Source organism: Periplaneta americana, chromosome 8, assembly GCF_040183065.1.
Source record: "Periplaneta americana isolate PAMFEO1 chromosome 8, P.americana_PAMFEO1_priV1, whole genome shotgun sequence".
Taxonomy (NCBI): Eukaryota; Metazoa; Arthropoda; class Insecta; order Blattodea; family Blattidae; genus Periplaneta; species Periplaneta americana.
Window position 1 is genome coordinate 139,386,761 of NC_091124.1, and position 458,958 is coordinate 139,845,718.

At 35.1% G+C, this 458,958-nt stretch overlaps 3 protein-coding genes, 3 long non-coding RNA genes and 1 other non-coding gene across 14 annotated transcripts; 3 read left to right on the forward strand and 4 right to left on the reverse strand.

Annotated features, from left to right (window-relative positions):
* Nucleotides 1–23,496: 23,496 nt before the first annotated feature.
* On the reverse strand, nt 23,497–86,921 carry LOC138705098 (uncharacterized). Of its 4 annotated transcripts, XM_069833724.1 has the most exons (5): nt 86,780–86,921; nt 86,433–86,565; nt 74,970–75,170; nt 36,039–36,478; nt 23,497–32,419 (listed from the first exon to the last, which is right to left on the reverse strand). In XM_069833724.1, exons 3-5 carry the CDS (start codon nt 75,133–75,135, stop codon nt 31,052–31,054), a joined length of 1,974 nt encoding a protein of 657 aa, XP_069689825.1. In that variant the 5' UTR covers nt 75,136–75,170; nt 86,433–86,565; nt 86,780–86,921; the 3' UTR covers nt 23,497–31,051. The 4 variants fall into 4 exon arrangements, with proteins under 4 accessions (XP_069689825.1, XP_069689826.1, XP_069689824.1 ...); XM_069833725.1 differs by lacking the exons at nt 86,433–86,565; nt 86,780–86,921 and adding an exon at nt 84,126–85,842 and having other exon boundaries at nt 75,040–75,170; XM_069833723.1 differs by lacking the exons at nt 86,433–86,565; nt 86,780–86,921 and adding an exon at nt 84,126–85,842.
* Nucleotides 51,206–58,427, forward strand: LOC138705101 (uncharacterized). The gene is made up of 2 exons (XR_011333616.1): nt 51,206–57,295; nt 58,068–58,427. It is a non-coding gene; the product is annotated as an uncharacterized lncRNA (long non-coding RNA).
* Nucleotides 59,228–62,730, reverse strand: LOC138705099 (uncharacterized). 3 transcript variants are annotated; one of them, XR_011333614.1, is made up of 7 exons: nt 62,193–62,541; nt 61,571–61,761; nt 61,304–61,371; nt 61,089–61,158; nt 60,291–60,352; nt 60,067–60,188; nt 59,228–59,728 (listed from the first exon to the last, which is right to left on the reverse strand). It is a non-coding gene; the product is annotated as an uncharacterized lncRNA (long non-coding RNA). The 3 variants fall into 3 exon arrangements; XR_011333615.1 differs by lacking the exons at nt 61,304–61,371; nt 62,193–62,541 and adding an exon at nt 62,598–62,730; XR_011333613.1 differs by lacking the exon at nt 61,304–61,371 and having other exon boundaries at nt 62,193–62,528.
* Nucleotides 63,846–76,167, forward strand: LOC138705102 (uncharacterized). Its single transcript, XR_011333617.1, has 3 exons — nt 63,846–64,634; nt 64,914–65,081; nt 75,692–76,167. It is a non-coding gene; the product is annotated as an uncharacterized lncRNA (long non-coding RNA).
* Nucleotides 86,922–92,591: 5,670 nt separating the features above from the next.
* On the reverse strand, nt 92,592–396,573 carry PolZ1 (DNA polymerase zeta catalytic subunit). Of its 3 annotated transcripts, none has more exons than XM_069833727.1 (28): nt 396,412–396,573; nt 391,658–391,834; nt 370,618–370,804; nt 369,944–370,037; nt 353,952–354,096; nt 352,637–352,756; nt 337,732–337,919; nt 325,364–325,616; nt 311,665–311,875; nt 292,191–294,473; nt 267,102–269,942; nt 258,256–260,251; nt 255,396–255,566; nt 234,946–235,096; nt 232,192–232,346; nt 220,777–220,977; nt 218,877–218,995; nt 213,786–213,927; nt 213,379–213,509; nt 207,838–207,951; nt 196,506–196,677; nt 194,411–194,554; nt 181,720–181,968; nt 180,837–180,950; nt 150,339–150,529; nt 149,728–149,955; nt 117,363–117,591; nt 92,592–113,097 (listed from the first exon to the last, which is right to left on the reverse strand). In XM_069833727.1, exons 2-28 carry the CDS (start codon nt 391,794–391,796, stop codon nt 112,951–112,953), a joined length of 11,115 nt encoding a protein of 3,704 aa, XP_069689828.1. In that variant the 5' UTR covers nt 391,797–391,834; nt 396,412–396,573; the 3' UTR covers nt 92,592–112,950. The 3 variants fall into 3 exon arrangements, 2 of the variants coding, with proteins under 2 accessions (XP_069689828.1, XP_069689829.1); XM_069833728.1 differs by having other exon boundaries at nt 396,482–396,566; XR_011333618.1 differs by lacking the exon at nt 92,592–113,097 and adding an exon at nt 138,799–138,885 and having other exon boundaries at nt 117,540–117,591.
* Nucleotides 396,574–396,593: 20 nt separating this feature from the next.
* LOC138705104 (ashwin-like) lies at nt 396,594–411,992 on the forward strand. The gene is made up of 4 exons (XM_069833730.1): nt 396,594–396,771; nt 400,802–400,983; nt 402,216–402,636; nt 403,916–411,992. Exons 1-4 carry the CDS (start codon nt 396,682–396,684, stop codon nt 403,988–403,990), a joined length of 768 nt encoding a protein of 255 aa, XP_069689831.1. The 5' UTR covers nt 396,594–396,681; the 3' UTR covers nt 403,991–411,992.
* A 9,157-nt stretch (nt 411,993–421,149) lies between these two features.
* TRNAS-GGA (transfer RNA serine (anticodon GGA)) lies at nt 421,150–421,221 on the reverse strand. The gene has a single exon. It is a non-coding gene; the product is annotated as a tRNA-Ser (tRNA).
* Nucleotides 421,222–458,958: the final 37,737 nt, after the last annotated feature.

Sequence of the window (458,958 nt, forward strand, 5' to 3'; positions counted from 1 at the left end):
AAGTGGCTTGGAAAATTAAACAGGGATGGTATTATCTCCGCGCTCTCATGGTTAACATTCGGCAGGTCTTTGAGCGGCCTCATGCATAACATTCGGCAGGTCTTTGAAATTTAATTTTATTATTGTTTTAAATTTCTTGTGTCGCCGCTCCAATCACTCGCCTCAATTTCAATAATGCAACCAATAAGCTGCTTCCATTTGTAAATGACACTTACTTGTCTAATCCATGTGAATTAAAAACGAGGATGCAATGTCTTGTGCTGAGGACGAACATTAAGGTATGTGATTAAAAATTATTATTAAAGAGTTATTATTAAGAGTTAAGAAAGCCAACGTACTCGTATATGAAATAATAATAATAATAATAATAATAATAATAATAATAATAATAATAATAATAGCCATTTAACAATATAACAAACTAGTGCTTATTCTTATCGAGGAAGTAGACGTGACAAAGTGACGCTTAGAGTGAAACCTAGAGAGCAACAATCGGTCGGCAAAATTATGTTTTAAAAGCACACCGCACGTTATTGTATGATGCCGGCATGTTAAGCATGAGTCCGCGGCGATAATATATCATCTTTCAAAATTCTATTGCCATTACTTTCACACTGTTCACTAAAAACACCCGAGACAAAACAAAAGACAAGTATGACAATCGTGTTTACCGCTCTATTTTCTACCAGTAGCATGGCGGCGTAAACATGCGCAGACAGGTTTCAATTTTGGACAGCACACCAGCGCTCTGTGTGAGTCTAGTATACTATATAACGTCTTTGGTCACGGGCAGTTATATATAACATCACTCAGGTCTCATACGCCGTATAGTTAACATCACTGACTTAGGACTCGCTGGCCGTAGATATAAGATCACTCAAGACTCGCACGACGAGACGATAAAAGTCACCCTCGGCTCTCTTTTTGCGCATGCGCCATCGGTGTAATATTTCCGCTTCCGGTGTGATGCTGGGCCTCGTTGTAAGCATAAAAATTGTTTTATTCACCGCATTCTAGATTCACCCACAGTCTAATACATACAGTCACGAAACTTCAACACTTTTTCTGCCAACATTCGCGACACTAGCGCCCAAGCGTCAGGCAAGGCACTGGTCATAGTCTCGTTCAGCCAGCATATGCTTTAAAGGGATGAGAGATATTATAATAACGTTTTAATCATGCATCGGAATAAAGGCAATGTGTGCAATGACGAAAATTGCAGTAACAAGTTTAAATCTCCGAATTTGTCGTTCTTCAGATTCCCTGAAGACCAAGAGAAAATCATTACTCAGTCGTAACCAATAATCCACGTTGAAGGTAGCCTACGTATTGTATTCTATAAAACATTTATTACTTATCAGTTACCTATTTGTATGTCAGGAAGGACAGTTTAAATAAAACCAAAGTAAATACCTGTTACAGTATATTAATTTTTTGCAGAAATCATATGTGTAAATGTGTAACCATTCCGATTTTGGATAATGTATCTTAAGTTTTTAATGCAAGTAATTCCATAATTTTTGTATTCGTCTTTTTTTTTTCTTTATATTTTTCAAAAGTTGAACGTTATATTGCATTCAAGTAGGGATCATGATGTTAATTTTTCAAGAATTCATGGATTATTGTAATCCTTTTGCAAAATATTCACTTCTTGAATAAATCCAGACTGTGTCGATAAATTTCTGATGTGTTGGTGTAGATTCATGTGGCAGACGTATTAAGTTCTCAATAGCCTTTTTAAATTTAATATAAAAAGCAATCTTTTCTGTAACAATTTGCATGACTGTTATTGGTGTTGATTTTATATTCCCAGTGATTATTTGAGCCGTTCAGTGCAGAAGTGGTGTAAGTCAAAATTAGGTAATGAGGTTTAAAGTAAATATTCTGTAAAATACAGCGCAAAGTAGCAATTAATATATCCTTCGTGCTATTCACTGACTACTAATAGTTTAAATAAATTCAATATTAACTGCTACTTTGCGCTGTATTATAAAGAAAGTTTACTTTAACCCTCATTACTCATTTTGACTTACACCACTTCTGCTCTGAAAATAAAATTAGGCCTAGATTTTCTGAGTTAATTGAAGTCACAATTTTTTCAACAAAATCGTGTGTTCATTTATTTGTTCTCACCTACGTCATATTAACAATAAGGACATGTAAATTACGTATTATATAAGTAGGATAAGTTAAAATTAAGCTTATGTGTGAAAACTGGAAATGTAATGTAAAATGCGGTAAACTTGCCATAAACATTTAAACCATAATATCAGCACTATTTGCCACTCAAAATAATAAAGGAAATACCGGTTCTTAAGAAATGAAAAATAATGAACTTCATAAATCAATGTCTGTCATATTAAGGTTTAAATCTTCCCCTTTTTATTTTCAAGTTTACCTCAGCGGCCGAGTTTGCCCCAATTTGCGGTATGGAAAATAGTTACTTTCTCAGGAAATAGGGAGAGGAATTCACCACGCAATGTACCCTACGAGATATGCCCTTCAATTTTGAAGCTATTAATTTTGACTCTTCTCACAGGAAATATAGAGTTCCAATGATTCATAAATATATTTAGGAATGAATTTAATTAACCATCCATGTACGAACAATTATATTATTTCAAACCATGATACGTGAACAGGACCATGATTCAGTTGTAAGGAGCAGAAAGAATTACGTTTATTCCCAGCTTCTGAAACTTGTAGATTAACTGCGTGTGAAATTCTTCTAGGATTCTAAACTAAAATTAATAAGAATCATATACACTTATACTGTATAGCATAAAAATATAAAACAAATTACGCAAAACCCGTTTTCTGATATGTTATCATGTGTCGTGTGCTCACTTTTAACTTGCCTGCCGCTAGAGGGCTACTGTCGCGCCAGCTGTCAAATGTTGGCATATTTTATACGTATGAGTTGCGTGACTGTAAGTATTAGACTGTGATTCACCTTCGTCACGATCATATATTATTTACATTTCGGTGATACAAGTTACGTAATTATAATAATAGTGCATTGATAGAATTCACAATTATTACTCCAGATCCTGTTATCCAAGTCAAACGTTATTTTCGTATAATTGTATTCCAGAATATTTCCTCATAAGTCTTGATAGGCTATATGTATTAAGAGTTAATTTCTGGTGGTAGTATTGATATTAAACTTGGCTAACACAATATTCCATCTACAACTTCAGAGGGGCGGCAAGAACTAGCGCTGAGGTAGTTCTGTATATTTCAACTGTAAACCAACTTACGAATCTCGTGATATGCAAATAAATATCACCAAACGTAGGTGCCAACTTCAGAGGGGCTGCAAGACACTTTGTGTCCAAATTTATAAAACCAGGGGCGTCACATCCAGTAAAATTAAGAGTGATCTCAGCCTTGTTAACAATTCGAAGAGATATTCCTATGTAAATAAAGCGGCGAAACTAGCGCTGAAGTAGTTCTGGTGATTTCGGAAGTGAAAATTGTTGAATTTATAAGGGTTTCTTTTTATGTAGATACAGTTGATCGTATATGCATCATAGACAAATATATGCATGGCGTAACAAAACCCTAAACTAACCAAATCTAACCTGTCACAGATTCGTATATGCAACATGTATATAAGCGGGGAACTACTTCAGCACTAGTTTAGCCAAAAATTGAATTAATTTGTTTGAAAGATGAAGTAGGTTATAGGCCAAAGATTATTATTTGAACTCTATAGAGAGTAGTGGTTTGGTTCGACTGGAACATCTCGGAAAAAAGAAAATATATATATTTTTTTATTATTACCGGTATAGACCTATATTCATTATTATTTATTATTCCACAGTTGAGTAACAAAATGGACAAGGAACCATCCAAAAGAACAAATCGAGACACCCTTAGAACAATAGCATTTTAAATATCGTGGTAAATTAGAAAACATACCACTAACTTTATGAGTTCCTGTAGGCCCTAAATGTTTTTATCCATCTAAATCACTGATAGAGGAGGTCAGCTATCGAACATGTTAGTAAAGCAATTCACAGTGCCGCTATCTTTCCTGAATTTGAGATCGGTGAATCTTCACACATGCAACAGAGTGACTCCACTTCTCTATCCATGAACCACATTTTTGTAGTTCAGTTCAAATCTATGAACTATTGGGATCGAACAGTAATGGTCCTAAGTCTTACCAAGCGGAAATAACACAGAGCTAACAGTTAATTAACAGTGTATGGTAATTATGTAGTAATAATCGGCCAGGCCTCCATATTCCCGCAATAGAGGTCCAGGGCACCTTTGTTATCATATGTATTTTCTTTTATTAAATTTCGTTTGTATATGATTAACTTGTCATCCAGTATCCACTTTACACCCTGGATCTCTGTTGTAGTAAGATGATGGCCTGGCCGATATGACCTGTCGATGGTTTGTTTCTACACAATTATTAAAATATATGTATATACTTGGTAATGTATCTATCCTGGATCTCTATTACGGGAAGATGGCCTGGCTGGTGATTACTACTTAATTACACGAAATTTAAAACTAACCATTATCAACACTCGTTTTTAGGTTGCTTTTTTTTTTTGTTATGATCGTCGTCGTAGGTGTGTGCTCGTTAATTGATTAGCAACGGCTATATAACTACTGATAATGGATAAATGCTTAATAAAGAAAATTGTCCCCACTGAAAGTGCAGTGAACGGGAATACAATGATAAATTGGGTTATATTAATGATAGTGAAACTAATGGCTCATCGTCGGGTGGCGATCAAAACCTTGTAATTCCAAAACTGGAAATTTTACAAGAGAAAGATATAATATTACTGATACGATATCATGTTCACGTGCTCTATTTTATGTACATGTCTTAAATGTCTGTTTAAATTCGACTGTTTACTAAATATGGTACTGCAATGTTTGCATACCACAGGCATTATTACAGAAGTTTGAAAACTAATCCATCAATCTCGAATGAAAGTAAAAGAAATCCAGTTCACAATTACTGCGGTAAATAAAACATTTTTATGCTTACTACGGGGCTCAGCGTCACACCGGAAGCGGAATTTCTTCACCGATAGCGCATGCGCAATAAAGGGAGCCGAGGGTGACTTTTATCGTCTCGTCTCGCACGCCGGATAGATAACATCACGTGTACTCGACAAGTGGAGATCGAACTGTTTTCAATTCTCGTAACTTAAGTTTATCGTGATAGATAGTTCGAGAACAGTGCGTCACTATATTTCTTTGCATATTTACGCATTATATGGAAGTTTCTTTCAGATGTATATCTTGTGATTTAGCGTGCTTACAACTTGTGTCAGATTTGTATCAGTGAAGTAGGTAAATTTGCGTCGTGATATTTTTATCTTCGATTGTATGTGTTTGAGAGATTGTAGTGGATCGTACTTTGAAATATCGTTTGCTAGTGATACGTCTTGGGGGCAAGTAATTGTGATTGCGTCGAGTAATATATTATGTGATATATATATATATATATATATATATATATATATATATATATATATATATATATATTTGAGGTATATTGTATTGGGGATCACGTGATGAAGTATAAGTTGATATGTGAGGTTTGATGATTGCGGATTACGTGATGAGATATGATTAGTAAAATGTGAGGTTTTTGATGTTCCAAGACGGTTTGTGTGCTAGAGCAGCGATTACGATCTTTCGGTTACATTTTATTTGACGTTGTAATAAACTAGAATAGTATGGCCCTCATATTATTGTTCTAGTATTTTCCCTACTCCATTTTGATTTATTGGTTCCCATTGCCGCTATTTCAGGAATCGAGTACATTGAGTTTCCGTTGCTATTTGAACGATCATTGAGATTTGAAATTGTCGTCGGTTACTTATATAACGTGTATATATCTCTCTCTCTCTCTCTCTCTCTCTCTCTTGGGCATCGTTATTGTAAAGTACAGAGATTTTGTGTCAGTGCAATTTGCACAGTTCATGCGAGGTGTATATGGAATTGGCAATGTATAGTGATCAGCAGGGAACGGATTTATATGGACTAAAAATATATGAAATATGTAAATATATATGTAGTTATTTTTACCAAAATATGGAATTAAATATGGATTTTTACCAAAATATGGAATTAAATATGGACTTAAAATTATAAAAAAATGACTATGTACGTTAAATATTGGTACATTTTAATCAAACTAAACAAAAAATATAATGGACGTACCTTATCTTCCAATGTAGTTTCAACAAAACACAATTTTTATTGTCTGTTACCATAACAATAGGTTACAAACATTTCTTTCAAGTGCTGAAAAGTGAATCTTCTTCTATTGTCTCTGAGGATTGATTTATACTGACTAAAAGAGCGTTCGACGTCACAAGAAGTAACTGGTACATAATTCAATTTCACAATGTCTGCTGGGGATAAGTCCAAGTTAATCTTCACTGTTGATTCACCACTCATCACAGCAACAACCTTTTGTAGTTCTTCATATCCAGGGTTTTTTGAAAGTACAGTGTCCACCTTAGCTCTTACTGCATCTGCAACTTTACCTCTACCACGATTCAGTTGTTCCACAGTACTATTTATAATTTCAAAACTTTCAGATAGTGAAAGGTGCCTATTTTGGAGACTTTTGAGCGTTTTTATGATGCATGAAAATGTATGCTGAATGTGAGCTAAGTCATTCTTCACACTTATGTCACAGGTAACTGTTTTCGCAGTATCAATTGAGACTGCATCTTCAGAGTCCAATGCAAGGAGAACATTGTTAATAGAGTCTATATGTTCGGCATAATATTCAACTGCTTCTAGCCATGTACCCCATCTAGTTAAAATTGGCTTTGGTGGCAATGGAATTTCAGGGTACATTTCTTTCAACACGTTAACTCTACTGGGAGCTTTGAGAAATACTTTTTTCACTGATGAAATCAACAAATCTACTTTAGGGAAATTGTCTCTGACCACTTCTGCCACACGATGAAATGCATGCGCCACACAAGTAAAATGAGTCAATTTAGGATATACAACAGATAATGCTTGTCCAGCTTTGACCATATAAGGGGCAGCATCGCTAATAAAGAATAACACATTATCGTACATAATACCCTTTGGCCACAGGATACCCATAGCTTCGTTGAACAGTTTAACTATAGTTTTGTTATTGCACTTTTCTAGAACATCACAATGTAAAAGAATTCGTTCAGAATATTGTTCACTTAACAAACCGATAACTACATTACCAACAAGTCTACCTTCTTTGTCGGGAGTCTCATCAATGGAAACCCAAATTGAACTATCTTTAATTTCATCTCTTATCTTCTGTATTGTCTCATCGTAGATGGATGGAGCATACGTCTTCCTAAGTGTTGACTCATCCGGGATTGTATGTTGAGTATATTTTTCAAGGAATTCCCTGAAGACCTTATTCTTTAGTTTGTAGAGAGGAATATCAGCAGAGATGAGAGAACGGCACAGGTCGATGTTAAACTCAGATCTTACATTCGATGTTGTTGGTTGTGTTAAAAACAATTGTCTCTGCTTGGAATTTAGTTGTTTGTTGGCCTGATGTTTACTAGTTGTAATGTGTTGTTGCACCAGGAACTTTTGTGTAGATGATACTGCACACTGACACAAATTACAAAATAATATTTTATTGTCAGTTGATAAACCATCTTCTTTAAATTCTGAAATGTAACTTGTTAGTTTTGATTTTAAATTGACTGAATGACGTACTTTTGGCATATTTACCGTCTTTATAGTATGATTTACAAAACTGAACCTATGTGTACTCTGACTGGCATTTAACTGTTGAGCTGCACAACTGAAGTCTGTTAAAAATTTTAAATTAAATTAATACAGTTTTGTAACTTACTTTCCCATTGTTGATAGGACTGCTAATTTTCAAATAACTCTGATGTTAAAGGGATTACTGAACATGTGTTTAAATCTCTATTGTTGAAATGTATTTTTAAAAGTTAATGGAATTTTGTTTTGTTTTATTGTTAAACCTAATATAATATGGACTGTTTTATATGAAATATGGAAAATATATGGAAATTAACGAAAATATGTACTAAACTCTAAAATATGGAAAAATATGGAAAATAAAAGTAGGATTTTTCAACCCTACACATTGTGAAACATAAAGATAATGCAAAATATAAATTATATTAGCTTTATAAGTAAATATGTATTTACATATAAATCCTTTCCCTGGTGATCAGTTATGTAATCCCTTATACTGGGTAATGTTTTGTGTTATTGAGTTTATTTATAGATGATCAGTTTGGTTAGTCAGATTGTATGGTATCTGTGATTGAATGGGCCATGTATGGAGTTAGTGTACTGACTGGGCCTTGTCTTGAGATTCATATCTAGATGGTTAAAGTATATATTCAGAGAGTGTTTTCATGACTAGATGGTTAATAGGTCAGTCATTGATTATGGAGAGATGGCCATATTAGACTGTATTATGACCTATAAGTATGTTTGCCTAGTCTAGTAATACTTTCACGATTCAGATATCGTTGTGTATTAGTTCAGATTAACTTATGTTATTTTCATTCACCTTTTCATATTTCTTTGTTATTTCATTTACCATTCATGTATATTGTTATTCATTCATTGTTAATTATATTTGTTATACAAATTCACACTATTTATTTCCAAAAGTCTTCCACTGCGCACATCCAATCTTTCCAATATACCGTCCACCTGGCGACAACAGCCACTATAAGAAATATAGAGGAGTGGATGATCGTACACCTCGTCCTCTCTTCATAGCAATGAATTTAGTTGATCTTTCCTATTGATTTCTGTTAGATAATCGACATTGATGTCTTCGCAAATAATGCATTCACGTTTCAGTTTCTGTAAGTATTCTAGTGTCTTTTCCAATAAAGGAATAAAATTTTCGTAGTCTCCAAATGGTGCTCTATATAGACATATTATATTGAAATTATGTTTCATTTTCTAATTCAACAGCACAAATTTCTAAATCCCTGTCTTTGCAAAAATGTGAAAAATCAATATTTTTTAAATTAAGGTCAGATCTGAGAAATACACCACGCCTCCATCCTCAAGAGTTTGTCTGCAGTAACTAGCACCTAATTTATATCCTTCCGGTGAGAGACAATATTTCCTGTTGTTTCATATGGTGTTCGGTAATACATAGCACATTCGGATTTAAATGTTCGGAATCTAAGGATGAAAGGAGTTCATCAATCTTATTTCTTATACTTCTTATATTGATGGAATACACTGAATGCTAGATTAACCCATTAGCGCCCACAGATACCATTTGGTATCAGCTTGCACTATAAGTGTAACGTTGTCAGTTCTGACCCCTGGTATTTTAGGGGTTGAGTCTGAGGGTCATATTTTCTTCAGCGTGAAGTAGCAGATGCACTCCAGTAAAAATTTCACAGATGTGAGTTGTTAGTGAGCTGGGCCAGTCTCAAGAGTGTGGACGTGGTTGTGAGAAGTGAAAATCACGGACGTTCAATACGTGTAAGCACAATATCATCCTTTTAACCTTGATTATCTTTCTAACGAATATGTAATATGTATTAACAATGAGTCAAAGAAGAGGCATGCAAATTTTAAATGTCAAAAATATAATTAACTTTTATGCAACAATGTCTTAAAGACCACGATACCATATGGTATCACTGGGCGTTTATAACATCGAGGCATGTATACGTGTATCATATTTTCTAAATGTTATGTTGTGCCTAATTGCACAGCATAACCGTAAATTATATAGACTCTACAATCATAGACATAAAAGTATGGTATATTTATATATAATTTAATTATTTACTTACATATATTTATTTATTTATTCCAGTGATGGGTTGACACTATCCGAGTTTTTAGATATAATAGAAGCAAATGATGACGTAGCAAATAAAACTGAGGATATATTTATTGTGCCACCAGACGTCCATGTTGACACTCTTGAAGATTCAGCAAATGAAGATGACGGAGGAATGATATATAATCTAACAGGACGTCAGTTACTTGCTGCAGCTGAAATACGCTTGGAGGAGATTATGAACCATCTGAAATGTCTTGTAGTGGCGCCTCACTATCTGTACAACCTACACAACAACGACGACGACCTCAACAACAAACATGTAATTTGATTGAACAAAGTTTAGCCACTTCTAGTGTCATCTTACCATCTTTGCGGTCTACAGAACAACAGCAGCAGCTACAACAACAACAACAACTACGACGACGACCTGAACAACAAGCGCCTGATTGGATTCAACAAAAAGTAACTGCTTCTAGTGTATTTCCACCATCCATACAGCCTACATAGCAACAGCAGCAGCAGCAACAACAACAACAACAACAACAACGTAAGCAACAAGCACCTGATTGGATTCAACAAAGAAAAACTAACCCAACTACATATGACTGGATCGAAGGTGATTTGAAACATTGTAATTTTTCATTTCCTCCTGCTGACTATACACGCTTTTCAAATATGTTATGTGTTGACTTATTTGAAGAGTTCTTTGATGATGAGACACTAAAATATCTTGTCAAAGAGACTCAGCACTATACACATTTTCTAACTGAAACGGATCCTCAAATTACCATGTCAGATTTGCGGTGTTTCTTCGGTATTTTGATTCTAAGTGGGTATAATACTTTGTCTTCTAAAATGCTGTATTGGGAAACTCATGAAGATGTAAAAAATACCATGGTCAGCAATTCAATGAGAAGAAATCGGTTTCTCCAGATACAGAGATTTTTACACTTTGCTGATAACACAGCACCGAATAGTGAAGATAAAGTGTGGAAAATTCTCCCACTTATGGACAGACTAAAGAAAAAATGCCTGGCTAATTTTGTACCTACTGAATCATTATCTTACGTAGCAAACCCGTAAGGTTTGGGTATAAAGTGTGGTGTCTAAATACTAGTGATGGATATTTGGTTGATTTTGACTTGCATCAGGGCAAGAGCAAGCGTGGTGACAGTGATTATGACAGTTTATTTGGCAAAGCTGCGTCTCCATTAGTGCTCATGCTGGATGAACTACCAACCAAACGTGTACCCTTCACCATTTACATGGACAACTTGTTTACAGGAGTGAATTTATTCGCTTACCTGAAACATTTAGGATATGGTGCAGTTGGTACCGTAAGACAGAACAGAGTACCAAAGTCATGTCCATTAGCTGATAAGAAAGTTTTCTCCAAGGAAATCAGGGGCAAGTTTCAGCATATTATTGAACACAACAATTGTATAATTTTTGTGAGATGGATGGATAATTCTATTGTTACAATTGCATCAAACAGCACTGGACTTGCCCCAGTAGGAAATGTGAAGAGATACTCACTGAAAGCCAAGAAGAATATTATGGTACCTCGTCCAGACTGCATTGCAAAATACAATTCCAATATGGGAGGAACAGATATCATGGACAAAAGGATTGCGCAATACCGTATCGGTATTCGATCCAAAAAGTGGTATTGGTCCATTGTCACTTGGCTCTTAGATATGGCCGTAATGAATTCATGGTTTCTCTACAAGAAAATCCACAAGGGAAACATCGCAGCTTGACTTCCGAAGAGAAATTGTCCAAGTGTATCTCACGCGCTATAGTGTCCCACAGAAATCTCCTGGAAGAGTAAATCTTTCCCGACAAAATTTATCAGATTTGCGATTTGATGGACTCAATCATTTTGTTGCTCACTGCAATAGAAGATGTGCTGGAGAAGAATGCAAGTAATTTGGCCGGACAATGTGTCAGAAATGCAATGTAGGCTTGTGTCTGACCTGTTTCGCTAAATACCATACACAATGAACTGAATGTAGAATTTCAAGCCTCATTATTGTAGCATAGGCTATTTTTGTATTTTTTGTGTAATGATAGTAGTGTAAGCGCCCAGTGATACCATATGGTATCAGCTAATATCTAATAGATTATATTATCTTTTTTTCAGAAATGTGGCTTTTCCTTAATTCTTACATCCTAAATACGATAATTTCATAAATATAACAAAAAAATTGAATAACTTTTTTTCTGGGCGCTAACGGGTTAAGCAGTCTTCAGTCTTTGGGGCGTGGCTCTTTTGATAGTACCAGAAAGTAGGCCCTACTTTTGAATCCTCCGAGATGTTAAGTGTCTGCTTAAGCCCGGTTCAGACGGTGCGTGTTTCTGTGATGGATTCCAAGGTGGCTGCGCGGATGGGTCGCCTGCGTGGTCACTCACCGTTAATAATGCGCTCTGGTGGCTCCGTGGATGGCTAGCTTGCTGGATTTCGAGCAGCGAGTTAGATACTATAGAGAGGCCAAAGACCTCAGAAAGTTGAAGACAATTGAACATTGGTCCGCCATGTTTCGGTTAGTCAAAACAAAGAGGCGTGGCTCGGATGTTGTAGGAAATGACTGTGGTGAAGTTAGTATTATTATGAATTGAGTTACATATTAAGACTATGTTAATAAGTAAAAACTAAAATACACACAAAACTTTACGTTTTATAACAGCTGTAGGCCTATGTGTTATTAGTTTCACTAAATATAGCCCAGATATTAAATGACAAGCTATAATCGATGCAACCAAAGCAAAGCACCTAAAGACGGATGAATTTAATCGGCAGAAGAAAAATAGATAATTTTTTGACTTCGTCACAAATTTAATTACCTTACAGCTAATCTAACCTAATATGAAATTATGTAATTCAGTGCTCACCAGGTGATTTCAAGAGAGACGACGTATGTAACTAATAGGAGTAAAATACAGGAAAGGTAGTGGCGAAAATTAAAAAAAAAATCCAGTAATTAAGTTATTGAGAAAAATTCATTTGAAATTGATAATTAATACAGGGAACTATTGAAAACTGCGATTATTAAAACTACAAATAACCTCTTAGCATGCAACATAATAATTAAAGAATGACACTAATAGAAAGTTACTCATGATCATAACTCACCACATTTACTGAAACGATAAGATACTTACGATTAACATTGTTATCAAAAACAACAGGAGCCACAGCTAGGTACACTTCTTTTCGCGTGATGGAGACATCGTGTAGTCTAATATAGTTTGAAACAAATATTGTCGCGTGATGGAGACATCGTGTAGTCTAATATAATTTGAAACAAGCATTGATCTCACACGTGTCTCGCAACTAGGCAGAGGCTTTTGCAGAATGAAACTGTTCTTACATTATTTTGAACAATAATGACAAATTGTGTGTGATGCAAGTGCTAACTTTCCTCTTTGTTAACAAAAAGAGCCCTACACATTAATAAAACGAAAATTGGAGTAGGCCCTATAAACACAATAAATACTAAACTCTTGATGGTACAAACTTATTAATACAGATATTTCGCTTATGCTCAGTCCGTCTTATCTTATAATTCTCTGCGGCAATGGTACCTGTATTGGTAGGGTTTAATTATCCAGCAACGAATATTATGATTTACGGTACATTTCATTGAAATCCGAGGGACTGAGACATTTTTGGAAATTTTAAAGTCTTAATTATTACTTTTCCATTTATAAATCAGCTTTTTACAAAACCTATAGCGAAATGTTTAAATTAAATATTGATGTATCTGAAAAATATAATAATTTATTTTATTTTACCTGGCAGAGTTAAGGCCTGCTCTTCCACTGACCCAAGTCTACAATTAATACAAATACATAATAATAATAATAATAATAATAATAATAGTAATGATAATAATAATGATAATAGCTATGTTGTGAAATATTATTATTGAAACTGTATCATACAAGAATATGAAATAAAGTATTCATTGGAAACTACGGGACACCTTATTATTCAAAGTCTCCCGTTGTTTCCGTTTGCTACATTATAACCAAATTACTACTTGACATAATTTCATATTTGTAATAAGTTTAAGGTGTTTTGTTGCTTCTGTTTGTGCAATTGTATGCTGCACACACAGCCGGCATTATTCCAGCATTAAAAATTCTTTTAAACCAAGCTTACAATGTCAACACATGTACCAACTCGTTGCAGTGTACCTTTGATAAGCACTCCTTGCGGAGGCTGGCGGTACTATAGACCGCCATGTTTTTTAGGGAACGATCCATAGTACTGTTGGCCTCCGCAGGGAGCGCTTATCAGAGGTCTTTAGCCTCTCTATAGTATCTGACTCTTTGATTTCGAGGGTAGGTTCCTTGCTATTTTTCCTGCGTGCTTCTGTGCTGGTTCAGTGTTACCAAAATAATTGTTTTCCAACTAAATCTTTTTTTTTATGTATTTCTTAGTTTCTAAGGATAGAATAATCAAATATAGAACTTCAGTTGTTTTAAACTTCTTGTTTAATCGCTTTGTTGCAACATTTACTATTGTTAATGTAGAATTTTAGTTGTTTTCCACTTATGGTTAGTTTCTTATTTATCATGAGTGTTATCTAGACTGTTCTGGGACCTTGGGAGCGAGAAAACAACAGTGTGGATCAACCTCGGGAAGGTTGCAGAAGCTACTATTTTAAGGGAAGAGGATGGTATTTTTGATGAAAAATTACTAAATTAAAAAAATATATATATTCTTTAAAATACTCTGTGATATGTGTGGATTGCCATTCTTAAACTTCCTGCATTACGGCTTTTTAAATCACTCGCCCACTTTTATAGTTGTTTCCGGTAAATTAAATTTTCAAAAAATTATATTTTTTTTTAAAATACTCTTTGATATGTGTGGAATACATTGCATAACATTTTGTGGGTATTTGTGCCCTTATCGGATGTTGAGACGTCATTTTTAAACTTCCTGCGCTATGGATTTTTAAACCACACGCCCGCTTTTATTGGTTTCCAGTAACTTAATTTTTTTGCTACATTGCCAGACAAAATGAATATAATTATTTATGAACTATTAAAGATACATGCATGAAATTTGGAACACACATTCTTTAGATTATTAGGAAACTTTTCTCTGTAACAGAATTTTGTTAATTGATTTCATTTTAAAAATACGTGCGTTTGTTTGCAAGAAAGGAAATCAGAAAATTGTTATTAAGTTTTAATTGTTTATTTTACCAACATAAGGACTAATATCAAAATTCTGTTACAGACAGTTTGTAGAACATACTTTTGCAAATACATTGCAAAAACTGTTTGAATCTATCTTTAAAAACGGTTTAGATATATCGGTTTTAGTACAATCCTGCATTGTGTTATTTTTTTTTGGGCCCCCAAATAATTTTTTTTTTTATTTGGTTGAGTTGCCACAGCTATGAGCTCTCTAGATACAAAAAATTAATAATTTACACCAAATAGGAAAAAAGTTTTGAAAAATACCATCCTCTCCCCTTAAGAGAGCAAGTCGAAATTTTTGATTATGAATTCCTACGGTTGGACCAGAGATCAAGTCAGAACTTTAATTGAGGCGTACAGAGAAGAGACATGTTTATATGCTATACAAACAGCATTGTTAAGACATCTTGGCCCGTATTTCTACGCAGTAACCATTTTCGGCTCCACATTCTACTCTTTTTAATTTGATCCATCTCCTCAGCGTTCAAAGCTAGCAAAACAGCAAAGGCTGCTGAACGTGTTCTTCGTACAGCTTCCATATTTGATGTTTACAAATCGTACCGCGCCAGCATCTCCAACTTCCAAACTGGGATCCAGCCAAAGAGTTTGTAATACTTCAAACTCTTTGGATCCAGCATCAAGGCAGCTCGCTCCGTGTGAACGAAAACCATCAACGCAGCTACCACGGAACCCAGCACCGTAGCCACCACGGCACCCAGCCTGCTAGCCACCTTGGAATCCATCACGGAAACACGCACCGTCTGAACCAGGCTTTAGTTTTAGTGTTAGTGTCAACGAGCTAGATACTATAGAGAGGACAAAGATCTCAGAAAGTTGAAGACAATTGATCATTACGAGACGATAAAAGTCACCCTCGGCTCTCTTTTTGCGCATGCGCCATCGGTGTAGTATTTCCGCTTCCGGTGTGATGCTGGGCCTCGTTGTAAGCATAAAAATTGTTTTATTCACCGCATTCTAGATTCACCTTCGTTACGATCATATATTAATTTACATTTCGGTGATACAAGTTACGTAATTATAATAATAGTGCATTGCTAGATTTCACAATTATTACTCCAGCTCCTGTTATCCAAGTCAAACGTTATTTTCGTATAATTGTATTCCAGAATATTTCCTCATAAGTCTTGATATGCTATATGTATTAAGAGTTAATTTTTGGTGGTAGTATTGATATTAAACTTGGCTAACACAATATTCCATCTACAACTTCAGAGGGGCGGCAAGAACTAGCGCTGAGGTAGTTCTGGATATTTCAACTGTAAACCAACTTACGAATCTCGTGATATGCAAATAAATATCACCAAACGTAGGTGCCAACTTCAGAGGGGCTGCAAGACACTTTGTGTCCAAATTTATAAAACCAGGGGCAACACATCCAGTAAAATTAAGAGTGATCTCAACCTTGTTAACAATTGGAAGAGATATTCCTATGTAAATAAAGCGGCGAAACTAGCGCTGAAATAGTTCTGGTGATTTCGGAAGTGAAAATTGTTGAATTTATAAGGGTTTCTTTTTATGTAGATACAGTTGATCGTATATGCATCATAGACAAATATATGCATGGCGTAACAAAACCCTAAACTAACCAAATCTAACCTGTCACAGATTCGTATATGCAATATGTATATAAGCGGGGAACTACTTCAGCACTAGTTTAGCCAAAAATTGAATTAATTTGTTTGAAAGATGAAGTAGGTTATAGGCCAAAGATTATTATTTGAACTCTATAGAGAGTAGTGGTTTGGTTCGACTGGAACATCTCGGAAAAAAGAAGATATATATATATATATAATTATTATTATTATTATTATTACCGGTATAGACCTATATTCATTATTATTTATTATTCCACAGTTGAGTAACAATATGGACAAGGAATCATCCAAAAGAACAAATCGGGACACCCTTAGAACAATAGCATTTTAAATATCATGGTAAATTAGGAAACATACCACTAACTTTATGAGTTCCTGTAGGCCCTAAATGTTTTTATCCATCTAAACCACTGATAGAGGAGGTCAGCTGTCGAACATGTTAGTAAAGCAATTCACAATGCCGCTATCGTTCCTGAATTTGAGATCGGTGAATCTTCACACATGCAACAGAGTGACTCCACTTCTCTATCCATGATCCACATTTTTGTAGTTCAGTTCAAATCTATGAACTATTGGGATCGAACAGTAATGGTCCTAAGACTTACCAAGCGGAAATAACACAGAGCTAACAGTTAATTAACAGTGTATGGTAATTATGTAGTAATAATCGGCCAGGCCTCCATATTCCCGCAATAGAGGTCCAGGGCACCTTCGTTATCATATGTATTTTCTTTTATTAAATTTCGTTTGTATATGTATGATTAACTTGTCATCCAGTATCCACTTTACACCCTGGATCTCTGTTGTAGTAAGATGATGGCCTGGCCGATACGACCTGTCGATGGTTTGTTTCTACACAATTATTAAAATATATGTATATACTTGGTAATGTATCTATCCTGGATCTCTATTACGGGAAGATGGCCTGGCTGGTGATTACTACTTAATTACCCAAAATTTAAAACTAACCATTATCAACACTCGTTTTTAGGTTGATTTTTTTTGTTATGATCGTCGTCGTAGGTGTGTGTTCGTTAATTGATTAGCAACGGCTATATAACTACTGATAATGGATAAATGCTTAATAAAGAAAATTGTCCCCATTGAAAGTGCAGTGAACGGGAATACAATGATAAATTGGGTTATATTAATGACAGTGAAACTAATGGCTCATCGTCGGGTGGCGATCAAAACCTTGTAATTCCAAAACTGGAAATTTTACAAGAGAAAGATATAATATTACTGATACGATATCATGTTCACTGCTCTATTTTATGTACATGTCTTAAATGTCTGTTTAAATTCGACTGCTTACTAAATATGGTACTGCAATGTTTGCATACCACAGGCATTATTACAGAAGTTTGAAAACTAATCCATCAATCTCGAATGAAAGTAAAAGAAATCCAGTTCACAATTACTGCGGTAAATAAAACATTTTTATGCTTACAACGGGGCTCAGCGTCACACCGGAAGCGGAATTTCTTCACCGATAGCGCATGCGCAATAAAGGGAGCCGAGGGTGACTTCTATCGTCTCGTATAAAATTGGATTATACCCCCCTAATCAAATTCTCAACACACAGATCAATGTCAGAACACACACACACTATTTGACTCAACTCTTCATCATACGAACGCACCCACACAAGAGGAAGAGATGTCGAAATGACGCCAAGACCCAGAAGGCTCTGATGATGGTGTCAAGTAGTACCGAAACAGCTGTAAGTCGCATATGCTTACATAATTAACACGAATAAGTTCGCCAGTTAATCAATTATTTACAAATTTATTGTAAATGATGTTACAATATGTACACATGTAACTCACAACACAAAACTTATTATAGGCTAAACTCCAGAACATGGATTGCACCCTTCCCCTCTACCCCCACCGCACCTACCATGCAACTAGCTACTTTCCTTGCAGACTCCTCCCTCTCTCGCGTTCTCACGCTTCATCTCGCTCCGTCTGAGACACGCGCCACCTCGAAACATCATGGCGGCCACTGACGATCTCCGTAAACATCGCGCCGATGATCCGACGTGTAGCACATGATGAAAAAAGCGGGGTATAAGCCCCGATGATTATTATACTCTACTTATTGCTAGAAAATTTAGAAATGTGCGTCAGAAAACAAAATGTTATTGTACATAGACCTACTGATATAGCCCTGTACTGTTAACAGGAGGCCTAGGTCACAATACAGAACTCATACTTAATGAGAACATGTACGTTACAACACAAAACTTCTTATTATAACCTACATGCTGATATACAGTAAAATTTAGAAATGTATGTCACAACACAAGTTGTAATTACTGATACATAATATAAACATATAGGCCACAACAAAAAATTCATACACAGTGCAAACTTGCAGGTCCCAATACAAATCTTATTTTAGCCTACATACTGATACAAAATTTAGAAATATATGTCACAACACAAAAGTAATTGTAAATACATATTGTAAACTAGTAAGTCACAACAAAACTATACGCGATGCATACGTGCAGGTCACAACACAAAACTTATACATAATGCAAACTTGCAGATCACAACACAAAACTTATTGTAGCCTACATACTGATCAGTGGCGGCTCCTGCATATTTCTTAAGAGGAGGAAAGAAGTTAACAGCGCAAAATGACATCTTCTTGAGAGAAACATGCTACAAATTAGACTACACGCATAGATGTAACACCAGGTAGTGTTAGGGTTGGCCTTCTATTTCGTATAGCAATAATCTGTTCTTGTAAACTAAGTTTCCCAAATTGTCCAAATATATTTTCATTTCCATTCATTGGTGGATAATTGCACAAATTAACAATTACAAGGAAATTCACAACCTCGCAGCATTTTTCGCACACACTACAGCATCACACGTGTTGGTAGAGACTAGCTACTAACATATTCCGTTTTACGGAAGTGGGAATGAGAAATAATCTGTTAGAAAACCGAGAACACTGCACCAGTTCAGTATCACATGCTTTTGAAGAATGTCAGTACTTGTAAAGTCATACTTACCATTATTGCTCAAAGTTGCAGGTGGCCGATTATTTTTTATGTTAAAAATAATGTAGTTTGGAGTAGGGTAAACTCATCTAATTCCGTGATAATAAGATTTTATTACTATTATTTCCATATGAAGACACAAAATAATATTGTTTATTACTGTAAACATTTGTTCAAATGTCGTAATATGACAATCCGTGAAGTAATAACTGATAGCTCGGTTTACGTAGAGAGAAAAAAAATTAAAAGCATCACTCACATTTCATTTAATTCCGTGATATTTCACTTAATTCCGTGACACTGTAACCTTAATTCCGTGACACAATAGTGTACATAAAATAAAGACACAAAAATCTTACACTGTGACCTTGAACATTAACATGAACGTAATTATCCTAATTAAAGTTATTCATTATTCATATAATCAACTTGAATCATCACGATCAACATCAGAAGTGGCACAACTAACACACATAAAACATCAACATCAGATTCTGCAATTTGACACTTCTCATGATATGTTTTCCCACAGAATGAGCAAGCAATCAAATTTTCATTATTTCCGTTTTTATACGTCAGCATTATAGGATCCGTTACAAACTCCACAAACCCAATTTTCATCGTTAGAACTGGCTCGTGATGTGGATGGCTTTCCTTGAGAAGATTTTGTAGACTTCTGCGGTGAAGCATCAGCTGGAGGTTTGGTTGGTGGCGTAAGGCACTTGGCTCTGACATCTATTTTGCGGTTAACCGTTCTTTTTTTCTTTGATGGATCATATGTGGGTGATTTCAACAAATCTGTTACAGTCTGACGTCGTTTCTCTTGTGTTCAAACAGGCAACTGAACAGAATCATTTTGTTGTGATGAAACAGACAGCTGAGAGAACTCTTTCTTCTGGAAGGTCACCCTGCGTTTGTTGACTTACAAGAGTTGGCTTGTCTTTTAATTTGCTAGCTGTAAGGGCTTTATCTGTCAAAGAAGATGGGTTGAATGGATAAACTCCCGTTTTATAAAACTCTGAATGGATATTTGTTGATATCATTGCCTTCTCATATGCCAAACTGAACAACTTTTGCAAGTCAAATCGTGTTGGTGAAACGTTGGAGTTTATCATATGAAAGTTTCTAAAGCTTGCTTCAAGAGATGATAAACACTGACACCTAATGGTTGCAGAATATGGCTGTTAAGAGAGGGCATGGTGAAGAGGCCGATCTTGTTTTCTCTGGCCAAAGCCAACACATCAGGATCTACGTAACTTCCATGTGAGTCCATCAACAAAAGGAAAGGTCTGCTTGGAGGGATGTTCTTCACAAAGTGACGCATCCAATCAAGAAAGAGATCACAATTGATCCACCCATTTTCTGAGAGTCAGATACTCAGTTATCTTTAAGAATCTGGGTAGATAAAGCTTGAGACCAATTCCTGCCTAAAAATGTTTGAGAGTTCCGAGAATCGAACCCACGTGCGGATCAGAGAACAGAGTGCTGATCCCTATGCGAAGATGGTCATTATATATATATCATATGCAAAATTTTCTTCATTTTAACTGGCGGTAATATTCGATTACTTAATATAAATTATCTAATTATTATAAATAAATATTATATAATTAATTAATATAGATGACAACTAGTCGTACAGGCTATATGACGTTCATTTAACAGAGTTCTCATTTTCTGTTCACTTAATTCCGTGATACAGTAAGGCAGCCAAATGTTAAAAATCCTTAAGAAATTGTGCAGACAACTTAAGGTTTGTAGACTAAATTATATAAGTTAACTGACAACTGTGTACACATTCTAAATCTTCAAAGCAATCTCTATAGAAATATATATTCATACGCACGTATAATTATGCACATACCTGTTTTTTTAAACTTATTTTAGGATACGACACCAGGACAATTCAAACCAAGCTACTTAGCAATGGCGTACTAAGAATGACTTCCTGTTAGCAGTGCACTTGTTCCCAGTAGCCCAAACATCTTGAGATGGTAGCTGATTAGTGCTGCTATCCATTGAACAAACTACCAACAATTTGTCATGTATACATAATTCAGTAATATTCATTATATTCAGTATAACGGAATTACATGAGTCACGGAATTAGATGAGTTTACCCTACTTTCAATTTCAAATATATTTGTACAAAACTGACAACTTGGCTGTTGTCCTATCTAGTAGACAATGAATGGAAGTGAATTTCAGGGGCCAAAAAGATCTGCGATACTAACGTAGAACTACTTCCTCTTTGTTTTATATAAATCTAACTTCAACTTTCAGATGTCCTCGAAAGTTTCAAACCATGAGTAGTAGCTTATATAAAGTGCAATGAATAATATATTTTGTTGTATGATTTAAAAAAAAAGTTTATATGGTGTCTTTGATAGCTTTGCGTTAAAACTGTTTTTATTATGCCTCCTCCAACGAGTTAGATACTATAGAGAGGCTAAAGACCTCTGATAAGCGCTCCCTGCGGAGGCCAACAGTACTATGGATCGTTCCCTAAAAAACATGGCGTCTTTAGTACCGCCAGCCTCCGCAAGGAGTGCTTATCAAAGGTACACTGTAACGAGTTGGTACATGTATTATATTTTTCAGATACATCAATATTTAATTTAAACATTTCGCTATAGGTTTTGTAAAAAGCTGATTTATAAATGAAAAAGTAATAATTAAGACTTTAAAATTTCCAAAAATGTCTCATTCCCTCGGATTTAAATGAAATGTACCGTAAATCATAATATTCGTTGCTGGATAATTAAACCCTCTCAATACAGGTACCATGGCCGCAGAGAATTATAAGATAAGACGGACTGAGCATAAGCGAAATATCTGCATTAATAAGTTTGTACCATCAAGAGTTTAGTATTTATTGTGTTTATAGGGCCTACTCCAATTTTCTTTTTATTAATGCGTTAGGGCTCTTTTTGTTACCAAAGAGGAAAGTTAGCACTTGCATCACACACAATTTGTCATTATTGTTCAAAATAATGTAAGAACAGTTTTATTCTGCAAAAGCCTCTGCTTAGTTGCGAGACACGTGTGAGATCAATGCTTGTTTCAAATTATATTAGATTACACGATGTCGCCATCACGCGAAAAGAAGTGTACCTAGCTGTGGCTCCTGTTGTTTCTGATAACAATGTTAATCGTAAATATCTTATCGTTTCAATAAATGTGGTGAGTTATGATCATGAGTAACTTTCTATTAGTGTCATTCTTTAATTATTATGTTGCATGCTAAGAGATTATTGGTAGTTTTAATGATTTCAGTTTTCAAAAGTTCTCTGTGTTAATTCCAATTTCAAATGAATTTTTCTCAATAACTTAATTACTGGATTTTTTTTTAATTTTCGCCACTACCTTTCCTATATTTTACTCCTATTAGTTACATACGTCGTCTCTCTTGAAATCACCTGGTGAGCACTGAATTACATGATTTCATATTAGGTTAGACTAGCTGTAAGGTAATTAAATTTGTGACGAAGTCAAAAAATTATTTATTTTTCTTCTGCCGATTAAATTCATCCGTCTTTAGGTGCTTTGCTTTGGTTGCATCGAGTATAGCTTGTCATTTAGTATCTGGGCTATATTTAGTGAAACTAATAAAACATAGGCCTACAGCTGTTATAAAACGTAAAGTTTTGTGTGTATTTTACTTTTTACTTATTAACATAGTCTTAATATGTAACTCAATTCACAATAATACTAACTTCATCAAAGTCATTTCCTACAACATCCGAGCCACGCCCCTTTGTTTTGACTAACCGAAACATGGCGGACCAATGATCAATTGTCTTCAACTTTCTGAGATCTTTGTCCTCTCTATAGTATCTAGCTCGTTGGCCTCCTCCTAGATGTGTTATAGCCTGGTTGAACGCAGCATCGTTAGATGGCAGCGGTAGCGAGTTTGTTGCAAGACCAGTCGGTTTCTATTTCCCGCCCATGCGCTGATTCAGAGGAGGATCTCCTTCCTTACTGTTCATTCTCTTGCTTTAAAACTCTGCTTCTTTCTCTGGCCGCTAGTGCGCTGTTGTCTGTGTGTTACAGTGACTGTATGTGTGTGAACTGCAGTAAAGGAGGAATGGATTTGCTTTCCTCCACACAACAATCTCGCATCTTTCTCAGTTTTCTAGCGGTACATGAGCGCGCGTCGTTTAAAACTCGATTAACCGAGGTTTTCTTACAGCTGTGATCTTAAAAATTATCGAATCTTCCCCGAATTTCAAGGCTTATATTTAATTTGGTATTTACTTTCAAAAGAAGAAAAATGTGAGGACGTTCCTCCCTTCCCTCCCCCGAGAAACCGCCACTGATACTGATGCAAAATTGAGAAATGTGAGGTCACAGCAAAATTTAATGTAGCCTACATTCATATTACAAAATTTAGAAATGTATGAAACAACATAATTATAACTAATTGTAAATATAAATTCATGTTAACATGTAAGTCACAACACCAAACTTATATAGGTACACAAGGCAATCATACGTCACAACACAAAACTTATTGCATACAAATTCTAATTTAGAAATGTATGTCGTAACACACAACTTGTTTTAGCTTATATACAGATATATGATTTAGAAATAAATGTCACAACATAAAACATATCGTAAACAACATCCTAATTTAAAAATGTATGGCACAACACTGAAGTTAGCCTACATACTGATACATAATTTAGAAATTTATGTCACAACACAAAATTTGGAATACAAGAGAACCTACGAGATTTTATTGTAAACACGTCCTAATTTAGAAATGTATCACAACTCAAAACTTATTATAGCCTACCGGTAGCGTACATAGTGATAAATAATTTACAAATGTATGTCACAACACAAAACTTGTAGTCGACCTGGTTGGCGAGTTGGTATAGCACTGGCCTTCTATGCCCAAGGTTGCGGGTTCGATCCCGGGCCAGGTCGATGGCATTTAAGTGTGCTTAAATGCGACAGGCTCATGTCAGTAGATTTACTGGCATGTAAAAGAACTCCTGCGGGACAAAATTCCGGCACATCCGGCGACGCTGATATAACCTCTGCAGTTGCGAGCATCATTAAATAAAACATAACATTAACAAAACTTGTAAACACATCCTAACCTAGAAATATATGTTACAACACAAGACTTATTGTAAATGTTGCGGTATGTATGCTTTGAATTGTAGGTCACAGTGCAGTATTTCTTATAAAGATAAAATATTTTGAAAACTGTTGTTTAATTTTTATGGATTTTTACTTTCCTCTAGGCCCTCTTCCTGTAAGGAAAATAGTAAATCTGTAATCATCCTTCTTCCTTTCAAAACTATTCTCTTACTTTTGATCCCCTTCAGTGTTGCAGAGACAAGTTCTCCCAGAATATCTAAATCAGTTTTGGCTTCTTTTGACTTTCTTATGTTGTCAAGTATATCATTTGCAGTGTTCAAAATGTCTCTCTCTTGGCTGCAATTCGTGTCGCTGTTTTTATTTGCTTTGTTGACACTCCACTTGTAAATTCCGCACAACTGGTACATGAAACATTGATCGTACAGGTAGTTAGTGGCTGTAAAGGCTCATTCTCTTCGTCAGCAACCTGCCACTCTCCAAAAAGTGAGGTCTTTGGTATCAAGTGCAAAACAAGTTGACTGAGAGCGAGCCCCTACAGCCGAGGCTGCGCAGAAATTTAGGGTAGGGACAAATTGAAGGTTGCGTCCGCCGCCATGCTTTGGAAGAAGCACCGGCTAGTAGACGGCTGTACTATACAATGCTGAATGTTCAGTATATATGTTTGGTGTCTCTTGTAAATCAATCTGAATGAATAAATGAAAAAAAAAAATCTTATTAACATTTAAAGCGACCACGTTAAAGACATAATCATAATCAAGCTTAGTTACTGTTAGTTTGACAAGAAACGAAAGAAAACTGTAACAATTTGATACCGCAACTAAAGATGTTGTATAGTTGTTTGACAACATATAGAGCGAACAGAAATACAAATGCATACTGTAGTAATAGTTCAGATGAAAAGAAAATTATTAGTATTAAATATTATTAACAAAACACTGCCTGTGTAAGACGTTACATTAGGCCTACATTGTAAACACGTTTGCTTTGATGTGGACGAGAAATGAACAATATTTATTCGCTTCCATATCACATAATACAGGCCTACACCTGTAAAATAGAAACACGTAGGCCTACCTAATGTTTTAGTTAGAAATATAAGTAGGCCTACCGTGCAATAGCTTATTATCGCAGCTGTAGTATGAAATAAACGTCACATGCATGAATTAGTCAGTTAGTCATATACAGGCCTAGTGTATAGAATATCTTGCCTATTGATTTATTATTATCATCATTATTATTATTATTATTACTGACTCCGTTAAATATTGTCTTACAACATTTTTATGTAAAGTCGTGTTGTACTGGTAACCTTAAACTGTGTGCTAACATCTGCTCTTTATGTAGTACTTTCTTTTATTTGATTATTTAATGACACTGTATCAACTACTAGACTATTTAGCATCGATGGTATTGATGACAGCGAGATGATATTTGGCGAGACGAGGCCAAGGATCCGCCATAGATTATCTGACATTCACCTTACGGTTGGGGATATAAGAAAAACTCCAACCAGGAAATCAGCGGGAATCGGACCCGCGACCGAGCGCGACTCCGGACCGACAGTCCTTAGCCCAATGAGCTACGTCAGTAGATCTTTACGTACTTTTATGGTCACTTTAACAATTTTAAAATATGATTCTCGGGAGGAATCTGGGATCCATTTTCTAAAATGTGTTCCTATGAGTGTAGAAAGATTGTACAAGTATTCTAATTCTAGAGCACATTGTTTTCACACGATGTAAGAGTGGGTGGTAATATGCCATTGAACTATCAACATCTGTATAATCGCTCTTTCACTTAAACGGCATATTTCTATAATCTCAGATGATGGTATGACAAGACTCCCATTATTCTTTCGTTAAAAAAATAAAAGAGATTTTGTTTACTGCTGGTAGGCTACGTACCATAAATTGAGTCTTTAGATTTATTACACCATATTTTTCTTAATGATTTAACAACTAATTCAGCAATGAATACAATCACATTTTGACAATATTGTGTCATTGAGAATGATGTAAGAATGACGGAATTGCAATCAATGTCTGCAGTAGAAGAGTCCTATCGCCTCTGATTCTCAAAACACTGAGGATTATTATTACAGTGCGTTAGGTGCTTGGAAAATACCATTGGGTATATAGACATTTTCAGCGGACATCCCTCTCTTTGTAATATAATTAAATAAATTATTTACGTATTTTCTAACGTATGTAAAAAACATAAGTAAAAATATTCCATGTATTCGGTCATAGGAAGTAGAAATAAACTAATAAGTCTATTTATGAGCAATATAAGGCGTTTATATTTAAAACAATACTTAGTTACAATATTTAGATTTACTTCTGTTATTTATATTATATGTTATAAAATACGTAGATAAGTTTAGTTATATTACAGTGAAGGAGGAAATCCACTAAGAAAACGCCTTAACTCAATGGTATTTTCTAAAATCCGAATGCTTTATAGAAACAATCATTCGTGCTCCCAAAACATGGCGTTGCGGGAACCTGCGCGAGAGGTTTCAAATTTGTACACGACACCAGCGCCAATTGTGTGTCTAGATATATAAATACAACGTCTTTGACATAGAGTCATCCTAAAATGATGGAAGCTAAGAGCATAAGAAATAAGATTAAAGACACAGACTATCCTTTGCGAGCGTCCTTCTGTGCTGATCTTCTCACTGGAAGAGGATGGGTTCTCTAAAAAGTTAATTTTCAATGACAAAGCAGTTTTCCACCTTTCAGACAAAGTGAATCGGCACAATGTGAGGATTTGGGGAACTACTAATCCCAATGCACTTGTGGAATATCAACGTGATTCCCCCAAATTAAATGTCTTCTGTGCCATTTCCCATGAAAAGATTTATAGACCATATTTTTTCAATGAACACACTGTGATAGGATATGTTTTCCTTGATGTAATGTAACAATGGCTCCTCCCGCAGCTTGAAGAAGATAGTGCAGACTTCATTCTTCAACTGGATGGTGTCTCTCCGCATTACCATGGCAGCGTTCGGGACCATCTCAATGGGGCATTGCAACAACGATGGATAGGCCGTAAATGTGCGAGGGATGCGCATCTGCTTCATTGGCCACCTCGTTCTCCCGATTTGACCCCATGTGTTGCCTTCATATGAGGTTTTGTAAAGGATCATGTTTACGTACCACCACTTCCAACGACACTGGACGATCTGCGCGCCCGCATCACAGCAGCCATTGCTGAGATTGACCGTGACCTGATACACAGGGTTTGACAGGAGATTGACTATCGACCTGATATGTATCGTGTTACGCAGGGTGCTCGCATAGAACACTTATGATGCGTCTGAAGAAAACTTTGAAATTTTACCTTTCGTAGCACACGTCTCACAATAGGATATGTTCATTAGATTTCACACAGTTAATTACTGAAATCGGATACATCATTTTGACTTTTTCTTTTAACTGTGTTTTGCCTTGGTACCACGAATTTCGAAGGTATTTATTATCTGTTCTTATGTGGAACAATAACATTAAGAAATTTTCTTTTTACCTTTCCAAAATGCCCTTTTTTCAGATGTCTTCCACGAAAATCCTTTCCTCTAATGTAAATTTCAGTTGCGTAATTTGAGCGACCTAATCTAAACGAAAAAAAAAAAAAATGTGGGGATTGGATCGTTAAATGTAACTGAAGTGAAACTGAGGAAAAGATCGAGGAATAATAATTAGTTAAATGTTAAGGGGGAGACGAATAGAATAAACCAGTAAAAAGGAAAGTAGTAAAGAGAGATAAAGTAATTCATAAATGGTAAGTAAAGAATATTGAGTGTTTATATACCACAGGAAGGAAGAATCTGGGAAGTGCAGTAAAGAAAAAGTGAACGTGAGTGTAAGTAGAGAGAGTGAACCATAAAAGCTATACCAATGAAAGAGAAAAGTGGTGAGTGAATTGAAGAAGTGATAGCAAGGAAGTACTACAAACATCGAATATTGGAACACTGAATCAATATAAGAGTAAAATTCTGAGAAAAGGTTAGTGAAAACTAGGAAAATAATGTAATATTGTAATAGGCTATATATGAAAGAGTGGAATATAGATAATTAGTGAATATTAGTCAGAGATAAAAATAATTGAAGATAAACAGAAAATTTGGAACAACAGAAAAGAGAGGTAGCAATGATAGCAAAGGAGGATTAGCTAGATTGTAGCCGAGAGTGTTTCTAAACAAGAGTAATGTAGACAAGTATTGCATAGTTACCAGTAGACCGCGAGAGTGGGCCCTAATACGGCGATTGCAGTAGCCTATAGAGTAAGACGTACATTCAGAGTGTGTTTACCTGTCATACTAAAGAGTTGTATGTGTGAAATGATACATATTACAATGCCTAAAACAACTCGCTCACGAAGTGAAATACTAAATAATTTAGTGAAACAATTCGGACGCAATATTATAGAAGGAGAAAATGTTGTATGTGTCGTGTGCACTTTCAGATTATTACGAACTAAGAAGTACTATTTTGAAAGACACTGTAATAGTAAAGCACACAAGGAAAATGTTGAAAGCAATTAAAAAAAGAACCAATCGAGTTCAAATAGTCGGTCACAATATTCAATATAGACTTATGTAACATGTTGGTACACACAAACATTCCATTCAGAACTTTGGACAATCCCAGCTTTATATCATTTCTGAAAAATTATACAGGATAAATAACAATATGTAAAGAATATTTACTAATTTCGTACCAGAATACGATTGCCAAAATTTGAGAAAGCGTAAACGATCAGAAAATATATAGGTTTCAGTTGATGAGTCTACAGACGTAAGTGGTAGATATGTGGCAAATGTGATGGTCAGTATACTTTCCGAGAACTGTGTAGGGAAAAATATTGTGCTAACTTCAGAGAAATTGGAAATGGTAAACCATGCAACTATTGTCCAAGTTTTTTGTAAGGGGATTAAATATGATTATGTACTTCTTTTCGTCACTGATGCAGCTCCACATATTCTTAAGGCAGAAAAAGAACTTAAAGAGCGGTATACCAACATGGTGCATTTAACTTGCCTGGCACACGGACTGCATAGAATTGCTGAAGCTATTAGTGCTTTACATATATAGCGATGTGGACAGTTTTATAGCGTCTGTGAAAAAAATGTATATTTCTCAAAGCCTCTTCAAGAATATTAAAATTTCCAGAAATTGCACCAAATATTCCCCTTCCACCTCAACCTGCAGTTACAAGTTGGGGCACCTGGCTTGAAGTTGCCTTATATTTCGCAGAACATTACAATAAAGTCAAACTAGTTATTCAGGCATTAGATGGCGAAGATTCAGTTGCCAATACAACAGTAAAATCCCTGATTTCAGAAAATATGCACCAAAATCTACAATTCATAAAGACCAATTACGGAAACTTGCCACAAATTATAACTCAACTGGAAACGTCTGGTCTACAAATGTCCGAGTGAATTAAATTAATTGAGAGAGTATCGGAAACATTAACAAGGTACCCCAAGGACTGTGTCCTGATAAGGTAAAAGACAAATTAATTACACAGACCCTAGTGTAATAAAAAAATAATGCCTATGCAGTGTTGAACAATTTGGTGAAAAAACAGGACAAAAACTTAAATGACAATGTAAACCTTTCACGTACTCTTCATTTACCTCATGTGATGTCGAAAGAAGATTTTTGCAGTACAAATATATTGTAACTGATAAACGCAGAAGTTTCTCCTTTGACAATCTACGTATGTATATAGTGGTACATTGTAATTCCGTATTGTAAAGAAAAAGATTCCGTCGACATAGCATCAATTAAATAAGTACGAAAAGTGTGATTATTTTAAGTATGCAATTCATATACTCAAGACTGTACGTCTGAAGCACGCACAGTGAGTTGCTTACCTGAGAGTTCATTACGCTCTCCATGGAACGCTCCAGTCATACATAACTTGACGGTAAAGGGCACACAGTCCCGTGGTTTAGTTATAAGTAGACATCGGATTTTTAGGCACTAAAAATTGCGGTTTTAGGCACCTAAAATAAGCTCAAAATTTGTAAAATTAGGCTCTATTTTAATGAAAATAGGCATTTTAGGCACATCAAGGTACCATACTTATTTCTTTCACTGAAATTTTTAGTTATACACTAAAATACGCACAAAAAAGTATGTTTAAACATTAAAAAAGAATACTATATTATATTTATAAACAGAGCTGCACAAATTTAATATATTGAAACTAATGAAATAATGATTATTGATATCAAGATTACTCATTTTAAGTTATTGAAATTCAGTTCCATGCTCAGACTTTATTATAATTATCTGCACAGTACACCACCAGAATTTTTTCTAAATTCTCCACAGTTAACCTTTGCCTTTTGTCACTGAGAATCATTTTGAAAGCAGAAAAACTTCTTTCAACCGAAACTGATGTGAGAGGCGCAAATTTTAAATTAGGTACAATAGAAACATCAATACTTACTGGAACATTTACACTTTCCCCCGATATCACTCTTGATACTTTTTCCAACAATGAAAATCCTACATTCTTATTTAATACGTTGTCCCACTTATTTTTAACTTTTTTCCCAGTTTCGCCCAAAGCAGAATGTATGTTCACTTGAGCTTCCTTTACTATTGCTATTTGGCTACAAAGAGATTGTTTTTCACGTTCTAATTGTTCAATGCTTGCAGGTATGAAAGAAAAGTTTGATGTTATGTAGGCAATATCGTTTTTCACTCGTGAGTCATTCAGACAATCTTTCACTGCTTTCACACACGCTGCACTATCAGTTTCAGGTACTTTATCAATAACTGTGACCACTTCTTTAAAATACTTAGAATAATACACCACTGACTGAATCCAGGTTCCCCATCGTGTAACAACCGGCTGAGGTGGGAGTGGGATATCTGGAAAGTTCTCTCTGAATATTGAAATCCTGGATGGGGCTTTACAAAAACATTTTTTTGTGTTAGAAATAAACGAATTGACAAGAGGAAATTCATTCCGGATTGTTTCAGAAACCCTGTGAAGGCCATGTGCTAGACAGGTTACATGCGTGAGGTTGGGATAAAATGTTTTAAGAAGTGGAGCTGCAGCAACCATGTATGAGGCAGCATCAGTACAAAACAACAGAACTTTAGAATCGTCTATATTACCTGAGTATAAAGATTGTAGGCCTCTATTTACAAAATAAGCAATGGCTTGGCTATTCACTTTCGAAAGTTCCTTAACACATACGAGGTGTGGAATCGGTCCATCAGGACTAAGTTTTCCTACTACCATATTTGCTATATACCTATTCATAGGATCTGAGGTTTCATCCACAGAGACCCATATGTAAGAATCACCTATATCCTCCCGAATGGACGCTAAAGTTTCATTGTATATTCTGTCTAAGTAATTTTTTCTTAGGGTCGACTCAGATGGGATATTTTGTTTGCAGTATTTTTGTAAAAACTGTCTTAAAACCGGATTTTCAATTGCATTCCAGGGAATGTTAGCAGCAACAAACGCTCTGGTTAAATCAGCATAGAAATTGCTGCTGAGATTGGATGAAGTAGGCTGTGTTAGTAAAGTTTGTTGCAGTTGATTTTTCTGCTGAGCTTTAGCCTTATGAGCCGCTCCTTGCACATGCTTCTTTAGGTGGCACTTCTTTTCTTGCGAAATCTAAAAATGTAAAGTAAACTGAATTAAAATAAAATCCTAATTGTTGTATTGCCGTATTTCTATCACAAAGTTAGTGGGTTCGAACAATCAAAATTTTAATGACCTGCAAATACTTTAACTATCGGAATTTAAAAGGTTAAAGTGTAGTGGTCTTAAAAAGAATTATACCTCAGGATAGCTCAGTCAATGTATAAATATTATAGGCCTACTCATTAAAATTAATAGAATTTATATATTTCAACTATTGTTACATACCTGTTTGCTACAAATCTTGCAGAATATTATTTTTCCATCATAAGTGAATTCTGAATATTCTGTTAGCCATTGCCGGATCAATGTAGATTTTGCACTTATATTTTTCGGCATTATCACGTTAAACTTCACAGGAAAACGTCCTACCGCTCAAAACTTCTCAACACAAATAAGGTGAGGGAAAGAGCAACTGTTAACGAGCATTCAAATGAACCATTGTTATTGAGATTCAATTGGACAAAAATACAAAGTTCCACTTATTGTTGCATTTCCTGGTAGTTTTAACACTAGGAGGGCCATTCTTTCAAATATTTTGTAACGGTTTACCCTACTAATTCGCAGTTTTACGACTTCTCATAAATATTTCAAAAACACTCTTTCTCCAAAAATTGTGATTTTATGACACTCTGAAGGGCAGTACAGCTAATCGGTTTCAGACCGAAAACAGTCATTTTTATAGTATAGTATATCTCTGAATCGGTAGCAGCACATGTTGTGATTGTTGCCTGCTTCAAAACTAAGGTTGGTTCTTTGTCAGCATTTATGCCTCCAAACATGTTAAATTCGGTGAAATCTATTGCGAGTGTCGTGAGATTCAAAACATTTTGTTTCCTTTATCAATGGTTTCATGGCCGGTGTGAAGCAAACTTTCCACTTTTTAAATGCCTTAAATTTCGCAGTGAATGCATGTATAAATTATAAAAAGTAACAGTAAAATGCGAAACTTTACAGTGAGTTAGGCACTTTTAGGCGAATATTAACAAATTAGGCTCTAATAACCGTTTTAGGGCATTTTAGGGCACTATAAAACTCTTTGAATACCTTTCAATTTCCATGAAACACAAATATTAATAATTATTGTTACTTTTCTCCTAAAGAAACAAAATAGGCATTTGGCCTAGAATCCGATGTCTGGTTATAAGGAATAGGACAGAGGGAAGACAAAGGAGTATTATTACTACTACTACTACTACTACTACTACTACCACCACCACCACCACCACCACCATCACCACCACCACCACCACCACCACTACTACTACCACTACTACTACTACTACTACTACTACTACTACTACCACTGCTACTACTGCTGCTGTTGCTGCTGCCACTACTACCACTACTTATTACAAATTGTTGCAGCTTTCTATTGGTTTTTTTTACAACGAAATAACTTAGGAGCCACAAACAGATAGTTCATCCTTTTCAATTTTCCAAAATAAAAATAAAATAATTTTTATTAAAATAATACATTTTCCTGTACTCATCTTAAAGTTTAAGTGCGTTGTGATTTGCGAAAAAAATTACACAGCTACTCACCAATTGTGTATTTAATAATACATATTTTTTTTAATTTCCACGTTTGAGTAGTGACTCTCATCTCCATCTCCTTCCGGAACACAATTGATATTCTCACAGAATCAGTCATATCGGCCGTAATTACTAACTACATTCAAGAAAACAAAGCAAATGCTGGAGCTTAGACTGCAGTAAGTCTGTTGCCATTCACACATTAATTTCAGTGCACTCTAGTGGTAACAAGAGGAAAAGAGATTTCTTGGGATAGAAGTGTGAAAAAGATAAGAGCAAAAAAAGTACACTCCTTTCATGTTGCTTTCCCATAAAAATATGATTAATTCATAATATAAAGCTCCAAATATTTCTAAGCATGATGTACCTATCGGGAAACGAAAGAATTAAATGGAAAATGCAAACACACGTGCTTAATTGTCGCCACATTGAGTGGAACCAAGGGGCAGAGTGTGAGATTCAGACATATTTAAGCACATAAAGAAAAAGGCCGCCAAACAAAATGAAAGTTTGTAACAGAATTGTTTAGCTGTGAAGAAGTAATGAGCAGACGGCGGGCTTGGGATACCTTTATGGCGGCAATAGGTTGATGTACAATGGAGCTTAGACATGTGACATTACTCTCGTAGGTACATTTTGTTACGAACGCAAAATGACTTGTCACCTGTCCCGTTGCGCGCTGTAGAAAACCGAACCTAAGCCAGCAGAGTACTGTGCGCAGTCATAGTGAACAGTTGTCTGACGTTAGTTTCGAGGTTGTTTGTCACAGTGTTTACGTGTACAATGGAGCGTCTCGTTTAGGCACAGTGAAAACGTAAACAAAGTGCAGGTACGTGTGGGGGAGGTCGAGCAGTACAGTACGAGGGATGCACAAGGTTTTAATTACAATTAATTATAATTATTAACATTAATTGACATATTTTCCAAAAACACACAAAATAAAAGAACACAAATTGCATAACGTTATTATATACACATTTTAACAAACAAGGAATTGTAATGTTGAAATAATTCAATATAACAAATCAAATTTTACTACTTAGTCTATATGATGTTTTCAAGCAGCATTTTTACGGTCATGAATTTAATGCTCTCTATGACTAACATAATATCACCGTCTTCTGTACTGTATCTGAATAAACTGAACTTTGAGAAGGGATAATTATTATGTTTAGGGAATAGTGTTGTCACTTCAGACCAATATACTATAGTTTTGTTAATTCGGCCACAGAAGACGGTGATATTATGTTAGTCATACAAAGAATGAAATTTATGACCGTAAAAAATGCTGCTTGAAAGCAACATCATATAAGTAGCAAAATTTGATTTGGTATATTGAATTATTTCAACATTACAATTGCTTGTTTGTTAAAATGTGTGTATGATAAAGTTATGCAATTTGTGTTCTTTTGTTTTGTGTGTGTTTGGAAAATATAATTTCAATGCTCTGCCATAAATGTTGTAACTAAAACCTTGTGCATCCCTCGTATTTATAGTACGGCTCGTCCTCTCCCACACGTTACCTGCACTTTGTGTACATTTTCACTGTGCCTAAACGAGACATTCTACTGTATTTGGTAACGTGTACAAGTGCAATGTCGAAACATCAGTCGTATTATTTGCATTCACTATTGACATCCTGTGATGCTGAACGGTCGTTCTCAAAATATAAAAACTGTTTGAGTGATCGCCACAGGGCGTTTCAGTTCGCAAATCTTCGGATGTATTTTGTTCTTCATTGTAATGCCGGCAACGAAACAGAAGAAGACGGAACCTTGCCTGTATAAGGTGTATATTCATGTACTTTATTTTCAATCATAACCAGACTGTACTACCTTTGTTTATGTCTGCAGTGTGTGCCCAGTACCAAGTGTGTTAAAGCTATAGTCAATGCTTGCGTACATTGATTGCTAAAGTATCCCGGTTCTACCCGCTAGTAATGAGGAAAACACAGAAACATTCCGAGAGCGATCTATCTGAAAATGGCTCTTAAACATAAAATTTATAACTACTTGCGCCTAAAAAGTCTACGAAGCCCACGATATACATATCTTACACAGGGGCAGCAGCAACTCTTCATTCTTCTCTCATCTTCCTCTTCTTTTGCTGGAAGACGTTCCAATGATGGTGTCATGGAAGCTGGTGTAGGAGCTGGCATGGAATGGGAGTTGGCATGGAAGCTCGCAGAGGAACTGGAATGGTAGCTGGCACGTGAAGTGACAAGGGAGCTGGCAGAGCTGGTATTGGAGGAAAGGGAGCTGGTAGAGCTGGTATGGGAGGCATGGGAGCTCGAAAGAGAGCTGGCAGAGCTGGTATGGGAGACATGCGAGCTGGAAAGGGAGCTGGCAGAACTGGTATAGGAGTCATGGGAGCTGGCAGAGCTGGTATAGGAGTCATAGGAGCTGGCAGAGCTGGTATGGGAGCTGGCAGAAGAGTTGGAAAGGGATCTGGCATGGAGAACTGGCGTGGGATGTCGATCGATGAGATGCGCCATTTCTGCAACAAGCAAAATGAACAAGAACTTTAAGCATGTGTCATTATCAGTGAATGGCATATTAATAGGGTGAGAATTCGTATACAACTGCCTATTTTTACTGTCCATTTGCAGAGTCATACAAAATCATTTGTACATGTTTTGAACGAATGTAATGAATATTAATTGTACACTTAGCAGCAAAAAGAATGGGCCAACTCTCGGTCGATAGAAATGCTAAGTTCTATCGCGCAGTTCACTCGTGTAAACTGCAAGGCATTGCTGTGGTGTCTCTTCATTGAAAGTCGTCCGTCTATAATGTAGTAAACCTTACAAGCAGTGTGTGGCCCAGTGGTAAGAAGTCTGACATCCGTACCAGAGGTTGTGAGTTCGCCTCCCGGTACAGTAAAATTATTATTTTTTATTTTAATTTTTACTGAATTTATTAGTTTAAATGTGAATTGGCATTTGTTAACAAACTTCGTTATGCCTGCCTTGTAAAAATATTATTGCCCATCACCTGTGGGCTATTAATAGGCGAGGCCTGGCCTGTATAAACAAAAATACTTGTTTCACATCCTAAAAAACCGGACGCATATCAAACACAAATAAATAATTAAATTAACAAAAACAAACAATTTGTTAATATATTAACAAAACAAGGTCTGTGGTGGGTACTAGTATCTCGTCCACAAACCACCTGCGTCAACAACTGCATTCATTCTGCGCGGCATAGAGTTCACAAGATTTTGGAACAGGTCTAAATTCTTGGCCATCTCCTCCCATGCATCTAGAACTCTGTCCCACAATTCCTCAGGTGTCCGAATGGGTGGTTGTTCTGCCCAATTAGAGCGTAGGATCCTTTTGACTGCAGCCCACAAATTTTGAATCGGATTCATATCTAGTGAAACTGGAGGCCAGTCGAGGGTCTATCTCACGCCTCCTCATAAACCATCTTTGAATCCGGTTGGCGGTGTGTATCGAATGATTATCCTGCTGGAAGAAAAGTGTTCTTTCTGGATATCATTTTCGGGCGGAAGGGATCAGTACATTTGCCAAAATGTGTTTGGAGACTTGTGCCGTAAACCGCCCGTGGATGCGTTCCAGAAGTCCTGCCCCATCGTATGACATCCACCCCCAACACGCGACCCTCACGCAACCCGACTTGTTAATTCGTCTCACGAAGCGTTCATCGTATCGGTGGCCATTCATACAATAAACTAGGGCAGTACTATCGTTGCTATTGGAGACAATTACCTCGTCGGAGAAAATGACATTTCTCCAATCGAAGTCCTGTCGGAGAATAGCATACGCAGAATGCCACTGGAGACAATTACCTGGTTGGAGAAAATGACATTTCTCCAATCGAAGTCCTGTTGGAGAGTAGCATATGCAGAATAACCTATGCGAACCAGGGCAATGAGCTATTGTTTCTGTGCCATCTTCAAGCATAATGACGAGACAGAACGTTGTATTAACAGATAGCAGTATTGCTTGAAAGAGAGAGGGACGTTTATTATTTATTAGAGTTTGGGCATATTCTAAAAGATATTGCCCCTAATTATAGCTTTGCGAGACACATATGATGGAAAATTTCTAATTAAAAAATAAGATTGGAGGAGATTCGAACCTTGAGCTACTACTATCAACTTGTTCAATAGACCAATGCCGTAAAGACTTACGCTACTGTGACTGTTAATATCGGTTTGGCATAATACGTGGTTTTCCTGTTCATATTCGCTCCAATTTTGTATTTATCAATTTTATTATTATTTCACTCTTCAAGAGCCCGCCATTCGATTTAACTACATATTTTAGACTCTTAAACAAAATATAGCAAATTTAAATGGTTTAATTGTGTTACCTGGTGAACTATGGCTTTGACGAGACGAGCGTGCGCAATGTTATGTCTCTGGAACTTAGAAATTGTCAGCGGCTCATTCTTTTTGCCGCTAAGTGTACATAGTCTTGCATATTCAGGCGTTCCTGTATACAAAAGACTATTGAGCTTGCAATGTAGCATATTTTTAGTATTTTGTGGGAAAAAGCCCCAAATTATCATATTTTGTAAAAACAATAATATTCTGTATTGCAGTCTAGTTTATCAGGTAAAGCTCAATGTGAAGCAGATTGAATAATTTCAAGGGAAAAACTGTTCCGGTTCCAGGTATCGATCCCGGGATTTGAATATTTTACCTGAAAAACTAGATTTACATAATATATACGTTACTGCAGGTACGTTAACAGAAAACCACAATTCCAAGTTGCACAGAGTTTGTGTGCACTCGATGTGGGTCTCTGGCATCTCGTCACCCCACTATAGTTGTGTGGATATAAGGAGAAAAATTGAGATGGTGTTGGGTGGAGTTCCTGAGTAGTTCAATCGGTAGAGCACTGGTGCGTTCAGCCAGAGGTCCCTGGATGGATACCTGGCCCCGGAACAATTTTTTCCTTGAAATTATTCAAATTATTCAATATTCTAAATTGTTTGTCAGCACACAATATTTTTATATTAGCTATACTTGATGGCCGGAAATTCCTTGCATATGCAGTGTGGGTGTGGAGAAACCAAAACAAACACACTATCTTTTTGTTCCATTGTGCTACTACACAATAAGAAGCATACCCAAACACCTCTATCTACCTGACTTCATCATTATCATTATCCATACAAGTATTAGGCCATGTGCCCTATTACAATCTCATAATAAAGAGGAATTTCTCCCCATCTCTTTTTGGGACGTCCCAGAGATCTCTTTCCATGGAGTGGATAGTGAAAAATAGCTTTTGGGATTCTGTGGAATCTCATACATCGCAAATGGCTCATCCAGTTGTTCTGATATTTCTGTATGAAATTGAGCACTGATTCCAGACTCAGTTCTTCCATTACTTTGTCGTTGCGTTTATGGTCCCATCTGTTCTTCACATAAATCTCATTTCATTAACTGTTATTCTGCTTTCATCCATCTGCTTTAATGTCTATGCCTCACTACCATAACAGAGTACAAGATTTGTTAAAGACGTATTCTAGTGCTTCTCTGTAGCAGGGAAGGTTTCATTACCCTGCTTTTATTTCCAAAGTTTTAGAGTATTTTACAATTTTGCTCATTATATCCAAATCATTATCAAATATTAATTTGTAGACAAGCTAATTATGTAAAATCGTTAACTTTTCCTAAAATTTTGCCTTCTAAACATATTTTTTTAAGGGACGGTATTTCCCCAGAAGGCAGTAACTTATTTTTTCTGCATTTATTTCAATTTTATATATTTGTAATGATATTTAAATTACGTACTGAGTATTGTAGGTCATTTTCTGTAGATTCTATTAAAACTAGGTCAACTGCAAATATCAATGAACCTATTTTTAAATTTCTGTTTATCTGCAACTGACCACGTCGCTTTTGTCTCCATTCCTGAAGAATTTTATTCATGTGCATTATAAACAGAAGGGACAGACCGCATTCCTGTTTTACTCCTGTGTTAAGTTCCTGCCATTCTGAGGTCCTGTTATTAATTTTAACTGAAATTAAATTTGCACTACCTGACTTAAATATCCCATAACCTCTTTTTCTCTATTTCACTTATTCTCAGTTGGCATTTTTTGTGAAGTTTATCTATACACTTTAACATCTATTGTCGTATCACGTGTGTAGGATCTTTGGATATATTTTAGGTCGTGGACTTTTGTTCTGACTCTTTTTATTGTCTTATGGCTTATGTTTTAGATTTTGTTTTAATGTTTATAATATTAGTGATTAAGGGGGTCATGAATCATATGTACATTTCCAATCCTGCATGTGCCTTCGTGACTGAGGAAAACCATGAAAAACCCCAATCAGATTGGTTGATCACGGGGTTTGAACCCGGGACCTTCCGAATACGAGTCTCAGACACTACCGTCTGAGCTAAGTAACTCATGCTGGGTTGCAAGAAAACAGACCCATAAATAACGTATTCCTCCATTAGTTAGTGGACCTTTAAGGTTGTGGAATGTCGGGTTGCAGAAGAGGAATTTAACGGATTTATTGGATCGTTAACCAAGCATCTTTCGATTTCACAAGTGACGCAATAGTACGTGAATGAATAAAAAGTGAACATCGGCTGCTAGACTGATGTGAAGGATTGCTTTTATTCTTGTTAAAATTTGCAATAAATATAGACTAATACGAACCAGAAAGAAATAAGGAACAGAAGTTTTAATGAGGAAGATAAATATGCCTATTTGTTATTAAAAATAGTGCACGAATGCATTAATGTTACAGAAAATAGAAGACAGCCTACAGAGCACATAACTTCGTCGTCAGACGATGAACTAGAGTCTGTAACAAAGACATAAATAATAACTTTGCTATTCGAAGAATTAATGAATAAATAAATAAACAAATAAATAATAAATAAATAAGTAAATAAATTAATTAATTAAACAAATAAATAAGCAAATAAATAAAGAGTACAAATCGAATTACCGTATATGGATGGTTAAAAAGAGATATCTCTATATATAAAAATGTAAATTCAATTTAACTACATTATTATTATTTAGAGTAACTATATTATTATTGTTCACAAAATTGGACAGTATACTACTTATGTACACGTAGCATTTTGTTCTCGAATAGATCATCTTGCAAAGCACAAACATATATAAGAAGTTTGTCTATTTTAAGAAATTTATTTAATTTTTTATTTTTTTATTTACCTGCAAATGTACAGATACGAGGTATCACTTTTTAGCTATAGCGATATTTCGTCAGCATCTTTATGGTGTACATTCAATTTAATTATACTTGGTTCTATTTTTTCTTATGTCTTAATAATCACTTTTGTCTGAAACCTGTTTATATAATTTTTCATTTAAAATTTTATTGTGAGCTATTCTGTGTCGCAGGACAAACCCAAAATATTAGGTCAGACTAATAAATTAATTAAATTATGCAATATTATTTTAATGTCGTGTATATAGGACCTATTATACAAAATATCGCATGCCTGAATCTCATACAAGTAACATTATGATGAATCAAAATATATAAACTACTCGACGTAAGATGGCTGTCTAATGGAGGAATAAATATTATTATTGGAGGAAAATCAGATCTCTAAGTTAGTGAATCCTTTAACGAACCAATAACACTAAAGATGTTTCTTTCGAACTTATTGGTCCGTTAGCGGCTAACGAAAGAATAAATGCGTTCTTGCAACCCACCATCAGTTTTATTTATTGCTTATCCATTTCTTGTAATTTTATAATTTGTTAGTTACAATTATAATAATAAGCGTTACACTATAATAGACATTCTGTGCTGTGCAGTGTTATTCAGTTGTGCAATTGTAAGTTTTTCGGAGAAAGTTTTGTCACTAACTCTTTCATCCAGTATTCACACAAAGTAAATCATGCGAAAATTTCGGGGCACTGTATTGGAACGTGATGCTTTTTATATAGTAATTATGGTGAGGATATGACTTGTTTCAAAACATGACGAACTTTCTTTCTGGAAATGGTAAATCCTCATAAACTCCCATCTTCTCCTCAACTTTCAGGAGCGTGGCAGAAATGAAATAATATGGCAATGATTTCAAGAATTGGCAACTAAGCTAAGTATTTATCCCTCGCTCGTTCCTACACTTAAGAGGTGAAGAGTGTGAGGGAAGGCCGTCATGTTTTGGAGATGCAATGAAGGTGTTTTGGGGTCAAAGATGTAGCACTCCATGCCCAAGTTACCTCCCATATACTGGGTGTTCCGTTCAAAATGTGTCATGGCTCGCTGTATGCCGTCATGTGGCTAGCCGATGAGCCTAGAGAATTCAATCTTCCTACACTTCCGCAGAGGTGTATAACCTGTGAGGCAGAGAAGTTGCCTAGCAAGTACAGCGTTCATTCTGAAGAGTACGTACCGATACGTACGGTAACGCCGGCAGTGGCAGGAATGTGAACTGTTTGGAAATACGTACTGTCGGGATATGGGGAGAGGGTTAAGACGATTACTTACGTATTTGTTGACATTAACTTCGACGGTCAACATGGACACGAAGCATTTGATTTGTGTTGTGGAATGTTACCGTACACAACCGATGATAACAAATACCCTGCGTACGACTTGCCGGCGCAAAACACAGTTCGAAAGAGGTTATGGTAGCACACAGACCGTACAGACCACCATCTGTTGCTACGATGTTCAAGTTATACCGTACACGTTCTCAAGTTCTGATTGAAGAACGCCTTAAATAATAGGCAACTTGTCTGACATATAAGCTGAAACTCGCTTCAAATCGGTGACCCAACAACAGTGACGTCATGACACACTTTGAAATGAACACCCAGTATAGTGAGAAGAAACTAGCTAGGGGATTGTAAATAGACAGAAAATTAAATAACATTATTTCAACATATGAATGTTTCACTTGAGGCATAGGCCTATTTCTAAATAAAGTCAGCACTTCTCTCTTCCTGCGTTGTATAGGCTATGGCCTATATTGTACAAAATTCTCAATACAGTGCATCTTTGCCATCACGTCGCGACGACCGACTGGCAAGCGGCAGAAGCGCGGCCCCACCACCGGGCACTCGATCGGTCGTGAGCGTGATGGCGAAGATGCACTGTAATAAGAATGTATTATGAGTATTTGAAATTACAATGCTAAAACTTTCGCTTATTGACATGCTTGATTAGCAGCTTCGTAGTCAGCGTTGAAGTCTCTGGTCGTAAGGTTAACACATTGCAACTCCAGTAATCGTACGTGCAGATCCGTTGATATATCCAGTGGTGTCATTCTAATTTTTTAACAATCGGTTCTCTCCGCTAAGGACCGCAAATTTAAAAATATTAAATGACGTAATAATAAGCAGCTACAAATAAAGGAAAACTGCAATCCAACATGTTCTTCCATAACAAAATTATGTGCATAGTTTAAAATGGTGATTCGCGTCACGAAGAAGAGGAGTAGACTTCTGACAATCTGTGCGCTCAGCGGCGGAGGGTTGCCTCGCTACAGAAACATCATATCACATAGGGGAACCCCGAGCAAAGCAGATAAGCTAAGAATAAACAATGCCACAGGCTATATTTTGGTGCTCTCGAAATAAAAACGTTATGACTTTGGTTGTGACACATGTTGTCCACATATCTACAAAACAGCACTTCGTTTCTCGTACCTACAGACAGTGATATGATTTGAGAAAGAAAATATACTTAATTATTCGCTTTGCTCGTGTACCGGGGCAAAGCGAATACTGTTCTCCAACCACGAGATCAATCGTGAAAGGAATGTGCTTACTATTGCGTCATCTATTGGAACGAAGTAGATAAATAATATTACCATTATAACGGCAGTTTAAAAACCATGCGCTCTCTTGCATATGTTATTTCCTGTATGAAGAGATTAAAAGACCAGGAGATTAACTGTGATCTAATTTTGTAACTAGGGTAGTATCAATATGTCTGTATTTTTTTTTATTTTGGTAGGTTATTTTACGACGCTTTATCAACATCTTTAGTTATTTAGCGTCTGAATGAGATGAAGGTGATAATGCCAGTGAAATGAGTCCGGGGTCCAGCACCGAAAGTTACCTAGCATTTGCTCATATTGGGTTGAGGGAAAACCCCGGAAAAAACCTCAACCAGGTAACTTGCCCCGACCGGGAATCGAACCCGGGCCACCTGGTTATGTCTGTATCATTGTTATGTTTTGTGCTGTGAGAGCTAGCCATAGAGATAAGAGTACCCACGTGTGTGATCTTATGACATCTTATGACATCAACATTCATTCACAGCATTACCCTCCTTCGTCTCATCCGGCAGAGACTTTCTCGTGGTTGGAGCACAGTAATTAACCCGGGCAAAGTGAATATCCCTATAACATTTTCACGTTTCTATTTAATTTCTATTCACTGATAATAAAATTAAATGAACACATAAACACGATGTTAATGAGTCATATGAGACGATAAGAAATGTTATTACAGCCCTTTACAGCACGTTAGATTAGTACAAAATACAAATTTGATTAACTCGACGTTTCACTGGCAATGAAGACTTGGATTTATTCTGCTTTTCCTCCTGTCCATAAGTTACTTCTCTTTCAACGTTTTTAATCGATATAGATGTAAGAGCTTCAGAGCGCTGACATTTTCTTCGTTTAACTCATATCTTTCAAGCATCCACCTTTGGCAGTAGTCTAAATCAAAACAACTGACTTGGGTTCTCCTGCTGACGATGTTGAGGGTTTTGGTGTAACCGGAACTGAAAATCTGAGTGTAATTGATGTATTGAATATTTCTTCAATCTCTGAAGTTTCCGACATAACAGAGGTGGTTGATTCTGAGTGAGCATTAACTGTTTCTTCAGCCGCTGAAGAAGCTGGCATATCAGAATTTGTTAAATCTGAGCCAGCTGTCGTTTCGCTGATTTCTGTGTCAAGTGGGCGATCTGTAAGTTCATCTGGAGCAAAATCTTCATCAACAAACACATTATGGTTGTATAGCCAGATAGCAGAACCACTGATTGGAAGATTTTATTTCTTCAAGTGCTTTTATCATGGCTTCTTCAGACCATTTGGCTTGCTCCGTCTTCCTCTTGAAAAATTAAACCATCTGAAAACACATTACGACCTTTTTAAGTAAAAATTAAGATCAGTGTTGCTGATTTATAATTTAATTAGTGTGACTTAATGCCTCCACTATGTAAAATGAACTAACATGCTTTATTACAATAGACAAATGCATACAAAAATACAGCTGACACTTATATAGGCAAATAAAGGTGGCAGGACAAAGCGGATAAGTTATCCACTTTGCCCGCAGACGCCACTTCGCTTTTCATTTAAGGTTATACAAACATAAACGTCAATAATCGTCTTCGTGAGTACGGCACTTTAGAAGTAATTGTATCACCTATACACCACTATCACATAACAAAGATTTTCTGTAGTACTGTATGTTGTACATATGTTTCTCTTACCTTGAAATATTTTAAGAAAACAGTATATTTTCTTCAAACACACGCTGACTTCTTCTTTCACTAGCTAGAATGACAAGTCAGTTCCAACAGGAAAATCTGGTTGGGATTCTTCCCCAGCACAGAGCAGTGTATATTAGAGAGCATCGCATTCTCGGTGGCGGCGGCCATATTTAGGCTACTCCTTGCTCGGCACAGCTTAAGCAGTAATGCTAGAAGGAAGGTCATTAAAGGCGATATCATACATGTTGTGGTTTATTGAATACAGCAGACAAAGATTAATAAACATTATTGTCATAGTGAAATGACTCATTAGAGATAACACTTTATTATTTATGTTATGTCCATTTTAATTGGGATAACATCAGCAATTTTCCACTGCAATTCTCATGCCAACATTTCGACTGCCACATTTAGGGCTAGCAGATTGTTGTAGTGCACTTGCTATAACACACAATTTTCTTAACATTTTCAAAAATATTATAACAAGTTGGGGTCCACATCTGTGGAGCAACGGTCAGCGCGTCTGGCTGGGAAACCAGGTGGCCCGGGTTCGATTCCCAGTCGGGGCAAGTTACCTGGTTGAGGTTTTTTCCGGGGTTTTCCCTCAACCCAAGAAGAGCAAATGCTGGGTAACTTTCGGTGCTGGACCCCGGACTCATTTCACCAGCATTATCACCTTCACCTCATTCAGACGCTAAATAACCTAAGCTGTTGATAAAGCATCGTAAAATAACCTACTAAAATAAATAAAAAACAAGTTGGGAACGTATGAGTTGAAGTATTAATGAATAAAGACTTCAAATCCTTTAATTTCAACTCATTTTCTACCAATGTTTCACATCTTCCTGCATAGAGAATTATATCAAATACGAATTTACAAGGGTATACAAGTGACATTACCTTATACGACTTGAGGGTCACTAATGTGCTAATAAAATTTATAGATTCATCCCTGTTATCAGTTATTAGAGATGAAAAACAGTTTTCACAAATACTATAGGCCTATAACTTATTTTGTTTTATTTTGAACAAAACTGTCCCCAACAAATAATAAAGAGCTTGTTGTTCACTCAAGTCACTATTTATATTTTCAGTTAAATTACAATTTAGCCTATATCAATTTCCTTTTACTAACATTCATCTTCACTAGATCTTTCCGTTTCGGATTTACTTACATATGTACCTAGAAACTCAATTAATTGTTCAGAATCGCAAACTGCGTAATTTTAATGCTTCGTTTTTTTAGAAAAGCTGAGAAATCACAATGCAGTTTTGAATTATTTTGCAACCGGGATTGGATTTCTGGAACGGACAGTAGAAAATAAATTTTCTAACGAATCCTGCATGCATCTATCTGGCATAAGATATTTGAAGTTCGCTTTATTGACAATTTTCATGAAAATCAAGAACTGTTTTTGTTACCAATATTATACCAGTTTGGGATGGCTTCCAACGTCCCATTTTGCCCACCTTGATGTTTTTAATTATAAATATTTTGTCATTCTGTTGTATGCATGCGCGGAGTCTTTTTTTTCCTTCCTCCCAACGCTCTTATCTCCAACACAATAAAGGTGGATAACGTGTGAGAAGTCCACAGAAAAACACCAGCTAACTAGTTTTGAATATCTGTCCACATCGACATATTATTTGAATTATCTCAAAATGCACCCAGCCAGGAACAGGACAAAGTGGTGCTTCTTTGTTGTAGCCCTGTGCTCCACATAAGCAGCTAAAGGAAATGCTATACTATCTGCAGATGCATCTGCATACATACTGTTACATCAAGTTAATTTAACCAGCGCACATTCTGTAACGCGAGTCCTAGGCAGGATGCCTTAGACCACGACCCCACGGCGTGGGACTCTGTAGGTTTGTGTTAAAATTGAAGTTCTATAATACAGTAAGTTCACTGTAAAGTGCGTGTGAGTTTGTGCATCGTTTAATCAGTAGCAGCTCGCCGTAAAAAAAATAGGTGAAGTGCTGTCCACATACATAAATGCATGAACAGTTTTACCAATATAATGAGTGGTTTTACTATTCGTACACTACGTACAGTTTTAATAGTTACAGAACACATGCAAACAGGAAAATTAATTTATTTCAAGACTCACCCAATTTCTTTCATTCCAAGTCAATCCTCCTACATTTTAAAGCAGCAAACCTATCGATGATGTCTTCATAAAATGTCTCAGTTTAACTGAGGGTGGACAGTATATCAGTAGCGGCTCGCTGTGAAAATAATAGGTGAAGTGCTACTCACATATACAAATACAACCACAATTTTACTAACACCATAAGCAGTGAATACTATTCATAGACTATGTAAAGTTTTACTAGTTCTAGAACACATTCAAACAAGAAAATAAATTTATTTCAATACTCACCCTATTTCTTGTACACCAACTCAATTCTCCTGTCTTTTAAAGCTGCAAATCTGTCTATGATGTCTTCATAAAATGTCTGAGCTTCACTCAGGGTGGACAGTACATCTCTATGAAGAGCTATGGTAGCTAATGTTGAAAGTCTGTTCTGCGATGTTGCATTCCGAGTGAAAGTTTTCAGTCTTTTCAAACAAGAAAAGCTCCTTTCGACGGAAGAACTTGTGCAAGGAATGGTGAGAATCAAACAGAATAACTTATATGTCTCTTCAAAAATGTCTTTATCTTTCTCAAGCAGTTGCACTATTTTCTTAGATGTAAGATTTCTGTAAGACTCATCAGCATAGAAGAGCCGAAGTTCTTGCCTTAATCGTTGAGATTTACAAAAGATTTGTGGATAACACTCCTGTAAACTTTCTACTCCATCGCTAGGGAGGTCTCTAGCGTACTCTTCAAATTTTGTTGCATCAGCAAGGCTGAGAAATCTTAATCTATTGCAGTCTTGAAATCTCAGACGCATTTCCATTAAAATGGTGTCCAATATTTCATAATATATTATTAGATAGCTGCGAAAAGCTCCTCTTCTGTTGCTGTACATCCTCGACGCAAATTGATGTCATTTAAACTTTTGCTTTTTTCAAATAAAGCAGAAAAATGCTGTTCATTTCTTTGATTACTGATCAGGTCACACGTTAAGTTTTATCTTTGCAGCACAATAAACAATGTCCAAGGATTTCTTCTGAAGTACATCAAACAAAATGTCAGTATATCCAAAAATATCATTGAACACAACTGCCAACAATGTAAATTCAAACTTGTTCATTTCATTTAAGAAACCATTACAGAGTCTAACCGATTTAGTATCGGCGTCTTCGCTGTTCAGAATTAATTCAAATGCCCTTTTTAGTTTGTTCCAATCTCCAATTATGACATTAAGAAGTTTGGAATTAGACGACCAACAGGTATCAGTAAGACTTGGTACTCGTCTAGCACCAGTAAGTTCAATCATATGGGTTCGTTTTGCAGAGTGATGGAAGAAAGACGGAATGCCACTAAGACTTGCAAAAAATATTTGGCATTTCGAGATCTTATTACAACTTTGCTGCAGAACTGGATTAAGACGATGGGCCATACAATGTACAAAAACTGCTTGAGGCGCCTTGTCTTTAACTTTCTTTTGGAGTCCATTTAATTGTCCGGACATGACACTTGCCCCATCATAGCACTGAGAAATTAATTTCTTTTCATAGCATGATTCCTTTAAAATGTTGTCTAACAAGTCAAATAAATTTCCAGCAGACCTATCAGCACTTACATCATAAAACCCCAAAAACCGTTCAACTACTGTTCCTTCCTGTTCCTTCTGAACCTACAAATCCTACAATGACAGAACACTGTGACTTTTGACGTATATTTGTCGTATGGTCAACTTCAACAGAAAAGAAACTTGCATTGCTAATTTCATGTTTTATATGATCTTGTAAATATTCTGAAATACAACCTAAAATTTCATTTTGAATGGTTTTTGAATTGCCACTAAATATGTTTTTAATTTTATCATAATGACACTGATTTTCCACGGAAGTTTCTGAAATTAGTAGTGACAATAATTCCTTAAAATTCCCAAGATTTGTCGAAGAAACACACTTGTCATGTCCTCTGAACACAAGCTCTTGTTTACTCAAATATAACACCGCCTTAATCACTATTCTCAATAACTGTCTGTTTAATCGCACATTTTCTTTGAATTTAGTAATACACAGTCTCGCATTTTCTTTCAATGCATCAGCAATACTGTTCCTATTCCTTTCAAAAGTTCTTAACTTTAATTTACATTTTAAATGTTCTCCCGAATCTTCATGTTGTACAATGACCGCGTTATATTTTGGAAATCCCCAAATCCCTGTCTGTTCCATGCATTATGTTTTGTACTGAACAGCAAACAAGGCCAACAGAATAACTTCTGCAAATATTTGCTACTACACAACCACGTAAACTCTGAAAACCAGGAATTCTTGAATGTTATTTTGTATGACTTCCCTATTTTCTTAACACTTTTTAAGAAACAAAAATCAAGTGGAACTGTGGGTCGTCCAGAAGTTAAAAGATCTTTCTTATCCTCGTCTTTCCATCTAGAAAACGGCGTTTCTAATAAATTATAAACTACGTCATTTTCCGGATACATAATGGACTACACATTTCACACACGCTTATAAACATTTTCTGTATAACTTAAGTACCGTAGCTAACTATTTGTATAAAAAAGCACTGTAGGGTTATATACATACACTGACACTAATATATACACTAATCACCACTATAACCACACTAAATAGTAAGATATTAATACACACTCTTTAAGAACACATGTACAAACAACTACGCGCGTTAAACTTCCGAATACAAGAGCTGGAACAAAACTGGGATGAGACAAAAGAATACACGCCACTACATCCACTATGACCGCTGTCCCAGAACAACTTTCAAACTTTGCGAATGTAGGGGGTGTATTCTTGATAAAATAACATAGAGCGAGCTAATTTACCGTTGCAAGGGTGGCTGCTTGGACGAAAGAAATGAGAATACTTTTCTCAAGGCAGGTGGTACTGCAAAATTGTCCTTTAACAGCAGCTTAAGGCCTTGGAGATTAGCTTCAACCCTTGTCGTTTATAAGTATACCGTTAGACCTACAAACTGGTTACTCATACAACGACCCTCAACCACCTCTCTTTAAATGAAAGACTTAGAAATGCACTTCACGGGCAGACTGTTAGTTCAGTGTGTGACGTCACGTTACCATGGAAATCAAGTGTCGAATGAGAATGGGAACCCAAATAGTTTCACCTACGAGTATACTCTACAGCAGGGATGTCAAGGTCAGAGCACGCGAAAGACGCTACTTGCTCCCAAGTGCTCTTGGGTTCCAATGAATCTGTTCTACAAGCAGCAGCGGTGAACAAGAAGGGGTGAACAAAATGAACTCTATTGGCCTATCACTGCAAGACGAATTAAACTACTCTTAAGTAATAGATAATGTGTTACACTCATACAAGAAAACAAGAAATAAAAGCATGTTGTTGCAGCATGCACCTCTCTAATAAATGCAATTAATTATAATATAGTAGGATATAACAAATAATAAACATAGCTTCTCTTTAACTTAAGCAGGTTTATATGATGAGGCCTAAAATTAGCCTAATTATTGTTATTAACTGTTACATAATCATGTACTGCTTATATGAGCATCATCACACTTCTAGAAACAAATTTAAATTCCTGACTTCTCGAGTAATAGAAGTGTTTTTTTTTTTTTTTTTTTCCCCCTGATTTTTGCCGACACAAATCCAACTTGAGCTGGAGTAGGTCAATATCTTTAAATCGTCTATAGAACTCTTCCCAGAGATTTTTTAAAAACATTACAGTATTTTACACTGTTGAACAGGAGGTCAATGACTGAAGGCGTTGAAATTATAAAAATTGTGCTGTGAGATCTGCGACATCCACAATGAAATCTTCATCTGAAAGCTTTTAATAATATCTGTCGACACAAATTCATTGATTCTTTCCTTGTGAGCTCAAATTCAAAACGTTCAGATGCTCTAATATATCCTTGAGAAAGTTACGTTGCTCGATCCATGTAGAGTCAACTAGTTCTGGACTGTCTCTGTTTTTCTATTATGAATTCTTATAAATATTCACGTAATTCAAAATATCTAGACAGAACAATATCGTAATAGTAAGAAACATAGTTAAACTGAGAATTTATGTACGAAAATCTGGACAATTTATAGACACAACTCCTAACTGACATTTAACGAATTTACGCCATTAGCAGCACACACTTTTGTTTGTAATTTATTCTGTAAACATAAATACAATGCTGTGAGGAAGAAGCTCTACAATATATCTTTACATACATTTACTACTATTTAATATCAATAAAAACAAACTAATTTGAATATTATATCATTCTGTAGATGAACTTATAATTTCAGGCGTTCGGCACTGCTTGTTTATACAGTATAACTAAATAATTTCCACAAACCAACCTCATCTTTCACTTACACAAGAAGTTAAGAGTCTAGTCAGCCTGAAACTTACTGAATGACTTCTTCATCAATGTGTAATGTACAACCCTTGTGTTCACCAGTGACTTGACCTGCATGCCTTACGCGCTCTGATGAGCGCATACGGGCTATGAGCACGTTTGCGCTCTCGTTGATATCATTGCCCTACAGAATTGTAAGCTGCAATAAACACCGCACCACTCCGTGCTCATAACAGTTGCCATTTTTCTTACCAGCCACGGGTACAGCTACCGTTTATACAACTAAACGCTGTTCATATAAACTGAAAAAAAATATATATATTTTAGAAATACAGTAGCGGTAGTAATTAAAATTAATTATTAGTACCAGTTAAAATTAAACGTTACATACAAATAGGAGAAGTGGTACTTCACCTACTTCACCTGAATAGCCGCCCCTGCCGTATAACTCTATACAAAGCTATGAGGCTAATAATAATAATGAAAGTCTCTCCTGTGATGTAGCATTCCGAGTGAAATTTTCAATCTTTTCAAACAGAAAAGCTTCTTTCATCGGAAGAATTTTTTAAAGTTATTTTACACAACTTCTATATTTTCTTAGCACTTTTTAAAACAAATAACAAATGGAACTGTAGGTCGTCCACAATTTAAACATTTTTTTAATCCTCATATTTAAGTCTACAAAACGACATTTCTAATAAATTACAAACCGTGTCATTTTCGGGATACATATTTCGCACTCATTAATCAACATTTTCTATGTACTGGTACCTAAGTATTTGTATAATAGCACTATAATGATTAAACATATAATATACACTATGATGTAGGATTAATACACTATGTACACTTATCACTAATATATTCTAAATACATTAAATAATAATATATATGTACACAATATTAAACTACATGCGTACATTTACGCGCGTTAAACTTTCAAATACAAGAGTTGGAACAAAACAGGCAAGATCATGAGCTCATGAGGAAAAAATAATACACGCGGCGGAAAACAACTTTTAAACTTTGCAAATGTATGTGGGGTATATTCCTGATAAAATAACATACAGCCAGCTAATTTACCACTGCAGGGGTGGATGCTTGGAAACAAGAAATGAGGATACTATTCTCGAGTCAGGTAGTACATACTGTAAAATTTCACAGCCCTTAAACAATAGCCCCCAGCCTTGGAGATCGGCTTCAACCCTTCTATATTATTAGTACCGTTAGATCTGCAAACTGGTTACTCCACCTACAACAAGTCTGACAGTTCTCAGTAACTGAAAGACTCAGAAACCCACTTCACTCATACAATCTTTCTTTAGTGCGTGATGTCACGTTACCATGGAAACCAAGTGCTGTATGAGAATGGGAGCCCAAATAATTTCACCTTTACAGTATTGTAAGTTCCAATAGTTACCGCTTGGCGCTCATAACAGTTGACATTATTCTATTCAGCGGACGGTTACAGATACTATTTATACAACTAAACACTGTTTATAACGACTGAAAAGGAAACTTTTTTTATTTCAGAAATACGGTATCTGTAATAACTGGAATTAATTATTAATATTAGATAAAATTGTGTTTTACACGTAAATACGTGAAGTGACACTTCACCTACTTCACCTGAATAACCGCCCCTGCGTTTAATGTGGATAAGTACATTTACAAACGTGTATATAACATTACACTATTAAGTAAAATTGTAAAAGTATTATAGAGTGTGCAAAAGTATTTGAAAGAATGAATCCCAATTAAAGCTCTCGGACCTTTTCAGCCTAAAAATATTTACGTAAAGATTATAATTTTTGGTCCTACAGAATTTACCTGTTATGGTAACAATGGATATTAAAGGAAAAAAATTCGCTCCGGCACCAGAGATTGAACCCGGGTACTTGATTCTACGTACCAAGCGTTCGAACCACTGAGAGAGCGCTTAGTACGTAAAACCAAGGACCCGGGTTCGATCCCCGGCACCGGAGCGATTTCTTTTCCTTTAATAACCATTGCTACTAAAAATATTAATATCATTCAACAGGACTGAAATAAATGCAGAAAATTTTGTTCTGAGTGGTCTCAAAAGCAATGGTTAATGGCATGTGAGAAACGAAAATCGTTATATTGTTTTTATTGTCTGCTTGTTGGGAGGCGAAACTCCGTGAACTAATAAGGGGTGTACAGATTTGAGGCATTTTTGTCTGAGAGAGTAAAATCACATGAAAATTCTACAACAACATTAACAACGCTATAGCATATAAAACTTTAGGTGTTGTGTCAATTCAAAAGAAGCGTGTGACACCAAAAAGTGTCAAATAAGTGATAGATGGCAAACTTCCGAATTCTTTCTGCATTTCCGATAGTTTATCCCAAAATATTCTCTATTTATTGTGAAAATTTCCCTGAGTCATCGCTTCAAGTCATTGTTACGCAATACAATATGCTGAATAAGAAAATACTTAGAAATAAACTAAGTGCATTGTACTCTAATCCCACGTTCAGGAACATACCTACCTCTAGTAGTGAGTTAATGTTGTTACTCCATGAAAATGAGCTTACAGACACACTCCAGAAAGTAACAAAGTTGTTGGAATTAGTTATTGTGACCCTGTGGCTACTGCTGAAGCAGAGCATTGTTTCAGCACCCTTAAGCGTATAAAACCTATTTTTAAGGAACACTGACACAAGAAAGATTAAATTCACTGGCTGTTCTTTCTATTTACAAGGACTACAATCACAAAATACGAACTATAATTCGAAAGTGATTGATAAATTTGCGCATCAAAAGAATAGAAAAGCAGCATAGCTATACAAATAATCGGCCACTGTAAGTTTGTTGATTTGCTTAACTTGATTATTGTTTTATTAATTATGAATGCACTAACCACTGTGTACAAATATTTTAATTATTGCATGTTTTATTCTTAAGTATTTTTTCTAGTCCAACGATTGACAATATGAACTGATATGTTGATGTAACTATAACGGAATATCGAGAGGCGCCTATAAAAACATACAGTATAAGACATGAGTTTATTTTTAATCTGGCCTCACCTAGCCTAGAACTCACGAGCCGCCACTGAATCGTGTAGTGTGGATTTGTACGAAACTGACCTCGCACCTCGCATGCACCGGTTCTTAAAAAGCAAGCCTTTTGAAGACTTCATTCATTCATTCATTCATTTATTTTATTCCATAGATCTTACATGAGCAATGAAGCTTTAAGATGTGGAACATGTCAACATTTTACAATATTACAATTACAATTTTTACAAATTTTTATAGTTTAACAATTTAGTAATTTTCTACAATTTTTACAATGTTGTACAATTTTTTTTACATTTTGGCGAGATGTAGTGAGATGAAATGAGGTCCGAGGATTTGCCAAAATATTACCCGGCATTTGCCTTTTCGGTGGGGGAAACCTCGGAAAAACCCAACCAGGTAATCAAATCAAAGGGGGTAATCAAATCAAAGGTGTTGATGCCAAGGACTCGCCATAGACCATCCGGCTTCAGTCCCACGGCTGTGGAAAACCTCGGAAGAAACCAAAGTCCAAAGGGGGATCCAACCCAAGCCCGAACGCAGCTCCGGATCAGCAGCCCAGCGAGTCTGCCGACTGAGCTACATCGATGGCTCTACTAAAAGTATACAATACATAGCCAATCAGATTATTAAATTTACAAACGCAAACGATCATTCATAAGTTGAGCTATATTATAATACAAAACAATTTAATTAAATTTAAGGCATAAACAATTCAACCAGTTGTGATATACAGAAATTGATAATACATATCATGCAAACTACTTCAAATTACAAACACAAACAATTTATCAGTAGAGCTATATAGATTACTATTCAATTTAAAGCATATACAATTCATCGGCCAAAACTATACAAATATATACAATACAAAGTAGCATCCTTTCATTAAGCTATACAAATTTGTGCAATTAATATCAAGTAGATTAATTCAATTTATAATCATAAACAATTCATCAGTTGAGCTATACATATTACCATTCAATTTACAGTAGGTCTATATACAATTCATCAGTAGAGCTACACAGACTAGTAATCATTTTAAGAACATATACAATTCATCAGCCAAACTATACAAACATATACAATTAAATTAGTTCAATTTACAAACTTATTTTCGTTAAGCTATACAATTCATATGAAGTAGATTAATTCAATTTATAAGCTTAAACAATTCATCAGTTGACCTATACAGTATACTATTCAATTTACAGTACATACAATTCATCAGTTATGCTAAACAAAAAATACAATACATAGTAAACAGATTAAGTCAATATAAAAACATATTTTAGTTGAGCTATATAAAATTGTACATGTCATTTAAGTAGAATAATTCAATTCACAAGCATAAACAATTCATCAATTGTGTAGAAGGTATGAGTATGTAGAAATTTGGTTAATTCTTTTCTGAACCTTTTCTCGTTGTTCTTCAAATCTTTAAGATAATTAGGCAGTGCATTGAAGACTGTTATACATGAATAGCGAACTCCTTTTTTAAAACAGCTTAGACTAACAGAGGGTAGATGAAGATCTGATTTATGTCTTGTATTAAAATGATGAATATCTTGATTAGTACTGAATTTATCTTGGTTCTTAATATACAGCATCATTAGGGAAAGAATGTATTCACAAGGTAAAGTCAAGATTTCTAAGTTTCGGAAAATATTTTTACATGAGGTCCTTTTATGCACACCGGTCATTATTCTTATAGCTTTCTTTTGTAAAACAAAAACGTGTTTAGCTTCAGACGAGTTACCCCAGAATATTAATCCATATTTCATTACAGAGTGAAAATATGCAAAGTATGACATTTTAAGTAAGTTTATATCACCAATAGTAGATAAGGATCTTAATGCATAACAGGCAGAGCTCAATTTACGAGTAATACATTCTATATGTGTTTTCCAGTTCAAGTGATTATCCAATTCTAAACCAAGAAACTTTGTGCTTATAGATTCTTTGAGATGAGTTCCATTTAGAGTTTGTACTACGACTCTCGGATAAAGTTCTAGTTTAAACTTATCCGGCAGATGGCATATTTATCCGGAAGTTGGGTTGTAATTGCGTACTACGACTTTTGGTTATGTGCAATCTGGAGGCTAAACTTCCAGATTAGCAATCCGGAAGCCAGAGTGGCAGATAGGCGTTATCCGGAGGTTGGAACTCAGTGTTGAAATCAAGATGGCTGCACGTCGTACAACTGGTGATTTGAAGGATCAATTTAATTTTGATACTGATTCTGATGATAAGTTCTGGAGCAGATGCTTCGTTATATCAGAACAGCAAAACGAATTAGGCTGCGTCCAAATAATTTTGAAGAGTGGGATGACGAGAATTTTTTTAGACAGTTTCGAATATGAAACCTACTACATGAAATCAATGATCAACTGAAACAAGACACAGATCGTAAGTACACAGTTAATAATAAGCTACACTATTTCGGTAGGTGTTACATTAATATTTTGTATATAATAGCACTATAATAATTATTTTGAAGTACAGTAACCTGTAATAGGCGTACAGTAGAAGTGAGGTTAGAATGTTGCTTCATGCAGGTGTTCTGTTGCCCTTACAAGGTATTAAGGTGATTGATATGATAATATAGGGCAACCTACAATAAGTTTCAAAATACTTTTATATAAAAAATAATAATAACCGTATATAATATATCAAAATCCTTTATATGTTAAACTATCATTTCTTCACAATTGCGTTACCACTTTAAGATACAAATGTATTCACATATTTGGCTTCTAGTCAAGTCATATGTACCGTAAACGAAAGAAAAATTGAGTGCCGATACCAATTTCCCAAATAAAGGTGGAAAGTTGCTGTAAAAGTGGAGTCCGATGGAGAGGTACGGGTAGGCGGGATCGCTCTATCGAGATAGAAGGGGTAGGCGGCAGGAAAGGGCAGCACATTCATTTCATTAACTGTGTTTCCTTACTAATTAAAGGGAAAAGACAAGTTTTCGTAAGATCGAGTTAGTGACAGGTTAGGTTAGTATGATTTGCATATATTTACAATTGTCTAAAAAAAAAAAAAATGTCAAAACTACATCCAAACCTCTCTCTTCCAGGCTATCCTGTAGGGAGTCCTTGCCTTCTTTTGGTAACGCTATTGTAAAGATTTACCGGTAAAGGTGTAACCAAATCTCATTGTTTGTTCATTTTTCCAGAAATAATGCCTTACCTCCAATGGACCAATTACTACTGGTATTGAGATTCTATGCCACTGGGAGAACATTGACAACAGTAGGAGATTTTTGTGGGGTCCACGAAGTTACAGCAGGAATTGTTGTCAATCGAGCTAGTGCTGCACTTACTGCTTGGTTTAATTGAAGTGCTGACTTTTAATGCTTCATTGGGAGTAGTTTTATTTGCTCCAGTAATTAAGTGCAAGGCTTGTTTTTTTTTTTTTTTTCCCCGAGGGATTCTGTGTATCTTTTTGATGCTGTTACGAGTACTTCTGAATAGTATTTTAATACAGGTTTTGTGTACATATTATAGGTCTTGATTAAAGTTTTCCTAGAACTGTTTCATTTTGTGTCTGCTAGTTGTTTAAGCAACTCCCCGAAGATAGATTGGAATACCAATAAGGCATCACTCATGAGACAACTGTCAGGAGATAATGTGGTAGGGTGGCAAGTTCCCTTCTCCTTCCTTGCATATATCGCTCGCCAGTAGGAGTAGGCCTAACATATTTCACTAATCAGACTTAAGATATGCTTGCTATATATTATTATTTAACAAACTGTAACAGTTTATTGAATTTTAGACGTGACAGTTTTTCTTCATTTCCTGAAAGTTTTGGAATTGGAATTTATGTTTTGCAAGGGAGCTGTTTCATTCACGCTAGGCCTAGTGATTCATGTATGCAAACATATTCATATCGTTACTTTTTAAATATATTTTATTGCTTGGATCCCTCACAGTGATCTCTTAATAGGCTAATGCACTGTATCTGCAATTCAAATTTATTTTACATAAGCAAAATATGGTAAAACAACATTTTTCAAGAGGCACATTAATTGAAGCGTCGGCTGGAACAACGTTACAAGTTACATTTGGTAAAATTTACAGGAGCTGCAAAAATGTGTATGCATACAACTTTGTTCTTATGAGGGTAGCAAACTTTAGAGTGGACAAATTTCACGTACTGCATTGATGGACAGTTGCAAGCCAAGGAGTATAGCAAAGTAACATGACATACAACATTATTACACGGTAACACACCGAATGAAAATTTTGTAACTTACAAAGTTGTTCCAGCTGACGCTTCAATTGTATTCAGGTACTCTGTGAATGTGTACTTAAAACAAGAGAGATGGACTATAGCTGCAATTAAGTTTAAAATTTATTTATTTATTTTGTGTAAACAAAACACGACATTTTTCAGGAGATACAATAAGCATAATCATTTATTACATCCACTGTCTCATTATATATGCTATGGTACATGTCATATTTACAAATTAATAATATGCAGGCTAATACATAAGAGTACATAGTAACTGTAATTAAACACAACACAAATACATATGCAAATACACAAAACTTGGAAAACTGTGGCAGAGCCAACTTCAGCTATAAGCCCCATTTGTTAGAGATCTGCACGGGCCATAATTCTTAGGCCCGGTCCATCTCGGCCTGATCTGAACCAGACCCGAACCCAACCAGAAACCTTAGATTAGCTTATAATTATCACTTGACTCGAACCTAATCCTGAAGACTAGCAGATAAAGCAGAGACCATAGGGATCAAGAACAGCTGCAAGAGATTATCACTCCATTAGAAGGATGAGAAGAAGTAATCTCCCAGTCATCCAGGTCAAACAAATCTGGTCAACAAAATTAAACATATTTTTTGTTAAAACATAAAGAATGGGTGATTTTTGTAGCATTTACTTTCTGCCACTAATTGAAGATGTCCTTGTAGATGGACCACCCATTAAAGAGGAGGAAAAAGTAATGTAAAAACTCCAAATGTTACTTTTGATATTCCAAACCCCATCTCTTTCCAAACATGAGGACATGACTTACTTTTATTTCAAATCATTCTTTGTTATGTTAGCATCCAACTTTCAACTAATGTATTTTTTAAAGAAATCACTGTAATAGTATTGAAGTTCATGCATTTCCAACATTTAAAGTATAATTAAGTAAACATTAAACTTACAGTTCACAGATGGAGAAGGATTTTTCGATGTGGCTAGTGCATTCCTCAGAGGCTTGCTTTTTTTTTTTTTTTTTTTAAGCATCCTTGGGGTGTAACTCGATCAGCTATTATTCCATTATCAGCTTAAATATTTAAGAGAGAGATATATGCTTATATTCAGACCTTTCTGGGTTTAGCCTACACTACCTACACTGAATAAACCAGTAATTTCACTTAAAACTTACTTTCATTACACTGTGTAGACACCCGTACAGTGGAAGACCTTCATCTGCTGCACCAGCTAACTCTGTAATATTTTAAGAGTGGAATTAATTCTTAAGATATTTAATTCTGGAGAAAGATGATGTTTTATCATAAAGGTGTGGACACTTCAAAGTCAGCAGCTGTAACAGTATTGTATTTTCTAACGTGCTATTAATCCAAACTCATTTTTAACAATAAGAAAGTAAAGCTGCAATAAAAAAGAGAGAGAAAAAACCAAGCAAATAGTTCTATTGTAAATAGAGTGTAGTCAGTTTCTGTTTTATCTTATGAAGAGATATTTTTCCGTTTTTCTGTACACAAGAAATCATTCACAAGTTTCAAAGTGAGAATCCTCACAGTAGAATTGAAATACAACTTAACATAATGTGGCCTAATCTGATTACAAACCCATTACAGAGAAATCTCAAAATAAATTCTTCAGTTTAGTGTACTTTCTATTTTAGGCCTACATTTATAAATTTCAAATTCCCACTCAAATCCCACATAATATTATAATATAATGATGTTTACTTTTTATGACATCCATTTCTTGTGACCATTTCATCATTATGTACAATTTATATTTTAACATTTTTTTTTTTTAATTTTTGCATCTAATTTATCTACTGCTTGCTGCAGATTTCATATAGTATGTGTGTTAGATTTATTTTCAACATGTTGGCTGAAAATGTGTTTACATGTTACAGCTATTTCAGATTGGAAAAGTAAGCATCATACGTAGAATGTGAAAGAACGTTTTGTAGTATAAATCAAATTACCTGGAGATATTGTTGGGATGTCCAGTTTCACTTCAAAAACTAAAGAATTGCACTGTGAACCTGAATGGTACTGTAAATAAAAAAGAAATAATAGTTTTATAATGTAAAACCGACATTAAATTAAATTTGTATAACAATTTTCAAGAATCTAATATTTTTTTTATCTCTAAAGCTCTTCATCTCTTCTTCTGACTCTTAATTCCTTACACACTAACCTCATTCGTGTTATTAGCTGCACTGGTATCAGTGGAACTTGGTTTAGTTACTACTTCTGTAAGTAAGGCTGTAACAAAAGTAAGTAAATAAATAAATGAGTGAATGCATAAATAAATAAATAAAAAGAATTCAAACTTGTGTTATACAATTTCCTCTGCTTATTATTTAATAATTGTATAATTTAACATATAAGTGAACTTATGCATTGAATATGAATCAAAATCACTGACAAATCACTCAATTGATAGGAGAATTAAATCACTTACCTTGGCTAAGTTTGGATTTGGTTTTGCTTCAGTTGGAGGGGCTCCAATTGTTTGTAGCCTACATTGTCTCTCTGCAGCAGCAATTTTATTTGTGTTCTTTTCCAAGAATTCAAATTTGCTTCTCAGCTGTTTTCAGGTCCTTGTATTTGTGCTGATGTTACTATATTCTTCCCATGCTTCATTCTATATTACTGAAAAGGAAGTAAAACTAGGTTAATTCCATATGCAACCTACAACATTAGAAAATATACTGTATTTCTCATTTTCCCTTATCTAAGTTTCTATACCTAAATAAGCAAAAGCTTTTAATGGACGATTGTCAGTACAATATCAAACATATGACTATACTGTACATAGAAACTTTGGAAAAAACTTAATATCTGCTGTTTCTGTATTATTTTACGAGGTGTTGAATGTGCATTACAAACAGATAACTTAGGCCTATTGCATTTTAGTGGAAACGTCTCTCCACCTCATGCTGTTCTTTTAAAAAATAATGTTAGGCCCTATCTGTGATCGAATGGTATTATGGGCCTAATACAAAATATCCGCCCATTTATTAACAGTAAAATACGTAGGCCTAACATACTGAAATATTGGTAATTTGCTAGGAACAGTGTACCTTGCTGTACTAATGTTGGTTAGAAATCCCAGGCCAAAGACATCATTCATTATTATCAGTACCAGTGAACTTTTCTTTTTTAAACGAGTTATTGTGCCTTCGACCCATGATTTGAAGCCGTGAAGTACACTATTTCTAAAAAATTACAGAAATAGGCCCTATTCACTAATAATGTAGGCTATACAACAAACTGAAAGCACACTTAATATTAATTTCAATACAAAAATAATTGCCACCTACACTTCTTGTGCAGTTACACATGAATAAAACAACGATTATGGAGAAAAACGCACTTTTGCTGGAACCCGCACCCGTCCTGTTTGGGCCTACTAATTAAAACCAAAATACTATCATATGGTAGGAATTATTATTATTCGAAAAGAAACATAACCTTTAAAATCTTACCTTTTGCTTCCATGTAAAGTTTCTTCATACAGTATGTGTAATTTTCTGTTCTTCACTCTGTTATTTTTTGGCTGGAGCTTCAGTATTATAATAAATAATAACAATAATGCTTACAATAAAACCTCAAAATAAATATTATCATATAAACACGGAACATAAACATGAAATACGCGGGGAAAGGTATACCAACGCAATAAATTTCACTACATTTTCAGTAACTTCATTGCCAACGTAATAAAAATGTTACTATATCTTCCGTATAACAATCCTGCAGTTAAAATCTGCTGGTAGTACAGAACAAAATATTTAACTTCCAGATTGCTAAGCTGGAGTATACGAATCTGGAGCTTTAACAGGCGATCGTAGTACAGGCCCTTAATCGAATACTGTAGGAAACCTGAGCACTATTGTGTGTACTAAATTTGACTGCACTGGTTTTATCAACATTAAGTGCTAGTTTATTTGCATGGAACCATTCATTCATTAGATTCAGCACTGTATTAGAAGTGTTTATAAAATGATCGTATTGTTTGCTTGAAATAATTACACTTGTATCATCTGCAAATAAAATTACATGGGATGAATTGTTTATGGTCAAGGCTAAATCATTAATATAAACTAGAAACAACAATGGACCAAAATTGACCCCTGCGGAACACCATGTTTAATATTTCTAAATTCTGAATAAGTAACTTTATGACTATTTGGTACATTTATTTCTACTTTTTGTTTTCTATTTGATAAGTACGATGCAAACCAACCCAACATCTCATCTTTAATACCATAAAACTTCAATTTTTTTACTAATATACTATGGTCTACACAATCAAATGCTTTAGCCAAGTCACAAAAAATCCCACCTACATGTAGTTTCGAATTTAATGAATTTAGTATTTCATCCACCAAACTAAAAGCAGCATTCTCTGTCGATTTTTGTTTTCTAAATCCAAACTGTTCTAAAACTAATATATTGTTGGACTCCAGGTAGATATAATCTATTATACATAACTTTCTCAAACACTTTTGAAAATGTTGTTAATAATGATATGGGTCTGTAATTAGCAATAGTACATTTATCTCCCTTTTTGTATATTGGTTTTACTATTGAATATTTGAGTCTTTCTGGAAAAAATACCACATTGCATTGACAAATTGCATAGATAGCTTAACGGACGGGATAATATTTCAGAACAAGCTTTCAGAACGCTTTCATGTTTCATTCCTATACACAGATTTCTGTGTGGGATTTAGATTCAAACATAAGCACAGCTTAAATGATAGACTACTACCGACCCAGCCGTCATAAAACATTCTGAATTATCAGTACTTTTAATGAAAAGATCTATTCCATTAAAAATGGAATAACAAACTGTAGGAGTATTAAAAGAGGAAAACGAAGTATCTTATTAATGTGCTTAATAGTGTATTTTGTAGTTGAAAGTCTATTTACTTTTTTAAATGATGTTTTCGAATAATAAACTATGGTTCAGTGTTGTGTATGCGGTATTAGCACTCAAAATGAAAGGGGTATTGATAGGAGACTGCCAAAGTAATTGCAGATCAGACTGCAAACGTAATATCGACAGGCCAGCTCAAAAGGGAAACAACTCAAAATTTTTTAGAAAATTTAAGTTTAAAGCTTCATGTTGCTGTGAAACATCCAATTATCACATTTTAATTTGAAACTTACAACATATATTAAACATGATTTGAATTTCATTTAGTTAAACGATTCTTTGATTTTTCATAGCAACATAAAGCTTCAAAATGCAGGTTTCCCAAAACTTTAATTATGAGTTTTTTTCCTTTAAAGTTGGGCTGTCGATATTGTATATCTGTTCTGACTGGCTGCACATTTGGATAAGAAACAACGATTTAATAATATGATATGATTATATTTACTGTCGTATTAAAAAGTTAGAGAATTTCAAGTTAGAATATTAAATTAATGTTCTTCCTTTCTGTCAATTCATTCCCAAAACAGAAAACTGAAGTGGAACGACACTAATTGTGGACTCAAGCAGTACCCAGACGAAAGTAAGTAGACTTACACAGCTTGTAATAATAGTATTATTATATAATAATGTAAAATATAATGTACATATTATATTATATTTATAAACAACCATTAAGTTAACGACGGAAATTTATAATTTACAGTAAATTTCAATGCTGTTATATTTAAAAGTAAAAACATAGTACATAATTACTGAGTTATTTACATATATATTATCTATAATATTAGATACAATAAATAATAATAATGTATTTATTTTTTAAACGTATTCATATCGATATTTAATTCTTGATTTCAAGTGTTGATGGTTCACCTTGGGAACCAACACCCGCAAGAAGAATTTGCGGTAGGCTATTCATTTTATTGGGAATGAGATCAGGACATCCTCAAAACCAGCATACTGTTCTCAGTATTTTCCCAAAAGATTACAAGAAAAAGACTGCCTCATCTCAACTAGCTTTGGAAAGGTACGAAAGAGACGCAAAATGAAGAAGAAAAGGTGAAAATTTAAGTATTATGGAAGAAGGTGAATGTTCAACAAGTGTTATTTCGGAAAATGAAGTTAGCCATGCAGGCAGAAGTAAATGAAACCATTCTCAGTTTTTTCGTTCACATTTAAATCTTGTGAATTGTCTACTCAAGTGTCTATTCCATTACATGCCGAACTGAAGTCACATAAGAAATGTTATGACAAGAGTTCAGGAACAAATGGTATGTTTAATGAAATGCAAGTTTTCCAAGATTATTCTTCAATAAGAGATGAGACAGAACTACGAGACTTAGCAGGAGTGATATTTGTGGTTTTTATTGTTAAAATTGCTGCCAACTGAAACAAAATCATACAGTAATATTAGTAAAGAAAATCGTCTACTCATATTTCTAATTAAAATGAAAACTGGATTGTTGTATCCAGCTATGAGGTGATGTTCGAAGTTCATCGTACAACTATATTATGTATTTTTATCACCATGTTAGTGTTCTTGACATTCACAATGGATAATTTTGTGTTGTGGCCTAGCAGAGAAAGTATTCAGGAAACAATGCCTGTAATATTAGAAAAAAAGTACCAAAATGCAGAGTAACAATTTATTGTACTGAAGTTGAAGTGGTAGAGTCACCTAACGTGGTTCAAATGGTGGCCTTCAAATCTAAATGCTACTGTGGCAGATCGAGTGACACATTCATAACAACTGATTGCGGATTATTGACTCTATTAGAAGGTCGTCCGTGGTGATGAAGTCAGGTTTGCCCGAAATAAAAACAAATCTCTCCAATAAAGGGGTCATTGTTGTTACCTTATCTGCATGATGACATGATAAACTAACGGCTGAAAAAGTCGAAACTACATACAGCATTGCCAGTGTTCGAATTCATCGTGAAAGGTGCATTCAGCGAATGAAAATATACAGGGTTAGTTAAAAGTCCCGCACCACCTAAATAACTTTTGAAGCAAACGGTTCAGTGACATGAAACTTTATATGTGAGGATAACCATATACTAAGAACTCAATAATGGTATTACAGAGTTTTTTCTACTTTCGGTTTAACCGGAAGTAACTCCAACTCTCTTATTGTAAATGGAACACCCAATATATATTTTTTATTTTTGAATAGTGTTCATTAATAACTTTTAAAAAATTACCCACACTTGATACTTCTGTACAAATTCAGTGTTGCTAAGTCAAGAAAACAGAAAAGTGTATCGAATATTAAAATAATAAAATATTCCTTCCTTAACAAAAACAAAACAAAGCTAGCTCACCTTCTAAATTATGTGTTGAAATTGGTAGCCCTCAGCTGCTTTACAATGTGTCAGTCGATCATAGAAACCATTTAAGGAATGATTTAACCAGGCTTTAGGAATATCTTGCACCACTTCCAATATTCGATGCTCCAGATTTCTAAGTTGTTGGGTCTTTTTCGATATACTACTGACTTCAAATGGCACCACAAAAAGAAGTCTAAAGGCGACAAATCTGGGGATCTAACTGGCCACTCTATGTGACATCTCCTACCAATCCATCGTTGTGGAAAACCTGGTATAAATGCTCAAGAACATTCTGTCCATAGTGAGCTGGAGCTCCGTCTTGTTGGAAACAGATGTCATCTCTGGGTAGACGATGGTTGGTTGGATGTGGAAACAAGTTTGCGATGGCCGGTACTGCTTGATTTTGGAGCAAATCCAAGTATCTATTAAAATTTAGCGTTTCTCTAAAGAAGAAAGAACCAATAATATGGCCACCAATCCTACCAGCCCAAACATTAAGGGTGCTATGCATAGACATTTCGCTAGCCCGCGCTACGAGCGTGCTAAACTTGCCCCGCCTATCGAATGATTACTTGTACAGAATTCATATCATATCATATCGCTAACACTGGTTTATGAATACGAAAAACTTTAGTTCGCTGTATCATCCATCAAAAGCCCGCGCTAAGAATGTCTATGAATATGGCCCAAAGTTATTGCATATGGTTCTCCTCCATTCAGTGTGGATTTACGTATGACCAGTATCGGCAATTTTTTTTCTGTTGACAAATCCATTCAGGCAGAATGTGGCTTCATCTGAGAGTACAATTTTTCTAAGAAAAGCCAGATTGTTGTTAATGCGCTCCATCGTTAATAAAATTAATAAAACTGCATTCTTCTGTCCTCGTCCTCTGAAAGCTCCTGCAAAAATTGCATTTTATAAGGTTGTTGCTTGGCGCTTGTAAAGATTTTCATCTCGGAACTTTGGCTTATATTAAATTCTAACGCCAAATTTGTAGTAGATACTTATGGATTTACTTGCATAAAGGAGGAGAACGTCCAATGAAATATTATCATCAGTTGCACTTTTCAGGCGACCTGATCTTGGTAAGTCCTTTACACTTCCAGTTTCAGTGAATTTCCTTACGTTCGTTGTCACTGTTGTATGTGGAATTGGATTGCGATCCGGATGCATACCATTAAATAAATTCGCCGCCTCTCGATGAGATCATTGTCTGTCTCCATAGCCAAAAATCATTAAAATTTGAATTATTTCCCTTTCGCTCAACATCAGATAGAATTATTTAACACACTAGAATGTCAGATTCAATTCCTTAAAATAAGATGTCTGTATCAATAAACATGTGTCCATGGATATAAATAACAGTCCTATACTTATAATCAAACTTGTCGGAAACATTTTAAAGCAACTTTTGTTATGTAATATTATTCTAAAAAATCAATAATAAGCGAGGTATTTCGATTTATTTACTTCAGTTCTCCTTACAACCCCTATTTTAAAGAAAGTATTTCGAATGACATATAAGCCTAAAATCTAAGTGAGACCTAACTTATTTCACATGCCAATTTTCGTAGAAATTGATTCAATCATTATCGCATGAAAAGTTAAAAAACATACAGACAAACAAACAAAAATTTAAAAAATGTAATTTTCGGTCTCAGGACAGTTCATTAAACACAGTAACACCAAATACATTTTTCAAAAGCGAAAGTTACCACAAAAATTCTGGTTACAGATTTATTATTAGTATATAGATTATGCGAAGAATGTAATTAACTACTTTCTGTCAGTAATTGGTATAGCAAAAGTGTCATGTATTCTTTAAAACAAAATGTGATTTACCTATATGCACGTCTATTTCTGTGAATGATTAATGATAATTTGTAATAAAAATTACCTATCCTTATCAGTGGCTTCTCGTGGCCAAGAATTTGTTTGGGGCTATTTGAAATATAGTTTGTCATGCATGGTACTAAAACTGTAAAGTAATTTCATTATTGCTCATAAAATTACATTACCTTTACTTGTATAAAAATTCCGCTCACCTATTTTTCTGTTCAGCAAACTTCTGGATAACCTTGTTGTTGAACTCTTGTAGTCTTTTTCTATGCTAAGCACTGACACTGCATTTATTCTGTCCTGTTCTATGCTGTTCCTTAAACATGTTTTCAACCTTCTCAACATACTGACACACCTTTTGGACTCGATTGTTATAACTGGAATTCTTCACTATTGTAAGAACACATAGTTCGCTTCTCAGTTTCTGTTCTGCTAGGAAAGGATAATATTTACAACAACTATACAAATCTTCTGGGAATTGTGATTTGAAGTCACTGAATTTAGCAAGATCCACCAAGCTGAAGTACTCCAAATATTAAGTAGTACCAAATCTTTCTTCAGGCTCGTTGGTAATAATGTCACAACACTCGATAGCACAGGCTCTTTATTTATGTTCCTTTTCTTTTTCTTGCGACCATCTGAAATCTCAGTGTCCCCAACTTGCATTTAAGTGAGATGTTCCCTTATGTCAGCGATAGCACTGCGAAACTTTAAGAAGATGTTGTCTTGCAGAAACCACTGTGGTGATTTTTTTTTGCAGTATGTTGTAAAACACATTTATCAATGGCATTATTTGGTGAAACGCTTTCAAGAAAAAAAGGAATTCTTCAGCTTCAAGATAATTGATCAATCCACTCGCTTCTCTTAACAACATTGAATCCCATCCAGCATAATTTCGAACTGTTTCAAAGCATTCTAATAATGCTTGTTTGTTTTCATAAACAGAGCTTACTGTCCTGCTCTGAAAATTCCATCTAGTCTAGCTAGAACGTGGCAGTCGTCGACCACAGACTTCTTGTACTAAATCAGTTCTCTCACTTCATACAGAGAAAAAAGCAGAGAATGTTGAAGGATTTGCAAAGAAAATTCTTTTTGGTGTGATGCTAGAGCAAACTTGTTGCATTAATATGTTAAGTTAATGTGCATAGCAGTATAAGAAGTGAGCGAAGGAGTAAACTTCTCTTACTAAATTCTGAACTGCATTCTGTGTACCCCGCATAACATACACCATCGTAAGTTTGGACCACTAACTTATATTTCAGATTATACAGTTCTAATGCCTGTAGAACTCAGCATGAAATCCCTTCAGTAGATCTATCATGTAATTGAACAAAGCTATGAAAACGCTTACTACATTTGAGCCGTGCACAAAACAGAGAACAGTGAATGTGTCTTGTTTGAAATATTTGTCGTCTCATCAGCCTGCACAGATACAAATATGGCATTATTAATATCCGCCTGAAGAGTGTACATGCAATCAAGTAATTCGTTCTGAATTGTGGCTGATGTATATGTAGACACTTCTGAGTTTTCTAGACGTTTGTTCAAGCTGTTATCTATCTTCTCTATTTCACTTACCGTACTAAATCTAAGAAGACTCCTCTGTTTAGTGAATCTTCTGATTCCTTATGGCCCCGAAGAGCAATTTCATGGCAACCACAAAATTTCAGACAGTCGATTATCCTATTTAGATTTTGTCTGTTTTTGTGAACGAGTTCATTATGATGTGCAACTGCAATTTTGTGTGCCTCACTTATCTGCGATCTTATATCTGTTTTGCCAAACAAATTTAATTTAAGTGAGTTTCCATTGTGAGAAGAGTTCAGTTCATGGGATTTAATTCTTTCTGAAAGGTGTTTCAGGTTACTCACGCCATTAACAGTTCAAGAAATATCACCAAACAACAAACAATAAAAACAAAACAATTATTTCTTATTTTCACTAGCTGTAAGCCACCGCTTTCTGTTGTACTACTCGGGGTTGAAAGATTGTGACTGCGTTTTGTGTTTTTCTATTAGGCTGGGAATACACAGACACGCTGCGGCAGTAACATAGCATTACATGTAATGCGCGGAGGAAATTGTGCACTCTCGAACAAGCGGTGCGCATGATACGAACCATCTGAGCAGTGCGCAAGCCTCGAACACCTTTCTAGTTTCATTCTATCTAGTACAATGGACGACCATGAAAAACGAGGAAGCTTTGCTAACTGCTGTTTGCGCTTTGTTATTAATAGGATACCTTTTCTACAGAAAGAAACGTAGACCTACAGACTATACAAGAAGCGACTAGGGAGTAATTTGTTAAGTGTTATAAACTTTGAAGAAATAAGCAGCCAGAATAAAAACCTTAGGACTACTCGGCTGATTTCCACCAATTCTGGAGAATTATTGATAAAACTTGGGTCAAACTAAAAAATCAGCCACCAACGTGCAAGAACCAATCTGAAGTCATGATAGGACAGTAGGCCTATTTATTGTACTAAACTCAATTCATTCTTTGAAGAATGTTATTGTGTAATTAACAAAACACGTAAAACACTATTTTTGGTTGATTGTACATGTCAATATTCCAGGTTCGCACTGACTTTATGATTCTTGGTGACAGGGCATTCGTTTACAAGCCTTCAATACCTTCTGCGAATTTCAAAACAGATTATCGGAGAAATAATTCCAGAAGTTTGTCTGAGGAGCGTTTTTGCAAAAGTCGATAGATGCAGAATTTTTCGACAGTGAGTTACATATGGATATCGTATATTTACTACCTCCGGAATCGATCTATGAAATCAGATTTACCAAAACTTGATTCATACCGTATGTAGAGACTACCAAACCTTCAGGTTTTTTTAAAAACTCGATAGATCCTGTCACTTAGTGTAATTTCTGTAAAATCTTGATTTCTGCATCTATCGACTTTTGCAAAAACGCTCCTCAATTGTCAGCGCATTAAAGAAAAATATCAAGATGGGTTAAATCATAGTACCAGCATAAAGTGCTTCTTTAATGGGGATATTTTAATTGCAATACAAATAATGAAACATTGAGAGAATTACAGTTAAAAATTTCGAAATATCACACAAAGAAAAATCAGTAATATTTCGAAGTTGCATTGTAATAAAGAAACACATACAATAAAACTACAAACATTTTCTTTTTGAGTAATCAAAATTTGATTGCCAAATAAAAAAAAAGGATTATGGTTTATTTAACGACGCTCGCAACTGCAGAGGTTATATCAGCATCACTTGTCATCAACCTGGGACGGTATCGAACCTGCAACCTTGAGCATAGAAGGTCAGCGCTATACCAACTATGCTACCTAGGCTGACTTTGCCAAATGATGTTCTTAATTTAAGTGTACAGTCAAAACGAATATTTTAAATCAGCCAAAGAAAATGATTTTAAAATAAAACATAGCAATGCAAAATATATACAACAAATATTACAAAAATTGTTATTAATTCATTAAAAATAATAACAAGAAAAAATAGAAGACATTAAACGTGCTGGTTTTGACTATCGGAGTAGCCTATGTGATGAACATTCTGAGGACAGAGTTTTGGCTGGATGATGCTGGGGAGAGCCAAGAGAGTTTGATTCAAATCCGAAAGTGACAGGGTATGTAGTGTAGTAAGAATGGGATTGGAGATTTTGTCATTAAAAGTCGGCTTGAGAAGACTTGAGTCGGAGGACGTTGCGGTGGTTTGGGAGATGAAATATAGGAAGTTGAGGGAGTAATTGATTGAGTAGGTTGTCTGGGATAACCGATTTGGGAATAAGACATCAAATGGAGGTACAGATGAATGAAAACGTTCTTGTCCATAGTAAGTTGGTATTTCAAAGAAGTTTCGGTTTGCTTTCACCTGAATGTCATAAATAGCTTGCTGAATTCCTTTCCTAGTAATCGCACGATATGCTATTATTTTCGATAAAAGAAAGCACAAAATGATTTGACTTCACACTGTTCAACAGTGATCTTTAACCTCCCAGAAACCATCGGCGTGGTTCAGGCGGTAGCGTGTTTGCCTGCTGATCCGGAATTGCGCTCAAGCATAGGTTCGATTCTTGCTTGGGCTGATTACCTAATTGTGTTTTTTTTTGGTTTTCCTTAACTGTAAGACGAATGTCAGGTAATCTATGGCGAATCCTCGGCCTCATCTCGTCAATTGCCAATTCGCTATCACAAATTTCATCGACGCTAAATAGGGCCTAACCTAGTAGTTGATAGAACGTCGTAAATTAACCAATTAAAAAAATTAACGTCCCATCAGCGCCTTGCATAATTCCAACGGCGTTTGCCAGTAATTCTGTATTATCATCCTGCTTTTTCGCTCGTTTTGGAGCCCTGTCTCATCTTGCGTGTTAACTGGCAGGTTCCATTGTTTTTAATTATAATAGTCAATATCACCAGGATTTCACAAGACTGGACATAATGTATGAAGTCCAGTCTACTTCAGACCACTCCATGCTTGAGGGGTGCGCGCTTCACGAGACAAACGGCAATGAACCCTCCACACTGCGGCAACGAATACCTTTGTATTCGCGAGAAAAACCGACAGGGAATGGATCGCTGCGCGGCATTTGAGGTGTGCGCGTTCTTGCAGCATCGCGTGCTTGAAATCGCGTACAAACGAGCGAACAAAGCCTCGAATTCTGTTTGACCCTTGTTGCATTACTGCCGCGGAGCATCCGTGTATTCCCGGCCTTATATAGATGGATGATCTGGTCCTAACTGTTAACATTAAGTTTCTCTAGGTCACCTAACCTTTGGAATGGATTTTGTAATAAGAAGTCGACTTTATTCATAATTGTATTGAGTATCACATACTGCACTGTATTACACTATTTTACCACTATACGAATGTGACCACGACAGAGCTGAATGAGCCCCAACAGTCGTCCCTTTCCCGGTGCCTTCAGTCGCAACTCTGTGTTATAAGGATCTAACATCTCCATGCACTGAGCATTACGCCAAACCAGAAACTACGTCATACTCCCCTCGTAAGGTCTGTATTGGGGATCTAGCATCTCCGGGCTGGAATTTATCTGTTGCTTCCACAACAGAAGACTATAGCATTTCCTCTGCGCATATGAAGTACAAACCTTAACTTATAGAGAACGAGACTTCCTCTATATTTGAGAGTTGTTCGTAAATATCGTAAATATATTAAGCAAATTTTCATACGAGGCTGAACCCCGAAAGCCCCAAAGGACTAGACTCCCCTGATCCTTATATCTAAATAAAATTCCACAAGAATTATTTTAAAATCCTTACGCAGCTAAAAGCGTGAAGGGTTGGGACGGGAGGAAAGGCGAGGGGGTTAGGATGGGAGGAAAGGTGAGGGGGTTAGGACGGGAGGAAAGGCGAGGGGGTTAGGATGGGAGGATAGGCGAGGCTAGCGAGTTTGAAGGGGCAGATTCGAGTGAGTGGGATAGATCCGCTTCTTCAAAGCAGACTTCGGTTCTTGTCACGCTTGACAAACTTGAACCGAACATAGTGCTTGAAATGCATGACACTAGTAGATATTGTATTGCGGTGACTAAAGGAAACACTGCTGAGCGAGCAAAGGGGAAGGAGTAGTTTACTTGTATTCACCTCTCAATGGTGCTGTCAGCCACCAAGTCTACACTCAGCCAGGTAATTGTGCGTGTGTACTATGTCAACATTAAATGGACTTATCTTGTTTACATTTTATTCTTGTAACATTTCTCAATATTGATGGCATTGTCTTTTCGTACGTTTTCTCATTGAAAGAGTAGGAATTAATAAAAACGTTTCCTATGAAAGTTGTTTATTTTGAAGAGCTCTATCAAATGGTACCTTATATGACTCCGACTCTTGTTTGAAATTTTAAAGTAATATGCCACAGACCCTACTTCCTGTTAGGGCTGATAGACGAAATCAAGCTCAAATGAAAGTTCACATGTGTTTCAGTTACAAATATTTTTGTCTCGAAAATTTTAATGCATTAGTTTCCGAAATAAATTACTGTTACGGGTGGTCTGAATCACCCTGTATATAAAACATGATTTGAATTTGGATTAAGTTAAATGATCCTTTGAGTTTTCACAGAACAACGTAAAGCTTCAAAATACAGGTTCCTGAAAACTTTAGATTTTGAGTTGTTTTCCTTTCAAGCTGGGCCGTTGATATTGTATTCCTGTTCTGACTGCCTGCACACTTGGATAAGAAACGATTTAATAATATGATATGGTTATATTTCTGTCATATTAAAAAGCTTGAGAATTTCGTGTTAATGTTCTTTCTTTCTGTCTAGAACCTAATTTGTTTCAACTTCAAAGATTTATGAACAGGTTCTACGAACTGCGACAAATTCAACAAGTGAATCGGGCGACAGGTGTGAACTGGCAGAATGATACCACTGGATAGGCTATATGCCCTATTTGCTACCAATAAGAATTCAAGTCTCTGAACTTGTGCACAGAGTCCATGGATATCCAGAGTACCACAATCCTTTATGCCTGAAATGCCGACAAATCAGCCATTTTTATTCCAGTGCATACTATTTGCCGTATACAGTTGTATTGGGGTTGAATGTAGCCTAAATCAGAACCAAATATTTTTAATTTTAAGGGACACGGACACTGGCCTAAATTGAGTTTTACTATAATTGTTTCTATCCCAAGCGTGTTGAAGTGGAATAAGAATAGTGGCCAAATAGCTGATTGTGCTACTCTGGGTATCCACGGAAAGTGTCACTAGTTTAGAATGTAAACAGTTACTGTACCTCTGAAATTGTGGCTACTGTACAGGAAGTAAAAATATAGATAATGCTCCAGCACCAGCACCGTCCTCACCTCCTGGTTCCTGATGAGCTCTTGCCACTTGGCGAATTGTCTGTTGCATTCCTCGCAGTAGTCACTGCTCGAGATGTGGGTGGTGTGTGCCACCATCGGCTTTGGCAGCTTGCCAGTTGTATCATGTCAAGCTGAAAGATAGTGTAATTCTGAGTTGAAATCTTCGTAATACACTGATTGCTAACTATGAAGAGGATAAATAGGTACTGTCTAGCCGAATGGTTATGTCACATCCCGGTTTGCCCTACTCATTTCTCCTGTACTCTAGTGGCTGAGCTGTTAGGCTCTTCTCTGCAAATATTTGCTATGAAATTGGAAGTTTACGTAATAATACACAACTGTTGAAAATAATTTCAAGAGAAGGCCCCCTTAAGTAAGTAACTGTCATGTGATTTCCCCCGTTTTGATGACAGTGTGACATAACCACTCGGACGGACAGTAGCACGACAACACATACATCACCAAACTATTAACATTAAGTAAATCATAAAAGTGAAGTCTGAAAAGGAATCAAAAGATGAAGTACGTAGTAATGGTTACCTCTAATATAGGTATAACCTCAAAGAAAAATAAATTCAGGGAACTGAAATGAAGGAAGTTTAGACTTTTATTAAAAAATGAAATTAATTTATGCATATTCTTTTATTTACAGATGGCTCCTAAATGCTGTGTGGCTGTGTGTATCAGCAATTATCTGAGTGCTATAAGTGAGAGTGTTATGTTACAGTTATCAAATTTCCAACTGAAAAGGATAAGTTATGTATACTCGTATGCCATGAAATGTCTTCACGCCAACAAAGCATTCAGTTGTGTGTATTAAACACTTTGAAGTAAATGATTTGTATTTGTTATATGTTTCTAGAGACAAAGAAGGAAATGTGCAAGAATACCCACGAAATAGACGCCAGTGTCTCTTAAAACAAGGATATTTTCAGGTTTACCAGAACAGTTAGATAATCTTATTCCTCAACAAGAATGGACCCTGCTAATAGGTGGCAGAAGTACGTTCAGAGATTTGAGCAGCAACAAATTAAGTAGTTGCAAATGGACGAAATGAATTCGTTTGATGAACTGTGTAACATAGATATGTTATATTATCAGTATATTAAAGAAAAAAGATAGCAGGTAGATCATTAATGTCAATGCAATGTTTGTGTACTTTTTGTTGGTTAATTTTGAAGGTATTAAAATAGGTCTATATGAAAATTTATCTGTGCACTTGTGTGTAAGTAATGAAAATGATATTCACTGCATCACAGAGTCGATAAGTGCAAACATGAAAGTAGAAATGTGATCCCAGTTGCAGAGCATTCATCTGAAGTATGCAGTGGCGAAGCATCTTTAGAAGCGCTGAAAGTGCCGCTTCCCCTTAAATTTTAGGAGAAATAATATTTATTTTATATCTTTTAATTTATTTGGGAACATTCGCCATGTTGAAGAACACAGCCTCATGCTAGGCAGCGAACAGCAGCACAGGAACAAGTGACCAGTGCACATTGAAAACTGAGCATGTCGTGGTAAGCTGGACTCGACACAATCGTAGCTGCTTGGAAAAAATCGGGAATTGTCGGTAACGGGAAGCAACTCGAGAAATCAGCCCGCTGAAATATTTGTGGTGGCAAAGAATATTTTATTGTTTTTATATTGTGTGACATTATTAAAAAGAACTGTAAGTATGTTTTTAATTGTAGTGATTCTCGTATTATGTGTACACCAGAGTTTAGTAGATAAAAATAGGGTTTTCTTATTATTTTATTAAGTTGTTAATGATCGGTAAAAGTGTGCGAAATTCACATTAACTCCATTAGGTTGCAAGTTGATGGGGCGAGTGCCAGCTCCGTGAAATTTTGGACCCTTTGGACTGTATGGTTGCAGCGTTGCAGTGGAAGAAGGGCCTACATGTGACTGTGCGATAGAAAGAGTACTGAAAAGTAGGTTTAGTTCTCTCCCTTACGAGGAAAAACTAAATGTAATTAAAAGTGACAAACCAAAAAAAAACTTCTCGGTATATTGTACAGAGTAAAGGTGTTAAAGCGTTTATGCGTCATTATAATGAAAATATGTATGACACAGTTCCGTGGTTATGCGGATGTCTAGATTACGAAAATTGTCCTGCTGGCCATGCTTATTATTTTCGCAAGAGAAAAGCGCTTGAGTCACACTGGCTTTGACGACTTAATGTAAATAACTTGCATAAATCTCAGAAAAGACATCAAGTTACACAAAATCACATAATGTGTCTAAAACAATTTACACAGTTCGGGAAAACAAGGATCGAATCGTGTTTAAGTGAATAATTCCGGCTTTGGATAGAGAAACACAATGAGAACATAAGAAGAAACAGAAGACTATTTCCTGAGATGATAAAGGTAGTATGTTTTTTGGGAAAGTAAGAGCTTGCACTTCGAGGCCATGATGAGTCTGAAGGTTCTTTGAACAGAGGGAATTATGTCGAACTGTTGAAGGAATTTGGAGATTTTGGTGTAGAGTTATCTCATCATTTGTCAAATTCGACGGTTTTCTAGGAGTTGTCCAGTGAAATACAGAATGACATTATCTTCTATGTTTCGCACCTAATGACAGAAGAAATCGAGACGGAAATTTCTGAACTCCTTTTGTTGGCATTATTATGGACGAAGCGACGGATTATGCAACAAAATCACAATTATCTGTTATACCGCGATATGTGACAAAAGCTGGAAATATTGAAGAGTATTTCAGAGACGTCAGTGACGAAAGAACAGCAAATTCTTTAGCATATAATGTATTTAATGTCTTGCATGAATTTAACTGTGAAACAAAATTGGTGTCACAGACATATGACGGGGTGGCAGTAATGTCAGGTGAACACAGTGGTCTTCAGAGGAGGGTAAGAGAAAAATGCCCACAAACTATATTTGTGCACTGCTATGGACATAGAATGAATTTAGTTTTATCACAAGCAGTGAGTTTTATTAAGCAGTGTAAAATATTCTTTGTCACTCTCTCTGGTTTTGGAATTTTCTTTTCTAAATCAACAAAGCGAATGGCAGCACTAGACAATGAAACAAGAAAAAATTTCCTACTATACATTAGCTCCAACAAGATAGACTTACAGTAACAGGCTATTACAAACAGTGTACGAACACAAACAACAAATAGAAGACTTGCTAACTTCAACTTTTGAAAATTCAGACAGTTGGGATCCAGAAACAGTCTGTAGTGCTCGAGATCTTCTTTCAACAGTACATGCATGACTTTGATTTCAATTTTTTCCTTAACGTGTTCTATTCCATATTTCCTCAGGCTGACATTGTTTCAAGTTCTCCAGAAGAAAGCTTTTGATATCGAGTTCTGCAGTAAACAAGTTGAGAAATTTTCTAGCCATCTTACAAAACTCAGAGAAGATTTTGAATCTATTTGGGATAAAGTCTCATGCAACAGTGATAAGCCTGCTCCTGTAAAAGACTAAGAATTGATGCTATTTCAGGAGAAAGCAGATCTATGTCCTATAAAAGAATATTTTTGGAAGTTACTGACGTAATGAAAATAACCATTGACTATCGATGTGCTGACTTGAGTAAACTCAAATTCCTCAGTATTTTAGATTCAAGATACTTTAAAGAGTTTGGAAAACAATTTCCGGGCTTTTTGAGCTTAAACCAGAGCTATGGCAAATTCTTTGATTTTTCAAGTTTGAGAGGTGAACTGAGTGTATTATACAAAGATAGTGAAATGCATAAGGACACTGTTGTGAAATTTCATTAGTACTTGACAGAAGAAGGATTAGTGTCAGTTTTTCCAGAACTGCATAAACTTGTCTTGTTAATAATCACCATCCCCGTATCTAGTTCATCTGCGGAGAGGTCATTCTCAGCAATGAGGAGGATTAAGTCCTATCTTCGGAACACTCAATGTCAGGAGAGACTATCTTCACTAGCTCTTCTGAGCATCGAAAATTCCCTGCTTGCTACATTATGCCAGAGACCACCCTTCTACGATGATGTGATCGACATCTTTGCCAGAAAAAACAGGAGGATTGAACTGGTGTACAAAAAATAAGGTACGATAATGTTTAATTTATTTTTAATTATGTACATATTTTATTCATTATTTATGTGCACGAATTTAGGTCTAATTATTTACTTTCTGAGTTCAAGGACACCCGACACCCCCTGCACTATGCTCCACTATGCTCTCTTAAGAATTTTTACAGTGAAACAAATGTATAACCTGGAATAAAATTGTGATGTCCACTTTACATAGATGTAATTAATGACGTTAAATAGCCTATATATCATATGTTGTATAACCTGGAGCTTCTCCTATTTGAAATGTCATGCCTCGCCACTGGAAGTATGTAAATTATTCCATAATAATTATTATAGTGTAATGATGTTATTGCTAACATTGAAAGCATGTTGGTCACGTTTGTATGTTTACTTAAGTGTAATGCTTTATTGGAGGAAGTACTCAAAGACGCTTGTTATGTTTATTAGAACAAATATTAAACACAGTAAGTAAAATGCCAAAATACTTATGTGATGTATTATAAGTGCATTTTTGTTGTACGGACAGTCATCTTCCTCCTACAGTGTTATTAAAAATTGTCAATTTTATACATTAATAGGATATTGAAATATTTTAACAAATGCAGTAAATCAACAATAATGAAATAAATTTTCACTTTTGAACCCATGTGCTAGTAATCTTTTCTCATGGGTTAATTTACGAGCTTTATCAACTGCTAGGCCATTATTATCCAGCATCTGAATGAAATTAAGGTGATATGCCAGTTAAATAAGTCCAGGAACAAGTGCGAAAGAGAGACAACATTTGTTCTCAATGGGTTGAGGGAAAACCATGGAGAAAACCTCAACCAGGTAACTTGTCCCAACCAGATTTTGAACCCGGACCTTCTCATCTCACGATCAGACATGCCAACTGTTACTCCATAACGGTGGACTATGTGCTAATAGTAGTATATTTTTAATAAATCAGACTGTTATTAAATGAGAGTCTAAAAACAATTTTATTCTACACTTAGGCAGCTAGACTTAAATTTAGAGTATTTTAAGACAGATTTTTGTCTTGCATAATAGTTGAAATTGACTGCAGTTTGCAGTTCTGATTTGATTCGATGTGTCATGCTCCTGTTTCTAACATCTGTTCAATTATTGTTCATGAGATAAAACACTCTTTTTGTATGAGCATTACTAACTACTTGGTATGTATAGAATAAAACTCGCCACTTTTTCCAAATTTATAACATTAAAAAGGTTTGATTTTAAACGCGTGAACACTAAAATTCATTCCTAGCAAACATTAACTTCTACAAAGACTATATATTTTAGTGCAGCTCAAAATTCATCATATAAATCATCATTCACGGCAAAATCAAATGTTTCGAATGAAAATTTTTACATAATGCAAAAATAAGGGAGAAAAATGCCCGACGAGAAGAAAAATACAGGGACCGGAAGGGTGTTAAAAATTAAGACCAAATACGGGACATTCCAGGAAATATGGGAGAGTTGGTAACCCTACTTGAAGGCCTCAAATGTTTCAAAATTTTCTGTCAATTTATTATAAACTGTAGAAGCACTATACATATAGTATAATTATTATCGCCTTGAATAAAATCTAAATTGACATTTTTAGACCTCGCATTGTATGTACATAATATCTTAGCAGAGGTCCCTATTGTGTATGAAGAGTACCAGTAAACAGTCTATATAATATATACAGTTGGTCTCAAAAGTATTCGTCCCATCACTACTTGCAATGAAAAGGAAAGTGAAAAGTATGAAAATTAAAAAAACAGCGCATTTTGAAATTAAAATATGCATTGATTAGCACATTAATACATGACAACATAATAAATATCTCTTAAAAAGTGGCTTATGAAACAAATATGAAACATACATATAACATTTCCTTGGTAAAAGCAGTGTCACAAAAGTAATCATTCACTACAATAAATAATAAATTTATAAGCCTTTAACTGCATATTAGTACTCTGTGGACTGTCCTTTGGAAGCAATGCCTGCTTGAAGTCTTCTTGACATTGATTGCACAAGGTTTTGTGTCACTTTTGGTCCTATTGTGTTCCATTTTTCAGAGAAAGCATTGTCTCCAACTGTCTGTACTTTTAACCTGCTTTTTGTTAATTTTTTACTTAAGTTCCCCCCCATAAATGCTCTATCACATTTAAATCCAAAGACTGGAGAGGTGTATGTAGCACACGAGGTGTACTGTATACTCTATAGCAGCCATTCCTTAACAACCCAAGCAGTGCACAGTGGGCCAGACTGAGTAAAAAATGGGACAAAATTGAAAAAATGAACTTTTTTTTACAATACTTTTGACAATGTATACTCATAGTAGGGATCCTGGTGAGCACTAAACTCATGATGCATCATCGATAACATGTTTTAACAACTGTGGCTACAGCCTTGAAAGAGAGCTATTGTAACCAGGCGATAGCGCACCAGTCAGTCCTAGGCCGTGCGCTTGAGACAGTGGTGTGTGTTACGTGGTCATATTCGTGAATAAAGAAATAACAATGGCTGAGAATGTTAGAACAAAGGGTACGTTTTATTAGGAATACATGTAATTTTGAATTGGTTTATATAGAGTGTAAATATTTGTGATAACTCGGAGGAATGCAATTTAAGCTAATATATTTTAGTTTTCAATATTTAAAGAGGGTTATAAAGTGCGTGTCACTCGATGTTACGAAAACTTTTGTGTCGATGGTTTAAACAGACCCTATAGATTGCAGAAAAGTCGTATTCAGCTGCAGCTACTTGCACTTTTCTGCTTAATGTGCGAAAATTCAGATACCTACGTACAGTATTATTCATTACTATTCCAGATGACCGCTGTTTTTTACACTGTGAAATCATGGAAGCCTTGCTACAAAATAATAATGATAAGACAGCTGTTCATGAGTTCGTTATTTCATAGTTAGGATTACGTGAAAATTGTCAACAAGATTTTTCTTCAGAACTAAAGAAAAAAATAGTTCATTCTGCAGTAATTTGAATAAAAGATAGCAGAATTGCTACAGAATGAAAAATAAATAGGAAAAAAAATATGGCAGTTCATTGGATCGAGAATTTAAGCTGCCCCCATGTAGGCCTAATAAATTTCATGTTGAACATGTGGCTGAATGTTCATAGTTGTATAGTCATTCTGGTCATCCAAGAAAATTTTTCTCTGAATCATTTAAAAAGACCAAGAGGAGGAAACCTGAACATTTCAGAGAAGCTGCTGATCCTGCTGTGCTTGCTCTTGCTACTCAGATAAGTGTGAAGGCTTCTGGTAAAAAGGAACCAGCTAAACTAATGGAAAATGCTGTAAGTACACCAACCCGTGCGGCAAAAATTCCAACTGCATATAACGAGCATAGTAGTTCCTGCAAAAATGTTGCAAAATATAGTGGTGATGACGTTTTAGCCCTGATAATGGATACAAAATTATCTAAGTACCAGTACACTTTATTGAGACTACAAGCAAAATGTAGAAATGTAGATTTATATCCAGCGTACAATGAAGTTCGATAAGCAAGGCTGCATTGCTATCCATGTGATATTACTCTGACAGAAATAAGTGCAGAAATGAACTTACAGAGTCTGTTAGATCATACAGCCAAACGAATTTATGAAAAGGAGAAAGGAAGAAATTCAGAGTCGGTTTCCAAATGAGATGGGACTTCTTGTGGACAAACCTAAACCAGGAGAGAGTGGAACCTCAAACAACTGGAATACTCCTAGAAGATTCTTCTCAAATCCCGAATTAACATATCCATAACCGGGATAGACAAAGATTTAATTATACGCTTGCAGTTGTTCTTCGAGTAATTTCTAATGGAAGAGACATTAAAATTGATTCTCTGAATCAATATGCGCTAGAAAATGCAATATTGTTCATTCAGAAGTATTCCTAGTTTAACCTCCCAGCTAGCATACACAAAATTCTCATCCATGGGTCTCAGATTATTAACTCAGCTCTGCTTCCAATTGCACAGTTATCTGAGGAGGCTCAGGAGGCTCATAATAAAGATATTAAAATAATATATCGAGAGCCCCACACAAGGAAAAGTTCTCGTAAAAACACAATGACAGATTTAGTCAACAACCTTCTCATATCTTCCGATCCTCTCATTTCAAATATCAGAAAGTCACATAAAAAAACACATAACTCCCTTGTGGAAGGAAGGATTACAGCTATGGAAAGACTCTAGTGAGAAAGACGAAGAAAGTGCCATTCATGAAGAAAATGTCAGTAATGAAAATGTAATGATGAGGAATCAGATATTGAATAAAAAAACTATTATGTTGTGAAAGTGCTTTTAACTTAAAGAAAAAGTGAAAACTATTGAATAACTATTGATTTTATGCATCCAAGAAAACAATAGAGACATAAAATAATTTTGTCCCATTTTGAGTCGATTCTGGCCCACTGTGCAGTGTGGTGAAAAAAGAAGTCACCATCATTGCCTATTTTTTGCACACTTAGCATCACATGCTGTTTTAGGATGTTCAAATACTCCATCTTGTCCATAGTTGTAGCCATTTCATGGTATTCACCTATCCTAGTCTTCGGCATACACTCCCATATCATTATGTATCCTCTCCCATGTTTTATTGAAGGCTGTATATTCTTAGATATTTCCAGAAAAATTTAACAAAATCGAAATGTATCTTCTCACACAAAAATTTATTTTATGCTCTAATTTTTTTTATTTTCCATTCTTTAGTATGTCATGAATAAAATGTCCCATAGAATTTTGAATATCTTTTTAGTACAAGAGAAAAAAATTTTTAAAGGTAACAAAATGGAAAAATTAGAAAAAAACTGGTCAACATTTTACTTTTTATTTTTTTGTAAATGAAGTTCAGCCCTGACAATAAATTCCATAGGTCATTTTGAGAAACACATTTTAGAGAATATTGTGTAAAAATTTCAGAGCCCTAGCTCTCATATTGTGGGAGGAGATACACTTTGAATATGGCAAAGTTATCAAAATATTGCAACAGAGAAAAAACATGTTTAAAATTTTGCATGGTATATCTATAAGAAAAAACACATAGTCACTGTACCTGTACTTTCAGAAGTGCCCAGCTTTATATGATAGTCCATCCCTCTTCTTGACAGCATTTTCAGCCCTTATCTTCGCCATTTTCACTGCCTGTCATGCCCGCTTTGCTTTTTCATTTCTTCGCTGAATGGCCCAGCTGACTCGTTTCTTGTCATGTTGAAAACTTAATTGAATTGTTTCCATGTGAAATTCCCAATGATTTCTGCTCTAACAGCGTTCTTGTACATTCTGCATTGAATTCACATACAGCCTGACCAACAACTTGAATAACACGGCGATTTGTTACAAATATTTCCTTTGGCATTTATTCCAAATCATGGAATGCAGGCTCTCATTAGCATTTTGAGTTTTGCCCATCAGACATCTCCCTAGCAGACTGTCAGATGCAAGTCTCTGATAGATGTGCATGACTTGTGCTAGATATTCTTCTCGAAGAGGTGTCCCAACATTAGCTTCATGTGGTGGCGGTTTCTTATTTTGTGCTACCGCTCTGATAAAAACACCACGAAGTCACTCCCTGGAGGGCATTTTGTATGCTGAGGCTTCTTATCTGTTGACATGCAATGAAACAGAGTAGCCAGTACTGCTGTCTTCATGGCATGCAGGTCTCCAGTATTGCTTCTAATAGCCCTCACATAATAATTTTGCAGTTTATTAATTGTAGAGTTTTTCAGGGCTCCAAAGCCTTTACCACCGACTCGTATGCCTTGTGCCTGAAGTTTTGTTCTTGCACCTCTAAGAGCTGTGCCTAACCGCTTGCCAACATGGTTAACACACTCTTCTTTCTCAATGGGTATTTTGGGACCATAAGGTTTCTCTAGATTGAGCCTAGTCCAAGTCTTTGCATCACCATCTGACAGAACGGTGATGTAACGGAGACCAAACTGTTCTGACCTCTTCCAGAGTGTAATGGCTGCTTCCATTTCCATTGCCCCTGATGTGGATTTGTGATTTACATCACACACTAGTGCATGACCTTCATGCCAGAAATGAAATTCAGGCGTATCACTTCCTAAACTACTTTCTGCTATTTTGCACTTCTGACAGTACTTAGACTTCACATCAAAATCAATAACATACCCAGTTAGAAGATCTATTACGCAACCAACACCATGAGAAGATATATGGCCACGTGTTAGCCAGGTCCCATCATAAGACACAAATATATTTATTGGTGAAGATGCCACTGCCTCGGCTGACAATTCTGTGTAAGCTTTGAGTTTCATTTTCTGAATTTACACTAGGCACTGCACTCAAATTCTCTAGATTTTGTTGTCTAAGATTTGTCTTTATGGCAAACACAGTGTCACTAGAATTATCACAAATAATCTCCGCACTTTCTGAACATTCTTGTGGGCTACTAGGCCTACTCACTGTTTTAGGACCCATCTTCTTTCATTCAGAGCAGAACAAAGTACAGATCTAATACTTTTCTTCTTAGGCATAATTAACAACTTATCCAACTAAATATAACGACTATAAATAAACTGAACACTACAATTATACTTATTTCACTATATTTAGGTCTATGTAAATGAAACACTCAGCAAACGATTATAAACCCACAACACAAAACTAAACACTCAACTAACGATTATAAAAGCACAAAACAAACCAAATTCAATCTGTAAACAAAACACCACATGGATTCTCACGTGTATTGAATGCTTTCAATAACAAAGTAATACCCAACGTGTTTATGTAAAAACTATGGAAACAACGCCAAGGAAAATAAATTTCTAAACACAACCAAAAACTGACTATCGAAAATAAGTGACATCTATTGGAAAATATGACGAACTATTACAAATTGACTACGGTAACTTGACAGTAAAGATAACAACATTGTGTATTCGAAACGGAGGCGATAGGCATGTTTCAAAAGTTGACGACAGATTTAAATGCCTGGGCGTAGCTGGGCTGTCATGTTTACGTGACGCAGGCTTTTAAAAATGACGGCGAAAACAACTGTTCCAGGTGTCATAGACAAATGAAATTTTGTGGAGAGATTCTCCAAAGTGTAAGGTATTTTTTTTATGTAAAAATCACAAAATCGGAATTTCTGACCAAAATGCCAAAAATTTCACCTCTGTCCCCAAGTCCCCACACTGCCAGCTGCGCAGAAGATACGACTGGACCCAAATTGAAGCGATCGCTCGCCGCCATCTTGAGGCGGACGGAAAGCAATGCTGATAGAACGCAATCGTAAAACAAATTGAGATTTATTACTATACAACATAAAAACAACCAAACATGAGCCTAAGAGTAACAAGGATAAAGACAAATATAAATAGTAAAACGTAATTACCTGCATTCTTGTGGTATAACATCAAATAATCAAAGATATTAATGCTGCAACTGTCAGTCAATAATCTTCGTCGTCTTTGTGACTTGGGCGTATTTATATTTACATAATTCATCATATCCGTAGGATGGGCTTCCTGAAATATATTTCAATAACCGAGTGAGAACATTAACTTAATCTTGCACATTGTGTGTATCTTGCGGTCGTGAAAAATAGCGGACAAAAAGTAATGATGATAGAACGCAACCGCAAAAGACACCAAGATTTATTACTACACTATAAAAACAACCAAATATAAGCTAAAAGAGTAACAAGGATAAAAACAAATATAAACAGTGAAACGTAATCACCTGCATTCCTATAGTAGTCTACAACAGCAAATAACTGGAACTGTCAGTCAGTAATCGTCATCTTTGTGAACAACAAATATTAAGCTGTTATGCTAAAACTGTCAATTAAAAATTCTTGTCTTCGTGATTAGGCCTATTCATATTTACACAATTCATCAAATCTGTACCGATGGAGTTCCTGAAATATTTAATTAATCGAGTTAGAACATTAACTTAATCTTGCACACTGTGTGCATTTTGCTTAGGCCTAATAATAAATATTTCAATAAACAAGGAAATGCATCAACTGTTATTATTAAATCGAATATGTGCAAGAATGTCAAAATATTGTAACTAGGCCATATGAAAATACTTAACCAGATTTATTTTGCACTCACTTATTGATTCATAAATAAAATTGAGTTAGAGAGATGCTGTCTAACTACCTTCTTATGCAAAGCAATACTGGTGGTGAATTGATGGTATAAATTTACCGCGTTTAACAGCAGATAACCATTTACTGAGAAGCTCAGGCTTTTGCAATGGAAACCTAAAAAGAAAGTTTGCGCTTACTCCTATAAAACATTCTCTTCTATTAACACAATAAATATGTACTGATGTTCTCAGTCATTTTACAATATCCTAATACAAGATATGTAACTAACTTACTTGTGAAAAGAAATTTCCGAATCCTTCTTACGTCGATTTGTACAGTTGTATGCGGCACAACTATGCACCATGATTCCACTTACGGAATTTATATAGGAATACGATGAAAATAAATGATAAAAGAACACTATTTGTACAGTTGTATGCAGCACAAGAGCACACGATGGTTTCACTTATAATAAAGAAATATGATTAAAATACTACTATTTGTATAGGCCTCATGTAGCACAGTAGTAGGCCTAGACTGTGATTTCACGTATATCACAGGAGACCGATTCATTTAAACTATATAAACACTATATACACACACAGTATTGATTAAATTAATACGCACTTACTCCTAACACATTCAATAATACTCAATAACCTTCTATGTTATTTCAAATTAGGCGGAATCGTGATGTAATCATATTGTAGTCACATGGCACCGTTGCTTACGAGATTACATCTGATTCTGACGATTCTAAACGGCGTCGGGATTGTATCCGGCGTGGCTTAGTGGATAAAGCATCAGCACGTAGAGCTGAAAACCCGGGTTCAAATCCCGGCGCCGGAGAGAATTTTTCTCCGCTCCATCACTCTTTCATCATGTGATGACGCAGAATATCTGCATGGAAATATCATATGTACTTCGGTACATCAATATATATATGATATGCGTAATGAATCACTTTGTGATTTAAGACGGCGCCCATACCGTCGGATCCCGGCCAAACAGTCACTCATCTGAGTGCACCTCAACACATGTATGGACTTCGGTCCTGCGTTCATAGACATCTATGACGCAGTGCAGAGGGCGGCCACCAGAGGGAACCCAAGAGATGGAGCTTAATCTGAGACGATTCTAAACGGCGTCGGGATTGTATCCGGCGTGGCTTAGTGGATAAAGCATCAGCACGTAGAGCTGAAAACCCGGGTTCAAATCCCGGCGCCGGAGAGAATTTTTCTCCGCTCCATCACTCTTTCATCATGTGATGACGCAGAATATCTGCATGGAAATATCATATGTACTTCGGTACATCAATATATATATTAATTACAACTGTTTCTGTAAAATTTTATCTTTTGTGGGATAAGCCCTTTTACCTGAACACTATGTTTTTGTCAAATGTTTTGAATTATGTTTCTTCTTCGGCCTCTGTTTTAATATCTCTAATATCGGACCCACTAACATCTCAATTACTTGAGGAATCTTTGTTGAACTGTTTGTATTTTCTAAAACTGAACACATTCCGTCTTTATTGCTTGCCTTGTTTTTCATGAACTCATAAACACTGGACACAATTTCACGACTCAGATTGTGAATAATATTTCCTTTTAATTCTAAAATAACTAAATATATTGTCTCAACACATATCACTCAAGTAAAAAAAATTACAAATAAAATAAATTTCATTTTCATTAAAATTAAAACAAATTGCGAAATTAGTTAAGCTGCCATATGCGTTTATACACACACTATTCTAACAGAAACTGTACTATAGTTACGAGCGGACCAGAGTCAAGAATGCAATTAACAGTGGTCTGGTAGGTGGAGGTATGTGGCAATGAGGAAAGATATGGTGCTATTACGCAGACTCAGTACCAAGTTAAAATTAACCAGTGAAGGTATTTGAAAAATGCGTTAATATAATATTGTGCAATACTGTCTGCTTTTCCACTGTCATGTAATGGAGTATTAACTACATCACACTCACAATAAAAGCCAATTACTGAAGAGGAAAATTCGTTGTGCATGGATGATGCACACGTGTCGTGGGAGTCATACCTGTCTGTCCTTTATAGGTAACAGTAATAGCTCCCTACTCCTCATACGTTCCAAGCCATCTCGTAACTATATCTATGCAGCTCTTGAAACCTGCATGTGATTTCTAAACTCCAAGATGTAACTGGAGAGAACCACAGTTATAAACAGTATGGTCAAAGTAAAGTTATCAGTTTAAAGTGATAGCATAGGCTTTATGTGCCGTTACAGACTCCTGTAGGCAAAAGAAAAAAGTATGCTGTCCATTAACTTACCAAAAAAAAGTAAATCATTGCCACATATATTTGGGCTTACATTTAATAATTAAATTAATATTTTACATTAATACAAGGTGTTATCGGAAACTTTCCGGACTTACTCTAAAACATGTTAGGCTTACCTTATTTACAAGAGGTCTCCAGCTCCTCTGCCATGCTTCAAACATTTTATGCAAATCTTTGTGCTGTAGTATGTCAAGCACTTTCTGTGATTTGGTCTTGATCTCTTGTACTATCTGGAAACATCAGCCTTGAACTTCAGTTTCATTTTTCAGAACAAAAAGAATTCATAATGGGCTAAATATTGTGAGTACAGAAGGAGCAGGTTGCCAAAAATTGTTGCATTTTTGCCACAATTCTGGTCTTTTGCACTGAATGTCTTCTCTGAGCTGCCTCAAAACATATTCTAATGATGTTACAAAAGTTGTAGATAGTAAGGTGAAGAGCCTCACAAACAGTTTATGCAATTTTTTCAATCTTTTTGGAGATTGTGCTAGTACAAAGCTGTCCTGTGCACTTGTCTTCAATGTTTGGCTCTTTTTTGAAACTTGTAAGTTATTTGAAACACTGAACAATTTCAAGGGAAAAATTGTTCAAATCTGCTTTACAGAGAGCTTTACCTGAAAGACTAGATTTGCATATTTGAAACACTGTTCATGGCCTACAGTATCAGCACCAAAAGTCTGATGAGTTACTGCGATTCTCAGTGGCCAATTTTCTGAGCATATTCCTTGTTGTTGGCCTGGTTGGCTCAGTTGGTATAGCGCTGGCCTTCTATGCCTGAGGTTGCGGGTTCGATACCGGGCCAGGTCGATGCCATTTAAGTGTGCTTAAATGCGACAGCTCATGTCAGTAGATTTACTAGCATGTAAAAGAACTCCTGTGAGACAAAAATTCCGGCACACTGTCGACACTGATACGTCAGCAGTTGCGAGCACTGCTAAATAAAACATAACATCTATTCCTTGTTTATGATTATCTACCATTGCAGAACAGCACAAATATATTATCACAAAATACTGCAGCACATCACATTATACCCAATTTGACTCAAGAAGCATGCTGCTACTGATAGTGTAGGAACATTAATCTCTCAAAGTTGCCAAGCAGTCAGTATAGTCATGAAAATTTCCGACAGCACTTAGTATTTGTAGTATGTCTGTTGATAGCCAAAGTTGCTGCTTTCCAGACAGGATATAAAATATTCAACTTGTATATACCGTGCATCTATTTTATTTCCTTACCACTAAGCAGCACTTAATTCCACACTTGCCAAGAGTTCCTTTTATATGCCTCATGCTTTGTAAGTTGGCTAAATTCAAGGTCTGAAATAATAATAAGATAAATGAAGAGACAAATACAACAAAAGTGACTCAGTCCCTATGGAAGTGAGTTGCGTGACAGAAGCCAGTAGCACAGCTGCAGACAGTGAAAGTGCCTCTAGCAGTAAGGAAATAGAATGAACAGTGTGCTATACCAGGAAGGTCCCAAGATGGAAACCTGTGTCGTTATTGCGTCAGTGAGATTAAAATTCTTGGCCACATTTTGGGTGCCTGTCTTTTCAACGAGATGCTGCGGAACTCTAGATATCACAGAATCAGGTACATGATTGTCGAAGCCTTGACGAAAAAAAGGTCTCATTGTACACAAAGAAGTCCATGGCATCTCTCAAGAGGGATCCTATCGTCGGATGCTTGCCATTTCATCAGGCTCTACATCCGCCTACAGTATCAACCCTACAGGTTTTCGAGGCTCTGGAGCAACAGCCCGCTGAAGTTCATGCAGAAAAATGCAGAATTTATGAGCCCACAGTTCCATTCTATTAAATATCATCTCACCTCCATTGAAGTTGTTGGGCTAATGGTTGGAGCTAGGGGCATAATACCTCGCCTCTTTGTCAGTTTCTGCAAGAAGTTCCAGCTGAACAATGACTTCATTCGTGATGTTTTCCTCGCTATCAGAGGATCACTTGCCATTTTAAAATACCATCTGTACTTTGTTTCCTAAAAAGAAATAACTCTTGTTTGAACATCTAATCTGTTTGCTTACTATGTTTATTATATGCTATTACCTTTCCTGTTCTTAATTTTTCTTTTTTCTTCATTCCCTAGGTTTTTCTTTTGTGAGCTTTCCTTTCTAATTTCAATCCTGTTTTCACTCTGTGTTTATTATGCTTTGTCCAATGAGACAGTGTTGAAAGTTGAAATAGTGTCTTTCTAAATAAATATATACTATAAGGGTCATTTCATAAGTCATGGCAACTATATTATATCAGCCATTAAAGCTGCAGGAATAGAGACTCGCTATATGCGATTGAAGGTCACTGCAATGTGTTTTGCAATGCTAGTACCAAATTGGGTCTGGGTACAAGAGACAATGGGTAAGGGAAATTGGAAGATGTGTAAATAGAAATAATTCTTTTATTATGCACAAAAGGAAACAAAGTTCATTACTCACTGCTAATACCCTTCAAAATAATTCTCCAAGGCTTGCACATATCTTTGCCAACGATGATGCAGGCATTGAATACCATCGGCTGTGAGCAATTTGTCTATGTGTACCACCTCTCGTCAAAACGCTGTTAAGATGTCCTCCCTGTTTGCAAACCCTTCCCACACAGCGGCTTCTTCAATTGTGGAACGAGATCAAAGTTGCATGAACTGAAATCAGGCAAGTATATACAGTGTTCCAACGCACTATCACCCAATGCTTCTCGTAGCTCAGAATGACACTGACGAGCATTTCTGCCATGAAGAACTGCAATTCTGACATATGACCACTGTTGAACTTTACTTACATCCATCTTAGAACACAGCCTCTAGCATACTAACTTTTGCGCATGCTGTTAACTAGCCATCAATGCACACAGACACAATCTGGTGATGGCATCACATACAGTGTACAACAGTTTTTCAAATGTACACTATCGGTCAAAAGTTTTCGTTCACCTATCACAACTATGGATTTGTGGTTAAAACAGGGATTTCGTTTTGAAAATTCTATCATATCATAATGCTAGAGAGAGAAAATATTTATTTTGTTAGTCTATTTTGTTTTTCCAATGTGTTTGTACATTGACATAAAGTATATAGTTGTTTTCATAACTGATCGAAAACTTTTGACTGGTAGTGTATATACTGAACTAACCACATTTTAGATTATTCGAAAGATATAACATAGTTGCCATGACTTATGAAATGACCCTTGTATATATATTTTTTTCTATAAATAAAATTACTTTAACTATCAGTAAATGGACTTCTGATGAAAGTAATATTTGTATTAAAAATTACAGATATCTGTATTAATCTTAATTTCTTTTCTGCAACTCATATAAACATTCTGATCACCTGAATGAAACAACAGTAACTCTAACAAAAGTTAAAAATCCGAATTTCTACGCAGTATTTAAAATTGCAGAATTCTATCACTGAACAATTTATATATTTCATACACTATAACTATCTAAACTGATAACTCGATTCATTTCGTATTTATGACGATCATTGAAACTAGTGAAGAATGTGTTGTCTTTATTATATCCCCAGAAGATGTAACCTTTCCATCGTCGTCATCATCATCATCATCATCATCATCATGGTGTACAGAAGAGAGATAATGAACACTGCAATTTTTTATACATTCCCATTACATGAAATATAGAACAAGTAATACAGTTTGTGGGGGAAGGGGGGGAAGGAAACTGTATCAGTATTTTATCGAAATCATTTTGAGAAATCCTCATACTGGAAATTAAAGCAAAGATTGGGAGTATATCAGTTATGGTGAGTGGCAGCTTACATTCCTATTACCGGTATGTGTTTGGTGGTTAGAACAGGTAAAGAGCTCCAGAAGCAGTTCAGTTTGTAACTTAAAAAATAAATAAATAAACAAATAAATGCAATTAAAGGAAATTTGACAAACTTCCATTTTAATTATCACATAATATTTATTTATAATGAAGTATGCATCACTTAAAAACATGGCAGACCAAATCTTAGAATAACAGTAGGACTGCTCATGCACAATCATTCAGGAAGCATCTATAGTAGGCTGATCAGATGTCTGACTGGCAGGAAGTATCTATAGTAGGCTGACCAGATGTCCAACTGGATATGATCTGGATGCATAACAATCCGGATTTAACTTATTAATGTTCAAGCTCTGAAATATATTTTTTTCTGAATATATATGTTACAAAGTACTGTTCAGTAGTCTTTTATTTTCCTTTAAATTACGTCTTAATAATGTACACAAAATTAATTTTACTGACCAGTCTGTTTGATGATCCTACTTTGCTAGTCCAATTCAATAACTTGACTTGAGATATGAGACTTTCTCATTGTTGATACATCAAAAGTTATAGTTGCCAACCTTTGATATGTTGAAACAAAAGTACTGCAGCTCTGTTCCTCTTCACAGAAAATACTGCACTAAGAAGCAATACACATATCAACGATGATTGTTTGGCCAAACATCTGCATAGAATTGGAATATATCAGTCCCCTAACTGCCCATTGTGCAACTCAAACCAAGAAATGGATTCGGAACACCTCAAAATCTGTGCTTCAGTGGCTAGTCATGATAATATCTTTGAAAAATATTAGAGTGCAAGAGGTCAAATGACTTTATTGTCAAACGCCTGGCATTAGAAAACAACAACAACATATCAACGATGACCCTGATGGGCTAATCATTATAGAAAATTTTCGCTCAGTGATAATGAAAGAACATACAGAGGCCAGCGTAATCAGAATTTACTATGTCTATCTATCTTCGTAGTGTATCCAGCTATTTGCTGACAACACGTGTTCCACTATGTTTCACTATGAATTTCCTCTTCTTACAAATGATGGGTAAAAAGCACGATGCTGGTTGTATATTAGAATTTACTATGTGTGATTAAAAAAATATCCTGCCAACTGTAATGGAAAAACAGTCGTCCTTGAAAAAAACTTGTACATAGGCCTATTTAAAACTTTTCACAATAATGAAGAATGCAAGATCAATTTCAAACTCTCATATTGAAAGAATTCTCTCTAACATGAAATAAACATGGACTAATGTTAGGAACGAATTAGAAATTACTTTTAGAAGACAAAACTTTACTCGAAAGTGTTTGCAACAGGAATAAGTACATAATCATTGAGACAGGTGAAAATAACAATGGAGCGATTCTTAGACGTTTCTCTTCAGAGAGAATTTAAGGGCTTTGTGAAGGCATTTTCATTTTAATGAGCAAAGAGATTCATCCGAAAGATCATCACGAACACCTCTGAACAATAACTTCTAGAAAGAAGTTCAAGTAAAGAGTGAATGAAGTCATTAGAAATACCCCAGATTTTCGGAGAAGTGTAGCTGTTGCAGAATTCTGCTTTACAACAGATCATGACTGTCTATATCACATCGACATCAAACCAAGCCTTCTATGTGCACTGTGATTAACAGGAAGTTATGGATAAGAACTATCTAATGTGTTGTTCTGCATTAACAAAACACATTTTAAGCAGCTGATACTGGGAAGATATAAGTAAATTAGATTAATAACTATGTTATAGATTGCTATTTGAATAATAAAACTTTTCTATTAATCTAGTGTTTACTTTACAAAGTGTATTTAGTGCAATACATATTAATTTTTTAACATATGCATAAGGAAAACAATTTAACATTTATTTTCCTTCCTCAGAATTAGTGTCCTTTCTTTCATTCTTGGTATCTGGGTACCCTAATCTACACATTACTAGAGTACATGTAGATATGTTGGAAAAACAGCCTACCACGTTATATTTAACAACACTCAATTTTTTATTAACCTGCAACATTTAAGCATTGCATTCAGTGCAACTAGTACTTTTCATATTCTCTCATCTATAAGCCATGAGATTGCTTTAAGAAAATTTAAAAGCAATATACAAAACATTTAAAATTGGGTACGTTTGTATTTATTGTTCTAGTACTACTTGTCTATAGCTTGCCAGAACAAATATACATATATTCTAACATTTCTGTAAGTTTATACAGCCATAAATGCATAATATAAAAAATTCTGTCATGTATTTATGGCCTGTATAACAAACAAAATTTATTGTGATACAGACATTCAAAATATACCTGAGATTCAGGTCACTTAGTTTCTGTACAAATAATTCAATGAATCTTAATATAGACCAAGTTAAAATAAGACTTAATCACATTCACTACACTGGAATAAAGCTGGTTAAAAAGGGCTTACAATGCAATAGGAAAATCTCTGTAATATGTCTTTGATTTTTAATCTTATACTAAAATATATATATATATATATATATATGTATATATAAAGCATTTTAATAATATACGTACAAGTCAGAAATTGTATATTCAAAAGGACATACATATATTTCTTAAAACTATTTTGCTTAATAATAAAAAATTATTTAAAGTAATGCATCTAATAATAAACTTTTCTTATGGTAACAGGTGCACAGACTTCGCTAAATTTACTAAAATTATAAATATTTACATATCACAAACAGCTTTATAAAACAATATAATAATGCTTCATACTTATACCTTTCATATAAAAGTTCACCTGTAGTTATTAACAAGGCCTCATCACAAGATAATATGCTCGATAATATTAAATCAATGCTTCTTTTAACATGTAATGTTAAATGTAAATTACCATGACCAGAAACCAAAAGGAATGGTATTCTAAGATATGGTGTTGATAAATTAAATGTCAAATTTTGATTCAAACATGTTCCAAATTTATACCATTTAATTCTATGTATTATATAGTAATTTTATGTTTTATATTCTTGTTAAGGAAAGAAGTAAAATAAACACTAATGTTTAAATCCTTTTAAATGTTTTAATGCATTTTCTAGTGAAATAACTCGTCAGAGTTCTGCGGAAACATATCCAATAAAACGAGTATTTAATTTTCTTGTAAGTTTTTGGTAAAGACTGTAAATGTACTGATTAGTACATTAGTTTGAATGCTATTTTACTGTTTCAAAGTTATGGATGCTCAAATTAAAAAAGGACGTACTAAATCATACACATGTAAATATATGCACTAATTATCTTCCAAGAACATAAGCATACAACCCTTGCTGGGAATTTATATTGTAAAATAAATAATACTGTAACGAATCAATTTGCAACTAATTAATTTCTTCGAATATTGCACTGTACAGTACATTATTACAAAGAGTACTGAAGATTCATTTTACACTTAAATAACACTCTCTAGTATTACCACTGAGAGTGAATGGAGACTTCTTCCATAATTCACCATCTGAACTTAAGACCTTAAAGTGTAAAACATGTGTTAATTTTCAGTTAAAAATCAATATCAGAAATATGTCGTTGAAAAAAACTGAAGAACCTATTTGATACACAATGTTTTTCTTCTACTTGTTAAGCATTCGTACTAAATTTACTAATGTACACATATCTCAAACTTCAATATCCCTCCTTGTCACCTACAATGATGTCAAAGAATGTACTTAGTTGAAGGCAGGTTATTTCTTGCCTTAAGAAGCTCGTTGCATTGTGAACAGACATTCTGCAGGACACTTCATGTAATTGCAGAGAACTCTAGCAAACAAAGCAGGAAACCAAGTGGAAATATGATGGACAAAATAAGCCAGAAGGATGCAGTGCACTTGTGGCTGGATAACAGACAGATTCTTAAAATAATAATGATAATAAATAATTGAAAACAAAGGTATATGCGAAAAAGGGAAGTACTTCTGACATCAAGATCGTAATTCTAAGCAATAAGCACTAGCATTAGCATTCATAAATGAACTAAAAATAATATCTGTTAGTTATGACAATAACGTAACTAAAATATAATAGCTGTTTAGACAATTTTCTTAGGAACTTGTTTTTTAAAACTTCACGATTCTGCATAGTAATATACTAAATTTAAAAACTGCAGACTTGCATTAAAGAACCATATAGCATATAACAGCATTAAGTGGGGGAAGTGGAGAAAAGAACCTGGAAGTGAGTAATACTGCAGATTTGCATATAGCACCAATCAGTTAAATGAAAAGTTGTCATGGCTTGATTTAAAAAAAAAAAGATTGATACTACATAAAGTATATACTGAAAGCAAGTAACACCACTGAAGACTAATGTGTTTTGAAAAAGAATGGTTTATTTTACCTTATTGCATTTTTTTTAAAGGTTTGAATCCAGTAAAGAGTTCTGGTAAACTGTTGAAATCAAATTATTATAGTATAAGTTTCATATGAATAACGTTATTTTTACATAACCTTATTTCTTAGTGACTGACCCTAATTTGAATTTAAAGAAAAAAAAAAGATCTATATCTTAAAATAATAAACAAGACAACAATGTGTATATATAAATATATAATAATAACTGCCTCCCATTGGAGGTAGCCCAGAAGGACTCAGTATACTCTCCTACATGAATTTTGCAATATTAAATGTTTACATAAATTTTGTAGAAAGAAAATTAAAATAAACATATATGAATTATAAAGTGAAGAAAAAAAAATTAAACAGAGTGAATATGATGACTCAGAATTTGGCAAGAGCATTTCAAGACTAAAGTTATGATGTCAGCAGTAAGTGTCTGTGGTAGTTCAAAAGTCTTCCTGAAGCGTTCAAAGAACTTGGGAATCACACCACGAGCTCCAATAAGAAGACCAATCACCTCAATGTCTTCAAGCTGGTATTTTGCTTTGAAGTAGTCAACTGTTGGCAGATAAATGTTGATCTTTTCTTGATTGACATCCTCCGGCTGGCTACTCCCCGTTTCAATCCTTATGGTAGAATCAATTATATATCCTTTCTTGGTAGTCTGGGAATATGCTATGATGTCAGTACATCTAGAGGAGCCATTAGTAGCAAGGCAAAAAACTTCCTCTTCTACTGTCCAAGACTTTTTTCTTAAAGCAGTTGCAATTAAGAATCGAACATGATGGTGTCTGGCATTTCGGAGGAGTAAACCTCTGTTACACTGACCTTGGACGTGGGCAAGGGTTTCAGTCTCCGGGCAGCCATGTCTGCACCGGGATCCGTCCAAAGAGCGACCAGGTACTCCTCTAACTGCTGCTAAATTGGCATTCATTTTGAGGCAGGTTACCCATTCAGATGTAGATAGTCCAGACTTATTAAAAATCTGTGATATGTAAATTTAAGAAAATTCTTATATTGGAATGTTTATTTACTAGTATAAATATATCTTTCTTAGGTTAAATCAAAGTGACAAAATGAAGAGTTTATAACATTCTTTCTACATATATAAATAAAAAGTAGGCCTATATGAAATAAGGAAAAAAAAAATTAAGAAGTGTACTTCAAATCAATTTAAAATGAATCCATAAATGTACAGACAGAAATAAAATCAATAAACGATTTTACTATAATGGAAGGGAACTGTATATTTCCGAAACTGACACGTCATTTATCCATAAAATAAATTAAAATTATGTGATGAGAAGCTCCACATAATCCAAAAAACATTCAACTGTTCAAAATAGTCTCTAATATACATTTTTCCACGAATCATTCACTACCCTCACTCTCCTAGACATACTACAAATGATAGCAAGAGATTAATAACTATTCTGGTGTCTACTCAATAGAATTTATCCTTCTCTGTTAGAGAATTTCTCACAATAATAGGAGGGAGTGACAATTTTTAGTTGCAATTAACCTCCGAGCTATGATGATGATTTGATTTGGACATTAAGATGAGACAGACATTTTAAAGATTGTCTCCACTGATTATATTTACATTCTAACGGTTATATGGAGCTTCACATCATGTTATCTTTATATAGAATGTGATCCCGAAAGTAATGCCTCTTACTTTTTCTCTTGGAAATGAAAGGAAATTTAAATTTTCTTTCCTATCTTATCTGCAAATTTCACTTCTCTCTATTGGGGACTTATTCCATAAAATAGTAGCTATACAAATCCTGTACATTACTGGCAAATATTTTGTTTCTTATTACTTAATAATAGTTGCAGGTTTATTAACTTATTTACATTACAAACAATTGAAAATACTCATTTTGTGGTATTTTGTTACGATAAATAAGCAGTGTACTAGAGTAACTGTAATTATGTCTAGTAGTTTTACTTCTGTATGTAGAGTGTTCTAATCTGTATTCTATATCCATGTGAAGGTTTTGATATTGTGCCTCTTGTTAAAAAATGGAAATGTTTATTCTTTCACTAAATATGCAGCAAATCTCAGTACTTTGCTATCACTTCACTACTGCCACTGCGATACATATTTAAATCGGATGAAATATATATACTCTACAAATTACCAGTAGCAATTAAAAGTATCGCTGGTATTTTACTAGGATAGAAAATCTACATACAAGATTCAAGTACATTATTTAATACTAGGTAATAGTTTCATAGAACGTGAGAATATGTCGCTTGTAACTAACAAGTATGGGGTAATAAAATATGTAGAAGAGTATAAGGAAAATTTGAGACTTTTACAGTGTTCAACATGATGTGAGATTTAGGGTTTTTGCACTGTGTTGTAAGTAGATGCAGAGCTACATATCATGATCAGGGACTGGAAGATAGTTTCCTGATTTGTAGCTCAGAACTTTGGGCATCTCTACATCTGTGACACGAAAAACAAAGAACCTAAGATCTCGCACCAAGTGTGTAACACAATTTGTCTGATTGGTATTAGGCACAAGCAATTTTATTATAATTTTGTAGAACAGGCCCCAAGTGGCATAATAGTTATGAGTGAAAATGGAGGATGACACCACGTGAAATTTTATGTCGTTATTTTTATATGGCTTCTTTCTGTTTAATATTATCTATATTGTCTGTAAAACAAAAGTACTAACACTGATTTCTTTAAGTTAATTTGAAGCAGCAATACATGATTCTTAAGAGATCATTTTGTAAACAATCTGGATGTGTCTGAAGCCCTTCCTATTGGCTACAGGACAAAGAATCTCTTTATGGCACCTAGAACGAGATGTTAATTAGTTCCTGTCTCAAAGCACAAACTGTTATATATTTTTAAATCTTAATGGAAAACCTGTTGTTCTTCTAAACACGAGAAGGAAATACAATATATGAAGCAGTTGAAAAACTAATAAAAGCTGTCAAGAAAGAATGTGATTTGCCAGGCAGGGTCATTGGGAATGAGGCATGAACGGATTTCTAGTTCTGTACCTATTTTGATTGCTATATCCTAGAATATCTCTACGTTTCGCGTACACAGGATCCCCCTATTAAAATTGTATAGGACCTAAAATGCCTAAATGAACGATAAACTCCTATAACTGCCTAAAAGCTATGTTTGTGCCTGATAAGCATCTTTTTAGTTATTTTTACAAATGTGCGAAATGAAACTGACCAATCAACAATCAGTCTCTTTCACTGATAGAATGTGAGTCTTCAGTTCAGTAGCACTCATTGTCAGCAACAGTTATTTGTACAGTCACGGAAGAAAAAACTGGCCAATGAGCAGCAAAACTCGTAATGTTACTTATGCCGGTTTTGTTGTGATTAATCACAGTACAGAGTGTCTAAGAGGGATACTGCTTACTTCCCCTCGAAGTTGCTGGGTTAGGAGAGAAGGCTTTCGGACAGTTTTCTGTACAGAGTGTCTAATAGGGACACTATTGCCTTCCCATCGTAGCTGTTGCGCTACGAGAGACTGGCCTTCGGAACGGTTTTATTTACATCCTACAGTAGCCTATGCAGGGCCGGAGTTAAGTACAGTGCCGCCCCTAGGCAGTGCTAGAATTTGCCGACCCCATCTCCCACAAACAGTTTATGGGCAGCTATTATATAGGTGACGTTTATTTAAAGTTATTTTTAAGTGAAATGTTACAATTCAGAAAACAATAAATTACTGGAATCAAAATACATGCTTTTTACTTGTGAATTATAAAGATTTCCTCCGGACTTTCTTCACAGAGAAAGCAATGATGGTATTATCAAAGTCGATCTGAAGAAGCATATCAGACTCGATGCAAAGAAACATAATATGAATAGTTCGCGGGAAAAACGATGAATGTCACAGTTTTCTTAAGGTTGATGTCATTATATAATTCAATGGATCACTGCGAAATTTAATGTTGTTCTTATGAAAAATGGTAAAAAGGAGAATTATCACCACGAATACAGTAATCCTTTCCTTTATTTTCTACAGAAACAGCACTACATTTTGCAGTTATAGACTCAATTAGATCATTATCTAATCCTTAACAGAAATGTGACCTTCATCGTCTTTCCCGCGAACTCTTCATATTCAAACCTATTCATTGTTGAAACAAAATTGATTTTTGAAAGGCAGGCTGTGGTTTATTTTTAAGCATTGTTTTTGTTGGTGGTATAATTATTACGAATATTTCTTACTTCGATAGGAGTATAAAGTAAATTGTGGTTTATTTTTAAGCATTGTTTTTGTTGGTGGTATAATAATTATTACGAGTATTTCTTACTTCGATAGGAGTATAAAGTAAATTGAAAAATAAACTCCAACTCTTTGCGGAATAAACTTTTCAAATCGAATTATATAGTGCACATGCTGGGAAGTGATTAAATAGTATTGTTGACGATATAGCCTATTATAATGTGAATGTAACTGAGAGTTGTGGTTACTTTTCGTAACGATAAATAGCTAATAAACACACAAGCAATTTGATTTTCAACAATGCATTCTCGTTCATACAAGCAGTTAAATTTAAGCAGTTTCATAGTATAACAACGTGATATCGGCATTACAGTAGCTATTATACCTATATAACTATGCAGCTGCACACTTTCCTTTCACTCTTGCCACGACTGTGACCATGCGATAACAAAACAATATCTGAATTCCACAAGGTGTTCAAGAAGAAACTTCAGAAAAGATTTACCAACAAGTGTTTTAAAAATAAATTTCACTGTAAAATGAAAATGAAAAAGGAAGAGAAAGAGAGAGAGAGAGAGAAAATGCCCCCCCCCCCCTGGAAATTGCCACCCTAGGCAACTGCCTGAGCCTATGTGTGTATAATTGTAACGTTTTTTGTGTTTTAGTCGACATACAGAAAACTGTTTTGCCATTGCGGGTATGAGGAATGTTGTTAATGTTATTTTCATCCCCTCTGTTCGTCTCTCTTCACTCTACATGCATACAATTTTTATGGTTTGTGACTACTGTATATTTCGTGTTCTTTCTAGAGTCCTAGGCGTGTGTCCCTTTCCAGCCCTACTAATAGATTTTGTCTATAAATAGGCACAACCACTTCGAAAATCATCATTAGTATTTCAGTTCGATAGATATTGACGTCAAAGCCAAAGTATTTGCACTGATCGAGGAAGGCGGATTTAGCACGGCACAGCTGAAGAACGCTATGGAGTTGCAACTAGAACAGCGTCCAAGTGGTGGGCGCAGTATCAAAAGTGAGGATACATAACTCGTAAACCTGGTAGCGGAAGATCCAAGACATCAACACCATAAGATCTTATGTTAATAGAACTTTCGAGGCATTTTCATTTCATACTTCTAAAATGCTTGTGGCCGGCACAGCATTTCCTGCTTCCAACAGAATGGCTATGTAAAAGGCTCAATAGTGCCAATATTGTGCCGAGAAGAACAGCGGTTAAGGAAGTTCTGACTGAGGACCATCGAATTGATCGTGTCGCATTTTTCCAAATCCATTACAACTGTCCATGGAAAGAGGTCATCTTTTCGGACGACGTTTTTATAAACTACAGCACAGGTCCAGTGCAAGTATATCGACCGAAACAATCAAAGAGATTTGACCCTGAACATGTAGTCCAAAGACAACGCAGTGTTTGTCCATGTCGGTGTGGTATGAATTTCTGGTTATGGTGGCGGTGCGCTATGGAAGATTCATGGGCATTTGAATGAGCATCAGTAGGCTACATCAATATAGTCTATTGGAAAATGTGATGCTACCTAGTGTTCGTGTGTTTAAGCCCGAAAAAAATAAAATTCCAACATGACTTGTCTTCGGTACACACATGCGTCACCATGCAGCGGTGATTCAACATTCACAGGGACGATGTCGAGAGGTTCAATGGGTGCCAAGAAGTCCTGACTTAAATTCCACAGAAAATGTGTGTACGGAAGTGTAACGTGGTGTTAATGTGTAACTACAGAGTCGGTGTCATAGAAATGCAGACGAATTGTGGGATCTCGTTGCAAATGTTTGGGATGATGTTGCATTGTCAGATAAATACAGTAGGCCTATATCCAAAGCCTTGTTATTTCTGTAAGTAGAAAAATGGATGCAGTGATCAATGTCAATGGTTTATGGACAGGTTATTAAGTCCAGAAGAAAACTGTTGTATATCACTGAAGCTACGTAGGTAAAAGAACATTTTAATTTGTGATAAAAAGAACATTTAGTATTAATTATTTTACTTCAGGAATGTATATTTATCTTTTCTTTTTGTTTTAGAACAAAAATAAACACTGTAGGTTTAAAAATAGAATAACTAAATAAGTTCTAGTAAACCACTAAAAACCACTTATATAATCAAACGATTTCCTAAATTGCACAAAAATTATTTCTAACTAACAAATCTATATATGTTTCTCTTCCCTCATTATTATTAATTGTTTACCGAAATTAATTTATATGTATTTATTTATTTCAATTTATCTGAATGTTCACTTTTGTAATTAGTATTGGATTACCTTAATCTATTTATATTTATTCTACTTTATCTGACTGTTCACTTCTATATCATATTAGCACTAAGTTCCTATGTATTGTATCTATATCAATTTTGTTTACTCTTCGTCGTCTGTTTTGCCAGGAAGATATTAAAGTAAAAATAAACTATAGATAAATGAAGTATGTCTGTAGAGTAAAGAGAGGCGAACAGAGTAGTTGATAATGAAATCAGTAACATTCCTCATACCCGCAATGGTAAAAATAATAATATAACAAATTTATGTGTACCGACAAAAACACGAGAGTTTCAACCTTATAGAATATGAACAGAAAGAGTACGAAAGCCTTTCTCTCCTAGCCTAGTAACTTCGAGGGGAAGTAAACAGTATCCCTCTTAGACACTCTGTACTGTGATAATCACAACAAAACTGGCATAAGTAACCTTACGAGTTCTGCTATTCATCGGCCAGTTTTTTCTTCCATGACTGTACATAAATTCCATCTAAAATGGAATATTTAATAAAATTAAAATTATTAATTGTTAATTTTATATCATCTTCTTCTTCTTCGTCTTCTCTTCAATAAAAGTCCTATATCTCTCCTTTTTTACATATAGAAATCCGTTCCCTAGTGATAACATAACAAGGTGGTTGTATAATTCAATCAATCAATCAATCAATCAGTCAGTCAGTCAGTCAGTCAGTCAGTCAGTCAGTCAGTCAATCAATCTTCTTAATGTATCCAGCTCTGTTTGCTGTCCACTATAGTCCACTGCAGTCTATTCAGTTTTTGTTTTTCATGAGAAATGAGGTACTTTGATTGATGTTCATTATAGATGCCTGTTGCTAGTAGCCAGAGTTGGGGTGTGGTCAATATAATATACTGCAGGGCTGTGGCTTCTACAACTGGTACTCAACGAGCACAGAATGCATAGAGTAGACATGAACAACTTGGAGGTGAAGCCGCTTTTGTAGACCGTCGCCATTATGATGCTACCAAAACATTGGGCTCCCGGTTAGCACATGGGCAATTGATTGTGATGTTGTATCGTTGTTTTAATTAAGAAATGAACTAATTTCAATATGCCTACATGTGCTGCGTATGGCTGCACAAACAGGTTTTAAAAAAAATCTTGGAATAACTTTTCATGGGTAAATATGCATGTGTGAAATGTATTTATTACCGGTAGGTAATGAATGATTTAGCCTAGGTTAGTCGGTTAGATTCGTATTGTTCACATATTAGTTTGATTAAGAGAAAGGATTAGTGTATTGATATTATTGTAATTAATTTTTTTATAATCACTAAATCAGACTTACGCTTTGTAGACTTAGCATTTACGAGCGAAGCTAACCTAACAACCCAAGTTGGAAGTTTGTGTTGTGTGCTATAGAAAATGGGTGTACCGAGGTTTCTCTTTAACCGAATGCACGTATTTGTTTGATGAAAAAGAAATAGTGTATTAATACTATTGTTATTAATTTTTATAATCACGAAATCAGACTTATGCTTTGCAGACTTAGTAGCTTCATTAACTCGGTCATGAACTAACTTGACCCACTTGGTAATAAAACTTCACTTTTGTTTGCCGTTATAATCTAATTATATACTATAAACGAAGAGCCTATCAAATATTATATAGTTAAGAGCATTACACTTTTTCTCTAAACAAAATCGGGACACTTATACGAAATATTGGCAAAAGGAAGAGAATGATAATTTGCGTTAAGAAGCAAGCTGCATTATTAAATGGAAGCAAATGTATCAACCTATAAAAGTAATTATTATAGGCTAGCATTTTTATTGGACTAGTAGCAAAATAAGGTCAAACTGTTATTTTCCTTTTTTATCATTATTGTTTGTTTAACTTTCCAGTACCTATTAAATACCATACTGCAATTTGAAGAGCTGTCAATTTAAATAACCTGTATATATGTGACTTATCGATGACAGTTTTGCAATTTTTGCTAAAAATACATGCCTAGCGATTCTGTATTACGAAACAAACAAGAAAGTGTGAGTCCTTCAGGAAATTAGGGACATATGGAATTTCTATTACCATAAGATCTTCTATAACGTAATAGCTATTTTGCAATGTTTTGGTAGCAACAAGATGGCGTCAGGTCCATCAAACTGGCTTCACTCTGTCCAATGGTATTAAGATGCTAGTGTCTACTCTATGTATTTTGTGCTCGTTGCTGGTACTGATGATTTTAATTTACTTCTTTTGTGGTTTATGGATGGACAGTATAGAAGAATGTGTTCCAGATCTTCATCATGATTATTACACCACAGACAAGTAGGAGTATCAGAAAGGTGAAATCGGTGTAGGTACAATTGTGTGACAATGTGACCGGTTCTGGCTCTTGTTAAAAATGTTTGAACATGTCTGGGCAAGTTTTTGTACATTTCCAGGTCATTTGGTTTCTTTTGCACGGACTGTAAAATTTTCCTTTGTCAGAAGAGAGCCAATTGTTGATTCATAGATTTATAAAGTGAGGCTTTACTGAAGCAAAGACACTGGATAGAGATATCACTTGAAGAGGTCTTGGTTGCAAATATGTTGCCTGTTTTGTAATGTTATTTACTTTCTCGTTTCTAGGTATACAACAATGACTTAAGAAAGCAGTAATCTTTGTGAACAATGGAGAACCCGCTATATAAGATAGTCATCAAATAAAATATAATACATTTTTCTTTAGCAAGACAATGCAAGGCCCCATACATTGCAACTTCACAAGGATGTGTACCTAATGAAGAATTTTGATTAAGTGTTCCATCAGAGTCATCACATAGTCCTCATCTCGTTCAATGTACTTCTGTGAGTTTGGTACAATAAAAGATGGACTTTTGAGGCTAGTGTTCTGCTTCCCAATAGTGATGATGTCATCAAGATTCTTAAGAATTGGTTCACTCATATCGATATAACTTTTTATTACAGAATAGAGATTCAGAAACTTGTTAAGTGCCAGAGAAAATGCATAGTAAGTGAATAAAGGTTCAAATTATGACATTTGTAAATTTAATTTCTTTAATTTGAATATTATTCCAAGAAGAATATAAGAGGCATTAATGTCAGAGAAAATCTGGCAGGACTTTAATAACATTCCTGAAACTGAAATAAAATAATACTTTATGCTCACATTAGGATATGAAACCATAAGTTTGTGTGGTGAGTGGCAGATCAATTTCACTAATTATTCTGAATTCAAACCTTTGGAAGTAATTAAGTCAGTCTTCTGAGAGGTTTATAAGAGAACTTTATCAAAGAGAAATGAAATTTAGACTATCCATGCTAACGTAAATAAAAAAAAAAAACTTATCTTAAAGCCCAGTGTAGAAAGTAACTTTAAAGGCAAAACCACTCACAGCCAAATAAGAGAGGTAGTGTTCAGTGCTTAGGATACCTCTCATTAATTCTCATGGAACTTCAACCTTTAAAGGACCAACATTTCATAAACTGATATATAATTTCTGCTATATAATATGTATACTTAACACTCATACATGTCCTTAAAAAGGTTAAACAAATTTATTCATACGCTACCACTACCTCTCCTTTTCCTTCCTGTATCACAAGCTCATTGCGTTATCTTTGCTTCTCTTTTGCACTGCCAGAGCTACAAGGAAAGAAAATAAATATTTTTGTTGCTTTGCTAGTAACATACTTACAGGCATACAAATTACACTATTTTCTTCATACAATACTACATGAAAACGATTGACTGCCATGAAACTTAAAAAATATATATAAAATAACAAAATAAAACAAAATAAAAAAGTTAAAAACATGATCAATTGCATTTAAGAAGACTTTTCTGGCATTGTATATTTTATTAACAAATGTTACAGTGAGAACTTTAAGAATAATAGCTAACAGACTAAAATAGTTTACAGACCACTGCAACACTGCAATCTACAGCAACGTGTGAAAGGTGCTGCAAAGAGGATATATATGACCTCTTACACGATTTTAATATCTTTTGTATTCAGCTGCACAAATGTACGCAAAGGCAAATTGCAGAAGAATGTGAGGTTAGTGTAAAGGCTGTGAATTTCATCTTAAAGTTGTAAAGTTGTATTGTGAGACTGGTGCAGTTGAAACAAAACAAAAACGTAAACGTGGAAGGCAACCAACAGATATTACACTATAATTATTTAAAAAATCTAGAACTGACACTCGGGGGACAAGACCCACTTCTTGGTGCAGTTGAAAAAATCTTTATTTTGGAGTGAAGAAGGTGAACAGCCTCTCCCAAACACATTGCACAATCTGTCAATTACCCAGTGAAGAAAATACTTTGGGAATAATCCACAGTTTATGGTCCCACCCAAGCTTCAGTTCAATGATGAACTCGGAAAAGTACTTGAAATTTTACAGAGGAATAATTGTTCCCAAAGTCAACAAGATTCAAATAGTTGTGTTCCAACATGACTGGCCCATGTCATTCTTCGCAGGCAATCATACACTTTACTCAGAAGATTTTTCAGGTAATTCATCTAGTTTAAATTCCATAGAAAACCTGTAGGCCATCATTAAAGAAGAATGAAGAAAATGCTACAGTACAAAAAGAAAACATGCTATCAAATATTCTCGAAATATGGCTCAAGGATGCTAATATTAAGAAATGTGTAAGACATTCATAGAGTTAATGCCTAAGAGAGTTAAAGAATTGCGAAAAATGAAAGACGAACAGGTTATTAATGCAAGTGAAAAACCGAAACAAACATTATTAAAACTAACATATTATATCTTGTACCTTTCTTATTTGTTTTCATTAATTTACCCACTACTGTATTAGAAATGCAAGAAACATGTCTCAGAACAATTTTATTATATTTAATATACTTTTCCCCAGTGCTTCCAGATGAGGTCAATTAAGACTCCTGTGGAATTCTGCTTATGAGGTAATGATTTATTCCATTTCTGAAGTACAGTAAGTTAAAATTAGTCACCCTGACGACAGGATGATAGCTATGAATGTTGAGTAGTGAACCTCCCTTTCTTTTTTTTTTATTTAGACGAGAGTCCTCTCATTTAGGTAGAGGATTTCTTTCACGGAACCCTGATTTTCTAACCTTTTCTCAAAAAATCATGCTGAAGATCTTCATGGTCTTCAAAAATCCACTGCCTTCAACTGGGTTCAAACCAGTGAACATCTGGTCTAATGGCAAGCACAATATCCTTTTTACCACTGAGAACGACAATGAAGATACAAGATGTCTATCAAATGTTCTGACAAACTTTGGGAGTTGATTCTATACATAAAAGCATGAAAAAGTTCACATGAACATGTGTCCAAAATCATACTGTTTAAAGGTCAATTTTATATTTGCAATGTACACAATTTGACTGTCAATGCAACTGGTACCAGTACTTCAGAAAACCATATGATTCTCCAAATGCACGATTCTGCATCATAAAGCATACATCGAGAGTTTACCACTCTACAAAAAATGTGAACATTTTCACCAACTTTCAAAAACAGAGGTAGAATGCAATGGAGGAAAGGGCAATACACCATGTGGAAGAGGATGTTGGAACCAGTACACGAAGGATAGCATCAGTCCTGCGAGTTCCTAAGGGTGTTATGTGGAAGACTCTGTATGAACACATCCAAAGCTCAAAACCTTACTCCAAACAACTATCCTGGACAAGTACAGTCTATCGTTTCTTCAAACCACAAAGCAGGATTTATGAGGGACGGAATTATTAGCTTAAAAAAATAACTACACGTAAGAAGATGAATATCTATATATATGATGGACAAAGCAAGGCATAAATAAAATTTTCCCTTAATGTGTGGGTAGATATGATGGGGACTGGGTCACTGAATTTTACATTTTGCCAAAGCTTACAGGAGAGGCTTATCTTGATTTTCATCTTACATATTGTCAACTGGGGTGACTTTGTCTCATATCACAAAAAATAAAAGTGGCGCCATCTCTCATTTGTTTCAGTATGGAAATTTCAGTTGGTTGTATTACAGCTTTTATGTTATTTACATTTTTCAGTGAATTTCTTATGCAGCAAACTTTCTATTGCAACAGGTGCCTGAACTTACTTCAGTAAGCTGGTAATTATTTATTTTTATTCCTCAATATGTCTACTTCAAACACGAATGAAAGTTACAATTATTGAGCCAACATTTTAGGTTATTTTGTTGGGTTTTGGGAAATGTGACGTTTCTAACAGTGTTTGTGGTGACTTTGTTTCATCAAAGTTCACTCTTGTTTTGTTTTGAAAATGAATTTAGGTATTTTTCATTTGTATTTATATCCATGCATGAATACTAACAAATACTGGTGTTTGCTTTCGTTTTCATATAGGTAGGCCTAGGTACGTACTGATACATCATGCCACACACTTGTATGTGTCCCCAGCAGGTAGCCGGCCCTACAAAAACTACAATAAAGAAACTTTGAAGAAAGCTGTAGATGATGTCTTAACGAAGTGATTAAGGCAAAGAAAAGCGGCCATAAATTATGGAATTCCTGTTACAACTTTGAAGAATAAACTAAAAAACAGAGAGAGACAAAAACACCGGGGAGGACAAATGATTTTCAATGATAGAAAGGAGCAATCATTTGTTGACCATCTTATCAAGTTATCAGAGTTTGGGTTTCCTGTGGATGAAATTGATTTTAGAATGACTGTGTGATATTATCTGCAACACAAAGATGTAAGTGTATTTAAATTCAAGGACAATACCCCAGGCTCTCATTGGATCAAAAGCTTTCTCTGTGATCACTCTGAATTAACGTAAAAAATTAAGTGAGAGCTGGCATCTCAGCAATACAAATGGGAGAGCATTTTGAGGAAAACTGATCTTCCGAGACCTGTATCAGTGAAGAGGAACAACTATTTTTCAGTCCCAGAGTTGAGTGATTACTATTGCAAATAATTCCTTTATTATCATTTGTTTTCCAGTTTTTTTGTGTCTGCTTTTGTACTCCTCAAATTACTTTAAAAATATGAAAATAAATTGATACTTTCATGAAATTGTATTATTCACAAAGTTTATATCCTTCACTTATTGAAAATAGTGACTTTTTATACATAGAAATTATCCATGTTTATTGAGATTCATTTTCTATGATAATATAGGGGTGACACTGTCTCACAATTTTCTGTAAAGGCTTGCTCAATGGCTTTTTAGATTCGAGACAAAGTCATCCCAGGCCTAGGTGAGATTGTCCCATTTGAGGGGGGGGGGGGAATATGTGGACTTAGGAAATGTCAATTAACTCTGAAAAATGGCTTTAAATTATTCATTAGAAAATAAACAGTTTTAGAATAATATTCTGGAAATTAAGAAGAAAAAAAAAATACTTTTCACACAATAGAAATGTTTTAAAGGGAAAAAAACTGCTGAAAATGAGACAAAGTTGACAGTACTGCCAACAATGCCAGGAAATGTATCTTTAACTGAGGGTGGAAAATGTTATTTATCGGTATGTCTACCAAAAATGTGAAACAAAAATTAGTTATTTTTTAGTTATCAGTACCACAACTTAATAATTACTCAAGAGCACAATGAAGAAACATTAATCACATTTCAGTCATCTTACGATATCTCATCTTGTTTCTTAAGTTCTCTAATCTCAGCTCAGGCAGCAATGCCAAGATTAAATAAGTAAAACAGAACAATAGCGTAATTTCGTTATTCACGACCATTCGAATCTTAAATTCGTTACTTTTTAGTTACTTTCCTTACCAGTAGACACCCTGTATATGCATGATAGGGCAATGACTCATTTTCTACAAGATGTTTATCACCATATTGATCATTTCTTTCGTGCATAATGGACAGATTATGATAAGCCAATTGCATGATCTCTCTTTGAATCTTTAGAGTTCTTGTGCGAACATTTGAAGTTTATGCTATTTCAATTAAAGATGTCAAAGCTTTGCTACAGCTTAGTGCTGAAGCATATAACCCTTTTTTCGAATACCAGGATGTTGGATCGTGTACAACAGTCAATACAGCATCATATTCAGGCCTGTATGAGATGAACTGCATTTCAAACATCACCTTTAAAGCATTTCATGTAAGTATTGACTCTCAACACAAGGACTGTAGCTCAGTTTTGGACATATGTATACATGAACTTTTTTCACTGTTCATGTGTGTAGTATTACATCCCAAATTTTGTAAATATGTAATTAGACTTCAAATTACACAAACCAGGTAGGCCTAGCAACAATAACACAAAATGATCAATACAATGATTGTGATGGTGGTGATGAAAAAAGATAGACAATGATGACATAAATGTGCAACAGATATGGAAGAAAGCGATTATTTTCTATTTAAAAATGTTATTTCACAATGTGAATTGTTAAAGGATAACCAAAGCAACAATGATTCGGGGATAAACCATGAAATTTCTACACAAGCAGCCAGTATGTGTCGTGATTGTGGTGCAAGATAAATTATGTTTATTGTACTTATGTCATAAAAAACGTGAACAAAATTAAATTAGAAGAAGACAGTTAAAAAAAATGTTCTAATTACAGAAGGCATTCATTAAAACTTTATTTTAGTTCTGCTGTGCAGTCTTCTCATTTATGTTTTTCACGGTTTTACTATATAATAAATATAAAGTACTGCAACTTGTATGCAAGTAAGCGGAAGTGCAAGAAGAAACTAATCTTTCAAACTTCTCTGATAAATTAAGAAGATATATTAAAGGGTTTACATATTTCCGCCATAAGCTTTCCAAACAAAATGTTATAACTCTTGGAACATTAAATCAAATTTTACACTTGTAATATATAAGGACAAATTGCAGCAGCAATTGGTAAATCTGAACTGCTACCCCCTCGAGTTTCCAGCAACATGATGTCTCAGAAGGTTAGGTATTGATCCTGTAATCCCCGAATAAATGGAGCCTGATTCAAGTCCCGGGAAGACTGAATTCTTCGGAATAAAACAGGGCAGTCCAAAGAAATGCAATCAATAGCTTCAGAACGTCCACAACAGGATTGGCATATCTGGCAGAAACAACAAAATTCAGATACTTTAAAATGCACTAGCTCACAACAACAACGATAATAATAATAATAATAATAATAATAATAATAATAATAATAATTCAGTGCTTTTCAACTTTATGATAAATGTTACCTCAGTAAGACAAACATGTTAATATAACAAACTTTTTCTAACATATTGCTATGCTAAAGATGCTTTCATTATTATAAGTTCACACAACTAAATCTCGTGTCCGACTTACGAAAGAATTCATCTCTATCCAATAACAATTTTCACAAGACATTTAATATTCCCATCACTCAGACTTTTTTAATCAAATGGTAGGTTTCTGAATGATTATTCTCACCCAAAAATCTCCTTCTAGTGCACCAGGATTATTGGAGAAAAGTGGAATATGGCAGGAAAACACCATTTTTTTTCACCATTTCTGTACCTCCAAGAGGAATCTCGAGATTAACTGCAGATAAGGAGGGATTACAGTATTATACTGATTCCAATATTAAAAATACATCAGTAAATATCAAGTACAGGTCAGTTATTTTATGGTGACAGCTCTGGCCTGGCGATGCAGTGGTTTGGGCGAGTTCACTGTTTGTTCGAAGGGGTGTTCATTTTAGTCTTCCCCTGGTTGCGTTAGCGGTCACATCTCGGGAGCGTTAGTGTGGGCGTACAGTTGCGCTAAGGACGTTCTACACCACCACTGTCTTGTATATTGCAATTTAGTGTGTTTGTTACGTACATTTCATTTAGTTACTTAAATAGTTGTAGTGCTTCTGTTTTGTATTGTTTAGTGTGTAGTATTTAATGTCTAGATTCACTGCTATTTTCTGTTTGTGAAAATGCGGCCTGTTAGAAGTAAACTGAAAGGTCGGGTATTGCATTCGCAGTCGTGAGTAGTCATGAGCAACGTGTAGTGCTTTATGAAGATAGCGTTGGAAGAAAAAACGTAACAAATGTTGGAAAACTCGTAGCAGAGGTTACCGCTGTGTCTGAGAGCTGTGTTAGCCAAATAATAATGGAGACTAAAGACATTGATAATCGGCGCCAAAATCAACCGTGGACAACTTTAATGAAGCTGTCATAAAACAAACCATAGCACGAGTTCTATATTTCACAGAAACAGCGGCCCACACTTAAAAAAATATATATATTATTGAAATTGAAAGACTGTCGACTTTCAGGGAGGTATCTCGACTTTGAGGAAAGTTATTATGAAATTAGGATTTCATTAGGAAAAAAAAAACACAAAATAATCGCCAAATTCTGATGGAGCATCACAGCATTAGGGCCAAAAATATGCAGTATTTGAGGAAAATAAAGAAGTACAGAAGAAGGCCGCCCCATCATTTACATGGATGATGATGATGATGATGACGATGACGACGATGATGGGAAAAGTAACAGTGAAGCACTTATGAACATTACCGGTATTTACACATACAGAAAGTATATTTCATTGTTAATTAGTAATTAACTGTTAAATATAGTGATTCGATTGCTGCTCATTGTATTTCCACATTAGTGTTTATTAGTGACTATTGTTCCGAACTGGTGCTCATTGTATTTCCACATTAGTTTACTTCTTTAGTGTTTATTATTGTTCCGAACTGCTGCTCATTGTATTTCGACATTAGTTTACTTCTTTAGTGTTTATTATTGTTCTGCACTGCTGTTCATTGTATTTCCACATTAGTGTTTATTAGTGACTATTGTTCCGGAGTATGAAGAGAACACAGTGATAGGAGCTCAAAATTATGCAGACACTGCAACGTGCGAGAGAGCAACGTGAGACTTCATTTCTAAAATGACTATATTTCCCTCCCTCTATCTACAAAACGCTCGCTCCGTCTCGGATCGGTCTCCCTCCCACACTCGAACCTTCTCCTCTCTCGCGTTGACGAGCTGTCACCATAAAGTAACTGGGCTGTAAGTTCTATATTGTTAATACTTCATTAAAACCTTAAACTTTAAGCAGCTTGAGCACCAGGTAAGAAATGTCCAAATGCACCCAAATTTTTTCTCAGATTATAAAAACACAAAACTATATCAAATAATCCACACTGGGGATAATAAAAATAAATTTTATTTTTTACTTTTTTAAGTGCGACCCTAGTAATAGGTTTTCACGGGCTACTCCCATTTATCCTACCGGCATTCCATTAATCATCATCTGGTGATATGTAGATAGCGTCCTATGGTGCACTAAGGGGAATGCTACAACAGATCTATTTACAGCACATCACTCTTAAAGGGGGATACTTGGATGAATGATGCAAATATCCACTATTGGAGGAAGATTATTAACGTGGAATGTGTGTAAGTGTGCATCTATTTGGGAAAAATGTCCATTACCATTTCTGTAATACTCTATGTACATCTTGCTTCTTAGCGGGAGCAGGCAGATACAATCCACAATACAGCATGAAGGATACAAATATAACTCTTAACAATGAAACATGCATAATTATATATAATTTATTTCATACACATCATAACCTACAAACATCCAAATCCATACAATCACACAACTACCAGCCACTTAAACACTTCATGCAATTAAAGGGATCCTACATATCCTGCCATCTTTTTTTTTTTTTTCTGTTCTACAAAATAATATACAAGTAACGTCATAAATCATTAATTTTTTTTTATGTACTAGGCAAGTGTAAGAATTTTCGGACTTGTGGCAAAGAATGAACAGGTAGTGTATTTCATAATTGATGCCTAGTTGGTAGTGCTTTGTTTTTATAAATAGGATATTCAAACCTTTACCCATATTAAGCAAAGGATTTAATATTGTGTCCTCTGTTGAAAAGCAGAGTTGCTTATTATTTCTCTTAAAATATCGCAATCTCTTTCAATACTGTCACTGAGCCACATATTAAGTTAAGCAGATAGTCTTTATAAAATCAGTAACACCTAAACATGTCATTTTTCTTCCTCTAGTTAAGACAATCTACAAAAGATACAAGTGACTAATACTAATATTTTAGTGAAACAAAATAGTACAAATGTAACTTGTAACTTATAAGCTAACGCAATTAAAAATATATCCTCCTCAGAGCTAGTCATTTTATTTCCAGGCTTAATCCAGAACACTACAAAGAAGTAATTTTCTCTAGCAGTAAATAACATTAGATGACAAATTCGAAAATGCAGACATGTGAGCAATACTATAACAAAAATCCGAACATGTCGAATGAATCTGTTCCGTTAAGTGAGCGTCTATCTTAGTGTTATTAATAGTACCTAATAAAATATAAACAAAGGTGTTAGATCAAAGGACATGGAAAAGCATCGTTGGGGCGGTCAAGGCTGGAACCCAGCTGTAGAACCAAAGAAGAAGAAGAATAAAATATAACTGCAAGAAGTTTTTGTGGAACAAAATTTTTATAATTTGCTTTAGTTACAAACACATTTATTTTATACTTCTATGGAAGAGGCCCCTGGTTTGAAATATTATGAAAGAAACAGAAAGAAATATACACACATAAAAATTAGATGTCAGGAAAAGTAAATAGTTTGCAAAGTAAATTTAACTTCATTTGAACTCAACATAATTGTCTAGAACCAGTATCAAGCAGCTATTGATAAGTTTAATGTGGACTATAACGTCCGTTATGTTATTTATGAACTGATTCATTGAGCATCGCAAAATAACAAATGATTGGTGCCATAAAGTAAAGGCAGCAATCAAATATTTTATTATGTGAATATTGGGAATTTATTGTGAATAAATTGACCGAAGAGTGTTCCTAAGATTATTAATTTTCTCTTAATATCTGGAAACTCGACATCCTTTTACTTCCTTGATGGCAAGAACGTGAGTTACCTTTACTTTTGTGTAACATTTTATGAAAGTATTATAATGTAGCATAGGAAATATTATTCCAGCTTATACAATTTGCATTTTCCTAAAAAGTTGCTTGAAAAAGAAATAGACTAAAAAGTAAAATGAACTACTCATATATATTTCAAATGATGTTCATTCATCAGATCTAGGGAGAAAGGAACTGGCCACCCTACACCGTTATCTCTTGGCTTAGTTGCCTCATGAGTGATGCCTAATTGGCGTCACTTATGAGGTTCAAACCTATCTTTGGACAGTTGACTTACCACCACCACCACCACCACCACCACTGCCGCTGACGCTGCTGCCACCACCACCACTACCACCGCCGCTGACGCTGCCGCCACCACCACCACCACCACTTCTAATCAGACTCCACAAATTACATGCTGAATACTAAAGAACAAAACTGACCTTTGTAATATTGTTATATGCTCTCTCCCATAATCGTATCTTATTTGCTAAGAAAATAGCTGTTTTCTGAGGTTGTTGTTGGCAGACTGAGCAGAGACCAGCAGTTGTCAATTGGTCGCAGACTGCGCAGTTCATGGTAGCAAAGTATTGTGAAATAGTGCTCTTTTTGAGGCCAGAAGGCACAGCTGTTGGCAAATTTGTAATGCATTTCCGTGGCATATTGGCATACCTACAAATTAAAATGAATATTCAAGCATAATGAAATTATTACACACTCAAAGATACTATACATCAATATACATACATGAATAAATATACGAGCTTTAATATCAATGAAATAAACTAATAAGTAATGCCATAACACTGTCAGACTTTATAAAGCAAATCTAACACAATAAGAAATCAGTATGCTCCCTCACGAATATACATAATGTGTAATCACTGCAGTGAAGAAGAAATGGACGAACAACGTCTAGAAGTCTGTACAGCAGTTGAAGGTGAATGGTTCTTGGTTGCAAAATACTAAAGAGCAAGACTGCTGATAGCTTCAGTGTCAAATGCAATGATGACAATGACAGAAATCCAGCTCCAGCTCCAATAATATGATTTTACAAGTCGGCATCATTGTCTCATAAAACCCAAACATTTCTGGTTTCTCCATTTACTTTTGAGTCCTCCATGGTCTCATTGACCTTTAGGTCTTACCTATAGGAGTTAATTGCACTGGTATTTCTCCAATGTGTTTGAATTTTAATTTTTCTGGTATGAAAGTATTTTTTTATAATCTAAACGTTTGAATCCTAAAAGTAGTCTTAAGGAGTGCATTTAGCTGATTCCAGTTTTCTGCCCTTTCCTTAAAATCTGAATCACAATTGAATCGGGGATTGCAGAAACAGCACATGTCACTATGTGTAGCGTATTGACATGTGCTGTTTCAGCAATTCCTGATTCAATTACAACTTATAAGTCCTAAATTTGTGCTTGTCAAAATTTCTTTAAAATTTATTCTTATAACTCCATTTATTTTGTTATATATCTATGGTGTGCGGTAAAAAAGGGCGTACGTCAGGAATTGGTGGTTATGACCATCATGTAAATTATTTGAGCTCAAAATGTTGGCTAACTTTGCTTCTATAAGACCCACTGTTGACTTTCTGAACACACCTCAGTAGAAGAGGCCAGTTAACAATGGAATATTCCGTTGCGCAAACATAATAAATCTGCACCATTTTCTTATCGAAATAATTAAGGAGGTAAGTTTTTATTAATTTCTTTCCTATTTCAGTTATATGTGCAGTGGCGTAGCATGAAATTTTGAGCAGGGGAAGCTAACTCCAGTTCTCTTTCATGTACATATGAGAAAATGTATTACAAAAATATAGTCTTAAAATAAATAGTAGTCAATGTCAAGCCAGCAGTCCAAAGATTGGTTGGAACCTCGTAACACCAATAAGGCATGACCTCAAATGGTATGAAGTAAAATATGATTTCATGGTTTACACATATCTCTAACAAATAGACACGGTCATTTGTTTTTTAAATCGCACTTTTGTTCGTAAGTCAGTCTTGATAATAGAATTGTCCTAAAAATTCAAGTAAATTGGTGTCAGGAACTGTTATTTCACTCATTATTTATCATATCAGCCGCAATGCACACTAACACTTCAACTGAACAAACCCTCACGAAAAGGATAACTCGGAAACTTTCAATGTAAAAGCTAGCTTCTTCCGTGCCTTGCGACAAGGGTAGTTTAGTTACAAAGGGATGGAGAATCTGCGGGATGGGTTACACAGAAGAATGAGTGAAAGAAACCAGTCTGCTTGCAAGCTGGCATGTGCAGGCTTCTTGTTTACTGCTGCATCACAAATCATCCTGAGCTGCCGCATCACAATATTTAATGCATAAATATAAACTCTATTAAAATTAATAAATAATTTTGTTCATAAACGGCAGGTTTATTATGAAATTATTATTAACTGGGGAAGCTGAGCTTTTTAGCTTACATTGACGCTACACCACTGTATATGTGTATTTATAGCAGCATTGAAACTTGTTGCTTTAGGCATTGAGCACAATTTAAAGGTTAGGGGACTATATTATGGCGGGAAGAGGGGGTGTCTATTACTGGTACAAATATAAAGTGCTTGTCCCAATGCTTGACAGCCCATGTCAAACACTGTTACATGTTTCTAACATAAAATTGATATGTTTATCTTACTACTTCTTTTACATTGAGTTTAAGAAATTTATTCATGGTACCTATAAAAAATGCTCTCTGATCATCTGGTCCAGTAATTGACACTGTCAAACACTAGGGCACCATGTGTGTCAACGACTGGTACCTAAACCAAGCTGCTTATTTTCAGTGTGAATCATGCCACCTATAAAGGGCAAAATGCTGAATTACTCCACTGAACAAATGGAGAAGGCATTGAATGATGTTGGAAGGGGGATGCCAGTTGCCACAGCTGCCAAAATACATCAAGTTCCAAGAATCACTTTACTTTATAAATATAAAGAAAAATCTCCTAAGAGTCGTCGCATGGGACCAGAGTCGATTCTAAATGAAGAAGAACAAGGTCTTCTGGCTAAATGGATTTTGTCTGTTGCTAAAGCTGGCTTTCCTATAACCAAAGTTGAATTGTTAGACAGTGATCAACACTGAATTAAAGAATTGTATCGACCAAAACCTTTTGTAGATGGTCGTCCTGGAAGAAAATGGTATGAATCATTTCTAAAACGTAATCCTGAAGTGAGAGAAAGGGTTGCACAGAATCTTACTACCAGCAGGGCCAGCGTGACAAAGGAAGCTCTGAAGAGATGGTTTGAAGAAGTCCAGAATTATCTTGCTGAACACAACTTTCAAAATATTCTTGATGATCCAACATGCGTGTTTAACGCAGATGAAAGCGCCTTCTTTTTAAATCTTAAAGTCGGTAAAGTGTTGGTGGCAAAAGGAAGCAAGAATGTGTATCAGCAAGTAAACAGCGATGATAAGGAGCGTCTAACAGTTCTTGTTACAGGAAATGCAGATGGTAATCTAGCCCCAACCATGATAATTTACAGATATATGAAAGAATTCCTACAGATATTGCCAGAAGCATTCCTCCTGCTTGGGGTGTAGGAAAGTCAGCTTCTGGTTGGATGACAGGAGAATTGTTTTTTGAATATATCTCAAATGTTTTCTGTCCTTGGCTTCAAAACGAGAACATACTATGGCCAGTAATTCTTTTTATTGATGGCCATGCCTCCCATTTGACTCTTCATACTAGTAAATTTTGTGAGGAAAATGGAATAATATTGATTGCTCTCTTTCCAAATGCTACACATCTCATACAGCCTATGGATGTAGCTGTATTTCACACTTTGAAAGAAGGCTAGAGACAGAGAGTTCACAAATGGAGAATTGAGCATATGGACTCCCCAGCACTCACAAAAAGAGATTTTGCACCACTTCTAAGAAAGGCATTGGAAGAAAGTATAACACCTTTGATCTTGCAAAATGGATTTCGAAAATGTGGCTTAGTACCCTGGAATCCAGATTCTATTGATTTTTCAAAGATTCCATCAGTGGGGACTATGGTAACTCCTGAACTAAGTGCTGCAAATTCAGGGAAAGATAACCAGGGGTTGAAGTTTCTGGAAGCTGAAATTGGCCAAGAAAAACTTGAGACCTTTAAAAAGTCATTAAATAATTGGGGGTGACAACTGTGATGAGTCTTTGTTTAACTTATGGAAGAGAGTACATGACAGAGTTTCACATTTAAATCAAAGGAGTAGAACTAAAGTAATTGAAGCAGTACAAGAAACATCTAACTTGGAAGAAAATGAAAAAGCAAAGGGGCTAATTTGGTCGGAGGAGAGTTAACAAAAGAAGTAGCTACAGTATCATCCATAATCATAGAAGGAAGTGAATCATTAATATCAACAGTGAACCATCAACATCAGATGGAAAGATTATTCCTTCCCATTTAAGAGGGCTCTATTCTGGCCAGGCCCAAGGGCAGAGAAAGCTAAAAGAATGAAAAAAGAAAGAATACCTAGTGTAATTACATCACCATAGTGGGTACTATATCATGAGGAAAAAGAATTATTAACGAAACATGAAGAGCAGAGAAAGAAAGAATGAAAGAAAGAAAGAAAGAAAGAAAGAAAGAAAAAAAAAAGAAGCAAAGGAAAAGGGGAAACTTGATAAACAGGATAAAAACAAGAAACAAACAAGGAGGAAAATTTTGAGAGAAGAATCTTCAATACTGAAGAAGAGCGGGTAGAGTCTGGGGACAGTATTGATGACATAAGTGTTCTTGGTTCTTTTGAAGAAGACTTAAGACAATCAACAAAAGTGTCTAGAATTAAAAAGGGAAATTTTGTTATTGTGTCTTTTTCAGGCAAGAGATGAGTCTATAAGTATGCTTGCATTATTCAGGAAACAAATTACTTGGACATAGAAGTGATAGCTCTGAAATGTTGCAATGACAAAAAGGACATTTTCAAGGCAGATGATTCTGATATAAGTTCAGTTAAATGGTCTCAGATCTTAATAAGTGAGGTATTTTTCAAAGTTTTGTTCTTCAGTCATGTTTGAGTTCAAGTTCGTTTAGTTTTTTAAATATGTCAATTTCTGGTACAGATTTATGTCAAACACTGGTACATGTAAAAATTTTGCATGTCAATTACTGGTGCATATGCCGATGTGTATCAAAATATTAATTATCATTTAATTTAAAATATGACAGAAACTACAAACTGGGAGGTTAATTGTAAAGATACAAGGATGGTAAAGAAAAATTTATAATCTGTTTTGGCTCCAATAACTTAGTTGAAATTTTTTATTAAAAATGCTATAAACTTTTCTTACTGTGTCAACTACTGGTACAGCTACCTTATGTCTATCCTCTTCCCTAATAATGTAGAGCGTCAGAGTTCCAGCCCATTATAATTATACTGACCCTCATTTCCAGGGCGGGTGAATCATTAAGTGAGGGAACATACATAAGAACCCATAGTTCAGCTGACATAGTTCCAAATTTCCTCAACAGATGTCGTAGTGGGCGATATGGCTGGCAGTGACTGTGGACTTTACACAATAACGTGAGTGGAACCGCTGTCGTTTTTATGAGAATAGTGTGTTTTATGTGAATTGAATGGAATTAAGTGAGAGTAAATGCATGTGAATACACCAGTTGAGGGTAATGTTATGCTATAATAGTATATTTATGATTTTATACTTTATTTTGGACAAAAGGTTTAAGTATTAATGAACTCTCACAATGCCCAGCTGTTTTGTGCCTAGTTGTAAATCAGGGTATGTGGTGGGAGATGGTAGACACTTCTTTAAATCCCCTAAAAATAGTTTAGATCAGTGGAACAGGGTAATTCCGAGAAGTGACGCTCATTGGCAGAAAAAGATCGGGTTTGCGATGTTCACTTTAACAATGACATGATAGTGAAGGTAGACTCCTTTGTAATACAAGGGAAAACAGTTGAACTAGAACGTGATAAATGCAAATTAACAACAGATGCTGTGCCACACCAATTCCCTGGAATTCCGAAATATTTCAACAGAAAGGCTCCTAAAATACAAAATAATCAGGCTCGTCAACAGAAGAGAAAAAAGACTGAGGAACCCAAAACTATATCACAAGAATCGAATGCAGTTAGTGAAGCAGTGGATGAAGCTGATTGTAAGTATTCGTCGATTATAAACAATGATCTTTCAGATGAAGTGATTCAACTCCAAAAAGAAGTAAAGCTGCTGCGACTTCTTCTCTCTGAAAGTAGAAAAAAGAAGCGGGGTTATGTAAATGTAATAAATTAATTAAGAAGGTCGTTAAGCAGATATAAAATAAATTTGTTAAATGATAAACAAAAACTCGTGGTTCGTACTATGACTAAGAAGAGTGGGACATGTTCACGTGGAATGAGGTATGAATCAGAATTTATCTTAGAGAGTTTGATGTTATTAATAAATTCTAGAAAAGGTTATGAACATTGTTTGAACCATCAGTTATTGCCATTGCCTTCACTTCCTTTGTTAAGGAAGCTCACGTACAAAGCTGGTTTCCAGCTCTTGCCAGCGCGAGTAAAAGTCCACATTATTGTACTTGTGTCCGTTTATAGACAGAGCCTGTCTGGACATGCAAGCGCTTGTTGCAAGTGCCGACCGGCAAACAAGAATAAATGAAACATCTATTTCCAGCGCTGCTCAGCTGGCGGATAGCACTATGTACACTTGATCGGTGATTTATTGTCATTAAAAATGGTGGATGTTGATGAAGTAAAATATCATTGCAAAGAAGAGCCATTTGGGATAAACGACTGAAAGTACATGCTAACAGGATTTTCGTTGACAAATGTTGGAAGGAAATATCTTCTGAAATGAAAGCCGAAGATGAATTTTGATAGTTGTTTTTTATTGTAATTGAGCAATTTCTTATATCTAAACATATTATTTGATGACAGTTACATTATAACAAATTATTTTATGAACAGTTTTAGCTTATGAAGTATAGGGGGTTACTGACAAAGTATGTCTTAAACATATCTCTGCTACTACGTTTGTGGGTCTTCCCAAAGATTTCATTTTGTTTTTTGGTACAGGGATGACTGTGGTTTCGGTTAAATGGTACTGTATGCTTTCTTTGTATGCTTTGTTTCTTTGATGAAGATTGTTGCATGGTAGTAGAAAGAAGGAAACAGGCAAAATTGAAATTCTTACAGGATCCAGTTGAGGAGAAGAGAGATAATTATTTCAATGAAAGACGGGAAGCAAGTCGTACACTTAGGAATAAAAAGAGAGGTTACTTGAAGGAAAAACTGAAGGAGGTAGAAACAAATAGTAAGAATAAAAACATTAGAGATTTATATAAGGGTATAAAGGAATTTAAGAACGGATATCAGCCAAGGGTAAACGTGATCAAGGATGAGAATGGTGACTTGCTTCCAGACTCTCCATCAATCCTAAACAGATGGAAAAACTATTTTGCGCAACTACTAAATGTACATAGGCCAAATAGAAATGATCGGGACGAAATTGAAATGCAAACTGCTGAGCCATTTATACCCGAACCCACACTTTCAGAAGTCGAAATTGCGATAGAAAATTTGAAAAAGTACAAGTCTCCAGGTATCGATCAAATTCCAGCAGAATTAATACAAGAGGGTGGAAGTGCATTATATGGCGAAATTTATAAACTTGTACTTGCTATTTTGGAAAAGGAAATTGTACCAGAACAATGGAGGGAGTCCATAATTGTACCTATTTTTAAGAAGGGGGACAAACCAACTGTGGTAACTTTCGAGGAATATCACTTTTGTTGACGTCGTACAAAATTTTGTCCAATATTCTTTTGAGAAGATTAACTCCGTATGTAGATGAAATTATTGGGGATCGTCAGTGCGGTTTTAGGCGTAATAAATCGACTATTGATCAGATTTTTTGTATTCGACAGATAATGGAGAAAAAATGGGAGTATAAGGGTACAGTACATCAGCTATTCATAGATTTCAAAATGGCATATGACTCGGTTAAGAGAGAAGTATTATATGATATTCTTATTGAATTTGGTATTCCCAAGAAACTAGTTCGATTAATTAAAATGTCTCTCAGTGAAACATACAGCAGAGTCCGTATAGGTCAGTTTCTGATGCTTTTCCAATTCACTGCGGGCTAAAGCACGGAGATGCACTATCACCTTTACTTTTTAACTTCGCTTTAGAATATGCCATTAGGAAAGTTCAGGATAACAGGCAGGGTTTGGAATTGAACGGGTTACATCAGCTTCTTGTCTATGCAGATGACGTGAATATGTTAGGAGAAAATACACAAACGGTTAGGGAAAACACGGAAATTTTACTTGAAGCAAGTAAAGCGATCGGTTTGGAAGTAAATCCCGAAAAGACAAAGTATATGATTATGTCTCGTGACGGGAATATTGTACGAAATGGAAATATAAATATTGGAGATTTATCCTTCGAAGAGGTGGAAAAATTCAAATATCTTGGAGCAACAGTAACAAATATAAATGACACTCGGGAGGAAATTAAACGCAGAATAAATATGGGAAATGCGTGTTATTATTCGGTTGAGAAGCTCTTATCATCCAGTCTGCTGTCCAAAAATCTGAAAGTTAGAATTTATAAAACAGTTATATTACCGGTTCTTCTATATGGCTGTGAAACTTGGACTCTCACTCTGAGAGAGGAACATAGGTTAAGGGTGTTTGAGAATAAGGTGCTTAGGAAAATATTTGGGGCTAAGCAGGATGAAGTTACAGGAGAATGGAGAAAGTTACACAACGCAGAACTGCACGTATTGTATTCTTCACCTGACATAATTAGGAACTTGAAATCCAGACGTTTGAGATGGGCAGGGCATGTAGCACGTATGGGCGAATCCAGAAATGCATATAGAGTGTTAGTTGGGAGACCGGAGGGGAAAAAGACCTTTGGGGAGGCCGAGACATAGATGGGAGGATAATATTAAAATGGATTTGAGGGAGGTGGGATATGATGATAGAGACTGGATTAATCTTGCATAGGATAGGGACCGATGGCAGGCTTATGTGAGGGCGGCAATGAACCTTCGGGTTCTTTAAAAGCCATTTGTAAGTAAGTAAGTAAGTAAGTATGCTTTCTTTATTAATGATTATATTGTGCAACAGGCTTGTACACTTTATTATGTCCTCCACAATATTTACCTCGGTTTCTATGTTAGTTGATAATAGTCTCCATTTTTTAAAAAGAATCCCAAAAGCACATTCAATTCATTTTCTTATACGTGATAACCTTTTGTTGTACATTTCCTTAACTAAGCAAAGATTCTTTCCTGAATAAGGCTTGATAAAATTAGATAGAAGTGGATAAGCATCATCACTAAGAAACACATACAGAGCTTTTACATTGGTACCAGGTATAAATGACGGACTAGGAATATCAAGCTCTTTTCTTATCATTAATTTGAACATATCAGATGCTTCAAATGTATTCCGTCATTTTGCTTACCACAACCACCAACATCAATAATTACAAACCGGTAATTACCATCTGCAAGACCATAGAGAAAAACTGTTTGAATTCTCCAAAAATTGTTCCTTTTTGGGTACAGGCATATGTAGAGACTGAAGGTTGTTGATGGTACTCATCAAAGTTCCTTCTTTCACAGTTAATTTCATGTACACCCCACTCTTTTTCTATACAATTTCAACTCTACATTTTCAATCAAAAATAACTCTCCACTTGAAGAACTCATCTCACAACTGATCACGAGTAATAGCTCAACAGGAACTTGTTTCCAGTTTTGTACATGAACCTTTCGAAACATGCAAGCACTTGTAAACAAGCCACTGGCGACATGTCGCTTGCTGCCAGCTTTCTACGTGAACGCGCCTGAAGCTATCCCTGGGATGAAATGCAATTATGGTATCAATCCATATGTACTCTCAGCAGTAGCCAATGATATGGAAGGAGATGATGACAATCGCCGTAATTGTGTTTTAATATTCAATGAGGTGAAATTAAGAGAGGATATCAGATATAATTCGAGTAGCTGCACTTTTGATGGATTTGTTAATATGGGCCAATTCACAAAGGAAGAAGCCAAAAATGTTCTAGGAGACCATGCTTTGGTATTTTTCCTCGTTCCTTTAATGAAGAACTGGGTGCAGCCTATTGCTATTTAATTAAGAACGCAACTGACAGCACGACACTAGTAAAAATAATCGTACAAGTTATTATGGAACTGGAGAAGAACAATATAAGGGTGGTGGCTTTCACTTGTGATGGTAGTCAACCTAACAAAAAAAGCGTGGAAGGAACTTGGAATTTCCGGGAAAATTAACCAGGTTAATAATTATGTAACCAATCCTTGTGATTTCAATAGAAAAAATTTTTGCTCTTGGTGACATTTGCCATGAAATGAAGTGTGTGCGAAATAATTTCCACAAATCAAATAACGTTGTATACAATGGCAACATATTACAGGAAACTCTACAACTCTGACATATTGTCAGGCGATGAGAAGAGGCTAGCTCCGCACATAACAGCAAGTCATTTAGACCCTAGGGCATTTCAGAATATGAGTGTAAAACTAGCGACGCAGCTTTTTAGCAGGTCCGTGGCTTTGGGTATTAAATTTTGTAGAGAAATGGGTGTACATGGATTTGAGAACAGTGAGAACAATGAAATGTTTACAAATGATATGAACGACTTATTCGATGCAATGAACTCTAAATTACCGATTAAAGGACTACAAAATGATGTTAAGCAGCACAGAACCCTGAAAAAATTCAACGAAGTTCTCCAGCGCAACGATAATTCATTTGCATCGAATCAGACCTTGGAATCTCTTAGAGTTACTGTGAAGAGTACACTTGACTTGGCTGAAATTCTTTGGGCGCCAGGTTATAAATATGGTCTAACTGCCAAATTAAACCAAGACCCTGCTGAAAGACATTTTGGTCTTATCCGAGGTTTGAGCGTGATGACCATCCAACATCAATCGATTTCCTAAACTTACACCAGCTCCAGTCCATCTATGTGCCACCGAAAGGTGTATTGTCATCGAAATCAAATTGTGAAGATACAATTGATAATAAGCTGACGTCATTTACGCAAAAAATCCGATATATGGCACGCATTAATGTTGCAGTTACATTAAGGTGGATATCGAGAAACAAATCAGAGAAAAAATTTCATTGACAGACATTGAACCGGAGTTGATGCCTTGGGATCTGTCATTTGATAACAGCGCAACAAGGTCAGCCAACAATATTGTTTATTATTTGTGTGGGTACCTACTTCACACAGCAGAAAAAAGATTTTTGCAATGTAAGGAATGTTTGAAGACTTTGCAGAGAGAAGAGACTGAAATTAGTTTCGACTTACAGCATCTTAATACAATAAGGGACTTTGGAAAAACGACAAAATTTCTGAAATATCCTTCTCTGGCTTTTTAAGATATAATAAAAAGAATCGACACAACTCTTGAAAATAAGTTAAAGAATGACAATGCATTTTGGGGTGATGTATTTTCAGATTGTGTCGAAATGATGTATGAGCTTCCAGTTTTTCGTTCGTGTTGTTCAGAGGAGCACTTTTTTTTTTTTGTATATTTACCTCAACTGGTATTGCACTATATTAAGTGTCGGCTTATTTTCCGCGCTAAAGAAATATCAGGAGAGATGAAATCCAAGACAAGTGCAAAATCCACGTGGACACTCGCAAAACTTTCTTCTACTTAGAGGTAAGATTTCTTTCCACTCAATTAGTTTCGTAATTTGTTTAGTTTAGGTTCATAGACATAATTATTCTCTTTTTGGGAAACAAAACACATGCATGTTTCCATACACTGTCGATGTAGTGAGTGGAGAAAATATTCTCTCCTTTTAAACACAGTTGAGCCAGGGCGGTTAAATCACATAGCACGCGGAGCCAAGAGGACTTAAATATAATACATATAGTCCTCTTGCGCGGAGCGCCACACCAAACAGAGCTAGCACCATCAAGTGGCGGAAATGGTGAAATACAGCAGTTCTGACGCCCTGCTCATTTCAAACTTCGCTTTTGCTCTACTGAAAACTTTCAATTTATTACTTATGCCCTTTTACCGCGCACCACAGATATTTCACTTACACTGACTACATCGGCATAAAAATACAGTACACACAATTTAGAACCTTAGAGCCAAGTGACATTTTAACTGTCCATCCCCGCACTAGCTGCTGTCAGCAATGTGACTGCAAGGTAGCCACAAAGCAATCTCACTCACCATTACTACTAATTGTTATTACTCGCACATTAAAAATAAAACTAGTGGCTTGTAGCAGCAACTGCTGCTTGATAGAGATTGAAAATCACAATTGAATTCCTATACACAAAGTCCCACATTATTGATATTATTCATGATCTTCAAAAAACCTAACACAGCTGTATTAATAACTCAAATGAAGATGTACATTACGTGAACCACGGCCCTCTGCATAACACCACGAAATAAACTGCAAGATGTCCTACGGTATACGTTTTTGCTGCGATGGACGCACATTTTTTTTTTTATTTTTACATCGTAATATGTAATACTGTCTTCATGTATAATTTCACTTCTTGAAATGTTATTACAAAGATCATTTTCTACATAGTCGTTTACGAGTTCTTAATGCAGTTACATTTCTAAACGTTCTATCACATTTTCTTGGTCGACCAGCTACACTCATAATAATGAACTAATAAAGAAGAACTAAATTCACAACGTAACAACACTATTACTTTTTAAGTAATGCCAGATAAAAAACACACGTACTATATTGAAGCACAAAAAAAATACGTGACAGTTGAAAGATGAACAAACCATTATTACGGTATCAAGGTCTCGAAAAGCATGATATTGTAACATCAACATCTCGCATGTACAGAAGGATTCGATAGCTACATTTTAAGGAAACACCACGAACACGATGTTTGAAATTTCATTATTTGAAATGTAGCCTTTTCTATACACAAAGCCCCACATTACTGACACTATTCACGACCTTCAAGAAACCTCAAAAAGATGTATTAATAACTCAAATGAAGATAAAGTACATTACGTGAACCATAGCCCTCTGCACATCACTACGAAACAAACTGCAAGATGTCCTATGATATACGCTTTACTGCGACGGTCATAGGCCTACATATTTTTTAAATGTAAAGCTTTTTATGAACTTCGCTACAAACCATTTAGATTTTCCCGCAATATTAATATTATCAACTTTCGACAGAGACATCACACAACCTCACAGGATGTATGATTTTCTTAAATTTTTTCGCCACAGTTCAAATTAAATATATAGATAGAAGATAATTATACAGCTTCATATAAGCTCTCACAAGCCTCAAAGATAATGATCAAATAAACAATCTGTCTTTAATGCTCCCCAAACATAAAAATCATAAGGAATTTGTGGAAAATATGTGGATGTCAGGATCATCATCTCTGATACCGGTGAATGCTTTTAAATAATGCTACTTTTCATTTTTAATTTTTAATGTAATAACATTTAGTGTTAATGGCAAAGGACTGTCCAAAATATTCTTTTACCTTGCGAGAAGTTAGAAGCACTGTTTTGTGGTTAGGTTTCAAACTGAGAACACTGTACATAATATGTGAAAGTGATACTTGTTTCATTATTTACTTTCAATTCGACAAATTGTAACTCAAAGAACACTCAAAACCTCGATCGAACTTCATGTTTTTTATGACGATAAGGCAAACAAATATGGTTTATGACAAGGCCTCAACACAGTAGCATGTATTATCGCTTCTTTTGCTATATGAAATTTGTCTTATGTTTTTCCAACAATGTGCTTAGTTGATGATTATAACAGTTGTACAGCTGTCAAAAAAAAAAGTGGCCGCACTCGTGAACAGCGAATATTTTCAAAGTCCACTTCGGGTCGCGGCAATGTTACACGATGCATGTGCTTGTACAAGCAGTTCCCGAACTATGAAAGTGTTCCATGTCTGCGCCTCGTAGGCCAGCGGTAGAGTGCTTGTTTAGTGATTCAAAGGTTGTGGGTTTGGGCCTTCTTCAAGTTTTCATTTTATTTTTTAATCGTTCTTTAGCGATGTAAATGATATTCAAATTATCATTTATATTCAGTTATCGTTCTTTATGGATATCACGTTATTTATATTTTGTTATCGTTCTTTAGAGATATGAATAAAATTCAAGTCATCATTTGTATTCTGTTATCGTTTTATAACGATATGAATAACAATTTTTATTATTGTATCTCCAATGGTGGTTAACCCTATTTTACATATGTATGTTAGGGCTATAGTTTCATACACAAAAAAGATAAGCATAAAGAAAATTAGAAAAGAAAATTAAATTAGCTTACGCGATGTAAACAAAACATAAACAAACCGTAAATTAGGCACTGCGATTGCAAAATAAATATCAGGTATCAATTTGAAACATACAAAAACATTAACAACACACACACGTAACACTTCTATAACACAAATACGCAGCCTTCCGTACCATACATCATAAATTAATACACAATAGTCATACAAACACAATCAAACTATAATTACGACATTGCGACGACATCAAGCATCACATAACTGACTCACATACATAACAAATCAAGCATCCGTTACAACACATACACTTCAACATAGTAACCACACTTTTAAAAGTTACAAATCTGGCTCCAAGAAGAATAAATAGGACACTGTTACTAATTACTATTCTTCTACAATTTCTTAAATATATCTGTAATAAATCTGTGAAATTCCGATATGAATAATATTCACGTTTTTTATATTGTTATCGTTCTTTAGCGATATAGATAATATTCAAGTTATCATTTATATTCTGTTTTCCTTCATTAGCATAATAAAATAATATTCAAGTTATTTATATTGTTATTGTTCTTTCGCAATATAAATAATCTGTATTTTATGTAAGTAATTATTATAACACAAATAACCATCCTTCTTTGTAAAATAGGTTATTTTATTTAGATAATTAAATAAGTATTATATAATATCTTAAATTAATTAAACAAACCGATATTTATCATTTATATTCTGTTATCGTTCTTTAGTGATACTGTATAAATAATATTCTAGTTATTTATATTGTAATCGTTCTTTAGCGATATAAATAACATAAATTTAATATTAGGTTTCGAAAAATCCAGTTGCATAATACTGGTATTAGTTTTTCTTTTTGTATTATTACATTATACTATCTTGAACCACAATAAAATGAAAAGAAGTAACGAGGAATTGAACCTGAGACGTTGACATCTAAATTTCGACGTTTGTCCGCTGAGCTACGAGGGCAAAAGTGTGGAAACATTTTCGGAAAAATTGGCCCAATCACACTCTAAGATTGTCTGATGATTCGTAGAAGCTAGTCCAGGATGCGGGGGGCAAAGGCTAATTGAGATTTCCCGGTCTCTGATCGGGTCAAACATCCTGATAGAATTAATATTTAACCCTTGCCGTGACTTTCGGTGAAGTCCGGAGGGCCCAATTAGTCAAATCCACTCTCCTCATCTCCACGCTTGGGCCCCCTGGAATTTAATAAGATGCGAAAGAGATAGTGGTGTGCGGAAAGCAACGGGATGTTACCGCATTTAGGCCTATCCTTCCCAAGAAAAACTGCAAACATAAACAAAGGAAGCTTTTAATAGAAGAAGAAGGATATTCTGCGGACCTCTGGAAAAATAACTAAGGAAGAGACTAGTGAAGTGCTTTGTGTGGAGTGTGGCATTGTATGGGGAAGGAACATGGACATTACAACGAAATGAAGAGAAACGAATTGAAGCATTTGAAATGTGGATGTGGTGAAGAACGGTGCGTGTGAAGTGGACAGACAGAATAAGAAATAAAATTGTGTTTGAAAAAGTGAGTGAAGAAAGAATAATGCTGAAACTGATTAGAAAGAGAAAAAGGAATTGGTTGGGTCTCTGGTTGAAAAGAATAATAGAAGACATTAGGATATGTGGATCATATGCGGAGACTAAGAGGAAGGCAGAAAATAGGAAAGATTGGAGATTGCTGGGTTTGCAATGAAAGACCTGCCCATGGACAGAACACTTATGTATGTGGGTATGTTCAGAATGCCTGGAATATCGTGTCTAAGAACAGTCGCTATTTGCAAAGACTAGTCGATTCCATGCCCACTCGACTGCAAGATGATCGAGATAAGATAGACTAAATATTGAATTGTGGCTTTTTGTTTTGTTTTTTGAACGCTTAATTGTCTGAATGTTTTAAGGCCGACGCCAGTAAATTTGTTTTGTTTATGCCACGAAAGATATTTTTATTGAGAATAAAATCTTTTTTCTTTCCATTTGCAGCCACAATATCATAATGATAAAGTCATGGCATAATATATTAATGAACCTGATGTTAATTACTAAAATAATCGTAAAAGAGAAAGGAGCCATTATGTATAGTTTGTCTCTCTCAAAAACAGAACAAAAAAGAACATAAAAAGCACGAGGTTGTAGTCGAACGCAGGACCTCATGAATAAGAGGCCTGAACGCTACCATTACGCTATCGAATAACACACAAAATACTTCAATTATAACTGTAGATATCAGGCAACGTGGTCCAACAACCTGTAACATCGCCTGTCTCCGAATTGTAGCGAAGATACCCGAAGGGAACTTTGTTCCAGGAGAGTGGCCACTTTTTCTTTTGACAGCTGTACAACCCTTCTTTCTTTTAGCTGCGTTTTTTACCTTTGGGTCAACTAAATGGTCTATGTCAACTCAACCAAAGAGTGTTGCATCAACACCACGAAATTGGCCCATTTTTTCTGAAAGTTAGTTCACACTAAAGAACTTGTAAACCCAGAAGAAAAAGCATTCACTGCGATTAGTTCAGGAACCAGGGCTGTCCAAACTTCTAAAACCCATTATTTTTCGACTAATATGTAACATTTTTTAATTACAATTGAGTAATCAATTATTACAATTTTTATACATTTTAAATGTTGTAGTTCATTACTGAAAAAAAAAAAAACTTGTTCCTAACACTGCTTATTAGACATATAAATAGGCAAGATACTTTTCCACAATTTTGTGAAAATACTGAATTTTAGAAATTTATTTTCCATGTATGAACATGAAGTCTAGTTTTTATTTCCAGTGAAATGGAATCTACATATACAGAGTGTCCCAGTTATCTTGTGCACCTATTGTAACTTTTTTGTTTGGATAGGTATTAGAATTTTTGTTTTTGAGCATTATGTTAGAATGAGGGGCTAACATGAGTGTGGAGATTTGGTGCATGTAACTACATTATGGTACAAGATACACGTGACATCAATTTTTCAAATGGCACTACATACTTTAACCATGTTACATTGATTACACATATTAAGACGAGTTAAAAAATGTATCACGTCACCTTGCTAATCAATAACAACAACAAAACGAACCAAAAACGTACTGCCAATGTGACAATGTTATGCTTTGACAGTCACAGAAGATGTTCCAAATGGTGACCATTCACATTAATGCACATTCGAAGGCATTCCCCGAAAGACTGTATGACTGGCCAACATGTTGCTGGCTGAATGGACACACAAGCCTGTCGAATGCGTTGCTGTATGTCGTTTGGTGTTGTCAGAATGTTCTGGTACACACTGTCCTTTACAGTTCCCTACAGAAGTCGAGTGGCGACAGGTCCGGAGAACGTGCACGCCACTACGTGGATTGTGGTGTCGATAGTTGTGGTTTGTTTACACGTTAAGACAGCAAACACACAACACACGACGTGTACGGACGTCAGTCGTGTTTCATTTTGTGTAAGTTAATGCACAAGATAAATGAGGCACCATAACAAACGGCACATTCTAATGGCATTCATTTTGCATTTTGTTGTTGTTAGTGATTGGAAGGTGACATTGTGATACATTTTTGAACTCCACTTAATGTGTGTAATCAATGTAACATGATTAAAGTATGTAGTGCTATTTGAAAAATTGATGATGTCATGTGTATCTTGTACCATAATGTAGTTACATGTGCACCAAATCTCTACACTCATGTCAGCCCCTCGTTCTAACATAACTCTCAAAAACAAAAATTCCAATACCTATCCAAACAAAAAAAGTTATAATAGGTGCACAAGATAAATGGGACACCTGTATACATGTATTACAGGAAAAAAACTGTCCTAATACAGCTAACCAGACATGGCGATAAAGTGCCCAGAAGCTGGCAAAAATAAAAAAAATATCGTAAAAATAGCATTTTCACCTGTTAAAATTCAATGTCTGGTAGTTTCCACGAATATCATTTTATTTTTCGCATAATTCTCACACTTATGACAGTCTATGCACAAAGTTTTATCTTCAGTCTCAAGTGATATAGGTAGGCCTATTCGCTACAATTTTTTTTACTGACAGTGAACTTCAGAGCTTCAAATTCTAAATGTTTTGAAACTCTGGACATTATATTATTCATGATGAGAAAAACACATACAATATGTTACAATTATAATTGATAAAAATGTCCCAAGTTATGTTTCCTGGTGACATTTAATAGAGATGATGTTGGCTCACAAACAACTTTAGAATATCCTTCATCAAGTCTGTCAGGTAACACCATTTGGTTTTGGAACTATATAGGCCTAGAGGACATATTTGTTAAATCCAGTATGTATCTACACTGGTGAGCCAGAAGAAAGAAGCAGCTGAAACTTTTGGATGGAGAAATCTAATTCTACGAGTATAATCCTGAATGTTGTGCGACTTTTCAAGGACCATATTACCAAAACACCATTTGCTGTCATACACATATGCTACATTATATTTTCTTCTTTAAAAAAAACTGTATGCCTGTTATGTGTTCATATGAAAATTTAAACATTTTCAAATGGGCGTTGTAAACTGGCATTTAGCTGCAAGTTGTTTGACTGTTCCACCAATCCCATCATATGCATCCTTGCAATGTACTTAGTACAAAGAAATGCCATTTAGTCTCTAAACTAAGGAAGTCTCTTTTTATGGATCAGCATACTTGTGAAATTCTTACTATTTTTGTACTAGCAGCATCATCAGAAAAATAAAGCATCTTTTGTAGATTGGGATACTTTCCCCTAAGACACTCAGTTAGGTCTACAACTTGTTGCTATGTGCTACATTCCATATTACTAATGATACACATAGATATGGGATGATTATATTCAATGTACGCCACGAAAGGATGCAGTGTAGAGTGATCATTAACCCAATGAAAGTCTTAAACAGCATGTTGGACAAAGTCCTCAGAAAAATCGCCTAAAAAATTGGATTGTTGTTTGGCAATGTAATGGTGGTTAAGGAGGTGGCAGAGCTTGTTAGCCAATTTTTCAATAAATTCGTCACACATGTCCACACATGTCACAAACATGGATCTATCTGTATGATTCTGACCCACTATTTGTACACTATCTGATCTAACTCCTATATTTCTCCAAAATTTTCTAACATCACTTTCACAGCTTCAATTTCTAGACAACTGACATAGTCCCCCAGCATGCAGTCTTCAGAGTTGTCATCAGTCACCAAACATCATCATTTGAAATAATCGTAATTGTTTTGCACTATGCAAAGATTTGAATTGTGGTAAGATCAACTGCTAGTAATTTTTTATATCAGGAATGATAATACAATGTACTGTAGGCCTATACAAGTAATGTCAGGGTTGTAAGCTCCAAAACCGGTTGTGGAGCTACAGACTGCAGTCCGAGCGTGAGCTCTGTTGTTTACATTCTCCGCTTGGGTCTGTTCAACAGTGTATCCTGACCATCAGATGCAGCTGTATGCGCCATTCGCTTGATTTCTGTTTTTAGACCTTTTTCGTAATGAAGGTATGAACTTACATAAGGAAGAAAAAGCCAAGCTTTAAAAACTGAATCAAACAGAACTATATTATTGAGCAAATAAATTTTCAGATGCTCATATATCAATAACAATAATAGAACACAAAATACATATTTAACCAATATTAAAAATTTCAATACTAAACATTTGGTTAGGAACAAATAACATAAATTACCTTCTTAAATCCTATTAAAAAAAAAAAAATTGTTCTCTTGATTCTCACAGAAAACTATCAATGTTAATTCATTTTCCAATAATTGTGCGCTTACTGCTTGAAACTTGACATTTTTTATTGTCCACTAATGTTTTTATGTTGGCTGAGATCCTATTTGCCAAACAAATTCGAAGGCTGTTTTTCAGATTGATGTCAGAGAGCCTTTCTCTATTCTTGTTTTTCAAGTGTTTCAACACGGAAAACCCCTGCTCGCATACATAAGTACTACCAAACATAGAAATAAGTTTAGCGGCATTCTTACGTAAGTATTGAAATTCTGTTTCATCATGGACTTTGTAGAATTGCACCATATCAATAGAATTTGTCTTCAGTATTTCACAAAGACGACGATGTCATTTAAGTTCAATGAGTTCCAACTGTACAGCAGAGTCGCACACAGCTTTGATATCTACTGAGAGTGGAGTTTCGAATATAGCTAATTCAGTGTCAAGGCTGCCTAAGTTTGCTAAATTCGTGAAGAAGATCAGATAATACTGAAAAGAATTTAAATACACTGCATTCATCTTCATCACTTTCCAATTTCATATGCTTTACCAGATCAGCACTTTCCTCATTGTAATCATTTTGATGCTTTCTCTCATAATGATGCTTCACATTGAATATTTTCTTTGACAGGAACTGTTTACAAATTAGACACTGTAGATTATTCCTCACTTTTGTGTACAAAAACACGTTCTCCCATCTTGGGTCAAAGAAGAAACTTGAGCTCAATTCTTCCACTTCTCCTCCTGCAGATGCAGCCATGCTTACTACTGAAGGCAGCGAGTGAACTTGCTTACATCTGTGGAAACACCGGAGCACACAACGAGTCATAGTGGAGCACTCCGCTCCGTTTAGTCTCTGTCTGACAATACTGGCCTATATTATCATGAGAAGTATCCTCGAATACCACTCCGGCTGCTGTTACTAGGATTTTGAACTTTGGAAACATTGTTATATAGTACATACAAAAGTTATGCAGTTATTATGTTGTTATTTGGTATTAGAATTTTCTTTAAATTGAAAAAAAGAGTGCAATTCTTAAATACTTCATAAAAAAATGAACCAGTCAGAAATGGAAAACGAAATTTTACGACACAAACTACTAAAACTGTACTGAATATGAGGGAAAAATATGAAATCTGAAATCTAAACCAGACATCACCAAATACAATCGTGGGAGATGGGGAGGAGGGAGACCAAAATATTTCTTTTCTTTATTCATTATTTTGCAAACTGATATATATGTCATTGATAGAAGTATATGAGAGATAACTGTCCTGGAAAGAACAAAGTTTCTATCTTAAACCTATTCCATTGAAAAAAAAAAAATATATATATATATATATATATATATAAAGTACTGGTACCAAATTTCAGCATTTTTTCGTTATATTATGTAACACTCCTGTAGACAACCCTTTAAGTTTTGGGACATAATTATCTGCCTACTTTATACTGTAGAAAAAGCTCTTTCAAATTATATGAGTAAAATGTTTATCATTAGTAATTTGCTTTTAATAAGAGATATTCAACACATTTTTGTATTCCAGTGCTAATTTTCAAAACTTTGGACAGCCATGGCACGCAAACTATTTACAGTTCACGATTTTCCTTTCAGAATTATGCATGCCATATTAAGACTTCTCCATGGGGGGGGTGTTAATTTTGATGACAATCATGCAACACTTCTCTTTTTTCAAATTGGTTGAGTTCACGAGGAATGACCCCTTTGCCAATAAGGTAATTGTTCTTTTGAATCATAAAAACACCGTTACTTTGGTCACAAAGAGGGCTTATTTAAGGCCACATGTCAAGTATGAAACTTTCTTTCAGCCACCAACCTTTCTTAGATTGCAGAGTGTTTTTCGTTGTCATGGGTGATATTTTCAACAAGCCAAGGAAGACTTCTTATACAATTGGACCACATTCTGCAGAAAAGAACCAAACCATAAAAAAATTGGTAGTAGGCCTATCTCAGTAATTAAATAATTCCAAAGATTCATATTTTCCTGTAATATGATTTTGGTTAAAGCAATAAGCATGTATTTATATTTGTGAATTTATTATTTATATTCAACTTTTAATTGCATTTTTCTCAGTTCAGGTTTCTTTTTGCAAAATGCAATCCAATTAGCTAGTACTTCTAAGTCTACAAAATTTGGTAAGTTTCATACGTATTCATCAATTTATTTATTTTATGTATATTGTTTATAAAGTGTTAGTTGCGAGGCCATAGGGGGAAAAAAAAAACTTTGAGAAGGCCGAGACGTAGATGGATGGTTAATATTAAAATGTATTTGAGGGAGGTGGTAGGTACTGGATTAATCTTGCTTAGGATAGGGACCGATGGCAGACTTATGTGAGGGTGGCAATGAACCTCCGGATTCTCTAAAAGTCATATGTAAGTAAGTAAGTATATTGCTTATTACTAGCATTATTCTTACAGTGTAGGCTTTCACGGCCGGAGTCTATAGATCTAGATTCATTTTCCGGGCTGAGCGGCCGTGGTCTATTGGTTGGTTTTATACCAGACGTTTCGTCTGCAACTGCGGCAGACATCTTCAGTGGAGTGGTATCTGAGGTCGCAAGACTCTTCTCGGCGTACCTGAGGCAACTGATCCTGTGGCTGGTTGTGCGGGCGTATTTATAGTGCGACTAGCGGGCCGAGGCCTGTTGTCGCTGCGGTCCGCGCCGCTTTGTTCGCTGCTCCCGTTCTGGGTTCCGTCCTTTAGTTGTAGTGGCTTCTTATCTGTTCTGTTTAGGGCCGGGTACCAACACTTGTTTAGCTTTACGCCTTCTTCCTTGCGATTAAAGTTGTTATGTTTATATATTTCGATCGCTTCTCTATGTAAACAACTTTCATCGCAAGGAAGAAGGCGTAAAGCTAAACAAGTGTTGGTACCCGGCCCTAAACAGAACAGATAAGAAGCCACTACAACTAAAGGACGGAACCCAGAACAGGAGCAGCGAACAAAGCGGCGCGGACCGCAGCGACAACAGGCCTCGGCCCGCTAGTCGCACTATAAATACGCCTGCACAACCAGCCACAGGATCAGTTGCCTCAGGTACGCCGAGAAGAGACTTGCGACCTCGGATACCACTCCACTGAAGATGTCTGCCGCAGTTGCAGACAAAACGTCTGGTATAAAACCAACCAATAGACCACGGCCACTCAGCCCGGAAAATGAATCTAGATCTACTAGCATTATTGTTGATTTTATTACTAATACTAGCCATACCCGTGCGCTCCACTGCACCTGTTAGAAATAAATATAAAGTAATTACATAATTAAAATAGGACGTTTGATCCAGGGAACATTCGTGTTTCATAGAAGGATAAATCATTTAATATGTTACTTAATTTAAATTGTATTTAAATAATTAAAATGCGGTCATTTTGGTCCAGAGAGCAATCATTTGGTGCAATGACAATTCCTTTAACATGTTTCTTAATTGTTATTACATGCAATCATAGTTTAATGAAGATTGACATATAATTTAGTTTTAATGTGTATACTTTATATTACTTGCTATATGTTTCAGAAGTTACTGTAATAACATTGTACAATTATGTCCATCTAGAGAAACTACACTTTCCAATGGTGAAATAATAATTAAACAATTAATTAGCTTCCGATATTACTTCATACAAAAACAGAAACATTCTCTTAGGCTATGTTTAATAGCTTTCGATTTTTGTTGTCCAAGGCCCTTTATAGACGAAGTCATTTGTTTTTATTTCAGTACAGCGCCTTAGATGGCGTTGTTATTGTAATTTTAAAACTCATTTATCTCATTAAATATCAGTCCTATAAAACTTTTGTATAGAATAAAACTTATCGGAAATTATTTTTAAAGAAACTTTTGTTATGTAATATTTTTCATGAAAATCAATAATAAGCGAGATATTTCGATTTATTTAATTCAGGCCCCCTTATAAGCCCCCTTCTAAATAAAGTATTTTGAATGCCATATAGCCTAAAATCTAAGTTACAAAGAACTTCATTTATATTCCAATTTTCATATAAATCGGTTCAGCCATTATCACGTGAAAAGGTAACAAACATCCAGACAAACAGACAGAAAGACATACAAACAAAAATTTAAGTCTTATTTTATAACATTTAGCCGGTATTAACAGTTTGTTGACATGTGCCTTAGTATCATCACTATATGATGTACTGGACCCACAGTTACAAAAGTTGGCAGTTCTGCATGAAAAATAGTGTATTTAGCAAATGCATGCTGTTTATTTCATCTAATTCTGATAACACGTGTAGTCACAGCACCTTCTCGAAGTTGACTGTGCACCCAAAATTGTACTCCAACTATCCGTGCGCCCTACTCTCCCTGTGCGCTACACCTCTCCCACCTGGCACAACTAGTCACGTAGTGGAGATGTGCCTCACATGTTGATACCTGACTGAACAACCATCAGGAACTTTCTATCGTTCGAATGCTTTTAACTCCTACCAAATTTTGTTACGTCAACTTTTCTAGCTTACATCCATTCCAGCGGATGGAATTATAAAGACATTATCACTTTAGAGAGCTGGGAGTTCCTACAGATTTGCAATAAAGTATCATAACTTGAATAGTTTGTGAACATGTTTGTTGCATTACTAAATGTAATTCTTTGGCATAACAGCGCAAGAAATGAGTTGTAGGACACACACATACACATTTATATAAATAAATAAATCTTTTCTGTAACTCTCCATGTTTTCCACTAATAATGTTAGCCCCGCCATTAACACAGCACAATTAATTTACGTGGTTCAATAACTGGCTGAATTTCCGTTAGGCCTATATTCCATTAAGGTAGTGTGCACCAAACTTCCAGTGTCACGTTTTGGTGGCAATAAAGAGAAATTTCCATAACCTTTCTATTGGTACCGGTACTTCATCTTTTATAAAACTGAGGATGAAGGACTAAAACCATTTAATTTAATTGTGATTTTATGGCAAAGTCCATTGTTTCATCTGTCATTATTGCAACATAACAAGTTTCTTTAAATTCCTTCGATAATTTTTTATTGCTATCCAGCAATTCATTTTGAATTGTTTTTGTAGTTCCTTTGAATTGTGATTAGCCCTATAAATGATCTTTGAAAGTTTAATCTAATGTGAAGTAAAATCAGTCAAACCCCAAAATATCCAGTGGTTTGTTGAATCTTCTGATTCGGCAAATCCTTGCATCGCTAATTCAAATGCACCACAGAATTTCACACAGTTAAATATTTTTTGATAGAACATATCTATTCTTAGACACATTTTCGTCTTGTTTCTGAATGCTAGTCCAATATACAGAATCAGGCTGTGTTACAATATTTTAATATTTCTAGCAGTGATCAATCTGTTTGACTTGAAATGAGTTTTCGAATTTTCATGCTTTTCAATTTTTTTTTAAGTCAATTGAACTAAATCCTTCACTCCGGTCTTTGTCCAAGTACAAGTATTTTCTCCTCCTAACACAGGAGGGGGGAAAACATTTTGATGAGCACAGCAAAAAACCAATTGTTTTCATTACACATTTGACATTACAGTATTAAAATAACTAGTATATGATTTTCCTCGATTTATCATAGAAATTTCAATATTTATATTTGGTATAGGACGTTCTAATTTTTTAAGTTAACGTGCAATTTCTCTTTTAATTTCGAAAAGGGTTGGTTGATCAGGTTTTCATTTCATTCATTTTTAATATAAAATATTTTCTTAGAAACACTGACTAAACATATCACACCACCCACAGTACTGTAACACACTGAAACTGATATACAGTAAGTCCTATGTGTTCTCCTAATGCAGGTCATAAAGAGATGAGGATATTGGTGTTCTTTTTTGTATACACAGAGAGTTGCTTAAGTTGCAGCTCTAATGCAGTCTTACGGGATAGTGAAGGAAACAACTTTCCTGCTGCCGACTACCCTACGTTGAGTTACAGGAACTGCTGATCACAGATTCGAAAAGTACACTACTGATAAAATTCTCGAGCAGTTCAAGACTCCTACAGACAGTAAAATCTCGAATCGAAGGAGAATTAATTGGGAATATAAATGAATCAATGAACTAGATTACATAAAAGCAAGTTTTATATTTTTAATTTTACAGGTCCATATAAATGGAGGGTTCTGCAGCTCTGCAGTTCTTACTGTAGAGCCGCCCCTGCTCTGTACTTAAACTAACAGGGCCAACCTGTATTAATGAGAAAACTTGTCCAACACTGTATTAATGAGAAAACTTGTAAGATTTATATTTCCACTGTTGTTAATTCTAGAATATGACAGAATAGCAATAACAAGTTATACACCATATTTCCCACAAAAACTACAGTTCAAGAGAAATTAATTATTACACAGGCACGTAATTATGTCTCCAATCAAAGACTTATTACGAATTAAGTTTTGAAGATTAATGATATCTACATGAATTACTCTGTAAAATTATCCCAACCCACTGCTACAGAAATTGTGATAAAATGAAATTACGTTATTTTTCTATGGAATCTTCATTTTTAGTATAGGCCTACTGGCAAGTCACGGAAGTGTTTGCACCGCTTACACGTGTTGTGGCAGCATAATTAATTTTACATTATTGAAGTTTTCTGATTGAACCTAGTTGCTTAGATGTAGTGTTAAAAAGGTAAGGAAAGAGTGATTTTGTATTGTACATGTGAACAGTAAACTAAACAAAGTACTTAATAATTAGCATTAAACATATTTTGATGCTAAACCTAACCTAAAATTTTCTTCTTGAGGTTTATACTTTATTATAGAGTATATTAAAAGTATTTATTTCAGTCACTGACTTCACAACGTATGTTTAAGGTGTTAAACCTTTACATTACATGTTTAAAAGATGTATAAACGTTTTTGTTGGTCAGGGCCAACATCATCAGATACGAAGTACATTTCGGTAATATCAATAATCTCTACATAATCTCTACAAATACAATACATATTTAGTGACATGCAAAATGAAACTTATTAAAACCAACATGGTTATGATACATTTTGACATTCTTATATGACAGCCCTTATTGTCAGTTATTTAAAATACACGTGTAAGTTGCAAAGTATATATGTTAGCAAGACTTCACACATGGAATAATGAAGTAACTTGATGTAAAAGAATAAAAATAATGAAATATAAAACTAAGGTAGAAATGTTGTGAATGTGAAGAGTTGCAAATTACAGTATTTGAATACATTTATTGTGTTCATATTTTATGTTGATTGTTATTTCAAATTAATATGATTGTCTTATAAATGCTATTATTATAAATTGGGTTGTTTAATGTTGATAGTAATATACATTTAATTTAACGATGATGCTGTTCTTCCAATCTGGAAATAATTGAATTCAATAAGTTGATGATCCAACTTTAAGCAATTTTGAATTTAATTTGTGTACTGTATTAAATGGATGGAAACTTACATGGTGATGTGGGATCAGTATCCAATACTATAATCGTAATAAATTGTATAATAAGGCTCAAGTCAGGTCTCGGAATTAACTGGAAAAGATCAAAAGTTAATTAAATTACTATTAATAACGTTAATGAAACAAGTTATTTGACAGTATCATATGGATTTCAATGAAGATCAAAATTCGATGCTGTTATTTAGGTACCGGCAATGAAATAATTACGAGGATGAAATAGCTGTGTGCGATTATTATATACTGCTAGCATAATTTAAATTGTAATTTAGTTGAATGAATGCATAAATCAAATTTTTAGTTATGTTATTCTGTAAATTGGGTAAATAGCGTATAAAACTAACAATAAAATTAACAATAATATCAATAACCATTTGCACCATATTGATAAAATCAATAAGAAAGGAGTGTATATGCTAAATTGTAAAACTTGCAACGCCAAATACATCGGTCAGACAAAGCTGAACTTCAAAACAAGATATAAAGAACACATCTCTGATTTTAAACATAACAGAACAAAATCAAAATATGCATCCCATCTCATTCAGAACGAACACGAACTTGGTTCAATAAATGACACCTTAACAATAATTAAACATATAAAGATAACACTCATGTAAATACAGCGGAAGAATATTATATCTCAAAATACTACAAAAGAGATAAATCCTTAATTAATGAAAATTTACCCAATTTACAGAACACACTATACAACTTGTGACGTAATGTATTCATACGTGCACACTCCCCATCTCCCGTAGACCAAGCTAGACGCTGACATTACACAGTTCTCACACTGACATCACACAACCAACATCTAAAGGAGGCACGTCGGCCTTAAGTAAGTCCATATAGTTATTTCATACTATTTTGAATAAGATAACTAAAAATTTGATTTATGCATTCATTCAACTAAATTACAATTTAAATTTACTCAATTTAAGCAAAAGTAACTACCAAATATTTTCACTTGGTAAAAAAGAAAGAGAATTCAATATCCAATACAATGTCCAACACCTTCCTAGGACTTATGAATCCAAATATCTTGGAGTTATTTTCGATAGTAAGTTAACATGGAGCAACCATTTGAAATACATTTCTGAAAAAGCTCGTAAAAGATTCTCCCTTCTAAAAAGACTAGCAGGAAAGAAATGGGGATGCTCTAGGAATACTTTGAACACTACATACAAAATGTTTATACAGCCAGTGCTGACATACTGCGGAGAAATTTTAATTACTTCACCTTTCATAAACGACATAGAATATGTTCAAAACCAAGCTCTCAGACTCACTACTGGTGGAATCAAAATAACTCCAATAGATTCTATGAGATTCCTCACTAATATTAACAGCATCAATTTATTAAATCTACATACTTAGACTTCAACAAACAAAATTTGATAACACAATCCCAAGGGAAAAAATGGAACTCTCTGCATCAAAATCCACAGTTAATTCCCGATTTACCACGAAAATCGTCTGTAGCTGCATTTAGATTGGCAACAGGCCATGATTGTTTGGCCAAACACCTGCATAGAATTGGAATATATCAGTCCCCTAACTGTCCATTGTGCAACTCAAACCAAGAAATGGATTCGGAACATCTCAAAATCTGTGCTTCAGTGGCTGGTCATGATAATATCTTTGAAAAATATTGGAGTGCAAGAGGTCAAATGACTTTATTGTCAAACGCCTGGCATTAGAAAACAACAACAATTTAAATTATGCTAGCAGTATATAATAATCGCACACAACTATTTCATCCTCGTAATTATTTCATTGCCGGTACCTAAATAACAGCATCGAATTTTGATCTTCATTGAAATCCATATGATACTGTCAAATAACTTGTTTCATTAACGTTATTAATAGTAATTTAATTAACTTTTGATCTTTTCCAGTTAATTCCGAGACCTGACTTGAGCCTTATTATACAATTTATTACGATTATAGTATTGGATACTGATCCCACATCACCATGTAAGTTTCCATCCATTTAATACAGTACTCAAATTAAATTCAAAATTGCTTAAAGTTGGATCATCAACTTATTGAATTCAATTATTTCCAGATTGGAAGAACAGCATCATCGTTAAATTAAATGTATATTACTATCACCATTAAACAACCCAATTTATAATAATAGCATTTATAAGACAATCATATTAATTTGAAATAACAATCAACATAAAATATGAGACACACATCATGATACATACGTTTGAATGGTTAAAATATGTGCATTAATGGGAAACAGAAATATGAACACAATAAATGTATTCAAATACTGTAATTTGCAACTCTTCACATTCACAACATTTCTACCTTAGTTTTATATTTCATTATTTTTATTCTTTTACATCAAGTTACTTCATTATTCCATGTGTGAAGTCTTGCTAACATATATACTTTGCAACTTACACGTGTATTTTAAATAACTGACAATAAGGGCTGTCATATAAGAATGTCAAAATGTACCGTAACCATGTTGGTTTTAATAAGTTTCATTTTGCATGTCACTAAATATATATTGTATTTGTAGAGATTATGTAGAGATTATTGATATTACCGAAATGTACTTCGTATCTGATGATGTTGGCCCTGACCAACAAAAACGTTTATACATCTTTTAAACATGTAATGTACAGGTTTAACACCTTAAACATATGTTGTGAAGTCAGTGACTGAAATAAATACTTTTAATATACAATACAGACTTCTCTGAAAACTAAAAAATGAATTGCAAAAATTTATTATAGAGGCCCGTGCATCCTTGTTTTTGTATTCAGGCAGTCATAAGTTTCTTGTCACTTCTTCTGTCTCATGCAGCTCGACTAATTGCAGGATCGTTTCACGCTCTGTCCATTCTCTTGAGCGAGATCTTTCAACACTCCACTATCCATCACCATTTTTAATTTACACTCATACAAGTTGAGCACGATTCTAGTCAACTTGTGTCGGTTGTCAATGTCCGAGTGCACTCGTGTTACCTGTTGCTACAATACGAGTAACGTCCAAGTAAACTTGATCCAACTGTACTCGCATCGTGTCAACATGGCTTAAGGAAAATGGACATTAGTACGAAATCAACAATGCAATCAGAAAAGTAAGCATTTTCAACTGTTCTTGTATATACCATGTTTACGTGGATAAATTACACACATTTTCTCCTAATTTTTTGCAATAATTATCCAGGGTGCGTCTTTTAAACAAGGAAAAATTGTTAGTTTGGAGCTCCTGAAAGCGCTTGTTTTTGTTTTCATCACTTGTGCAAATTGCCTTCCTGACACTATAGACTCTCAACCAATACTCTATTTCTGCATTCAGCAAATCCAATCACTTTTAACTTACACTCACTTCATAACTCGAATATTCAGGACTACCTTTATTCATTGTGATAAATGGTAACACTGGTAGTTAGCACGCAGTTGACAGTACTACAGCACTCATAACAAAAGGTATGAAGATCCTGTGATATAATTATTCTTGAATCCACCTTTGTGGAGTAATCTTTAAAATGTCTGACCATAAAACAAGCGGGCCCAGGTTCAAATTCTGGTTCCAATAAGTTACCAGTTGAGATTTTTTTTCCAGGGTTTTCCCGCAACCCATTAAGAGTTAATGCTGGGTAACTTACGACACTGAACCCTGGACTCATTTTGCTGGCATTATCAATTGATCACCCTCATTTCACTCGGATGTTAACCACCACAGTTGATAAAGTGTTGTAAAATACACGAATTAAAAAAAATAGTTCCTGACTACCTATATTGTGCATGTTAGAAGAAACCAATCATAAACTGACTGAATGTTACAAAATCTGTATCCAACATCAAGATTTTAAATGAAGATATTTGTTAAAAATTTCACAGGAAAAAATTGAGATGCGTCCATCATGCAAGTAAATATGGTAATACAGATTTCTGTGTACTACATCAGATGCCTTACATAAATAAGAGTTAAAATACCGTACCTTTGTAATAAACAGATATTTTAATTAAACCAGATACTTTTTCCTCTCATTAAAGATCATAGAATATATTTTCAAGTATAAAATACACAGTACTTGTTCTCTATTAATACTATGAATCAATAACACTGCCTGATAGTGAGGTAATGTGTTTCCTGCAGTACCATATTTTACCAGAAAAGCAAAATGTCCATAGAATGACGAAAGTATAATTTAAAAAATACAGAGGGAAAAGTGTTTAATAACAATAACTTATTGAACTGTTTGTCATTAGAGAAGAGAAAGTTTTCTCTATAAATGAGGTATGAACCCTATATCCTTAAGACCAAAGGAACAGAATTTTTGTTTGCCATTTTGTGTTATTTCTTTTCATTTAGTGGAGAATTGACTTTGTTTCTTGAAAAATCTGCAACATTGCAGTAAATACAGTAGCATTTGGCAAGAATGGAAAAACACGTTCTCTGCAGAAGTGGAGGCATTTATGTAGTCAATGTCAATATCAGAACTTTCTCACGAGGTGGCTGCCCTTACAGTCCACTGTAGTTAGCCCTAAAGTTGAAGCATACAGCTGGTAATAGCACTGCCAAACATCCATTACTTAAAGTGATTTATTAATAACCAAAGTACTAAAACATTATGAAAAATTATTTTTTTGCACAATCGTGTTTCTTATTGTATTTACAGCTATTGTTGTTCGGCCTTGAAAGTTAGAATTCTCACACAGAAACTTGTTGCTAGAGAAATCATTCTTCATAACATAAAACTATACTAAAATAGATTCATTACAGTGCAGTTATTGTTACTTAATTACAATTACAGTGCAGTTTTTCAAAGGCTTTGGTATAATATTGCTCTTAAATTTTAAAAATATAATTGTGCAAAAAATGTTGTACAATACACGTTTGTGAAGTGCATTACAACATCTCGGAAAATGAAAAACTTGCTCTGCTCATTTTTCAAACTTATTCTTGATGTTGTAAAAAGAACTTCCCAATCATAATATACTATGTTGGAACCGAAAACTCTAGTGTAAAGACATTTATAAAATGTATACCAGTATTTATAGATATGTTTAAAAGATAATGGAATAAAAAATTATCATGTAAAATACTTTTCCAATTCATAATATGCTTAGGATTTGTCTCTTAAAAGGACTGTCACTGAATACTGTCCACCTTGTATTTAATCCCTTTATGACTAGAATAAGCTTTTGGTACAATTACATTAATTATTTATTATTATTGATGTTATAATTTCAAAATAGTATCTCACTAAGGCAATGAAACTTTCTGTGGCAATTTTCTGATCTAACATACTGTCCACTACTTTCATTACACAATAAAATTAACATGCTTACCACGAATCCACTTCAGCTCCAAGGAGAGAAAAACATCTCTCTAATGGTGGAATAATAACCCTTGTAATGTAGTAGGTTGCATTGGGTCTCAGAGTGGGATCAGTCAGTAGTTCTTGTGGAGACCTAACTAGGCGGATTAATGGTAATCCTGGAGGTCCATTTACTATTACATATGGTACTCTTTCTCCTTGTCTTGGTTCTGCACGTTTATCAGTTTGTAACCATCGCCTGAAATAACAGACAAAATAATTTCATTTTACATGTGCATTAATTATTAACGAACATTACAACTTCTAGCATGTTCTTCTCAGACTAAAACTATTATTCTCTACAAGATGTTTCACTTTTACATACCTTCTCTTGTTGCTTTCCAGTATAAATAGATATACCATGTAACCACAGTCTAGTACATACAGTCACGAAGCTCAATACATAGGGAATATGCATCCAATGACAGTTGAACTTTAGTTGCTAGCCACTAGGATCACTCTCAGTTGCTAACTGCTTGGAGCATTGTATCGCGAGAAATACAAAAAATCACTTCAAGCTTCATGACTGTATGTACTAGACTGTAAAGTAACTTTAAAAATCAATACACCACAATAGCTTACCTTGTCAATTCTACAGCAGGGACACATGCACTTGGTCTGTAGCCAGACATTCCTCGATATTCTCGAGCAAAAATCAAATCCTGAATATTGAGACGTCCTTGAAGCAGTTTCTCGAATTGACGACAAACATAGCGTTTCACTAAGCTCATATTCTGAGTCTCAAATACGAGCCTCAATGATTTCTCAAGTATCTGCCAAAAGACGAAAACAAAATCAATAATGAGTAGGCTGTGAATCACTATTTCATTTTGCCACATTTGATTATTCAGGCTTTGATGACATTTCTAGAGATTCTATTATACAGAACTCAGTTCAGTGGCCCTGTGAAAAATGAAGGATATATCAATTCTTACCCACTCCAAAGTTTCTTGAAACCACACCTCTATTTGCTAGCTCCAAAATGATGAATGTCCACAGTACAATCTATATAAAAACATAGGTTCACCATTATATTACAGAGGTTGTACAAGTCTGAGTTAGGTTCATCTTCTGTCACTGTGTTGAAAGATGAGGAGGAATCATTGCTGTCACTGTAATTTTTTCTATTGCTGTCTTCTTCGACATGTATGACGAAATTGCGTAATACGTAGTGAAAAAGACAGTCTGTTTCTCAGTCCTCATTTTTTTTTGGCAAGATGACAATATTTCTCATCCTTCTGAATGTTTTTTTTTTTGGCGGGGGGGGGGGGAGGGAAGACTAATGCCAGTTTCACCAAGCTTCTTTAAATCAGCACAATCGACTTGTCAACAAACTGGTCGTTCAATTTTAACGAGATCTGTTTCATCAAACCTAGTTTCTTTAAAATTAACATATGTTTAACGTGAGGATTTCGTACTTGTATCTTGCGTGTTATATTTCTCATAGACCATGGCTTCGAAATCGCAAATTTCATTGGTTACATATGATCACGGCTGACTTTGTTTTGTTTGCCGTGAGGAAACAATGATAGGCAAAAGGGTAAGAGGTAGTAATTTTAAGAACATCTACCAGTTCTTAGTTCTTGATATTCTTCTTAATACAGTATGTTGTCATACCGTAATTAAAAACAAAAATAAGGATGGAATACGTAATGTTAAAAAAGAAGAGATTTGGGTAACATAATATGAAAAAGAATTAAATAGTTCTCAAAATGTAAATATAAGGAAATGTAGAGCAGTTAAATTGTTTCTTAAAGAAATCTAAGAGGAATTTTGCGGACAATAAGGTGGACAGCTTTAGAATTGATGCCACAATTACGTGCAAAGCATTCTCAGCAGTTGTTCTTAAGCCTAACTTTAGGATGGAAAATCGCCTCTTTCATAAATTGCATAGTACTTTTCCACTGTATTTCATGCAGATTTATGTAATCTATAACAATTTTGCAGGATTCAGGAGAGATGTCATTAAATTGGATTTTAAAGGGTATCCATTGTCTCCTAAAAGTAAACCTCTTTGCACCCTTTTCATTTAGGTAAAACTGGTGCTGAGATAGTTCTGGTGATTTCGGAAGTGAAAATCGTTGAATTTATAATGGATTTTTGTGGAGATGCAGTTGATAGTATATTCAAGCATAACAAAAACCTAAATTAACCAAACCTAACCTGTCATAGATTCGTATGTGCAAGGTCTATAAGCAGAGTATGAAGGCAACTATCTCAGTGCTAGTTTAGCCACAATTTCTCTATGCGGAGCTTTACATATGAAATTGTTTAAAAATTGAATAAAAAAATAGATTCTTCTATTGCAGGATCTTTTTTCCACATTACTTCCAGGAGATTCGAATGGAACATGTACACAATCTAGTATTGTCAATGACATCAGGAAGTTTAGCTATAGGCTTATTATAAAAATAAATGACTACTGTGGACGTAATATTGATAATACGTCTGCTACTTTATTCATATATCTAGTCACCCCATTCATATTACCAATTACTGTTCCAAAACTTCCCGTACCATAAAATCTTAAAGTGAAAAGAATCTGTTGAAGAGGCGTTAAATGAGTGATTCCTATCTGTTGTATCCTAACCTCTATTGTTTCTACTAGAATCATTCTTACTACTTATTTCCTTAATGTATAGCTTTCGTGGATTTATTTGTCACTTAAATCTTCAAAATCAATATCCCAAGTGTTAGAACCACATATAAGTTTGCTATTATGTTCAAGTTCTAAAAAAAATTTTAGCATCGAATATGTCCGCCAGGTTGTTGACTTCTTAACGCATCGTTACTGTTCTAATGCGACTAATAGGTCCTAATAAATTAACGATAAGTTTAAAGATGTGTTAGCAATAACGCTGCTTGGTGAAACACAAAAACTGACTTAACATGTTATTAAATTATTTAATGAGACGTTATAATGACAATGAAGCTTGGTGAAACTGGTTATCATATTAATATAATGCACTGGTGCTACAATACAATGCGAAACGAATTTGTATCACAGTTAATACACGAATGATAATGCAATTCAAGCAGTCTGTGGCTCAGCACCAGCACACACTGGTTTGATGCCCAACCTGGTTGTGATGGAAGTGTGGTGGACAAAGCAGACATTGCACAGTGATCCGAAAGAGCAGAAAAACCGACAAGATTCCTACAGTTAATATTTTTATAAATTCATGCAAATAATATTATAAGTAACTATTGCAACGCTGTTAGACCTTATTAAGCAGAAAGTACTTTTTTTTTCTTTTTTTTTTGCCACATGTAGAGCTATCAGTAACTGCATTACTGCCATATTAATTACATATATATTTAGTGGAAATTCAATCTCTATCTCTATTAAAATAAATATTTTAATACATCAATAATGTTATTGTTGTTGTTTTCTAATGCCAGGCGTTTGACAATAAAGTCCTTTGACCTCTTGCACTCCAATATTTTTCAAAGATATTATCATGACTAGCCACTGAAGCACAGATTTTCAGGTGTTCCAAATCCATTTCTTAGTTTGAGTTGCACAATGGGCAGTTAGGGGACTGATATATTCCAATTCTATGCAGGTGTTTGGCCAAACAATCATGGCCTGTTGCCAATCTAAATGCAGCTACAGACGATTTTCGTGGTAAATCGGGAATTAACTGTGGATTTTGATGCAGAGAGTTCCATTTTTTCCCTTGGGATTGAGTTATCAAATTTTGTTTGTTGAAATCTAAGTATGTAGATTTAATAAATCTCTTCACAGAGTAATACGTAGATTTAGTAACAGGTCTGTAAGTAGCAGTGCTGCCCTTCTTTGCTAAAGCATCCGCATTCTCGTTTTCCAGGACTCCACAATGGGATGGTATCCATTGGAATACAATTCTTTTATTGAGTGATAATAATTGAGAGAGCATTTTAGTTATTTCTGCTGTTTGAGATGAAGGTGTGTGTTTAGAGACGATTGATAGAATAGCTGCTTTGGAGTCTGACAATATAACTGCATTCTTAAATTTATTGATGTGGCATAGAAGATTCCTGAGACTTTCACTTATTGCAATGATTTCACCATCAAAACTTGTTGTTCCATATCCAACAGATCTATAAAGTGAGAAGAGACAGCACATAACACCTGCACTGGTACCTTGTTCTCTGGATATCAAGGATCCATTGGTGTATAAATGAAGGCAGTTTTGTGGAGGGTACCTAATATTAATTGTCTCTAAAGACAATTGTTTCAGCATTTCAGTGTTTACTTCTGATTTCAGTATTTCTTCTGTTAAATTTAGATTATATTCTATATTTAATAGAGTTAAAGGGTTTGGTTTAATTTGTAAGTTTTCTTTTAAATTCGGGATATTGATTTTCTGTTTTAATTCTTGAACAATGGATATGAAACTTTTTTGAGTTTTCAATCTACAAAGAGGACTGTATGAATGCCAATTGTTTCCTGGTAATCTGATAAGTTTTTCATATTGAATCAGTGCTTTTTCTTCTATTGCCATTTTGATGCTGTTAATATTAGTGAGGAATCTCATAGAATCTATTGGAGTTGTTTTGATTCCACCAGTAATGAGTCTGAGAGCTTGGTTTTGAACATATTCTATGTCGTTTATGAAAGGTGAAGTAATTAAAATTTCTCCGCAGTATGTCAGCACTGGCTGTATAAACATTTTGTATGTAGTGTTCAAAGTATTCCTAGAGTATCCCCATTTCTTTCCTGCTAGTCTTTTTAGAAGGGAGAATCTTTTACGAGCTTTTTCAGAAATGTATTTCAAATGGTTGCTCCATGTTAACTTACTATCGAAAATAACTCCAAGATATTTGGATTCATAAGTCCTAGGAAGGTGTTGGCCATTGTATTGGATATTGAATTCTCTTTCTTTTTTACCAAGTGAAAATATTTGGTAGTTACTTTTGCTTAAATTGAGTGTCAGAAAATTTGATGTATTCCATTCATGTAGTTGATTTAGAGCTTTAAGAGCAGAATTTTGAATTTTGTCTCTGTGTCTATAAGATCCGGAAGTCCAATAAACTATATCATCTGCAAATAGTGCTGTTTTCATGTTTGATTCCTCTAAGTCATTTATATAAATATTGAATAAAGTTGTGCTGAGGACAGCACCCTGAGGTAGACCTCGATATGTTTGTCTGTAACTAGAAAGTGAGTTATTGAATTTAGTGGCAATGAATCTTTGACTAAGGAATTCTAATAGCCATCTGAACATATTGCTGGAGATACCTAATTTCTGGAGTTTGAGTAATAATTTATTTCTCCAAACAGAGTCATATGCTAACTGAAAGTCAATAAATATTGCCAAGGTATCTTCTTTCTTGTTAAAACTGTCTTTTATTTCTTGACCGAGGCATATGACTTGTTCATTGGTAGAGTGTAGGTGTCGAAAACCGGCTTGTCTTGGTGATAAAAGATTTTGTGATTCTAAATACCAAGTTAATCTGTTGGAGATCATGGACTCCATGGTTTTTGCTATCATGCTTAATAGTGCTATTGGTCGATAACTATTAACATCATGAGCAGGTTTCCCTTTTTTTGTGAATTGGTACAATGATTGCTTTTTTCCAAGCTGCAGGAATTGAGGTGTTCCATGATAAATTTAAAATGGATAAAAGTACAGACTTGGCTTTTTCCCCCAGATGTTTAAAAAATTCGGAATGAATGTTGTCGGGGCCAGGAGATTTCTTGGTTTTTAAATTTTGTATAGCTAGAGTTAATTCTTTGGAAGTAAAATTTTGATGAAATATTTCAGGTTTTGTAATAGTAATATTGTTTTTATTTTTATGTAATTCTCTTTTGATAAATTTGTCAGTTTTTTTGGTATTGGGATGTAATCTGTGAGAGTTTGATAAGTGTTTATTAAATGCGTTTGCTATATCTCTACTATCTGTTAGTGTTTTGTTATCATGAATAATAGGTTGGCTAGTATTTTCCTGTGTATTGGAAATATTCTTCAGAAATTTATATGTTTTAGCGCTATCGGTTCTGTAATTAATATTTTCAATAAATTTATTGAAACATTTCTTTTTTGCTGTTATGATTGCTTTTTTAAGAATGGCAGTCTTCTTCCTCCAATCTTGAGTATCTTCTGGTGTTTTGCTATGTTCTGCTTTGGTTCTTGCTTTATCTCTATCTTGTTTCAATAAATTCAGGTTTTCTGTCCAGAATGGGGTGGAATGTGTTTTTTTGCAATTTTAAGAAGAGATTCACAGAAATATTTGTTCAATCTATCTGAGTTTGTATTTTCCATTAGTGATGTGTTGAGCTTGAGGTGTTCGTCGAGTTCTGTTGTAAATAGTTTCCAATTCGCTTTCTTAAAATTCCATGTTGTTTTGCTATTGTAGGGTTCTTTTCTTCGGTTTTGGTGGAGATGAATAGAAGCAATGATGACTCTATGGCCAGATCCAGGGTCTTCAATTATTTTTTTCTTGGTTTCGTGATGGATATCTGATGTTACTAGTAACAAGTCTGGATTTGTACCAGAACCAGAATAATGAATGAAAGTAGGGGGATCTTCTTTTCTGTAGACAAGTTCTGCGGTTGTAGTATTTAGGAGGTCCATGATCATTTTTCCAGGTTGGTTTACATTATCGTAGCCCCAAAGTTGGGAGTGGGCGTTAGAGTCACCAATTATGATAGTTTTAGGTTGTATATCAAACAAAGTTAGATCAAAGGGATTATTAGGTGGATTATAGGCACTGTAGATTTTGAAATGTTGTTGATTTTTCCATACTTCAATTTTTATTAGTTCTAATTTGTCTTGATTATCCATTTCTTTTATGATTTGAAAATTTGTAATTAATTTCTTTGATGTACCTGCGAGAATTCCACTACTGATCTGTCTACCTTTAGGTAACAGTTTCATATTAAAACCTTTAAAATTAAAATATTTTTAATTGGTCAGCATTAAGATTTGCTTCTTGGATAAGGAAGATATCTATATTATTATCTGAGAGTATATAGGCTAGTTCAGTCTTCTTGGCTGATGTTATACCGCCAGCATTCCATTGTAAGATATTTAGTTGATTCTGTACCATTAAAGTAGTCCTTGCCTGGAGATCCGATTGGGGGACTATTTTACCTCCGGATAATTTTACCTTAATGGTACTCATTTCATATTGGAGTTAAATGGCAAGTTGTAGCCAATTTAAGTGAACACCATATTTTAACGTTTTGGTGGCTACTTCATTCACACACAACTCCCAGAATGTCTGGAGGACCACACCTGCTGTTGGTCGATGGGTCCATTGGACCTAGCTGGGAGATCTTGTTGATCACCAGCTTTCCCTTCTTAAGCCTCTGGAGGATGATTTTAGTGCCATAGCAGGTCAGCACTAGGAACAGAAAAGTAGAAAGGGGAGGAAGGAAAGGGAAATGAACCCCTAGGCCTCGAATGCTCTAATGCCCTTGGGGTCGATGAAAGTAAGAGTTCAGTCAGAGGACTGGATAGGAAAGGGTAAAGAGGGAATTTGGTATTGGATAGAGAAAAATTATACCAAATTCAGTCATTAACTCATCAAGCTGACCAGTGCTAATGGATGAGTAGCCCCACCCTTTAGTTCAGCTCGTAAAATTATGCTTACTAACAGCTGCACCACGGGAAGGTAGGGATGGGACATTGGGTATTTGTCCAGCTTGGTTCCTTAAAGCCTTCAATGGGAAGGATTAATGGCTCTCCCCCCTGTATCCAACAGATACCCTTTTGCAGCCACATCAATAATGTTATTACATACATTAGTATGCCTTAAAAAGTCATTCCATGTCGCTGTTTTTGCCTTCGTCATTCCCATTGGAAGAAAAATCTAGGTATGTCTCAAATGGCGGGCGGCTTTTTAAGAAGGTGAATTACATCAGATGGAAGAGATTTTTCAGATTTTCTTGGCAGTTTTTCAAGTGATGTGATGTGATGATTGGATCAGAAGTCAACATCCGTCTTAAAAATGTCTTCGTCTTCACCTTTGAGGTTTTTCGTGAATGGCGTTCATGGAAGAATTTAATATTCTTATTTCTGGCCTCTTGAACTTCTTCTGACATTTCACCAATTGAAGAAGTGTGGCAGAAATGACAGAGGTTCCATGCACAAGAATCTTATGAACAGAAGGGGCATATTTTTCTACAAAAAGTTTTGCAGTAGTTAAGACATACTCATTGAAGATTGATACATTTATGCTGTAGCCACAATAGTGACCAAAATGAGACCAAAGCGTTTTATCAAATCTTCATCAACACCAGAGTTGAAACAAATGAAGTGGATTCTGATGGGTCGTAGTATCAAGGTGATGAGGAACGGGGATTTTACCATATAATTACCTTCGGAGATGATTCATCTAGTTGGTAAAGTAACTGAACTGGCACTACATATGTTACAAAGACATGACTTTTGCTGAAGTTGGATCACTAAACCTTTGATTGCCCACCACTGCCATTGAATTCTCATTTTCACACTAACATAAAACCATCTGGATTCATTATATCTAATGATTCTATTACAGTATTCTGGAGTTTTATTAGACGTGTTGTTGTATGGTACAACAATTCAGCCAGCTTCACTACTACAGATGTTTCATTCGAAAGTCATTGACACTTTTGGTGGGTAACAATGTTCTTTAGCTGCTAGTACATTGTTATAATAAAAGAATGATTAGCCTGACTTCTAGGTTTTATTAAACTAAATAAAACTGTATTCTCATATTTACATTTAAGTTTATAACAATGAAACAAAAGAATCTCAATAATATAACACTGACAAAGAGATTGTAATTACAGAGAGGTCTATTATCACATTCTAGTATATACAGTCACGAAGCTCAATTTATTTATTTACTAGAGCTTCCTCAAATCAGAGGCTGCCATTAGACTAAGCATATAAAACAATACAAGAACAAATAGATAATGAAAGATAACAGAGTAAGAAAAAAGTAAACAAGTTCACAAACAAACAAACAATGGCAGTTTACAAAATAAAAAAAAGTTACAAGTAAAGAAGCAATGAAAGCTAATAAGAGAAAGAAAAATGATAATGGTGCGTCAGTTTTTTCTGTACACTGAATTAGAATCCATATAGGTGGTTCCGTTGACTGACTCTCTAATTATGAGGGCCAGTTCATTCAGAAAAGATTTGTGCAGTCCAAGGGTCTTACAGAATTGAGAAGAGAAGTTAGGTATTGTTCCTCTTGCTCCAAACATCAATCCCATAACACTGATATCGCGAAGTTGGTATTTATCTTTATAACACGGGATAGTTGGAATGTAGATTGCTCGTTTCTCCTCATGTACGTCTTCAGGCGTGGTCGTCAGGAGTGGTTCAACCGATTCAAAGATGGCCGCACATCAGCAGAGAGTGAGCAGCGTTGTGGCAGGCCCCAAACTGCTCGGAGTGCAGCTGTTGTTGAGAGGGTGCGAAATTTGGTGATGGCAGATCGTCATTTGACCGTGCGGGAGATTGCCAAAGAGGTTGGAGTGAGTAAAGATTCTGCACATGCAATTTTGCGTGATGATTTGAACATGAACCGAGTGGCTGCGAAATTCGTGCCCAAGTTGTTGTCCCCGGAACAAAAAGACCTCCGTCGTGACGTTGCACAGGACCTTCTGGACACTGCCAACACTGATCCTGGGTTTCTGAACACCGTGATAACTGGAGATGAGTCATGGGTGTACGGGTACGACCCAGAAACAAAAAGACAGTCGTCGCAATGGAAGCATCCCAAGTCTCCAAGGCCGAAGAAAGCGCGGCAGGTGCGAAGCAAAATCAAGGTGATGCTGTTTTCTTTCATGTCCGTGGAATTGTGCATCACGAATACGCACCGGAAGGAGAAACGGTGACAAAGGAGTACTATCACGATGTTCTCCAGCGACTCCGTGATGCAGTTCGGCGCAAAAGACCAGACATGTGGACGGCGAACAACTGGCACTTGCATCACGACAACGCCCCGCACGTTCATCCCAATTGATCCACACTTTCTTGGCCAAACATGGAATTACAACCGTTCGCCAACCTCCCTACTCTCCAGACCTGGCTCCTTGCGACTTCTGGTTGTTTCCAAAATTGAAGACACCACTGAAAGGATCCCGTTTTGAGAGTAGAGAAGAGATAATGCGGAATGCGACGACAGAGCTGAACACCATTCCAAAAGAAGACTTCCAGAGATGTTTCCGGCAGTGGAAGGATCGGTGAGCTAAGTGTGTGCAAGCACAAGGGGCCTACTTTGAAGGAGATTAGGGTCCCAACCCCGTCAGGTATTTGAAATATTTTTTCTGGCTAAAGGTCGGATACTTTTTAGACAGGCCTCGTATATGTTACTCTTTATGCATTTCAACTAATTTATATGATTGAAGCGCCGCCCTTTGTGATCGGATTGAGTCACATGGTCTGCTTTACGGCCTGTATTAGATCACTATGACGGTGGCACAGTCTATTGTTCCTAGTACTCACAGCACTCCAAGCAGCAAGCAACTATCACGAGAAATACAAAAAATCATCCCAAGCTTCTTGACTGTATATACTAGACTGTGCTATTACCACAGTCTAGTATATAGTCACGAAGCTCAATACTTAATAAATATGCATTCGTAGATAGTTGATAACCACCAGGATCACTACTATCACCTCATCACAGACACTTTCCCTAGCAGACGATAAAATGTATTGTACTTTCGATATTGTGTTCTTTTGAAAAAATTAACACCTTCCTTCCACTACTGAAATATGAAATACATAAAGTTTATATATTATTTTCATAAAATATATACCTATTATATTCTATAAACTCACCTTCCTGGATCTTTCGGAAGAAGGATAACTCTGACCTCTTTTGCTTACAATATATAGTGCTACAAACGTCTTCTTGTCCCATATTATTATTCAAATTATTTTAGCCATTTACAGTTATTACAACTGATAACGAGAATTTCACAGTTTACACAACTTTTCACAACAATGCAAAATACGGCACAGTCAATGCCTTTTCGATCTAGACCAGGCTGTAATATATGTTCAGGTTTTCTATTTCTATTATATTATATTATAACTTTATTGCGTATCATTGCTAAGTATTATTTAGTGTAACGTGTCCATAAATTCCGTTTACTTCTTGTTGCATAATATATTGCAGAAATAATTACAAAACTGTGTTATTTTAATGTGAAGAAAATTTTACATGTTAACATAATCTGTTTGCATCAACATTTTAAGTTTAGAATGGAAGCTATTTTGAGGTTTAATAAAAAAAGAATTTATATTGTGATTTAATTTAGTACATCTACCTTCCTTAATTGTAGACAGAAAATTTACCATACCATACCGTACTTCGTCTCTTAGGTAGTAGATAAATACAATAATTCAGTACTCAAATGTAGTATTAAAATACAGACAAATTGAATGTGTGGGGTAACATATATGAACCTGAAGATTCCTCTATAATTCTACCACTGAGAAACACTCAAACTCGTTCAACCAACTTGCATAATTTAATGAAAATGCTACAAAAATCATCTGTTGTGTCCTTATTTTCTTTTAATCTTCAGGTGAAGAGTGGTTCTTAAAAACTTTAACACGTAACTAATTAAATATGTTCGTTGTTCACTTCTACCTTCACCAGATTTTTTGAAGAATTTTGTACAGTTCTCTCCGCGATTTCTGACATTCCATTATGAACGCGCAGAAGTTTAAAATAAAGGAGATTGCACTAATAACAATACAAACACTCGAAACTGCAACATATTCGCATTATTTAAATAACCAATAGAAAGTAATAAAAATCTGCATAAATTTATGCTATGCAGCAGTGCCAGAGTGGAGGTGCTGAGTGAGGAAGTGTGGTGCCTTTCTGCCTGGCTGGCCCATGCACTAATGCAGGCTCTCACAAAAACATCAAAACTGCAGAAGTATTTCATTTTATCACATTCTACACACTTTAAGCTTTCTTTGGAACATAAACTCATTGCTGAATTCAGTTGCAAATTTTTTTGTAATTCAACGAGAATTTATTTCATCACATAAAAAAATATGTGGAATATGTAAAAATTAAACAAAGGCTATATTTATATTTTTACTATTTCTTTGTGTTCTAAAACAGTCATTCTTGACATTAACATGCATTAGGAATAAAACTACGTGTTTTAAAGGTTGGAAAGAAAAAAGTGTTCTTTCCATTAGTGTAGAAATTGAAGTTTTAAAATATTCAAATTCAAGCTGATCTTACTGCCATATTTATTAAATTAGAAATCTTTCAGTACTGAATTTAAATGATTCAATGTGTTGTTAATCAAGTGCCCTAAGCAAAAATCGTCGGTAAAAAAGTTGGAAAAAAAAAAAAAAAAAATTTGGTGGGGTTTTCAGAGTTTTGAATCACTGTGCATTGTTGAGAATTTTTCTCAGGGTACTCTCTCAATTTACTCTTTCATCCTATCAATATACCTCATTTCATCTATCATCTGCAATAGTTACAAATAGGATGGGATGAGACAATTCTTTTACAGACCTCACTACTAATTTCATTCTAGCAATTGATTTCAGATCCTAAATATGTAAAGCTACAGACTCTTTCAAAAGTGTAACCACTTATCTGAATCTTCTCACAGCTGTTCCAGTAGCATTCTTTAACACAGGCATGTATTTTGTTTTATTTTCATTAATTATCAGCTGCATATTCCTTGCAGATTTTAGATCCTAAATATGTAAATCTACAGACTCTTTCAAAAGTGTAACCACTTATCTGAATCTTCTCACAGCTGTTCCAGCAGCCATTCTTTAACACAGGCATGTATTTTGTTTTATTTTCATCAATTATCAGCTGCACATTCCTTGCTGCATTTCAGTTTTTATGAACGCTTCTTTCATAGCTTTTACAGAAAAAAAAAAAAAAATATATATATATACACATACACACACTTTTTTTTTACATTAGTGATAAGAATGATCGTGAACTATTCAGAAATGATGGAATAATGACACAGAGAATGTGCTCTAACATCACTATTCACCACAAATTCCACTTGAAGTTTCCAGGATTTGAACAATATGTCTCAAGAAATGAAGATATTTGAAACTCATTGGCTCCCAAAAAAAGGCGAAGGAGAACGTGAATTACAATGACAACTGATTAATGCTTTCTACTCACATAACTTTCAAATTTGCAGTAATTTTATGTAATGTATACAGGGGATTCAGACCACCCGTAACAGTAATTTATTATTGAAAAATGTTAAAAGACGAAAATGTAAACAAGATAATTAATGTTGACATTTTACTGAAAGTCTTGACAATTCCATTAATTTTTATAAATGTTCTAACTGTCTGCTGTTCTGAGCAGCACACACCCGCACTCTTCTTCTAACACTGTCAGTGACACGTAACACTTCAGCGTGGTCAAGTGACTGGCAGGTCTCCCGATTCGCTGTGTTATGCCATCTCTTATTGTGGGACAGTCTTGAAAAACAATGTTTTCTAACCATCCCCATAAATAGAGTTAATTGTCAGTTAAAATCTGTCGGTTTCATCGCTGTATTCTTTGCACAGATGAAGCGACATTCAAGAGAAATGGCGATGTCAATATCCATAATGGTCACTACTAGTCTCAAGTCAGTCCTCCCTGGCTGAGAGAAGTGGACAACCAGCATAGGTGGAGTGTCAATGTCTAGTGTGGCATCTTTCGACACCGAATGATTGGACCTTATTTCTTTGAAGGTGCTCTGAATAGTGTCATGTATGCTGACTTCCTGAAGAACATCCTCAACCAACTTATGGAGGACGTATCACTGGCAACACGAGTAGTAATGTGGCTTCAGCAGGATGGTTGCCCAACTTATTTCTCTTTGGTGGCACGTGATACAGCCAATCAGCTCTTTGCTGGGCGATGTGGTTCTGTGGCATGGCCAGCACTATCTCCTGACTTGAATCCTTTGGATTTCTTTTCTTGGGAACGGTTAAAACATCGTTTATCAAGACTGTCCCACAATAAAAGAAGACATTGAACAGCGAATCCGAGAGATCTGCCAGTCACTTGACCACGCCAAAGTGTTACGAGTCACTGACAGTGTTAGAAGAAGAGTACGGGTGTGTGCTGCTCAGAATGGCAGACAGTTTGAACATTTATAAAAATTAATGGAATTGTTCAGTCTTTCAGTAAAATGTCAACATTAATTGTCTTGTTTACATTTTCGTCTTGTAACATTTCTCAATATTGATGGCATTATCATTTTGTACGTTTTCTCATTGAAAGAGTAGGAATTGGTAAAAACGTTTCCTATGAAAGTTGTTTGTTTTGAAGAGCTCTATCAAATGATACCTTATTTGACTCGGACTCCCATTTGAAATTTTAAAGTGATACGCCACTGACCCTACTTCCTATTAGAGCAGATTAATGAAATCAAGCTCAAGTGAAAGTTCACATGTGGTTTAGTAATAAATATTTTTGTCTCGAAAATTTTAATGCACTAGATTCCGAAATAAATGACATGTGTGGTCCGAATTACCTATTGCCTTTTTGTACGTTTTCTCATTGAAAAAATAGGAATTAATAAAAACGTTTCCTATGAAAGTTGTTTTGAAGAACTCTATCAAATGGTACCCTATTTGACCCATACTCCCATTTGAAATTTTAAAGTGATACGCCACTGACCCTACTTCCTATTAGAGCTGATTGATGAAATTAAACTGAAGTGAAAGTTCACATGTGGTTTAGTAATAAATATTTTTTTCTCGAAAATTTTAATGTACTAATTTCCGAAATAAATTACTGTTACAGGTGGTCTGAATCACCCTGTATAATAATAATAATAATAATAATAATAATAATAATAATAATAATAATAATAATAATAATAACAACAATAACAACAACAACAACAAATCCATTTCACGACAGCCCATGGATAGCCAAGGCCTACCTGCTGGCCTCACGCACACATACCTCAAGAGAGATGAATGATTATCCAAACAATATAGAAGTAACGTAAGTTAGCATGATGATCCCCCATACATTAGAGCTGACTTGTGAAATCAGATTTTACTACTCATTGTAGCTACCCAAATTCATTACGATACTGGGTTGACAATGGTACTAGTACAATGGCCGAAATTTCTTCCTCCATGAAGATTCGAACCAGTGTTCATCTCGTAACACTAGTTCAAGACATGATGCCGTAAGATCAAACAGCTACAGTGCAGGAATAATGTATAATAGATAACCATATAGGGTATAGAAGGGGATATGGAGTGTGAGGAATTACCAAATAAGGGCAGAAACAAGGCATTCGAAGCAAAAGTACCATACAAATATTTAGAACATTTGAAATCGGCAGAGTTTTGGCCTGCAGGAACTATCTCACGATGATTTCTTTTACAACAGACGGAAGGCGTATCACTTTTGTAACATCACAGGAGCTGAAAGAGGATGCTCACAAGAACCAAAGGAGAAGGCTCTTCTGGGAACGTGGAGAGGAACACAAATGATGACAAATGTACTACCCATGGACTCAGGAAATGAATTACTGAAATACGATCTACTTATACTGACAGAAACAATGACCACTGAACCGACAGAACTACTGGAAAGATACTCAACACACTCACTAGCGCAGCAGGAAAACCAAGGAAGACCAAGTGGAGGACTATTGTGCTATTTCAGCCCAAATCTAGGACACAAGACATACCAAATTGCTGAAGACAACTTCATACTTCTGAAAGCAAACATGATAATAATTCTAGGCATGTATCTCAAACCACACACACATATAGATCTGGTAGTGGAAACTATAATGAGTGTCTTATCTCAAGCAGGCCCCCAAAGATCCCACAATAATTGCAGATTTCAACTGCAGGATAGATAAAGATGGACAGAAAGGAAAAATGCTAGTCAAAACCCTCGAAGAAGAAGGATCCAAATTACTAAACAAGACTGAACAGAAGACATATTTCTTGCCCAATAGTAGCAGTACAATTAATCTCATATTCTACAGAGGGAACAATCTGCAAGAGGGCACTCAGTGGTATATGCTTCTGCGCTAGTGCCGCTCAGGAAACATGTCCCAGTAACAGCCAACTTCAGTCTAGGCAATAAAGCTCCTATGGGCAGCGAGAATACGTTCAGAATATCGAGAAAACTCAACCTACAAATACTAATGGCAGCAAGCAAAGAAATAAGCTCAATCCAGGAAACAATAAAATCTGATACAATAGAAGCTTTCCAGAAAATCCAGCGATTACTCCAGTCCACTACCACCCCCGCAGGGCACAAAAGAGCAAAACCGTAGTTTGACACCAAGTATTATAGAGAGAGGAAGGTTACATTGCAGACCCTGCATCAAGCAAAACGGACAGGGCTCCCACAAGATCTGGAGAGATACGCAAGAGCAATACAAAGCCCTCTTGAATGGAAAAAGTAATGCCCACAGTGAAAACGAGGGACAAAAACAAGCGGAAGCAGCCAAAATAGACCCTTATGTAGCACTGAGGCAACAAAAAATACCAGTACCACCAAACATTCAGATGGAAACGTGGCAAACGCATTTCACAAACATCTTGAACCCAGATGGGAACAGCTATGCTTTTCCCAAATGGCCTTCACTGGAAGAAGGGACATACAGACGCATCTCCACAAAAGAAATCGCGGAAGCTATACTGAACCTTAAAAGGAAAAAAGCAGCTGGACCAGATGGGTAGACTCCTACAATGTACTAGCCGAATCCCTCAACCAGTGCCTGGAAACGGGAGACTTATCAGACTCTTGGAGCCTATCACACATCAACATGCTATATAAAGGCAAAGGAGCCACTGACAACCCCAACTCCTATAGAGGAATAGCTCTAGAGAACGACGCTTTCAAACTATTGACAACCATACTAACAAAGATAATCACGGAGATAGCGGACACACAAATACCTGAGTTTGGATTCAGGAAAGGTTGCTCATGTTTACAAGCGGTAGAATATCTGCTAATGGACATCGACGATGCACTTAGAATGCCAAAGCAGAAGTACTACACCATTTTCATCGGCTATACAAAAGCGTTCAACAGTGTAAGCAGACACATACTCTCGTAAAAATTGATGAAAATAGCAGAATTAAATAAGCATACAGCGACCCTGGTCCACAACATCCTAGCCCAAAACGTCATTAAGGTAAATGACACTGTCACAATATCAGACGGAATCACCCAAACCAGAGGAATACTACAGGGAGATTTGTTGAGTCCATTGCTTTTTAACATCGCTATGGCTGATGTAACACAAGTATGCCCACCCACAACTTCCTTGTTTATATACACCAATGATATGGCTCTAGGTTCGACAAAGAAAGAAGACGTGCAAGAAACCTTTAACCAGAATGTAAACTGGGCAGAAGAAAACCAGCTCCAGATCAACAAAGACAAAACAATACAAATGACATTCAGGAAGAGCGGTAGAAAGACAGACGACATAAAAAAACAAACCATTGAAAGTCACCAACGCGTTTAAATATTTGGGAGTAACACTACAAACAACAACAAAGTCCTTCCGGATCCATGTCAAAGAAAGGGCAACATCAGCAACCAAGGCCATATTTGATATTAAGAACATAAGGCAGCTCAGCTTGGATACTGCTATTAGGCTCTTCGAGGCAGAAATTGTCCTGATATTGACATCATATGAGCCAACCTAAGCCTGAAAGCTCTCAAAACTATGGAAAATGTCAAAGCATGATTCTTGAAAGCAGCCCTTGGGATCTTCAACATGCGCCATTGAGAATAGCCTATGAGTTGGCAAGGGAAAATTTCTTAATTGAAGACGTGTAATACAAACTGCCATTTACCGAGAATCCGACCAGACTACTAGAGGAGAGGAGACAGAAAAGAGACAAGATATGGCTTGATTTCTATATCATGAGAGCGATGATCAACAGAACTTGGGCAGGACTCAACCAAGAATTACGACATACAATAACAAGTCTGGCGACCCACAGCTACCACCACAAACTCTGCAAGACCCAAAATACCATGCTCCTGGCCCGGAATGTGTGTGCGAACTCTATGATTAGCTCTGTGAAAGATATATAATAAAATGCAAGAACAGAATCAAGTCAATTAGCGAATACAGCAAAGAATAACAACAATTAACTCTTGCACACTTGTGCACATTTCTTCTTCTTCTTCTTCTTTTTCTTATTATTATTATTATCATTATTATTATTATTAATATATTCTGGCGAAGTTAAGGTCATCAGGCTTTCTCTTCCACTTAGCGAGTAACAAAAGAAGCTGATTATTATAGATAACTATAATATAATAGTTATAACACGATAATTTTATTTCTCCTTACTAGTTTCGTTAAATGAGTCAGCAAATTCAAAATTAACACTATTTTAGTCCTCTTCTTCACTTATGGTATAGCAGCTACTTGCCTGTTCCACCTCTAAAGATCTTTCAGCCATCTCTTCCTTGGTCTGCCTATAGATCTGTTTCTTTTAGGTTTATATTTCCATATTTGTTTGGTCAATGTTGTATCTGGCGTTCTTTCTAAATGTTCTTTCCATTGTTTATAATCTTTTAATTTCTCATTCATGTTAAAAATTTGTAATTCCTCTCTTATGCCTTTGTTTTTATGTGATCTAGTTTTGTACATTTTTTTAACTCCACTCAAAAACTTCATTTCCGAAGCCTGTATTTTACTTTCGTGTTTATTTGGTTGTCATCCACAGTTCACTTCCGTAAGGGTGCGTTCACGTACAAAGCGCTTGCCAGCGCGAGTAAAAGTTCCACATTATTGTAACTGTGTCCGTTCACAGACAGAGCCTGTCTGAACATGCAAGCGCTTCTTGCAAGTGCCAACCGACAAACAAGAATGAATGAAACATTTGTTTTCCAGCGCTGGACGGCGGGTGGATAGCACTACGTACACTTGTTCGCTGTTTTATCATCATTGAAAATGGTGGATGTTAATGAATTAATATATCATATTATATTGCAAAGAAGAACCATTTGGGATAAAAGACTGAAAGTACATGCTAACAGGGTTTACGTTGACAAATGTTGGAAGGAAATATATTCTGAAATTAAATTTTGATAGTTGTTTTTTATTGTAATTAATTATTGTTTTTTATTGCAATTAAGCAATTTCTTATAACTAAACTTATTATTTGATGATAGTTACATTATAACAAATTATTTTATGAACAGATTTAGCCTATGAAGTAGAGGAGGTTATTGGCAAAGTATGTCTTAAACATATCTCTGACAAGAATAATTTCAAGGGAAAAATTGTTCCGGTGCTGGGTATCGATCCTGGGACTTCTGGTTGAATGTATCAGTGCTCTACCAACTGAGCTACCCAGGAACTTCACCCGACACCATCTCAGTTTCTCCCTTTATATCCATACAACTCGCGTGGGTTGATGAAACGACAGAGACCCACATTGATTGCACACAACGCTGTGTGACTTGGAATTGTGGTTTTCTGTTAACGTGCCTACAGTAACGTATATATTACGCAAATCTAGTTTTAAAAAAGAATCCCAAAAGCACATTCAATTCATTTTCTTATACGTGATAACCTTTTGTTGTACATTTCCTCATCCAAACAACGATTTTTTCCTGAATAAGGCTTGATGGGATTAGATAGAAATGAGTAAGCATCATCACCAAGAAACACATAAGGAGCTTTTACATTGGTACCAAGTAGAAATGACGGACTAGGAACATCAAGCTCTTTTTTATCATTAATTTGAACATATCAGATGCTTCAAATGTTTTCCGTCATTTTGCTTACCACAAACACCAACATCAATAATTACAAACCGGTAATTACCATCTGCTACCCCTTGCAAGACCATAGAGAAAAACTTTTTGTAGTTGTAGAACATTGAACCTGATTTTTGGACACTTTATCCTCACGTGCTTGCCATCTATACCACCACCACCACCACCACCACCATCATCATCATCACCATCATCATTGGCATTATGACCCTTGTAGTTTAGCCTTAGCCTCCCTCAGAACATCCGACCAATCATTCCTGTCTAATGCTCGTGTTCTCCATCGTCTAAATCCAACTTTTGTTAGGTCAGCATGAACTTCATCCAGCCATCTCAATTTAGATCGTCCGACTTGCCTTCTTCCTACTGGCAATGCATCTAGTAGAGCTTTGGGTGTGTGATTGTTTTCCATCCTGGTTACGTGTCCCAGCCACTCTAACCTTCTGAGTTTTATATCAACAACAATGTTAATATCTTTATATAATTCATATAACTCGGTATTTGTTCTGATTCGCCAAAATCCTTGCTCATAAGTAGGCCCAAAGATTTTTCGTAATACTTTCCTTTCCCAGGCATTTAAGATCTTTGTTGCCCTTTCAGGTAGAGTCCAGGTTTCACTTCCATATACTACTATTGGTTTAATAATAGTTTTACATATTCTTATTTTAGCTTTTCTTGAGATACACCTGGACTTCATAGTTTTATTCAACGCCCAAAGATCTCGGTTCCCAGCTGCAATCTTCTCTTTTATATCAGTCATAACATCATTATTGTGTTTCACCATGGACACCAGATACTTAAAACAGGAAACTCTATCAAAATTAGTATTATTTAAATTAATCTTATTAGTATTGTTATTATTCTTATTATACATGTATTCAGTTTTATCATTGTTAATTTCCAAATCGGCTTTGATTGCTTCAGCTTCTATTTGTTTGAGTATTTCATCCATTGTACTTACATTGTGTGATAAGATAACAATATCGTCTGCATATGCTATATATTGTGCCGTTCTATTGTGCCAAGCAATTGGGGAAGGGAGAAACAATCATTTGCAATCTCCAAAAATTGGTCCTTTTTGGGTACAGGCATATGTAGAGACTGAAGGTTGTTGATGGTACTCACCAAACTTCCTTCTTTCACAGTTAATTTCATGTACACCCACTCTTTTTCTATATAATTTCAACTCTATGTTTCAATAAAAAATAACTCATCTCACTACTGATCACGAGTAGTAGCTCAACAGGAGCTTTTTTCCAGTTTTGTACATGAACCTTACAGAACATGCAAATGATTGTAAACAAGCCACTGGCGACAAATCGCTTACTGCGAGCTTTGTATATGAACGCACCCTAAGATAGTATAGGTACAGCAATACACTCTTTTAGTAATTTCTTTTTTTTTTTTTTACTGAGCAAGGTGGCTCAATGGTAGGACAATGAACTCACATTTGGGAGGTTGCAGATTCAAACTCTGGAGTCACTCAATCTGATCAAGGTTTTTAATGATTTCCTCAAACATTAATAACTAGAAAACAAGTTGACAGATACATACTTTGGAAGGCTTTAGAACAAAGAAATATCAAAAGAACTCATAAGCAGAATCAAGGATTTATATGAAAAGGACAGAAGCCATATCTGAATAGATGATAAAAGGTCGAAGTAGTTTGCTTCAGACAGAGAAATGAGACATGGTAGTGTATTATACCTTAGCTGTTTAATGTGACAATGAACAAGATTGTTAAAACAGTAAGAGGAAATGGCAAAGAGCTTAAAGTACTAGTATATGCAGACGACAACGCAATTTGGAGATATGAGCAGGAAGTGGAACAGGATATTAATAAATGTTATGTTGAACTGGAAAAAGCCAGATTGGAAATTAATACAGAGAAGAGTGCAGTGATGAAAATTATATTAAGTTATGTATCTAATGCTCTTGATTTAACATTGAAGTCATTCTCCTTCATGCTTCCCAATATTTCGACGTGATGTCTTGAGCTATTTGAAGGGCTATGCAGCTTGCCAGGTGAAAATTAGTAAGACGGAATTAGCGATGAGTGAGATTAAATGTGATGGATACCTATTAAAAAAGTAAAAGAATTTGGGTACTTACAAAGTAAATTTAAGTCAGAAAGAAGAATGCAAAAAGAAATAACTTAAGAATACAGACTAGTGGATGGTTGTATAATCTAATTAAAGATATAATTTTAGAACAGACTTTGTTTCAGTATGTTATACTGCTGAAATTTGTGTAAGGGTCACGAGAGAAAAATACATTATAAGCAGAAGTGAGGATATTGCGAACCACTGAATATCACAAACATGGCACCTCAGAATAGAACCGTCACTATGAATGCCATTTGCACTAAGCTGTTTAACAATATCACGTATTTTTCCAGCTCTCACTTTCCGTTTTGGCATACTGGAGACACAGGAAAATGGCAGACGCTATACTGATCAAAGTGTATTCGGAACTGAAAAATTATAAAGATTTTAATTTGTTCCAGCTCTCCCACCTCCCTTTATTTTCTATACAATAGCCTTGGCCTAACGGTGGTTCAGTGAAGCAAAAGTAACTATACAATAGCCTTGGCCTAACAGTGGCTCAGTGAAGCAAAAGTAATGTGATGCAGCGATGCCAACTACCTACAATAATATTTTAATACTTGAATACTGAAATTACGAAATATAAACAGTTTATCTTTATTTTAAAAAATTATCTATAAAAGGTGCAAAAAGAAACTTGCATTGCAAAAAGGTGCTTGCATTGAAAAAAGTGCAAAAAGGTGCTACCAAAACACAGTTATGAGTGTTTATGTAATATTTTCTTTGCAAGACAAGCTAATTTGGACATTTACTTACAAATGGCTTTTAAGGAACCCGAAGGTTCATTGCCGCCCTCACATAAGCCCGCCATCGGTCCCTATCCTGTGCAAGATTAAGCCAGTCTCTATCATCATACCCCAACTTCCTCAAATCCATTTTAATATTATCCTCCCATCTACGTCTCGGCCTCCCTAAAGGTCTTTTTCCCTCCGGTCTCCCAACTAACACTCTATATGCATTTCTGGATTCGCCCATACGTGCTACATGCCCTGCCCATCTCAAACGTCTGGATTTCAAGTTCCTAATTATGTCAGGTGAAGAATACAATGCGTGCAGTTCTGTGTTGTGTAACTTTCTCCATTCTCCTGTAACTTCATCCCGCTTAGCCCCAAATATTTTCCTAAGCACCTTATTCTCAAACACCCTTAACCTATGTTCCTCTCTCAGAGTGAGAGTCCAAGTTTCACAGCCATATAGAAGAACCGGTAATATAACTGTTTTATAAATTCTAACTTTCAGATTTTTGGACAGCAGACTGGATGATAAGAGCTTCTCAACCGAATAATAACACGCATTTCCCATATTTATTCTGCGTTTAATTTCCTCCCGAGTGTCATTTATATTTGTTACTGTTGCTCCAAGATATTTGAATTTTTCCACCTCTTCGAAGGATAAATCTCCAATATTTATATTTCCATTTCGTACAATATTCCCGTCACGAGACATAATCATATACTTTGTCTTTTCGGGATTTACTTCCAAACCGATCGCTTTACTTGCTTCAAGTAAAATTTCCGTGTTTTCCCTAACCGTTTGTGTATTTTCTCCTAACATATTCACGTCATCTGCATAGACAAGAAGCTGATGTAACCCGTTCAATTCCAAACCCTGCCTGTTATCCTGAACTTTCCTAATGGCATATTCTAAAGCGAAGTTAAAAATTAAAGGTGATAGTGCATCTCCCTGCTTTAGCCCGCAGTGAATTGGAAAAGGATCAGATAGAAATTGACCTATACGGACTCTGCTGTATGTTTCACTGAGACACATTTTAATTAATCGAACTAGTTTCTTGGGAATACCAAATTCAATAAGAATATCATATAATACTTCCCTCTTAACCGAGTCATATGCCTTTTTGAAATCTATGAATAACTGATGTACTGTACCCTTATACTCCCATTTTTTCTCCATTATCTGCCGAATACAAAAAATCTGATCAATAGTCGATCTATTACGCCGAAAACCGCACTGATGATCCCCAATAATTTCATCTACGTACGGAGTTAATCTCCTCAAAAGAATATTGGACAAAATTTTGTACGACGTCAACAAAAGTGATATTCCTCGAAAGTTACCACAGTTGGTTTTGTCCCCCTTTTTAAAAATAGGTACAATTATGGACTCCTTCCATTGTTCTGGTACAATTTCCTTTTCCCAAATAGCAAGTACAAGTTTATAAATTTCGCTATATAATGCACTTCCACCCTCTTGTATTAATTCTACTGGAATTTGATCGATACCTGGAGACTTGTACTTTTTCAGATTTTCTATCGCAATTTCGACTTCTAAAAGCATGGGTTCGGATATAAATGGCTCAGCAGTTTGTATTTCAATATCGTCCCGATCATTTCTATTTGGCCTATGTACATTTAGTAGTTGCGCAAAATAGTTTTTCCATCTGTTTAGGATTGATGGAGAGTCTGCAAGCAAGTCACCATTCTCATCCTTGATCACGTTTACCCTTGGCTGATATCCGTTCTTAAATTCCTTTATACCCTTATATAAATCTCGAATGTTTTTATTCTTACTATTTGTTTCTACCTCATTCGCTTTTTCCTTCAAGTAACCTCTCTTTTTATTCCTAAGTGTACGACTTGCTTCCCGTCTATCATTGAAATAATTATCTCTCTTCTCCTCAACTGGATCCTGTAAGAATTTCAATTTTGCCTGTTTCCTTCTTTCTACTACCATGCAACAATCTTCATCAAACCACGGTTTCTTTTTCTTAGTTTCATAATAACCTATGCTCTGCTCAGCTGCAATTTTGATACTATCTCTGATATTTTCCCACACGCTATTAACATCTAATTCTTTCTCAACTTCGTCGGAACTTTCTAAAGTGGCAAACCTATTCGAAATTTCGACCTGATAATTTTGCTTAGCTTCCTCGTCCTTTAATTTCAAAATATTGAAATAATCTTTCTCTTAATTCTCCAATCACCAAATAATGGTCAGAATTACAGTCTGCACCCCTGAACGTTCGAATATCTACTATACTAGTATGTCTCCGTTTATCTATCAAGATGTGATCTATTTAATTTGGACATACAAAAAAAAAAAAAAATAAAAAAAAAAAAAATAAAAAAAAAAAATAAGGTGCAGTACCTAAAATTTCTAGCTCTAGAGTTTACCCAAAAAAGCACTGGAAATGAGAATAAAGAAATAGAAGAGACCATTAGGAAGATCAAGAACAGATGGTTGGATCGGGTGAAGGAGGACTTTAAACAAGAGGAATGGAGTGGGGATAAGTAAAGAGTGAAAGAAGTTGGGAGGACAGGAATGTCTGGAGGAGACTAAATAGGATGATCCAAAATAACAGAAACATCCAACAGAAGAAGAAGAAGAAGAAGAAGAAGAAGGAGTTGACATGATGGTGTCTCCTCTCTTTTCTCGTGCAGTAGCAGCTCACATGAATATTTCCCTGACTGATGGATTGACTGCTGCTTCACGAAATTAGTCCTCCAGGTCATCAGATCTAACCCCTATAGATTTCTGCATTTGGGATAGATGAGAGATTTTATGCATGGTACCAGACAAAAGCACAAACAAGAAAACAATTACTTGCCTGTATTGTGAATGCTGCTGTACTCATAATCCATGCTGACAAGCAAACATTCTGATGAGGACAGATAAAAAAAGTTGACTTTTTTCCTTCCACATGTTAATAATGTCAAAAGAAGTGCTTATACAAATTTTGGTCACTCGACCGCAATTACGAGGGCCGTAAAAAATAAGTTCACCAGAGGCAGTTAACAGAAAAAAAAACACAATTTCATTGGACAAATTTATTGGAACAGACACAGCAATTGAAGACCTGAGAATGATAAAGGGATAAATATCATTTTTATGAAATTGAGACTTTAATGCCAAATGCAACTATAGTCCTTACTCCATCTACTGGTGTGAAATGGAGTCAAATACTTGGTACAAAGAGAACTACATGGCTCTGAATGTTATCATTTTCTAGATTTCCACTTTTGCTGAAAAGAAGTGGACAAAGACCAGACTTATTCTGTTCTCACTCTCAATGTGACAACAGACTAATGTGGTATGTACATCAGGCATGTCTAAAGTATGGCAATTTCTCTGAATTTTCGTGATTTATTGGATGACATTGTTGATGATCCAAGATATGTTGTGACAGACTCAAGTGACAGTGATGATAATGTTGTTCAGGAATCTCTCGTGAAGTCCAAGAAGCGATTTAAACTGTGAAAAATGGAAGGTAAAAAGAAAATTTAGCATCAATAGTGGACAAGCATGCATGTCCACCAGTGGAAAATTACTTCTAAAACGTAACCCTGAGTGCAAATGCATGAGGCAATATACACAGAAGTTTCCTATAGATGTAAAGAAGAGTATTCTTGACAGTTTTAATGGCTTAAAAGACAAAAATGTACAAGATGCATACTTGTTAGGTATGATTTCAATGTTATCTAGTGCAAGGTGTGATATAATGTTATACACTTCTACTATTTGAGTCGGCCTGGGTGGCTCAGTCGGTAGTGCTGGCCTTCTGTGCCCGAGGTTGCGGGTTCGATCCTGGCCCAGATCAATGGGATTTAAGTGTGCTCAAATGTAACAGGCTCGTGTTAGTAGATTTACTGGCATGTAAAATAACTCCTGCGGGACAAAACTCCGGCACATCGGCAACAATGATATAACCTCAGCAGTTACGAGCATTGTTAAATGAAACATAATTTACAATTTTTTCTACTATTTGAGTTGTAGAATATGTAAAATGTTTGTATATTTAGGTGAAAATATTGCAGTGTCTAAGACGTAACATGCTCGTATCTGATACTTTTGTTGCTATGATGAAAAGAGTACATGTGGATCAAATTAATTTGGACTTAGCTGGAAATCTGTACGAATTGTCATTACCAAGAAATCAGAAAAAAATTGCGTGATATTTTGAAGCTTGAGAAGTTCATTCCTTCAGTGGTATAATCATATTCGTGAGTAGGTGTGGATATTAATAATAAGGACATCGAGATAGACTCAGAGTCAAAATACTAGCACATAAATATGATATGTTTCCTATTCTTTTAACTAACTACAGACATTATTATTTTGGAGAATAGTATTTACATTTACTTACAAATTTTGTCTTGAAATAAATTTGAATTCTTTCTCTGAGTGTGAGAACTGGATACATTTATTCTTATATTTGTTAAAAATAATATAAAGGGAATTAGTTAATTTTTACTATAATGGTATAAAATTATTATTATTTTTTTTAATGTTGAAACACATTTTAAGTAAAGTTATTCATGTAGCTAGTGCTTAAGTTCACATTTTTGTCATTTTGTATTGAAAGAAATTCAGAATTTTGACTGAGAGTGAAAACTGTATAACTCCATTGTCAATTTTTATTAATTGTTCATTGGAGTTGAGTGAAGCCATAGTATTTCTGTTCAGAAGAGACCAGACATAAAATGAGAGAAAGACAATTGTGTAATACATCATTTTAAAGCTTGAAATTTCTATTACTTAGATCCATGGATAATTTTGCAAAAATGTACAGAATTTTAAAAGGGAGCTTGAAAATGTTTCCAGTGGTGTAATTTTGTGTTACGTATGGGACAAAGTTTAAAAAGGCTTAAATTTTAAGTAATTTATTTGAAATATTTCTACCTTGCTTTCAAAGACATGTACTTAAAAGTCTTTCATACCACATATTTAAAAGATTTATTCAGTTTAAAAGTTAGTGGTATTCTGTTAAAAATGAAGACGGTGTCCCATACGTAACAAATTAATCGACATTTTTAAACTTTGTGCCTTGTTTTCAATGCAGAAAAATTTTTAGTATTTATTTTTTAAAGTATGGTGTTATATTGTAACTGAAAATACATTAACATAAAAAATGTGGGTATGAAATAGGCATTACATTTTATTTTAAAATCTGTTACTAATGGAACTGTTTCCTCAGATATTAAGGAAATTCCATTTTAGGGAGATACAGTTCTGTAAAATTTGAGAATTTATCAGGTAGTCAGGTTGCCAGAATTATGGGGGAAATGCCAACTACCTATTATGGCTTTGGTATACATGATAGCAACATATAATTAGTAGCCCATACATAAAAACTTGATAATGAATAAGTTTCATTACTTATACGATTTTAGTAGGGCTGCTTGAACTAATGTGATTTTGATCATTATAATAATTTAACTTGTGAAGGAAGTTCTTGTTTCACTTGTTTGATTAGTTATTTTTTTTATTCATAAATATTGGTTACCGGTACATAATTTTGAGGTTAAGAAGCAAAAATATTTAGGTACAAAATTTATTGTAAACATTATATAGGCATACAATATGATGTAATACTATTCATGGTGCGCCATTATTATTCACTTGTAAAGTATGACTTCTATGACAGTTGCAAAAGGAGTGAGAAAACATAGGTAAAAAAAATAATAAAATAATGAAAATCCAGAGCTTCGGGATAGTGAAAATAGGAAAGAAGGAGAGAGATTAAGAGTATATTAGAAATACTTAAGAGATGTAAAATGAATAAGAGAGAGATTGATCGAGAAAGAATTTGAAAAGAGAGAGGAAGAGAGTTCAAAGAGAGAGAAAAAAAGAGTTACAAGCTGCTCGACCTCAGATAACAGAAGCATCAACATCAAAGATTTCACCACAAGTAATAGACAAGGCATTCAAGTGGGTTGAACGCAATCTTCCAACATGTCGGCCTCGGTAGCATAGTTGGTATAGCACTGGTCTTCTATGCCCGAGATTGCGGGTTCGATCCCAGTCCAGGTCAATGGCATTTAAGTGTGTTTAAATGCGACAGGCTCATGTCAGTAGATTTACTGGCATGTAAATAACTCCTGCGGGACAAAATTCCGGCACAAAGGCAACACTAATATAACCTCTGCAGTTGCGAGCGTCATTAAATAAATTTAAATTTTCTTCCAACATCTCCAACAAAACAAGTTCATGTACTTTCCAACACCATTCAAAATCTGTCACCTTCAAAGGTAAAAAAATACTTTCTGAAAACCTTAAACTCTATTTGATAAGTGATCAAAAGGAAAGAAAGAAATGGAGTGACACACACAAAGTGAAGAATAAAAGTGTTAAGTAATACAGTTCTACAAAAGGAATAACATAAGCAGAATAAGACCACGAAAGAAGAAATATGTTTCTGTGAAAAATCTTGAATCTCAAAAGTGGAAACAAATACAAAAGCATAATTATTTTAATCGTGAAAATTCAAGAGGGATACGGTTTTTAAAAAAAGATCGTAATTTTAAAATAGGATTATCCATGTTTAAAACACTGAGACCATCAGAAGCATTTCCAACATCATGCAAAGTTCACAATGTATGCATGTGCTCATATGAAAACATAGAAATGCTTGTGGAAGGGCTGAATAAAATAAATGCCAATATTTGCACTTCCAGCTGATGAAATTAAGATGATTGAATCCAAAATTCAAAATTTGGTATGTAAAGCACACTCTGAAACAATCTTTTAGTTATTATTGTTAAGTTAAGTTGAATAAGATACCTTAATACTAGTGTGTCCTATACTTAACCAAACACTTGTCCCATACGTAACTTACACTTCTCAGAAATTGTATTTTTGTGACTGGAACATGTAAAGGAAAATCTCTGAACTGATAGCACATGTTAAGTATATATTGTAAAGTAATGCTGAGCAACAGAAAGCATTTTTAACTATAAGTAATTTCAGAAAAAATGAAGTGGAAATAAACCAGTTAATAAAGGCTGATTTTCTACTGTCCCATACGTTAACAGGTATTAATCTTTTTTTTTTTTTGTTTTGCACTGAAATGAGATTTTGGATTCCTGACTTTGGTATAATGTAAGGGAAAGCATTCTGTTGAATTATATGTGTCTGTATTTTTAAAAACTGTAAATTATATTCCAGTTCAAGAAAATGTATTGCAAAATGTCCCAAATGTAACACACAAATTCTGTGGCTTTACCCAGTGTCAATTAATATTTACTTTAATGGCATAAAATGTTAAAAGATGTCCGAAACTTTTCAGTGACTATTAAAACATTTATTGAATGTTGACAAAAAATTATGAAAACAGTTTTTCTCGATTATCTCAAAACTACTGTCCTGGTATTTATCTACTTATCATTCTCAGGTGTCCACACCTGTGGAGTAACGGTTAGCGCGTCTAGCTGCAAAACCAGGTGGCCCGGGTTCGATTCCCGGTCGGGGCAAGTTACCTGGTTGAGGTTTTTTCCGAGGTTTTCCCTCAACCCAATGTGAGCAAATGCTGGGTAACTTTCGGTGTTTGACCCCGGACTTATTTCACTGGCATTATTACATTCATCTCATTCAGATTCTAAATAGCCTAAGATATTGATAAAGCGTCGTAAAATAACCTACTAAAATAAATAAATATAAATTCTCAGGTCTTCAATTGTTGAACTATTTTTCAACATATTTTCCATCGGAACTGAGACATTTCTCATATCATGGGATCTACAGAGAGAGGTGCAGACGCAGTCAAACGCAGGTTCCGATCTGAGGCAACTGACTTCTACGACAAAAAAATTGATCCCATGGTATGATAAATGTCTCAATTCCAGTGGGGATATGCAGACAAATAGCGCAACAATTTCTGTATCTCTTTCAATAAATATTTCCATGCGATTGTGCTTTTTTTCTATAAACGGCCCCACGGAAAATCACTTTCTGGATGGCCTCGTAATTTCGGTCGAGTGGCCAAAATTTGTATAAGCACTTCTTTTAACATTATTAACATGGTGGAAGAAAAAATTTAACTTTCTTATCTGTCTCCATCAGAACGTTTGCTAGTGAGTTACAAAATGCTACACGTGCAATTAACATCTGTTCAGTTAAGTGCATTGAAGTAGAAGAACGAATATTTGAAAATCTGCTTCAAAACTGAGATATGCTTATTTTTTGTTTAATACAGTGTTTTTAATAATCTTCCTGTGCTTTTTAATCGAGTCCCTTCAATTTTGTTTACAACTGCTTCAATTACTTAGGATATGAATAGTTGTAGCTCCTTAAAATTGATTGGACATTTTTTGCTCAAAATGACATAGAATTGATTCCTAAAGTGCATGACTCATCCTGTAAACATGATTATGTTTAACTACACTACAACTCTGAGAACATCTCCATGAAAATCATACAGACTGCTTGCACTAAGTGATTTTAATTTTAACTTTCATCTACAAGACTGAAGACTGAAGATCTGAGAATTAATGTAGATGTATGAATATTTATTTACCTTGGCTACAGCTGGGCATCCATCACGACGAACTGTTTCAATTCCCTTTGCATCATAGATAGGCTTCTCTTGGTCTGGACTTTCATACATGTATCCAACGTAACGTTTTTTAGTCTAAGAAATAAGAGAACAAGTTCATATATTAATGCACTGTCACTAGAGTGGATAATTTTGAAATGCAAATTTTAATGGAGTTCTGACTTTACAGAAGTATGACAATGACAATGATGTGGGTTGAAACATTATAAATATAATGAATTAAATAGTATTATAGTCACAATCATGGTATGAAAGAAAAATTTCACAACCTCGAGCGGGAATCGAACCTGCGACTTCCTGGTCTCCGGTCAGGCGCTCTACCACTGAGCTATCGAGTTCGTCTCACGCCGAAGGCTCGGAATTATCCTTTCATACTGGCGACTCTGTTATAGAGTACTGTCCATAGCGTCTGATCTTAGTCAGCACTGCTTATGGCTGGAAAGAAACTTTACGAATGTAATCTTCATCTTACGATGTTTGGGTGACGTATATACGTCCGTTGATGTGACATATTAATGAATTAAATAGTATTATAGTCACAATCATGCCATGGTATGAAAGAAAAATTTCACAACCTCCAGCGGGAATCGAACCTGCGACTTCCTGGTCTCCGGTCAGGCACTCTACCACTGAGCTATCGAGTTCATCTCACGCCAAAGGCTCGGAATTATCCTTTCATACTGGCGACTCTGTTATAGAGTACTGTCCATAGCGTCTGATCTTAGTCAGCACTGCTTATGGCTGGAAAGACTTCGCTTTTGTGCAGAAATCACTTATTAGTGGATGTGGATCCATAAATGATTTACAAGGAGAATTTAATACAATATTATTCGAATATTCTCACCTGTAAAATACAAGGCTGATACACCTTCTCCAGTTTCAGTTTAACTGGTTTTGGATTTTGCGATGTGACAGCCTCTGCAATTTCTGCACCTATCTTGAATGCCTGTTCTCGACTTCTGCCTGGGACCAGCACAAAGAGTGAATCTGTGTCCCCATACACCACCTGGGCTCCCCATTTAGCCGTTCTTTCTACAAGGTGAATGGCTCGTTCCAGAGTCTCCCTTCCTTTACTTACAACACTGTCACCAACCTACACGCAAAAATAAAAAAATTTAATTTTCTTTTCACAATTTCTGCACAACTAAGCATTTCTTTTACTTTTTTATTATAACAAGTATAAACAGAAAATACTGTGGTGTTGTAAACAACTAATTTCGAGACTTCCGTAGAAATACACCTTTTTGAATAACCCTGATAATTTATGAAAAAGTGGTACAACAAAAGTGTACAACAATTTTTCATTAACTATTAGAACTATTATTGCAGTTTTGTTCATGTTCGGTACCTATGAGTCAATTTAACCAGGAAAGATATACATCAAACATAATTTTCAGTACAAATTTCATATCTTTATTTTAAATTAATACATAAATAAATAAACAAATAATAACACACAAAATATGGCAATGAAGTTGAAATCTATCTTAACGGATTCTTTTAATATATATATTATTATAATGTACCGAAGTACATATGATATTTCCATGCAGATATTCTGCGTCATCATACGATGAAAGAGTACATTATAATATGTACTTCGGTACATTATAATAATATATATGATATGCGTAAATCACTTCGTGATTTAAGACGGCACTTATTCTGTCGGATCCCGGCCAACCAGTCACTCATTACGAGTGCACCTCAGCACATGTGTGGACTTCGGTCCTAGGTTCATAGATATCTATGACGTAGTGCAGAGGGAGGCCACTAGAGGGAACCCAAGAGTTGGAACTTAAAACTGAGACGATTCTTCCGACGCCGGGGTGGAATCTGGTGTGGCTTAGTGGATAAAGCGTCAGCACGTACAGCTGAAAACCCGGGTTCGAATCCCAGCGCCGGAAAGAATTTTTCTCCGTTCCATTACTCTTTCATCGGATTCTTTTAATGTTTTTTTACATAAGATGAAATAATGAAATGATCAAAGCACCGTATTTCATCAAGTAATCGTCGCACCCTTATTTATAGACATACTGATCAGGACTTTAAAATTTCACTGCATAATCGTGGCATGGATATTTTGTTATCATGATCAAGAATTAATTAAAAATAACGTGCCGCCACTGCAACACAAAATACCATTATGAGCAAGGTCGAATGTGCGAAAAACAATAGTGGCCGCTGACGAAAGTGAATGGAGTAGAGGTGCGAGAAATTAGCACCAAGCCAATGGCCATAAATGCCTTCAGTTCAGTACAATATTGTTGCGTTTGTTGTTTACTTTTTTCTTAGGCCTAGACCAATCATTTTTCTGCAGACTAGTTCATTAGTCAGATAATAAAGATTCCATTATATCCAATGTACCAGTATATATGATTCAACAATACCGTGAATGTTTTAATCAATACAAGTGTCTTTAATTCAATAACACCATAGTAATTTTTATTTTATTAAGATATTATTCACGTTATGGTTAAAGCATCCCTTTCCTTCCTCTTCTATTACGAATCACGCAACTTGGCCCTACTTGCTCGCACCCTGTTACATGGAAGCTGATCACTGAAAGCTATTATTGGATTATTATTTGAAATTTTATTATGAAATTGGATTTAATTGTAATTTTTTTGGAGATTGTAATGGTGATTTTGGATCTAAAATATGTACACATCGCCCGTCGCTCTGCAACTTATTGTTACCATTTTAATTTATTCTTCACATAATGGTCACTCAAAAAAAAAAGGGGGGGGGCGATTATGCAATTAAATATGTTATTCCCATACCCCTAAAATTCTGAGAAATTAAGTATTACAGCAAAATCTCTCATATCCGGGAATACCAAAATAACAGCACTTTTGGCTAGGCCAAAAAAAAGTCATTCATGTGAAAGGGAAGAGTCGGATGAAGATTATGAGTGGTTTTCGTGGATCGCACATGCCACATATTGTGTTTACTCTTTACATTTTTCACGCGTGAAAACAGACAGAAAACCCTGTTATGTCTTCACATTGTTCACACGTGAAAACATAGACAGAAAACCCTGTTATGTTCCTAAGGTAGATCGGGTAGTGTCAGTAAGTTGCCACTTGGGCCTTGCAAACATTGCGCAGAGACGATATCTTTAAATTTATCACTTGAACTCGCCTGTTTCGAAGGAGTGTTCAAATAGGAAAGTGTGAAATTCTCCATTCTACAGTGCGTAAAAGTTTCATTCGTGCGATAGCATCATGGCTACTACCACCAAGAGCAAGAGAAACATCCTCACACTGAAGTAAAAGCTTGAATTATTCAAGAAAATGGAGAGGAGTTAGTAGATGCAAATTAATGGGCGAATATAAAGTTGGAAGTTCAACTTTATACAATATAAAGAAATAAGGCAGTCAACTCTGGTTAGTCATAAAGTAACAATGAATTTACGAAAGTTGCAGAAAATAGGAAAACTGTACATCAGTCCCACTGTGAAGAATTAGATCGTGTCCTATATGAATGGTTTGCAATTAAAATATCTTAGGGAATGTGTATTTCTGGGCTGATGCTACACGAAAAAGCCAAGGAATTGTATCAGAAAATGAAACTGCAAGGTGAGTGTGGATTTTCCGTTGGGTGGCTTAACAGATTCAAAGAGAGACATGGCCTCTGAAAACTAGATGTGTCCGGTAAACAAAGAAGTGTCCACAGATCAGTTTATCAATCAGTTCCAGAAAATTGTGTCTGAGAGTAATGTTAATGCGGAACAAATACATAACTCAGACAAGACTGATTTATTTTGAAGGTGTCTCCCTACAACAACCCTAGCATGTGCAACAGAAACCTCACCTAAGGGATTCAAACAAAACAAAGATCGTTCAGTGAATTTTCGAACCGAAAATTAGTGTATTTTTGTGTTCAGTGATGTGTTTTAATAAAGAAAATCCACACAGTTTTATATTATTTAGTTATGATCAAGTGACAGAAATAAGCTACATATGGCTGCAGTTTCAACAGGCTGGCATCATAAAATACGAACAGGTAACTTGTTAAAATACTTATCCGGCAAAATCTCATATCTGAAACTTGTCAGGTTCCATTGGTGCCGGTTAAGAGGGATTCTACTGTATATGAAAAATTATTTCTACTTTTCATTGCAAAATTTGTTAAGAATCTGTAAAAATCTCCACAATACACAAAATAAGCAAAATACAGTCATTAACCTCAGCAAATGAGTGTGACATTGCTACAAGATTAGATCTATTGTTACATTTATTACACTTTTGAAAACAAGTTTCATAAATAGAAAAATGATATCAGAAATTGATTACAATATAAGTACAGCTAATTTCATGTGAATTTGTAAACTATGCAATATATTAGTGAAGTCAAATGTTTTTTTTGGAATATACTGTTTATTTTTTTCACGTGTTTAAACTAAGTTATCTTTCAATTTGAGAAAAATTCGTTCCGGCACCGGGAATCGAACTCAGGATCTCTCAGCTGTGTGCACCGAGCATGAGACCTCATAATATGAAAAAAAAAAAAGTGTGTATAATATATATATATATATATATATATATATATATATATGTGTGTGTGTATGTATGTATAAAACTAGGTTACCTTGTTGACTAGTTTTAAAACGTGAAAGAAATAAACTGGTGTTACAAACTTTCAGGGATGATGGGGAAGGACACATGTATCAATTTGAGATAAGGAACCATGGTCCAGAAATGACTGAGTCGAAAGTTATAAGCAAAAATAGTTGTGTGGAAATGGAATTGTAATTTCGCACCACGTGCCCTCCTTCCCTTAACCTTTGGAACAGTCGTGGAAAGATGGTATGGGCCAGATGTCTCCTACATGGGTACTTGGCCTGATACAATCTGTGAGCTTGTCTACTGTTCCCATTGGCTCATCCATATTCGAAAATCAGGTCTGCATATTCCGCTCTCGTGTACTCCTCCATTTCACTAGGACTGATCGACTGGACACTGCAATTTGTACACATACATTGCTGTCTACAGATGTGCATATCAGGACCGACCGTGTCTGTTACACATTACGCTATCTGCATTGCTTTAGTGTAGTTTCCTGTCCCCACCCCTCAGACAGCGCACTGAATGGAATACTGTAAGTAGACAACGTAAACATCAGATGAATACAGTATGTGTAAGATGTACAGATAAATACACATAAATAAGGTGTATAGAGGAATAAAATTATTTCATTTCCACACAACTATTTTTGCTTGTAACTTTCGACTCAGTCATTTCCGGATCAGGGTTCCTTATCTCAAATTGATACATGTGCCCTTCCCCATTATCCCTGAAAGTTTGTAACACTAGCCCAGAAACATCCTGTATATTCCAAAGTGATATAGTGTTAAAAGTTGTGTAATCAAGATGTATAATCAAATAGCCTATCTTATCTTTGGGATTATAAATAATGCCTTTTCTTATGGAACCCAGAAAACGAAAATTTATCTTATTTGAGCATATAATAAATGGTTCAAGAATAGAAATAAACAGTAACATTATTTGCAAAATGACAAAGAAACTGAATTGTTCTGTATCACATAAAATGTAAAATAATAAAAAATGTTTCAATTTCTTAACACTTCTTTTTTACTCAACAATGAAAGACAAGCTTTCTGACATTTAATATTCGGAATTGTTGTTCTTGTTATCAAATGCTTGGCTCTGGCAATGAAGCCATTAGCTCTCCCGCTCTCCAGTATCTCTCCGTAATGGATCCAGCAAGTAGTGCTTCACAAGTTTGAAATGTTCTTCAGCCATTTCCTCTTCTTTGTTGCAAAGAGGATAATTTGGATTTGTATAGATACCTAATTTGTTTAGATGTTTTGCTAAATAATCATGTTCCGTAATTAGTCTAAATTTTGTTACTGCCATTTTATGGGATGTTTGTGGAATGATTTCTGGTTTATTGAGTAAAATATTCCATTTTTTATCCTTAGCTTGTGTACAAATTCTGTATATTTGTCTTCATATTTATTTTTAATTAGACTTTTTAAATTAAATTCTTAGTTTTATTTGGAATTAATTTGGAGTCTTTTTTTGCAAGAAGATCAGCAATTTCGTTGCCAGCAATTCTACAATGTGCAGGTATCCACTGCAAGTGGACTTTTTTCTGTAACTTGTGAAGTTGTTGGATAATATTCTGGCATTCCTGAATTTGGATTGAAATAATTTTATGTGAGTATGACAGTTTTTTTTTTTAAATTTGTCTATCCTACATAAAAGCTGTTGTAACACAATAGGAATGGCAGTTATTTCTGCATTAAAATTTGCCGTATGATATCCAACTGGTTGATAAAATTAGAATAATTTACATGTAGCTCCTGATTCTGAATTACTATTAGCTCTAGACCCATCTGTGTATATGTGTAACCATTCTTCTGGTAGGTACCTGTTATTCACAGCTTCCAATGCTAGAGCCTTCAATACAGGTTTCAATGTTTCAGATTTTGTAACTGATTCTTTTAATTCCAGTTGGGTGTTAATTGGTTGAAAGGTTAAAGGATTTTTTTCTGACCATAGTATTTTCTTTAGATTGAGAAAGATTGTTCTCTGTTTTTATGTTTGTAACTTTTGATAGGACATATCTTTGAAAAATATTGGAGTGCAAGAGGTCAAATGACTTTATTGTCAAACGCCTGGCATTAGAAAACAACAACTTTTGATAGGAAGCTTTCTTGCGTTTTTAAACTAGCTGGTTGTAATTGTCGTTTTCTCCACTTTGTTGTTGGTAATCTTAGCATTTTTTTATGTTAAATTAACGATTGTTCTTCTAGTGTCAGACGTACTGGGGGGTTTTGAGTTAAGATTTACATTGCTGTTATTGGAGATGATTTTGCTGCTACAGTTATCAGCTTTAGAGCCTGGGTTTGGTATACTTTTAATCTGTTTAAGTTTGAATGAGTTGCTGTAATTACTGCCTCCCCATTATAGAGAAGAATTGGCTTGATAAATATTTTGTAAGTTGAGTTTAAGGTCTGTTGATTACTACCCCACTTTGCACCAGCTAATCTTTTTAAGATTAAAAATCTTTTGGTGGCTTTATTTGTTATTGCGTCAATGTGATTTTTCCATGATAGTTTTGAATCAAGAATAATTCCAAGGTATTTTGTTTGATTTGTTTGTTTTAGGTTTGATTTACTGTATTGTAGATTTAGTTTTGGTATCTTTTTCTTTAAGTGAATATTTGGATTGTTGTCTTTTTGGGTATTAACAGTCATCAAATTGCTGTTATTCCAACTTTCTAATAAATTTAGAGCATTTTGCATTAAAACCCTGGATTTATTTAATTGTGACGAAGATGTCCACATAATCATGTCGTCTGTAAAAAGAGCTGCCTTCACATGTGTTTGATACAGCTATGGGAAGATTGTTATAAAAATATTAAACAGGGTTGTACTCAAAACTGCTCCTTGTGGGAGACCCATTTTTATCTGTCGGAATTTGGAAATATAATTATTGTATTTTGTAGCACAGAAGCATTGGGAGAGAATGTGAGTGATCCAGTTTAACATATTATTTTGAATGCCAAGCTTTATTAATTTTTCAAGTAATTTATATCTCCATATTGAATCATTGCTTTCTCAAAATCAATGAGGGTTGCTGAAGTATCTTGCTTTTTGTTGAAAGCTTTTTTGTAACATCTTGAGATAGATGAATTACATTTTCTTTTGTGGATAAGTGTTGTCTGAATCCTGTTTGTGCTGTTGTTAATAAATTATTATTTTCTAAAAACCAATTTAGCCTTGTCAAAATCATACTTTTGCTGTTTTTGCAATAATGCTTGTTAAAGAAGTTGGTCTGTAATTATTAATATCATCAGCTGTTTTGTCCTTTTTGAGAAGAGGGATAATAATTGCTTTTTTCCACTCTGCAGGTACACTGGTGGTCCATGATAGGTTAAATAGTTTTAGTAATGTTCCCCCCCCCCCTTTGCCCAAGGTGCTTAAAAAATTCAGCTCATATTTTATTTCGTCCAGGAGATTCGTTATCTTTCAACTCCTGAATAGCAAAATTTAGCTCCCCTATAGTGAAGTCTTGGCTAAATATATCATTTGTTTTGTTTTATCTTCTTTGTTTCTTAAAGGCTTTAAAATCCTTTTTTATTCTTCTTTGCTTCTTTTTAGCTTCAGGGGGGGAGTTTATGAAGAGAACTGTAGTGTTTGTTGAATGCTTCAGCAATGGATTTGCTGGAGATAAGTATTTTCCCATTACATTTGAGTGGTTCTTTTTTTGTTTCTCTCTGACATGTTATTTTATTTACATAATTGTACACTTTTCTGGCATCTTTTCTATAGTCAGCTTTCTCAACGAATTCACTAAAGGCTTTTTCCTTAGCTGCATGAATTTCTTTTTTAAACAGAGCTGCTTTTCTTCGCCTTCTTGTGTATCCTTCGGGCAGTTGGATGTTTCCGCTTTCTTTTTTGCTATATCCCTATCTTCTTTTAACATGGATAGTTCTTTTACCAAAAGGGTTTATAGTGCTTCATTTTCCCGCGAGGAATCCATTTTTTGCTGCTTCAAGAATTATATTCGTGATGATTTTGTAGAGTTTGTTCGTTGATATTTCTTCATGAATTAGGTCTAGCTTTTGTTCAGTTTCTTCTGTAAATTTTGTCCAATTAGCTTTTTTGAAATTCCAAGAGTACCTCGTTTTTGGTTCAATGTCAGTTTTAATGTCTTGATGTAGTATGGAAGCAATAACTGCTGTACGTCCTGAGCCTGGATCTTCAATGATTTCGCGTGAAGTTTTATGTTTTTAAATCTGATGATACAAGTAGGAGATCTAGATTTGTACACTGACCATTGTAATGTAAGTATGTGGGACAGTCATCATTCTTGTAAATAAGCTCCAGAGTGCTTGAATTTATTGAATCTTCTATTTTTTGCCACTTGCATTATAATCTCTGTATCCCCATTTTGGGGGGTGGCCATTAGAAACTCCAATCTGGATCGTTTTTGGATGGATATTTATTATGTCCAGGCAAGGATTGTTATTTAGTGGATTACATATTCCATAAATTTTGTAATGTAGATTTCCATTCCAGATTTCAATATTGATTATTTATATTTTATCATCTTGCTGCATTTCTTTGACAATTTCAAATTGTGCTAAAATATTTGTTTTGACTCATGTTAGAATAACACTAGCTATCTGTCTTGTCTTGGGGAGAATATGTATATTAAATCCTGACATTTGGAAATATTTTTACTCAGCTTTTTGTATAGTAAATATATTTATCTCTTTTTCTTCTATGATTTTGTGTAGCACGGCTTTTTCTACTCTGTGAAAGCCCTCCTGCATTCCATTGGAGAATTTTTAAGGTGTTGTTCTTAGATTCCTAGAATCATCGTCTTCCTGCAGATGTCCCCAACCAGAGATCCGAAAGGAGGACTTTTTTAACTCTGGAAAATTTATCTGACGGAACTGTCATAATCTTTTGAGCATATATATAACCGTTCTTTAAGTGGGCACCAGTTTCTATGGTGGTTACATCATCACTCATTCAAAACCCCCACTATGAGTGGAGGACTGCACCTGTCGTCGGTCAACAGATATTTAGAGTTTAATGTGTGTTCTTGTCTGTCAAGTTGGACGTTCTTTTGCAGTCAGTTCTGGTCTTGATCACATATAACAGATTGGTCAGTCTAATGGACTTTCAAGGCAATCAGTTTTATCAATTTCACTATGCTGCCATCTAGCGATTGCAAAACAAATCACGTTACAACCCTTATGGAACTGCATGGAGCAACTGTACTTCCATCTAGCGGTCGTTAGCAAAAAATGCCTTCACGACAGTGGAGGCTCTTGTGGTTGTTCTCATTTTATGTTGCCATTTCATAACATGGGAACAGATAACTGAGCCACAAGTTATCAGTTGAGAGTTGTCATAACTTGCAATATGGACTATTTGACCACTAAAATCTCATATAATTTAATTCCCAGGGATGTGATAATGTGTAGTAATTTCCTGTTATTGTTTGTAATGATAATGAAGACATTAGCAAATATCATTTAAAAATGAATCAATAAGGCAGTGTTACTCAAACATTTTCCACTGTGGAACCCATTTTAATCTACAGTGTAACTACAGTACCCTGCAGTAATTTTTTTTGTTCTGCTGTTATTACTATATGAGCATCATCATTATCATTATCATCACAAAGGTGACACATACCTTCTCATATATTACACTTTTTTTTCTTCAGACCCAATAAAAATGTTGTTGTTGTTCTCTAATGCCAGGCGTTTGACAATAAAGTCATTTGACCTCTTGCACTCCAATACTTTTCAAAGATATTATCATGGCAAGCCACTGAAGCACAGATTTTGAGGTGTTCCGAATCCATTTCTTGGTTTGAGTTGCACAATGGACAGTTAGGGGACTGATATATTCCAATTCTATGCAGGTGTTTGGCCAAACAATCATGGCCTGTTGCCAATCTAAATGCAGCTACAGACGATTTTCGTGGTAAATCGGGAATTAACTGTGGATTTTGATGCAGAGAGTTCCATTTTTTCCCTTGCGATTGTGTTATCAAATTTTGTTTGTTGAAGTCTAAGTATGTACATTTAATAAATCTTTTTACAGAGTACATAGATTTAGTAACAGGTCTGTAAGTAGCAGTGCTGCCCTTCTTTGCTAAAGCATCCGCATTCTCGTTTCCCAGGATTCCACAATGGGATGGTATCCATTGGAATACAATTCTTTTATTGAGTGATATTAATTGAGAGAGCATTTTAGTTATTTCTGCTGTTTGAGATGAAGGTGTGTATTTAGAGACTATTGATAGAATAGCTACTTTGGAGTCTGACAATATAACTGCATTTTTAAAATTACTGCTGTGACATAGAAGATTCCTGAGACATTCACTTATTGCAATGATTTCTCCATCAAAACTTGTTGTTCCATATCCAAGAGATCTATAAAGTGAGAAGAGACAGCACGTAACACCTGCACCGGCACCTTGTTCTCTGGAGATCAAGGATCCGTCGGTGTATAAATGAAGCCAGTTTTGTGGAGGGTATCTAATATTAATTGTCTCTAAAGACAATTGTTTTAGTATTTCAGTGTTTACTTCTGATTTCAGTATTTCTTCTGTTAAATTTAGATTATATGCCATATTTAATAGAGTTAAAGGGTTTGGTTTAATTTGTAGGTTTTCATTAAAAATTCGGGATATTGAAAATGGATAAAAGTACAGACTTGGCTTTTTTCCCCAAGATGTTTAAAAAATTCGGAATGAATGTTATCAGGGCCAGGAGATTTCTTAGTTTTTAAATTTTGTAAAGCTAGATTTAATTCTTTGGAAGTAAAATTTTGATGAAATATTTCAGGTTTTGTACTAGTAATATTGTTTTTATTATTTTTATGTAATTCTCTTTTGATAAATTTGTCAGTTTTCTTGGTATTGGGATGTAATCTGTGAGAGTTTGAGTAGTGTTTATTAAATGCGTTTGCTATATCTCTACTATCTGTTAGTGTTTTGTTATTATGAATAATAGGTTGGCTAGTATTTTCCTGTGTATTGGAAATATTCTTCAGAAAGTTATATGTTTTAGCGCTATCGGTTCTGTAATTAATATTTTCAATAAATTTATTGAAACATTTCTTTTTTGCTGTTATGATTGCTTTTTTAAGAATGGCAGTCTTCTTCCTCCAATCTTGAGTATCTTCTGGTGTTTTGCTATGTTCTGCTTTGGTTCTTGCTTTATCTCTATCTTGTTTCAATAAATTCAGGTTTTCTGTCCAGAATGGGGTGTATTTTTTTGGTTTGCCTCGTGGAATGTGCTTTTTTGCAATTTTAAGAAGAGATTCACAGAAATATTTGTTCAGTCTATCTGAGTTTGTATTTTCCATTAGTGGTGTGTTGACCTTGAGGTGTTCATCGAGTTCTGTTGTAAATAGTTTCCAATTCGCTTTCTTAAAATTCCATGTTGTTTTGTTATTGTAGGGTTCTTTTCTTCGGTTTTGGTGGAGATGAATAGAAGCAATGATGACTCTATGGCCAGATCCAGGGTCTTCAATTATTTTTTTCTTGGTTTCGTGATGGATATCTGATGTTACTAGTAATAAGTCTGGATTTGTACCAGAACCAGAATAATAAATGAAAGTAAGGGGATCTTCTTTTCTGTAGACAAGTTCTGCGGTTGTAGTATTTAGGAGGTCCATGATCATTTTTCCAGGTTGGTTTACATTATCGTAGCCCCAAAGTTGGGAGTGGGCGTTAAAGTCACCAATTATGATAGTTTTAGGTTGTATATCAAACAAAGTTAGATCAAGGGGATTATTAGGTGGGTTATAGGCAATGTAGATTTTGAAATGTTGTTGATTTTTCCATACTTCAATTTTTATTAGTTCTAATTTGTCTTGATTATCCATTTCTTTTATGATTTGAAAATTTGTAATTAATTTCTTTGATGTACCTGCGAGAATTCCACTACTGATCTGTCTACCTTTGGCTGCAAAAGGGTATCTGTCGGATACAGGGGGGAAGAGCCATTAATCCTTCTCATTGAAGGCTTTAAGGAACCAACCTGGACAAATACCCAGTGTCCCATCCCTACCTTCTCTGGGGTGCAGCTGTTAGTAAGCATAATTTCACAAGCTGAACTAAAGAGAGGGGCTACTCATCAATTAGCACTGGTCAGCTTGATGAGTTAATGACTGAATTTGGTACAATTTTCCTCTAACCAATACCAAATTCCCTCTTTACCCTTTCCTATCCAGTCCTCTGACTGAACTCTTACTTTCTTCCACTCTGACGGCATTAGAGCATTCGAGGCCTAGGGGTTCATTTCCCTTTCCTTCCTCCTCTTTCTACTTTTCTGTTCCTAGTGCTGACCTGCTATGGCACTAAAATCGTCCTCCAGTGGCTTAAGGAGGGAAAGCTGGTGATCAACAAGTTCTCCCAGTTAGGTCCAGTGGACCCGTCGACCAACAGCAGGTGTGGTCCTCCAAACATTCTGGGGGTTGTGTGTGAATGAAGTAGCCACCAAAACGTTAAAATATGGTGTTCACTTAAATCGGCTACAACTTGCCATTTTTCACTCCAATATGAAATGAGTGCCATTAAGGTAAAATTATCCGGAGGTAAAATAGTCCCCCAATCGGATCTCCAGGCAGGGACTACTTTAATGGTACAGAATCAACCAATAAAAATGTATAAATGAATATACATCTTGATTAGACAACTTTTAACACTGTATCACTTCGGAATATGTATAAGAACACAACACACAACTCAATTTCAAAACACATACACTGTTTGACTCTACACTACGAACGCACCCAGCCAGGAAACAAGATCAACAACGACCAGTTCTGAAGATGACCGAAAATAGGTCGAAACATGTTAACAAGGTACGTTAAAATTTAACACAAGAAAGTTCTTATCATACATGTTCCGAAGTATAAATGAAGTTTTACTGTATTTTGTTCTTTCTAAAATCTCAACTGTATTCTACTGTTGTAGAGTATACTGCATTTAATGATGATAATATTGATCAACTCCAGTAAAACTTACCTCTGCACATGGCATTCTGCCAGAGAAATTTGCTGATGTGTAGCCATATGTAACATTAGCTATAAGTTTCAGACCTAGCTGTCGAGAATGGAGTACACGTTGTAGTGTTTTGTTGGATTTATGTTCCTTCATAGATTTTTTCACCTAAAAAGTTATAGAAAAATTGCTATGAAGCAAGAGCAATTATTATACAAGTACAAAATATATGCTGTATCACGTAACATTTAACTGAAGAAAAATAGTTATTTTCTTTAAATATCATATAAAAGTAGTTAACTACACAAGGTTCCCCATAAAGACTGCTGGATTTATACACATTTATAGTTATACAATTAGTATGGGTACTGGAGGCATGCAGCTGTAGTGAACACCAATCACAATACAACTCATTTCTTAAAAGAAACCCTAATTGAAGACTACAGTGAACTCTATGTTATCACTTATCAGCATCTTGTTGGATACATTACGAAGACTGACTGATAGTTTCAGAATATAAAAAGTTATAGTTATGTGCATATCTAGGAGCAAAACAACTCAAACAATTTACATGGCAAAAGTTATGGACATATCTAACATTTCATTACTATTTTACTAGCCATCGAGGCTTCTGTGTAATAAAAAGCACAGAATGTATTATGGTACACAAATTTTTCATCTGCCATGCAGAAGTGACAAGTGGCACACACAAGAGGAAACAAACAAGGAGGCTCGACATGTCAAATGAAACCACAGAGTGCATTTGAGAAGCATTCAGTGGAATCCAAGAAAATCTATTATTAAAGCAGACATTGTTGAACTGTACATCCTGAAATCTATTGCCTGCTAAGCTTTTCGAAAAGGTATCTTTAAAACCGCACTAACTGTAGGTAGTTCAGAAACTGTTTAATATAAAATAAATAGTTTAGATTTGAGTATATAAGGCAAGTAAAATGGTTGAAGAACAACATGATTTTTGAGCCACATTATCTTTACAGAAGTGAGAAAATTTAATTTACCTCGACATGTAAATTTACATCTTTGTGTCATTATTTGAGCCACAGGACCTTTCAGAAAATTTTTACGGGGAAGGGAGAAGGAATGCTTTCCTTAAAAATGAATTACTTTAAAAAATATCAGCATTCTTCTCAGGAAAACCTATATTTCTTTGATATTAGCAATATGTAGAAGCATGAAAATATAGTAATCGTAATCACGATAAAATAAGAAGGGTGCTTTTTGTTCTTTTTTCAGTTTTCTTTACATTTCATCACAATTGCAACCCTTCGAAACCAGTTCCATTACTGCGAATTAATGCTGTAAATACACATTACTGCGATAAATTGAATTTTCAACTAAATATGAACAATTTCAAAGAATGAATAACCTTTATTAAAATTTTAATTTGAATAAATTTTTCAGATTTTATTTCATTTTTCAGGACAGATTTTATTTCATTTTTGTGGAGTTTGGCATACCGTGAACTATGCATGCGCAATATTGACTTCTGCTTTCATCTGCTACAAAGCATATAACAGACAGTATAAACTCTGATACTCTCTGAGATGGACATGGATATTGTTCCATGTAGAGGTAAAGGGAAGCATCAGCTATTTGAAATATTTCAATTGTTGATTTCTCGGTTGCTATTGAATTTGAACATATGTTTATTCAATGTTACACTGTTATAGCAAAATGGGTTGTCCTCAACATAAAACTGTATAATTTTTTTTGTGCAGTTTCATGGTTTTTGTTTCTTTGTTTTTGCCTTCTTTTGGCAACATAATTTAAACTATAGTTATCTGACTGAACATTGTAACATTGGACATACTTATCATTTATAGGCTATCTCTCTTACTGTTATTTACCCCTCTCTAATATGTAGGCCTAAAATAGCAAAACAGGTTTTGGCTAATAAATGCTATTTCTTCAAATAATTAATGCCATAATTTCACACCACTAGCAATATCCAATAAAATACAGATTTTTTTTTGTCACAAAGATTTATTGTTATATATGTACTTAATTGTGTTAATAGAAATACATTGTGATTTTCAAGCAAACAAGTATGAATTTTAAGACATCACTTTGAGATAAAATAAAAAATTAGGGTACTTACCATTAATCTGGTTTCCAGAATTTCTTCGAGCATACGTGGTAGAATACCTTTCCTTACTCCTTCTTTTACAAATGCCACTCCACATGGTGATATGTTGATATTTTTTTCTAATTTTTTCAATTGTTCTGAAGGAACTTTCAACTGTGTACAACCAAACACAAATGGAGCTTGTCTAGAGAAAAAAGTAATACGACATCAGGTACAACGAAAAATGATTTTCATCTAGTGAAGATGGAGAAAATTGGATCAAGAACTTGCTGAAAGCTATGGACAAATATTTTGAAGCTATTGTCGTATTGGAACAAATGTTTAAACAGACTTAGGGATTATGTTGAAAAATGAGTAAGAAATATTGTATTAACGCCATCTTGATACATAATGATAAGAAATACAAATAAACCTTTCACTTCACATTTCTACATAAACCGGTATCTTAATTTTGAAACATCAATTGTACAAGCAGCTTCATTAAAAGTAAAGCTAGGGAAAAGGATGAAACAGTGAAAGGAAAAATTATTACATTATTAGTGATTTTTGGTATTTGCTGCTTTAGCCAATTACCTTCTTAAGACTATGGATCTGTGAAATTTCTACATTTTTACATCAATTAATCTGAAACTTTTACAATGTGGACACGCAATACACAAATTTTCACTCTGATATTTTAATCAGCTTACTTATAATTAATTTTTGTTGCTTTCTTTTCTTTTTTTAAATACTGAATTATAATTGTTCCAATTTTCAAAGTTTACATGATTTTTCTTTATATTTATATTTAATTTATGCCTGATAGATGTATGTAAAATACGACACATGCTTTTCATATTTATCCAATTACTTTTTGAGAAAAAAATATTTACCCTTTTAGTTGCTAATTTTTTAAAACTTATCACATCCTTAACACATGGTGATATGAATACTTTCAATAACAGAAAAAAACACATGTGTCCATTTACTTCACATGTTTTTGTGGAATTCTGTGCAAAATTTCTCTGAGATTGGAGAAAAACTGCATTCATTAGAGCATTTTGAATGTTACAATATGTTGAAAATTGAAAAATCGAGAAAACGAGTATGAAAGTACAGCATGTATATATTATTATATACTATCAATATCCTTCCTTCCTACACAGATCTACTACACACATTTTTCTCCTACATAACAGTGCGAAATATGAACTGAATGAAATGTAAAATTAGTCAGAATGAAGAACAAAGCTGAGTGTCAGTTCAAAGGGCTGCAGCTCAATGCATGCACTGGTCCCTTTAAATTGTCATAGGGCCAAAATAAGTACAGATTTAGAAAACTGATTTTTTTTTCTCTTGCCAATCAATAGCACAGTGCTTCCTAGAGACACAAAAGCTGGCCAAAAATGTTGATTTCATTTTTAGTTTTATAGTGTTTATTGTAGTTCCTCTCATTCCTTATCATCTGGCACTCATAAAACTATCACTCTCTTAGTAGAACTTTCTTTAATCATTTGTTACTGAGCCTGTAAAGTGAGTGGATGAAGTGTCGTGGTTTCAGTGTTGTGGTTGCGTATTTTTCATAAGAAATTCAAATATTGTTTTTGTTCACTTGTTGTGAATTAAAAAGTAAGTATTATTATTGATGTGTAATACTAAGTTTTGGCATTTATATATTATAGCTATAATAGAAATGATATGGATGAAATGCAAATACAAACTGCTCAGCCATTTATACTCGAACCCACACTTTCTGAAGTCTGAAGAAAAGCTGAAAAATTACAAGTCTCCAGGTACAGACAAAATTCCAGCAGAATTAATACAAGAGGGTGGAAGAGCATTATCTAGAGAAATTTATAACCTTGTCCTTACTATTTGAGAAAAGAAAATTGTACCAGAACAATGGAAGGAGTCCATAATTGTACTCAAAAAGGGGGACAAGACTAACTGTAGTAACTTACGAGAAATATCACTTTTGTTGACGTTGTACAAAATTTTGTCCAATGTTCTTTTGAGAAGATTAACTCCATATGTAGATGAAATTATTGGGGATCATCAGTGTGGTTTCAGGTGTAATAGATCGACTATTGATCAAATTTTTTATATTCGACTGATATTGGAGAAAAAATGAGAGTACGTCAGTTAAGAGAGAAGTTTTATATGATATTCTTATTGAATTTGATATTCCCAAGAAACCAGTTCGATTAATTAAAATGTGTCTCAGTGAAACGTACAGCAGAGTCTGTATAGGCCAGTTTCTGTCAAATGCTTTTCCAATTCACTGCAGGCTAAAGCAATGAGATGCACTATCACTTTTACTTTTTAACTTTGCTCTAGAATATGTCATTAGGAAAGTCCAGGATAACAGAGAGGGTTTAGAAGTGAATAGGTTACATCAGCTCCTTGTTTATGCAGATGACGTGATTAAATTAGGAGAAAATCCACGAACTATTAGCGAAAACATGGGATTTTACTTGAAGCAAGTAAAGAGATAGGTTTGGCAGTAAATCCCGAAAAGACAAACTATATGATTATGTCTCGTGACCAGAATATTGTACAAAATGGAAATATAAAAATTGGAAGTTTATTCTTTGAAGAAGTGGAAAAATTCAAATATTTTGCAGCAACAGTAAAAAATATAAAGGATATTTGGAAGGAAATTATACACAGAATGAATATGGGAAATGCGTGCTATTATTCGGTTGAGAAGCTTTTATCATCCAGTGTGCTTTCAAAAAATCTGAAAGTTAGAATTTATAAAACAATTTACTGGTTCTTCTGTATGGTTGTGAAACTTGGAGAGAGGAACAGAGGTTAAGAGTGTTTGAGAATAAGGTGCTTAAGAAAATATTTGGAGCTAAGAGGGATGAAAATTCAGGAAAATGGAGAAAGTTACACAACGCAGAACTGCATACACTTTATTCTTCACCTGACATAATTAGGGACATTAAATCGAGACGTTTGAGATGGGCAGGGCATGTAGCACGCATGGGCGAATCCAGAAATGCATATAGAGTGTTAGTTGGAAGGTCGGAAGGAATAAGATCTTTGGGGAGGCCGAGACATAGATGGGATATGATGGTAGGGACTGGATTAATCTTGCTGAGGATAGGAACCGATGATGGGCTTATGTGAGGGCGACAATGAACCTAGAGGTTCCTTAAAAGGCGTAAGTAAGTATACATTATAGCTATTTTGAACTACTTTAGTATTCTATGTGTCTGAGGATATATTATTATAGAATGTATAATTGTAGTTTGAGATTTTGGAGTTTATTCTTTATATAGACCTGCAAAAATTGCCCAACGTTGGCTGGTATTAATTATTAACTGATGTGTTGCCTAACATGTTTACTTTATGGTCTTAAAGGGACAACTAGTCCATATTTTTCCAATTTGACAAAATTTAATAAAATTAATTTGATTGCGTAGTGAGAAAGTAACCTAATAAAATACGAATAATTTCAATATTAATTCATATTATATCTCTATTACATACTTACTTACTTATGGCTTTTAAGGAACCCAGAGGTTCATTGCTGCGCTCACATATGTCTGTCATCAGTCCCTATCATATGCAAGATTAATCCAGTCTCTATCATCAAATCTATTTTAATATTATATTCCCATCTACGTCTTGGCCTCTCCAAAGATCTTTTTCCCTTCGGCCTCCCAACTAACAATCTATATCCATTTCTGGATCCACCCATATGTGCTACATGCCCTGCTCATCTCAAATGTTTGGATTTAATGTTCCTAATTATGTCAGGTGAGGAATACAATGCGTGCAGTTCTGTGTTGTGTAACTTTCTCCATTCTCCTGTAACTTCATCCCTCTTAGCCACAAATATTTTTCTAAGAACTTTATTCTCAAACACCCTTAATCTCTGTTCCTCTCTCAAAGTTTGAGTCCAAGTTTCACAACCATAAAGAAGAACCAGTAATATAACTGTTTTATAAATTCTAACTTTCAGATTTTTTGACAGCAGACTAGATGACAAAAGCTTCTCAACCGAATAACAGGTATTTCCCACCACAAAGGAAAACATGTTTAAGTTGACTTAATTTGTTGAAATATATAGATATTTGTAAAACCTCACGGGTTACATAGTTTACTTTGGTTTCACAATGGAATGCCTTTGTTCGCAAAGGGAATTATACCTCAGGGCGCTGTCCGCAGCACAGCTTTATTCAATATTTATATAAATTCCTATTAGAGGAATCAAACATGAAAACAGCACTATTTGCAGAAGATATAGTTTTGTGGACTTCCGGATCTTACAGACATAGAGACAAAATTCAAAATTCTGCTCTTAAAGCTCTAAATCAACTACATGAATGGAATACATCAAATTTGATGACACTCAATTTAAGCAAAAGTAACTACCAAATATTTTCACTTGGTAAAAAAGAAAGAGAATTCAATATCCAATACAATGCCAACACCTTCCTAGGACTTATGAATCCAAATATCTTGGAGTTATTTTCGATAGTAAGTTAACATGGAGCAACCATTTGAAATACATTTCTGGAAAAGCTCGTAAAAGATTCTCCCTTCTAAAAAGACTAGCAGGAAAGAAATGGGGATGCTCTAGGAATACTTTAAACACTACATACAAAACGTTTATACAGCCAGTGCTGATATAGTGCGGAGAAATATTAATTACTTCACCTTTCATAAACGAAATAGAATATCTTCAAAACCAAGCTCTCAGACTCATTACTGGTGGAATCAAAACAACTCCAATAGATTCTATGAGATTCCTCACTAATATTAACAGCATCAAAATGGCAATAGAAGAAAAAGCACTGATTCAATATGAAAAACTTATCAGATTACCAGGAAACAATTGGCATTCATACAGTCCTCTCTGTAGAATGAAAACTCAAAAAAGTTTCATATCCATTGTTCAAGAATTAAAACAGAAAATCAATATACCGAATTTAAAAGAAAACTTACAAATTAAACCAAACTCTTTAACTCTATTAAATATAGGATATAATCTAAATTTAACAGAAGAAATACTGAAATCAGAAGTAAATACTGAAACAATTGTCTTTAGAGACAATTAATATTAGGTACCCTCCACAAAACTGGCTTCATTTATACACCAACAGATCCTTGATCTCCAGAGAACAAGGTGCCGGTGCAGGTGTTACGTGCTGTCTCTTCTCACTTTATAGATCTCTTGGATATGGAACAACAAGTTTTGATGGTGAAATCATTGCAATAAGTGAAAGTCTCAGGAATCTTCTATGCCACATCAATAAATTTAAGAATGCAGTTATATTGTCAGACTCCAAAGCAGCTATTCTATCAATAGTCTCTAAACACACACCTTCATCTCAAACAGCAGAAATAACTAAAATGCTCTCTCAATTAATATCACTCAATAAAAGAATTGTATTCCAATGGATACCATCCCATTGTGGAATCCTGGGAAATGAGAATGCGGATGCTTTAGCAAAGAAGGGCAACACTGCTACTTACAGACCTGTTACTAAATCTACGTATTACTCTGTGGAAAGATTTATTAAATCTACATACTTAGACTTCAACAAATAAAATTTGATAACACAATCGCAAGGGAAAAAATGGAACTCTCTGCATTAAAATCCACAGTTAATTCCCGATTTACCACGAAAATCGTCTGTAGCTGCATTTAGATTGGCAACAGGCCATGATTGTTTGGCCAAACACCTGCATAGAATTGGAATATATCAGTCCCCTAACTGCCCATTGTGCAACTCAAATCAAGAAATGGATTCGGAACACCTCAACATCTGTGCTTCAGTGGCTGGCCATGATAATATCTTTGAAAAATATTGGAGTGCAAGAGGTCAAATGACTTTATTGTCAAATGCCTGGCATTAGAAAACAACAACAACAACAAAGGGAATTATTTTAGATTTTGTAGAAAGAGAAGGACAGGCTTGAGTTGCAGAAAGATACTCTGTTTCGGTTTGTTATAGCAAAAGCTGATATAGAAAACTCCTCTCTGATCAGGTAAAATTAATACAAAGACATGTTTACCGGTTTCATGGTGAACTGTTTCGCAGGATCAATGAATCAAATAGAATGGTTGAAAGGTTCTTGAAAAACAATCAACAGTGGTTGAATAAAGACTGTGTGTGTGCAACTTCAAAGTTGTAAAACCTACTCAAGGGAAGAGAGAAAGATCACAGACAGAATTTGGAGAGAGCAGTACTAAGTTTAAACGCAGGAAAATTGAAGTGTTAAGGAAATCAGCACAAAATGTGGAAAGTTTAACTTTTGCAGCACAATTGAAACACTGTGGATCTGGTAATGAGGACAACGCAAAACTCTTAGAGGAGATGCTAAAAAGACCAACTGAAGATTCTGAAATAAGAAAATCTTGGAGGTTGACATCAAAGAACTGTTATGAAAAACTACAATGAGGAATAAGTGTTGGCACTTTTCCTGGATGCCGATTTTACAATGCACCAATATAATGTAATGAGACAGGAGTGAAAGGTCTAAATGCTGACATATACCCACCACATAAGGGAATCTTTGCTAAGAAAATGTGTTATCCTGAATCAGTTTGTCACAGAATCCTATGCAGATCTAGTGAACCATACCTTTTATCGCATTTTGAGATCACAAGAGCTAGTTATTAATATAAAAAAAGACAAACTTTTCATGTCTTACTATCAAAGTGGACAAATGACAGGAGAGAAACCCTCTCTGAGAATATTATTAACCTACTGAGTTCTGAAGAAAAGAGGGATTGACTTACAAGCATTCTCATTGCAACCTCTAGCGGAGAGGACAACTTCAGTGACAGTGAGTAACATATAAACATCAAACTACATTAAAAAGTAAGCAAACAGCACTGATTTATATTTGCTATGTTATTTTATTTCATATGATACAATCATCATCATCATCCAAACAAGTATAAGGCCCAAGGCCCATTACGGTCTCAGTGAGTCATTCTTGGTCAATCTTTTTTTTTTTTTTGGATAGCCTAAAGATCTCTTTCCTTGGGGATGGTACTGAAGCATGGCTTTTGGAAGTCTATTCCAATTCATTCATTGGACATGGTTTTTCCACTGCAACTGGTACTTGTTTATGAACTGTGAGTCTGGTTGAAAATGAAATTCTTGCATGATATACTCATTTCTTTTGTAGTCCAAGCGACTATATCCTAGTGTTGCTCTCATAAATTTCATTTCACAGGTCGTTATTCTGCTAATATCTGTACTTCTCATTGTCCATGCTTCACTTCCGTAACACAGTACAGGTCTAGCTAACGTTTTGTATAAAGATATTCTTGTGTGTTGTCATACTAGGGAAGGCTTCATAATTTTGTTAATTATTCCCATTGTTTTAATGTATTTGCAAATTTTAGAAGTTATATCTGTTTCACCAAAAAATGTTAAATTATAGCCAAGATACGTAAACTCATTTACTCTTTCTATTAATTTGTTGTTTAGGAAAATTTTGCTTGCAACTGGGTATTTCCCACGAAATCCCATGACTTTTGTTTTTTCAATATTGATTTCCAAGTCATATTTTCCGCTGATCATATTTAGATTATGCACTGAATACTGAAGCTCATCTTCATTGCATGCAACTAGGGCTAATTCATCAGCAAAGAGTAGACTATCAAACCGTAAATTTCGACTGATAGAGATTGAACCAATCTTTAATGATTTTGTTCATATATATGATCAAAAGTAATGGAGATAAGCTACAGCCCTGTCTTACTCCGCTATGAATTTGTTGCCTATCTGAAAGTCTGTTCTAACTGCTATCAAAGTTTTTTTGTAAATGTTATGAATGTTAATTAAAAGCTGTTGGGGGACATAATCACCTGCTAGCACCTGAAATAATTTATTTCGATTGACTCTATTGGAAGCTTGTTTAAAATCAATAAAAGCAATGTGTGTCTCTAAGTTGAATTGTTCTGTGTTTTTCAATTAGCAATTTCAATGAGAAATAACCATCAAAGCAAGACCTGTCTTTACGAAAATCGTTTTATTCTTCTCCAATGATACCTTCATAATGCTCATATAATTTGTTCTTGAGAATATTTGTATATATTTTGTATCCGGAGTTCAAAAAACTTATTCCTCTATAATTTTCCTTTAGTTTTGGATCCCTTTTTGCGATCACTGATTTAGTCCAGTTTTCTGGGATGTCTTGTCTATTCCAAAGCAGATTTAAGAATCTAAAAAATCTTATTAAAAAATTCAGACTAGAATACTTGAATAATTCTAAATTTATTCAATCTTCTCCTGGGGTTATGTGGTTCTTCAATTTATCTACAGTGTGTTTCAATTCATTAAAAGAAATATGTTCCTCTACTGTTTTAGAAAAAGAGAGCTCAAGAGGTTGTTTTGTGTGAGACCATAACTGTTGAAAGTATTGTAACCATTTTCTCGGGAGATGATATTTATTGCAAGGTTATCTTTGACTTCATTATTATAACGAATCAAAATGCCCCTCATATCTCATGAAAAACAAAAACTGAATAGACTACAGTGGACTTTTTATTGTCAGTGAACAACTGGATACATTAAGAAGATTGATTGGACTTCATTATTTAATTTTTTTTTTTTCATTTTAAAAGTTTGTGGCTGTGGAAGAGTAATATCATTTTCTAAAAATGCAACAAATTCATCCCAATTCTGTCGCTTCCTAACTTCTCTCTTTGCTATGGCTCGCTTTTTATGGTAATCAATTTTATTTTCTTCAGACTTAGTGGAAAGGTATTTATTATAAGCTTGTCTTTTATCCTTTTTATCTGGTTTATGTCATCCCATTTTCGCAACCCTTTTTTCTTATTCCATGCTCTTTTTTGTCCCAGACTTCCTTTAGTGGCTTGTTTTAAAATATCTTGCAGAGTGACCATTCATCTTCGTCTTTATCGTGGAGTGGTGCTGTAACTAAGAGGTCTTCCATAAATCTTTTGATAAAGTTGGATAGTGCTAAAATCTCTAAATACATTAACTTTGAAAGACCACTCTCTATTTACAGGTATTGATTTCTTTTTATACTACCTAGGTTTAGGACTTACTATAGTCGCGATAAAGACCTCTTATCTCTATCCAGTGCTTTTGCTTCAGTAAAGTCTCATTTTATAAACCTATGGATCAACAATTGGCTCTCTTCTGACAAAGGAAAAATTTTAGTCTGTACAAGAGAAACCAAATGACTGGTAATGTACAAAAACTTGCCCAGACATGTCAAACATTTTTAACAAGAGCCAGAACAGGTCACGTTGTCACACAATTGTACCTACACCAATTTCACATTTCTGATAATCCTACTTGTCTATAGTGTAATAATCATGATGAAGATCTGGAACACATTCTTCTATACTGTCCATCCATAAACCACAAAAGAAGTAAATTAAAATCATCAGTACCAGTTGCAGAAGACACAGCCCTGCAGTATATATTGACTACACCCCAACTCTGGCTACTAGCAATAAGCATCTATAATGAACACTGATCAAAATACCCCTCATTTCTCGTGAAAAACAATAACTGAATAGACTACAATGGACTATAGTGGACTTTATGTTGTCAGCAAACGGCTGGATACATTAAGAAGATTGATTGATTGAAATAATGCGAAATCGATCAGTCTCAGGCCATTACATGTTTCTTCTCCATGGGTCCCGACAAACTGGTCCATTTTTGTGTTCCCTACTCTTCCATTATAATTAGCATATTTGACTTATTGACAATATTTTGTAAATTGTTATAAAATGTTTCACTTTCTTCTTCCTTGCCTTCCACTGGAGCATAAATAACTGAGTAGCCCCATTGTAATTTTAGCTGTAACTGACTGATCCGTTCATTCCAGTAGTAGTAGCTATCAATAAGAAATTTAAAATGTTTTTGTATTATTATCATGAACCCAGCATTAGCTCTAGTTTTACTGTCCACTCCACTATAGAACTGTAACTAATTTTGAGTCTCTTTGAATCCCTTTAATTTATTTTTTGTTTCTGAAATAACTGCTACCGCAATTCCTTTTTTGCTAAAATATCAGCCAATTGGTCGTCTTTGTGGGAAATACTCTGTACATTCCATGTTGCAAATTTTAAAACATTTTCTTTTTCCCATATCTTGTCCATGTTTTTGCAAGTGTCATCATCAGTAGTATCACATGAGACTTGAAAGCAATATGAAATGGACGCCTAATGGGTTGCTAGCCCAGAAGGGTTTAGTTGGTGGAGCACTTCCTCTACATCAGATGTTACAGTTATTCCCCTGCTCTAGGAGCCAGAGCCTCGTTAGTTTAAAACAGGGTGTACACAAGAAGGTGAGGATGGCATTAAGGTAGGAGAGGCTATATGTATTCGCAATAACTACCCCTTACACCCAAAAGTAGATAAGTAAGTGGGTGAAAATTGCAATTACTAATTTTGGCTAGTTTCTCAGCCTCTAGGAAGCACTGTGCATAGCCTTAAACTGCAGACTTATTCAGCATAGATGAGATGATGCGACAAACAATAATGAAGTGTGATATAGACAGCTTTCGTATGTGGATATTATCTGCATCACAGCAATTACAAATTCAATAGTTCATAGCATAAATACACGTCAAAAAAATGACTTTCATACTCCATTGGCAAGTCTGTCATGCTATCAAACAGGAGTGCGTTATATGGCAGTAAAAATTTTTAATAGCCTCCCTATGGATATAAAAAATGAAACTCAAAACATAGGATTATTTAGGGCCAAATTAAAGAAGTACCTAATTTCTCACACCTTCTATTCTGTTGGTGAATTCATGACATTGAATAACGCTTCACGAAATTGATACTAAAACTATGTGTGTTGTACTAGTAGACTATATTGTAAATCTCGTCTGTATATATTGCATCTAGAGAAGAAACTACAGTTCAAAAGTATTGGAAAGCACGACTGCTAATGGCTTCATTGCCAAATGCAAGGCACTAGACAACAACAACAACATATTGCATCTAGACTGTGACTATATATTAAGACTTTATAATATAATAGTAGGCCTATTAAGTTTTTGACTTGTTCCATATTCTAGCTGTAAAGCAATGTATGAATACCATGGAATGTTAATAAATAAAATACAATACAGCTCTCACACACACAAAACATCTAATGAACAATAGAATGATTAATTTAAAAAAACCTAGAGATGGGCCAATTTCTGTGATGTTACATCTGGTTAGACTAACAAATTTTATTATGCATCTTCAGCAATATTTCTTTATATCAATGATACAAAGAAAATATCTCACGAAAATTAAAAAAAAATACTGTATTTAAACAATACTTTTGTTAATCTATACAAAAGCCGAATTATAAAATATATGACATTAAAATAATGAATATAGAATACTTACTGTCCTAAATTATCAACTCTTCCAAGGCAAGTTGAAAAACAGTAATTGTAGGCAATGATCATTGATGGATACAAACTCTGGAAGTCCAGAACGATTACTGGATCACTGTAAAACCTATTTAACAAATAAAAAGTCATTCAAAACTTGTAGCATACAGTATGTGGGAAATCATAATCTAACAACAGGGAAGTGTAAGTAAATAACCCAACTGATATATCTGGACTGTTTAGGAGTAAAGATATAATCATCAGTTAGCCTACTAGAGTTGGGATGTTATAGTAAAGAGGTGAAACAAGTTGCCTTGTGCTAAGCAAGACAGAGATAATTTCTGAGTTTGTCTAGCCAAAGACATATGTTGATTCCCCTGTACAACAGAATATAGAAAAGAATTTCACGCTTCTGTTTCTGTAAAACCTGATGCTTACATTTTTCTTCTTCCGTTTACATATTCCTATTCTAGACAACATGAATGCTATGTAAAGAATTAACATCACAAATCAGAGAAAACCATTTAACCACACAGAACAAAAACCAAACAGAGTTACACTCATTGGATGAGACAGTCTATATCTATCTCTGAGATTGCAGTCACATGGATGGACTTCTACCTTCGCAACCGCCAGCAATGTGTATATTATGATAACCGGTCTTCTTCTTGGCAGCGTATGAGGGCAGGTGTCCGTACTAGGGCCACTGCTTTTCACTTTATATATTAATGATATTTCTTCAGTTCTAGAGCACTGCCAATGTCATCTGTATGCGGATAACCTTCAAGTATACATACACTCTCGGCCTGATAATCTTAATGAATGTTTATCGAGCTTCAATGACAATCTTTTATCAATAAAAAATTGGGCAAGAAAATTTGGGCTAAATCTCAAACCAGATAAAATTCAAGGCATTCTCTTAGGACAGCAAAGACTTCTATTCTTTATTAATATGAACACTCTTCAGTCTGTCTCTCTCAACAACACAATCATTGCTTTCAGTGCGACTGTAAAATAACCTCGGCATCTATTTAGACTGTAATATGAAGTGGAATATGCAAATCAGATATAGGCCTATTTGTAGAAAAGTTTTCTCTCTCATGCATTCTTTGAAACGTCTGAAAAATTTTCTTCCTACTAAACTCAAAGAAATCTTAGTACAGACTCTTGTGATACCTCACTTTGACTACTATGACATTTTATATAGCAACTAAAGTGTTGAACTTTCTCAAAAACTTCAACATGTACATAATGTCTGCATCCAATTTACTTTCAATATCTGCAGACATGATCACATATCAGAATATTTTCTATGGCTCTTCTGGCTCGCTTGCAAGACAGACGTTTAGTGTATTTTCTTTGCTTGCTATACCGAATTATACATAATTCCACATCCAACTACTCGGTTTACTCTTCTAGCTTCACATCATAATCATAATACACGTTCACAGCACAATCTGTTGCTATCAATACCACATCAACACACATCTCTGTACGCAAGTTCTTTCTCAATAGCCACAGCTTGTTCCTGGAATTCGCTGCCGCTGGACATCAGGCATAGTCTCAGTCCTCAGTCATTAAAAATTAAGTTGTTTAGGAATATTTTTAATGCACAGAATTGGCCTTTTCAGCTATAATTATTTTAAAAGTACAGTTATTACTTTGTTGTTTCCATTAACACTAATTTCTAGGTAATTTTCATTGTTTCAATGTAATCCATAATGATTATACAATTTGTACTCTTCCTTTAGTTTTGCGATTAAATTCATCTTTTTTTTCCTTAAGTTAATACTTGTATATGTATTTTCCTATATGTGCTTTGATTCTGGTTCATTGGAAGAGGTCTGATGGCCTCAACTCCGCCAGGGAAAATAAAACTATTATTATGTAATTTCCTTTGCCACTGCACGTCCATCAAGTGGAAGAATGCACATTCTAGCTTCAAACACTCCAACTTTATACTTCTTTTCAAGCGACTTAGTTCATGGAGGTCGTGACTTTTTAGCTGTCCAGACAATATGAGTCATTCACGCTTAAGCAACATTGCCTAGTTGTAATATTAAGACTCAGTTGCTGTTAGTTATGGTATGTTAAATATTACATAATTATGGCTTTCAAGGAATCCGCACATAAGCTCGCCATTGGTCCCTATCCTGTGCAAGATTAATCCAGTCTCTATCATCATATCCCACCTCCCTTAAATCAATTTTAATATTATCCTCCTATCTACATCTCAGCCTCTAAAAAGGTATTTTTCCCTCCGGCCTCCCAACTAATACTCTATATGCATTTCTGGATTCGTCCATACATGCTACATGCTCTGCCCATCTTAAACGTCTGGATTTAATGTTCCTAATTATGTCAGGTGAAGAATACAATGCATGCAGTTCTCGTTGTGTAACTTTCTCCATTCTCCTGTAATTTCATCCCTCTTAGCACCAAATATTTCCCTAAGAACCTTATTCTTAAACACCCTTAATCTCTGTTCCTCTCTCAAAGTGAGAGTCCAAGTTTCACAACAAATATTACATGCTCTCAGATAAAATATTGTAACCACAAAGAAGATGAGATGTATGAACTAAGTCGTGGGAAAAGCATTTTAGTTGATATTCCCACCAATGGTAAACTTATATCAGGTAATTAGTATTAGATATATCAATCTTCTTTCTGTACTGGCCTTTATGGTAGAAAGCAATTATTTATTAAGTTTGTTATCTCATGGTCTGCATCCAGGAAAACGAACACGTAAGCTTTAGGCTGGTATTACACTATCAAAGTTCTTTGACAAAGATCTTTTATAAAATACATAATTATAATAAAATATATGACAGTGTAATGGGTTTTCTTTTATAAAAGTTTTATAAAATGTGTGTATTTTGTTATCTTTTATAAAAGATCTATACCTAGTTTGAAACCAATATGACAGAACGTAAATATTGTTGGATTGTTACTACGACCAAAATGCTGATAATAGGAGTATGAATCAAATGAAGTGTTATAAAACAAAACACGGACTACAAAAATAGAAATAAAATACAAGATGTGTACATACAAATAGCAGAAACTCTTAACTGTGTACAGGAGTAATGCACAAATCTGGACAAACTGAAAATTATCTTCATCCATTTTCAAATAATTTATATAACTTTTTAAGTCCTCACAATGTACCTTCTTTTTTTAGTGAGTTTTGATGAATACTTTTCTTGTCAAGTCTTGCAATCCATGGTTTAACCCACAGACGTTTCCTTTTCTGTTACTTTTTCAGCAATATGCATATTGTAATATTTTGAACTGAACATCTGAAAACCTGCAGCACACTCTCTGGAGAGAAAGACCTAATTAAAAAATACTGGAGTGCAAAAGTGTTAACTGCTTCATTGCCAGATGCGATACATTAAACAACAACAACATCATCATCATCATCATCATCATCATCATCATCATCATCATCATCATCACCATCATCATATTTTGAACTAATTATAGCTAAACATGCATAGTACTGTTCATCATTAATTTTTTCAAATCTGTGATCAAAAAAGGTTTTATTTTGTTTAACAATAAATGGAGGCTGATCATGATTCTTTTTCCTTAACTTTAGGTTATCCTTGATAAAATACAGTGGAACCTTGATGCATCGTTCCCGTTATCGTCATTTTCCTGCCTTTTTGTCCACCTTTTTTTGGTCCTGAAAATAGTCTCATATCAATAACATTTTTTCCAGTTCCATCGTTACTCTATTGTTTTATCGCATTGATCATTGAGAAATCACGCAATATTTTTCTGCATGGATAGTTTTCTTTTAAGTTGAAAGGGCGAACTTCTTGCTCTCCATGATCATCTTTGAAGCAAGAGGATGCAGAAGATTACGATCCAGAGACGTATCAAACTTCGTGGAGAAATGTTTTTTTTTTTTTTTTATCCAATGCCACCGGGTTGTCTTTCGACATTTCTGGTCTTCTCTCCTGGCCGTGGCGTAGTTGTAACCCACTTCTGAGGTTGGGGCACCTGGAAGGCAGAGTTACATTACCCCGATGATGTGATAGGATGATCGTGGAGAAATGTAAAATGTATTATCCCACCATGATACATGACGTCACTCATCATCTTGGCACAGTGTGCGAACTCTCCACGCGTGTTTGGTATAGTCTGTTAATGCGGAAATTAGTTACTACATGTGTGATCTGTGCTACGAAGACAGGTATTAGATTCTGAAAAGAAATTTAATTTTATAGTAACTTATTGATTAATCATATTTTTATACACAAGAACGATGTGGAGGTACAGTATATATTATGGAATATATTACACAGTCGTCTTACTTAACGAGATTTATCATCTTAATCCTGCGACTAGTTTAGAGTCAGCTGTGCTACAATACAGATGCCAATCTCCACAGTGGAAAGTGTTTCTATATATTATGTTCAATACATGTTTATGTGCTTAGACACATACAGGAGAAGCATTTTTGTAAGGTTACTACAAGTTTCGGCATTATTTTCATGTGATATGATATAGGACTAATTTGTGACGCAGGTTCAAGCTGCATGTAATGCAACAGTATGGACTAATTGAAACTCGCCCAATTCAAACAATAGTACTGATTTTATGGGAATGGATTTGTGGCAACATATATCTGCATTCTGAATGTATCACGGATCTAAGTTTATGATTTTCACATACTTCATTTCTGTCTAAATTATCAGTAATGACCAACATCTCGTAAGAAATAGCAAACTAATTTCTAGTGCGGACGTCATCCTCATCACACACATGACTTGGTAGGATAGTGTGGGAGGTGATAAAACTCCACCTTTCTGTTTAATTTAGTATTGTTCTTATCAGAAATTCACTATAGAATTCAGGCGTAAAATGTGCACAAAATGAAAGCTAACTGCAGATTTTTTCTGCAAGAAATAGTGTACATAATGTTCTAATAAAGGTGCATTCAGTGTAATCACTAACCATTCAGTTGTTCATTTTATACCCTACTTAAGCAAAGAATAGATTTTTTATCGCAAGTTTACAAACAAGAATAAAATATTATGAGACACGTTCTTTATGATTTTATATTATTTATGATTATTGTTAAAAATTAAATGCATCAATTATGTGGGTATTCTCCCTTAAATCATCTAGGGAACAGTGGAATACGTTCATAACTCTGTTGCGTCTATTATATGCCTAAATACGGAAATTTTTGTGGTTTCCTGGTATTAAAGTTTTCAAATATTTATTGTTTTCATTCCCTATTTCCCAAAAAACCGATGAATCGAGATTTCACTGTATTTTATATAGTGTAATATACTCAAAATCCTACCTTTTATCACAGATCTTTGATAAAATGTTTCATCATATTCTTTGTCAAAGAACTTCGATAATGTAATATCAGTCTTAGAATTTTTTATAACAAATACTATGGCGAAAATAATAATTACCAGATATTGGACATTAGATATATCCTATACATAAGAGCAAAAACCTATTAACAGCACTATGTCAGTGTAAACTAAAAAAAAAAAAACTGTGTTTTTTTAATATGTATAATTAATACCTGGAATTAGGTTCCAATATGAGAGGCAAAAACTCAGGAGCCCTCATTTTAGCTCTCTGCTGTATGCTGGGAGAAACTGGTACATAATTAAGAGGCTTGGCCAGACGAAGCATCATTGATTCCACACGAAACTAAAAAAAAAATAAATAAATAAAAAAAAAAAAAAAAAAAAAAATTTAAAAAGAAACCAAGAAAAGATTATTAATTTCTAATTACATAAGTGTTTAATCTTACTTAGAAAATGCAATTATGGAATACTGAACATAACAATGAGGTATACAATATATAGGGTGAAGCAAAGTCCATTCTTTTAGGATTGCGACACTGAAAGGTAAAAAATTAATCTTATACAATATGTTTAAATGTTCTAAAAAAAAAAAAGAGAGAAAAGAAAATTATATAAGTACCTGCGAACCTCGAGACAGGACCTCTAAAAACTGTATACCAAAAAGCCGAGCCAGTTCACTAGTACGGCCTATGAGGTCTAACTGTTCTAATATCTTGACAATGCCCTGTACTTTTAGCAAGTAGTATTCAATACATATCCACCTGAAATGTAACGTTCAGAAAATTAGATGCATATTCATTGATTAAGTATGTCTGATGTAAATAAGTACAGCAGTAGCAGTAGTAGTAGTAGTAGTAGTAGTAGTAGTAGTAGTAGTAGTAGTAGTAGTAGTAGTAGTAGCAGCAGTAGTAGTAGTAATAATAATATAAAACCAATGTAAATGTACAATGTAGGAAAATGTGAAATTACCTCTTGAGTCTTACATTAAAATGAGATTGTTGCAAGCTATGAATGACACAATATGTATGTATGTACGTATGTAATGCTTACCCACTTCATCACCTGCGTGATTCAGATTTCACATATTGCGAACAGAAAGTATGACTGTGACCCATTTTCAAGTTGCATACCACTTTGGCGGACCATGCTATGCATGAGTGTTTCTATGGAGAGTTATGTCATGTGTATGTGTGAGTCTATGTGTAAGAATAATGTAGGGAATGGGTGAGGATGATGGTGAATATGAGGAAGGGAGAAGGGGAAACTCGGTGCCAGCAGGTAGCCTACTCCTGTCAAATAGCACCAAGAGGGCCACCAGGCTTAAAAGCCCCATCCGAATCACTACCAACAGTGACATATGCCTTCTCTTCACAATGCACTGTCGAGAGATTTGGAATTTAACCCAGGCATATTGGTGCACAATCTAGTGATCAGATGTTTAGGTGAGGGGTTTGGACTTTTTCCATTGCTGGTTGTCACAATCAAAAAATTAAGACAACGTTTCGAAGGGTGGTTCTCCCTTCGTCTTCAGGTGGAAGGAAGGAGAGAAAGGAAAAAACCTACTGTTGGGATCGTTACGTACAGCTATTCTGTATGACTGATCGATTGATTCCTGGCTTCGGTGGAGATTCTAATTAAGAAAAACCCGAAGTCATTAGCAGTATGTTGGCACTAAACCAAACTGAATAAAAAAGATGGGCGTGAAGTGGCTAAAAAATTGATGAAAGACACAAAAGGAGGGGGCAGGGAACTAAAAAAATGTGAACAAGTGTTATGATACCTCGATAGAAAATAAAAGAAGGTAAAAAAGGAAAAAAACTACTAACAAGGACATGATAAAAAAAAAACTACTACTGCCACCTAGCGGTAGCAGACATTACTACTAATTACTAAGCTGCAACACTAGGTTGCGTTGTCTAGTGGTGGAGATGACCCCAGAAGGTCTACATGGAGGTGGTGACAGCATTCTTCCCCTTGTATTGAATATTTCTGATGTCTTGTTCAACTATGGGTAACCAAATATCCGGAAGAATTAGACTAGGTTGACTAATAGCATTGTCCGAAAAACTCATATGTGTGGCTTCTTTATATTTCCTCTGTGTCAGAGAACGCTCAGTTTGTAGGATTGAAGTATTTTCCCACTTTATTTTGTGTCTGGATTCAAAGCTGTGTTGTACTATTCTTGATTTATCTATTAATCCGGACACTTCACGCCCATCTTTTTTATTCCGTTTGGTTTAGTGCCAACATACTGCTAATGACTTCGGGTTTTTCTTAATTAGAATCTCCACCGAATTCAGGAATCAATCGATCAGTCATACAGAATAGCTGTACGTAACGATCCCAACAGTAGGTTTTTTCCTTTCTCTCCTTCCTTCCACCTGAAGACGAAGGGAGAGCCACCGTTCGAAACGTTGTGTTTTAATTTTTTGATTGTGACAACCAGCAATGGAAAAAGTCCAAACCCCTCACCTAAACATTAATGATCCACCATTGCTTTCCAACCCCTCATTTAGATCAACACTAGTGATTAGAATTTGTGCACTGCCACCTCTCTTAGTCCTGAGGTAGAAATTTTACAAAAAAATTTCTGACCTCGCCAGGAATCGAACCCAGACCAGCTAGTCTGCAAGCAGACATGCTACCACAGAGCTAACTTAGCAACTTTAAACTTTCATGGCTTTCTTAGCAGAAGATTTATTCTTATTTAATTAATGATGAACCAGTTTCTTATCACTTTCTGAAAAACATAAAATTCTGACTACACACTACACTCAGAATAATATCTCTAAAACTTGCAAATGCACTTTTTAAATAATTTATTCTTTAAAAAATAAGATAAGATTCAATGAGAAAAATGGCTGTTCAATAGAATATTGAACCATTTTATAGGTATGAAATATATACATTTCCAACTAGACGAGGAAGTGTATATTTGTTTCTCTTCACCGCCTAGGAAGGGGTTATGATCAAAGATGTAAGCTATACGAAAGGACTGGGAAACAGTTGCTCTCTGCTCGGGGTTGAAACCATGTTACAGACAGAAGAATTGTGAAGGTGCCATCTATGCTTCAAACCCTAGATCATATATATAACAGATAGCTCATCCCTATGTTAAAATCGATAGCACTTTGAAGAGAACAACCGGCAGGGTCGCCACCCATCTGCCACAAACTAACATGAGATGGCAGTACAGTCGCTAATGCAATTCAAATGGGAGTTATGACGTGACTCCTTATGTAACAACTAGATGGCAGCATAGTAAACCTGATAAAAGTTGTTACCATCAAAGCCTATAAGGCCGAGCAATCTGGGTATATATGTATGTATGTATGTATGTATTTATTCACACTGCAATGTGTATATACCCGGTGGCAGTGGTAACTAATTACACTCAAATAAAGACAATAATAAACACAATTAATAAAAAATACAATTAATAATAATACTGATAATTAATACTAACAATAATTAATAATAATAATAATAATAATAATAACAGGGAACAACCTAAATTAAATGAAGCACGATCAGTTAAAATAACATTTAAAGTAAATCTAATTTGTATCTTAAACCTATGTTCGAACTAAAACCCACGAGTATGACATGTTCATATCTGCACAAGTACCTTTCAACACTACACTCATTTCGCTGTCAACTCACTCACTGCACTGGAACTACGACACATTTCACTGATTCTATCCTGATTTCACTAACACTTCAAAAACATTTCACTGTTCAAATACTTTGCACTGCCACTGTAAACTATAAAGCTTCACTGACAGGAACACGTTTCACTTACTCAACACACTTCACTGACACAACATAATTCTTCACTGATAGAACACTTCAATAACAAAATATCAATTACACCCTTTAAATACTGTGTATAATTATCGTCTATTAGTAAAGTCCTTAAGCCTATTTTTAAATACATTTTTGGTTGTTGGTAAAGCCTTTAATAAGTCTGCAGGTAAAGCATTCCAGTCCCTGATAGTACGATTGAAAAAAGAAAACTTTCCAGTGTCCGTCCTCTGTCTTCTTTCCCTCAATTTATAAGAGTGGTCGTTCCTTGAAGAGTAATTTGGCGGCTGCAACCTATTTTTTATTTCTCTCCAGGCAGGCTCACCTCTGTATGTTTTGAACAGTGCGCATAATTGAATTCGCGTTCTCCTGTCCGTGAGTGTGTCCCATTTTAATGGTGAATTTTTCCGACAATACTTGAGAGCCCGTTTTTTAATCTTTTCCAGTGTCTTAATATGTTCTAGTCTGTAAGGATCCCAACATGCAGCACCATATTCCATTACTGGACGTACTAGTGATTTGTATGCAATCTCTTTGGATTTATCAGAACCTTTTCTTAGTACCCTCATCACAAAGTGTAACGCTCTCCATGCTCTTCCCGCTGTGCCTGTAACGTATTCCCTCCAGCCGAGATCGCTGCTAAATGTTATTCCGAGGTATTTACATTTGTTAACTTCCGGAATGGTTTCACCCCCTAACGTATACAATGCGATTATTTTATTTATTTTCCTTGTAAAGCTGATGGCTTTGCTCTTTAGAGAATTTATTTTCATTTTGTTGGCTATAGCCCAATCATTTATTCTATTGAGGTCATTCTGAAGAAGAGTAGTATCTTCATAACTTTTTATTTCCCTGTATACCATACAACCATCCGTGAATAAGCGAACCCTAGACAAGATATTAACTGGCAGATCATTTACATATATGATCTAGGCTCAAACTTAACTTTTCTACAATATACCTGACAAAATGGATCATTAACTTAATCTATCTAACTGCAGAACTCCTCTACCATCCAACATTTTCAACATTGCTTTTTTAAGAAAGAAGTAAAAGTGGAGACCTATGTTGTTTTATCCTTACTTACTTACTTACTTACATTATCACCCTCATATAAGCCCGCCATTGGTCTCTATGCTGAGCAAAATTAATCCAGTCCCTACCATCATATCTCATCTCCCTCAAATCCATTTTAATAGCTATTATTCTCCCATCTACATTTCAGCTTCCATAAAGGTTTTTTTTTCCCCCCTCCGGCCTCCCAACTAACACTCTATATGCATTTCTGGATTCGTATATACGTGCTACATGCCCTGCCCATCTCAAATGTCTGGATTTAATGTTCCTAATACAATGTGAAGAATACAATGTGTGCAGTTCTGCGTTGTGTACTTTCTCCATTCTCCTGTAACTTCATCCCTCTTAGCCACAAATATTTTCCTAAGCACCTTATTCTCAAAAACCCTTAACCTCTGTTCCTCTTTCAAAGTGAGAGTCCAAGTTTCACAACCATACAGAACAACTGATAATATAACTGTTTTATAAATTCTAACTTTCGTTTTTTTGAGAGCAGACTGGATAACAAAAGTTTCTCAACCAAACAGTAACAGGGATTTCCCATATTTATTCTGCATTTAATTTCCTCCCGAGTGTCATTTATATTTGTTACTGTTGCTCCAGGATATCTGAATTTTTCCACCATTTCAAACGATAAATTTCCAATTTTTATATTTCCATTTCATACTATGTTCTGCTCACGAGACATAATCTTATATTTTGTCTTTCCAGGACTTACTTCCAAACCTATCTCTTTACTTCCTTCAAGTAAAATTCCCGTGTTTTCACTAAAAGTTTGTCGATAAAACACTTTTATCTATAAAAATATGTATACACACTACTCACTGACCTGTAGTGATGTGTTCTGTGCTCCCACCAATTTGTCAAATTTTTAAAGGAATGAAGTGGAACGCGTTGATGTAGAATATGATACATCACATTTTGAAATGTGTAATTCATTAATGCTACCTGAAATTCAACAATAATCAAACATGTTAAACTCCTTTCTCTGTAAATGTTATATTAGTAAGAAATAATTGCAGAGAGCTGTTATCTGTTGATATAGTGCATGCCCACATAAAATTCTCTAGAATTTCTTTTAAAAGAAATGGTCTGCTATTATTTACAAGCACATCTAATTTTTAACCAGAAAGCAATGAAACACAGTTTGTAATCCTAACTTAAACAGTATTTTGTAACTTTATGATTGCGTTAATAACTAACTTAATTCATAAACACTATACTGAAATATAAAAAAAAAAGTGTTGAAAAGGACCTTAATGTTATTCTGAAGATCATTAAAGACAGTCTATCAACTTCACACACAAAACAAATGGGAAGACTGTGGACAGAATATTAGCAGAAGGTTCATTCCATACAAAATTTTAAGAATATGCCAGTGTTGTCATGGATTTTTTTGGGTTTTTAATATAATAATGTTATTATAAAAATAAATTAAACTGTTAACGATGACTGCCCTATCATTAATATTTTAGTCGTATAGAGGACAGAAAAATGGATGGCAGTTACATGTTATCCATAATTTAAAACATGCTAGACACCCTATATAAACTAAAGAGAAGCCACTGTAAACCTGAACAATCACATTTTAATACCTTGAAGATTAATTCGAATAATATTAAGGAATGCTCATAAAAACACCCTACTGAAATAAATAAATAGTTTTATATTCGAATGCATCAATTTAAATTCATGTGAAGTTCTGACAGGTGAAAATCGCGTGCTGTGTTTGGTGGTTGCAGTGCTTGCAAGATGTGATGATGATGAGTAATCTCAAACAAACCCATGTGCTCCGTCTCCCTGATCTTGATCGCGCAGCAGGAGCTGATAGTATACATCTGGAAGCCTTTGTTTTTGTATGATGGTATAGCCTACCTGCTGAGCTTCTTTGCTCTGGCAAGTTATTTTTATTAACAAACTGGCATGGTATTTAAGTCACCATTCTAAATTTTCACAGTGGAATCAATATGCCCTAAAGAATTAAATATATATTTTTTCGTCTGTAAAAATGATTGCATTTTGTGTTTGGTTTAATGAACTTGTAAACATTTATATGGTTAAGTACTCTTTGTCCCTTGTGGCAGCTCATGAATGGAGAGAAGGTTTCTAAATTATTAAAAATTATTAACAACTATTTTATGATGAGTAACTAATTAAAAAATTATATGTGTGTGTGTCTATATATATATATAATTTTTTTTTTGAGAGCATTTAAAATCTAGGCTCTTCTTTTTCGAATTGCATTGAAACCACTTTTCCATCTTCTTTTACATAGTATGAAAATTTCACTAAGTGAAGCCGTGTTCTTTACTAAACCAATATTTTAAATGCTGATTACTGCCAAACTATGAAGAATATAAATATAATATTGCGTGAAATTCATATTTAGAACATACAAAATAACCTACTACAATATTTTTTACTTTTGAGATATCATGGTTCAAAAACATACTTTTTCCTAAAACTTCACTGAATGAAGCCGTGTTCTTTGCTAAACGAATATTTTAAAAGCTGATTGCTGCCAAACTATAAAGAATATAAATATAATATTCCGTGAAATTCATATTTAGAACATACAAAATAACCTACTACAATATTTTTTACTTTTGAGACATCATGGTTCAAAAACATACTTTTTTGCATGGAATAAACCAAAAGTAAGGGAAAGTAAAACTTTTTCAGAGCTCGTTAATTGGAGTTACATAAAAATAATACAGTTGGAAATATACCTCATGCCTCATCAGTCTCCAGATATCTAATATGATGCGTCCAGTCACTTTAATTTCTTCAGTGAAATTATTAACTGGATTATCAGTTTCAGCACGTTTGCTGTCTGTTCTTGCAGTGGGCACCCTTGATACCATAGGATACAGATTGATTTGAAGACTAAAAGCCCGTTGGAACAGGTAACCCCATGACAGCATTTCCAACTGCAACAAAAATACCAAATGAGTTATTGTGTGGTATTTATTTAATCTGTTGACTTATACGAAATTTTTCAAGCAGTTACTTCAAAGTCAATTTATTTATAATAAAGTTCGTCAATCCGAAAATAATGATTCTTTAATTAAAAATTTGGTCCAAAACAATTTATTAAATTTCGAAAATGTACAGTAAGAATACTTAAGACAGTGCACTACTGGCCAAATGACCAGTACTTGCTTTCACATGAGAGGCAAGGGTTCAAAGTGGAATTTGGGGCAGATTTTTTCAGGACACTACCAATTTTCCTGCCATTATTTCACCACATCGTCATTACTATTACAGTGAAATTCCTTTGTAACGAATCACTAGCATATTAACCCTTTGCAGCACAAATTAATTTTTTATGTTTTTCATATCATGGATCATAACAAAGCTTCCATCAATTATTTTCAACATTTTAACTTTGCACACAATTTCAAAACACAGATAGCATCTCTATGTATACTTAAGAGGTAGTTCCTTGGTGGAATATTTGTGCCATAAAATTTAGAAAGAAAGGAAACCACTATGCTTAAATGAGAGCTTCCTTTAATATCAGGAAGTAAGATCTTACAGTATAAATTAAAACACATTTAAGTCATTTAACTACATTATATTTATATATTTTTAATAGGGTGGGTTGGGGTAATTTGGGTATACTTAAAAAACAGTCTGTTAAGGTTGGTTCACAATAAACTGGGAATGGAAACGACAACAAAAACGAGAAAGGAAAAATTGTTAAAAACACATATATTTAAATGTGAGCATTCACAATTAACGAGAAGCTTACTGGAGCCTGGAAACGGGAATGTGAAACCTAGCAAAATTTTTTAAGTTTGCCATTCTCGTTTCCAATCATAGCCTACAGATTCATTGTTGTCATCAAAAAGCTATTTGGTCGTCATATAATTTGTAGAAAGGAGACCGTGACATAATTTCTTCTTCATCCATTGCTTGTAACTAATCCAGAAATTCAGTAGAATCACTTTCAATATATGCTACATGTATATATGATCAGACTACCACGTGAATTAAATTCTTAAATATTCCATGCCATAAATTTTGAAGTTGGTTAAACTGTGTTTATGTTGGGTGGCTTGTACTCATGTACTCATTTATACACAAATAACATCAGAATGCGTAATATCGACTTTACATACAGTTATTGACATACATATCGATTTGGATAGCTGTTTCTTTCTCAGTTTTTTGTGAATAATAAAAAAAGTCCTCCACTTCCCGTTCTTGTTCTGGTTCTCATTCCCGGTTTATCGTGGACCAGTCTTTACTACGAAAAAATTTTCTATTCAGTTTTTTATATGTTAGCACTGTGACCTTTAAGAACGATTCTAGTGCATTTTCAAGTATGTTAGCCTCTTCTTATCATAATAATAACCCTAAGTTTAACTATACTCAATTTACTCGATGGATGGATGGATGGATGGATGGATGGATGGATGGATGGATGGATGGATGGATGGATAGATAGATAGATAGATAGATAGATAGATAGATAGATAGATAGATAGATAGATAGATAGATAGATAGATAGATAGATAGATAGATAGATAGATAGATTTATTCGTTCCATAATATTCTTACATTTGCTTTACAGCACAGAATAAAGAACATGTCCAAGTCTTACGTTTAACAATAAAATGCAATACATATAAAATCCAAATATGAAATATGTACAGAATTAATACCTTAATAACAATATTTTATACAATGTAATATGCTCACCATTTAATTGTATTATAATATTTACACAGTACTGTGAAATGTCAAGAATTCATCTACAGAATAGAAAGTGTGAGATATTAAGTAATTTTTTAGTTTTACCTTAAATAATGCAGGGTCCTTACAAAAACAAATTATCCCAACCATAGATCAGTGTATGTATCCTAGAACATAACTGTAGAGGTTAAGTAGGCATTTAAAAATTGTATTTAGACCTAACAAGATAAAAAAAATGTCAGCCAATGTCTATGTTTGTGAATTATAATTTACTAACAAACTATTAATGATATATTGCTAAATTTATTAAAACACGTTCTAAACATGTGTAATGTACACACACATGAATTTGGTTACTGTATCACAGCTGGTTTAGCAACAATATTACTTTAAATGTTATGTGTCATTTCATCTAGACTAGTAAATAAAAAGCAGTTTCTCCCCCCCCGCCTTTTGCCAGGAAGTATCAGTGCAAGAGGGTTATAATAGGAGAGAGCGTTCAATTCAATAATTTTCCTGTTAACTGCTTTTAACTCTAAGCAGTCTTCACTGACAGCACTAATATCGTTTCTTAGCAACATTCCGCTACTGCATTTAGACTCCTGAAAATGGAGAATTAACATGTGTGTTCTTGGTTTAAGTTGTTAGTTCTGGAAATACATTTTAAGCAAGACATTTTGAATTTTAGTTACAGAATTCTGGTTTATGTCTAGAAACAGGATTTCCATGCAAATGCATGTTTTTATATAAGCTTGCTACAGTTCTCAAATTTTGTAAATATCCATTTCATGGCTTAGTGATTCGAAATATGTATACTTTTTCCGTGCATATTTGTTAAATGAAATGTTAATGGTTTGCAGGGTTTCTACCTGAGGACTTTGAACCTTACCAGCTACTCCTCTCATTGTCTTGTCACACTGGAATTCCACACTCAAACTCCTGTTCTATACAAGTCTTACCCTAAGGCTAAAATTATTATTATAAGAATGCCTCTTCTCCTTCCTTCCATACTTCGTAGTTTGGCGATAATAGCACTAATATGCTTCCCTTAACATACCTTTAATTAAGCAAAAGTAACTACCAAATATTTTCACTTGGTAAAAAAGAAAGAGAATTCAATATCCAATACAATGGCCAACACCTTCCTAGGACTTATGAATCCAAATATCTTGGAGTTATTTTCGATAGTAAGTTAACATGGAGCAACCATTTGAAATACATTTCTGAAAAAGCTCGTAAAAGATTCTCCCTTCTAAAAAGACTAGCAGGCAAGAAATGGGGATGCTCTAGGAATACTTTGAACACTACATACAAAATGTTTATACAGCCAGTGCTGACATACTGCGGAGAAATTTTAATTACTTCACCTTTCATAAACGACATAGAATATGTTCAAAACCAAGCTCTCAGACTCATTACTGGTGGAATCAAAACAACTCCAATAGATTCTATGAGATTCCTCACTAATATTAACAGCATCAAAATGACAATAGAAGAAAAAGCACTGATTCAATATGAAAAATTTATCAGATTACCGGAAACAATTGGCATTCATACAGTCCTCTTTGTAGATTGAAAACTCAAAAAAGTTTCATATCCATTGTTCAAGAATTAAAACAGAAAATCAATATCCCGAATTTAAAAGAAAACCTACAAATTAAACCAAACCCTTTAACTCTATTAAATATAGAATATAATCTAAATTTAACAGAAGAAATACTAAAATCAGAAGTAAACACTGAAATACTGAAACAATTGTCTTTAGAGACAATTAATATTAGGTACCCTCCACAAAACTGGCTTCATTTATACACCAACAGATCCTTGATCTCCAGAGAACAAGGTGCCGGTGCAGGTGTTACGTGCTGTCTCTTCTCACTTTATAGATCTCTTGGATATGGAACAAGTTTTGATGGTGAAATCATTGCAATAAGTGAATGTCTCAGGAATCTTCTATGCCACATCAATAAATTTAAAAATGCAGTTATATTGTCAGACTCCAAAGCAGCTATTCTATCAATAGTCTCTAAACACACATCTTCATCTCAAACAGCAGAAATAACTAAAATGCTCTCTCAATTAATATCACTCAATAAAAGAATTGTATTCCAATGGATACCATCCCATTGTGGAATCCTGGGAAATGAGAATGCGGATGCTTTAGCAAAGAAGGGCAGCACTGCTACTTACAGACCTGTTACTAAATCTACGTATTACTCTGTGAAAAGATTTATTAAATCTACATATTTAGACTTCAATAAACAAAATTTGATAACACAATCTCAAGGGAAAAAATGGAACTCTCTGCATCAAAATCCACAGTTAATTCCCGATTTACCACGAAAATCGTCTGTAGCTGCATTCAGATTGGCAACAGGCCATGATTGTTTGGCCAAACACCTGCACAGAATTGGAATATATCAGTCCCCTAACTGCCCATTGTGCAACTCAAATCAAGAAATGGATTCGGAACACCTCAAAATCTGTGTTTCAGTGGCTGGCCATGATAATATCTTTGAAAAATATTGGAGTGCAAGAGGTCAAATGACTTTATTGTCAAACGCCTGGCATTAGAAAACAATAACAACAACAACATATCTTTAATTTGGAAAGGTAGATAAGTAGAAGGTCTGTAGTAGGCTACATGTACAGGTGTTTTGTGAATTAGCTACTGTAGTTGTGTTCTGTGGTGATCTGTGAAGTGTTGTAATGCCCCCAATTAAATGTTCGAGAAGAGATCTTGTGGCACAGTGGATCAAATGAAAAGAATATCTTAGAACAGATGAAGTAATTTATTGTGATTGTTGCAATAAAGATGTAAGTATTAATATTTTTACTACAAATTAAATATTTAGGATAATATAGGTCTATTTTAGAAAACATTATTTTCGTTCACCTTGAACATATTGCATGTGAATTTAGTGTACTTGGTCAGAGTGCCGGGCATGCAGACCAGTCAGTTCATCTCATAATCACTAGTTCTAGATCATCACAGCATTAAAAAGAAAAAAATAATAAGTGAAATGTAAGCCTACGTAAAACTTTCATTATCAAAATATTGATTCATATTGTATTTGCAGATTCAGTGTTCAAAAAAATTTCAAGTTGCCAACATGACGCTTCAGTTTCACATATTATGGCAAAGAAGAAACAGAGGCAACTAACCAAAACATGGTGCATACAATCATTTATCACTGCACCATCGAAAAAAGCACTAAATGCATTCTTTATGAATTTGTGTGATGCTTTTAAAGGAGCAAATATACCTTTCGAAAAGTTAGCAAATCCTGGATTAAAAGTATTTCTAGAGAAATACACAAAAAATAATGTCCCAGATCCCAGTTTCAATTTTGATAGTGCATATTTTCAGTGTTTTTTCCTTTATTGTCCATATTTGGCGATTTTATAGTGCATGGATGCATGCATATTTTACGATTTGATAGTGCATGAAAATCCTGTCTCTATTGATGTCTGTTACATTGAAATGGCTGCACATATTAAATGCGAATATTCCAACTATGGAAATAAGAGGAATAGTCACCCCACAAAATGTTTCTTCAAAATAGGTACTGGAAGATAGTGAAAGGTGTTTTTTCTTTTACAATATACAGGGTGTTTCAAAAATACGGGGCATAATTTCAGGTATGTATTTCCCACATGTAGACAATCAAAATAGTTCATTACAACATGTGTCCGGAAATGCTTTATTTCCGAGTTATGGCCTTCACAACATTGAAATTCACCGGAACGTTTTTCTTTCCGCAGGTCGTTGCCGTCAAAGGAGACAGTAAGAGGGCACTCTGACAGTTCATTCCGAGGTGAATGTTACATTCAGTGTTGCGTAGGTGTTAGACTGTGCGACATGTATTCAAATCAAGAGCTGGCAGAGATACACTTCATGTACGGTAAGGCGGACAGCAATGCTGCGCTGGCTTGTCGTTTGTACCAGGAGAGATACCCACAGCGACAATGTCCAGATCGGAAGACATTTGTATGTCTCCATTACCGTCTGTGCGAGTATGGAAAATTTAACTCTCCTGGCTTGGGAAGGGGACGACCAAGATCTTCAACTCCAGAAGTACAGGAGGAGATTCTGGAGGCTGTGAACTTGACTCCTTCTATCAGCACATGAAGGGTAGTGTTGCAAGTCAATGTTCCTCATACGACTGTCTGGAGACTGTTGAAAGAGTATCAATTGTATCCTTATCATTTGCAACGTACAGGCCCTGTCACCAGCAGATTACCCTGTACGAGTTAGGTTCTGTCAGTGGTTCTTGCAGCAGTGTGGTGTAAATCCGAACTTTCCTGCCTTAGTATTATTTACAGATGAAGCACAGTTCACACGAGATGGCATAACAAATTTCCACAATCAGCATGTATGGGCATATGAAAACCCACGTGCAACTGTTCCATCTCATCACCAAGTGCGGTTCTCCCTCAACATGTGGGCCGGTATCATTGGTGATCGATTAGTTGGACCCCATGTACTTGTAAACAGACTCACGGGGCAGGCATACACAAACTTCCTGGAAAACACCATACCTCATGTTCTAGAAGACACTCCACTGATCAATCGTCAACACGTTCACTTCTTGCATGATGGCGCTCCTGCACACTTCAGTCGTACGGTTCGCTGGTACTTGGATCGAAGGTTTCCTGTTCGATGGATAGGTAGAGGTGGCCCAATTGCTTGGCCTCCACGCTCACCTGATCTGAACCCTCTCGATTTCTACTTGTGGGGCCATTTAAAATCATTGGTTTATTCGTCTCCGGTGCCTGATTTGGAATCCCTTCGGAATCGAATTGTGGCATGTTCTGAGGACATATGCAATACTCCTGGAGTTTGGGATCGTGTTCGCAGGTCAATGAGACATCGATGTGAGGTCTGTATTCAAGCAGGAGGTGGACATTTTGAACATCTTCTGTAATGACAACGACCTGGGGAAAGAAAAACGTTCCGGTGAATTTCAATGTTGTGAAGGCCATAACTCGGAAATGAAGCATTTCCGGACACATGTTGTAATTAACTATTTTGATTGTCTACATGTGGGAAATACATACCTGAAATTATGCCCCGTATTTTTTAAACACCCTGTATAGTAATGTCATCACATAAAACTAATTTTATATAGTGATAGATTTTTCTAGCCACGTGTATCATTATAAATCATATGTTATTGGAAACAGCAAACAGTTAATTACAATAAAGATCTTTATATGTTTATGTAAAAAATAAAATATTGTTACTACATAAATCTGATGCATTCTAACACAAGAGATTTGGTTGGTCATGTTTAAATCATTTTACAGCCCATTTTCTACCTCTACTTTTTGGGGTACCATATTCTGAAAATGCTGATGGTATTGGCTCAAGTTTTTTTACAAAAAAAAAAAAAAAAAAAAAAAAAGGGAGGGAAGTCAAAATTGTAATAGAGATGGTTACATTTCAAACATTGATGTAAATGTGAATATAACAGGGAGGTGCAGAGGTCGATTGAAATTCCCACTACTTTTGTGCATGTGGCACTCCACTCATGGCTGTGAGAAGCTTCTTGACAGGTTACACTTAATCCGGCCCCTCTCTTCTATTATAGCCCTCTTGTATCAGTGTGATCAAAGCAATTGTGAAATAGATAATATATATTAAATTAGCATATGGCATATATTTGAAGATTATGTAAAGTTTTATTCAATAAGTTGTAACTTATACCCAAATTACCCAAGTTTGTAAATTATAATTTACTAACAAATTATTAATGATATATTGCTAAATTTATTAAAAACATCTGTAATGTACACATACATGAATTTGGTTACTGTATCTCAGCTGGTTTCCCAACAATATTACTTTGCAAGCGATGAGTCATTTCATAGAGCAGTAAACAAAGTTTTTTTTTTTTTTACCAAGCAGTGTTAGTGTGATCAACACTCCATGATAGGCAATTGTAAAATAGATAATATATATTAAATTAGTATGTGTTTGAAAATTAGGTTCAGTTCTATTCAATAAATTGTTACATACTCAAATTACCCTGACCCACCCTACCAATTAAAATTTCCAGTAAATAAACATTAACAATAAATTTTCGCACAACATGATATTTTCAAAAATTACGATAACATATTTTTGACCACTATAATTAAATTTACAATTTCCATATGCAAACACACAATAACATTTCCATAAGTTTACTTTCACTTGAGGTATTCATGCATACTATTGATCACAACATAGTTCTACTAGTACCACATTGATGCTACCATACCTTGTCCAGAAATCAATCACAAATGTTTAGAAAAGGTTTAGAGTTTCACTAAAATGGAATGTGCATTCACAAATCTATTTTAAATGTATATTTCCTAAAAACGGATTTTTCTTAAAGTGGGAGTCAATTACTCCGTTTTTATTGTAGTTGTGTTGGGACTTGAAATCATTCCTTAAAATTGGGACTGTTGAAACGAGATTTTACTTATTATGTTGTTGTTTTCTAATGCCAGGTGTTTGACAATATAGTCATTTGACCTCTTGCACTCCAATATTTTTCAGAGATATTATCATGGCCAGCCACTGAAGCACAGATTTTGAGGTCATTATTATAGTCATCATTATTAACAGAAACGGTTTTAAGGTTATTCAGTCCTGTTCTATATAGAAGTATTCCTGTTCTGCAAGTTATTTCAAAAGTTGAATGTTTGGGTTAAGATGATAAAGCACCCACATTAAAAATAAATTAAAAGAAATGTTAAATTCAAGTTATTTTTATATGATATTTACCTAAAATATGAGACAAGAACTATAGCTGTGTTGCAGTTATTTCCGGCATGACTCCTCCTCTTTGTTTGTGTGTTAGTCTTGCAAATTTTATACTGTATCTGCATGCCGCCAAACAGGGCAGTATAAGCTTTTCAGTCAGTGTAAAGTATTGTTTAGTACCAGATCTTCCAGGTCGCAGTGCTAGGGCTGTCATAGCCCTCCCCATTTAAATTCAATTCAACCTGTCAGTGCGAGTTATTGCTTCGTTTTTATATTACAGTTAATATAATATTTCAATGTTATACTTTTTATTATTTTACTTGCCATAAAAGAAACGTATTGGCTCAGAGGAAAGAAAGATAGGCAGATGAAATGTTCCAAGGGTCAGGGAATATTTTGAGAAAAAATGTGATCATACCCCTGGAAAGCACCCAGAAGAGGCGAAATCAGTCACGAACGTGAACATTTTTAATCTTCATGCTATTTGTCAATATATTTATCAGTACTAAGCCCAATGTAAAATACCAAGATGGACGAGACATGGGTGAATACTAACCACAGTGTCTCACAGATATGGACCAATGATACTGTTCATTCCACTCTGTGACTGCCTGTAGATAAGGGTGGTCACATAATCATGTGTCATGCTGGATCAGTCCATGAATTTGTAGAAGCAATGTTGGGAATATGAAGTTTCAGGACACAGTGCAATACCCAAAAGTCCATTTACGATATATTAATTTGGAATATAAAGTTTATATTGCTTTCACGTGTTAAATATTGGGTTATGGTACCTTGTTGATTAGTTTCAGCCTGTGGGCTATCCTCAGAACTGGGTGGTCTTCGCACCTTCTGATTGTATTTCCTGTACGTGGTGTTATGTGGTGTGTTTGTGTAAACACACCTGCATCAAATCCACAAGACACAACTCAATTTCAGAACACACACTTTTTGACTCCATATTACACTACACAAACACACCACCACAGGAAACACAATTAGGAGGCGTGAAGACAACCCAGTTCTGAAGATAGCCTGCAGGCTGAAACTAATCAACAAGGTATCATAACCTAGTACAGTAGAATCCCTCTTATCCGGCACCAAAGGGACAGGCTAGTTCCAGATACGAGATTTTGCCGGATAATTGAATAAATACCATTATATACAAAAAAGTTCGTATTTCATGGTGCCAAATGTTGAAACTGCAGCCATGTGAAGCTTATTTCTCTATCACTTGCTCAACTGAATAAACATAAAAACTGTGTGAATTTTTTTTATTAAAACACATCACACAACACAAATAATACACTAATTCTAGGTTCGAATATTCACTGAAAATGAAAGTTCGTGCAAACTTCCTAATGTGGCAACACTGATGGTCGAGACTGTGGCAATGTGGCAGATTTAAATTTTTTTTTTTTTGCCCTAGCCGAAAGTGCTGTTGTTTTGGTATTGCCAGTTACGAGGGATTTTACTGTATTTAACACGTGAAAGCAATATAAAATTTATATTCCAAAGTCTGATTAGTGTAATATGTAGCTAGTTGGCGATGTATGCAATGGAGGGAAAAGGAACTCGCCATCCTACCATTATCTCCTGGCTTAGTTACCTCATGATTGGTGCATTGTTGGTATCAATTGTGAGGTTCAGATCTGTCTTCAGACAGTTGACTAAACAACAATTATTAATTATGATATAGTAAACCATTGCACATTATTACAATAGTATTTGCGGGAGAAAAAACAAATGCAACAACAACGCTCAACATAAAACCTATTGAGCAACAATCAGCAAAGTTAAATTTCTGAAGACCACTGCATGAAAGTTATCTATGTGAAAAACAGGCAATAGCAAAGTCTGGAGTTATAAAAAATATAAGACAATACATTATGTCAGTTTCATATTTACTGTTTTATTTTAGTCTGTTACTTAATGATGCTATATCAACCAGTAAATGTGTTTACGGCTAGATCTATGCCAATGGCAAAAAAAAAAAAAAAAGTAAAGGTATTCCCATAACATGCCATGAAGGCACTTAGGGGCCATGGAGGTAGAACCCCATGCCTTCCATGACCTCGGCACTAGCTCATAATAAAATTATTACAGCTGCATTCCTGCTCCTTGCATCCGTAGACATATGTCACACATAAGAGCCAAGTGATATGTGATAAAACAGCTGAATATTTTACTAAATGTGGCAACAGTGGAAGTGCATAACATCATCAGCAGCCAATGATGAGATGCTCACGTTTAAATGTAGCCAAGCTGAAACATGATTGACTGCTGCAAATAACAGTGATCGGCTATAAAATATAATACTCAAAATATTAGCTTGCTATTTATTGTCGACTTATGTTAATAATCCTTTGATCTTAAATGTCAGTCAATCCGTATAGATAAGTCATACTGACTGAGATTTAACATTAAAGGATTATTAAGGTCAAAATATTAGACTGGTATTTGGACAATCTGATTCTGTGTAATCAATCACTTAAATGTAAGATATTTTATTGTTCTTTCCTTGCTTTCCAAAATTTTTACACTTTCTTTTTATGTAATATATAAACAAGATATGTTTAATGTTAAAATAACATACCTCATAACCACCTAAAATGCTTTCCAAAATTTTTACACTTTCTTTTTATGTAATATATAAAAAAAGGTATATTTAATGTTAAAATCACATACCTCATAACCACCTAAAATGTCGGGATCCCACACCTTTACACACTTCACTAATTCCTGAAGAAGTGATAATTCGTCTGGGACATATGTGATCTTGGCACTGCTGCTTACACCCATATGAGAAGGAATGTGATCTGTGTCCTGCACAATAATTATACCTGGAAAAAGAACATTTATATTTATCAAATGGCACAGCAAACAAAGTTGTGTGTAGAATGAGAATCTATTTTCTTCAAAACGTTGCTTAAAATTTCTGAACAGTTCATAATTAAGAGAAATACATTCTTTAAATACATAGATACACAGAATACTTGGGCCCTATGTAGTAGCTATGGATAATAAGGCATAATTGCAAATTATATATAGAAGACACAAAACTGACCATCTCGCAAAAAGAAGAGCAAATATGTGAGAAATGAGAACTGAAAGAACTAAACAAAAATACAAGCTATATAACTGCTTAAAAAGAAAAACTCAAGAAATTTGGAAAAAGTTTCAAAAAAAGAGAACTGGTAGAACCTAACGAAGCAGTTACTAAAGTGGAAATGGAATCTCCAAATTATCAAGTCATTTACAGGTGAGTTTGTTATTATTAGGTCATTTGTCGTAGCTTCAAAAAGGATATATTGGAACATTCTAGCAATTAGAATATATTACTCAACCTCGTCATCATTGTTTCAAGTGCATCACAGCAGACTTCTTGTGCTTATTGATGGAACTGATGATCTTTAGATGATATTTAGCGAAAAGAATCCAAGGATCCACCATAGATTTCCCTGGCATTCGTCTTACAGTTGGGGACAATCTCGAAAAACTCTAACCCAAGCAGGATTCGAACCCATGCCTAAGTGTAGCCTCAGGACTCAAGTCTAACTTTACCCATTGGCCATTATTATTTCAGGAATACACTTAAAGGGTTATTCTGGCTGTAAAACACAATTTTGAGATTATACTGGGTGAGCAATCCTCTGCTTCCAATGATTGCAGATCTTGGGCGAGTCAAGCTGATAATCGCTGTGAATGGGTGTCAGGAAGTCCACAGTAAATCTACCTACAGTTTGTTGCGAAGTTATTACTAATAAACACTAATTTTCCAGAGCTATGTTCAATATCATCTAGAGTTTCTTCTGTGGCTACTACACGTGGTTGTCTACACTTATCTCGTTTCTCGAAATTTATTTACCAATCTTTGAATTGAACTTCGATTTGGAACTTGGACACCAGGGAAACTCTCTTGAAATAATCTCCTTACAGCACGAGATGATTATGTACGCACATATGAATCATACGTGAATACTCTTTGGGGAACAGAATACCTGAATTGAGCCATTAACTTAATACACTGTATTACATCGCCTAAAGAACACAACACACTGTTTTATGTCGCCTAAAGAACATGTGCTTATCTTGCAAGAGTACAACTTACTCTGATGCCTGACACGACCTTGAGCATTGGTAGAGGCAGGGAATTTATAACTGATTTAGCAGCTGATTCCGCTGTCTAGCTGTAAACCATGAAAGCGTGGGTGCACAAAGGATTGCTCACCCAGTAGCAGTAGTATCTATTGCGCAAACAGAAGTTTTTCATTCACCTAGCTTCCCAGTATAATTTAGAGTCCGAATCCAGAAAATACAATGCCAAAGCTGGACATTTTCGTAGATGTTCTTGATTCGTCAAAGAGTCTTCTAGGTTACACAGGATGCATTTTGGTGAACCAAAAATTCCAATTTTAAACAGGTGTGCTGCCAAACAGGCATGACCAGTTAGCATTCGAAACTTCACTACTGCATCATGTCGAGGAGAATCATGAATATATTCTTTTTCAGTAAGCAATACTGACCAATATTTATGCAGTTTTTTTTTTTATTTCTTTAAAATTTTAATTTGAAATTGTGTTTGTATGAGCAATTTGGCACTGTGATAAATATCTTTTTCAAGGGTGCTTGTAATATTTTAGTTCCTTTCTTTGCCAACAATCTGAAATCTCACTGTCCATAATAACACAATAGGCAGGAATCCATTGGAGATACAAGTTTTTCTTGTGTTGGTACGTGTATGGATAATGGAATTTCTGCACTTTTGGAATTTGTAGGAATATTGATTGAAGCTATGGCTTGAATTGCAGAAATCGAGTTACTAAATATAACAACGTTTTTGAACATATTAATTTGATAAATAAGTTGTGTTAATGCCCTGTTGATTCCTGCAATTTCTCCATCAAAGTGAGTAGAAAAACTGAACAGTAGTATTCAATCTGCCTTTTACGAGGTCTTCCCTGACTTCTATGTCTTCATGTTTTAGATTATGAAATTCTTATCATACATCTACACGTGTATTACAGAAAGATTAACAGATAGTTTTATGCACATGAGCCATTGTCATATCATTAATCCTACTGTCTCTAATATGGGTTCAATATGATTTCTTCATAAGGGAAATAAAGAAACATTCTGTACATATTATCCCTGATCACATATAACAGATTCATCAGCCTAATGTACTTTGAAGACAACAACTTTTATCAGTTTCACCATGCTGCCATATAATGACTATAAAAGAAGTCATGTTATAACCCTTATGGAATTGCATGGAGCAACTGTACTTCCATCTAGCAGTCGTTACCAAAAAATGCCTTTTCGATGGTGGAGGCTCTGGTAGTTGTTCTCATTTTATGTTGCCATTTCATAACATGAGAATGGTCGTGTGCGTGTGTGCGTGCGTGTGTGTGTGTGTGTGAGATCAGGGAAATTACTAACCTGTCTCTTCTTTTGGAAGCCCAGCATCCTCTGGAACATCATTTGTCACCATGTAGAACAAAGCTCTAATTGGATCATAAGCTGGATCTGGCTTGAGATCGCCTCTTGTTTGTATATGTAGCTCCATAATAAATGTAGTCAAAAACTGACACTGAAATATACAATTTAACAATCATTCAATATAATTGAAATAATCAACATCAAGAAAACATTTTCATTTGCCTTGAATCACTTAGCACGATACAGTCACAATACTTTTTCCTTTGCACTTCAATTTAAAGCAATCTTCTTCTTATAAGGAAACATTCTCATGGGGGCAGATAAAAAAGTTAATATTTTCTTCTTCCACCATGTTAATAATGTCAAAACAAGTGCTTGTACAAATTACGAGGGCCATCCAGAAAGTGAGCTTCCCTGGGACTGTTTACAGAAAGAAAATACAATTTCATGGAAAGATTTATTGGAACAAATAAGCAATTGTTAAGCTAATTTTCGTCTGCCACCTGGGATTGGAGCCAATGCGTGACAGCCATCTGCACCTCTCTGTTGATCTCTCGGTATGACAAATGTCTCAATTCTGGTGGGGAATATGTTGAAAAATAGCTCAATAATTGAAGTGTCGGCTGGAACAACGTTGTAAGTTACAAAATTTTCATTTGACGTGTTTCCGTGTAATAATGTTGTATGTCATGTTACTTTACTATACTCCTTGGCTTGCAACTGTCCATCAATGCAGTACGTGAAATTTGTCCACTCAAAAGTTTGCTACCCTCATAAGAACGTTGTACACGTACACATTTTTTGCAGCTCCTGTAAATTTTACAAAATGTAACTTATAACGTTGTTTCAGCCAACGCTTCAATTGCTGTATCTGTTCTAATAAATCTTTCCATGAAATTGTGTTTTCTTTCTGTAAATGGCCCCAAGGAAGCTTACTTTCTGGACGACACTCGTAATTGTGCTCGAGTGACCAAAATTTGTATAAGCACTTCTTTTGGCATTATTAACATGGCGGAAGAAAAAAATACCTTTTCATATGCCCCAATGAGAATGTTTGCTTGTTAGTTCAGGTTTGTGTATTTATCACATATGTGAAACCTACAAATATATGTTTAATTAAAAGATAATTTTTGCTACAAATGAAAAAAACATTTATATTACCACAAAGCACTTTAACTGAACAAGCATTTATCTTTTGTCACTTCTAAATGGCACACTCATTTCATATTAGTTGATTCACAATGCTCCAGGGGAAGTTATTACAAAAAATAATCAACTTGAATTCTGCTTGTAGGGTACTATAGAAACTCCATCTCTGAGGGGAGAGATGGGACACAAGTTACGACAGAAATTCATTATTTTATTTTATTTTATGGCTCATGATAGGATAATTAACAATGACATTGACTAGTAGAGCAGACGAATTTAGCCAGGAGCTCTTCATTCAGGGACCAGAATTTTTATGTGTTACAAATTTATGACACAAGGCCTTTCTTTTGAAAGAAGTCTTGTTTAAGGACATTAATTGATCTTTAAAATAGATTTCTCTGCGCTGGGTTTGAACCTGAGAATCTCAGAACGAATGGTTGGAATAGTAAAGGATGACAACTTGACATTGTATTATCCTTTTTTGTACCAGTACAGAGATTATTAAAAATTAGAAGAAAGATCATTAACAACATTTCACTTCAAAGTGACTTACATAATTCAAGATATTTTCAACAAAACTGTAATTCTAATTGATTATTATTTGTGCCATAGAATGTTGTGACCATATGAATATAGTGGCACTAGTGCTAGACTGTGATACTGCTGCCCATACTGATAGAACAGAATACATTATTATCATTAAGATTGTATGAGACCAAGTCAGGTTTACATACAAGAGTAATATATTAACTTACAGTACGTTTTTATAAAATTTCACAGTTGTATAAAAATAAACATTTAATTAATTTTTTCTTAAAATTCAGATGCATCAACTTTCACAATATATCTCAAAATTCATTAAATTCATAACTTCTATAACCCTATGGAACAGCATTCAACAGCATTTGATAGACAACTCGAAGACATCCACACTACAATGGGTCAGCTATGTTCACACTTACAAAGTTTTTATAGAGCTGTTATCGTCTCCATTTCAAAAATAGCAAAGTCTAACAAGAAAATTAACAGCAATAAACAAAGTAATCATCCTACAGTGATACCAGAGCAATACCAAGTTTGCGGTAATAAACGAGCAGACACACTTGTTAAGTAAGAATGGGACACTACAGTCACACAAACAGTCAATAAAGTCACATCATATGATTCCATCAAAGTGTACATCTAGAAACTGTTCCAAGACTCATACCCCCCCCCCCCCAAAAAAAAACTAGAGATAAGAACATTTACAAAACAGTGAAATAAAACATCCTCGACATTCAAGAAGAGATTAAGGCCAGTATTCATAGTCGAGATCATAATCATCATCATATCATCATCATCATCATCATCATCATCATCCTGTCAAGTACTAGTTCCAAAAGAACTGTTACGGCCTGAAAAAGTGATTTTCTTGCCATCTTTTCATAGGTCGACCAAGTGACCGTTTCCCATTTGGACGATACTTCATTATTGCCTTAGGGATCCGGATGAAACCATTCTTGAGATGTATTCCTTCCAGTTTAACTGATATCTGGAGATACAGTCCAGTATTGATGACACATTAAGTTCTTGAAGGATATCTTCATTTTTCTTTCGATCCATTTAGTGCAGCCAGCTGTTTGGCGCATGAATCTCATCTTGCAAGCTGTTAGTCTGCTTTCATCTTTTGTCCTTATAGTCCACGCTTCACTCCCATAAGACTGGTCGAGCTATTATTTGATAAAGACAAGTACGAGTTGATTTTTGTACTAATGAAGGTTTTATAACTCTATTAATTATGTCCACTGATTTGCTGAATTCAATGGGCATCATTAATAGAGTTTTAAAACCTTCGAGATAAGTCATACTTGTATTTAAGTCGAGCTTAAATCTCGGCTCAATTGCAGATTTTGGTCCAAATAAGTCGTACTTATTTTATACGCTTTACTTTACAAAGTATGACTTCATGAAGTCGAACTTATTGCAATTCATAGTGACTGAAATGCGACTTATGTTATGAAATAAGTTAGACTTTATCAAGTCAAGGGAACCCCTGACTTATGTTAGTTTTAGCCTAAAAATGGATAACGATTTTGAAGAACTGATTGAAGAAGTCATTGAATTGCAAGAAATTCGCGCTCCAAAGCATTATTTCAGAAACATCATGAATCCCTTTGAATTTTATAATGACACTGAATTCAAAAGGAGGTTTCGTTTTCACAAAAGGATGGTTTTGGAATTAATTCTTTCGAAAATAAAGAGAACTCTTGCAAAACCTAACCAGCGAGGTTTGCCAGTTCCTCCAGTTTTACAACTTCTCATTTGCTTGAGATTTTATGCCACTGGAAGCTTTCAGGTATGTTTCATTTTATTAAAATTAATATAGCATAACTGCAATATAATAAAATTAATGCAAAACAAAGCCTTCTTACTCTTATAACGAAACTAAAATAAATTGCCAAATGTAATGAGTTGACACTACTTTTTATATTTTATATTGCCCATTGTGCAACTCAAACCAAGAAATTGATTCGGAACACCTCAAAATCTGTGCTTCAGTGGCTGGCCATGATAATATCTTTGAAAAATATTGGAGTGCAAGAGGTCAAATGACTTTATTGTCAAATGTCTGGCATTAGAAAATAACAACAACATATTTTATATTACTTATAGATCGTCATTGGTGATCTCTGTTCACTTTCACAATCGACAGTCTCAAGGATAGTGAACAGGGTATCAAGGATTCTGGCATTACACATACGCAATCACATAAGAATGCCATTAACGCAGTAAGAGAAAGCAACAAATCGTTTACATTTTGAAGAACTGGGAAGGGGTGGTAATTCCAACAACCCTGTTATACCTAGTGTGGAGGGTGCTATTGACTGCACGCATGTTCGTCTTTGCCACACAAAATTTGGAGACAATGCAGAATCATTTCGAAACTGGAAAAACTATTTCTCCTTGAATGTACAGGTAATAATATTATTAGGATATATAACTCAACACTTTCTTAAGACAGCACACTCATTTCCAGTACATTCTTAACCAAAAAATCGCAGTCTTCATTTATTTTTATATCGCTATTGTATGTTGCTGTTTAGGCTGTTGCCAGATCCGAAGGCGAATTCTTGGACATTGTATCCAGCTGGGCTGGAAGTGAGCACGACAGTCGAATATTCCAGAACTCTCGGCTCTATGTCTGTTACGTTCAAGGAGAGTTTACCGGTTGTTTACTAGGGGACGCAGGGTACTCTTGCCAGAGAATTCTGCTTACTCCCTTGTTAACTACTTTCACTCCAGCTGACCACAAGTATTTAAAATATGGACATTGGCTAAGTAATGGGAAGAACAGGAGAGACCTGCTATTCTCGTTGACCATCTATGTTTATATCCAACTTTCTAGTTGACCACCTATGTTTATATCTAACTTATATATTAAAGTAATTAAATCACTTTGAAATTTATAGGTACAACAGAGCCCACAAAAGGACGAGAAATGTAGTGGAGAGAATGTTTGGGGCATGGAAGAAGAGATTTCCTTGTCTTTCGGTTGGTCTAAGAAACAAACTTGAGAATGCCCCAAATATAATTGTTGCCTGTGCAGTGCTTCACAATTTGAGTTTGGAAAGAAACGACAACTTACCAGAAGATGACCCAGATGTAATGATTCCTCCATACGAATCTGTGCTTGTTGCACCACCTGTACAGCAACTGGGAGGTTTGGCTTTCAGGAGAGAATTGATTAACATAGTATTCAGGAGGCATGATGATGAAATGTAAACAAATTTCACAATTAGTTTTCATATTGGGGCAATTCCATTCGTAACGGAATCACCCATTTGACAGAATGATCTAAATATTTAGAAATAGTGCAGGTGCAGAAGATAAGTATAGTGGAGGTGGAAATACAGGAATGTTAAGTTGCTCATGTGGCTACTTTCAGAAAGGGAATATGTGAGATTTTATTTTTCTGACATCTAGAAAAAAATTTATTAAGGAAACAACGGTCTTCCTTATGGGAAAATATATAGGTTTCTGCTTTTTCATTATTACGATGGAGATTGAGAACTTCGTATTCTGTTCCAGATGATATAGTTATTTGTGCAGTATATGATTTTACTGACTTTTTTCCACAGTATTTTACCTGCACAAATGGGCCAATAGCAAGTTTCCGCTGAAAATTCCGATTAAGAGTGTGACCATATTCTGTACTGCTACCAGTTTTGTAGAATCAACAAGCTCATTAACAAATGGATGTTTTTTTAGTTTGTAAACAATGACACTGGCAGTTGGATGACTCCATTGCACATTATTCTCCTTGGACCTGTTAGTTTCTATGGTAGCAGGTGACAGAAATCGAGTATTAATTTTTGTACACTTGGCAGCACAATATTGAAAAAAAAGACTCATCATCAGTTACATATACAACACGTGATAATATTGCCAATCATGCTTGCCTTTTGATCTCACCAGCGATGCCCTCCACGACACCGCTGCTGTGACTACTGGCAAAAAAAATTCTACTCTAGATATTTGAGAAGAAATTCTTCTTCACTGAACGTCTGTCATGTGTCAGCTCTTCAGACACCAAGACAAAGAATGAGAAGTTGCAGCAGCCTATAGCCTACACATGCTGTAAAGAAGGTCATTCGGTTGTGGTTCCAATGAGCAGCCTATATTTCCTGCTGATTCACAACTGTGAGACTTTTTATGTTTTAGTGTTTATCATATAGCCTGTAAAAATAAATTAGGGAACTTCACTACTCTTATCACATAGTGCTAGGTCCCAAAATTCATTGTAATGATGATTGCTAATAGAGCTACACGTATTATTTTGCATCAATATGGTTTGCTACTAATAAGATGATTCCGTTACCTAGCTTTGTTGTCTAAGCTGCCATTAAATTGTCTGTTTTAAATTTACAGCAGTGTTCAGTTAGAAAACTTAGTTTTGTAGACAAATTTGCAGATTTAAACTCGCAAAAACAGAACCTGTACAATAAAAAATAAAAATAAAAAAAAATGGAACAACAGAATCACCCATACAATCACATGGTTTTTAAGTGCATCTGTTTCTGCTATATCTTACTTTACATGGATATTGAAACACTGGATTTATTTCTCATACCCTGTGGATACTTAAGCTATAGTCAAGACCAATATTCTTACACAAATAATGGAGTTATTTGACCTATAAGATGAAAATACTGTCAGTAATTATTACACTGACAGCCATCTTCATTTCTCCACTCCTATGAACTTAATAACTGCTTTCTGTTTATGAAATATTTACAGTTTCATGAACTTTGGACTCCAATGTAACAATCAATAAAGGAATTTGAGCTCTGCAGAGAGATTTATTTTTTAGGGTGAAGGTTGACATTTTCATGAAATTTCCCATTGTATTTTACTGAAGTAAAATATTTATTCATTTATGTACTTTATGAAAACATTTGAAATTGAGACGTTCTATAATTTATACAGTACAATGAATATTGTGAAGTTTGAAACAATAACTGATTAAATTGTCTGATTACTACAATCTCAGAAATTCCAATTTAAAGGAGTTTATAAATAACAAAACTGTTCAATAATTGCCTATGTAATTCCAGTGACATGTGACCAGTGACCAAAATAGATTTATTGAAGTTTTTACTACTTCTAATAATTCATTAACATTATTTGAATGTAATACAAAAGGACAATACTTTTGCTGGCCACTGTTCAGTAGACTGTGTGCGACATTGCGACGTCAATGCCGAACATTGTTAACGGCAAGGGACAGTGCAACAAGCAACTCGAAAGAGGACATTGACCCCTGCAGACAGTGCTGCTAGCTCGGCAACAAACATTTCGAAGTGCGCAGAAATCAAGTGCTTCTGCCAGTCATACTGGAGTGGGGATAAAGTCATTTGGTTTGAATCTGTGGTAGAGTGCAGATCGGCTCTTGGGAAGTACGGTTTACTCTAGATAATGTAATGTATCATTATATTCATACTATGTTAGCGTATTTCAGGTCAATCTTAAAGTGCAAAGTGGCCTACCTCTCTGTCATGCTTTTCATTATCAGTTAGTGAGTGTCACAATATGTCATGCACTAAACCGAAATGGAAACATTATGTTATAGTCTCTTGTCGCTCTTTAAAAGCAAACAGAGTAGAGTTAACGTAACACCTACTAAGGGCCCTGTTACCACTCGGCTTGATGGTAAATGCGCAAGTGCACCACACACCAGGGAATCTAATTATTAATGCAGCACCTATTCAGTGGCCCTGTTAGCATTCTGTTTTACATTACATTGTCAGATTGCCGGTAGAGAAAAATGTAGTTTCTGGTATCATGTTTTCTTGCGGTGAGTTGGTGTCAATGTATTACTATTACCAGTGTTGGAATCTTCTTCCAGTAGGCCTAACTGTGAGTGTAATTGTGCAGTCAGGAATCTTTTAAAACAGTCTTTCGGTTCACGCTCTTTCGTGAAAAAGAAAAGGTAAGAATTGTAAATAAAGATAAGCCCACGAATAATTTAAAATCAAAAGCATCTTGTGGATATGATCGACATTTCAATGTTTAAGATCTCTCCTGGCACTACATTATCATAATCGTCCTATCACATCATCGGGGTAATGTAACTCCGCCTTCCAGGTGCCCCAACTTCAGAAGTGGGTTACAATTAAGCCACAGCCAGGAGAGAAGACCAGAAATGTCGAAAAGACAACCTGGTGGCATTGGATTAAAAAAAAAAAAAATGTTTCGTGGTGCACATACTTCTCTTGCCTAAGTGGATGTAGAAGACTGTTTGCATCGACAAACTGGAATACTGGAATTTCTAGCGTTTCTTAATTCTTAGAGGTATGCGAACTTCGCAGAAATGTTATGTTTTTTGGAAAAAACTTTTCAGATCTTGATGCAAAACTATGGGACCTACCAGCGGAATACTCAAGGACAGAATAGACTATCTGGACTATCCCTAATGTTAATAGAAAAACCTCTTCTCTTGAACATGAAAAAAAAAAAAAAGGACGATAATACCCATGCAATGCCCACACCACACTACTGGTTGTTACGAATTGTAATTGTGTACTTTGACATAAAACAATACATTATAGAAGTAACGTTAAATAATAAACAAGAAATATTAAATTAAAAAGTGATTTTGCTGTTGTGAATAATAATAATAGTAATAACAATAATAACAATAAAGTATCTAGTTAATTGTTACTGGTTGACTTCATATAAATATAACTGGACAGTTTTATTTATTAATAAACAGTAACTATCTTCAATTTTAAAGATACATATTTACGCTATGATTTTTAAAATTATAGCACGTTTTGTTATTATTATTATTATTATTAATGAAATCGCTTGCACATTATGCCTAGCTATGTCAACCTCTGAGCTTTTGCTAGCTCAATATCTATCAGCTGTTCTTTCTTCTTGGCCACACGCAACATGATTTCTGCAGTTTCCATTTCTAATTTTGCCTTCTTTATTTTTAACTGCAATAATGCAATGCTTTGTTCCTTGAAAACTACATTTCTGTGCTTTCTTGTTTGAACCCTTGATGCTGCTGCTTCTATTGATGCTGTTGGAGTTGCCGTCTCTGCTGTTTCAGTTTCAGCTTCAACTAAGTTGGCTGGACCAGCAGTGGAAGGAGATACGTCCTCAGAAGGCTTTGTTGCAAGTTCCACTTCCTCTGCGAACAAAACTGTAATGTAAACAATATGTCAACTCGCTCATTATGTTCTGTAGAATATTCTTCTTCATTCTGTCACTTGTTGGATCTAGTTACCTGGTTCTTTTCAGTTGATCATTTAAAGACGCTGTATCAACTACTGGGTTATTTAATGTCGATGGGATTGGTGGTAACGAGATGGTATTTGGAGAGATGAGGCCGAGGATTCGCCATGGATTATCTGACATTCGCCTTACAGCTGGGGAAAATCTCTGAAAAAACCCAACCGGTAATCAGCCCAAGCAGGAATCGAACCCACCCAGCAGCGCAACTCCGGATCAGAAGGCGTCTCAGCTGACTGAGCCGTACCAGTGGCCTAGTTATCTGTTACTGGCTCACTTCAAGTAAATATAATTGAATAATTTTCTTTATTATAAATAATAACGAATTTCCATTCTAAAGATACTGTACATATTTACACTATGGCTTTTTAAATAATTATAGCCCAACCGCTTTTTGCTGCTTAACTATCTTCCATTTTTTCATCAAAGATGAATAGGCTAAGAAACAAATTAAATGTTGAAGAGATATTCACTGCTTACCTTCTAGTTCACTCTCCAGGATATTGGAGTCAATAGCTCCTGGAATGTGGACCATTATATGCAGTGATATTTGGGCCACACTTGGATCAATGTCCTCCACAATTACTGGTAGACCATCCCCTGTAGCCATCACTGCCTGATGTTCTTTCGTCAACACATTACGCTGATGGCATTTTATGTTCGCCATAGTTTCTTCAGTTGTTTTTCATTTCTCTAGAATCATCATAACGAAATTAGAATATAATATCCAACTCCGCGTAAAATAACTTCATAATTTCTTTATTTATGTAGATAATAATATACTTTCTTCAAAGAAAATGTACTAGGAAGGTGTACTTACATGTTCCACAATATGTATGGACGAATTAAATTCTTCAGTAATCTTCATCCAACATTCATGCTTCTGTCTTGAAGACACTGCATCTGTCTTCTTATTCTCTATAATTGTCGGATATTTAATAATAATTCATTGATGAGCTAGTGGACTTACTCGTGTTAAATATGAAATATCTGTCCAGCTTACAGCTGTTTCAGTGCTTCAGTGTTAGGAGGGTGTGTTTTATTGTTGGAAGGTGTTGAATTGTGGAGTCGAATAGTGTGTGTGTACTGAAATTGATCTGTGTGTTGAGGATTTGATTTGATTTCCTTTAACACGTCCTTTTCTACAGAAGCAAAAGTTTACTTTTTTCTTTCCTTCCATTTCCACAATAATTTATCCTACAGACGCTAAGAATAGTGTACAAATTTGGAGACAAAAGAAAAACGAAATTGGAGACAAAAGAAAAACGAAACTGGAGACAAAAGAACGACCATCTGATTCACATTGTTGTGATAATGACCTTGCAATTTCTCATACCAATAAGTTCGACTTATTTGTATACACATAAGTTACACTTATTGAATCAAACTTAACAAAGTACGACTTAATAGCTGACTATGAATACCGTAATCATATATGTTAAGATGTTCCATTAAGTATAACTTAACAAAGTCATACTTATTGAACAAATAAATCACCGACTATGAATACCGGCCTAAGTGGCAATTTTCAACTGAGCATGACTGGGTAAATACCTGCACTGGATTGAAGTAATTCATGAGCTACTCTATGTACAGAGCATTCCTATGCAAATTGGTCCCACTCCAGCCTCTAACAAACAAAATCTATTGGCAGGCATTGAGTGATCATACACTGGCATACAGACAGGTCTGTTCAGACTTCACTATGTGGACTGGTCCCACTCCACCCTTTATTGCTTAGTTTCCTTGGGACTGGCATTCCACACTACTGTATATGTGTGTGTGTCTCTAATGCTCTGGATTTAACAATGAAGTCATCATCCTTCTTGCTTCCCAATATTTTGATGGAAGGTCCACAAATGTCCTAAGAGTTTCACAATTAGCCAGGTGCTCCATCTCCATGTCCTCTTCTCTGGTGCACAGTAAGCATTTAGGTAGCTCATGAAAATGTTATACTACTGTATATAAGTTGATAGAACATAACTACATAGGACTAATTTTTGAGTTCATTTTTTCTGAATTCCAATACGTCAAATGTCAAATTAACAAGAGAAGATAAGTATTATTCCATCATATGACTTAATTTGTTGTCAATTTACATTATATTAGTAACAATGTGAACGTTTTCACCATACATTATGGCATCTTCAGACATGGGTTGATGATATCAAATGAAAAAACGACATATTGCAATACATAGTGAGGGAAAGCATATTAAAATGTACAAGAAATGCCAAAGTTAGAAAGTTAAAAACAGTGAAAACACTTAATGATACATCAAATATATGGAGGTATGTGTGCGTAAATACTATAAATCAAATGATTGTGTTTCAGAAAATAAAATATGAACTTGAACCAAAATGTAATAATTTTGTGGTTTTAAGATAATATTGGAATGTATGGACTTATTAAATATGCATATGGTTTACAAATCTCATTATGTAAAAGATGTACAAAAATATAAGCTGAGGTAAGTTTGATGTGGGTTAAATGACCTGTAATATAAATTTAAAATTGTTAATAAATAATTGATTAACCCTTCTCCGGACAACCTACTTTTGTAACGTTGATGGGCAAGGAGGGTCCGTCGGACCCACATGCCATTTTAATACATTGACAGAAGAAAATCATTTTATTGTACACAATATTAATCTTCTTTAATAATGATATTATTATAGTGACCAAAGTATCCATGATAATATACATGAATTATATAATTTTAGTACTTTTTCATGCGATAAAAGGAACATGTTTAGTGTATGATCTACAATTTTTTTTACTTTCGTCGTAAAACTCACACACATTTACACACATTTTAGATTTTCTCATTTCTAGCACAACACACACACTCACACGTCATCACTCACACTCTTACACGTCATCACTCTCACATGCTCACACATTATCACTCACACTCACACGTCATCACTCTCACACACTCACACATCATCACTCTCACATGCTCACATATTATCACTTACACTCTCACATCATCACTCTCACACTCACACGTCGTCACTCTCACACGTCATTACTCTCACACACACGTCATCACTCTCACACTCGCATGTCATCACTCATCATCATTCTTACAGTTTTTACATACACGGGTCACTTCACTGTGCTCATTACACACAGATTGGCCACAATTGTCACAGTTTTGTTTTTGTTTGCGACTTTTTTCATACTGGTACATATGACACCTGTTAGTGCTCTCCTGTGGTTGGGACGCAGTTGATGGAGAGGCCTACTAGCTCTTGGCATGAAAGGAGCAATGGCCATTACAGTTTTTTCTGAAGCCCTACTCTAGGTCTTATTTCAATTTGAGGTTGGATGAGACATTCAGCAACAGCTACAAGGGAAAACCTCCTATTGTTCTGTTTTCCAAGATTCCACGAAGGATGAAGGCTCATCCACACAACAAATGCAGTAATTCCACATACATCTAAAAGATTAATAAAATTGCAAATGTCCAGCGATTTGTACGTCTCTTGCACGCATCTGTATTCATTAATGATCGATTGTGTTAATATCTCCTTTTGTGCTACTATAGTGAAGAATAATTTGTGGTTTTTCTTCTTCCAAAATGGTTTGTGTGTGGTGCATTGCAGAAAGAACAACTGCCTTATTTGGTTTTGGTACATTGAAATAAATGTTACATATGGGTGTGCAACATTTCTTTCTAAATACACCCACTCAGCCTCTTGATTATTTATGTATGCAACTTATAACTGAATCAGTATAAAGATTGAATGCATCAATAGATTTCCCAGGTGAAAGAGTGACTTTATTTATTGACCCTTTGATAATATTGTGAGCCCTAGCTCGGCCTGTCGGAAAAGGCTGAGAGTTCCACGTGGTGCCATCTTTACCAAAGAAATTAACAGTTTGAATGAATGCTTCCCTCCATATCCTAGTTCTAGACGGTCGACACTAACCTCTTGTGGATCACATTGGTGATAACTGCTTTTCTCATTGATAGATAGATCATCATCATCTAAATGATGATTACTAACTTCTGATGCTTCACTCTGATGATCAGATTTGCTATTATCGGCGTTATCATCTGGCTCGTAGCTAGAATCGTCTTTTCCTAGGTCAGGTTCTCTAAGCAAATCCTGAATGGATTCTTTACACAAGTACTTACGCTGAGTCGGTCAGAATATTTGACCTAATTACAACTCTTCAGTATAACAGCATAACTAAGATGCATTCAGATATACTGTAACATCTAAAGACCGTACGTTTGTTTCTTTGACTTTCTTCGGCTTTTCCATAATAATTACTCCCATATAAAAATAAAGTAAAGGTGATTCAGTCACTCTTTCTATTATAAACTACACTGTATTATGGTAGCATAACTTCACACTGACTTATTTATATTTATTATAATGCATAATTGGTTCATTTTTTTTAAATTGTCATTATTGTTGAGCTTCGGAAATAATTTTGCCAACATTCCATTGCCGTCAGATTATCACTGAATGGTTTGAAAGAGTAAAACCTCGTTACGAAGTGAGAAAAACCAATAAAATATACTATGGTCCAATAGACCCTGCTTGCCCAGTTAAGACTTTAAAGAAGTAAAAGTGTTCTAGAACATTTGTGCAAAATACTACAATATTTTCCTTCTCCCTAGATATAAAAAACACAAAAATTAACGAAGTCATGAAATTTCAAATAGGTAGAAATTATAGCATTAATTTTATTCACAAAAATAGTAGTGCCAGGGCCCGACGGACCCTGGTTGCCCGGAGAAGGGTTAAATGGCGATCTTACTCGTGTTAATTATGTAAGCATGTGCGGCTTACAGCTGTTTCGGTGCTACTTGACACCATCTTCAGAGCCTTCAGAGTCTTCAATTATTTATATTCAAGTGTTAAAAGTAGTGTACGAAAGATTTAACATGATAATTTTTATAATATTTAATATGTCATTGCACAAATAGGTGAATGCACTATGTTGTGTTGTGTAAATATCAAGTATATTGAATTCGATACAATGTGTATGTGAATACTTTTAACATTTTTTACGATGTGCTAGAAACTTAGTAATGAGATATGCAAAAGTAATAATTGCAGAAAATAAGCACAAACTGACAACGTAGAATTAATTAGACTGAAGTCTATATTGCGATAGAAAATCTAAAAAATTATAAGTCTCCAGGTATCGATCAAATTCCAGCAGAATTGATACAGGGGGGTGGAAGCGCATTATTTAACGAAATTTATAAGCTTGTACTTGCTATTTGGGAAAAGTAAATTGTATCAGAACAATGGAAGGAGTCCATAATCGTACCTATTTTTAAGAAGGGGGACAAAACTAACTGTCGAGGAATATCACTTTTGTTGACGTCATACAAAATGTTGTCCAATATTCTTTTGAGAAGATTAACTCCATATGTAAGATGAAATTATTGGGATCATCAGTGTGGTTTTAGGCGTAATAGATCAACTATTGACAGATATTTTGTATTCGACAGATAATGGAGAAAAAATGGAGTATAAGGGTACAGTGCATCAGTTATTCATAGATTTCAAAAAGGCATATGACTCGGTTAAGAGAGAAGTTTTATATGATATTCTTATTGAATTCGGTATTCCCAAGAAACTAGTTCGATTAATTAAAATGTGTCTCAGTGAAATGTACAGCAGAGTTCGTATAGGTCAGTTTCTGTCAGATGCTTTTCCAATTCACTGTGGGCTAAAGCAAGGAGATGCACTATGACCTTTACTTTTTAACTCTGCTCTAGAGTATGCCATTAGAAAAGTCCAGGATAACAGAGAGGGTTTGGAATTGAACGGGCTACATCAGCTGCTTGTCTATGCGGATGATGTGAATATGTTAGGAGAAAATCCACAAACGATTAGAGAAAATACGGGAATTTTACTGGAAGCAAGTAAAGAGATAGGTTTGGAAGTAAATCCCGAAAAGACAAAGTATATGATTATGTCTCGTGACGAGAATATTGTACGAAATGGAAATATAAAAATTGGAAATTTATCTTTTGAAGAGGTGGAGAAGTTCAAATATCTTGGAGCAACAGTAACAAATATAAATGATACTCGGGAGGAAATTAAACACAGAATAAATATTGGAAATGTCTGTTATTATTCGGTTGAAAAGCTTTTATCATCCAGTCTGCTGTCAAAAAATCTGAAAGTTCGAATTTATAAAACAGTTATATTACCGGTTGTTCTTTATGGTTGTGAAACTTGGACTCTCACTTAGAGACAGGAACATAGGTTAAGGGTGTTTGAGAATAAGGTGCTTAGGAAAATATTTGGGGCTAAGAGGGATGAAGTTACAGTAAAATGGAGAAAGTTACACAACACAGAACTGCACGCATTGTATTCTTCACCTGACATAATTAGGAACATTAAATCCAGACGTTTGAGATGGGCAGGGCATGTAGCACGTATGGGCGAATCCAGTGTTAGTTGGGAGGCCGGAGGGAAAAAGACCTTTAGGGAGGCCAAGACGTAGATGGAAAGATAATATTAAAATGGATTTGAGGGAGGTGGGATATGATGATAGAGAATGGATTAATCTTGCTCAGGATAGGGACCAATGGCGGGCTTATGTGAGGGTGGCAATGAACCTCCGGGTTCTTTAAAAGCCAGTAAGTAAGTAAGTAAGTATACATTCCAATATTATCTTATAACCACAAAATTATCACATTTTGGTTCATGTCCGTATTTTATTTTCTGAAACACAATCATTTCAATTATAGCATTTACGCACACATACCTCCATATATTTGAAATCGTTTATTTCAGTTAAATATGCATAATTATAAAAATTTGTGATTTTACATGTATCATTAAGTCTTTTCACCGTTTTTAAATTCCTAACTTTGACATTTCTTGTATATTTTAATATGCTTTCCCTCACTATGTATTGCAATATATTGTTTTTTCATTAGATATCATCAACCCATGCCTGAAGATGCCATAATGTATGGTGAAAACGTTCACGCTGTTACTAATATAATGTAAATTGACAACTGTACAATTTTACACTAAAAATAAGTCATATGATGGAATAATATTTAACTTCTCTTGTTAATTTTACACAGGACTAGTTTGCATAGGAACACTTTGTACTGTGTAACCAACAAGACATGGACAGAAGTCACCAATATGTAGACAGACTTCTCTATTCAACTGCAAAATATGACTGATATTGGGAGTCAAGAAACCAAATGGGTTAAAGTTTAATGCACTGTACCTGTGATTATAAAATGAAAAAATAAAAAATAAATAGAATATTTAGTACAACTGTTTAGTAAGACAGTCATATGTCGTTCATAGTCAGAATACTGCTACTGTTTCTTTCCTTGAATGTTATGTTTTATTTAATGACGCTCGCAGCTGCAGAGGTTATATCAGCGTCTGCCGGATGTGCCGGAATTTTGTCCCGCAGGAGTTCTTTTACATGCCAGTAAATCTACTGACATGAGCCTGTCGCATTTAAGCACACTTAAATGCCATCGACCTGGCCCGGGATCGAACCCGCAACCTTGGGCATAGAAGGCCAGCGCTATACCAACTTGCCAACCAGGTCGACTTCTTTCCTTGATGTTTAGAGGTTTTCTTTTTATGTTTGTATCATGTACAGCTGTCAAAAAAAAAATGTGGCTGCACTCGTGAACAGCGAATATTTTCAAAGTCCACTTCGGGTAGCGGCGATGTTACACGATGCATGTGCTTGTACAAGCAGTTCCGGAACTATGAAAGTGTTCCATATCTGCTCCTCGCAGACCAGCGGTAGAGTGCTTGTTTAATGATCCAAAGGTTCTGGGTTCGGGCCTTCAAGTTTTCATTTTATTTTTTAATCGTTCTTTAGCGATGTAAATGATATTCAAATTATCATTTATATCCAGTTATCGTTCTTGATGGATATCACGTTATTTATATTTTGTTATCGCTCTTTAGAGATATGAATAAAATTCAAGTCATCATCTGTACTCTGTTATCGTTTTATAACGATATGAATAATAATTATTACTATTGTAGCTACAGTATCTCCAATGGGGGCTAGCCCTATTTTACATATGTATGTTAGGGCTATAGTTTTATACACAAAAAAGATAAGCATAAAGAGAAATGGAAAAGAAAATTAAATTAGCTTACGCGATGTAAACAAAACATAAACAATCCGTAAATTAGGCATTGCGATTGCAAAACAAATATCAGTTATCAATTTGAAACATACAAAAACATTAACAACACACATACGTAACACTTCTATAACACAAATATGCAGCTTTCCGTACCATACATCATAAATTAATACACAATAGTCACACAGACACAATCAAACTATAATTACGACATTGCAACGACATCAAGCATCCCATAACTGACTCACATACATAACAAATCAAGCATCCGTTGCAACACATACACTTCAACATAGTAACCACACTTTCAAAAGTTACAAATTTGGCTCCAAGAAGAATAAATAGGACACTGTTACTAATTACTATTCTTCTACAATTTCTTAAATACATCTGTAATAAATCTGTGAAATTCCGATATGAATAATATTCACGTTTTTTATATTGTTATCGTTCTTTAGCAATATAAATAATATTCAAGTTATCATTTATATTGTTATTGTTCTTTCAGAATATAAATAATCTGTATTTTATGTAAGTAATTATTATAACACAAATAAACATCCTTCTTTGTAAAATAGGTTATTTTATTTAGATAATTAAATAAGTATTATATAATATCTTATATTAATTAAACAAACCGATATTTATCATTTATATTCTGTTATCGTTCTTTAGTGATACTGTATAAATAATATTCAAGTTATTTATATTGTAATCGTTCTTTAGCGATATAAATAACATAAATTTAATATTAGGTTTGGAAAAATCCAGTTGCATAATACTGCTATTAGTTTTTCTTTTTGTATTATTACATTATACTATCTTGAACCACAATAAAATGAAAAGAAGTAACGAGGAATTGAACCTGAGACGTTGACATCTAAATTCCGACGTTCGTCCGCTGAGCTATGAGGGCAAAAGTGTGGAAACATTTTCGGAAAAATTGGCCCAATCACACTCTAAGATTTTCTGATGATTCGTAAAAGCTAGTCCAGGATGCGGGGGGCAAAGGCTAATTGAGATTTCCCGATCTCTGATAGGGTCAAACATCCTGATAGAATTAATATTTAACCCTTGCCGTGACTTTCGGTGAAGTCCGGAGGGCCCAATTAGTCAAATCCACTCTCCTCATCTCCACGCTTGGGCCCCCTGGAATTTAATAAGATGCGAAAGAGATAGTGGTGTGCGGAAAGCAACGGGATGTTACCGCATTTAGGCCTATCCTTCCCAAGAAAAACTGCAAACATGAACAAAGGAAGCTTTTAATAGAAGAAGAAGGATCTTCTGCGGACCTCTGGAAAAAGAACTAAGGAAGAGACTAGTGAAGTGCTTTGTGTGGAGGGTGGCATTGTATGGGGAAGGAACATGGACATTATGACGAAATGAAGAGAAACGAATTGAAGCATTTGAAATGTAGATGTGGAAGAAGAACGGTGCGTGTGAAGTGGACAGATAGAATAAGAAATAAAATTGTGTTTGAAAAAGTGAGTGAAGAAAGAATGATGCTGAAACTGATTAGAAAGATAAAAAGTAATTGGTTGGGTCTCTGGTTGAAAAGAATAATAGACGACATTAGGATATGTGGATCATATGCGGAGAGTAAGAGGAAGGCAGAAAATAGGAAAGATTGGAGATTGCTGGGTTTGCAATGAAAGACCTGCCCATGGACAGAACACTTATGTATGTATGTTCAGAATGCCTGGAATACCGTGTCTAAAAACAGTCGCTATTTGCAAAGACTACTCAATTCCATGCCCACTCGACTGCAAGATGATCGAGATAAGAGGAAGATAGACTAAATATTGAATTGTGGCTTTTTGTTTTGTTTTTTGAACGCTTAATTGTTTGAATGTTTTAAGGCCGACGCCAGTAAATTTGTTTTGTTTATGCCACGAAAGATATTTTTATTGAGAATAAAATCTTTTTTCTTTCCATTTGCAGCCACAATATCATAATGATAAAGTCATGGCATAATATATTAATGAACCTGATGTTAATTACTAAAATAATCGTAAAAGAGAAAGGAGCCATTATGTATAGTTTGTCTCTCTCAAAAACAGAACAAAAAAGAACACAAAAAGCACGTGGTTGTAGTCGAACGCAGGACCTCATGAATAAGAGGCCTGAACGCTACCATTATGCTATCGATAACACACAGAATACTTCAATTATAACTGTAGATATCAGGCAACGTGGTCCAACAACATGTAACATCGCCTGTCTCCGAATTGTAGCAAAGATACCCGAAGGGAAGTTTGTTTCAGGAGAGCGGCCACTTTTTCTTTTGACAGCTGTACATTTTCTTTCCGAAGGATTTTGTTTCTCAGAACATGTTTGGTAAATATTACCAACAGCTATTTCTTTTGTTATTAAAGTTTCTCTTTTAAGTGACAGGACCAATTCTTTTCTTTATTTATTTCAAGTGTTTACCATTTTTCCATTTTTTGTCACTGTTGTGAATTAAGGTTTGGAATTTGTTATTGCTTGAAGAGCAGCTTTGAGGTTAATTAGAAATACAACATTATTGAAAAGATGTGATGTGTACAAGCTGAGTAAGAGACTTTCATTGTTTCTGTTTCGGCTTTAAAGATGAATTTACTTTGTTCTATTACTGTACTCGTACAATTGTTGAAGAGCTTGCAGTGGGCACTTGCATCAGATTTATTTGATAAAGGCAAACTGATCCATCCTTGTGAAATAAACTATCACAATACAGAAATACGAACATACTGTAAACCAGGCTTAGTTATTTAATGAGAGATTCTTTATATTAACATGGTTTGCTTATCATGAAATAAATGTTTCCAAAGTTAAATTGATAAAAGAGAAATATTTGTTATTTAAGGGTGTCTACCGAAAATGTGAAACAAAAATTAGTTACTTTATAGTTACAACTTAATAACTGTTCATAAGCACAATGAAAAAACACTAATCATATTTCTATCTTTAGACTTGTTTCAGTTCTCAGATCATTTAAATGGACTTACAGCTCCTCAACTTTTTCTTCCAATAACATTAGTTTTTGCAACTCCAGCTGTTTCAGCTCCATCTTAACCAATATTAAATAAATGAAGTAGAACAATATGCCCAAATTCGTTACCCACAATCATTTGAGTCTTTTAAATTAATTACTCTTCGTTACCATTGCTTAAATTAGTTACTTTCGTTACTTTTCGTTACAGATAGATACCTGGATTTCTAAAGTGGAGTAGTATCACAAAGTAAGTAGAACACAGTAAAGGAAGAAGAGGAGAGAACAAAACACAGGTAACACAGTAAACCATCCTCTTCAGAAGAATCCTGCGGGTAACATATACAAAACATAAAGGAGATATTTATCAAATGACACGAAATTGAGGAGTGGGGACGAGAATGGAACAGCTAATGTATAAATTACCTCAGAAACAGCCTTCACTTCTTGCAGATTTTCAAGTGACATCCGAAAACCATATGTATTATTTGGGGTACTTCCTTCAATCTGACAGCTAGAGTCCATTCTTCTCACACCTTTGGGCGTGGTCAGGATCATATTAATCTGATGTTGAAGCAGTTCCTTACTGATAGAAGCCTGTTAAAAAGCACAATACTACAGTTCCTTATTTATTCAAATTAGAAGGTCCTTACAAACTCTAATGGCTGTACCAATTAAATGGTGATGGATGATTACAATTTATTGCTACATGTAACTTTGAGCAAAGTCCAATGAATGAAGCCCATTGAGTATCTCACAGATGTGGATCATTGTTGTGTTTGCCATGAATCATCTGATCTGTAGATGCATCACTGTGAAGTATGACTTTGAGTAGAGAATGGCATAGGAAACAGGAGAGCCTCAACACCAACTTTATCCATCACACTAGCCAATCAGCTAATGGTAAGCCTAGATTGTTGGTTGTGTAGCGTAAAGGGAAATTTGATATAGTGTAGAAAAAAATAATAAATTTATAAGATAAACAACTACAGTTCAAGTTAATTCCTTTTCCCAAACCTCAGGATTAGCATAGCATTCTTGCTTTGAAGATACTGAAGCTCTCAGAGCAATCAGGATTCTCTAGGAATATGGTATAAAATAGAGTTACAATAGATCGAAAACAACCGCAGTTGTAGTGCTGTTAACACCTGCTCTAATTAAAACTCAACTCAGCAGCTAAAGTTTCACAAAGTGATATAATACCGACTCAATGCCCAAATTGTAACTAAAAGGGACTTGGGAATTCAAGAACCTCAAGTGAAATTCTACGTCCAATCAAACAACTCATCTATTACATTTAAGAGGTTTCGAAATAAAGAAATAAGGAACAAGCTAGAAAGCACACGTAAAATTTCTCAGAGAAAAATATCCAGCTGACGAAGTATAATTTCATGGAAAACGGAGATGGGGAAGCATCTTCATAACCAAATCGAGCTACAAGAGTCTAACCTAGAAAAACAGATTGAGGAAGGTGAAGGAAAGATAGTAATTACTTCTACACACATTAGGGGAATTAGACATTAAATAATATGTATCAGTAGCAATAAATGCGTTTTAAATGATACTTCGGGATTTCACAACCTGATAAAGGTTCATGCTCCACTTTTTGAGAAACACAACTTATGTAATGGTTAACAAATATAAAAATATATCCAGAAAAGGATACAAAAATAAATAAAAACAAACATTTTTAAGTCTACAAATGAAGTAAATCTAAGCAATATTGACTTCACCCTCCTAAAGATTACAATGGAGTAGTTAGAAAATATATTAAAGAGGCAATGTGTGAACAATGACAAACATTATTTTTTTTTTAATCCAATGCCACCAGGTTGTCTTTTCGACATTTCTGGTCTTCTCTCCTGGCTGTGGCTTAATTGTAACCCACTTCTGAGGTTGGGGCGCCTGGAAGGCAGAGTTACATTACCCCGATGATGTGTTAGGATGATTATGATAATGTAGTGCCAGGAGAGGTCTTAAATCTAAACTTAACCTAAATTCCAGACCATGGACGAACACAGGAATAATCCCCTTTAAGGAAAAATTCCTGTGCTCTAACGGAAATCGAACCCGGGACCCCATGAACTATAGCCAGAAGCTCTGACCACTAGACCATGAGGCTGGTCGTCACACATTCAAATAGTTCAATGTTAGACCTCAAAACAAGACAAAAAATAATACTCAAATTTCCCAAGTCTTTGTGCAATGTAAGATAAACGGGATTATGCATAATGTCAACATTATTTAAGCACCAGCAATAGCAGTAATTTAACAATATATATCATGGCAGAGGAATTGTATAGTAGTGAGTACAAATATATCAAACTCGAATTATTATTATTATGATTACTACTACTTATTAAATAATGTTAACAACTACGTTTTAAAAATCTATTTACGGACTTATTTAAACTTACGCTTTAACGAAATGTGCATTTTCTGAAGCTTTAACTAAAATGCAGTTGTATTCACTGTAAATGTTAATGTTTCCTTCATTTTTGCAGTTTAGCCAGAGAAAATCTGCACTGTAACAATATTTTAAAAAGTAAAAGAAATCTAATTTTATAAATTATTCTTCCTATTTTCAGTTGCAGTCAATAATAAAAGCTGCACATGATTTTCATTCTATGGTTTTTCCATTTCTGATATGCAGGACCCTATAGTTCAAACCTTAATATCAGCAATATTAATACTGTATATAGCCTACCAGGTGGTTATAATTAAACTGACGGTATTCAGTGTGGCACAGCACGAACTGCAATGATTGTAGGAGTGTGAAACCTCATAGATATGCTAATTAAGCAATGCGCTTGCAAATTATGCCAAAAAAATAATTAGTTCCAAGTCTTGCCATTAGGCGAAAATATGGTGCTGTAAGCAGCCAGAACATGGTATGGGCGCAGGAAAAATCAAACACATGAACACCTCGCGGAAGTGAACAGTGACATCTGCATGTTATAGGGACCTGCTTGTGCAACGCGTGATTCCAGCTTTGCAAGAACGCAACTATGAACACACTATTATTTTTATGCAAGATGGGGGAGGCAACACCAAAGGTAGCTCGCCAGTTGAAAGATTTGCTGATATATTTTCTAATGAAACTTCTGACTAGAATTTTAACACTGGGAAAAGCTCTGAAAAGGAGCTACACATTCTATAAAACCAATGAGATGGAAAAATGTATAGTAATGACACAAAATGGAGAAATCAATTTTACTTTCAGAACTATTTAGATCTATTTTTTGTTTCGAAAGACAAGAAATAGCTTCAAATAAACTGCACTTACTTTCGAGCTAGATGCAATGGATTCCTTAGCCTCCAATGTGCTGATATCTTTCTCAACAGCAGTCTTGTAAACATCACTGATTGAATTAGATTTTGGACTATCATTGATTGTATGAGCACTTTTGTCTGCATCATTTTCAGAATTTTGTTTTATAGTAGTCTCAACTGCTTCATCATCTTCTCTTATAGATGGCAAGGTGGGAGAAATGGTTTCCTGATTTGGAAAATTGAAGTTGAGCCCTTTTCTTGACCTATTCATCAGCATCCTCCAGGTGCCAACAGATTTTTGTTTACTTTTAAGAATAGGTGTGGAGGAAGGAACAGAAAGCTGAGGCGATGCTGAAGAAACTGCTGGAGTACTATGTGCCGCAGTTACAGTATCTCTTACGTTTTCTTCAAAGCTCACACTGCCAGCAGTCAATGGGGAGCCAGGAGTCAGAGACAGGCTATCATCTGAATCACAATCCTGTCCAGGACTTAGTGGAATTACCATTTTCCTGCTATTACTTCCAATTTCTACACAAACTCTTTGTTTTCCTTCAGGTAATTTCTGTCCATTTGCCAACTCTTTTCTTTTAAGCCACAACATTACCTCAGTTACACTCGGAGGTAGCTTACACGGGGTAATGATCACTTCTCTGTTACCAGCCAAAGCTGGTTTCATACTACAAAGATCAAGGCTAAAACTATGCCTTGTACTTCCTTGAGGTGTGCAGCTGAATTCTTGCAACCATTTCTTTCTCCATGTATCAATGCCGACTACTTCTTGCAAATTTACAATAAAAGGCTGCAAGTCAATAACTGATGCACTGTTAATTTTTAGAGTCTTATTTCCAACCTCTTTTTTCTTTGTTACATCCAAAATATTACTAACAAACGGCTCTTGATGACGATACTCTGGAATACCGAATTCTGATAAACTTGTCAAAATTTCTTCCTTTGAGGGTGGTTTGTATTTTGGAGTATATATACTACAATTCTTACTCACATCTGTCATACTTAACCAAAAGATGTTACTTTTTTTGCAAAGTGTTTCACTCGTTTCATTCTTGTTTCCAATATAAATACGAGTTGTCGCATTTTTTGAACTATTCTGTGATGGGTATTCTAAAGCTTCTTGTTTATTAAAATGAACAGAAATTTGGGGTGATTTTTCCAACTGCTCTGACATACTCTGGATCATGGTTTCATTGTAAAAACTTATAATGCCATCATCATACTCACAATCTTCACTGTCACAATAATCTTCTTCCATAGTTCTATCAGCACATAAAATATTCGAATGATTGCTTGTGACTTTTTTATCCAAAATATTTATATTAGTCTCTGTAGTATATGCAGACCCACTATTTACATTCTGAACAGCCGGCATCATGTTTTCTTGCACAAACTTTTCTTTTACAGACATTCCTGGTGGTGTATTTACAGATACAGAATTACTTTCATCAGAAAAGAAAATATCAATACTTCTCTTTCTTTCTTTATCAATTATTCTCTCTTTTGTACACTGAGTTGTAACTAAAGAACTATTTACAGCTATTTTTATTCTACTAACAGTATTATTTTTGGTGAAGTCTTGTGAATTATCTGATTCAGTCTTCTCCGTTTCCAATTCTGGCACACTTACAGGACATTTTCCTAAAACTGAAAAATTTGATTGCTTATCAATGGGTATATACCCAGTCTCTGCTATGCTCAATACGTGTTCAATGTCTTCAGCTTCTGATGCACTTGATGCAGGCACATCATTCAACAAAACACTCACATTCTTATTGCACACATTGCTTTTAGTTTGTGAACATACACTAGAGTTAATTTCACTTCTTATTTTGGTCTCATTGTTCAGTGGAAAACTACAGGCACTTTCATCTGAGAAGTTATTGTCAACATCTGAAATCTTACTAGATTCAGAAATGCTGCAAATACCAAATTTTTGTACATCATCTATCTGGTGGATTCCTCGAATAAATAAACTCCTCTTCTTTGATACACTGGATCTGAAAATGCACAAAATTAAACATTTATGCTTACAGTAACATAACAAAAATAATCACTAGCAGTGGCGTATACTGGTTAAAGGGTTTGGGCTACCGCTGACCCTATTATTACACAAAATATATCTAACAATTACTTTAATTTTAATTACTATGGTAAAACTAATAATACAAAATTATTACATTATGTTATATTATAAACTTTTTCTTTTGTAATTTCCTTGGGCTACCGCCGGTAGCCCCGGTAGCCCGCAAAATAAGCCCCTGATCACTAGTATAATTCTTGCATAAATTAGTGATGACAGGTACTACTACATACAGATTAAGCACTAAATGGGAACCAAATTTGTAAATTATCTCGTAATAGTTCTGTGGATAAGGTATAATTACCTTAAAACTCATATTTCTGTCCATTTCAAGCAATGCCTCAAATATATAAGATTTTACTCTTGCCACTCCAGTGCCAACTGCTATTATGAGTACAACATTCCCTTTCAATCCTGAGGAGAGCAACTACTTTGAGACTGACATTTCATTCAGGGATGTAAACCGAGAGACACATCATCTAGTAGCATGTATAATTATGCGTCTAGACCTAGAATGTGACACTGGTTGGATATCTCTTAGAGCCAAGTTATAAAGCATAGGTGGACATTCCTGCGGCATTACCGCAGTGACATCAGACCTCAGCGAAGCATCAACTTTACCCCCTACCACTACCCTACGAAAATATTGTGAGTGTACATGGCGGATTGTACTGGATTGCTGTACTTAGGAGCTTCATTAGTGATACATTGTCTTTCACAAAAGCATCTGAATTGAGAGGATATAAACGACATTTCCAAAAAGACTGGGAACAGAAATATTTTGTTATTTCTATGGGAGATCATGCAAGATGTCTACTCTGTTGTAAAGTTATGCAGGGGTTTCATATTACATGTATAAAAAGGTATTATTTCAAACAACACCTTGAGCACAAAACGAAAGTATGTTATGTTTTCATTTCTTAGCATTAATGGTAATGTTGTTACAACATAATTCTTACATTTATTAGAAAACAAATGCTTTGATACAGATTCTCATTTCAAATATTCACATACTGTACTCTACAGTATACTTGTGTGTATTCGAAGTAATGACATGAAACTGTATGCTATGTTTAAAGATGTGGAATGTGTTAACCAACTAAAAGAACTATAGGCAAACGTCATTAGAAGTTCAGAAGAACAAACCAAGTAAAACCATAAATTATGTACTACCAGTTATATCGTTACTTGGGAATTAGCTCGTGCATTAAAACCTTTTAGCGACGGGGAATTGCTAAAGAATTGCATGACTAAAGTAGCAGAAGTAGTGTGTCCGGAATATGAAGAAGAATTTCAAAACATCAGATTGCCGAGGCATTCTGTTGCAAGAAAAATCGAAAATATTGCTGTTTATCTTGAAAAAAGTACAAGGAATATGTCAGAAATTTGTTGCGTTCTCCCTGGCCCTGATATCTGTGACATTCCTCAATTAGCAATATTCATTTGCAGTGTAGATGAAATTTCCACGCACGAGTTTTTATTAGATCTAATACCTTTAAAAGAAAAAACAACGGGCGAGGATATTTTTAATGCTCTCTCCATTGAGACAAAAAAAATTACAATGGCAGAAACTCGTGTGGATTGCTACTGATGGTGCACCTACTATGATTGGGAGAAAAAAGGGGTTTTGTCGGCAGACTGATGTCATTTCTAAAAGAAATTGGATGTAATGAACAACTAATCACATTTCATTGCATTATACACTAGGAAGTCTTATGTGCAAAAACTATTGATATGAAGCATATTATGGATACAGTGATAAATACAGCGAATAAGATAAAATCAAATTCATTAAAGCATCGTCAGTTTAAAAACTTGCTGAAAGACTTTCTGGAGATTATGAAGACTATATGTATTATACAGAGGTTAGATGGCTGAGTCGAGACAAAATACTTCAGCATTTCTTCAATTTGCGAGAAATAATTTATGATTTCATGAAGGAAAGGGTAGATTCTTTTATTTATTTTAATGGTAATAACAACAACCTAATTTCTCCATAGTAAATGTAAATTTACTATTTAGATGTTTTTTTCTTTTTTCAGGCAAACAGTTATTGATGAACTAAAAAAAGACGACTGGATCAGAGATATAGCATTCCTCACTGATATCTGTGAACTCAATCTCCGCTTGCAAGGCCGCGGCCAAAATATTGTTAACATGTTGGATATTGTCAAACAATTTATAGCAAAACTACAGTTGTTGAAATCACACTTACAAGAAAGGCAGTTTTTTCATTTCTCATGTTTAGGATCAGTTACAAATATTCAGGATGCTAACTTAAGTAAGCACATCCTTAAAATAGATCACTTATTATACAAGTTCAAAGAACACAGATTCAGTGATTTTCAAAGGATGGAGAAAAATTTCAATATTTTTGTCACTCTTTTTCATGTTGAAATTGAAAATGTTATCCCAGAATTGCAGTTAGAGATAGGCGTACTGGATTTTCAGAATGATAGCTTCTTTAAAGCAGAATGTGAAGGTCTGCTGGGGGTTAACATTTTTTAAAAGATGTCCAGTACTACATATCCCCTGCTTAGACAGTTTGCTTAAAAAATAATGAGTATATATTCATCAACCTATCAGTGCGATCAGCTGTTTTCTAAAATGAAATTTATAAAGTCCAGTCATAGATCCAGCATAAGCGTTGCTCATTTATTTGCGCAACTGAAAATAGAATGCACAGATATAAATCTCAATTTCGAAGAAATTGCTTTGAAAAATTAATTAAATATCACATGAAAGAATTCTTCTAATTACATATGATAGGTAGGAGTGTAATAGCGCAACTGTGTGTACATCCGTCACTGCACTGTAGAGTGCAACCCTTCTCACAGTATATAGATGCTTTTTAAATTCTGTCTTGTGGGTTGCATTCATTTTGCCCTCCACTTTTATAAAGGAAAGAATGTGTTGTAAACTCAGAAGAGAGGCATTAGTAATTTCTATACTATCAGGCTACAACAAACAAATGTCACAACAATGGTGTCGTCGTTTTGACAAACTGAATGATAATCTTGACAGTGTCATATCTTTTCCATTCATCACTAACTCAACTGTGTCTTGAACCAATTTTAAATTTGGTACAAACCTGTCTTTGAAACTGAGTTTGTTCTCTTGGTAGAGCCACAAACTACAGACTATTAGGATTCTGGTTCAAGTGTACATCAAGGTGGGATTATTCCTCACCATAACATTCAGAAAAAGCACTTTCCACTCCATTTTATACAAAATATTTATTGTAGAGAGATAAAAGAAATGAGTGAATATAGACGGACATCACTTTGAACTTCTAAAACATGGTCAGTACTCATTATAAAATAAACGTGTAATTGTGTGCACCAGAAGTCTGCATCGGACGTAAAAACTCGAGCGCCAATTAGTTCATAGCACAATCCGATAGGTAGTGCACAAGCATGATGGGTAAAAGTTCGCGAGCGATAAATCCTTGACCGGTATGTGCCGAGTGAGCTAAAAGATGTGCTGAAGTTGAAACTAGTCAACAAAGAATACAAGTTGAGTTTTAAAGAAGGTATGAAGAGCAGTGGCGGCTCGTTATCATTTTTATTGGTGGGACTAGATATTTCACACATTTTGCGATATGCTTTAAATAGTGCACCTAGATTTTTTATTTTATTTTAGTTAATTGTTTCTACTTAAAATAATATAACTAAAACTGCCACCTATATAATAACGCAAATTCAACATTAAACTCGCCAATTTGCAGAATTATTTATAAAGAAGATGTGTTCATCTGTCCTTCTTCCTGGCAAACTTTTCGATGACCTGTTAAGTTCGGAATTGGATGGAGATGTTCCTTAAGAATAGAACAAAAAGCCAACGAATTCAGCCTATCTTGACCCATTGTGTTTCTGAGAAATGTTTTTATCCTGTTTAATATGCTGAAACTCCATTCTGACACAGCTGTTGAAACAGGTGTTGTTAGTGGGATTCAAAGGGTTTTTCCCCACTTCAGAGAATGAATCTTCAATGGAGTAATCCATAAAAAAAACTGAACAAATCACACACAGAGGAAATGTCTTTAAATGTATCATTTCGATAAAACACTGATATTTTATTAATAAATTTTTCTGTCGAAATTAAAGGACAGTAATTTTTTACGAAAATATAAGCCAGGTCGGTTGGGAACTTATCTCTATATGATGCTAATTTCTTTGGATCAAGCATATTAAAGCTGCCAAATATAATGTGATTGCAGGAAACGTAATTGAATTGGTTGATAATGACATCACATATTTCTTTGGCATCTGCCAACAAGTTTACTTGCCTACTGAGTTTCAGCCTTTTTCCTTGGAGGAAATGAACATTCTTCTTCCTCATCGACATTTATTTCATACCTGTTAGTGTTCTCTCTCATTTCCATTACAGCTGACTCAAAATGTTGTAATGCATCAGATATGCTCAATCTATCTGCAGTTTGCATCCATATTATATTGTATAATATATCAACGTGTTTCATCATAAAATAAATTCATAAAAACAAAAATTCATTATCATTATTATTTAACAAGTTTTTTTAGACCAAAAGCTTCCCTCACTGTTATATCATTATATCCATTTGAGTCATCTCCATCTCAATTCTTTCAAACCATTTAAATAACTCTGCTTTATTTCTCTTAACGGAGGATACAATTCGGGACTGAAAGTTCCATCGTATTGCTGAAATGATTGGTATGTGCTTACTGCATACAGATTGCAGTAGATCACTGTGTTAGGTGAAGTGGCGAAGAATACTATGAATCCTGTAATATTTGCAAAAGAAAACAACTTCAATTATTTAATGCGTTATGAATATGTATTTTTTTGTAACTAAATTAAGTTGGAGGGCATAGCAGGAAAGGAAATAACGAAATGTTTTCTGCATCAAAGTCTGGACCCCACCCTGGTTTCCACTCATTACTGCAGCACCAATGCTTGAGCTATGAGTTTATTTTCTAAATTGGAAGATTGTAGACTTTGTTTTAGAACCTCAGTCAGACCATTAACTGTATGGTTGTTCACAGAACAAAAATATCTGAGACAGTTCCTTCCGTCCGTCAGGCGGGCCAGCTTGGACGGGCCCCAACGAAGCATATACCTGTAACGGTAACTTCGTGAAGTTAGTTAGTTAGTGGGATTTAAAAAGGGCGCGTCAGCCATTGCTATTTTCGCCCTTATCCAAAATCCTTCACAAAACAAACACAATACAAAATGATTCAAGTTGTGGGGCCCTTTGACGCGGGCCCAATATTTTGCGTCATACAATTTTTTATGTTTTACTGACACACGTCGCGTAATGTGATGAAATTTACTGAAGCAATTATGAATCCAGTACACTGTCTTGAACAAAATTTACGTATTTTAAATGTGAAAGAAAAATTATGGGTGACGAAATATTGGTGGCCCCTAAGGACTGGCCGCCACTGATGAAGAGTGATGTGTGGGACAAATTCTTACTTGTGACTTCACAGGATGATGAAAATGTGGGTTACGTTTCTTGTAAACATTGCTCAACTTTGTTGTCATTCTCTTCTGCTACAACTCATCTGAAGACACGTGTGTAAATTTTGTCCAGAAAGAAGATCTGATTATGTGATACTTCATATAAAAGAGCGATTCCATAAAAATTTCATATCGATGTGATTTTTTAAAAAATTAACATGGGAATATTTTTGTTGAAGAAATATGTTTCTTTATAATTTAAGTTGACTTATTCCATTAACTACTGTTTCAAATACTCTTTATTTTAGTCTATCTTGTTATATTACAAACACTTAAAAATGACGGAAGGGAAATGTATATTTAATATCACAATTTGGACACGTAAATTTGTTTTATTTCAATCCCTCTTTTTTGTATACAATATTTTGGTCTTTCCTTGAACTAAATATGAATTAGTTGGATATCCTAAGGTTCTAAGTAACTTAAAACATTACTATTATTTGTACTGTGTTATGGTCAGTCAGTCACAATAAACATACAAGAACTCTTCCACACAGCACAATAACTGACAGATTAAAATTTCCTTTGAGATTCTACGTTATCACTACATCGCTAACAAAAAATTATTAGAAAACTTTTTTCTAAAATTATTTCATTTTCCGTTGCAGCACCGTCCCATTAGATGTTTGTCATGAACGCAGAAAATAAAGTTATTTTTTACAGTCTGACCAAGACATCTGTGTATCTTATCTGTCGCCTTTCATACAAGTTAAGGCATGTCGGTGAGATGACTTTGTACTGTGCTTTGTGTTTCTTACGAGCATGTTACGACAGATCATATCTCACTCGAGGGCGAGACACTCGACCGAATTCAAGCGAGCTATTTAACTCCAATGCAGCCCTCTGGTGTGCACCCAATTATTAAAATATGTTGGAGGTTACAGATCAATGATGCAGTCTTCACTGGCCTTGCAAGCACGTCTTGATTGCATGTTGCAGGTCAGGAGCTGAGCTGAAAGCTCTGTATACATATAAATATTTAAGAGATAATTTTTAAATGTCTAAATTTGGAAATTGTCTGAAATACCTTCGTTAGAAATGCTTTGGTCTCGTTAAACAATGGTACCAGAGAAAAATATTATAATTTTACATAAGTGGAATAAATAAAACATAATAAATTGTTACTGTTGAATATTTTCCTAAAAATTTACAGTGACTTGAAATTTACAAGGGGCTGAAGTTAATGAATATGTATCTAATATCAGCCCCTTTACTAACCTAGAGGATATGAACAAGAGGTGTTGAAAGTGGTTGCCATCACATACATGAAATCCTCTGAAGAATCAGCATCTGTTTCAAATTGGTCCTCTGCAGTCCTTGTATCAACATGTCCACAAGATGATGTTACATTTACAGAAACTTTTGCAATCATTTGATGTGATATGTAACCAGGCTCAGGAGAACAGGAAATCGACTTCCGTTTTCTTTTTCTAAATATGCTGCACATATTCTTTGATTGTTCCTTTTGGCTGTTGGTAGACTGAATATGTGCAACAGTTGCATGTTTCACTTTACTGTCTATCATTTCACTCTCAGGATATTTGTGGCTCCTTAATTTGCTGAAATTGCTGTCTTGTTCTGAATCATCTGGTGTCTTTGAAGAAGTTTCTTCATTGGTGCCTTCAGAATCTACATTTCTCTTACTCGGAGATTTCTGTATTTTAATTGCAAGTGGAGGATATACATTTTTTCTGGGTGATCTACTTGGGCTACGTGTCTGAGATAGGAACACTGAATGTCTTCTTGTTAAGTTCTTTGTTGGAGTTATGGAATTCTGCTTTATTCTTTCTAATGAAACAGAAACATTTGACCCTGTCTTTGTACTATGAGCAGGTGAGAAATTGTTCTCAGCTTCAGATTTTTGCCTTTTAATCCTCTTAGGAACTGGGGACTTTTCTAATGACTGACAAAAGAAACTGCTTTTGTTCTCTGACGAATCATCTGATGAAGTGTTTTCAAATGCACCATCTACACATGGTATTCTCTCAACAGCAATCTCTTTTTGTTTCTTGTTTCTACTATTACGTTTCTGACATAAAGTATGGCCTTTTTCCTCACCCTTCATCGATTTCCTTTCTTTTCTTGTAGAGTTCAACTTGTATAACTGTCTGATATCTAAAGAAGTACCTGGCAAGTTTGCAGAATATTTATTTAAAATTCTTTGATCCAACTTTTCAAGTAAAACAGAACATGGTCTGATTTCATTGGCCAAATTCAATTTACTTTGAAGCACATTATCTAATGATTCATTCTGTGTATCTCTATTACCACTTTTCCTTCTCAAGTGTTTTCTATGGAAAGAATTAACACACTTCTCACGACAATGTGACTTCTTACTTTGACCAGTTTGAACAACTTTAATAACTTTCTTTTGAAGCTTTGAATTTTTTGTACTCTTATTATTTTGCTTCAATCTTCTGTCTTGTTTTGAAATAAACTGAACAGATGGAGCATTAGTAGTTTGTTTCACTTCTACTCTCGAGTCTCTTGTAATATCTGCAGTTGCATTGATTAATCTATTTCCATTTGGAACCACATTAATAAAATTATTTGGTAATGGAAAAGAAATGCAAGCTTGCTGGACTTTCAAAGCTGTACTTCGTAACTCCCTTTTAACTTTGTCACCAGCAATGGTTAATGACAATGTGCTAGCAGGAAGTCTTTCTAGTCTTACAAAGCATGGTTTGATGCATGACTTAAATGAATGCAAATTATCATTATTATTATTATTATTATTATTATTATTATGTGATTCTCTCTTTGGCCACTTATTCTTTAGTTTAACATTATCTAAATTTTCTTGAGACTTCTCACACGAAATGTTAACATTGAATGCTTTCTTTCTAAGATTTTTTATATTGGAATTAAATTGAATGTCATGCAGAGATTTTAATACTGCTGCTGCTTTCATTTTATCACCAAATTTCACATCAGAGACTAAATTGGTATGAGAGAGAGATTTTGATAGTTCATCTGTGTCCAACATGATTGGCTTGTCAGTAATTTCAACATGTTCAAATGAACTTTTAATGTTATTTTCTTTCTGAAATCGTAATTTACTCGACTGTTCTTGTGTCTTGGTTTCTTTATCATCAGGATTCAATAATTTTGGAATGTCAGCCATTAAATATGAATGGACATTATTATTCTCTTTAACTGAAGAGGACATAAATGCAGTGTTCACATGCTTAGTGTCATCCAAAATTTGTTCAGCCTTATTTCCATTTGGATGAGAAGGAAATGATTCTTTGTTTAAGCTGTGTAATAATTTATTGTTAGTACTATCTCTTAAATGTTTACTACTGAACAATCCACTGGCCTTAAGACCAAGTTTACAGGTTACTTTCCCTTGCTTCTGAATTTCTTTTGATCTTAAGCTGTAGTTGCCAGTATCTATCAACAATTTGCTTCTAATGATGCCACTTTTGCTGTGATCACTTTGAATTTGAGAATCTGCTTTATTTACAGAAGTATGAAGAATGGAAGTGGTCTGAAATGAAGAGTCTTCATCTTTATCTTTTAATTCATTGGTTCTCTTACTTTTGAAGGATATATTAACTGAAGATCTATAACAGTCATTATTTTCTGAATTATTGACTCTTTCCTTATATTCTTGTTTAAGTTCAAATAATGGTTTTTCAACTTTATCTTCTTTACAACTTTGGATGGAATTTGTGGATTCTGATATTTGTCTAGTTTTCATTTCAAGAGCTTCTTTATTAGTGATACTGTGGGATTTAAGTAAGTCATCTTTTCTTCTTGAGCAACCATTCACAACTTTTTGCATCTTATCTTCATAACAAATGCATTTAAATAATTTCGATTTCAAATTTGAATTATTTCTTGCATCATCCCCTTTAGCATCACAAACAGATAAAGATGTTCTAAATTTTAATCGTGAAACATTATTGGCAGTTTTCTCAATAGTCCCATTAACTTTAGTTTTTGTGGAATGGAACTCTGTATCTGAAAAAGTTGACAAATTCTTTGCACTTTCTTCAGTAGAAACTTCTGTCCCTTTGTCTGAGCACTTGTCTTTGTTTCTTGAATTCTTGGTACATATTAGGCACATATCCTCACTGATATCCAAAGTTGATTCTTCCGACCTAGAAAAAGAAGTCCTTATGTTAAAACTGTGAAAAGAGTGTAAATGTAAAAATTTGTTAACACATGAAGACATTTTTAACGTGACATGTTTTCCATATTAATCTCAGCTCAACTTTTACTCATTATTATTTTCAACTAACATCCGGGAAGTAAATTCAATACTTCGAACTAATATCTGTAGTAAAATGAACACACTGTTATAATACAACCTTCCCAATTTTGAACATAATATTTCCCCTTTCTTGCAGATAAAGGGCACACAAAAAGGGATTGTGAAATAATATTTTACAATTTTGTTATTGATAAGTAACCTTCTAACAAAAAAATTTTGACATCTATCTTTCAGAGGCAATATACAGGGAACAATATGAAAATAGCACCTTATCTGGTACCACGTAGTAGGTATAAAAGTTAGTCCCGAATTACGAAATTGAATTTTTTTTTTTTTTTACTTGATAAACATAATATGAGATGCCAGAGTAAGGTGACCATCTGTCCCAATTCTTCCATGAGTCCAAATTTAGACTTCATGTCCTAGATTTTTCTAGAGGCATTTCAGGATGTCAATTTGTCCTGAATTTTGCCAAGATGATATAATCAGACAGTAGACTTTCGGTCTCTACACAGTGACTAGACATTATATCCCTTGCCATATGGAGGGAGCATAGTAATGAGTTTAATGCCCTCCCTGCAAATGACAAACACTGAAAATCCACTGTCTGGTTAAGATTTATCCCTGTGTAGATCGTTATATATTCATAGTAATGTTTTCAAGGGATGCGAACTATGTATTTGGCAATATAATCAATCAGTTACCACTACAGTGTTCCTAGCAGGGCCGCCGACAGGATTTATGGGCCCCTGTGCAATATTGTGCTTGGGCCCCATTGAAAAAAAGTTAAAAATGATAAGTTACCAATTATTCTGACCATAATAATTATTTGCAAAATAAATAAAAAAAAATAACCCCATACACAGGTACGAATCTAAAAATATACACTTTTGTTACATTGAAAACTTTTAGCAAAACTTCACATTAGCACAATATATTATATTCCTCACGCTTCTTTTTCAGTAGGCCCTACATAGTATGTTTCGTGACGAAACTTTCGTCTTTTCGTTGTTGTTTGTTTCATTTCGTTTTCATAAAACACTATTCTTAAAACTGTAATTTCTGACTTGCAGGCCAACATCAACAAACAACTCTCCTTGACTTCATTGATGCAAAATCATCAATTATATCATCAAAATTTAAAGACCTAGCAAGATCGCTCTCCAGACTAAGGAGGCCAAGGTTACTCAGTCTTTCTTGGCACATTGTTACTCTGAATACATTCTTATTTCCTTCATTTTGTTTGAAGTTGGTGTTAATGTGCTAATATGTGCAAGTGAAACAAATTTACACACACCACTTCCTAACTCTGAGTCATGGCAGGTAACATGCAGCCTTGGAAAGCTAAAAAGTGGCAGACAAATTGTGTCATTGAATGTGTCGTTCGAAAAAGTACCCCCAACCTGCCTAATAACCTTCTAAATGACGGAACAAGCACCTTTACAGTATTGTTTTTTTTTCAAAACTCAAGAATGAAGAATGTGTTCCCAGAGACTGGCTAGTGTGGAGTGAAACAAATCAGTCACTGCACTATTTTCCCTGATTTGTTTCACTCCACACTAGCCAGTCTCTGGGAACACATTCTCCATTCTTGAGTTTTGAAAATACTGTAATATTGTTTTTGGAAAGGCTCTTGTTTTCCAACAACACAATCAGTGACACAATTTGTCTGCTGCTTTTTAGTTTTCCAAGGTCGCTCAATTTCACACCAACTTCAAAGTTCTACTCCCTTTCTTAATATCTTCCAATTTTTCTGTCTCTCCTTGTGCTTCTCAGCTCCCAACTTATGGTTCTAACACTAATGAGCAGAATTTACTAGAAAAACAACGAAAAGACGAAAGTTTCGTCACGAAACATACTATGTAGGCCCTACTGAAAAGGAAACGTAATCCTCCGGCTTGGATTTGGGAGAGTCCACTAGCATATTGTGGTGGGCCGGCAGGGGTTGGTAGTTAAGAGGACAAGCCAATTGAACGTGTTCGGTACAAGCGATGGAAACATATTTCAGGCAAATCCTGGAGGCAGCAAGTGTCGTGTTGATTATTGTTAACGTGGGAAACCGATATTCTATTATATAAAAGTTAAACATTTACATAATGAAGTGGTAATTTGTATTAATTCTACTATTGTTGGTTAATATGTCACATTCCTGTAACAAATGTTCTTACAAAATGCTATAGTACCAGTATGTATCTGTGAATAATTATTCGTGATAATAAAAAGTAATCTGACGGGCCCTTACTGCTCATGGGCCCATATGCACTTGCCCCCTTTGCCCCCCCTTCTCGGCGGCCCTGGTTCCTAGTATAACTCATCTTATTCATTTCAAAACTAAATTGAATATGGGTGGTAGCCAATAAGAGGAGCTGGCAGTGCCAGTATTCCAACCTGCTGTGATTGGGCTGCGAGAGAGTTATAAGCCATGTGATTGGCTAAGTGACTAATGCTTTCATTCTGTGTGATATAGTAATCTGATGCTACAAGATTTCATTTTTACACGACTCATACGACAAGTCCTCTCCTCCTCAACAACTACAATTACACTAATAAAGCAGAGTAGTCAACCAAAACAGTAAGGTTCCCTACAGTCGTAAGAAAGCTGGAGGGAATACAACTGGAAAGCTCGCAATTGATGACGCTACAGTCCTCCTTAAATAGGACCAACTAGATCCTGCTCTGAAAAGAATAGAAAGCTATATACAAATATCACTCATTGCCCGGAGACAAAGAGCAGCCAATCTTTGGTTTTGTGTTGAGTGCTATAAACAGTGAAAAGAAACACTCAAACTCCTGCACAGAGCATGAACAGACCGCAGAGGCAAATTTAAATCTCTATGCAGAGAAAAAGAAAGTATATAACAACAGTCTGAACAGGAAACTAATATCACAGAAGAGCAAGGAAAAATTCAAGCTCAAGAGATGCTAACAGAGAGCACTTTCTTGCCCTTATAAAAAAGTTAACCAGCACTGTCACGAAGATCCTAATGGAATTTTGGGAAAAATAATTCTCCTTTCTCTCCTCAATCACCATGAGAACTGTATCACACTGAGCTGATAAGCAAAATGGATATAAAAGCAGCCATTCTCAAGGTGAAAGACAAGAAAGCAACTCGATCAGATGGAATTTGTAATTAATTTCTCAAAGGCACAACACGTCAACTGACTCCCTTCTGGACCAATCTATCCAACACATGCAATCGATTCCAATATGTATAATAATTACTTTTTTTTTGTTTTTAGTTTAGTTATTGTATCCATGTAATGCAATGTGTTTTTTTATCATAATACTATTCATCTTTATTGCGTATTTATATTTCTCATGTAAACCTATATAAAAAATTCACCATTCATTTACTATCCCATGTTCCGATTTTTGGACTTGAAAATCTGGTCACCTTACGCCAGGGGTAACATCTTTTTCATGTGCCTTTCTCTGTAAATACTCTAAAAATAATTCAACTCTATTTACCACACAGATAAAATACATCAAAATGTATTTTCGATTACCATGTAGCAGTATAACACATTTCTTCTATGAAAATGTGTTTTCATGAAATTTGTTTTACTGCAGGCAGACATTTAACAAGTTACAATTATTTTCTAACCATGAATTAATGCAAGCATTACGCTTATTTAAAATGGAAAGTCATCCTGCTGTGTAATAAAAAACTGCTAAATAATAATAATAATAATAATAATAATAATAATAATAATAATAATAATAATAATAATAATGTTACCAGGCAGTGGATAGGGAAATTTCTCCCAGATATGGGTGGTAGGAGGAAATGAAATTTCTTCCGTGAGCCAACAAGCCCCAGTCCTGGATTATGATGAAAAACTGTCAATGGCCAATGGTCGCTGAGGAGGAAGAGGAAATATTTACTGACGGCTTGGAGAGTGGAACAGCTAACCTCAAGGCTTACAACCTTGATGGAAATATGAGCGTCATGAAAACAATGTCCCTAATCCCCAATTTTAAAGCAATACTGGAAAAAGGTAAAACAAATCAGTTGAAATAATGTGATTCATAGTAGGCTGGATTTAGGATAATAATAATAATAATAATAATAATAATAATAATAATAATAATAATAATAATATGACCACAAGCAGCAGATAGGGAAATGTCTTCCAGATATGGGCGGTAGGAGAGAAATGAAATATCTCCTTGGACCAACAAGCCCCAATCCTGGATTATGGGTGAAAAATTATTGTCAATAGTCAGTGGTCGCTGAGATGGAAGAAGAAATATTTTCCAATGGTTTGGAGGGTGAAAGAGCTAATCTCAAGGCTTACGACCTTGATAGAAACGTGGGAGCCATGAAAACAACGTCCCCAATCCTCAATTTTAAAGTAAGAATACTGGAAAAGGGTTAAAGCAAATTAGTTGAAATAACGTGGTTTATAGTATTGGCCGGATCGAGAATAATAATAATAATAATAATAATAATAATAATAATAATAATAATAATCGTCATCAACTAAATGATTTTTCATAGAGGGCATAATTTTGAGATTAAAATCAAAGTAATTTCATTTACACATTTCACTCTTAAAATATACAAACTGAAACATTTCACCTGAACAATCAAAATTAGGTACTCATGCTTGACACAGATGATACAACACTACTGCCATATTAATTTTATTACTAATCTCTAGTATCTTAATTAAATAAGATTGAAATACATATGTTAAGAATGAAATTTCCCTCGAGATAATAGAACAAATTAAACATGCATTCTGAAGCACATTTTTTTTATTGCAATGGAGTTTAAATGAATAAGGTGCTTAGGAAAATATTTGAAACTAAGACAGATGAAGTTACAGGAGAATGGAGAAAGCTACACAACACAGAACTGCACGCATTGTATTCTTCACCTGACATAATTAGGAACATTAAATCCAGACGTTTGAGATGGGCAGGGCATGTAGCACGTATGGGTGAATCCACAAATGCATATAGAGTGTTAGTTGGGAGGCTGGAGGGAGAAAGACCTTTGGGGAGGCCGAGACGTAGATGGGAAGATAATATTAAAATGGATTTGAGGGAGGTGGGATATGATGATAGAGACTGGATTAATCTTGCTCAGGATAGAGACTGATGGCGGGCTTATGTGAGGGCGGCAATGAACCTCCGGGTTCCTCAAAAGTCAGTAAGTAAGTAAAGTAAGTATGGAGTTTAAATTCAAATCATTAATTTTTAAATGTCCAAATAATAATAATACGCAAAGACTAGAGTTTCAATAAAAGAATGATTACCGTTTTCCCTAGTAAACATGATTTCAAAACACTGCATTTCAACGTTTTTATATAGGACAAGATTTCACATAGCGTTACCTGTAAAACAAACTTTTCCCGGAAAAAATGCACCAACTATTACAAGTAACAAGAATTCAAATAAGAGAACATACACGTTCATTCAAATCTCTTGCTTCATTTTTAGACATTTTTACTCTTGTAAGAACCTAGCCTTTCGTTTTTCTGACAATTTCGATGTTACACACTACAAAAACGTGGCAAAACTCTTTATGACATGCTTAACCTAAGAAAATACAGGATATCAGTCGACAAATATCAAACATCCACACCCAATAAAGGCAAGATCTGAACCCACACACAGTCTCCCAGTAAAGCCAAAGTCACACTTATGTGTTCCTGTTCACCTAATTCAATAGCACTAAAAATAAATCCTACAACAAGCAATGAAATCTTATACAAAATATATTTAAAGTAATGTTTGTTCTGAATTAAACTGATATAATTTTATACTGGACAATCAGTTGAGGTCTGGTCCCCAAAAAGGCAATTTTGCTCTTGGTATTTTCACTATCTTTCTCGCAATTTTGCTCTTGGTATTTTCACTATCTTTCTCAGGGTTCCAAGAGACATCTGATGTGAGAGTGGGACTGAGAAATAGCTGTGTGTTTAAGTGGATGGCTGTGGATGGCACGCACACACGCAAGAAAACAATCAAGTAACATAATTTTCAATGACTAATGCATGTCTTGGATATGGAAAAGGATGGAGCGTGTGAAATGGGAAGACAGAATAAGAAACATAGCTGTGTTGGAAAGAGTGGATAAAGAAAGAATGATGCTGAAATTGGTCAGAAAGAGGAAAAGGAATTGGCTGGGTTACTGGTTGAGAAGAAACTGCCTTCTGAAGGATGCACTGGAAGGAATGGTGAATGGGAGAAGAGTTCGGGGCAGAAGAAGATATCAGATGATAGATGACATTAAGATATATGGATCACATAAGAAGACAAAGAGGAAGGCAGAAAATACCTGCCCTTGGACAGAACACTATGAATGGATGAATGAATTAATTAATTAATGCATGTCTGTCTCCCTTCAATGCAAGTTAAAAAAAGTTAATGGCACTTTTCGCTGTAAAATAAAGAGGTGTTCATATACAATTCCTACATACTGACAAAATCTGCTCGAGAAATAAGAAAGTGTTCTGAGAAATGATTTCCCAGTGTTTATGTTCCCAAGTCCAAGTGTTCGTTAGCAGACAAAGTTAGGAAAACAGGAAGCGTTAAAAAAAAAAAATGCATTTGAATGTACACATCGAGTGCTGAGGAAACTTTGGACATTATATTTTGGCTAAAAAATACCAGCAACAAAATGGAGCCAAGATTATCGTTTGAACAGCAATTTTGAAGTGGTATTGGAGAACCGAGAATGTTGTTGAAGTTCAATGGCAATGGAAATGCGATTAACAATTGCACGCATTTGTGACAAATTTGAGACTCATGGTACCGTATGTGATGTTTACAAGGGCAGATCTGGGAGACCTCACACATCCACAAGTCCCGCGTTCTCGGCTATGGTTTTGGAATGTTTTGAGGACTCACCGCAGAAATCTACAAAGCAATGGTTATGTGAGACTGGGATTAGCAGAACAAGCGTACGTCGTATTATTAACCCATTTATGCCCATAACTTTTTTTTGTTGAATATTTTCATAATTTTCGCACCGCCACATGAAACTGAAATGGAAGTTAATTATTGTGCTGCAGGCTCCTTCGATTCTTCTAGTATACACAGCAATGAAATAAAAGTTAATTTTGTAATTCATTTCTTTGCATTTTTGCAGAACAATAATTAATGCAGAATGTTACAAAAACGCAACACTAGGCAGATATGGGTTAAAACAGCAAAGTTGAAAGTTTTCATCCCAAGACTTTTGCATGCAGTAAATGAAGATGACCCTGATTGGAGAATCCAGTACTGTGAGTGGTTTCGGAACATGGTGCAAGAGGATGAGGCCTTCGTAGGGAAAGTTGTTTGGTCCGATGAGGCACAATTTAAGTTGAATAGAACTGTTAACCGGCATAAATGTCTATTGGTGTGCAAACAATCCACATGTTTTTGTGGAAAAGGCTGTTAATTTTTCTGGAATTAATGTTTGGTGTAGGTTGTCATCTAGGAGTCTAATTGGACCATTCTTTTTTGATGGAACAGTAACTGGCCAAGTGTACCTGAACATGTAATGCACGTCCATCTTACCCGCCATTCGTACACTCTAAGGAAATGAGGAATTTTACTCCCAACAGGATGGTGCACCACCACATTACACCGAGATGTACGTGCATATCTTGATGACAATCTTCCAGGGCACTGGATAGGACGAAGAGGTCCGATTGAGTTTCCACCACGTTCTCCAGATCTAACTCCGTTGGACTTTTACCTATGGGAGACTCTTAAGAATGTTGTACACCGCAGAAAACCAGCTACACTAGCAGCACTTCAGGAAGAAATTGAAACAGCATGTGCTGCAATCGCTAAGGACACTTTCGCAAACATTGCTCGAACAGCAGTTCAACATACTCAGAAGTGTGTCGACGCCCATGGTGAGCATTTTGAGCAACTGTTGTAACTGTAAAAGTCTAAGATTATTAGTACTCATCATTTTCTGTTTGTGTGAATTCAGCTTTGTTATGTTAACATAGTTTTTTCTTTGCTTGAAGTGTGTACATATTTTTTTGGCACCCTCTGTATTTTTGGTGGCCATGTCAATGAACACATTGGGCACAAAACATTGGATTAAATATTAACGAGAATAAAAATAAAAAATTATACTTCTGAAACAGTCAATTAGTTCAAATATCTTGGTGTTTTGATAGACAATTCTAATGACAGAAAACATGAAATACTTAACAGACTACATAATGCAAACAAAACTTTTTATGCTGTTCACAAATTATTATCTTCCCGTTTTTTAACCAGAAATTTAAAAATCATTTTGTATAAAACACTAATCCAACCTATACTATTATATGGATCGGAAACTCAGAGCTTAACTAAAAAGGAAAAATACCAAATTAATGGTTTTTGAAAACAAAGTGTTGAGGAAAATTTTTGGTCCAATTTTTTATCCACTTGAAAAAAAGTGGAAAATTCGACATAATAAACTTTATAATCAACAGTCAATTTTAGATTTAATATGAACCAGAAGATTAAATTGGACAGGACATGTTATACGTATTGATGACTGCAGCAGCACAAAATAAATATATATGAACACCTTTAACAACAGAAGGCCACTGGGAAGACCTCGAAGTAGATGGAAAGATGAAATTCAGAAGGAATGCATGGAAATGGGAATTACCAATGGGAGGAACTAGCAAAAGACACAGTGAAAGCATTTTGTGTAATTGACATGGAGTCGACATGCTATATAATGACCTTTGACTGACTGACTGATGTCAATGAACAGGAATTTCCTAGAGCTCAGCTCAGAAAGGAAGAAAATTATTAAAACTAAAATATTAAAAAGTTACAGTGATGCAAGAATTTAGACCTGGTAATTCACTTTTTTGGGTGCAGGCTTTGCAAGTGGATTTTCACTTTTCTTTTCAGATGAGGCCTGGTTCCACCTGCATGGATATGTATATTATCAAAACAACCAATATTGGAGTACAGAAAAAAAAAATACAATACCCTGATCTTGCAATTTTTTTTTTCAATGACCTGACTGAAAAGGAGCATAATTTCGTCTTCTTTCAAAGGAATTCAGCAAAAGCAGTCACAATACTTCTTTACAGGCAATTTGCAATGTGTTTGAAGACAGGTTGACATTTGTGACCCTCTGTCCTTACACCATGTGTGACTATTATTTCTGAGGCACACCAAAGGAAACAGTGTACAAAAACCCATATAACTTAGATGAATTGGCAAACAAACAGGAAATAGCCTCCATATAGCGATATGAACTGCAAGTGATGGAGAACTTCTTGAGACAGTGACAAAAAAGTATAGTAAAGCAAGAACAATATGAAACACAGAAGAATCATGAATCAATCAATCTTCTTAATGTATCCAGCTGTTTGCTGACTACATAAGGTCCATTATAGTCCACTGTAGTTTTTTCAGTTCTGTTTTTCATAAGAAATGAGTATTTTGATCGGTGTTCATTATAGATAGAGGAGATTGCCTCCAGGGAAAGGCTAACAACCTAACGCCGTAAAAACAGCCTGTTACAAAACCACAACATAAGCCTCGAAATGGGACTGATTCTCTGGAATGACTACAGCAAAGGCGGTTGTTTTCACTTTGAAAGAGGAATAGAGGCTAAGGTGTTGGACAATAAGGTGCTTAGGAAAATATTTGGAGTTAAGAGAGATGAAGTTACAGGAGAATGGAGAAAGTTACACAATGTAGAACTGAACGCACTGTATTCTTTACCTGACATAATTAGAAATATTAAATCCAGACGTTTGAGATGGCAGGACATGTAGCACATATGAGAGAATCCAGAAATGCATATACAGTGTTAGCTGGGAGGCCAGAGGAAAAAGGCCTTTGGGGGGCCTGAGACGTAGATGGAAGGATAATATAAAAATGGATTTGAGGGAAGTGGGATACGATGGCAGAGACTGAATTAATCTTGCTCAGGATAGGGACCTATGGCAGGCTTATGTGAGAGCAGTAATGAACCTCTGGGTTCCTTAAAAGCCATTTGTAAGTACAGCTCGATTCAGCGTTAATGGCCCCTGACCTGGTTGTTTGGCTAGTGAGCGAGCTGTGTATTGCGTCATAAGAAAGAAATTTAATCACAAATGTGCATAAGAGGGGAAGAGGAAAGAGGAAGAATGAAAATAATATCTTAGTCAACAGACGTAGTGGTTAGTAATGGGATGTGTGGAAGAATATTGTGTTTTAAGATGGAGTGTACGCGATATGATAAGAAGGAAGTGTCAGGTGTTATGACTGCACCATCTGACCTGTGTGACCCAGCCCGCCAGCAGTGATGAGTAACTCACTCTTAGTCTATCTACTTATTTTTTGCAGAGGCCAATGTCCCTGAATCAAGCTGTAAGTAAGTTATTTCATTATAGATGCCTGTTGCTAGTAGCCAGAGTTAGGGTGTAGTCAATACATACTGCAGAACTGTGTATTCTGCAACTGGTATTGATGATTTTAGTTTACTTCTTTTGTGGTTTATGGATGGACACTATAGAAGAATGTGTTCCAGATCTTCATCATGATTATTACACCACAAACAAGTAGGAGTATCAGAAAGGTGAAATCGGTGTAGGTACATTTGTGTGACAATGTGACCTGTTCTGGCTCTTGTTAAAATGTTTAAACATGTCTGGGCAAGTCCTTGTACATTTCTACGTCATTTGGTTTCTTTTGTACAGACTGTAAAATTTTTCCTTTGTCAGAAGAGAGCCAATTGTTGATCCATATGTTTGTAAAATGAAAGTTTACTGAAGCAAGGGCACTGGATAGAGATATCACTTGAAGAGGTCTTGGTTACAAATATGTTGCAGAATCATGAAGCTGGCACACAATGTTGTCTCCTGGGTTCATTCCTAGTTTATGGAGCATACAATGGGCCATTTATGCCTAAGTGCTTAGGAGACATCTATGCCCTTACTGAGGAAGGATAATTTCAACACCTCAGAACGGCCCCGAGGTTCACTCAGCCTCCTATAAAATTGAGTACCGGGTCTTTCCCGGGGGTAAAAGGCGGTCAGAGCGTGGTGCCGACCACACCACCTCATTCTAGTGCCGAGGTCATGGAAAGCATGGGGCTCTACCTCCATGCCCCCCAAGTGCCTTCATGGCATATTACGGGGATACCTTTACTTTTACCTTTTTTACTTCTAGGATAAATTAGGTGAGAAACACTTTGTTACTGCACAGTCATGATAGAAATCCAACAGCGTGCAGAGAGCAAACATTATGCATCACACACCCGACCTGAACTGATCACTCAGTTACATATAAAATTATTCTCCTTTACTATAATTAAGGACAGTATTTTTTTTTTTTGGTAATCCACAAACGATTAGGGAAAACGCGGAAATTCTACTTGAAGCAAGTAAAGAGATAGGGTTGGAAGTAAATCCCGAAAAGACTAAGTATATGATTATGTCTCGTGATCAGAATATTGTACGAAATGGAACTATAAAAGTTGGAGATTTAACCTTCGAAGAGGTGGAAAAATTCAAATATCTTGGAGCAACAGTAACAAATGTAAATGACACTCGGGAGGAAATTAAACGCAGAATAAATATGGGAAATGCCTGTTATTATTCGGTTGAGAAGCTTTTGTCATCTAGTCTGCTGTCAAAAAATCTGAAAGTTAGAATTAAATAAAACAGTTATATTACCGGTTGTTCTGTATGGCTGTGAAACTTGGACTCTCACTTTGAGAGAGGAACAGAGATTGAGGGTTTTTGAGTACCGTAATTTCACACAACTATGGTCCAAACACACCCGCTCACGAAAACAGTGATATCTCAGTTCCCAGTGACAGTGATTATTTAAATACTAAACCATAGAGCATAGATATAGTAATATTGTGAGGGTTATGAAACGCTTCCTGTCTGCCATGTTTTGTCGCTAGTCAACTGTCAATTGGAGTTAGGTTTTGCATGTTACCTCATCCACTGGAAACCTTCTCTGCCATCAGTTACCACAACAAGAATTTCTGTGTTCTTGATGGTCTCTATGACAGGTAATTTAGTATTTACATACATTTAATGAATATTTTTACAGTTGCATATGTATTTTCATATTTATTGGAAGAATAATAAAAAATGGTACTTGGAGTTCAACTATGGTCCTATCATTTTTGTGGACCATAGTTATGTTCCGACTTCTGGTTTCGGTTCTTACATTACAGAATGTTTTTTATAGCTTCTGATGGTGCCACTTAATAAAATTTTTCGTAGAAAGTTGGCAGGAAGGTCCTATAAGCTATATGATGACAGAAGTATGGATCTTTGTATAAAATATATCACCAACAAGGTACTGACGCAGCGGGAAGCCGCAGAAAAGTACAAAATACCTCGTAGTTCTATAATACCTAAATCGAGAGCACTGCATGAAAATAAACTAAACTCACCTGATCGACAATGGTTCTTCTTGTCTTCAGAAAAAAAAAAGCATTCGTGCATTCGTCGAACATGCCATATACATGTCCAATTTTGGATTTCTGATAATGTTATTCTACTTCAGGTGTAATGTGAAAATGTACCTGGATAGCCAAGACCACAAAGTACCAGCATGCACTAAGAATCTACCTGGAAGACGTTGGGCAAAATGCTTTTCAGAACGTCACAAGAATGAATTATCACAGGTTTTGCAGTCTCCAAATGTGATCGATCTGATGCAACCACTAAACAGAACTTGTTTTCGAAATTGAAATACCATTGGCGGCAAATACTTGACGAGTGAAAAGGGACACCAGATGGAAGAAGCATGCCAACAGATTCCAAAAATGTATTTCCTCCATTGTTAAATAAGCTCTGGAATAAAGTTACTGTATTCCGATATCGCAAGCAAATTTGCAGTTGGATTCAGGAAAGTTGGAATCCTTCCTCTATGTGCAGTTGAAGTTCTAGGAAGTGTGCCATCATGTTCTGATCCTAACGTCAGAAACCCAGAAGGAAGTGCTGTTTCAGACACATTCATAAAATATATAGAAATGACAACAAATCAAGCAATAGAACAAGGAACATCATAAAGAGGAGAAAGAAGAAACTTAATGTTGAGTCAGGTAAAAGTATTTCAGCAGCAGATATTGAAAATTTTGCATTACCATCTACCTCCAAAATTGCAATTTGCTCAAGCAGAAACAAAGGTTATTGCAAGGGGAAGGCAGTAGAGAGTTCTACCGTGAAAGATGAAGATGGATATTCCTTGGCATCAGATCTTCATTGAACTTGTCAGACAATGAAGAGACACTCGAAGATACTTCAAACCATCCTTAAAAGATATTAAACGATCTATCAGTAAGCCAAAGTAGCGAAGTACGAAAAGGAAGCTTTTCCATGTGCCTGAACTTGAAGGTCTATGGAGTTAAACAAAAAATTAACTGATTATGTATCTGTTTGAGAATGTTTGATTTTGATTAAGAATGGTTGTCTTAATTATTTTTGGTTTTATATTGATTTCATTATTTGATACAAATTGTATTTTTCTTAAAGAAACAGCGGTTATGTTAAAATTAAGAAATAAATAATTTTTATCACTGTCTTCTGCAAACTCTGTATTTTATATTAGAATTATTGATTGCTGTATGACACAGTTGCAAAACATCCTCTCAACTGTTGTCCATGAGCGATTTATATTAGGATATATTCAATGGACTATAGTTGTGACTTCATAACACAACTATAGTCCACAGTTTATGAAAAGATGTTCCATATACCAACTACATTTCGAATAACAAAAGTGTTTGGTATTAATTCCTGACCTTTCTAAAGATGATATCAACAAAATAAATTCTTCTAATAGTTTTATTTTGTAAATTACATTGAGAAATCTAAAAAGTGATGAGATATTGGACCATAGTTGTGTGAAATTACGGTATAAGGTTCTTAGGAAAATATTTGAGGCTAAGAGGGATGAAGTTACAGGAGAATGGAGAAAGTTACACAACACAGAGCTGCACGCATTGTATCCTTCACCTGACATAATTAGGAACATTAAATCCAGACGTTTGAGATGGGCAGAGCATGTAGCACGTATGGGCGAATCCAGAAATGCATATAGAGTGTTAGTTGGGAGGCCAGAGGGGAAAAGAGCTTTGGGGAGGCTGAGACGTAGATGGGAAGATAATATTAAAATGGATTTGAGGGAGGTGGGATATGATGGTAGGGACTGTATTAATCTTGCTCAGGATAGGGACCAATGGCGGGCTTATGTGAGGGCGGCAATGAACCTCCGGGTTCCTTAAAAGCCAGTAAGTAAGTATTTTTTTGGTAACAGTAATATGTGCGAAATTTTCTACAATTACTTTGTGTTTCTTTTTAATTGGCTTACTTTACGAAGCTTTAATTATTATGATGGTTATCTAGAGTCTGAATGAGATGAAGATGATGTCAGCGAATTGAGTCCATAGTCCAGTGCCGAAAGTTACCCAGCATTTGCTCTTAATGGGTTGAGGGAAAAACCCTCAAAAATGAGATAACTTGTCACAATCAGAATTTGAACCAGGGCCCACTTGTTTCAAGGTCAGAAATGTTGTTACTTCACAGCAGTAGGCACTTTTTCTATTACATTTACCCTTCTAGATACCTGAAATACTACCACATTTTAGCAAAAGAAACGTGCTACATTTGAATCATTGTGCGAAATATGTTAATAACCACGAAATATATGCCAAAAAAAAAAGCAAAATATGCACCAAAATTTAAAAATGCGAAATATGTAAAAAAAAAAAAAAAAATTGTTTCTGTTCAGTCAGTCACTTGGTAATGCCAATATTCCTGTATTTTCTCTATGAATATTGTGTAGACTCACTTTCACTATATACAGTAGCGAGCAAATTAATCCGAACACGACATATTTTTATATTTTCTGTCATTGCTGGCCTCACAGCTGCTCATACCGCTTTAATTGACATCTGTAGTACGTGTAATTCCATTGTTCAAGGTCTGTTATTATTTTTTTTATAATATGTGACATTTTGCCTGTCGTTTTGTACTTACAAGCATTTCAGTTGTGTTGAAGACTTAATACTGCAATCCTGTGTACATTCTGTCGTCTTCACAAATGGATACAACTCCACGAAAACGGTCTAAAATTATAACATTAGCAGAGCATTCTTCTATGACACAGAGGCAAATTGCTGCAGAATGTCACATCGGTTTGGCTACTGTTAATTCGATCATAAAACGATACAGGAAGACTGGATCCATCACACACCAGAAAAAAGGAAACTGTGGCCGGAAAAGGAAGACTTCACCTGCAGATGATCATTTAATTGTCAGGAAAAGTAAATTAAATCCTAGACTAACTGCTGTCATCTTAACCCGCGAGTTAATGGCTACCACTGGGGCGAATATTCACGTCACAACAGTGCAGCATAGGCTTTTGGAAGCTGGAAGAAGGGCTCATAAGCCTATTAAGAAGCAACTGCTAACCCCTGTTATGTGCAAAAAACGCTTAATGTGGGCAAAATTACATCAACACTGGACAGTGAATGACTGGAAGAATGTACTTTTTTCCGATGAGTCTCATTTCGAGGTCCATGGCCACCGTGTTTCTTACGTACGGAAAGGATCTGAAAAAGTAACAGCAGCTCATCTCCAACAAGCACCTAAGTACCCCCCTAAAGTAATGTTTTGGGGTTGTTTTACACATGAAGGGCCTGGAGCATTAATACCTATCAAGGGAATGATGAATTCTGACAAATATATTCACTTATTGGAAACCAGAATCGTATCCCAGCTGCAAAAATCATTTCCGGATGGCAGAGGTGTGTTCCAACAAGACCTGGCACCATGCCATACGTCTCGAAAAACTACAGAATTCTTCAACAAGAAGAATATTCAGGTACTCCCCTGGCCAGCAACTCACCTGACATCAACCCCATTGAGAACTTGTGGTCAATTTGCAAAAGAAGATTGCAAAAAATGGATTGTTCTACAAAGGAGAAGATGATTTCTGCCTTCATTGGTGTATGGTTTCGCGATGAAGAAATGAAGAATATTTGCGGGAAATTAGTGGAATCCATGCCAAATCGCCTCAGAGCTGTTATTAGGAACAAGGGAGGCCACACAGATTACTGAGGTATGTCTTAGATCCTTCTTTTTATCCCGTTTGAGTGTTTTTGCTTAAGTAATTACGTTGTTCGGATTAATTTGCACACTACTGTATATGGCTATCAAAAAAAGAAAAAGATTTCTATAGTCAACTATAACATACAACATTCTTCAATTTTTGCTGCAGTATGTTATGCATCAGAGATGTTTGCAGCAGTGTGGTTCCTTATATCTAATACATATAAACAATATAGAAACCATGAAATACCCACTGAAATAGTGTAATTTCACCAAAAACTACAAAAACTATCATCTGTGAACGGGAAAATTTTGGAATAGATACTATTAAAATAAAAAATGGAGGTTGTGGGAGAACTTTTAGGGCTCTATAGAATGAAATTTCTCTTTCATCTGACAAGTGAAAACATAGTGCAAATCTAGTCTTTCAGCTAAAGCTCCCTGTAAAGCAGATTTGAATAATTTCAAGGGAAAAATTGTTCCGGGGCCGGGTATCGATCCTGAGACCTCTGGTTGAATGTACCAGCGCTCTACCAACTGAGCTACCCAGGAACTCCACCCGACACTGTCTCAACTTTTCCCTTTATATCCACACAACTCGCGTGGGCTGACGAAATGCCAGAGATCCACATCGAGTGCACACAATCTCTGTGTGACTTGGAATTGTGGTTTTCTGTTAACGTACAAGTGACGTATATATTATGCAAATCTAGTCTTTCAGGTGAAGCTCCCTGTAAAGCAGATTTGAATAATTTCAAGGGAAAAATTGTTCTGGGGCCGGGTATCGATCCCGAGACCTCTGGTTGAACGTACCAGTGCTCTGCCAACTGAGCTACCCGGGATGTCCACCCGACACTGTCTCAACTTTTCCCTTTATATCCACACAACTCACGTGGGCTGACGAAATGCCAGAGACCCACATCGAGTGCACACAATCTCTGTGTGACTTGGAATTGTGGTTTTCTGTTAATGTACACAGTGACGTATATATTATGCAAATCTAGTCTTTCAGGTAAAGCTCCCTGTAAAGCAGATTTGAATAATTTCAAGGGAAAAATTGTTCCGGTGCCAGGTATCGATCCTGAGACCCCTGGTTGAATGTACCAGCGCTCTGTCAATTGAGCTACCCGGGAACAGAAAACCACAATTCCAAGTCACACAGAGATTGTGTGCACTCGATGTGGGTCTCTGGCATTTCGTCAGCCCACGCGAGTTGTGTGGATATAAAGGGAAAAGTTGAGACGGTGTCGGGTGGACATCCCGGGTAGCTCAGTTGGCAGAGCACTGGTACGTTCAACCAGAGGTCTCGGGATTGATACCCGGCCCCGGAACAATTTTTCCCTTGAAATTATTCAAGTGAAACATACTTCCTATAATGTAACAAGTATGAAGACATACTACTTTGCATGTCGATACAAAGATAAGTTACAATTAGAGATTCTAATGTTAAGAATTCAAGAATGAAAAGGCAGTAACTTACGTACGGTATTATTAATTAACAATCTGTTGTCTACTGATAAATAAATATAGGTCTTGCTTTCTTTCATATTGCATTCCAAATGCAGACACAGTGGCCTAAGCAATGTGTTGATTTGCCTTAAAGTTTACAATTTACCACCAATTCCTTCAGTAAATATACACTATGTTAAGAGAAGGAAAATGTTGCATTATTAATCAAATTCAACTATAAACCAGAAAAAGCAAGCATTAAAAAGATTTGCAATATAAAAGAAATTTTACAGAATTATACAGAAAACAAACTACAGCAGAACCCCGATTATCTATCACCCTATTAACCGATAGGCAGATTATCTGACTGTCTTTCTCTCACATTTTTTTACTACAGAAATATATGAAGTACTGTTCATTATATTAGCACGTTATTTTTTCTAAAGAGGATTATTACACGACTTTAACCCTTACACAATACAGTCTACTATTCGAGTTGTCATACTGTATAACTTCTATATTAAATGTCTTCTACAGGTATCAAAAGAAATCGTGTTGTGCGAAGTATAAAAAAATGCAAATAACTGAGTGGTTTGGGGAATTAGAAACTGTGGCTCATTTCAGAATATGAGATTGGAGTCACAACTGTGTGTAATTTAATAAAATTCAAGGATAAAGTGTATAATGTATGTAGGTTAGGTTAGGTTATGTTACGGGGGTCTTTAAGGAGTTTTAAAGGCCTCCTGCATGTCAGCCTAAAAGGCTTATTGTGCATCCCCATTGGAATGGATACTAGCATTGTCTTCCAAAATCTGTTCCTTTGACTAGCATCAGTATTTTGGCTTCAACATTAGTGTCCATTCCTAAATCTTTCCTTGTTATATAATGTATATAAATCTACAACATGAGACCTACACTCTTCGTATCTTTCCACAGATAACCATTACAAAGAGTTTCTTTTCCCCTTAAAAACCCTTCGTAAACAACCAGATATAAATCAGTGAACTTCTGCTCCACTACCTACAGTCGCACTCAAACCTCCTGACGTTTGCAGGTGTGTCTGCTTATCGGCGATAGCCAATAGCGGCAGTGCTGCATTGCAACACATGGGCTACGCAGACCTGCCGCATAGCTGCTGCTTAGAAATCTCAAAATCAAATAACAAGTGCGCTGGGAAAATTGGTATGTTGTTGGGACCCTGCATGTATATATATGATGAATATTTAATGTTTTCTGAACACATAGAAACAAAAATCACATTTCTACCCCCAGTGGTTCCAATTTTATGGGTTAATATGGTAAAACCCAGATAAGATGCTGTTCAAGGGACCGCGTGTAAACATCGTATTAATCGGGACCGCGTATTAGACGGGTATACTAATTTTGACTTATATACAGTATCTATTAGCATTTTTCTTTATTGAAATACATGATTCATGAAAGGTAATACAGCATTACTCCATTATGTAATTATTATACTGTACGTCAAAGACATTTACAATATATACTGTACTCAATTCTTTCGAAAAAAGTAATTTATAGTTATTTTTCGCGTGCGTGTTTCCAAGTCCTCATGTTTATCACCTTCACTTTCCTGCGCTTACATCCTTCCGACATAGCAGCTGCAGAGAAAAAAAATTATGTTTTATTTAAAGACGCTCGCAACTGCAGAGGTTATATCAGCGTCGCCGGATGTGCCGGAATTTTGTCCCGCAGGAGTTCTTTTACATGCCAGTAAATCTACTGACATGAGCCTGTCGCATTTAAGCACACTTAAATGCCATCGACCTGGCCCGGGATCGAACCCGCAACCTTGGGCATAGAAGGGCAGCGCTATACCAACTCGCCAACCAGGTCGACAGCTGCAGAGATTAAGTTGCGATCTTTTATTATTGTCCTTAATGTGGATGATGGGATTTCTAATGAATCAGAGAGTTGTTTCTGATTAAGAGTACTGTTTTCATCGTAATTTCGTAAGATTTCCATTTTTTTCCGTCACAGTTGCCTCTGTCTCATTGCTTTTGTGTTGACTTCCAGCAATGAAGTAAAGGACGATGTTTATACAGCTGCGATGCGATAAGGAATGTTTATATGTAAGAATTTTGAGAACCATAAACTTACAGCTTCAAACAAAGGGTCTCTTCAGAATATAAACAGAGTTATCTCTTTGTGAGAGGAGAGAAGAGAGGCTACTAAATTGACATATCAGTTCGATTTCTGATGGTGTTGTGTGCAGTTGGCTCTGTTTAAAGTACGGTATATGAAAGTGTAATGTAATATCTTTTTCGTGTGTTGGCAATTTGGCATTCTCAAAACAATTAATATGTCTCTTAGTGAGCCCAGTACAAGTGGGAATGGTGCATCGAGTGGATATGGCAGTAAAATTCGGAAAATGGTGCTTAGTGTTTATAATTTCTTTAGGAAATAGTCTTCTGAAGAAATGCGTAAAAATCTTAACTTTCCAAAATGTCAAGCACTGACTGCCGAGGCGTGTTCTTTAAGTGTCTCTATAGTGTCCCGTGTATGCAGAGAAGTTAAAAGAGTGCAAACACAGAGTGCCGATAAATTGTTCCATTCTCCTAGAAAGCATATAAATGTTCCTAAAAGAGTTACAAATCTAGACTACTTCCAAAAAGACGTACGATGTACAATTTTTTACTTTTACGATAACGGAAAATTTCCGACAGCTGACAAACTAACTGTACAGCTTAGAAAAAAAATTAATTACTCAGGTTCAGTTTCTTCCACTAAAAGACTATTTCATCAGTTGGGATTCCACTACAGGAAAACCATTGATGGGCGAAAATATGTAATGGAATGGAATGATATTGTTGCCGCAAGACTGAAGTTTCTGTGCAAAATGCAGATGATCAGATCATCAGGTGACACTCGACCCACATTTTACCTTGATGAAACGTGGGTCAACAAAAATCATTCTCTGAAATATGTTTGGCAAGACTCAAATAGAAATGGAGGTCTTAAAGTGCTTTTAGGAAAGGGAGGTAGACTTATTGTTTGCCATGTAGGATCAGCTGAAACAGGTTTCGTTCCAGGTAGTAAATGGGTATTCAGATCAAAGAAAACCAGTGATTATCATGAAGAAATGACAGCACAATCATTTCGCGATTGGTTCTTAAACAGATTTCTAAATCATCTAGAGGAAGGGAGTATAATTATAATGGAAAATGCTCCATACCATTCCGTTAGCATTAATAGAACACCAAATACCTCCTCTAAAAAAGATGAAATCAGTGAATGGCTGAAAAATAAAGATGTTAGTTTTTCTCCATCAGAAACTAAGTCAGAACTTTTGGAAATAGTGTTGCCTTTCAAAAGCAGTGAAAAAATGTATGAACTTGATCAGCTGGCCAATGAAATGGGGCAAGAAGTGATAAGACTCCCACCTTCTCATTGCCAGTATAATGCAATAGAACTAATTTGGATCCGGCTAGAAACAACAAAACTTTAAAATGTCGGATGTGGAAGAACTCGTAAATAAGGAACTTGATAATGTGACAATTGAGGACTGGGTAAAATGCGTGCAATTACAAGAGGAAGATTTCGCTAAAAAGTTAGGTCAGGAAAACATTTTAGAACCAGTGGTCATTAATTTACAAGTGGCACAGATGACAGCAAAACTGATGGTGAGGGGGCTGACGACGACGATGTTGGCTCACCATTAGCTCTGCCACTGGAGTAGAAATTTTCAGCACAAAAGGTACGTTTTATTAATTCATCATTTTCCTTAAACGAAACCCAGGCATATAATAACCGCTATTTTTGTAAGAATGTGCTCTGACAGCATGGACATAATGCTATTTATGGCCATGTGAATTCAATCAATTCATTTGTACAGAAAATTACTATTTCAAATTAATCCTATCATTCAATTTATTTGATCAAACTGCGCCTTTGTGTTATTCGACAACTTTATTAACCCTAATAAAAGTAAAACTTACAAAACTGATATAAATTCAGCGAGTTATGTCTGACTCAACTAATTTTTCTATATTTTGTGACTTTTTATTTCATTCGATGCAGTCTGAAGATAATAATAATAATATTATTATTATTATTGTCTTCTGCATCTCTCTATCAAACCAACCCCAGGTAAAGAATCGCGCTCCACAGTTTTAAAAGTACTGCCGCTGAGAGACAGAGACGGAGAGAGTAGTTGTGACAACATCGCGCTCGCATGTTACTGGCTTTCGTGAAGCGTCAGGAGATTTGAGCGCGACTGTAGCGTGTTGAATACAAGGCCACAGAGGAAATCACGAAAATGAAAGCATTATTCACTAAATTTACGAAAATATTTTATGGTACAGATAATCCGATTTTTTCGATTAATTGTTCAGGCCATCCTGTTCATCACCACAGATAATAGAGGTTCTACTGTACATTAATTTGAATGACTGTTAAAAATGAAAGTAATAAAATTACAGTAGCTACCACTTTACACTTAAATGTGAACCATGTCCATCACAAATTCACTTCATATATTAGTAGAAAATAAAAGCTGAAATTTATCAAATGCAGTACAATACAAGACAAACATGTACTGAATGACATAGAGACTGTTCATTATTTGTAATAAATTACAATACTGTTAGTAAATATTTAAACACAAAGAACTAATTTACACAAATATACTTACTTTCTTCTCAATCTATCCTGTTTTTTCTGTTCTCTGGCTGCTGTGGAGGGAGACTTCTGCCTATATGATAATGATAATTTCTTGCGCTTCTCTTTTTGCAACTTTTTTGCAAGTTTCTTCAAGAGTATACCACTTGTAGGTTCATTTAGCTGGTTAGTATATTTTTCATTTCCTGCCACGTTGCATATCTGTAAATCTGAAGGTGAGTTTAGCAAACTATTATCAGTCAACACAAGGTCACTCTTGTGTACCAGTCTGGTACATACATTTGTTTGATTATTAACTGCATATTCCCTTTTCCTCCTTAAACTATTTTCGATTTTACTAGTTTCTTTCTTGATGAGACCATTGATAGTTTGAGGTCTCTGACCATTTCTGACTCTTGAATTTCTGTTACTGTTCGTTTGTTTATTATTCCTTACTCTTCTCTTAATTACAGAGCTCCCATCTTTCATCATATCATCTTTTTGTTGTATAATATCTTCCATATTACCTTGCCATAGAATTGTTTCAATGCGTTTCACTTCTACAGGAGAAACATCCAGTGGACTCTTATATGTGCAAGACAGTGAACTTACTGAGGAATATACAGATGAAGTCAAAGTATCCTTTGCTTCTGTATCAACAGTTAGACTTAGTTTGGGAAGAACTTTCATATCTGTAACAACATTCAAACTTGAAACATTCCTACATTTTGAACTCTGTCTAGTGACTAATGTTCTGTTTATGGCTTTGACCTTTCTTTTGTGCCTTAAATGGGACTTAAATTTACAATTCAAATCTTCGGACTCAATGGGTAATTCTGAAGACAGTGTCTGTCTCTTTGATTGTGATATTTTGGTAGATCTTACCGTCTTTTGTGAACGTTTAATATCAACCAGTGAAGTCTGTTTTTCTGAGTTTTCTGTGCTTTTTTCTGGTGAAACTTCTTGTATTTCTTCTGTATCATATTGAGACAACAGTTCTGCATCAATATCTGATAAATAAGAGGATTTCGATGTTTCTGAATTTTGATCTGATGACGGCCAAGTGTTGGATGTACTAGAATTAGAAAAAAGATCATGCACTTGCAAGTCATTACTTACAAAATCGTCTCCTTCGGATGATCCTGGCTGGGCAGTAAATGAGGGATCACCAATTAAAACACTTTGTCTAAATTCTTCACTATCTTCACGGTCTTCATCAAAATTATTTACAGTATCAGTCATTCCCAAGTCATGGACAGAAACCTCTGAAGTGCATGAAGATGTGCACGTGTTACAACAGACTACCGAAACTGGTTGAAAATTTAATTCTGAATTTGAACTTTCTTCAAGTTCAAGTGAATCAAAGTCTCTGCAAATCAACTCTGTGCTAGGACTTCCACAGTGCAAGCCCAGAACACAAGTATTATCAACATTAGCTTCCGAAACTTCTGCTAAATCTTGCAAAAAAGCATCTTCAACAACATCACACACTATGTTAGTCTCAGACAACTCTGAGGGTGTTTTCATGGCATCCACGAGAATGGGGTTAACATCTTCAGCAACAGTATTTTGCCCTATCTCAAAATCATCTACAATTACATGATCACAAGCAACAGCTAGCAAATCATTTACTAGTGACACACGTTCTTCAACATCAGTCATTGCATCCCCCAAGTCAATATGACAGTTTTCATCTTTGGTATCTATCAATATGGCACTCAATTTAGCTGGATCACTATCACTAATATTTTCCATTTTTCCACTTATAGAATTAAAATCACTTTCCATAGTCAACAATGCATTTTCCATAACAAAAGGCTCACGTCCAACAAAGGATGTTTCTGTGCTTCCCATAAGTACCGAATGATCATTCTCATTGTTAAGCTCAGATAAATTATTCCCACTAACAAAATCATCGCCATTTTCACGTTTCTCTTCTCTATTTAAAGAACTTTTACTGTCATCAATGACTTCTGCACAAACTTTCTTAGCTTCATCACAGAGTTTGTCTCCCTTATTTTCTGATTCAGTAGAGAGAAAGTTCTTCCTAGACTGCAACTTTGCAACACCAACAAAAGGTTTCTTCTTATTTCGAATCTCAACAGGTTTTTGATTATCCACAACTGAACTGAGTGAATTCTTCGAAAGCAATGGCTTAGTCAATGAGCTTGGTGTTACTGCTTTCCCTCTAACTCCAAATCTTCGACGACGTGGTATATGAGGAACATCATCAGCTCCATCTAATTGTGGAATATCGTTACATATATCATCCCAAAATGTATTTTCCCATAATGTCTCATTCTCGTCATCTTCTAACCTACAAAAGAAGAACAACACATTGTGTTTAAGATATAATAGTTAGAATTATTAACACCATAAAATTAGAAAAACTTCACAAATTCCAATTTCAAAATGTAAATATTGACGTGACAATATTCACAAGGCAGATTATGAAAATAACAATCAGTGGTGCAATATCAACTTTCGTAGTATTTCCATCAAATACAATCCTCTCTGAATTAAGATATTGCAATTTCAGTATCAAAATTAAGTAAAACATTATTTTATGTGCGGTAAATTCGAATACTGGTAATGATATTTACTAAATGTTTATCACAACATGAGGAGCATTACTCCATGTAATGAGACTAATGGCATCACTGAAAAACAACTGCATGCAAGATCTTGTACTTTTGTTACACAACATATTAAACAATGGTGAATCAGACATGTTTATACAATCATACCAATATCCAGCTTTTAACTAATTAATTCAGTCTACATAATGATTAATTTTTGGTCCTATTTGGTATACCGTAATGGCAGTTGACTTATATATGTGAACATATAATATATGTCGAACTTTGAGTCAGGCCAAAGGGAAAAACAGTAGAGGAGAAGGATTCGATTCATTGCTGTGGATTAAATTCCGGCATAGCTGAGTGATTAGAGCACTTGATATGTAGAGCCAAGAACCCGGGTTTGATCCCCAGTGTTGGAGCGAATTTTTCTCCTCTAATAACCATAATTAACTCAGGTTAAGACATATTCGTTGTACTCAGAATAATCATTAAACCTGAGTAAGAGTGGCAGTTAAATTCTTTACTCTTTTTTTTTAGGGATAGAGAAGGGAAATGATAATTAAAAAGACAGTAATCATATCACACAACATCAAAGCCTGGAAGAACAACCAGAAATAAAATTTATTACTGCCTTACTGCCCTTCTTGCAACGAAGATAACTGTAAAAAAAAAATTGACGAAATGAGAATCAAACAAACCCTTCAGACATGAGTAAAAGACTTAGACCATAGCTAACTGAAAACATTAGTTTTTTTTTATATAAACGCACGACATAAAATTGTAATAATTTGATGAAAAAGCAGTAATTTCTACATGAATTAACAAGTAATTAAAAATCTTTGCCTGATATTAAAAAGAATATGATAAACACCAAATATAAGAAAATAGGAAAGATTGGAGAAAGGTGGGCTTGCAGTAAAAGACCTGCCCTTGGGCAGAACCCTAAATGATTGAAAGAAACATCAATACATGTTAAACATCTCCTTTCATATTTAAGCATTAAGAAAAATAGCCTTCTACATAGCTTCATGTCATAGATTTTACACAAATACAGAGTGAGACAGCCAGAGCTAGACTGGCATCAGCAGAAATTGTATGCGTGCTGCATCATCACAGTGATCAGACCTCTTGCTCACGTACGTTTCGTGTTTAGTTACGTAAACATGTTCACACAGTGAGAGTGCAGCTATATACCATACATTTAGAGTGCAGTAGTGTGTCCATTATGAAATATAGGTTTGAACGAGTGTTTATTTACAACTTTGTAAAATACGAATCTCGAATAATAGTCGTAACAAACTTCTGTCAGTAATTCCATGATTCGCCAGAGTCTTCTAAAGCAATGATTTACAATTTAGTGAAGAAATGTCGTACAACTGGATCAGTATAGGGTAAGAAACGAACATGCGTGAAGCGTATTTCTCACTGAGATGTTAGATGAAATTGGCCACCGACTAGAGAGAAGTCTTATGACATCATCCTTGTGGCTCAGCAGGTAAGGGTATCACAGTCTTCAATGATAAGAGATACGAAACAATTAAAATTAAAACCTTACAAAATTCGTGTAGTTCAGAGGTTAACAACCCAATTATTTATCAGAGCAGACTTGGGTTTTGCGTGTGGTTCAAACAGTTACTGTATGATGGACTACTTGACCCCATCTTAATTTTTTTATAGTGATGAAGCATGATTCCACCTCACTGGTTACATGAACACTCAAAACAATCGTTACTGGGACAATGAAAATTCACACCATTTACATGAACAAACCCTACATGGACATAGAAATAGATGTATGGTGTGCAATGAGTGGACGAAGACTACTGATTGGCCCAATTTTCTTTGAGGAAACAGTCAACACACAAAGATATACACAGTTCATACTCCATCCATTTTTAATGAGCTGAGTGAGGACGAAAAGTTGTACAGTTATTTCATGCAGGACAATGGCACAGCTCACACTGCTCATGTGCCAATGACCACCATTCAGAAAGTGTTTGACGACAGGGTGGTAAGTCGTGGATTATGGCCAGCTCAATCGCCAGATTTAAATTCCTGCAACTTTTATTTATGGGACACACTGAAAAGTAAAGTTTACGCGAATAACCCACATTCATTTGAGGAACTCACACAAAATATCCAGCACGAAATTCGAGCCATTTCAGAGAATGAACTGCAGTGAGCTACTGAACATGTCTTCAGGAGATGTGCAACCTGCCAAATATCACAAGAACGCCATTTCGAACGTGAATTGTGAATTCGGTAAGTACATCATTATGCTATATTAACTGCAAAAGCACAGAACGAATTCTCCACATATGGTAGTGTCGTTACGTATGAATCAGCCACCGTGAGTGCGTTAAAAGTCCAGCTCTGCATGCATGCATGCTGCAGACCGAAATAACAAGTATCGTGTATATGATTTGAGGCTTTCTTGGCGTTGGTTTGCTAATATGTTTTCGCGGGATATCAGCCGAGTTAAAATTTTGGAATGTTCCAAGCTTTCAACTGCTATCTCTGAAGCCATCTTCAGGGAAGTTGTGTCTGGACAGAAAGTCGTGGGTTATATAGATGTTAGGCTGTCTCAGGTGATACAGGATTGGTTGGCGGATCGGCCAATCCGGGGCAGGGAATTATCATTCCTCGTAAGCTCCGCCCCTCCCGGGATTCTTATGTGAAGTTTGGCGGGCGACGAGTCCTGTTCCGCCGGTTGGAATCGGTTGCTGTCCTCAGTCGGTGATCTTTGTGACCTTGATTGTAAGAGGGCCTAAGCTGGTCCAAGGCCGGTGTCCATGCCTGACTGAGCTGCAATCCACCATCTCTGTTAAAGTTGTTTTTCTCCAGCTTAATCTCTATGGCCTCCTTGATTGTACAATTCTAGTAGTGGCTTGATTTGTTAATGACCTTGGTGTGGTCAAACAGTATTTTATGCTCCTTTTCTATGCTGTGTTGCGCCACTGCAGATTTTTCCGGGTAATAGAGCCTCAGGTTCCTCTTATGCTCTTTGATTATGTCTTCTATTGTGCGGCCAGTCTGCCCTATGTATACTTCGCCGCACTCACATGGAATCTTGTAAATCCCTGGTGTCCTTAGGCCCTGACTGTCTTTAACCTGACGTAGATGACACCGGATTTTGCTCTGTGGTTGATGTATGGTTTTGATATTTAGCTTCTGGAGGATTCTGCTTATTTTGTGTGAGACGCTCCCGCAGAATGGAATGAAAGCTTTCATTGCCGGTTCTTGCTTGCTATCTACGTCTATTGTGTTTCTTCTCGTGGTAGCTTGTTTAAGGGCCTTGTTGATGTCTCTCCAGCTGTAGTTGTTTTGTTGTAGTGATCTACGTAGATGGTCCATTTCTGCAGGCAAGTTGTTGATATCGGATATGACTATGGCGCGATGTAGTAGACTAGTCAGGACGGACTTCTTCTGCGAAGGGTGGTGGAGGCTGAGTGCATTCAGGTACAGATCTGTGTGCGTCGGCTTTCTATATACGCCATGTCCGAGAGTACCATCTGCTTTCCTGTGTGCACGGACAAGACAAGCTACAAGAGTTTCTACAACACCTCAACAGCATCCACGCGAATATCCAGTTCACCATGGAGGTGGAGTCTGAGGGCTCACTGCCGTTCCTGGATATGCACATACACAGGAAAGCAGATGGTATTCTCGGACATGGCGTATATAGAAAGCCGACGCACACAGATCTGTATCTGAATGCACTCAGCCTCCACCACCCTTCGCAGAAGAAGTCCGTCCTGACTAGTCTACTACATCGCGCCATAGTCATATCCAATATCAACAACTTGCCTGCAGAAATGGACCATCTACGTAGAACACTACAACAAAACAACTACAGCTGGAGAGACATCAACAAAGCCCTTAAACAAGCTACCATGAGAAGAAACACAATAGACGTAGACAGCAAGCAAGAACCGGCAATGAAAGCTTTCATTCCATTCTGCGGGAGCGTCTCACACAAAATAAGCAGAATCCTCCAGAAGCTAAATATCAAAGCCATACATAAACCACAGAGCAAAATCCGGAGTCATCTACGTCAGGTTAAAGACAGTCAGGGCCTAAGGACACCAGGGATTTACAAGATTCCATGTGAGTGCGGCGAAGTATACATGGGGCAGACTGGCCGCACAATAGAAGACAGAATCAAAGAGCATAAGAGGAACCTGAGGCTCTATCACCCAGAAAAATCTGCAGTGGCGCAACACAGCATAGAAAAGGAGCATAAAATACTGTTTGACCACATCAAGGTCATTAACAAATCAAGCCACTACTGGGATCGTACAATCAAGGAGGCCATAGAGATTAAGCTGGAGAAAAACAACTTTAACAGAGACGGTGGACTGCAGCTCAGTCAGGCATGGACACCGGCCTTGGACCAGCTTAGGCCCTCTTACAATCAAGGTCACGAAGATCACGGACCGAGGACAGCAACCGATTCCAACCGGCGGAACAGGACTCATCGCCCGCCAAACTTCACACAAGAATCCCGGGAGGGGCAGAGCTTACGAGGAATGATAATTCCTGGCCCCGGATTGGCCGATCCGCCAACCAATCCCGTATCACCTGAGACAGCCTAACATCTATATAACCCACGACTTTCTGTCCAGACACAACTTCTCTGAAGATGGCTTCAGAGATAGCAGTTGAAAGCTTGGAACATTCCAAAATTTTAACTCGGCTGATATCCTGCAAAAACATATTAGCGAACAAGTATTGTGATTCAAAAACAGTAGTGTTTGGTCTTCTTGGCTGGTTATTTGTAAAATTTATATATGAAAGAGAATTTCAATAAACATAAAGCTAGCAGAAGAGCCATAGCTAACGAGAAAGACAGACTATGGCACGACGTCACATCCTTAATCATAACATGGCCAACATTGAACAAGTTTATATATAAATTCACGTTTAACATGAGTTTAATATAGCAATTTCCTTTGTTTTTTAGAACTTTGAACATGTATTTATATTAGACGATTGTCAAGATGGCCATGACTAGACCATGATAATCACGTGAATCCGATTTGTAAGCAGAAGAGCAATGTGATGTAATAAATTTTTGCTGCAAGATTTAATTATCTACAGAAAACTGAGCTAAATACTCTCCATAAAGTGACTGCTAAAATATATTCTACAAGCCAAAATCGACTGTCCTTTCCATATATGGCAATTCGTTAAAATATATAGTTTTTAATAAAAGCAGTCACTACTTTTTATGCCACACTGCTTTCAAAATTATAATCACTTATCAGTGAAATAATTTTAAATGTCCACCACTCTCCCCTTGCTTTGAAATGAATAGTTGTTTTATTATGGCCAGAGATACTGATACTGAACAAAAGAGTGCAGTTGTTAAGCACCTTTTATTACTTCAGAGCTTGTTGACAGGGGTGCAGTCATGCCAGATCGCCATTCCGGTACTTTTTGCTGCAACTTGGGAGCGCCTTGCTTCTTTTTATTTTCACTTTTTAAAACAACAATTGGGGGTAATGATGTACATAACCTCTCCTACCCAAATCCCAATCTTTACCTGCCCGTGGTGCACTCTGCTTCTACAGAAAAGGCAATGGGGATCAAGTCACAGCGGTTTAACCGTTCCATCAGGTGCGGAGGAAATGCTGTATCCTCAGTCTGTCCAGAGGCTAAAGGTGGCAAAACCAACACTAGACTTGTTTTCTCTTGGTTAGCAACAAATTGGAAGGACTAAAAAATTGCTTTCAAGTCTCACTACAGTAAAAGCTGAATGGAAGTTTTTAAGAAGAACTGCTGGCTATACTAGATTAGACAAAAAGAAAAATTTGGATATTTTGAAAGAATTAAATATTGACCTAATTTTAGAGAAAATTCAAAATTATAGACAGAAATGGAAATCTCTTATCCAGGATGCCTAGAACAAAGATACCACACCAAGCACTAAATTACCACCCTTTAGGAACAAGATGTTTGGGCCGTCCGCTGAAACGATGGAGTGAGACCATAACAGGCCACCAGAATTGATACATGATAGAAAGAAGAAGAAAAAACAATTATCTTAACTGCGTCTTAGTCAAATTTGTATTTTATAAAAATGGAATAGTAATAGGTATGCATAATGGCAGTGCAGTATTATTATTATTATTATTATTATTATTATTATTATTATTAATAATAATAATAATAATAATAATAATAATAATAGAATATTTACCTGCGCACTGAAGGCAACATATAATATCCCACCCTCTTATTTGACTCTTTACGTGTACGCTTAAGCCTACATATTCTGAAAATGTTTTCTACTCAGTTTGTTTTCTTTGATGTATGGAAGCATCAATACAATAACTATTAAATGGAAAGTTCTTGTTCTGGTAATAATGTCATTCAGTGTAAATCCACATTTAAATCGTCTTGGAAATGTGATTATTCATTGTAATGGTTACCCTATCAGGAAAACAAATTATTATTATTATTATTATTATTATTATTATTATTATTATATTCATAATAATAAACTTTTCGCGAAGCGCCCTGGTACTATTTTATTTTTGACTGCAGTCTCGACTGAAAAACATTACAATTTTACACATGCACACAACACAATACTTCGTAAGTCTTAAATCACCTAAAGGCAACTAACTAACTGCTGAAGTGCTGAGGGATCATTACGTGTTTCTAAACCTAGAAGTTATCTGTATATTTCACTGCGTGCTGGATCACATCCTATGACTGCTTACACTACCTGCCCAATCAACACTTATGCACAAGTAGCCGCTAGGTGACTTTGCATATACTAATAATGTTAATAGCGGTGGGCACTGCCTGCCACCTAGCAGCAAAATAACTTTGATTGAGCAGACAGTTTAAGCAGCTATGGGATGTGATTCAGCAGACAGTGGTTTATTTCTAGTAACACTGCAAAACTGATAACGCACTTTTCGTTGAGAAAGAGCCTTCTCATCACTCCCTTTTGCTCAGACTAGCACAGGTTTCACTCAATTCGAGCCTTCTGCCCCAAACACGTCATCAGTAAATTATTTCTACAGTTACTTCTTATTCGAAATCATTCTGATACCACCGCAGTTCTACGTAAAACATTTCAAAGAATATAGCCTAATGATATTTTTTCCCTCTTTTAGAAATAAATTCCTGCTATATAAAAACATATTTTAAAAACATAACCTCATAAAACGGGTCCATTTTGTGTTTTGATTGAAACTTAATTGGAGTAAATACTAAGTAGTCATGTTTCGTAGGTATTTGGTTTGACAAGAAATGACTCTATAGTGAGTGACTTTTCAGATAAGTGTCTTGAAGCAATGTGGTTCCCAGTAATAAATGTAGATAGTGAGAATGGTTTTTCTATCTGTTCAAATTTATATATTAACAGCTAAACCAATCTTTGCTCAAAATATATACTGAAGTGTTGATGTACATGAGGATATGTATTTTGGGAACAGTCTAGATATATTAATGAATGAAAGTCAGCTTGTGTTACTGGTAACATTACACAGATTTCTTTAATTTACATAACAATTCATATCTATTCTTATAAAGTTGCAGTTTAAATGCTACTTTGTAATATTAGACAACCCATTCCAATTTTATTTAATGAAATACATCTTTTTACATCCCAGTTTGAAAGTCAAAACATGATCATGTCTTTCCTTGGTATAACTGATCCTTCAATATCTGAGATCCCAGACACTATCATCATCGACACTTAAATCATTTCTAAGTCCATGAGATTACTCATTACCAGGGAAAGGATTTATATGTAAATACATATTTACTTATAAAGCTAATATAATTTATATTTTGCATTATCTTTATGTTTCACAATGTGTAGGGTTGAAAAATCCTACTTTTATTTTCCATATTTTTCCATATTTTAGAGTTTAGTACATATTTTCGTTAATTTCCATATATTTTCCATATTTCATATAAAACAGTCCATATTATATTAGGTTTAACAATAAAACAAAACAAAATTCCATTAACTTTTAAAAATACATTTCAACAATAGAGATTTAAACACATGTTCAGTAATCCCTTTAACATCAGAGTTATTTGAAAATTAGCAGTCCTATCAACAATGGGAAAGTAAGTTACAAAACTGTATTAATTTAATTTAAAATTTTTAACAGACTTCAGTTGTGCAGCTCAACAGTTAAATGCCAGTCAGAGTACACATAGGTTCAGTTTTGTAAATCATACTATAAAGACGGTAAATATGCCAAAAGTACGTCATTCAGTCAATTTAAAATCAAAACTAACAAGTTACATTTCAGAATTTAAAGAAGATGGTTTATCAACTGACAATAAAATATTATTTTGTAATTTGTGTCAGTGTGCAGTATCATCTACACAAAAGTTCCTGGTGCAACAACACATTACAACTAGTAAACATCAGGCCAACAAACAACTAAATTCCAAGCAGAGACAATTGTTTTTAACACAACCAACAACATCGAATGTAAGATCTGAGTTTAACATCGACCTGTGCCGTTCTCTCATCTCTGCTGATATTCCTCTCTACAAACTAAAGAATAAGGTCTTCAGGGAATTCCTTGAAAAATATACTCAACATACAATCCCGGATGAGTCAACACTTAGGAAGACGTATGCTCCATCCATCTACGATGAGACAATACAGAAGATAAGAGATGAAATTAAAGATAGTTCAATTTGGGTTTCCATTGATGAGACTCCCGACAAAGAAGGTAGACTTGTTGGTAATGTAGTTATCGGTTTGTTAAGTGAACAATATTCTGAACGAATTCTTTTACATTGTGATGTTCTAGAAAAGTGCAATAACAAAACTATAGTTAAACTGTTCAACGAAGCTATGGGTATCCTGTGGCCAAAGGGTATTATGTACGATAATGTGTTATTCTTTATTAGCGATGCTGCCCCTTATATGGTCAAAGCTGGACAAGCATTATCTGTTGTATATCCTAAATTGACTCATTTTACTTGTGTGGCGCATGCATTTCATCGTGTGGCAGAAGTGGTCAGAGACAATTTCCCTAAAGTAGATTTGTTGATTTCATCAGTGAAAAAAGTATTTCTCAAAGCTCCCAGTAGAGTTAACGTGTTGAAAGAAATGTACCCTGAAATTCCATTGCCACCAAAGCCAATTTTAACTAGATGGGGTACATGGCTAGAAGCAGTTGAATATTATGCCGAACATATAGACTCTATTAACAATGTTCTCCTTGCATTGGACTCTGAAGATGCAGTCTCAATTGATACTGCGAAAACAGTTACCTGTGACATAAGTGTGAAGAATGACTTAGCTCACATTCAGCATACATTTTCATGCATCATAAAAACGCTCAAAAGTCTCCAAAATAGGCACCTTTCACTATCTGAAAGTTTTGAAATTATAAATAGTACTGTGGAACAACTGAATCGTGGTAGAGGTAAAGTTGCAGATGCAGTAAGAGCTAAGGTGGACACTGTACTTTCAAAAAACCCTGGATATGAAGAACTACAAAAGGTTGTTGCTGTGATGAGTGGTGAATCAACAGTGAAGATTAACTTGGACTTATCCCCAGCAGACATTGTGAAATTGAATTATGTACCAGTTACTTCTTGTGACGTCGAACGCTCTTTTAGTCAGTATAAATCTATCCTCAGAGACAATAGAAGAAGATTCACTTTTCAGCACTTGAAAGAAATGTTTGTAACCTATTGTTATGGTAACAGACAATAAAAATTGTGTTTTGTTGAAACTACATTGGAAGATAAGGTACATCCATTATATTTTTTGTTTAGTTTGATTAAAATGTACCAATATTTAACGTACATAGTCATTTTTTTATAATTTTAAGTCCATATTTAATTCCATATTTTGGTAAAAATCCATATTTAATTCCATATTTTGGTAAAAATAACTACATATATATTTACATATTTCATATATTTTTAGTCCATATAAATCCGTTCCCTGCTCATTACATAATTTCAAGGGAAAATTTGTTCCAGGGCTGGATATCGATCCCGGAACCCTTCACATAGCGTACAAATGCTCTAACGACTGAGCTACCCCAGGAACTATACACGACATTGTTACAATTCTTCCCTTTATATCCACACAACTCAAATGAGCTGACAAGATCCCAGAACCCAACTTTGAGTGCACACAATTCTGTGTGACTTAAATTGTGACTTTCTGTTACCATACCTACAGTAACGAATACATTTTAACCAATTTAACTCAACTTTGCTCTCACAACTTCTTTATCATGTCAACTCAAATCTTAAAATAAATATTAAAAACCACAGAAAAAAAAAATGAAACTGAAACATTGACCCCTAGTGTACACTAAAAGGTAGAAGCTCCCTATGAAGCAGGCTTGAATAATTTCAAGGGTAGCTCAGTCAGTAGAGCATTCGTGCACTAAGCGAAGGGTCCCGGGATCGATACCTCGCCCCGGAACAATTTTTCCCTTGAAATTTTCAAGCCTGCTCCACAGGGAGCTTCTACCTGAAAGCCAGATTTGCATATTACTCATTACAAGACCATTGTTTTCTTGATGGGAACACTAAGTGATATGTGTTATAAGCTAAATTTACTGAGAGAGCCTATAATTCACATAAATATTCAAAGCAGATAAAGAAGAAACTGTTCACTATATAATCGTTTGTTAAAAAAAAAATTACTATTAAATAAAAACGCACTTACAGCAAAACAATGTTCCCCAGAATCAAAGAATACAATTGCAATGTAAACAAGAAACGAGATAAAGAGCACAAAATACAGTAAATTGCTCTCTGCTGTTCATTGCAACGAAAAATGTGTATGTCGAGTTATATTGGGTTTATCATCACAATGTGTTGTATCATTATCTGAGAATTACACATGCTTCAAGTGGAAAAATGAACATTTAAATGACAAGGTGTACTCCCTATTCACAAGACGGAAGGACACTTTCTCATTTCATTAAATCAATGAACAGCTTCAGAGAAGCAATTTGACTTGGCTTAGAAGCTTTACATAATCGGATTATGGGTATAAACAAGTACATCCCCCCCCCCCAAAAAAAACGTTATCTGCATTCAAAAAACCATAGTGCTGGGACAAGCGTACATATTGTATATCATTATGAAGGACAGTATTGAAAGTAAACAATGGTGAGTACAGTGTATTGTTCCAAGTTCACACTTTGACATAACAGTACGTCTCAATACATTTGGAAAGCTCCTCCTAATGATGAGTAAAATCTGAATCATAAATGGCTACAGCAGCATACAAGTAATTCCAATTCTGGAGTCATGATAGCATTTTATTTCAACTCAACATACAGGCATATTTTTTTTTAGAGTGACATGCCTTTCAAGTAATAAGTTTATAATTCAACAATAGTAATCAGAAGGACTTCATTTTGTAATTCTTGTATTTACATATATGCCTGGGCAGATTATTTTCTGAAAATAAATTTTATATATGTAGCATATACAGTGTCCCAAATTGATGTATACACTCTTTGAAATACTATTTCACAACAAAGAAAAACGATGGATTGGTAGGAGGGATCACATAGAGTGGCCAGCTAGATCTCCAGATTTGTCGCCTTTGGACTTTTTTTTTTGTGGGGCCATTTGAAGTCAGTAGTATATCAAAAAAGACCCAACAACTTAGAAAATCTGGAGCATCGAATAATGGAAGTGGTACAAGATATTCCTAAAGCCTGGTTAAATCATTCCTTAAATGGTTTCTATGATTGACTGGCACACTGTCAAGCAGCTGAGGGCTACCAGTTTGAACACAGAATTTAGAAGGTGAGCTAGCTTTGTTTTGTTTTTGTTATGGAAGGAGTATTTTATTATTTTAATATCCGATACACTTTTCTGTTTTCTTGATTTAGCAACACTGAATTTGTACAGAAGTATCAAGTGTGGGTACTTTTTGAAAAGCTCTTAATGAGCATTATTCAAAAATAAAAAAATATATATTGGGTGTTCCATTTAAAATAAAAGAGTCTGAGTTATTTCCGGTTAAACCGAAAGTAGAAAAACTCGGTAACACTATTATTGAGTTCTTAGTATATGGTTATTCCCACACACCAAGTTTCATGTCACTGAACTACATGCTTCAAAAGTTACTTAGGTGGAGCGAGACTTCTAACTAATCCTCTCTCTGTGTGTATATTGACATTTTTAATTTATATATATAGTGCCTCTCATTGAGGTTCCGGCTGATATGTGTATCTATTATCAGGCAGTACATCTCACTTAACGATATGGTCAGAGGAAGAACAATTATTGTTTGTATGCATCTGAAATCTGATTAGTGTAATATGTAGCTAATTGGTGATGTATGCGATGGAAGGGGGAAAGGAACTGGCCATCTTATCCCATTTTCTCCTAGCCTAATTGCCTCATAAGTGGTGCCTTGTTTGTATCACTTGTAAGGTTCAGATCTGTTTTTAAAAAGTTGATTAAACAACAGTATTTATGTAATAACTAACCTAAAATATAGAGAGGTTTTTTTTTCCCTACCCATGGGGAATTTCATTCTTCTGCCTAGTGGACAGAAACACACTTCTTTAAACACCCCAAACCTTTCTGACTCATCCCGAATGTTTGCATTAGTAATGATCCTGTGGGAAATATATATACACCGCGATTCAAAAAGGATAGTGCAAAAGTAAAGATCACTATCCAGAGTGACAACAATAATAAACAGTCAATTATTCAAAATAGTGAAAGCAACAGGTCTCAAGTTATTGTGTGTTTATTTGTTAGCTCATGTCATCACCACCAGAGACGTAGTGTAGTGCTACACAAGATAGCAACATCGAAGCAAGCAAGAGGAGTTTTGCATCATGGAATTCACACGAACAAGGGGCTGTTGTAACAGTACAGTGAAACTTTAGGATTGAATCTGGTATGAACGCATCACATAGAAACTGCATTGCAGGCTGGGTGACATAATTCGAAACTTGTGGCTGTTTATGTCCTAGGAAATGTCCAGCCTGTTCTCAGACTTTGGAAGATACAGTAAACAGGATAAGAGTCGCAGTCCTAGTAAGTCAACAAGGCGGGATAGTAGGTAACTACAGGTGCCATAATCCACATCCATGGTATGCTGTATCTTATGGAAGAGTAATAATACCCTCCCAGAACATTGGATCGACCATGCAGAATATGACTCACCACTGTCACACTGGCCTCCGCGATCGCCAGACTTAACCCGCGACTTCTCTTTGTGGGGGTATACCAAAGACTTCGTGTCTGTCACCCCCATGCCACAGAACCAGAACGACTTGAGACGACACATCACAAAAGCAGTTGAGTCAATATCTGAGGACATGCTGGCATGAGTCTGGACAGAACTGGAGTACCGTCTCGACATCTGTCATGTCACCAACAGGGCTCAAATCGAGATTTTGTAGTGCACAAATAAAATTTGTAAGTTAATGCATCTTTCCATGTTAATAAAGTTGTGTTAAGTTCGTTCAGTAATGAATCAGCTTTACTTTTGCACCATTCTTTCTTAATCACCTTGTATAATACACATATATACAGTAAAACTTGATGGGGGGGGGGTCTGATGAAAAAAGAACATGTCAGAAAAACATGTAACTGAAATGGTATTTAATTACATCTGCAATAGCATTAATAAATTAATAACATGCGATTATTTTACAAAAAAAAAAAAAAAAGTCAGTTATTCTGGACTGCTTGCTCTTGTTTGCTCCTAAGGAATAAATCATCCCTCAAACTGTGATGTTCCATAATTTGTTCAGTTACATTATAATATACTACGAAACATTTCACTGTTTCTAAAGCAGTGACAGCATCATTAAAGGAAGGACACAAGACTGTTGATGCTGGCTCATTATTTACACCAGCGGTTTTCAATCTTTTCCAACATTTGGTATGCTAAAGTTGCAATTTAAAATCCTGCAGCACACTCATATAATCTAAACCAGTGGTTCATAACTGAGAGGGGGGGGGGGGGGGGGAGTGTTTCATAAACAATGTAAGAATTGATTCATAGTAACACTTGTGGCAGAAAAGGTCGCTGTTGGGATTTCTCTTGGAGTTCTCCCATTTCCCCATATTAGATATCTACATGATCCCATAGCATTGCCTGAACGCCAGCTGGACAGGGTTGTCTGCTCGAAACCTAGGTATGCAGCAAACCTTATTGTGGTCAACCAGTTTAGGTGGGAATGTGCCTAGCTTGAGGGTCACACAATAAATCTAATAAAGTCACAGTGATTTAAACTCAAATTCAATTTGATTCAATTCAGGGTTTGTGTGATATTCTATCTTTACTGATATGCAACCCTGGCTGCATGTTAGCCATTCTGCTTTCTGCCGATTGGACACCTACACCGTGTTTATAGATTTATTTAGTTGGTTATTTAACGACGCTGTACCAACTACTGGGTTATTTAGCATCGATGGAAATCGTGACAGCAAGATGGTATGTGACAAGATAAGGCCGAGAATGGCCATAGATTACAGTACAGTTGGGGAAAACCTCGGAGAAAACTCAATCGGGTAATCAGCCCAAGCAGGAATCGAACACATGCACAGCTCCTGATCAGAAGGCCACCAACTAATCTATACCAGTGGTTCTAAGGAATGTTGGCTTGTGCCGTGTTTGATCAAAGCTGAGTCATGTGGACTCAGTTTTTTTAACTACTCTTTTCATTTTTATTTTCCAAATTTTTGCTATGACAACCTTTATTATTTTCATTTTCTTGCAGCATACCAGCGGACAATTCACGACATACTGGTTGAAAATGGCTGATCTACACCATCGTCATCTTCCTCGCACAATTCCTGCTGAATGTCAACAATTTTGGAGATTGTCATGGCTTCACTGATGATGACGTTTGTATACATATCCACATAATCATCAAATTAACCCCGATCTCCCAACAGTTTCTACTCTTCACAAACAGGAACATCACTATCTTCACGGCCATCTTCATCAGCATTGCAATCACCAAAAACCAATCAGCAACCTTCTCGGCATATCAGGCTAAGTCTAATGTCAAAATATTTTCAGTTTGGAAGAAGTGTGTTAGAGTAGCTGTATTCAGTATTGTCACAGCTTTGGCTCTGGATCCTCATTGTTTAAAATGTTCCATTTCTTAAGCTAGCACGTGTGGAAACAAAAATGGGCAGCTTTGAATTCCCAGGAATTTCAAAGCCAGTCACATCTTAACAATGAACATTCATTGTATTGTATTTATGCAAATATAATACGCACCTTTTCTTTTTGACAAAATGTCGTCTTGGAAACTGGTGTATTATATTCTTTGGCATTTACAGTATTATAGTCACAAACATTCAGACTCGTACAAATTTAAATTAATGTTCTGTTTATGTTACAAGATGTGGTGGGAAACAACCGACAGAAATGGCCACTGTGAGTTCGAGTTTTCTCATCTTTTGCGCACTTTTCATTCGTAATGTGCTATTTTAAGGATGCATTGTAATTTTTTAATAATTTTCTTTAAATATCGATTTCAGATTAGAGGTGAGTGTATAATGATAGTGTCACCTATTGAGAACTAGTGGAACTATTTCAAAGTTTGTCCATTTGTTATAATTTTTTAATCTGACTTAACCCATGATAGAAAGTTTGCTTATGTGATCAAAAAAATTCTAGGTCAGACATCTTTGAATGCCAGTGTACATAAAGGTCTGCGCAGGCAAAAGCATATTCGAAAGCAAACACAATCTATCCAACATTCGGATGGTAATGCAGTGATACAGACCAGCATATGAGCAGTTCATACGGGTAGACAGTGCAATCAGTTTGATGGTCAGGTGAACAGATCGCACATGTAGGGTTAATTGCTCAGTTTGCCTCATCTTTCTTCAGTTGATGGTGCAAATTTTTAAACTCTCCTTTCACCATTCCTAATGTATTAATTGTGTGCACCCATATTCTATGGCATTTCCTCTTATTAGGAAAACCAAAAAATTATCGTCTCGTCAAAAGAGAGAAAAATATTCCATTTATAAAGTTCTGTGGTATCATGCTGGACATTAAGTTGACAAACTATCTTAGTTTTACAATACATGTATAAATGCAATTACTTTCAAGTAGGGCCTAATGTAATATATACTAAGTTACAGACCGATTATTGAGTTCTGACAGCTCAACGACGTGAAAGAGGAGAGGTAACAGGAGTAGTGGGGAGAGCTCCGGAGTAGAGATAAGGGCGAGCGGCCAGTAAAGGAATACAGTATAGCTTAACTGTACTGGAAACATACAGCTCTACCTTACGCATTACATCCGATCATTCTGAAGACAAGCGACTGACTAACCCAAACATCCCTTGGCATAACTAAATGGACTCGCCTGACTCAGGTGCACATTGCCGGCGATTGTCAGGACTAAATAATCGTAGTGTACATAGTGTACCTAGCTCTCTGTATCTTTATCATCATCCAAGGCTGCTGCTACAACATAACATTCTTCTTCAAATTGAGAAGGATCCATGCTAGTCATGATGATTCCCTCAGAAAACTTCGGTTATGAAGTTTTCACATTGATGTGTTCCTAAAAGTTCGCAAATAGTTCATGATCGCGTTTGCATTAGCATCCGCCTTGGTCTGCGCAGACCTTAAAAACTCGCTGTTCTAACCTATTACCTGTTATATGTCATCTGAACTCGACTGTACTATACTCAGCCAAGGTACAGTGTCAGGACTGAGCGTACAGAATATAAATAACACGTGCAAACAGCTGTTTGCCTGCCAGACTGCCTCATACTGCTTTTATGTAGTGAGACTTGGACTATGAATAACACATGCTGTTCACCAGCCTGCCCACTTCTCACCTATTACTGCTTTCATGTGGTGGGAATTATAGTGTGAGAAAGTGAATTTTCTGTGGGTAGAGGAAAAAACTTCTCTGTATTTTAAAAATAAATTTTTGCCATGTAGGTAGCATACCTGTCTTCTGAGTTTTCCTGAAGACTGTTCTCAGCACTATTTTCTTCTGCGTTTAATGGCTGACTCAGCTCTTGCATATCTTCATCATCACTAGTCGTCTCATTTCCAAATTCCTGGGCTATCTGAGAGCCCAAAACACTATCATCATCAACACTTGCATCGTTTTCTAAGTTCATGAGAACATCTGCAAGTTCCATATCCTGGGAATTTACTGTAAAACAAAGTGAAATTAATTATATAAAATTTATATGACACAGAAGAACTATTACTCTAAATCAAAAGATAATTAATTCATAAGGAAACTGATATATTATTCCATGCAAAGCATTGTAGATTATTTAAAATAAATGTACGTTACTCATTTTTTCAAGGTACACTTTTGTGCGTATACTTCTAATAAAAGACTTACAAAACTCTGTAACCCTCACACAGTTTGTTCTGAGAAAATCAAAGTTAAAGAAAATCGTGAACATTGTGCAATATCTGTATTAAGAACATTTTCTAACTTTTTGAGGGTTGCAAAGTTCTTGCAGCATTGAACCATACAAATTAAACTTTTTTATAAAGTACAGTACAACCACAGTTTATCGAAACAGTGCAGTAAAAATAAATGCTTAAAAATACTGTCCAAACTATAACTGTGTCTCATGTTCCAAAGGTCTGTCAATGCATACCAATGAGAAGGGAAACCCGATTTTCACGAATTTCTGCAATTGAGTCAGAGAGTTAAAGTGTTTATAAGTACGAAAGACACTTGTTCTGCAGGCACGTTTTATGACTGTAATTTGTCGCGAATTTTGCGTGTTCTTCGCGAATTTGGAAATTTTTTGTGTTAAATGAGGTTTTTTCCACGAATATTACTGATTCATATATTCATCAGTTACGAAATTTCAATATTTCATTTTCGACAACCCATTTACGTACTTACTTTGAATATTTCATTCAAAGTAAGTACGTAAATGGGTTATCACGTGGAAAGCAATGCTGCTCTGCTGTGAAAAATTAAAATCTGTCTCGAATCTGCACAATACTTAGGTTTCTTTCACACTAACACAATAAGAAATGTATAAAATATATTCACCAAATTTTCAGGTAGAGTATGCAACGAAGATTAAGGAATAATATATTTTGATAATTCAGTAGCCAAGCGGCCTATCATAGTGTGCAAATGAACATAGGCCTAACATTGTTGATATTCACATGACACTTTTCTCCATCTAGTGTGTAACCGGACTTATTTAATACTAGGGAAGCCTGTAGAGGAAGGAGTGTTTTATTACTATTTTTAAAGTGATTTTCATGTCTAAATTCAAACTTTTTCTTCATGATTTGCATGTGTAAATACCAATTTTTTTCACGATTTTTTTAATGAATTACAGTAGTTTTATTTACCGACTTTGATGTATTTTATTTACTATTTTATGGTGTCCCTACCAGTGAGACAGTTACCATCTTGTTCTCATCCCTCATCAAGGCAATAAATAGGATGAACGCACTTTAAAGGCCTCTCCGATTAAAAATCGCAGTTTTATTTTACATCTATTGTTACAATTTTTTCTGAGAGAATTACAATGCAGAAACCTGCATTGACATACAACTTTTAGATCGTGAGCAAATGAACATGAAAATATTGCTGCTTGATTCCATGACGTCATCTAGTCCCAGATCATCCCAGCTTACACAGCAAATATGTGAGCTCACTGTTTAGATCGCTCAATGTGTCTTGAATAAAATCTTATGAATTCAAATCCCGGAAAATAAACACTGACGTAAGTGTAACTGATGCTTCCGTGAAGATAGAATTGAAAATTTAGACTGGTATAATTGTGAGGAATGTCAGTCTATGCCTACAAACGAAGAATGTTTTTGTTGCCGAGAAAGTGTCAGAAAGGTGCAGAGCATAACAATTCATGATTTGTTAAAACAAGCGTACTTTTAAATATAGCCCTAGATACTCTTAATACACCCAGACATTTAATAATAATCGTGAGATTTGAATCTGTCTTCGAGAAGAGAGATCTAAAAAGGAAAAAATAGAAACTTTCGGTATGTTGCATATAGACAATTTATTATATGATGGGTCAATTCACGGGAAGCTCTAGGGAATATAAAAAGCCATATAATATAATTCTGTATTGTGAATAAACAAAGAAACCTAGTTTGGAAATTTGGGATGTGTATGTAAATTTTCGAGCAGCTGAAAACTCAGTGATTGAATACTTTGATTGAAAAATAAAAACTCTTTACACCAAATATTTTGTTTATATAATCTACATGGAAGACATAACTAATTAATAGAAACTTATGTCTAGTTTAAGCTCCTGAAATCTGCTAAACTGGTGACAATGAACTTCTTCTAGTGACTGGAGCAATATAATTGGGGACATCATAACTGTAGCTATCATCCAATTTGGGTGAAATATTCCCCCCCTAAAAATTTTCATTACTTCTTCGAAAATTTATTTTCGCCATTCATGAGTTCTGTATTCATTCACTGTAGTGGCAACCCACTTTTTGGTGGCTTTGAGTACCTGAGATTTGTTTGACGACACTTATGTGTATGTTTCGTCAACACTATGCGCAACACCAACCCATTATAAGTGAATTTTCTTTTACTTATATTTTAATGATACATCGTGAAAAGACTAGATTCCCAACGTGGCAGTAATGTTTCGTCTGCTTTAAATCTTCCTAGTAATATTGACTGTAGAAATTTATGGTCATGTGAATTAGATCGTATCCAGTTTGTCTCATTCAGTTGTTGATTAGTAAGTTCGTTGTGTTCACATTTTTTCATTATTGTGTTTCCAGTGTATGAATGTATATTACAAATATGATATAAAATATATATTGAATTTTTCAGTCAAAGCAATTTCATCTCCTTCGCATTATTGACTCGACAAATAATTAATTATACTTGATTTCCACTCCCTTATAAGTGGCAAGTTGTGTTCAACAGTCTTCAGTCTCTTCTGTACTTAAATATTTTGCCATATGCCAGATATAAAATTCGAGTGTTATGTTAGGAAAAGTGATATGTAACATTTTTCTGATTCTACGGTATCTGCCTGAGAGGAATAGATCAATATTTAGGCCTTTTCAAATCTGCCGAGTAAGCAAAGACTAACATGCTGGTTTTTCTAACTTTCCAGAAATTAGGCCTTTTTTAATTACAATAAAGTTGAGAACTCTATTCATCATAATGTCCATCACAGTATATGTAATTTAGTTGACAATGAAACCCGTAGGCCTACTGTTATATTGTCCCTCACCTGCTATCCAGATTTTATCACTAACACACTGAAATTGCTCATCTCACTTTTGGCCTCAAACTGATCTGACTGCAGGACTGATTTGGTTTTAAAAGTCTATAAAAAGTATCTTACTCCAGAGAGGCCAAATTTGAATCTTCTCCATTTAGGTACAGGGAGGTAGAGTGTTTCACAATTAGAAGAGATTGCCTATTAAAATTTTCCAGTCATTACGAAAGCAACTGTATCATATTGCAGGCAACAAGTACACTGAGATTGTTGTCGCAGCTAATTAGCTGAGATTCACATTTCTGATAATCCTATTTGTCTGTGGTGTAATAATCATGATGAAGATCTGGAACACATTCTTCTATACTGTCCATTCATAAACCACAAAAGAAGTAAATTAAAATCATCAGTAAGTACCAGTTGCAGAAGACACAGCCCTGCAGTACATATTGACTACACCTCAACTCTGGCTACTAGCAACAGGCATCTATAATGAACACCAGTCAATATATCTCTCATTTCTCGTGAAAAACAACAACTGAATAGACTACAGTGGACTTTATGTTGTGTCAGCAAACAGCTGGATACATTAAGATTCATTGATTGATTCGGTAGATAAGAATTTGAGAACCAAATGTACATGATTTTTAATCGGAGAGAGTCTTTAAGGAATGCAGTAGGTATAAAAATTTCTTCTTCACACTCTCAGTTCACTTGTTTTGTGTTCGTAGCATCTAGCAGGTATACATTGGTCTCATCAAGTTAAGGTTATTCTTTGTTTACATACCTTTGTTCCACCTACCCTCTATCCCAAGAATTGTGCAACTAGTTACTGGGTGAATGACGCGATAATTCATACTGCGTGTAGGCCTATTCACTTTTGTGATTTCTTAAGTTTCGTTGAAAAAAGCAATGAATCTACACAGATGATGTCCTGCTCATCAAACACTGCCATGATACAGCTGCCCAGTAAGCATTGCAAAAAAAAAAATCACTGATTACCAGACAGCAGATTTTCGGTCCCTACACAGCGACAAGACATCATGTCTCTTGACATACAGAGAGAGCATAGCAATGAGTTCAATGACCTCCCTGCAACTGATGTACACCTAGCATTCCATATTGGGACCAAAAATCTGCTGTCTGTGAAATAACCTTCATAGAGTATGCTATATATTTCTATCTATCTTCGTGGTGTATCCAGCTATTTGCTGACAACAAGTGTTCCACTACGTTTCACTATGAATTTTCTCTACTTACAAATGATGGGTAAAAAGCACGATGCTGGTTGTATATTTCAGCAGCCACATTCCAAAGATGAGATGTATTCAGTATAAATTGGAGAAAATTGTCCAAGGTTACAGGGATTGCAGATTTTAGATTAGATCTATGGATGTTTGTGACAGGGCAGTTTAAGAGGATATGTTTCAAATCTTCTTCGTTATTGTTGCACCAGCAACAACTACTAGAGTCAACAAGATTGAAGTGGTGAAGATACTTCTGAGTGATAATATAGCCTGTCCTGGCTCTTGCTAAGAAAGTTTGTATGTGTCTGGGTTGTGGAACATTTGTAAATCATTAGATTTCTTTTGTATGTTTTGAAGAACTTTGCCTTTATCAGAAGAAAGCCATAATTCGACCCATAAATTTGTTAAATGAGAATTAACTGCAGAATATGCGCAGGTTAAAGAAGTTGTTTGCATAGGTTTGGGCCCCAAAGATGTTGCCTGTTTGGCAATATTATCAACAATCTCATTTCCAGCAATACCGCATCCATTGGAATACTATTTCTTTTTGAAAATTTAGTTTATTTAATATTTTCTGTATAGAAATTGTAATTTGTGCATAGGAAGTTGGAGTATATTTCATGATATTTAGAATAGCTCCCATCGAGTCATTAAAAAGAGATACAAGTATATCAGATAAGGAAGAGACATGTAAAAGAGCTGTCTCTATGGCCAGTAGTTCTGTTTCGAGACTAGAGGGAGATGAACATGATATATAATATTTCTCGTTATATTTTGGGATATAATACACTGAAAGTCCATCATCAGGATTCCGAGACCCATCAGTAAAGATATGAAGAAAATTTTCATATTTGTTACAGATTAGTTCCATGGCACTAGATTTTAAAACATGTGGTGCATCATTCTTAATATAATCGCCAGGGATACTAATATAAAACTTTGACCTTTTCCACATTCATTGACAGCTAAACTTTGTTCCATTGTTAAACAGGTTAAATTTAAAGGAACATCTTCCATTTGTATATTATAAAACTTGCTGAATTTGTGATCCGTTATTTTAAAAAAACATACGTCTTGACAAGACTGAAACTTAAGGTGAATTTTAAGAATTTTCTCACGTATATATAACCAAACAGATTGGACATTACATTCAATTTCTATTGCACATGTTGAGGTGGTTTTAGGCACTCCCAAACACAGTTTTAATGCAGCGTTTTGGAATGTAGTAATTTTCTTCAGGTGAGTCTTTGATGTACCTCCCCAAACTTCACACCCATATAATAATATGGATCTTATATACGCTATATAAAACGTTCTCATTGTTATGATATCAGATCCCCATTTTTTATTTGCAACAATTTTTAAAAGATTAAGTCTAGGCACACATCGTGTAATTATATGATTGATATGTGCGTGCCATAGGAGCTTTTCATCAAAAATAATGCCGAGAACTTTTGGAGTTGGATTATATGGGATTTGCATATTGTTGATGAAAATGGGAGGTTTATAGTTTTTCAGACTATATTTTCTTGTAAATACGGTGTATTCGGTTTTTGAGTGAGATATAGATAATTTCCACTTACTTGCCAAAGTGTTTATATTATTTATGGCTATCTGAATATATTTTAAAGCTCTGTCTGGGTCTTTATTGGTAGCCCATATTGAAACATCATCAGCATAAATACATATTTTTACGTCAGAAGGAATAACATCAGGTAGGCTATGTAACATGATATTGAAGAGGGTTGGAGTAAGTACAGATCCTTGCGGTATACCACTGGTGATCCTTTGAGAAGACGATAAATGATTGTTTACTGAGGTTTGGATTGTTCTTTCAGTAAGAAAAAAATGTAAGAATTTCAGTATTCTGTCTTTCAGTCCAATTTTCATGCATTGCAATTGTATGGATTTATGAGGAACAGTGTCAAAAGCACTTTCAAAGTCTATCATAATGGCTATAGTATTTTTTCCATTAATGAATCTAGAATATATATCTTGAGTCATAAAAAGGGAACGAAAGAAGACCTAAATAACTACAGACCTATCAGTCTACTAACTAATCTATACAAACTGTTCTCCAAGATACTAACTAAGCGACTAACAAAGATCTTAGACGAGAATCAACTGCCTGAACAAGCGAGTTTCCGCACGGGATACAGTACGGCGGATCATCTCCAGACTGTGAATCAGATACTTGAGAAGTCAACCAAGTTCAACCTGAGACTGTACGTAGCATTCATTCATTACAACAAAGCTTTTGACTTGGTTGAACATACAAATGTCTTGCAAGCTTTGACTAAACAAGGGATTGAAAACAAATACATCAAGATCCTATCTCAGATCTACAACCAAAGTTACGCGCAAATAAAAGCAGGGAGAAAAGGCAAACCCTTTATCCTAGAAAGAGGCATAAAGCAGGGCGATCCCATATCACCGAAACTCTTTACATCAACATTTGAGGAGAGATTTCGAAACTTGGATTGGGAGAAACGTGGGGTAAATATCAATGGCAGAAGACTATCTCATCTAAGGTTCACAGATGACATCGTCTTATTCACTGACTCAGCAACAGAACTGCAAAACATGATTGAGGAACTAAATATCAAAAGTACGTATACTGGACTGACCATGAACAACATGAAAACAAAAGCGATGACGAAAGCACAGGAGATTCCAATCAGAGTAGGCGACACAGAATTGCAGTATATCTCTGAATATGTGTTTTTGGGTCAATTAGTTACCTTCACACAAAGAAACCACAGAGAGATCAATAGAAGAATGGAAGGCATTCTGGAGCCTGAAGTTCATATGGATGGACAAGACAATCAGAAGAATGGAAGGCGTTCTGGAGCCTGAAGTTCATATGGATAGACAAGACAATCAACCGCAATCTCAACTTCGAGGCATTAGAGACATGTATAATCCCAGTTTTGGTATATGGCTGCCAAACTGGGACATTGTCCGAGAAACAAAGCTCAAATATACAAACATGCCAGAGGAAGATGCAAAGAAAAATACTGGGCATCACGCTTCGAGACAGAATGACAAACGAAACACTACAAAGACTGACGAACACTACTGATGCAGCAGAACAAGCCACGGCAGTGAAGTGGACTTGGGGGGGGGGGGGGGACATGTAGCGAGACTACACCAGACAAGATGGACCCATGCAGTCACGATGTGGGACCCTTATATCGGAAAGAGAGGACAGGGAAGACCACGGCTCAGATGGTCTGACATGTTTACCAAAGAGGCGGGGAAACAATGGTCGAGGACAGCAAAGAACAGAGTTTTGTGGAAAGAACTAGGGAAGGTCATTGTAAATAGATAACGTAATCAGTGTTAAGATATTGTTTTTTTTTATCCAATGCCACCAGGTTGTCTTTTCGACATTTCTGGTCTTCTCTCCTGGCTGTGGCTTAATTGTAACCCACTTCTGAGGTTGGGGCGCCTGGAAGGCGGAGTTACATTACCCCAATGTGATAGGATGATGATAATGTAGTGCCAGGAGAGGTCTTAAATCTAAACTTAACCTAAATTCCAGACCATGGACGAACACAGGAATAATCCCCTATATATATATATATATATATATAAGTATAAAGATACAATAATTCTTAATAAGCATGATCATTCTCTCTATTCTATGCTACAGAAATGTATTGCCATGCAGGTCTTTTCTAAATGTGAGCAGCACAATGTTATGCAAATCTCATTCATTTGCGTTTTTTGAGTTGATTATGAATCCATGAAGATTATAACTATACTGTAGGAATGGAACATACTCCCAGTGATAGTGTGATAGTAAATTTGTCAAAAAATTGTGGCTTATTTAACGACGCTCGCAACTGGCGAGGTTATATCAGCGTCACCAGTGTGATGGAATTTTGTCCCGCAGGAGTTCTTTTACATGCCACTAAATCTAGTGACATGAGCCTGTAGCATTGAAGCACACTTAAATGCCATTGACCTGGGCTGAGATCAAACCTGCAACCTTGGCCACAGAAGGCCAGCGCTATACCAACACCACTCAGTGTTCCCTACATTGTAACTATTGTAACTGTATTAATATGTAGTACTAAGTATTAATGTAAGTGAACATTTCATTTCGAAACTCAAACTACAACGATGTACATCAATAACAGAACCATTTCTCGTAACAATCATGGGCATCTCTATAATCTCTTCTCAACATAGCAAATCTGTCTCAAAGAATATTCCTACCACTCCTTATCAACATTCCATCTATTATGTTTTCCTCCAGATTTGCACTCTCTTTTTGCTCTTCCTAATTAACACCCTCATTTCTTCTTTCTTCAAATTGCCATAATATGCAAGATTCTGTTTCTTTTCTCCTCCTCCTCCTCCTTATATCCTATTGTTCCTAGGTGGAACATAGGGCAGCAGTAAGGTTCCTCCAGCGTACTCTGTCACCAGCCAACCATTTCACCTCTTTCCAGCTTTTCCCACATCTCTCTACTTCCTCCTCTATTGATCGTTTCCATGTTTTTCTAGGCCGTCCTCTCTTCCTTACTCCTTGTGGATTCCAATCAATTGCAGTCTTCTCAATAGCTCCATCTGGCTTTTGAGAAGACTGTAATTGATCGGAATCCACAAGATTGTAAATAGTAAAGTCAGTTTTAGTGAAAGTGAGAGATAAGTTTTGTAAATAGTAAAGTCAATGTTGAGAAAGTGTCAGTTAAATAGTGTAAATAGCAATCAGTGTTTGTCAAAATGCTAGTGTTAGTATAATGTGAGTAGTGCAAAAAAAAAAATGGACAAGGAACAGAGTGCTGAGACTAGTTAAAGTCTAACAGGGTTATTAACCATGTCACAAAAGTAGTATACACGACAAGCTCGCCTGGATTGGCTTACCAAGCGAGTACACTTAAGCCATCCCTGTCAAGGGAGTTCTAACCACATCACAGGAGGCCTGTGCCCAACATTGGACAACATGGCTAATATTCATTCATTCATATATAACAATGCTTCGGTTGTGCCACTTGATGGTCTAAAACCAAATTGAAATTGACTAAGTAGTTTTGAAATTTTCGATTCTTCAAGTTAGTCTTCGTTGTATAATACGTTCTAATGATTTCAAAAGATGAGAGGTTATTGAGATTGGTCGGTATGCTTTGGGGTCCAATTTATCTTTACAAGGTTTCAGGATTGGGATTATTATTGCATTTTTCCATTATGATGGAAAATAAGTTCGTAATTACATGTAAAATACTGCTCTTCTTTTGTCAGATATTTCGGCCAAGCAGAAACATTATTTGATTTTTGGGCATAATTTGCTATATATTTAAAGTGTATGCTTTTGCTTTACATGTATTAATACCGTCATATATTCCTTTCACCAAAAAAAAAAAAAAAGGTATCTGAAATGACTCCACCTCCTTCAGTTTGGATAAAGAGGGTTATACTTCATCTTGAGCATTTAAAACAAAATATATATGGCTAAGACATCAGACACTGGCATATTTAATTCAGTACAATCTGACTCTATTGAGATTGCCAAAAAACACAGAATAATGCACAAATTAAATAAAATTAGTTTGTTTGTGATTATACTGGTTCATAACTTAAATTAAATTTAAATGTTATGTGCTCCATATACCGGTAGATGGTGCTGAAATACAGGAAAATCGTTATTTCATAATAGTGAGAATAGTATTATCTTGCAGCTGTTTATTTAATTCATATTTTTCCCTTCAGCTCACAAAGAACTTATGAATGGACTTTCTACCTCCGAGATACAGACCTGTAACCATAATTTTTTTAGGGTGTATGACTCTAGAAAGAATGGAATTGTTGACTCATAGATATTTGCAAGTGCTGCCACAGCCATACAATGCATTTCTTCATATACCTCAAAGCCATAGTTTCGAAGGACAATGGCCAAATGCATACACATGCAAGCACACATACACACACAATTTCCCCATAACATGAAGCCCGTGTAGGTTGTTGGAAAATCATGAAATTTGGATCTATGTTGATTGTAAGCAATTTCTTTTTCTCATAAGCATAGAATGGATATTTTAAGGTACTTATAGTTAAAAATCACACAGAGTATATACTTGAGTGGATATGGTGTTGGTTAGAATTGTTTTGAGGCTTGTTCACAACACTGAAATCTAACAGAGAAGAGAGCTGGGTCACAAAGACAAGAGAATGAATCTAGTGAAGAGCGCTTGCTGGTGAGACCATTAATTTGGACGTATGTTTAAAAAGCAAGCACTGCCTCTTTGTCAATAACACAGCAAACACAAATTTTCATCATCAGCTACAATTGGCTACCACTTTCAAACCCAGCAGCATTATTTATACCACAGTGAGGGTATTGCTTATTGTTTATACGATAAGCTTTTAGCACCTATTCCCTTCTCGTAAATGTTGTTTCTTTTGTATGACAAATCTTGAAATACTTTCCTGAAATGTTTACTAAAATAATTCAAATAAGAATTGAACTGTTTTTTTTTTCAATTTCTGTAAATGATTGTATTATTCTGATACATAAATATCAGTATAGTAAAAAGTGAACAACATAAAAAATAGTATATCTTAAGTAGAAAAGCTTGTGCAACACAAGATTTTTACCTCTTTTATTCAAAACGTTTTACATTTCTTACTCAACTGTCTACCCAAGAAATTCTTGGTCCATGCATAAGTAAAATTTTCCAATAAATGTTCGAAAAATATAATTTCCATTGAGATGCACTTCCAGATGTTTTGTGTCTGTCCCCCCCCCCCCAAAAAAAAACCTAGAATGATGAATCATACCAACAAAGATAAACATAATATAACAGAGTGGAGGGAGCAAAATAACAACAAATAGTTTGATTGGCATTGTGGTTCCGATAGGTTAAATGATTTTACTTACAAGTTTTTATTTCTGCCAATAACTTATCTTTAATACAATTTTATACTTTTTTCGGACTAATCTTTTCGCTCATATCAAGCACTATCTCATGATGCTCGACACTGAGCATAAACATTAGTCCAAAAACAATAATAAAACTCCATTAAAGATAAGTTATTGACAGAAATAAAAAGTTGTACCAGTAAGTAAAAACAAATAGATAAAAATGAAAATGTCTGCTCCAGTTACAACATTTCGAACTCAAATGTAATTTACAAATTACGCATTTATAGAATGCTAAAAAGAAGTCTTCTCATACAAAAATGTTACAAAGAAAGCATATATGTGTATCAGATAAATACAATAAACATTTTCCTAAATTAGTTCCCAATGTAATTATCTTGAACTAAATGTAAAATAATTTTTAACTTATTTCTGTTTACAGTCATTTTGAAACTCATAATATTCAGAGAATTGGTACATCATTTATATATAAAGCTTCTGACAAAGATATTAATTCTGACTTACACTTTCAACTGAATGGGCAGTCTATACACATTACAATCATGCAGTGTCCTCTTATAATATTGCTGGAGTAGCATTTTCCATAGCTTCCCCAAAACTTCACAAATTACTTCTAGATTAGACTTTTTAAACACATTACACAGTGAATTCTTATGTCTATAGACTGGTTTCACCAACCTTCATAATTTAATGGTATGATAGTAATTTTTTGTGTTTCACCAAGCAACCTTATTCCTAATGCATCTTTAAATTCATCATTAATTTATAAAGACCTATTCGTCACGTTAAAACAGCAATGATGCGTTAAAAAGTCAATAACATGGGAGACATATTCGATGCTGAAATTCTTTATTTAGAACTTAAACATAATGGCGAACTTATATGTGGTAATAACATTCGGAATAATGATTTTGAAGATTTAAGTGATAAAGAATTCCACGAAAGATACACATTAAGGAAATTAGTAAGAATGATTATAGAAGAAACTGAATACAGGTTAGAATACGACAGGAATCACCCACTTAACGCTTCAACAGATTTTTCTCGCTTTAATATTTTATGTTACAGGAAGTTTTAAAATAGTAATTAGTGATACGAAGGGGATATATTATCTAGATATTTGAATAAAGAATCAGACGTACTATCAACATTACGACCACAATACATTCATTATTTTTATAATAGGCCTATATATGGACGAAAGATTCTACAATAGAAGATCCTATTTTTCATTCAATATTCAAAGCTCCACATAGAGAAATTGTGGCTAAATTAGGACTGAGGTAGTTTCCTTCGTACTCCACTTATACACTTTGCACATACAACAGGTTAGGTTTGGTTAGTTTAGATTTTTGTTATGCCTTGCATATACGATCAATGCATCTCCACAAAAAAATCCACGTTCACTTCCGAAATCATCAGAACTACATCAGTACTAGTTTTAGCGACATTGTAAATAGATGGCCAGAATCAGTACATGATAGCACATTCCAAAGATGTAAGAGGAGGATGCCTTTTGAAATGGGGTGCAAAGAGGTTTACTATTAGGAGACAATGAATACCCCTTAAAATTCAATTTAATGACACCTCTCCTGAATCCTGCCACACAAGCAGGGCAGAATTGTTGCAAGGTGCATAAATCTGCATGAAATACAGTGGAAAAGTAATATGAAATTTATGGAAGAGGCGATTTCCCATCCTAAGGTTAGGCCTAAGAACAACAGCTGAGAATGCTATGTATATAATAAAATTGTGTCATCAATTCTAAATCTATCCACCTTATCATCCACAAAATTCTTCTTGCATTTACTTTTGAAATTACCATTTAACTCGTCTACATTTTTCCTATTTACATTTGGAAAACTATTTAATTCTTTTTTACATATTACCCAAATCTTTTCCTTATTAACGTTAATCCATCTGTCTTTTTGTTCTTATGACAACATGCTGTATTTAGAAAGAATACAGTATCAAGAACTAGAACTTTGAGATGTTCTTGAAATTACTGCCTCTTACCTTACCCGTTTGTCTATCATTGTTTCCTCATGCCAAACAAAACAAAGTCGACCGTGATCATATGTAACCAATGAAATTAGCGGTTTCGAAGCCTTGGTCATATGAGAAATATAACATGCAAGATACAAGTATGTTAGTAAATGTACGTTAATTTTAAAGAAACAAGACATGGTGAAACAGTCAACTTTTAAGATCTCGTTGAAATTAAACAACCAGTTTGTTGAAAAGAAGTTTGTGCTGATTTAAGAAGCTTGGTGAAACCAGCCATGAATCTATGTGATACTTACATAAAACTGATTCATCTCGAGACAGAGTTCTCACTCTTTGACTAGATGGCAAACTTAAAACCAAATATTCATCTACAACTGAAATATCATCATCAGGTTTAATATGTTGACATCCGGTACCAGAACTCAATCCTCGAGTCTGGACATGTAAATCCAGAAAAGATGCTTCCAGAAGACCTGAATCTTTGGGTGTTTCTGCAGGATATGGGGTGCTGGCAGACTCTGGATTGTTTGAACTAGAATTATCAGAAACCTGGAACAAAATCAATAGTTATTATTCTGTGTATTAGTACCACTATCAAATAACACCTACACTGAATTTTGAAGTTACATTAAACAAGATAATGTATATCCTTGTAAAATGGCAATAACTACTACAAATTACATCACCATAGTTCCCTCATCTCTACTTATACTACTCTAATAACTACAAGCAATGTATGTTCATTTTATTTATAATTTATTTTTAATGTGGCCAAGTCTTTGCTTTTATTGACTGATAATTAGGACTAAGATTTTTATGTGCCAAAAATATTGGGAATATTTACACAAATAAATGCTGTAAATCCGAAAATGTGCTAAAAACATGAATAATGATGACGAAATTAGTGAATTTGCATAAGTTACCTTTATATCTGGGTGTCATAGTGCATTGTGAAGACCATTCTCAAATTTTCGGTTGTGTATGATTGCCAATTCTCACAAAATAAAACCTTAAAGCACAAAATGTTCATTCCATATTGCAAGCTGTACATTCAACATACTTCAATGAAGCAAACTGTTTCGGACACAGGTTTTCAGCATATGACATACAGTTTTCACCAAGTTAGACAGGGGCCCAAAATATGTAATTTTTATGCATTTTCATTTATAAATGTGATTTACATATATTCCCATTTGAAAATGCCATTTAAACATGAAGAAAACCCGAAATATTTGCATTTTATGTATTTTCGTCAAAATATGTGGTCTTATGTTGCAATGTCCTAAATATGCATTTTTATGTGAAACTAGCTGTACCCGTGCGCTCCGCTGCACTTGTTAGAAATAAATATAAAGTATTACATAATTAAAATAGGACATCTGGTCCAGATAACATTCGTGTTTGATAGACGGATAAATTGTTTAATATGTTACTTAATTTAAATTGTATTTAAATAATTGAAATGCGATCATTTCGGTCCAGAGAGCACTCATTTGGTGCAATGATAATTCCCTTAACATGTTTCTTAATTGTTATTACATGCAAATAATTAAAATATGATCATTTGGTTCAGAGAACATCAGTTTTTGGTGCAAGGATAATTCGTTTAACATTTTTCTAAATTAGTCTTGAATGCATCCTTTAATAAATCACTCCAAATTAATACAGTTGATTGTGTACGAAGATAATTTTTATGTTAACCTTACTATGCATATATATTTTTTAAGTTTATTTTATTCACGCCTTAACACCTGTGGTCATGTCGCGTGTTTAGAATGTGTGGGTATATCAGTAGGCCGTTTTTACTCTTGTTGAGTTCCTATTTCTATCGTGTGTTGTAGATGGCTTGTGTTCATGAAACTGATTATAGACTTTGATTAAATTTTTTGGTACTGGTAATTGAGGTGGTGATAAATCATGACAAGTATCTTTCCAATCCAGCATTTGCCTCATGACTAAAGCAAATCATGAAAAACCCCAGTCAGGTTGGTCGGCCATGGGGTTTGTACCCGGGACCTCCCGAATGCATGTCTCAAACGCTACCATCTGAGCCAACTCGCTCAGTTGTATATCATTGTTTATGCAAATAAAAAAATGAGGTACTCTTCATAAATATTATTTTAAGAAACACAGGAAACGAATATGGGTAAATTATGAGTGCAGGAATGCCATTTTGTGATACCTTTTAAAATAACTCAGCTCCAGTGAGCTCTACGGTAAAATGCTTATTTATTATGGGCTGTATGGTCCTTTAAAAATATTCATCTTTACTACAAAAACTCTTAACTATTGTGTTCTGTGAACAAAAAGAAATTTAAATGTATAAAATTACAGTATTTTATGTGGACCAAATAAAGTTGCAATAATCAAGTTATACAATATTTCGACAGAATATCAAGTTTTCTGTGCGTAAAGATCTATTTTCATCTTACCTCACTCCTCATATGTAGTATTACATCCTTCTAGAGAAACTACAAATTTCAAATAGTGAAGGAATTATCCAAATTAGCTTCTGAGATTACTTCATACAAACACACTAGTATTCTCTGTATATTAATATTGATAAACGTCAAGGACGCCTTAAATAGACAGTCATTTGTTTTTATTTCATTATAGCCATTGACGTTGTTCCTCCAATAACTCCTATGTGACATCGATTTTCAGATTTTTGCTCTATTAAATAACTTAAATAGTTATACAGCATATAGCAAATAATACAATCTCCTATATCTAATTATATTTCTTTCTTTCGAAAATGTAAGATTTCACGATCTCCTATGTACCACTGCCATAGAATGAATAAATCTGTTTTTTCTTCCTACTGAAAAATGTTATATTTTGCACATAGAAGTTACAGAACAACGACAATATAATCTGAGGTGGCGGTGGAAATGTATTATATTGTTATTTTAAAAGTCTTGTATATCCTTAAATATCAGTCCTATCACAATTTTGCTTGGAATAAAACTTACAGGAAATCATTTTTAAATAAATTTTTATTATGTAAAATTTTTCTCAAAAATCAATAATAAGCGAGATATTTCTATTTATTTAATTCAGACCCCCTTATAACCCCCTTTTAAATAAAGTATTTTGAATGTCATATAGCCTAAAATCTAAGTTACAACGAACTTTATTTATATTCCAATTTTCATCAAAATCCGTTCAGCCATTATCGAGTGAAAAGGTAACAAACATCCAGACAGACAGACAGACAGACAAAAATTTCAAAAAAGCGATTTTCGGTTTCAGGATGATTAATTATACATGTTAACACCAATTATTTTTGGAAAAGCGAAAATTACCAGAAAAATTTCGGTTACAGATTCAGATTTATTATTAGTATAGATAAAGCTTCGGAATTCTGTTCATAAACATGTGATAAACTGTCATACAAAGTTCCAGAGATGTCCAATACGGGGGGGGGGGGGAGAGGGGGTAGTAAAAACATAACAATTCACGTCCTACTTATAATTTCAGTTGAATCCTCCTCTTGCAACAAAGCTGTGAATCATTTTTCCATCAGACAATGTTCACAGTGCACCATGCAAAGGACACATGATGGAATTCTAGTAGAGGAAACAGGAATTCACTAAGAAAACTTGATCTAAACATTATCACTATCACTATCCATTTGGGTTCATCAGAATTTGAACCTCAATCTCCAGTATGGACAGCTGACATTTTAACTGTATGGTTAATAATGCACCATGTGTACAAGATTATAGATTTCCTTTCTTATCTAATTATTTTTATGTTATTATTTTGCTCCTGTTTTTAGATTATTTTTGACTTTATTAGTTTGATTTGTCATTCCTTAGTGGTTTAATTTCTTTTGAATTGGGTTTATTGTTTTTTCTTTGTTGTACCAGTTTAGGTGTTCACAGATGTACAATAATACAAATGTAGCTCGATCGGTTGATGGCTATCACAGGGAATGAGGACTCAATTTCTGGCAGGCTTTGAGAGATTAACAGTGAACATTTTTTCTACAGGTATTATTATTTTGGAGCATGTTTTGTGTGCGTGTTTTATTTGTTTATAGTGTCGTGCATAGGCGAAAGAACGTTGCTGTGTCCCGGTGCAAGTAAGGCTACAAGAATGCCTAATAATAAAATATCTGCAAGGGACAGAGCTTTCCAGTATAAAAAGCATGGGTTTTACTGCACAGACAAAAGTACTGTCATGTGTAAATTTTGTAATTGTCAGGTCTCGTGGAAAAGAAGAGATACTGTTGAGAAACATTTGAAGTCAGTAAAACATGTATCAGCAATTAAGTTTCACAAGAAAGACAACAATCTCGTGTGCAGACTTCTATTGCCATTTGTTTTAGTAGTGCACAAAACAAAAAGAAAACTTGCGAATATCTGGGAAAATGTGTTGCAGAGACCTTTATAAAAGCGAACATACCAATTTCCAAGCTGGAAAGAGAACATGTGAAGTCATTTTTGAATGAATTTGTATAAGGTAAGATTACGCATCATTTTCTTTACTTTAATTTCGTTGTTCAACAATGGCTCACAAAATTTGCATAAAATTTACGAGTTTTCAAATACTGTATGCGTTGTTGGGCTTACAATGTGTTAATTTTAGGTTATATTCGATATAGGATTGGGTGTGATTGTGATAATGGCTACTTCCTGTGGTTCCTCACATATATCTGCTTAATACGGTAATTATGCAGATTACGCCAACCACATCTGCTGCTTTAAGTGTGTATTACTACATTTTACTGAATCTCAACAAGGAATGAATAAAACCGAAAGTGTTTCTAAAGTCTTTGGTCCAGGGCAATTTATTTAATGTATGGTAATTATAAAGCAGCAGATGTATTGAATCTCAACTAGGAATGAATATGACCTGGACTAAATAATCTAAAACCGAAAGTGCTTTTAAAGTCTTTGGTCCAGGGCAATTTATTTAATGTATGGTAATTATAAAGCAGCAGACGTACTGAATCTCAGCAAGGAATGAATATGACCTGGACCCAATAATCTAAAACCGAAAGTGCTTCTAAAGTCTTTGATCCAGAGCAATTTATTTAATGTATGGTAATTATTAGAGCCCGGATGTTTAGGTATTTATTTTGGTTAAAATAGGCACGCATATAGGCATTAAAAATAGTAAAAATAGGCAGTGAAATAGGCATTTATTATTCATGGAAACAGACAAAAATAGACAAATAGACAAACTATCCCATACAGTACTCACTTTTCTTGGTTACATGTCACAACAAGATGCTTTTTTAAGTTGTCAACTGTTGTGAACCACCTGTCAGAGAGAATGTTTATATGGAGGAAAAAGATCTATTTCTACTGAAGTGATTGGAGCAAACTTAAAACAACTTATTTCAGAAGGACTGTCTCTACTTTTTTTCAGAGATCGGGAAAAACAGACTGTGTATTGTCTCAAAAAGAGAGGTGTGAGAAGGGATTAGAGGCTTCAAAGTACGCGTGACTTGTGCGTGCAAGCAACAACAGTAATGGGATCTGGAGACTTGCTTTTAATACATCCCTCATCCCCTTTCTTTCACTGGTAAACCCCGAAGTGACCTGAGCACTGAGGGTTATACTGTTCAAACATCTTTGTTAAGTGACATAAAAGATGAAACCGGTAAGGGAGAAAAGTTTACGACTTCTTGGAAACATATGTATTGCTGGAGAATAAGATTTTCAGCAAATATTTGTGTGAGGTGAATATATATTTTTAATTTTTACAACTGTTCTTTGTTTTTTATATAAGTTAATTTATGTGTGGTTTATTTTAAATGCATTAAAAACATACAAAATGTACAATAACGACGTAAAAAGACTAAAAAAAAAAAAGGCATTTAACTTTAAAATAGGCAACGGGAGCTAAAATAGGCAAAATAAAAATTGGGCCTATTGTCCCCAAATGTGTGGAAACGTGTTTATCTGTAATAGGTCTTTCATACATACACTCAGTTTAAAAAAGGCATTTTGACTAACATCCGGGCTCTAGTAATTATAAAGCAGCAGACGTACTGAATCTCAGCAAGGAAGGAATATGACCTGGACCCAATAATCTAAAACCGAAAGTGTTTCTAAAGTCTTTGGTCTAGGGCAATTTATTTAATTTCTTGTAATTATAAAGCAGCAGATGTGATCGGGTAATCTGTAGAACTGGCCAAGAAGTTTTAGTATAGGCTATGTGTAAAGGACCACGAAAAGTAACTAAATTACCGCGTGAGTTAAGGGACCACAAAAAGTAACCATTACCATGGTTTTACCTGTCTTCGAATATTACAACGTAACTTTTCAAAAATCTTCGAAATGTAAAATTATTATTATTTTTTTTATAAATGGTGCAGGGGCTGGAGATATTTCTTGTGCCAAGATGATTAGAGAAAAGTATATTCCAGACATGAAAGCTGAAAGAGAACAAGAAATGAAGAGGAAGCTGAAAGAGAACAAGAAATGAAGAGTAAGCTTCTGGGGCAAAAGTGGTGGTGTATTGTGATGAAACCACAAGAAACGTGATGAGTGTGTTTTTGTAGTTATTTTTAAAATAACAAAGCCTTTGGCTACAGTGGAAGTAATTGTAGGTGCTGTGCACGTTTTATTAGCAGATTCCAAACCTGCTCCAGAGCTATTTTATATACATTGAAAAAATACATCCAATTCGATGACATGGTGGCCCTTGTATCGGATTCAGCATGTTACATGATAAAATGTTTTGATATTTTAAGCAGTATTCTACGTGACAGTGTTGTGACTGTGCAGTGTTGCGCTCACAAACTAAACTTAGTGCTGAATGTGTTGGGTAAGCACCTGACAGAGTTGCAGTTTGTTGTGGCCGAAGTCAAATCTGCTTTCTTAAATACTCAAAAACGAAAGCATCTCTTCCGGAAGTTTCTGGACAGTAAGTACCCAGGACAATGTATTCCACTATTTCCTATGCCTGTTCTAACTAAGTGGTCGTCATGGTACAAATCAGTGGCATATCTTGCAGACCACCTAAGAAATGTGGTAACTTTCATGACAAGTGAAGATGTTGGAGTTCACAGCATGAGAGAAGATGAACTAATTGCTGCTGAAACAGCAGTTTAGTTTGTATGTGAAGTGGGTAGTGGCATTATTGACTTCCTGAAGGACCAGTACTATCCCACTTTGCTCATTTTAGATGGTCGCTTCAGACAAATTGAAGGTTGCTGCTTCTGTGTATCATAACAACAAAACAAAACAATTAATTGAAGTGTCTGACAGTGCTACTACGAAACACAAACTGAAAACAATGATAACCAATGCTGCATAGTTTGACAAAACTTGTAAGTTTAAAGGCCAGTGACTCTGCACATGGGTTCTACAAAGGAGTGAGCGAGTTTGATCCTGCAGAAGTTACACAGATGAATTCCAACAAAAATTTGGTGGAAACAATAACCCATTAGATAAGAATGTATTGTAGAGTACTTTGTTACAATATTTTACTTGTTTAAAAATGTAATATTAATTCATTAACAAATTGTGATTTATATAATATAACCCTGAATAGTAAATATAATAATTAACCGAAAAATGGAACACTGTGCCGGCTTCAGCCAGAAATACGCAAAAAAAAAAAATATATATATATATATACTGCTTCGCAAAACTGAACATTCTTATGGCATTATAAAGTACGCATTGACATGAAATTATAGTCTTTTTTTTTAATATACAAGAAAGAATATAATATTATAAAGGAGACACTTTATTTTCACCAACAGTTTTTACCTACTATTTAGTCATTAGTTGCAGTTGTATCTGGTTTATACGTAGTTCAGGGGAACAAAAAATATTACATACAACTTAGACCATAAATTAAGCTTCGATATTACATCTATGCTAATGTAAATTTTGATCTTTTGAAATACCTAGGTTATTTTGTGTTTTGTAAAATTAAAACAATTTAGTAGCACTGTGTTAACTAGTTGTATGCTATTTATTGGAGAATATTAAATTAACAACTTTTTCATGAGATCTATTACTTTCTCATATGCTCGATTAGAAACCTCTTATGATGTGGAAACGTAATAAACAAATGTAATAAAATTGTAAACCAGATTAAGTTGTAGCCCAAATGTAAAGTACAATTATACTGTACTTTTGTTACCGAAATAACTTTTACGTTAATTACGACTAAAATGCTATTATTAAAAATAAAATAATTAATAATTAAACATGTATATTTAATGAAGTAGAAGCTAGGAGCTTGGATTCAATTAGGAGTTCACAATTAGCACTTGAATACAGCACATTTTTTAACTGGCACATAGATTGAAAAATGTTTAGATGTAGAAAGTCTATGGTGATCATCACAAGATAATCATTTTCTAATTCCAAAATGTCACTCTAGAGGATCCTGGTTAAATTTTTTCTGTCAGAATATATTTAAACCTGCTATCCCACAAGAATTAATATACTTCGTGAGTGTTCTGAGTTGTCACTCTAAATAATTCAAAGGTTCTTTCTTAGGCAAACGTGTTCTTTCTATTGCCAATTACGTGTAATATATTTTCTAAAATCGTGTAATGCTAGGATCCTTTGTACAGGGCAGAGGGGGAGTCTTTGAGTTCAGCCAGAGCCTTCTTCAGTTACTAGCCAGAGCCATACGTCAGCAACACTGTAATTAACTGCCAACCGGAGGCCTACATTACAATACACATGTTCGTGCTAATGCCGATTTTCAATGTAAATTAATGTTACAATGTAAGTGTGTGTCAATGGAATTATGTTCATGGTCGTACCAAATGTTCATTGTTGATGTATTTTAAACGAAGTGCATGTTGGCGATAAAAACAACACAATAAATGAAAATAAAATGGTTGCAGTCTTTGGCAATTTTTATGGTTAATGATGACAAAGTAACTGACTATTCTTCTAAATATTAAATATTGTATAAACTACATTTTATCGTCTTACTTGTGGTTTGTGGTGTATCAGAATCCTAGCCAAATTGTTGGGTCTCGCCTGCTATACCAATAAAGTTACGCCTTGATTTTCAAGTTCATTGTAAACAGCTGTTTTGTGATTCCATAAAATAAGTTGCAGTTTTGAAGAATTCAGAATGCCTGCTATACGTCAGAATTATCTATAATTTGTAAATGCATGCACTTACTTTGTTGGTTTTCGAGGTTTGTTTATTAATATTATTCCTTTTGTAATAAATTAGTTATAAACATGTTTCTTTTCACTTCGTATTTACAGGATTTGAAGTTCACTAAGTTTACGCTATTTGCCACATACTTAATAGATAATGATGTGTTTTGTTACATATTATGTTGAAGGTATGTTTAATTTTTTCATAGATCTTTATACTTGGCCTAACTGTATTTATATCCTCATACTTTATTATAATATGTCAGTTTCCTCTGTTTACATTTTTATTTTATTTGCATAATTTATATTCTTAGCTTGTTTTCTATAGTTATATTTATTTAAAATTATATTTAAAAAGTTTATAACAAATAATTTAGGATAACCCAGTATTGTTATAGTGACTGGCCAGGTTCAAACTAAAACTAGCTTCCTGGGCATCTGAAATACGGCATTTATAGAAAAGCACGATATATAATCACATAAGATAATATTAAAATGTATCCTAGACCTTTCACGTTACAGGAGAAACACCATAAAGTCCCAAAATATTGTTAATGTGCTAGCCACAAATTTGTTATTTGAATGGAACTTAAGAATACTGGGTAGGAACTTACGTCTTTATTGCATTGTTGATTTTATTATATTTGGTGCAAGGAATATCTTTTTTATTTATTTACCTTTGTACTATCAATAAAAAAACATGTTTTTGTAATTATTTTAAGTGGCAGTCTTTGTATATAAGTAGCCTACTTACGCCGTATTCTGAAATATAACTGATTGCAATAAAACAGTATTTTCGAATCCGTAATAATTTACATCTGAATCTTGATCTCACCTTTGTGCATAAAGTAATGTTGAAAAAAATACACGTTACATACAACAAAAGCAATGAGCAAGCACAATTACACCAATATCACTTTAGAATCTCCCGCCTTCACTCAACGTTGCCAAACCTACCCATGCTCCGACTTGTAAGTGAAGAAGTCTAGTTCAGCGTATCTGCAAGGTCATTCATTCACCTTCAGAATTTTTTGTATTTTCACTTCCCTCGAAACCATCCGAGTTTATGACTCTAAAAAATGTATCAATTTTGAAAAACTCACAATTAGTCATATTACAACTCGCTCACATAAACAGAACAATAAAAATCACCCGAACACCACAAGAAATATCTGTTTAATTCCATACCAGAGCGAGTTCTATCTGTTCTGTCTACAGTATTAAGAGGAAAACTGGAGTCTTAGAACGATCACCACGCAAATGTTTTGCTCAGTTGCCGTGGCGACACTAGGGGGTTTAAAAGTCCCATTAGATCCTTGCCGAGTTACTATACTTTCTATTCTAAACGCTCTGGTATCTATATGACACTGCAGTGATAACAGGCTACAGTGAATTGCAGAGAGTGGTAAAAAACAAACTGAGCTCTGGTGAAGAAGTTGACATTATTTCTGTGCTGCAAGGAATGAACATAAACTATCCTGATTTTGCACAATCTGTACTTTGAGTTATATGGATGCCATGTGCAAATGCAGACTGTGAACGCTTTTTTTCCATCATAAAAGCTAGGGTATTTATCGTGCTATTAAGGCTGTGTATTTTGAAAATACCGAAAAATTAAATTGAAAACATTTATTTTCCCATTTGAAAATCCCACATTTTGCACTTTGAACTCAACAAAAAATACGAACCTCTACAGTTATACATATATTTGTACTAACTGCAGACCTGGCTGAGCAGAAGAGAAGGCTTCTGTGTCCTAAAATAAAATATATATATTTTATTATTATTATTATTATTATTATTATTATTATTATATTTGAAACTCTAATAGTTGCCTACAATATCAGCAGTAACAATTTTTCCAGCCTACATGGCCACCATGCTTATCCAAACACTTGCTCCAACAGTAGACCAATGCATCTATGCCAGCATAGAAGAAATCTGCATAAAGTTTCTGAAGCCACATCTTGATGGCTTGCTGAACAGTCATATCGGTGTTGAATTGTTTACCAATCAAGTGCTCCAACAGTCCAAAGAGAGAAAATCACTGGATTCCAGGTCAGGGCTGTAGGGAGGACAGTCCAGCACCTCCGACCAGAATTGTCATTTCGCATCATACACCTCAACAAATGCACAGTTTGTGGAAGGTCGAGAAGATGTGCACAATGAACAGCACAGCAGGAGGCCCAGCACAGTGACTCAGAATGATGCAGTTTTTGCTGTTCGCCGTATTGTGGAGCAAGATTGACGTGTTAATATTAACAGTATCCTAATGCAACTGCCTCCTGAGATTGAAATTGGATACTCATCCACTGGACACATTCTGACAGATCAGCTTCATTACCACAACGTCTGTGCAAAGAGGGTGCCACACTTGCTGAGTGACGTTCACAAACAACAGAAGATGGATTCGGCTTGAAAATTTCTGGACATGCATCAGAGAGAGGGAGAATTGTCACTAGCGATGAAAGCTGGGTCCATCATTCAACTCCTGAGACAAAACGTCAGAGTATGGTGTGGAAGGCAGCTGGTGAAAGTGCTCCGAAAAAGGCATAGGTTACGCACTCCGCAGAGAAAGTTATGGCGACGGTGTTTTGGGACTGTCAGGGTGTTTTACTCGTGGACTGCCTCGCAATACCACAGTGAATGCTGAGAGATACTGTGATGTCTTGAGAAACCTTCGAGCTGCCATCAAAAGAAAATGCCGGACTCTTGTTTCGCAAAGTGCTGCTGCTGCTGCTGCATGACAATGCATGTCCTAACTCAGCTCGAAGGACCCAGAGCAAGCTCACAAATTTCAAATGGAAAATTTTCCCGTATTCTCCAGACCTTGCATCCACGATTTGCACCTGTTTCCCCAACTCAAGTTGGGTCTTGGCAACAAGCAGTTTCAAACTGATGACGAAGTGAAATCTGCAGTGAACACCTGTCTATGACAACAGGACATGGCATGGTACAACACTGGCTTGCAAAAATTGGTGACATGGTATCAAAAACGTTTGGACAGAAATGGTGACTACGTGGAAAAGTAACAGGAGAGTTGTATTCATTAACACAAGAAAAACAGTCGACAACCACAAGATCACTCTCAACTTCAATTTTTTCTCTATCCCAATTACACAAAACGGGTGAAACTTTGAAGAAAAGAAAGCATGAAACAAGAAAGAAACAGTACTGACAAAAAATCGAAATCAGAAGTCGGAGGCAAGGTTTATAATAAAAAAAATAATTAAATAATTTTCAAAATTTGTATTGACTGCATTACTAAATTTACCATTGATTTACACAAATAAAATAAATGAACAAACATTTCTAAAGAGAGATAGATCAGGTCAAATAATTACAACATAGGGACCAGACATGCATTTATACTTATCCAGGAAGTGAAGAGTGCAATAGCAGAGTGTATATTTTCATGCATTTTTTTATTCAGCTACACTATGTATCAATGAAGTTTTGGCACCATATATGACAGTAGGTTTCTGCCCCCTCAACACACCATGAAATCCTTCCCTCTCTTTTTCAGCAATGTACAATAACTTCCAATAATAAAACGTAACACAAACCTGTGAGTTTGTATTAAGCAATATTTCATGCAATCTATGTTTAAAGAAGAGTTCGCTTTCCGTAGAAGTAACAAAGAGACGATCTTGAGAAGCCTGTGGAGTTAGTTGAGAGGTTCTTCCTTCTTCTCGTAGTCTTTGTTTTTCATCTTCCCAGATGGCTGCCAATCCAGGATTCACTGCCATATCAACTGAAAAGGAAAATGAAGTAAACTTAGAACATAATTCTAAAATTCTTGGGGGGGGGGGAGGGGGGGGGGGAAGAGAAAAATGAAATTCATCAACATACAGTAAAACCTCATTTATTTTAATGTTTCTGTTGTTAAGGAATTATTTCAAAAGTTTCGGCAGAACTATCATAAAAACAATCTCATGATCACATAAATATGGCACTAGCAGCAGCGCATTGCAATTGATAGTATGGTATGCTTCAATATTGTCACTGAAAGCATGCCTGTAGAGATATGTGTGTGCATATGGAAATTGTAAATTTAATCATGTTGTGATTTTGTGTAAATATCAAATCATTAGTCTCGTAAAAGTGGTTTTATTTTTAAGAATAATTAATTTAAAATTTCAAGATTTCATCATTACTGCCAATTTGGTGGTGTTATTTTATTACATCTACTTTTATTATTCTACCTTAAGATATTAAACACGATAAAAGAAGGCTAGTATGTGCAGCATTTTTAGCATCAAATCTCAGATTTTACAATTTATTTAGGTTTTAATACATGACTGCATTCATTTTTTTAACAAAATGGTGGAACAAAATGTGCCATTAAAAGGCTGAAATTATGAAAATATTATTTAAATATTAAGATTTCGCGAATAAAACAAAGTATTGCGAACTCATTAAAAAAACTTGAATTTTATGTTTCGAATTATTATACGAATTTGCGTTGTTTTCCGATTCAAAGGTGATTTTTTTTTGGAGGGTTATTGGAAGAATGACACAAACAATTGGCAAAATGAGAACAATTTGCATTATCACAGCTCAAATTTCACGTATCTCTACATATTATGTATTTGCAAAAGATTATTGTTAATGTGTTTGCTAACAGTAAATTTAATGGATATAAAGAATATCCATACTTTATTTCACTTAGGGTGGTTGTCACAATTATGAGGTTTTGAGAAAAGACAAAAAACGAAATTAAATTGATTGCTTTGAGTTTTTTTATTGATTATATTTTATGTTAAATTTACAAGAGAATTAAAACATGAAACTTGATGGTTTTATGTTTTGAATGTTTACTGATAAGTATGAAATTGTTCTTTGGATTATTATATTATTAAAAAAATTAAATTTTTATTAATAGGCAGTTGTCCTTTACTGCCTTTTCTTAACATAGTAACAGCTCAATACCATATGAAATTCGCGCAAAACACATGAACATAAGCAAGATAGAATGCATAAAATCTCACTAAGGGCTAAGGACACATGGATCAATTACATATTTCAAAAGTGGACTATTGGCTTTTCGATGGCAAGCTTTTTCCCACTGTTATCCAATAGATATGCGATAATTGTTCAAGTGCAATAGGTGGCCTGGGTGGTATTCGTGAATCCAACACTGAGAAGAGGACCATCCTGCCTCAGCCCCTGATAGAGCCAGGTCCCAGTTTGCTGACGAGTAGCCTGATAAGCCCCAGAGGCTCTTCCCAAGTTCTTCCTGATCAACTGATGCTGATAGTTTGGTCATTCTGTCTCAGTCCCTGATAGAGCCAGGTCTCATCCTACACAAGTAGCCTGATAAGCTCCAGGGACCTGGAACCCCAATCCCTTCCTATATCAGCATCAGAAACTCATTCTACCCCTCATAGACTTCAACCCAGCCTATTTTTATTATTGCAGATGATAGATGAAATGAGGGCAAGGTGAAGTGTGCTGGTAGAAAGATAGAGGGAAACAGGAATACTCCGAGAAAACTAGAGATAAGACTTCCCACTGGGAAAGGAAAGAATGGCCTAGGAGACAAAACTTTACACCAGGAATGAAGAACATTATTTTGAAGCCATTACATGACCCACCAAAGTTTTGTTGCCAGCCTTACATATGAGATTAGGTCTTATGAAGCAGTTTGTGGGAACTTTGGACAAAAATAGACCGTGTTTTAAATATCTGTGTGATAAATTTCCCTCACTCAGTTATGATAAAGTCAAATCTAGAATTTTTGTAGGCCCCCAGAAACATAAATTAATGTTAGAAAATTATTTTGATGCTGTTATGTGTGATTCAGAAAAAAGTTTGGGACAGCTTCAAAATGGTTGTAAATCATTCTTATGCAACTGTAAAGACCCCAATTACAAAGAAATGGTTAAAACTATGTTGGATAACTTCAGAGCCTTGGGCTGCAATATGAATGTTGAAGTTCATTTTATACATTAGCACCTCAATTATTTTCCTGAGAACTTAGGCGCTTTTAGTGAGGAACATGGTGAAAGGTTTCATCAGAACATGGAAACTAGATGGCCTACCAAGGAAAGTGGAGTGTGAGTATGATGGCTGATTACTGCTGGATGCTTAAGAGAGACAATTCTTCAGAAACTGCCTTCCAGTAAGATAAGAAAACGGAAATTTCAAGTGGAGTGAGGTGCACATATGGTCAAGGTAAGGTCCATGAGTGTAAATATTATGTTACTAGCTTTATCATTCAGTTAATAGGTAGTTCTAATTTTGTCATACACACTGATTTACACGTATTTAACAAACATGAATGTGATATATTTGTCTGTAAAAATATTGTTTTTAGATAGTTTGTGTTTTTGTGATTTGTGAAAAATTCTGATGTGATGGGGCTATTTGGAGGTCAGTTTTAAATTCAGCACTATTAAGAATCAGTTATCAGATCAAAATCATCGGAAAAAAAAAAGTACGAAAATGCAGCACGATGTTGTTATAAGCGAATGTTGTGGACTACTGCCTTATGAACATGAAGAAAAAGTTAACCATAAAAGTGGCTGGAAGTCCACATTCGCCCTTAGTGCTCCAAGAATGACATTGATTACCGAACTTGTACAATACAGATTCTCATAAACTATTAGGAGTTGGACTACCAGCTTTTGTGATCTGATAGAGAAGCCTTTTCTTATTAAAAATCCAAAAATAGCAAAAATGGACACATGTCCTTAGCAAAGTAAGGTACGGATATGTAAATGGCCTAAAGATGTTTAAATTAATATTCTCAGCCTTTTCTTGCTAATATTGCCATAATTGAAAATTCCCTTTCAAGAAATCTCTCATTTAAGAAAAAAAATAATAATTAGTTTCCCCAAGAACTGTAAAAAAGGGTTTTACTGTATTTCTGAAATAGTAATGAGGTTTCACTCTCCTGTAGACAGTGGTTGGCATTTCGTGACTCATGAGTCAACCCTTAATACACAAGCAGGGAGGAGAGTAAGGCATGATCTCCCTCCCCTTAGCCATCACTTATTCATTCGACATTAAACAGTCTGGGTATCCTCCTTCCCCTTTCCTGTGTACTGCAGGCTGTATTTTATGACGTAATCTTTGCCAACCTCAGCTGCAGAAGATACAGTAAGATAATGTCTCTGATAGCCAACTTATTCCATATTATTTAGAAAGTTACGACAGCAGTTCATAAAATAGCTTTCAATTATTTTTAGCAGTAGTATAGGAAGGAAGGTGAAGGGAGTTGGTGCCATAACATTAGTATAAATGACTGAGTAGGTGTCCCGTCATTATATTGTTAACTGTCTACTGTTGATTTTAGCCATATAAAAATTTAAAATGAGCATTAGAACCGAAGTCCTCACCAGCTGTGGAGTGGATGCAAATTTACGATTTTTTTCATACAATAAATATGAGTACTGCCGAAATGCATATCAAATTTTGTGCACAGTGGGTCTTCGAGATATTTATGGACAATCATAGGACAAAAAGAATGGTCTTGGCTCTCATTCTCCACCTGAACTACATCACAACAAGGGAAAAGAATTCCTTCATCACATCATAGGGTCCTTCCATATCAAATCACCAAGGTGCTCAACCCGACCGATTCAAGATTTCTTTCAAAATTTGAGTTAACTAAAACTGCCTAGTTTCACATCTCCTGTTCTTTTTGTTTTCTATCATGAAGAAAAATCATATTTTTGTAAGCACACCACATCAATTAAAATTATATATCTCAACAACGTTTTCAGATCAATTTACAAAAATTGGGTGATATATTCTTAATATGTGATTATTTCTATTGCTTATATTATTTTCTGCAAGTATTCAAGTAGACTCAAAAGACACGGTAAAACAGTTTTCATATATTCATATTTAAAAATGAGGGTCTTCTATTTTAAAGAAAAAAATATATAGTACGCTTCAGTTAGTCATATAATGAACTCATAAGTTGCAACTTGGAATCATCATAGGTTACAAAGATAAAAATTATTATGTCACTGCAAGCATAAGTTAACCGTACAGCTCGCGATAATTATGTCCCACACATACGTTATTTCATTATATTTGATCATACTCTTGAATGTCACTATGTAATTTAACATGTAGTACATAATTCGAATTTTTTTAATTATTACCTCAAATAAATTATTGTCACATGGATTTTGTTAAACCTGAAGTTCTGTAAGAAATGCTTACCTTTCATTGTTAAGATGAAATCACCTGATCATCTTTCCAGACAGGATGATGCATTGTTTCAGCTGCATTTGAAAACTGCTTAGCAAGTACTCATCCTAAATGGCAGAACTGTATGAAACTTGCATGTTCCAGGCACTACGGTAGATTTTGCAAATCGAAGAGGAAGCAGTTTTTCCTCTTCAGCATAGTTTTTTTCAGACAAATAAACAGTATTAATGTTTGGGAGATTGTCCTTTGTCCAGTTGTATAATTCCCTAGGTGTAGTTATTTGTTTATCGGATGGTCTCTGCAAACTAGCACAAGCCGCATGCCTTTTAAGTGTCCCACCTACACCGTCCCATGCGATTTTTGCCATGCTATGTGCCAAAATAATGCCATTCTGCTGGAAATCCAAAATCTTCTTCATGTAATGTAAGGTTCAGGAAATTTTTTCTATTTTTATATTGAGCAGACCATCCATCAGAGAAATACATAATTTTTTGTGGTGAATTACAGATGTTTGTTTTAATAAATTCTATTAGATATTTCTGAAACAGATGTACAGCTGTAGTGTCATGTTTCGGACAGTCTAAAATTATTACCAGATTTTTAATAGATACTGTATTGTATGATGATTCGTTATAATATATTATGAAAGGGTGAATGGTTGCCTGCACATTAGCCCAGTGGTATGACTGAATTTCATCTTGGATTACGAAAGAATAGTTTTCAGCGAAGTAGCATAACACAACAAGGTGGCATGGCTGTAGAGATGATTTCATATCACATAGAAACTTAATTTGTTCAGATGATATAAATGAGTGGGTCAATAAATCACCAAGTTTGTCCAAGAGGCAATCGAGAAATTCTTCTGTGGGTTTCACTATGGTCTCAAGCTTGTAGGTTACTGATTCAATGAAGTTTTCTTCGAAACATTTCTCTAACCTCTCTTATTTTTAATGGTTCAGGACATTCTTTACATTTCCTGAACAAGCAACTTATTTGAGGAGGATTGCACACCATAGTAGCCAAGAAATGTTGATAAGTTGGAAGGTATAAAGAAGAATTTTCTAGAAATCCATGTAGACCTGAAACTTTAATTGCTTCCAGCATGAGTTTTACATTTTGATGAGTGACACAGAATTATGGGTTCCACTTGCTCCAGCTAGAATACAATTTCTTGGTCGAAGAGCTGCAAATTTGGAGAATCCTACCTTCATATCAGGGTTAGAATTTTTAAATGCTGCATATAATTCATTAAGGTTTCCCAGAATTAATCTCTTCTGCTCATGTGTTTTACTTCCTGATTCTTTAATCGTGACATAATCTTTCTTACCAGGCATTATTGTGCTTATCTCGTCAGAACAATAGAATTCTTTAACTTTACCAGCAACAGCCACGGGCAAGGGTTTTCCTGGTTTCAGATTTGGTGAAGACAAAATTCTCTTTTCTTTTGCCAGCGCTTTAGCTTTCCGAATCATGTATTCAGGAGCTACAGGAAACTCTTTTTTTTTATTTTATTTATGCTCCAGTTTTTAGGTAGCAGTGTCAAAATGGTGATTTTCTTACTTTTACCTGAAGTTTGAAATTTTTTCTGCAACTGAGTCAAAATTGCAGAATCAGGACTTGATGAAGATTCTGGATCCTGCATCATTAATATCAAAGACTTTTTCTTTTAAGGCTTTTTCAACATTTTCAAATTTTTGTCTCTTATATTTCTCTTCTCGTAACCTTTTTCGTTTAATAGGGGACACACCTAAGTCAACAAGACTTGTATTTAATGAACTTACATTTGCTGTAGAATCAACGTATTCTTCACCATTATTACAGTCATTCTCAGGATTCTGCATCACTCTTTCAATAGCATCATATTTTATTTTTATTTCTTTGCGACACATAGGACACACCTTTTGTTCCTGTTTTAAATTAGGAAATACATTAAGCATCCACAACATAACACTTCTTAAATTCTTCCTATAATTACAATGCCCTGATTTCTCGAAGGGATTGCAGCAAACATATAACTTAAAATACGACTCCATTATATCACATAAAACTACCACATACTACAAAAACTAAAGACACTGCACTTGAAACAGATCACACGTTTTGTATGTACGTTGAAGACTGTATCAACTGTGACTCATGACGGCATGACAGAATGACGACGCAGATAATCAGACAAGTACGAACTCACACGCATGTAGTGTTCGTGTAAGATGGGTTTATGTGCTACAAACCAATACTCTGACATTTTTTTTACTGATATTCCCGAAACCTTCCAAAAATAAAACTTACACCAAGGGGAGAATGCTCTTAACTCTATAACATATCTTTTTTACAATATGATTTATGACCTGCATTTTTAGATATTCAATGTTAAAATGTGTTTCACGTGACCATTCAATAAAAAATTCGATACTTTAATACAAACCTATTTTTAATGAAAAGTATGATCCCTTAGCTTTAAAATAAGCCCAAGTTTAAGATTCTACCTCAGTTAGAAGAGAAGTTATGAATTATTTTTGTTGACATGATATGGAACATTTTTACATTTCTTCTCATATTGGCAGAATTGCTGTATGGATATCGTGCACTACTGAGGGCTAAAATTTTACATAATTAATTAACTTAAGGTTCTTTACCATCCCACCAAATTTAATGAAAATCTGAGATGGTCGGGTTGAAAAATCCACTTTTTTTGTGTTGATTTGACATGGAATGGCTCCTTAACAAGTGACAGAAATTGGATTCCTACACATCATTGTCGAATGAAATACAGTCTGTATAGTGAGGGCATGCCAATACACTAAAGAAACCAAGGCAATTTAAAGAAGGAAGCGAATGACAACTATCTACTGGGACATGAGATGAGTGCCTGTTGACTTCATGACACAAGAAACTATTCATATCTACAGTTTATATACTGTGAGACACTAAAAATTTTTAGAGGGCCATACAACACAAGAGGCAAATTATGAGAACTTCAGGCATCATCTTGATGCAAGCACGATATTGCTTAAAAAAAAAAAATTCTGATAACTTCCGAGGAATATTGTTGTTGTTATTTCAATGCCTTGCACCTAGCAATGAAGCCATTAGCATTCGTGCTCTCCAATACTTCTGGGCTACAGTGTCTTCTGCAGATAGTGCATTGCAGGTCTTCAAGTGGCTATCATTCATCTCCTCATGACTGTTGCACAGGGGACACAATGGTGAATTTAGAATTTATAGTTTATGTAAGTGACTTGCCAAGCAATCACTGCAGTTTTCCGTGGTGCTATGAGATTACTTCTGTGTTCAAGATTAGGGGTGTTCCATTTTTGTTTTCAGCATGTATTTTTGTTTCCTCAATATGAAGGTGTGAGAATGTAGAATTGATCAGGCGCTTTACTGAAGTCATTGGCAGATTTGTCATTTTCATTTGCCGTATTGTTGTGCCTTTCTTGGCAAGTGTATCTGCCAGTTCGCTTCCCTCAATCCCACACTGTGCCGGGACCCACTGTATGTGAATTATTTTGTTAAGATTTTGAAGTTGATTAATTGCTGTAGAACTATGTGTATTGCCATTATTTCTCCGTCATAGTTTGTGGTGTTAAGACCAGTTGCTTGATAAAATGAGAATAGTGAACATGAGACTCCAGCTCCAGTTTGGTGGTTTTTAGAAGATCTGTCTGTAAAAATATGTAACCATTTTTTTGGGGAATATTTTGTGTTGATTGTTTCGAGAGACATCTGTGGGTGTTTGTGATTTATTTACTTCTATTAGCTGTAAAGTGTAGTTGAACTGTTTAAAATCTAGCGGGTTTTCTCTTATTTGGAGTTTCTCTCTGTTGTTGGGTATTTTCAGACTGGATTTTAAATGAAATACTTTTTTCTAGGAAGCTAATTTGGGTTTTGAGGTTGGGAGGAATTGGAACTTTTTTACTCCATTCGAAGTGTTCTAACCTAAGCATTTTTTCGTGTTGTATCAGCACTTGTTCTCGTATTTTTAATGTTATTGCATGATTCTGTGTTGCAGCTCGCATAGATGCAATAGGTATGGTTTTTATTGCTCCTGTGATTAGGCAGAGAGCTTGATTTTGTATTGTCTCAAGTTTATTAATGTTGGCTTGTTTTGCTGTTACTAGAGCTTCGCTACCATACAGAAGGGTAGGTTTAATGTACATGTTGTTTGTTGTGTTGAGGACTCTCCTGGAGCAACCCCATTTAACGCCGGCTATTCGTTTCAGAATCTGCAGTTTTTGTTCTGCTTTTTGAGTGATGTTAGATATATGATTTTTCCAGCTTAGTTTTGTATCGAAAGTTATGCCTAAGTATGTGGCAGCAGAACATCTCCGCAAGCCAGCCGCATCACCCATTGCGGAACAGACGCTGCATGGTGGCCGCAAGTTCACTATGGACTATTGAATTATATTGTATCAATCACACGAGCGGATGCGGCAGTTCGGCGGCGAGTGTCCAGACGACATATCTTGGCTTTTACGAGAGCAGGACTCGATACCTTAGGTATGCTTTGGCCCTTTGTGTGTCTATAGGCCTATATGCGACGATTGTCTAAATCTGACAGGTGACCTGAGTAACATTCGTGAATCTGATGCTGACAGGTGGACCATCCTGCATCAGTCCCTAATAGAGCTAGGTGCCATTTCACGGACAAGTAGCCTGACAAGTCTCAGGGGCCAGAGTCCCAAGCCCTTCCTGTCATCGGCGGTTGACAGATAGGCATCCTATCTGAGTCCCAAACCCTTCCTGTATCAGCATCGGAAATCCGTAAGCCCTTTTACTATTGCAGATGATAGATGAGGGAAAAGTGAGAATGTTGGTGGAATGATAGAGGGAAATGGGAGTACCCCGAGAAAAACCCTCTGTAATGTCTGCTTGAGTCACAGTCGACATATCACACGTGTATTGTAGTACTGGCTGTTGAAATTTTTTTTAACTTGTAGTGGTGCATTGCACATTGTGATTGCCTTCGATGAGTGATATAGATGTACATAGAGAAAGTTGATGTTGAGGTGATCGAGAATGAGAAAAGGCTATATATATTTAGGACATTCAAAATGAAGAGTACAAGGACAGAAACAAAAAATGTTCAGCATGGTATGAAATTTGTTGTGTACTGTTTCTCACTTTCACGGAACATTCTGATGCAGAAAGGAAATGTGTTAATAAATAGTCCTTGTCAAATATTTCTCGCATAAGCCTATACAATAATACATAAATTATTTTAATTTATGACATTTACCTTTTACTTCATTAATTTCTCTATGTACTTTTTAATAAAAGGTGATAACTGATAACATTTCAGTTTCTGAAAATAAAACAAACGGTAACCTGAGTCATTCCACGTCAAATCGCACAAAATTATACAAATTTTGACCTTCATATTTCCGATTGCGTTTATATTTTTTTTATCAACTCTATGGGTCTACTAAACTAATAAGTGTATTTTTATTTTCTCCTAAGTCCACATGTTTTTTAAATATTGCATGTTAAAATTCGTTAAAAATGTCGCACAATGCAACATTTAAAGTGTCATATTTCCGAGCACATTGATCTTAAAATTTTTTTGAAAAAATGCATTTAAAAGCTTAAAATACTGTCTTTTGTTAAATATTTATTAACCGATTTTATTATAATTATTACAAATATTTTTTTATGATTCAATTTTTAAAAGTTAAATATCATTGTGAAATAGCCGTATTAAAAATCTAAAAAAATACCTACTAGGTGCATTGAAGTATTCTTAATAATTCCAGAAAAAATCACAATGGGATCTCTAATAGTTTAATGGAAATTTAATTACTTACGAAACAATGTGTAGCAGACCGGTGCAGCAGCGGACGGGAAGCGTTGAGCGCGCGCTGGGAGGTTTATCGGCACTGGATGATCGAGCAAACGTTACTACATAACATCCACTACGTATCAAGTCACTCGAGGAAACACTACTAACTTACACTAATTGTATTCACTTATTATGATAATGTACATATTGCTTTTTAAACGTCTGTTTTCATTCTCACTACACTTTATATTTTCACTCGCCTACCTTCTTTCTCGAAAGAAAATTGTTTCACTGCAGCTTCAGTTTTTGACAACGGAATGAAAGAATGTAATTTTAATGTACCAGTTATTGGTTTTAGATTGTGATATCTGGCCTGCAAATTTTCATTGTGGTTTTTGTGCTTATTCAGGGGACAAAATATAAATTGCACGTTAGAAATGGTTTTTTGTGCCCAGTCAAACAGTTTTTTTGGTGTTGTTATAGGATCTTGACCGGGTTGTAGACTGGCTCTCGTTGCAAGTCTTTTAATAGTTCCTCCAATTCCATCACATGGACCTTTACCATGCGTCGTTGCAAAGAAGTGCCATTCAGCACCAATTCCATAATCGTCTTCATGTAAGCAGATATTTTTAAAATTCTTTCTGTTTTTGTATTGTGAACTTGATCCACCGGAAAAGTAGATAATTTTTTTCATATCGTTGAATTCTTGCTTTAAGAAATTGATTGCTTCAGATTGAAAAAAGTGAAAGGAATCAGTGTTATGTTTCATGCTTTCTGAAATAACAACAATACTTTTGTGACGAATTTCTGTACCTTCTTTGAAATATACTACGAAAGGATGTATTGTGGCTTGGCAGTTGTTCCAATGCACAGCCTGTACTGAATCTTGTATTACAAATGAATAATTTTCAGAAGTCTGCAATAACTATGTAATTTTCAGGTTGTATATTTTCTTTGCATTCCACCAAAAATTGACTTTGCTGCTGTGCTATGAAAACGTGCGGCAATAAGGAGAGAAGTTTGCTTGACAATTTGTCTAAAAAGTCATCAGTTGAAGACTGAAGCGTTTCTAAATTAGTGTGATCAACTCTAACCCATTGTTTGTATGTTATCTGCTCAATAGCCTCGGCGTCAAACTGTTCTCGGATATGTTTGATTATATTGTCAGGTCCTGGACAACTTGAACATTGTTTAAGGTAACAATAAATTGATGGAGGATTACAAAGAATGTGTGACAGCGCATCTTTGTAGTTATTGACAACTACACTAGAATTTGATGTTAGTAGTGGAATGTTTGCACCATCTATAAGTAATTTTACATTTTCGTGTTGTGTACAAACACATACACTGTGCGTTCCATTAGCCCCTGGCAAAATACATTCTTTTGGTCTCAGTTCTGCAAATTTAGAAAAAGTTATTTTTATTAGTGGATATTTGTCCTTGAAACACTTGTATGTTTCCTTAAGATTACATAAAATTAATCTTTTCTGCTTATGAACTTTTTGCCCATCCTCTTTCACACTAACAAAATTCTTTTTTCCAGCCATTACCCTACTCACATCATCTGATCTGTAGAACTGCAGCACCTTAGTCACTGTAGACAGTTCCAAAACTTTACCGAGTTGATTGTTAGGAGTGGACAAAATTCCACTTTCTTCAGCCAGTTTCTTTGCCACCCTTATCATGTGATCAGTCGCTTCAAAGTTTTGTTTAATTTTATTGTAGGACCAACTTTCAAAAATTGTTAAAATTTGAATTTTTACTATCTTGTCATCTGTTGTGTGAAAGGATTCAATCAATTTGTTAATAATATCATTATTGTCTGACTTTTCAATGGGCGTCGATGCATCTTCTACATGAAAAACTTTACTTGCTAGGGAGCCTTTTACTTTTTGAAACTTTTCACGGGGGTATTGTTTTTGTAGTAGTTTTCTTTTCTTGATTGGGAATTCTCCTATTGACACCAAACTTTTGTTTAGCACCTCAATATTACTAATTTCTAGCGCTGTATCCATAGAACTGTTAGAAGAAGAACTGGGATTATCACTTTCATTGTCCGCACTACATTCATTTGATTCATGTTTATTATTATCACAAGAACTACCGGCTTCACATATACTTTCACCAGACCTATCCGGAAGTTGACAGACTTTTTTACGGCACGAATCACATATTCGCAAATTCAAAGACTCCGCTAAATTAAGCTTTATCAATTAATCGCGACTTACGTGTCTTAGTGTACTTTTCTTTTTAAAAGAGTGATTAGGAAGGTCAAATCGATTTAAACACTTGTTATATATTACACGATCTTTACCGTCACTCATGTTGTAGAAGACACGTCACAATGGTTAATATTCGACACACAGAACTTCACTCCATGAAATTCAAAATCTGACTAATTATTTTTCTCTTCTATATTTTGTCTCTGGCCATCTGTTTACTGTCATAAAGTTTACTGCCTTATCCAGCCTTGCTATCGTTAAACACTTGGCTATATAGTACAGTATAAACATACAGCATTGTGAAGGGCTCCCACTCTTAGCTGAACTGACAATAATAAAATCACTTTAGATAAGATATTTACTGTTCCTTAAGGCATTAATCATTTGTTGTGTAGTGTGCGACATCAGTTATTATAAGCAACGGGGAATTTCGCAGCCTTCTAGCACAAGTGTAAGTGTAGGTCTGCTGCCGCAAGCGGTTCATTAGCTGGGGATCGCGAGCGCGTGCATGCCTCTGGAAAATAAATTGTTGCAAATGTATGTATGCAGATCCCACATTTTTAACTGCAGTAGTTTACAGATAATACATCAGGGAACAAGCCTATATTTTTTTCAGATTTTTAACTTGGCTATTCAACGTAGTAATTTGGCTTTGAAAAATAAGTCATTAAAAAATTAGGCCAAATTTGAAATTTATTTGTGATAAGCCTAAAGTAATAAAAAGTATTGTATTTAGTCTTTCAAATGCGCCAAACCCCAAATCTCAATTATATGTAGACACAGAGTTCCAATTGAGTTTATGTAACAGTGCGCGCATAATTTGCGTATTTTCAAATAGTCATAACTACACAAATAATTAATAATTGTGGAAATAAAACAATACAGGGCTCCTTATTTGATGTCTGGAATTCATGAAAAAAAATTCGACCATTTTCGAGAAGGTCGTGTTTTGTTGCTGTGCGATTTGACGTGGAATGACTCACCTTAACATATTTAATTCCAGTAAACTCTATTATTGATAATTCCTTCTAATCCCCTTCTACTAAAGTACCGGTAATATACGTACAGTAATATATGTTATCCAAAGTGAATACGAAATTAAATACGCTTATTACTTATTCATTTCAACAATTAAATGCATACAACTATTGGCATTAATTTGCCATAAATGTTATAGAAAGCATTCTATTGGAAGTATAGCCAGTCTTATGTTAATATATTCTTTCTGAAGGCATTTTTCAGAGTATGACACAATAAAATTCATCGAAGCTGGGAAATGTCATTTTGAAGTTAGTTAAAATAAACTGATTCCTCCTTGCACAACTAGTTAAACAACACATGAAAAGTTCCTTGTAATAAAGGACTGTTGACTATTGGATGTACTCAACGTCATCTTTAATTTTCTTATCAATAATTGCATTTCGAAGTACACTAGTACTGCATCGTGATTAGCATCTATGGCGACTGTCCACCTCAAATCCTTCCGTCCGTCTTTTATCTGCTCGTGTGGCCTCAGAATAGTGCGGCCGCCACGCGACTGCCATTCCGCAGACATTCCACTCGTGTGAACCAGGCCTTAGATATTCACACTCAAAATTTCCAAGGATAAGTACAGCTAAAATTAGAGAAGGAATTTTCATAGGACCCCAAGTCAGAGAACTCTTTTCAGATGAACATTTCGATTAACTTCTGACAAGAAAAGAACATGCTGCTTGGGAATCTTTCAGAACAGTCGTCTCAAATTTCCTAGGAATCGTCGTATGCCAAACTATAGGGAAATAGTGGATAACATGTTGCTGGCTTATCATCAAATGGGATGTAATATGTCATTGAAGATACACTTTCTCCACTCTCATTTGGACTTTTTCCCTGAAAATTGTGGTACAGTTTCTGATGAACATGGAGAGCACTTTCACCAGGCAATTTCAACATTCAAAAGACGATACCAGGGTAAATGGAGTATATCCATGTTAGCTGATTATTGCTGGTTGGTGGTGAGGAACGCTCCCGAGATTCAGTATAGCAGACAAGCTAAAAGGAGCTGTCTGCAATAATAATTGAGGTAAGCCAAGCTGAATATGTTTAGGAAAACACAATTTTTTTCCTAATGATTTCTTTCTGAAATTACAAGAAAACTAGACCACATCAGACAATTTTATTGCCATATTCATATCCAACATGAAAAAATACATTGAATTCCAATGTTTTCGTTTCCATAACAGAAAAAAAGCTAAATTTTGTTGTCCAGTGTAATTTGTGTATTTTATGTTTACCCATGTAACATCACAAAGTAGGTAGGCCTACCTGATATTTCTCTTCTGTTGATAATGTCTGCAGCAACAGCATCCACTTCAATTTCGCAAGTGCTCATCTTTGTAACTCTCTCTGGTAAAAAGATTTCATCTGATAAAGTTGAAAAGCTTCCTACAAAACACATACAACCAAATGTTATTTAAGAAGTTATGCCTTATAAAATGTAATGTCACATTTAAAAAACCACTACTATGACAGTTTTCTGCATAACTTAATACAATGTGACATAAAAATGAGTACTTTTACTGGTAACAAACGAAGGCTGATCACAATTGAGCTAACACTTGTATGTATATGAGTATTTGGATTTCTGTTTATAGAAAAAAGAATTTAAAAATCAATTTCTATCCATACTTGCAATATCACAATAATTCCTTATTCAATGTAGTCTTATAAATATTTCCTGAAATTTTCATCTCTAAGCAAATATAGTTTCAGAGTAATGTGTACCTTGATACTGAAAAATGCATAATAGAGAAAACTGCAATTAAAGATTCACACACTTTTAGACTAACATGATCCATTTACTCGTAGCAAATTATCGTCCGAGACTTGATAGTTGTAACAAGAATATTATAAAGAGATGTGATTGTATTCAGGATTAAACAAGTCAACCTGGGAATAAAAAAATTGCCTTATTCTCAGCACAATTAACATTTGATTATTGACTGAAGAATGATATTACAAAGCAAGCAAGGAAAACAGAATGATAATGAGGACTCATATTTCTTCTGTCAGTAATCAAACCTTAAAAAAAAAAAAAAAAAAAAAAAAAAGCAGGATGAAATAAGAAAAGGATACATTGAACGAAGAGTCCAACAATAATTGAGCCATTCAGAGCAGAAGTGATGTAAGTCAAAAATGGGTAATGAGGGTTAAAGTAAACATTCTGTAAAAATACAGCGCAAAGAAGCAATTAATATTCAATTTATTTAAACTATTAGTAGTCAGTGGATAGCAAGAAGGACATATTAATTGCATATTTCATCCTATCATATCATCGGGGTAATGTAATTCCGCCTTCCAGGCGCCCCAACCTCAGAAGTGGGTTACAACTAAGCCACGGCCAGGAAAGAAGACCAGAAATGTCGAAAAGACAACCTGGTGGCATTGGATAAAAAAAATCCAATTTTGATTTACACCACTTTTGCTCTGAACGGCTCAATTGTGGAAAAATTGAAGATATATGATGAAAGGAAAACTGTTTACTGTGTAAATAAAACAGCTCTAACATATAAAATGTAAAGAAATTCAAATTTAGTAAGTTTCTTTAACTTAGCATTGCATTTCAATAAAGTAAATTTACCTGCATTTTCCAGATCTCTTCTGAACTTAACATTTGCTAGATTAACAAGATTCATACCATACAGATTGTAGTCAATCATAAACTGAAGAATGTAAGGAATGTGGGCCTCATGTGGTTGGTATATCTTGTTCAGTATTGCACCACTCTATAAAAGGACATATGCAATATATACATCACATTCAATTTCAGACCATTAGATTTCAAGTAAGACTGTAATCATAGTCTACCTCTACATAGAATGAATATACCAAAGTCAAAACTTTAAAACTAATCTCTTTAATAATTTACTGTTGTATATACACCAAAATAAAATTTAATAGTGCTCAGCACACACATTCACTACCTTTTTAAGTGGTAATTTTTATACTGAACATAAAAGTGTATGCAAGCACAGACAAATATCTTTACTACGGTTATTCCTGATGCAATACTTGATTGCATATGAAGCAGGATATGATAGGAATCTTAGTGAATCTCCTCAATGCTAGAGCATTGCCAAATATGATATTTGCTTGTCAGTGTTGTAACACAAAGCAAAAGTTTTATAAGTTGCAGTCATAAAATTTACTTAAAATGCCTGATGTTATGGATAGAAAAGATAAAAAAAAAAAAGCTCAATTTTCTGAAGTAGTAATTCCACAGAACTAGACCAAAGCAAGCACCAATTTTTCTTTAACAACTGAGTACTACGAATAGTATAGGGCAGTGGTTCCCAAACTTTTTCAGCCACAGAGCTCTTTTTGAAGCAAAAGTTTCTCGTGGAGCCTGAAGAAATGTTTAGTGTTTACTTCTATCTGTCTATGTTCTCTAAAGCATAATACATACGATATGTATACGGAAGTATGAATAATAAGGTATATATATTAATAAAGGAAACAATAGTAAAAACAGAACTGAAGACAATATTATTATTTAAATCTACAAAATGATAATTATGTTGTTGTTGTTTTCTAATGCCAGGCGTTTGACAATAAAGTCATTTGACCTTTTGCACTCCAATATTTTTCGAAGATATTATCATGGTCAGCCACTGAAGCACAGATTTTGAGGTGTTCCAAATCCATTTCTTGGTTTGAGTTGCACAATGGGCAGTTAGGAGACAGATATATTCGAATTCTATCCAGGTGTTTGGCCAAACAACCATGGCCTGTTGCCAATCTAAATGCAGCTACAGACGATTTTCGTGGTAAATCGGGAATTAACTGTGGATTATGATGCAGAGAGTTCCATTTTTTCCCTTGAAATTGTGTTATCAAATTTTGTTTGTTGAAGTCTAAGTATGTAGATTTAATAAATCTTTTCACAGAGTAATATGTAGATTTAGTAACAGGTCTGTAAGTAGCAGTGCTGCCCTTCTTTGCTAAAGCATCCGCATTCTCGTTTCCCAGGATTCCACAATGGGATGGTATCCATTGGAATACAATTCTTTTATTGAGTGATATTAATTGAGAGAGCATTTTAGTTAATTTCTGCTGTTTGAGATGAAGGTGTGTGTTTAGAGACGATTGATAGAACAGCTGCTTTGGAGTCTGACAATATAACTGCATTCTTAAATTTATTGATGTGGCATAGAAGATTCCTGAGACTTTCACTTATTGCAACGATTTCTCCATCAAAACTTGTTGTTCCATATCCAAGAGATCTATAAAGTGAGAAGAGACAGCACGTAACACCTGCACCAGCACCTTGTTCTCTGGAGATCAGGGATCCGTCAGTGTATAAATGAAGCCAGTTTTGTGGAGGGTACTGAATATTAATTGTCTCTAAAGACAATTGTTTCTTCTGATTTCAGTATATCTTCTGTTAAATTTAGATTATATTCTATATTTAATAGAGTTAAAGGATTTGGTTTAATCTGTAAGTTTTCTTTTAAATTCAGTTTATCTTGAATGATAATTATAAGAAGTAGTTAAGATTACATGTACACCCGAAATTAATGTGAAGAATGTGTCTGTTTCTTGCGGCAGAGTTTGTCAATGTCCAATGTCACAGAAGTCAGTTGAAGACACATATTGTTTTCTGCATCCAAATGAGCTCGATATTTTGTTTTTGTAGCTGTGTACCTCGAAAAGGCCGTTCCATAGAGGTATGTAGTACCAAAAGCCAGTAAGAGCAATTTAGTTTTTGAACTTAATATCGAAAGGTCCTCCCCTAACTGAGCCCAAAATTCGGGAAGTGGTTTGCTTTTAAATGATGCCTTACAGTGTCTGTCCGAAACCATGTCTATAAGGACCTCATATTCTGCCGCAATGAGGGCTACTGGTTTTGATTTCACTGAGAATGAATTTACAATCCACTCAGATTTCTTTTGAATCGATTCCCGAGTGTCCCTTGGAAAGTATGAATTCATATTTTGAAGCAAATTGTCATGGTGTTCTTTAATTATTGCTATGAATGTGTTATTCATTGTTATATTATTTTCTTCTATAAAGTTTGAGAAACATGTCAGATCCTTATTCTCGATTCTTTCCATGCAGAACGTTATCTTTTTCTTCAGTGCAACAAATTTGTCATTAGTATCGAATATAGTCTTCCATTTCCCTCTTATGGATGTGCTGAATTCGTTCATTTTCCAAAAAATTTCTGCCAAGAAACATAATTTGCACAACCATTCCTGATCATTCAAATAATCTGCTAGCAAACTGTTTTGATCATTCAAAGTGAAGACAACGCTTTATCATGCGACAATCATCGCACTTCTGTGTGTAAATAACAATGACTTGTGTATAATTCCCAATCTTCACACAGGATTTTGAGTAGCCTACACTGCAAAGGTCGTGGCTTAACAAAGTTGATAATTTAGACGATATTGTCTGTACCTCCTTTAATAACGCTAATACTTTTCTCATTGCGAAGGCATGCTGGTGCAGTACACAATTACTTGTGCAGATTTTTTTTAAACTTTCTTGATCCTTGTAACAGCACCAGCAACAGGACATGGTCTTTGCACCTTCTGTGCAGACATCAATTACCCCATAGTATCGAGTTTTCAACGAAGAAGATATCTTGCAGTGTAGGCTTTCACGGCCGGAGTCTATAGATGTAGATTCATTTTCCGGGCTGAGAGGCTGTGGTCTATTAGTTGGTTTTATACCAGACGTTTCGTCTGCAACTGCGGCAGACATCTTCAGTGGAGTGGTATCCGAGGTCGCAAGACTCTTCTCGGCGTACCTGAGGCAACTGATCCTGTGTCTGGTTGTGCGGGCGTATTTATAGTGCGGCTCGCGGGCCGAGGCCTGTTGTCGCTGCGGTCCGCGCCGCTTTGTTCGCTGCTCCCGTTCTGGGTTCCGTCCTTTTGTTGTAGTGGCTTCTTATCTGTTCTGTTTAGGACCAGATACCAACACTTGTTTAGCTTTACGCCTTCTTCCTTGCGATTAAAGTTGTTGTTATGTTTATGTATTTCGATCGCTTCTCTATGTAGACGGGGGAAGAAGTGCGTCGTCGTGCTCAAGATGTCCGTGTCCTTGAATCTTATGTTGTGATCACCCTCTTGATAGGCATGTGCTGCCACTGCCGATTTGTCGATCTGTCCTAGGCGGCAATTCCTATTATGTTCTGTCAGTCTCGTCCTGACGCTCCGCTGTGTAGTACCGATGTAGACCTTCCCACACGAACACGGAATCCTGTAAACTCCGGCGGACAGCAGCTTATCTCGTTTGTCCTTGGATGACCTCAGCATGTTCCGGATTTGCTTGGTCGGCAGGAAGGTCGTTTCCACTTCATGACGCTTCAGCACCCTGCTGATACGGTCCGTCACATTCCTTAAGTAGGGTAGGAAGACCGTGCCCTTCTTAGTCGCTCGTTCCCGTGACCGCATCGACGGTGTTACTCTGGGGCGCATGGCTCTCTTTATCTCCGGCCTTGAGTAGCCATTGGCCATGAGTGCTGTCGATACATGGCTCAGCTCCCGTTGGATGTGTCGTGGCTCGGCTACCCGCCTGGCCCTGTTGATCAGGGTTTTCATCATGGCCCGTTTCTGGCCGGGATGATGATTTGAGGTCTTATGCAGATATCGATCTGTGTGGGTCGGCATCCTGTAGACGTCATGACCTAGGGTGCCATCTGTCCTCCTTTGTACCATAACGTCCAGGAAGGGTAACCTGCTGTCCTTTTCCGTTTCCATAGTGAATTGTACTTGCGTATGGAAGCTATTCAACTTACTCAGGAAATCCATCAATGATCGTTCACCATGGGGCCAGATTACGAACGTATCATCGACGTATCTAAACCAGCATGAAGGCTTAAGTGTCGCGGCTTCGAGGATCGACTCTTCAAGAAACTCCATATAGAAGTTGGCTATCATCGGACTTAGCGGACTCCCCATAGCTACACCATCCAGCTGTTCATAGAATTCATAATTCCATTGGAAATAAGTTGTGGTCAGAACCTGGTGAAACAGGTCCACTACATCTTGCGGGTAGAACTTGTGTAGCAGCTCCAGTGTGTCCTTGACCGGTACTTTAGTAAACAAGCTTACAAGTAAATCTTCAGGCCGCGTTCTCAACATCTTGATTTTTTCTATGAAGTGGGTCGAGTCTCTGATGTAAGAACTCTTCTTTCCTACGTGTTGTTTCAATTGGTTGCTGAGGTATTTTGCCAGCTCATAGGTAGAAGAGCCGATAGCATTGACGATCGGTCTGAGTGGAACCTCCTTTTTATGTATTTTTGGTAGGCCATATAGTCTAGGCGGTGATGCCTCCGATTTCTTAATGGAGCATTGTACGGCCGCTGGAATTGACGAGGTATTTATCAGCTGGTTACTTTTCTTCAGGATTGCTGCCGTCGGATCCCGTGTCAGCTTCTTATATGTGTTGGGGTCCAGCAGGTCACCAATTTTTCGTTCGTAATCTTTGGTGTTTAAGATTACTGTCGCGTTCCCTTTGTCTGCTGCCAGGATTAGAATGTCTTCTTTCTCGTTAAGGGATTTAATCGCCCTTGACTCATCTCTGGTTAAATTGCTCTTCGAAGGCTGCGCACGTTGCAGAATTCGAGCTGTCTCTCTTCTGTCGAATCCGGGATAAGAGGAGTGAGCATGGATAAGGCTGAAGAAATTCGAAGAGAGACAGCTCGAATTCTGCAACGTGCGCAGCCTTCGAAGAGCAATTTAATCAGAGATGAGTCAAGGGCGATTAAATCCCTTAACGAGAAAGAAGACATTCTAATCCTGGCAGCAGACAAAGGGAACGCGACAGTAATCTTAAACACCAAAGATTACGAACGAAAAATTGGTGACCTGCTGGACCCCAACACATATAAGAAGCTGACACGGGATCCGACGGCAGCAATCCTGAAGAAAACTAACCAGCTGATAAATACCTCGTCAATTCCAGCGGCCGTACAACGCTCCATTAAGAAATCGGAGGCATCACCGCCTAGACTATACGGCCTACCAAAAAACATAAAAAGGAGGTTCCACTCAGACCGATCGTCAATGCTATCGGCTCTCCTACCTATGAGCTGGCAAAATACCTCAGCAACCAATTGAAACAACACGTAGGAAAGAAGAGTTCTTACATCAGAGACTCGACCCACTTCATAGAAAAAATCAAGATGTTGAGAACGCGGCCTGAAGATTTACTTGTAAGCTTGTTTACTAAAGTACCGGTCAAGGACACACTGGAGCTGCTACACAAGTTCTACCCGCAAGATGTAGTGGACCTGTTTCACCAGGTTCTGACCACAACTTATTTCCAATGGAATTATGAATTCTATGAACAGCTGGATGGTGTAGCTATGGGGAGTCCGCTAAGTCCGATGATAGCCAACTTCTATATGGAGTTTCTTGAAGAGTCGATCCTCGAAGCCGCGACACTTAAGCCTTCATGCTGGTTTAGATACGTCGATGATACGTTCGTAATCTGGCCCCATGGTGAACGATCATTGATGGATTTCCTGAGTAAGTTGAATAGCTTCCATACGCAAGTACAATTCACTATGGAAACGGAAAAGGATGGCAGGTTACCCTTCCTGGACGTTATGGTACAAAGGAGGACAGATGGCACCCTAGGTCATGACGTCTACAGGAAGCCGACCCACACAGATCGATATCTGCATAAGACCTCAAATCATCATCCCGGCCAGAAACGGGCCATGATGAAAACCCTGATCAACAGGGCCAGGCGGGTAGCCGAGCCACGACACATCCAACGGGAGCTGAGCCTTGTATCGACAGCACTCATGGCCAATGGCTACTCAAGGCCGGAGATAAAGAGAGCCATGCGCCCCAGAGTAACACCGTCGATGCGGTCACAGGAACGAGCGACTAAGAAGGGCACGGTCTTCCTACCCTACTTAAGAATGTGACGGACCGTATCAGCAGGGTGCTGAAGCGTCATGAAGTGGAAACGACCTTCCTGCCGACCAAGCAAATCCGGAACATGCTGAGGTCATCCAAGGACAAACGAGATAAGCTGCTGTCCGCCGGAGTTTACAGGATTCCGTGTTCGTGTGGGAAGGTCTACATCGGTACTACACAGCGGAGCGTCAGGACGAGACTGACAGAACATAATAGGAATTGCCGCCTAGGACAGATCGACAAATCAGCAGTGGCAGCACATGCCTATCAAGAGGGTGATCACAACATAAGATTCAAGGACACGGACATCTTGAGCACGACGACGCACTTCTTCCCACGTTTACATAGAGAAGCGATCGAAATACATAAACATAACAACAACTTTAATCGCAAGGAAGAAGGCGTAAAGCTAAACAAGTGTTGGTATCTGGTCCTAAACAGAACAGATAAGAAGCCACTACAACAAAAGGACGGAACCCAGAACGGGAGCAGCGAACAAAGCGGCGCGGACTGCAGCGACAACAGGCCTCGGCCCGCGAGCCGCACTATAAATACGCCCGCACAACCAGACACAGGATCAGTTGCCTCAGGTACGCCGAGAAGAGTCTTGCGACCTCGGATACCACTCCACTGAAGATGTCTGCCGCAGTTGCAGACGAAACGTCTGGTATAAAACCAACTAATAGACCACGGCCTCTCAGCCCGGAAAATGAATCTACATCTGAAGAAGATATCCATCAGGGAATAAATTCCAGTACCACTTGCAGAGGATCACAATGGCTTGCAGAACAAAATATCTTCATAAAAAGAATCTAAAAATCATAACACGCAAACGTCATTAACACAGCTAATCCGGCAACATGGACTCGTCAAGTTGTAGCAAAAATTTCTTTTCACTGATATGGGAAATTATGATATTTTTAACATCGTTTGATAGAACCAAGATTTGATTACGCACAGTGTTATTTGATAAGGGCACAATGGAGATCAAGTTTGCAGTTTTTCGTTCACCATCCACTTCACTACCTTCACTAATAGTAGTTTTATAAGAGTTTCAGCAAGGGTGTGAGGTTTATCAGCAACAGCCAGGTCATGACTAACGTACGATGCTTCCAGTGCTTTCTAGTTATTTTTCTTTACATGAGATGAAAATTTTGTTTCAACTGCATGGAGTTCGTCACATTTTCTTTTGAAGTAGTTTGCAGTTTTACTTGTGAAGTCAGGATGAGTTTCGAAATGCTGTCTAAGCTTGGCAGGGAACATAGAACTATTGGGCTAAACTTTGTTACATATTACACACTGTGGACGTCCATCAGGAAACTCAGTGAATCCTATATCCAAATATAAATCACAATATTTTCGTTTTTTACTTCCTTTCGGTACCTCTACACTAGGCATCATGAACTCTGAAGCAGAATCATGTGCAGCATATTCGGCACACAATACCAAAGAATTCGCACCATCTTCTTTGAAAGGAAGGTTACAACTGTTGTTATTCCCCTTTAACTGAGCACTGGTTAATGGCTGATGAATCTAGTAGATCTATTATTGAAATTTTTATCTAGCAAGAAGACATCAAACTACTTTCCGAGAAAGTACTCTTCACTTGATAGAAGCAGTTTACATTTTTACCGCTAGAGACTAGATGGAAGCAGCAATTTTTGTCATCTTCATAACTGCCACAGACAGAGCCCCTGAGACTCATTCGCAGAGCCCCAAGGAATCTGCAGAGCACACTTTGGGAATTGCTGGTATAGGGTATTAAGCACGCAGATTTTTTTGGCACCCAATATTTTTCACAGACTTACCTAGAATTAGTCATGTTGTACGTAGTAATGAATGAATGGAACATGCTGATGAGCCATATAATTTAAAAAGACCTACTTAAGTTTGTTTGAGAGGTCCAGAGGTCCAAATATCTGAACAGTGGGTGTTTGGAGGCCTGGACTGCACCAGCAAGAAAGCATATTTTAGTGCCAGTGGAAAAGAGAGATTATTGTTGAAGCAAGTCGTATTTCGACATAATTAACAATCGTGTTTTATATTTAAATGGTGACCCATTCGCTCTTGATGTCTGATGTGGATAATATGGCAGTGATACATGCATTCATTATTGCGTAAAACAGGTTAACTTATTCTGTGGAAAGTATTGATTGAGTGCTGGAAAATAAAACCACACTCTTAGTACACTATACAATGCATAACAGTTAAAGAAAAAATTATGCCTTCTTTGGTCTAGTTCTTCTGTAGAATAACCATTTATTTGTTTAAGTCAGAAGTTTATGTAACAAGCAAAACTTGAGTAAATGAAGTTTCTCTAATGTTTCTATACCATAACAAATCTACGACCAGATTCTAGAAACAAAAGGACTTTCTAATTCTCTATTATAACATATACAATATGAATCACAATCAGCTGGCTGTATATTTTGATCAGCTTTTTTTTTAAGTAGTGTTATATGTCATAAGAGTTAATTTCAATGAAGTTTTTATGTGTTTATAATTATATGGTTTGTATATTCGTTTTATAACAGTAAAGTAGTTGAACCTGGTGCAAGCAATTTGACAGACATCCTTTTTCTTTTCCTAATGTTTAAACAAAAATACAGAATGTGAATTTTATGCGAAGAAAAACAATTTAGGAAAAAATCAGATCTAGTAGACATTCTACACCATAATCTGGACTGATTTTTGTTTTCGTCAGCTCCACAGATTGCATTCAGACAATGCAGGCCTAACTCTTAACCAGCAGCTCCTATTTCAGTGGACTTCTGCAAATTCAATCACTTTCAACTAGAAACTTGTTGTACAACTTGAAAACTGGTATTTAAACTTGTATTTTTTTTCAATGTAAAACACCAGTACGCAGCTGACACCGACTATAACTGGCAACACTCCAACAGACCATCACACTACCGAATACCAATATTGTAAAAGTCTGCTTTCTGTATTTTAAAAGAACCAATAATGACAATGCATTTTAATAAGAATCAATTGTGTTAAACTAACTCATTGCTGTTTTAAAATTGTACATCAAATGCAAGAAATGCATCCAACATTCCGATTTTATATTAACTAAGAAATTTGTGGATTTTTTTTTCTCAATTTTACTGGGAAAAATTGGAGTGCGGACATTATGCAGTGGCATTCATTATGCTACGAAATATTGTAGCCTATACATTTTCTAAAAAAAAATATAAGCAAAACATCGACAATTTTTTAAAAACACAAGAACTGACAATAGAAGCATGTGGTGAGTAGTATTCATATATTTTCACAAATTTGTAATGAAGTTATTTCAGCTGCAAATAATGAGGCTGTGCTAATATTCAAGTTTCCCAGAAAGAAACACAATGTGCAACAGTGAGTTATTGACTTAGAAGATTTCGGGAAAGATGTTTAACCTTCTGTCGGTCACATGTGTATCATATTGATACAAGCGTACATTTTTCTACCACCAATTTTTAATTTCCATTGTTGCGGCTTTCCCGTTACAATACCTTCCTATCTTCATACTTATTACCCGTTACAATACCTTCCTATCTTCATACTTATTACAAGTCAGTGTCACTCAACTGCTTTAGCAGTTAGGCTGTGTGAGACTGTAACCATCTTGTAGGTCAGATTGATGTATTGCGACATAGTGTAACTGAACCAGAGGCAAGTGTATAATTTAGAAGATCCAGGCAATTTCAAAGTTGTCCTACAACTGCTTTAGCAGTTAGGCTGTGTGAGACTGCAAGCATCTTGTAGGTCAGATTGATATATTGCGACATAGTGTAACTGAACCAGAGGCAAGTGTATAATTTAGAAGATCCAGGCAATTTCAAAGTTGTCCTACAATTGCTTTAGCAGTTAGGCTGTGTGAGACTGCAAGCATCTTGTACATCAGATTGATATATTGTGACATAGTGTAACTGAACCAGAGGCAAGTGTATAATTTAGAAGATCCAGGCAATTTAAAAGCTGTCCTAAACTTAATCTATGATAACAATGTAGAGGACGAAAATCCCGCATTAAAAGAAGATTTTCAAGATGAAAATGACACAGATGCAAATGATGAGCCAGGAGAAGAAAGGATGGGTAATTCTGAATCTAAGGTGAATGGAATTGATGAAAAACTTGATGTGAACAATAACTTGCTGAGGATGTCGAATCAGCCATGAAAGAAAAAAAGTTCCACTCCATCTGCAGAATGGCATCTCTGCATTCTATGTCACACGTCTTGGAAGACAAGGCTAATTAAGACCATTTGCAAGAATTGTAAATTATATACCTGTGGCGATCGTACAGCCGCAGTCTGTACAGAATGTTATCCTCGACTTCGAGAAAAAGAAGACTGCTTGAGTGATGACTGATAAAGCCATGGACAGCATAAAACTAACATATTTAATGTTTTTCTGAGTAGACTACACTTTACTTTTGGTTTATTCTTTATTTAGTAGTCTGTATTCTTTTATTATTTCTGAATATTTGCCTCAAGTTTTAGAATAAAACTGGTACCAATAATGAAAGTTATATGGTAAATATCTTATTGTTCAATCTATTTACAGTAATATTTGATATTTTGAAAATAAACAATAAATAATACATCAATGACAAAAAGAACATTGCAAACACTAAAATATGTATATGACACACTTTCTCAGAGTCCATGTATCATTTTGATACATTGCGACCGATGCTATTACTCATGTTCATGTATTTTGAGTGAACTTTTCAGATATGAAATAAATGATAACAATGCATAAGTTAATAAATATGTTTATTACTAAGTGAAAATAAACATATTAAAATGTAGAACAAAAATAAACGTCAATATATACCACAAATTCTATAGCCATTATTTTAGGGCAAAGCAGTGAAGATGAAAAAGATTTTTCTAAATCATTGGGTGTACTTTTAATATAGCTTAAATATTTTGATGAATGAAGAGGCTCATTTCCATCTTTCAGGCTCCATCCATAGCAAACTTTTGTTACTGGTGAAGTGAAAATTCTCGAAGACTCCATGTAAAGCCGTTCCACAATGTCAAAGTGACAGACTGGTGTGTCAGCTCATCCTTTGGAGTTACAGAGCCTACAGGCATACTACCACAGTCTAATATATACAGTCGCGCAACTTCAACACTTTTTTTGCCAACATTCGCGACACTAGCGCCCAAGCGGCAGGCAAGGCACTGGTCATAGGGTTGATACAGCCAGCACGTGCTTTAAAGGGATGCGAGATGTTATAATAACGTTTTAATCATGCGTCGGAATAAAGGCAATGTGTGCAATGACGAAAATTGCAGTAACAACAAGTTTAAATCTCCGAATTTGTCGTTCTTCATATTCCCTAAAGACCAAGAGAAAATCATAACTCAGTCATAACCAATAATCCACGTTGTAGGTAGCCTACGTATTGTGTTCTATACAACATTTATTACTTATCAGTTACCTATTTGTATGTCAGGAAGGACAGTTCAAATAAAAACAAAGTAAATACCTGTTACAGTATATTACTTTTTTGCAGAGATCATATGTGTAAATGTGTAACCATTCCGATTTTGGATAATATATCTACAGTTTTTAATGCAAGTAATTCCATAATTTTTATATTCGTGTTTTTTTCTTTATATTTTTCAAAAGTTGAACGATATATAGCATTCAAGTAGGTATCATGGTGTTCATTTTGCAAGATTTCATGGAGTATAGTAATCCTTTTGCAAAATATTCACTTCCTGAATAAATCCAGACTGTGTCGATAAATTTCTGATGTGTTGGTGTAGATTCATGTGGCAGATGTATTAAGTTCTCAAGAAATAAAAGAGCATTTTTAAATTTAATATAAAAAGCAATCTTTTCTGTAATAATTTGGATGACTGTTATTGGTGTTGATTTTACATTCCCAGTGATTATTTGAGCCGTTCAGTGCAGAAGTGGTGTAAGTCAAAATCAGGTAATGAGGTTTGAAGTAAAAATTATGTAAAATACAGTGCAAAGTAGCAATTAATATATCCTTCGTGCTATTCACTGACTATTAATAGTTTAAATACATTCAATATTAACTGCCACTTTGCGCTGTATTTTACAGAATGTTTACTTTAACCCCTCATTACCCATTTTTGACTTACACCACTTCTGCTCTGAAAATAAAATTAGGCCTACATTTTCTGAGTTAATTGAAGTTAACAATTTTTTCAACAAAATTGTGTGTTCATTTATTTGTTCTCACCTACGTCATATTAACAGTAAGTGCATGTAAATTACGTATTATACAGGTAGGATAAGTTAAAATTAGGCATTATGTATGAAAACTGGAAATGTAATGTAAAATGCGGCAAACTTGCCATAAAAATTTAAACCACAACATCAGCACTATTTGTGACTCAAAATAATAAAGGAAATACCGGTTCTTAAGAAATGGAAAAATAATGAACTTCATATTAATGTTTAAATCCTCCCCTTTTCTTTATTTTCAAGTTTACCTCAGCGGCCGAGTTTACCCCAATTTGCGGTATGCAAAATCGTTAATTTCTCAGGAAATAGGGAGAGGAGTTCACCGCGCTATGTACCCTACGAGATATGCCCTACAATTTTGAAGCTACTAATTTTAACTCTTCTCACAGGATATACAAAGTTCCAATGATTCATAAATATATTTAGAAATGAATTGAATTAACCGACCATGCACGAACAATTATATTATTTCAAACCATGATACATGATCAGGGCCATGATTCAGTTGTAAGGAGCAGAAAGAATTACGTTTATTCCCAGCTTCTGAAACTTGTAGATTAACTGTGTGTGAAATTCTTCCAGGATTCTAAAGTAGAATTAATAAGAGCCATATACACTTATTGTATAGCATAAAAATATAAAATAAATCACGCAAAAACCGTTTTCTGATGTGTTATCATATGTCGTGTGCACACTTTTAACTTGCCTGCCGCTAGAGGGCTACTGTCGCGCCAGCTGTCAAATGTTGGCATATTTTATACGTATGAGTTGCGTGACTGTATCTATTAGACTGTGATACTACTACAGTAAATTCTCAGTGCTATGTTAGCATATTGGAAAACTTCCTTCTGCCTGAATTAGCACATCAACGAAGACAGGTACATTTTTTCCAACAAGATGATGCTATGAGCCATACTTCAAGGGTTTCCGTGAATGTTGTGAGCAATTTCTCTCCTAATCATGTCATCTCGAAGAACAGGGATATTCCATGGACTGCACCCTTCTGTCCAAGTATATTACTTCTTTCGAGGGTACTTGGAAGAACATATCTTCCAGCCGCCGCCACCGCCACCACCACCGCCACCGCCACTGCCACTGCCACTGCCACCATGCAGCCTTTAGAAATAGGTGGCTCGAATTCCTGTGGCTATGCAGCACAATATGGATAATCTACACACATGACTGACAGAGTGTACGCAACAAAATGGAGGTAATCTCTGTGAAGTTATTTTTAAATAATTGTAAGAGTTTGTATTTTCAGTTAGTATATGTTAAATCAATAAATTAATACACTTTGTCTTACTTTAGCGGATTTATAGTCACCTGATTCACTGTCATATTAGGATTGTTGTTGTTTAGTTAACTGACCGAAGACAAGGCATCACTCATGAGGCAACTAGGCCAGGAGATAAAGGTGTAGGGTGACCAGTTCCTTTCCCCCTTCATTGCATACATCACTGACTAGTTAAATATTAAGGTGTCTATCGAAAATGTGAAACAAAAATTACTTTCAGTTACAACAATTTACTCATAAGCATGATGAGAAAACATCAATCACATTTCAGTCCTATTATGATTTGTCATCAGATTTGTTCAAGTTCTATAGTCTTTATTTCACTGGACACACACCTAACTTCTCTCCCAGCCTTCTAGACTGTATTAGACTCGCATATGTAATTTCTGACTGCCAACCACCACAGCTCAGGCAGCAATCCCAAGATCAAGTAAGTTTTTGTTAACAGAATGCTGAGTTCTTGGCAATAAAGCTATTAATTCTCTGGTTTTCCAATATAAGAGAGTAAAAAGATCAAATAAGTGAAGCCGAGCAAAGAACAATACATGTAATTTCTTTACCAACAATAATTTGAGTCTTTTAAATTTGTTAGTTCCATTACCAAATACTGAAATTCGTTACTTTTGTTACTGGTAGACACCCTGCATATCCTCTATAGTCACTGATAAAAATTGCCATTTACTGCATGGTTAGCATTTTTACAGTGCATCAATGCAATTTAAGACTAAATCTAGAGATTAACCACAGTTAATCTAACAGATAACCAGTGTTAGTAGTAAAGTAAAGCAGCAGCCAGATTTGCAATTGATGATTTCGAAGACGAATTATTGTATTTGGATAAGGATGATGGTGAGAATGAGTTGTGTCAAGGGAGAGAGGGAATTCTCTCAAGAAATTAAGTGACAGAAAATTTTGGGAGAAAAAACCTACTATGCCACTTGAGATAAAATCACTTAAGAGAAGGGTTACTTGGAATAAACACAAACAGAAATAATTCTGTTTCTCCTATGGACTGACTACTTACAACATTATGATACGATACAACCAGTGATTTCAATATTTTAATAGGGAATACTGCCTGCACAGATGCATATAAAAACTGCAGCACGAATCATTCAAGAAGTAAGCAATGTAACAGCATCATTAGCCTCAGGAATATCTCTATTGCCCTGTTAAAAACATATTTTTAAATTAATACGTAAATTCTATGTTTTTGTATCTGCTCTGTCTATTGCTGGCAGCCCGCAACTGTAGAGAGTCGTTATATGTTTGCAATAAATTTATATATGTTACATGCTGAACAAAGAGAGGTTACAGGTGAATTGTCCACACCTGTAGAGTAACAGCTAGCGCATATGGCCATGAAACCAGGTGGCCCGGGTTCGATTCCCGGTCGGGACAAGTTACCTGGTTGAGGTTTTTTCCGGGGTTTTCCCTCAACCCAATATGAGCAAATGCTGGGTAATTATTGGTGCTGGACCCCGGACTCATTTCTCCGGCATTATCACCTTCATCTCATTCTGATGCTAAATAACCTAAGATGTTAATAAAGCATCATAAAATAACCTACTAAAATAAAATAAATACAGGTGAATTCTACAATATTGCAGTTTCCTGTTGTAATAGGACCTTAGACTGTACATACAATTGTTGCATTAAATCTCATGATTCATGTCACTTTTTTTAATTCAGAGATATTTCACCTTTTAATTGCTTGTTGATATGTAGTAATTAAGACTATCAATATGTCAGTCTCAAACTGGGAAAAGTTAGATAATCTTTTCCACTTTTCGTTTTGTAATATTTTAACATAAACAACAGCGCCAAAAGACAAAGAAATGCAATACGAAAATACTGGATATGACGTTGATTTCAATGTAGAACACAACATATATGCAGTTGTTTTTAGATGTTAACTATCATCTTTTAAATGGTACTGATATTATCAATAGGAACAGTGTACTATCACAGATTCTACCCTTGCCAAATGAGCTGTCAGGTAATCATGTGTAAATAACAGATAATTATAAATGGTGCATCAAAGTTACATTTTACCTTTTAACCATAGTTTTCTGTATCCCACTGTTACTACGAAGATCTCAGTTTTTCATATTTCGAAATATTACATACCAATTGAGTGTACAAAAACTATACTACTTATGAATTATGTTTATTATTTTACCTGCAACAATTCTGTAGCCTTTTTTACCATTATCGGATTGTAGAAATAAATTTTGAAGAACTGATGTTCTTTGGTATGGAAGCCATAAAATGGTCTGTAAGAAAATATACAGTATTACTAGAAGCATGTAATGCAGAACACAATCAGCAAGCTGTATCAAAAAAAAAAAATAAATGGACTTTTTTAGATTGACTCACAATAATAATACATTATTTACACTAATAAATTATTTAATGATTGACAAATTTTATATAATATCCTAGTACAAAACTATAAACAATTTTCATTAAGCAGAAGAAAGATATTCAATCTGAATTACGCTACCAATTATATCCAGTTTAAGAGAAATCAAAGTTAAAAACTACCCACTGGTTCAGTTTAAGGATGCTACTTTAACATCACTGAGAATGTGAAATGAATATTATGTTTACATAAAAAATTGTAAAACATCTTAAACCAGTACAATATAATAAAATATTTGATCTAAGACCAGGATGGAGGACGTTCAGAAAAATATAAGAAAAATGCCATTAACAGTGAACAGATTTTACTTTCCCATGTCATCTTCCATGGTTTCGTAACTACAGTGCTGGCTCTTGGATCCGACATTTAATTACTCTACATGCATTAATGTTAATAACTATGCAACTTCTACCACAAAAATCAATACTTACATTCCAGATACAAGAGCCACTTTATAAATATGCTGCACATTAGAATTTGTCTTGCCTAAACTTATATTTATAGCTTTATCCAAGCTAGATGCTATCTGATACATAATTTTATCATGGGCTCCACACCCCTCGTACGGGATGTATATGTAAGGGAAGACTCCATGGATATGCAAACAAGTTTTCTTCCCTAGAAAGAAAGAGTGGTAAACATAATCTCACTAATAAGACAAATATGTATGCAATTTACGAATTTTAATTTAATAGTTTTATGCACATACAATTCAAAGCACTTCATGACCTGGTAGGGTTCAAAAAGATAAAGAGACTTTTTACATGCTGTCAAAACCTCCCTTCAAACTATACACAACAAATACACAATTTTATATGTTGCACATACTAACTGCAAGGATGTAAAAACTTACTCAGATTACTGCATTGAGAAACAGAAGCACATATTTGGAGTAGTTGAGTTGTCGATAATCCTTTATTCAAGCTTAAAGTTATAATGCTTTTCAAGCTACTTAGTTCACAGGCCTCCGTTTCATCTTCTTTGCAGCCACAATATTTTATTTAGGCGCCATGTAATATTTAACTTACCATAACTAACAATGACTGAATCTTAACATAACAACTAGGCAATTTTGCTTAAACATATATGGTTCGTGTTGTTCTGGATGGCTAAAAGCAGTGACCATGAACTAAGTCGCATGAAATAGGGTACAGTATGGACAATTAACTTTCTATAATGAGTGGTGTGAATAAAAACGAGTATTCTCTTGTACTTGAATTTTTAAAGTTAATACTTGTGATTATTTTAATAAAAAAAGAGTAATTGCACACGAGTAATCTCTTGTCGACAGCAATTAAACTCTTGCAAAAAAAATAAACCAGGAATTCTCACAAGTATTCTCTTAAATCTAGATGAATAAAAACAAATAGGTCTATTGTACATCAGTTATTTATAGATTTTAAAAAGGCATATGACTGTTAAGAGGGAAGTTTTGCTTAAACGTATATATAATATTCTTATAGAAGTTGGTATTCCGAAGAAACTAGTCAGATTAATTACAATTAGTCTCAGTGAAACGTACAGCAGAGTCCGTATAGGCCAGTTTCTAATTGATGCTTTTCCAATTCACTGTGGGCTAAATCAAGGAGATGCATTATCGCCTTTACTTTTTAACTTTGCTCTAGAATATGCCATTACGAAAGTACAGGATAACAGAGAGAGTTTGGAACTGAATGGGTTACATCAGCTTTTTGTCTATGTGGATGACGTGAATATATTAAGAGAAAATCCACAGAAATTTTATTTGAAGCAAGTAAAGCGATAGGTTTGGAAGTAAATCCCGAAAAGACAAAATATATGATTACGTCTCATGACCAGACTATTGTACGAAATGGAAATATAAAAATTGGAAATTTATCCTTCGAAGAGGTAGAAAAATTCAAATATCGTGGAGCAACAGTAACAAATATAAATGACACTCGGGAGGAAATTAAACACAGAACAAATATTGGAAATGCCTGTTATTATTCAGCTGAGAAGCTTCCGTCATCTAGTCTGCTGTCAAAAATCTGAAAGTTAGAGTTTATAAAACAGCATATATTACCGGTTGTTCTGTATGGTTGTGAAACTTGAACTCTCATTTTGAGAGAGGAACAGAGATTAAGGGTGTTTGAGAATAAGGTTCTTAGGAAAATATTTGGAGATAAGAGGAATGCAGTTACAGGAGAATGGAGAAAGTTACACAATGCAGAACTGCACGCATTGTATTCTTCACCTAACATAATTCATTCATTCATAGTGTTCTGCCCAAGGGCAGGTCTTTCACTGCAAGCCCAGCATTCTTCAGTCTTTCCTATTTTCTGCCTTCTAAATCCAGACTTCTGAGATGGGCAGGGCATGTAGCACGTATGGGCGATTCCAGAAATGCATATAGAGTGTTAGCTGGGAGGCCAGAGGGAAAAAGACCTTTGGAGAGGCCGAGACATAGATGGGAGGATAATATTAAAACGGATTTGAAGGAGGTGGGATATGATAGAGACTGGGTTAATCTTGCACAGGATAGGAACCGATGGTGGGCTTATGTGAGGGCAGAAATGAACCTCTGGGTTCCTTAAAAGCCATAAGTAAGTAAGTAAATAAGGCCTAAATATTTGTCCAAGTAAGTGAATAGGTACAGTAAAATCCCTCCTATCCGGTACCCAAATAACCAGCAATATCAAAGCAATGGCACTTTTGGCTAGGCCAAAAAAAAAAAAAGTCATTCACGGGAAAGAGAAGAGTCTGACGAAGAAGTGAGTGGTTTTCATTGATTGCACATGTTGCATATTGTGTTTACCCTTTACACTCTTCACGCGTGAAAACAAAGACAAAAACCCAGACAAAAAACTAGTTATGTCCCTGGAGTAGAGGGTAGCATAGGTACCTGTCACTTGGACCTTGAAAACAATGTGCAGAGATGATACCTTTTAATTTGACACTTGAACTCGTCCGTTTCGAAGGGGTGTTGGATGAGTCTAAATACTAAAGTGTGAAATTCTCTGTTCCTACAGCGAGTAACAATTTCATTCAAGTGATGGATAGTATCATGGCTATTACCGCTAAGCACTGCTGTTGCACAATGGATTCCGCAAAATGGAAGCGAAATGTTCTTACGCTCAAATCATCGAGCGCTACTTTATAGTGTTTATACTTGCAACATTGGTTACACTGTTCTTCAAGTCACTTAAAATTGTCATAAGGCTACAAAAACTTCTAATATTTTTTACGCTATTATGTATTACTGTACTACAATAATTATGAACTGATTAATGTACATTACTGTATTCAGTACTTATTTTTAATTATCTATATGAAAATTATTAAATTTCAACATGGAAAAAAATGTATGTGCAGTACAGTGTATTTTCCAATTATCCAGTAAAATTAATTATCCGGCACTGGCTTTGTCCCACAGTTGCTGGATATGAGGAAATTCTGCTGTACTTCTTTTTCCACAAAGTTGGTCAGAGGCAATCTCATCAGCTTTTCTCGTCAGTTCTAGTTTGATCATGGCAGCATATATGCATATCAATGAGGCAAAATGATATAGAGAGAAGCAAGATCTTAGTCCTAGAAGGTTCGAAGATGAAAATGTGAATTACAAAACAAACTATTTTCTACCAGAGTACAAAAACACGTGGTGACACACTCTTGTGAAAGTGATGTAAACAGTAAATGTGCCAGTGATATGTGATGCTAGTGAAAGGATCACAAATATTGACGCACAGTAGTTAGGCAGTGTCCATGATAGCAGCATATAAAGACAAAGCTCAATACAATAATCACTGATGCAGCTTAATGAATCTTTCTATTTACTTGGCAATTTTGAATGCGGGATAAGTCCACAGTTGTTAACATCTTTCATAAATTCACAAAATGAGCGAAATCAGGCTTTTAATACTGTTTACAGTAGAGAATTGAAAGTGTTTCTGGCCAACTCAAAACTTCACAATTCTATGCAATCATGTAAGGGCATAATTAAATAATGTCCCTCAAATAATTGTAATCATGCAGAGTTGATACTAAATTTGCAGGAGGAGAAATAATTAGTTACAATTTGAAGACTCTTCTGATCTAATATACACTGAAGAAGAATAAGAGAATATAATGACTGTTACAATTAAATACTCACGGAAACAACAAATAAAACAAATGCAAGTAAACATTTTAAAGTAGACCAGAAAAATGGCAAGAGTTTAATCACATGTAACCACAAATATTTATTCACATCTTGAACTTGTCACTCGATTTTATTCACACCACCGAATTGTGTATCTGCTGTGGAGATTAATATACACAGTATGAAAGACATTTTGACATGAACTCATTGGCAGTTCTTCTGTGAGGAAATCATAGAATTGCTGACCAGCATGTAGGCTCAATCACCTAACAAAGGACAGAAAATGCGTTAAAAACCGTCAACAAAATATTGACTTCCATGCAACATATTTCTGGTATGTTAAGAAAACTGTCCAGCTTAAGGTAAAAATTATGGATATTTATTAATAATGGTTCACAAAAAGTACATAAACTTAATAAATTACAATTAACATATAGGTACACGAATAGCAATTATACACAATAAATATACATTTGTTGTTGTTGTTTTCTAATGCCAGGCGTTTGACAATAAAGTCATTTGACCTCTTGCACTCCAATATTTTTCAAAGATATTATCATGACCAGCCAATGAAGCACAGATTTTGAGGTGTTCCAAATCCATTTCTTGGTTTGAGTTGCACAATGGGCAGTTAGGGGACTGATATATTCCAATTCTATGCAGGTGTTTAGCCAAACAATCATGGCCTGTTGCCAATCTAAATGCAGCTACAGACGATTTTCGTGGTAAATCCGGAATTAACTGTGGATTTTGATGCAGAGAGTTCCATTTTTTCCCTTGCAATTGTGTTATCAAATTTTGTTTGTTGAAGTCTAAGTATGTAGATTTAATAAATCTCTTCACAGAGTAATACGTAGATTTAGTAACAGGTCTGTAAGTAGCAGTGCTGCCCTTCTTTGCTAAAGCATCCGCATTCTCGTTTCCCAGGATTCCACAATGGGATGGTATCCATTGGAATACAATTCTTTTATTGAGTGATATTAATTGAGAGAGCATTTTAGTTATTTCTGCTGTTTGAGATGAAGGTGTGTGTTTAGAGACGATTGATAGAATAGCTGCTTTGGAGTCTGACAATATAACTGCATTCCTAAATTTATTGATGTAGCATAAAAGATTCCTGAGACATTCACTTATTGCAATGATTTCACCAGCAAAACTTGTTGTTCCATTTCCAAGTGATCTATAAAGTGAGAAGAGATAGCACGTAACACCTGCACCGGCACCTTGTTCTCTGGAGATCAAGGATCCGTCGGTGTATAAATGAAGCCAATTTTGTGGAGGGTACCTAATATTAATTGTCTCCAAAGACAATTGTTTCAGTATTTCAGTGTTTACTTCTGATTTCAGTATTTCTTCTGTTAAATTTAGATTATATTCTATATTTAATAGAGTTAAAGGGTTTGGTTTAATTTGTAAGTTTTCTTTTAAATTCGGGATATTGATTTTCTGTTTTAATTCTTGAACAATGGATATGAAACTTTTTTGAGTTTTCAAACTACAGAGAGGACTGTATGAATGCCAATTGTTTCCGGTAATCTGATAAGTTTTTCATATTGAATCAGTGCTTTTTCTTCTGTTGTCATTTTGATACTGTTAATATTGGTGAGGAATCTCATAGAATCTATTGGAGTTGTTTTAATTCCACCAGTAATGAGTCTGAGAGCTTGGTTTTGAACATATTCTATGTCGTTTATGAAAGGTGAAGTAATTAAAATTTCATCACAGTATGTCAGCACTGGCTGTATAAACATTTTGTATGTAGTGTTCAAAGTATTCCTAGAGCATCCCCATTTCTTTCCCGCTAGTCTTTTTAGAAGGGAGAATCTTTTACGAGCTTTTTCAGAAATGTATTTCAAATGATTGCTCCATGTTAACTTACTATCGAAAATAACTCCAAGATATTTGGATTCATAAGTCCTAGGAAGGTGTTGGCCATTGTATTGGATATTGAATTCTCTTTCTTTTTTACCGAGTGAAAATATTTGGTAGTTACTTTTGCTTAAATTGAGTGTCATCAAATTTGTTGTATTCCATTCATGTAGTTGATTTAGAGCTTTAAGAGCAGAACTTTGTCTCTAAGTATGTAAGATCCGGAAGTCCACAAAACTATATCATCTGCAAATAGTGCTGTTTTCATGTTTGATTCCTCTAATAGGGAGGGTAAGTCATTTATATAAATATTGAATAAAGTTGTGCTGAGGACAGAGCCCTGAGGTAGACCTCGATATGTTTGTCTGTAACTAGAAAGTGAATTATTGAATTTAGTGGCAATGAATCTTTGACTAAGGAATTCTGATATCCATCTGAACATATTGCTGGAGATACCTAATTTCTGGAGTTTTAATAATAATTTATTTCTCCAAACAGAGTCATATGCTAACTGAAAGTCAATAAATATTGCCAAGGTATCTTCTTTCTTGTTAAAACTGTCTTTTATTTCTTGGCCGAGGCGTATGACTTGTTCATTGGTAGAGTGTAGTTGTCGAAAGCTGGCTTGTCTTGGTGATAAAAGATTTTGGGATTCTAAATACCAAGTTAATCTGTTGGAGATCATGGACTCCATGGTTTTTGCTATCATGCTTAATAGTGCTATTGGTCGATAACTATTAACATCGTGAGCAGGTTTCCCTTTTTTGTGAATTGGTACAATGATTGCTTTTTTCCAAGCTGCAGGAATTGAGGTGTTCCATGATAAATTGAAAATGGATAAAAGTACAGACTTGGCTTTTTCCCCCCAGATGTTTGAAAAATTCGGAATGAATGTTGTCGGGGCCAGGAGATTTCTTGGTTTTTAAATTTTGTATAGCTAGAGTTCTTTGGAAGTAAAATTTTGATGAAATATTTCAGTTTTTGTACTAGTAATATTGTTTTTATTATTTTTATGTAATTCTCTTTTGATAAATTTGTCAGTTTTTTTGATATTGGGATGTAATCTGTGAGAGTTTGAGTAGTGTTTATTAAATGTGTTTGCTATATCTCTACTATCTGTTAGTGTTTTGTTATTATGAATAATAGGTTGGCTAGTATTTTCCTGTGTATTGGAAATATTCTTCATAAATTTATATGTTTTTGCGCTATCGGTTCTGTAATTAATATTTTCAATAAATTTATTGAAACTGTTCTTTTTTGCTGTTATGATTGCTTTTTTAAGAATGGCAGTCTTCTTCCTCCAATCTTGAATATCTTCTGGTGTTTTGCTATGTTCTGCTTTGGTTCTTGCTTTATCTCTATATTGTTTCAATAAATTCAGGTTTTCTGTCCAGAATGGGGTGTATTTTTTTGGTTTGCCTCGTGGAATGTGCTTTTTTGCAATTTTAAGAAGAGATTCACAGAAATATTTGTTCAATCTATCTGAGTTTATATTTTCCATTAGTGGTGTGTTGAGCTTGAGGTGTTCGTCGAGTTCTGTTGTAAATAGTTTCCAATTCGCTTTCTTAAAGTTCCATGTTGTTTTGTTATTGTAGGGTTCTTTTCTTCGGTTTTGGTGGAGATGGATAGAAGCAATGATGACTCTATGGCCAGATCCAGGGTCTTCAATTATTTTTTTTCTTGGTTTCGTGATGGATATCTGATGTTACTAGTAACAAGTCTGGATTTGTACCAGAACCAGAATAATGAATGAAAGTAGGGGGATCTTCTTTTCTGTAGACAAGTTCTGCGGTTGTAGTATTTAGGAGGTCCATGATCATTTTTCCATGTTGGTTTACATTATCGTAGCCCCAAAGTTGGGAGTGGGCGTTAAAGTCACCAATTATGATAGTTTTAGGTTGTATATCAAACAAAGTTAGATCAAGGGGATTATTAGGTGGGTTATAGGTACTGTAGATTTTGAAATGTTGTTGATTTTTCCATACTTCAATTTTTATTAGTTCTAATTTGTCTTGATTATCCATTTCTTTTATGATTTGAAAGTTTGTAATTAATTTCTTTGATGTACCTGCGAGAATTCCACTACTGATCTGTCTACCTTTGGGTAACAGTTTCATATTAAAACCTTTAAAATTAAAATATTTTAATTGGGCAGCATTAAGATTTGCTTCTTGAATAAGGAAGATATCTATATTATTATCTGAGAGTATATTGGCTAGTTCAGTCTTTTTGGCTGATGTTATACCGCCAGCATTCCATTGTAAGATGTTTAGTTGATTCTGTACCATTAAAGTAGTCCCCGCCCGGAGATCCGATTGGGGGACTATTTTACCTCCGGATAATTTTACCTTAATGGTACTCATTTCATATTGGAGTTAAATGGCAAGTTGTAGCCGATTTAAGTGAACACCATATTTTAATGTTTTGGTGGCTACTTCATTCACACACAACCCCCAGAATGTCTGGAGGACCACACCTGCTGTTGGTCGACGGATCCATTGGACCTAGCTGGGAGATCTTGTTGATCACCAGCTTTCCCTCCTTAAGCCACTGGAGGACGATTTTAGTGCCATAGCAGGTCAGCACTAGGAACAGAAAAGTAGAAAGAGGAGGAAGGAAAGGGAAATGAACCCCTAGGCCTCCAATGCTCTAATGCCGTCGGGATCAAAGAACGTAAGAGTTCAGTCAGAGGACTGGATAGGAAAGGGTAAAGAGGGAATTAGGTATTGGATAGAGGAAAATTATACCAAATTCAGTCATTAACTCATCAAGCTGACCAGTGCTAATGGATGAGTAGCCCCTCCCTTTAGTTCAGCTCGTAAAATTATGCTTACTAACAGCTACACCACAGGAAGGTAGGGATGGGACATTGGGTATTTGTTCAGGTTGGTTCCTTAAAGCCTTCAATGGGAAGGATTAATGGCTCTCCCCCCCTGTATCCGACAGATACCCTTTTGCAGCCATAAATATACATTTAATACCTCATTTTCCATCATATATAGGTAAAAATTATTATATTAGGGTAATTTACTGTCAGATATCCAAATCTTTAAGCTGGATGCCTATTTCATAGAATCATTGTTTTTTTCTAGGTTTCCCCCAACTGTAAGGCAAATGCCAGGTAATTTATGGTGAATCCTAGGCTTCACTTCGTCTCGCCAAAAACATTGTGCAACTCTTGACTTGTTCCACATCTTAAACTTTCAATACTAATGTAAGATCTATGGAATACAATAAATGAAATGGAAATGAAAAAAATCTTTACTCATGTGAACATGACTTTTTATTTTCGTACATGGCATGTTCTAAACTAAATTTTGTCCAATATGGGGAATAATATAAATTAATTTAAAATGATTCTGAAATGCAGTATTTGGTACCTCATGTCAAGCCTTGGAATAGTTTTACAGTACACCAGGTTGTGACAAAACTTGAGAAACAGATTATTTAAAATATAGCAGACGCAAAAACGAGCTATCATTTATAAGGGGTATATTAAACGCAATATACTAAAATCTCGTTAATTCGAAGTGCTTGGGAAAAGAGAGAGAGAAAAAAAAAACCTCCCCCCCCCCTCTCCCTTTGAATTGCGCAACTTAAAATTAGGCCTATCTGCAGCAGAAGATGAAGTAGAAGGGGGGGGGGGGAGGCAAAATCGTCAATCAATGTTGTAACTTAACTTGTCACATCACTCCAGTTTCCAAATCATTGAGATTTAAACTAATAGTCAATCGACCCATGTTTCAAACGGCTGCAGTAGTGCTTGGAAAAGAAGACCTGTATTACATCAAAGGCTTTCACAACATCTACGTCAGCACTTTCATTCTGAAAATACTACTTTCATTCTGAAAATACTATCACTTATAAAGCCTTAAATACAGCTATTGTATTCAATCTATACTAATATAATAAATCTGTAAGCAAAATTTTTCTGGTAATTTTCGCTTTTCCAAAAATAATTGGTGTTCACATGTATAATTAATCATCCTGAAACCGAAAATCGCTTTTTTGACATTTTTGTTTGTATGTCTGTCTGTCTATCTGTCTGGATGTTTGTTACCTTTTCACGCGATAACGGCTGAACGGATTGCGATGAAAATTGGAACATAAATTAAGTTCGTTGTAACTTAGTTTTTAGGCTATATGGCATTCAAAATACTTTATTCAAAAGGGGGGTTATAAGAGGGCCTGAATTAAATAAACCGAAATATCTCGCTTATTATTGATTTTTGTGAAAAATGTTACATAACAAAAGTTCCTTTAAAAATTATTTCCGATAAGTTTTATCCCAGGCAAAATTTTGATAGGACTGATCATTAAGGATATACAAGAGTTTTAAAATAACAATACAATACATTTCCACCGCCGCCTCAGATTATATTGTCGTTGTTCCGTAACTTCTATGTGCAAAATATTAAATTTTTTAGTAGGAAGAAAAACAAATTTATTCATTCTATGGCAGTAGTACATTTTCGAAAGAAATAAATATAATTAAGTTATATATAGTAGATTATATTATTTGCTGCATCACTATTTAAGTTATTTAATAGAGCAAAAATCTGAAAATCGATAAATATGTCACATAGGAGTTATTGTATGAACGACAACGATGGCTAAAATGAAATCAAAACAAATGACTCTGTCTATTTAAGGCGGCCTTGACGTTTATCAATATTAATATATAGAGAATATTGTGTGTGTTTGTATGATGTAATCTCAGAAGCTAATTAGTCTTCACCATTTGAAATTTGTAGTTTCTCTAGATGCTACAAATGAGGACTGAGGTAAGATGAAAAGAAATCTGTACGCACAGAAAACTTGATATTCTGTCGAAATATTGTATAACTTGATTATTGCAACTTTATTTGGTCCACATAAAATACTCTAATTTTATACGCTCATTTTACCATAGAGATCACTGGAGCGGAGTTATTTTAAAAGGTGTCATGAAATGGCGTTCCTGCGCTCATAATTTACCCATATTCATTTCCTGTGTTTCTTAAAATAATATTTATGTAGGGTACCTCATTTTTTTTATTTGCATAAACAATGATATACAACCGAGCGAGTTGGCTCAGGCGGTAGCATTTGAGACACGCATTCGGAGGTCCCAGGTTCAAGCTCCGTGGCCCCAACCAATCTGACTGGGATTTTTCGTGATTTCCCTTAGTCATAAAGGCAAATGCCGGATTGGAAAGATACATGCCATTATTCATCACCGCCTCAATTACCAATACCAAAAACATTAATCAAAGTCTATAATCAGTTACATGAACACAACCCATCTACAACACACAATAGAAACAGGAACTCAACAAGAGTAAAAATGGCCTCCTGATATACGCACACATTCTAAACACGCAACATGACCACAGATGTTAAGGCGTGAATAAAAAAAAAAAAAAAAAAAAAAAAAAAAAAAAAAAAAAAAAAAAAATGCACACTAAGGTTGACATAAAAATGATCTTCCTACACAATCAACTCTATTGATTTGATTAAAGGATGCATTCAAGATTAATTTAGAAAAATGTTAAACGAATTATCTTTGCACGAAATGAGTGGTCTCTGGACCAAAATGATAGCATTTTAATTATTTAAATACAATTTAAATTAAGTAGCATATTAAACGATTTATTCTTATATCAAACACGAATGTTCCCTGGACCCAATGTTCTATTTTAATTATGTAGTTACTTTATATATATTTCTAATAAGTGCAGCGGAGCGCACGGGTACAGCTAGTTTTCTAATAAATTTCGAAGATGGAATATTTCTTAAAAAATTTATCTCGAAAAAAATCTTGCTAGCCATTTCAAGTACACATGTTTGAAGCAGGTTTCTGACTGATTACCGCCATATTGGATGTAGTCAGCACAGCAACTTTTTCAAAGCCCAGGCCTGGTTGCATGACTCAATATTATGATCACTGGTGTGGTTCCAAGTGTTCAAATATGAAATGTAATGACTACTTTATGATTTTTAACTAAAAAGTTGTGTTTTTGGAAAGGACCCTTATGTGCATTCGAAATACAAATTAACCATATTTCGAATTCATCACATTACAAAGCACTTAAATCCTTGTATATCAAACTGGGGAACAACCAGTCCTCCAAAATATGTGCTACTTTGAATTAATCAATTTCGAAATAGCCTAACGAGTTTTCATGGTAGTCATTCAGCTTTAAGAAATGAGGAACAAGGAAATCACTTCAATTATATATACAGGTATGCTTTCATTAACCGAGAAAAATATTTAAAATGTCACAAGTATGGACAAAATATTTTCATTACATATTTGAATAAATTACAATTTAGTGTTCTATTCCTGATTGGATGATCTCAATTATCATTGGCCAGGCTGTAATCTCGAAAGAGAGTATGTCAAATAGCAGGTAAACAAATTATGCATATAATTCAAAACAATACACACATTATGAGAATAAAAGGGAAGAATTTCTTCGATACGATAAAATATTCGTTTTGTAACTGTTAAGAAATTTTATACAAATCAAATTATTGTTTTATTTTATTAATGATTTGGAATATTTGAGTTCATATAAAAATCAATGGATACATAAACCGTTCATATTTCATGAGGTACTAGTAAAATGAGTGAGTAATCAGTTGGATGTGCTGAGTGATTCTCTCACACATTTGTAAGTATTTCTTGACAGTACAGCAAACTGAATAACAAATCTCACTTTCTAGAAATAGCAAAATTTTACTGAAAAACCTTCACACAGCCTACACTTTCTTGTTGACAAACATACATTAATAGTGTAAACTTTTGACAATGCGTTTCTATAATAAAGTAATTTTCGGAGTTTTTTTTTATTATTATTTAGAATAATTTTTTCGTGATCTCAAGTTGCGGTCCATTTTTTTTATTGTGGTGTTGATTTCGTAGGTACTGAGGACACATCTTTGTTATATGGGGATTGAGTTGAATATGATTGTATTTCATAGAGAGCATGCAGGTTGATTGACTAGGTTATTTATAGTAGAATAAAGATTGACGATAGATTATTATTTGACAGATGGGCTAGGAGTAGCAAGGTATTATGGAAGAGGTGGGGCCAAGTTCAAGATGTTATGAGATTGAGAAGTTTCTGGTTGTTCGAATTGATCTGTAATAGTTTTTGAGTTTATTGAAACTTTGTGCCATGTTCTTTCTTATTGGATCATGGTGTTTTATCAACAGTAATCTCACTAGAGGTTTTGATTTATCTGAGAAAATCAAAACTCGAGTGGGATTTAATTGACTATTACACGATTAGAAGAAAGTATATAAAGATTAGAAGTAACGAAGTACTCCAATACAATAAAATATTACTTGACTTAGGAAAATACAACTGTCTTCAAATGTATTATTGTATAATCTCAACATTACAAATATTATGCTAGATGCATGCTAGATAGCTAGTGTGTTATGATTAGCTGTCTTCGAACATAAAATATACTTTAATGCTCGAAGTTAGCTGTTAGCTTGGTATCAGTTGTGCCAACTATGGAATCTTCATTGAACTCTGTAGACGATTACTAGCAATGCCTTCTCGATCTAGATCACGATGGCAGTGTTACTAGTCAAGAAGGCTTTGTTGATTCAGTTTCATTTTTATTAAAACAGTTGCATTCCACTTCAATTATCCGAATCCCAGCAATCAACGTCACTTGACAGATGATTTTCAATAAATCTTAATATTAAACAATCTCTGATACGTGACTATCCATAATATCATATAGCAGAAGCTATAACATAAACTAAATAATATGTACAGTAATCAACGTCATTTGACAGATGATTTTCAATAAATCTTAATATTAAACAATCTCTGATACGTGACTATCCATAATATCATATAGCAGAAGCTATAACATAAACTAAATAATATATACAAGTGTTAGAAAAGTTTTAATTAACGACGATGAAATAAAAAATAAACGTGAATAATTTTAAAAGGAATAATTATTGAATGTACAATTTTCAAATTTGAATGTTTTAGTGCTTGGTGGTTTAGTTGATGTTATATTGGACGTGTGCATAAAAGAAGTGGAACTCATTGATGTAGGCCTACATGGTGTATTCCTCAACTTATTCAGGATTTCCGAATGGTGCTCTTCATTGATTTGTAAATAGGATTTCAGGGAAAATGCATAGGTATGACCAGTGATCTTTATTAATTCTTGTTCTTGAATGCCAATGCGAGTCATATTTGAAACTGCTGTGCATCGACTGGAGTGGTTTGTAATTTTCTGTTTTTTTTTTTTTTTTTTGACATCCAGACCAGTGCAGTTTGAAATGTTGGCAAAAAAGAAACAAATGCTAAGGACGCAATAAAATTAAACAAATGCTAGGGACGCGATAAAATTATGCGATAAGCAGCTATGATTGATTGAAATACGTCCTTTCGTACCGTTTTATTGGTCAAAAGTAGTATGACGTAGTAAAAGTGTAATAGTCAGAGAAACATATTTGCAAAAATTGTAGCTGTGATGCAAACGAGTCATTCCACGTCAAATCGCACAGCAATAAAACACGACCTTCTCGGAAATGGTCGAATTTTTTTTTCATGAATTCCAGACATCAAATAAGGAGACCCATATTGTTTTATTTTCACAATTATTAATTATTTGTGTAGTTATGACTATCTGAAGTTATGCAAATTATGCGCGAACTGTTACATAAACTCACTTGGAACTCTGTATCCACATATAATTGAGATTTGTGGTTCGGCGCATTTGAAAGACTAAATACAACACTTTTTATTGCTTTAGGCCTATCACAAATAAATTTAAAATTTGGCCTATTTTTTTTAATCATTTCTTTTTCAAAGCAAAATTACAGTATTAAATAGCCAAGTTAAAATTCTGAAAAAATTAAGACTTGTTCCCTGATGTATTATCTGTAAACTACTGCATTCAGAAATGTGGGATCTGCACACATACATTTGTAACAATTTATTTTCCGGAAGCATGCACGCGCTCGCGATTCCCAGCTAATGAACTACTTGCAGCCATAGGCTAGAAGGCTCCCCATGGAAAGTTTTACGAAATCCCCCATTGCATAACTGATCTCGCCAGACTACAAAGAACTGCATTCATTCATCAAATGATTAATACCTTAAGGAACAGTAAATATCTAAAGTTACTTTATTATTGTCAGCACAGCTAAGAGGGGGGAGCCCTTCACAATGCTATAAGTTTATATTGTAATATAGCCCAGTGTTTAAACGATAGCAAGGCTGGGTAAGGCAGTAAACTTTATGACAGTAAACAGATGACAGGAGACAAAATATAGAAGAGAAAAATAATCAGTCAGGGTTTGAATTTCATGGAGTGATGTGACTTCTATACAACATGAGTGAAGGTAAAGATCACGTAATATATAATAAGTGTTTAAATCCATTTGACCTTCCTAATCACACTTTTAAAAAGAAAAGAATACTAAGATGCATAAGTAGCGATTTATTGATAAAGCTCAATTTAAAGGAGTCTTTGAATGTGCGAATATGTGATTCGTTCCGTATAGGTAAGGTGAAATTATATGTGAAGCCAGTAGTTCTTGTGATATTAATAAACATGAATCAAATGAAAGTGCGGACAGAGAAAGTGATTATCCCAGTTCTTCTTCTAGCAGTTCTATGGATACAGTGCTAGAAATCACCAATATTGAGGAATTAAACAAGAGTTTCATATCAATAGAATCCCCTATCAAGAAAAGAAAACTCCAACGAAAACAATACCCCCGTGAAAAGTTTCAAAAAGTAAAAGGCTCCCTAGAAAGTAAAGTTTTTCATGTAGAAGATACATCGTCATCCCTTCAAAAGTCAGCCATATTTTATTTTTGACGGAATGCAAACAAAATATACAACCCGAAAATTACACAGTTATTGCAGACTTTTCTGAAAATTATTCATTTGTAATACAAGATTCAGTACAAGATGTGCATTGGAACAAATGCCAAGACACAATACATCCTTTCGTAGTATATTTCAAATGAGATACAGAAATTCGTCACAAAAATATTCTTATCATCTCAGAGAGCATGAAACATAACAACAATTCCTTTCACTTTTTTCAATCTGAAGCAATCAATTTCTTAAAGCAAGAATTCGACGATATGAAAAAAATTATTTACTTTTCTGATGGATCAAGTTAACAATACAAAAACAAAAAGAATTTTAAAAATAATTTCCTACATGAAGACGATTATGGAATTAGTGCTGAATGACACTTCTTTGCAACGTCGCATGGTAAAGGTCCATGTGATAGCATTGGAGGAACTGTTAAAAGACTTGCCACGAGACCAGCCTATACAAGATCCTAGAATACCACAAAAAAAAAAAAAAAAAAAAAAAAAAAAACTGTTTGGTCACAAAAACATTTCTAAAGTGTCATTTATATTTTGTCCACTGAATAAGCACAAAAACCACACTGAAAATTTGCAGGCCAGATAGCACAATCTAAAACCAACTGGTACATTAAAATTATATTATTTTTTTCCATTGTCAAAAACTGAAGATTTAGTAAAACAATTTTCTTTCAAGAAAGAAGATAGGTGAATGAAAATTTAAAGTGTAGTGTGAATGAAAACAAACGTTTAAAAAGCATAATGTACAAATATTTGAAGATATCGTAATAAGTAAATTATCAGTGTTTCCTCGAGTGACTTGATCCATACTGAGTGTAATCTTGCAACATTCAGTCATCATCCAGCGCAGATAAACCTCCCAGCGCGCTTCAACGCTTCCTGTCCACTGCTGCTGCACCGACCGCTACACATTGTGTCGTAAATAATTAAATTTCCATTAAACTATTGGAGATCCCACTGTGATTTTTTCTATACTTTTATTTATTTATCTAAACGATAACAGCTCCCTGTATTAATAGGCTGCCACAAAGACAGAGCATATTGTGCAATAGGCAGTTGGAAGTATAAATAATATACATACAGTATGTTTAAGTTGAAGGGACTCTTACAACAATGACAAGAAATGACTGAATAAATAAGTAGCTACTAATTAATTAGTTGAAGATCATTGTTGACTGTATAGATGGTTGCGGAGTATAAATATTGATCCTCTCAGAGCTGCAAGAACGATGTCATCAATTGCCTTCCTCTGTAGGCCGAAACGTTGCCAGGTCTGGAAGAAGAAACCGGGAATAGTTCCACGCGCTCCAACCATAAGGCCTATTACTTCAATTTGTTGTAGACCGTATTTGTCCATGAAATATGGAACGGTACGTACATAGATGTCGTTTTTTTCCCTATTTACGTCTTCAGGTTAGCTCTTTTGTTTTTCAAATCTAACGGTGGGATCGATGATGTAGCCATTGTTGTTATTTGGCGGGATGGCAATCATGTCTATTCTTCTTGTACTGCCATTGTCTGCCAGTCCGTGAACTTCTTCGAACACTTGAAAATTTATTGATCTAAACTGTTCAGCGATCATCGAACGAATTCTATGGTGTCGTGAGTTACGGAGTACTTCACCCTGCGGACAAGAGCCCAGGACATGTGCAAGTGTTTCTGACTCTCTGTGGCATCGCCGACAGAGGATGTTGTCCCGAGTCCTGCCCGGAAGGGAATGTACGGAAGACACGTGTGCAGTCATTTTAATAGCTTCACGCCACTCGCTAGAGGTTAGGCCTTCACGATGTCGTATCCTGGAATTCGCCAGAGTAAACTCGCTGTATAGCTCTACGCCAAGACCTTTCTGAGGTAGCTTAGCCCACGCCTCAAATTCCTTTTCTCGCAGTTTTTTCCTCATACGTCGAGCGTCATACAAACTGGTCCGTGGGTCTTTAATTACATCGGATATCTCGGTTAACTGCAAAGATTTGACGCATTTGGTGCTTTCTGTAAAGAGATCTCGAGTGGCTGTGACGTAGGGATTGGCTGACAGTGCGAGGATGCGACAAGTATTGGCGTGCTGAAGATGGGCTTCCCACTCTGCTTTGAAGAGACCAAGACCTTTACACTTCATATCTGAATAAATCATATGGTCTGGCGTGTCCGTTGGGAGCTGTAGAATTTGTTTGAGGGCACTTCTGATAAATTTATCACTGTCTTGAAGGAACTTAATTGGGATTTTGTTCGGCTTCGGGTCTGGAAGGGATAAATCAATGATGTACAAATAGATGTGTTTAAAACCAGAAATTTTTGTTCACATTTCAATAAGGGTGTAGAAGCCAGTAAATCGAGTTTTTTGTGTAGATTCTGAATTGTATCTTTAGAGTCAAAATTTAGGGAATCATTAAACGTGACGCCGAGATACTTAATTGATTCTCCGTGTTTCAATACTCTTATCCGACAATTAACATCTAGATCCAAGGGTTCTTCTACAAGTTCCCCTTTCTCAATACGAATACCAACACATTTTCTTGGGTTTACTTCGAGGCCTATCTCATTAAATTTCTGCATAGCTATGCGTGTTAGTTCTATAGCTGCTTCTCTACTTTTGCCAATGATTGCGGTGTCGTCAGCAAAACCCAAAACTGTAAAAGGTGGCAGGTCTGGGCTCAGTGTTTTGCCATAATGTTTACAAATGTTATCTTCAGTTAATTCGTCGAGGATATGGTTAGTTGCGATATTATATAATATTGGTGATAACGGTGACCCCTGCATGACGCCTCGTAAAAATGAGACTGCTTAAGAATACTTCAGTGCAACATATTAGGCATTTTTTTAGATTTTTAATACGGCTATTTCACATTGGTATCTAACTTTTAAAAATTGAATCATAAAAAAATATTTGTAATAATTATATTAAAATTAGTTAGTAAATATTTAACAAAAGACAGAACTTTAAGCTTTTAAATGCATTTTTCAAAAAATTTTTAACATCAATATCCTCGGAAATATGACGCTTTAAATGTTGCATTGTGCGACATTTTTAATGAATTTTAACATGCAGTATTTTAAAAATATGTGGACTTAGGAGGAAATAAAAATACACTTGTTGGTTTATTAGACCCATAGAGTTGGTAAAAAAAAATATATAAACGCAATCAGAAATATGAAGGTCAAAATTTGTATAATTTTGTGCGATTTGACGTGGAATGACTCAAATGCTACTTGGAAGAGTAAAGTGTTTCAGCAACAGTGTTTTAGTTTCTAAGAAAAAAGGAGACGACGTAATTTCTCACTTACAGTATTCCATAATACATTTTTTGCTGGAATGAATATATTTATTAAGAAAGTGTGTGGCTCATCTAGAGATCTGCCTAGGCCAAGTTTTTCTAACTTGCTCACACCTTTAAAGACATGAAAGCTAAATTACAACACTTGGGATATAAGTTCAGAGAGTGTGCTTTCGAATTAATTGCAACAAGTTCAAGGAGATGCGTATAGGATCTCCGCAAAAGGAAATATTAACCCTAAATAATGACATAACTGCATGCATGAAGGAATTTACATACTTGGGCAGTGTTATAAATCATTAAGATGGCTCAGACAGTGATGTAAGAGAGAGAATAAAGAAAGCGAGATATGCTTTTGGACTGTTGAAACCAATTTGGAAGAGTACAATATATAGCCCACCATTAATACAAAATTAAGAATCTTTAACAATAATATTGAACCAGTGTTACTTTATAGCTGTGAAACATGGAGAGTAACAAAATCTATTACAAACCAGCTACAAGTGTTTGTTAACAGATGTTTGAGTAATATGCTCAGGATATTCTGTCCGTACAGATTACAAATGAAAGTCTATAGTTAAAAATCACACAATGACCAATAGAACTGAAAATTCGAAAAATAAAGTGGGGATGGCTGGAATATACAATTTGCTGACCTCCAAATGATATAGCCAGGAAACCACTTGTTCGGAATCTTAAGGCAGTCAAGGAATCGGCAGATCCAAGATAACATGGAAACTACAATCCTTGCAGAAGCCAAAAGCAGAGCCAAGACGTGGGGAGAGATCAAAGTGCTCTCACCAAGAACAGAGTCAGATGGAGGAGTTTTCTGAGAGCCCTATGTTCCACACTGGAATGATGGGAACATTGATTAATTGATTGACTGAAATTTTTCCAACAAGTGAGTTAGGTTTGAATAGCAATAGACTACTGCTGCTGATTGATTCAGTTATTGCAGGGAAGTAACTTATTATTAGTGTTTTACAGTGAGAAATAAGGTTGCGACTGATATTAGGCCTACCTATTGCCTCGTGGTGTGACAGCACATTTTGTCATATCTCCTCTTACTTGATGTCGATCTCCAATGATGGGACTACATGTGGAAATGCAGGCTTATGATCCAATAGGTTCGTTCCAACAAGTGGTTCATAGATCAGTTCATATACGGTTCCTGTACCATCTTATGCGCATGCGCTAGTTGAGCATCTGCTATGAGATTGAAACTGGACTGGACGCTGTTGGAACGCTTTCGCGGATCGTTATGTACTAAATCCAGAGATGCTATAAATGTGATCATCTTTGCTAAGAACGGGATGCTTATTATAATTGTTTTGCAGCTAATTCTAATTGCAGAAAATAGAATTTCGATCATTTTCTATAAAAAGATGACAAAAAATATGGAAGGCAAGAATTCCGTTAATTCAATGTCGTGTACTGGGGGACTCTCATCTAAAAATAGTTCTTTTTTATTATTAATGTATTTGCGTTATTTATTATACTCTTAAACAAAGCTGCATGTTGAAATTGTAATTAACTATTTCAATACCCAAATAGTTTCCATTCCCTTTCTTTTTGGCGAAAATTTAAATTAAATCTCTAGTTTTATTATTCATCTGTACTGCCACTCTTCATCTTTAACCTTATTGATGTGAACAGTCATTCATGTCTTTCTTCAGTATCCAGGAGACTTCAGTGAGCTTATGCGCATGCGCGTCTTACGTACTCTTCCGTACAGACCTCAATCCACGGACTATTTCTGACCGTTCCGAACCCGTGTCAAAAGCTTGTTGGAACGCCCGACTGCAGTACATGTTTCCGGTTCAGGACTGGTTCGGATTGTGTTGGAATGCTTTTTCTGTACTGCACATGCTAACGATGGTTACAGACGGTTCCTGACTGCTGTTGGAACGAATCTAATACGAACTGTGACAATGCTGAGTCAGCTGAGTGCTTGTTCTATTACATCAACCCTGGGTCATGTGATATTAATGAATTGTAATTGGGTAAGGTGCCGCCAAGCCCCACACGTGCAAGTCCACTCACAAAATGTCAATCACAACCTTAATTCTCAGGCACTGTAGAAGATCTAAGAAACTGGGCGAAGAGTGTGTTTTTGTGGAAATTGATGAGGCGAAAATAGGGAAGAAGTATACCTGCGGTAGACTGTTTGAGTGACACTGAGTTTTGGTGGCTTGGAGTGTGAAAATCCCAGTGCACTCTATTTGTTGTTGCTATTGAGTTGAGAGCCATGGATACATTATCTCAAGTTATTAAACTTGGGGGAGGGGGGTGTAAATTCGAGAAAAAAAATGGTTGTCATGTACCAAATAGTGTTTTTTACGGGGAGCTGATGCATCTACCTGTTGTTGTTGATCCAAATATACGGATGAGAGGAACTTGTTTCACTTCAGTGCCACGAAATTCTGAATATCCCACATCCAATTCTGGGATGGGAGATTCCATATAATGGTCAGCAGAAACAAAGCGCACGGAAAGCATGGTTTAGGTAACACGTAGCATCATTCTTCTTGAAAAATCTGCAAGACAAACAGGTACCGATAAAGTACTGTTAACTATACACTACTTATATGTGGTTGTTAAATTACACTCTGGGGTCATTCCACGAGATGAGGGACATAAAGACAAAATTTTATATTTAATCGAAGAAACTGTTCTTTTGCATTAAAAAATTCTCCAATTCATTGACTTTATACAGCATAGTATAATTTTAATTTTGGCGGCATAATTTCTTTGTTCCCAACAAGCAAAGTCGACATGGCTGCTACAGAGGGATTCTGGTGAGATTACATCATTTGATTTTAGGACATAGCTATCAGAATATTAAATTCCATGAAGTTAGTGCTATATTACCTTTGAAAGTAATTGTTTCAGTGCCTGTATGTAGTAACAATGAGTGGAAATATAATCTATTAAAGTAGTTATCCACTGTTAAAAGAAATACTTAGGTTATGTAACGTTTGTTACAAAAATATTAATTTTATTTCATAATTAGAAAACTGTTTTTTATTTTAAAATGAAACTTTGTATTATCTTACTTCCTCATGTAAGCTACATAAATACTAGACGTTCTGATTTTTAAAATAATAATTTTATATAAATTCTGTGTAACAAACGTTACATTAAATAATAACAAAAGTTACATAACAATGTGGTAACGTTTGTTACACAAAAAATAATAAGATAATCAGATTTAATACAAGAAATTATTGATTAATGGCCTATGTTTGGTAGGCCTATATTTAAAATAAGACGTGTTTTAATACGTTTTCATGTTAGATGGGCCATATATGCATTTCAGTATGAAAAAAGCTCCAAAATCTGCTGCTGAGAGAATGCGCGAGTACAGAGCTAGAATGGACACAGAAAAAACTCAAGAGAGACTAGAAAAGTGTCGTAATATTATGAGGAAACTTAGGAAAAAGCCAAAATCAAAATCAGAAAAATCTGCAGAAAGAGAAGCCACTAGGAAGCGAGTACAAGAATATCGTAGAAGACAAAAAGCAAGAGTTTTAAGTTCATGTATTTTGAAAGACGGTTCTTCAGGAAGTCCTTCTTATAAGAGTGCAAATTCTTTAGGAAAGGCTATAAAAAGAGCACAAAGAAACCTTCCAAGGAGCCCTCGAAAACAAACAGCCGTAGTAAGAAAGCTTGCCGAATCATTTAATCTATTAGTACAGCCAGCAAAACATTCCACATCTTCTACATTGTCTATTACTGCAGATACTATGAAAATGGTGAAGGATTTTTATGAATGTGACGATGTTTCCCGGCAACTCCCTGGAAAAAAAGATTTTATTATAATACGTGAGGATGGAAAGAAAGAATATATGCAAAAATGACTGCTTGTATATCATTTGCGTGAAGTATACACACTTTTTCAAGGGCAGAATCCAAATGTAAAGATTGGTCTATCAAAATTTTGTGAAATGCGACCGAAACATGTCAGGTTGGTCTCTGATAAGGATCAGATAATGTGCTGCTGCCCTTACTGTGAAAATACGCAGTTAATGATTTCAGCAGCGCCCTGGAAAACAAGTGAAAAACCAAAAACCATCCAGGGGCTTCTGAAAGAAACAGTTGGTCAAGCTGAAAATAAGAACTGTATGAAAAGAAGTTGCTAAGAATGTGGAGATATTGAATCCACGCTGATTACAAAAATTGATGATGACTGTGATGAGGTTCACACCAAGCAATGGGAAGGTGGACATCTGGTTCAAAAAGATATGTCTATAAATGAATCTTCACTTATTTCAAGAATCAGCTAACGCAACTATCCAATCATATATACAATAAAAGAAGACAATGGAAGGAACAGCAGAATCAAAAATCATCACTACAACCAGGACAGCTGATTCTCCTAACAGATTTTGCTGAGAACTATGTAGCAAAATTTCAGAATGAAGTTATGGCAGCACACTGGACACACACATCAGCTGAAACATCAACGACAATCTATACTGCAGTTTGCTATTTCCGAAAATCTTCTACTGATGATGTCACAACAATATGTTTAGCAGTCATTAGTGATACACAGTCATGGCACTGCTGAAGTTGCTGCTTTCAATGAAATCCTACTAAACTACCTGTCTACATTAAAGCAGTCTCCTATAACTTCAGTTTATCTGTGGACTGATGGTGCTGCACACATTTTAAAAACCGGAAGGCAATATCATACTTATGCACATTATCCAAAATTCTAGGATGTAATGTTGAGTGGAACTATAACGAGTCTTACCATGGTAAGGGCCCACACGATGGTGTTGGAGCTACCCTTAAACGTAGTGTATGGAAGCGAGTTTTACAAGGAAATGCTACCGTGCAAAATGCTGAGCAATTTTATGACATCACAAAATCTAAAATTTACAACATACATTGTTTTTATATCCCTGCTGGTAAAATTGACTCAATTGCTGCAAAATATGTAGAAGAATGGAAAAGTGCATTGCCAGTGGTAGGAATCCAACAAGCCCGATGTGTGAAAATTGCTGCACCAAACACAGTTGGGCTCTTCTCAAATACTGGAGATGTTGAACCATTTAAGAAACGTAAAATAAAAGAAACGCAGGAAGAAACAAGCAGTCCTACAAAATCTACTCATTCCATTGATTATGCCATGAATTCAAAATTTTCAGAACTATCAGTTGGTGATTACGTATTGGTTCATTACCCACAAACTGGACAATATTATGTTGGACATATAATCCTTCTCAATTATGTGAGTAATATGTGTAGTGTACAATTCATGAGAAGAAGAGAAGGAAAGAACACTTACTTTGTGTACCCTACAAATGACGATATAGATGAAATATCCCCAGACCTAGTTTTAAGCACATTGCCTAAACCTAAGGAAGTTAGGGGAAAATTTATTTTCAACACAAATTTTACTGTGCTAGTTGAGTAAGAATGTTATTGTACTCTCAAAAATTACCTTTTTTTTTAAAATTATCACTAGGATGTTCTTTACAAACTGTTCAATTCTGACTCTGTAACGTTTGTTACACTGTTGTAACGTTTGTTACTCTAAGTTTTTAATTATTTTCAAGTAACATACATCTGTAGAATTAAAAACGTTTATGTCATTTAGTTCTGTAATCTTCCTAGATTCAAGCTGTATTTTTTTTATCTGACATAAAATATTGTAAGAACAGAGAATCACAACAGTCTTTCACAACTTGAGAATCCATGTCCTTTGATGTAACGTTTGTTACATTTTTTCAAATTGTAAACCCAAGAACATGCACCATCACAATATTATATTTTTGGTACTATATAATCTTCACACTATCCTCTATTACCAGGTATGTTCCAAAGTATTGCTCTTGTCTACAGTTGACTGCAGAAAAATGTTAAATGTTCAAATCCATGTAAGAATGTAACGTTTGTTACAATGGAATGACCCTCTGGCTTTATAATACCAGTACAAACATTCTTTCTGAAACGGCTTCATTCTAAGTTAACCAATTCGATTTGCATACAATTAGAAATATGAAACAAGAAATCAGGGTCAATGTTACTTATGCCCCGCCCACTATAGAGACATAGGCCAATTTTACACATATTAGATTAGGTTAGATTTGGTTAGTTATACGATTATAGCGCAACATTGGCAGTGACAAAAGTGAAATATTCGTTCAGTGGGCGTTGGATACTCTACATTCACCGAAATCAGTTCTCCTAAGATATCGGATTAATATTTGTTTTTCAAATATTATGACATTTTTAGACTTGTAATGCTCATCTAACTTCCATAACCTTCCACTTCCCTAACTTCACTTTACAAGAGTATTTATAACCACAGTCTGAAGGGCAGGGGATACAACACACCTAAAAATACCAATAGAATTACAACGGAAACTCAAGACCGTACAATGGTGCATGTCGCTAAAGCTATAAATTTCCTCAATCAACATTTCATATAACCAAAATATATTTGAACTTTTCTAAGTGACGAAATGGAAACAGAAAACATAAGTTATATTACCAAATTAGTTATTAATGATTAATATTCTACATTACATACAATATTAGCCTACAATGAAAATATAAACTAAATATAAATCTTTTTAGTAAAAATTATCTGAAGTATAAAACGATAAATAAAAGTTAAACATGATAGCTTTCATATAACATCTGTCATTTAGGTCTATACTTTGAGTACAATGTAAAAAAATTCCAATAAATTTACATTGTGGCTATAAGACACACTCTTACAATGCTATAAATCATTCTAAGAAAATTAATAATATCAATATGCACAAAACATGAGGTTCTGAAAAATATCAATCATACTGAGTTATGGACGGTTATCGTTCCCGCCACTTGTTACTTTTGAAATAACTGATTGACAAAATAGTAATATAACATTACTGCTATTGACTTCGAAGATTGACCTCTCGTATTCGATACTTTGTGTCACATTATAACACAAACAATGAATCTGTTTACGTATAATGGCTCAAACACTGGCCATTATCAATATACGTCCAAACTCAATTTTTGTACGTGGTATTTATGTTCTTTTAAGTTTATCGCATTAAGTGCATAATAATGAACAAAGAAGATTATTATTCGAATCATGTCATGCAATTCTTACACATTCCAGATATCAAATTCTCATCTGTAAACAATTTTCTTCTCTGTAAGACGTAATTTTTTTTTTTTACCGCTTGCCACTGATTACACCAATACTATCACTCCCACCCTCATGTCTGTTCTTGTCCGTCCGCTTATGCGCGCTTATGTCCTATTGTCCTATAAATAATCTCGAAAATAGATGTCAGCACACCAGTGTTTATGTAGGAAAGTGGAACAGTTGGAAAAGAATTGACAAACGCTATGCACTCACCGGTGCAGGAAAATACACATGGCGTCAAACGGAGAAGAAAGTAGTGATTTTTATCTATTTCAACCGGAATTATTGAATGAAACACTATTAAGACAAATATTAGAGCAAGTGAGTGCACGATAAACCTGCTATTACAGCCATTCAGTTAGGCTTATCTATTTATTCTCTTGAATTAATTTTGTTTACGTTGTCCTTATTGTGTCCGTGCTGTGAAGATAAGCATATTTTTGTTATATAAATGAAAACGGGAAGAACTTATGAAGAGGAATACAACAAATTATGATTAATAATTTTTTTGCAGAATGTGATGTTCTTATTTAAGTTACCTCTCCTCTCAAGAAAACGTAATGTTTGTGAAGATTTAGGTTATGTGCATGACAACATTAAACTGATATTTTTTTTTTCTTTCAACGAGGCAAAATTGTCGAAATATGTTAGAATCTTGGTAAATTTAATCGTACATATCTTCTATATTTGGTTCGCCTAATTATTTACTTTAATGGCACCGCAAGTTTCCCATATTTTGCACATAGCATTTGATCGTGTGGATGTGTTGCACTATGTTTTATCCTCCGTCGGCGTGTATTTACGTAAGTACTGCGAGTTAAAGGTTAAGTTAGGTCAGGAGTAGCTAAGTGAAATGAGGCCGAGGAATGTGACAAAGTTAGAATGGGTTAGATTAGGGAATAGCTAAGTGACAGGAGAACGCGACAAGATCAGTGGATAAGATGAGGGAATAGGTGACATGAGGCCGCGCATTGTGACAAGATTAGAATGGGTTAGATGAGGGGATAAGTAAGTGACATGAGGCCGAGGAATGTGACTAGGTTAGAGTGGGTTAGATGAGGGGATAGGTGACAGGAGATTGAGGACTGTGACAAGGTTAGTCATCTTCCCTCATCTAGTGCCGGTGAAGTAAACAAAGATGAAACTTCGATATCTCCGAACACTACACAGCGGAGATTGAAATCTGTTCATATTCCTCGGATTCACGTCACTTAGATATCCCCTCAACTAACCCAGTAACCTTGTCACATACCTCGGCCTCATGTGACCAGCACTAATGTAACTTATGAATTGTCATAACCGAAGCTCGGAACTTGGGGACTTGTGTGTCTTGTGCATGAGTAAGGTTAAAGGTACAACGAACACAAAGCTCACGCTGTAAGTGCTCATGGACAGTCGTATGCACTAAGAAAGTAATCGCCACAGTTTAGTATAGAGCTATAGTCACGAAGCTTGAGGTTAAGAGAGTACTAGGAACAATAGACTGTGCCAGTACTATTTCGCATTGTCTGTGATGAGGCGATAGTAGCGATCCTAGTGGTTAGTAACTATCTATGGATCCATATTCCCTACATATTGAGCTTCGTGACTGTATATATTAGACTTGGTGGTCACATCGAATGACAAGAAGATGGTCGAGGAAACTGTCATGTCGAAGCCAGTGACATTCAGAGAATTACAGGTATACGGTCTGTTTGAGGAAATAGAAAATACGTGTTATTCGAGTGGGTATTATAGAAGTTTGAAAATACATTTTTTTAAACATTAGGTACAGAATTCCGTGAAGGAGATACATTATTTTCTTCGAATGAAGAGTTTATATTTTGAAAGTTGTGGCACACAAACTAGAGGCTGGAAATGGGCATTCATAGAAAGACATAGCAGTCCCTTAAATTGGTGGAAAATTTGTCCATAGTCATGGATCAAGTTGTAGAGGGACCTGCCCTAGTAGTGATACACAAATTAAAAACTATTTTCGAGAAAAATTCAGGATATACTTATCTTTCTCAGATACGAGATCAGCTAGCAACTGCTGAAAATTGAACAGAAAACAATGACAGTGACAGTGAAAACATTCAGTATTTTAAGTTTGCTCCCGTCACTTCTTGTGACGTGGAAATAAGTTTTTCTCGTTTCAAATCATGTTTAACTAGCAGGCGAAGAAGTTATGGGTTCAGAAATCTTCGAATGTACGTAGTTATGCACTGTAATAAAATGTACAGAACAGAACAGTAAATTTGATATATTTCTCATGTTTATTTTTATTATAAAGGATGTTTAAAAAATACGGGGCATAATTTCAGGTATGTATTTCCCACATGTAGACAATCAAAATAGTTCATTACAACATGTGTCCGGAAATGCTTCATTTCCGAGTTATGGCCTTCACAACATTGAAATTCACCAGATCGTTTTTCTTTCCGCAGGTCGTTGTCATTACAGAAGATGTTCAAAATGTCCACCTCCTGCTTGAATACAGACCTCACATCGATGTCTCATTGACCTGCGAACATGATCTCAAACTCCAGGAGTATTGCGTATGTCCTCAGAACATGCCACAATTCGATTCCGAAGGGATTCCAAATCAGGCACCGGAGACGTATAAACCAATGATTTTAAATGGCCCCACAAGTAGAAATCGAGAGGGTTCAGATCAGGTGAGCGTGGAGGCCAAGCAATTGGGCCACCTCTACCTATCCATCGATCAGGAAACCTTCGATCCAAGTACCGGCGAGCCGTACGACTGAAGTATGCAGGAGCGCCATCATGCAAGAAGTGAATGTGTTGACGATTGATCAGTGGAGTGTCTTCTAGAACATGAGGTATGGTGTTTTCCAGGAAGTTTGTATATGCCTGCCCCGTAAGTCTGTTTACAAGTACATTGGGTCCAACTAATCGATCACCAATGATACCGGCCCACATGTTGAGGGAGAACCGCACCTGGTGATGAGATGGAACAGTTGCACGTGGGTTTTCATACGCCCATACATGCTGATTGTAGAAATTTGTTATGCCATCTCATGTGAACTGTGCTTCATCTGTAAATGATACTAAGGCAGGAAAGTTCGGATTTACACCACACTGCTGCAAGAACCACTGACAGAACCTAACTCGTGCAGGGTAATCTGCTGGTGACAGGGCCTGTACACGTTGCAAATTATAAGGATACAATAATTGATACTCTTTCAACAGTCTCCAGACAGTTGTATGAGGAACATTGACTTGCAACGCTACCCTTCGTGTGCTGATAGAAGGAGTCATGTTCACAGCCTCCAGAATCTGCTCCTGTACTTCTGGAGTTGTAGATCTTGGTCGTCCCCTTCCCAAACCAGGAGAGTTAAATTTTCCATACTCGCACAGACGGTAACGGAGACGTACAAATGTCTTCCGATCTGGACATTGTCGCTGTGGGTACCTCTCCTGGTACAAACGACGAGCCAGCGCAGCATTGCCGTCTGCCTTACCGTACATGAAGTGTATCTCTGCCAGCTCTTGATTTGAATACATGTCGCACAGTCTAACGCCTACACAACACTGAATGTAACCTTCGCCTCGGAATGAACTGTCAGAGTGCCCTCTTAATGTCTCCTTTGATGGCAACGACCTGTGGAAAGAAAAACGTTCCGGTGAATTTCAATGTTGTGAAGGCCATAACTCTGAAATAAAGCATTTCCGGACACATGTTGTAATGAACTATTTTGTATGTCTACATGTGGGAAATACATACTGAAATTATGCCCCGTATTTTTTAAACACCCTGTATATAGGTATGCTATAAAATTACGTGTTTCAACCTGCCTTAATACTATCAATATAGAAACCATTTTTCTAGCAGACCTGGCAGTACCTCCATGCTGGATGCGGGAGTTTGTTGACATTGAAGTCCGGTCGTTTAGCCATATGCAAAGATACAAGTCCCCAAGTTCCGAGCTTTGGTCATAACCTTAGGCCTAAATCACTTTCCCGGTCACTTAGCCACGTGCAAAGACACAAGTTCCGAGCTTTGGTCATAACCTTAGGCCTAAATCACTTTCCCACTAATCCAACGAGATAATGATGAAATCGAGTTAGATTAGATTGATGCTGATCATATGAAGAAATGGTGTATAGATAAAATTAATTGAATATCTCTTGTGTGTAGTGTGGGGGAGATATCGAAGTTTCAACGCATTAAGTACCTACTTAGTCAGGTCTGCTAAACTAGATCCGTGTTACATTTTAAAATAACAATATGAGGTAGTATTGTATTCACACAAGTTAAACATAGTTGTTAACATCAGTTTATCTTTTAGGTTACAAAGGTTCTGTTATTGATGAATATGTAATTATACTAACATGCCTTTAATTACAGAGATGTGTGAAATTACAAAGCATGAATACAATGACAAAGGCACAACTTGTAGAGATATTCTATCGAGTAGCAGTTCCTTTACCACAGAGGATCTACAAAGAAAACCGAAGAGGAAAGTTGCTAACAAAAATGAGAGGGAAGCAGGAAAGGAGCAGCAGAAAATCCGAACCTATAGACAAAAAGTATAATAAGCAGTATTTTGTTATTTTGTAGTTACGCACTTGAGATTTTTTATGCAACATATTCATCAAGTTTCATTTTTGTACTTCTGTAATTCATTATTATTTAATAATGAAACCATAAACCAATTAGAGTGAACTCACGAGTTGACAATAATTTGAGAGTAGTGGAATGAAAATTAAAGGGAAAACGAAAGTATTCGAAGATCTATTCTGACTCTACTTTGTGCATCATGGTTCATTTATAAAATATGGTGATGAAACATTTGTAAATTTATTGAGAAATGGTAAGCTGATTGAATTGTAATTAGTTCAGGGTTCTAGTAGTAATAAGAACCTTGAATAGAGGATGTTTTGTATGAAACTGAGCTAATTTAAATATAAGTTTAATATTTTTTTGTTCCTCCTCTCAGTTGCATTATTTGTACATTGCATGTCTAAAATTAAAGTAACATTGTAATTTATTAAATATAGGCTAGGTCAGCAATTGTAATTCTATTACATTATGTATTGTTGGTTTTTAAATATAGGAGAAACCCTCTTATTCGGCACCAAAGGGACCAGGCTAGTTCTGGATACGAGATTTTGCCAGATAATTGAATAAATACCGTTAGGCCTATATACCAAAAAAAAGTTCGCATTTCATGGTGCCAAATGTTGAAACTGCAGCCATGTGAAGCTTATTTCTTTATCACTTGCTGAACTGGATAGACATAAAAACTGTGTGGATTTTCCGTATTAAAACACATAACACAACACAAATAATACACTAATTTTAAGTTCGAATATTCACTGAAAATTAAAGTTTGTGCGAACTTCCTTATGTGGCAATACTGATGGCTCGAACATAATTAAATAAACATAAAAACTGTGTGAATTTCCTTTATTAACACAACACAAATAATACATCTTGATTACACAACTGAAGATGGCTGATAACAGGCTGAAACATCTTAACGAGGTAATGTAAAATTTAACATGAGAAAAACACATAATACGTTTTCCGAAAAAAATAATACACTAATTTTAGGTTCGAATATTCCTAACTTCCTAATGTGGCAAAACTGACAACCCAGACTGTGGCAATGTGGCAGATTTAAAGATTTTTTTTTTGGCCCAGCCAAAAGTACCGTTGTTTTGATATTGCTGGTTATTTGGGTGCCGGTTACGAGGGATTTTATTGTAGCTAATTAAGTTTTTAAGTTTGTGAAACTTACTTGTAACTATCATTACAGATCTAATATTACATATGGCTTAAGTGAAGCATCAACTTCACGTGATCATGGCTCCCATAATACCGGAGATCGTCTGAAACCACCTCCAGATGCAATAAATTTTGAACGCAAGAAGATAAAACTAAATTCTAGTTCGTCTTCGAGATCTGATGATTTGGATAGCATCCAAATCAAAAGGCTGAAAAAATTTGATAAGTCAGATACAAATGGAGATATTCTTGATAGAATTATCATTAATGACAGGCGTAAAGAAAAAGAAGAAAAAAGTGAATCACAAAGTATGAAACAGAAAACTGTGGATGACAGTAGTACAAATAAACTGAAGGGCCAGTCTAAACCCCAAGACTCTCATAACAGTGAGCGAAGTTCTGGATCTAGAAAGATCATACTGAAGAGATCACATAGCAGTTCGTGTTCTGAGGTAAAGTATATTAACATATTTATTTGTACCACCATCTTTATGCTGAGATATTATGTAAATATGTTCTTCAGAACTTTTCAACTTGATTGTATGTGTAAGTGTGTCTAAATATCATAAAGAGAAGATATCTAAAAAAAAAAAAAAATTAACCATTTTAAAGGATCAGATGAGAATTTTATTGAAGTTGCATGTCATAGTGTTCAACTCAGAATGTTACTTTATAGTTATTTTAATGAAAATTGAATCAAATGACCCATACCAACACATGGTTTCCTTTTAGCTGTTAAAATAAATATGGAAACTGAGTGTGACATATCTGATGTTTCTCCAACAGTCACATCTTTCACTCCAATGTCCAAATATCATTCTAAACGTCTGTCCCATCTTGAAAATCTCTGCATTATGCCAGTCAAATATTCCATCAATTTTCAATTTCACATATATTATATGGAAGACAGAAGTTTGAATTTCACCTAAATTCTTAATACAAATTATCACACACTTCATGACCTACTCTGTTACATTTTCTCACTTGTCACCACAGGGCCCAGATGTTTATAGGCTAATCTAAAAGTTAAAAATGGTACTGAGTATATCTCATTGGTTGTGTCAAAGAACATGAGAGGTAAGCTCCTGGTTTACAATGCTTCGGAATTCAAAGTCTCTTTGCTAAACACATAGTCTTTGAAAGGGGTTGTTAAATCATGCACCCCAGATTTTATTACATATAGAAAATGTACCATAATCTTCATTTTATTTACATTCACTGTCAAAAAATTAATGAGACTTCGGAGTCAATGTTCACTGGACCATAACGAAGTATCTATGCCAGTGAGGATTCTACCTGAGATAGAGGAAATGTTTACTGATCTTGAACTATACAATGTTGCAATACTAACTTTTAGATCATAAACATCCAGGTTCTAGCTATTACTTTTAATGTTAAAAATCAATCCAGAACATGCAGTAACCATCTAGAAATTTGTCTTTGAACATCATAGGTTGTTTTTATTATGAGAGTAGAATAAATTCCTTCTAGAAAATATGTCCTTTTGTTATGTTAATAAATAAAATGATGTATACAACTTGTGTGTAATGTGAACATTTTTGGACTCGTACATTTTCAGCACAAGCAGAAGGGGAGGGGAGGGCGGGAGTTCTTCTTGTCATACAAGTTATAGAAATACATAACTATTATGGAAATTCTACATTGATGAGTGTTGTAAAGTGAAAAGATACAGTAAGTGAGAATAAAGGAGCCTTGTTTTCTTTATTTCAGAATCCAAACTCCACGAACACAACTACTAAGGATTCGGAAGTGAAGAAACAAAAGACAAAAATTATGTGGCCATGAAATTCTCTAAGTGAAAATGTATATGTGGTATATGTAGGGATGTGGATTATTGTCATAGATGTTAGCCCATTTTTTAAATTAATTTAGCCTGAAAATCCAGTTTTACAGTGGACAGTGAAAGACACATTACATTACATTGCACAAATGCCATTATGTTGCAATTTTTTTATACAAGCAAATTATCTTCGAAGTGGTGACTAATGTGATTTGATTTTTTTTTCCTTATATATATATATATATATATATATATATATATATATATACTTAATTCGCTATCAGTTTGTTAAAATGCGTTTCCATTCCACATAGTTGATAGGAAAATGCTAACTGGAATGGAATGCAACTTCTCGATTGTGAAGCTTATTGCTTGAGTAACTCCTGCTTCAGAATAATCGAAATAGCTAACGATTGGTAGCTAAATAATGAAATATGTTTCAATCAAATTTACATTAGGTTATGTACATACAGTTGTATATTTTATTTTTCTATGACTGATGATGAAGTTTTACTTCCGCATAACAATTAATTGTAATTAATCAATTTACAGATAAGTAATTTAATTTTGTATTTGTACAACAATTTTTTTAGTAATTTGAGTTCAAAAGAGTCGACATGACAGTATACTTGTGTAGAAGTATCGACATGTTTGTGGTTGGAAGAATAGGTAATTTATCTATGTAATGAAATTCTAAACATAACACTTGTTCGATGAGTATTAATTATTTAAATTATCACTATCCTACAGTGTATAGAGTGTCCCATATAAAAATATCATACGAACTAAGTCTTTATAGCTTTGTTCGGATATGATTGAGAGATGTTATCAGTGAAAGATGTCATTCATACCCATGTACGAGTAAATGTTTATTGCCTGTCTGTGCCATGAATTCCGTGTGTTTTGGAATAAGCGAGTTTAGTTCTGAATCCCAGCACATGTCTTTTCAACTGATTGTCACAAGTGATCTTGAGTAAAGATTCTTTCATCATACACATAGGTCCCCCCACAACCAAAAATCACAAGATAGGATATCTGGGATCTTCCAGACATGGAACTGGTCCACTCCTTCCAATTTTTCTTGGAAATATCAGATTCAAAATAAAAGTTCTTTCACTACCTTAGTGTACCATCTTGGGTAGGATGTCTTTCAGAATACACTATTCCCTTTAGGTGCTCTCACAAGAAAAAATCACAAGCTGTGTAATCTGGTGATCTTGCTGGCCACGGAACTAGTCCACTCTTTCCAATTCATCATCCTGAAAATATCAGGCACAATGTTCTCTCACTGCACAGCTGTAGTACGCTACACTAGAGCATCATTCTGAAACGACATCTGGTTTCTGGAAGTATGTCCTCCAGCAATGTGGTTAAGTCATTTTGAAGAAAGAGCAGGTACGTGGCAGCCATCAACCATGATGGCAGCTCCAAGGAACCAAACAGAATATCTCCAATAATTTCCATTCAAACGTTAATAGAAAATTGATGTTAATAATGCACTTCTATTACAGCGTGAAGGTATTCATATTCCCAAGTTTGCTGATTCTGTTGGTTAATTATTCTATTGCGTGTAAATGTTGCTCCATTTATTGTCATTATCATAACATATTTAGATTGTTTCACTTTCGAATAAGCCACTATGTTAGTCTGTTCACATAGTGCATAGGTTGTTGTAGAGCCTAAACTGTTTGCCCATGATGGATGTAGCTAAAACTGATGTGACAGGCACTGAGGGGGATGATTTATACTGAAAGACATCCTACCCGAAACCACTTTTGGTAATCATTTGTGAAGGCATGTGCTGGGATTCAGAACTCTTCTCACTGCTTCCAAAATTCAAGGACTTCATGGCACTGTTGGGCACTCCTGTGCTGTAATTGTAATGGTAGGCTCAACATATAGGGAATTATAAGTATGGACACTTCGCATCGGTGCCTTTGATATAGTGTGACTAATTTGAATGACCTTCAAACCAGCTTGAGTGTGAGATTCTGCTTTTTCCCTAGAGTTGACGCTGACATCACACCAGCTAGTAGTCGACACAGTGGAAATATAACAGACATATAATTAATACATCTGGGTACATTATGTAAAAGGTATCCCCGTAATATGCCATGAAGGCACTTGGGGAGCATGGAGGTAGAGCCCCATGCTTTCCATGACCTCGGCACTAGAATGAGGTGGTGTGGTCGGCACCAGTACTCAATTTTATAGAAGGCTAAGTGAACCTTGGGGCCGTTCTGAAGGTTTGGCAACGAGAAAAAATCCTGTCACCACCTGGGGTCGAACCCCGGACCTTCCAGTCCGTAGCCAGCTGCTCTACCAACTGAACAAATAAAATAAATTGGACCGATGAAATAATAAATCCCTCATTATCTGTAATGTCTAGACTCTAGAGTTCCTTTATAATGAGAGTTGAAAAGTTGATCCCCTCAACAATTACAATATGTAATGATTTGATAGCACTGAAAATGGAAAAACAAAACTCTCATATTTAGTTATTATCGAGAAACTTGTGTGTGCTCAATTAAACCCTACATCATATATACCCAGATTGCTCGGCCTTATAGGCGTTGATGGTAACAACTTTTGTCAGGTTTACTATGCTGCCATCTACAGTAGTTGTTACATAAGGAGTCACGTCATAACTCCCATTTGAATTGCTTTAGCAACTGTACTGCCATCTCATGTTCATTTACGGTGGACAGGTGGCGATCTTGGCGGTTGTTCTCTTTAAAGTGCTACTGATTTTAACATAGCTATCTGTTATATATGTGATCTGGGATTACACTAACCTCTAGCACTTGAAAGTGGAACTGAACACTGACGGAGCGCATGAACACAGAAAAACAGAACAGGAAAATTCGCTCAGTATCCATTCTGTATAATCCCTATTTGCTGGTAGGCCTTTTGAACACCTGCTATGAAGGTGACATTGTAAACAGTGACGATGAACATTTACATGGGTATGAACGACATTTTTCATTGATAACTTCTCTCTGTGACAAAGGTGTATAGACTTCTGCTTCATATGACATTTTTTTTGTTAATTTTTAAATATAGAATATGATGCACATGTTATTTAAGATATACAATTTATGGGACATATATATATATATATATTCTGCAGTTACCACGATTACTGGTTGAGTGTAAGAGAAGGCCTTACAGTCTTAACTCTGCCAGGTTAAATAAAGGCATTATTATTATTATTATTATTATTATTATTATTATTATGTGAAATAATTAATTAATTGTGCCATTGCAATATATTTCTATATGTAACACTCTGCCTTTAATGTAAGGAACATGACTTTTTATTTATTATTTTAGTAGGTTATTTTATGACGCTTTATCAACATCTTAGGTTATTTAGCGTCTGAATGAGATGAAGGTGATAATGCCAGTGAAATGAGTCTAGAGTCAAACACCGAAAGTTACCCAGCATTTTCTCATATTGGGTTGAGGGAAAAAACCTCAACCAGGTAACTTTCCCCGACCGGGAATCGAATCCGGGCCATCTGTTTTCGCGGCTAGACATGCTAACCGTTACTCCACAGGTGTGGACTAAGGAACATGACTTTACCCAGGAAAAGTTTTCAGAAGAAAATATCTTTTAGTTTATTTTATAAATGGAACTAGTCGAACCACTTGACAAACTGTTCAAGGCATTGCACAGAATGTATGAACTGCACAGGAATGGTTTCCTGAATGAAAGATAAATTAATAGCATATAGAAATAAAATATTTAAGGTCAAGGGAACTGTTCGCAATAGCATATAAGAATAAGCAAGCAATTTGAAGTATTTTTCATTTCTGTCACTATTAATTTAACTTCAGAATACTTTTTTTTTTTTTATCCAATGCCACCAGATTGTCTTTTCGACATTTCTGGTCTTCTCTCCTGGCTGTGGCTTAGTTGTAACCCACTTCTGAGGTTGGGGCGCCTGGAAGGCGGAGTTACAATACCCTGATGATGTGATAGGATGATTATGAAAATGTGGTGCCAGGAGGGGTCTTAAATCTAAACTTAACCTAAATTCCAGACCATGGACGAACACAGGAATAATCCCCTTTAAGGAAATTTCCTGTGCTCTAACCGGGACCTCGTGAACTATAGCCAGAAGCTCTGACCACTAGACCATGAGGCTGGTCCTATGTTGTAATATAGTAGCCCTTCTAATATGCCCTCTCCCCATGCACGGCTTGCTGTTGCTGCAGTGGCTATTGCGACTTTACTGAGGAATATAAAGTATAGCCTATAATGCTTTCACGTGTTAATAAACTAGGTTACCTTGTTGACTAGTTTCGGCCTGGGGGTTTTCACGCCATCTGATTCTGTTTCCTGTAAGGTTGCGTTTGTGTAGTGTAATCTTCTGATGATGGCCCCCAGGCCGAAACTAATCAACAAAGTAGCCTAGTTAATTAACACATGAAAACATATCGTCAGCATACAAGTGAAACTCACTAAGTCCAGAACCATAGTTTTGAGATAACTGAAGTTAAAGATTTTGTCATAGGCCCTAATTATTTACTTCATATCTTTCGTTAGAGTCAAGATAGGAACCTGAATTTTTTTTTAATGTTCATTTACATGTTCTGAATTGACTCACCCAGTAAAAAGAGGTATTTTATCTTATTATTTTGTTGGTATTAATTGTTTTATGAAAAAATGGCATGGACTTAGTTTTTATCTCCTGTGTCCTTGGACTAAGTTTATTTCACCTGTAATAAAACTGTTCAGGACAATACTTTTAAGCGATTTATGTGACTTGTAATTTAAATTTCTTCATCAGAATTATCATGTGCTTGCTCTACCAGGGCCGTCCCGACAATTTGCGAGGCCTGGGGTGGAAACAAACCACAGAGCTCTCTAAATAAGGCAGAAATATGAGTTCCAACAGATAGAACAATAATAATAATAATAATAATAATAATAGAATCAAGGGTAACAATCGACTTAGGGCCATGCAGCTGGATATCCGGTGTCATGACCCCTTATCAGCCATTAATATTATAACAAAGGTAAATCTTAAATTTGAGGTATGTGGAATAATCCCGGGCTACACTGTCTTATCTAGGCCTACTATTAAACATTAAAAAACTCCTTCATCAACTCCTCCTTTTGTAGTTTTTTCGTTGTTTCACTTTCAATTCTTTTGAATAAACTAACCACTTTCTTGAACATCTTTCAGCATTTACTAAGATACGAGAGCATAACTCCGAAGAAAAATGTCTGTACTGTCCAAGGGAAAATTATAACTGCCTGAAACTTGTTTTGGTCCTTTTTCCACAAAGAAGTCTCTTAAGCCAGCATCAATGAAACCAGACCAGTTTTCTGGATCATCCAAAGCATTAGTTGAGTATTTAGATGGTAGATGTGGCGGAAGAGATTGTGATTGTGGTGAAGATAGTGAAGGACTCCTGTTGTTGGGAAGATGAAGTAGGGGGTAAACATTCGGAATCAATAGTAAGTGAAGTAATAGAATCTGAGAGACTTGCACATTCACCACCGATGCTACTAATAACTGAGAAATTACTCTCTCTGTTAAAATCGCCAGTAGATGCTGTGTCACAGATTCATTATTATCTGCGGAAAGAAAGTTGTCAACTGCCCCTCTTTGAGACTTTTCAAATTCCTCGCCCTTTCTTTTTTTGCGCAATTTTTCAGCTCCCAACTGATATTTACACCCCCTATCCCTTTTTCTCCCTGACATTACGACAGCACTAGAAAAAAGTAACTGAACAGAAGAAATAATTCACACACACAGCACTAAAGAAACGCCATTAATGACTGGCAGTAGTTACTGTTACCTTATTTCACTGCTTCCGGAAAGAAGTTCGAATGTGGGCTTATTTTTATTTTAAACTCGGTGTGATTGTTGCAACAACCGAATACCTAATCACAAAGCCAATAGCATAACAAAACACTAATATTACTGGACTAGTACAACTACTACTTACTATTACTGTTACTGCTACTACTACTACTACTACTACTACTACTACTACTACTACTACTACTACTACTACTACTACTACTACTACTACTACTTCTACTGCTAATAATAATAATATTATTTTAATATTCCTTCCTTCAAGTGTCTAGAATTTGAGTCAGGAACTCTAGTAGCATGTTGAATAACAGATTCTGTTGTACTGGGTGGGCCAAGACAAACCGAACTCAAACCTAGTAATGAACATAAGAACTGGAAGGCTATTTTATTTTATGTTTTTATACAACTCAATAATAATGCACATTGACTTTGATCTTGAACGGAGGGTAAGGCGTGGAGAGAGGGATAATGCTAAAGCTTGCTTGTAAAGAAAACACCTGCAACAATCGAGTTATTTCGTGCTTCTATACCGAATATCGGGTTCGGTTTATCTTGGCCCTCTCTGTTTATAAGTAATACAAAATAAAGTAAATTTTCTGTGCCAGTCATAAAGATTGCAGTATATAATTGTTAGGCTACCGTACACGTGAAATCAAGGTTCAGTTTAGTACAACACATCAGTAATTAAACCTTCAACAAATGGTACAACATTTGATCCACATACATTAACATTATTGTCAACAAGTTTCATTACGTATATAAAAGCTATCTCAACATTCACTTCGCTATTTCTTTTTAAGTTTCTCACAGTAAAAATTGTAACAAGAACATAGGAGTGACATTATTTTAATTAGTAGTCGACAGATTGATTTTTGTTTTTCCTGGCTGCGGGGCACCCAAAGTGCTGGGCCTGGGGCGACCACCCCACTTGCCCTGCCCAAGGGCCAGATCTGTGCTCTACTGTTGTATCTCTTGCATGAGGTGAGGTCGGCAGGATTTCGTATCAGTGGTGTAGTTCACGTGAAATGACATTTTTCTTGCATAACTGAAGGTCATCATTGTCTTAAATATGATTAGAAGCTGCTTGTTGTATAGTGATGGTATTGTCTGCGGGTTACTGGGAACTCACTGCTTCATTCATCTGTAACACTGAAATTGTCACTTTTTTTAACGTCTAATTATCATTATAACCATATCTTTATTGAATGACATTAGGAAGTTCTTTCTGAAATTTAAAACATTTTATTCTTAACGAGTTAACTTCATTCTCATATGTTTACCATTGTGGAGTAACAATTAGCATGTCTGATCGCAAAATGAGCAGGTCCAGTTTCAAATCCTGGTTGAGAGAAGTTACCTGATAGAAGTATTTTCCGGGATTTTCCCTCAACCCATTAAAAGCAAATGCTGAAAATTCTGGAAAATTTTTGGCGCTGGACACTGGATTCATTTCCCCTGACATCACCTTCATTTCACTCAGACACTAGATAACCATCATAGCTAATAAAGCATCGTAAAATGAACCAAACCCATAATCTTGTTATACCTTGTCTGTTAATTATTTTGTACAAGGGTCTTAGGTTCAAAAATTCATTGTACAGCAACTCACGTGTACCATAAGGGGATCCCCCCCTCACTTTTTTTTTTTACTATCTTGCCATCTTGAAAACAGTCTACATTTCACGAACACTGAAAATGTCAGTATTCTTCTTTACGGCCTCTATTGCACTATGCATAAAATCTACTTTCATAAAAGAATGGCCACTTTCCATGAAATTTTTGCCCTATTGTTTTCACTGTGAGTGAGAGGCAACAATATGGAGTAACGAAACTCTCATTTGAGTGTTTCTGTTCAGTCTCCCACAAGTATCGCAAAGTAATGTAAGATGAGTTGCTTCTGATTTCAAAAATGCGATGTATAATGACAGGTCCCAATTTCAGCTGCATTCTCCATTCAGTTATGGTTTTCATATTTTATTTGCAGCAAGAAGTTCCAATTGTGTGTAAGTTTTTATAGTCTCATTAGTCATCAAGTATTGGAGAGAGAGAGCAACTGCAATAGAGCAATGGATTTCTTTTATTCGACATTACCTCCATGACCCTATATCTCAGAACTCTAGCTATGTATGAATCTACAAATAATAGATTTTAATAAATATGAATAAATTAACTTCTAAATTCTTTATCATACACTGCCCGGCGAGTCTACAATTTCATTTACACCATCTGGTTCCAAATATGTATTAGTTCCATTGGATATTTCCTCCCACGTCTTCAGATGTGGAAGAATCAGCAAATGCAGTAAGTCAATGATATTTTTGTAAGAAATAGAGTTTTTATCATTTTACATTATGACTGAAACTGTGTATTTAAAATAATTATGTGTTATGAAATAATTAACGAATTAACTTACCTGTATGTCTTGCTAATCAAATAATTTTCTCAGACCTTATCGACATCCTTAAACACATCTTATAAATTAAGATGCAAAAACCAAAGTAACATTGGTGCCAAAAAATTAATATATTAATTTCAGACAAGTGTCAACGAGATGTTCACGTGAAATCAAGTAAGTCCAGTAATGGATTCCTCCTGTCAAATGTTATGTGATTTGTGACTTAGTAAAAACGAGAAATCCTCAGTAGCTCGTTTATTTATTATTTTAAGACTTAATGAATTTCACTAATCAAAAGAGCAGAAAAAAAGCCATATAGTGGTATAAATAACTCAAAATCACCAAAATTGGACTTCGTAAGTTTTACTTACGAGTATATGCTGACGATATATAGGCTATACTTTATATTGCAAAGTTGTGTAATCAATATATATATTAATTTAATTTAGGAAAAACTTCAGTAATGGTGGTCTGTTTCTGTAGAGATTTCTGCAATGAACAGAAGGAAGAAGACTTGCACTGTCATCTATTGCCATTCACAATTTTTTTGATATGTACTGTGACTGTATTCCTGTCAGTAATGCACACAGTAGCCTATAAACTACATTCTCATAAATCATGTTAGGGCTAACATTTTTTATCCATACTAAACAGATGGCCAAATCAAACTTTTCATGGGAATATAAAAATGAAATATTTCGTATATTATTTATGATTATACCTGGTAAGGTTTATCTTGTCTCAGTAGCAATAAAACCAAAACCTTTCAAATGAGGGTGGAGATTATAGGAGGGTTGTAAATTTTCAGGATTCCTTTCAAAACCTTATTATTCTACAGGCTACCGGAACTCAATTTCTTGAAAGACAAGCTCACTGACGGAACTACACAGTACGAAGAGAGATATTTTGTAATTTTACTTTGCGCTACAGAATGTATCAACTGGTCCCTTCCGCCACTGGATGGATGGATGGCATCGCTCCATTCCCCCATTGCCATAACAATACAGACGAAGTAAGACATATCTCCTTTCTCTCTCTTTTCACAGTGAGACAAGATACATCACACAGACTTTAACAGACTACAATTCACCTGCCTTATTTCAGAATCTATATTAAACATGCAATAAGTAAAAAGAATTCTTGTACTGTAATATTGCAATTCCCAGCCCAATGAATAAAATGGCCGTTTGCATGATAAGAGTTCGTTGTTTTGTTCTGTAGCTATACACTCATCCTTTTATGAAATAGTTATCAGTTTCTTAGGTTTGGAGCTGATATAAAGTGATGCTGACAATATGAGAGCATGGAGTTCCTTTTCCAGCAATTTCATGATGCATTGTCAAATGAGAGTTTTGCTCTGTTTTGAAATACTTTCTATGACAAACTGCTCCATGCATCCTAGAGAACCTGTGAAACGTTCCCTACTGAATAAATATGAAATTTACCATTAAATATTATTATGCGAAAGTAATTGAGATATTTCTATGATTGAGCAATGTAATACTGAATTTCCTGCAACTACTTTCGGTATGGAGCATGTAGCATGAAGCATAGTTTATTTTAGGGTATGTATCTCAATACATTGTTAATTATAAAAAGAAATGGCTTTCTTGTATTGACTGTTATCCCCTTCAGAGTAATTCCCTTCTGCAGAGCTACAGAATTTCTGCCACTCTTCGAAGTGGCCCTGGATTTTTTTTCACATTGTCAAACACCCACTGCATTTCTATCAGAATTTCATTTATTTTCTCAAATTGGCGTCTTCTCAGAACTGTTCTTAGTTACTAAAGCAAAAGGTCACATGGTACAAGATCAAAGAGGGTGAGGAACAAAAACTTTTTTTGCGCCAGAAGATGTGACCAGACAAGGCTGTATTGGTTGGGGTGTTATCATGATGGCAGCAAAAAATCCTGTGCATACATTCCCATAAGCATCTCAAGACATGCAGGTTAATTATACGTTTTTAGGCTTTCAATGTGGTGATCAAAATTAGACTTTTGGGTATACCACCCCATGACCCAGAAATTAACATTTAATCATTTAACTTAAGTTATGGTGTACCGCCACTTTATTCTGGTCAATTGTCTGGTTTTATGTAATGAATTTCTGATGAATGGGGGATGAGGAGGAACAAAAATAGATCGTGAAGATTGCAGGTTTTTTCATTGAGAGGATTGTTCCTTAGTTTTGGGGTTATATCTGTAAATTCAAATTACATGCCCTACAATCATGCTTTTCAGAAGTTATGATCATTTTGGAGGCCCTCTTGAAGATTATGGCAAACAACGAAACAATTTTTTGTTCATTTATTAAGATATGGGGAACGAATTTTGTTGCAATCCATATAATTTTTTTATTTGGCTATTTCACTATCCTGTACCAACTACCCAAAGGTTATCTAGTGTCAGGGGAATTGGTAATCTTGGGATGAATCCAAGGATTTGCATGGATTACCCAAAATTCGCCTTATAGTTGGGAAAGACCTTGGAAAAAGCCCAACCATGTAATCAGCCAAAACAGGATTTGAATCTATCCCTGAGCACAGCCTCAACTCTCAAGTGAAGTCACTGCCTGAGCTACATGGTTGTCATGTCACATTCAAAATGGCAGAACGAATGTGGTGAACAGAACTGTGAGAGATTCCTATTGTGGCAGCAATTCCCTCAGTAGTTTTCATGTTTTTTGTAAATTTTTTTGTCACAATTTGTCTAACTTTTCGTAACTGACACTAATCCAAAATTCTTTCAGAATGATTTTCATCTTCACATGACGTCTATTTTTTTTTTTTAAGCGTGAATATCATCCAGGACATTACATTCGACTTATCCCCAAAAGCTGAACAAGCACATGATGAATGTATTGCAATGATGGAAAATTCCAATTGGACAATGACACAGCCCTGAACAAAAATTTACAGATAAAAATAATCTGCATTACTAGCACAGATTTTAGCAGGTAACTAAACAATAATGTCTACTATGCATCGCACCCACGTATGACAACAATAGCAGCACTACATGGCTAGTCGAACTTAATGATTACTACATGTATACCCAGCCAATAGTTGGAGGCAAACTCAGTGGTTTACCAATGCACCAACTCCCGGAAAAATCAGAAATATTGTAGTGTCCCCACATCTTAGGCTTTGACTTTCTTTTAATTTAATTTTTACACAATATCACAGTAAGTACTGTTGTTCTCATATGTCCACAGATTTCTAACATCTTGAAGGATACTGGCATTCACACTCATCTATTCATCTCCTGAAATCGTGGTAATTTCTCGCTGATACTGTCTTTCAGTTCTTCTATTATCAAATAAGGTTCTACATGGGTGTGAAGCCAACAATTATGCAGCAGCCATAATTACTTACCGATTGACGAATATTACCAAAAATTTGATCATACCGCCTCTCTTGTCTCTCATTCTCTTTCTACCGATATTCCCTATAATTTTGAAACCCTCTCATTCTAACAATTCCCCCTTACTTTCCATTACAATGTATGTACAATGAGAAACTTAATAGTTGAGCGACTAGAGTTTTTTCTAAGTCAATGATGTCACACTATGTTTGCTCCAAGCCAAAAGTTTTCAGTCATATGTTGACGAAATATTCACTTTCTTTTTCTGTTTAAATTTTACTTATCTATACTGAGAAAGAATTAAAACTATAGCATAAAATATACATTAAGTTAAAATCAATCAAACAGTATTAAAAAGACAATTAAAAATCATTCGCTATACACGTTTTGGGAAGTGCTATCTCATCATCAGTAGCATTGAAGCTGGTTTGGCTGTTGTTCGTGCATCCAGCTGGTTCATATTGCCGACTTTTTTTTATGTGTTTTTAATACTGTTTGATTGATTTTAACCTAATATATATTTTATGATTCAATGAAAAACACTGTTGCATTTAATGACTAATAAACACAACTATGACAACTAAAACTATAGCCTCTTATGAATCATGAAACATTTTCGCCCACTCAACAATTATGTCCCTCACTGTACTTAGATTTATCCATTACTTCTGTCTTTGTAATGTTGGCTGGCTGACTGGCTTTATGAGGGCTAGACTCAAGACAGGTCCGTACACTAGTGCACCTTATAGATGCAATATGCAATGATTGTCTTAAGTCTGACAGGTAGCATGGATGGCATTCGTGAATCCAAAGCTGAGGGTGGGCCATCCTGCCTAAGCTCCTGATAGAACCACGTCCTGTTTGCATACGAGTAGCCTGATAAGCCCCAAGGGCTAGAGCCCCAAGCCTTTCCTATTTCAGCATCAGAAACCCATGCTATCCTCAAGACTTCACCCCAGCCATTTTTACTATGCAGATGGGAGATGAAATGAGGGAAGGTGGAGAGTGTTAGTGGAATGATAGAGAGAAATGGGAGTACCCCGAGAAAAACTTTCTTTGTCTGCTTTGTCCACAACCTGGTCAGGGATCGAATCCGAGACATAGATGAAAGACTATCATGCTAGTACTTAAATCACAGACACAGCCTGTAATGTTGGCTTCCGTGACTTAATTGCAGATACCATTTCATTCACATAGTAACCACCTCAACTGATTTCACAGCAACCATAACTAAGATTGGCTTGAGCAAGTTGGAACACAGGAAAACGCAAGGTCACAAGATAAACAAGACAATATGTTCTTTTCCAAGCAAACAACAGCACTGTGATTGGCTGAGTTCAGCAGGAAATGCACTGTACTACTACTACCACACATTACTAGAAAGGGGGAATGTCTCTAGTTCATTGTTGCTACCCAAATTCTTAAATAATAACCATATACAGAGCTATAAATTTTCATAATTCAAACATACAATATGCATACAGAACATTAATCTTGTCTGCAAACATTCCTTGTAAACTATGTTCAAAAAGCGTTGTCTAAGTATTGTGCTAACAGACCATATACCACAGCTGTTAAGAAAATGTAATTAAGCTTGAAGAGGTTCTAGTGAAATGTTACTTTTCATAAATTCAGATAAAATTCATTTAGTTTACAGGCACTTGCCTCTTGCCGTACATCTCTCTGATAAGTGAGTTCCTGACATACACTTAAGAACTAAAAAAAAGCCAATATTAAATATAACTGGTATAAAATAAAAGGGGTATGTCAATCGTAAATGTCAACATTACAATGAAATTTATTATCATGTGATTTTGGTGAGAAAGAGAAAGTGTTTCTGGATGGCAACTTGCTAAATATTTCACATATACAGTCACAACATTCCAGTATTTAAAAACTCTGGCTGTTCTTAATTGTTCATAATGTATATTCAACTGACTGGAAGATGCTAAACCATATATATTTTTCTGAAAGATATTAACTTGCCTTTGAAAAGTAATGATACAAACATGAAGATCATAACATAACAAAATGTGAAATATTTTATATGTGTATGTGCGTACATGAAGTCATCCTCATTGCTTTAGCACAGGCTCTATCATTACAATGCCTACTGGTCTTCAGATACTTGCCTCACTGCCTACACAAGGTGGGCATTGTATGGCTATGACACTTGTTATTGCTGCAGGTATAGCCAGGCAACATTCATTTCATAGTGCGCAGAAACCAATGCTACTGGTCAGACTGGAGTGGGGATAAAGTCATGTACAACAATGACGACATGCGTGACTCGACAGTGAAAGTGCTATGTTTTGAATGTTACCTGGCTATACATGATGAAGTGGTGGCTTTATAATGAACAGGTCCAGAAACAAAATTTGGGCCTCCTGAATTTTGTTTCCGAGTCTGTACATATGAACCTGGGGTTTTATGTTCATTTTAACTAACATTTATCAGAACTTGCAATATGTACATGTGTTTTTGTTGCTGTTCTTATTGTTATAGGCTATGGTGATGGTGATGAGGTGTGGTTAATTATTACGGATATGATATAATTATGACTGATGATAATGACAATAACGTAACAGTACACAGAGAAAGTATGAATTAAGAAAATAATGAATATGAAGTATCAGGTAATTTTAATATCTTTTAAATGAAAATATATTAATTTACCAATGTTGACATATACAAAATTGCTGTGATTCAGACGCAAAATGTAACAAAATAACTGTAGTAGTCCAAAACAATGTAGATGTAGACTACTTTACATATTATTTTGAAAATACATTTTTTTAACATTGTGGTAATTCATAATATTATTGAAATATTCATTCTGCACTAGCTTGCAATTTTTATTTTCTTGGTCTTACTAAGGTGACTTGTTATGTCTACTAAGAAACCGAACTGCATACTCATTTTTTATTCCATAGTTCTATAACTGGGTTCCCTGTTAACTGCACAAAAATAGAGATATCTCTTCACCCAACTGGAAAAATCGATCTAAGATTCATTCTGAATAGAATATAAATAAATTTTCACATTACATTCCTTGTCATTCTTAACATAATAATTATGTAGACTAGACGGCATTTCGGAAGGAGGTGAGCTGCTATATGCACTGTAACGTTTCTAGTATGTGACGTCACAAGCTTGTACAGTAGAACCAATCAGAATCAGTCTATAACAAGTACTTCCTGAGTTCGTTTATTCGTGTGTGAATGTTTCAATACACTGAATAAGTAAAACTAACATTTACTGTGTGTCTGTAAGATAAATAAATAGAAGAAGAGACTGTAAAGAGACAAGTATTGCACAGGCAGGCACGGAAAATAGTGTTTAAGGTGTACAATTATTTAAAAAGCGTTGACGAGCAGAACGCTGCCGGCCATCTTGATGCTGCCTGTAACGTTGCCAACACGCAAGAAACGACTGCAGAAGCATGTGGTGTGGGATTGAGAACCGTGCAAGTTAGTGAAGGAAAGAGGGTTTGTTTGGTGCCATGGTTACAGTAATCAACGGCTAAGGTCAGTATTGTCTTTTGATCATTTAAATTCTCTCCTGTGCTATTTGTATTGCACGTGCATGTGAAGTACGATGTGGCAATGTTGTCCGCTTCCTTGCTGTATCTATCTGTCTCGACGCAAACGCTAGCAGACTACCATCTTCCGAATTGCCGTCGACTTTAGCTAATGTGGCTTAGGAAACAATACCATATCTACAGGTTGCTAGGGGAAATATTTCAATACACATGTAAATGGAATTAACGTTGAAATTCATATCACATAAATATAAAATGTGTTTTCCAGTTAGAACAGAACATTTAAATATTTTCAATGAAAAATAATATATGTGATATAGCTCCACGAAATTTTTTTCTTCTTTAACTGTGACAGTCATCATCCAGAAGTACAGTGAAACCTCTCATTTACGGACATCGAAGGGACGTAACAATCTGTCCGCATCTTGGAGGTGTCCTTTATTGGGAGGGAGGCTCCCCAATCTAACAGTAAATTTATAATATGCATTATATATCCCTTCACGCTTTAAATGAAATGTATTACTGTAGTTTAATTCTAAATACAGTCACCTGTACTACAGTAAATTCTTTCCAACTTTGAACTACAGTAGATATGACCGAAAAAGGATAAAACAGTACTGTGCCTTGGAATTTTATTCTAGGGCTACAGTTATGCAGTACTTTAATTTATAGTTTTCAACTTAACCTTTACATTCATGTCTCTCGAAATAGAAAAACTGATTGAAGTGAAGAGAATTATCCTACTAACCCTATCATGTGGCGAATACAATTTCACGATCACGGAAATGTTGCACCCATCAGACAGGTTAAATTTTATGACATTGTTTATCCACCCGCTTCCAGCTAAAAAGGGGTAGCCAGCTGGGCTAGTAGTAGCCTACGAGACCCTTATTGTCTTCTTTCATGTTAAGGAATTTCTGTACAGTTCTCAAAACTAAATTTTCCATTTTTGTAACACATTAGGTCTTAAAATCTAAATTCTGTCCACAGTCAGGAGGTAAAGCAAGCTTTAGGACTGTGAAACAGCTGTCCGTGTCCGTGTCTGAGAGTGTCCGTAAACGAGAGTTAAATTTATCATTATTTCTAAATTATTTCAGTTGGGACATAAAAATCTGTCCATATATGAGGAGTGTCTGTATCTTGGGGGTGTCCGTAAGAAGAGGTTTCACTGTACTGGTAGGTAAAATTAGTAATTTTATTAATGCTTGAAATACTATAAATATGTAAAATTCTCAGCTAATGATTTAAACTTCTGTAGGTTTTATATTGACAGGAAGAAAATATAAAGAGTAAGGCCCATACAAGGCCGAAACATGTTAACCAGGTACGATAGAATTTAACACGAGAAAGACATATAATACACATTCCAAAGTGATATTGTGTTGAAAGTTGTATAATCAAGATGTATAAAATAATGTTGACAATTTTTGGCAGGGTTTTCTGGGTCGCATTTACTTTTATATTTATAGGCATATAAATACACATTTCAGTTTTGGAAAAAATTGTGTTCCAGATGATAGTAATAATATACCGCTACTGCTTTTATGAACTGATTTAATAACTTAATTTCTAAGAAATATTTTTCTACATAAGAATTTAACAATAATTGCTTAGTGCCTACAACCATCAACATCTTCTTTAGATCTATTGTCCACCGCTATGGAGAAATGGTTAGCATGTCTGATCGTGAAACAAGTGGCCCAGGTTTATATCCTGGTTGGGACAAGTTACTTGGTTGATGTTTTCCGCGGTTTTCTCTCAACACATCAAGAGCAAATGCTGGGACACTTTCGGCCCTGGACCCTGGACTCGTTTCACTGGCATTATCACCTTCATTTCACTCAGATTCTAGATAATCATTACAGTTGATAAAGCATCGTAAAATAAACCAATTAAAATATCTTTTATCATTTCTAAGCACTCTGCTCCCTCATATTTCTGATAATGACTTACGTGGCAAGCAGTATGATGTTGCAATTGTATTTCTTCATCTGATGAGAGAGAGAGAGATGGAACGGAGAAAAATTCTCTCCGGCGCCGGGATTTGAACCCGGGTTTTCAGCTCTCCGTGCTGATGCTTTAACCACTAAGCCACGCCGGATACAATCCCGACACCGTTGAGAATAAAATAAATAAATAAATAAATTTCTTCATCTGTTAAGCATTTTATTGCGAATTAAGTATTTTGCAATTCCATTCCTTTCTGTAGGTAATCATAACGTCTCCTCCCACTCAAAATGAAAAAAAACTGTAGGTGTGGGTGACCTTTGTTTGGAACATCCTGCACTCATTTCTGTCATAGTAGTTGTATTAACTGGAATTAAAATTACCTTAGCTACAATGAAATAATATTTATTAGATACTGATTAGGAATTACTAGTACCCAACACTCCCAGACAAGCCAACACTGTACTTCCAGTGGTTCCTACTATTTCTACATCATGTAACCTCCCCTCCTTTGCCTGCTCACTGCTACCCATGGAGGGAAAAAGTGTGTGCTGCCCAGAATCGTGTTGTCTGATGGTGACTGCTTTAATAGATGTCATGCTGGGTTTCAAAGGACAATAAATCCTTAGAATAGTTCCTTTGGATAGGAAGTAAAGCTGGGAAACTTGTGTCATATAAAAGAGCTGTGTTCCTGAAAGAGGCTCCAGATAACATTTATCGGCCATTTCCAGCCAACGCTAGTGGCCTAAATGCATGTAAGCTTCCTCTCCAAATCTAAAGCATATTATTGTGTGCATAAAATTGTAAATCACTTGCAGTTCCAAATCTCCCTCACTTTCCTCTGTTTTTTAACAATTTTTTTTTATAAAAGTTTGAGAATATTTCTTGGATACAATGCAATTTAATTTAGAATATGTAAGAATTATTTAATGATCTTTGTAATCCATGAACTTCTATGAAGCTTAAACATGCTGTATTTATAGAATACAGAAATGTTCTCATTTGCACTACTGGTACCGTATCTACTGTTTAGTTTTCACGAAACCTGTGGTCATCACTTCACCTAGCTGATTTCCTCCTTTTCATGACATTTTTATATATACAATAGTTGTCTTTAGATTAGGGGGGCAGGGTGTGTGCGCGTGCATGTGTGTTTAACCACTTCACTTAATGTGATTCGGGTTCCACATACTGCAGATAGAAGGCAGGACTGTGACCCATTTTTAAGTTGCACACCACTTCGGCAGGCTACATTATGCATGATGTGTATCTGTAAAGAGTTATGTCGTGTACTAGGTGAGTGTATGTGTAAGTTATATGAGGTGTAGATTGCACTTTTTTGGAAATGTTTTGAAGATTGGCTCTATTTTCATCTTTTAAGTGAGAAAAAAAAATGGAGTTGAAGGCTTTCCTATTCGTTGGAGTCATTACAAATAACTAATCTCTTTGACTGACTGACAGACAAAGAGGCAATCTTTGAAATGTTGTGATTTCCTTTTTCATCAGTAATGGAAAAAAATCCAATGTGCAACCACTTCTAACAATTCGCCATTGCTTCCTTCTTCATTTAGATCAAAAGTTGTCTTTGTTAATTTTAATCAGTATACATAATCTAATACATTTAGAGATGGAAGGTGTGCAGGTCTTGTAATAACCTTCTGTCTCTCAAATACACTCCAGCTAATAATATGTAGTGCAATAATAATGATATGATACAGATATATCAACGAAGATTTTGTTTTTATATTAATTTAACAGAGATACACGAACTTATTAAAGGACTTTTAAATTAGCAGTTTACCAAATGACACATTAGCCACCACTTTTTTCAGTATCTTGTAATTGTTCCTTTTATAGTAGTAATACAAATTTTTATATTGACATACGAGAAATAAAATTGTTTCACACTTTTTTGGCCTTTGAAATGTAAGTTCCAAAACAGGAAATATTTCATTTTTATTAGTAACATAATATGGCATGTGGATCAAATGTACATTGTCTGGATTCTTGTATAATTATAATATTATAATACTTAAATTTGACCTTCTTTATGTGTTGTGTAATTTTGATTATGACTGTAAATAGACAATTTATCTTTCCTTGGTAAATAAGATAATGCCAAAAATGAGAGAAAGTAATCTCTTAAGAACCTGTCGTATTACTGAGTAAAATGAATTTGAATCACAAGCTGTTTATTTTTCTTATTCATTTCTTCTCATTTCAATAATTCCAGTTTCCCACTATGAATTATGCAACCTTTCTAATCAGCACACTACCCTTTCTGCAGCATGTATATACAATGCTAGCCTTTTGAGCTAAGTACAGATTAAGATGAGAAAAAATCATTTGAGAATTGTATGTGTGTCTAATTATACGTATACATATAAGTATATAGGCTATATCAGTGGTGTGGCATGGTTTTTCCAAAGCAGGGGAAGCAACGAAGATTAAGATAGTAATAATTATTCTTAAATTCCTTTATAAGAATATAATTTTACATCAATAATTAAGAATCACAGATGTTTGAATAAGTAGAAGTAATACCCTGTATTTACATTACATTTGAGATATTACTAATGGCTTGAACAGCCACGTTTTATGCAATTACGAGGATTCTACGAATTCTATTTTAATTCAAACATTTCTGTATCATTATTATGCTGTACATCTGAAGTCTGAATAGTGTAATATGTATCTAATCAGCGATGTATGCAATGGAGGGAGGAAAGGAACTGGCCATCCTATCCCATTATCTGCTGGCCTAGTTGCTTCATGAGTGATGCCTTGTTGGTGTCACTTGTGGGGTCCAGACGTGTCCAGTTAAAATATCCGAGGCCTATTCATAAATGTGACTAAAATCATTTGGATAGCTATGGACGGACAGAATCAGGAAAACCATTTATTCATATTTAGTGATGATGTATTATTATTAGGTACTACTTACAGATACTTACAAATGGCTTTTAAGGAACCCGCAGGTTTATTGCCGCCCTCACATAAGCCCGCCATCAGTCCGTATCCTGTCCAAGATTAATCCAGTCTCTACCATCATATCCCACCTCCCTCAAATCCATTTTAATATTATTATTCTATCTACGTCTCGGCCTCCCCAAAGGTCTTTTTCCCTCTGGCCTCCCAACTAGCACTCTATATGCATTTCTGGATTCACCCATTGTGCTATATGCCCTGCCCATCTCAAACTTTTGGATTTAATGTTCCTAATTATGTCAGGTGAAGAATACAATGTGTGCAGTTCTGCATTGTGTAACTTTCTCCATTCTCCTGTAACTTCATCCCTTTTAGCCCCAAATATTTTCCTAAGAACCTTATTCTCAAACACCCTTAATCTCTGTTCCCCTCTCAAAGTGAGAGTCCAAGTTTCACAACCATACAGAACAACCTGTAATATAACTCTTTTATAAATTCTAACTTTCAGATTTTTTGACAGCAGACTAGATGACAAAAGTTTCTCAACCGAATAATAATACACATTTCCCATATTTATTCTGCGTTTAATTTCCTCCTGAGTGTCATTTATATTTGTTACTGTTGCTCCAAGATATTTTAATTTTTCCACCTCTTCGAAGGATAAATCTCCAATTTTTATATTTCCATTTCATACAATATTCTGGTCACGTGACATAATCATATACTTCGTCTTTTTGGGGTTTACTTCTAAACCTATCTCTTTAGTTGCTTCAAATAAAATTTCCGTGTTTTCCCTAATCGTTTGTGGATTTTCTCCTAACATATTCACGTCATCCGCATAGACAAGAAGCTGATGTAACCAGTTCAATTTCAAACCCTCTCTGTTATCCTGACCTTTCCTAATGGCATATTCTAGAGCGAAGTTAAAAAGTAAAGGTGATAGTGCATCTCCTTGCTTTAGCCCGCAGTGAATTGGAAAAGCATCAGACAGAAGCTGGCCTATATGGACTCTGCTGTAAGTTTCATTGAGACACATTTTAATTAATCAATCTAGTGGGAGATCCCTAATCGTTTGTGGATTTTCTCCTAACATATTCACGTCATCCGCATAGACAAGAAGCTGATGTAACCAGTTCAATTTCAAACCCTCTCTGTTATCCTGACCTTTCCTAATGGCATATTCTAGAGCGAAGTTAAAAAGTAAAGGTGATAGTGCATCTCCTTGCTTTAGCCAGCAGTGAATTGGAAAAGCATCAGACAGAAGCTGGCCTATATGGACTCTGCTGTAAGTTTCATTGAGACACATTTTAATTAATCAATCTAGTGGGAGATCCCTAATCGTTTGTGGATTTTCTCCTAACATATTCACGTCATCCGCATAGACAAGAAGTTGATGTAACCAGTTCAATTTCAAACCCTCTCTGTTATCCTGACCTTTCCTAATGGCATATTCTAGAGCGAAGTTAAAAAGTAAAGGTGATAGTGCATCTCCTTGCTTTAGCCCGCAGTGAATTGGAAAAGCATCAGACAGAAGCTGGCTTCAGATTTTCTATCGCAATTTCGACTTCTGAAAGCGTGGGTTCGGGTATAAATAGCTCAGCAGTTTGTATTTCAATTTCGTCCCGATCATTTCTATTTGGCCTATGTATATTTAGTAGTTGCGCAAAATAGTTTTTCCATCTGTTTAGGATTGATGGAGAGTCTGCAAGCAAGTCACCATTCTCATCCTTGATCACGTTTGCCCTTGGCTGATATCCGTTCTTAAATTCCTTTATACCCTTATATAAATATCGAATGTTTTTATTTTTACTATTTGTTTCTACCTCATTCAGCTTTTCCTTCAAGTAATCTCTCTTTTTATTCCTAAGTGTACGACTTGCTTCCCGTATTTCATTGAAATAATTATCTCTATTCACCTCAACTGGATCCTGTAAGAATTTCAATTTTGCCTGTTTCCTTCTTTCTACTACCGTGCAACAATCTTCATCAGACCACAGTTTCTTTTTCTTAGTTTCATAATAACCTATGCTCTGCTCAGCTGCATTTTTGATACTATTGCTGATATTTTCCCACACGCTATTAACATCTGTTTCTCAACTTCGTCGGAGCTTTCTAAAGTGGCAAACCTACTTCAAATTTCGACCTGATAATGTTGCTTAATTTCCTCGTCCTTTAATTTCAGGATATTGAATCTACCTATATTAACTTGTTGCTCTACTCGCATGGCTCCTGATAGTCTTTCTCTTAATTTTCCAATTACCAAATCATGGTCAGAATTACAATCTGCCCCCCTGAAAGTTCGAATGTCTACTATACTAGTATGTCTCTATTTATCTATCAAGATGTGATCTATTTGGTTGTGTGTCAATCCATCTGGAGAAATCCAAGTATATTTATGTATATTTTTATCGGGAAATTATTAGGTACTACTACTATTAATTATTAATATTAACTATTTACTAGTAATTTTACATTTTATCAGTGCTTTTTTTTTTCTAGAAAAAAATTAAGTGGTACTCTCTAAGGCAGTGGTTCCCAAACCTTCTGAAGGCGTGACCCATTTTTGGGCGAGACATTTGTTTGCGACTCTCCCTACCATACCTGTACTTAAACCTATTAGAAAAATATGAATCCCTGTAAAATCGAAAACTACGATAATTTTACTCAAAACTAGTGGCTACTACCCAAGCACTAATGTCCTGGTATTTGCAAGAGGAGAAATCGGAATTTGCAAAGCTATTTTACAATTTTCTTTGGCTTTCTTGCCGATATATTTTTCGAACACTTAAACACTTTGAATAATACTGTGCAAGACCAACGGCCAGGGATAAAGTGAAGGAATTTGTAAGGAAATTTGATTTCTGGCCGACATCACTTGATAAAAAGAAATTTGATTCATCAACAAATTTATGCAACACTTAGCTACTTATGATATGATAGATAATGAATTTGTTTTTGCAAATATAAAGTTAAGATTGCACAATTATTTTAAACAACTCAGAACAATTACGACTTTCACTGATCGATACTGAATCTGTTTTTAGATAGTTGCGATGAAATTCCAGAAAATATTAAAGAAAGACTCATTGAAATAAGTACCTGATGGAATGTTGAAAGCAGAAATCTCCTTGAAATTGAAAATATTAGTGTGTATATCTCGAATACAGAATATAAATTTGAGAAGCTACTTTCTGTAACACACACACATTTATTGCATTAATTATTTTTTACTTTGTGAATACTGAAGCACTTTTTTTTATTTTTATGCTCAATGTCGTTTACGTTTCTAACTACAACGTAAATGTATGTCAATAAGGCGGCTTTTGTTTTATTTTGTAAATTATCTCGCAACCCCCTCAGCTGTTTACACAATCTCCCCGGGAGTTGCAACCCCCACTTTGGGAACCACTGCTCTACGGTATCCATGGTTAACATTAAGAAAGTATAATCATAAGAAAGGATGTTACCATAAAAATGTTCTAGAACATAATTTTAATATGCACCATGAGTATAAAACAAATAATAATGGTAATATCAAGAATAAAATGAATATTATCAAAATACCTAGCAGAAGAGATAGGCTGTTTACAGCAGCTTCTAAATTGGCGTCAGAACATCACTGTCATGTTTCTCATGATTCTGCTCCTTACTCTTGTTATCTGTAGCCACCTCTCTTCCTTTAAGGAATCAGATGTCTATATATTTAGCTGGATTGAATAATAATTGCAAAGTTGGTCTTACCAATTTTATGAACATCAAGTTGGCAACAGTCGTCAAGTATAGTGAAACAGGGTTAACAGCAATTGTGAAAATTTCTTACATTCACTGGTGGATAGTAGAATTTTGTTAATTGTGTTACCAATGCTGGATTTTTTTTCTTCTAAAAATTCCCTAAAACCTCGGATTCTTTTACTCTCAGAAAGTTTAAATCTTTGGCATAAATTTTTTCTTCTCACCAAAAGTTACTGTAGGGCTGTATGGAGGCAAGAAAGATCCAGTACTTTAGTCCATATAGAAATGTTACTGTCCTTATTGTTCTCAAGTCTATTTTCCATTTCTTCTTCTTCTTCTTCTTCTTCTTCTTCTATGATGCTTCGGCCCATTTTTGTGTCATGGCCTCCCCAGTTGCTCTCCACCAACCTAGTCGATCCCTTGCTGCAACTTTCCAATTCCGGATTTTGAGGATTTATAGTGCATCCTGGCAAACACCATCTTCCCATCTGTTACGTGGTCTTCCCACCTGCCTTCCTCCTCCGAAATCTCCTAAAAATATCTTCTTTGGGACTCGATGTTCTTCCATCCTAATTAGATGACTTGCCCATTTGAGTCTCTTAATCCAAATAACATGCGACAAGGGTAGCTGTTCATACAACGAGTATAATTCGTTATTATATCTAATTCTCCATTCCCCTTGCACGCATACAGGTCCATAAATTCTCCTCAGGATTTTCCTTTCGAAGGAATCAATCTTTTCCATGGCTTTCTTTGAGAGGGTCCACGTTTCACTTCCATACATCACTATACTCCGAATAAGGGTTTTGTATAGTATTATCTTTAATCTCTGGTTTATGTCCCTGTTTCTGAAGATGGAAAGTACTGAGAAATATGCTTTATTGGCATTCTTGCTTGTATTTCTACCATTTCCTCATTTTTGTCTATTTTCCATTTGCTGGCTTAAACTTTCATAAGATAAGGCTGGGTCAATACAACTTTTAGACCCTCTTCTATTTTCACTGTGAAGAGAAATGAATGTCCTTCAATTGTAATTATTCTTTTCTTTAAGAGCTTTACTGTAATACAGACCTACTTTTAGTTTTCTCTCTTAAAACATACTGATCTGTCTTCTTATTTATTTGGTGGCAGTATATCACATGCCTGCAGTTAAAGACTAAGATCAGACAACTCCTGTAGTACAACACACATTAAAGCCATATCTAAAATGAAGTCGGTATTTATAATGTTGTTTACAAGATCCTCATACATTTTCTTCTCAGTGTTGTCTCTAGTTTCATCACTCTTAGCACTGGTAAAATGCGAAACTAATGCCTCATAATTTCTCTGTATTGCTGAATAACTTCTAAAGCTGGAAGCAACCCATCAAGTGTCCGAGACTCTTCCAATTTTAAGTATTTTGGACTCAAGCTGTTCTGCAGGTTTTCATAGATCTTTGGCTACTGATGGTAGAGGGTACATAGCTTGTCCAGGAAAGATCTAAAGTAGTTGATCTTTAAGGGAAAATCTTTTTTGATGACATCTCCGACTGACAGGTCTAGTTTGTGGTTTGCACAGTGGCAACATACTATTTGTGGAAAAGCTTGTTTAAGCAATGTAAACCACACCTTTCTCATCCTTAACATTACTGCTGCTCAGTTGCAATGGAAACAAGATTTTCGTTAAAAAATTATCAGTGAAAATCTTTAAATGATTCATTAAAGCATTGAATATACCTTCAGCAGTTACACATTCCACTTCAATTACATTAACAAAAATATTGGTTGATTCCTTCTAGAGCTGGGAATGGAGCGAGTAGAAAGAACTATTGAGTAACTTGGTTCTAGCGGTTTAATGTGCTTCCAGCAGAGCACAAAGTTACTCGGTTAACCGTAGCTGTTACCGGTCAGTTCAAACAGAGTTCATGTGTTTCACTTACTTCTAACAAACGACGTAGGTAGTATTGTATTTAAATATTTTCTGCTGCAGGACAAATTATTTCCGACAGGGGAACATCCTTATTCCCAAGGAGGGGTGAAACCCTAATATTGAAGAGGAATTCATCTTATACATGACGTGTCAAGTGGACCTAATGAACACTGACATATTATTAAAGTCCAGAATAACAGAGAAGGTTTGAAATTGAACGAGTTACATCAGCTCCTTGTTTATGCAGATGACGTGACTATATTAAGAGAAAATCCACGAACTATTAGGGAAAACACGGGAATTTTACTTGAAGCAAGTAAAGAGATAGGTTTGGAAGTAAATCCCGAAAAGACAAAGTATATGATTATGTTTCGTGACCAAAATATTGTACGAAATGGAAAATAAAAATTTGAAATTTATCCTTTGAAGGGGCGGAAAAATTCAGATATCTTGGAGCAACAGTAACAAATATAAATGACACTCGGGAGGAAATTGAACGCAGAATAAATATGGGAAATGCATATTATTATTCGGTTGAGAAGCTTTTATCATCCAGTCTGCTCTCAAAAAAGCTAAAATTAGAATTTATTAAAACAATTATATTACCAGTTTTTCTGTATGCTTGTGAAACTTCGACTCTCACTTTGAGAGAAGAACAGAGGTGTTTGAGAATAAGGTGATTAGGAAAATATTTGGGGCTGAGAGGGATGAAGTCACAGGAGAATGGAGAAAGTTACATAATACAGAATTGCATACATTTTATTCTTCACTTGACATAATTAGGAACATTAAATCTAGACGTTTGAGATGGGAAAGACATGTAGCACACATGGCGAATCCAGAAATTCATGTAGAATGTTAGTTGAAAGGCCGGAGGGAATAAGATCATTGGGGGGGGGGGGGGACTGAGACGTAGATCTTATGGTTTATTTAACGACGCTCGCAACTGCCGAGGTTATATCAGCGTCGCCGGTGTGCCACCTAGTAAGTCTACTGACATGAGCCTGGCCCGGGATCGAACCCGCAGCCTCAGGTGTAGAATCTGAGACGTATATGGGAGAATAATATTAAAATGGATTTGAGGGAGGTGGGATATGATTGTAGAGAGTGGATTAATCTTACTCAGGATAGGGACCGATGGCGAACTTATATAAGGGCGGCAATGAACCTCTGGGTTCCTTAAAAGCAATAAGTAATTATATTATTACTAGTGGCTTGTGCAGCAAATGCTGCAAACTAAGTTCATTAGACGTTCAAATAAACATTTTTCAGATTTATTTTCAATGAAGAATACCAGACATTCTGAAAGTTATTTGCTTCCATAATAATGAAAGATACTCTCTCTCGAGCCAATACTGAAGAGAACCACGCATATAAATATCTACACCACACCACCATTAAATATATGAAAAGACCCAACCCCACTTGATTAGTAACTATAAAAATATTTGATTTTTAATAATATTATTATCTTACGTAAGTTTTATAGCTTTCAGTAACATATACTATATATAGGCTACTATATAGCCGCCACTCAGTAAAATATAGAAATCAAAATCTAATTTAAGTTATTCTGTACATCTACTTATATAACCCCAAAACGTTTCACTTTCATATCATCAATATAGCATTAATATATATAATTAATGAAAAATAGTCACATCATGGCATTAATTACAATAATATTTTATATCTAATGGTAATAATGTCATCAAACCACCTCAAGTTTTGTAGTTTTTCATATCCAATACACAGCTGTACCCAGAAAATTGCACACCACAGAATCGAACCTGTAAATTATTTGTAGTAAGTTAAGTTTTCACCAAATTACATAACAGGTGAGCGTATAAAAACAGTAAGTAGAATCATATCTGATTAATAAGCTCAAATTACTCCAGTTTAGTGTAAGAGTGGTCTATATCTAACGATGTCTCCTAGCAAATTACTTAATTATTTAAAAACAAAAAAAAATCGTGTTAGAAGATTGAATTATAATAATTTAATAATCATTAAAATAAATTAACAATAATATCTAAGGAACTTTCCTACGTAGATCATTCATATCTAATAAAACAAACATAAACGAATCGCCGCTCTGTTATGACTCGTACACCCGCAGAGTTGCTTAGGATGGCTTGATCTTGGCTGGGTCTGCCTTCTTCTTGGAGCTCTTCTCTCCCGTCTTGAAGATCGCAGGGTCGAGGTGGTTATACAGCATGTCACACCAGTCCACGCTCTGTGTGAGTGGGTTATTCACATCAGATTGGAGCAGATGCGGTGCGATCAACATTTGCTCAGCAGTCTTTTACATTAGATTGCCGAAAATTGGTTTATAGCGCACTGGCAGTGATAAAAGTGTGAAATATTCGTTCATTGGGCGTTGGATACTCTACATTGACCTGTAATTTTTATTTTATACATATTTCATTGTTATTGCCCATCCAAAGATCGTTAGGAACGATGAATATTACTTAATATCTCCTATCTTTCTTCAAATAGTGTTTATATGCCATGTTAATTTTCATTTGTTTTCATAAGTTAACAATCATGCACATTGGGAGCAACATATAAGAAATTATTTTCCTACACAATCCAAGCTATATTCATGTTGTTTTGAAATGATTAATCGAAAATGGTTTGCTTATTCTTTATTACAAGCACATTTGTATGTAATTTCTATTCCATACGTTTTTTTTTTTTCTATGGTGAATATTATTCATGCTTGTTTCCTGTATTTCTTAAAATAATGTTATGTAGCATGTTAGTTTTTATTTGTCGTTATTTACGTAAAACTGATGCGCCAAAAAAATAAATAATAATAATAATTTCGTACTCACTCCACATCCTATATATTCACATTTGTTTTTCAGTGATGTATTCAAGAATGTACCGGTATTTAAAAGACTAATAATTTAGAAACATGTTACATAAATCATCCTTGTGCCAAAAGAGAATGCTCCCTGGACCAAATTGTCGTATTTTGCAGTGGTCGTCAGTACTCGCTGAAATGGGTAATAATATAATATAATTATGTTGTACGTAGCATTTAGAAACATGTTACATAAATCATCCTTGTGCCAAAAAGAGAATGCTCCCTGGACCAAATTATCGTATTTTGCAGTGGTCGGTAGTACTCGCTGAAATGGGTAATAATATAATTGTTGTACGTAGCAAGCGGGGTATCGGGGCTGCAAGCCCCAATGATGATCCGACGTGTAGCAAATGATATAAAAAGCGGGGTATCGGGCCTGCAAGCCCTGATGATGATCCGACATGTAGCAAATGATGTAAAAAGTGAGCCCCGATGGTGATCCGACGTGTAGCACATGATGTAAAAAGCGGGGTATCAGGGCTGTTATGTATAGTATTATATGAGGTTATGTTAGGTTAGGGTAGATTAGATGTGTAGCATTATATGAAAGGTATTATATGAGGTTATGTTATGTATAGTATTATATGAAGTTATGTTTGGTTAGATTATGTGTAGTATTCTAAAGGTTAGGTTAGGTTAGGTGTGTACTATTCCATAGTATAATTCAAAGGCATTTTCAGTTATTTACTTTTATTCGTGCAAATTTGCTGCAAGTGTAAAATCGCCGGTAATTTTATTTACCAGAGTTGGCAACCCTAAACATACATCATTTTTTTGCTTTGGAACCACAGATTTTTCTTTTATTTGCGAATTGTTTACTGAGTAGAATTGTGTAAATTTAATTTATTAAGCGTGATAAATTTATTAATTTGTCCTTTGTGAAGTTATTCCATTTCTCTGTTTAATATGATGAGTTAAAAAAATGCAAAGAAAATCTGTTATTATAATATTATTATCACAGTCTAATAGATACAGTCACGCAACTCATACGTATAAAATATGCCAACATTTGACAGCTGGCGCGACAGTAGCCCTCTAGCGGCAGGCAAGTTAAAAGTGTGCACACGACATACGATAACACATCAGAAAACGAGTTTTGCGTAATTTATTTTATATCTTTATGCTATACAATAAGTGTATATGGTTCTTATTAATTCTACTTTAGAATCCTGGAAGAATTTCACAAGTTTCAGAAGCTGGGAATAAACGTAATTCTTTCTGCTCCTTACAACTGAATCATGGCCCTGATCACGTATTATGGTTTGAAATAATATAATTGTTCGTACGTGGTCGGTTAATTCAATTCATTCCTAAATATATTTATGAATCATTGGAACTTTATATTTCCTGTGAGAAGAGTAAAAATTAGTAGCTTCAAAATTGTAGGGCATATCGCGTGGTGAACTCTTCTTCCTATTTCCTGAGAAATTAACGATTTTGCATACCGCAAATTGGGGTAAACTCGGCCGCTGAGGTAAACTTGAAAATAAAGAAAGTGGAGGATTTAAACATTAATATGAAGTTCATTATTTTTCCATTTCTTAAGAACCGGTATTTCCTTTATTATTTTGAGTCACAAATAGTGCTGATGTATGATTTAAATTTTTATGGCAAATTTACAGCATTTTACATTACATTTCCAGTTTTCACACATAATGCCTAATTTTAACTTATCCAACTTATCTAATACGTAATTTACATGCACTTACTGTTAATATGACGTAGGTGAGAACAAATAAATGAACACACAATTTTGTTGAAAAAATTGTAACTTCAATTAACTCAGAAAATGTAGGCCTAATTTTATTTTCAGAGCAGAAGTGGTGTAAGTCAAAAATGGGTAATGAGGGTTAAAGTAAACATTCTGTAAAATACAGCGCAAAGTGGCAGTTAATATTGAATGTATTTAAACTATTAATAGTCAGTGAATAGCACGAAGGATATATTAATTGCTACTTTGCGCTGTATTTTACAGAATTTTTACTTTAAACCGCATTACCTGATTTTGACTTACACCACTTCTGTACTGAACGGCTCAAGTAATCACTGGGAATGTAAAATAAACACCAATAACAGTCCTGCAAATTATTACAGAAAAGATTGCTTTTTATATTAAATTTAAAAACTCTTTTATTTCTTGAGAACTTAATACGTCTGCCACATGAATCTACACCAACACATCAGAAATTTATCGACACAGTCTGGATTTATTCAGGAAGTGAATATTTTGCAAAAGGATTACTATACTCCATGAAATCTTGCAAAATGAACACCATGATACCTACTTGAATGCTATATATCGTTCAACTTTTGAAAAATATAAAGAAAAAAACACGAATACAAAATTATGGAATTACTTGCATTAAAAACTGTAGATATATTATCCAAAATCGGAATGGTTACACATTTACACATATGATCTCTGCAAAAAAGTAATATACTGTAACAGGTATTTACTTTGTTTTTATTTAAACTGTCCTTCCTGACATACAAATAGGTACAGTAACTGATAAATAATAAATGTTTTATAGAACACAATACGTAGGCTACCTACAACGTGGATTATTGGTTATGACTGAGTTATGATTTTCTCTTGGTCTTTAGGGAATATGAAGAACGACAAATTCGGAGATTTAAACTTGTTGTTACTGCAATTTTCGTCATTGCACACATTGCCTTTATTCCGACGCATGATTAAAACGTTATTATATCTCGCATCCCTTTAAAGCACGTGCTGGCTGTATCACCCCTATGACCAGTGCCTTGCCTGCCGCTTGGGCGTTAGTGTTGCGAATGTTGGCAAAAAAAGTGTTGAAGTTGCGCGACTGTATATATATTAGACTGTGATAATAACACAGTCTAATATATACTTACAGTCACGCAACTCATACGTATAAAATGTGCCGACATTTGACAGCTGGCGCGACAGTAGCCCTCTAGCGGCAGGCAAGTTAAAAGTGTGCACATGACATATGATAACACATCAGAAAACAGGTTTTGCGTAATTTGTTTTATATTTTTATGCTATACAGTAAGTGTATATGATTCTTATTAATTTTACTTTAGAATCCTAGAAGAATTTCACACGCAGTTAATCTACAAGTTTCAGAAGCTGGGAATAAACGTAATTCTTTCTGCTCCTTACAACTGAATCATGGCCCTGTTCACGTATCATTGTTTGAAATAATATAATTTTAATTAAATTCATTCCTAAATATATTTATGAATCATTGGAACTCTATATTTCCTGTGAGAAGAGTCAAAATTAGTAGCTTCAAAATTGTAGGGCATATCTCGTAAGGTACATTGCGTGGTGAACTCCTCTCCCTATTTCCTGAGAAATTAACTGTTTTCCATACCGCAAATTGGGGTAAACTCGGCCGCTGAGGTAAACTTGAAAATAAAAAAGGGGAAGATTTAAACCTTAATATGACAGACATTGATTTATGAAGTTCATTATTTTTCATTTCTTAAGAACCGGTATTTCCTTTATTATTTTGAGTGACAAATAGTGCTGATATTATGGTTTAAGTGTTTATGGCAAGTTTACCGCATTTTACATTACATTTCCAGTTTTCACACATAAGCTTAATTTTAACTTATCCTACTTATATAATACGTAATTTACATGCCCTTACTGTTAATATGACGTAGGTGAGAACAAAGAAATGAACACACAATTTTGTTGAAAAAAATTTGACTTCAATTAACTCAGAAAATGTAGGCCTAATTTTATTTTCAGAGCAGAAGTGATGTACGTCAAAATGGGTAATGAGGGTTAAAGTAAACATTCTTTAAAATACAGCGCAAAGTAGCAGTTAATATTGAATTTATTTAAACTATTAGTAGTCAGTGAATAGCACGAAGGATATATTAATTGCTACTTTGCGCTGTATTTTACAGAATATTTACTTTAAACCTCATTACCTAATTTTGATTTACACCACTTCTGCTCTGAACGGCTCAAATAATCACTGGGAATATAAAATCAACACCAATAACAGGCATGCAAATTATTAGAGAAATCTACACCAACACATGCAAATTATTAGAGAAAAGATTGCTTTTATATTTCATTAAAAAGGCTCTTGAGAACTTAATACTTCTGCCACATGAATCTACACCAACACATCAGAAATTAATCGACACAGTCTGGATTTATTCAAGAAGTGAATATTTTGCAAAAGGATTACAATACTCCATGAATTCTTGAAAAATTACCACCATGATCCCTACTTGAATGCAATATAACGTTCAACTTTTGAGAAATAAAAAAAGAAAAAAACACGAATACAAAATTATGGAAATAACTGCATTAAAAACTGTAGATACATTATCCAAAATCGGAATGGTTACACATTTACACATATGATTTCTGCAAAAAAATAATATACTGTAACAAGTATTTACTTTGTTTTTATTTAAACTCTCCTTCCTGACATACAAATTGGTAACTGATAACTAATAAATGTTTTATAGAACACAATACGTAAGCTACCTACAACGTGGATTATTGGTTATGACTGAGTTATGATTTTCTCTTGGTCTTTAGGGAATCTGAAGAACGACAAATTCGGAGATTTAAACTTGTTACTGCAATTTTCGTCATTGCACACATTGCCTTTATTCCGATGCATGATTAAAACGTTATTATAACATCTCTCATCCCTTTAAAGCACGTGCTGGCTGAACGAGACTATGACCAGTGCCTTGCGTGCCGCTTGGGCGCTAGTGTCGCGAATGTTGGCAGAAAAAGTGTTGAACTTTCGTGACTGTAAGTATTAGACTGTGTTATTATCTTGTACATAGCAAGATCGATTATTCAATTGATAGGATATTTTATGAGGTTGTCATGACTGAGATATCTATTGTCAATTGCTTTTATTCAAAGAGTTTGTAATACTTACTAGAGACACGCACCCGTGAGTGGCAGCCTAGATCATATATACTAACAGATAACTCCTTTATATAGACTTTCGAGTTACCAGTTGGAGGCCGGCTTGATGTAGTTCAATAATCGTTTACAGATGGCACAATGACCAACACCATCACGAAACACGAACTCTGAACCGGTCTGCTCGGTCTAAATCGATTATTTCTTGCTTACGAGATTATCTCGTATGTACTGTCGACAACTGATGACCATGGATAAATATTATTGGTCTATATGACCTAGGAAAGTTCGGAACGAGGCAGCTATAAATATAGTTGTCACGTGGGCGAAGCGAAGAGATGAGATAAAGTACGCCTTTGTATTGAATAGAATACAATACAGTCACTCGGCGCAAAGCCAATCTACCTATATAGAATACTAGTGGCTTGTGCAGCAAATACTGCTGCAAACCATAGATCATATATAAAACAGATTGACCAAGCTTATATTAAATTTAGACGCAACTGGAAAATAACGGACGCTATGCGTCGCTAGTGTCGAGAAATGAGCTTGCAATAACAAACACTAGATGGCAGAGTACCTGAACAGTACATACACTAATACGACTGTGGGATGACTTTTTTACGTCATGCCACCTCCACATTTCTTTCTCATTGTAATGTGAGGTTATGTTACAATAAGACTGATGTGTCGCTAAATTGTAGTATACAGAAGCTTGTTTTACCCAAATTCATCAACACACATAGATGACATTTTGGTACATGGCTGATATAATGTTGTTTGCGTTCAATATATAATCTGTCATCATTTGATGTACGAAATCTAATTGTTTTTAATTTTCAGTATACAATGCCTCCCTATAGCAACAATTATCACAAAATGCTAAAAAGATAGATTTGTCTGCGTTTGTTGAATACACATCATGATGCTCACGAAAAAGCACTAATTTATTATGTGTGAACAAGATTACAATTTTTGAATATGAAGGAAAAGCAGGTATCCCTCTTCTGAAATTTATCCGAAAGAGGAAGAATTACAACATGTTTCCTCTTTTCTAGGCCTATATGTTTCCATTTTACAGTTGTATTATATGATGCGATATGGAAGCAGATAAATAATAACTGTACGTTTCTCGTCCACATTAAATTTAACGTGTTCATAACGTAGACCTGATATATTGCTTCATGTAGGCTACACAGCTGGCAGTGTTCTTTTTACGAATAAGCGGTCGTACTAATCATTTTCTTTTCATCTGAACTATTGCTAGAATATGCGTTTGTGTTTTTATTTGCTCTGTATGTTGTTAAATAACTACTGAACATCGTCTTTGGTTAACAAATTGTTCTAGTATTCGTTTTATATCAGTCTTACGATATTGAATTATGTCCATAACGTGGGCGAGATATTATCAGGCTGGAAAATTCGCTCTGAATGCATTTTTTTACACAATTTTCTAATTTTCAGCAGATTTACGATACCCTGTGCGCTTTCTCTGCCAATGCAGAGTTAATTGCAATATACGGTAATTCTGTTATTTTCCTGACACTTTTATATCCGTTCTCAAACGTACTGATTTAGATTCTTTACCCTACTGTAGGTATTTTGCTCTCTACAAATCATCGTTAGTCAAATGAAATAGCCTATAATAGTTGTTTGCAACGAATTAGTACACAACCTCAATCCCTCCTGACCGCCTCCCTTACGAATTCCTTTCTCACTTTAATCAAATTTACTTTATACTGGTCCTTAAATTACTGAAACTAGTGCTGAGGTAGTTACGGTGATTTCTGAAGTGAAAATCGTTCAATTTATAAGGGTGAAATCAAAAATAACTTGCGTAGCCTTTCCTTGTCCTTAATTGGAAATTTGAGTAACTTCATATGACGACAATATTTCTTCCTTCTTTTACAGTTAACATAATCGCAGATGGGCATTTCTAAATGAAGTTTGTTACACAGAAACCTTTGAGACAATATTGACACTTGAAGTTCTTTATATAGTTCATCTATAAGAGTTAAATTAGCGCTGAGGTAGTTTCCTTCATACTCAGCTTATTCACCTTGCATACATGAGTCTGTAGCAGGTTAGGTTTGGTCAGTGCTGTCATGGTAATTTTTTTCTTGGCCATACACCCCACCCCTTGTTTTCTCCCTTGAAATATATTTTACTCTCCTCTCTCTATTTCTCCAATTGTCATTTAATTATTTTTTTTAATATTAAAGAAGAAGTAAAGAAATTGTTTTGCTTTACAATTTAATTGTACAAGTTTGATTTAAAGAATACACCATGTAGCACCACCATAGATGCACACTTGTCTCGATGAATCTTGGAGTGTATATTTGCAGCACTTCTTGTTTTTCAACCATTATTTTATATAATTCTGGATTCCAGTGCTGAAGAGGTAGATAATTTTTGTTTATGAACATCAAACAAAATAGGCGGTAGGTACAGTAGGAACAGGAAGAGATGATCTAAGATCTGTATAGATCTCCACGTACAAAACTTAGGCACCCTTATGCCGTATAGCTCCTTACAGACAAAATTTTCATTTCCCCATACCATTAATTAAAAGAAATTGTAGGTTCCATACGATATATGGCCTAGTGTGGCCTCCATGACAGCACTGGGGTCAGTTAGTTTAGGCACTTTTACACCTTGCATATACAAACAAATGCATCTCCAAAAAAAATTCCTTATCAATTGAACAGTTTTCACTTCAGAAATCACAGGAACCACTTCACCCAGGTAAGTAGTTAGCAGTTAATCATTGCAAAGCTCTTGTTATATTATGAAATAGCATCACACAATGCTGCCAAAATAAATGTTCCCAGTGTTAAAATTACAGAGTGTAAATTTCGCTTAGGACAGTTTTTCCTCTGGAAAATTAAAGGAAACAAACAGTATATCAAACCAGCAGCTGAGACACAAAGCACCTGAAATTCGAAAGTGGTTAAAAATTTTTATATTTCGTTCTTTCTTATTTACCAGCAACAGAAGTACCGATATCAGATTTTTTGCAGAGCTAATATCAGAGGTCCCTCCTATTAGAGAATGTTTAGAATATTATTATATTCTGGAAAACTACATTGGCACATCAACCTCCCCTCCCCCCGCCTGAATTCTGGGCTGAAGCACGAAAATTTCGAAATGTACAAACTACAGATGCGGCAGAATATTACCACAATGGTCTTCAGCAAGAATTTTGTAAGACATATCCAAATATCTTCATGGTCATTATATGTATTAAAATAAAACATATACTACATGTGAAGTACCTACTAAAAATGAGAGATTAGAAATGGGAAGGACAATAAAAAAAGTGGAATGGACAAACACTAAGAAACTATTCATCTTGAATCAGTATGAACAATAGGACACTTTTTTTGGTGTTAGTGGTATAGAATATGAAATTAAGTTGCATCAATAAGTTTTTCGAGTTTAGCATTACTTTAAGTATTTATTGTCCCCCTGTTGGAAAGATGGAATTACTTTGTTTGAAACTTGATGAAATTTTATTGTACCTTAACTCAATTTATTAAGGTACAATAAAATAAAAATAATAACTGCAGGCCATTTTAAAATAAATCTGTTGGATGTAAATTATTTCTTAATTTATTAGGACCATAAAGGTATTGTTACAAGCGATAGATTGAATCATTTTTATCTTAATAATTTAATGTAGGATGATTATTTCGGGAATTGTTATGCTCTAAATTGTGAGGATATTTTAATACTTTTTTAAAATATAAATTTGGAATATGTTTCCAGTTAGTAAAGAGTAATTCAGAGAGGCAGAGGTCTCAAGCATATTTATTGACACATGCCAGAATTATTAAATATGAAAAAAAGAGTTCTTGCACTAACATACTGTTTATAAAGTAACCAAATCTTAAGAAATACAATATATGTACTGGTATTGTATATAAAGGCATAGGAGTGAATATGAATCTGTTTTAAGGAATTCCTACTTAATTTTTCTGCTATAGGAACATTACAAAATAAATACAACGCAGCATGGAAGCTAATTCAACTCTTTTTATCCAGTATTGTTGATGAGATGTGTTATGAAGGTAGACCGAATCATTCAATATAAATGTATAAATAGGACGAATAATAATAGATTAATTTCAGTGTATGTAGTATCAAAACTGAAAGCGGTAACTAGTCTATGAATGATGTCTTAACAAGTATAAATAAAATGGACTCTTGACAAGAGACACACATTTGGCTTCAGTAATAATAGGACTTCAAGGAATTTATGGTAGCTCACCTGTCAGGCAAAACTCTGAATAGTCAGCATTGTCGAACTATAGAAGCGCGATTAAAAAGTATTTTTTTCCCCACCCATTACATATGATTGCTTTTTTCAAGTCCCGGGATAATAACATTATTAAATTAATTATCCCACATATTTGGGTGGTGCCTTTCTTTGTTTCTGACATAATTCAAGAGAGTTTCTCTTTTACACTTCAATAGAGAAATACAACTTTCAGTGGACAATGAACGTGTAACTCTAATGGAATTCTAAGAACCACAGCATTAATGTTTTCTTCTTTTCTTTCATGCCCTTTAGTTTTTGTTGCAGATAATATCATGCTATTGGATAATTATACATGCACCTTTCTAATAAAATTGGCATATATTTCACTGGTCTCAGAAGTAAAATTAAATGTATAATAGCTTCTCGATGCAAAATATTTACTGAAAATTATTGTAGGATTTGAATAGAAATGTCACTTCTCAGGCAAGGTTATTCGTGGATGACTGTATAATATACAGAAAAAATTAGTGATAAATCTTATATCACCGCCTTGCAAAACTAGCTTGACGTCATTGAAAACTGGACTACAACAAATAAAATTAAAATCAATGTGAGCAAAAGTAAATCAATATGTATCCTTCCTTAAAACACAAAATTAAATTCGTCTCATATACCAATTAAATGGATCACCAGTGTCACAAGTAAACACTTAGGTACTGTATATATTTTAGTAACAAACTGGTTGAAATAAGTCACTAATATTACAAGGATAGCCTGGAAAGCACTAACTTACATTTCTTTATGCGTATTCTTAAGAAAGCTGACCGAAAGTCAAAAGAATTAATGTACATAACCCATGTTCGGTCCACTGCTGTGGAGTAATGGTAGGCACATCTGACCGTGAAATGAGTGGGCCCGGGTTCAAATCTTGATTGGGCAAGTTACCTGGTTGAGGTTTTTTCCGAGGTTTTCCCCAATTGTAAGGCGAATGTCATGTAATCTATGGCGAATCCTCAACCTCATCTCGCCAAATATCATTTCACTATCATCAATTCCATCGAGGCTAAATAACCTAGTAGTTGATACAACATCGTTAAATAATCAATTTAAAAAAAGACGTCAGATAAGCAGAGGAAGTTACAAAAGCTTGTAGTGGCGAAGAATTTAAAGCGTCTGTGTTGTTAAAAAAAATGGGAAGTACTACAAGTGGCAGAAAAAGTGGACAGCTTATATTGATGTATTTGTTACGTGACAGGAGATATCACCACATATAGTTGTAAACAACCGAGGATATTTTAAATCTGAAAGTGTACTTTAGTGTAATTTAGTGTATTGGGTTATTTTACGACGCTGTATCAACATCTAAATTATTTAGCGTCTGAATGATATGAAGGTGATAATGCCGGTGAAATGAGTCCGGGGTCCAGCACCGAAAGTTACCCAGCATTTGCTCGTATTGGGTTGAGGGAAAACCCCGGAAAAAAACCTCAACCAGGTAACTTGCCCCAACCAGGATTCGAACCCGGGCCACCTGGTTTCGCAGTCAGACGCGCTGACCGTTACTCCACAGGTGTGGACAGTTTAGTGTAATCAAGTGTTGCTTTGTATAATAAGAACTGTAGGCATAGTGTATACGGTAAATCTCTATATGCATTTGAAAAGATTAGTAATCAACTTGACAGAAATGTTCGTGTGTCACAATATAATTTGTAATATTTTATTTGTTAATGGCACTGTTATTTTTATTAAAGTATGCGATTTAGCAGTTACATATACTTCACTAATGTCTTAATTGTTTCAAAAACAACTAAATGCATTTATGACATTTGGCACAATAATATGAACATTTTCCATTTTGGTAATAAATTAAGTGGCAAGAAAATGTTCATGTGTCACACCATATAATATTTAATATTTTTTACATTATTAATTATTCCTTTTCATTATGATTTTCTGTTTATATTTTGGAATGCTTACGTTAAAAAACAGTGATGTGTCTTTCATGAACTCCTAAGTATTTGATTAAGTATCCTGTGAAGATCATAGTTACTTCGAAAATGTTACGTGTGTGACTACGGAATGACCCATCAGTATTGTTAGTATTGTTACAAATTACAAAACCTGAAACTGTTAGAATGGGATCAGGAGTAGTGACAAAAAATGTAATGTTGTAGGCCTACATCAACATTACTATTTTAATCCAGTTTCTAATAGTTTTTAAGGTTTGAAGGCCTTTTGAGGTAAACAGTATTGAACATGTGAGGGAAGGGCTATTTCTTGGTAATGGATTAGGCCTGTATATTTTATAATATTATTAACTATATATTGTTAAAGTACCTAGTAAATATCGTAATATGTACATTATATAATACTGTAAACGAGACAATATCACAGGCTGTAAACTAGATTATTCTTGTTTTTGTATAATTATACGAACATGTCTGAAATAAACAAGACTACCATTGGTTAGGTTAGGATAGGATTACTTATATATTGTAATCAGGCTATATGCACAAATTTTCCAATATACTACTATCATAACTAAATAGGTAATGTTAACATTAATTTTCATAAGTTTTTATGGTGCAAATTAAAATAATTCAAAGTATAACAAAACTCCGACAACATTATAATTATGAACGTCAAATTCTCTTATTTTATTTATTTTTCAGTGTTTAATCCCTTATTTCCCATTGTTCTTTGGATTTATCATTAGTGAAATATCAATTAACGGATAAATTGTTATACACTCAGTTGATAATATAAATAATATTCACGACAAATATATAAAAACAGAAGAGCTAACGAATCATAATTTAGCCCACCGATAACTTTATAACATGGTCTAAAAATTCTAGGTAGATTGGCTTTGCGCGAGACTCTGCATTGTATTCTATTCAATACAAAGGCGTACTTTATCTTATCTCTCCGCTTCGCCCACGTGACAACTATAATTAGAACTCCCTCGTTCCGAACTTGCCTAGGTCATATAGGCCAATAATATTTATCCATGGTCATCAATTGTCGACAGTACATACTCTTGGTTTCACAAGTAAAGAACCTTCGTTGCAGGGTTGGGTTCGGGAAGCCATAAATCTGACTGACACGCTCCCCCAATTAGTGAAACTTTGGACAAAGATACCGCCAGGAGACCACCGAGAATGCTGTGTTGTGAACTTTCCATTTTTGAAAGAATCCAACCAGTTGCAAAAGAAAATAATTTAAAGAGTCCAGCCAAGAGCAAACGTGGCAACAGCTTCCCCTAACTGGCCTGTCAATCACTGTCATCTGTGCAGAAGTGGTGTGAGGCCAGGGTTCTTTACTTGTGGAGCCGAGAGTACCGTTGCTTACGAGAATATCTCGTAAGCAAGAAATAATCGATTTAGACCGACCAGACCGGTTCAGAGTTCGTGTCTCGTGATGGTGTTGGTCATTGTGCCATCTGTTGACGATTATTGAACTACATCAAGCCGGCCTCGACTGCAAACCCTAAAGCCTATATAAAAGAGCTATCTGTTAGTATATGATCTAGGTGCAAACTAAGTTCGTTAGACGTTCAAATAAAAATTTTTCAGATTTATTTTCAATGAAGAATACTTGTCTTTTTGATAGTTATTTGCTTCCATAATAATGAAACATACTCCCTCTGAATGGATTTTTTAGGCCAAATACTTTTTCTTGAACCTATCCAACTTCAGTTTTTGAATTTCAACGCGAAAACGCAAGTATCAATGCCAGGACGATAGCAGTAGCTATTTCAGGTCATTGTGGATTGTAGGCAAAAGTTAAAAAAAAAAAATGTCAGGTTTGCTAAGCTTTCGAACAATAGCATTTTCGTATAGCTGCTGCATGTAGAACTTGAAATGTAGAGCCTAAAATCATTTTATCCTACTAAGAGATCCTGCTGAAATTATCTGGAGACTACAAAATTTTCTAGGCCTCTTATTTTATCAGTAGGTAATACCTTTTTATCTTTCGTTAGGAACTGTAATTTTTGCGCTCTCTCGAGCCAATATTGAAGACAATGACACATATCAATATCTACACTGCACCGCCATTAAGTATATGAAAATGACTCAACCCCACTGGGTTAATAAGTATAAACATATTTGATTTTTAATAACAATATTATTATCTTACTTAAGTTTTGTAGTTATATATAGTAGCCACTCAGTAATAGAAATGAAGATCTAAATTAAGATATTCTCTACATTTACTTACATAACCACAAAACGTTTCAATTTCATGTAATCAATATGGTATCAATATTATGTACAATTAATGAAAAAATAGATGCATCATGATATTAACTATAATAATATTTAATTTCTAATGGTAATAATGTCATCAAACCACCTCAAGTTTCGTAGATTTGAATATCCAATACACAGCTGTACTCAGAAAATTATACACTGCAGAATCAGTTTTTAATAACAAATTGAATTGAGCTCTAAATATGTCTGCAATCCTGCAGGTCATGGCCTTCGTGTAATATCCTATTGTTTATTGTAGCGTGTGTTTTGTTCTGAAATTCAATCAAGTCGGCCGTGATTGAATAAAATAATTCTCAAAACTGACAACAGATGGATTTTGGAAAATAGGATAATTATGTAGGAAAATTGACATTTCACTCAAAACTACTACTTTTCTGAAAAACTTTGGATGCCAGGCATGAAAATGAGGGGTCACACATTATAATCCGTTCAGCCGTTTTCCCGTAATATCCATTACCAGTTCAAATTATATATATATATATATATATATATATATATATATATATATATAGATGTAGACCATGTTATAAAGTTATCCGTCGGCTAAATTATGATTCGTTATCTCTTCTGTTTTTATATATTTGTCGTGAATATTATTTATATTATCAACTGAGTGTATAACATAATTTATCCGTTAATTGATATTTTACTAATGATAAATCCAAAGAACAATGGGAAATAAGGGACCAAACACTGAAAAATAAATAAAATCAGAGAATTTGACGTTCATAATTATAATGTTGTCGGAGTTTCGTTATACTTTACTTTGAATTATTTTAACTTGTACCACAAAAACGTATGAAAATTAATGTTAACATTACCTATTTAGTTACGATAGTAGTATATTAGAAAATTTGTGCATATAACCTGATTACAATATATAAGTAATACTATCCTAACCTAAGCAATAGTAGTCTTGTTTATTTCATACATGTTCGTATAACCCTTCGTTACTCGCGTTAAATTCCGTAACGCCAGTACTCACCTGGATTACAATGGTAATCCACATTTGTTTTTGTTTACAGACAAGGTTTAAACATTGGAATTAGATTTAAATGTTAAGAAATATATTGTTTTCAGTTATTACAGTAATAAGAATAGATATGGTACGCATAACGGAACGTATTAAATATAAATATTAATAATGAAATGGATAGTACACAAATTGCATTCAAGTGACATGTTTGCATAATATTTCAACACTGGTCGTGTCTTTGAGTCATAATTTATTGTTGCATCATAGTTATGAGTTAGTTCACTATCATCATAATTATGTAGGTTATCTAGCATTGTTGCTCACTCGATGTTTGAAGGTCATCTGAACTCTTGATCTCTCTTAATCTCTCCCACGGGAAACGCAAGTTCACTACTGCTGACCTTACTTACGTCATATTTGATAACCGAATACCTCACTCAGGGGTGTAGCAATGAAAAAATTCAGGGATGTAACAATCATTCTCACTTCACTTGTAATATTTTACAGATGTTTTTGTGTATTGTAAGAAGGATATTGATGCACTTTCGTGTTTATGTTTGCATTTCACACTTTACACACGTGAGTCTAATCTACATCTGATTCAATTATCTGAGTAGGCCTATGCATTTCTTCTACACAGTTCAAACAAATTACATCTGAATGAGTAGGACAAATTCTCTTCAAGCACTGGGAACAAGATTGTCTTGTGCTCTTGTTTCTTGTTCTACCACACATGTAGCACCTACCAATACCTTCTGGCCGTGTTCCTTCTTCTTGACCTGTTTGTGGAATGCCTAACAGTTGCTCTCCTCTTCTCTTTATTTCTCTTGGAATTGTCTGTTGGGTGATACGCTCGGAAATTAGTGGCTTCATTAGGTCCAGAGCAAGGGTTTTTAGGAAGTTTTTCCGTAGAATTTTTTGTTTGTTTGCAGAATAAACAACAAGAGCATTGACACCTGCTATGTTCAGTAAGTCAAAGAAAATAGTCAGAGGCCAGCGGCGTGAATTTCTGCTTACATCATAGGCTGAGCATAACTGGTCCAGGACATCCACAGCACATTTAGTTCTATTATAAAAAGATATTATTTCAGGCTTCTGGCTTCCTCCTGTTTCCTCATCCATTGCCTTATCATAATGCATGGTTGATAATGCTAACACTGTTTTGTTTTTCTTCGGTACATACGAAATAATTGTGCAGTTTTCATTGAATCCAAACAATGTACTGTTAACTTCCCTGTCTTGAGTAGTTGTGAAATGAGGAGGGATTTCTCTTTTGTTTTTTTTCAAGGTTCCTACAAGTGTAATTTTGTCATTTTCTAGAAGATCTAAACACAGAGGTATGCTCGTGAACCAGTTATCGGTGGTCACATTTCTTACTGTTCCTTTGATGGGATGAACCAGCCTCTTCACCACTGCATGTGCACTGTTACTTTGGTGAAATGGACCATCTGGTTGAATACCAGCATAAATTTCCAAGTTATGAGTGTAATATGTTTTCACATCCACCATAGCAAAAATTTTGATCCCATATTTTGCTGGTTTAGTAGGTATATACACTTTCATGGGACATCGTCCTCTGAATGCAACCAACTGCTCGTCTATAGTTACATATTCGCTTGGAATGTAGCACCTTTGTGAATTCTGAACAAATAACTCGAACACTTCACGTACAGCAGCCAGTTTATCAATTTCTTTCCTTTCCTGCCTGTCATGAATGTTATCAAAGCGTAGACATCGTAACAAAAATTGGAATCTATTGTAGGTCATAGTCAGGTAAATTGACTCTATACCTGTGCCATTTTTATCCCATAGTTCTCTTACGTTCAGTCTTCCCGATTTCAAAGCACCAGCAAGATACAAAATACCTAAGAGTGCTCGAATTTCAACGTCATTTGTTAATTTGCAATCTCTGTCACGTCCGTAATTACGCTTCACTTTTTCAATATAAATATTAGTACACCTTACTATTACATTGATTATTGTCTGATCAATAAAGCAGTCAAAACACTCTGTGTGTGTCCGCGCATTTTTTGCAGCTCTTTTAGGGCCCGGTAAATGAATCACTATATTTTGTGCTCTTCTTCTCCCTCGTAGAGATACTGGTTCTTCCTGCCAAATTGTAGTGTTGTCTCTTCCCGTATAGCAGTTTCCATCATTTATAGACATTAGTCTTTCATCACCATCACCATAATCATCATCCTCCTCCTCATTGTCTTGTTCTGAATTAGAATCGTGAACTTCATTCAAAAGATCTTCTTTGTTGCTTTCATCATCACTTTCATTTTCAATGCCAACATCCAGATCTTCATCTAGCCACTTGCAAATATTGCTTGTATTTTCCGTGCCCATTGGAGCCAACTACAAAGAGGATGGAACAATATCACACACTTTTTTCATAAAGTTCCTGCATTGCATCACTCATAACCATATAAAAACTATTTCACTTACCTGAGTAAGAAACTGACGTCAGTACTCGCGTGGATTACAATGGTAATCCACTCGGAAAAACTGCGTATAACTTGATAAAACTCCGTATAACTTTCCAAAGCGTTGCGACAAATACGTCTAAACACCACTAATGCCTCACTTAGACTGTGACGAGAAATTGCATTGACGCTCAGCTACGCAGTGCTGCAGGCGGTGACGTAATACAGGATTAAATATCAGTGGATTACTATTGTAATCCACGCGAGTACTGAAGGGATAATTATACAAAAACAAGAATAATCTAGTTTGCAGCCTGTGATGTCTCATTTACAGTATTATATAATATACATATTACGATATTTACTAGGTACTTTAACAATATATAGTTAATAATATTATAAAATATACAGGCTTAATCCATTACCAAGAAATACCCCTTCCCTCACATTTTCAATACTGTTTACCTCAAAAGGCCTTCACACCTTATTAGACACTGGATTAAAATAGTAATGTTGATGTAGGCCTACAACATTACATTTTTTTGTCACTACTCCTGATCCCATTCTAACAGTTTCAGGTTTTGTAATTTGTAACAATACTAACAATACTGATGGTCATTCCATAGTGACACACATAACATTTTCGAAGTAACTATGATCTTCACAGGACATTTAATTAAATACTTATGAGTTTATGAAAGAGACATCACTGTCTTTTAACAGAAGCATTCCAAAATATAAACAGAAAATCTTAATGAAAAGGAATAATTAATCATGTAAAAAATATGAAATATTATATGGTGTGACACATGAACATTTTCTTGCCACTTAATTTATCATCAAAATGGAAAATGTTCATATTATTGTGCCAAATGACATAAATAGTTGTTTTCCAAAGAATTAAGACACTTGTGTAGTAAATGTAACTGCTGACATACTTTAATGAAAAAAAACAATGCCATTAACAAATAAAATGTTACGAATTATATTGTGACACACGAACATTTCTGCCAAGTTGATTACTATTTTTTTCCGTTGCATATCGAGATTTATACACAGTGCCTACAGTTCTTATTATACAAAGCAACACTTGATTACACTAAAATACACATTCAGATTTAAAATGTCCTTGGTTATTTACAACCATATGTGGTGATATCTCCTGTGTAATATCATGTGATGAATACACCAATATAGGCTATCTACTTTTCCTCCCATTTGTAGGATTTTCCTTTCTTGAACATCACGGAAACTTTAAATTCGCCACCACAAGCTTTTGTAACTTCCTCTGCTTATCTGACGTCTTTTTTTTTTCATTGATTATTTAACGATGTTGTATCAACTACTAGGTTATTTAGCCTCGATGGGAATGGTGATAGTGAAATTATATTTGGCGAGATGAGGTTGAGGATTTGCCATAGATTACATGACATTCGCCTTACAATTGGGGAAAACCTCGGAAAAAACCTCAACCAGGTAACTTGCCCCAATCAGGATTTGAACCTGGGCCCACTCATTTCACGGTAAGATGTGCCTACCATTACTCCACAGCAGTGGACCGAACATGGGTTATGCACATTAATTCTTTTGACTTTCGGTTAGCTTTCTTAAGAATACGCATAAAGAAATGTAAGTTAGTGCTTTCCAGGCTATCCTTGTAATATTAGTGACTTATTTCAACCAGTTTGTTACTAAAATATATACAGTACCTAAGTGTTTACTTGTGACACTGGTGATCCATTCAATTGGTATATGAGACGAATTTAATTTTGCGTTTTACAGAAGGATACATATTGACTTACTTTTGCTCACATTGATTTTAATTTTATTTGTTGTAGTCCAGTTTTCAATAACGTCAAGCTAGTTTTGCAAGGCGGTGATATAAGATTTATCACTAATTTTTTCAATATATTATACAGCCATCCACGAATAACCTTGCCTGAGAAGTGGCATTTCTATTCAAATCCTACAATAATTTTCAGTAAATATTTTGCATCGAGAAGCTATTATACATTTAATTTTACTTCTGAGACCAGTGAAATATATGCCAATTTTATTAGAAAGGTGCATGTATAATTATCCAATAGTATGATGTTATCTGCAACAAAAACTAAAGGGCATGAAAGAAAAGAAGAAAACATTAATGCTGTGGTTCTTAGAGTTCCATTAGAGTTACACGTTCATTGTCCACTGAAAGTTGTATTTCTCTATTGAAGTGTAAAAGAGAAACTCTCATAAATTATGTCAGAAACAAAGAAAGGCACCACCCAAATATGTAGGATAATTAATTTAATAATGTTATTACCGGGACTTGAAAAAAGCAATCATATGTAATGGGTGGGGAAAAAAATACTTTTCAATCGCACTTCTATAGTTCGACAATGCTGACTATTCAGAGTTTTGCCTGACAGGTGAGCTACCATAAATTCCTTGAAGTCCTAGTTATTAATGAAGCCAAATGTGTGTCTATTGTCAAGAGTCCATTTTATTTATACTTGTTAAGACATCATTCATAGACTAGTTACCGCTTTCAGTTTTGATACTACATACATTGAAATTAATCTATTATTCGTCCTATTTACACATTTATATTGAATGATTCGGTCTATCTTCATAACACATCTCATCAACAATACTGGATAAAAAGAGTTGAATTAGCTTCCATGCTGCGTTGTATTTATTTTGTAATGTTCCTATAGCAGAAATATTAAGTAGGAATTCCTTAAAACAGATTTATATTCACTCCTATGCCTTTATATACAATACGAGTACATATATTGTATTTCTTAAGATTTGGTTACTTTATAAACAGTATGTTAGTGCAAGAACTCTTTTTTTCATATTTAATAATTCTGGCATGTGTCAATAAATATGCTTGAGACCTCTGCCTCTCTGAATTACTCTTTACTAACTGGAAACATATTCCAAATTTATATTTTAAAAAAGTATTAAAATATCCTCACAATTTAGAGCATAACAATTCCCGAAATAATCATCCTACATTAAATTATTAAGATAAAAATGATTCAATCTATCGCTTGTAACAATACCTTTATGGTCCTAATAAATTAAGAAATAATTCAGGTACATCCAACAGATTTATTTTAAAATGGCCTGCAGTTATTATTTTGAATTTTATTGTACCTTACAAATTTGAGTTAAGGTACAATAAAATTTAATCAACCTTCAAACAAAGTAATTCTATCTTTCCAACAGGGGGACAATAAATACTTAAAGTAATGCTAAACTCGAAAAACTTATTGATGCAACTTAATTTCATATTCTATACCACTGGCACCAAAAAAAAAAAAAGTGTCCTATTGTTCATACTGATTCAAGATGAATAGTTTCTTAGTGTTTGTCCATTCCACTTTTTTTATTGTGCTTCCCATTTCTATTTCTCTCATTTTAGTAGGTACTTCACATGTAGTATATGTTTTACTTCAATACATATAATGACCATGAAGATATTTGGATATGTCTTACAAAATTCTTGCTGAAGACCATTGTGGTAACATTCTGCCGCATCTGTAGTTTGTATATTTCGAAATTTTCGTGCTTCAGCCCAGAATTCAGGCGTGGGGAGGGGAGGTTGATGTGCCAATGTAGTTTTCCAGAATATAATAATATTCAAAACATTCTCTAATAGGAGGGGCCTCTGATATTAGCTCTGCAAAAAATCTGATACCGGTACTTCTGTTGCTGGTAAATAAGAAAGAACTACATATAAAAATTTTTAACCACTTTCGAATTTCAGGTGCTTTGTGTCTCAGCTGCTGGTTTGATATACTGTTTGTTTCCTTTAATTTTCCAGAGCAAAACTGTCCTAAGCGAAATTTACACTCTGTAATGTTAACACTGGGAACATTTATTTTGGCAGCATTGTGTGATGCAATTTCATAATATAACAAGAGCTTTGAAATGATTAACTGCTAACTACTTACCTGGGTGAAAGTAGCACTGAAGTGGTTCCTGTGATTTCTGAAGTGAAAACCGTTCAATTCATAAGGAATTTTTTTGTGGAGATGCAGTTGATTGTATATGCAAGCCTAGATCATATATTGTAAAAGTGCCTAAACTAACTGACCCCAGTGCTGTCATGGAGGCCACACGAGGCCATATATCCTATGGAACCTACAATTTTTTTTAATTAATCGTATGGGGAAATGAAAATTTTGTCTGTAAGGAGCCATACGGCATATGGGTGCCTAAGTTTTGTATGTGGAGATCTATACAGATCTTAGATCATCTCTTGCTGTTCCTACTGTAGCTACCGGTATTTTGTTTGATGTTCATAAACAAAAATTATCCACCTCTTCAGCACTGGAATCCAGAATTATATAAAATAATGGTTGAAAAACAAGAAGTGCTGCAAATATACACTCCAAGATTCATTGAGACAAGTGTGCATTAATGGTGGTGCTACATGGTGTATTCTTTAAATCAAACTTGTACAATTAAATTGTAAAGCAAAGCAATTTTACTTCTTTAATATTAAAAAAATAATAATTAAATGACAATTGGAGAGATAGAAAGAGGAGAGTGAAATATATTTCAAGGGAGAAAACAAAGGGTGGGTTGCATGGCCAAGAAAAAAATTACCATGACAGCACTGACCAAACCTAACCTGTTACTGGCTCATGTATGCAAGGTGAAGAAGCTGAGTATGAAGGAAACTACCTCAGCGCTAGTTTAACTCTTATAGATGAACTATATATATATAAAGAACTTCCAGTGTCAATATTGTCTCAAAGGTTTCTGTGTAACAAACTTCATTTAGAAATGTCCCTCTGCGATTATGTTAACTGCAGAAGAAGGAAGAAATATTGTCGTAATATGAAGTTACTCAAATTTTCAATTAAGGACAAGGAAAGGCTACAAAAATTATTTTTGATTTCATCCTTATAAATTGAACGATTTTCACTTCAGAAATCACCGTAACTACCTCAGCACTAGTTTAAGTAATTTAAGGACCAGTATAAATGAAATTTGATTAAAGTGAGAAGGAAATTCGTAAGGGAGGCGGTCAGGAGGGATTGAGGTTGTCTACTAATTCGTTACAAACAACTATTATACACTATTTTATTTGACTAACGATGATTTGTAGAGAGCAAAATACCTACAGTAGGGTAAAGATTCTAAATGAGTACGTTTATGAGAACGGATAATAAAGTGTCAGGAAAATAACAGAATTACCGTATATTGCAATTAACTCTGCATTGGCAGAGAAACCGCACAGGGTATCGTAAATCTGCAAAAAATTAGAAAATTGTGTAAAAAAATGCATACAGAGGGAATTTTCCAGCCTGATAATATCTCGCCCACGTTATGGACATAATTCAATACCGTAAGACTGATATGAAACGAATACTAGAACAATTTGTTAACCAAAGACGATGTTCAGTAGTTATTTAACAACATACAGAGAAAATAAAAACACAAACGCATATTCTAGCAATAGTTCAGATGAAAAGAAAATGATTAGTACGACCGCTTATTCGTAAAAAGAACATTGCCAGCTGTGTAGCCTACATGAAGCAATATATCAGGCCTACGTTAAGAACACGTTGAATTTAATGTGGACGAGAAACGTACAGTTATTATTTATCTGCTTCCATATCGCATCATATAATACACCTGTAAAATGAAAAGATGTAGGCCTAGCAAAGAGAAAACATTTTTGGGGGGAGGGAGTTGTAATTCTTCCCCTTTCGGATAAATTTCAGAAAAGGGATACCTGCTTTTCATTCATATTCAAAAATTGTAATCTTGTGCACACAAAATAAATTAGTGCCTTTTCGTGAGCATCATGATGTGCATTCAACAAACGCAGAGAAATCTATCTTTTTAGTATTTTGTGATAATTGTTGCTAGTGAGGTATTGTATACTGAAAATTAAAAACAATTAGATATCGTACATCAAATGATGACAGATTATATATTGAACGCATACAACATTATATCAGCCATGTACCAAAATGTCATCTATGTGTGTTTATGAATTTGGGTAAAACAAGCTTCTGTATGCTACAATCCTAGTTTAGCAACACATCAAAGTAACATAACCAGTGTTGCCAACACATAAATTGTATCCCCGTCAGTATAACACCTGGAAATCCGTCAGAATCCGTCAAAATTAAAAAAAAAAAATAATAAGACCCAATATAAAGCAAATTTTAAGACAACTTACTTACAAATCCTGATTAAAATAATAATTCTTCAAAATCTAACTTGATTACGAGGAAATCTGAAACAGGAGATTCTTACGGATCAGGCAGGGCTGTTCAAATAAGAAGTAAAATCTCTAAAAAATTAAACAATTAAAAATGACAGAAGCTAAAAATGTCAAAAGATGATGTAAATCGTAATTTCCGCCAGAAAATCCGTCACTTTTGACGGAATTTCCGTCCAGTTGGCAACACTGAACACAACCTCACATTACAATGAGAAAGAAATTTGGAGGTGGCGTGATGTAAAAAAGTCATCCCACAGTCGTATTACTCTATGTACTTTTCAGGTACTCTGCCATCTAGTGTTGGTTATTGCAAGCTCATTTCTCGACACTAGCGACGCATAGCATCCGTTATTTTCCAGTTGCGTCTAAATTTAATATAAGCTTGGGCAATCTGTTTTATATAGGGTGGCAGGCAAGAAAAATGTCACAAATTGAATCGGCTAGCATCCGCCATTAAAGGGAGTGTTCGCGGCGCAAAATTCGAAAACGGTACCACAATACATTGATGTAGTCTGGTGATACTTTCATTCATTCATTCATTTATTTTATTCCATAGATCTTACATGAGCAATGAAGCTTTAAGATGTGGAACATGTCAACATTTTACAATATTACAATTACAATTTTTACAAATTTTTATAGTTTTACAATTTAGTAATTTTCTACAATTTTTACAATTTTGTACAATTTTTTTACATTTTTTTACATTTTTTTACATTTTGGCGAGATGTAGTGAGATGAGATGAGGTCCGAGGATTCGCCAAAATATTACCCGGCATTTGCCTTTTCGGTGGGGGAAACCTCGGAAAAACCCAACCAGGTAATCAAATCAAAGGGGTTGATGTCAAGGACTCGCCATAGACCATCCGGCTTCAGTCCCACGGCTGGGGAAAACCTCCGAAGAAACCAAAGTCCAAAGGGGGGTCCAACCCAAGCCCGAACGCAGCTCCGGATCAGCAGCCCAGCGAGTCTGTCGACTGACCAACATCGATGGCTCTACTAAAAGTATACAATACATAGCCAATCAGATTATTAAATTTACAAACGCAAACGATCATTCATAAGTTGAGCTATATTATAATACAAAACAATTTAATTAAATTTAAGGCATAAACAATTCAACCAGTTGTGATATACAGAAATTGATAATACATATCATGCAAACTTCTTCAAATTACAAACAAACAATTTATCAGTAGAGCTATATAGATTACTATTCAATTTAAAGCATATACAATTCATCGGCCAAATCTATACAAATATATACAATACAAAGTAGCATACTTTCATTAAGCTATACAAATTTGTGCAATTAATATCAAGTAGATTAATTCAATTTATAATCATAAACAATTCATCAGTTGAGCTATACATATTACCATTCAATTTACAGTAGGTCTGTATACAATTCATCAGTAGAGCTACACTGACTAGTAATCATTTAAGAACATATACAATTCATCAGCCAAACTATACAAACATATACAATCAAATTAGTTCAATTTACAAACTTATTTTCGTTAAGCTATACAATTCATATGAAGTAGATTAATTCAATTTATAAGCTTAAACAATTCATCAGTTGACCTATACAGTATACTATTCAATTTACAGTACATACAATTCATCAGTTATGCTAAACAAAAAATACAATACATAGTAAACAGATTAAGTCAATATAAAAACATATTTTAGTTGAGCTATATAAAATTGTACATGTCATTTAAGTAGAATAATTCAATTCACAAGCATAAACAATTCATCAATTGTGTAGAAGGTATGAGTATGTAGAAATTTGGTTAATTCTTTTCTGAACCTTTTCTCGTTGTTCTTCAAATCTTTAAGATAATTAGGCAGTGCATTGAAGACTGTTATACATGAATAGCGAACTCCTTTTTTAAAACAGCTTAGACTAACAGAGGGTAGATGAAGATCTGATTTATGTCTTGTATTAAAATGATGAATGTCTTGATTAGTACTGAATTTATCTTGGTTCTTAATATACAGCATCATTACGGAAAGAATGTATTCACAAGGTAAAGTCAAGATTTCTAAGTTTCGGAAAATATTTTTACATGAGGTCCTTTTATGCACACCGGCCATTATTCTTATAGCTTTCTTTTGTAAAACAAAAACGTGTTTAGCTTCAGACGAGTTACCCCAGAATATTAAGCCATATTTCATTACAGAGTGAAAATATGCAAAGTATGACATTTTGAGTAAGTTTATATCACCAATAGTAGATAAGGATCTTAATGCATAACAGGCAGAGCTCAATTTACGAGTAATACATTCTATATGCGTTTTCCAGTTCAAGTGATTATCCAATTCTAAACCAAGAAACTTTGTGCTTATAGATTCTTTGAGATGAGTTCCATTTAATCGAATACTGTAGGAAACCTGAGCACTATTGTGTGTACTAAATTTGACTGCACTGGTTTTATCAACATTAAGTGCTAGTTTATTTGCATGGAACCATTCATTCATTAGATTCAGCACTGTATTAGAAGTGTTTATAAAATGATCGTATTGTTTGCTTGAAATAATTACACTTGTATCATCTGCAAATAAAATTACATGGGATGAATTGTTTATGGTCAAGGCTAAATCATTAATATAAACTAGAAACAACAATGGACCTAAAATTGACCCCTGCGGAACACCATGTTTAATATTTCTAAATTCTGAATAAGTAACTTTATGACTATTTGGTACATTTATTTCTACTTTTTGTTTTCTATTTGATAAGTACGATGTAAACCAACCCAACATCTCATCTTTAATGCCATAAAACTTCAATTTTTTTACTAATATACTATGGTCTACACAATCAAATGCTTTAGCCAAGTCACTGTTTTAAACATCTTTTACAAATGATGAGTCGTGATGAAATAAATATGAAAGGCAGAGGAGCGCTATATTTATTAAAGTATTATAATGGTTCATCTTTGGCGATATTCTAAAAAATAAATTAAATCACCCATATACTCTCGGGACAATTATGTGAAATATTGAATAATGGCAATGTCAGCATTAATTTTCAGTATTACTAGTATTGTTTTAAGGACATACTAAATGGATATTTACTGTAATATTTAAAATGATCTATATTTCAGTCCTTTCATGCAAAGGAAGGTGAAGGTATATGGTGCTTAGAAAATATTTAGTGGTGAAATATGAGATCATAAAAATTCTGGAAACAGATTTAAAATATAATGAGAATAAATTTTTGTCTATTCATTGTGTAGTTGATGACCACCAAGTCAGAGGTCAGTACAGACTTTTTAATTAGTAGCGGTAATAGTAGGCCCAGGAGTAGTGGTAATAGGCCTAGTAGTAGTGGTAATAATAGACCTAGTAAAAGGTATCCCCATAACATGCCATG

Coding starts and splice junctions, on each gene's coding strand:
- LOC138705104 (XM_069833730.1), top strand. CDS start 396,682: ATGGCGTCAAACGGAGAAGAAAGTAGTGATTTTTATCTATTTCAACCG. Junction 396,772..400,801: donor TAAGACAAATATTAGAGCAA/GTGAGTGCACGA, acceptor CTTTAATTACAG/AGATGTGTGAAATTACAAAG. Junction 400,984..402,215: donor TCCGAACCTATAGACAAAAA/GTATAATAAGCA, acceptor CTATCATTACAG/ATCTAATATTACATATGGCT.
- PolZ1 (XM_069833727.1), bottom strand. CDS start 391,796: ATGCTTTCCGTGCGCTTTGTTTCTGCTGACCATTATATGGAATCTCCC. Junction 311,876..325,363: donor TCGAGATGAATCAGTTTTAT/GTAAGTATCACA, acceptor TTTGTTTTACAG/TAAATTCCCAGGATATGGAA. Junction 213,510..213,785: donor TCCTGTCTCGAGGTTCGCAG/GTACTTATATAA, acceptor TTTTTTTTTTAG/TTTCGTGTGGAATCAATGAT.
- LOC138705098 (XM_069833724.1), bottom strand. CDS start 75,135: ATGGTGGCACACACCACCCACATCTCGAGCAGTGACTACTGCGAGGAA. Junction 36,479..74,969: donor CAGTAGCCACAATTTCAGAG/GTACAGTAACTG, acceptor TGCTTGTTGCAG/AAATGGCGCATCTCATCGAT. Junction 32,420..36,038: donor AGAGTTGCTGCTGCCCCTGT/GTAAGATATGTA, acceptor TTACATTTTTAG/ATTTCGCAAGAAAAGAAGTG.